The sequence below is a fragment of the Takifugu rubripes genome, chromosome 11 (assembly GCF_901000725.2).
Source record: "Takifugu rubripes chromosome 11, fTakRub1.2, whole genome shotgun sequence".
Taxonomy (NCBI): Eukaryota; Metazoa; Chordata; class Actinopteri; order Tetraodontiformes; family Tetraodontidae; genus Takifugu; species Takifugu rubripes.
Window position 1 is genome coordinate 7,350,039 of NC_042295.1, and position 406,469 is coordinate 7,756,507.

The 406,469-nt window shown below is 41.8% G+C and overlaps 30 protein-coding genes, 4 long non-coding RNA genes and 1 other non-coding gene across 65 annotated transcripts in view; 18 read left to right on the top strand and 17 right to left on the bottom strand.

Annotated features, from left to right (window-relative positions):
* Nucleotides 1–7,880: 7,880 nt before the first annotated feature.
* On the top strand, nucleotides 7,881–16,014 carry abhd15a (abhydrolase domain containing 15a). Its single transcript, XM_011608456.2, has 3 exons — nucleotides 7,881–8,974; nucleotides 12,947–13,299; nucleotides 14,063–16,014. The coding sequence occupies exons 1-3, from the start codon at nucleotides 8,471–8,473 to the stop codon at nucleotides 14,694–14,696; spliced, it is 1,491 nt and encodes a 496-aa protein (XP_011606758.1). The 5' UTR covers nucleotides 7,881–8,470; the 3' UTR covers nucleotides 14,697–16,014.
* A 9,264-nt stretch (nucleotides 16,015–25,278) lies between these two features.
* Nucleotides 25,279–41,758, bottom strand: LOC115251521 (uncharacterized). Its single transcript, XR_003890085.1, has 3 exons — nucleotides 41,647–41,758; nucleotides 39,644–39,807; nucleotides 25,279–27,745 (listed from the first exon to the last, which is right to left on the bottom strand). It is a non-coding gene; the product is annotated as an uncharacterized lncRNA (long non-coding RNA).
* Nucleotides 31,613–52,993, top strand: aipl1 (aryl hydrocarbon receptor interacting protein-like 1). 4 transcript variants are annotated; one of them, XM_029844074.1, is made up of 10 exons: nucleotides 31,613–37,315; nucleotides 39,542–39,712; nucleotides 39,791–39,828; nucleotides 49,699–49,939; nucleotides 50,130–50,217; nucleotides 50,413–50,592; nucleotides 51,375–51,563; nucleotides 51,655–51,831; nucleotides 51,910–52,051; nucleotides 52,575–52,993. In XM_029844074.1, exons 4-10 carry the CDS (start codon nucleotides 49,896–49,898, stop codon nucleotides 52,772–52,774), a joined length of 1,020 nt encoding a protein of 339 aa, XP_029699934.1. In that variant the 5' UTR covers nucleotides 31,613–37,315; nucleotides 39,542–39,712; nucleotides 39,791–39,828; nucleotides 49,699–49,895; the 3' UTR covers nucleotides 52,775–52,993. The 4 variants fall into 4 exon arrangements, with proteins under 4 accessions (XP_029699934.1, XP_029699931.1, XP_003968536.1 ...); XM_029844071.1 differs by having other exon boundaries at nucleotides 39,542–39,664; nucleotides 39,748–39,828; XM_029844073.1 differs by lacking the exons at nucleotides 31,613–37,315; nucleotides 39,542–39,712; nucleotides 39,791–39,828 and adding an exon at nucleotides 41,787–41,891.
* On the top strand, nucleotides 38,406–38,491 carry mir22a (microRNA mir-22a). Its single transcript, NR_105398.1, has one exon. It is a non-coding gene; the product is annotated as a microRNA mir-22a (primary transcript).
* A 1,099-nt stretch (nucleotides 52,994–54,092) lies between the features above and the next one.
* On the top strand, nucleotides 54,093–62,080 carry trarg1a (trafficking regulator of GLUT4 (SLC2A4) 1a). The gene is made up of 3 exons (XM_011608490.2): nucleotides 54,093–54,968; nucleotides 61,597–61,723; nucleotides 61,939–62,080. The coding sequence occupies exons 1-3, from the start codon at nucleotides 54,561–54,563 to the stop codon at nucleotides 61,944–61,946; spliced, it is 543 nt and encodes a 180-aa protein (XP_011606792.2). The 5' UTR covers nucleotides 54,093–54,560; the 3' UTR covers nucleotides 61,947–62,080.
* A 3,281-nt stretch (nucleotides 62,081–65,361) lies between these two features.
* Nucleotides 65,362–76,565, bottom strand: gosr1 (golgi SNAP receptor complex member 1). The gene is made up of 9 exons (XM_011608455.2): nucleotides 76,477–76,565; nucleotides 75,990–76,101; nucleotides 75,534–75,621; nucleotides 75,202–75,309; nucleotides 74,782–74,873; nucleotides 71,660–71,734; nucleotides 68,233–68,262; nucleotides 66,130–66,212; nucleotides 65,362–65,989 (listed from the first exon to the last, which is right to left on the bottom strand). Exons 1-9 carry the CDS (start codon nucleotides 76,508–76,510, stop codon nucleotides 65,865–65,867), a joined length of 747 nt encoding a protein of 248 aa, XP_011606757.1. The 5' UTR covers nucleotides 76,511–76,565; the 3' UTR covers nucleotides 65,362–65,864.
* A 446-nt stretch (nucleotides 76,566–77,011) lies between these two features.
* cpda (carboxypeptidase D, a) lies at nucleotides 77,012–89,888 on the bottom strand. The gene is made up of 21 exons (XM_011608454.2): nucleotides 89,094–89,888; nucleotides 88,523–88,770; nucleotides 85,303–85,445; nucleotides 85,062–85,231; nucleotides 84,334–84,713; nucleotides 84,050–84,241; nucleotides 83,661–83,828; nucleotides 83,341–83,450; nucleotides 83,107–83,209; nucleotides 82,658–82,800; nucleotides 82,412–82,581; nucleotides 82,012–82,314; nucleotides 81,706–81,901; nucleotides 81,331–81,466; nucleotides 81,109–81,255; nucleotides 80,545–80,643; nucleotides 80,402–80,463; nucleotides 80,160–80,291; nucleotides 79,875–80,060; nucleotides 78,538–78,640; nucleotides 77,012–78,384 (listed from the first exon to the last, which is right to left on the bottom strand). The coding sequence occupies exons 1-21, from the start codon at nucleotides 89,741–89,743 to the stop codon at nucleotides 78,158–78,160; spliced, it is 4,068 nt and encodes a 1,355-aa protein (XP_011606756.2). The 5' UTR covers nucleotides 89,744–89,888; the 3' UTR covers nucleotides 77,012–78,157.
* LOC105417066 (uncharacterized) lies at nucleotides 78,844–85,885 on the top strand. The gene is made up of 4 exons (XR_964902.2): nucleotides 78,844–78,963; nucleotides 79,136–79,209; nucleotides 80,198–80,379; nucleotides 85,791–85,885. It is a non-coding gene; the product is annotated as an uncharacterized lncRNA (long non-coding RNA).
* Nucleotides 89,889–92,567: 2,679 nt separating the features above from the next.
* On the bottom strand, nucleotides 92,568–95,411 carry cryba1a (crystallin, beta A1a). 4 transcript variants are annotated; one of them, XM_029844061.1, is made up of 6 exons: nucleotides 95,307–95,411; nucleotides 94,882–94,937; nucleotides 94,691–94,809; nucleotides 93,919–94,060; nucleotides 93,426–93,565; nucleotides 92,568–93,161 (listed from the first exon to the last, which is right to left on the bottom strand). In XM_029844061.1, exons 2-6 carry the CDS (start codon nucleotides 94,918–94,920, stop codon nucleotides 93,014–93,016), a joined length of 588 nt encoding a protein of 195 aa, XP_029699921.1. In that variant the 5' UTR covers nucleotides 94,921–94,937; nucleotides 95,307–95,411; the 3' UTR covers nucleotides 92,568–93,013. The 4 variants fall into 4 exon arrangements, with proteins under 4 accessions (XP_029699921.1, XP_003968427.1, XP_029699920.1 ...); XM_003968378.3 differs by having other exon boundaries at nucleotides 93,426–93,568; XM_029844060.1 differs by having other exon boundaries at nucleotides 93,919–94,090.
* A 1,690-nt stretch (nucleotides 95,412–97,101) lies between these two features.
* Nucleotides 97,102–99,595, top strand: crybb1l3 (crystallin, beta B1, like 3). Of its 2 annotated transcripts, none has more exons than XM_003968377.2 (6): nucleotides 97,102–97,169; nucleotides 97,582–97,655; nucleotides 97,738–97,856; nucleotides 97,924–98,056; nucleotides 98,395–98,537; nucleotides 98,637–99,595. In XM_003968377.2, the coding sequence occupies exons 2-6, from the start codon at nucleotides 97,590–97,592 to the stop codon at nucleotides 98,803–98,805; spliced, it is 630 nt and encodes a 209-aa protein (XP_003968426.1). In that variant the 5' UTR covers nucleotides 97,102–97,169; nucleotides 97,582–97,589; the 3' UTR covers nucleotides 98,806–99,595. The 2 variants fall into 2 exon arrangements, with proteins under 2 accessions (XP_003968426.1, XP_029699918.1); XM_029844058.1 differs by having other exon boundaries at nucleotides 97,135–97,149.
* Nucleotides 99,596–100,148: 553 nt separating this feature from the next.
* On the top strand, nucleotides 100,149–108,783 carry unc119a1 (unc-119 lipid binding chaperone a1). Its single transcript, XM_029844062.1, has 5 exons — nucleotides 100,149–100,670; nucleotides 106,929–107,042; nucleotides 107,129–107,222; nucleotides 108,218–108,390; nucleotides 108,488–108,783. Exons 1-5 carry the CDS (start codon nucleotides 100,547–100,549, stop codon nucleotides 108,598–108,600), a joined length of 618 nt encoding a protein of 205 aa, XP_029699922.1. The 5' UTR covers nucleotides 100,149–100,546; the 3' UTR covers nucleotides 108,601–108,783.
* A 12-nt stretch (nucleotides 108,784–108,795) lies between these two features.
* On the bottom strand, nucleotides 108,796–116,786 carry foxn1 (forkhead box N1). The gene is made up of 9 exons (XM_011608452.2): nucleotides 116,675–116,786; nucleotides 114,414–114,540; nucleotides 113,893–114,087; nucleotides 113,613–113,708; nucleotides 113,316–113,428; nucleotides 113,137–113,233; nucleotides 111,476–111,683; nucleotides 110,970–111,371; nucleotides 108,796–110,380 (listed from the first exon to the last, which is right to left on the bottom strand). Exons 2-9 carry the CDS (start codon nucleotides 114,519–114,521, stop codon nucleotides 110,136–110,138), a joined length of 1,464 nt encoding a protein of 487 aa, XP_011606754.1. The 5' UTR covers nucleotides 114,522–114,540; nucleotides 116,675–116,786; the 3' UTR covers nucleotides 108,796–110,135.
* Nucleotides 116,787–124,211: 7,425 nt separating this feature from the next.
* On the top strand, nucleotides 124,212–127,285 carry slc46a1 (solute carrier family 46 member 1). Its single transcript, XM_029844102.1, has 6 exons — nucleotides 124,212–124,728; nucleotides 125,166–125,557; nucleotides 125,636–126,114; nucleotides 126,185–126,268; nucleotides 126,427–126,583; nucleotides 126,656–127,285. The coding sequence occupies exons 1-6, from the start codon at nucleotides 124,417–124,419 to the stop codon at nucleotides 126,711–126,713; spliced, it is 1,482 nt and encodes a 493-aa protein (XP_029699962.1). The 5' UTR covers nucleotides 124,212–124,416; the 3' UTR covers nucleotides 126,714–127,285.
* A 131-nt stretch (nucleotides 127,286–127,416) lies between these two features.
* Nucleotides 127,417–134,216, top strand: LOC101063881 (proton-coupled folate transporter-like). The gene is made up of 6 exons (XM_003968481.2): nucleotides 127,417–127,993; nucleotides 130,926–131,317; nucleotides 131,394–131,872; nucleotides 131,960–132,043; nucleotides 132,243–132,399; nucleotides 132,486–134,216. The coding sequence occupies exons 1-6, from the start codon at nucleotides 127,703–127,705 to the stop codon at nucleotides 132,520–132,522; spliced, it is 1,440 nt and encodes a 479-aa protein (XP_003968530.2). The 5' UTR covers nucleotides 127,417–127,702; the 3' UTR covers nucleotides 132,523–134,216.
* A 2,065-nt stretch (nucleotides 134,217–136,281) lies between these two features.
* Nucleotides 136,282–140,133, top strand: LOC101063658 (proton-coupled folate transporter-like; the record flags this gene model as incomplete). Its single annotated transcript, XM_029844137.1, has 6 exons — nucleotides 136,282–136,479; nucleotides 137,345–137,736; nucleotides 137,821–138,299; nucleotides 138,519–138,602; nucleotides 138,764–138,920; nucleotides 139,110–140,133. Coding segments are annotated over 6 exons (1,356 nt in total), but the record flags the coding sequence as incomplete, so codon positions are not given.
* Nucleotides 140,134–140,712: 579 nt separating this feature from the next.
* On the bottom strand, nucleotides 140,713–146,162 carry sarm1 (sterile alpha and TIR motif containing 1). Its single transcript, XM_011608450.2, has 9 exons — nucleotides 145,916–146,162; nucleotides 144,996–145,708; nucleotides 143,960–144,578; nucleotides 143,657–143,869; nucleotides 143,479–143,570; nucleotides 143,078–143,404; nucleotides 142,812–143,001; nucleotides 142,435–142,556; nucleotides 140,713–142,177 (listed from the first exon to the last, which is right to left on the bottom strand). The coding sequence occupies exons 2-9, from the start codon at nucleotides 145,469–145,471 to the stop codon at nucleotides 142,063–142,065; spliced, it is 2,154 nt and encodes a 717-aa protein (XP_011606752.2). The 5' UTR covers nucleotides 145,472–145,708; nucleotides 145,916–146,162; the 3' UTR covers nucleotides 140,713–142,062.
* Nucleotides 146,163–146,908: 746 nt separating this feature from the next.
* On the top strand, nucleotides 146,909–150,325 carry vtna (vitronectin a). Its single transcript, XM_003968478.3, has 8 exons — nucleotides 146,909–147,066; nucleotides 147,590–147,709; nucleotides 147,790–148,149; nucleotides 148,220–148,359; nucleotides 148,433–148,589; nucleotides 148,730–148,882; nucleotides 148,976–149,476; nucleotides 149,709–150,325. The coding sequence occupies exons 1-8, from the start codon at nucleotides 147,009–147,011 to the stop codon at nucleotides 149,825–149,827; spliced, it is 1,608 nt and encodes a 535-aa protein (XP_003968527.2). The 5' UTR covers nucleotides 146,909–147,008; the 3' UTR covers nucleotides 149,828–150,325.
* Nucleotides 150,142–155,029, bottom strand: scarf1 (scavenger receptor class F, member 1). The gene is made up of 11 exons (XM_011608449.2): nucleotides 154,770–155,029; nucleotides 154,438–154,499; nucleotides 154,195–154,296; nucleotides 153,473–154,007; nucleotides 153,184–153,402; nucleotides 152,756–152,884; nucleotides 152,496–152,602; nucleotides 152,249–152,354; nucleotides 151,974–152,098; nucleotides 151,712–151,849; nucleotides 150,142–151,616 (listed from the first exon to the last, which is right to left on the bottom strand). The coding sequence occupies exons 1-11, from the start codon at nucleotides 154,868–154,870 to the stop codon at nucleotides 150,547–150,549; spliced, it is 2,694 nt and encodes an 897-aa protein (XP_011606751.2). The 5' UTR covers nucleotides 154,871–155,029; the 3' UTR covers nucleotides 150,142–150,546.
* Nucleotides 155,030–155,352: 323 nt separating this feature from the next.
* rilp (Rab interacting lysosomal protein) lies at nucleotides 155,353–162,107 on the bottom strand. 2 transcript variants are annotated; one of them, XM_011608447.2, is made up of 8 exons: nucleotides 161,532–162,107; nucleotides 160,463–160,586; nucleotides 158,606–158,727; nucleotides 157,844–157,978; nucleotides 157,538–157,707; nucleotides 157,324–157,449; nucleotides 157,050–157,148; nucleotides 155,353–156,470 (listed from the first exon to the last, which is right to left on the bottom strand). In XM_011608447.2, exons 1-8 carry the CDS (start codon nucleotides 161,853–161,855, stop codon nucleotides 156,344–156,346), a joined length of 1,227 nt encoding a protein of 408 aa, XP_011606749.1. In that variant the 5' UTR covers nucleotides 161,856–162,107; the 3' UTR covers nucleotides 155,353–156,343. The 2 variants fall into 2 exon arrangements, with proteins under 2 accessions (XP_011606749.1, XP_011606748.1); XM_011608446.2 differs by having other exon boundaries at nucleotides 157,793–157,978; nucleotides 161,532–162,104.
* A 252-nt stretch (nucleotides 162,108–162,359) lies between these two features.
* Nucleotides 162,360–175,940, bottom strand: prpf8 (pre-mRNA processing factor 8). Of its 2 annotated transcripts, none has more exons than XM_011608445.2 (43): nucleotides 175,546–175,940; nucleotides 174,838–174,955; nucleotides 174,583–174,751; nucleotides 174,327–174,491; nucleotides 173,953–174,171; nucleotides 173,659–173,871; nucleotides 173,303–173,428; nucleotides 173,063–173,168; nucleotides 172,540–172,730; nucleotides 172,304–172,423; nucleotides 172,010–172,199; nucleotides 171,775–171,894; nucleotides 171,466–171,600; nucleotides 171,235–171,364; nucleotides 170,928–171,124; nucleotides 170,490–170,696; nucleotides 169,984–170,147; nucleotides 169,748–169,874; nucleotides 169,414–169,606; nucleotides 169,121–169,308; nucleotides 168,748–168,986; nucleotides 168,521–168,667; nucleotides 168,231–168,441; nucleotides 168,014–168,130; nucleotides 167,659–167,906; nucleotides 167,388–167,567; nucleotides 167,140–167,275; nucleotides 166,881–167,050; nucleotides 166,544–166,673; nucleotides 166,298–166,444; nucleotides 166,030–166,190; nucleotides 165,728–165,919; nucleotides 165,379–165,616; nucleotides 165,173–165,301; nucleotides 164,936–165,049; nucleotides 164,665–164,838; nucleotides 164,351–164,544; nucleotides 164,036–164,275; nucleotides 163,812–163,953; nucleotides 163,576–163,716; nucleotides 163,313–163,452; nucleotides 163,026–163,228; nucleotides 162,360–162,908 (listed from the first exon to the last, which is right to left on the bottom strand). In XM_011608445.2, exons 2-43 carry the CDS (start codon nucleotides 174,944–174,946, stop codon nucleotides 162,754–162,756), a joined length of 7,017 nt encoding a protein of 2,338 aa, XP_011606747.1. In that variant the 5' UTR covers nucleotides 174,947–174,955; nucleotides 175,546–175,940; the 3' UTR covers nucleotides 162,360–162,753. The 2 variants fall into 2 exon arrangements, with proteins under 2 accessions (XP_011606747.1, XP_003968425.1); XM_003968376.3 differs by having other exon boundaries at nucleotides 162,754–162,908; nucleotides 174,838–174,952.
* Nucleotides 175,941–176,138: 198 nt separating this feature from the next.
* aifm4 (apoptosis inducing factor mitochondria associated 4) lies at nucleotides 176,139–182,125 on the bottom strand. Of its 2 annotated transcripts, XM_011608444.2 has the most exons (19): nucleotides 182,001–182,125; nucleotides 181,525–181,609; nucleotides 181,015–181,124; nucleotides 180,827–180,936; nucleotides 180,592–180,636; nucleotides 180,425–180,506; nucleotides 180,228–180,340; nucleotides 180,011–180,097; nucleotides 179,857–179,948; nucleotides 179,278–179,408; nucleotides 179,083–179,198; nucleotides 178,940–179,011; nucleotides 178,612–178,675; nucleotides 178,245–178,321; nucleotides 177,642–177,759; nucleotides 177,445–177,543; nucleotides 177,276–177,351; nucleotides 177,090–177,194; nucleotides 176,139–176,911 (listed from the first exon to the last, which is right to left on the bottom strand). In XM_011608444.2, exons 2-19 carry the CDS (start codon nucleotides 181,605–181,607, stop codon nucleotides 176,881–176,883), a joined length of 1,611 nt encoding a protein of 536 aa, XP_011606746.2. In that variant the 5' UTR covers nucleotides 181,608–181,609; nucleotides 182,001–182,125; the 3' UTR covers nucleotides 176,139–176,880. The 2 variants fall into 2 exon arrangements, with proteins under 2 accessions (XP_011606746.2, XP_029700214.1); XM_029844354.1 differs by lacking the exons at nucleotides 181,525–181,609; nucleotides 182,001–182,125 and having other exon boundaries at nucleotides 180,827–180,878.
* Nucleotides 182,126–185,578: 3,453 nt separating this feature from the next.
* On the top strand, nucleotides 185,579–201,793 carry tlcd2 (TLC domain containing 2). Its single transcript, XM_003968375.3, has 4 exons — nucleotides 185,579–186,215; nucleotides 186,496–186,578; nucleotides 188,992–189,074; nucleotides 199,225–201,793. Exons 1-4 carry the CDS (start codon nucleotides 186,037–186,039, stop codon nucleotides 199,603–199,605), a joined length of 726 nt encoding a protein of 241 aa, XP_003968424.1. The 5' UTR covers nucleotides 185,579–186,036; the 3' UTR covers nucleotides 199,606–201,793.
* Nucleotides 189,029–190,950, bottom strand: LOC115251427 (uncharacterized). The gene is made up of 3 exons (XR_003889987.1): nucleotides 190,829–190,950; nucleotides 190,477–190,679; nucleotides 189,029–189,164 (listed from the first exon to the last, which is right to left on the bottom strand). It is a non-coding gene; the product is annotated as an uncharacterized lncRNA (long non-coding RNA).
* Nucleotides 201,794–202,342: 549 nt separating the features above from the next.
* On the top strand, nucleotides 202,343–212,019 carry ccdc92ba (coiled-coil domain containing 92Ba). The gene is made up of 4 exons (XM_011608442.2): nucleotides 202,343–203,012; nucleotides 203,136–203,270; nucleotides 206,410–206,457; nucleotides 208,483–212,019. Exons 2-4 carry the CDS (start codon nucleotides 203,138–203,140, stop codon nucleotides 209,196–209,198), a joined length of 897 nt encoding a protein of 298 aa, XP_011606744.1. The 5' UTR covers nucleotides 202,343–203,012; nucleotides 203,136–203,137; the 3' UTR covers nucleotides 209,199–212,019.
* Nucleotides 212,020–213,290: 1,271 nt separating this feature from the next.
* On the top strand, nucleotides 213,291–226,868 carry cluha (clustered mitochondria (cluA/CLU1) homolog a). 3 transcript variants are annotated; one of them, XM_003968475.3, is made up of 27 exons: nucleotides 213,291–213,653; nucleotides 217,261–217,454; nucleotides 217,535–217,706; nucleotides 217,804–217,947; nucleotides 218,030–218,157; nucleotides 218,281–218,435; nucleotides 218,863–218,988; nucleotides 219,317–219,464; nucleotides 219,554–219,646; nucleotides 219,827–220,261; nucleotides 220,445–220,704; nucleotides 220,790–221,157; nucleotides 221,777–221,878; nucleotides 222,365–222,465; nucleotides 222,555–222,707; nucleotides 222,799–222,861; nucleotides 222,937–223,181; nucleotides 223,274–223,358; nucleotides 223,441–223,594; nucleotides 223,706–223,845; nucleotides 223,927–224,007; nucleotides 224,087–224,212; nucleotides 224,323–224,444; nucleotides 224,526–224,619; nucleotides 224,697–224,831; nucleotides 224,927–225,000; nucleotides 225,100–226,868. In XM_003968475.3, exons 1-27 carry the CDS (start codon nucleotides 213,518–213,520, stop codon nucleotides 225,224–225,226), a joined length of 4,161 nt encoding a protein of 1,386 aa, XP_003968524.1. In that variant the 5' UTR covers nucleotides 213,291–213,517; the 3' UTR covers nucleotides 225,227–226,868. The 3 variants fall into 3 exon arrangements, with proteins under 3 accessions (XP_003968524.1, XP_011606742.1, XP_011606743.1); XM_011608440.2 differs by having other exon boundaries at nucleotides 213,292–213,653; nucleotides 218,278–218,435; XM_011608441.2 differs by lacking the exon at nucleotides 213,291–213,653 and adding an exon at nucleotides 214,642–214,720 and having other exon boundaries at nucleotides 218,278–218,435.
* A 1,137-nt stretch (nucleotides 226,869–228,005) lies between these two features.
* LOC101075526 (lissencephaly-1 homolog) lies at nucleotides 228,006–246,634 on the top strand. 2 transcript variants are annotated; one of them, XM_011608437.2, is made up of 11 exons: nucleotides 228,006–228,191; nucleotides 233,072–233,366; nucleotides 237,815–237,899; nucleotides 239,833–239,907; nucleotides 240,007–240,213; nucleotides 240,942–241,110; nucleotides 241,716–241,818; nucleotides 241,908–242,136; nucleotides 242,904–243,005; nucleotides 243,129–243,285; nucleotides 244,222–246,634. In XM_011608437.2, the coding sequence occupies exons 2-11, from the start codon at nucleotides 233,335–233,337 to the stop codon at nucleotides 244,293–244,295; spliced, it is 1,233 nt and encodes a 410-aa protein (XP_011606739.1). In that variant the 5' UTR covers nucleotides 228,006–228,191; nucleotides 233,072–233,334; the 3' UTR covers nucleotides 244,296–246,634. The 2 variants fall into 2 exon arrangements, with proteins under 2 accessions (XP_011606739.1, XP_029700343.1); XM_029844483.1 differs by lacking the exon at nucleotides 228,006–228,191 and adding an exon at nucleotides 231,615–231,682.
* A 1,100-nt stretch (nucleotides 246,635–247,734) lies between these two features.
* On the top strand, nucleotides 247,735–262,038 carry mettl16 (methyltransferase 16, N6-methyladenosine). 2 transcript variants are annotated; one of them, XM_003968474.3, is made up of 10 exons: nucleotides 247,735–247,874; nucleotides 248,087–248,222; nucleotides 252,896–253,083; nucleotides 253,566–253,706; nucleotides 254,192–254,307; nucleotides 254,509–254,651; nucleotides 256,254–256,323; nucleotides 257,431–257,520; nucleotides 260,107–260,280; nucleotides 260,362–262,038. In XM_003968474.3, the coding sequence occupies exons 2-10, from the start codon at nucleotides 248,095–248,097 to the stop codon at nucleotides 260,974–260,976; spliced, it is 1,665 nt and encodes a 554-aa protein (XP_003968523.1). In that variant the 5' UTR covers nucleotides 247,735–247,874; nucleotides 248,087–248,094; the 3' UTR covers nucleotides 260,977–262,038. The 2 variants fall into 2 exon arrangements, with proteins under 2 accessions (XP_003968523.1, XP_029700342.1); XM_029844482.1 differs by having other exon boundaries at nucleotides 247,749–247,874; nucleotides 248,043–248,222.
* A 352-nt stretch (nucleotides 262,039–262,390) lies between these two features.
* Nucleotides 262,391–272,677, top strand: mnta (MAX network transcriptional repressor a). The gene is made up of 6 exons (XM_003968473.3): nucleotides 262,391–262,654; nucleotides 264,967–265,564; nucleotides 265,654–265,695; nucleotides 265,881–265,992; nucleotides 269,916–270,108; nucleotides 270,252–272,677. The coding sequence occupies exons 1-6, from the start codon at nucleotides 262,582–262,584 to the stop codon at nucleotides 271,043–271,045; spliced, it is 1,812 nt and encodes a 603-aa protein (XP_003968522.2). The 5' UTR covers nucleotides 262,391–262,581; the 3' UTR covers nucleotides 271,046–272,677.
* On the bottom strand, nucleotides 262,665–264,162 carry LOC115251600 (uncharacterized). Of its 2 annotated transcripts, none has more exons than XR_003890142.1 (3): nucleotides 263,951–264,162; nucleotides 263,478–263,602; nucleotides 262,665–263,061 (listed from the first exon to the last, which is right to left on the bottom strand). It is a non-coding gene; the product is annotated as an uncharacterized lncRNA (long non-coding RNA). The 2 variants fall into 2 exon arrangements; XR_003890141.1 differs by having other exon boundaries at nucleotides 263,890–264,162.
* Nucleotides 272,678–274,131: 1,454 nt separating the features above from the next.
* septin4b (septin 4b) lies at nucleotides 274,132–299,153 on the bottom strand. Of its 5 annotated transcripts, XM_029843867.1 has the most exons (13): nucleotides 280,414–280,683; nucleotides 279,426–279,532; nucleotides 278,648–278,929; nucleotides 278,309–278,405; nucleotides 278,146–278,232; nucleotides 277,950–278,073; nucleotides 277,718–277,852; nucleotides 276,828–276,945; nucleotides 276,634–276,735; nucleotides 276,188–276,284; nucleotides 275,934–276,096; nucleotides 275,687–275,783; nucleotides 274,132–274,873 (listed from the first exon to the last, which is right to left on the bottom strand). In XM_029843867.1, exons 1-13 carry the CDS (start codon nucleotides 280,553–280,555, stop codon nucleotides 274,805–274,807), a joined length of 1,620 nt encoding a protein of 539 aa, XP_029699727.1. In that variant the 5' UTR covers nucleotides 280,556–280,683; the 3' UTR covers nucleotides 274,132–274,804. The 5 variants fall into 5 exon arrangements, with proteins under 5 accessions (XP_029699727.1, XP_029699728.1, XP_029699726.1 ...); XM_029843868.1 differs by lacking the exon at nucleotides 280,414–280,683 and adding an exon at nucleotides 283,421–284,088 and having other exon boundaries at nucleotides 277,950–278,232; nucleotides 279,426–279,539; XM_029843866.1 differs by having other exon boundaries at nucleotides 277,950–278,232; nucleotides 280,414–280,686.
* A 3,844-nt stretch (nucleotides 299,154–302,997) lies between these two features.
* Nucleotides 302,998–309,322, bottom strand: LOC115251474 (LIM domain kinase 1-like). Its single transcript, XM_029843853.1, has 15 exons — nucleotides 309,204–309,322; nucleotides 307,929–308,146; nucleotides 307,237–307,346; nucleotides 306,595–306,810; nucleotides 306,304–306,409; nucleotides 305,898–306,109; nucleotides 305,381–305,543; nucleotides 305,027–305,113; nucleotides 304,789–304,920; nucleotides 304,655–304,714; nucleotides 304,480–304,545; nucleotides 304,233–304,401; nucleotides 304,097–304,152; nucleotides 303,617–303,774; nucleotides 302,998–303,517 (listed from the first exon to the last, which is right to left on the bottom strand). Exons 1-15 carry the CDS (start codon nucleotides 309,259–309,261, stop codon nucleotides 303,379–303,381), a joined length of 1,950 nt encoding a protein of 649 aa, XP_029699713.1. The 5' UTR covers nucleotides 309,262–309,322; the 3' UTR covers nucleotides 302,998–303,378.
* A 649-nt stretch (nucleotides 309,323–309,971) lies between these two features.
* On the bottom strand, nucleotides 309,972–331,520 carry LOC101061422 (LIM domain kinase 1-like). Of its 2 annotated transcripts, XM_029843851.1 has the most exons (16): nucleotides 331,335–331,520; nucleotides 329,896–329,995; nucleotides 323,196–323,334; nucleotides 316,471–316,580; nucleotides 315,686–315,901; nucleotides 315,324–315,429; nucleotides 314,918–315,129; nucleotides 314,404–314,566; nucleotides 314,053–314,139; nucleotides 313,815–313,946; nucleotides 313,681–313,740; nucleotides 313,506–313,571; nucleotides 313,259–313,427; nucleotides 313,124–313,179; nucleotides 312,646–312,803; nucleotides 309,972–312,546 (listed from the first exon to the last, which is right to left on the bottom strand). In XM_029843851.1, the coding sequence occupies exons 1-16, from the start codon at nucleotides 331,390–331,392 to the stop codon at nucleotides 312,339–312,341; spliced, it is 2,040 nt and encodes a 679-aa protein (XP_029699711.1). In that variant the 5' UTR covers nucleotides 331,393–331,520; the 3' UTR covers nucleotides 309,972–312,338. The 2 variants fall into 2 exon arrangements, with proteins under 2 accessions (XP_029699711.1, XP_029699712.1); XM_029843852.1 differs by lacking the exons at nucleotides 323,196–323,334; nucleotides 329,896–329,995; nucleotides 331,335–331,520 and adding an exon at nucleotides 319,765–320,006.
* A 1,160-nt stretch (nucleotides 331,521–332,680) lies between these two features.
* elna (elastin a) lies at nucleotides 332,681–367,585 on the bottom strand. Of its 9 annotated transcripts, none has more exons than XM_029843647.1 (47): nucleotides 367,302–367,583; nucleotides 359,305–359,373; nucleotides 359,031–359,078; nucleotides 357,222–357,305; nucleotides 357,030–357,056; nucleotides 346,744–346,878; nucleotides 346,540–346,614; nucleotides 346,096–346,125; nucleotides 345,176–345,238; nucleotides 344,898–344,972; nucleotides 344,370–344,414; nucleotides 344,176–344,238; nucleotides 344,014–344,043; nucleotides 343,870–343,932; nucleotides 343,587–343,619; nucleotides 343,232–343,489; nucleotides 342,996–343,091; nucleotides 342,671–342,811; nucleotides 342,378–342,530; nucleotides 342,068–342,247; nucleotides 341,769–341,903; nucleotides 341,567–341,650; nucleotides 341,473–341,499; nucleotides 341,327–341,395; nucleotides 341,215–341,241; nucleotides 340,948–341,124; nucleotides 340,824–340,874; nucleotides 340,709–340,741; nucleotides 340,536–340,607; nucleotides 340,421–340,456; nucleotides 340,082–340,132; nucleotides 338,406–338,408; nucleotides 338,288–338,314; nucleotides 338,170–338,184; nucleotides 338,046–338,075; nucleotides 337,629–337,649; nucleotides 337,433–337,480; nucleotides 337,119–337,235; nucleotides 336,988–337,044; nucleotides 336,792–336,857; nucleotides 336,285–336,350; nucleotides 335,803–335,841; nucleotides 335,677–335,724; nucleotides 335,312–335,344; nucleotides 334,523–334,558; nucleotides 334,158–334,220; nucleotides 332,681–334,072 (listed from the first exon to the last, which is right to left on the bottom strand). In XM_029843647.1, the coding sequence occupies exons 1-47, from the start codon at nucleotides 367,375–367,377 to the stop codon at nucleotides 334,026–334,028; spliced, it is 3,222 nt and encodes a 1,073-aa protein (XP_029699507.1). In that variant the 5' UTR covers nucleotides 367,378–367,583; the 3' UTR covers nucleotides 332,681–334,025. The 9 variants fall into 9 exon arrangements, with proteins under 9 accessions (XP_029699507.1, XP_029699509.1, XP_029699508.1 ...); XM_029843649.1 differs by having other exon boundaries at nucleotides 337,119–337,208; nucleotides 357,222–357,308; XM_029843648.1 differs by having other exon boundaries at nucleotides 341,769–341,897; nucleotides 357,222–357,308; nucleotides 367,302–367,582.
* A 32,194-nt stretch (nucleotides 367,586–399,779) lies between these two features.
* On the top strand, nucleotides 399,780–405,158 carry LOC101075309 (protein NipSnap homolog 2-like). Of its 2 annotated transcripts, XM_011608434.2 has the most exons (11): nucleotides 399,780–399,935; nucleotides 400,532–400,671; nucleotides 400,752–400,797; nucleotides 401,152–401,246; nucleotides 401,452–401,522; nucleotides 401,613–401,753; nucleotides 402,466–402,497; nucleotides 403,555–403,649; nucleotides 404,117–404,200; nucleotides 404,324–404,403; nucleotides 404,507–405,158. In XM_011608434.2, the coding sequence occupies exons 1-10, from the start codon at nucleotides 399,853–399,855 to the stop codon at nucleotides 404,386–404,388; spliced, it is 852 nt and encodes a 283-aa protein (XP_011606736.1). In that variant the 5' UTR covers nucleotides 399,780–399,852; the 3' UTR covers nucleotides 404,389–404,403; nucleotides 404,507–405,158. The 2 variants fall into 2 exon arrangements, with proteins under 2 accessions (XP_011606736.1, XP_003968422.1); XM_003968373.3 differs by having other exon boundaries at nucleotides 399,781–399,935; nucleotides 404,324–405,158.
* Nucleotides 405,159–405,160: 2 nt separating this feature from the next.
* psph (phosphoserine phosphatase) overlaps nucleotides 405,161–406,469 on the bottom strand; it is a 2,400-nt gene continuing 1,091 nt past the window's right edge. For both annotated transcript variants that reach the window (XM_003968372.3, XM_029843879.1), the window contains exons 3-6: nucleotides 406,455–406,469; nucleotides 406,052–406,197; nucleotides 405,709–405,857; nucleotides 405,161–405,615 (exon numbers count right to left, since the gene is read on the bottom strand). The exon at nucleotides 406,455–406,469 is cut by the window's right edge and continues 120 nt beyond it. In XM_003968372.3, the coding sequence (XP_003968421.3) occupies nucleotides 405,505–405,615; nucleotides 405,709–405,857; nucleotides 406,052–406,197; nucleotides 406,455–406,469 (421 nt within the window). In that variant the 3' untranslated portion in view covers nucleotides 405,161–405,504. The remainder of the gene's footprint in view (nucleotides 405,616–405,708; nucleotides 405,858–406,051; nucleotides 406,198–406,454) is intronic.

Below are 406,469 nucleotides of genomic sequence, written 5' to 3' on the forward strand. Positions count from 1 at the left end.
AAAGCAGCTGTTATTTTATTGTTGATATGAGTGAAGAATCCAGGTTCTGTTCATGCAGAGCTATGTTCTCTAGGCCCCTAGCTCAGCTCTTTTTATCAACCAAACATTAAATCATACATCAGAATCTGTACAATTAAAAATAAACCTGCTAATTCCTGATTGTACACATTCAAGCGGCTATTCCTGAGTTAAAGCAACCTACATAATTAATAAGTACCTCTGGTCGAGAAGAGTTACAACCCAGCTTAGTCATTAAAAATAAGCATGTCAAGCAGCTGTGGGCCTGTTTTTTTTATCTTTTTATACTGAAATTAGTTTACCGGTTGCTTCCTTTGATGATACCTTTCCTTCTAATGGCAAAAATGTTCTGAATTTGTACTTCATTTCCTGGTTCAATTGAGAAAAGCCAGAATATTCTGCTTATTGCAGATGTGCTGAATATAGAACAGCTCAACAATCAAAAAACAAACATTTGAAAGAGAATATTTGAAGTGCTGTCACACACCCAGTGCCACAGCTTTCGTCACACACCCACCTTCTGGTAGGTGATGGAGCTGAGAGATGGTTATAAAGCTCAGGCGGCATAAAATAAAATATACAGACATGCCGAACAGGACAGGGGAAAAATCAGCTTTTACCTTTTTTAAGATTCAGTTTCAGATAAGATTATGTTATCGTGTTTATTGAAAAAAATGCATATGATCAGGACAGACTGGCACCAGCGAGGAAGGTCAACAGGTCAACAACAGGTCAACAACAGTCTTTTGAAAGTACAGTAGTAGCATTTATAAAACTTTTTATATTTAGAGTCACCTAAACTTTATAAAACTGTATGGCACTGTTGCCTCCCAGCAAGAATGCCCCAGGTTCAAATCCCTGGGGATTTTCTGTGTGTATTTTACATACCCTCGCCTTGTCTGGGTGGGCACCAGAGCCCCTTCCCACAGCCCACACACATGCAGTTCAGCAACAGGTTAAATGTCAAATCTTAACTGGCCTTAAGTGTAAATGGTTGTTTGTTTCTGCATGTTGGTCCTGTGATGAGCTGATGAGTTATCCAAGAGGACCTCCCCCTCCCGCCCAACGTCAGCTGCGATGGGCTTCAATAGTGAGCAGGTCAGGTGAACACCATTCACTAACCAGGGGTGGTGTATCCAGCCCTCAAACCTAAATGGGACAAAGAGGTGGTTGGATGGAAGGACAAAAGCTGAAGGTAAATAAATTCCTGGAGAGAAAAATTCCTGAGAATGTTGGAAAAAAGGGTTTGCAAGAGATAGAATCTTTTGGCTGCAGACTTACCTCCTCCATTGTTTCATCAGATCTGCTGGGTTAGAAGCTAAATATCAGATGTAGCTGTATCCCTTTATTGTTCATAAGCTTGACTGTTTTGTCCAGATGGGAACATTTCATCTTCACTTAAATCCATAAAACGCTGCATTGTTCATCTCTATCTTTCTGTATATGTGCAAAGCGACCGGGGCTGAGCCACCCCCCTAAATCTGTCAAAACCTAATGGAACATCAATGAGTCACTGTTTCCAAACCAGGGATTCCAAAAAGGAAAAAAAAGCAAAGGAATCCTATAAAAGTCCTTCCACTTATGCGCCTGTGAGCAAAAGATGATGCGGCATCAGGAGCTCCAGAGTAGAAGAGAGTAAAAGAATTCTTCTGTCAGACAGAAGAAACTGGAAACATTTCTCCTGCACAACTGTGTAGAAGAAGAAAATTTACATTTGAGAGCTGAACTGACTGCTTATATTTTTACTCAGGAATCCAGCAGTGTTAATGCTGAGGGGTAAAATAAGTGATAAACTGTCATTTCTATTAACCTGATGTGCACTTGCATGCTCAGTGTGACACATGCACTTTTGCCACTAAATCATCTGTTTTTTTTACTGGGTGCAAAATAAAATTCAGCCGTTGGAAAAACAGGCAGCTTTAAAGGTTTGATATAAGTTGTTCTTGTATCTTACCAATAATGTCAACATCAGGTAATCAGGTACATGGCAGCAGGCAGCAGTTTCTTTCATGTCCTGTTCGCCCTTACTGTTGGACACTGTCACCTTGTCCTTTGACCTTCACCCCCAGCAGCAAACACGTCAGATCCAGACATTCCAACACAAACTGGAATTTTAACACTTATTGCAAATTTTTGACGCATATTGGAGTCCACGAACATCGAGTGGACCTGCAGAACCATGTTGACCATCCCAGAACTACCTTTATTTGTACTGAGTTCATTTCATAAGTGTCTTTTTGCCTTTGAGGTTTCCTTCTCCTCTTTAATGTCCATCATCATCTTCCAATCCTGTCTGTCAGATCTGGTTGCCTGGAAGCTGGAGGCTGACGCAATTGTTGGGTCTCCAAACATGTGTTCTTTTATTCGCCAGTCGATGATGAAGCAGCGTTCAGAACTATCTGAAACAAAACATAACCCATTTAGATCAAAAGGACTGAGGCGACGCAGTTAAAATGTTCTAGTTTGACCCCCACTTGACTGTGACGGGTGGTTGATGAATCGTTTCGTTTCGTTTCGTTTTCTCCCACTTATCCAGGTCTGGGTTTCTTCAGGTGGGGTGCCCAGACAGCCCTCTCCCCGGCCACTTTCACCAGTTCCTCCAGGGGGGTCCCCCAGCTGCTCCCAAGCCAGGCGAGAGATGTAATCCCTCCACCGAGTCCTGGGCCGGCCACCAGGCCTCCTCCCAGTGGGACATGTCCGGAACAGCCCTAAAGGGAGGCGTCTGGAAGGCATCCTAACCAGATGCCCGAGCCACCCAAGATGACTCCTCTCGATGTGGAGGAGCGGCGGCTCTACTCTGAGCTCCACCCGGATGTCCGAGCTTCTCACCCTGTCTGTAAGGTTGAGCCCGGCCACCCTGCGAAGGAAACTCATTTCCGCCGCTTGTATCCGCGATCTCGTTCTTTCGGTCATCACCCAACGTTGATGGCTATAGGTGAGGATTGGGACGTAGATCGACCGGTAAATCGAGAGCTTCATCTTCCGGCTCAGCTCCTTCATCACCATGACAGATCGGTTAAGCGCCCGTATCACTGCTGACGCCGCTCCAATCCACCTGTCGATTGATGAATCACTTTAAAAATAACTTGTCATGGATGCTTTTACCATGCTATTTATTCACCTCTGTGAACTGCTTTTATCTGGGACACAGCATTTGTACATGTAAAGAGCCACAATCGAACCATAAATGTCTGCAAATCATTCATCTAATCAAGTCTTTGCAAGAATTGTCAGCACTGCGAGAGGAGGTACAAACACCCAAGGGCCCCTCTGTGCACGTCAACACCTGACTGTGACTTAGTTTGTTTGAAAAATTTGGATATACCGCAAAAAGGTCATATATATTTGTTAAAGGAATGAAAGATGGTGTCTTTCATCACAGTTTGGAGAAAAAAAGATGCAGCAAATCCATTTGTTTGGGTGCAGTGTTTGATAGCTCCAGAATGGAGAACACATGCAGTTCCTCCACTTTCAAAGTGAGATGGCAAAAATGTTTCCCCCCCTAAGTTTTAATGCAAAGAGACTCTTAGAGACAAAAGCTGAGCTGCTGAAGGGTTTCTGATGCAGATTCAAGTCTGCTTGCCTTTGTCTTCATCTACATTTCTATGTTGCATACCTAGATGTTTTAATATTTTAGAGTTATTCTAAGTTTAAAAAAATTCCACTGTTGGAAACTATTATATATATAAATGCCAAATGTTGTGTTAAACACTATTGTGCCTTTTCACCCTGTGGTGGGAACAAATAATCCACACAAAAAGGAATAATTGTTTAAATATATGTAATTTTCATCACTTTCTTTATCCACAATTTTATTTAATGTAATGATAGATTTTTATGGAATGCAAATAAGCATATGTGATGTTCTTGAAATCCCGATATAAGAGTAAATTGAGATTAGTAAAGGAAATAATGATAAATGTAATAGCACTACTACTGTTCCTAACAATACTTCAATAAACCTGAAATAGCATTTCACAAGCATTTTGCTTTTTTACTATGAAGTTCACTTCCTGTCGTGTTCCCCTGATTACTAATGCCGTTATCCTAACTGTCTGGTATAAAAACTGACACACGGGTCTGAACCCAGCTGTAAGTTGCACCCGCTGCGCCCAACCACTTCCAGACTGTCCGTGGTGCAGGCAGACAGATAGATCTCCATGGCAACACTCATTTCATGCTCAGGTTCTTCTGATCAATCTGTTTCCCACCGGAGGTCCAAGAGACGCCACTAAGATATCTTGCAGTAAAAATGACGCTCTGTGAAGAACCCAAACCAAACGTTTTATTGACATGTTGCCATAGTTTCAAAACTATATAATAAACAGAAGTTTTGCCATAAAGGTATGTTTCAAATCTATTCTGGAATGTAGGGGGTCACCTGTACTGGGATAGGAACTGGATGGCTGAAGGTGCTGGCTCCAATTTACAGATTGCAGAGACTCAAAAATTCTGTATCTCGTGAGCCAAGAACAGCTTGCTGGGTAATAAGGTTAGGGTTAGGGTTATGATATGATGACATATAATGGAACCTGACCATTTGTGGCTCTGCAAGTAAGAAGATGGATTCCAAATGTGAATATTTATATAACACATCATGGAAGAGAGAAATATAACCTCTTTTATTTCTCCCTCTTTGATTGCAGCAGGATTCTGCAGGATTTGCAATTCAGCTGAATGCAATGTGAAAAACAAGCACAGTTTATTTCATTTACTGTGATGAGCCTACGGCTCGTCTATGGTGTCTCCTGGTTCTTGCCAAAAGGGAGCTGGATAGACTCCATCCCCCAAGGCCCCATTAAAGGGTAAAATAGGCACAAGATGGATGGATGGTGTTTAGAATATTGTCAATTTGGGGATTTTATACACATCATTGATGGATGATTTAAATCGCTCTGGCTGCAGCACAACATCCTCCCTGTGAGACAATTTTAAATCATCTGCTTGACCAGCAGCTATTTTGCAGGTGTTCAGATAAATTCATTCCTCAATATTCTAGATACAAAAACGTATGTTTGGTACATAATTCGTTGGATTTTTTCCTCAATGTTAAGTGCTGAAAAAATGATTCCGTAAATTCTCCCCTATGACAAAAACATCCTGTATGAGGAGTAAATTGATCCCAGTATCTGAGCTAAGAACTCCACTTAGCTGATGCTTCATATCAGATTATGCAGGTCCCTGAAGCAGGTTTTCATAACAGCTGTGATTTGGTGCAGCTGCTTTAAAGAACATTAAATTTTTAATGTGAGCAAGCTACATTTTTGGGAAGGAAAAGCACAGTTCTCAGGTCTCACAGCTCTCAGTGCTGTTTGCTACCCTGCAGAGCTGAGGAAGAGACTGGGGGGTTTGGTTGCGGACATGTTTTTCTTTCTTCTTCAGCTTTGTCTTTTTGTTAACCTTTTTAGGACTATTTCCTGAATATACACCAATCAGAAGAGACAATCGGGGAATGACACTAATTACCATGATTTGCAGTGGCGCTCTGGATATAATAGGCCACAAAAGAGCATTTTTGTCCTCAGGGCTGATGTCTTAGAAGCAGCAAAAATAGGCAAGTGTGAGCACTGAGCAAGTGGTGATGACTCTTGTTTTGTTTGCCTGGTTGCTGCTTGTCTCTGCCTCTTTCTTCAGGTGAAGAGCGGCAGGCAGTCAGTCCTCAGTCAGAGACAGTTCACCTGCTCTGGGCAGTCCTATAGAAGCTGCTTGGGTCAGTATGGCTCTCGCTGTCTCCCCAGCAGCACCAACCTTTTTCGTTAGCTACCTTCTACTTTTTAGGCAGCAAAAAGGGGGAAACAACACAATATTGGACAAGTGGCTATAAGGTTGTACCTGGTCAATATTTGTATATGAATGTGAGTGATCCAACAGAACAGTTTAGATTTTGCAGACTTAGGACTTAATAATCAGTTTAAATGCCATCAGCTTATGTGAAAGTTTCAGTAACACATTTTACGCCACAGCCGTGTTGCTTTGTAGGTCACAGGAAGTAGAAGTGTGTGGCAGGAAAAAGGCAACTTAGAAATGAGTCAGTCAGCTATTGAGGCGGCGATTCAACGTTGTGGCTGGAGTGGCTGCAAGACTTTCACAAGTCTAATATAATGTACATTTTCTCAAGATTCATACTGAACAGAAGGAGATGCATACATATAATGATAGGCTGGAGTGAGTCAGCAGAAGACCAGCATCAAGTTCAGAGTGTAGATGCGCTGAAACACACCTTAGTAGATGCAGATGCTTGAAAATACAGGCAAGCCAAAACATTCAAGTTCTGCAGATGGTTTCAATTACACCTTCTGGTTAAGAGGTCTGACTGGAAGCGTGCTCGCTGCACTCTGCCTTCCTTTGTTGCACAAAGCAACCCTCAACCCAGGCAGCTGTGCTGCTGCACCATTGCAGGGATATGGTGGTGCCATCGGGAAACGAGGAGGGTGTGGCTACTTTACTGACATACACAGACAACTCCAGCTGCTCTGTATGACCAGCCAAAAAGTGCAGATTATTAAATGCACTCTTGGGGGATTTGAGGGCTACCCCTGCGCCCCCACCACCACAAACGCCCCCTGCTGCTGATGCAAAAAATACAACACCAACATTTGTTTCCTTGTAGGATCTTTTTGTAGATATGCAGCAAATACTTTGGACATACATTTCAGATTAGTAACAGATTTATGAACAGACCACATTAAACCCTCAAGCTGTGGCTATAATGTACAGTTAAATGGATTAAAACTCATAATTGAGACACAACATTTGCTTGTTTTGATGTTAAAGGTTGAGTCTTTGCCATGGTAACAGCTCATGAAGGGTGTAGCCAGGACAGATAAGAGGGAGGGAAAAGACCCAGTGAGGCCAGCAGAGAGTGACTGTCCCACAGCTGATTTAATTTAATATGAAATTAGACCAACAAATCAGGAGTCATACACATATGAAAATCACAGATCACTCATAAACCAGCTTGTTTCTGAGCTGTTACAGCATCTAATTCTGTGAATTAAAGGGTGTGAAGTATACAGTAGTATACACTCTGCATGTGCAGCTGCAACAGCCAGTTATTTACTAACAATAAGAAACTTTTTTTCCCCAAGTCTTCCACTTCGTCAGACCCAACTGTGCTTCAATTGGTTAATAATTTATATCTCAAAAATCTACTTTGGCGCTGACTGTGGATGACTGCAGAACTGAAGCAGGTCGAGAGTGGTTGTGAAAAGTTGTGGAGCTGCAGTGAAGTCAGTTTATGGATGTAAACCAATATGAAGTGACAGTAACGCACGTCCCAAACTCCAATTCTATCAAGCAAACACAAAGTCTGGTCATATATTTATAATCATAGTATCTTTTTTGTCATGGGAATGATATAGATTCACTTTGATTCTCCAAATTGTGTTTAATGTTTGATACTGTATTAATGGCTTTGTCGATGAATGTGTTTCTGTTTCAAGAGTAATGAAAATAAAGATCATTATCATAGGATTTCTCTTAACGGCCTTGTGCTGGACCTGGATATGATCAGAAGACCCCACAAAACATGCTGGTATCCAGGAAGAAAAGACCTATTTGACTTTAGTCAAGAGTATGTCTTTGTGTTCTGATCAATGTAATTAAAGTTGGCATTCATACAGACAGCTTGTTAAAATAACTGATCAATAAACACATTGTCCAACATTGATCGCTCAAAATACCTACAAAATGCATACAGAATATCCTGTATTGCTGCAACATGGATCCATTGCATGCTACAAACCTTTTTCTTCCATAATTTAATTAGCTTTATTACTTTAAGATCAAACCTGCTTTGTTGCGCATTTTATTTTAGATCTAAATACCTGCAAGTTTTTATTAGTTCTGATATTCTCTGGTGGAGCTGTCGCACGGTGCCAAATTCATTTAGATGGACTTCACTCCCCAGATCTGATAACGTCCATGCGCAATACATAATGGAGTGGATTACAGAGAGAGAGGGAGAGGGAGAGAGAGAGAGATTGCAGTGAGCTTTTTCTCCTTGTTGTCTACACGAGTGCCGTGAAAGTCATTAATAAAGCTAATAGAGACAGAGATGAGGGAACTGTGAGCCCAGCCGGAACCTGCTCGGCTGCCTGTTAACCAGCTCTTATGCGCTCCCGGAACTTTGGAACACCTGCTGAGCGCAGCTGATCAGTCGGCGTCGAGCGTATGAAATTGATTTTTGTCCTCTTAACTAAACGTTCGTGCGCGGAAACGCGAAATCCGGACTAAACTGGAGCAAAAGACGCAAAGCGCAACTGTGACAGCGCGTCTTTTTGTACGCTGAATGGCGCCGGAGGGGAATCGCCAAACTTCGGTGTCCTTTGAGGATCACGACCTAATGGGCTACACACCGATTTTTACTGACCTAAATGTGTAAACTTGAAGATCGGAATCAGGTCTAGAAAGTGTCTGCACCGTCCTTGTGTCGCTTTAACCCACCGTTCCAATGCTGGACTGGGCTCTGCTTCTGTGCATCGTGATCCTGGCGGTCTTAATATGGCCAGGCTCCAAATACTTCGGCACCGAGAGCCCACCGGGTGCTTTGTTCCAGAGACAAACGCTTTCACAGCAGGCGACCGAAAACAAACCCGGGAAGCGCGTTTCCGATCGCCACGAGAAAGCAGCCGCGGTGAGTCTGGTCTGCAAACCGTCGGCGCTGGCCAACTATCTCCTGAAGCACTGCAGGACTTTCAGGAATTATTCGCCGTTCGTCGGGTGGACGTGGCGCGCCAGCGCGCTCCTGCAGAGCGTTTACGAGGCGTGCTGGCCGTGCGACAGCCCGGTCCAGTTCGTGCGGGACAACCTGCAGCTGAGCGATGACGGCCTAGTGGCCTTGGACTGGGCTGTGCCTTCATCCCAGAAAAGACGCAGAACGTCCAGCCACTCCACCAGCCCCGTGCTGCTCATCATTCCCAACTCCTTTGGGAAAATCACAAGAACCGTGTTAAAGGTAAGATTTGCATCTCTGATGTTGCTCATAAGGAACAACGGGTCACCTGTTCTTCTGACAAGTATATCAGTGCATAGCATCTTTATAGTGTCATTTATCCAAGCCTGACATATTATTAAAGAAATGCGGGAAGTGACAGTGAAACAGCCACAATGTTACAGCTACAGAAAAGGGGGAAATTATACTTCTCAGTGGTGGAGACTTTGGACCATGCAAGTCAAATAAATAAATGTGTAGTTCATTCAGCTGTGGGGACATGAGGAAGCTGATTTTACGGATTAAAGGGTTCTTAAAAAGTGCTGATGGAAATCTTGCAGTCATTGACAGAGATCACAAAACCATGATTGACTGGAGAAGTGGAGGACACTCTGCTCTCTCCCCAAAATGGGCACCTGCTCATGGTAACATTTCATGGTCTGATGGCCTGCTTTTGTGCTTAGGATCCAACAGCCTGGCTGCCAGATCCCTGTCAGAGATAACAGCTCTGCAAGTAGCCTGGAATTAAAAACAAAAACCTGAGTTGGATGTGAAATTTGTGTGGGAAAAAAAACAGGGCAATGTATCGGAGCCATGTGAAATAGATAGAAGGTCTTGATTTCATGTGCATGTGTGTCACTTCTGCATCATTATGGTCGAAAATATTTGTGCTGTCAGCCATTTAGGCATGTGAGGTCTAGAAGATGCTACAAGGAACACCAATTAATGAGTGTTGCTGCCATCACTCTCTCCCCCCCTTTCTCTTTCTGCTCATGTTTGCATTGTCTGGATAAATAAGCATGTAGATCTGGTTTTGTGGTGCATGCTTAGAGACTTAACACTGAAATGTTTGTTCTCATGAACTGATAAATAAGCCCTTTCCTTTTATATAATTCATATTTTGTTCACACTTTCTCTCATGCTCCTTTGTTCATGTAATGCAACATGTTTAAAATTATACATGTATGTCTAAAAACATAAAATATGAATAGGTCAGTTAAAGAGCCTCATACCATTGCCTTCCCTTCAGTGACTAATTGTTACTCTCCAATATGGAAACACAATAAAATTCTTACAAATTCAGAAATATCTTTCCATCCTGACCTGTGTGAGTGAGAGTTGGATGCTGACATAAGTGTTCAGACCCTTTGAAATGACACTTGAACTTTAGTGTTTCTATTTGTCTTAATCACCTTTAAGATTGTTCTTCATTGTTGTTTTTTTTACACATAAAAAGAAGTAGACGAAACTGATAATAATCAGAGAGAAAACCGAGCCATGAGGTCAAAGAGTTCCAAAGGTCAGATTATATTGTGACACATCAGAGGAAGGCTACAAAAACCATTCTGCTTCACCACCATTCAAGGTTCCCAGGAGTAAAGAGGCCCTTAATCAATATGAAATTAAAGGATTTTTGGGCCCACCAGGGCCTCTGCAAGCCATGCTGTTTGAGAAAAGCACTTAAAGGACTCTACAGCGTGTGATGCTTAATCTCTAAGTCTGTGAGAAATGAGTCTCCTGATGAAACCAAGGTCAGTTTCAGTCAGCTCTTCAGTTTTTTTCAATAAAAATAATCTGATCCCGAGTACTCAAGACCTCGGACTGGGTTGAAGGTTCACTGTCCAACAAGATGAAGACTCCAATCCCCCGGCAAAGACAATGCGGGATAGGTTTAGAGACAAACCTCCATAAACCTGACCTCTGTGAATGTGGCCCAGCCAGAGATCTTACCTGAGCCCAATCATACAACTCTGGAGAAACTTGAAAATGTCTGTTCACCAATGGTGCTAATTCAAGCTGAAAGATGATCAGCACTGATAAGATCCCCAAATCCACATTTGCAAAGCAGGTAGAATCATGTCCAAGAATCCTGGAGGCTGCGCTTCACCTGAGCACTCCAAATGTTAAATTAAAGAATATAAGAGATTTTTTAAATTCAGGGTAAAGCTGCATTGTAACAGAATGTGACAAATTGAGACGATTCCTGAAGGTTCCCATTGTACTGTAGGAGAAGAAAAGGGAGGGAGAGTGAAAAAAGAGAAATTACAAAGCTGAAAAAAGGACCATTTGCTCTCTAAAGGGCTTTTAATTCAATAATAAAATTAATTCCAACTGATTTAGGGCTCCGTCCTGATGACATTTAGTTATGTCACATTATTTAGTAACAAATGTGGACCTGTTCCACCGGTGAGGGTGAGGAGATTATCCTCTACATGTGCACCTGAGGGCTGCCTGGATTTCTGTCCAGAAAGAATGTGTTATTGACATGAGAATTTACTCACTCCATCTGAACCCTGGCCTCCGTTTAAGGCCTTGTGATTCTATTAGCTTCTTAACAAAATAAAAGCTCACATGCAAACAATCACTGACTCTTAGCAAAACTCAACAATTCTCCATATTGTTCCAAAGATCTCCCCGATCAAAACTGACAACGGAAATGATTTGCAGCATAATTTAAAATGCTGACCTGTGATCACTGGCGCCTCTGCTGGGCAATTCACATCGTAGGAAAGTCTGCTATTGCTTTACACTAACTTGCTAGATCTGCAGGCGGGTCCGGGCAGCCTGATCGGCATATCACCTCATTTAATCTGTTGCAACACCAAGGCCTTGGCTCTGGTTCTCAGGTGCCATTTATCAGACACAATATTTGACCATGTGTCCTGGTTTTAGGTAATTATACAGGACTTGTGCTGCTCAGTCATTTGTGATAGCTCTTCTTCTCCTCATGGCTCTTTTCTAAGATCTAAAGAGAAAGAGAATAATTATGGAATCCACATTGTCTCGGGTTCTGCTCTGATGTTCCTCCCTCTTTCTACAAAGCGCCAGAAAATAGGAAAAAAGGCTTCTGCAGTCTTGAGGGAAGTAAATATTTAATGCAGCGACTCTGCAGTGCTTCCTCTCTGGCATCTCGGCAGATTTAGAACATTTCTAAGCTTAGTCTTCGTTGGTACAGACCACCAATCCACACAGCTTAAACCTGCTTCTCCTGAGATGATGCAGAGTGATGCTTCAAATCCAGAAAGAAAGATTAGTCGTCTATTTGTGTTTGCAGACTCGAACAGATTCAGATCATTTACTCACTAATCCTCAAAATTAGGAGAATGATGTCATTTCTCTGTCTGAAGCACTTTCCAGTGTAACAAAGTAAAATGTGTTCAAAATAGTTGCTGCTCTGAAACAAACCTTTGCTGAGATAGTTGGTACTGCTGTGTCATTGAAAAGCCAAACATTGTTAGAATCTCTGGCATTTTGTTGAAATGTCTAGATCTTTTAGATACAATTGTGTAAATATTGTAAAAGGTAGAAAAATATATACCAGTAATTTATCCTCTTCAAAAGGTAAAGGCCAATAATCTACTTGTCAAGTCTTGTCAAGAAAGAAATGTGCAAATTACCATAGCTTAGCTAAAATACCAATGATAATAGTGTTGACCTGTCTCCACTTTAGGTCATCATAAACTTCTTAGCAATGCTAAATGGTGTTCTGTTCGTGTGACGACACATGCATTTAAATTTTAGACTATTTATACAGTCAGACACAGATTAGCATATTTTATGATAGAGGGAAACAACCATTCAAATTCACACCTAAGGCCAAGGTAGAGTTGTTGTTTCACCCTTCTCCATGTCTTTGGAGTTTGGAGAGATGCTGAATTAGAGAAAGAACCTACACTGACTCTCGAAGAACAAGCAAATTCCACACAGAAAAGCCCCTGGCCACCAGGATATTCGAACCCGAACCCTGCTTATTGTGAGGCAACAGTAATGTCCCATGGTTTAACTCAAACTGGCTGTTCTGGATGCTCACAGTTTCGTGTGTGTGTGCTGATCATGACCATAGATTGACCATGGGGATTTAGGTTTGAGAGAAGTGCTGACATTTACTAGGTAGATGAACTAAATAAAAGACAGCACTTGTAGACATTCTGTCCAAAGTGGCCTATAAATTAGTTTTTAATCTTGGTAATTTTCCTTCCATTTCTTCTTCTACAGCTATGTGAGACAGCACTCTTCCACGGCTACCTCCCAGTGGTTTTTAACCGCCGCAGCCACAACAGCAGCCCTCTCACCACTGTCAAACTTCAGCAGTTCGGCGACCCCGCCGACCTGCGCGAGGCTGTTCGCTACATCCGCTACCAGCAGCCATCAGGACGACTGTACGCCGTGAGCGAGAGCACCGGATCCGGCCTCTTGCTGTCCTACCTCGGAGAGTGCGGCTCATCCAGCTACATGACAGCGGCCGTCTGCCTGTCGCCTGTGTTCCGCTGTCAGAGCTGGTTTGAGAAAGGGCTGTGTTGGCCCCTGCAGTGGGCTCTGGTGGTTTACCAGAAGATTTGTCTCAGCAGGTACGCAGGGGGATCCAATTCCTCACCTGTGTCTGCAGTCTATTTTTATTTTATTTGATTGGGGATTCCAGTCTTGGAGTGTTTATTTTCAACCTGCTGTGGTTACCAAAATTAAAAAAGAAATAACATATCAGCATTGCCAATTTGAAGGCAATTATGTTTTTCTTTTTTCGTAAATTTATAAGAACAGGCAGTTCAAAGTGTTCACAGTGTCTGTCTGATCTGTTTTCTGATGAGAATACATCAGTGATGGATCAGACACATCAAAACTGCTGCCAGCAGGGAAACATGGTGAACACAGAGTCTGAACTGAACCGACAGCTCCTTGACCTGACAGCATGTTTGTTAGATAGTGAGATGAGGATGTTGTTCCCTCTTATTGGAAAAACCACTTCACCTGTGTACACAGTTGCCCTATGGAAGTTTGCACTTGTCACAAATGTATTTTGATCTTAAGAAAATCCAAACTAGAATGAAAAAGCCCAACAAATCATGAACATCCTGAATTGTCAGTCTGGTAAAAGATGACTTGAAGAGAAAAAAATGGATGTAAGTACTCACCAAACATTTAGTGGAAAGACAATTAAGGCGCAAAGAAGTTGCCATGGCAACAGCCGCCCGGCTTCATGTCAAGCCATTGATTCTAACAGACAGCGTGTCACAGGTTAAGGTTTTCTAATCATTGCCATGAAGGGTGATGCACCTCAACCTCTTCAAAGTGGATAAGCCTCATTTTCTCCTGTTGTCTCTGTTGGGTCTGCAGGTACAAGACGGTGCTGGCGGAGACCTTACAAACAGACACCCTGTTTTCCAGCTCTTCCTTATGCGGCCTGGAGGAATCTTTGTTCTGCCTGAGGAGCTCGGCACCGGCAGCATTTGCAGAACCTGGGAGTGGCTGGGATGCGTACTGGGAACACAACGAGCCTTTGAGAGACGTGGATGAAGTGGCCATTCCTGTTTTGAGCATATGTGCTTGTGACGACCCCGTCCGGGGTGACACCCAATCCACAATACCGTTGGAGCTCTTTGAAACAAACCCACACTTTTTTCTTCTCCTGACTGCCCGAGGAGGTCACTGCGGCTTCTCCACCCAGTATGAAGGCAGCGTGGTCAGGGCGTTTGGTGCAGCCAGCTCTGGGGCTCCGCCAAACACTGGGGTGGGGAATCATGGGACCAACTGGAGTCACAAAGCGCTGCTGGAATTTTTCAGGGCAGCCACAGACTTTTTTGCAGCAGAGGACAGAGCGAAGCAGCTTTCTGTCCGGAGGAGGGGCCTGGGGGGAAGCATAAGTGGGAAAATGTTCCGCCACCGAAGTGTCAGCTCATGTAAAAGAGTGCCAACCTGCTCCCATAACATCCATGCAATTTACAACTGGCAGAGGTCCTATACACGATGATGAAGCTGAATTAGAATTCAAGCTATACTATATGCCAAACAGGTGTCATTTCTACATGAAAATGATTTCATTTTTTGCATTCTAAATAATTTTATGTAAACACATAATTGTAACAAACTAGTGCTTTGAAAAGAAGGTGTGTAAAACCTGACATACAGTACATTACCATTGTCCATTTTTCATTATTCAGGCAAAGTAAAACTGTTTCCAAATGTCATAATTCAATGTGGTAACAACAGATGTGTTAAACAAAGTGTAAAAAATGGCAGTTGATAGTTTCTCTCCGGTTCAAAGAATGTTCATTTGTGTGAAATCCTGATGCTCGTATCGTATAAAATTCTCATTGTGGAGTTTTTTAGAGGCCAAAGTTGATTTTGGATCCAGAGGAGACATAAAGGTGCAGGATAGAGGCGTAGCTCTAAGAGGAAAAATTAAAACCGTTTAACTCCTGGTGGTCGGCTGTAAAAAGACAATAAAGTCATCATGTATAATTTTAGGTTGAGCATTCAAAGAAAATAACCCGAATTTTCTCGAAGATGTTTTTTATTTGTATTCACGTGTTGTGCTTGTTTCCTTAAGTCTTGTAATTAGTCTTTAATTTTATTTATGTTAGCTTTTTCTTAGTAAGTGTTCATCATATACTGGTACTGACTTTGAAAACAAACTCATTTTGTGTTCTTTACATTAGTTGCATACTTTCTATAAACTCACTGCCAGCAGATAACAGTGTGTCATTTTCCAAAACACACTGAACATACTGCACATTTATCTTACCCTTTACAAGGAAATATGTACATGCATACATACATATGCTGAACTTGACCTATAAAGAATAAATGTCAAAAAAACATTTTTTTAAATGTTATATGTAAATTGCATCCAGTAACAGACTTACAGTATTTACATGATGTCTTCTGGATTTGAAAGTATCCCAGGGTGGTCTTGTTCTGGTTCACATTATCTGCATGTTACCTACAGAATGTTGTGAGTTCAATGAGCCAGTTTTTCTATTGGCCAACTGTTCATGTTTTGTACGGTATTATCATGCCATTTGTACTTTTTCTAATATTTCCTGTGAGTATTCTACATACTTTACTTGACTAAAGTTTTGTCACAAAGATAGAAGTTACTTGTTAGCAAGTATAGCAAATAGTGAATTATATACAGCTAAGAGTTATGATCTGGTGTAAAGTTGCTATAACTCATCAGGCTTACTATGTTCTAATAAAACTGTTCAGAACCCTCAGGGTTGGAAGGTAAAGGAAGTGTATCCAATTTCTTTTTTTACACAAGTCTAGTACATTAAAATCATTGACCTGATTTTTTTTTTCTCGTGTTGTTTGGACTCAGATAGGGACCACCGGTCTTGTCAGTTCCCTGTCGTCAAAGCTCAGACCTCACGGGCATTCGCATGTGTGTCTCTGTGTGACATTTAGAGTGTCTCCACCCACGCCATCTTATCCACTCAGACAGCTGTAAGACACCAGCGTACCCACAGAACTCTGCGCCTGCAGACTCACTCTTTACATGTATCCAGACCCAAAACTACACAGAAAGAAATATTCAAACACAGAAATTCAGAGGTGTCACACTGTTGTCTTTTTGTTTTTAATGCCAGTGATCTACAGCAGGAGGTGATCTTGTGCACAACAGTAACAGGAAATGATGACACAGAAAATAAGCTCACACTGGAAATAGTTAACATTGGTTAAACATGGAATAAATGTAGACTGCTAATGACAATATGCATTTATCTTCATGGTTGAGAAGTATTTGAACATTAGATTTGAGATTGTTTACTGTTTTAATTGCAAAACGAATCACCCACATTTACAGAAGATGGGATACAGGAGACAAATTAAACAGAATAAATGTTTTGTTGGTTTTATCACTTTTAGAAATTAATTGTTTGACTTCACGTTTTGAAACCAAAAGCAGATTAAAAACAGACAAAGCAGGGTTGGCCTTCAATGGCCCCAACCAAAAAAAAAAAAAAAACGGCAAAAGGGGAAAAAGACTAAAGTGACCTTTTCCTACTCTGCTTATTTAATTCAGCTCTTTTCAGTCCGAATAGTCTGGGATCACTGATGTAATTGAAATGACTGATAGTTAATCAGCACCAAGCCTGATGACATTCATCTAAATAGTGCAGGCAGTTGGAGAGACAGATGGCTAGAAAAAATAGATGTTCTTGGTCGACTGTCAGTCCACCACCAATATAAGCTGCAAGTCTCCTAGTAAAAACATGTGAAAGCTCATCTGGAGCTTTCAAAAAAGTTCTTGATCACATTAAATTTTGATCCTTAGCATCTTATTTGGAAATTGGGCTCCACTCATTATCTGTCCAATAGCATCGCTACAGTGCAGCATGGAGGAGGCAGCAGTCATGCTGAGGTGTTTTTCAGCAGAGTGGACCAGGAGACTGGTCAGGCTTGAGGGAGCGCTGAATGGAAGATAGTACCTGATCAGAACCTAATCTAGAACCCTCAGGAGCTCAAACTGAGCTAGAGTTTCCTCTTCTGACAAGACAAAAGAGAAAGTGAGGCCTGGTCAGAAGTCCTTCCTGAAGACCATCAAACCTCTCTGGAGAAACCTAAAAATGTCCACCAACAACATTCTCCCAGACAACCGGAGGCTGTAACTGGTTCAACTAACTACAACTACAACTATTTGCATTATTTAGTGAGACAACATATTTTGCAGTGTGTCAACTCTAAGTTAACTGACTGGAACCTTAATTAGTTTAATTCTGATCACATGATTGCATTTTCTTGCCAAAGGGGCTGCTGTGATCAAACAGTCAGGTTGACTTTCAGTCACACACCAGATGTAGGCACATTCTTGATAAATGAGCGCCTTTTTTTTTTTTTTTTTAGAAATAATGATCAGGCTCCTTACAGAATGTTGATAAAGGCTAAAACTGGCTCACTGAGACGTATCCACTCACTCCAAAACAACACGATTTGTTAATGTGAGTCCCTTTTTCAGCAGTGATGGATCGAGCTCTGCACTTTCAAGTGCCAGGTCAGTGATGATGTCACTAGCAATAGCAGCCCTGCACAAATAAAACCACATGTTTGCCTTTGGGATGTTGATGTTGTAATTGTAGTTGGTTTGGACCATATTCAAAAGGTGAAGAACACGGTTCTATCAGTTTTCCTCTACATAGATCTATGTCCTACTCTGCATGTAAAGTTTTTTAGCACTGTGTTACACATGTATTACAGTAGAGGCATTTTTAATGTTAGGGATCGGGTTAACATGTGGCAATTCACATGTTTTTAACCTTTAAAAATAAAATGATTTTAAAACGTAAGTAGTTATTTGTTTAATTTTAACCTATTTTTTGTTCCTGCCTATATTTATACTTTCTATATTCTTCTGGCTTTAAAGTTCCATCATATTTATAGATTTTTGTGTAATTTTGGCCAGACAACCATCATTTTTATCATCCTAATGAAACGCTTATCGATCAACAGCTCCCTCTTGTGTCTTGGAAGTGTCTTGGTGGAATAAATTGGTTCTACAGAAAGTGTTACAACACAGCAATTGGACAGAAAAAGCAAATGCCTGAAATGCTATGGAAGGTCAAGGTTGTCAGACTTTGATTAAATTAATGTCAGAAATCCAGTATAATTCCTACACATGTGCTTTTTACACACTATCAGTTCATCACGTGCCCTAGGAGGGGTCTCAGTAGTTCTGGAACAGACAAATAGACACTATCACTATTACAGTTCAGTATCAATGGTCGCCTGACAGTCTAAAAACATTGAGAACAGATATTTACTTTTTCGGATCTCAGGGTTATGTGATGCCCTATGGACTCCTACTATGGACTTGTACTTTTAATACAAAACAGCTGTTGGATCAGTCTCACAGCTTGAACAAAGTAATATTAAAAGACTGAGACAAGGCAGAAAGTATTGCAAATGCATATAAAGCTTGTTCAGAATTACATAGGCAACCTATATATTCTAAGAAGACAAAACAAATTAAAACAAAAAACATAAATCATTTGTTGCCAGTAATAAAAAATAAAGGCCAGGAACTAAAGTGGATCTTCTTTACTTTCCCCAAACATGATTTGTTGAACTCACTTGACAGCTGATGTTTCACAGCTGAGACCAGCAGATGGAAGCATCAGCAAGGTTACAGCTTGGAAGTTTCCACAATAAATCTAGGAGTTGACTGCTGGCAGACACCATGACACAGCTTTCTCTGCTTTTGGCTTGGAAACTGTCTGTATTATTAGCACCATGTATAAAATTAGATCTCAACACATGGAGAATAATTTGAGTTTTGATATCAGCTGAGTCATGCAAGTTGCATTAGGCACACGTATAAGAGTTTTACTTGAGAAATATTTTCTTCCCACAAACTTAGAGCACCATCTGTACCGATGAGAAAGAATCATGATGTTCAATGTTTCATGAAATGTGTTACAAATGTGTGAACATGTGTTTATCACGCGTAGCATTACTGCACCCTGTTTTCAGACTCTGGACACAAGTCTGAGTGCTGTAAACTTTGAACTGTGGCCATTCGATAATGATGTTATATTCTGACTAATCAGTCTGTAAAATGGTGGTGAATTAGGTAATAAATTCTCCTTAAATAGCCTGAAAACAAAAGCTGACATTTAGGTAACTGTGGTGGTCCTTACGCAGCTAAAATGTTATTTGAATTTCCTCTTTCATAGATTATTTTTAGTTCCAGACAAAATAAAAGAACTTATGACCACTCAATTAGAGCATATTTTTAGCTCAATACCTTTAAAGCAGAACTTGCTTTTACTTAACAATCTATGACTATATTAGGGCTCTTTAAACACATATTAACACTGCAAATGTCCAACATTTAGAATCAATGCGTTTAAAGTGATTGTTTCTACTGAGTGTGGTAGGCTTCAATGGAACCTTTAGTCAACTGAATAAGTAAATCTGATCACCTGCTTATGCTGTATTCCAAAGGTCATAAGACATTATGAGGGAACACCAGTGCTGGGACTAAATTCAACAAATGTTTCACAGTTACAAGGATGATGACACAGCACAGATGTTTTGCAAAGCTCAGTTTCATAATTGTGACCATCAACAGTACTAAATAAATACACGAGTCACTTTCACTTGATCTTCCCACAGAAACAGTAGAAACTGTATTTACTGAGGGTCACTCAAACTTGCTGCCCTTTTAGGAGTATGTTCAAATAGACATTAATTTTCGCACTCGCTAAAGCCAAGAGGACCCGTCATGCTCACTCTAAGTGTTTACAACAACTCTGCAACCAGCTCTACAATTTTCTTGTCACTTGCACCACAAGTGACGTCCAAGCATCCTTTACTCAGGCTGCAAGTATTTATGGCCGCCCTGCAGCAAATTTCTCAACTGTCACATTACATGGGTTGCACGGGGTGTGCTTCTTTAATGCTGGTGAGGAGCACTACTTTAGCTTAGCATTTCCACAGCTAACTTCCAGTTTCATTCTTGTTTGCCCAAAAAGTGACAGACAAGGGAGCCGAAGGGACACCAAAGATTGAAAACAGGGTGGTTAAGGATTGTGGATGCACATCGCATGAGAACATACACAGCTGTAAGGGTATGGGCTTTTCTGTCAGCTTGTTGCATGTGTAGTCATGTAGTTCTTTGTGCACCACAGTTGCTAGCAGGTAACCACCTCTCCTCACGGCCAAACTGGAGTCAGCTAAACCTGGAAGAGCTAATGCAACATGACACTTAGCCTTGTTTGCCCAACTGTCTCTGCATACAGTCCAAACAACCCTATCAACTAAAATTAAGGCATCTCTTGAGGGAAACACACACTGTGGGACGTGCTGCCATGAGCTGTGTCAGTGCTGGTTTGCTTTGTCTCACTCTCAGGGACTTGAAATGGCTTTTGCAGCTTATCTGTCACTACCATGGGATGCAGCGCAGACCCATCCTGAAAAGAATGACCTTTTCTTTTCCATTTAGTCATTTTGTTAGGATAGTGATTACTCCATATTTTAAACTTTTCTGTCATTTACACTGTACGACAGCTTCTGAATGTAAAAGATCATCTTGATTGGCTGCAGGGAGATGTGTTGTCTCGAAGAGCTGCAGCAGGTTTAAGGCTACAGAGCTGCAAAATGGCCCAGACTTTTCAATATAGTGGGTTAAACATATATCTGATGGTGAAGCAGTGAAGGCAAGGCCTGTTCTTCTTTTGCTCTGTTTTACAGCGCTCTCTAATGTTATGTAGTGCATAATTGCACCACCATTTTCCCTCTGGTGTCTAAACCAAGGTCAACAGATGGGGACCGGATTGGAGGCGGGAAGAAGAGCGAGATGGGGATTGAGCAAAGACTGAGCAGAAAATAAAGCAAAAGATAATGAGGCAAAGCAAGGATGGAAAAGAAAAACAGGAGGGTTAAAAAATGAGTGGGCTTGGAAGGAAACAATATAGGAAAAAGAACATGGGAAAACGTAAATAAGACTGAAAGGGTGAATGAGTGCACTTGACTTCTCCTCTGTGCCCCTCCTCTCCACCTTTCTTACATGTCTTCATCCTCTGAGACTTTATAAAATCAGGTATTTCACCTCAGGCCACAGCTTGCATCTGGACTCTATCCTGTCATCTGTCTGGTACACATTCTCACCACCTCATATTGGGATTTGTTCCTATTCCACTTTCACACACATGAATAGTGATTCTGAAATCTTCAGATTTACCCCCAAACAACTACATTATGACAAACATCTTATTAAAATATACAGTAAATTGACAAAATACAAATAGAATCCCAACATTCAGGGTGTATGAGCTCCAGCTAATGATGGAACTGAAGGTGGGGGATATGTTACCACTTCTGTCCTGATTGAAGAAATGCCTGCACAGAATCATATTCCTACTGAGAGACCAACTAACCCTAACCCTAACCCTAACCCTAACCCTAACCCAACCCTAACCCTAACCCTAACCCTAACCTTAACCCTAACTCTAAATGGATCTTAACTACTTTTGCTTTTCCCACTCCTGCAGGTTTGGAGGACAACCTGGAAACCAGGACAGTGCACCTGAAAGGTGAAGGGGGCACCATGCTAGCATGAGCTAGCGTGAGTTTCCCTGTCTGCTCTATGCAGGTGCAGTGGGCCCTTGGTTACCAGGGCAGGACAATACTAACCTCATGTGGCCTGTTCCCCAACCCTGAAGACAATGCGGTGCCTTTGGGACATCAGGTATTGTTGCCTCCACCGCCGCCATCTCTCCACAGAGCTAGCTGATGCCATAACCTGGGTCTCATCATAACCAGATGCTGTACTTTATGTCCACAGGCAATGTTCACATTACTGAGCCACTTTATGAGATTTAAGCATCACACTGAACACTACAGCATCTTATTACAAGCATGGTGTCATAGCAACCGAGAAATGTGTCATATTAATATATGTGCTTTTAACGTTTAACGGTATAATGAAAAGGACTGTAGCTTTGAGAAAGTAGGTTTACCAGAACACATCAGAAGACTGTTGAGATTTTTGCAAAGATTGGTAGAGCAAGAGACACAGGTGAAGACAAAAACTTCATCTTTTCACATTTCTCACAATTTTATTTTATTTTTATTATGATAATGAGAGCACAAGGAAGCACATCTGGTTGATTTTAGTCAGTCTCCATCACTATTTCAATCTACTGCACAAGAGGAAATAGTGATTATTTATCAACACTATAATAAGGAAATGAAACCAAAAACCTGCAATAATGCTTAAAAGGCTTCAGAGACAGTGCATGTAAAGTCAGCCAGTGTCCACAGAGAGGAATCATCTGATTATTGTTGGCCAACCTTGATCTTATCTGGCTTTAGCAGCTACTTTCATTGGAATGTTTGATGTTACAGAATCATTTCTCTCCACATAAGCCACTTGTTGCTCTGCTGGCGAGGAAGCACTTGAAGGTTCAGAAACGCTTTGGTAGAGGAAGTTTTTGTACACTGACACTTAAAATAGGACACCTGTGGCGACTTGATCAGCTTATCGTAATGCAAGGTCAGACGGGTTAATGTGGTAGGAAACTGTTTTGAGGTTGACCTAACTAAAGCTCAGCTTCATACTTTAATGCTGTCTGATTGCTCACTAAGAACCACACCGCAGTCTTCTGCCTACTTCTGTTCATTGAATTTATGTTTAGCATTTATGTTGTGTCTCTGTCAGTAACAGTTATACAAATGAATCTAAATCCTGATTTGGTTCATCAGGTAGTTATTGGATTATAAGTAATTGCACCATAAATTTGATTTTTTTTAAATGTAGGCAACTTGTTGATTTTTGACAGTAATAAATACACAATCAAACAAGAAATCCTGGAATAGCTACAACACAAAGTCATACTTTTCCCATTAGCACCTCTGTAAGCATTATGTCATTTGTCAGAGTGAAAATCACTGCTCAGCCACCAGCTATTCCCCTTGTGTGTCATTTGCTCTGCCAGGGCGCGTCACAGAACAGCCTGACCCACCCAAGTCTGGCTGCCCACATGTCTGCTCAGGGGCGTGAAGGGGCAGAGAGGGGCAGGAGCTATTGGAGAGTCCCTGCAATGGTTGAGAGGAAGGAATAATGGGAAAATGTGGGTCAATGCCATCAAAGCCCTATCACATGCTTCAGTCAGCTGGAATCTTGCCTCTAGTCAGAAAGTTATGTAAGAGGGTATTGATTTGTGCTATTGCATGTCAAAAACCAGAGCACTCGCTGGGGCTGTGGCATGCTGCTGGGCTGCCTTTCACGTGGTGTCACACCATAGAGGACATATTTGAAAAGGCTGCAAGGCTGAGGTAAAACTAAAGTACAGCGTGAGAGGGATATTGAGGAAGCGCCTGAAAATGGCACGTCAACTCTAATAGCTACTGTCATTAGAACAACCTATCACTGTAATGTCATCATTTTCAGTGGCCAGACTTAAGCCAGCCTGTCGCCATCTATTAGTTTCATCAAGCCTCTCCCTCATTGGGTTTTATTTCTTGGTTTAAAAGAGAGCGCCCTGGTTCACACATTCTTGGCTGTTCAAACATCAGTTTGGATCAGACCATCTGAGGATAATGTGGTCCCTTTCCACAAGCAAGGCTAATCATATCAGTAAGTAGTCCTTGGCCCTGCATGTGGTAACCAAGATAAACCTGTTCTCCGGAAATTCGGGCGCTAACGTACATTGCCGTGGCCTCCTCGTCCTGACATCAAAAGAGATCAGTTACAATGTCTTCTCTGGGTGAGTTATATAACAGAGGTACACATTCTGAACTGATCTTTTGCCCATAAAAAAACTGTCACACCTGCATTTTAGAGGTCAGATGTGACAATATATTTAAAATAATTCTCTCTCTCACCAGATAATTGTAGCTTGAGTTAAAAGAAAGAGCTTGGATGACATCACAGCCTCTTATGAAACAGCTGGATGCAGATCACATGAATCAATGAGGAAACAGATGATTCCCTTTTCTTTGGAGCTGTGAAGAAAGCAGGAACCTCCAAAAGGCTCAGAGTTCAAGTGAGTATATTCGCTTGCGCAAACATGCTCAGCTTGTGGAGGTGATGAAAACAAAGGGCAACGGTTACAGTTGCGATGGTATTAACCTGGAGCATGAACCATGAACTTTGGAACAATGCTTAATCCACTCACAGCATGATTATTTCATTCATTCATTTATATATAAGACATATATTTACACTTGCACAGATTTTATGTCCTCATGTTATGAACTGTGTCAGCTTACTTCTGAAGTAGCCAAAGCCTGTTTGGCCAAAGAAATGCCAGGCATGTTTGCCATGCATGCACTTTTAGAGCAATCATGGGCTTGATATGGAAAAGGAACCACGTACAACCTATGAATGTCCCGAAAACCTCTAAAAGTTCACTGATTGCAAGCTGCTAACAAGCTAGAGGAGAACAGTAAGAAATTGTTAAACAAACAAAGAACTTGTTTGAACCACTGATGGCTCGGCTAATTCCCGCTAACAGGATCAAGCTCATAACAGCAACATTTGGTCCTCTTCTGTTAGCATTCTTTGTGTAGGCTGTTTTTCAGTCCACAAGTTGTCATGTATTTGCTTACATAATAGTTTATTTTGATTATCTTTGATCTTGTAGCTAAAGTATGCTAATCTGACCGTTTCCTGCCTATTTTATCCTAATCACAACCCTCACTCCCCACTATTAACCATCTAAAACCATATATACAATTTCAGAGGCATAAATGACTGTCGTTACCCATAATTACCCACAAAGGCAATACCCATTGAGACTGACCTGACCAAAAGAATACTCAGTATTGTACTCCTCCTGTGACTTAATGGAAGTTTCCACTGCAGCTTGTTGACAACAGTGTTCAGTGTTATATTATAGAGAGGAGACAAGAATAAACAGCACCTGAGCAGCTTATAGCATTCATCGATCACTCTGGAACACAGCTGAAAGAGTCAACTCATTATCATCTGTAAGAATCTGAGCAGCAGACAGAGGATGACTCAGCTTTCATATTTGTGGAAACAGATGAGACTGTGTGTGTGTGTGTGTGTGTGTGTGTGTGTGTGTGTGTGTGTGTGTGTGTGTGTGTGTGTGTGTGTGTGTGTGTGTGTGCACTGTAAGAAATAAAAAAATTACCTTCAGACCCTTCAGAGAGGGACTAATCAGGCTGAGTCTGAACCTTTCCTGTTAAAGCCCTCATATTAATTATTAATAGAGGGGATTCATATTAAGCTGGTTATAGCCTCAGAGCTGCTGCCCAAAAGAAAAAAGAAAGAAAAAAGCTATTTACCCACACTGCAGAACGTTGTCTCACACAGGGAGGTTACTGTTTCATTAGCACTCTCCTGCTTATTGCTCACTTGTGCACTCATACATGTTTTTTTTTCATTGTTTATAAAAATGCTATGACGATGATTCCTTTGGGGGAAAAAGCCCTCAGGCAGAAAAGAACATGGACAGGTGGGAAAATTATATGCCAGAAGACCGGTTCCTTCCAAGATGGTTCTAGTTGATGCCAGTCCAGCTGAGTCTGCTGCAGTCACGGATGATTTAGGCTTTAAACATCTGTGTTGCAATCCAACAGATCAACAGTTTATATTACTATTATTGATAAAACTAGCATGCTAAAAAGAGGATGATGGAAAAGCATCTGGCCCAGGATGCATTGGGTCTGTTTTATATTTTAGACTAATCACACCTTATAGGGTATTTGTGACCTCATACTGCACATTCTCCTGTCTAACACACTTGTGAGTGTGACATTGCCATGGGGGGGGTCATCTTGATCTTTATAAACAGCACCCAACAGATCCAGTTGACAACAAAAACAACAACCAAGAATTTAATTCATTAGTAATATAGTTTTTAATGTATTACTGTGCAGGATGGACAAACATTAAAAACAAGAGCCAACATTTAGTCAAACCAAGTGTCATGACTGCAGCGAAAAGAGCCCAAATACGCAAATAGATTTTGCACAAGCAGCAGAACAAACTGGGCCACATATTTTCCTGATTGGTACAAGAGGAAGGGCGTGAACACTTGGCCTATATCTCAAAATGCATTTTTCAGCTTCTTCCCAGCACTGCAGTGCTGGCCCTTTAAATTGCTGCAAAGTGTCATCTCACACGCACCTAACTTTGCTGAGTCACTGGGTTCAGACTGCTTTTGTAACCTCCACCCAGCAGGGCTTCCCATTGGCTTCCATCTACACACATGCACTGGGTGGTTGGCTGCCAGCACTACTAATCAGTTCCTTTGCACCACCGGCATTTCTTAAAGCGACAGAAATGCTCCCCTCGTTGCGCACGTGACCAATGACTTGTTGAGAGTAAAGTATCCAGACTTGGGTTCATTTCGGATTTGAGAAAAAGCAAAGACAGTCGTGCGGCAGAAGTTCTGTTGTGCTGCTAAAATCCGGAACTGGCGATGAATCAGCAGTCTGGGGAAAAGACTGACAGTCAACTAAATGCAGCAGGAATCCAGACAGTCAAATTGATGATTAAAGCTTCCAAACAGATGAAATTTTTAGAATCTTCAATCACACATTTAACACACTCAAATAAAAAGATGAGTCATCCTCTGCCGTGATCATGTAATTCCTCTTCTTTTACAACTGACTCGGCTCTCTGGCAGATAAGAAGAGACCGACTTTGACTTATGGACACACCTGCCTGGCTCATTGCTGATTTGATCAATAGTAATGCAGCGAAGAACATTAGACGACACGTCCAGAAGCCATGAGAGAGACTGAGGGAGAGTTAAGAGTTTGCGCTTGTGTAAATCCATCGGGCTGACATAGCTCAACATCCATCAAATGCATTCCCATAAACATTATTGTATGCATTTACTGAATTCTGGCTTTGGTAAAAAAAAGATAGATGATCTCGAAGCAGGAATGCAAATGAGCTGTTCTTCCATGTGCACCAACTGACAATAAAACGCGAGGAAAATGAGGCTTATACTCATCAATTGCTTTTCTGAATCGATGAAATTATGGACCAATGAAATAAAAGGAACATTGTGACCTTGACATTAGCGAGATAAATGATTTACTATCACACTTACATACAATTTGACATTTGATTGACATTTACTGAACTGTATGAGCACTTGAGTCTCAATGAGATTGCTGCAATTAAACATATTTAAAATCCTCTGTTGGTTAAAAATAAATCAAAAGAATCTGATGGGTTCTCACCGTTAATTACAACAATTTTTTAGAGTCAACACATTGTACGTAAGTGTACACAGTGTACCATAAAATGTTACTGCAATCTAGATAGTCAACTTCTATATTTAGCTAGAATAATCCTGCTAAAGACAATAGCTCTGTAAGATTATAAGCAACAGCTCAGCTTTGCCCAATTATGGTCTCATACCATAATTAATATAGCACATGTACAATCTATACCGCTATGATGTCTTCTCCATGCTGGTGCTGTTTAACCTTCTGATTGTTTAGATATTCCATTAACCAGGATGCTTGTTGTCTGGTAGAGTTGGTGAGGCCCTCTCAGAATAACAGGGGGTGTTTATGAAGTGAATCCTGCAACTGCAAAACAAGGAGGAGAAAATGAGGAGACAATGTATACCCTATGACATGGCGCGCCAGAACATAAGACACTGGCTTGCAATTGAATCTGTTTTTGTTAGAGTCCTGGAGGGTATTTTGGGTTTGTTTGTTTTGTTTTACCTTGTAAGAAGAACACATCATCCCTGAAACATGAAGTGAAAACCTCACCCTGCCCTGATGGGTTTAAACCAACAGAGACAAAGAACTCTAGCAAAGAAAAATCACAGTCCTGTCATGATTTGGAGTACAGCTGTGTGAGAAAGCTGAAGGCGGGATTAAATAGTTCTTGAAAGCTGTTTGCCTCTGGTGCATTCTTGTCCAGCTCTATAAATGCATCACCATAAATTGAGGTGAAGAACAAAACTGGCAATGTTGGTGTTGAACTGGCATTGTGGTGCCTCCCGGTCAAGACAAAAGGAGTGTTGATCTGTGTAACTTCTCTGCTATGTGCATCAACCGAAATGGGACATGAATAATCAATAATTAGGTCATTGGACTCTAGGTAAGAGCCAACCGTGTGTAATGAGAAGGGCGAGACATTTCATTGCTAAAACAAGTTTTCCTTTATTATATCTAGAGATGATGTTATTATGGATCTTAATGATATTAGAGTGCCACTTTCACAGTGTCTTAGAGTAGAAAAAGTTCTCTCGTCACACTATACATCGCTGAACATACGTCATAGGTCATTGACTAAAACGCCTTCCGCATGTCAGATGCGATCCCATTGGTTAAAAATTCTAGCGTCCGCCTCGATCTGTACTATCATTGGTTGAAGCCAGTGGTCGTCATCGTGCACGCGTGGTGGGCGTCAGCAGGGATTTTTCCGGTTTGCATGTGATTGGCTGAGCGCAGGTGTTGACGTCACGACCTCGCCAGCTGATCGGAGAGAGAAGCCGGTTTGAAGCGAGGAGTTGGGCCGGAGGAGAGAGAGCGAGGGAGGGAGAGACCGTGGTGGGATCCCCGAGCAGCGACGAGCCGCGCAGGGTGGGAGCGGCCAACCGGATACTCAGTCTGGACCGTTTTTCTGTCTCTTTTTACAGGTTTAAACATTAACACACGAGTGACAGGCTGAACGTGGTGGCTCGTGTCTCGGCGAAACATCTCGCGCTATCAGAAAGAAATTTATTGAGAGTTAAGGTGTGGCTGAGGGGTTTCTTAAAGGCTTCTGGACCGGAAAAAATGGCTTAACGCGCTTCTCTTTCTACCAAGATTTTTGTGTTTTGCGGCGGGAGACAAAAATCTGTGAAGTGATTTCAACGTATTACATAACAAATGTATTGCCATAATGGTGTACGCACATTCTGTCTTAAATCTCTCGCTGGATCCAGTATGACTAGGTCTGTTACGCATGAGGTCAGACTCTCTTTTCTTACAGCTCGACAGTTCGTTTTAGGCTTCATTAGGGTGTGAAATGGAAAGGACGTGGCAACTTTACAGAAGCCCGACGCTCCGAATGCCACAGGCGAGAACTGGGCGTGGGGGAACCAGTCCGGATAAAGCTTAATAGTCCATAAATCTCATCCGAACACGGCCTAAACTTCGCATATTCGCTACAATCTACCCTCGCGGATGCGCTCCGCTACGGAGCTGACGAATTTACCTGGCATGGAAAACGAGCGCGACAGTTAATTTAATTTTGCAAACTTTTCCAAAGGGGGTGACATTTAAAGCCCGCAGGAGAGGGCGTGCTGTGCTGTTATGTCACTGGCATTTTCAGGAGAGTTATCAGTGATGTTGGCGTGGCGCTCGGCCTACAGGCCTCTGCCACCTTAAGAGTCATTTTTCATGATTGAGTGATTTAACAAGTATGAAAATTTCTAATAATTAGAGAGGGTGTGTCTTTGAATACACCAGAATCGGTGGGCCAAGCGAGCTAGTCTTCATATGACAGGAAGTCTGGCTGGACTTCTTCAGGGGGTCATTCTACATCAATAGAGATCTTTTAAAAGCACAAGAAGTCCACCAGAACTCATGTGCAGAGTGACTCCGTGTCTTCTAATGTAGATAAAGCAGAGAGGAAAGCAGACAGAGAGAATGCCTCAAAGCCCCACCCTTTGTAGCAACATGGATGTGGAGAGTTGCCCCCTCTTCCTCTCTCTCCCCCCTCTCTCTCGCTCGTCATTCATTTCCCATTACAGGCTTGTCTGTATGCTGCACCCCCACCCCCTCGCCCTGTCCGTGTGTCCACAGTGGGTCTTCTTGTCTGCTCAACAACTTTCAGTTGTGTTCCCAGGAGTCTGCAGTGAAGGTAAGTTGTCTTACAGTCAACATTTGAGTGCTTACAGCTCCATTGTGTCATTGTTTTTCCTTTTTATTAATAATTTATGTTCACCTTTTACCGGCATCATAAACCTGTTGCAGATGTTCTTCCTCTCCCCTTGTTATTTCTAATGGCACACATTATGTAATCTTAGCATTCAGTGCATTGTACTTGTGCACTTTGTCTTTAATGATTTCAACATTAAGGCAGGGAAAAGGGCGTTGGTTTTAATTCACTAAAGAAGGTCCACCTACAAGTATAAGTCCACAGCTTAACAAACACTGGCATGCCCCCCCACTCACATTCCATCTGTGTCAACCAAATCACAGCTCTGAACCTGCGTCTCTGATCTGATGAATAACTTGCTGTTGCAGGTCAGTGATTTGCCTTCTATCCCTTTAGACCAAAAGCATTATTTTTTTCTTACTCTTGACATGTGTCACTTCATTTATTTTACATTTTCAAACGGCTTCTATAAAACATTTCACAAAGGTAGAAAAATTCCACATAAATTAAATTACATGCATCTTTCCTGTCCATCATCCAGGAAGTGCATGTGTTCTGGCTGGGCTGTAAGAGTGTGATGAGGTATTTGCACTATGAGTGTTAAGCGATTGGTATGCAAAACGGATGTAACTTTGCCGTTACTGTTGGGAGTCAGTTCAAAGTTTAATTTTAAATGGTTGAACTTCATGTTCAATGTGCACTAAAGTCATGATTAACAGAATGGTAGCAAGAGTGTTTGCTGGAAATTTCTTTAATCCTCAGCAACACTACTGCTCAAACCACTGCAGACATTTTGTTAATACTTCCCAGTATATAACGCCCTTCTGGGCTGCTGAGGACTTCAACTTCTGCTCTCCTCTGTGCCAATTTATGCCTTTTGCCATCTTGAATGAATGTTTGCTTTGTCTTAGCTGCAGTTGTTTAGCCAAACTGGATCAACCTACGCATGTCTGTTTGTTAGTGGTTGGGTCGCACGCGCGGTGTTCTTGCCTGAATGGATGTGATTAATGCCAGCCATCCAGAGGTGGTGCCCATTTTGCCACACCCTAGGCATGCGCACACGCAAAGGCAAGAGGAGGCAGAGATGATAAATTGGCATTCCTGATCAAGTTCTGAGCCATCCCTGAAAATCTGAAATGCTCAGAATGTTCTTTATATTCCAGGGTTGGCAGACAAACCTAGAGAAACCTTACACAAAACATCTCCAGACAGACCTGCTCCTATAACCTTGCTGACATTGACCAGAGCAACTGACTTGTTGTGGCATTCAATGACTCACTCCTTCCCCGTGAACTCAGACTCCTGGTTGACTAACCTGTCGCATGACCTGACGTGAATGAGTGAGACCGAACATTGACTGTTGTTGATGGACGGCAGGAGGATTCTGTGGTGAACATGTGGTAGCTGCAGTGAGGTCACTCATCTCATGGCCACACCCAAACAGCTTACTAACAGCCATAACAGGGATTCTCGGTGTTGCATGCTTTGGCCTCAATACAAGATTATTAAATAGATGTGTCACACCTGGACGCAGAGATCAATTCTAGGTTTATTTATTGGAGGTGTGTGTGTGTGTGTGTGTGTGTGTGTGTGTGTGTGTGTGTGTGTGTGTGTGTGTGTGTGTGTGTGTGTGTTTTGACTGATGTACAGTCGGTGCTTTATATGCACAGCATAGGGATGCATGGGCTTGTGCTGCATGGTGACGTGTGATGTTATTCAGTGATGCAGCACTGTTCTGTCCACCTCCATATGAAAGAGAGCCCAGCGCCCCTCTTCAGCAGAGCTGGATTACTAAACCAGCCCCGCGCTCATATGCACAACACATGTTGCACCGTGTGCGCCTGCCCCTTGGGGGAAAAAAAGATCCTCTCTAACAACAAAAATGTCAAACAAATGTTTGTTAAATGCAGGTATAATGACTTTACGTGCAAGTACCTTTACGTGCAAGTACCTTCCTGTTTACATTTATGGGGTACCTAAGTTTTCCACGTTGAGTTGCCAGACTGGACAAAAAAAATCTACCCCTGATGTGAATGTTGTTCCCATTCCCCCAATTGATGTAATGAGTAGCTTCAGGTTCCACTTATAATCCCATAATGCATTGTGATATGTAGGATAAATTTGATGCCCCTAACCAAGCTATACATTCATTTGTCCATTATTTAACTGGTGCTGATGTCTATCTGGCACGTATTCATTATGTGATGTTGTTACGACATTTAAAGTGTCGAAAGCAGAAATAAAGCAGCATTTCAGCTGATCAAGTGATGCAAGTGCATTAGGGAGATTACTCAAGCCTGCTCCCTATATAGTGAGCAGGGAATAGGGACAAGAGTGTGTGATTTCAGACAGACCATAGTCTCTAATGTGTTGGGGCCTCACAAAGCTTCCAACCTGGTGTTAAGAAGCTGCTACACTGGGTCCATTTTATTAGCACACACGCACATTTGAAGTCATAGCAAATGAAGACCAACTGGACTACAAGATGGCTGCCTGACACAGGTTGAAGCTCTTAGTTCAGGATTTAGATTTGTAAGGCTGCAGGCACAGTTACGATTATTAATGGCAAGGCCTTCCTGTATCACTCTCAGCATCGGCGCTGGTGCCTGCATGGCCTGCAGCAAAAAGTCCTGGGCCTCACAGCAGACCGGCTGGAATGTGGACCATATGTAACAGGCATCTCAGGAATGTAACTCGACCTTGTTGAACTAACCCACGTAAAAAAGACAGGCGAAGCCGAATGAGGAAGACGAGCAGGAGAGAAGCGGATCGGGTGGAAGGAGAGCGAGGAAGGCGATATTAAAAGGAGAAAATGGGTCACGAAAGGGAAACAGGAGATGGAGGAAGATGAAAGCTCAGAATGCCGGAGAAGACAGAGTGTTGGAAAGGTAGAAGGGTGGAGAGAAGGTGGAGAAGTGAGGATTGGACAGAGAACCAAGGGACGAGATGGTAAAAATAGGTAAAGGAGGGGATACTGCTGACGGGTGTGCGCTCGGGATCGCATTCATTTTTTGTTTTTGTTTTAACTGGACACTTTTAAGCATGACCATAATTCAAGAAGGATCCAAAAAAATGATCAATAGAAAATAATCTATCAACTCAAAGGTTGATTGATTATTATTAGGTTAAGTTTAATGTCACAACTTGAATAGTAATGGCGCATTTTTTAAACCAACAGCTTTGCATACAGATTACAAAGCACCACAGAACCCAGTCATTTAAATTCCGTTCAGTCCTTAAGATGAAAAATTTAAAGCTTTACTTAAATAAGACTATGAGTTGGTCACATTTTAAACTCTGGGTTTTTCAAGATTTTACTTCTGAAACTCAACGTTTGCCTCGTAATTAAAGCTGAACACAGCGTAGCACGTAGCACGCTGTGTTCTCAGGCCATCTGGGTACAGCTGGGACCAGAACGGCAGGAAACACGCTAACTCACACATACACGCTGGTCTTGCTCCTCCCAAGCTGATTAGGAATGTTGCTCGCAAAAGTGGAAATTGATAAAGCAAACTATGGTCAGCATGCTAAACTGCTGAAGATGATATGCTGACAGTGGGATTTGGGTCCCTAAGGTCAAGTGTCAGCTCAGCTTAGTATGATTAGCTGAGTGAAGGATAAGTTAAACCAGTGGGGCGTTTAATGTGTCCGCTGGATCATGCCATGTTTGGAGGAGCCACAGAAGACAGAATTTTGCAAAAATAAATTAATGATTTACGATTTAATTTAGATGTAGCATATGAAAAGGGAACAGAAGGAAATCTTTCCAACTCTCTGCTGAGCACTGAGTCAATAGTTCATGTCCACATAAAGATAAAACCTGAATACACACTTAAAGTGTCACACTTTAGGAACTGTCCCAGTTTAAGGTGCTGTCATATAATAAGTTTGCCATAAACATTTTTGTATTTATTTTGTCATTGTTGTTTTTTATTTTAATTTTTAACATTTGTGACTCAACTTTTTCTGTTTATCCTGGATTAGCACCAGCAAGTAATGGTCTGGCTTGCTCATCACCTAAAACTACAACTGGCAGCAAAAACCTGAGATTGAGGAGCGAAGCATTGCTACTCTATTTCTGTCATTTCTTCCAGTTCAGCATTCCACACATTCCTTGAATTGATTTTAGTCCTATTTGCGAAACTGTTTTTCTTATTGTTACTTTCTCATATGCATTTCCTTAGAATGTAAAGAAAAGGGTATTTGTCAGCCTGTTTCAGTCTTCCGTGTCGTTTTTTTCCCCTGACGAACGACTGTGGTGAGCGGATGAACATGGGGAGATTTCCCTGGATCTGCACCGTGCATGGGCAGCTGCCACTTATTCATGAGACCCAAAGGCACATCCTGTCTTTCAGTGTCCTAACTAATCTGCTATTTAGAGGGGGAGGGCGACAAAGAATATATTTATGGTTGTGTAGGAAACACAGTGGCATTGGGCCAGAGAAAGGGACGGACCAGCTCGGGATGTGAGGGGATACAATGTGATCTTTATGGACTTCTTGACAAATGCTGCTCATCTCAAGAACCTTCTCTTTCCAGAGAAGGATTTTTATCAGTCACACATCTGGAGCTCAGAACTAGACCCATTGGACGCTCCGCAGCATGTAACTGGAAAGGCCATTTCCTCTTCCTCTTTCCCACCTGCTGACTTCCTGGCAGTTGACATCATTGCCCGCCCCCCCCCCCCAACATTTTTTTTTCTTTATTGAATAGCTTCATGCACTTAAAGGAAATCCCTGTGTTAACGGTTTGACTGTGTGACTCCAACAAATGTCCTTGTTCAGGATTGTGCATGTGACTTGTTCGTGCCCCACCCTTTCTGCTGTCAGGCTTTGCATTCCTCTCCTTCACCCTCTTAATAGGACACTTTAGATGCATGATTGGGTGTTTCCTATAGGGAACAGCTGTACTACAATAAGCACTTTTTGAGGGACACATTAGTCTTTTCCACATATGAGGGAACATCTTTTCCTTATTTCTACCAGTTCAAATGGCTCTCCCACTTTTCGCTTCTCCAAATCATTAATTCATATCCCACTGAGCCATGGCCAGAAATAGAAATCACACAATATAGCATATGTATAAGGTATTATATGAAGTCATATATATGCGCTCCCTCCCCAAACAAAATGGAATTTTCTAATTCTCATGACATGAATGTGAATGCATGTCGAGAGAGATGGAGCGCTTTCTATAAAGCAGGGTCTGGACACCTCTCCCTGCATGTGAATGTACTTTCTGGTGTGCACATTTTTCACGTTACGTTTACTGCAAGCTTGTCCTCCTATCATGGCCATTTTGTGAAACGAGAACTGCAACGGATGAACCTCCGCTTACACCGTGCAAATGCTAGCATGTCTGCAGGTGCGGGAACGAAGCTGTCCATCTGTTTGGACGTTATGTGCCTGCTATACTACAGCCTTTCTGAGGTTGCTGTTATAATGCTAACATTACTACATTATCATGTAATTTAAAAACAAATTGTCTTAACAGTTTGAAAACAGCTTTTCATCCTACTTTGCTGCGCAAAACACCCGACCCGTGTTGTTACCTATGTACAGAACATTGGCTTGCATAGTTGTGGTGGTTATCATACATGCAGCATGCAGATCTGACTTGCATTTAAATGGTTGTTTAACTGATTTTAGCTCTGTTGTGTAGGAGAAATGTTTAGTTTATGTTACAGAGATTGTAAACACAGAATGGGTATATGTCCTGCATCTGATTGTGGATATGAAATTTCAGTCTGGGGGTGAATCACAGGGCTTTGAAATCTTTTACTTTATCCAAATGATTCCATGCATGTCCCACAGAGATACATTGTTATTAGCAGTTCTTAGATTTTATCAGTTCCTTTTCCGTCTATTTTAACAAATACATTAAAAAGACACACTTTAGTTAAGCGTCAGATTGAAAATCCAATCCTGATATAACCTCAAACAAGTTAGGTTACACTGCAAACAGTGGAGGGTGTTTCCGATGCCCTGGGGAAGGTGTGCTCTCTGTTTGAAAGCAAATCACTTTCTGTGAGGGTATGTTGATACAGTGCTGCTTTGCAAAATGTCAGTAGGTTGTTAGTGGGGAAGGGGGGTGGGGGGTAAGCCTCTTTGTGACTTTGAATTTCTGGATACGTGAGTTAAAGTTTCACTTCCAAATTTAATCCAGTAATAACATTTATATGTGTCTCTGAGAAGATCAGCAAGATTTCTCCCTCTGTGTGCAATAACCAGAAATAAGGTGACGGCTTGTCCCTCATGCATGTATCAGATCACCAACGTATCGTGCGCTGGATGTGCATGTCATGTTTTAAGGAGTCCTGTTGCCCATATGGGCTGTAATTGTCCTGGGACTTGTCAGTTCTGTGTAATAACTCACTCCTCTGGTACACTGCGTTCTCTCTGGGATGGCCCCTGTGTGCATGCGCAACATATTGTGAGCACAGAGAGAGCGTAGCTTAGGACTAATAGAGGTTGGATATTAAGTTGTAGTGGGAAATGCTGCAGCTCACTGTCATAAGCAGCTTTTTAATTTGCCACAGGCTCTACTATTTATTGCAAGTAAAAACAACCAGGGTATTATTGTAATGTAAATTAAGATGCACATTCCTTGTGGACTGAATGCTGCCCTTCTTATAGATGTATGTATATATATCTTTCTATTCAGTTTGTATACAGAACGAGTAAAGCAGATATCTTGGATAAACTGGGACTTATCTTTCGTCCTCTCTCATGTTTGGGCTATTACATGGTTTACCTAGCGTGGCACGCTATAAGAGCTCTGTCCATGATAATGTTTGCTGTTCTTAATCCTTTTTATCTGTGATTAAAAAGTAAATATTTTCTGTTTAAATCCAAGCTAACATTAAAGAAATCCAAGGCCCACCAGAACTATCAGGTGCCATGTAGTCAGAAAGAAGATGTCTTTGACCTGAATCTCATCCAAAGCAGGGCACCCAACGGGTCCCTCTGGATGTGACAAAAGGTCTTGACCCATAAAACTCTTCGGTATCCATGTTTCTGTGGGGGGAAAACAGTCGAACGGGTGGGTGTTTTGCTTGCGTGCCTACCAGAGCTCATTGCTGCTGGTCAGAGCTCTGGTGGGTTCGCTGAGTTTCCAGGGGTTGCTGGGTTCACTGTGCCGCTAAGAGCTACTGTGTCCAAAGTCCTGTCCTTGAACTGTGAAAGAATATGCTGCAAGAGGGAAGTCTTTTCAGAGTAACTGCAATAGTTGAGGCAAGGCCAGCTGAACGGAAGCCAGGCAAGATGAATCCTGACCTGCTCGTAAGTATTGCGCAGTGGCTAATTTAGCCTGAATCAAATGCTTTTATGTCTTTACTGTTTTACTGTGATTCAGTGATATACAGTGTATGTTTAAACCTTCAAGACCTTTAAACCAACCAAAAGATTTCCAAGGGCTTTATCCCACTATCAAAATCTTTAAAACTGACAGTCACTTGGATAAAAACTTGTGTGCACTGAAATTCCAAAATATTTAGCGTGTTTTTGAGGGCCCATGGGAGTGGACATGTTGAGAGAGTAAGTAAAACTCAGTCATTCAGTTCAGTATGGCTGCTGTAAACTGAATAACCCCACAGGAGCTGTTTTCTATCAGCAGTTCTGAGCTGTAAGCAGAGGCTAAGCTATCGTGCTGGAAGAGATGTCTGTATTAAATTATAGCTAAATCGCAAAGAATGCTAAACCACTAGACTGGCATGTTTGATTCAGGCTTGCTCCGTGCACACCCAGCTTGTTTGTTTATGTGTGCCTGCATGTTTAAACCCAATAAAACCCACAATATTCACAAATAAGGACGAAAGAATGTTGTAAAAGTTTTCCTCACTGGTGTCTTCATCTTGTCCTCCTCACCTCTCTCCCACAACAAGTTCCTGGTGCCAGCACAGAAAGAATTATAGGGTTTGCGTGCCAAGTATCCACCATCGTAGCCTGAAGCTAAAACCAAAGTGGAAGCTCGCTAAGATGGAGCAGCGGTTTGCTGGATGATGGATGCAGCTACACCAGATTAAAAAAAAATCCTAAAGTGGCTTAAAATTAATGTCTGTCTATTGAAGGAAAAGCCTCTGCTGGATAGCTGACAAAGGTTTGATTAAACTTTCCTAAGAAATGTGTTTGCACATGCACAGCTCTGGCATGTCATTCCAGTGCTAGCCACGCTTGGATACCCACGCCTGCTCGCTTCAGGAAAGCTACGGTTTAATTGGTTGAAGATCTGTCGAGACTATGCAAATATTTTCACAAATAACATAGATGTCGAAGGAAATTACCTAGTGGACACTGATTAATGTTTTGTGAAAATATGAAGTGTGGGTTCAGCCACATACATTTGTGTAGGATGTGTAATGGACACTCACTGGCCGACCTACAGCAGTTCTTCACTGGCAAGCTTTATGTCCTCGTGCAACAGCTAAAGCTGCCAGCTGAAGAACTGTTGTGGTTGGCTCTTTCCTGCGCCGGAGATCCATCCGTCTGCCTGAGTGACAGCAGAAAGCCGTCCGAATCTCATCTGACCTTCATCGTGGGCTCTGATCATCGCTGCGTGACGGCACTGTTACTTGTGTGGCGTGTTCATGTGTTGAGATTAAAGCCATGACACCTGCTGTATCATGTAACAAAAAAACTATTCAGCATTGGACTTATGGCTCATCCTAATCATTTTGGATCACTTTTTAATGAATTTTGATGTATTTATGTGCCGCGATTTTCTCTGCTGCCATGTAATGTTCATTTCATACTTTCAATGCTGCCTGCCCGGTTCACTTAGATCATTCCAAAAGTTGAGCTGTTGTATTCATGTTGCACCCCCCACCCCCCCACCCCACCCCTAATTTCAGTCTCAAGTGCTTGTAAAAGCTTAAATGGCAAAAGCAAACATCTGAAACTGATTTTCAGCCGGCCAAAACTCGCCAGTTAAATCTGAATTTGAAGCTTTTTGGATACTGTCGGGTTCTGAAGATAAGTAGGTGCGTAATCACATTCCAACTTAATAAAGTTGAATCATTATATAAAGAAATACTGGCAAAATAGTTTAATTTTATGTCCCTATTTACTTTACTCTGTTGATGGTAAAATAGTTTCAGAAAAAATAACCATGCCATTTTACTCCATTTAAAGGATATCTCACATTTCTCTTCTGCATCCTTCAGGCAATCTAAGGATGGACTGGCTTGTGTCCATCAGCAGATATAAATCCAACTTTAAAGAATGGGGCTATGACCAGAGCAGGATATGAGTACTATCGTGTCCTTTTGAAAACTGCTGCTGGCCAGAGCCGGACAAAGGGAAGGAATTTTAGGAGGCCTTAAAGCCAGATGCCCCGGATTATACTCTCTCGCACACTCGCTGTCCGCACGTCTCAACCTCTTCCTTGCCTCCACAGCTGGAAGCAAGAAGTGGGCAGCCTCTGTCCTACACTCCCCTTAAAGTGGCGTGTCTTCCTTCTCCTTGCCTACCTCCCAATCTCCTTATCTCCTTGTCTGCTTATCTTTACAGGCCTGCTGTTTAGACCGTTCCCTCATCCTCCTCCACCCCCACAGACCTGCTTCACTCCACTGACACACATGAGAGACGCCATATGGGGATTATTGCACTCACCCTCCTGTACATCCTCTTCAGGTAGACTAGCGCTGCCAGTACCTGCATTAATGCGTCACATCAGTGCATGTAAGGGTCACGTCTCGACCTTGTCTGTCGCGTAGGTCAGCTACTGGTCAGTGACTCGCCCGACTGATCTCATTCCAGGGATCCAGGGCCTGTGACTGTGGAAGGGGAGATATAAGGTGAGCACACACTATTGCAGTAGCTAATATTCCCATCCAGGTGAGTCACAGCTGTCCCAGAGCTGCTGCAGCCTGATCCACGTCTGCTCCTCTGTCAGTTTTTGTCATATTTTTTTTTTTAAATTCAATTAAATTTTTATTCCAATCAACAAATAAGCCAGTTAACCTGTGTTGTGCATGTTTTCAAATCAATGGCTTTTATGTAAACTGAGCCAATCAGTTTACAAATGAGAAGATAATTTCACACGAACTGGGTGGAAAAATCTCTTTGTATTTCCAGATATATTTGCATCTACAATTATAGGAATATTTTTTTGTAATTTAAAGGATCTATATGTGAAATGTATGTAAAGTAAATAAAATGACACTGATATTTTAGCAGACATTAAAGAATCCTGATTTCAAATATTTATATCACTGACTAACAGTAGTCCAGCCAGAATATTCTCATGTTAAAAGTAAAGTGACAGCCTGTAAATAATGCTATTTACATTTAGTGTTTTGGTCTGTAGCTCCACCCTCCGTAGCCCCTCCCCTCCCTGATCTACCAATCAGGATGTCAGGAGCGTTCCAGGCTGGCAGTTACCACTGAGCTGCTGCTACAAGCGTTTCCAATGACAAATGACCTAAAAAGGCCTCGTTATAATTCCCAACAACTTGATGACACAATCAGAAAGAAAACAAGGATGGATACAGGAGATGCCTTTGAAAGACGAGGGCGGCTGAAAGCCAATAAACAATTACAGGCAAACGTTACTCTGGGCAGGAAATTTGTGCTGTATTTATGGGGGATTTGAGGAGTTACTGTATTTTGTAAGATGGCAGCACAACATTAATAAATGTAAGAATTAAAATGAGACATTTTGCAAATTATGTTTTTTCAATTATAAAAGTTTCACTTTTCCTCATTAATTCCACCAGGACATTTAAAAAGCAGCATTGGCACAGACAGCTTTGGTGCATCATTCATGTTTATCTGAGGGTTCAGACATACATGTTGGCAAAAAAAATCACAGAACTTTGGCTCTCCAGCCTACAGACCTATGGAAATAACAAATAAACTTTTTGTTTGGAACCACACTAATACATTACATTCCCTGAAAGGGAACATAAACAATAATCTTCTTAAGGTATGAGCAGTAATAGTACGCCTTTACTTTGTCAAATTACTGAATTTGTAAATCAGGTGCTGAGTGGTGCTGTGCGGGCTGGAAGTGATGTTGTTCAAGTAGTTTCTCACAAACAGAAAATAGCTTCTTAAACACGCAGGTGATGACATTAGAAATGGCTCTTGCAGAATGGCACCACTGTTATTTAGAAACCAGCTTCAGGTCTGCAGTTTTAATCAACATCAGACAAGCATCTGCAGAGTGTTAGTGCACCAACAGCTCAGCAGGCCGTAATCTGCCTCAGCCGCTCGAGAGCTGCTTGAAATCTACAAGATAAGAAAGCCAGAGTGGTTCAGTAGGGGGGCCCAATGATTATTTATCAAATTTGAGAGAAGTCAACTTTTTTGCATATATTGTTTTTGCAATACTAGTTGTGTCTGCAGCTTTTTATTTTAAAGTTTAAGGCGTTTATTCCCCAACATTTAATCAGGTAATAGTCTAAACATTGATGGATACTAACAATAAATTACAGAAAAGGACTATTGGATAAATTTTAAAAAAGAGTGTTGGCTAAAGGCATCGCATATAATGTGACAAAATGGAATTGAAAATGTCAAGTACAGTGACATTTAATGATAAATATAATAATGCAGTGTTATCACTCTCTCCATCTTTGTCTCTCAGGGTGTTTTAGATCTGTTTTTAATACCTTCCAAAAATCCGGAAGAAGCTCCAGAGGTTTGAAGAGGTTTACAATCCTTTCCCTAAATTCTTCCCCGTGTGTAAAATCATGTGAAAGCTCCTTAGGCGGATTATCCCTGCCTCGATGGCAGCTGGTAGTGGGATCCTCGGGAGTGCACCTGACTCAATACTGGAGGTGACGCAACCGCGAGCCTGTGGCACAGCAAGCTGCCACAATCCTCCGAGACCTTTATCCCAGAGGCAAGAGAGCATGTAGGGAAAGAAACATGCACATACACCAATCATTGTGTTGTTTCTTGTTTTTTTTTACACACATTAACGGCCCTTTAAAAATAAATAACAGGAACATATTCTGCTGAACCAGCAAATATCAGGAACTGGCAAATGTTGCCATGTGTTGTCCCAAATTGTGGGCCTGTCTGGATTATTGCATTCCCACACTGTTGTTGCAGATAAAAGCTCTCATCTGGTGTTCTCATGTTTTCAATGCTGTAAATGAATCCTGGAGGCAAATGTAATGATTTGAAACATTATCCAGACATGATTAACTCAAAAACTCAAAGTAGAATGCAGCAGTCTCTGGAAAATTCTCCATTTATCAGCCTCTGCTTAAAAAATGTTATAGTTATAGCTCAAATAAATAAGTGCTCTAAAAGACTCATTTTAATGTTAAATTCAAAAAATTTAAAATTATCCTGGGCTGCTGAGAGCTTCTGCGTAATTCGAGTTGTACAAATAAAAATGTATCAGCATTTTTCCAGCTTTAATTACTAAACAGTAAAGCCTAGTTTGTAGTTTAATTATTTATTTATGTTAAAAAGCAGCTTTGAGCTTGTGGACCTCCTGTGCTGATTCCTTGATACATAAGAGCCTAAACTGCCTTCATGTCAGTCTTCTGTACCTGGGAAATTGTTTATTTTTTAGACTGATGTTTTAAATGCAGAAATAGGTGAAGAACCCAAAGGTGCTTTTGTAAGCATGCTTTTTTCCCTGCAATAACAACTGCACAAAAGCCGATTTGACTATTAATCTAACCCTAACCCTAACCCTAACTGAATGCCTGCAAAAAGGTTTAATGTCTGATTTAAATGACAATGAAAAGGGATCAGGTGATTCTTTACAGAATAGCCCACGCTCGCTCGCTGTACTTGGATCCAAACGCCTTGCGTCTCAGAGGGGTCCCCTGCTTCTGATGTGTTCTACACATTTCAGCTGATTCTTGGCCGGTGCGGCGCTCCCGAAATAGCTGATAGTTCCAGATAGGTGGGCTGTGAGGTGAACCAGAGAGGAAGTGGGAAGTGAGAGTGGGATTGAGCAAGAAATGGAAAGAGAAACAGAATCTGCTGCCTGCACTCCAAATACACTATATGTGCCGAAGTTTAGGTACTACTGTGAGGACCGCCCACTATGTAACACTGAAAAGTGACCCTTGGTGACCAGATGTGAGTTTTGACAGGCAGACTGAAACATTAAGATGAGTCCACCAAGAGGAACAGAACATGGAAGCCCATACATGTCTATGCAGTGGAGTCGGCCACGGAGAGCAGAGGCTTAGCCAACTGAGTTATAAATAACCGAACGGGCAGCACCTTAAGACGGTTTTGTCTGTGTGGAGGGCGTTCAGAGTTCAATGTAACCTGACAACTTAATCCCCAATAAGAGAGAAGGAAAGAGGGACTGACTGGAGATGATGGGGCCATCCAGCATTGCCAAGCTACTGTCACTTATTAGCAACCGCAGTGGAATGAAGTGAGGATCTTTTTTTGGAGGCAGTTCAGCTTTCTACACGTGACGCCGACTGTGGCACAGTGTGACACTTTTCCACTCAGCACACTCCCCAGTTTATGTTTAGCATCCGAAGCTGAAACATATTACTGGTTTAAAGACATAATTTGACAGTCTGGGAAATATTCTTTTATTCCAATATGAGCAATGCCACAGCGGCTCAATGGCAAAAGGACAAATAATTATATTTTTCAGTATATGCTTGCTAAATTAATAAAATCTTGAACTCAAAACTGCATTTAATTTCTCACATTGTAGCAAATTTTGGAAAATCAACTGCTGAAGTGCATTTAGTTCTTTTGAGAATTCTTTGGAGCATTGTGGCCTTATGCAAATAAAGAAAACAATTATGGAGATTATAGGATTTCATTCCTTAAATATTTCAGCGCTGCTTCTAAAGAATATATACTTAAGTGTTTACTGTGTAGCGAATGCTACTGTTTCTTAACTGGTTTCTATGGTGTTTCAACAGTGGAAAAGTAATTTGTAACTTTCTCAGTCTTCTATATTGCATGCACACAGCATTTACAGTACTGAAAATAGAATCCATACATACAGCACATGAGTGGATGGATACATAGAATGTTTATGTAAATGGTAAGTGTATAATGTGTCTGGTCAACATGTGAGAATATGTTGACCTTTCATTTCAGCTGCATATGGCAACCGTGTGTGTGTGTGTGTGTGTGTGTGTGTGTACGTAAATGTAGCTCTCGCTCTCCCTCTCTCTCTCTCTCTAGGAGTGTCTCTCTGTATGTATTATAGGCATACTTGAGGAAATTGTCTCTAGCTGCTCATGAAGACCAACTCAGCCTCTTCCTGACCTCCGAGCCCACATGGTCCACATTAAAGCGCCATCGCCGGCTAACGTTCCCCACGCGGGCATCTTCCCATGCTGCGATCAGCCTGCGCTGCGGTCGCCCTTTGGAAAAGACGTTCCTAGCTTTTCAAGCAGGGCCTTTGAACAGATCTCTCCAGGGAGCGTTAGCGAGCCATCTGAGTTCAGTGGGTTTGTGTTCAGTCATGCAGAGAGTAACGTGCACTGTGATACTGTAAAGCTGGGCTTGATGCATTATTCACATAACTTGGTTGAGCTCCAGAGCTCCAAAGCAATACAGCCTCCTCCCTTCAAAGATACACAGAGCGCCTCGGGTTAAAATCAGGCTCAAAAGTGCGTCTGCATGTTTCATGAAGCACAAGCTCATGATTTGTCATGTCTGCTGATCAATTCCCTCTTTTCCTGTTTTGGGAAATAGCAACCTTTAGTTTGGTATGCAATACATCCATCTCTTACCAGCTTTTCTTTTCCTGCCTCGTCTACCTGCATCTGGACAGCTATTGGATTAAATCCTTTGACCTTGCACAGCCAACAGTTTAGCCCAGCTAGTTGGGGTAAATGCCCGGGTCATTCCTGTCCAGCTCTGCTGGCTGCTTGCCAGTCACATTTAATATCAAACTCGTATCTGCAGCGGCCTCCCCATCTCGTATCTGCAGCGGCCTCACAGAAATGGTTGCTACGGTACTGGGAGGTAATCAGGAGTGAATAGGCTGACTTTTAAATGCAGGTGGCCTTGTGACATTTAATGCTGGACAATGTTCAAAGAGGTTTGGATAATTGTGTATTAGAAGAGGAAACCATAAGCCATTAACCATGAGGCTGGAATCTTTTCTGTGAGGTGGAAAACATGTGAGGGAATCTTAGGTTGATTTGGGATAATCTGAACTTGCCATAGGGGGGCTGAGTTGTTATCTTGTGTATATTGATGACATGATTAAGGCTTTCCCCCTGTATCTACAACAAGAAGCCAATGAGTTTAAGTCATGGGGCTTGATTCTGCCAAAATTTTCCTTTCTGGTCTCGAGACTGTGATAGGCCAGGAAATGACAAACGGTTTTAGTGGAACCGACAGGCAAGAAAACAATATGAAAGATTAGCGTGAGAACACAACAGACAAATCATGCAATCTGTGTTCACACTGGGCTGTCTGCCTGTCTGTCTGTCATTTCCATGCACATAGTTCCATTCCTCAGAAAAATAATTATTAATTTAATAAAATTTTATTTCTTCATAAACCTGTGCATCTTTTAAAATAAAAAGGTTGTAGTCTTATTGTAGCTTTTGAGAAAATAGGCAGTTGTGTCATGATTCGCTGTTTTACTTTGATGTCACGTTATTAAAAGTTTCGAAGTGTTAACAGCAACTACAGAAATACAGATTCTGAATTTCAAGGATGCCCATTGAGATGCACAATGACTGTTTGTTTGGCATTTGCACAGTTTGAATGTCTGCGGCGTGTTCTGATGCCCTGGGGGCTGTCGGTGTAACATCAAAACCCTGTCAAGATCTGTCAGAGAAATGTTTCAAAAGCTCAGTTTGCATAACTTTAACTTAAACTTTGCTTCCTTTGTATTTTGTCTGTCGGGAAGATGGCAGAGAGTCTTAGATGTATGTAAACTGGATTAGCTGGGTCCAAGAGGTCCATCAGCTCTGTTAGTTTGCATCATGGCCACACAAGGATTTAGGATTTAGCTTTGTCTTTCTTAGGCTCATCCAAACTACACTGTTAATTAGCCTTGAGACCAAAACCAACTCTAAAAACACAACAGCTAGTTGTTTTATGCATTCCAAAATCAACTTAAAGGATAGCCATACTAATGCTATCTCCTCACTGAGCACAGCCACAAGCTTAAGAGGATTTCTTTCCCAGACAGAGTTGAAGGTAGAAGTATTTAGCTGTAGTATAAGAGGCGACTGCTTTACAAATGAATTTCCTTGGAAACCTTCTGTTTCTGGCAGTTGTATTCAGCTGTAGCAACTAAACACAGTATCATTAGCGTCCTGTAGTGTTTCCCTCAGCGGCAGCAAAGCCATCGAGAAACTGTAAATCTGCAGTTTGTAGATTGCTGTTCTCTTCACTAAAGTCCAGCATTTATGTGTGTCTGTGTCTTGTGTGCCTGTGTGTGTGTGTGTGTGTGTGTGTGTGTGTGTGTGTGTGTTTCTGTGTGTCTGTGTGTGCATGTGTGTATCCATTACTTCCTGTGCCAAGGAGGACCCTTTTGCACATGTGAGTCTTAGTAACGGAGAGCTGGTATATGAGTGTGTCAATGTGTCGTGCATTTGCCCTTTGTCCTGGCTGTTATGTGTTCTGGTATGTGTCTAAAGGTCGGGGCCAAGCATAGACCAGTACGACGGGGCCGGTTTAGGGGGAAGCTGTAGCTGAGAAGAGCTGGAGAGCCAAAGGCCAACAGCTCTGATGAGAGCTGGGATTAGGGCGAAGCTGTACATTTTAAAGCAAACAATACAGATCCTTACGTAAAGATTTAAAGGCTGCAGCCTATCGAGTGGAAATAATGACTTAGTTAGCTGGTTCCCTCCACAGAGAATGAAGATGTTGGATTAAGGAAGCAGAATTTATAGTGCATGCTCTGGAAATCTGAGCTCATGTGTAATTACAGAAACATCACACCTGATGTTAACAACCAGCATGACTTCGCAGGACTCCAGTGTAGGCTGTTCCTATGAGTTTGCAAGCCAGGACGGCTTCAGCACACACACACACACACACACACACACACACACACACACACACACACACACACACACACACACACACACACACACACACACACACACACACAAACAGAGGGTTGTATAGCAGTCCTCCTAATCTGCATTAGTCACACAGGGGTACTGGTAGTGTCAGTCCATCTTTTATACCTTCATTTCATTATCAAATACGTCAGTAGTTGTGTTGCTTTTATTCTCTTCTTACAGTAATTCAAATCAGTTGATTTATTATGTTTGTTTACTCAGAGTCCCTCACTGGCTACAATTATTAACTCTTAAAAACAAATTACAAAAGCTGTACACTGTGTTCTACAGACACAGTAACTGGGTAATTAGTAACTTCTGACTGGGGTACAATGAAAAAGATTAGGATACCAGTAAAAAGTCAGATGTTAAATAAAATTGCATAAATTGTTGATTGCACAATTGGTCATTTTTTTAGTATTTTATTTTAAAAACGGGTTGAATTGTAACTTCTTTTTAAATAGAAATGTGTTGTTAAAAGGTGCAGGACAACAGATTTGATCAACTTGTCTCTGGTCTTGTTCTAGTTCTCACTTTCAGTATCTATATGTAAATGAAGGCAGGCCACAATTCTGTGTGTGTGTGTGTGTGTGTGTGCCTGTGTGTGTGTCTGTGTGTGTGTCTCTGTGTGTGTGTGTGTGTGTGTGTGTGTGTGTGTGTGTGTGTGTGTGTGTGTGTGTGTGTGTAGGCCAGGCCAGGCTGTTGCATGTTCTTGTCTGATGTGCTCTGTTAGCTCCGTGGGTCAGTGTAATCCCATGGAAGTCAACTTCCACCCTTCTCTGTGCCTCCCACTGAAGACCTACCAAGCTCAGCCATCCATAAACATTGTGCTACGTGCGTATGTTCTGTGCGTCATGGAAGAAGCCCCCCCACCCCACCCCTCTGTCATTTGGGCCTACTGTATATGAAAGAAGGTTTGTTACACAGCAAAACTCTCCTCCCCAATAAATCAGTGACCTTACTTTCCAGAAATAGATTATGACCTATGACTCGCATAAAGTGGAACTAATGCATCAGCTCAGGCTTCCCAGCACATCTGATTATGATGGCAACATGTAAACTATATTCTGAGCTGAGATGTGGCCCCTTGTGCTTCAGTGAACCAGCACATTTGATTTCCCACATGCAGCAAATTCAGATATCTATGCACACAAGCAGACCTGCATTGGCAGAAGAGAGGAAGGTGTAGGTAGTGTGACGCAAGCATAGTGAGTCACTCTGACACAGAGCTTGAGTTACAACGCACGCCATTGTGGTAATATCCGGCCAGTTGGACAGACTGTTGTCTGTCTCCTTGCAGGTCAGACTAACAAGCAGAGGTGAGGACAATTTTAAAGCCACCAAAGCCAACCTGTCTCACTAGGTTAAAATGACAATGAAGAAAAATTAGACCTCTTGTCATCACACAGGGATGATAATAATGTAGAAAACTGTCACTATAGCAACGCAACCCCATCACCTGAGAGAAACACCCCGCCATATGGCCAATGTTCTACCTAACAAGGCGAGGAGAACAATTTATTTGGAATTATTTAAGCATTCTGAAATGATGCTCACTGGTGGTAATGTTATTGCAAATATGTCTCCTATTCATTGTAGTTCTTCTGACTTCTGTTTATTAGTTATACCAGTCATTTATACTAGTTATACCGTTTCCCAGTATCACCAACAGCGTCTGAGATCCACGTTATTCATAGACGATAATTTATAGACTTTATCAGACGTATAACGGAAAGGACAAACTTCTGCTGCACAAACAAAATTACCCACAAGAGGGCGCACTCGTCCAGCTTCAACGTACCAGACGTTTCAAATCCAAATGTTTACGTTATTTATTCCTTTTGGTTGAATTTTGCCATTAGGTCAAATGTTGCAGAACCTTCAAGGGACACAGGATCTGTACCCATGAGACACCAGCTGCCACTGAATCTGTCTTTATCATAATCTGATACAAATAACAGTAGAATCATAAGAATAACTATAGGATGTGTTGTCTGCATGAATGTGTAATATAGATAATTACTGTCTGTCTGTCTGTCTGTCTGTCTGTCTGTCTGTCTGTCTGTCTGTCTGTCTGTCTGTCTGTCTGTCTCAGTGATGTACTCTTTGCCACCCTTTTACTTCTATCCTATGGGGACTTCATAGACAAAGTACATTCTCCGGCTCCTACCCTAAAGCTAACCATCACAACCTGACCCTGACCCTGACCCTGACCCTGACCCTGACCCTGACCTCGACCCTGACACTAATCTAACCCCAGTTGTATCCTGAATCTGATAAAAATCTTAACTTCCCACCAGATCTTTGAAGATGAGAGGAAAGGCCAAAATGTCCTCACATTGCTTGTAAAATGCAGATTTTGGCACTCCATAAAGCCAGCAAAAGAACAGAGAAAGAGAGACACACAGATGGAAGACAGATGTTAAATAGTCAGGAGTTCATCATTGCCCGTCTCAGTCTCAGTCATAAATCCAGGAAATTTCCTCAGGAATGAAAAGCATGTCCTGCTTTCACATGTTTATTTGACATTGTTTCTGTTGTGCAGTCACCAGTGCTGCAGTCATGACAAGACAACATTCATTTGCTTCTCCTCATTTCTGGATCTTCACAACACTAATACTTGAGACACATACAGAGGAGAAATTTCTAATCTCATTATCCTTCCCTAATCTGATCCAACAGGAACAACACCTCCACAAGCTTTTACAACTGCTGCACACTGCATCGCATCCAAACGGACGTATGAGATATACATGCACGTCAGCACTGGAGCAACTGGAGCAATAAAAGCAAGACTCTAATAAAAAAATTTAAAAAGATGTCAAACATAAAGGATACAATGTTACTGGGCTCAGAGGGAATCAAGAAAACAATCCTACATGGAGGAACTGGAGACATTCCAAAATTTATCACTGGAGCAAAGGTAGTGTCAGCCTTCCTGAATGATGTTCTCCTAGTGTTCTTCTGTGTAGAAACATTTGCAAGCATGCATGTTTAAATATGACTTACAGGCTTGTTGCTGCATAAGCATGACCATGATATATCCTCTGACTGGGGGTTCAGTATGCACCGTTTCATTACGCCATATTTATGGATTTCATTTTCCTGACCAGTCATACCAGTTTTACAGCTCTGTTACCAGAGGAAGGACTCAGATCTGGAGCCAATGCTGCAGGCTGCCAGCAGAGGATTATGGAGACTGTAAATTGCTCACTACTCCTTAAATGAAAGTCATATTTTCCTTTCTTTGTCAACGCACATTCAATGAGCTGCAGCAGTGTGAACATATCAGTATTTCTAAAGTCTGTGGCCACTCGCATGTTGAAGAACAGTATCTGTGAACCTGCTCCTGAGCAGTGTGTAACGTGATGGTGGCGTGTGCTCTTTCTGCTCCAGGTGACCTTCCACTTTCGCACCCAGCTGTGTGACGATGAACGGACAGTGATAGATGACAGCAAAGTGGTGGGAACTCCAATGGAAGTAGTCATTGGGAACATGTTTAAATTAGACATCTGGGAGACCCTTTTGTCTTCCATGAGGATCAGTGAGGTGGCTGAGTTCTGGTGCGACACTGTTGTAAGTGCGAAAAACCTTTTTTTCAATTATTTAGATTTATTTTTTTAACACACATCGATGTGTGAATCCTTTAGAGAGTTGCCCCCCTTTTCTAATTAATATGATGGCCAGAGATGCCAGATAATAAGGTTCTGAGCTAAAGATATAGCGTAACAAAACAGCAGCATATGTTTTAGTGAGCTTTATGAAAGGCTGAACACTAAAAATGCATAGATTACATCTGCCTCCTGTAGCAGATCATATTTAAAGATATTAGACACTGAAACTGAGGCCGTCAGCTCATAAGTCATAAAATGTCATGTTGATGTACATGCAGTTATGTTTCACTTACAGTTTATATATATCTAAATATATCTACCAAAAACTATCTCAGTTACATAGTGTGTGTGTGTGTGTGTGTGTGTGTGTGGGGGGGGGGGGGGGGAGACAGATGGGTCAAGGTAAACTGTTATTAATGTGCACTTTCTCCTAATCGGCTCTGCTGATTCCAGCTGAATCAGCAGCACTGATCACACACCATCACACACACATAGACACACACGCACACAGAACCTGACCCCACCCATTTGGATTAAGGTGTTGATTCACTCATCCTGAATAAAGAAGAAGACATCCAGGATGGGTGGGGTGAAAACTTTACTTTAGTGTCACTGTAAAACATGTTTGTTAGATGGCACCACTGTGCAGAACAGTCATGTTGCATTAGTTCCCAGAGCTCATAATCTTAATTAAAAAGTAAATAAAAACCCTGGATTTAATAGATAACTGTCTCTTTTCTGTAGCACACTGGGGTTTACCCACTTGTGTCTAAGAGTATGCGGCGCATTGCAGAGGGAAAAGACCCCGTCGACTGGCACATCCACACCTGCGGCATGGCCAACATGTTTGCCTACCACAGTCTCGGCTACGATGACCTGGACGAGCTGATGAAGGAACCTAAACCTCTTTACTTTGTCCTGGAGTTGCTCAGGGTGAGAAAAGAAGCCAAGAATGAGCAGAAGAAAAGAAAGGAGCTCCAGCTTGCCTTTCAGTGCATTGACTAAAATTCATTTTAAAATGTAGGTGCAGCAGCCCAGTGAGTATAACCGGGAGACTTGGGCATTGAACGACGAGGAGAGGCTGAAGGTGGTTCCTGTGCTGCACGGCCAGGGCAACAAGCTCTTTAAAGAGGGCGAGTATGAAAAAGCCACACAAAAGTACAAGGAAGCCATCATCTGTCTCAAGAATGTTCAGACAAAGGTGTCATCTCAGTCTAGTGCTTTAGGTCACCTCTTTTCCTTTGCATGTGTGGAAAACTGAACAGTGTTGAACTTGTAGGAAAAGGCCTGGGATGTCCCCTGGCTAAAGCTGGAGAAAATGGCCAACACTCTGACACTTAACTACTGCCAATGTCTGCTGCGAATGGAGGAGTACTACGAGGTTATTGAACACACCAGTGACATTATCAACCAGCACCCAGGTTCGGACTGATGGGACACATGTTCAGTATGAGCTAGAGTTTCCTGCTCTCACCAGGACTTAACCTCTGAGTGCCTCATTGTGTTTGTAATCAAGTCATTTTGACTGGGAATTCCAGATCACTGTCTGTGTTACATTTGCATACACAGGTGAATGCAGCATTTGTTGAGTATATTAATTTCGTAATGAAATACACAGACTGAATGCATTACTCATGATAGCCATGGGAGGGCAGTGTTTTGTTTTTGTGCCAAAAGTGCACCCGAGTGGAACGCTTCATTTCCAGCATAAAATATGTACAGAAGAGTGATCAGCAACTAAAATTTTAATTGACTAATTAGGATTAAGTTCAACTGTGAAGTCTCATCCTTTCTTCATCATTATTCATCTTGATGAATGTTGTTCTCTTATAGCTCTGGTGAACAATAATGTGATACAGAATATTATATATGTTAAGATATTATATGGTTGTATCTCATATGTGTGGCTGCTGTCGGACAGTTTGTTTCCGTTGAATCTTTCAGGCATGATGAAGGCATACTACCTGCGAGGGAAGGCCCACATGGAAGTGTGGAATGAAGCTGAGGCTCGGCAGGACTTCAGCAGGGTTCTGGATCTAAATCCGACCATGAAGAAGGCTGTCAAGAAGGAACTGGCTGTGCTTAATATGCGTATGGAGGAGAAGAACCTGGAGGACAAAAAGAAGTACAAGGGCATGTTCTGAACAAAAGACACTGTAATCAAAGCTGGAGTGTCAGCAACATAAAGAATCAAGCTGGTAACACTCGTTATTGTCCTTCACTCCCAGGAGTGTAAAGGTGCAGCTTATTAAAGCTTATTAAAACAAGAAGTTTTATAAAGTCTCCTTTTGTTCCATCTGCCCGCAAAGATTAACTGAGACAAACATGCAGACAGCCCAGGACTCTATCATATAATATATTTATTAATAAAACACCAACTGTTCTGAACTCACAGTTCTCTTTATTTTCCTGAAGGTAAAATCTCCACTGGGGATTTTGACTTGTAACCACACACTTCTCCACCAGGGGGCGCTCTGGTAGCGATTTTTATTTATTTTATATATGCGTGTGTGTGTGTCTGTGTGTGTGTGTGTGTGTGTGTGTATATATATATATTTCAAATGAATCGGATAAATTACTGCGAGGCCGAAGCAGCAGTTCAGGCTTTCCAGTGACTCAATGTAATGAAAATTGATTATCCGCATCTTTCTCCCACCTTTTCAACTTTGCACGGCTGGAAGCTGCTCATAGTAGAATTTTGACGTGGGGAAGTGGGGCGTTTAATGGGAAAGAAAAGAGTTTAGAGCAAAGAGGTGATTAAGGTTCATCCTATTCAGGGTTGCACTGAGAAGACGTTTCAGTGCATTTTGTTTGTGTGATAGGCGCAATATGAAAGGCTGGGTAGAGTTTCATTAGGGGAATTCCCAGCGCAAATATCAGCGCAGCACTCGGGCACTCTGGGAAATTAGGTTTGCGATAGTGCTGCAGCTTTTTTATTCGGGAGCATGAAGAGATCGGAGGTAGATCGTGAGGGGATTTCTTAATGTCCATGCTGATGTATCCAAGGTGAAGAACCATCCTCGGACTAAGAGGCGAGGTTTCGCCTAGTCCACCGATTCACGCACGCCCATTCAATACTGGTGCTGATGCTGAGAAGAAAATAAAGGAGGGGAGGAAGGGGAGAGGGTGAGAGCGGAGGGGGAGGGGTCGGCGGAGGAGGGGATGTCCCGAGATGCATCAAGTTCCACAGAGAAAGTCATTTTAAGACGGAAGTAAAGTCAAATGAAATGCCTGTCGAAATAAAAGTAGACAATCGTCACAATGGGCTTTAACGAAACTGAAATTTATTTCTTTCAGTGATTGATTGTTTTTTTAATGTGCTTGAATGAATTCGTGAATTTACAAGTAATGCAGCTTATACATGACAACAAGCTTAAATAATGTAAATATTTTCGACAATTTCTTTTTTATTTTGTCGCTTTACCGGAAGTGATCCAGTTAGATTCGGCTGCATGACTCTAGTCCCAAGTTGAGCAGAGTCGCCTGTGTGCTGCGGACACATGACGATGAGGAGGTGAGGAAGGAGAATAAAGCGGCTCACCTGAGGTTCTCCTTTGACAAAAACGTGTCGCCTTCGTCCGGCCTCCACAGGAGAAGAATTCGGGATACTTTTTTCAACCCCCAGACAGACTGGAAGGAAAGTGGCGGGACTGCCGCACTGGTCCACCTTGGATGTACCGTAGAGCTGGAGGAGGTGGAGGAGGAGGGGAGGTTTTCTGAGATGCCATCTAGGTTGAGGATTCGAGAAGAGCAATAACGTCTGGGCCATTTTGCTTTTCATATAAACTTTAAATCACCGTCTTTAATCTGATCCCACTTGTCAAGAATTTTTTTTAAAAATCTATTATGGGATCGCTTCTTAGTCTTTAAATCAGTCTTCTTTGATATATTTCCTTCTTTGAGCTAATTTGGTACCACTGAGATCTGAGCATGGCCATCAACACGGACACCGACTTCCTCAAGTCCAACCTGGGTGAAGCTGGAGGAGGAGCACCACCCGCGGAGTCCCAGGAGACGGAGAAACTCCTGGCCTTGACCTCGGAGCCCGGGGGGAACGGGATGAAGATGTCCGCCTCCTTCACCGTCAACGTGGACGGCAACAAGGGCCTGGAGGTTGACCAGAACGGCCACGGAGTGGGAGTGAGGTCAGGCTCTGTTGGGCAGCTGTCAGCCGTCGCCCCGCTGTCCCCGTCCAAGGCGAGCCTGAGCCGTTCCTCCACTGGGAACGCGGCCGTGCAGGAGAGCCCGAAGCCCAAGGATTACCTCATCCTGGTCATCATGTCGTGTCTCTGCCCCGTCTGGCCTGTCAGCATCGTGGCACTTGTGTACTCCATCATGGTGAGTAAGGATGGGCCCCAAGAACATCCCAAACATCTGTATCATCAGGTTTTTTTCTTTTAAAGTAAGTTAAATCATTTTTAGACCTGCCTCAACTTCAACCACCACCCCAAAGACAAAAATAAATATCTGATTAAAGGACAAAAAATGGATGATGAATCAATTTACCGTAGTCCAAATAGAAGGAAACCGATTTCCTTTTGATTCACTTATCGAATAATAACTAATCTGGTGGAGTCAGGACGGTTGGACAGGCAGTCCGATGTTTGACCAACATAATCACCTCTCTCCCGCAGCGATGGATTCAAATTTTTTTATTTACAGATCGTGATGCATTTCTTTGTTGAACGAATTAAGAACACACACACTCTCACTCTCACACACACACTCACACACACACACACACACACACACACGCATCATTAGTTCTCTGCCCTGCCACTGAGCCGCCTGCTGCTCATTCTGAAGGTGCTGACACTCAGTTAACGCTTTCAGGAAATGCTGATCCAGGATGCAGCAGTGATGCTGAGGCCACTCCAGACACTCCTCAGTCGCTGCTCTCCTCCACATTTTCTGTGGTTTTCTCATGTTTAGGGTTCGACACAAATATCAAGCCATCTGAGGTTCTTTCTCCTCAGATGGAATTAATACACTCATGTCAACATATAGATAATAATAACTAGATATGTAGACAGATTTTGCTGCCCATCAGATGAGCAGCATTAATGTGGGTATAAGTCGACTGCAAATCATGGGTGTACAAGGAGCTGCCGATGGGATGAGTGCGTGTGATGGGATGGTGGGTAACAGACCAAAACGAACACTTGTCAGGGATCCAGACATGCATTTCCAATTTTATTGTCATCTGATATCTCAAAGCACTCTGTAATTCCCACCCTGTTGACTGATTCGGAACTCTCCATGACTACACTTGGCATCGTCCATATCCATGTTGTTGTTGTTGTTTTTCAGGACAAAACTGTTTGTTTATTTCATCTGGTGTTTAGCACATGTGTTTTAAAAAGACATAATTTGACTTCGTGCTTTAACCTGTAGTGTCAACATGCAAAAACATACTAATACGGATGTTATGTGCTTCCCTCTTCTGTAGAGACTGCGCATAGAAGTGGAGAAATTTGTTAACATTTAGTGGATGATAGTTTGCACATAGCTTGCACATACACAATTTGACTATGAAACCATCTTGTAAGGTCTTATCTTTATATTTCAGTATTCAGACAGGGACATTACAGTATAATTTATTATATATTCACTGATGTGCATTTTGCAGATATGCAGAATTTATTGAGGCATTAAAGAAACATAATTTGGAGTTGCTTCAGAAATGTAATTCCATTCCATTTTACTTCTGACACTGTGCAGCAGCCAACAGATCAACAGAGAAACAAGGCAAATGAAGAGCACTAGAGCCATTAGTACTGTAATATCACCCCTGTGGGCCTCAGCACACCACAGGGATTCTCAGGCTGAGTCAGTGAGCCATCATCAGAACCCACACACGTTCCCATTCACGAGTCAACCGCTTTTTAATGGTGTGTGCGTGTGCGTGTGCATGCGCGTGCGTGTGCATGCGCATGCGTGTGCGTGTGAGAGACAGAGAGGAAGAATGAGATTGAGGCTTTGACAGAGGGCAGAAGAAAGGAGGAGGAGGGAGAAACTGGATCCGGCCCTTAACTTAATAGAAGGTGAGAGAAGTCAATTTGGCTCTGCTGCAGAGGGCATATTGGAGCAGTTAGTCCACTGTGTGGCAAATATCAACGTTCTCTCTCAAGGATGGACAGGAAGTGGGTATGGGCTCATATAAGAGCATCAAACATTTGCGACTTAATTGGGCAGACGGGCAGGGAAGAGGCAGCAAATGGCTGTTAAGTTGATCTTTTTTACTGTAGTGATAGGATGAAGAGTTTGCACATTAAAAAGAACCACCTGAGTTAGTTTGAGTTTCCAGATGTCTCTGGGCATAATGATGGAGACGATAGATGATCATATTTGTTAATAAATAACAACATTCTTCTCCTTCCCATTCTCGCATAGAAATGAAAATTTTTATTTTATCGATAAACAGATGTACAGACATCCCATCATAACTGTGCCAAGAGCAGTTTAATCAATCTCTTGATTTAATTGGAAAATGCTCCACAGGTTCTCCATCCAATAGCTATTGTCAGATCTTATTACACCAATCAATCAACAAACCAATGGAGAAAGCTGAGGTGACAGTACCTTATAACAGTGATAGACAGATTGTGGACAAATTGCTGCTCAGTTAATGATGTGACTGTAGCACCTTTAGCTTCCTGTTGTCAGTTATTGCTGTTGTCGTGACAAAGGTCACAAGACTCAACTCATTTGAGGCATATTGGGTTTAAACATGATGTGTCCTTGATTTGGGATCCTTTTTCAAGTATGTCCTTTAGTCCAGGGGTCATCAAGCCAGTCTTTGCATGTCAACTGGTGCAACTGGAGGGAAAAAAAGACGTTTCATGCAGCTGTAACTTAGATAAATAGTTTTCCTTCTCTGTTTCTTCACATGGTTGCTTTTATGTCTGATGAGATGCAGATTCTAATTATAATGTACTACGTGAGCACCGAGGTAGACAAATGCATCTCTCTGTACTGGAGGATCAGGGTGTGTTGCTAAAGTAAAATTAGATCCATCATTCAACAACAGAGGCGCATCTGCCTAACAGCCAACATGCAGTTGCCTGCTGCCATGGAGCTCTAAAAGATGCTGGGTGAAGAAGGCTCGTGGCTGATAAACATGGAGCATGTGCAGTCAATTACGGGGATTGGAGATGCAGAGTTTTACTGCCACGGCCAGCCTATCCCAGTAATGGGAGGGCCCAAACTGCTGGAGCATTATTGCACACTCGGCAGATTCGCCAGTGAAATATGGAGCTGTAATGCTGCGCTGGATGAGTAACTGTGAGTGCAGTGGGAAATGACTTTTTTTTGCAATCCAACACTGCAGACAGATGGAGAATCACATGTTGTTGCTGGTTTTAGTACTAAGAAGGAATCCTGACTGCAAGTTTTACCAAAAAAAAAGCCCTTTACTATAACATTAACCCTGTGCAAGTGGCAGTAATCCAGCTCCATGAAATAGGGACCGTCTGAAGTCTTTAGCTCGCACAATTGTTGCCGGGAAGATGATTTAGTGTAGCTATAATATTGGTACCCTTTTAAATCCCATGGTAATTCCACAAAGGCTATTTAAGTAAGCAAAATAGTATTGTGGTGTTAATTTGAGCCACAATGAAATTCACATTAAATATAAAACATCTTAAATGTATCTCAAACCAACTGCTGCAGTGCAGCCATGATGATCTTAGTGATGATGTCATCCCTTGAATTTTGAGGCAGTTAGTGCATGCTGTCATGCCCATCTCATGACACCATGAGGTCATTTTTAAATTTGAGCTTCCTGCAGGTGCTGCACACTTTATTAAGGTATGGAAATTCAATCTTTATCGTGAGGGACCATCAGGGACATTATTCAGAATGACCTTACACACACAAATATGGGGAATGCTCTTACATAAACTACTGAAATGTGTGAGAGTGTTTCAGTTTGCGTGAATAATGTCCCTGACAGGCCCCCGTATTTGAATGCAAATTGCTGGATTCTAACTTGACTCTGCCCAGGGTTTGAATGTCTAATAGAGCTTTGACTCATTGGTAACCAGCGCTTACTTTTTCTGTAGCAACATGATGCCCATTTATCTCTAGCTGTGTTTGTGTCACTCTAAACAGCTGTGTCCTCTGTGATAATTTAACGTTCTTTTGACAAACACATCACTCATGAGAGTGAGGAACTTTCTTGTTTTTGGAATAATAGAAAAACGAATAGTCAATTTTCTGTGATGCCAATATTGTGTTGGCATTTACAAGTCATAAGATAAAACCAGAGGGAAAAAAAGAAAACATTGAATTAAAATTTATGAACTTGCAAGAGAAGCATAGAGAATGCATTTAAAGATTGAAGAATGAGAGCTGCACCATCGTGGTTCTGCCAGATTTGGTCATCTGACCACATTGAGTGGTTTGCAATTTTAATGAAGACTCTACTAGTAGAACACAGATGAACTCCCAGGCCTGGCTGCAGCCCAGAGGCTCCCATGGTGCTCTATCTACAGTGAGAGAACCTGACCGACAGCTTTAAAAACAAGTGAAATCACTGTAATCTAAATCTGAATGACTGTTAAACTTCAAAAATGTCCATATCAAAATGATGAACCTCAATGGGAAATGCCTTTAAAGAAAGGTCCTTTACACTCAAGAGGTACAAAAGAAGAAGAAAAAAACACCAGGAAATAAAGAAAGTGTAATTAAATTGGAGAACTTACACCATAGAAATGAGACCTAACTACAGCCCAGGTCCTGTTTAAACACTGTTGTTCTGCACCAGCCGGCTGCCCGTCCTCCATTATTAATGACAAGAGAGAAAGGAAGCACTTAGTGACTTACTAGCATCCACCTTTCTCTGCTGAACATATGAAACAGAGAGCTCAGTGTGTGTGTGTGTGTGTGTGTGTGTGTGTGTAGGGGTGGGGGGGGTGGGTATGAAGAAAGGAACATTGGTATAGACATTCTAAGGGTCGAATTTTCACTTCAGAAAAACAATATAATCAGACTTGTGGATCAATGCAGACATTTGTCACCTTATGGAGGAACATCTCCCATTGTTGTACATACACACACACTAAATCTCTCCACGCCAAGGGCTAATATAAAATGCTGACAAAAGAGCCTTTATGTCATTTTTATTGATCTTTCTTATTATTTATTCATTTATTTGTTTGTTGACTGTTTCCTGATTAAAAGTATGTACTTTAAGCAGCCTCTGAGTTGTGTTTGTGTTGGATCTGCAGTGATTTTTGTGTAAAAGTGGTGAGTTTATGTCTGTTAACAGCTCTACAGACGTCACCTCACTGATTTACAATTGATGCCCCAAGTCCTACATGGAAGTTTAGAAATCTGATTTTTTTCTTTCTTAGCTCCTAATAACGAAACTACAGTTGTTTTTCCATCAATGTAAACCAGACAAACAGATCTGCTCACTGCTGAGGTCCCTATGTTGCACCCCGACAACGCCCCTGTCACAATGTGCACTGTGGGATCGGACTCCACCAGAGACAGGCTGGAGACAAAGAAGCTCCTGGGAGTTGGAGGATGAAGTCACTCATAGGAGATCAGGGAGGATAGAAGGAAGACTTGCCCCCGTCTCTGCAGAGTAACTCTATACTCAGAAAAACCCAACTCTGAACCAGTATTGGATGAATGAATAAGATGCACGTGTACAGTCTGATCTTTGAGGCTGTATTTGATCCTTTTCTTGCATCTTTGTCAAAATCTAAACAGTATTATTTACAAATAACTCACAATGAACTTGAGAGAATGAACCTGAATTAAATGTTAGTGTGCCCTACGCTCCCTGAATACACATCCTTTGTTACTCTTTAATGTGGCCTGGTCTGTGCCACAGATTTCAAATGAAAGGTTCATAAATTAAAGACTGAAGAGACCAACTTGAGGAAACCTCACACACAGGCTGCATGTATCCCAAATGGAACCATTGCAAGGAAAAGGAATCTGCAGCAGTCTTTCCTAATAGCTTTCCAGTACGATCAGACGAGAGATGAACAGCCTGACCAAGCTTAGACAATGAATGAATATCACAAGTCTGATTTTATTGAGATTCAAAAGGCTCATGTGTCATATTTTCCCAGCCTTGACAGATGCAGATGGGATTACGCTTCCTGTATGTTTAGAGGAGATCTTAAAGGAGAGCGGCTCTGCCAGCCCCCATTTTATCCTCACCAACAGCCTCAACATATTGCAGCCATTCCTGTGCGCATGATTGATGAACTGAGCCACACAGACAGAAGGAACAGAGCAGAATTCATCAGAACAGGTGGCATTTGTCCAGCCCTCCAAGGCCCATTGTTGATCTTCCACCGTTGCTTCGTCTGCAGCAACACACATTTCATTGGGAGTTGTCAAACCACGTTGGTGTAAAAGGACGATTGAAGGCATCAAAGATCAGCAGCCATGTTTGTCAAGAAGAAATTTGCTCTCAATCAGGTGTTCCCAAACCTTTCCATGTCAAGGCCCCCAAATAGCATTAGATAGACATCAAGGTAGGAGTTTTATTGAATTATTGAGTAGAAAATGCTGGTTTAATTATAACAGCTAGGTTTTGGGCCTCTCCTGGGTGTTTTTGTATCAAGAGATGCTGAAGATTGAAAGGTTTTAAACATTCGTTTGCAAGAGTCTCCAAGTCTCCAGACAGAGGATGCATTTTGGCAGTCAGCCATCTTTCTGCTCGTCCCTCCAAGATGGCCTCATTTTCAAAACTACTGGTCTAAATTAAACAAATGATACCTGTGAAGGAGAAGGAATGTGGGGAAAAAGAAAACTGTAAAACCTTGTAGATACGATTTAAAGACACTTTTTCATCAGTATCGTGCTTTCAGATGATTCATCACTGATTTAAAACTCTGAACCCCAAACAAACTGTTTGATCACTTATTTACATTACGCACATGTATGAAGTTTGCAGCTATGATTTTCTCATTTGAACTTGTTCTTCTCTGTGTGTCTCCAGTCCAGGAACAGCCTGCAGGTTGGGGATATCGACGGAGCCCGGAGGCTGGGGCGACTGGCTCGCCTGCTCAGCATCGTCTCCATTATCCTGGGCGTGGTCATTATTATCGTCTACATCTCCGTTTCAGGTGCGGAAGCATTTCCTTCTTCAATTGTTGTAATTTTGTGGCCATTGCTGATGCGCTTCAATTAAATGTCAGTAAAATCTTGCCTGTTAATGCGTAAAAGGAGAAACATTTTAAAATGATGTCAACGATTCAATAATGTTTCCATTAAAAGAATACAAGTTTGTTAGAGTCAGGGGAACATGTGATTATCTCACTCCTCCTCTTTAATTCCACAGTGAGTTAATGACCTGGACGAGCTGTGGGGAGATGACGGGACCGACGACACCACAACCATCCCGTGACGAATGGTGCAGATAGTTCCTTGGTTTATGTCGCACGGTTGAAAACATCTCGACCAAACTTCAAACATGAACTGGAAATATGAAATGTGTGAACTCATATGGGTGTGCATGCATTTAAAATCTAGTAAAATTTGCTTGACAAAAATAACCAGGTCCAGCTTGGGGGATAAGGGTCAGAGTAACACACTTCCTATTCTGGAATTCTGGAAGATGAAGATCTGTGTGGGAGGAGAGCAGATGTGTTATAATGGACTTTAAACGTTGCATATAATCCTCCAGCATTCAAGTACAAGATCATACAGTTAAAAGATCTTTGACGTATATGAGTAGATGTACATTTTCTAACAACAGAACTGTTTGTATGCCAAATGCTGCTGGGTTTGTTGACTGTCACAGAGGCCACACTGTCGGCACTTGAATTGTTAGAGGAAATGTGTGGCTTTGTGGAGAAAAAAAGGGGGGATGGGGGGGGGCACATTTTTTAATTTTTGTCATCGATTTGACATGACATTTAATTTTCTAACAGAAAAAAAAACCAAATGAGACCAACTGCATGCCTGAATATAGATACCTTAAAAGTTTCTTAGGACTAGCCAAGCTGGCTCACTATTGCACATAAAGGAAATAATGGTGAGTCCAGGCGGATGATGTAGGATGTGTGGCCACAACATGTGTCCACAGTCAGACCTTTATGTTGACGTCCCTCCTTCTTCACATAAGCCGGTTTGTTTTGAATAACTAAATTCTAAATACCTGTATAAAATCTCCTTATTCTGTCACCTTTCTTACACCAGTACTGTGAAACAGGCCACACAGAAATGTGACTTTTCCCCACTGAATGCTTTTTCCACATCCTTGTACTGGTATGGGGTGCATTTATATGATGAATAATATATATTATGCTTTATGTATGCATGCTATGGGCCTTACAGTCTCTCACTTGTTTTTTTTAATGAAAAGAAGATTGACTGTGTTTGACAGCAGTGATGATAAATAGCATTTAAATTACTCTTTAAACTTCCAGTTTGTCAGATTGCCTGTAGGAAACATGTTATAATGGCGTCATTCACTCCTCTAGGCTGTTGTAGAAACACACCAATATACAAGCACAGACGCATCACCTGTAGATTACTGTTGTTCTCGGGGGATAATGTCTTTTAACTGAGTGCATTTGAACGTTGAACTCATTTTAAGCTCGTGGGAGAGATGGGTCAGATTTGTTTAAGGGCTGCTTCAGAAATGCTTTAACTGTTTCTCACCTGACATTTATGTGTTGGTGCAGCTGAATGGATTATTTAGAGTTCAGAAATGCACAGCATCAATACAAGAGCAAAGGAATCCGCACTGCAGAGCATTTTTTATGCTACTCCTGCTTCTCACACACACACACACACACATTTAAAGGCAGCAAATGCCAAAGATATAACCTTTACTTTTAAACCAGTGGATCGTTGCTCAATGACATTATTGCCAATCATGTCTGCAGAAAACAGTTTCTGCATTCCTGAATGTGTCTCATGATGGCTTCTTCCTATAATCACCTCTAAGCCTGCTATCGGTGAAGCAAATCTCATTTATGTATAAGTCCTCTTATTTTTATGTTATTTTCAGTATGCTGTATGTGTCCGTTTACATCTCTGTAGTGTACAATTCTGCATGCTGGAATAAATGTAACCATGCACGGTGACACCTTTTGCCTTCTGATGACGTCCTGGTGCCGTCGGTGTGAATGTTCAGTGACGCACTCACAATGTTGGTGTTCAGTGACGACGGAACCGCTCAAAAGTCCTTTCACATTACCGTGAATGATTGTCTGATGTGTTATTTTGAATTATTTAACTCTCTCACCTTTATATACATATTTACTGGGCAAATATAATAAATTTAACCTTGTTCTGTTTATAGAAACAAGTATTGCAGCATTTACAGCAACATTTGTCTCTAAAATGCACCATAGTGGAAGTTCAAAGGATCAGAGAACCAAACTTTTTCCTTCTGAGACTTGAATTGAGTAAATGTTTCCATTCTAGAATAGAGATGCAGGTGAAGTCCCCTCTGTAATCCATCATTCCTCTCTGAGCACAGCGAGCTGCACTTCTAACATTTGTGAGCTCTGTAATAATGAAAAATGCTTCATGGAGTCAGACTCAGAGCGATTAATCTGACTCTAGTCTGCAACGCTGGAGTGTTGGGTTACACTTTATAGTTGTTCTGCTCTGTCTGAACAACCAACAAACACCATATATCAGGGTGTCGCTGCAGGTTATTTGGCCAGAGGGGAAAGAAAAATTACATGAGGAAAATTCAGTGCAGGTTTTAAACTTTTAGCATGAGGCATTAAAGCAAAAAAACAGCCAACATTGAATCCCACGGCTCTGGCGTTTTATATTGCATCTGCTGGTAAAGAAAAAAAGACTTTGTACTAAGCAGGAGTCAAAATAACATGACCTTTTTTCAAGTGAGAGGATCTTCTTTCTGCTTGGGTGGCGTTTTGTCTGAGGGGCTGAAATATTCAAAAGTTTGATGCCTCAGCAGCCTAACAGTGTGAACATGGCCAAATTTAGCCTGGCACTGGGTCCCCCTCTGAGTGAAGGCAAATCGTTTAAAAACATCGCCATCATACAAGATGCTTTTGAAAAACAAAACACGCCCATGATCTGAAGACCCAGGACCCTTCAGTGGGTCTGAGGTCACAGCATTTGACCCCTGAACAATTTATTTAACAGAGAATCATAAAGTGCATAATGCAGCAAACACACTGACAAACGAATCAATCAGTGAGGAGCAGTAAATCCTTCCGATTCATATTATTTTAATTACCGATTTATTGAATGTTTATTTTCCATGCCAGAACTGTTTCTGTAGCAACCATCTGTTAAGGACAGCTACTGTCACACCGTGTTATTAAGCCAATAATTTGGACGGATTTGGAGCAAATATGTTTGAGTCACTAGCTAGTGTCACACCCACAAATTCAACATGATCTAATCTTTTCAACTGGTACCTCAAACTGAGACACTGGCTTGACTGGTCTGGGAGGAGTGGAGTGTTAAGATGAAGTTCTAGGTCTCGTTTTTTCAAATGTTTCAAATGTTGAAATCCATTACAAAGAATAAAATTATGTCAAGCACATTAGAAAAAAACTGTTAAATTAAGATGGCACAAAAAATACAATAAATAAATTAAAAAGAAACATTACTCAACAGGGAGGCTGACGTGATATTATTGAAAAGCAAAGTTTATACCCAATTTAGTCCATTGTTTGCTGCTGCTGTAAAAATGTGGCATCCTAAACCTTCCTGTTTCCAAAGGAAGGGGAATATTTGTGCATTGTAAGTGAACCAAAAGAACTGAAAATAATGAAACAAATGATAAAATGGTTTAGTGTGATTAGAAAAGACACATTTGCAGTTTAATGGTTTAAACTGTATATTTTGAAAAATAAATGGTTAAACATATTCAGTATCTATTAGTGTCACATTCCAATATGAATAAATTATTACCTCACATTTTATATCTCAAAGCACAGAAGCCTCCACTAATTAAAAATGATCTTTCAACATCTACCCCTGGGAAAAAAAACTGATGCAACACATTTTCCAACAGTCTTTTCTCAGTTTGTCTTCAAGTGAATCTGAAAAATGACAATGATTCAAATTTGTATTGAAATACATGGTGGTCTTGTCCTTGTTGGAAGAGCCCAAGTAGCCCCCTGATGAGAGAAGGTCTGCTAAAGTTCAGGGTCCTTGTTGGCTGCAGTTGTCCCCCCGGTCTCTCCGGTCTCTGAGCTCAGTCTCCTCAGGGTGGACATGCTGCCAACGAGCACATCAGTCTTTCAAGGTCTGGTCCAAATGCTGCCTTCAGTGCAAAGCGTAGAGAAGCAGGAGGATGGTGCAGATGCCAATGACAGAGCCGAGGATGAGAGAGTCCCGTCTTTTACGCAGGTTGATTCGCTGGATGAGATTGTTGATGGTGGGGAACCGGTCTCAGAAAGTCAAGGGTTAAGAAACATATTCGAGCTCTGGATCAATAGAATTGCAAACAGAATTGAAAAAAATGACCTGCATAAACATTAACCTTCTGCCAAAACACACACACACGCATACACACACATATACAGGATACTAGCAAGAGTGTTGACTCTGCTCTGAATGGACTTGAGCATGCCCCGCTGGGATGTCATGTTCTCCTTGGTTGCCATTGCAATGCTAAACACAGGGAGAGAAATGAGGGGAACGATGGTAAAATAGCACTTTAGCTCCTGTTATTACAGTAATTTTCAGTTGAGAAAAAGGATGTTTTTTAGAACAAAACAAGCAGTTTCAAAGAAGTTGATACCTCTCTGTTCCTTCGAGAAACCCCCCACTGGTTACTGAAATAACAATAACTGACTTAAGTAATGGTAAATAAAGATTGAACCAATCTTTGAACCAATGAAAATAAGGCCCTGCTTTTGGATTGTGGTTCAACAGAATTATTTTAAAGAAACTAACTGAAACAGGCCTGGACGGTAGTGATGGCGTCCTTAACCTAATATTTTGTTAAGCTTTAGTTATGTTTTGAGGCCAATGCAACCAAAAGATTTCTGTGACAGTCAATGAGAGGTCTGCACCTGTCAATAGGTATTTTGGTTTGAAGGGTGTCTTCTCCAGACAGCATATTTTCAGCTCCTTCTACAGATTCAGGTCAGAACTCATAAAAGGCCTCTTAAGAATAGTCCAGTGTTTTGGTGTTTGGGCATTTTGGGTCATTATCCTGTTGAAAGACCCACGACCTGCGACCAAGCCCCAGCTTTCTGAGACTGGGCAGCACATTTCTCTCCAGACTTCAGAGTCTTTAGAGTTAATTGGTCTTTTATCCTTTAACTCTCTGCTAACTTTCTGTGTTCCATGTTCAGTGAGGGCAGCAAACAGCACAATGACAACCTGCCTTTAAACAGGCAGAATGACATTTTTTTCTTGAAGCCTATTTCATTAGTTTCTTTTATATAATTCTGTTAAACCGCAATTCCAAAACTTTATTGATTAATTTTCAGTATTTTTTTAATTTATTATTACTTTTGTCAGTGACCAGTGTGAGATTCTCTTTCATTAACAGAGGGCTACCAACATTTTTGTTTATGTGTGAATAGATTATTAATGTCAGCCAAACATCCCAGTTATGACAAAATCTCCCTAAGTGGTAATTTCCAAAAGCATTTAAGGCCATTAAAAATGAACATGAAATCTACTTGCTACACGCAATTTAAATAATATGAAACTATTTGTAAACAGGTGATACTATCGGGACTCCCCTCCATGCTTTCTTCTGGAACCCTACAGTGTGAGTGAGTCTTACAGGCTTGCAGAAGGCAGCATACTGTGATGTAGCACCTCACTCTTTCTCAGAAACCTGCATCTCAGTAACTTTGAATGAGGGAAAGTGAAGCTGAACAGCAAGAAGCAAAAGTTGGTGCTTTAAAAACCGACTACAGTGGCACTGGTTAGCAGCATCTTTTGGGCTCACTGTGGAATTGTTTAATACAAAATAAATTGGAGCAAATTCAGACAAGTTGGATGGCAGATCATGAGCACAAACCACACAGGACAAGTTACACCTATCCCAGAGAGACAACTCCCCAAAGGAGACAGGTCAAAATAGGATAAATGAAAACACCACTTGTTTACATATGTGGCTGCTCGCACTGATGAGCTACTGTAGCCCTCCCCATAGGGCGTGGACATTTATTTACAGATTTACAGTTGCAGCATGTGTGTAAGGTGGTGAGTGAGATCCAGGCACCTCCTGCAGTCTTGGCATGGAACGGTGCTTTCCAGGATCATGTTCTTCTCAGTCAGGAAGAAACACTTTGCTGAACTAGCATTCTCAAAAAGAATTTATCTCACAGTTAACCAGCTCAGGAGAATCAGAACTTAGGGGTATAGATCACCTTACAAACACTCTCTTCTAACTTTGTGAAGACTTTCATATACATGACACATTCACCAGACCCTAACATAACCCTCCCCACTAAACTCTTAACCCTGACCTAAATGCAATTCTAACCAGTTGTGAGGGAGAGCTAGATTTCAGAAAATGAAATGAAAATATATTTCAAATAACCATGAGAAGATCACCCAATATTTAAACTCTGGAGCCAGATTCACCTGGTAAATTTGATATCTAAAAGGAGCGACACATGCAATGAGAGGTCTTCCTGTAAAAACAAGACAGAAGTGCAGGTCCTACCTTATTGTGTCATCCATCAGCCGGTCCGAGCTGCACGTGAGGAGAAGAAGAGTCGGTTGGGGAAGAAAGGAGAAAGTGGTTATTGACGTGAGGAATTTTATTAAAAATATAGAATGTTTGGCTTCAGAAATATAACAAATATCAATTCAAATCAAATGCTCTGATGTATTCATTGAATTTATTATGTCTTTCATGTAGATTTTATATTCCTTCTTTATCAGCTCCAAGACAGACAACCAGTCGGGCAGTAAATTTAAGAGAAAGCAAAAAGCCAAAACACTGCATGGATTCCAGGTTGGACGTCCAGAACCAGACTTTCATTAGAGCCCTGCTGACACCGTGCAGGACATGCAGGCACACAAAAGCAGGCATCCACACTTCTTCCTCTGAAACACCAGCTCTGTGTCTCGGGGTGCTTGTGACTATCAATACTCTCAGCAGTTTATCCTCTAATTGGAATCAATTTCGATAATGTTCTATAAAATGAAAGGATACCAAACAAATGAAAATACATAACTGAGCTACACAATCCAGTCACACACTCTACTCGGCCACTATTTTCAGACATTCCCTCTCCTTTAACAGTTCTTTGATTTTAGCACTCCGAGGTCAAGAACGCTATAATTCCATTGCAACGTGTAACTGGCCAATACTTTAAATGTAGCACAAAGGAGGTCCATCAGATGTCAAAGGTTACTGAGACGCCGGGAAAACCATCAAATAATGACTCCATCTGTTTCACAGATAAAAGAGAACTCCTCTATCTCATGGATGCTGTTCGCCATAGTTGTGTTAGCAAATATTTATGCTTAGCTGCATGTTTGCTTAAGTTCTATTACCTAACAGATGCTGGGCAGGTCTTCAAATACCCAGGTCATTAAAAAAGCTGGCTTAAAAAGATTTCTCTCACAAAGGCAAATCAATTACGACAAAAAGGGGCTTAAACAACAAAGAGCTTAAAACAGCTTTGAATCAAATACGTCAAAAATAAAATCTAAATTTAGTAATACCATCGATTGATTTTAGTAAAATTTGATTGTGGGACATTAGCAAGGTCACTGTGCGGTCAAGTATTAACAAAATGTTTTCTCAGAGGACAGATAATTTTCTTGGCTCAATATTGATGCTGTCACTTTGAGACAATGAGCTTTAATGTTATGGGGGATGTCTACCTCTGCTGAAACCAAGCCGCGTGTTATATTGACTAACAGTGGACGACGGCTTATAAACTGAATACTTCAATCGAGCTATGAAGGCCTGTAGAAAAATGCTGGCAAAAAGGCTTGAAAATGTTAGTAATCCAAACAGGGCTGAACTCAATGAGTGTAGACAAGTAAAAATGGTGTACCGGTAACCATAGCACCAAGGTCATTTTGTTCAATATTATTTCTGAAGAGAAAAGGCTACATAATATATTTCTTTATTGCTTCTTGCCATTGTTGGGGGCATCCTTGGAGATAAGGCAACGAAGTCATCCTCCCTTGTCGATAAAAAGTTGTTGTGAGGTCAACTGTGCCCTCAATTTGAGTTGGATCCTTCCATTTCCCTGGTCAGCGGTGTATTGCGGCAAGTCATTAAATGGCTCTTTAGTGCCAAGCTAATTCACTTTGCCAAGATAATGAATGAACTCATTCTGCACACATGGATCCAAGATCTAACCAACTGATCCCCCACAAAACCCCTCACAGAACTGAACTGATTGGTCAGAAATTCTGAAATGGAATTATTGATGTGGACCTATAATATCTGCCTCAAACCCAACCTGGAAAAGCTTCACTAACACCAAACAAACTCATAAATGAGTTACAGTCTATGAAATTATCCAGATGGCACAAGCAGCTAAAAAGTTTAAATTTATCAATGACCAGTGATTCCACTCTAAAAGAGCATTAGAGAAAGAACAGCACTTTCTGGTGAGCACTGCAGCCGTCTGTGTTTAACAGGAAGTCCTTATCAGCGTGACCACCCCCATTAAAGCAGTTCCAGCATAAACTTTTAATGGAGATGCCTCTCCATCACTTTAGTTTATTCATGAACACTGACCTTATAGCAGACACAGAGAAAGAAAGACATACAAGGAAGAGAGAGAGGATGAGCTGCATATGTACACCAACATACTGACGTTAGTGTTAGTTACACTTAAACATAAGCATCAATCTTCGTACTGTATGAATGCTGTGTCTGGTGTCTGTCCATCATTTCATCATTTTGATTTCTATCCTCCAGAAATGCCTCATTAAAGCTAATCGGCTCTGCCTCATGGGTGTGAGTGTAGCACTAATGCAGACAGTCCAACGATGCGGGATGCATCAAGCCGGCTCTGCTGAGTGACTCCGGTGGTCAAGTGAGGAGATAGAAAATGAATCCAGGTTCTCAGGTTCCTCCAGAGAATAGCAAACTCATACCCAACATCCGCTGTTGTGGCAGAGGACCACAGATGGTTAACTGCATAATGTCTCCTGCACCACTCTCTCCCAATTATAAACCAATGGTGTGTTACAACAGCAGAAGCCAAAAATGAAAAGCACAGGAAGTAAAAAAGATTTAAGAATCCTCTGTCATCCTAATCAAGAATCCATAGGCCGTCATCACAAATACAACCATTCTGCCCACTAACACAAAGCCCTCCTCCCTCTAATAGGATCAGTCCCATGTAACATGATCTTCATCTCCATCTCTGCTTCCGCCTGCATCTTTGTCAATTGTCTGGGGAAGCCCTATTATACGGGTGGAGGTGTACCGTAATAAGATAATTTCTGCATCAATATAATGATCAATGGCGCTGGATCGGCACAGATGATTGATTGCTGGGAAAACGAGGCATCAGTAAGATGGGGGATGTTCACTATGTTGCGTAATGGCCCAACCATGATTCAAAGTCATGCTATTTGTTGTAGTTATTTTTTAATGAAACACTCTGAGGCAAAGAAAAAAGTTCTCAGCCAAGTTGTGTGCATGTGCATCTCTTGCTGATTTAATTTTAGCTTGCACACAGGATGCCTCTCACACTTTACTACCTCACACTGCTTTGCAGTGCTTCAGAGCCAAATGATAGAAGGACACTAATAAGGCCTCAGGCAGATCCATTTATCAGTACGAGGAATAAAAATCTCTGCCGAGCTATCAACAATTTAAATTTAGAGTTATAAAACAGGAGAATGTGGAATCTCTAAATTTCTATTTTTAATACTCAGGAATCTTCTTAATCATTGCATTTTTCTTCCATCAGAAACTATAAAACACATTTCGAAAAAATGCTACTTCACAAGGAAAAACAGTGTCCAACTCTTCATACGTTTAGTATACAGAGGTAGAATACCGATGTTTGAGGCATTGACACGACGTTACCATGACCGGTGTGAAAAGATGTGCTGAATACACTCATCACAACAGTGATGCTTCTGCTTGTACCCGAATGCAAACTGACCTTCTCAGATGTTCGTGTTCCTTTAGGAACAGTTCTGTCCTTCTGTTGTTGACCCCCGAGCCACTCTTGTATGACCTAAAAAGACAAAAATAAACTGATAAATCATATCTGATAATAAATAATAAACCCCATAGTCAAACACTGGACACCGCTGCATGGAAAATGCTACCCCGCCAATTTAAAGTACCCAAATTGGCGTTTATCACTTCTGATCCAGTTTCCCAAACCATTCAGTTTTTCTTCATCTTTGTTTAAAGTTCTTATACATCATTGGAAAGACAGAGGATTACAGAGGTGAAGCTTCACCATTCACCAATTCAAATACACAAATATCAGCCAACATCCTTGTTTTTATTAACAGATTTGCTATTTAATGTGTTCTACTAACAAAAAGAAACCTTTTTTTAATCAAAAGCCCATTGGCACTGACACTGTTGCTGTCCCCCCAGGCTACTGTACAATAGAAACCTTCTTGTGGTCTGAAATGGAGAGCTCACAGTGATACAGACAAGTTTCAGCAGGAGCTTCAAAGTGACAGGTGTTGATACAATCAGACAACAGGCTAATTTAGGTGGTAAAAAGGCAAAACAAAGCCTGTTTTCTGGTGTCTAAAAGATGTCATGTTGAGTGTTCTCTGTGCTGAGGTGCTGACAACTCAGGGTTAAAGGGTGTGATACACATTTATCTTGAGTGTCTTAAGCCCGAGAGCCACATGGCAATGTGAATGTTTAGCTGTTTGAGAAGGCTGCTGAGAACCTTTGGGGTTTGGTTAATGAAGCTGATACATAAAAATAAGATTAACCTCTGGTTATATCATGGTTTAAAATATAACATGAAATGTCAATAATTCGAGCTCTGAAGCACAGGAAAGGTCTCTATTTTATTATCTATAGTATTCTCTATAAAATATTATATGGTAAGTTGCCCCCTTTGTCTGTTGATAACTGAAGATCAGTGAAATAAAACAATGGAAAAATTCTATGAAACAGCACCCAGATACAGACCCAGACTCTTAAAGAAGCCCCACCCTCCTGTCTGTTGGCAACACCATTAAAGAACACAGAAGGTCAAAGGAACTCTGGAGTATGTGCGCACACATTTTGAATAAATCACTAAGATGACTGTAAACTGTCCAAGAGCAAATGCTGGATTCATCCCAAGTGCACAATTTAAGGTGCCTCGATGGATATACCACATTCACTGCACACACACACGCACACACGCACACACACACACACACACACACACGCACACACACACAAAAGCCTCCTGCCCACCAACAGTGTTCTGGTGACACACTAAGAAAGAGCTCCTTCGCACCAGCAGAGACTTTTATAAAGGGCATTGATGTAAATCACAGGATAACTGTCGTTTTTGTTGCTGACATTTAGAAACAAAGCACAAATGGGGGGATACAGTCGGCTCACATTTGAGCTCATTCTGCTGTTTAGAACAGAACATTCTGCAACTAGATTGAAATACTTATATTCAAGACATTCTGTTGATGTGGGTCACACGCACCACATCCCTTCATCTACATGCTTTTTTAATATATGCAAAGAGTGTAATGTTTCACAATACAGCATCTGGTCACGTTTACAATGAATTCAGGAGCTCTGTTGCCCTCTAGTGTCCAAAACACAAATATTGAGGAAAGCTCTTAAATACACCCGACAATAAAATAAAAGTATTTAAGATTTATATGCTATTGTTAGAATTACAATGTAAATATTGCCAAGGCCTTAATGTCAGTATTTAGGTCTTGGCACGAGGTTCTGTAGCTTGGGTGTCTTTGGGTGGTGTTATAACAACATGCTATTTACATTAATCAATTTACCGTAAAAAAATAAATAAAACAAAGAAAGAACTGCTGTACATTGTACATTACTGTTAAAACTATTACCATAATACACAATAAGATCAGACAGACAGGCTTTCTTATCAGCCGTGTGTACCGTGTGTGCGCAGCAGTGGCCGTGCAGCCGTGTCAGCAGTCTCTAACACATTACTCTTCATTAGGCTGACCGCAGGGTTAACAGCACTTGCTAATTTCCATGCACGGACTGGATCCAGCAACACTGGTGTTATGGTTAAAGAGGCTCTCTTAAGTAATGTAATTTAATCAGAAAATTAAGCAAACATGTTGTCCACTGAGTAGATTAACAATATGATTATGCTCCCCTGTTGTCAAACACTGACAAATACAAACAGGCTGGTTAAGATTTTTGCCTCATTAGCATGTTTTTCTGCAGCTCTACTTCATCATCCATGAAATGAGTGAAAATGTCATTTTTTTAAATCCATATTTGCTCATCTTTTTTACAACAAATATACTTTGATACTCAAGTTGAAATTGTACACTAGATGAGAAAAACATGTTGTGCAGCAAGTTCAGTGATTAAAAAAAGATTAAAACATAAACAGTAATATTTCTGTTTTGCTAATTTATATTATCTTTTAAAGAACTGACAGAAATTAAGACTGGCAGAGGGTTCTGTTAAGTATTTGCACCTTACTTGGATGGAGAGGGATCAATAGGAAACTACACTCTGTGTTACAAATCAATAAGCCATTAAAAGAAATAAGAAAAGGACAGGGGTTGGGGTCTGGGAAAGCCTCCACATCACTTCAATACATTTACTAACTGCACCAAGGGGAAGGACACACTTGTCCAGTCTGGCACCAACCTGACCATGAATCATCACAGGTCTTAATGAGTAATATTTATCAAGGACATGGTAAGTTGAAGACAAGGTCCAGCTTGACCTTCAGGGAGTGAGATAGGCCATCTGTTTGGCAGCTTCAACTCCTTCAAAACACTTTGGGCCAAACAAAGATGCCTCTGAGAAAATGAGGCCATGTATGCATGACCACTGTACACTTGCACACGTATACATTATCAGACCAACTGAACTGCTTACTCACTGGTCCTGTTACTGGTCCTCTCCAGTTACTATATTTCACACAATTGTCCAATGCAAAAATAACATTTGCTGTTTTACTTTGAAAATGTTATTGTTGCTTTCTCTACCAAAATTATAATACTGTAGTTAATGTCTGATGACAGCCACTCACCAACTATAACCGTTATACATATGAGACTGTTCCAATTGGGTACTTACTCAATATCTTTCCTGACAGACCCAAGCAAATCTTCCCTTTCTCGAATTGCCAAAAAGTTTCCTTTGGTTTTGTGGAACTCATGTGTGTAATCCTAAAAAGCCCAAGTAAGAAAAAGAAATCAGAATTAATGGTGCAATCAAAAGTGTAAACACCAACGGAATGAAATTAAAGGGCTAAATGTGTGTTTTAATAAGCTTGTTTTTCTGGTTGAGCTGGAGATTTAACTTATATCTCTAAATTATTGGCATTTCTAAAATGAGAACTGTATCTATGGAAGTATGCTGCAGACTTTAAAACAATATTGACAATCTTAATCCTTATGTCTTCTCTCACTGCACTAGAAAGAAGTGAAACAGGATAAGTGGCTTAAATGAGGATCTCATCATCAGACCTGCAGAAAAGAAAGAAGAAAAACAAACCTGTAGGATGTCTCTGTGTCTTTGTAAGGTGTGCATGAGAGCCGCATTTAGAGAAGCTGTGCCAGGAGCATTGGTGTATTCTGCCATCTTGTCATTTACTCCTGTCAACTGTATAAAAAAAAATAAAAAATTTTTTACTACTCATTACTCGAGTTATTAATATTATCGAGATTGCAGCATCAACTCTAGTTTGGGATTTTATAGACTCCTTACAACCGTCTTAAATAAGTTCTATCGCTCTTATTTAAATATATGTGGAAAGTTAATAAATAATGAAGCTTCTCCTTGATAGAGAGGAGCCTTTCACAGCCCACTGGTCCGTGAGGACTTACTTTGGCCAACAAATGTTCAATCTCCACTGACATGGTGTCAAACATCCTGTCCTGAGTAGAGTTGTTCAGCAGTGGGGTCGTGTCTGACCTTCAGGAGAAATAAAAGAATGACAACAATTAGACAACTGAAGCGCTCTGTTCTATATGTGTTGTTTGGATTTCAGACTAGCACCATTAGAAACCATGGCTGTCTTCTAATAAAGGCTCGACTTTCAATATATAACTGCAGAGAATAATGGTTTTGGCAATGGCACAAACATTTCTGTGTGGTGTGCTTTATGTACAGTGGTGATGCATTCACTTAATATCACAGGTTACAACTTGGAAAATCCAAAAAGAAAGAAGCAAACGGACAACTCCATTCCGGTTGATTGAGATTATACAAACAGTAACATCTCATCTTGTCACGTCGCCAAGTCAATATTTATGTTGCATATCGATTTAGCCAAGACTTACGTGTCTCTTGGACCTCCATCCCTGCAGCTGCTGTAGCTGGTGCACAGTTTACTAAAGGAAACCAACTTCAGGTCAAGTTCATTCTCCAACTGTCTGGCCTGCTTACGCATATCTATAACATGGAAAACATAAATTCACACCTACAGTAATGGGCAAGTTCTGAAAGAGATCATTTAATGTTAATGTACGACTTGTCAGAGTGTAATTAGCAAGCTAATTTATTATAGAAGCACTTAGAATTCCCCCTAATAGGTTAAGTAGATAATACAAATGGCATTTTGTGCTTCATTAATCTTGTAGCAACATGATCATAATTAGTAAGGTTTGCTGAAGTTAGCTAGCCAGTCCTTGAACAGACACGTACGTATGTCGTTTATATGGATTCAAAGGCCACCAAGAACCCGTCTACTTTTACTCTTGACATTATCACACCTGTATTAAATATTACCGGAAAAACCGTGAAAGCAAAGAAAAGATTTGCCTTTACCCTCCCAGTAGTTGCTGCTTCCTATTGCCGCCATCTTTGTTGTTATGACGTCACCAACTTCCCGTTTAGTCACGTGGTGTGATGGGACCAATCACAGGAAGCTACCGACAGGGACGCCATCATTTAAGGCTCAAATTTGTGTTTACAGTGCCATCTGCTGGTCATATGTGGTAATGACGTAATCTCAGCAACAGGATTCTGAAATTATTGTAGTAATATAAAACGCTAAAATGTCTTGTCAATACCCGAAAACAAAATAGGTGTGTATGTGGAACACATTTCAGCGCAACACACAACTTTGAAAAATGTACGTATATATATATATATATATATGTGTTTGTTAAATACCGATGCAGAAAATTGTTCTACATGGGGCTTGTTGAAAATGAAAAATCGGGTGCACAACAAAATGTAAACAGTGACATGAACTAGTTCAAGCACATAGCACATTCCTGAAACCTATGAGTGAATAGTAAAATTACTCACCACTACTGTATTGACATTATTTTTAACAAAATGCCATGAAGCATGCATATAAGAAGCTGAGATTTTATTTAATCATTTTCATGTTTAACATGAAATTTCCGGTCACAAATGCAAACATTTACAGTTGACTTCAGTTTATACAAAATTCCAACAAATCTGTCATCCAGGCACACGTACATTTTTCAAAAATCCAACCACACACATTCAGACATTAAAAGAAATAACTTTCTTTACAAACTTAGACTCAAATCAGCTGGTGACAGCTGTGCCTTTTCAATCTCATTTAATTGAGGCAAATTCTTTCGTGCAGAGTGCATGTGACTATGAGAAACAGCCAATTAACAACCTGAATTTTATAATTCAGTGAAGAACTTCTGAATTCCTGAAATAAAATTACTTTGCACATCATTCACCTCATTTTCCTTTCAGAATGTCCTTCATTTTTGTCTAATCTATATTTTAGTCAAATGTAAAATCAAGGAGAAATCAGAAAAATATAGGGCATTATTTCACTCGTATCTGCTGCTTTGCATCATGAAGGTTCTACAGATTGTGATAAAAATCTGAAGACATGACAATCTTGCCATTTACAACAACAAATCAAATTCAGTTACCTTCTACTGTAGCTCACATTTGGATCATGTTTAGCAAATCTGTTACACCACCTTAATTCAGTTGTGGTTTGGACATCATGTTGTAGACAGTTATTGCTTGGACAGGTATGGACAGATAAATATGGCATGACCAGTGAAATAAAAGTCAATATTAAAATGAAAAAAACAAACACAGGCATAGACTCCATTAAAGTCGTTCAAAATTCCCCAAAACAAATCTGTACATAAATAAAAATGTGGCTTACCATCACACATGACGGCCAGGATGGACTCAAAACTGCAAAGAAGCCAAGGCACAGATTGATTTGTTCTGCGAAAGGCTCAGACACTTCAATGTGTCAGTGATTTGTTGGCTAAAGTTTCCAAAATCGCATACGAAAATAAGAAAATGCATGATATTATCGGGAGACTGTGCAAGACTCAAAATCAAGGTTTATTGAGACAATTGGCTGGAACCCTGTAATCATCTTTGCCAAGTTATTTTCTCCCGATCCAGTCAGGCAGAGAGCCTGTCAGTCTGAGATACAAAGATGAGCTCATTTGTTCTTGTCCAAAATGCTAAAGCGAACAGGAAAGCAGTGTTAGATTTTGTTTGCATACAGCGTCTCCTCGTCACTTTCACTCTCATCCTGAAACTCATGAGCGAGCAGTGACTTCTTGGATCCCATGGAGTTGAGTCGAATCTCATCGTCATACTCGTCTTGGTGCTGCCGGAGGCGATGGAAGCCATCTTTTTGATAATTCGACTTGGCTGTACACACACACCAGATGATAAACCCTGTCACCACAAGTGCCGTCATGGACGTTGCTGAAAGGACGGAGAGAACACCTGAGTTTATCTGCAACACACTACACTCTGAGTGGCAACAATCAAGTTTCTTCTTCCAAAGTCAACAAAATGTTAGAAGCTGTAGTCTCAACCACAATATACAAGCTTCAACAGCAGGATTTTAACTTTTACCTGCACCAGCCACCACCAACTCCCTGCGGAAACCAAAGAGGCTATTGTCCAGGTCTAATTCAATGATGATATTGTTAGCAGCCTCGTCGGAAGCTACCTGCACCTGAAACACAAAAGAAAAATCCTTCATTTTCTTCCATTTGATGTCATCATATTTTTTTTTAATAGTTTCACATGGGTAACATAGATATTGAACCAATTAAACTCAACGTAGCAAAGCATCAGCTTCTCTCGGCATTTCCCCTCAAAAGGAACCAAACAGCTTTAAAATCCCTGCTAAAGTGCTGCTGTTGGCTTGCTAAATACCTCATTAACAGCCCTCACAGGCAGGTGTGGCTACTTAGAAGGCACTGCAGGTTGCCTTGTCCTCCTAGAATAGGATTTGACTGCTGGTTTATGGAAAATTACTCAACAATCCACCACGAGGTAAATAGACAAAACTCAAATTATTCCTATTTTAAATGTTACTGGGGAAGTGTTAAGAGGAAGCAAGTCACATCTTTGTGAAACAAAAACAACATTAATCCTAAAATGACTGTTAAGAGGTGATAAACAGTTTAAAAGCTGCTGCTGTTAAAGACTTTTCCTGTCTTTACAGGTTGTTTTGATTTACAGTGAATGACATGTGTCCCTATGGCTTGAGACAGAGTATTCGATGTCCTAAGAAATATGGTGAGACGATTAAAGAGCGGAAATATATGTTGGTCCCACAATTTGACTTGGACGTTGAATTTGAGCGGAACGGGGCAGATTCCCAGAAGCCCCTGCATGAGAGGTACATAAGGAACGCTGCAGTTCTTCCAGAGCTTACGTTGGCCCATGCAGATGACAAGACGACCCCCAACAGTGTCTCAAAATGTCAGGACGGAACGCTGATGATCCACGGATTCACTGTACCGGAATACCAGCAAACTTATCATACAGTGGTGGATCCTTTGCTGTTTAATCCATGTGGGAAGCCCAGAATTTACAGTCTGGAGTTGGGGCGTCACATCAAGGAACATCTGTTTGCAGAGCTGGCCTATCCTGCCCTTCAAATGTCAGAATGGCCTAATGGAGAGGTGGAGGTGATGGAAAGATTTTGTGTCCTTCGGCCTCCACCCATTATAGACATAGACTAATGGAACATTCCTCAGCAAGATTCCAGGATCTCACATTTGTTGTTCCGGTTGTTGTTTTGAATGGTAATGTAACACTCACATGAAGCTGGAGGTATCCGAAAGCCTGCCGGCTATCGAAATAATGTAGTATTCCATAAGTGTGGGATGATGTTGCTGTTGCTTATGTTGTGTTTAATTCTGCTTGAATATTTCTTTATTCAGACGCATTGACTCTACCTCTTGGTGGTAGTGTTGATATCCATCCATAACTACTTCAATGTTGTGGTTGCCAGGGGCCAAAAGTGCATGAAAATAGCCTCCCGTTGTAGTAAAGACTCTCAGTCCTCCATTTAGAATAATGATGGCCCCGACAATGGGCTTTCCACTCATGTCCCTCACTAGTCCTCGCAGACCTTTATGGGCCTACACAGAGGAGAATTGAAGCATCAGTTTAAATGATGATTAGAAGGCAAAAAAAGGCTACACATCTCTTAAAGTGCTGATAAAAAGCTTGTGTTTTACCTCCACTATCATACTTAAGAGAGCTTTCTTGTTCTCAGTCCACAGAGTAGCGAGCTGCTCAGCCGGGGGAAACAAACAGCAGCCAGTGTAGACTGTTATTTCAGGACAGTGGCCGAAGTCCATGCTGAAGTCCTGGGGGAACATGGAGACACAAGATGGCAGACTGCTCTTATCTAAAACCTACAGATAAATACCTGCAGCAACGCTGGAAACCATTCAGGTGCTGTAGTTGTTGCACTCACCTTCATGCTTCCCATGTGACTGTCCAATTCAGCTGCCCTCATAACCCCATTGAGGATATTAGCTATTAGAAAAAAGATGTGTACTCGTTATCTTCTATACATTAAAGTTAATTATACTTTAAAAAAAAACAAAAAAAACATACTTTGGCCATTGTTGGAACATTCAGTATCACCAAGGTGCATCTTGGGATGGTTGTTGGCATAAACTGTAGCCAAGTGTTTTGAGATGCCTTCGTTTTCCACTGGAAGCCATAAAAAAGTTTTGTTTCATGAGATTCAAAGTGTACTGCTCAATGTGTCCTTTAAAACATTTTTTTAATGTGGAAAATGTGTCATGACTGCATTTGTTAAAAATTTTAATATGAAACTAGTGGAAGATAAGTTTTGGAAACAGAAATCAGAAACATTGACAACTAATTCTATTGATTAATGTGATCAATAATAGTATAACAATAACATATTTGGGCTGCATTGACATAAGAGGAACCCTGTAATGAGTGAATTATTTTAGGTTCAACAGTAAAATTTATACAAAAAATAAATGATGGATCCTTGTATGCAATGGGACATTTATATCTATAATAATTAATATAAAGTCAGATTTGACATAAACCTGGCCATGGATTTATCACAGGGACTGAGTACCAAAAACATTTTAATGATTCCAACATAAACCCGATTTATTTAAGTGAGAATGAAAATGCTACCGGATTGGACTGGCTTGTCGTAAGGGTATGTGACCACAAGGTGGCCTCCATCCAGAGCTACAGAGAGAGTGAAGTCCTTCTCCAGAATTAAGTCCATCATCGCTTTGGTCTCTGGTTGCACCTTCACCTCCCGCTGAGATGCATTACCTAAAGGGGAAGAAAACAGATGAACTTCCTACAGGATGCAACAATCCTTTCTACTCACACACAACCACAACTGACCAAAGAAATCTGTGTCCAGATCCTTGTTATGGGCGTTGGTCTTTCCCTGGAGGGAAATGCACTGCTTCCCGACAGCCACTTCCAGTCCGTCTGGGTTGATGGAGGGAACAATTACAATCCGAGTCTCATTGATCAGCTGCAAATAGACATGATTAACCAATTAAAACAAGGTTGAATGATACAATTTCCCCCTATTTTTAAAATTAAGAGTACATATTTCATATGCAACAACGTAAAGATAATCAAGGTAAAACTCTCAGTGGTCCCTTGCCTTACTTGAATTATACATATATAACGTAGATGCTCCGGTAATTGTTAATTACAACTACTTGTGTAAATTGGCTAAAACAAAATGCTGGATTTGCTGGAACTCACCCTAGTGATGTTTGGGTTCTTGCCATAGTTGATACAAAGGAAAGCTGCCAGCTCCAGCAGCAGCGCTGTGCCTACTGGGGCATTTCCATGAATTCCTGCTACAAATCGGATTTTGGGCTTAGATGGTTCAGGTTCTTGTAGTTTGTTGAAGATTTCCAGAGCCAGAATGGTCCGAAACTCTACACTTTGGCTCAAACTTAACAGAGAAGACAATATTTGACAATGAATGAATTAACTAATATAAATATGTCACTCAAAAAATGAGAAGCAAGAACCAAATACAGGGGAGGGTAAACTCCCTGGTACCTGCGCAAAGATGTAATTGTAGGAAAGTTGAGCATGAGGCCTCTTAAGAAACCAGATAGGTCTTTGTATCGTCGGTAGCGAAACTTGTTTTCTGTGGCTGTGTTCCTGACCAGTTGTTCCAAACTCTGGCCTCGTGAAAGATCCTTGATTAAGCTTCGGAACTCAATCTCAGATGGGTTCTCTGTGGGTTGGGGGCCAACAATATGATGGCTGTTTGGATCTGAATGCACACGCGCCAGCCTGAAGTCAACCATCTCTGCACTGTCCTTTGAAACCGTGGCATAGGTCTTCAAAGATTCATACCTGGGTAAAAAAAAAATTATTTAAAAATCTGAAAAATCCAAAATGGGTCCAAATTTAAATTCAGTTTTTTCTTAAACTTATAGAAGATATCTCCCACCCCTCAGCAGAGGCTGTGACAGAGTACGTTCCCGGGCTCAGCAGTCTCCAGTAGTCTCCATAACGAGCCGTGGTGACGTTGTGGGCAATCCCCTCCACACTAATGGTCGCATTGGGAATTCCTGCACCATTCCTAACATCAGTGACCCTTCCCTTTATGCCAATATGAACCTACAACCACACATACCTGAATAAACCTAAATTGACACAGACTGGTTAAAGAGGTTACATTACAAGACTTCATTACCTGGTGTAGAAACTGGACTAAAGCCCGTCTGTTTTGCTCCCAGTATTTTGGTAGCTCCATTGCATTGGGGTACTTCACACAACCCAACTCAATGGTAACCTCAAAACAGTTGGTGTTCAAGTAGTTCCAGTCCTGCATTCCACCTATTCATGCAAAATCTTAAGTTGTAATTTGGCCACTGAAGGATATGCAAATGTCAAATAACGGTTACAACAGTAAAAAAGGTTGCTAAGATTAAACCATATAGAATCTAAATGGTGAAGATTTACTTCAGTTTTTTATTTCATAAGAGCATGTTTTTAAAAAGTCAGAAAAACTACTGTATGTTGTATTTACTGGAACTAGTGAGTGAAATCAAAACTATTAATCTGGAAGGACCAAAACCAGGAGGACTCAGCTTAGTTAGTAGTTTCTCAATCCTAACAAACTAGAAAGGGGTTGGAACATACCGGCTACATTGTACCATTTGGCACCATTGGTGATACCATCATCGAAGTATTCATCTGGGTACAGGTCCTCACAAGGGTGTCCATTGTGCATCAGAGAGTTCTCCTGCACACACATCACACAAGAGAGCTCAACAAAGAATTCTCTTCTCCCTCCACAGATTTCTCTAAAAGCCAACAGCTTCTATTAGTCCATTCTTATTCAGGCAGGAAACAACAAAAAATGTATCCTCTTACCTGTGAGTATGCATTGGCCAGCTGCTTGAAGACTCTGTCATCAGGTGACTGGCTGTACCGTGTTTCTCCTTCTTTATCATCGTCATAAGGGTAGTTCACCACCAAGGAGCCTAAAATTAGGACAAGATGAGACAAAATGTAAATTTAAAAAAAAAAGATGGCTTTAGGGAAAATCAATTAAACTGTTGACAATTCAAAATCTATCTTAATATTTACTGAAAGAGTGAAAATCTAAAAGTACCGGCCTAGATTCACTTTGAAAACTAAATGAGTGAGAAACAAAAGTTTTGCAAACACCAGATTAGCCAGGATCAACACACCTCCATGCAGGTTGGCTGATAGCACAAAGGGATTGCTCTTCAGCCAGTTCATCACAGCTATGGTCTCTGGTTGTCTGGGATCGGTGATGTTGACAAACTGGTCTGGAAAGTTGCGGTTCAAGTCAAAATTGTTGCTGTTGTTGCGCCCTTTGTTACCCGTCACATCACCTGCAAGGAAAGTAAAACTGAAGAGTGATCTATAACATAACCATTTAACATAGCCTTTAAATAAAAATGCACCATTTTTACTTATGATCACTAAAACAGCTCTACATCATGCACAGCTTCTGGTCTATATTAGTATTTTTAACAAAAACACAAAGCTACATGATGCACACTGCTGAAGAGAGGGTTTTAATGGTTTTCAGTTAACACAAGACATTTCTTACCTTCAATGGCGACCTCGTAGCCATCAGGGTTCATAGAGGGCATGATGTGAATGCGGGTGTTGTTGACCAAGTTGGTGACCTCTGGGTCTGTTCCATAATTGCGGCACAGGTACTCTATCAGGTTGAGCATCAGCTCTCGGCCAACTACCTCGTTGCCATGCATGTTGGCTATGTACTTAAACTCTGGTTCGCCTGACATTGAAAGAAAGACAATACTACTCTGTGAATGTGCGTTAAACCACATGACCCTCGGGTGGACACCAGTAAAAATGATGAAAAGGTACCCTGCTCGTGTTGTTTGGGGTTGTCTGAGATGACCATCACGTACAGCTCAAGGTTTTCCACAGAGCGTCCCACTGAATGCAGATAAGTGATGGAGGGAAAGTCAGTGTTGTACTTGCGTAGGAATAACTCCATGTCTGCGTAGTGGTGGTGGCGAAATTCCTGGGGCTGGATGGGTTCGCGCTTAAGAGACGGAGAGCTGCTCTTGCTTCCTGGTGTCGGAAACACCAGGGTCTGTGGAGAGGCAGCTGGGCTGGGAGTGGTGCTGGTGGGTTTTGAGATAGAGGTGCTGCCCACATCGACCAGAGGTGCCAACGTAAAGTTAAGCTCTGTGGCTTTGCCTGCTGAGATCTGAACATTGTCGACTTTCATGGATATGTACCTGTGATAAGGCAAACGAACAAAAAACACCAATGCATGAGTGTTTTGCATCCATGTTAAAGCCTTCAGGAGGAAGAAACACAAAAGCTTCACCTCCCTACCAGGAAATTGTTCTCACAGAAACTTTTGAAAAACATTTTCTTCACATCAGTGAGTTACACTGTAACTGATAAAAGAGCGAATGACTGTGGTAGTTTAGCAACTGTGGCTGAAACTGTTTTGGAACTGGGCAATTAAGCTTTATGGTTTCACAGTTTGAGAACCACTGTTTTAGAGGGTGACATCATTAAATGTATAACTCAAATTATTAAACTCCGTAATATGAAGGAGAATCAACTGTACTACTCACCCTGGAGCTGCAGCTGTGATGTTATATGCTCCTGGAAGTAAGAGGCGATAGTATTCTCCAAATTTTCCTGTGGTGAAGTTGTGGTCAATGCCCTCCACCATAATGTTGACATTGCTAAGAGAAAATCCACTCATTGCCTCTCTCACATAGCCATGGACACCAATATGGACCTGAAAAGGAGCATAAGTTACATAATATGAACCAGTATCACTAGCCTCAATCAATATTATAGAAACTCTACCTGTTCCATGTAAGATAGTAGAGATTCCCTGTTCAGATCCCACTCCTTGTGGAGTTCAGTGGCCAAAGGATATTTGCAGCAGCTCAGTTCAAAGGTTATTTCCAGACAGTTTCCATAGAGGTAATTGTAGTCTTGCATCCCTCCTACATAACAGGTGAACAACAAGTTTAGTAAACTAATGATGTTACAGGTTAAAATTTAAACAGGCACCAAATTTATTTCCTCCCCATCTTTTTGCTTTGTACTAACATACAAGCTCATATTTACCTGTTTCTACTTGAACAGATTACAAATCATCTTTACATTGTGCACCTGTGCTTGTGCTTGAGGGAGTGCACCATGCTAAAACACACATCCTTTAACGGCGTTAACACACCTTGCAAAGCACTCACAATGGTCATTATACTAAGTTCTACTGGGAACCACTACACACAGTAATGATTGTAACAGTTTCCACCTGTTTTTTTGTCCCATTTGTACAACAACAGGAAGTAAGCAGAGGTTTGGAGGTGGTGACCGCAGACCAAATCCAACAAAGGAAGCAGCTGCCTGTCAATACTGAAGATGTCAAATAAACTGCAAGAGTGATGTTTGTTGGGTCTTTGCACACAAGCTTACACCATCACAGACATTCTCAGTCTGTAGCAACCATTAGGGTTGTGATGCAGAAAGCCTGGATTCCAAAGGCTGTAATAGCATTTTAACGCTGCATATCTATTAGGGCTATAAAGTAAGGACTACTGTATTTAACACTTGTGTAGTCTTATATATTAAAATATTCCGAGTTCCGAAATAACATAATTATGTTATGTAATCAAGGGGCTGGTCAACAAATGTAAGGACACTTGGAAATACAATTGGATTCAAGGCACAATGTTAATCCTTGGCACCTCTACCAAATGTTCCAAAACAGCCATCTGTTCATCTGACTCGTTCGTGGTCAAACAACAGGTATGCAATCCATGACTGATGGGCTGAAACATTCGCAGAAAACAATTAAACCACTGCCCTCTTAACGTGTTCTGCATATAGGTGGCCTGGAGATGTGTCAGAGTATTTCTTTAGAACCTTAATTCCCTGTAGTGCAAACAAAGGCAGTGGGGCGCTATGTCAACCAAACCAAACTTAACCTTAAAGAAATATCCCCCACTAATAAAATGCAAGCACCAGACAGCATGTGACTGTTCTACATTTGGCTGCAAGATTGGCAATCATCCAGCAAAGTAAATACATCCTAGTCACCAAAAGACCACAGAAAGTAAATCCTGCCTTGCTTCCGGATAAGATAACACACCCAGAATTTGTCAAGAACCAAAAGCAAAGCCAGAGGAAAGAGAGATTAAAGGGGTGCAGCATGAGTGGAGCAAAACAGGTTTAAATTACCTATACACAATACTTATGTTCTAGCAGTTATATTGGGAATTTCTTATTCTTTTGTCCTCTCCAGCATCTGCCATGAACCCATTTTTAGCATTGACATTTCAGCTCATACTCATGATGGGCCCATGCTTTTTTCCGTAAACTAGCTCATGTCTTGACCTCAAGCATGCCAGTTCTGACCTGCATAGAGCTTCTATACAAGCACAAATGTCTTTGCCTGAATACTAAATTTAAGACACTACAATATAAAACACCAAATAAGTATGTTTTAGATAAACCTATCACCGATTTGCAACTTAATACTTTTGGTGACGTTTGAAGCCAAGATTTATGTAGATCATGGGGTGACTTCTACCCAAGTTAATGATTAAGCATTACCGGTACTTTCTTTTTAATGGTTAATGGATGCACTGAAAAATGTTGAGATGGAACACTGATCACATCCTATCCTAGTTGTAATTAAGGACAAAAGATGATTAATGATTGTGAAGATGTGTGCAGACTTAATTGCTATAATGATAATAGTAAAAAAAAAAAAAAAAAGGCACTGATATATATATATATATATATATATATATATATATATTTTCTTTTTTTTTTCTTTTTTCTTTTTTTTATAAAACTGTGAAACAAAAACACTTGAAATAGAAGTTGTAAAACCAAATAGTACCTCTGGAATTACAAAAGCATCAGATTGCAAGTGTAAAAAACACCAGACAACTGAAAAGTCCCTCCTCAACTATGCTGAAATTTTAAGAGGGAAACCAGTAGAGTAACCTGAAGCTACACGCTGTTATTACCACCATCCACGTAGCTTCAACTACAGCCTGCTCAGGTTTCTGCTCACATGATTCAGAGAGCAGGAGACACAGGATGTATTTAGACAATGACAAAGACAATGTTTCCTCATCGAAATGAGCAACAAAGCTATAAATCCTCTTGCATGCGATTGCCCACGCCTGTTGATGAACCCCCCCTTCTCTACCTGATAGTATCATGTACCATCACTAAGGAACGTGTCTGTGGAATCTCTCAGAGAGACAGTTTCACACATGCATGCAGCAACTAGCTCTTCTTTTTTTGCACATCCAGATCTTTGAAACAGCTTCAAATCCAGCACAAAAAAATCAAATGCAGAAACGTGATTAAGTGGAACTAGTCTTGTATTGTAGGAATGCTAACTGTGATAAATTTTGACCAAATTAATGGATGGGAATGCTCTTGCTCTGCTCTGATTTCACCTCTCAAGGCTGTTCAATGAATCAATGAGTTCAATATTCTAAAAATTACAGATCAACAAAAGCAAGAATAAATAATTTCTGCACATTGTACTTTGGGAAGCAAAAATCTGATTTTACCCTTTTAATTTGTCAAGATGAAAAACCTGACCGTTTTAATTTAGGAAATTGGCTGTTCGAACAAAATGTATTCTGAAAAGACCAATAACTGCCTGTTTCCAAACTCTGTGAATAACAGTTTTAAACAATTATGCCATTACTGATTAACATAAGGGCTGATAAGAATGTTTTCTGAATAAAAAGCAGTGTGTCTTTTTCAGGGTGCCTGAAGAACCATTTAGGCCGTTTTTGATAGTTGGCATGACTGTTTGGTTTTTCTGCTTTGGATGCATTTCTAACCCAGCACCAAAAGAAGACAAATGGCCCAAAAAAAAGAAAGATTACAGTCTTTTGGGTTTTGACTAGAATTTCATATTCTGACTTTCCAAGACAACAGGAAGTGAACCGCAAATGGTGGTTTGGATGACTCCAAACTGCTGAAATTCCTTGTTTAAACCAGAGACAGAGATTAATGTAATCTGATCTAATATGTAACATTTTACCTGGAACGTCATACCACTGTGCCCCATTGGTGATACCATCTTTAAAGGTGTCATTTATACTGTCCGAACAATTTGGCTGCCCATTCCTCATCACCGGGTGGTTACGGGAATACACCAGGGCCAGGTAGCGGAAGAGACCATCGTCCTCCGTCTGACTATAGTGGCCCTCCTGCTCGTGGGAAGCAGAGTCATCAAATGGGTAGCTGGCAACCACTGACCCACCATGCAGGTTTCCAGACAGCACAAAACTGGAAAAACAATGAAACATTTTAGATGCAGCACCCTTAACTATGGGTTCATCTTCCCATTTGTGTAGGAGTCAGTACAATCAGCCAGACAAAAAGAACTGTAAAAACAATACTTTTTTTTAAAAATACGAGATAGCTGTCTCTTTCACTGGTGCATTCTAATTATTTCCTTAGTATATGGACTTAAAAAATAAAGAGTTGTTGTTCTAAAGTGCAGACTGAAAGATCTTAAAATATTAAAATAATGCTTTAAAACAGCTGCACACAGTGGAATACATCTTGAGAACTGGCCTGAAAGTGTGTACACTGAAAAAGAGACTAACTTGTTCTCTTGAATCCATCTGATCATAGCCATGACCTCCGGGACATCATTAGGATTGGTGGTGGTGCCACCAAACTGGTCAGGAAAGTGTCTGTTCAGGTCGATTTGTCTCCCGTTGCCGCGACCTCCATTGTCGCCGAGGCAATCCCCCTCTGTGGACCTCTCAAAGCCGTCGGGATTCATACTGGGCATGATGTAAATATCCGTGTTGTTCACCAGCTCAGAAATACGCGGTTCCACGTCATATTTAGTCAATAGGTAATCCACAAGGTACACCAACACCTGTCTGGACACGGTTTCGTCGCCGTGCATGTTTCCAACATATTTAAATTTGGGTTTCAAAGGTGAGTCCACATTGGGGTCTTTGGTGATCCGCATCACCCAGAGGTTCCTTCCATCCACAGACTGACCTATACTCAATAGCTTAGCGATATGAGGGTATCTCCCAGTCAGTTCATTCAAACGTCTGGTTAGATCATTGTAATTGTAGTATTTGTTGTAAGTCTCTACCGTTATCTCCGACACGGGGCCGATGCTTCGCGTCCGGTGCAGTCTGGCGTCACCAAGTGTGGAAAAAAGAAACAGAAGAAAGGGGGAAAGTAGCATTTGTAGTTTCAACGAGGTCAAAAAAAGCTTCTGGGTGTGTTTCATCTTGTTATGTCCTCTACTTCTGTACCATACGGAATCTGATGAACAAATACGTGCTGCTGTTAAATGTTTGTTCTGCTCAGTTTAAGGCGTATTTTTCCTGTCAAGTCCCAAATCTACTTCCGTTCATCTCGCCGGGGTGGGGCTTCGCTGTGACGTCAACATTTAAGGTGGACCGCGGACATTCAATAAAATCAATAGAATTGGAAAGAATTAAGGAGGAATTATCGAAATGAAATGGGACCTAGAAAAACATTCTAAGAGCGTATAGACTAGCATAAATTAAAGAGCAGAAAAGGGTAAAAAAAAAAAAAAAATGCGTTTCTGAAGTTGAGAGAAACTGAATATGGACAGGAATTAAAAATGCCCAGTTGATTCAAAGCAGACTGATACAACTACAGTCAGTATCAAATCAAATCAAATCAAATCAAATCAAATCATATCAAATCATATCAAATCAATCTTTATTTATATAGCATCTTTTACAATCAAAATAGTTTCAAGGTGCTTTCCATTATCCCAGGGCCTAATCCCAGACAAGCAACGGTGGCAAGGAAAAACTCCCCTTTAACAGGAACACAGGCACAGAAACACATACAAAAATATACTATTTATACAAGCCCGCGGCCGAGTGGGTCAGCGGGGCCGGAGGTCATCATGCAGCTCCGAAGGCGGCGATACCTGTAAATGAATACAGAAGGGAGGGGGGGAGAAGCAGAAAAACCACACAAGAATCTGCATAACTAGTCTGCCTGATGAGGAGGAGGAGGAAAGGAGAGGAGAGGAGAGGAAACCATGACCCAGTATATGAACGATTAAGATGGATTTTTTTTTTTTTAAATGCAGATATGCTGATGATAGTCAATGCCCATTTATTCCTCTAAAACTCTTTTGTCAAAGCAGTCACTTACATAACTAAAAGTCATGGGGAGAAATATGTGCCTAATTATCTTTATATTATGGCTATATGGACATATACAGTGCCTTGCGAAAGTATTCGGCCCCCTTGAACCTTGCAACCTTTCGCCACATTTCAGCCTTCAAACATAAAGATATCAAATTTACATTTTTTGTCAAGAAACAACAACAAGTGGGACACAATTGTGAAGTGGAATGAAATTTATTGAATAATTTAAACTTTTTTAACAAATAAAAAACTGAAAAGTGGGGCGTGCAATATTATTCGGCCCCTTTACTTTCAGTGCAGCAAACTCAGTGAGGATCTCTGAATGATCCAATGTTGTCCTAAATGACTGATGATGATAAATAGAATCCACCTGCTGTGTGATAGTCTCAGGCTTCTGTTTAAAGCGCAGAGAGCATCATGAAGACCAAGGAACACACCAGGCAGGTCCAAGATACTGTTGTGGAGAAGTTTAAAGCCGGAGTTGGATACCAAAAGATTTCCCAAGCTTTAAACATCTCAAGGAGCACTGTGCAAGCAATCATATTGAAATGGAAGGAGTATCAGACCACTGCAAATCTACCAAGACCCAGCCGTCCCTCCAAACTTTCATCTCGAACAAGGAGAAAACTGATCAGAGATGCAGCCAAGAGGCCCATGATCACTCTGGATGAACTGCAGAGATCTACAGCTGAGGTGGGAGAGTCTGTCCATAGGACAACAATCAGTCGTACACTGCACAAATCTGGCCTTTATGAAAGAGTGGCAAGAAGAAAGCCTTTTCTCAAAGATATCCATAAAAAGTCTCGTTTAAAGTTTGCCACACGCCACCTGGGAGACACACCAAACATGTGGAAGAAGGTGCTCTGGTCAGATGAAACCAAAATCGAGCTTTTTGGCCACAATGCAAAACGATATGTGTGGCGTAAAAGCAACACAGCTCATCACCCTGAACACACCATCCCCACTGTCAAACATGGTGGTGGCAGCATCATGGTTTGGGCCTGCTTTTCTTCAGCAGGGACAGGGAAGATGGTTAAAATTGATGGGAAGATGGATGGAGCCAAATACAGGACCATTCTGGAAGAAAACCTGTTGGAGTCTGCACAAGACCTGAGACTGGGACGGAGATTTATCTTCCAACAGGACAATGATCCAAAACATAAAGCCAAATCTATAATGGAATGGTTCACAAATAAACGTATCCAGGTGTTAGAATGGCCAAGTCAAAGTCCAGACCTGAATCCAATCGAGAATCTGTGGAAAGAGCTGAAGACTGCTGTTCACAAACGCTCTCCATCCAACCTCACTGAGCTCGAGCTGTTTTGCAAGGAAGAATGGGCAAGAATTTCAGTCTCTCGATGTGCAAAACTGATATAAACATACCCCAAGCGACTTGCAGCTGTAATTGGAGCAAAAGGTGGCGCTACAAAGTATTAACGCAAGGGGGCTGAATAATATTGCAGGCCCACTTTTCAGTTTTTTATTTGTTAAAAAAGTTTAAATTATTCAATAAATTTCGTTCCACTTCACGATTGTGTCCCACTTGTTGTTGTTTCTTGACAAAAAATTAAAATTTGATCTCTTTATGTTTGAAGCCTGAAATGTGGCAAAAGTGGCGAAAGTATTCGGCCCCCTTGAACCTTGTCAAGGGGGCCGAATACTTTCGCAAGGCACTGTATATGCATAGATATAGTGTTTGCTTCTAAACCCATTTTAAGGATAATTGTTTGTTCTGCCTGGGCTTTGGTGTATTGAATCACATTTCCCAGAATTTCAAGTTGACAAGACAATGTTATTATGATGTATATTACCTCTATACTCACTGTACATGCAACAATGTGATAGATGGAGGCATGATGCACAGGAGAGTATATAACTGTGAAAACCATAGATTTTAAAATAAATAATAACTGAGAATGGTGAAGTATAGCATATATTTATTGTTCTTTTATTTTATGTTGCCCATGTCTTCTTTATTGATCACCTGTAGCACCATGTTTACCTTCAAATACGAGGCTTGGGTATGAGGAGCAATGATTACAAGTGACATGGCCAGACTGTTGCTATGAGGCCTTTGAACCCCTCCTCTTCTGTCCTCAGTGGGGTGTCATTGAGGAGCTTCATCCTGCCTCTCCCAGTACTACAACTTCCTCTTCATCACATTCCTCTATTCAATCATATGTGGCAACAGAATAAAACAAAAGTGTGCTAAACATTTGGAGTAAATTGAGGAGCACCGTGGATTATTGGTGTCCTTTCACAAAAAAGGTGACAGATCTGAGGCCTGGAAGGAGCAGGTAAAGGGAGGACAGGACTCGCTGGAGTAGGAGGAGGTCAACTTAAAGGTATAGGTTTGGGGAGAGCCCTCATTCCTGGATTCTACGCAGTGACTGCACCTGGAAGGACTGAGCATGTGAGCCCCACTCTCTATAGTGTTTGTACTCTCCACCATGTCGATCGCACTCCATGATGTACTGGTAACCACGGTAACCAGGAAACTGGTAGCACACCCAGCTATAGTCAGACGAATAAAGGAGATGAAGACACATTCATCAAATACCACAGATAACACCTCATACACTGCACTATACTGTTACTTTGTGACTTTAAACAGTCACAAAAGTATAATTCTTGGGGAAAACATACTCATTTTATACCAGTAAAATTTGCATTGATTTAAAAAAAGCTTTGCTGAATATTTCAGTTAAGATGCCTTTAGATGAGGTGAGAATTAACTGGAGGGGTGATCCTCAAAATAGTGCAATGGTCAAAACTTACGATCCACTCTGAACTTGCATAGATCCAATCTCATTGTTGCCCCAGCCCATGGCCTGCAGCGAGGGATAGTCATCATTTATCTCCCACTGGCATCCTGTGAAGTTCTCCTTCTCAAACAGCACTACCTTGGAGTCCTTATGCTTCTTTGAGTGCATCATGCAATGAAAGACAAAGTCCAGCAGTGCTCAACATGCATTTTAACGACAACTATTCATTTACAGCAATGTTACTTGAGGATGAAATGTGTTTAAATCTGCCATTAGTCAACACGTCTGCTAACAATGCTATTTGACTTGTTTTTACTTTATATGTGTAATAATCATAAATCATTCCCTTGTTCAGTGACAGAAAAGAGTGGTAAATTTCAGATTATGTTACTTAAACTGTTGCAATTGCAACTACCGGCTGTAATAAGTAAGAGCACGCTCTCAGCCAAAGGAAGCTCTGGCAGAAGAAAGGGGGAAAGTATATACAGAGGGGAGCAGAATCTTACAGCAGAGCAGATTGGGCGGAAGGACATCATCCTCTCAATGTGGTAAGCATTGCTGCCACTCCATGATTCCCAGTGAGGGTACTCTCCTCTCTCCAACACAAACTGCTGTCCACAGAAACTGGAGTGCTCATATCCGACCCAGCTGTTGACAACACACAGATGGACACAAAGACTCACAAATGAGAAGTAATCAGAACATGGAGAGCACATAAAGAGCATCAAAGATGGGTGTCATTAAGTGAAAAGGCTTTGATGTGAGCACATACAGCACAATATATTTATTACATTTCTCACTCATATGTTCTTGTTACAGTTATTTATATCTATAATAAAAAGGGGTTCTGGCTCAAAGGCACTTGTAGTATGCATGGGTCATTACAGGATCCACAGTAAATATAAGTTTGCTGCTGGCTTGCTTGTTGAAAAGCACCTTTCTGGGCAACTTTGACAAACTTTAAAATATCTTTCCGTTTCACATTAGACCATAACATTAAAAACTGCCACCTTCTCCTTGGGAGAAGTAACCAATCACACTACTCATGGCATCACGTCAAAGGTTATCTAGGATGCAGTGTTTTGCCCAAGGGCGCTTCATCATGTAGACTGCAGGGGTCCAGGATCAAAGACTTTCAAATCACTACAGCTATCACTCCACATGTGACTTCCAAATTTTATTTTATTTTTTTTTGGGGGGGGGGGGGGGGGGGGGGGGGTTGTGCAACGTCAATCTGAAATTCAATCCCTAAAATTCTACAAAATCCAGTAAACTTACGCGCCACACTCCACCTTCAGAGAGCGGATGTTGTCCACACCACACTCCATGATGTTCTGGCAGGCTGAGGTAAATTCAAGACGTTTTCCCTGGAAGTTCTCCTGGTCATAAACTGTGATCTGCAAAGAAGAAATAAGATGTATGTACATGCTTTTTTGACATCAACAGATTAATCAAGTCATTACACTCACTTTCCATGGTCCCAGTGGGTTGGGATTATTCAGAGCCATACTGCTGTGTTTTACTGCTGTGGGGCACAGACCGGGGAGACAGGAATCAATTACAGTTAATGTTTGTTAATAACACAGAAGAGAAATATGCACCAACATTACATGCAAACATTTAACACCATTTTAGAGATTAGCTTTTATAGTATTTACAATGGTGACTCATTTTGCATATGTTTTGTGTGCATTAGGTGTGATGGCTGTGACAGGGTGGAACCACTGCTAGATGGAGTTACAGTACAATGTTTTAGTCAGTGTGTCTATGGTTTTGCACAGCTGGCCTCAGTCTCAATATATCATGCTCAGCAGAAACCATGAAGACAAAGGACACAAACATGTGAAGGACTATTGTATTCTGTAGTCTGAATGCATTGAGATGGAGGGCTTACCTGAGCAGCCCCAAAGAATAGCAGTTCAGTGCGCACAGGGGGGCTCCACAGAAATGATGTCCTGACCCCAAACTAAACCAACCTATTTATACATGCTGGTGATGAAAAGCAGGAGGTCCTGTGGGTCAGGGCAGGAGTCAGCACATTGCTTCAACTCTCATTGTTCAGGACTGAGCTGCTGAGCATTAGTGCACCACAGTGGGACTGGATGGAGGGCACCGTGCCCAGTGCAAATAAGCACAAGTTCCAAATGGCCCTTAACTAGTAGGCTGGACTAAGTCCTGGCACACCCTGGTGCAGCAAGCAGATCTCTGTCATTTGCAATTGGCATGAAATGAGAGACAAGGAACAGAAATTACAGTAAATCCCAAAATGAGGAGCACACTGAACACATAAAGAAATAAAATCATTATATAATGTCTGATAAGGATTTTAAAAGATAGATAGATAGATAGATAGATAGATAGATAGATAGATAGATAGATAGATAGATAGATAGATAGATAGATAGATAGATAGATAGATAGATAGATAGATAGATAGATAGATAGATAGATAGATAGATAGATATCTGTCTCTCTGTCTCTCTGTCTCTCTCTGTGTTTTTCAGTCTCTCTCTCTCTGTCTCTCTCTCCCTCTCTCTCCTTCTCTCTCTCTCGCCCCCTCTCTCTCTCCTTCTCTCTCTCTCTCTCTCTGTTTGAGTTTATTTACTCATTTAGCCTCTTTAGTAAATATGTATATTTTATGCAGGTATTTAGTTTAGGTTTCTACATCTCAGAGGAACAATTTCAAAACATCTGATCAGATTTTATGAAATGAAACATTATCATATTAGAATTGGCATCACTATGATAGTAAGAATGTCCTCACATGACATCTAATATTAAATATTAATCATCATAATTTCTGTACCCTATACAGAATTTCTGTCTTGTGACAAATGGGTCACAGCTACAGAATGATGCTTTGGTAAGAAATTAACATGTTTTTTTTCATTGATTCCCTATTTTCTGTGTCTAACTATGTCCATAATAATTCACATGATGTGGGATCTGGTTTTCATAATTCATAATCCATCAAAAAGTAAAAAATACTGTGATCAGTTGCCTTCTGGCTTTTCATTATCAACTGCCTAAAATTTAAACTGCAAAGAATATTTCACTTGGAAAACTAAGGAATAGAAAACAGAGAATGCTGTCACGTAGAATTGCTGCAGAATTTGGCATGCACAAATATAATGTGAGCTTTATGAATGTGTTGCCCCAAAATAAGCAAACGCAGTCTGAACAATACAGAGACGCTTCAGAGATTCCCCACGCAGTCAGCACATTCAGAGAGATGGAGCTCAAAGGCTCGGACAGGCTGCATCACAGATCAAAAGAAAGCAAACAGAATGGAGTCAAAGGCAAATCAGGTCACATGGAATCGGAGAGAATAAAAAAATAAGCAATAAATGAAGAGCAGCCCAAGAATTTCGAAGGAAGACAACGAATCAAGTGCAAAGTCTGCTTGTGGTGCGTGCATATGTGTGTGTGTGTGTGTGTGTGTGTGTGTGTGTGTGTGTGTGTGTGCGCGTGTGTGCGTGCGTGCGTGTGCTATAAAACGTTTTGCTGATGACAGTGACTGTGGCCCGGTCCTCCACAATAGTACAGAGCAACAAAACATCTGCCGATTCAGCACAGCATGTCTGTAGATAAGCGGTGTGACCTTTGACCCCGCACTATGCTCCAAACAGCTTCCAGCCAATGAGGAGTTAGAATTTTTCCCCTATAGGTGCAGGAGGTTGTGAATATACATATATATCCCCACCCGTGAGGCCAGCATCCATTGCTTCCTCCAGAAGGTCTGTTTGAATCAACACTTGTAAGTTTCTGCTCTCAGGTCTCTTCTTACCATTTTTGTGGACGATTTCTGGTCTGTTCACATGTCGGACTTCCAAAATTCTAGCAAGATCAGCTCCTCTTTGAGGCATTAGCTTGTAGAAGAGTAGATTCCACTTCAGAGTACATTGATGCGGGTTCTGAATTCATTTTGTAGCTCTTAAATTAACCTGCCTTCTAGTTTGTGGGATGTCTAAATTTAAATGTTGCTCTTTCACCCAGCGTTTATCTTGAAGGTGAAAGTGGAAGAAAAAGAAACACAGTGATGAATATTAGATGTCTCGGTGAAGAACATTTTCTCTTCCAACTGCCAATAAAGAGCAATAACCCTTGTTATAATTCAAGATAAATGGAATTGGTCGACTGATGGATTATTCCACTCTCTCTCTGGTTAGATTTGACCATGTCTCACTCAGGTGCTCAGGGCAGCATTGGCAGTCACTCTGCTTTGGGGCTGCGCAACCAGAAGGTGCTTCTTTTTTTTTCATTTTTTAAAAATCTACTTGTAATCTATTGAAATAAAGACAACTGACCTATGTTATTTAATGCAGTTGTACCTGTACGAATATGAGAACTTCCAAGGGCGCAGGATGGATCTTTTCACGGAGTGCCGTAACCTTTGTGAGAAGGGTCTCGAAAAGATTGGCTCCATCAGGGTGGAGAACGGCCCGTAAGTTCACCCCACTAGATCGTTGGTAAGCTATGTTCTCCATTACAGGCATCTCTCTTTGTTCCAGATGGGTGGGTTATGAGCAGCAGAACTTAACTGGCGAAATGTTCATCCTGGAGAAGGGGGAATACCCTCGTTGGGACACCTGGTCCAACAGCTACAGGTGTGACCGCATCATGTCCGTCAGGCCAGTCCGCATGGTGAGTGTGTGTTAGCCGTCATTGAGTTTTCTGCCCCACTCACTATACCGGTATTTGTGTGAACGCCCTTGATGTCACCACATCTGCTGCCTTTCCAGCTTCAGCTGCGCCATTTTGATCACCAGAAGGAGCAGTTGTCCTGTTTGTCCTTTTGGCTCCATGTTGAACCTGCTTTAAATTTAAATATATCAAAACGGACTTGTAAGGGACCATTCAGTTTACAAACGTTCTCAGTCAAGATATTCGGGATATGTCTTAAGTCTGACTCAATTGACACAACATCCATCCTCACTGGACTAAACTAACCCTATACCTAAATCTGATTTTACATCCTACAGGATCCTCAGGACCACAAAATCTGCCTGTTTGAATGCCCAAATTTTGAGGGTCGTAAGATGGAGGTGTGTGATGAGGACATTCCAAGCCTGTGGTCTTACGGTTTCCAGGACCGTGTTGCCAGCATTCAGGTGACCGGTGGAACGTAAGTCCATCCAATCTTCTTGCATTAAATTATGACCAGAACATCAAAGAGAGAAGAAAAGAGAACAACTTCTTTATCGCTTTCATCTTTCTCTATCAGCTGGGTGGGCTACCAGTACCCTGGCTATCGTGGTTACCAATATGTCCTTGAAATGGGGCCATACAAGCACTGGAACGACTGGGGCGCCCACCAGCCCCAGATCCAGTCCATCCGCAGGGTGAGAGACATGCAGACACACCGCAGGGGCTGCTTCGAGATGACCGCCTAGGGCGTCCAGACCGCGTGCAAACGAGACAGACTGGCAAAGGTCAGGCTTGCACTGCTGCTAACCATCCCTTGGAAACCTACAAGCAGCCACTTAGCCACATGAGCTAATGGCTTATGAGTATTGTTAATGCATTTTATTGGTAGAGTATGGGGAGAATGTGGCACTAGGAAGTTCCCAATGTCACCAATTTCCAGTGCCTTTGCAAAACCTTTTGAAGATGGTGGCAATGCTCTGTTACAGACCTCATAGGAATCTGTTTATCATTTATACATGAAAGTGGGACTATAGAGACTTAAAAGATTTGAGTTGATAGTTTGTGTTCATTAGTTTGTTTAGGTAGTATTACACCCCTTTCATTTTATATTTAGTCACAACGCTATGTGTTTCCAAATGAATAATACGCCTGTACACCAAAGTGCCCTCCCTCTCATTTAGATTTTTCAAAATTTTTTGGAATAAACACTCGCATCACTCCTCATAAAGCACTACCTAGGACAGCTCTCAGCACTCCACAGTACCTGCAGGTAATTCGGCAAGCAGAGGGGGGCGCTCTCTCCTCGACGCGGGGCTGGAGGTTCAGCTCGGTGACAGGAGGGCAGATGAATCCAGAGGAAACAGTGGCTGCGCAGGGTTGTCTTTTGCAGATGTGAATATCTTTTGGCTCTCCCAGTTTCAACTCATTGATGGGGGGCTGTCAAAAGTGTTTGCGTTTTACACATATTCTCAGGGATGCTGGCATCTGGAAAGCAATGTTCCAATGACAAAAAAATAAAGCGAATATAAAGCTCAACCGGTCTCATCTCCTTTGTTCACCGAAGTCATCATTACACACTTTTAGGTAATTCCAACCGAGCTCAACCTCAGTCAGTGCAGCTGTTCTTTTAGTCACCAAGCAAACCTTAAAACTGACCTTCATTGAGAGGGCTGTTTTAATTACAGGCGAACCCCTTATCTTAAATTCAAATTTTGATGCCAAAATGTCAAAGTTAGAGCTGCAGAGTGGATCATTGCATTCATTATGTATTGATTAAGTGCTGTGATATCATGATGCCATAGAATGACGCAATAATATAGGTTGTCCTGTTGTCCTCAAGTGGCCTCAAAATCATATTGCAGTAATGTTTACAGGCGTTTAATTTGTACAAGCGTGCGTGTTTGTCTGGGAGTCTATTAGGTTCTATTTATTTATTTAAACCTATGTCTCGTAGGGGGGTCTCTTGAGGACGCTGCTGCGGGAATAGAGCTTGACTCTTCTGGCCAAATTTTATATTTCAACAGCTCATTGTCTCACCTGAAGTGACAGCAGCTGACATCACTCCCTTGAATGTGTCAGTTGAAAGTAATCAAGTACCGGGAGTAACTGAGTAAATGGCAGCCTTGTACACTCCGGTGTGTTGTGCAGGTGGCGGGTTGCGCTGACTGAGCTGCGCACGGAGCGCTTTAAAGCCGTGGGATTTGGATTAAATAGCTTTTGAGAGAGCCGATGAGCCTTGAACCCAGGAGGAAAGGAGGGAGGAGACTAGAGAACCAATTTTTATCTTTTACCGGCTCGAGAAGGGGAAGAGGTGCAGAGAATGGTTCATTCTTGTAGCAGCGAGCCTGTTTGCTGCTCGGTGTATTAGCCAGCGCGCAACACGGGGCGACGCAACTAATCGGTTCCAAACGGCGACGCGACGAGAGCACCAGAAAGCTTCAGCCCACGATTAGGCTTATTCGCGGAGCAGCTTCCCTCCCGCTGGACATGAAAGTGCAGCAAGGCTGCAACTCGTCAGACATGGGCATCCCGGTTAGAACTGAAGAAGAATTGCGCAGAAACACCGTCATCACGCCGGAGGATGTGCTGGGGCTCCAGAAGATCACAAAGAGTAAGTAACCTGCTGCTGTAATTGGCACGATGAGAGTTAATGCCACATGGGATCAGTGTAAACCATCTGCTGCTGCTTCCTTTTGTTATTTCATGTATTTCCCAATATTTAGTGTGCTGTAGTTGATGGGGGACGCGCAGACGAGTCCTGTACCATGGACAGCGACACGGTGTTCAGCTCCGTTCATGTTCATTTTTGATAGTACAGCCAAACAGCCTCACTTCTTTATACTTATATGTGTCTTGGGAAGGACATTTCCGCGTCTCCTGAAAGAGGAAGCAGGTTATCCGTGTGCACTTCCGGATGTCTTCCTAAAGAAAATGCGTCTCTTTACTTTACCTTATCACAGTGACACACCTGTGGATCTCAGGTAACAGGTGGCCAGAGATTCGTTCCACTTATCAAAGCTCATTTCACCAGAAGCTGAAACAAATACAGACTCTCTCCTCTCCATTGTATTAATTCTGTTTGCCACATGTTTTCTGGCTATTGGTTGTTTTCCTGATTAAAAAAAAAAAAACTTTTGGATTCATCACCTTATTGGATGTGTTTTCTGATGTGGAGTGACAGTCTTTTGTCTTTTGGATTCCTCCTGTCACACCGTGATAATATCCTGTCATATAAGATAAATGACTTATGCAAACATATGTTGCCAAAGTCCTCTTTCTATAAATATCTAAGTAGACTGGATTATGTCAGGAGGTCAGTAACCCAACATTCTCAGGACAGAAGAATTAATAAATAGCTTTATATGCCTGGGGATGTGAATGTCATACCAATTAAATATCATTTGGCTTTAATTTTTATTCAGGGTCAATTTATTCCCAGCCATTTAAAATCAAAGATGAAAACCACAATATGCACTAGCATGGAAAAAAAAAAAACGTTGCACACCAGCGGTCATTTTTCTCAAGAGAAAGAAAATCACAGTGGGGGGAAGTAGAAATAGGCAGAAAATTCTTCTTTTAAATGAGTTTCCCAATTGTATTTTTGGGGGATGTTGATGCCTCCATTTTCTGCAGTCTGACAGTTGTTCAGTGCTGATAAGAATTTCATTGTCGCTCTGGCAGGGAAAAGAAATATAATCCTGGAAGCATAAAAGTGGCTGCTGTGATCTTGAAAATGGCACATTATCGTCTCACTGTTTACATGATGAACGATTTAAACACATAACTGCAAATACTTTCATCAGGAATAGTGATAATATTCACCATTTGTCACCATAAAACCTAAGTTTGTTGATGTATATCAACAGATTTTCCTTTTTAATGCTTGATACTGCTGCACTGATGCCTTTGGGGTGAGTCCATTAATTTAAAGTATTTCACTACACTGGATAATCTTAGTAATATTAACTATGGCACATGAGAGAGACAACAATCTCAGTGTTTTCTCAGACTGGTTTACTGAGAGGATCGACTGGAGACCAGTTCCAGTCAGGTCTCTCTAACACCAATGGGCAAATCACTATCAGGCACTAATAAGTCAGTGTTATTGCATCTTTGCAGCTCCACTCTGTAACGTCTGCCAACACAGTGAATGGAGCTTTAATTAGAATTGATCGGTGCTGTTAGTTGTTAATCTCCCATCGAGCTGTGACCACTTTTCCTTGTTTGGAGTGAGAGGAACTGTGAATCACGGCTCTCTGCTCAGACCTCGCTCACATCAAGGTGAAGGTGAATTGTGTAAGAGTTGAATAGGATTAAGAAGCTCGAGCAACTACTCTTTGGTTTCTGGCTGGTGCATTAATCATGACATTGTTTTTTGTCTGGCTAAAAATTTTCAAATAGTTTCCACACATGAATTATAATTTGATGACATCTTTTTGTCTGTGTGACCCTCCCTTAAAGTATAGGTAGCTGTGTTTCATTCCATTATGTTTAATACAGGACTCTTCTTATTTTTCTGTCTTTGGCAATAAATAATGTCATTTTTTATTTGAATGCTTAATTATTACAATAAATATTGTCTCTGCAGAAGATTTGCGAGATTGAACTTCCATTTAAAAGAAATGAGGACTTTTATGGGTAATATTATAGCACAAAATATGAGTGGATCTCGCAGGACACTAGAAGAAACTTTAGGAAATAATTGGGATTATATTCTGTTTATTCTGTCGAAGGAATATTAATGAGTCCTGTGGTCAGTTGAGAAGATTATCATGATATTTATCAAGACACATTAAAGTTAAAAACTTATGAATAATAGTTGTAGTTAAGTTTTATGTGCTGAAAATGGCGCATATCAAAGAAAACATTGCAGTTAAAAGGTGTAAAAACTGTAGAGAGAAACAATGGAAGTGACCACATACAGTGTCAGCGTTCTCCATGTGGTTCTAATAGCATCAGGTTGAAACTATTTCATTTTTTGGATAATTTGTTTATTTGTCAGTGGTTTATGTAAGAGCAGAGTGGAATCATTATTCATTCAAATGTCACAAAAGACCAATTTTGTCATTAGCTGTAGCAACTTCTAATCTTGTTAGAACTATAGTTTGATGAGAAAATGAGAAAACAATCATGTTATGATGCCATTTTTACAGTGTATACCTTAAAGGGAAAAACCATCCAGCTATGCTCATCTTTTCTTTTAAAACCACATGAATGTTGCCTCCACTGCACATCATTACAGTCTGGAGAAGCTGCAGACAGGCTTTTTGATCACGTCTGGCGGACACTCCAAAGAAATGGAAACTGAGGCACATTTGTTCCAATCCCAAACCCCACAATCATGAACACAAAACCAAAGGCGTGGCATTGCAAATATAAATTATCAGCAGTTTTTGATTATTTTTTCCTGGTAAAACTGAGCAAAGAAAAGGAAAAAGGAGGTCTTCAATATTCCTGCTGGTGCTAGAAAATATGGAATGCATTACAAATGCTGCCAAATTGTAACCAAAGTATTGATTCATGTGTGTCCTTGCTGGTAGATTGCCTTTTTCTGTCAGTTTTCAACCTGCACAGAAACAAGAAAACTGTCATCTTGGTTCATGTGACAGATGTAATAATGAAGGCTACTATTATCAATATTTGCAGGTTGAATTTGAAATACCGTATAAGGAAAAAATCTCATCTGCATTCAGCTGCTCTAAACACTGCCTCTGCATGAACCTCCGTTTCTCCTTGCTTGCCTACAGGTGGTGTTAGATATAACACATTCCTGTCGCACGCCAGGGCCCTGTGGGCCCTGATGTGAACATTAGCATGTAACATTTTGCCTTCAGATAGGAATTGTCTTAACATGCAGACCTGGAGCGAAACATGTCTGTATCTTTACTGAGATTAATCATACAAGGCTGAATGAAGGAGCAACGAGTCAAACTGAAAGCAGAAGCTGTAAACGTTCAATCCCTGTGGCTGAAAGTCTGTAACTCCGGGCTAATCTTCTGGATTAAAGTGCTATAAGTGGTTGCTCACTTGTGGCATCTTTATGAATGCCACGTTGGTGACAGACAGCCTCCGTGAATCTGCACACAAGATCACAGCATGACTCAATACTTGCTGCTAATTTTGCTCTGTGCACAGATTGTGATGCCAAATCAGGGCTATATTCAATACACTAGAGCGAAAAATACTGTGACCAAACCAGCTGAACAACGAGAATAATAAATCTACACAGTTATTATCATTAAATAAAAAATAAATAAATGCAGAGTCTAATGTTTCACCTCTCAAAAGGTACACTGAGATCAATCTCCCGTTGTGTGCTGGGAAATGAATTACGTCTGTGCTGACAGGGTCAATAAAGCACGTTGTAATCTATCATGTCATGTTCCAATTCAGTTAACTTCAAACACATTCACTTAATATTCTGCAGCAAATCTGAGGATCCACATTCCCTGTGTGCTTCAAGGTCAGACGGGAAGGCCTCGGAGGAGGCCTCAGGTTTATAAGGAACATTTCATTAGCAAACCACTGACGCCTGGGCTGACATACTGCTATTTGATTCACTGCCCCACGTTGTTGATGCAGAGCAACCAGGTACACAGGGGGAAGCAAAAAAGATGGGCAAATCCAAGCTGGCAAACTATCAGACGGAGTGTTGCTAGGTGACTGTGAGAGGAAGTCAAGTTAAGCATTGTAGGTATATGGAATAGTTTTGACATCGCGTTGATGTTATTAAGGAGGCAAGAGGAACAAATTCACGTCACAGCTAGGAACCATATTTGCATTTGGAAGATCCAGACATAGTCACAACAGCCTGGACTCCTTCCCATGCCAGTTACCAGAAACGTCCTGAGTGTGGTTGTGATGGTCATTCTGCTCCACCTTCTCCACACCCAACTTTTGAAGAAAACCCTGGGGGGGGGGGGCATTGTCGTTTTATATAAACTGTATATTAAATTTGATTTATTTTTTTTAACTAAATCTATTGATTGACTATTAATAGCCAAAAATGGTAATGCAAAGAAAATAATCCGAGATGCAACCATCATGAGTCCATTCTGGTTGGATCTTGAAATATAACAACATCTAGTGATTAGTGTTAGTAAATACATAGATAGATAGATAGATAGATAGATAGATAGATAGATAGATAGATAGATAGATAGATAGATAGATAGATAGATAGATAGATAGATAGATAGATAGATAGATAGATAGATAGATAGATAGATAGATAGATAGATAGATAGATAGATAGATAGATAGATGATGGAGATTGGCCCCCAGAATTTGGAGATGTGGGGTTGCCACTGGTTGCAGAATCTCCTCTTGATGTCTGAGACCATTGACCATCGACAAGCTCATCCCACAAATGTTCCTCACAAAAGTGGCACCATTTAAATGGGAAATAAACAGAATTTCAAATGACGTAAGAGTTATTGCCAAGGAGGATTTCTTTAACTTTGATGCTCATTTTATTTAAACTCACCCATATTGGGGCACTATGGACTCATATTGCTATTTATAGGTCAGTAGGTTAGAACAAGTCAACAATTAAAACTTTTATTCTGGTACTTCATATGTTTGGCACCTGGTTGCATTAAAACACAATTTTTATATACACTCAGTTAAAAATAACTTGTACTGTATATTAAATTTGATTTTTTTTAACTAAATATATTGATTGACTATTGGTAGCCAAAAATGGTAATGCAAAGAAAATAATCCGAGATGCAACCATCATGAGTCCATTCTGGTTGTATCTTGAAATATAACAACATCTATTGATTAGTGTTAGTAAATACATAGTGATAATTATTATATGTCCTACATAATCCATTCTACATACTAGAGTCCATTTCAAATCTGGTTCTTTCTCCCCACCACACAAGCTGCACACAAGGGGAAGTTTATCTAAGTTTCAATATATGTGTTGTGTGTAAATTGTAAATACTGCAGCTAAACTGCATTGTTTAAAGTTTTTTTTGTTCTTATAAAAGTTAAGAACCTCTCACAGTAACTATATAATCACAACCATCAGGTCACACCAGCTAAAGAGCGACATTGTTCGGGGCGTCAGGTAAAGTACTTTACATTATGAAAAGCTCTATAAATATCTTCGAGCAGGTGGCTAAAGCTTGTGTGGACCATCTGCTCTCCAACACTTGGAAACAGCAGCAAATGCAGCAGCATGCGACAGAATGCAGACTCACATGCTCACAACACTTCCTTGTTTTTATTTCTTATCTATCCTTTATTTTATATAATGTCTTTACATAACACACAAACACTGCCAATAATAACTGCCCGTATAACTCTAATGAGATAGTAGGTGTGTGTGTGTGTGTGCGTGCGTGTATGTGTGTGTGTGTGTGTGTGTGTGTGTGTGCGTGCGTGAGTGAGAGAGAGACTTCCCTCTAAGGATTAGATCTAAGAGGCTTACTGTGTTTTATAATCACATGCATGGACCTACACACACACACACACACACGCACACACACACAGAGTCAGCATTGTCAAATCTGTCACTTGGTTCTTTTCCAATTCTGTTTTTTTTATTCCTGCTCCTCCACTGCAAACCAAACCCTGAATGATTTTAAATCTTTATTGACGTCTGATAATTTACAGTCAGCAAATATAAAGCCTGATATTTTCTAGCCAATGAAGGAAAAAAAAACAAGTTTATCTCTCTGATGGGTGGATTTATCTTCACGGTACACAGCTATGAGCCTGACCAGCTGTATCTAAGGCCAGTGTCGTACAGCCGTAGGTAAATAACAGATAAATAAGTAACAAATAAAACCACCAGGTTTCCAAAATCCTGGTTTGTGTCATGGGTCAGTTCATAATGGATGTTTTCTTGCCTTTTCAGACTATCTTTGCTCCCCGGAAGACAATGTCCACATGATCGACTTCACCCGCTTTAAGATTCGCGACATGGAAACGGGAACCGTCCTGTTTGAGATCACCAAACCTCCAACGCCAGGTCAGCCCTCAAATCTCACCAACCAGGTAACGCAGCACTAACCAGAACACTCAGAGTTTCACTCTCTTCAATTCAACCTGTTTCAGCGGGAGACAAAAAGCTCAGCGACCCCAACGCCGGCCGCTTCGTCCGGTACCAGTTCACCCCAGCCTTCCTGCATCTCAGGCAGGTTGGAGCCACGTAAGTGAAGTGGTGCACTAACATCTGGTCATGCATGCCGCAAGAACAAACATAGTGGATGTAGGTGGTGTGTGGGCCTTGCTCCGGGCTGGCAGCGATGAGTGTGGGCAGCCGAACCCACCTGCTGAGCGTGGAACTGAATCGCTGCCAGGCCTCTTTTGAGGAGATCATTGGCAGACTCCCACTGCGTTACAACAACCCGGCAACAGAACCGGGCAAATGAATGGACTCCATGCCTCCATTCACATGCAATTGTCCATGAAATGTAATGAACCATTGATGTAAAAAATCCAGTTTAAAATGGTCATTTGGCTACAAATTCAAAATGCTTCAATAGACTTCATAGTTCACGAGCAAGCACAAAACTCTCCAAATATTAAAATTTATATTGAAGTCAGTATGGATTGCAGGTTACCAGTATGGAGTATTTTGCTAATTTGCTCTAACACATAAACAACACACACACACACGCACACACACACACACACACACACACACACACACACACACACACACACACACACCATTACCAGCAATAGATTAAGGGGAAATGTCATATGATGGGCCAATTATATGATTAACAACTGCTACAAAGCCCACGTAAAACAACACCTAAGGTGATGGGTTGGATGTACGAGGCTAAAGAGGTGACAAATATACATAAAAAGTGTTTGAAGGTTTATTGCTTAGTTGCGTGAAATATATTAAAGAATAAATACATAGATATCGAACTATCTGACACACAAACTCTTTCAGCTGGATTTCTACAGAGTTGTTGGGATAGGCTACATGTAAGAATGGAGCTTTAGAGCCTAAAACACACAAAGTTAACTACGCTCTCTAAAAATCATGGATCTGAATTAATTATTACTGTTGGAATGGAATGGAATAGTTATAGCATGGAAAAGTCAGCATATTTTATGTGCTTAGACATGTGTTTTTGCCTTTAATCATATTCCCATCAGGCTTTTTATGTATTCATGGCATGTCTGCAGAGTGGAGTTCACAGTGGGGGAGACGCCCATCAACAACTTCCGCATGATCGAGAGACATTACTTCCGCGATCAGCTGCTCAAGAGCTTCGATTTTGAGTTTGGCTTCTGCATGCCGAGCAGCAAGAACACATGCGAGCACATCTACGAGTTCCCGGCGCTGTCTGAGGAGATCAGTGAGTGTCCCAGAGAGCACACACACTCACACACATACATACATCAGATCTAACAGGACTTAATGAAGCCAAAGTGTGTTTCTCTCTTGTCTCTCAGTGCGCGAGATGATCCTTCACCCTTACGAGACTCAGTCTGACAGCTTCTACTTTGTAGACAACAAGCTGGTCATGCACAACAAGGCAGACTATTCCTACAGTGGGGGGCCTTAGAAACAGCTCCCCCGCCTCCTTCTTGGAGCCATTTTCCATGCTCCCACCACAACCAGACAAAACTGGATGAGGCCCCAACTTGTGTCACTTCTGATAGCTTCATAAATTCAGGTATTCAGCAGCCAGACCAATAGATTCCCTGTTTTGCATGAACACCAAGTTCTGTCAGTTCTTCTCAGCACTTTGCATCAGTGTGTGGGAGAACGTGTGGGCAGAAGAACACACAGTGTCTGAACATGCTGTTGGTACCAATGTGTACATGTGGGCTCTGCTACATCATCAGGATTCACTTGATTCATTTGCATTTTAGGTGTCCTAATAGTGCTTTGGTGGAGTGTTGTTTGTCTTTTCTAAATCAGAAAAATCAGGTACATTCCACAAACACAAAGAAAAGTAACTGTACAAAACAAGAACAATAGTAATAAATACATTCAGGTGAATATTTATAGAGTTTATATAGGTAACTTATTCCAATTTACTCTGTTTTTTAGGTCTATAGTAGCACACGTTCGACTGATCATCATCCTTATCATTGTCATTCCTCTGTGTTTTTTTGGAAAATCCAACAGAAATGTGTCATTTGTCTTTGTGTCAATTGTTGTATGTCTCCATCTAAGTAGAGCTTCTACTTCAGGAGCACTTTTTAATAGCCATGCTGAAGGATCAGAATACCGATGTTAGCCACAATTCAGATTTTTGATACTCAGCATGTCCTCCGTAGTACTGAACACTGAGTATACTTTGATAAAAATGAATGTTTTGAGTATAAAATTAAAAATGTATGTACAAATTTCGACAGCAGGAATTCCATTACTGCAATAAACCTGGGATTTTTTTTTCCAAATCAAAGTGTTTGTGTTGTTTCCACAAAACAAAGACACATTTAAAAAAAAAACAAGATGGGAAATTGATGTGGAATAAATTAGGTTATAAAAACTGTGACAAAAATCTGATTGTTCTAAGAGAACTGGAGAGCTGCCAAGGTCTATTTTAAATTAACTCAATTTAAAAGAGTTAGAAAATTTGAAGGTTTGAAAATGTTTGATAAATAAAACTGTTCAACTAAAGGTTTTGCTGCCCTCTTCCGAGCACAAAGGCTTACTGCGACGTTGCTATGGAGACGTACCCGTTTGGGCATGCGCTCTTATTTGAAATGAATACAAATAGAAGTTAGGCATATTATGTAACAGTTTAGCCTGTCTTTCAGAATTATATATTTTAAAAAAAAAACATATTACATCACGCAATTGTGTGATGATAAAGATGGTAATCAATATACACAACAAAAAGATTTAATCCTGAATTTTGTTCTGTTTGAATCTCCTTTTTAGTTAATAAATATACCTTATAAACTTTAACTGTAAAGTTTTTAACACGATCTGTTTGAATAAATGAAATGCACAAATTGAAATGTGTTTTGAAGTTGCAGGTGGGTCTGTAAAGTATGTAAATAATAAAAATTATATGACTGATTAACTGAGCATTAAAGTAATACTGTGGCAGCATCACTATTTTAGAATTCCTGGCTGGAGTCTTTACATTAAAGAGATGGATGTGGTGCATGTGCTGACATATCCGGCCAGAAGCTCCACCCTGGAATTGGCAGCTGGATGCGGTGCATTCAAACAACAGTGATGCTCCAAATGTTCTGCACTGTCTCCATTTTGGTCCTCACACATTCTCTGACAGATGGAGGAGGCTTGTGCCTGCAGGCAGCTTGGAGGGACGACCTGTGGATCGGAGGCCAAGCAGTCCTCCTGTAACTCCTCCCACACGTTACCTGGCAGACCACAAACCACAAATATTAGTATTCATATATGGCCACCGTTGACAGCATGTTCATATTGACAGTGTTCAGAATCTGGTGGAATTATTTCAGTTGTTTTGTTTTTCTGTCCCTCTCTGTCATTCTGTTCCTGACAGTTTGGGAAAACACCAGTGACCTGCTGGAGGTCAGTTTGTACTTAGTCTAGCATTGCTGCTCCACAAAGGGGCATATAATGGTCCTGCTGCAAGGTTGTTGCACCCTCTCAGGCTTTGTCCACCTGTTACGGTGCACATGGACGCACCATCTTGGAAAAGCGGCAGATAACAGCTTATGCTACCGCTGGTGGTCAGGGCTTTGGAAAACCGCAAATCTACTCAAGAATCAACCAGATAGAATGCCAAGTCACTCCTGAATGGTACTTCTCTTGATAATTGACTGTTCTTTCCAGCGCGTCAATATCCCAAAAATGTGACTGACTTGGGGATACAGTGCAGTGACTATGGGTCTGACCATCGGAGGTTAATATCCTTTGATATTATCAACAACTAAAGGACACCTGACAGTGCATTCTTGTTTTACAGTTTTATCCTAATGAATTAACCTTGTAGCTGCAGGTCAGTCAGACTGGGGTTGAGCGCGTCCACGTCGTAACCTGTGTATCCCTCCATCACAAAGTCCTGGATGCTCCTGGGGCTGACGCTGTGTCCAGCCTGCAGGGTGCCGCTGTAAACAGGAGGCAACATTCCAGCCGTGGGGGAGTTCAAGCTTCCGATGGCAAGGTTGCTGCCGGCGTGAGCGGAAGCGGGGGCATAGTAGTGGGACTGCTGGGGTGGGAGGTGAGCACACGGTGCACGGGGGGTGGACAGGCTGGATGGGTGAGGCTGCGCTGGAGGGCGTGAGGGTGCAGCGGCATTAAAGGAAGGGGCCACTCTGGGTGATAAAGCTGTGCTGCTGCAATGTCTGAACTTGTTTGGTCTCTCTCCCAAAAGACGATCAAGGCATTCTGCAGAGGTGGAACGCATCAAAGGTGAGAACAATGTTCGGAAATCTTAAACTCTCAATTGCTGTTTCCTTTTGTAACAGCATCTTTGATTTGGACAGCCTCACCTGGCCTCGCCATGCTCCGGCGAACAGTGATGGGATCTTTGCGGCGCCACTTGTGCAGCTCCTCGCGCATTTTCTCCACCTTAGCTGGATTGAGGGTCCATAAACAGCCTTTACGTGAAGGGTTGCCGCTCTTGTTCTCTATCTTCACAAAGCACTTGTTGAGGGAGAGGTTGTGACGTACAGAGTTCTTCCAGCCATCGGGAGCTGTCTGATAATGGACAGAGTTTGGGCAGGTGATGCTAAAGAAACATTGAACTTTGTTCTGATAAGGTAAAGGAAGACAAAGGAATCGTGCGACTTTATTGGTTAGACTTTTGTGGAAACATCTGTTATAACATGGCACCTGTACGTAGTTTAAACCGACAATGATAAAATGATTTCCCAGTTTAGCAATGTAGACAATGTTTCTGTGGCAACAAGCCAGATTAGGGACATTGGTGATGTTTGTCCACAGAAAGGGCGTTGCTGTTGGACCACCTTACTGTGCTATTTATCATGTTCAACCCATTTAATTGAACGATTTTAGATTCTGTTTTGGTTTCTGAATGGAATTCTGAAGGCACATTAACATAATTTCATTCAGCTTTAGGGTATTTTTGAGTGACGAGACCAGACTTTGTCCATATTTTGTCTGTCATGGTCTAACCAAGAGACCATTTTCCAGGCAATGACAACTTTATTTTTTTCGTTTTCATGTTTTGCTTGTTTGTTTGAACCTAAACCACAACGATCTGATCCTAAAATCTGATCCCGATAAAATGGAAGAAGAATCCTTCAAGAATTCTTTATGTTGACCCTATAGGAAATGGCTCATCATTAGCCAGTGAGACTTCCATTTTTTTTTCTTTTGGGTTAAATGTATCTTTTAAGACAACATATCAATCATATCTAAATGCACTCATCTCTGTTATCTTCCCTTCATCGGTCTTTGCCAAACCTTCACACACACCCATTTTCTCTGTCATTGTGTCAAAACATTCTTGCAGTAGAATTTAAAAAGGAAAAAAGAGACAACATTCTTTATCTCACCACCTGCCCTGTTTGAGGTGCGTGTCATAGCACGTGTCCACTGAAACCAAATCAACTCTGCATTTGTCAGTAATCGAAGCACGAACACATCAAAAGAAAATGAACAGCTTCTAAATCGCTCGGCCGTCCACGGTGCATTACCAATCATCTGTCTAATTCTTTTCCATGGCCCTTAAGCCTGTCTTTAATGTGACAGGCAGCTGTTTGGACAGCTGCCACAGACTGTATATAGTGCTTTCTCTAACACGAATGGTCCTTTAACTGGTTTTACAGGTGAATCTGAACTGAAACTGTTGAATTTGTAGACATCTAGAGAGCTGATTTATCAGAAGATGAAATAATGGTTAGCATAGCTGCACGGCAAAACATCACAATCTAAAACTCTAATTAAAAATACTCATCTTATTTTTCCTAATGACTAATAAAAGCTTGAGTGACAATTTGTGTTTTTATTATGCCCTTGATTAAACTTTCCACAAAACAGGAGGTGACTTATTGACAGAACTTATAAAGGATGGTGTGGGTTTAACACATTAAATTACAAATTTATTGATCCAAACATGTGTTTTGTTTTGATAGTATTAGCTGGGCTGTTGCTCAATAAACAACAGGAATACAATTATATGAGATACCTTGAAATATGGGAAGTGTTCCGACATGAAGCTGTAGATCTCACTGACTGGCAGACATCCTGTTTTACTGTTCATTAGTGCCATGAAGATCAAGGTGCTGCAGCCACACAGGAAACAGTTAAGCATTAACGGCTAACTGACTGCTCAGCATGGTACAAAATGGGGCTCTGAAATGATACCTGTATGAGTAAATAGGCTTGGGGAAGAGTGTCCGCACGTCATTCTCCTGGCGCATTTGAAAATATTTGGAGCTGAGAGACTGGTCATTAGCTGGGCAGCGTCTGTTTGAAACCTGTAGAAAACATTGACACATCATTCGTGGCCAGTATTTATCTGGTTACGCGACAGTGATCTTTAAAAACTTTAAATGCTTCTAACTACTTACGTGTTTGTTTAATGACACCGCTTAGTGCCAAAATCACCACAATTCTAGCTCATAAGACTATCACAGTCCTAAAAATCTCAGCCACAATCACCTGTCCTCGAGAGCTTGATGAGACGTAGGAAGGATGGTTTTGAGGCGGAAAGTGAGGTGGTTCTGCTGGTGCTTCTGGTCGTTCTTGATATAAACCCTACAAAATCAATTAAAACAAATGGAATAGAATTTATTTTGCTTTTAATTGACATATATTTACTGATCAGATTGACATTGTCGCAAGAGTGTGGGTGTGTGTGTGTGTGTGTGTGTGTGTGTGTGTGCATGTGTGCACTCCAAAATTATAAATAGAAGTGAAACAGTATCACAAGACAACACACCTGTTGCAGACAGCTGAAGGAGGGCTGTCGGGGACATCCTGCATCTGTTACTGCACCTTCACTGAACTGGTACAGATGGTGACCACTATAGTCAACGTGGCCCTGTTCGGGTGCCAATCCAGACCCCGTGGCTGCATCGGTGCTGTTCATATCCGCTCTCCTCGAGCTAATTGAGATGTTGGTGGCCTCTGTGGTCTGTGGGATGATTCCAGTCTGGCTCAGTTTAAAAGGAAGTACACCAAGTAGCTGGATTCATTGTTGTTTGTTAAACTCTGCTAACCACATCTTTATGCTCACCTTAACCCTTAATCCTAATCCCTAACCCTAACCCCTAAACTCTGACCTTAACCATGAACCTAGGTTTATTTAGGTGTGCATTATTTTTTAAGTCTAATTTGAAAGTTTCCTTCATTATAACTCAATTTAATTGAAATGTAAAGATAGAATAAACCCAAATCTGACTCCAGTTTGCACGTTCAGAGTTGCACGTGCCCGAGGCAGCACAGTATCTGTGATCTTACCATCTGCTGGCATGAGGGCCCACGGGGCTCGCAGGTGTGTCGGTGGGTCTCAAGGATGGATGCTATAGACTTAATGCCCCAGGGGTCAAATGATGGTAAGCTTGACATATTACACCCAGATGAGCTCCTGCGAACAGATTTAAGTTGGAACATTTGACGGCCGCACATACCGAGTGGCATTTATCTTTTACCAGTGCTGTCAAATACAGCAGGATGATGCATCTGATTAGCAATTAGTATAATTCACAACAGATGACAGTTAATTAGTGTCTCCACTCGGGATTTGAACTCGTAAATACAACAATAATGTGAACATACTGGCCACCACTGTAATATCCTGAAGGATTAAAATAAAACATGTACATGTATGCAATATTCTAGAGGCGTTTACCTGTGAGGCAACAGGCAAGCCCAGGTAAGCACAGAGGTAACATTATCACACACAAACCACGCTCAGTAAGACTGCCAAGAAACCAAGTGGTTAGGTCACATTAAGACAAGTGATGCTGAGACACAGAAAGTAAAACTGTTTGTGTGTGTGTGTGTATGTGTGTGTGTGTGTGTGTGTGTGTGTGTGTGTGTGTCCATGATTCTGTATTCTCTTCCTTGTTAAATAGGCTGAAGTGTCTCAGTGAAAGCTGAGAGATTGTTGTTTCACTACTGGAGCAACAACCGCTCTCGTCTGCTCGACAGACACATTCGTGAACAGACAAATCAGAAAGGTAAGAATGGTGCATGTCACAGAAACCCCATAAAAATAAAAAGAGAAACCAAAATTCTCTTTTATTTAGCAATTGTGTGGATTAAAGTGAGTTTCCAGAGTTCATATTTTCTAGCTAAATGCTTATTTATGGTCATATTCATAGTATTTTTTAACCAGACATCTACAATAATAAAAATATGAAAAAAGAATTGAATATATTTTTAAAAAAATCATTTCAATTTTAATCTACTTCCTTCTTTCCTTACCTGAAGAACTTCTTTCAGTAAATTCCAATAATCTCCTTAGAAAATTGAAAAAGTACTTGAAAAAACATTAGTTAGATGGCCGTTTTTGCCCGTCAAGAAATAATGAGCGGCATAACATTCTTAACAGATGCAGGAAAATAAGTAAGGAATAATCCCTCATATGTGTTGCCACGTAACGTGTGTATTAACAGTCTTATTCATATCCAGAGGCAAAAAATACAAAGGTTTGAATTTGGTGGAAAAAATCTTGGTTTTAATGGTAATTTAAAGACTAGATAATAATGTAATGTGTAATTATCATGTCAACTCACCACAAAAATACTTATTTATGGTCACAATTTCAAAGGATTTCAGAGATAAAGTCAGATGACATAAGATAAGATCTTGTCTCCTTGATTGTCAGCAGGAAAATTAACTTGTTACAACAGGACAAGGTGTAGGAGGTGGCTTACAGTACTGAAGAGGCAAATTAAAGAGAAAATATAGAAAACAGGATTTGAACTAGTAATAATACCCAATGATTTTACACACAAAATTCCTGGACTTGATATGCTTACTGAGCACAAAGGCCTCTTTTTATTTGGTCTTATTCAGGTTTGGTTTTTAATTCTGTTTTTAATTTCTTTTCTTTTTTTTAAATTTCAAATGCCATTGACGCAAATTAAGTTGACATATATTGTGACTTTTCTGTTGGCTTTTCTACTAAAACTGAATAAAAATATAATTGACCCCAACCAACCAGCTCATTTCCCCACTTACTGTGACACATCACCAAATTTAATCTCTCAACCATTATCAAACCTTCCTGAAAATGTCATTTGAAAAGTGTTCTACTCGTAAACAGAAAAACACTGGCTGTCACATGATCTAGCTGGACGTAAAATGTTAATGGGATAAATTGCTGGAAAATCCGTGATTAGAATTTATGTGAACCTACAACATTAACAATAACGTAAAAGGTATTTCAAGATCTTTTTTTTTTTTAAAAAGGAAAAAAAGACTGAAATCGAGCATCTTTTGACAGCATACAATAAAGTGTGGTAATCAAATTAAACACAGGTGTAATTAAAGTGATATTACAAATATATGTGTGATACAGTGTTATACAGGCACCTGTCTGGTTGACACAGTGACAGTGATAGATGCTCCCACTGATGTGACGGTTGTCGCTTGTTAAGAGTTTATCCAGCAGTCGGCTAATACGTACAGCCGTGCCATGACAACAGGAAAGTTGTCACTTTCTCACTAGGAGTGCATCTAAGAGCAAACAATAAAATGAAATATTAACTCACCCAGCCTTTCCAACTAATAACTGACCCCTGTCTTCTTCTTTGGCGCTGCTACATCTGGCAGCTGTTCCCTCCTGGATCTGGGCACTTTCTGGCCCTTCGACCTGACAGTCGGATGGTTTGATTCGATTGACTGTGTGGAAACAGTTAATGGGCTGGTTTTCACAATGAGATATCCTCATTCTCTGTGTGTGTGTGTGTGTGTGTGTGTGTGTGTGTGTGTGTGTGTGTGTGTGTGTGTCTTGTGTCTTGGCACTCGCCCAGGCTAGCTTCAGATTTAAAAAGAAAAACCTGCTGCAACAGGTTCCAGAAGTTTTGCTGGTGTGTTCACTGGCAGCTGGCGGGTTTCTTTTCCTCCTTCCATCCATCTTTCTTTGCCTGACTGAATGGTTGCTGGTCTGAATAGGACACAAGATACACAACTGATCTCAGCCTGGGGCGCTGAGCGGGCGCAGCGTCTCCGAGCTCGCCCTGGGGCAGCGGCTGCTGCAGTGTGACTATAATCTATTTCAGCACACCTAGGCTGACACTAGAGGTGAACAAATGTGGAGTTAGCACAAACACAAACACACATAGCAATGGAGGAAATACTCTCAGATTAAGCACAAGGCATGCAAAGGTCTTGAATAACTACAGTGAGCCCAAAGTCTATACGATGTATTTTTTTTAGTCCAGCTCTACTGAATGGATTTAAATCTATGGCTGTGTTAACAAGAGACTAGCAATCATTTCTCTTTTACCAGGCTTGTGGCCAAAAAACAGGGACGTTCTTTGTACAGTAGCGATAGAAATAACCATAGTTGACTTTGAATAGGACACAAGCATCACTATATCATCCAATGATCCTATTGAAGGCTGTATCTCTGATCATATGGTTAAACTGCAGAATTGCATTAAACATAATACTCCTCCATCACAACAGAAGCTTTTTATTGTCAGAGGATTATTGCAGGTGAGTAAGTAAATCACCAGAATAACTGTTATCCAATGTCAATATAAAGGGAAAAAAACAGATATGATATATCACAACCCCCAAGGCCACACTCCAGTGCAAATGGAAGCGGCACACCTTTTCTCTGAAAGCTGGCACAGTGATCCAGGAGATAATCTGAACATCTTGACTGGCTGCATTTCTGGGTGCCACGCCGGGGCTGAATCACAACCTGATTGACTTCCCTTCATCTTATTTGAGAAAAACAATTTCTCCTTAACCTGTTGATGGGATTATCTTTGGCATTTTTACAAAATATTTCCCCACCAAATGACTTCTCATGTTCAAATACTATTTTCATACACTTTATCACCAAATCCAATAAGAGGGTTAAAATGGTGCTTGTCTCCATGACTACACATTTTAAACCCAAATTAAACAGATAATATGAACAATCAATTACATTGTAAAACACTGGGAGAGGACTGCATTACATGGAAGCTGGGAAAAAGGATAAAAGAAAGTGATGCCTTACCTCTGAACCTGTATACTGGCATCCATCATATTTTTTGTCAAGTTTTTCCTCCATGATGCTGCTGCTGTGGGGTGTTTACCAGAACGATCACAAGGCAAAACTAAAATCTTTCAGCGTATTGTGCTGTCTCCAGGCTCATAGATGGCACATATACTGCATGTGAACCCTAGCCAAAGGGTTCACTTAAATATTTTACCGGTAATCAGTTTCCCATAACTGATTTCCCTAACCTTCAGTCACTTGTGGTCTTGTATAGACCCTTTAAGTGGATTTGATTTTGCCTTCTTTGCTCTCTTTGAATGAATTGTGATTCTAATCCTGTGGTTGGCGATGAGATTTGAGCCGATCACTGTACATCTCAATCAAATAAAGACTGACCCTGCAGGTTCTCTGGCCTCATGATTTACGTTTCTATACAAATGTCCAAGAGAAAATGAATTGTAGCCAGCATTAGATCCTGGTTGAAAGGTCACAAACTGCTCACCAGGCATCCTCCTGCCTTCCTCTCGCCTGTGCACCTCTTGTGTTTGCAGAATTAGGTCTCATTGTTAGGTTTGGTTTCTCTTGCTGCTGCTGGTTGGACTGTGTTGATACTGGGATAAAACAATAAAAGATGGCACATAAAGAAACTGATTTATAGGGTAATAAAAGGACAGATCATTATTGTATTTTGTCAACATCCTATCAAAGGGATTCTTAATATTAAGACCACTTTGTTGAAATTTTGCGTTTGTGTGTGTGTGTGTGTGTGTGTGTGTGTGTGTGTGTGTGTGTGTGTGTGTGTGTGTGTGTGTGTGTGTGTGTTCATGCGTGCATGCAGAGAGATAATGATTAAATATGAGGATTACTATAAACTGCTTATCTAAAGCTGGATATGAGCCCTTTTCCGAATGGCAGCAACTTTAAGTTTGCCAAAGGAAACTCAGGCAACACAAAATGTTCTTCAGAAGCACAAATGCTTCTAGCACTAAAATTTCTTAACACAGACTTGGGGAAAAAACTCTCAGAGTTCATATTTCTATGGACTGAAAGAAAATGGAGACTTAGTCATTTGAATTCAATTAAATGTTGATGTAAAACTTCTTTCCAGAAGCAAAATAATGTTCGAAAGCCATGTCTCTTGAATAATGGGAAATGTCCCACTTGTGCAGAGTTGGAGAAATCTTATTGAAGTTTTCTATTTTAGATGTTTTTTAACATCCAAAAGTTGATTTATAGTTATGAAAACAGCCACAAGTATCTGCAATAAACTTGTAAACTTATAGAAAAATGTGATGCTGGAACTGGAGTCATGAGCAAAATTTGCACTTTTCCACTATGAGAAATGACACCTTGGCAGCAAAAAGACTTTTAAGAGGGTGTTCATCATTTATGTCATGCTTCTGTGTACAAATCCGACTGCATTTCCCCTCATTCAGCAGTCTCAAAGAGTTACTGTACATGTAGTTGCTTATAGGAGCAGGACGCGCTTCACTTAAGTTACCAAGAGGGAAGAAATAATATTCATCAATAAAAAAGTAATTTGTCTAAGATCAGCACAGCATGATCTGTTGTACGGACTTGACCCTGGTGCTATCACGCTACTGCTCAGGAAGGGCTTAGGATAACATTTATTAGAAAACACTGACTCAGCGAGATGAGTTGTCAGCAGTAGTGAAAATTATTGACGGTGTCAGATAGAACCAGGTTTAGGCCATGAACGCACAGACACCTCCGTGTGCCTGCAACGTGATACCAAGAGAGAATGTAGCGCAGCAGCGACAGCGCGCTGGCAGTGCTGCTGTTTCTGCAGCATCTGGTCTCTTTGCTGATGTGTGCTTTTAAAGTTGCTGCTTATTCTTAACATGTAGACTTTCTGCAAATGGACCCAGAAATGTGCAAAATGAATCAGGAAAATTTTCCGTTTTATTGCATTTGAAGGGAAGAAGAATATGTACACCTGGACACTAAATATGATATGAAAGGATTAATGCAGATTAATTCAATAGTATGATGCATTTGGTTCATAAATATGATTATGGATGTGCACCAGTCCTCCCAGTGGGTGGAAGGACTTTATCTGCAGAATCATCTGGATCAAAGTGGACCACTTTAAGCAACAAGATGCATCTCATGATGCAAGATTATTTCTTTATGTCCCACCTGTAGGTTAAGTTGGCCGTTTTTTTGTCCTGTCTCCATGTTGGTTTTGTGACTTCCTGTTTTATTTTGAAACTAACTCTCCTCTTGTTTCAGGCCACTCGCCCTTCCTCATGTGTCACCAGTCCGATTGTCTTCCCTGATTCCTGATTGTTTCCAGCTGTTCCCCACTACCCTCCCCATGTGCTTATAGTCTGTGTCTCCCTTGGTCCTGTGCCAGTGTATCAAGTCTTTCGTCATGATCACCAGCTTGTCCTTCATAGTCTGAGGTCCAGCAGAACCAGCATAGAGACCAGTCCATGATCTGAAGCTATAAGAAGATCATTAGTAACTTTAAGAAGTGTTGTTTCTGTACTGTGATGAGCTCTAAAGCCTGACTGAAACATCTCAAACAGGCTGTTTCTCTGCAGGTGTTCCAGTAACTGAGTCACCACAACCTTCTCTAGAATTTTAGAGATAAAAGGAAGGTTGGATATCGGCCTATAATTTGCTAAGACATCAGGATCCAGTGATGGTTTTTTAAAGCAACGGCTTAATCACTGCCACCTTGTAGGACCGGGGTACATAACCTGTCACTAAAGAACAATTGATCTGGTCCAGGATAGAACTGCCTATCAGTGGTAAAACATCCTTCAACCGGTGTGTTGGGATGGGATCTAAAAGACACGTGGTGGACTTGGATTTCTGAATTAGTGATGACGCCTCAGAAAAATATATAGGGCTGAAGGAGTTTAAGGGCTCATTGGAGAACCTGTATGTTCCCACAGTCAGCACATCTGGTGATGGTCCAGTTGTTGGGATGGCCTGGTTAGCTTTTTCTCTGATAGCTAGAACTTTATCAGTGAAGAAGCTCATGAAGTCTTCACCACTATGGGAAGAAGGGATACGTGGATCTAAAACACTGTGACTCTTGGTTAATTTGGCCACAGTGCTGAAAAGAAACCTGGGGTTGTTCTTATTTTCCTTAATTAAAGAAGAAAAATGTGCTGTTCTAGCCTTATGGAGGGCCTTTTTGTAAACTAATAGACAGTCTTTCCAGGCTACATGATAGCTATCTATTTTACAAGAATGCCACTTCCTTTCTAGTCTGCGCGCTTTCTGCTTGAGGGTCCTGATATATGAATTATACCAGGGGGCACACCTCCTCTGATTTACTATTTTCTTTTTCAGGGGGGCAACAGAATCAAGCGTGATTCTCAGTGAGGTTGCTGCACCTTCAGCAATAGAGTCAACCTCAGCAGGGCTAAGATTATAATGATTGATCCCTGGGGAAACACACAGTGGTCCTGGGATTGGCACAGGGATTGTTTCCTTAAACTTAGCTACAGCATTATCTGAAAGACATCTGCTATAGTAAGACTGAGTTCTGAGCATAGAAGAATCCTTAATCATAAATGTAAAAGTGATCAAAGAATGATCTGACAGGAGTGGGTTCTGAGGGAACACTGACACATGTTCTACCTCAACACCATAAGTCAGAACTAGATCTAAGGTGTGGTTGAAGCTGTGAGTTGGTTGGTTTATCTGCTGGAGGAAACCAACTGACTCAAGTAATGCAATGAAGCCATTTCTAAAGCTGTCATTTACAATGTCTACATGGATATTAAAGTCTCCAATGATAATGACTTTGTCTGTTCTAAGGATCAAGTCAGATAAGAAATCAGAGAACTCAGAAAGGAACTCTGAATGTGGCCCAGCAGGGGCCCGATATACAACTACAAACAGAAGTGGCTTTTCTGTCTTCCAGTTCAGATGGGTGATGCCAAGAGTCAGGCTTTCAAATGAACTGGAGCCATGTTTTGGTCTAGGATTAATTAATAACTTGGAGTGATAGATTGCTGCCACTCCCCCTCCTCGACCAGTAACACGAGGAATATGATAATTAAGATGGGAGGAGGAGGAGTAGATTGTTTAAGATAACATCTCCTCCTCCTGAAGCCAGGTCTCAGTAAGACAAAATAAATCAATGTGATGATCCGCTATCAGGTCGTGCACTAACAGGGATTTACACAAAAGAGATCTAATATTTAACAGTCCACACTTAATTGTGATATTACTTTCTCCAACTTGTGCTTTGGTATTGATTTTAATAAGATTATGGTGATTGACCGCTCCCCTGCTCTGTGCTTGGTGAACTTTTAACCGTGGAACAGAGACTACCTCTATAGTGTTAAATATATTATTGTTGGTGGATGAGGGTTCTATGGACGCAGCAGAGAGGTGTGTAAGACTACAACTCTGCATCCTGGTCTGGACCCTGGATTGTCAGGTCACTTTGGGTCTAATAAAATTAGCCAAGTTACTAGAAATGAGAGAGGCACCATACCGTGTGGGATGGACATTGTCTCTCCTAATCAGACCAGGTTTTCCCCAAAAAGTGCTCCAATTGTCTACAAAGGCCACCTGGTTTTCGGGGTACCACCGTGACAACCAGCGACGAAGCGACGACATGCGGCTAAACATTTCATCGCTGGCCAGATTGGGGAGGGGACCAGAGAATGCTACGGAGTCCGACATTTGTTTTTGCATAGTTGCACACCGACTCCATGTTAATTTTGGTGACCTCCAACTGACAAAGCCGGGTGTCGTTTGCTCCGACGTGAATAATAACTTTACCAAATTTACGTTTACTTCTCTCCAGCAGCTTTAGATTGGCTTCTATGTCACCTGCTCTGGCCCCCAGAATGCACTTAACTATGGTCGCTGTAGTCGGCTCCACGTAGCGTAAAACAGAGTCGCCAATTACCAGTTACCAATTACCAATTTCATGAAGGCCATGAGCAGACTCTACTTCCTCAGGAGACTCAGGTCCTTCCGTGTTTGCAGCAGGATGCTCCACATGTTCTATCAGTCTGTCATGGCTTACTGTAGTGTGCTGGGGAGCAGGCATTAAATCTAAGGATGCCAACAGACTCAACAAACTCATTAAAAGGCAGGGTCTGTTGTTGGCTGTAAACTTGCAAACTTGGACGAGGTGGTGAGGGACAGGATGGTGTTAAAAGTGCGGACAATCATGGACAATCCCTCCCACCCACTCCATAACTGAGTGGACAAACTGAGAAGCAGCTTCAGCAACAGACTCCTGCAGCCTTGCTGATCTAAGGAACGGTACAGGAAGTAATTCCTGCCGTCCGCCATCAGACTCTATAATTCATCCAAACCCATTCAATAACAATAATTGTTTAATGTTTATGTTGTAATTTTATTTCTATTTTAATCTATATTTATGTATATATCCTTATAATGCTTATAATATGTAGATATTATATTATGTGTTTGTATATATATAATATATGTTGTATATATGCTTATAATGCTTATAACGTTCTAATCTTATTTGTATTTTATTTATTCTATTTCTATACTTTGTAAATACAAAACCTACACTACAGTTATATTAATACATGTTTAGGCTCCTACTACAATTCAATTTCCCTATGGGGATGAATAAAGTAAATCTTGAATCTTGAATCTTGACGGAATGGGTGTTAATACTTATGAATCTCCAGTCTTGGAAGACGTGTCAATGGAGATTACAGGATGTAGGTTAATCACTGCTAACACCGGTAGTCGGCGCTAGAGAGCAACAGCATGGCAGTCCAACGCGGGTAAGTCCGTTGATAAAAGGTTTACAGTAAATTATATCCCTTTAGGTTTATGTGCATGTGCACATCTTATGAAGCAGTTAACTTCTAGTAAACTAACTGAAAAGTAGCTTGATGATCGTGTATCGCGTTACAGAGAAGGTGTAGCGTAATTATCGTAATTATAGGAATTACTAAACTGTGGGAAGTAAATTATGTTTTAGTGTCTTGAGCCAATTTGGGTGATTTATAACCTGTTCAAAATAAATTATCCTCTAAATACTGAGAGGATTTTGTATTAAAATGATGGGAGGGGGGCGCCCCCCTGATGGGAGGGGGGCGCTGCCCGACTGTTTACAATCTTCGCTGCTTCCGCTTTAGCTGCGGGAGCAAATAGTTCGCTTTAACCTGCAGAGTCAGCAGATAAGTTAACATTCATTAACCAGCGCTAGTGTGTCGTAATACACGTTAACCTGCTTAATGGCATGGTAGTTACGTATCGCTGTTTCGCTGTATTCATATACTCTGAACAGGAGAAGGTTTATGTTTTGTTGACATGAACGAGTCGGACACGGTCAAGATCCTCCGGCGCGATGCGCTCGCTGCGGCGGACGAGGGGGTGACGGAGCGCGGCCGCACGGAAGGAGCCGAAGAACCAAGCACCAGCTTCCTTCGGCCGCCTTATACCGTCAAATGCTCGGCGCTGACTGTGGAGCCGGTCATTTTTCTCGCCATGTTTTCTGTGGCCATGAATGGACCTCTGTCCACACAGTACCTATGGGATCGCATCAGTCAGGACGTCGGCTACAACGGCTCCAGGACGTCGGAGTGCACCAACGGCTCCGCACCTCCAGACCCCCTACAAAAGGTATTTAAGTCAAGTCTAAATCACTGGGGACGATCATATAAATACAGCCTCTATCCTGCTATTTGATTAGGCATGAGAAAAACACTGATATACCTGAAATGCCCCTTAAACAATCGAGTCTCGACATGAATACATTTTTAAAAAACGTATTTATGAATAGTAGCACTAGAAGCACACATCACTATCTTTACTAAATGAACCAGATTATTTTTTCACATTCTTAACTTTAACGTGAACATAGCTGCTGCAGAAAATATATATTAAGTTCATAGTTTGAAAAGACATGAGTAAGTCTGCTAAATTGTCTCTGATCGGCCACTATTGACAGTTATGATGTACTGAAACAAAGGTTAACAATGAACACTTTCACAGGAAACAGCCACAGCTCCCCCAGCCTAACCAGTAAAGATGGTTTTATGGGTTACTTCTTTTTGCAGGAGGTGCAAACCTTGACAGCACAGTGGAACCTCTACATTAATCTTGGGGGCTTCTCTGTAGGCCTGCTGATGGTGCCTTTGCTGGGCTCTTGGAGCGATGTTGCCGGCCGCAGACCTGTTCTGATCCTCCCCTGTGTGGGCCTGGCCCTCCAGGCTGCTGTGTACATACTGGTGATGTACCTGAAGCTGCCCGTGATCTACTTTCTAGTGGGCAGAATTCTTTGTGGACTTTCAGGTGATTTCAGCGTGATTCTGGCAGCCTGCTTTTCATATGTGGCCGATATCAGTGACAGACAGTCCCGCACTTTCAGGGTCGCCATCCTGGAGGCGTGTCTGGGAATCTCAGGGATGTTAGCTAGTGTTATTGGGGGGCAGTGGAAGCAAGCAGAGGGGTGAGTAATGTTTGTGGCTTTATATATTGGCAGTGTGAATTTACAAACACTGCTAGTGCATATGTGGTATCTTTTTAGGTACATAAAGCCATACTGGTTGGTTTTGGCTGTTAGCCTGGCGTCAGTACTGTACGTGTATCTGTTCATCCATGAGACCATCCTGCCTGACCCAGGCGCCAAACTCTTCAGCTTCCGGCACTACAAATCTGTCTGGCGCCTCCTCTTGACGGGAGGCAGCAGTAGTGAGGAGGGAGGAAGAGTTGTCAGATGCAAGCTGTGGCTTTACCTACTCTGCTTCTTCGTGGTGGTGACCGTGCATTTCGGCAGCAAAGACCTGCTCGTGTTGTACGAGCTGAGCTCGCCGCTGTGCTGGGGGTCCGCTCTCATCGGTTATGGGTCAGCAGCTCTGCACTTGGCCTACATCACCAGTCTGCTCGGGCTGAGACTTATGCAGCGCTGTTTGGCTGATTCTTGGGTGGCTCTCATTGGTCTGATCTCCAACATATCAGGATTGATGGTCTTCTCTGGTGCTGACACCACAGCTCTCATGTTCACTGGTGAGACAATGCTGACACACTCACCTCAACCTGCTGGAGGGTTTATGTTAATGGTTTGACTCTTCACCAGGTTACGCTCTGTGTTTCCTCTACATGGCAACAACACCTGTGCTCAGGTCAAAGATGTCCAAGATGGTGGACCCGTCAGAGCAAGGTGAGACACTTAACCTTGTAAAAACACCAAAAAACGAATGATGTAAGTCTGTTTTTGGGAAGCATTTGTTGAAAATGTCACATCACTCAATGCCTCAGCAGATGTTTCTTTCCCACAAGATGTTCAGTCTGAATACACAGTGGTACTGTTCTCCTCAGGGGCTTTGTTTGCCACTGTGGCCTGTGTGGAGAGCTTGTGTTCTCTGGTGGGCAGTGGTCTCTTCAATTCTCTCTACCCAGCCACCCTGCACTTCATGAAGGGCTTCTCTTTCCTATTTGCTGCCATTGTCCTTCTCCTCCCAGGTGGAATTATAGGGTAGGGTGGCTCTTCTCTCGGTGGCCGCATTGGTCCTCAGCAGCCATAATGTAATGTGACGTGTCTTTAAAGGTCCCTGCAGTGTTTGAAGCGGAGACAGGATCACATGAACGTCCAAGTACCCCAGTAGTGAAAATCATCCTGGCAAGATGAGCACCATGAGGTGTGTTGATTTCAGGAGTCGACATGCTCTTGAAAGATTTTATCTATCACATAAATTCTTGAATGATGAGATACTTGAATGATTTTTTGAAAATATTTCATAAGTAAATGTACTGCTGAACAAATTTGTTCACAACAGGAGTTAACAGTATGTGCAATAAAATCCACAGGCCGAAGTATTATGACATTTTTACTGTGTTATGTTAAAAGGGAAACATTATGGTCTTTTAAAGAGGCTCCCTGAAGTTACCTGTTATACCTGTTGGTGTTTTAGATTACTTCATAAATGAGGTGGCCAGAGATCGACTTATAAAAACATAAAGTACTTGAAATAATCATGTTTTCACAATAATAATAAAGTTACACTTAATTTCAGGATCAGTGGTAAAACAATCTTAATTCAGATTATTCCTTTTTCATTTGTAATTTCATTGTATGTGTATAAATGGATCATGATGATAGTGGTGATTTTTATATGTTTTCTCAAAGAATTCTGCTTTAATCTGGCAGGTCTGTGTTCAATAAAATAAAATATGTTTCATGTCAATCTTCTTTACTTCGTTACATTGTCTATCTATTGTATTTCCCCTAAATGATGTGTGGAAATTTGCAACCTTTAAACCGACAAATAACACTTAAAAGATTAAATGAACACTAAAAGTATTTCTAAAAAAAAAAAAAAAGTGGATTGATGGTCAGTTCAATGCACCTTCATATCTAAACCAAATAGTGTGTGTTAAACTTAGAAATGTCTCCTTTTTTTTAAACAAAGTCCTTAATATTCAACAGGAAAAGCAGCAGGAACACTTGTTTAGCATAATTCTTTTCCTCGGGTGTAGGAAATTAAGCTTAGAGAAATGAAGAAGGCAGCTTCTGTCTCAAGGAATGTAGACGGAGTGACGTGGAGACCCAAGATACCGGCGGAACTCTCAGTGGATCCTCACTCTTGGCTTCGACATGAACGAGTCGGACACAACTTCCTTCCTGCAGCTTGAATCGCGCACGCCAAAGGAAACTTACGGCGCCGCCGAGTTACCTGCGGCTCCGGCCACCTCCTCTGCGAGCCCGGGTCACACGTGCGTACGGTGGGTGACCGTGGAGCCGGCCTTGGTCCTCACCATGGTTTCCGTTGGCCTGCACGGACCCCTGTCCACGCAGTACCTGTGGGAGCGCATCAGCCAGGACCTCAGCTATAACGGTTCCGAGACGTCCGGGTGCAGCAACGACTCCTCCGACCCTCTACAGAAGGTAGAATGTCTTTAAATCTCTTGCAACTTTGATAGCAGCTGATTTATCACTCTAATGTCGGCCACATTAGAGTGATAAATCAGCTGAATAACCAGTTTTCTACCGATATAAAACCGCTGCAACTGCAGGTCCGGGTGGTTTACCTCACCAAACATTGCGATTTTAAGACCAAAAATACAGGATGTTTACAACAGTAAACGATTCCATATTACTTTTTACACTGAATGCCGTGTGAGAGCATATCCGGCATTCAAACAGTCAGCATGAGCTCACCTTTCTGAGCAAATAATTATAATTCTTTGGCTTTTGTGAGGCTGGAACCAGTTTCATGAGCAGTTCAGGATATACTTTGACAATAAATTAATCCTTTTCAATATTCTGTATGTTCTTCCCAAATTAATTACTGCTATAACTATTGCGTATTTGTGAAATTATAAACTGAATTTGGAATTTTTCGTCTTGTTTGACAAGACGCAGCTGCATATTTTAACAGACAAGCTTTCATTTTAAATTACCTAATCATGTTACTTATTATTGCTCTTATTGCTCTTAATAAATGGAAGAGAGGCGGTGATACTCTTTTTGTGTCTCTCCTTCAAGGTTCAGTCTGACTATGTAAACTGGTGTTTTTAGGAGGAACTGGGAGAAACCAAAACTATTCCTAAATACTGGACTCCAAACTGAAGTTTGATACTAACACTGAGAGTATTGTGACAAAACGGATTTATCTTATAACAAAGCAAAATCCTTCCTTCCCTCTGCCATCAGCTTGTAAATACTGATGGCACAGTAGTGTGTGGAATGAATAAAGTACTTTATACTCCTGCTTAGTGGTTATTCTGTGACTTCTTTTGTTATTTATTGTTACCATATATGGTTGTATTTACACTGCTCAAAAAAATTAGAGGAACACTTTTTAATCAGAGTATAGCAACCATCAGTCAAACTTCTGGGATATGCCGTGCCGTTGCAAGAAGGTTTGCTGTGTCTCCCAGCACAGTCTCAAGAGCATGGAGGAGATTTCAGGAGACAGGTACTTACTCCAGGAGAGCTGGACAGGGTCGTAGAAGGTCCCTAAACCCTCAACAGGATCGGTATCTGCTCCTTTGTGCAAGGAGGAGCAGGATGAGCACTGCCAGAGCCCTACAAAATGACCTCCAGCAGGCCACTGGTGTGAATGTTTCTGACCAAACAATCAGGAACAGGCTCCATGAGGGTGGCCTGATGGCCCGACGTCCTGTAGTGGGCCCTGTGCTCACTGCCCGGCACCGTAGAGCTCAATTGGCATTTGCCATAGACCACCACAATTGGCAACTACGCCACTGGTGCCCTGTGCTCTTCACCGATGGGAGCAGGTTCAACCTGAGCACATGCGACAGACGTGAAGGGGTCTGGAGATGCCGTGGAGAACGTTATGCTGCCTGCACCATCATTCAGCATGACCGGTTTGGTGGTGGGTCAGTGATGGTCTGGGAAAGCATATACCTGGAAGGACGCACAGAACTCTACAGCTTAGATAATAACACCCTGACTCCTATTAGGTATCAGGATGAAATCCTTGGACCCTTTGTCAGAACCTACGCTGGTGCAGTGGGACCAGGGTTCCTCCTGGTCCACGACAATGGCTGACTTCATGTGGCAAGAGTATGCAGGCAGTTCCTGGAGGATGAAGGAATTCATACCATTGACTGGCCACCACGTTCACCTGAACTAAACCCAATAGAACACGTCTGGGACATTATGTTTAGGTCCATCCGGCGCTGCCAGGTTGATGCTCAGACTGTCCAGGAGCTCAGTGATGCCCTGGTCCAGATCTGGGAGGAGATCCCCCAAGACACCATTCGTCTTCTCATTAGGACATGGTCAGGCATGCGCACAAGCACGTGGGGGCCACACAAACTACTGAGAATTATTTTGAGTTGCTACAATGACATTTTGGCAAAATGGACCAGTCTGCTGCATCATTTTTTCACTTTCATTTTTGGGGTTTCTTTGATTTCCCCCCTCTATAGGGTGATCATTTTCATTTCTATCAAATTATGTGGCATCATTTTGGTACTAATACATCACCTACTTTTTATCAGGAAAGGTATTCAAGATCATTTCCCCCCCGTTTAGATCTGATGTGTTTTCGAAGTGTTCCTCGAATTGTTTTGAGCAGTGTATTTATTTACATGCCATGAGAACCATTGTCTTTGTCTGACAAACTGAATTGCCCCTCTGAGATGACAAAATGTCATCTGAAGTGTCGTATTAAAGTTTGACATGTCACCTTTTCACATGTGTTTGTTTAAGCCAATATGTCAGCCTGCTTAACCTGATTTCAGTAGGAACTGAGAGCCATATGATGAAAAAAATAAAGGCAGCTCCAAATGTTTCATTATTATAAACTATCCACACTGCTTGCTAATCTATTTTAATGGATGATTTGTTTGGGGGGGTAAGTGGGAAATTGGGCTCCTACTAACTATAGTTAAAACTGTGTTATCGTCCAAAGACAACAAGTTCAACTAGTTTATTATTTATATTTTATTCTCAAAATGACCATCAAAATGGGCCATGAAATCACAAAATCTGGGAATGGTCCTTCAAAATGTGGATAAAATCAGAGATAAAGTTCTGCCAACACAATTAAAAAGCCCCCCAATTAAAAAGCCAAATTTCGATTTTATCTTATTTTTCCCTGCGTGCTCTTGCTGTTGTTGCACTGTAAATTTCCCCGTGTGGGACAATAAAGGACATGAATCTGAATCTGAATCTGAATAACACACCAACCAATCAGATAGATTGAGAAGTAATGGGAAGGATGTAATAACGATAACCTTTATGATGATCCTGTTGCCGATTTGAGGCAAAGACTTCCCTGGTCCAGATTCCTGGCTCCCAGCTTACATTTGTTTTCATCTCTGTTGCATTATCTCCTTTTTTGTAGGTGGTGGAGACCATGACAGCACAGTGGAATCTCTGCATCGCTGTTGCGGGATTCTCTCTCAGCCTGCTAATGGTGCCTCTCCTGGGGTCATGGAGTGATGTAGCAGGTCGAAGACCCATCCTTCTTCTCTCCAATGTGGGCCTGGCCCTCCAAGCTGTGGTTTACCTATTTGTGATGTACCTAAAGCTGCCCATGGGCTACTTTCTGGTGGGTAGGGTGCTCTGTGGGCTTTCAGGTGATTATAATGTGCTCCTAGCTGCCTGCTTCTCATATGTGGCTGATATTAGTGATAGAAGGTCCCGCACCTTTAGGGTTGCCATCCTGGAGGCTTGTCTGGGTATTTCAGGGATGCTCTCAGGCATCATTGGAGGGGAGTGGAAAAGTGCACGTGGGTGAGTGATGTGCACAGTTACAGCTTTGACTTTTGATCATTACCATCATTATTAAAGGTGCCATGTCTTTGTTTAGGGTCATAGAACCTTTCTGGTTGGTCCTGGCTTGTAACCTGGCCTCGGCAGCGTATGTGTACTGGTGCCTCGGTGAGACTGTCCTGCCGGACCCAAGTGCCAGATTGTTCAGCTTTCGCCACTATAAATCCATCTGGCACCTCCTGTCGACAGGAGGCCTCAGTAGCAACGAGAGAGGAAGGTTTCACCGACGCAGGCTGTGGCTGTACATGCTGTGTTTCTTCATCGTGGTAACTGTCCACATCAGCAGTACTGACCTGTATGTGTTGTACGAGCTGAGCTCACCGCTGTGCTGGGGGCCCACCCTCATCGGCATCGGATCAGCAGCTCAGCACTTGGCCTACATCACCAGTCTACTGGGCCTGAAGCTCATGCAACACTGTCTGGTAGAGTCCTGGATGGTTCTTGTTGGTCTGGTCTCCAACATTTCCGGGCTGCTGATCTTCTCTTTTGCTAATACCACAGCGGTCATGTTCACAGGTGAGACAGTAATCTGAGAAATTATGGGGTTGTATTCACACGCACACAATAATCTTTCTCATGCTATCGCTTCATTTCCGTCCCCAGGTTATGCTGTGAGTTTGCTTCACATGACAATGACCCCCGTGTTCAGGTCAAAGCTGTCCCAGCTGGCAGATCCATCACAACAAGGTCAGTCGTTCACAAAAGAAGAAAGAAAGAAAAAAAGAAAAAGATTCATATATCAATGCACTGTAGTACTTTGGCCCAGCAGCAACAAGGTCAAGGGTTTCGACCTGTGTTGATTTAGTGTCACTGCATACAGACGTAATTACTTTATTATAACTATCATAATTGCAACGTAGAAATACATTTGGTATTTTTGTCCCAGGTGCTCTGTTTGCTTCTGTTGGCTTTGTCAAGGCTGTGTGTTTTCTGGTCGCCAGCGGCGTTTCCAACTCCCTCTACGCAGCTACGCTGCACTTCATGAATGGCTTTACCTTCCTGTGTTCTGCCATTCTCCTTCTAATCCCTGGTGGGATCATCGGGTCTGTTTGCTTTCCTATTGTTGTATGAATTTTAAAGATAATAATAATAAAATTTTTAAAAACAACTTGTGAATGTGCCATTGCAGGTACCTGCAGTGTTTAGAGCAGAGAAGAGATCCCTGAAATAAAGGAGATTGTTGACCATCTTCAGTGACGGTATCAACCCAAATTACATCAAACTCCAAAAAAGTGAAGAAGGGGACCTATGATGTAGTCATCAGATGATCAATGGCATTTCAATCTAAGGTTTCCTTCTACTGGGAATAGTCACAGTGCCAAATGCCCTCTCTTTATGCAAGGGCCATCCTGTGGAACAAAGACATTCAATTTGGCAGCCTGTTGCCAGCAACTGTGCTAATTCCAGTTAGCAGCTCATTTACAGAGCAAGAATTGCAACATCAAGGAAAAGTTGGAAATTTCCCTGTTGGTGAATGTGGATCATCTCATCAGCAGGCGCTGCGGCTGCTGCAGAGTTTTTAAGAGGAACCTACTTAAAAAAACAAAAAAAACTTTATCTGATTTATATTTTTCAATTAACACATTGGAAAAACATTAGTTGTACAGTATTTTTGTTGAAAAAACATAAGGTGAATTGAAAACATTCTTACAGTGTAGACTGTGTAATAGGCAAGTTTGAGGTTTTATTTTTCTCTTCTATATTTGAGTATTCATGCGCTAAAACTAAAAATAGGACTTCTTTTCAAGTTTTCTTGATTTCCAAAGCTTCTGCACCAATGACACTGTAGACTGTCTGTTTTTATTGTTCATTTTGCTCTACAGGACAGATTAATGGTAGAGGTCAAGGTCATGATGAGCCAGAGTTTTATGATTTGGCTGATGGATTTTGTAGGGCGTAATGGAAGGTGGAACACCATTGACAATCATGTGATAGGAGGTTACCTTTCCAAGATAGTGGTATTAAATGCATATAAAAGTAAAGAAAGGAGCTCAGTTCAAAAAACTTGTTTAAAATACTAAGGGTAACACATTTACCGGTTTCAGAGCCTAAATAATGTGTCCCTCGCCATTTATATTTATAAAGTAGGCTGTATGTGGCTCCAGGGCTTTCTAATTTGACAGTGTCAAACCTGAAGTACAGCAAATCCTGAGAGGGCGGTTTGAATATGACTGTCGGACATGACCACCATTCACTGAGGCAATGGAAGCCGGTCCAGATGTGCCCAACACCTGCTTCACACGACTCCCTTACGGCATAAAAGGTTCGAGGGTCACAGTGCAGCCGGTGATGTTCCTCACCAACTTTTGCTTGACCATAACTAAACCCACTAATCACGCAGTATCTCTGGTAGCGTCTCAACAATATTACGCTTCCAGAAGGACGTCCAAGTGCAGCAACGTGTCTCTGCCCCCGACCCTCTTCAAAAAGTGGAAGTTTTTCAAAGTGTTGGGGTCCAGGGTTCCGGGTCGTGTGTTGTGGTCCTGCTTGCTTCTTCCTGCAGGGGGCGTGGAGGAGTCGGTAATTTGCTACAGCTGGCCCTGCAGGCGGACGCACCTGCCGGCAATCTTCATCAACCTCCTTTCTAAGGACGGAGCGCCTGGCTGCCAGCGTCGGAGAGTTATTGTGTTTTCCATGGAAAAGCTGACTCCTATTTCATCGTTATTGGTTAGAACTCGTTGTAATGCTTCTCCCTGCTTGTTTGATGTCTCCAAGCCGGCCTGCTAGAGGGAAGAACGCGCAGGACCTGACTCCCGTGTTTGCTCCACGCTGGAGCTCTCTGCGCCCCGCAAAGCTGGACGAGCGTTTCCCCTGCAGTTTAGGAGGCCTGTTGAATTGATCTTTTAATAAATACTTTGTTTTGGACATTACACCCACTGCGTTTTGCCTGCTTTCGGGTCCAGGAGAAAACCCAGACCTAACACAAAGATTAATGACTCGTTTGTCAAAATAGTTATCAGATCCAAGACCTTAATGTTTGTCAAGACTCACTAAATTATAGAAATTATAATTATAGAAAACTAGACTAGTCACCAAACAACATTATAACGTTAAATAAATTTGGTAATAGTGGCATTTTTTAAATTTATCCTCTATTGATTTGTTAAACTACAAAATCAGTGTTGAAACTGATGAAAATGTATAACACCCATGTAACATAAGAACATGTATTTTCTTACATTGGTAATTGATTATAGGGTGTAAATGGCCATTGCTTCAGCTAATGAACACCAATGAAAATGAGTGCTGTAGGATTGTTTGTAATAAATACACATTTCAACTGATAAATTAAAAAAAACATGGTTCTAGTTATTGTTTTAGAGTAGGAATAGAATATGCTGAGATACAGACGACCATTTTCAGCAGGAAAAAGTCTGGATAAAAAGAACAAGCATAGGCACTCCTTCAGGGTACTTAACGATTCTCTAAATAGAAGTATGTGCACTGAAAGAATACTAGACTCAAACCCTGGTTTGGTCTCTATTGATCGACTATTTCAGTATATTGATTCCAGAAAATGTATGCCAGTTCAAAGAGGAGGAGGAGTAAAGTCTTAGAAGAAGATTTAAGGCCTCGTGAATAGCAAACACCCGCTGACTACTTGCATTCCAGCTTTTTGTTCAGAAAAGCAGTAAAACTTTTAAGCTAAAAGTTGTGCAAAGTAGTTTACCCCTACCTTAACCTCCAGGGTGTGCAAATGTTTTAAAAGCATACCCAAAAATATTACATTTACCATGATGAATAATTTAGAACAGGTTCTCAACCAGTTTGCTTCTTCCTTTCTGTCTGAACTGTTTTTGGTTTTCTCTGATTTTAACTACCATTTTTTGTAGGAGGTACAATCCATGACAGCACAGTAGACCTCAGCATCAATCATTAATTTAATGAACATATCTATAGGCCTGCTGGTGGAGCCTCTCCTGGGATCATGGAGCGATGTAGCAGGTCACCGACCCGTGCTTCTCATCTTCAATCTGGGCCTGGCCCTGCAGGCTGTGGTTTATCTTTTAGTACTGTACCTAAAGTTGCCTATGGTCTTTGGTGCATTGGCCAAGATAATTAGCAGACTCTTAGGTGACACCAGTGTGGTACTAGCTGCCTCCTTTTCATATGTGGCTGCATGCTTAGAAGTGTGTCTTTGCTTTGTCTGACAGTGAAAATACTCCTGTTACGTTTTTGCAGCTTTTCCTGCGCTGAACCCGAAAAAAGAATCTTCTCTGGGACAAGAAAAAGTCTTTTACCTAACCGGGAATATTTATTTGAGACTTACAAGAACCATACACGTCTTCCTGTGAGATCATCGGGAACGGAACAAGAAAAAAAAACGACTAAGTTCAAGTGACCCAAATTCAGAAAGCAGATGACAATGTCAGTTCCTAGTCAACAAAACTATAAATTACACATCATAACTCAGTACAATAAACAACATAATGTCTCTTAACAACTTCTCAATAAAGTTTCTCGCAAATTTCTAACAAAAAGTAAATATTCAGTATAAATATGAAGGACAATATTGTCATTGTATCACCATCATATGTATTTTGCCGTGTATTTAACTACAAAAAAGAAACACTTACCGGTACTTCTTAGCATATCCTCCTGAAGCGTGCGCTCATGGCCCGAATATGCGACACATGGGCATGAGCGCAAACACTTCTGTAACTTTGAAAATATCAGATCCAACAGACGGAGACCCACGCCTATTGCTCTCGGTGTGTCCCGCGGGGCTTCCATTGATTTGTGTGTTCAGAAGGGGAGCAGAAACACCCTGTTATCCTTCTCTTTTATATCCTTTATCTTTTTAGCAGCTGGTCGACATGAACGAGTCGGACAGGGCGAGCATCCTCAGCAGCGAGACTCCTGCGCCGACAGGCGACGACGACGCGAGGACTGATGGCACCAACAATGCAACAAAGACCGCCTGCTTCAAACCACCGCCTTACAAGTTGTGTTCGTTTATCACTGTAGAGCCGTTGATATTGCTCACCAACGTCGCCGTGACAACCACTTCATCATTGACCACGCAGTACATCTACGAAGTCGTCAGCGCGGAGGTCGGCTACAACGGAAGCAAGACGTCTGGGTGCAGCAACGTGTCTCTGCCTTTGGATCCTCTTCAGGAGGTACAACATCTTACCGCAAACAATGATGTACTCTGTTGTCAAACTTAGCTTTTACCTGTCTAATGGCTACACATTACACCTGGGGAAACTACGTTTAGTAACCATTTAAAATGTCATCTTTATTAGATTTCTGTGTAGTTTCTCATTCATCCAGGTCATAGTTATCCAAGGTAAGATTTCTGTTTCTATTGGACTGTTATGTTTATCTTTTTTACAGTAGTTGCTTACAGTGACAGGAGAAATGTTTTGTTTGTTATAAAGTTTTGCAAGACATGTTGTAATCACAGAACAGGTTTGAAGAACATATGGCCCTGTTACACAGGATTTTTAAAATGCACCATTTAAATGGGAGACAAAGTATGAGGTGTATATGTGTCATTACCTCTAATTTACAGTCTGAAGAGCTTGATACAAACTTTTTAGTTTGAAGCATTTTTAAAAGACTGACAAGGTGTTTGGGAATAATGCGATACAATATTCAAGGTTTTCCTAAGGCTTATCATTAGGGTTAAAAATTCCTGTTAGGAAAAAGATATAGTGTGGCAGGACAAGGAACGACTTGGACAGAGTAAATGGTTTTGACGTCTTTATTTATCAACCACCAACCACTAACCGGAGGCGCATCGAGCAGTGCATTGACTAACCGGGGCTAACTACACCCCTCACCCCATAATTCACCTGGGTGTGAGATACGCCCCTAGGTGTCCGCCACAATAGTCAATTATTCTGAAGGACTTTTGCTTTTTTCAGTGTGTTAAATCTTTAGCTTATCAGGAAAAGATGAAAATTATTTAATCCACTTCTGAATCTCCCTTCTTGTGTCGCATGTTTTGTTGTCTTCATTATATTTGCTCTTGTTTTGCAGGAGGTGGACACCTTATCTGCCCACTGGAACCTATACATGAATCTTGGGGTATTTTCTGTGGGTCTGCTGTCGGTACCCCTCCTGGGATCATGGAGTGATATAGCAGGTCGGAGACCTGTGCTTCTCCTCTGCAGTCTTGGCTTCACACTCCAAGCATTACTTTATATATTGGTGATCTACCTGAGATTACCTGTGTTCTACTTTGTGATTGGTAAGGTAATCAGCGGACTTTTTGGTGACTCCAACATACTCATGGCTATCTCCTATTCATACGTGGCTGATAACATTGATGAAAAGTCACTCACTTTAAGACTCATTATCTTGGAAGCTTGTCTGGGGATTTCAGGGATGGTAGCAAGCATCATTGGAGGGGAATGGCTGAAAGCGCAGGGGTACGTCATTTTTGTGATTGTACGTTCTTGTCAAGTGTTTACATGATTGAATCACTACCCATGCATCTTTATTCCCTTGTTTAGATACCTTTACCCTTATTGGTTTACGCTAGCCGTCCACCTGACCTCAATACTGTATATGTACCTCTTCGTCTGTGAATCTATCGTGCCAGACAAAAGTGCGAAGCTCTTCAGCATTGACAACTATAAAGCCTGTTGGCGACTCCTCTCAAGAGGAGGCAGTGTCAGTGGCCAAGGAGGAAGATTCCAAAGAAGCAGGCTGTGGCTTTACCTGCTGAGCGCGATCCTTATAATGACCACAAACACCGGCACCTCATCGCTGTACGTGTTGTATGAGCTGACTTCACCGCTGTGTTGGGGGCCTGACCTCATTGGTTATGGATCAGCAGTCCAGAACATTGCATACCTTGTCAGTCTCCTGGCGTTGAAGGTTATGCAGAGTTGTATCTCAGAATCCTCGATCGCTGTCATGGGTTTGATATCCACCATTTTAGGCCAGGTGGTCTTCTCCGTGGCAAATACCACAGCTCTTATGTTCACAGGTAAGAGAATGTGGATATTTAACTCCTGATGTCTTATATACAGTATGTTGGGATATATGATAACTATAAGACAACAGTTAAGCAAACTTTGTCTAAACTGGAAAAAATGAAAGAGTGATTTATATTATTTTATATGTTTTTATTGCATTCAAGTACATTTAGTGGAATGCCTATTGCCTGCTTCACCAATATTACTGTGTATCATTTATGTGTCTTCAGGTTATGTTGTGTCACTTATGTACATAGTCCCTATACCTGTGCTCAAGTCAAAGATGTCCAAGATGGTTAGTCCATCAGAGCAAGGTGAGTCACATGCACTGGAATTCCAAAAGAGCAATGCAGTAAATGGTTTGAATAAAAAGTATTTATTGTTGATGTTCCCATGTAATTGAACCAAAGGGTGTAATGAAAATTTGGTCTGATTATCTACACTCTGTGTAAACAGACTCTTACTCATTTTCTAGGTGTTATGTTTTCTGTTATTGGCTTTTTGGAGAGTCTTTTGGTTCTGGTTTCTCTATCCATCTTCAACAACCTCTACCCAGCCACCCTGAGCTTCATGAAAGGGTTCTCTTTCCTGTTTGCTGCCATTGTCCTCCTTATACCGAGTGGAATATTTGGGTGAGTTTGTCTTTACTAAGTGGTCTTATTACCGTATTGGCCCGAATATAAGACGGTGTTTTTTGCGTTGAAATAAGACTGAAAAAGTGGGGGTCGTCTTATAATCAGGGTCGTCTTATATTCGGGCCAATACGGTAACTAACTTGACAAATACATCACAAATTATGATTCACATTTAAATGTCTGTAGGGTCCTGCATTGTCTCGATAAAAGAAGAGATCACAGGGCCTTCTAAGCAGGTGCCCTTAATCCTGACAAGAGACAAGTCAACAGTATCTATGGTGGGAGCAGCAAGAACTCTTTTATCCTTCTCTTATACACATTAATCTCTTTTATGCCATTTTAGTTGAACTAGTTCTTGTTACATCCCACAGATTGACATGTTTACCTTAACAAAAGTATTCCTCACTGCTTGCAAATATATCTCATCTTCTTGATGAATATCCCTTTTGGGGTCATGGGGAGGTTGCAAATATATGCAATATTCAATAAAATATGTTAAATATGACACAGACTTCAGTGAATTAAATATTGAGTTTTATTGATTACAGGCTGTAATTTGTTGAGAAACAAATCCAAACCCCTGATCATTAAAGGTGTCACCTGCCATAGCAGAAGATTGTCTTTATAAGTTTGAGGCTCTGCACTATACAGGGGAAATCAGTACATATATGAGTTCCATTAGCATTTCAGCCATACAGCAAAGTAAAGTATGTCTTTGTCAAAGAGGAACCATCATGGTCCAGTGTAATGTGGACTGGGTGGCAGATCTGACAAATTCTACTAGGACATGGAACATCACTTCTCTGGCGGGAAAGGAACTAGTGGCAGAGCAATTCTGACAAAAGCTCGCCCAGTCTGAACTATGGAACAGAAGGGCTTATTTTCACATCAGCAACTATCAATCCCATGAAGGCTTTTTAACCAGCATCAAATGGCATCCAAAACAATAAATCCATTAAAACTATTTAAATGGGAAACGTTGCTGCAGTTAGAGAGTTGGAGTTAGAGCAAAATACAAATGTCCATGTCTTCTGCTCTGAAACAAAACCAGCAGTCCAGCAAGTGTGCTCCTCCCACTCCCAGCTCCACACTGGATAGTCCCAGAGCACTGGTCCAGCCGCCATATGCACAATGTGGTCAAGTCCGCTTCCTCCCACAAAAACAAACTCAGAGGGATATTTAGAGCTACAATGAAATTGAAATGAACTGTATGAATGGTTAGATCAGGTTAACAGATTTTTTTTTCAAATAAAATGCTGAATATTAATATCAATTAATCTTTGATTTTTATAATAATGCATTTAAATTATTCTTTTTAATGATGGAATGAGACTAGATTGTTTCAAAGTATTGCTTTAGAGGTTTGATGTTTAGATGTTAACTTGGATTAGCCCATTTCTGTTTGCATTTTCATAAACATATTAGTACCTTCACCATGGAAGGAAGTCATATGACTTCTAAATTATCTAGCAATCATTGTTTGTCCGTTTGTTTGTTAGCAAAATACCTCAAAACTTCAAGAAATGCTGATGATGTACCAACGAAGAGCTGATTAAATATTGGTAATGTTCTGGATTCTGGTGGGACTTCCGACACCAAGTGATTTTCATCATAAAGCAACCCACTAATGTAACCTTATGTTACTACTGCCTATATATACTATACTATGGGTGTAAGTCACCATATGTGGGGAAATGACCTGCTCAGTGGGGGTCTGGCTCACCGAGAGTGATTTTTAAATTTTAGTTTCAGTAAATTATATTTCACAGTGAGAAAATAAAAACCTAAATTAAATGACAGTAAGTTTTAATTTCTGAGAACAGCAGTAAGGCAAGAGCAGATAAAGATGCTACATAATAGTTGTTGCATTCAAGATTTCAATAAACTCTCTTTAGTTAACACATAACAGCATATTTATTTGAGCATCACATGTATCTTTGATGGTCATCATCAGCCTTAGTTTTGTTTCATCCACTGATACAGAAGCACATAGTCATTGCTACCTTCACTCCATGCGTTTTTAGTTCAGCTACATTTTAGTCTTTACAACAGGTTTTGACTCATTTGACCAATTCTGGGATAAATACATTTGCTAGAAACCATTTTCCACCACATCATAAACTGAAAAGCCCAGTCCAATGACGGATTTGATCAGAAACATCGCCAAGGTGGAGTTATGTTCAAGGCCTAAAACATGTAAGGCAGAGGGTGCACAGCACAGTATTGATTCATGAATGTTCATAAAGCACCAGCCAGGGCTCAAAGTAAGATTTTAAACCCATTTCAAAAAATCTGTTCAGTGCAGAGCAAAGACGTGAATGGCGACAGCAGAGGTAGTAACAACTGAAATCAACTGTGTAACATTATTGGAGACAATTTTGAGAAAAAAGAACATATTAATGACCTATAAATGCGCAATAACCAACCTTCCAAGCAGAGTAATAACTCAGAAGATTATTTCTATGGATATTTTTTCTTTGTTGAAGCTAAATCAACAACAAAATGAAGCAAAATCGTACAAACTGACTAGATTATGCAGTTTAATGACTGTAGCGAATGAAAAATTTAATTCTGTGAGATCAATTAATGGTCTGGTATCTCTGCTCTCTTGGTTTTTAAACAACAGGATTCATTTATCCAGAATTTTCAGTATATGAAATATAACACTGATTCCTCTTCCATGGTCTACGAATATCACCGTCTTTGCCTAAGAAAAGAGGCATTAAAGTACAAATGCACAGTTCTGGAGAGACTTCTGTTAAAGAAACATTTTTTTCTATCCATACACATAAACCCAGGGGAACAAAACAGAAATATTGGCAGAAAGCTGCTGCCTGTTTTGTCATTAAGATTATGATTTATGATATTAATATTGACCATTTTGCCGGGTGATGATGTCAGCTGCCCTGTCATAGTTTATTTTTTTCCTGAGGCGTATACTGCATTTTATTAAACAAACCCATCACTGTTAGCTCTTTAAATATCTGCAGCCAAGTTTCCATTTACCGTTTGCAATATAATTGGCCAATTGTTTAACTTGTGGGAAAATCATTAGAATATAATTAGGTTGTTTAACTGATCTACATAGAAACTGGCGCCATACTTTATCTCAACTCAAATTCTATTTACATCTGGCATCTTATTCTTTCTTCTTCTGTCCTTTGGAAGTGACTGGGCTGTCCATTTGGTCATGTTGTCCCTTCAGGAAGCGAAGAATCTTCTCTATGGTGGCTTCTTGATACTCATGAGACCATCTGGTACAAGAAAGAGCAACAGGTGTATGATAATTTAGATTATGAGTCTACCAGGGGTTTCTAATCCATAGTTTAGTTGTTTTTAATAAACAAAAAACATACTTGTAACACATAACCCTAATGATGTAGTAGATGACTAAAAGCTGCTTCTTGAATGTCATATACTCTCCTTTAAACTCATTTTTACTTTAAACTCATTAAGTGTAATTCTATTCAGCACAGCTTCAGTTTATTGTACAGAGGATTTCATGACTCACTTGACGCCGTTGAAATTAAGAATTGCTCTCATGTCCTCAGGCAGAGACAATGGATCAGGCCAGATGAAATTATCCGTGACAGGGACGATGTTCTTCTTGCTGTTCAAAGCCGTAACAATCTCCTGCAAGATTAATGTGTTTTCAGAATCCACAATGTCTTGTCCAGAATAATGTCATGATTTCCTCAGGTGAAGTCAAACTAAAAATGTAACATAGACCAAGCAAATATTCAAGATATAGAACTTATAGAAAGGTTTAAGTTAAGCGAAGAATCCACAAGACAATGTCTGAAAAATGTACAGTACAACCCTCATATTCTGATGTGTTAGAACATAACGTTCAGTATTTTAGAGAATCCAAGAAGAAAAACTTCTGACCTTATGCACCCAGTCTTTCATGGCTGTGTCTCCCTTGCATTTATCGAGTGCACTTGACGACAGGACCAGGATGAAATTTCGGGCCCTCTGTACACTCTGAATCAGTTTGTCCTCAAATTTTCCAGCCTCCAGCTTCTCCACATCTATGAAGACGCTGTATCCTCGAACCTGCAGATGAACCTTCAGAAGGCTTCAGAGGGAGAACACGGAGCGAGAGGTCAGAAAACGGGAGATGATTTTCTCTTAACTCGTCTCCCAGTTCTCACCTAGCCAGCTGAGAGCCAGTGGTCCGACGATAGCTGACGAACACATCGGGCCCAGCAGGCTGGGCGTCCGTGTGGCTCGGTTTCAAGGGCTTACAGCTGCAAGATAGTATCTTTGCTCTGTGGACTCCATTTATTATTTGACAATCATGTTGAAGCTGCTGTTCAGTCAAGCTCTGGACATTGTTGTGATTAACTCCAGACTGGACCAGGCCGTAGGTATACTGACGGAAATGCGGGTCCACCTCGGATAGCCAGTCGGCCATATTGTGTGGGTCACACGTGGAGTAGTTTGCATATGTCTTCAGCACGCGCAGGTCCCTCAGAAACCTGCAGGATGAGTTGAGAGACCACAGGGGTTACGGCGCTCAGCCAAAGGCTCCTGTGGAAATTTCACCACTGACCTCTTCCGGGTGAGACCGGCAGTCATGCCCAAATCGGCACTCAGATCCTGGTCCGTGATGTTCAGCAGGAGGTCTCCATCCACCTGAAGCTCCTGCGCAGTAACAGTGGTAAAATATATACATATGATAATAGCCATTCTATGCAATATTAAATCTCGATTAATCTCGCAGAACCTACCTGGAAACGGTTGCAAAAAGCGCTAAAACCCACTTGCTGCAGCCATGTTTGCACCTCGCAGGTTTTCCAGTTGGGTACAGAGGGCAGGATGCGTTTTGGGACTTCCTCCCCCATCATTCTCAGCGCTCGCTTGGCAAGGCTGGACGCTGTTCCATTGCTGGAGTACATGACGATTCTTTTTAGGCTCTGCACCGCTCCGATCTCTTGAAATATCTTGGAAAAAGGAAAAGATGAAGTCACAGCAAAGCCTCAGGACTTACTGCCTGTTATTGGAGCCAAATCGATGGCGGCGAATGCTTGTACCTTGGTATTGCGTTGCCGTGACTTGATGCTGGCCTCAACGCAAAGGTAGAACGCAGCAATGCACTTGCCTTCCACCCTCCTGCCATCCAGTAATGGCAAAAAGTGCTGAAGATCAGCTGCTGTCTTACCCTGCATGCAGTCTGCACTGTCTAATAAACTGCGGAGGAAGTCATCCGGATCCAGCGATGCGATAAATGGCTCCACCAGCTCAAGGGTTCCTGATTTCACTACCTCTTTCTCGATTTCCCGGTTGGTCGCCAACACGGTCACGGCCAGACACGCGTGGAAGCGAATGATCTCATCTTCTTTGGAGAAAGCCAAGGGGAAAAGCCACTCCGCTGCCTGCTTCTCGATCATCCACCTCTGGCAACGATGGCCTCCGTACATCGCGCAGTTGGCCAGCGCCACGGCACAGTGGCGCAGCACAGTGGGATCCGTACCGCGGCACCAGAAGAGGAGGGCGTCCAGGGCACCGTTTGAGATGAGGTGGATGGACGTCTCTTCGGTGTGCTTGAACATGTGCTCCAAGATCCCTGAGACACTCCGTGCCAGCTGTGCATCTTCCTGCTGCCGGGTCAGGTTGAGGATCACTCCAAGACCCATTTTGGCCAAGTAATCTCTGGGAACATAAGTTTGTAGTTGTAAGACTTGTGGGGTTTTTCTTTTGGGATTTTTGGTGATTTGTTGCTGGTGAAAACACATCTGTAGATTTTGAGTAGAATCAGCTAATAAACAGTAAACACAACATAAATAGTGTATGTAATATAAATATCAGAAATGTTTTAGTGTAATGATGGCATCGCTGAAAATTCAAGATAGATCAGGAAAAAACCACAAACACTTCCAAGCTGTTGGGATCGATTTACCAATAATTGGTTAATGTCATTAATTACGGAGACAAAAATCCACACAAGAATGTGAGATAGCTCATAATGAATTTGTTATTAGCTGTTCGGCTTTTATAATTGTTTTGTTCTTTGCAGCTCTCCCATTTTGGCCTCTGGCATGCTGTGCACATGGAAATGTTGCTCCCCACCTGTTTTCTGAGACAAGGATCTGCTCCAGGAGTTTTGCAGACTCATAGATGATCTCCACGTCTGGTGTCTGTTGCAGCTGCAGCAGCAGCTCCAGGCCTCCCTCCAGCCGGATCCTGTTGCAGATCTCTTCGGCCACTTGACGACCTACAGTGGGCAAAACCCACGCCTCCTCCACCAGCTGGAAGATCTCCGCGATGGCCGTGCGGGTCTCCTCGGAGTGACTGTGTTCATTGCCCGTCCTCAGCTTCCTGATGGCGCCGCGCAGGGCCGGGAGGGAGGTGTCCAGCACCTCCTGGATGTCCGCGGCGATGCCCGGCGAGACCGCTCTGGGATCGGAGCCGGAGCCAGAGCCGGAGCCGCTCCTACCTCTCTGCAGCCGGCTGACATAATCGGGGACTGTGAGCCTTTCCGAGCTGAACATGGTGGCGAAGTGTCGGTAGAGCCTCCACAGGAAGAGCGTCAGAGAAAAGAGCATCTACCGAGTCGAGCGCGTCGGTTTATCCGCTTGTTTACAAGGCCTCGCTGGTCCTCCGTCCTGGATCATCCAAGATTTCTGATGGAAATCAACGCCGACAGCTTTGAAAAATTACATCACCTCATCCTGTGGCAGAAAACCCACGAACACGAGCAGGAACATCGTCGTTAGCGCGCCACAGCTGCCGCTTTGTCTCCTTTAACCCACCGGCTGACGGATTAATGTGATGCACACAATCTGCTCAGACACAAACAGACACAGGGGACCTCAGGCTAAAATCCCGTAGAGTAAAACCTCCGTGTCTCTGTGAAGAAAACCTATAATTGATTCTCCCCCCGTTTTATTAGTTCTCTCTGATTTTAATGGCAAATATGATCTGTATGTTCTCATACAGGATTCCTGCGACTTCCGCATTAGCGCACTATTTTTTTTAAAATAAATCACCGTTGTCCTGCGGTAACTCCCAGCCTGTCACATCAGTTGGTCAGCACACAGTCCCTCTCTGTATCTGCTCAAGGTCTCCGCACCGACTCCGGATCCTGAATCTGGAGCCTTTCAGAGCCCCTTATAATGACCACAGATGGCGAGCGCCTTCTGCTGGACGATCCTATGTATTACACCACACACTGGTTCCATTAAAATGTACAAAGTGTTAACAGTAAACCTTATTAAAATTTTAAAATGTGGAAAGGAAGGGGAAATGTGAATAAATTAGAGTTAATGTCTATTACAAAAACAAAATCAAAAACGTTGGAACATTTTTTAGAGATGCATTACCAAAAGATACAATGTTGGGCCCAACAGAACATCTTTAAAGTGACTTGCAGGGATGCTGTCCAGCAGGAAGTTAGCAGGATGTGCTTGTTTAACTTCGTATATCAGGCAAAGTTTAAGGGCTCAGACTGACAGAGCTAGACATACAGAAGCGACTGAGGGGTCAAGTAAAGTGGCAGTGCACAGAAAAGAAGCATTCTCTTTTAAAAAAAAACAACTTCAGGAATATTTCGCAATGACAATCTGAACTGACTGGAAGGGCTTAATCAGACAGTTGGAAATGCTACAAGAACCCGAAATCTCTGCTATTACTGACCAAGAGGTCAGATAAGAATGGTTCCAGTCATCCCTGGACATAAATATCTGTGAATCTGACAGCTATTTTGTGTATTCAGTGTAGAGATGTGTGTTTTTCCATTGAATTTCTTACAGTATGCACGAATAATCCTCATGTGGGGGCTTGAGGGACGGGTCAAATGCATCCAAAGAGATGATGGTGTATTTTCATCATTAATTTTTTAGCCCACATACATAAAACTGTGTAACTGTGTCATCTTTTGCAACGAGAACCCAGCAAACAAGCCTGTTCAAACGCTGCCATTGATCCCTTTATCGCTGTTTATTTGCTGAAGTCTGCAGAGGTTTTGCTAATAAGGTTAAAGTAAACAGAGGAGCGGGTTCACTGTCACATGTTTCCCATAACTATAAACACACATTTCATCACTGCTGCTCTCATTCTGGCCTCTCAGACTGGGCAGGCAACATGAGAGTGTGGACCATCCTGCTGTTTGCACCGCTGGCTTTAACTTTTGCTGATGAGGGTAAGAAAGAAAATATGACATTTTTAAGCCTAGAAAAGTAGGTAGATACTTCAGGATTTAGTTAGAGACTAAGCCATTTGATAAAGCAAGTAGCACATGTTCTTTTAATATTTACTCTTTTTGACAACATAAACCTACTGTACATGAACAAATGCATTTAAGATATTGTAGACTTTACTTTATATACATGTAAATTTATGACGTGGTTGGATTTGTGTTTCTCCAAAACATATTTATTTACAAAAATTCACATCAAAATGACATTGAACAGAATATACTATTAGTTATATTTATTTTTATATTGATTCTTTCTACAAATCCATCTAAATATTTAGTCAGAGTACAATGTGTCCCATTTTCGTCCTGTTGCACCGTCAAACCCTCGTGGTGCATCTAATCCATTTAGATCTATCCTAATATAATTAACCAATCAAGGGAATAACAGTAGTCATACAGTGAATGCAGTAAACAAATACTTTGAGTCAGTCCAGTGACGTAACTCTTGTCCTCTGTCTGTCTACAGAGTCCTGTTTGGGTCGCTGTGAGAATGGCTTCGACGCTCAGAAGAAGTGTCAGTGTGACTCCATGTGCAAATACTACAGAAGCTGCTGCTCTGATTATATGCCTGTGTGTGGGATGTTGAGTAAGAACACCAATTTACACAATGTTCTCTCATGTTGAGAGTCCAAACAGTGCAGCCGCTGATATCGTCTTTCCCTCCAGCTCGCGGAGACACGTTTGTGATAGCGGAGGATGACGACGAGGGCGAGCTGTTTGAGGCAACCACTCCCTCCTCTCCTCCTGCCAACAGCCGACGGGTGAGGCCCACACAGCTGCTTGCCTCCGATTTCAGACCGAAGCCGCACCAAGAGACAGCAGTCACTCTGGAAATTACCAAACCCCCAGGCCTGATGCAGCATAGCTCTCTGGATGAGAAGGTGACCGAGCCGTCCCCTATTGACCCACAGACCACCACTGTCCCTGCCACCACAGATGTCCCCGATCCGGATGCAGTGGTGTGCAGCGGAAGGCGTTTTGACTCCTTTATGCAAGTAAAAAATGGCTCCGTATTTGCATTTAGAGGTAAGCTGTACACGTTGCGTTCTCAGATGTGTGTGGGGGTGCACTTACATCATTGGTTTTTATTTTTAAGGGGAGTATTTCTTTGAACTGGACCACAAGACAGTTCTTCCTGGTTATCCAAAGCTCATAAAGGATGTGTGGGGCATCAGTGGGCCAATTGACGCCGCCTTTACACGCTACAACTGCCAAGGAAAGACCTACATTTTCAAGGTTGGGATCACGAGAAACAACCCTCACAACGGTCCATTGCATTACCGTTTTAAACAATCTAAACTTCTGTTAGGGAAGCAAATACTGGCGGTTTGACAATGGCGTGCTAAACGACGACTACCCTCGAGACATCAGCGTAGGCTTCGATACAATCCCTGATCACATAGATGCAGCGTTTGCTCTTCCTGCTCCCGGACACAACGGAAGGGAGAAGGTCTATTTTTTTAAAGGTGCAGCATGAATAAACCAAACACATGCACACGTTTACACGAGCCATTCCACTGTCATCATGCCACTGATGCTTTGAACGAATTTGAAGTTAGCTAATGAGGTCCTAAATCAGTTAATGTGCTTTTGTCGCTTCCTGCAGGTGATCAGTACTACACCTATGAGTTCTTGCACCAGCCATCTCATGAGGAGTGTATCACCATGTCAGAAAGATCTCCATCCACGCTGTTCAAACACTACACAGATGTCTATTACAACAACTATGAAAGCTTCCTCAGCGACCTCTTCTCCAACTGTGAGTGATTGTCTTGCAAATCACTTGTGATTGTTGGGGAGAGGAAGCAAGTCAGATTCAACTAAAGAGCTGATGTTTATGTCGTGATTTCAGTGCCTCAGCATCATGATCATCACCACTTCATAGACAGGGACTGGAAGGGCTTGAATTCTCCAGTGGATGCCGTCATGACGGGCAGAATGTATGTTCCATCCTGGAGGTCCACACACCGCCGCAACGACTACAGATTTGACCAGCAGTACCAACAGTATGGACAGCAGTGGGACCAGCAGTACGGACAGCAGTGGGGTCGTCGGAGACAAAGCCGTTCACCCTTCTGGGGGTCAATGGCTGAGCGGGGGATGAATATGGGACAGGAAATGGCAGAAAGGGGGATGGAAATGGGCCTGAGGTTAGCAGAGAAGAGGATGGAATTGGAGGAGAGGCTTGGGCGAGACCGGGACAGAATGTGGGATCAGGATTGGGACCAGTATAGAAGGAGAGATAGGTCCCAGCAGAACAACAGAGGAAACTATGACTCCAGACGTGACAGGATGTACTGGGACATCAGACGGGAATATCAGCCCATACAGACCATATACTTCTTTAAAGGAGGTAATTCATTTTAAACACAGCACTTTGTAGCTGGGAGTAAGGCTCTGGGTTCTGCAGCACCAGAGAATCTAGATTGTAGCTCATGCTCTATCAATAAGATAAACTGAAGTGAATTCTTTGAAAAGGATCATAAACAGTACAAATACAAGCTGCTTCCACACATTACAAATTATGTGAACCAGTTTTTAAATTCTGATTCTTGTTGTTTCTGGGGTTTTTTTTCGTCCTCTAGAGAAATACTACAGAGTGGACCTCAGGACCAAGAGAGTGGACCCTGCCATACCTCCATATCCCAGATCAATTGCCCAATACTGGCTCGGCTGTTCAGGTCCCACCAGGGTAGAGAAGTAGTCTGAGACCGTGTATCTTCGGTCACTTGTATGTGCATTTGAAACAGGCAGTCTTGGGTCAGCAACAGGTCCAGGTTCAGTAAATATTGGAGATCCGAACTCAACTGATCTGGGCCAAAGTTCAGCCCACCTCATCTCTGTTGTCTGTTGACCTGTATACATTTATTATTTCTTATTACCTTTTGTGACTTACTTTTGCATGTTTAGTTTTTCAGAATTTTAATGTGTTGCTGTTACTTATAAACACCGGTGTATGTAATTGCATGCATTTTTATGTCTATGTTAATTTGTGACAAATCAGAAACACCAGCTAGCTTGGGCTCATGTGTTTTACTTTATTCACAGTTACATATTTATATTGACACCTTCTGCTCTCCTGGAGCTCGCTGGGCTTTATTTCTCCAGCCCAGACACAGTATTTTTTCATTATGATAATAACAGAACTTACTATGTATCCTTAAGATCAGAAAAAATAAAAAAAAACACATCCATGGCTCCATTTTTGTTATGTGATGCTGCGTTTCTTATCATGGTCTCTGGTGGGAGGGGTCTGTCCTTACTGTCAGCCAACCAAAAACAAAGTAAAATCACAAAATGAACTGGTTCAGTAGTAAATGGAAGCTGAACCTCCAAATACATCCAGCGTTGCTGATCTTCTGAGTGAGTGAATGAGTGATAGGGTATGTGTTGGCGCTTGTGTTTGGATCAGACCTGCTGACATTATGAGTGCTGGATCATGACGTTTTCATAGCAGGGCTCCGCACCCTCATTGGCGATGATCTCTGTGATTTTCCCAGTTCCTCCCACTGGTCCTATGGTAAGATAACTGCTCTCAACTCTCCCAGAGGCAGATTCACCTCCCTGGATTGCTTCTCCGTCAGTCTGGGAATTTGATCCCGCTTCGGCCGGTGCCACCTCGGGCACGCTCTTTAAAATGGACGACAGTGGCCTCTTCGGTGTGCCATTGTCTGACGAAGGCCTTTCAGTCCCAGCTGGTGCCTCAGCGGAGCCGAGCATAGCTTGTTTTCTCCTGATTGGCTTACATATGCTGACCTCTGTTCCAGAGGGCCCACCCTGCTCCCACACACTGGCCCGGGCCCCAAGCTTCTTCCTGGGGGGTTTGGTCACCCCATCCACGGCTTTAGGTCTGTGTCTACCAGAATCCTGCTGCTCTCTCTGTCTCTGAAGGCTGCCGAGCCGCCGCAGCATGGCCTGAACGGGGCCTTCCGTGTTTAACTCCGTCTTCCAGCCCTTTGGGCCTGCCTTGCCTACGGTCATGTAGACAGTAGTGACCTTATCCGAGGTGCCGGCCGCAGCCTCAGAGGTTGAAACCTGGGTCCCCTTAGGAGCAGCTGTGTTGGAATTAGTCCGTCTTCTTTCTGACCCCCTACGACCCTGCGATGTGGCTCGGGGTTCTTCTTGATCCACTGGCTTGCAACATGCTTCGTGACTTTCTGGAGCTTTCCCATCCATCCCATCTTCCCTCTCATTTTCATCCATCTCATCTTCTTCCCCAGTTCTTGCCACATCTCCCTGATTTTGGAGGGCAGACATCATCAACCCCCGCCGAAGACCACCTGGCTCCTGCGTGGAGCCACGCCTCTCCTTGGGGCTAAAGCGGGTTCCTTCAGCAAAAGACACAGATGGCCTTTTTGACTTGGCGATACTGGAGGTGCGAGGGATGTTGAAGGGAGAGCTGATGTCCTCACTGCTGAAGCCGGACGGGTCTAAGAACATGTTACATTTGGAGCTCATTTCCTGGAACTCACCGCCCGCCACCGCCTCAATGTCTACACAAAGGTTCAGCGATTGGGGGAAAAAATAAAATGGACAGTGAAAATTTTGCTTTTAAATGCTATAAAGATTGCTGGCTTTGTTTTCTTACCTTCTCTTGGAGGGACACAATACAGCACCTCGCCTTCTTCCCCATCGCTGTCAAATGATGACCCCTCAGTTACCCAGCCAGAGGAGGGTGGCTCAATGAAGCTGTGGTTAAAGGTCAGCTCGGGGTCGTGGTGAGACACTGTGGGTGTTTGATAGAAGCACATATGACAATTTATGATCACTCACTTTGGCGATTTTGCTATTCAATATTTTTTACTCAAGGGGCATGTTAGAATGTTTGAAAAGTGTCCAGCAGGACTGACCAGTGACCCGAGGCAAACCAGAGGACCAGTCAGAGATACAGGGCAGAGCAGCACCGATGTTAGCCAGAACACTGTACACGTGATATTTCATCCGAACTGACAAGTCTCCATCAGCCGCTGCGGCCCTGGAAAATAAAGAAACTCAGTATTTACAACAAAAACTCAGCAGAATGTGTGTGTGTGTGTGTGTGTGTGTGTGTGTGTGTGTGTGTGTGTGTGTGTGTGTGTGTAAGAGAGAGAGAGATCATGTCAATAAAGGTAAGGGCGATAAAGACCTTTCTTTGGCTTCGACAGGACGTCCACCACAACATAAACAACAGCATAGAACAGCCAGCAGCAACAGAAACAGCGGAACCAGAACAGCTGCTACAACAGAACCTCCTGAACCACACACATACACTGTGTTATTAAATGTACTTGTAATATGACTGGATGGATGGATGGATGGATGGATGGATGGATGGATGGATGGATGGATGGATGGAGGGAGGGAGGGAGGGAGGGAGGGAGGGAGGGACATACTGCTGGGACAGGCACCAGTCACTGGGTTGCAGTGGATCCCCTCACCACAGTCACAGGAAGAGGAGCAGTTCAGTCCAAAATGCAAGACAGGACAGCTGCTGTTACAGCTGAAAGGCATGAAGCACTCATGAAATCAAAGCGTTTGATTAGCATTGTGAAGTCAGACGTGTATATTGTCACAAAGTAAAGTAAATTAATCAACACTTTTAGAAAATGTCTACAAGAAGTATTTATAGCCACTGGTGGTGAAGAGACATCACCTTTCTCCCCAAAAGCCTGGCTGGCAGACACATCTTCCTGTCACATGATTGCAGTTACCATGGAAACAAGGACCACACAGGAAGCTGCAGGCATCCCCAAATGTCCTGTTAGTGCAGGGCTTTTCACACCTGGTGAGGAAACAAATAAGAGCATCACAAACACAGAACTGAGCTATTCGAATTAACAGCTGCTAAAGCTTGTAAGATTTTGGACATCCAATAATAGCTGTGAGGAGCAACAGAAATGGTTTACTAATTTTAAAGAGATAAAAAAAATATTATTTGAATGAAAAGAAACATTAGGCGTTTCTCTCAGTTACTGTATCTGGGTGATCTTGAATCATCTTAAAATAACAATAAACACTGAGCAAGTGACTGTAAAACATCCCATAATTGGCCCATTATTTGGCTGAGTTACAGACACACACCTGGGTCCGCTCCATCCCGGGTAACACTGCTCACATTTCCCACTCACTGGCTCGCAGGGTTCGTTGCTCCTGCAGCGCGGGCACTTATGGCGGCAGCCGTCTCCGTAGTAACCGGACGGGCATGGGCGGTCACACCGAATGCCGCTCCAGCCGGGCTCACAGCCGTCACAGGCGCCGTCCGTGGTGGAGCAGAAGTGACCACCCTTGCAGGAACCGCAGCTAAAGATGAGGAAAGAATCAGAACTGGTCCAATATTTTGTTTTCAATCCAGCGTCCGTCCTCGCTTTACCTGGCCGAGCAGCCGCTGCCGTACGTCCCAGCTTCACACACCTGATTGCAGAAGAGGCCTTTGTAGCCCGGGTGGCACAAGCAGAGTCCATTGTTGGGGTCACAGCTGCTGTGCCTGAGGTCACAGTTACATCGTGTGTCGCAGCTCGGCCCCCACCAGCCCGCCTCGCACTCACACACGCCAGTACGCTGGTTACATGGTGACAGGTAGCAGTTGCAAGAGACAAGACACTTCGGCCCCCAGTGGCCCTTTTGGCACTGACATCGGCCCGTTAGCTGGTCGCAGCCGAGACCCAAGGACCCCCCGCTGACGCACTGACAGGGTTTGGAGCAGGTGGGGTTCCACCAGCCCTCGTCGCAGGTGCAGTTTCCCTGGTGGCAGCGACCGTGCCGTGTGCACCTGCAGGAGTTCTGGCAGAGAGGACCCCAGCGGTTGGGATTGCAGGTGCACTCACCGGTGACGGGGTGGCATCGACCATGTGGGTGACACCGACATACCTGGCGGCAGTCGGGAGCCCAGAACTCAGGAGGACAGCCTGGGGGGTCACCAAAGTTCACAGTGAAACAGATAAATGAATAAAACTACTGTGCTAATGCAAAATAAAGATAAAATAACCTGCATATTTTATATACAAAGTGTCAAAGAGACATTTGAACCTATGGATTTTGTTTAAATGGAAAGAAAATATTAAATCAAACTGTCAAAAGTCAAGAATGACTAACGTGTTCGACATTGAGCTCCGAAGTAGCCTGCTGGGCATCGACACAATCCAGGATCCACACAGATCTCTTCCTTAAGGCAGGCCTGCTTGCCCTCACACACAGCTGCTCACACGTGCGCGCACGCGCACACACACACACACACACACACACAAACACACACACACACACACACATTTGTGTGATTAAAAAAAAATCACTCAGAAAGATGGATGAATAAAGACAAATGTCCCAGGACAGACTCACGTTGAGAACATTCTTTCCCTTCTTGACGCCATCCTGTACAACAGACCAGCATTGAGGGGTCTCTGTTTACATCAAAAGACATCAAAGACGAAAGAAATGATTTGGAAAAAAACACCAGAAAACAACAGACAGCTGCTGAGTAAGCTAATTTTAATATAGAAGGTAAATGTACAGATGAGTATGCTCACTCTAGGAAAATTGTCATTTTAATTTTAAGGAATGTGTATACAAATGCAAATACACACATGTATGTGTGTGTACATATACATACATATGTAATTCCAATATTCTTTTTTTATCTCTAAAACCAGTGCTGATTAAGTTAAAGCTACCTGATGCCGCGGCAGACGTTTTTCCCAGCAGGATCCAGAGTGTTTGAGTAGGACAATGAGCAGCAGAGCAGAGCACTCAGCGCTCCGAGGATGAGCCTCATCTCAACAAAATTTCAGAAGAAACAAAGTTTGGATCAACTTCGTCTCCCGTGTTAATGCTAAATGGATCCTCTGAACTTATTCTCTTTAAAATCAGAAGCAGTGTCTGTCCATCGTCCCTCCATCCCACCTCTCCCGCTTGTCCTGAGTCGTCTTGCACCTCCAGCTATAGCAGCCAGAGCCCCCCCCAGTTTCCTCTTCCCATTTCCTGGGGAAGTCACAGCCACTTCCTGCCATTCAGCAACACACAGAACATTTTAAAGATGGTTGAACACTCACTCAAACACAAACACACCTCTAATGTCAACCTTTTCCCAGAATTCATTGTTGACAGTCATACAGGATGTGATGAAGGACGCCTTCGTCCTCCTTAAAAGTCCTTAGAGCAAAGCTGATGATCTCATGTTCGGGGTCCAACCTTTCTGAATATTTGTCATTTTCCTTGGTCATCATGTTAATGTACAAAAAAATACTCAGAGTTGAATTTGAGTTTTGACTTTTTTATTCATGAAATCTTACAAGAACAAAAAATCCCAATGTAATAATTCTGATCACGTCCAAATACTGTTTCAAATCTGGAGCAAACGCTTGTCATTTAAAACATGCGAATAAAACACACATTTAGGCGAAAGCCATGTTTGGTCAGGAAATACAAAATTAGTGATCTTTCTGTGACTACACTGTTGGAGGAAACACAGCTGTGATTTTTGTACATTTAATATTTCTCATTTCCACAAAGAAATGTATAGTTTCCCTTTAAAATAAAGAAATGAGAGTGTGCCAGCCTGGACAGATGTACTTCCCCCCCACTGGAAGAACACTTGCAACCATTTATGGCTTCACCATCAATATATAACCAAATATTTCCCAAAGACTTTGGCTCATTGAATGAAAATGTCCATTAAGCAAGATTAATCAAGTTTCAACTTGAGTTAAAGTTAAGGCACATTCATTAAAATTAATTGAACAATATTTTAGAATGGGATTGCAAGGTTTACTCGTTTAAAAGAAAACAGTGCCCCCTGGTAGTACAGCAGCTAACTACACTGTATGTGTTTATCTAATGTCTTTGGTTTTATTTAAAGCTTTGGAAAATCAAATAAATACTGTTTCTTTGTTTACGGATTTTCTCAGACTGGATTGACACTCAAACAAAAAACATCTATTTTAGTGAGTTAAAAAGTATCCCTGTTAATATCTTGATAAATTATGTGTGATTTAAAAAGACACTAAAACAGAGCATGATATTACGCTGAATTGAAAGTCAATTAATATGTGGCGAGGAGGACATTCAATAAAAGACATAAACGATTTTTTTTTCCAAAACTGACTTGCTGTAGAGACTTTAAACACACTGGGGTCATATTTAAATGTCCGTATGATTGCTGATTTTCTGACTCTGACGCAGGAAGAGGATGTCCGAGAGGGTTGAAGGGATCTGTCTTGGATCAGCAAACATGGAGAAACATCTGTGGTCAGCACTGTGCTCCCTGCTCAGCATCATCTGTGGCCTCCGAGTCGCCGATGATCTCCCAGGCAGAGGCCGAGCTGCTCATGTGGGTGGGACTCCGCCCGCTCCCCGACCGTGTCAGGAAGCCAAAGCTGTGGTGATAGAGCAGGAGAGACAGACCTGAGGTAAGACTGGAAATCAGGGATTACAGCTTAATATAGTCCAGGATTGTCAGAGAGGATTGTGGGACAGTGATGGCATCAGCAGGGAGCTGAAGGCAAAGCCCCATGACACAATTTAATATTAAAGCCTTTAAACATTCAACTGTTCAACCTGTTGTTTTTACTCATTAAATACTCCCTAATCACATGTAGTTTACATTTATATAACAATCAAAAGTGAATCTGAATCTGAATAGTAATGGAATAATAATAAGATTTTATGATAAGTCAGAAGAAATCCTTGTGCTGGTGAATCATCTCAGGACATTGGTCCCGTGTCTGTGTTTTGCCTGACGCAAACTGTTTTAAAATCATCTTCCACTGGCATCTCTGGAGAAAATGTCTCTAATGCCAAACTGATCTCTATATCAGAGGGACCAAAATAAGGAAAGCAGAAGCACATTAATGTCTCTTTGTCTTTGAATCATCTCTTTTTTCCTCACTTAAGCGTCTTTGAGCAACAGACATAGACGAAACAGCCTTAAAACCGGTATTTGAGAAGTAACTCACAGATTTCTGATGCGAGACTCGGACGGTTTGTCTGCACCATCGACTTCTGTACTGTCAACTTCTGAGCTCCCAAACAGCGATGACCTTTCTTCATCATCGCTGTAAAAAACAAACAAACTTTGATTTTAAGATGCAGAGTTTGAAAAACCTTTATCCCCAAACCAAACTTTCCCAAAGTACATAGTAGGTGGAAAAGACTTTTGAGATTTCTCAGAATTCTGGAGGGGGGTCAGAAATGGGCCTATGGTGAGTGCGAGGTGTGCGACACACAGACCTGCCGTTGCAGTCGTTCACAGGGATCCCGAGCATCTTTGCTTTAATGACCCTCCTCCTTTTTTTAATAGCAGAACGGACCGCTTCAAGAAGAAATCCTGGACACCTCTCCTCATTCAGGATCTCCCTACACACGCAAAAACTGAGATCATTTTCAAGTCGCAAATTAAAATGAATGGAGCTTCTCAGGACCACACAATGCGATAAAGGTTGACCTTTGATAGTAGCTGAGCTCCTCCTGCACCAGGAACAGGTTGGTCTTCAGCTCGTTCCTCTCAAAGATGATGTCGCGCACCTCCTTCTTAGTGAAACATGGCCGGTCCGGATCCTTCCTCTCTCCTGTTGATTGATTCAGGGACACCGGTGCTGTCAAATGAGGACTAGACTGATGGGACAGAGGAGAAGTGCCAGGTTTACATTTTGAAACATGATATTTGGGGGTTTGAAACTGAATTCAGAGGCATGAGTACAGGGTCTTTGATGTTGGTTTTATCCAGTTGCATGGTCAGGTGCTCAATCACTTTGGTTTTCTCCTTCAGGTCGGCCTCCATGTCAGCCTTCCTCTCCACGGAGCTCCTCAGCTGCGCCTGAAGAACATTCTGCTTGTGGTGCAGCTCTGTGTTCATTTTCATGAAACGCTCCAACTGCTCCTGAAGCTACAAATGGATAAACATTATGAACAAATGTAACTCTGGGAGATCAGTTTGACACCTACTCCACAGGTCCTAAGGCAAACAATGATTTTCAACAAAAAGCAACTCAAATTAAAAAAAAAAATGTCTTAGGGAGGTAAGGGTGAGGAATTACAGCGCATAACATCAACACAAGTTTTTCCGTGCTGAAAATCTGAGGCGTCCATTGGAGCGAAATGGGTTCAGTTTGCTTAGATTATGTGTTTCAGTTTTTGGCTTGAGTCAACAGACTAAACAAAGCTGCTTGCAAAGACCCACCCACTTATGACCGCTATTAAAATCATGTGCCGGCTTGAGACACAAACATGCACAGTGAGCATGTTTGTGTGGGAGCTGTGTCCAGACTTGCAGCATAATTACATACAGCTCATGTGGATAATCTCTCCTCTCTGCCATGTCTGAAGCGCTCCCAGCCCTGAAGGGTCGCCAAATGAGATATAACACGTAACAGAGCTCCACGTAAACGCCTGTGCTTCTCACTCATACCACTTCCCCACAACTGAAGCCAATTACAGGAAAATAAAAGTGTTTATGGTGTTTATCCGCGTGAGCAGGTGAGACACATACACACTCGAGGGTTTATGTCCTTACCGCCTCCACCTCTTTAGAGATGGTGGTGATCTGCTGAACTTTGGCCCGTAGGTCATCCCTCTGCCTGTCCACCACTTCCTTCAGCTTTAGCATCACCTCCCGCTCCTGCCGCTGGACACGGTCTGCACTCACTCACACACACACACACACACACACACACACACACACACACTTGACTGAACTGGAAAGTGATATTCACCCAGAGGTAAAGTTTATGGGCAGTTTCCACTGTAACATTTCTATATCAAGACAAAAAAGACACAAAGGCCATTCACAAGATTTCAGTCACGTCTGTCACGAAGAAATTGATACAGAACTCTCTGTAGCAGCTGAGCAAACAAAAATCTAAAGCTGTTGCATACTGCGTTACTGCTCCTGGTGTGTTCAGACAAACCAGTGAAACAGCAAATATGTGCTTGTTCTGAAATTCTTACATGCACGCGCATTTGACTCGGAGACCATGAGCAAAATTCCGCAGATTCCTTGTTGTACTTTCCTCTGCAACACTGGCCTTTGTGTTCCCTTCTACTTACGTGACTGTGACGAATCAAGCGGCTCAGCGTGGCCGCGAGGAGCAAAAGCCTGGAAGATCGACTTATCGCCATGACGCAAGAGAGGGAATGACGTAACGGGGGAAGCCAGGCTTGAATGTGAAACCCCTCATCCTGTCGTGGAATTTCTCCTACGCTAAAACACTCAAACTTATGTTTTTATTAAATCAATATACCTATGCCAGTGCCAATGAATTGAAGTGCGGAGATACCACAACAAAGTCGAATGATGAGTCAGGGTCAGCTGGTTCACAATCCAAACGATGGTTTATTGTCGATCCACAATTCACCATGCATGAGAAGTAGCCCGGGCTAAGTCTGAAGTCTAACAAGAATCTCCCATCTTTTATACTATCCGGAGTCTGGGGCTACTCCGCCCCGGACTCCTCCTTTCGGTTAGCTATTTCTAACTCATTTTCCTCCCTTAAGTACCTTTTAACATACTTATCAGAAGTCAGGTGTACCTTACAGGGTTTTTTTTAAAACAGACACCTCCTTGACAGACACCTCCATAACCTTCTGCAGCTCAACGTGACCAAGACGAAGGAGATCGTGGTGGATTTCAGAAAAAGCAAGTCCCCACCCTCCCCAGTCTGCATTAGTGGGAAAGAAGTGGAACTAGTCCCATCTTACAGGTTCCTGGGTGTCCAGCTGGACAATAAACTGGAGTGGTCCACAAACACCGATGCTGTTTACAAGAAGGCCATGAGCAGACTCTATTTCCTCAGGATACTCAGGTCCTTCAGTGTTTGCAGCAGGATGCTCCAGATGTTCTACCAGTCTGTCATGGCTAGCACCATCTTCTTTGCTGCAGTGTGCTGGGGTGCAGGCATTAAAGCAAAGGATGCCAACAGACTTAACAAACTCATCAAAAAGGCAGGGTCTGTTGTTGGCTGTAGACTTGATAACTTGGACGAGGTGGTGAGGGACAGGATGGTGTTGAAACTGCGGACAATCATGGACAGTCCCTCCCACCCCCTCCATAACACAGTGGACAAACTGAGGAGCAGCTTCAGCAACAGACTCCTGCAGCCTCGCTGCTCTAAGGAACGGTACAGGAAGTCATTCCTGCCGTCCGCCATCAGACTATATAACTCATCCAAACCCAGCCAATAACAACAACTGTGTAATGTTTATGTTGTAATTTTATTTCTATTTTAATCTACCATTGGTCAATCCAAGCTTATTTTTTCTTGAGTACGGTAATTTTTTTTGGGTGAAGTCAGCAGTTATGTGTTTATGCTTCCTGATAATCCTGTAACAAGTAATGTGAAGCCTTTACACTTGAGAATGCTGTTGATTGTACCTTCCTGTGCATGGCTGCCCTTCAGCCTGTGGTGAAGCTCATCCCTGTCCTCCTGGAGCTGCTGGACCTGGAGCTGCAGCTCCTCACACCTTCTTCTCCACTGCTGCTCTTTCTGATGCAGCTCCTGCACAAGAGAGCACAAAAACATGAACCCCGGCTGCCGTGAGAGGGACACTGACATACGATGTTCCACTTCAAACCTCTTAAGCATACAAATATTTTATGAATTGCGTTGTGTCTCAATGGGTGTGTCTCATTATTGAGAAGATACAGATGTTTTGCTGAAAGTACTGCAGAAAATAATGACTTCTGGGGAATTCTGCTTGTTGTTTACTTACTGAGAACGAATACTTGTTAATAACAATGGCTGTAAAATAGCATAATTCATATTCTCATTTGTCAAAGCACATGAACAGCTTTTATATATGTAATGCTTCCAAAACTGCAAGTGTTTAATCATACCAAATCTCCAACAATAGTCTTCTTTCTTAGTTAATAATTGTTGAATATCTAATTGTTCCAGTGTTAATATAACCTGCAGGTTAAAATTGACCTTAATTTATCCCAGGGAACTTTGTAGAGAATAAAATAAATGTATTACAGTGTTTAATAGGCAACAGTTAGTTTTGTAAACACTACTGACAGTGTTACTAATACTTTATGGACATATATTATCAACTACAATTTCAAATGCTTAAAACTCTACAGTGAAGCGAAACCCGTGGTAACATAGGCATATTTTCCTTCTACTATTTATGGTTATGATTACGTATTTTAATTTAATAGTCAAATGTCCGCCCAGAGTTGCGCTAGCTTCACATGCTAACCCAGCTAACCGCGGCAGTTCCTGGCGGCGTACCCACTCTGGGGACCGTCACAACCTTTTACCCTTCGGGGTGACTTTTAACCTATTTAAGTCCCTCCGTGTACATCTAACGTTTACCTAAGTCTCCTGCATGTTAGGTGAATGTCCGTCATGACTTTCAACGCAGTATATCGTTCTAACGCTGGAATAACTGACGCGGAGTTCTTTCGTGCGTGCGGAGCTCGCGCCCGCAGCGCGTCTTACCCGTATTTCGTGTTTGTCGTTGCCGTCCTCCGCTTCCTTTGCCAGGCGTTTCTTCTGCTGCTGCAGCTGTATGGTCTCGAAGGTCTTGAGCAGTTCGTCTTCCCTCAGTGTATGCGCGTTGTTCCTGGACGCGAAGCTCTCCAGCAGCTCCAGCACCTTCACCGTCTTCGTGACCAGTCCGACCACGCTCTCTTTGCCGCAGGCGTCGATAAGTTTCTCCACATCGGTGCCGATCGCTTTGGCTATTTTGTACACGTCGTCCACGGTGAGAGCGGAGACCGGTCCGTCAAAACAGCCATCCGAGCGTTCCTCAGGTTCCTCCATGGCTACAGTCCTCCAGACGCGTCCATATCAGATAGCGAAAGTAGGTCGTTGATGGTGCGGAACAAGCGGTGCTTTCCTGAGGCGCCTGCGTTGTACTTTTTAATCACACGTCACTAAAAATGCGGTCAAATAACTGTACACAACACGAAAAAAGAAGTGCAGCAGCGACCTGGCGGCTTAGAAGAGAAGTCACGGTGCGCGTTCTCTGCAGGATCCTCCTCCTCTTCCCACCAATGCAGATCGGGCAGGGCGCGCGCACACGCACGCACCTCTGCAGAAACTAGTCTGCCAGGTCGATCGCAATGATGGACGCACCAGAGCGTTAAAGTTCATGTGCAGCAATCAACGCTGACCTTGATCCGGCCAGGCACGTTGCTAATGACGGCATACCATAAACGGGTCAGTCGCGCGGGATTCGTGCACTTCGGCCCTCTTTTAAAGAGAAAATGAGCAAATGTGAGCACACTTTAGTGTTGCCATAGGAAACACCAGCTCATGCAACGGTTTGACGTTTGTTTGTAAAAAGAAATCTTTATTTAAACCCAGGTGATCTGACACAGGGTGCAACATCAGTACAGCGACAAGACTTGCACGAAAATACGTTTGGATTCATGTTTTCTGAACAGGGTCATGTGAACAAGTCTGACCTTTCCAAATTTCACATTAGCAAATATTACACAGAAGAACTGTCTATAAGAAACTACACACAAAATGGAAAAGTGTAGTTGGCTACAATAAATGATAGAACATTTGCAGAAAAGATATTAAAAAAAACCCAACAAACTTCTAAAATATCTTCAAGCTTTTGCAAAAGAGATCAAAAACATCAGTTTTGTGTTCATTAGAAATATAACAAGGGCTGCGTGTTTACACATGATTCCTGCAGCGCTAAGGTAGCTCAGGCGTACATGTCCTCACGGTCGGCATTGTAAATCTCCCCTTCCTGCAGCGAGGCGAAGTTCAAGAAGTGTGAGGGTCGGTGAACTTCATGGTAGAATTCTTTAGGATTGGCCAGCTGCAAGTCATACTTCATGTTGGGGTCATGGCGTACACCTGTGGTGGGACAAATGAGTGCAATGGTTAGCGGAGCGTGTATTTCACACACACTGACACTAGTTTCATTTACAAATGCAGTCACATATGTAGAAATACAGTTTTAAATGTACTAACCCATGAAGTTATAGTTCCATGAACCCTGCCCCGGCACCATGAAGAAGGCCAGGAACCGATCAGACAGCAACATCTGCACTCTCTCATAATGGGATGGCAAGTAGCCTTTAGGGTTGTTGCCCTTGTCTGTATTCTGCCGACCCCACTCGTAGCCACTGGGGGTCAGTTTGTAGGCTGTGAGCGTACAGGATCCTGGCGTGAAGCTGACGAGCACAAATAAAATAAGTCACATTTGTATAACGATCGGGAAGCCGGAAAGGCAACTTCTGACTTGCTGTGAGACAGACCTGCAAGTAATGATGATGGTCTTCTCCCCATCCCAGGAGGGGTTGTCAGCCATGACCTTGGCATGTGTGGTGACATCCTGCGGGGAAAGCTGTGGAGATTCGTTGGGCTGTGTGTGGATCCAGCCCAGGGGCTCCATTTCCTTTTATTAAAAAAAAAATTAAAATGAGTTGGACAAAATGAAAACAAATAAATTGACCTTCACAACCATGACAGTGTAGAACGCAAAGAGTCTTGTGCTGGCGTATGTAGTGGCGCCTCTTACTTTAAGGTATTCATGACCCGGCAGCTGGTTGGGCAGGTGGACAGTCTGGTGAGTTCCCCACTGCGGCACCATAACGATGCAACGGATCTCCTTCACCTGAGGGTTGTCTGGTGGACTGGTGCCATACAGGTATCCAGCAATCTGGAAGAAAAGGATCAATAGAGAAGAGAAGTTAAGATGTTAATTATTAAACTGATGGAAGGATGCTAACCAGCAATCAAACACTCCACACACACCTGTGCTCGTAGATCTGAGATGCAAATGAACTTCTTGAGGACGTTCTTGGGCAGGATGTACGTGTAGCCCGTCTCTTTGATGTCATCAGATGACACATAGATGTGGTTGGTTCGGAGGTGGAGATTAGCAGCAGATATGGCTCTGTGGGACAAAGATGACACACTCACGGTAAAAACTGGTCAACACCTTCATCTGTGTCTGAAATTCAAACCTGTCAGCGTACCTGACTCTCCATTCGGTCTTAGAGGAGAAAGTCTGGGTCTCGTAGTTTGAGGTGGTGGAGGTGATGATTTCATCGCCGTGCTTGTTGACTGTTCGGGTCTGCGTGGCTGTGAGCTGCGACTGTTCTTTAGTTTGCTTCTCAATCTCAGCGATCTGCTGACGCTGCTGTGATGGAGCCGAGATCTCCATTCCCAGGATGATGTCACGGATCTCAGACTGGGTCAGAGAAGCCACGTTCACACTGGATGAAGAGGAAAGAAAAGAGTTCTAATATAAACCCGCCATCATTTTGTTAATACACAAAGAAATTACTTACTTGTTCTTTTTGCCATAATCTGCCAGGATGAGATCTTTGAGCTGCACTTCAACCTTGATCCATTCCTCATCGGTGAGCGTGGGCCAGATGTGATGGGGCTCAGTGATAGTCGTCTTGTCGGGTTTCAGAATCACCTTTGCACGATCATTGTTCACATGAAGGGCTCTAAGGATCAGTATAAGTCTTGAGAAGGCCTAAAAAAAACAGAAACCAACCATTTAAACAGAAGAATAACGTGATGTTCTTAAACAAGCCCAGGCGCACGTCCAGTTATTAATTTAAGTTCCATCTGTTAGTGGTGGAGTCAAACTCACTGTGTAAGATGAGATGGTCTTGAGCCAGTCATCATAAAGGTTAAACAGAACCATCTGAGGTTCTGTTGCCTTCAAGATGAGGTCTCCAAACTTCTCCACCTTCAGACAGGCCTGGAAAGGCAACTGCAACTCTGACCCTTTGATCACAATGTTGGGGAAGTCGAGCAAGTGAACCTGAGCAGCAACGAGATTAAAAAGTGGAGCTCAACTTTCACATCTTAAGACCTAAACCTTTTTATGGTTCAATTTTATCGGCGCTGAAACCTCTCACCTCCAGAGGGTCCAACATGCCCTTCCTGGTAACAATGATCTGCTTTGGCTGCTCCTCCACCGGCAGAGAGCGGATCAGGGCGGCAACTTCTTCAGCTGTCTTCCATTTGGCCAGCTGCAGAGACAAACCACATTAGATGGCGAGAAGTCTTGTTTAAAGGACACGCGCCATCATCACTAAACAAGCATGAAAAGTTGTTGTTGCAAAGAGATGACTCTTGATAGAACATGATCACACCTGTCCCAGACGCTTCTGTCCAGCCCACACAGATGTGTGGATGATCTTAAGGAACAGTTGACCTGTCCTTGGGTTGAAGATAAAAATGGCACCATTGATGGGCTTTGTGGTCAAGTTACCCTCAAATGTCTGAAATAAATAGAAAATATTTACAATTAAGTGATTTTAAAAACGACCCAGATTTGCTAAAGAAAAGCAACGTCTACCTTATGAATGGTGACACGATACACATTGGTATCATCAACAAACCAGATAATCTGGTTGGAGAAAAGTTCACCATAGTTCTGCGAGGACAGGTATGGTTCAGTGGGCTCAGAGGAGTACAGCTGTAAACCTTTGCGGATGCGCTCCCTGAGCACATACAGGGCAGGGTTGGCCTTCATTATCTTAGCCATGGCCTGCTGTATTAGAGGCTTGCTTCCAGGGAACCAGTTACCATAGGCACTGCAAAGAGAAGTATACTTGATTGACTGGCTTTTAGCAGACTGACAGGCGTTTAGTCACAAGGACTGCACCGAGTCAAAAGAAACTGTCAATGAATTTACTGCAACATACCTGTGAAGATTGTAAGCCAAGTCAATGGCAATCAGCACCCCAGTGGGTGAGGGGTAGATGCTCATGTTGTCTGTGGTGTAGTCAAGGAACTTGGCCCTGGCATAGCGCTCGATGTCGTGGGAATCATAATCACCCCAGCGCAACTGAATATCAATCCAGTACTTCTGCGTGGTGGTGCTGTCCATCACATCCCTGCAAGAGGAAAAACAAATCAATAAAAACTCCAAACCAGAAATACCTAAATGATCTGATCTGTCCAAACGTTACATTTAATTTGTAAAGTTGAATCAATAAAATCATACTTGGAGTCAGCAAGCAGAGATGGTCGCGAGACATTCCACTTGTATGAGGCAAACAGGAGAATGTCGGCACAAGATGAATTCATCTTGTATGACTTCCTGGGATGGATGGTTTCTTTTTGTACTGTCTCAATCTCAAGAGCATCGAGTTCCTGGTCAAACACCTGTGCAACAGAGAAGTCACCATTAAGTATTCAGAGGTAACTCCAGATATTTCTGACATTGGCTGACTAACAAAGTAGTTCATAACAAGGTAAGACGTCACACCAACCTGACAAAGATCCATGACGACGCTCTCATGAATCTTCTGCCACAAGTGAGCCCTGAAGATCTGAATGAGGGAGATCTTCAGTGTTGGGATCTTGCCGTGCATGAAGATTCCAGTCAGATCAAGTTGCACCTGGAAACCGACATACACCTAAAAAGAGGAGGAGAATCAATGTTATTAATCTTTTAATTATTTCCCAGGGCAGCAGTATAATAATAGAAACGTTAGGAAAATGATGATTGTACTGACGTTGGCTCTGTTGATGGTTGGGGACCACCACAGCGTGAAACGACGGTTGGGGATTTGGTTGAGACCAGACCTCTGGGCATTGGTCAGTTTCTTCCATTTCATGGACTCCTCAAATCCACTGGCCTTCTCCCTAAAGTAAAACAACGCATTCAAGAATTAGAGACAAACTAGATGACACAGGAAGTAAACACCAAATCTGAGAAAAGGTAAAAGGAACATGTTTTGCAGGGACCATTTTCAATATTTACTTTTAAAAACTAAAACACTCAGGTGGGAATATTTCTGTCTTTCATTTAAAAATACACCACAAGAATTCTCTCTGTTAAAGTGTTCTCACCAGAAGAGACCCTCCCAGGTGGGGAAGTAAGTGCCTTTGAAGAGGGTGTGCTCCAGGATGCCCTCCACACCACCCAGGGCCTGGATCATATCTGTGCGGTAGTTGTTAAGATTCCAGAGTTTGCCATCATGTCTCTGGTGAGTCCACCAGAATGGATTCTGTTTCAGCACCTGTAACCAAACAAAACAAAGCCATCAATAAGAGAATAGCTCATGCCATTACTACCACCAAACTTGACAGCGAATAAAGGTTTTTATACCTGATACTGTTTGAAATCTGTCCTGACTCTCCAGCCTTTATCATAGGCCAGTGTGTGTCTGTCTTTCTGGAAAAGGGTGTTGATACGGGGGATTCCTCTGTCCCATGAGTCTTCCAAGTCTTCTAGGGTCAGTCGCCTGAAGCACAGAATACACTGTTATGCACCTTGTTTAATTTCACCTTTGATTGATATAAAATATAAGATGAATAATTACTGCACCACCCAATTTTTTAAAATCAATTAAATACCTGTTCTGGGCAATAGCCTCCTGTCTTTTGAGGGCATACTCAGCCCACACTCTCTGGGAGTCAATGAATTCACTCTCCCATGGCTGAATGTATCTGTACAAGTTAGGAATCAGTTGGTCTTCTTCATGGCTCATTCCAGACCTGAAATGGGTGATGCCAACATCTGTCTGCTTGGACCACCTGGTAGAGACAGAACAATTAAAGGATTGTTAGTTGTATTAAATTTGGGGTGCAAATTCAACATTAATCAAGAGTTGGACTTCTGACTTACCGCAAATCTGACTGTGGGATAAGTACGTGACCCATGGACAACATGCCAAGCCCACCTAACTCTTTAGGTGTATAAAAGACCACTGGGGGGAAACGGCTAGGCATTTTGGAGTTCAGACCAATCTTGATACGTGTCTGGATCTTGTTCTCACACTTCACAAGCAAGTCCAGGAGCTCCTGTGTATTCACCACAGCCTCCCGAAAGTATGTCATTAAACCAATCAGAGCGGTGTTCCATTTATTGACAATCTGGAGGTAAAGGCAGATTACAGACAATCAATGAGAGCCCATCCCTCTTTATCTATTAGCTCGTCCGATGCTACTACACTTAGTTTTAAGAAAAATCTTTTGCTGACCTTGGTGAAAGTGGTGGATCCAGAGGCCATCAGGATTTGACGTACTCTGTTGTGGAACCGCTGCATCGATTCATCATCAACACGCAGGAAACACTGTGCTGTCCTCTCTTTGGTTACCTAGACAGGAAAAAAAAAAAATAAAAAAATAAAAATTCACCAACCAAAGAATCTCGAGAGCAGCCTTTAACATAACGGCATTTCAGCTTTAACCTCTTACCTCGTTCTGCAGGTTCCACACACCATCCTTGTGGGTAAACTCCTCATAGCTTGTGCGACACTTTGGCAATATGCGGCACTCAAAGCCACACATGTTGAAGAGCAGATTGGGGTTGTCTTTGCTGTAGACTGAAACAAAGCTGTTCTCCCACTGAACCGTAGTCACAGATCTGGGTAGACGGTTCTTAATATCCCAGAAAACAGCTCGGCCCCTGAGGGGAATATGGAAAAAGCCTTTAAAACAAAAAACAATACATTTTGACAAAATAAAGTCTTGGAAGTACAACTTACAGGTTGACATCATGCTTCATCAGTCTCATACGAGCGTCCCGTGGCCAACACTTCTTGTTGTTGTAACCAACAATGTTTTCATTGTTGGGATCCGGATGCTCAGTCAGGTACCTCTGAATCAAATCCCTTGCATCATCAGCTGAGAACCTGATTAAGATACAAAGATGTATTCAAAAAATGCATTTAAAAACAACATAGTTTGACCATCCTATTTCCAATAAGCCAACCTGAAGAAGATGTGGATGCGATCAATGTAGCGACAGTACAGTCTGATTGGATGAGCAGACTCTGTGGAAGTGTCTTGGAAACTGAGGAAGTCGTTGGGCATCTGGGGTGGCCCAGCCATTTCACTGGCACGGTGCAGACCCAGCACCAGTAGGTCCATAACAAGACCATAGTACTGAACAATGAATGAGGCAAACTGGAGTCCTCTTATGATTCCATAAGAGTTGGTGTGGTTCATGTCCTAGAAAGAAACATCACAACAGAAACCATTTTACCACATGCCTTTAAATAGGCATCATGTAATAAAATATACGTATAAGGGAGAAAACAATGGTCGGAGTTTGACATTTACTAAAAAATACACAAAATAAGCACCTTGTAGTTGATGACCACATTGTTCTTGGCTGTCATATAATCAGCAATATTATGGTCAACAATGAGACGAAGCAGTCTGTTGAGTAGGGTCAGATCGATCTTCTCATACATCTTTTCAAAGCGAGACTCCAGCATTACATTGCATTCTCCCTCACCAGTCTCCCAAACATCCTGCAAGTTGTTGATGCCTGAAAAGATTTGACAAGTTAAATTAAATGCATTTTGCATTCTAAGACTTGTCATAAAATGTCCCATTCCACAGTTTCTTTTGCCCCACAGAAAGTCTGTCTGACCTTGGCACCATTTGTAGACCAGCAGAGGTGGCGGTTCTGTATCAGCAGGTTTGATCCAGGGTGGGAAGAGGCGCCTCTTATCAGCTTCATACCAAAGGTACTGGTCCAGGTAGGCATCAGTGATCTTTTCCAGGGGCTCTACATCATACACTGGTACCAGGTGACTGTACAAATCCATGAACTCAATGCCAACCTGGAGGAGAAATTAATTTGTGACTGAGGGGAATTGAATGAAATAAGAAATGTGTAAAATGCAATTGCTTACAATTAAACGTAATTAGGATAAGAATCCCACTAATGGTTTATAATACAAGATTGTTGGAAGTATATTCACCTCTTTAAAAGCTCTCTGAGTGAGCAGGTGACGTTTAATCCTAGACAGGGCCTCATGAGGATTGTCATAAGCCTGCTCTATCAGCCCCAGTTCCTCCCTCTGGCTCTGGTTGAGACGAGACTTCACACTATGTGATGGACCAAGAACAAACCATGAAGTTACAAAGAAATACCCACTCAAATGCCTGTCAAGAAAGAGACATTCAGATTGTGAATTGTGATTTAGTTTATGTTTACCTGTAAGCTTCCTTGAGCCTTTCCAAAGCAAGGATGAGCAGCTTGGTGTCATGTTTGTATGACAGAGGAGGGAAGGGAATGGGCGAGAACCTCCGGCTCTCCAGCCAGTGAACAGTGGTGGTGTAGATGGCTACTGCCTCTTCAGCCGTGATGTAGGGACCATCCTGTATTAAAAAGAGAATAATACAATAAGTGGTGTAGAGATGCAACATCATTTAAAATGGGTTGAATAATTCATTTGTTATTGGTAAGGATGTCTGAAATAAAAGTAAATGTTGGGATTTTGATTATCTGAACAACGACAAGTCAACTGCCACAGCAGCCACTGATTCAAGACATCATTCATTTCACTGTTCCTCCACTTCTTACGCACAGACAAGCAGACCAATGTAAGTGCGCCTTTGTAAGAGGGCTATGTTCAACATGAAATGTGTAATAGCGTATAATATGTGTAATGTGTAATAATATTTGTAGTAAAGTCCTCATAAGAGCTGTGTTCAGAGTACCTTCAGGTAGTTGTGCTGTCTTTCCTGCTCAGCTTTCAGGTACAACCGTGTCAATCTCCCCAGATTCTTTTTGCACACCGTCTTGTCCACAGTGGCACCACGACGGATACGCTCACGGTTGTAGTGAGCGGTATTTGTCCACCAGTCAGCTTTTGCCTTGACGTAGCGCAAGATCATGTTCTCAATAGGAGTGGGAAGGCCTGGCACCTGTATGGATGATTAAATACGATTAGATACATAAACACACTGCAAAAATGTATCACACTTAATCGTAAATCCGTCTTTCAACAGGAAATGATGCACGATTGATTTAAAAATCCTGGAAACTATTATACCACAATAACTACAAAGCTTAAACAGCCTGTGAATACTGTAAACCTTGAACACCTTCCTTAAAAACCTAGGTTTAACAGTAATTACACTCCATGAGACACAGACCTTCCAAGGAATGTTGGCCTTCCAGCATCTCCAAGACTCGCTGAGGTGCTGCAAGATGGTTCTGGCCTTGTTTTGTTTGATACCCTCAGGCATCATGTCCAAGATATCGTGCATCACAGCAGCACGCAACTCCAGGTCAAAGTGAGACTCCACACGCTGTTTCGTAACCGTCTTGGCTACACCCTTGGAATGACGTCCTGCGGGAGTAATTGAAATGGGGTAGCATTGCTTAAACTTTAGGTTCTATTTATTTATAGCAAAAAATATTTCTGCTAAAACATCCTTTAACAAAAAAGCCTACACATACCTTCAAACTGCCTGGCCAGCAGATTTCCCAGCCATCTCTCTAACAGAGGAGTGATCCCCCTCATAAAGAATAGCCACACTCTCCAGCCAGGAGCCCAGAAGCCACAACCTGGACCCTTGCCCACAGGACCCTGACGCAAACAAGATAAAGATAAAAAAATAAATATATGGGCAAAGGACAGAAAATCCCTGCGCAAGGGCAACTGCTGGATGCAATCCAACATTAACTTACAGTGTTGAACCGGTAGTAGATGAGATGCTTCAGGTCTTTGCACATCCGGATTTGTCTCATCAACTTGTATTTGTAGCGGTACATGCCCGTCAGCTGACCCACGTGAGCAAAGATGTATTGCAGCCCATCAGACAACTACAGTACAAATAAAAACATTCGAGGATTAGTCAAAATTTAATCTATAAAAATGTCCCACGACAACATATCAAGTTCAAATTTTCAAAAGTGAAAAAGAAAAGTAAATCATTGTTTAAAGTCTTTCTTGACAATAACACACTGTTTGTGACAAAGCTTTGTTGTTTAACACACCTGGAAGGCATCAACATTTCCAAGTCTGTACTGCACATGGCTGTCCACCACCAGCTTACTGAGACGCAACACCTCTCTGCATAAGTGGAAGGCATTGCCAAATCTGGATTTCTTTCGTTCCTAGAATTAGATAAATATATTAATGGCAAATAATGTACAGAAAAATTCTGTACAAATGTAACAAGTTTTTTTTAAAGGATCATCATTAAAACACTTTAAACAGTAAGAACTTTACCTTTGTTGTCAGTGTCTTGACAGGCTTCAGGTTGAAGTTGTAGTCAAGATGCAGGTAGTTCAGGTTCTTGCGGTGGATAAGCAGATTGAGCATGTTGTAGCCCTGCCGACACACCTGCAGACCCACTTCCACCCAGTCCAGCTTGGTAGACTGAAAGAACTTGGTGGCCTTGAAAGAGCGGAAGAGGTACCTGAAAGAAAAATAGAAAATATTTTTAGCTTCCTATGAAAGCCACTTGCATCACAAGGAAAGATTGAAATCCTGCTATCCATTATTTATCTATATTACATTTACCTCTTCTTTTGTGCCTTTGGTGGTCGATGCTTGAGAGCATTGAGCACATAATACTTGAGCAATTTCTGGTACGACACACGCACTTTCACAGGCTGTCCAGCAGGGCAGTGTTCACGGTACCTGAAAAACATTAATCATTTAAATTACATTTTAAATCTGCACAAGAAAACATCTAAAATTATTGTAAGGATAAATTAAGAATTAGGATTGTTCAGGCTTGATGCTGATTTGCTCACCAGTTCTTGATCAGGGGGATATCAATGGCACGCCTGGTGCGGCCAGATCGGAGGTTGAAAGGTCTCGGCGCCCACAGCAGGGCGATGCCGTTGGCTGTGTTGTCTGTGTACAGAGGGGTTTCCTTGAGGAAGGGCTCCACATACTCAGGAAGCTCAAACTCTTCATCATCATCAGGCAGAGGCTCCTGACTCTGAATTGGTGCAAAAAGGGACAGTCAGGGACATTTCAGTTTAGCGAGGATAAGACATACAGTAATTTAAATCAAAGAGAAGTCTAAGTTTTGATAAGTAGTCATATCTGAACGGCCACAGGCCAACTGCAAGTGCAGCCAGTAAAAGGTTGTCACTGTTCATTTCACTTTTGCTCCAGTTCTTACGCAGACAAGCAAACCAATGCAAGTGCGCCTTTGTAGGAGGACTTAACTCTAAATTTCATCTGTGATTTTGTTGGTCAAGAAATGTATATATTCCTATGATTTAATCATCTTATTTAATCAATAAGCCACTCCATATACTTATCTACCTTGACAGAATGTCTGTGTGAAATGGGGTTGATCAGTGGGTCAAAATAGAATGCAGGAAGATCTGGATCTTCTGTCTTGATAAACACTACATTTGGTGTGTGATACCTGTAACAGAAAGGTATTTATGCACATCAACACTGATGAAACATAATCAAATTTCAAAAGAATAGCCAAGATATAAACTGTGTACTAATCTTTTCAAGATTAATTCAAATGAGAAACAATTATGTCAGTCATACCAGGTGAGGTGAACATGGTGTGGCAAGTTGTTGTACAGGTACGGGAAGGCAATTTTGTATTCTGTCCTGATGGGCTGACGGATGATGATTTTGTTAATGTCATTGAACTCGTTCCAGTCTTCATCTCTGGGGGAGAAACACAAGAAATCAGGGTACACGCAAAATAAAAGCTCAGAATGGATCGTGGATGCAACAAAACTTTCTTTCTATTTTGTTATGACAAGCCAATCATGGAAGATCAGGTCACTGAACAAAGGGTTTGCCGAATTACACCTAAAAGTAATGCATCATTTTATTGCTTCCTTCCTTGAGCTTTTTAGCTGGCCAATATTTTTTAACTCAGTCGGAGCACTTACTGGAGATTCATGTCCCTCACAAGGGGCTCAAACTTTGGTCCTCCAGGGATGGCCATGTTAAGAGCCTTAGAAGTGAAGAAGGCCTTGAGATCAAACAGGTAGAAGTAGTTGAGATCCACCAGATCTGTCAGCAGCTGATTTGCCAGGCGATACAATGTGGACATCATGGGCAGGGTGAACTGCCACCGCCGATATGTGGCGCCATTCACAAATCTAAGAAGTGCACAAAACTTGATTAAACACATCATAAACTAATATAGAAAATTATTGTTGTTTAGCATGTCAAAAAATTACTTTGAAGTGTCTTTGAGAGGCTGGTGCTCATACAACCACTCTGCGCATGAAGCATCCTCCTCGGGGTCAAGCTCCATCTGTATGGCTTCCAATGGCTCCACATCCAGGATGTTGTCAGCATAGTCCAATGGAGGCTCTTCATCATCAAAAGGTGGGAATCGCATTCTTTTGAAGTGACGCCGATCACGCTTCTCGCGACGCATCATAATCCACATGGTTCTAGGAAGAACATTCAAAGGGAAACCAAATATTAATTTTATGGATGAAATAATCAATTAGTGCTCCTGTAGTGTGTTGCAAATGCCGGTATATAAATATTTATTGGTGTATGTTTTTTTTTTTTTAATTTATCATCAACTACTGCATTCTCTTACCCCCACTGTGAAATGTAGACTGGTTCAATGACCCAGGGAATTTCATTCACAAAAGAAATAGCTCCAGTAATGTGATACAAGACAGGCACATCTCTGATCTGTTCCCAGGGCATAGGCATGTTTTCCAGTAGCTTCAGTACAGCATGGGGCATGTATTTGAGGGCACTATTCATTAAAACAGAAAGGACATGCAAAATGTAAGTAAGAATACACACAAGAATGTTAATTATTATAAGCTGTAACAAACATCACTTACCCAAGGTACACCCTCTTGTCATGACGAAATTTTCTGTTGGTCATGTCTCCATGGTCCCTGATGATCTTCCGGACATGTTCAGGTGGCATGTCTTCCTTTTGTGCATCAACAAACCCAAACTTTCTCTTTTCTGAATAGCGTTTTGCTTGCAACTGCTGCCATTTCCTTGCTGAATAGTTGGAAGGGGGCCATTATTAAACAACATCCTTCTCAAAAGCCACCCTTTGTCAAAATTTACTTTATGGAGTTACGTACCTTTCTCTTGTAGTTTTTCTTCAGACATGTAGTCCGGGACGGGTGCAGGAGGAGGTACACCTGGCGGCATCCCTGGAGGGACCGCTCGGTAGGGGAAGGTAGCTGCCATTGTGTCCTACTGAAAGAGATTAAACAATAAAAAAAAAAAAGATATAAATTGTATTACTTTTAAATGTCTAGCTCTCCCGTAACAACAACCATCATACAATGACTCTTATTGTCTACCTATGAGCGGAATCACTTTATGACCCACTAAGTCCGTGATTCGCCATTTCGCTTACACGCTAATGAACTTCATAGAATATAATGTCGAGAATCAGCTTGTAAAAGTGACGACCGCTAAATCAAGAAGAATGAAAATAATAGACCGCGTAATGACTGCCTGTTCGATGTTTTTATACAGAAAATTACTTTTTACCTGGAGATAGCATTAGCCTGTTAGCTCAACAACATGGCTTCCAAATAAAACCCTAACGTCCTCACAACAAACTGAAAGCGCATTTGCCGGTTCTATTGGTTTTATTGCGTAGATGCAATTAGTAAATACGATTTAGTAAGTTCAAAAGCACATTTTCCTCTTTTGTCGAGTTTGGCGCGATAGTTGCTCATTAGGCCGAGTCGGAGGACGCGGTCCTTGAGCGCTAAAGCTAACAGAGCATTCACAATTGAATGTTACGAAAAAGCGACTGTTCTCACAAAAACACTAACCTTGCTACCCTCGCTCCCGCGATATTTCTTCAGCGTTAAATATAGGTTTGCTCCTCTGTTTCAATTATCACAACATGTCCCTTTCTTGACTGTATTGTTCTTTTTAGCGTCGGTTCTTCTTCATAAAACTGTAACACACATGCACGATGAACGACAGCAACCACACGGGTCTTCTTCTTCTTCTTCCTTAAGATTATATGGCGATAGCGCACAAACGCCACCCTGTGGTCCGTGAAATACTTTGAACGGGTTAAAGTCTAATATTTAGATAATCTACAGTAACAATGTTTTTTTTTAAAAAACCAAAAAAACTATACATATCAAATGTTTGACATAATCCTGTTTGTTTTACCAATTTCAAAATTTATCTGGTTATCCGATCATCGGATGGCCCCACTGTCCCGTCTTTTATATTAACGGCATTATGTGGTACTTCCCGAAATCCCGGATGTTGACGTTTTCGGCACAATACTGCCCCTAAAGTTTTGGAATGCAAAGTGCACTTAGCCCATGCATTGCTTGCAAGGATAATATAAAAATCCAATGTGGAGTTTGAAATCCGTCTTTTAGAAAATATATACATTACCATTTTGAATTGAAGGATGTCGTTGTTTATTTTTTTTAGAAACTTGCATTAACTGACAATTCTGGCACCTTAACCCATTTACAAAGGCTGAGCACACTGGCTCCCCACAACCCTGCAAAGGAGAACTGGCTATTCCAGGAGGAGCAGCTGAACAATCAAATAACATTTTAATAGACTGAACAATAACAATTGATTTGTAGTCTTATCAAAAAAGCCCCTTCTTTAAAAAGAAAAGACAAGTAAACCTGATAAAATACAGGAGAATATAATTCTAAGTATTTATTATAAATTAAAGCAAGGGTATTGGATTACCAACATTCATCTTTGCAGAGTTAACTGATGAAACTGTATTCAAAAGGCATGTAAACAGTGTTGTGATGGATGACTGAATGTCATGACATGACTGAAATCATGAAAATAAGTACAAAGGAATATTGTATATATTTTGTATATGATGAGCACAAAACCAAAACTTAAAATATATCTGAACTGAGAACAGCAACGTCATTAAGAGCACAAAGTGTAAATCCAATACAGCTTTCATGTTGCTATAGCAACAGTGATGTGAGGAACAGCAGTGGTCAGGTTTGGTCCCTGAGGAGATAAATGGAGCAATCCAATTTGGCATGTTTGAATTCTTTGAGAGGGACAGTGACTGAAAAGGCGGTGACTCTGGTCACTGCTATCTGGACTCTGGAGTGGTTGTGGCTGGAGACAACAGGCCCAGGAGACAACAAGAGACAACATGCTCACATCAGCAGCCAGGCCAGATCAGGAGCTCTGAACACACAAGGAAATAAAAAAGAAACCTCAGCCTCACTTTCTCACACTTAATAAGATGCTTGCATTACATGGGTCAGAGAATAATATTCAGATGACTTTAATGCTGTTTTGTGTTTGTTTATGGTTTGTCCTCCTTGTGACTAAAGTAATCATTGAGTTTGCAGAGTTCACTCACTGAGCCTGGGTCTTTGTTATGGTCTGACCAGAAGCCATCAGTTCTGCAAGACGAGCCACCGCAGGGTCGAACATCAGACTGGCTGCGGCCACAACCTTCTCTTCCCTTTTAACGAAGGACAAATTTACTACAAATGAGTTTATATCCAGGTATGTTTATGGAGAATACTAAATGTAAAATTCCTACTTTATGTAAAATGCCAGGAATTTCCTTTCTTGGATGCTTCCTTTATATATTATTTCTGTGTACCCTTCTCCATAGCCTTTAATGTTTAAATTAATGAAAATATTAGACTTGAAGTGAGTCAGGATAACTCTGATATAATGATTTTTTTTATCTTCATTAAACATTTTACCTGTGTATCTGATACTCTTCCCAAGCAAAACAGTCCAAAAGAAAGGAACAGACTGGAATTCTGTTGGTTTCTTCAGCATATTTAATGCTGCAACTCTTCCTAAGATTTCAAAAAACATGTTAACTCATTGTTTATTGTGAGTTGAACCCAGGTTTTGGACCAGTTAAAATAAAATAGCGAATTTCCCAGAATCATACCTTGAGCCTGTGACATTTGCCAGTGTCCAATGTTGACCATTTTATCTCCACAAATGCTTAGAGGGAAAGATGTCACATCTCCAGCACTAAAAATATCCGGTACATTAGTCTTCATGAACTGTGAAGAAAGCAAAGCCTTTTAATGACCATAATCAACATGAACTGTAGTTACAGGAAAATTTGTGCTCAGGCAGACTTTTTTTTTTTTTCAAATTTAATGAAAAAATGTGTTTGGTAACATATTTAGCATTTAAAGACTCCCCTCCAGTAAGGAGGAACAAGTTCTTATATAACATTGATCTAATTTGAACAACAAAGTAAGCGTTTCAAGTAAATATATCTTTACCCTTTTCACTGCATACACTCCCAACACTGAACCAGTCTGACCAGTTGAGCTACTACTCAGTTAGAGATTAGAATCAGAAAATACAAGCTTCATAAAATTGGTTAAATATAGAATGTTTGATAATAGAAAGCTGACTTTAAACTCCTTGTGCAACATAAAATTTAGAAAGGGGACTTTATAAAACACTTCTCAGGGGAAAAACGGTTTAAATTAATGTTATAATAATGTTAAGTAGTTTAATTGTCAGCACAGGTCACCTTGTCAACAACCAAAGTTTTCCTTGAATCAACTTCCAGTTTGCTGCCGATTAAGAAGTCAGTATTGGGGATTACGCCTGAAAAACACATAAAGACAAAAATGTTCTGAGATTCAATGAATACAAAAAAAGAAACTCTTGTTAAAAAAAATGGTTGCTGCATTAGTTTCAAACAAAAAGGGTTTGTAGAGAGATCTGACTGAAGGTAAACAAACAGAACTGCAGGAGTGTAAGGCAAAGAAAACTCTTGTACAAACACCAATGCAGATATGTAAGAAAGAAACCTTCAAATGACCCCAAACAATGTCCTTCTGGGTGTCCAAAGCAGGGAAAGAGAAAGAGGACAGTCTCAATAGTAATGATATTACCAATTCCTGCGACAACCACATCAGCCTCCAGGATTGTACCGCTCTTCAGGACCACCTCCTTCACCTAAAACATGTCAATCATTTAGGGATGGATGTGCACAAGAGGTATAATAAGTATTTCAGGTTCAGTGCAGCACAATTCCAGTCTGAGGGATAGTAGCCTTCTTTTCCCCCCCAAAATACAAAATATGAGCATATACTGTAGACAAACATTGGAAATATTTTGATTGAATGTGCATGAATTTTTGGGGACATTTAAAAAAAACAACAACAGTTAAAACACTTGTTTGTACAGGAACAGTGTAAAACATTAAATGAAGAGTACTACCTTTCCACTGTTGCCCCTGATTTCTGTGACTCCATCATTCATGTAGAACTTGACATTTTGTTCCTCAAACATCTGATAAAAGAAAAAGTTTAAAAATACCTCATCAAACAAAAGGTCACACAACAGCCAACCTCGTTCCTTACTTCCATGCACATCTTGCCGATTTCTGAACCCAGAGATTTTTGAAATGGGTATGAGCTGGTGCCAACCACAGTCACACTGGCTGCTTTGTTTGACAAGTAGGAAGCTACCTCCATACCTGTTGAGTTCATTTTCAATATTATTATGTATATTTAAAGATTAAGATTTATGCTTTGTTGTTCTTTAAAGATATTAACCGATAAAAGAAGCTCCAATTATGACAGCATTTTGTCCCTGACAGGATGAGTGAATCTCATTGGCGTCATCGTGAGTCTGCAGTAACTTTACTCCCTTAAGGTCCCAACCAGGGCAGCTGAGAGGCCGAGCTCTGTGAACAAAGCAAAAATATGAACACAAGCCACTGTCATCATGGGATCATAGCAAATCAGAACATTCCTTGTTTTTTTCCTCTCCGCGCCTGCTTCAATTGCTTTCATTTTTCATCCTCCCCAATTTAGTACATGTGTTCGGCAAGTCGGGCCCCATGTCCCAATCCTCCAGGGTTTAAGTCATGGAGAAGGGTCACATGGTACATACTACAATGGTATGAGCAGAATATGCCATGGAGGTTTACATGTTAATTTCTACTGGGATTAACATAAAACTTGTACTTTTGTTCCAGTGTGTCATTAAAATGGCAACGGTGAAAGTAAAAAGCAGGCTTTACACACATTTCCTGTTAACACTGACTTTTATCTGACCCTTTACAAAAGGCATCAAGGCGTATTTAAATAAAATCTTTCTTTGACTTCCTAAAATGATATTTCAACTTCAACCTGCAGCCAGTTGCGATGAGAAGCTGGTCATAGTTCAGCCAGGTTCCATCAATCATCTTTACCGCCTTGTTGACTGTGTTTACCGAAATGACCTGCAAAGAACGTTTTTAAACAAATGTTTTTTTCAGCAAGACAAAGTCTTTGTTTTCCTCACCTCTTTCTCTGTCCACACCTCGATACCATACTGCTGATAAAAGTCAGCTGAGCGGAGGAGAATGCTGCTCCTGTCCAGATGGAGTGCCTGAATAAAGCAGTGACCTTTCAAACGTCTCACCTCTGAAAAAGATCACTTCAGACAAAATATCCTAACGCCGCTGTGACAATGGTCAAACAGAAACACACATGCGTGTATGTTTCTCCTCTGTCCTTACTTTACTCAGTTTGGGTTTGTCAAAGGGAGGCAGGGCGTCTCGTGTCACCATGATGATCCGACCTTCGTAGCAGGTCTGCCGCAGCGTTTCAGCACAAACGAGGGCAGCCGGGCCTTAAATCAGACATTATTAATTTTTCAATTGATGCATTCAGGAAATAACATGTATCAGATCATGGATAATTCATTTTTTGTTACCTCCTCCTATCAGGAGAATGGTGTGTTTGATGTCTGCTATTCTACTGCACATCTCCTTCACCCTTTTAGTCAACTTGAGAGCCTGAGGAAAACAAGCCAATGTTTCAAACTCAAAAGACAAAAAAAACAAGAGTTTTATTTTATCTGGAGAACTTGCCCGAACTTACATGTTTATTGACGGTGACATAGACCATGCCATTTTCAACTTTGACCTGTAATATCAAAAAAGTATGCAATAGCACAAATTGTTGAAGGAACTCAGGCAACAGCAAGAAACAGGTTTCAGTGTTATGTCCATCAGTTTTCAAGCCTAAATGTATAGGTTCGACCAAGCAATGTCAATCACATGACAGTAAAGCCTCTCAAACCACATTTAACTTAGGTAGAACTTTGTGTTTTTACCTTGTAAGTAGGCAGAGAATCCAGACCAGGATACTCCTCAATATCCCCCGTTCTGACATTAAAACAAGCACCATGAAAAGGACACCTCACTCTCTGACCGACCAATGTTCCTGGGTTGAGGCACACTATAAGTCAACACTAATAAACATAACAACATAACATCATAGTTCAAATAACAGATGGTTTACCTTTCACCAGAGGTGCATTATAATGAGAACACTGGCTTCCAATGGCACTGTATTGACCCTGGCTACAGACAAGCAGCACCTTCTTTTCTCCCACCATTACTTCCTTCATCCTGAACACAGAATGATGTGGTGACAAAAATACTCCCAAATATAAATGAGGTTATAAAAGCCGCTGCAGAAGAGGTGACAACTGATTAGCCACAACTACACACCAAACTATCTGCTTCTAATGATTATGCTGTAACGTAAAGACATTGGAAAATGACCATCTAGTTTGGGTGGGGTCGCTACATCACTCCATGCACACCATATTACTCAATTAATTTAGTAGAGATGCACTGAATGTTTAGCACATAACATGAATAACATACATAAATTGTAATACCGACATGGACCCAAGCGTTGTTGCGGAAGACTGCATTGTAACCAGTAATTTGTTTCTGTGAACTCTGGTTTCAATGTTGAAGTTATTCATACGTATCAGCATTTGTTCAGTAAGTACAGACTCACTGTCCATCCTTTAGGTCTGTTTCCTGACAAACCATCTCAGTCAACTCGTCCTCCTCTTCAGCTGGTTGATGGTATTGATCCATTCCTAAATCGTATTTAATAATAGAAAATAGCAGTGTTGTGTGACAAGAGAACTTTACAAGATTGCATATGTACATAACATTATTATTAGCATTGTGATAAAAGTGTCATGTGACTCTCCTTTCTGACAGAAAACTTTGGAATGCATGTTAACATGTTTATTTCTCCAATAAATGTCAACAACCTTCAAGACAAAATAAAGCAAATAAGACCAGAAACATAAACCTTTACTCCGGCGTTGACTGTCTTCAAATACAATTACGTTGATTTCATTCGACATAACAGAGATTGAAGAAAGGGAGGAATAATGTGGAACAAGTGTCCACCTTCCATGCAAACCTTTTCTTAAAGGGCAAAATTAAAACCATTACTCAATACATGTAAATTGGGCTTACCTTTTTCTTTTCCCCCTTTTTAAATGATAAAATGATGCACCTACAGCTCAGGCGGATCCTTTCTTCTGCAACACTCAAGGACAAACCAGAGACTGGCTCCGCCGAACCTGACATGGCAGGTCACGTGACAGACAGTTGGCCGTACCGCGTGTTCGCCACGAGGGCCGCCCACTTCCGAATATAGCCGAATGTAGCCGATGAGGGATGAAACCGATGGAGAGAGTTTGGTCATAGTGCAGAACAAAGAATAGGCACACAGCAGCAGGACCAGGGATTTACGTGCGAAAGGAAACTTAGTTAAAAGAGCAATACGCTACAGATCTTTTCTCACAAAAATCTGAAATAGGTAGATGATGAGAGAAAGTATTTCTGGTCACACATCAGTAAACACATTGAATGATATTTGAATGCAGAGGAAGTTTCCTCTGTCAGCCTCCAGTTTTTACACAAGGATTATGTTGGAGACAATTTAAAAGTGTCAATGGCAACACTTCCAAGAGAGGAACTGTTACTGTTAGCTAAAATGGCAAATCATCTACTGTAAGAAGTTAGTTTATCCATGAATCTGTCTTTCAGCTGCTTTAGATTTTATTTCTTGATGTGGAAGCATGTAATGCCCTCACCCATCTGACCTGAATGTTTCTGAGAGCCAAGGTCACTATCATTGGCTGCTCTAAATCCAATATTATACTTTTGATCTTCATGACAGTTTTTTTTTCCTCCTGGAGCAAGTTTATGTGTTAGGAGTGGCAGACACAAACTGAACCCCAAAAAGCAGACACATGCAGGACCGAGTAGATTGACCATTCTAGACTTTACTGAAAAGGTGGCAGCAGAATCCTACAAAGAGCTCAAAGCTGAAAAACTCTTCATTGGAGTAGGCTGGCTGGCTCGAACAGGCATCTGAGGATTGAACAAAAGCGGACCTCTCCAGGCTGGAGAAGCTGATCAGGCGGTGGTTGGGATGAAACTGAAACCTCTGGCGACAGTGGCAGAGAGGAGAACTATCGACAAACTGCGGAGCATCATGGACAATGTCCGCCACCCTCTGCACACTGTCATCCACAGCCAGAGAAGCCTGATCAGCCAGAGGCTGCGCCTCCCCAAGTACAGGACCAACAGACTGGGGAACTCATTCATCCCCCGAGCCATCAGGCTGTTCAACTCCTCACAGGGGGGGAGGAGGGCCAACAGGAGAACCGGAACATTTTTATAGTTTTATATTTATATTCATATTCTATTTTTAATTTATTCTATTTTATTTCTTATTTTCTTATATTTTATTATCTTTAATAGGTTTGATGGGGTGAAATGGTGGTGGGAAATTTTGCAGATGCTGTAGATCTTTGGAGATGCTAATTTCCCTGGTGGACACCCCCTAAAGGGATCAATAAAGTTCTCTTGAATCTTGAATCTTGAATCTTGAACAACGAATTGGCAAAGATAGAAGCGTGGACCAGTCTTTTAAAACAGGAGGCCGGTGTAGATGATTATCTGGGGATGAGTTGCAGGTGTGTAGATCGCGTGATGGGAATGAACCAGGAAGCAGTTCTGCCCAGCCTGGAAACAGACAGACAAGGGAAACACAGGAACACAAGGAACAGAAGGGGAGGGGGAGAGGGAAAAAACTAGGGAAAACTCCTAATATTACGTGACAGCCTGTGTTTGTTGGTTTGTCTTTCCGTTCAATGGTCGATCTCCTCTTCTTGACTCTACTTGGGATCATAGTCTTTCTCTGATTGAAGACAAGAGCAGCAAATACAGATGCAGACAGACTTACTGAAGGTATTTATTTCTGGTCTAAGTCACAATATGGGGGGAAATTAGCTGGATGTTTCATTATTGCTTTGTATTTTGTTACTAGATACTCTGCACACAACACGTCAAACCCAAGTTGGGTCAAGATTAACTATGAAGAATAACTTAAATTTTTGTCACCAGAAAACAAGAAAAGGCCAATGACAATGAAATGACAATAATTACTGTCTCATGTAACTTACTGTTTGATCAGTATAAATAATTTATTATTCTGCTCACTTTTCTCAATTTAAAATGTGGCAAACGGCCTTAAAGTACCAGAAACAGATTGTGGTGTGGTGCAGTTGATATCACCATTTAGGAAGGACACTACTGTCCCAGTCCCTTTATTGTGACCTGATCGCCACACCAGGATGTTAAGTATATTACTGGCTTGATGAGTAAAGGTCAAACATAAAGCTAGATAAGGTTCAGCTGGAACACTCAATATGAGTTTGAATGGGTTCAAACAGTCCTTCAGTGAAAGTTATCTGGGGAAGATTGGAAACTTAGAGGATTCTGCTCTGATGTCAGATTGTTCCACATCTGCTAACAGAGCAGATGCTGAGATGAGTGAGGAAAACAATAATAATTTGGACCCTTGTGTTAAAAAAAAGAAAGAAAAGAAAAGTTACCATCACCAGAAAGGACCAATGAAATGAGAATAATGATAACTGTAATCAAATCAAATCAAAATCAAATCAATCTTTATCTATATAGCATCTTTTACAATCAAAATTGTTTCAGGAGCAGGAAACTGCAGCTTGACCAAGAACATCTTTTCTATTACTAATGTTTTTATTTTTAATCTGCTCAAACTCAATATATTTGTACAAGAATGACTGATGTTTGTTAAAATGTCAAAGTCAAGATTTATTTTTTGTTTTGATTTGCTCAACCCTGTTGAGTCAAGGTGGGATTTCAAATGATCCAGAAATGTTTCTCTGGTGTATCATTAATTACATTGCTTAAACGGATGGGTTTGTTATCCATGTTAATGTTTGGTGCATAATTCAATGGAAATACATAAAAAAGTGCACAATTGATCAAGCAATGGAGTCTATCTTTTCATTGACATTTTAGAATTGTTTGTTTTTGACCGTTGTGGTCGGCTTGGAGACACAGGGCTTGGCTAGGGCGTTATCTACTGGAGACAATGTCACTTCACACCCTTCCCCGTCACCCCATTGAATCCGCAAATAAAAATAGAAATTTAAAGAATAACAATACTTTTTCATTTGCATAATTGACTGGCATGTTTTTAAAAATTTGATGTAATCCTGGAAATCATTTGTTCGTAACGCTTTTGTGATTTTGTTTTTGACACGTCAGTATGCTTATGATATAATTCTGATAAGAGTCATAGTGAAGTGGAGGCTGTTTCAACTCTGAACCTATGCCGCAAGAATTAACCTGATGGTGGCGCTGCGAGACCAAATATTTCAGTAATCATTGACGAGGCATTTTTTTTCCCCCAGTAACAACATATAATAGCGATTGCTAGCAAAGCCTGTTGACATTGGCTTTATAGACTTTCTGAAATGAACGAAATGAACTTCCACAAATCCACGAAAATCCAGCCCTTTAAATGCAGATTATGTCCCTGCAGATAACTTTTACAATGAAATTGACCAGAACGACGTCCTAAGAAATCAACCAACCAACATTAAATTTACCGTGATTGTAAAAGGGCAATTATCAACAGCACTCGAACGCAACGCAACGCATGAAACGTGGGGTTTGACCACGCCCCTTTGTAGTAGGAGGGGGAGGAGCTGCTGTTGGGTTTCCGTTGATGTCAAAAAGTTACACAAGCGAGGGTTTTACAACACTGGTTTCACAACTGTTGTCAAGGCTTCACGCACACTATTGCCGCACGAGCACACACACGCACTTACCTGCTTTACCTGTGGTCTCGGCGATTGTCCACGTGATCTTCTCCGAACGAAAACGCCAGAAAATTTCTGTCAGTGGGGATCGACTCGTCCACGCCTTCTCTCCATAGACAATAACCGCGTCTGACAAGCGAATGTGTACAAATCATCTGGACTACATATGCAAACGTGATTATTTTTTATTGCCGTCGTCAACAATTACACCCAGGTCCGAAGGCTTCGTCGCGTTGAGGATCCGAATTAGCTCTATGGGAATTAAATAATTGCATCGTTCAGTAATAACAGCGCTCGGTGAGGCGGCGGTGACCTGCGGATTATTTCTTTTTTTCGAACATATTTCAGCGATGGAGTTGAGTTCTGTGGTTTTAACGACTGGGTGCTCCGTCGTATTTTTTAGACTTGTCAATTATGGGGTTAGTAAAGTCCCCATGCCCGAGAGTGCCGGCAGGAATGCGTGGAAATGGAGAAATATTTCTGCATCATTCGTGCACAGTTCTATCACAGCAGTATGGGCAGTGCTTTGGTAAGTTACCGTCTTTCACACGTAGTTTTCTTCTGTTTCATGTGCATATAATTTTGATTGCAAGCATAGTTTCCCCTCCTTGGGGGAACTTTTGACAGGCGTTTGTTGGGCTGTGCTGAGGATTTCCAGAATTCAAAATATCACGTGGTGTAAAATGAAACGTATGACTGGGAAGCAGCTGATCTTTTTAATATCATATTAAAATGACGGTTAAAAGAGAAGAAAATTAAGAACTTTTTCCGTTAAATTACTTAATCAGGTTTGTTCTTCCCCCCCACAGCTTTTTCCTCCATCCTCAGATGGCCGAAGATTTGATAGAAACTTACTCTGTTTTTTCTCATGCATTGGTGTCCTTTTCCATCGGTGAGTAGCAGCAATTTAGCTTTGCAGGTTAAGTGTCTCTTTGTATAAACATCTATTAGACAGAAAAAAAAAAATCTAGTATGCCCTTCTTTTGAAGACAAATTGGTCAGCATACCCTTGAGTGGTACAGTTTATAATAAAATCCCCCAAAACACAGTAATGCCTCCCCTTGGGTGCTCATCTATTGGACAAAATATGATAAGCACTCAGTCAAACAAAAGTCTTTCTATAACTGCAGAAAGGGTGAGATGGTTACAAATTTACTGAGTTTTAAATGCTGCAAACAAGTTACCCCCCCTTTCCCCAAATTAGTGCATTAACAACAATCGAATTTAGAAAAAAAAAAAAAACAGTCGATGGGAACATGCTTTGGGAGATGGGGTGTAACAGGTGGGTTCTGCATTCTCTCAGGCTGTTGCGATGTTAAATGGTGGATGTGACACTTGCATGTCAATGGGCATTTCATAATCCACAAACATCAACAAACCTTTGTACTTGGGCATGTGTTTCCTTCTGAACCATAAAAGTGAGTTTTACAGAAAATCTATTAGGTATTATGTTGTTTATAGGTTGTGGAGGAGATTAAATTTGTTGAGATTACAAAGATTTTTCTTTTTTACATTTTCAAACATTTCCGATTGACTAATTGCCTATTAATCCTCCTAAATCCACCCATTGATGGAGTTCTGTCAACCCGAGATGGGCTCCGTGAGGATTCCCAGGATGCTTTACATTCTTTCAGGGAGTCCAGCCCTCAGAGCAGCATCAGTATGATGGTCAATGAGAGGCATTATTATCGGTCCGAGGCACAGACGTAACCTCGTTCACTGGTGTGATATCACCAAACCAGCCTCTGCACGAATAAGTGACCATGAACTCAAGTGGTCAATGTCGGTATCCAACTCCAACAGAAAGGTTTTCTTTTGAAAAACCAGACAAAGCCACTCCCGAACCCTCCCAGCTCAGAAATGTTGTTATCAGACCTCGGTGTAATGTAGGGTTGAAATATACTTTCTCCACACGAATTTGGTCATTTATTTGTAAAATATGTCAGTAATAATGGTCCGTGTGTTAAAGTTTTCGACTGGTAGAAACAAATTAAAACTGAAACCTTGCCTCATACCTGAGTCTACTACATATATACTTTATAGCAGCCACTTCCTGACAGCCAGAAGTGTTTGTCTGAGTTTATAAAGACAAGCCTTGTTCACATAAATAGGCCAATGACTGATGTGCAATGGTTTCACTGTATCTCCTCTTTGCTTCCTGTGGAGAGTCAGTAAAACACAGCAGACACCGTATCTGGACCCATCGTGGTTGCTATCCCTGCAGCCCAGCGGCTCCACACTCGCATCCACACTTTCAAATGAAAACACTGTGGCTAAAGGAAGTGAGATGTGTTTTCTTCTGTCCGGCAAAAAAACGGTTCAAACAGAAACCCAAGGCTGAGGTCAGATGTGTTAGTCGGATTCAATGGGCAAAACCTGACCAGAGGTCAGCCGCTCGTCATTATATCGGACAAACATACATATTCGTATGTTTTTGTGTTGTTACGGTAATTTCTCAATTCATATGGTGAACTTGCCCCCAAAATAGGTGGATTAATAAATATATTGGATTAAAAAATACATTGGACAGGAAACTGCCTAGGGAGATGGGGCCGCTACCATCGAACATCACTCTTATTTTGCTCATACTGAAAGAATATCCTTATTTTGCCACATATACCCACCCTTTTAAGAACCGAAATGTAAGTTCCACAAACAAAACCACTCTCGGGAGTCTTTGTTCTTTATGTCAGGCTTTTATTAGTGTAAAGAAAATTGGCCGCTGTCGACTGTGGTTTGCTTTCTAAATTCATTAATATGCTAATTTGTTTCGGTCATGTTGAGAAATTGGAGTGTCAATGTAATTACATCACATACATCAGATTCAGCCATTGCTAAATTCAGGGAAATATTAAGGGTCTACATGATATCCAGATTTTGTGACCATTTCTTCTCACTCATAGTCCAAGACAAGTAATTCATACTAATAGAAGAATGTAAACATTTGACTACACTGACAGTTTCTGGTGTCAACTTTCCCACCATAATGAGGACGGATCCTATTTTAATCCGACCCCCGGGCTCCAAGGCAACCCCTTGTCCTGATCCTTAAGGCTTCATTATTTTTTCTACATTTTGAATAGCTGTCACCATGGATACTCGTGGTAGGAAAGGGGCGGGATCGGCAGATATGAATAGGGCCGCCAAGACGCAACTCGGTTGTGGTCGTCATGGAAGCAGGGTCCACTTGACACACTTGTTACACCCAAGGCCTTTATTGTCACTTAAATGTGTCGCGTTATGGCCTCTGAATACATTCCCAACCTTAAAGATGACAATGTGATGAATGTGGTTTGTCTCCACAGGTTACTTCATCTATGACTTCTTCGACATGCTCTTGAACCAGAAAGTGAGCCAGTCCTGGGAACTTCTATTTCATCATGTGGTGGTAGGTCTCTCGTATATCTTTGCATCTGATTCCGTTGGAGACTCCGAAGGCTTGACTTGGGTCAACAAGTGCAACACAACCTTAATTCACCTGTCACAGATGAAGGCACGGGAAAGACAAATCATTCTTCTCACGACACAAAGAACAAGTGAGAGTGGAGCAAAGAGAACCAATCATTCCAGTCTGCCTTTGACACCTTCCCACACACCACTGCCACCCTCCCTCCCACAGTTGAAAACCATCAAAGGCAGTCATCCTCAGAACATATTGACCCTCAGCAGGGGAGCTCCCATGCAAACACTTTCGTAATGGAAGAGTATGTCAGTTCCACTAAACCCCCTCACTTTTTTCCTCTTTTTTGTTTTAAAACCAATCAAAGTTAACGACCCAGAGCGATCTGAAATAACGTTCCGATAAAACGCTTTCTGTTTCTCACTGTGTGACCTACATCCAAGAGAGGTCCGTCTGCCTGTTGCCAAGCTCGGCTAACCTGATACGTAACTATTTTTTTCCTTTCTTTCTCTTTTTGGTGTGCTTCCACAGAGTCAGGGATGGGACAACTGTGACTTGTCTGTTTTTCAAGCTATTAAGAGGTCACAGTAAATAGATCATGCAGAAAACTAATACAGATGTTTGCATGTGTGGAATTATGTGTGACTGGGTGAATACACACCAATGAAAAGGACACTGAGTGGTCTAAGATGAGAAGAAACTCACAATATAAGCACAGATAAAACAAGTCTGTTCTTTGTGAAGGAAACAGATTAAACCTTTCTTTAATTGTATTACTAATAATATTTTACTCAAAATCTAAAAATAAATGAGTTCTATCTGTGACATATGAATTTGGAGCTACTCGCATACTTGGGGGCTGCAGGAATTGTCTGATAGCATAACATTCCATTCCACTGAAAGTGTTTTTGTCTTGTTTGGAATCAGTTACCTGTTATCTTTTGTTCGTGCTAGCTGAAGCCATTGTTTCAATCATGCTGCATAAAAACCATTCATATTGGTGGTCTAACAAGAGTAAGGCCTTGTGTTTTTCCTCCTTGGCCTCCTGTCATCCTCATATATAGATGCTGTGGTTTGAGCCTGCTGGATACTTTAGAGAGTGGGAAAGAGTTTACTTCTCTTGATTCAAACATGCAAACTTGTCTGTGTGTCTCAGTCAACTAAATTTTGTTATTATCTGTCGAGATGAAACACACTGCGTGTAACTGCCCTCCTTTTGTCATGTCTGCAGTCATGAGTCCGAAAGCTCCAGTCCATGTCTTCTTTCCTTCAAAGGCTAATTCACTGTGCGTCGCTATCTACCTTTGTCATTATTACTAATGCACACAAAAGCTTTTGTAAAGGGTGTTTCATTGAGGCGAACATGTAAGTACACTGTTAACAGTTTTACCTCTGTTGAGCAAACCTGTTGCTCATCCCTGTCGAGGGCCAGGAGAAGTAGCGGCAAGGATTCCATTCAATGGTGGAGTTCAGGCCAGATTACAGAGAGGCTAAGAGCAACTCTTGAACAGCCGCCGGTCGGATCTTGTCAGCCGCAACCTCATGCTTCCTTTGGAAAAACAGGAAGTCCTGCCTGAAATAGGTTTGTTTGTTCTGAGGAGATAACAAAGAGTTAAATTTACCCTTTATGTGTGATTGCTTAACTTGCCTTCACTGCTCCAAACTCTTGGAAATAGTGAGTATAAAATCTGGAAAGAAAGGGTAGGCTGCATTTGTCTGTACTAATGTTTCTCTCCGCTCACTTATGATGGAATCCACACTGCTCCTAATCGGTTCTGCTCCCCTATCATGTGCTCTTCATATGTACACATGCGCCTGCCTGGATCCTGACATATCTTAGCTCTCTCTCTCTCACTCACTCACTCACTCACTCACTCACTCACTCACTCACTCACTCACACACACACACACACACACACACCCCTGTAGCGAGTGCACAAGTGACTCTGTTCACAACACATCTGCGATCTAAACTCCTGGACCCCTGTTTGGAGGCGGTCTTGCCCACACGTGGTTGCATTCTTCCAGCATTATATGCTGGTGTTTTGTCTGGGGACCACTGAAATAATGGAGTCGGACATGATCTTAGTTTATTGTAATGCAGAATTTTCATTCTGTCTGCCAAAGAGTGTGTTTAAATATGTGGGATGATCCCCTTTTACCAGCAGGAGTTTTAGAGTGAATAAACTTGCTAATGTAATTAGATAACATTAGATCCTTTTCATCTGCACCCCCTATAGATTATTCATTGCATCAATTCTTCTGTTTTAAAATGCTTGCAGCAGCTTTGCAGAGATGGTGTCTCAAAATCACTGTGATTAACTGTTAGGAAAAGAAACATACTTTTACTATTCTCAGCATGTCAAAGCTGAATCTGATGATGAGTTTCTGTGTGAAACTGTAAAAGAATACTTCATTTGTCTGAATAGTAGTTTGACAAGATCTTTTTTTTTTGACGAACAAGTCTGTCCAGTCTTGTAAAATAACAACACATTTACTTGAACTGAAGAAGCCTTCTGGATAGAAAGCAAAACATCTTCACAGAGAAGAAACACAGTCCAGTTGACACCTATTTACTTCCTTTAACAACCCCACCTATCTCACAATCGCCCCCAATAACCAACAGTGGCCATAAAGTGCATCGCACTGTATGTGTTTATGTTCACGGGGGGAGTAAGGTCTGATCACACGTGGTCCTTCAGGATGCATGTGACGCTCCGCTTTGTGATGTGCAGACTGTGCTACATAGAGCATTAAATATCCACGGTTGTATAATTGAAGTAATCAATCTTTTTACTGCCAATGGAAAGTTAAAGTTACTTTCTCAAAAGCTTTGTAGCATTAATGACACTTCCACACTGTCCGCTCTAACCTGCATGGTGAACTACAGGACACTGAATAATCTCTAACAGTTCCCTGCTGCCAATCTACTTTATGTCAGGCCTTGATGGGCAACCCATGACTTCGCACACACAGTTTGTTGGCTGGAACTCCACTTGTTGCCTGAATTTATGTGATTACTGTTCTGATGCAGGAGGGGGTGGAACCCATCTGAGCATTTTTACTCTGCCTATCTCCAAGGTTCCTCTTGTTTGGGCACTTTCATCCCAGGATAGTTCCAGGAACCCTCTTCAGTCGAGCAGTGAATGCCTGAAAATTTCACACCTTCATTTGGTTTGGTTCACTTCTGAAAGTTCACTTGGTTGACTGGAGGGACTGTTTGGGCCCACACCAGGGTTCTCCTGCAAATGCACCTTGATGAAGACAGTGTGCCACAATTTCAGATATTTTAAAGGATTCTTAGTTGAATGTTTGTTGTGGTTCCTGATATTAGCATGGCCTCAGGGACATCTCAGTATGCTGGTGCTTTTGCTGTTTGCTCTGCCGGTGAAGCTCTACCCCTGATGTTGAAGGATGTCCTCTGAACTGATCCCACACTCATATTTACTGCCCTTTCATTTCCAGCAGTAGTCACTTTTCTACCTCTTTAGAGTGGATGTTTGTGAGACAAACTATGAGACTGGGCTTCTTTTAGAAGCAGGAAGAGCCTTTTTAGCTGCCACGTTGTCTCGGCTGTTACACCATGTTGCTCGAAAGATATGTTAGAACTAGATTATCCTGTCTGGCATTGTTTGGCTTCTCACATTGTCTTTTATTGCCTCACTTATTCCTTGAAGTACATTCTGCTTCTATTTGGGTCAATGTAATGTAGCACAGAATGTCATTTTCATTTAATTTTCATTCAGTAATTCAAGTCACTTTTGGTTATTATTTAGTTGTCATACCATAAAAGTCACTTTCAAGGGCTAATTTCCATCTATGTGTCACTCACATTTAATATCAAGAAAAGCAACTGTGTGATAACTAGGTCCCCAGTCTTAAAGAAAAAACAGTGACTGAAATACAAGAAAATGCAATTTATGTACAATGAAACACAAGTTAACACATTGGGTGCAATGAGGAACGCTCTGTAAAATACAGTGCGAAATGGTTCCATACGGAAATATTTAGCTCTTAAGCTGGGGCTTTTCTGGCGGAAAACATCTTGGATCTAAATTTGTGTGTCCCACAGAAAGTTCCTGCTGCAGCTACAGCGATGATCATATAATATATGAGCTGACAGACAGGTCTGGAATGATGCTTTACAATATTAGTGTTACTTGGTGCTAGGCTTGGGTATGTTTTGCAGGAGTCTCCTTTTGTTGGCAGGAGGCCCTGGGATACCCCAACACCACACACACACACACACACACACACACACACACACACACACACACACACACACACACACACACACACTTGGTCTGTGGATTTTCAGACATCTGGTCTCTGCATGAACCTCGGGCTCCAGAGACACTTCTATGAATGTGGAAGCTCCATTCTATACATCACACACGTTGCCTTGTTCACCCTCCCACCCTTGCTAGACTGCAAAACATTTCCCCCTCCCCCACTTCCATACACCTACCCTCAGCTGCTCGTACCACCCCCTCACATGGCTACCAACCAATAAGAGCCACAGTCACCCAGTAATATTATATCTTGTTTTTGTGGATTTTGTTCCCCCCTTGTGGTTTTAGCTGTGCAGTAGTGAAAGAATTTGCCGTCTATTTTTGTTTTTCTTCCCATTCAAAAGCAACCCCAACCCCCCCCCCCATTATTTAAATATGGGTGAATAAAACTCCCTGTTTTTATTTACCACATGTAGCTGTGGGTTAGCAGTGAAAAGTAACAATTTCCTTGCATTTGAAAATAGGCCTTAAGACCTGAATAAAAGCCTTGTGTCTCTACGCTGGTCAGAGTGTGTTTAGAATTTTAATTTAAAATCATTTAAAGTCCATGAAGGCTTTGATACTGAAATTCAAGGGATGAGAGCAAAGTGGAAATAAAGTGTGACGCCTGCTGGCTCCCTCCTGGTGCTGGCAATCAGCAGAAAAGGGACGTTTGTTTTCACATTCACGCAGCTCAAGCTTTGTTATCTAAAGAAGCTTGAAAAGAAGGAGTTCCCCCGAAACCAGAAAAGGTGTGACGTGTTCACATTTGGAGCGTTGCTTCTCATGAAGGCATCTGTTGTTCAGCAGCTCAACAGTGATTTGTCAATCTCTCTTTGTTTTCCCTCCGCGACACACCTACCTGCCTCCTGGTCAACGGTAAAACAAACAGAAGACACTGGCTGAGACCCAGCTGGTGTGGGGAATACCAGAGTACTTACGTATGACCCCAAAGGCAGCATGGGCGCGGGTGTGCAACCATGCTGCTCTGCAGCATCACATTTAGCATGTTAGGCTAAGGGGCGAGATGGTTGACTGACGCATTGATGATTGTAGCCTGATGGACCAGCTCTTCAGCTTTCTGTCAAATGTAACATGAATGTTGCTCTGCACTTACAGTGTGTTTGTCTGCAGAGCTGCAACACTACGGTTTGGGGACATTGATTCACACCAGACAGACAGACAGACAATCCATTTCTCTGCGTTATACTGTGAAAGATAAACAAGACAAATATCTCCACATCCTGGGGTCCTAGTTTCAAAGGAGTTGCTGCCAATAAACATCCTGGACTTCTAGAAGACGCCTCATGCTTGTATTTTAAAGAGTTCCTGTCCTTTCTTCTGGTATTGACGTGCTCGGTCACAGCTAATTGCATTTGAGCGTTTCAAGTGAACATCTGACCAGATGTGTGTCAGGGAGGCGCTGAACTGTCCCTCTGTGCTGCTGTCAGCTGACATCGTTTAAGACGGGTCGTGTGACGGGAGTTATGGCCACCTGATGACGGCGTGTGGGTGTTGGTGTGCGTGAAATTATTTCAGATCTTTTGCGTTTCCATTTGAATACCACTGCGCTGCTGGTCCAACCTTGACTAGATGATGGACACCTTTGTTGAGCTTCCTATTAGTTTCCTCTCCATTAGATCTGCTTGGTAATTTCCTCATCCTTTATGACCTGTATCAAGGAAGCACTGCCCGGTCAATAATGCATGTTTGGGCTAATGGTCACGTATTGATCTTAAGAGCAGAAGTGTGTTAGCTTGGACTTTGCCCGGATAATGATTGGATGTTCTTTCTGTTTACTCTCCAATGGCCGCGGGTGGACTTGTGATGCACTCGTAGTTGTCACTTGCTGTTCAGGCATCGTCGGTGTTTAATTTGTACATTCTGTTTTCTGTGACGTCGGTTTGATACATCATCTGTGCCTTCACGCGGCTTGAAAGGTCGCATTGTTGTTCGACGCCACTTTAGTCCTGCTGGGTGGCGACGCTGGAGGCAAGGGCGTCGACCGCTAAAAGACGGAAAGGAGCACTGCCTTTAATAAATACTGAATACAGATGAAGTGAGAAGCATGATTATAGTTTTAGAGAATATTCCTTTTTCATACTTATTTATCCAGAAAAATTCTGAAAATGTTCCGACTGCAGTGTAAAGTTAGGGCATGTCCATGAAACTCTTGTTTCCTGTTTGACGTTTAGGGCTCAAGCACTGATATGGAAGGCTGGATTCTGATTTGCTTACAGAGATTAGGCAGAGGTTCCTCTTTAAATTACACTGTAATTATCCATCAAAACCAAAATATAATTTTCCAGGTGATTATATTGTGTTCAGATGAATTGAGATAATGCAATGAGGGCTTTATTCATTCACTATAAAACAGGTATAACAAAGTGTCACAGGTTGCTACACCCTCTATTTGTCTTTCTTTCTTTAGCCCACAGCAGTTTGTTTTATCATTTAACAATTTATTTCTAATTTCACATTTATCATTACATTCTCATTGTCGCCAGAGATTTTTGCAGTCTAGCTCTCGAATTAATTGTCCTCCAAGTCCCGGATCTTCACAGTTGAAGGTGAGGAAACTGGTCTGACGTCACATTCCAGACTAATGTGTGTTCCTTTTACAACTTAAAAAGAGCACAATGATTGAGTTGAACTGAGACAAAGCTGTTATATAAAGCTGAGCTGACATCAGGGGTGTGTGAGCAGGATGTATGGATATGTGCTAGAGTTTTGTGATCAATGTAAATTTACTGAATTGAGTAGCAGAGCCGCTTTGCGTAATTGTTCCAGAAAGACAGGTTATTACATACTGAGGGATCCATTCAAAATAATGCATTTTAAACAGATGTAAATTAAACTAATGAGCATACTGATATATTTGTGTTTGTGTTTGAAGTTGAAATGACCCTCATCTGACCCTCTCTGGATGTGGGATGAAGGTCCTGCATGTTTGTCTCTCTGTTTATCCAACTGTCCTCCCCCCCGTGTTCCCAAGGTGGGAAATAGAGGTCTCTCCTCAAGAGTTTAGAACATCTAATTGAGCCCATTGGGAGAACAGGAAGAAACAAACACACACCCACTATTTTCTTTTATAGTAGTTGCTCCTGGGTTAATGTGTATACAGTCCTAAGGTTAGCAAGCCTCTTAGTCCAACCCCCCACCAGTAGAAATTTCTGCTAATGTGAGAGCGATTCACAGTCCTGCATTCATCCTACTGTTATGATATCATCAAACCTCCAGCTGTAACATGTTATATCCTTTCAAATATCATGTCATTCTAGTCGTTCGCCAGGTGCGACTGTATGTGGCAGCGCCCAGCAGCACGTAAAACCCAGTTAATGCTGAATCATTGCAATCGCTGGGTAGATTCTGAACCTGGTGGGGGGATTACTGTGAGCCCTGTCTGCTCAGAGCGCTGACACCACTACAGGCTGCGGGTTCTGACGCCTGTCTTTAATGGGTGACCCATGGTGGCCTCTCTCCACATGACCTATGGCCTGCCGCTGCTGCCTGGTTGGCTGCTGATTCTTACAGACTCATTGTCTTCTGATAACAGAACCGGATTCGTAACGTCCAGCGTTCGCTGTCACCTGCAGCTCTTGCACAAACTGTATTTTGCTTTTATTGTCTGTGGATGCAAAGAGGCGGCTTTGGATTTATTGCTCCTTATATAGCCGTGATGTAACGAGGGTGGAGATTAGATATGAACAATATAGAAGGTCGAATCCCCATAAACACTCTCAAAAGAGCAGCGCTAATGGCAATAAAGGACATGTTCAGTAAAACATTCAAGCAAAAGCAGAAAACACAAGAAGTCGAGAGTTTGCAGTTCAGGTTAAATTAAAGATGACCGTAAAGTTGGTGGACTTTATCATTTGCAGTGTGACTCTATGTACTCGCATAACAAATAAAGTCCTTCTGTGCTTGGCTTAAAGCCACAGATTGAATTGTTTTTACCACTTATGTCACCTTTCAGGTCCTGTCCTCATTTCTCATGAAAATCACCTTTTATACAAATCTAAATGTATTCAAAAACAGCAGTTCTGCTTCAATTAAATATATTGACTGTAGGGAACTAAAAGCTGTTGCTTTAATTGCTGAAACACACCATATACTGTATACAAACACTTGACAGCAAGTTTAGACTTTTTAGAACAGTTTTTGTGTTAGTTGTTTCTGGTTTTACCTTTCAGCTACATGTGGGAGTTTATTTAGAAGGTGACTGGCTCAGATCTGATGATCAGTTTTAGTCCATGTAACGTTTGAAATACCTTTCCTAGGTATTAATATGTAAGTGCAAGTGATAGTGAATGCTGCCAGGGCAGTTGGCCACCGCTCTGTCTACATAGTTCCAAAGGTTTTATTTACTATTTGATTAAAGTAGAGGAAATTATTAAAGAAACTCGCAGCCGATTGGCAGGTGGGTAACTGTATCTGTGGGCATCCTGTGACCTCGAGCAAACACACAAGACCCTTTTGCAACTGGTTGATGATTCATGGTCAAACCTCAGTGCATCCCATGATCTGAGCATATTTGAGTGTGGATTTTTTTGGTTTGTTTTTAAAGAACAAACAATTTAGTAGTTACTAGCATAAAAATTGAGTGTATTTGTTGAGCTTTTATGCATCTAAATGTGCACTGAAGCTGGTGATGGTGGTCTCAGTGGGTGTCGGCTCCTGTTGGGCACCAGCCGAGCACCATGTTTTGGTATCAACACACATCTGTCGTCCACATTTTGCACTAAGAACACAGCTGCTGTAAGTGTGTAAAGCTGCAGCACTCACCTTTCACCCCGACCCCATATGTCAGCAGATAGTTGCCCTTTAGGTCAAGTTCTCCGGCGGTACGTTTCTGCTCTCTAGTGGAGAGATGCCAGAAAGACTGTCACGTTGACGTTTAAATCTGGCGTGCTTTAATGCTCATTTAGAAATTCGGCCCCTGTTTTGTGGCTTTCATTTTCCATTTAAACATATCTCCCATTTATTTCGTATTGTTTTACTTGACAACATTTATAAATGACAAGTAATACTTCTGAGATTAGCTTGTTTGAGGATGGTCAAAAAAAAACAACCTGAGAGACAGTTCTGATGCATTTGCTGGTTTTTGATTTGTGGAATTTGGGCCAAATTGTTCTGATTGGAGTCTGAGATGACACGTAATGGCCCAAACTCTACTGTGTTTTCTTCCAACAGCAGCCTTCTCAGAGGTCAGACTGGTATCAGCATGGCTGGTCAGACATGAGGCCTGTGATTTCTAAACTCCTTACATGCAGACGTTCACCTCCCCGCCCCTGTTACTCCCCCTTTACACCTTTCTGATCCATGTCTAAACCTTAGAAGCCAAATCCACCATCTGTATACGGGGTAATCTATCTATGTGCAAAGCTGGTCATTCAATTAACCCCATGACAAGGATTTAATTGACTGCTGCTTCCCTAGACGCTAACTACAGATAATGTGACGACAAAATCATTAAAGACCTAACAGAATTAGTAAAATTCCTCTTTGATTCCTTGTCATTTCTTTATTTACAGAGCCCTCCTCTTTTAATTATACCCCTCTGTCATCATCTGAACAGTAATATAGAGTCTGAAAGTTCCACAAAAAGGTCAAAAGTCATTTTATAAGAATATCTTTCTGTTGAGAATCTTTTTTTCTACTTGGCCACAACCAAGTGCCTCCATGTGTTTTTTAAATATAAAAACAGTCTGTCAGGCATGTTTTTGTGGAAGAAGCAACCAAGATGTTTAGCAGCCGGTCTAACGGCTGGATGCAGCATGTCTGTCAGGTGCAGGAACTGATGATAAAGCTGCCTCTGAGGCTGCCACCGATCCCTCCTAACCTGCTTTAACTTTCCTCCTCTTTAGGCAATCACCTGTTTCGGCCTCTCTGTGCTGTCCCGTCGCTACATCGGCTTCGCCGTGGTGGCGCTGTTGGTGGAAATCAACTCCGTGTTTCTCCACCTCAGACAGATCCTGCGCATGTCCAACATGTCCAAGGGAACCATGTACCGCGTCAACAGCATGGTCAACCTGGGCACGTACGTGGTGTTCCGCATCAACACGCTGGCCTGGATGACCCGCTGGCTGGTGCTGAATAGGGACAAGGTGCCACTCGTGGCCTACACTCTGGGAAGCGTTGGCCTGGCCATCATGACCCTCATGAACATCGTCCTGTTTTACCGTCTCCTCAGGAGTGACTTCTTAAAGAGCGGTGCCCGGGAGAACAAGAAAGAGAAAGAGATGTAGAGAGCAGAGGGAGAGGGAAGCTGAAGCTTTGACTGTGCAACTACTCAAATTAACCAGAACGTTTGGATAAAATAAATCTTAAATTCTGTCCAGAATACGAGTCATTTTACCTTCAACACTGGAAACAACTCCAATTAAATTGGAACACGTGACGTTGGTGCTAATTACACGAGCGTGTAGTTAAAACTCAGCCTTGACACACTTCCAGGATGAAAATCAAAGTTGTACCACCATGTTTATTCTCACAGAGGTACGTCTGCACCCCACATGGTCTTATGCCCCCCAGCCATTGTTCTGTTAGTTTCTGGGATTCTGTTAGTCACATAAGTGCCATTAGCATCTCTCTTTAGAGTTAAACCAGCTAAACCCCCCTCCCCATCTAGCAACACAGATTCATGCAAACTATCTTCAAATTTCATAACAATACTGTTTTTGTCCATATATTCATATACTGTATATACGTATTAATGTTGTTCATTGAAAACATTTATTTTCCACTGGATAAAAAAAAAGACTCTAAATGATTTTGTTGATTAACACATCAGGGGTGATTTTACCATTTCCTGTTACTGAAGTCCTCCTCAACTGAAAACCACCTGCTACCTCAAAAGGCTTGTCACCGCTTCTTACATCTTTCTAACGTGAGCTTTGCTTTCGGTAGCTTCTTTGTTCATGGGAAAGACAAATATTTACGCTGCTGTGGGGGCAAATACCTTTGGAAGGAGAAAATGTAAAAATATCAACGTTTATGACATTGGAACGACACAGAAGCTACATTCTGTCTGAGAACTGTGACGTTCTTCAAGCTAAGGAACGTTCATTGTTAGGCAGGGTTGTGTTGGAAACGCAGTAAAGAGTCTCTGATGGTAAAAGGAGAGAATTCTAGTGGCTGATGTTCAAAGATGATTTAAATGTGCCATTGAATGCTGCGCAGACAGGACAGAAAAACCAGTGTAGAGATATTGCAGCCTGTTCCGACACCAATGAGGTTATTGATGATGACCTGAGATCACTGAAATCATCAGAAGCCTCTTTAATTCTTAAAAACAAATCGTTGCAAGTGCTTGGTATGTTAAAATTAGACAGATCTCACATGTGTTTTAAAGCTGTTAAAAGGTTGCAGAATATGAAGTCACCATTTAGCATTAGCATCCCACTCGATACCAGTCGTTTTATTGAGGCGGTTAAAGTGTAAATATTTGTAATTTATTTGTCCTGATAAATAATATGATGATGATGAAATGAACCAGTCAAGTTTGATGTTATTGTGGCTCTATTGTGTTCCGCTCACAGATAATTTTCTTATTTCTTTACCTCGCTAAACACACCTTTGTTAAAAATCCACAAGCGATGGCACTTAAAACAGCAGCTCAAACACAGGCTCCAAATTCAACCTGCATCATAATCAGAGTGTTGCACTACAGAAATAGCACTGTTAAGAGGGAAGCTGGTAAAATATGGATTTTTGAGATTGGTTCTTGTTCATTTTCAGTTCAAGTCTAATTCCCACTCTGTTTTTGTTCCTGAATGTACATTTATAAGCTTATCAGCTCTTTAAATTTGTAGGGCAGCTTAAATTTATGATTGTAGTCAAAACATCTGACTGTGGAAGTTGTTCATCTATATAAAAACAAGCTTATACTGAACTTGCAATGTAAAAGCTGTAAGTGATTATTGGAGTTACAGCTGTTTCTTTTGTTGCTGTGATACTGGGGTGTTATTTTGTGAAAATAACACTAATTTGACGAGTGTTTGGCTGTAAATGATCTACGTTTGTTAACGCTTTGATTTCTGCCGCAGTTGCGAGCAAATGTTGCCAAACTGCTTCGTCTTGCTGATCTTACTCAACAAATGTGGTGCTTTCTTAATACCTCTATAATTAGTGAGGAAAATGCCAAGTAATACTATTATCTTTATTTACTGATTGTACATTCTTATTCAAATTATTAAAGGACTGCACGGTTGCAGAGAGCAAATGTAATTTAAAAAAGAAATAATTGTTGTTTTCTTTGCAGACACATTCACAGATGTTTGTCATTTTATCACACATACGATGGTTTTATTATTTTCATGTTTATTTTTTTTTCTTGTACTTTGTAATCAAACTTCGATTTGTATGTTGGCCATATAACATGTTTAATGTAAAAATAAAATAAAAAAATCAAAATAAATGTTTTTCTTTCACTAACATGGAGCACATTCATTCTGACAAGAGCAGTTGTACTTAAAGATGTAATGACATGTGAATGTGCAAATGGATTTGGTCTGAGATGCTCTTTCTCTGAATGCATTCATGAGTAAACAGCCCATTTTGTTTGCTTTTTTTTCATCCCATCATAGGCTTTACTTCAAGATGTCCAAACCAACTTCTACAAAAATTGTAGACTCGATAAAAAGCATAAAGTATATGAATGCACGTATATTAAGATACCAGAACTCCTCGAGTAAACCTTTGCTGTTTGAGTTCCAGGTTATACTTCTAATTCTCTGCCACTAGGGGGAGACATTTCAGCAATGTACCAAGCTGCAATCTCCCTGATCAGAAAAATCAGCATTGTCAAGTTTTATTTTCAATCTCTTATTAAGTACTTGTTACATTGTGTGTGTGTGTGTGTGTGTGTGTGTGTGTGTGTGTGTGGGGGGGGGGGGGGTTCTGCTTTCATTTAGGTTGTAATGAATATGAAACAACTAATTTACACGTTAACCTCATAAATGATAATAAGACGTTGCTGAATACAGGCTGACTGACTTATCAACCAAGAACCCACAAATTCTTGTATTTTTGAAAACATTTCCAGTTTTTGCCCTAGAACTTCATACACTTATAATATGATGTAGCCATAAATTCATAATAATCGTGTTTTAATGTGTTCTTACGGATTATTTTTGTATTCTTGCCTCATTGTAGACAGACAGACAGATAGACAGATAGACAGATAGATAGATAGATAGATAGATAGATAGATAGATAGATAGATAGATAGATTAGGCCTGCTGTATGCATGCATACATGCGGACGTGCAGGAGAAAAGGCGATCCAGCCTCCAGCCAATCAGCTGGCCCGTTGTTGAACATCCTCCTCCTGTTCTGCTTACGACGGCTCGTTTCCGTCCTCTCGACAGCTCCTGCCCAGACATGGACTGCGCATCTTCTCCTGCAGCCGTGCGGACCGCTGTAAGAAGATCCCCGTCCTGATTCCCGGCGATGCTGGGCGCGGACGTGCGCGGCCTCTCCAGAGGAGCGCGGCTCCGCGGAGCCACCGAGCCTGTAAAAACGGCGTCACACGCCGCGAGATCGCGCTGGGATCATCTTTGTTTGGGTGAAATGGATTTGGAGCAACACCAGAGGCCAGCATGCGCACGCTGACGCGCAGTTACTAAATTTTAATACGTAGCACACATTTAAAGGTAAGATGTGTTTACATGACGGAACTAGTTGTTTCTGTGGATGCGGGTGATGGGATTTAGTGAGGGGCGTTTAATGCTGTTTGGATTAGCGACAACACATCTGTGCCATCCTTTTTGTTCCAGCCATGGCTGAGGAGAGCAGCCTGCCTCACCAGATAAGGACGGCGGAGAGGAGCGTGGTGTTCCTCAGGCAGGAGCACCTCACTTTGCTCCACGGCCTCCACCTGGAGATCCTCTCACTGCAGAAACGATGCTCGGGTGAGCGAAACACCACTGCTATGGGGAATAACTTTCATAACTTTCATCTGACTGAAAGTGATTTTTTTAAAATCATTATTATTCATAGAATATGAAACACTCTGGGGAGATCTTCACACAGGTGGCTGAAATAAACATGGAGTGTATTCAAAATCAGTTTTAGAAAAATCACCCTTTCCTCTCATGACATTCTTAATCACACCATTCTCCCCCTCAGGGGCCCATTTGCCACTTTACTCTTTTAAAGTAGATCCCTAAATAATCTCAGTGAGGGATTCCCCCATCAGTTTAGAGCATTTCATTTAATTTGGACCACATTTGGCTGTTTTTGATTTTACTTTAACACAGAGAAACCAATCCTTTGTGGTTGTGAGGACCTGCATGTTCATTTCATGTGTGTCTGCACAGTCAATCGATGCCAGACGATGACTCCATGATGATGTCATACTGTGATTCCTGTAGGTTGCATCATTTCCTGTTTTAGGACTAATGAAGAAGTGCCGCAGTTCTTTAAATACATTTAAATGAACACGTGGACTCAGGCTGAACTCGTAAGCCGATGTGTTTAATTAGGCGGCACCTTGAGTTGCTCTCTGATGCTGCTGACATATTAGCTTGACATTAAAATCCATCCTAACCTTCACTTGAAAATGGGTCACTTTAGGGTGGAAGAGCGATCACTTGCACTACGAAACGCTACCTGAAACACATACATACCTCTCTAGTTTAATAGTTTAATCCATCTATGCTACACCTTTTACAATCTATAGAAACAGCACATCGGGGGGAATGGTGTGTGTGTGTGTGTGTGTGTGTGTGTGTGTGTGTGTGTGGGTGAGACAGAGAGAGATTGGATTAGATGGCTTGGAGCCAAAACGGTCCTTTGTGTGATCACATCTGTTCAGTAAAGCTGTGCTTGTGTGTGTGCGTGTGTGTGTATGTGTGTGTTGTATGGTCACAAAGACAGAGATTCACACACCACTGAAGTCAGCGTGTGAATATACATATGTATGTGTGTTCAGTGTGTTTCCCCCCATCCAGCAAATTATACTATTTTCTTTAGTTCTGTTACATCCACATGCTTCATTGTCTCAATGAAAACAAGAAAACGCATCATCACACCCTCATTTTTCCCCTCCTGGGAGCTTCGCTGTTGTCAGATGACCTGAAAGATTTCCCCTCACAGTGCAACCTCCATCCTGAAGCCCTTCAATTACGAGTCTGTCTGGAGGGCAGCGGTCGATTTCCACATTCTGCAGAGGTTCCAGGGGCCCCGCTTCATCATCTCACCACACTTCAGAATAAGCGTTTTAAGTTAACATTTTTATGTTTCTCGTTAGCTGTTGTCGCATGTGTATAATATCAGTTCCAGCATTGATCTCCATACCCCAGCAGGGTTATGAACCAAATGGTGCTTCAAAGGTCGAAAGATATGTTAACGCAAGTTAAAGGGATATATGGTCTGTGCCCTTCTCTTGGTTGCTCTAAATGAGCCTTTAATATAGATGACCTGGTGGAGGGTTAGCATATGGTCTGTAGAGGCTAAGTGCTTGCTGCAGGGACACTAAAGCGTTGCCTAGAAGGGCTCAGCGAGGTTGAGCAGGCGTTGCCATGTGTGCTTTTAGCTGTTCCTTTTAACCGCTGACCTCTTTTATTGGTGAGTTATCATTAGCTTTGCTGCAACAAGCGAAATAGATCCCCCGTTATTGAATTACAGACATTACTTCCATTGTGTGTTATCTCAACCACTCTGGTACCTTTTTAGCATGCGTCCTTCCGGCCGATACGAAACACAAGGTCGGGCCTTGAAACTAAATGTGTGACCGCTCACTCGGGTTACGTCGTGCAGCCTGGTTGCTGTAGTGAGCTTAGCGCCGTTTTTTGGGAAATGAATAAACTCCTGAATGTCCCTCCTGAACCAAATCGTGCGTACTCCACATCTGCGCACACTCTCAAAATTAAATTTTAAAACTGTTCTCAAGCATGCTGGATGTGATGGTGATCCCTTACAGCAACATTATTAGCCAGGCAAAGTCCAACTTTACGTGGCATTTGTTTTTTTGCTGGTTCTTACCTTTTATTTTTCTCACTATTTTTTTAATTTTCCCCGTTTGGAGGGAAAATAGGCGTCACTGGGAGAGCAACATGTCTAAGAATAAAACAGTCACTACTGTTACGATATGTAACGGTAACTGTTACACAATATGTCAATAAATCTAAAGCCCAGCACACACTGTATTAGTAGCTGCTCATTTTCACACATTTGGCTTTCAAATATGCAATCTACTTCTTTAAGAGGCCATTTTACAGTCTTCAGCCCAGAGAGGTTGTCTGGAGCTGGAAATATAGGACACGTCTATGCCTGAAACATTTGCCTGAAACCAGCGGAACCACACACGCATTTCTGTGTTTGAGTTGTAAGATGAGGCTTAGGTTTAGTCCCAGCATGAAAATCAGGGACAAACAGACGCCATCGCTCTTGACAATCAGGCTGCTGCATTATCTCCTCCAAAACCACAGCCATTATGGCTGTGTTACCCTGACTACGTCATGTTATATTTAGATAATCCCACTCACCCTAGTTACACTAATTCACTCTCTCAGACCACCCACCCTGTTTGACCTGTTTTGTTATTATTTTTGGGTCTTTGTACTTCAGAGAAGGAAAGTGAGGGTTTTTTAGCTTGTCTGCAAAATGCATGATTACTATGTAATCCCTCAAGCGTGTGGTGATTCTTTGTTTAAACCAGTTTTAAAATCCAGAAACCTTTTAAACATTTATTAAAATACCACATGAGCACACATGCAATATTGAAATACTTGCTGAAGTGATTTATTGATTTCTCCATTGATTTATTGAAGTGATTCAGTAACTAAGGGACAAGTAATGGGAACTTTTTGGCCAAATCTCTGCCGGTCATTGATGTAAAAGTTCCGATTTCCCTCGATGAATAATGAATGAGTTTGAGGAAAATATGCTGAAAAAGTGCAGCGGGCATCTGTTCTGTTCCCGGACAACATCAAACAGAAAAAAGCAGCTTTGCCGCATTAGCAGGACAGTTTGCAAAGCACATGTCATCGTATTAAATATGAAACCGTGCATTTTGCTGCGCTAACTTGCACTACCTTCTCTTTGCAGAGCTGACGACTGAGCTGAAAACGATGCCTCAAGGCAAAAGCCAAATAGGTTTGTATGATATTTTTATACACATCATCGTCTGCTGAGCCCAGTTTAATCCATTCAGTTTAGATTTCCTACTTTATTCACTACTGAGGCTGTAAATTTGGCAGGTGAACACATAAATATTTCTTTTAGTGCTGCATCAGTGGATATTTTTATTGTCAGGTCTCTGCTGAAGTGGCTGCAACACTAAAGCCCATTAAGAAAGAATTGGGATTCCCCCAGTGTAACTGGCCAAGAAAATGTCTGTAGGATGGTTTGGAGGGTTTATGTCAATATAAAATATGTGTGGATTCCCTTATGTGGTGACTCTTTTTGTTCTGGTTCAAACATACTGTACATGTGCTCCAGCAGCGCGAAGCAGGTTGTGTTCATCCATGTTTTGTGAAAGTGGACATCCCTGCTGCACTCACATCTCTACCCTCCACACTCCACTTTCCTCAGGCTGATCCCAGCCGTCCTCCCTCTTCGCTGGACCGCCCACTCTCCTGTATTTATTATTTCTTTATGTTATGGATGCAGACATGTATCCTCCTGGCTGCTGCCACACTGAGACCTCCAAAAATGTGGCCTGTCTCTGTGGTGTTTGGACATTTGCATGATGGTGCAATGTCTCTGCACAGAGACAGGCTCCATGTTGTCACAATGAATTAGCGGAGGAGTGGGAAGAGTGTGTAGTGGTAAATGCGTGCACATGCAGGGAGAGGATGATGAAGGAGTGGAGGTATTACTGAGCCCCATCTCTGTTTCCAGGAGAGGTTATCCTCCCATCCATCAATAAAGCACAGCCCTCTGTTTCCCCCTCCCCACCCAGCCTGATCAATCCATCCTCCTCTACTCTTCTCTTCCTTGCTCTTGCTTTTTCCCCTCGCCATCCCAGCGGGGGAGTCCGCTTACAGAGTTACTTTGGTGAATAGAAAGAGACACGGAGCCACAAAAGAGTGAGAGGGAAGGAGAGAAGGGACTATATCAACTCAATTAAAGGAAAGAAGAAGACAACAGGAACCTCGGGGTGGGGGGTGTGTGAGTATGAGCTCATCATGGGTGTGGTTGAATTCTGAGGTTGGAAAAAAAAAACACGTGATGACGATGGACGATGAGAAAAGTTTAAAGTCTGAATCACAGCCTCAATAGCAGAACTAAAGCTTTGATCAAGACATGAAGCCCCTCATTGCTGTTGGAGCTAAAATGGATTTTCAGGCTTTAGAGTTTCACTTCAATCCTCCCTCCACCACAAAGGCTCCTCCAGTCCAGTAAACCTGACCTATTACTATGGGCAGAGGCGCCACTCGTGGCCTCAGCGGATGTAATTTACCCCTCTGACAAACTGCCAGGCTCCATGTTGCTGCTCTGACTTTTCCACATTTTACTGCAATGAAAAATCCACAAATCCACATTTGTGTATTTGATGCTCAAAGTTATAGAGTCTCTCATAAAGAACAGCTTTAAAAAGAGGCATTAAAATTTCAGTGCTGGTCAGTCTTGACTGTTGATTAAGATTGTTTAAATAATTTTAAGAAATCAGGTGCTTTCAGCTCTAACAGTAGCTTGGAAATTAACATACACAGCAGAAAGTGATTAAGAGGGTCTTTTTTAAAAAAGTCTATTAACAAATTTTACTACTAATAATTACATTCAACCGTGTGATTGATTTAACACATTAGCTGTAACCCCCTTAAAAGGCATCATATAATCAAGTGATGCTCCACAAGGACTACTGCTGACCACATTTTATTGACCCTGTCAGCTGAATTCACTTCTATCGTCTCCCTGAATCAGCTCTTATACCAAAGAGACTGCTGCAGATTTAACTGCCACCCTTTGAAGTAAAACCCATGTAATACACCATATGGATGCTATATGCTGCTTACAGTATGCAGTGGAAACCTGTAATAGTGAACAAGTGCAGGTTATTACTGTAATCATCGTGAATATCTGTTATCTGTCATGCAGATCATCAGTGACAGTATTGAGTTTGTTACCCTCAGGTGTGAAGCTTAGCAGTCAACTTCTGCTCTGTCTCTGTGTCAGAGTTGCAGGAGGAGGAGGAGCTCCTGGAGAACAGGTGTCAGCGGGTGGGAAGCCGGCTGGCTGAGCGAGAGAGCACCTTAGCGGAGCTCCAAAAGGAGCTTACCCAGAAAGGGGCTTTGGTTGGAGCCCTCAGAGCCAATCTCAAGGAAAAGGAGCGCCACTTCCTGGAGGAGCTCAAACTCCGCAGTCACTGCTCCAACATCCTCAACGCTGAGCTTCAGAAACAGGCAGAGACAGCGGCTTATCTCTCGTTCCAGCTGCATGCCGCCAGGCAGAAACTGCACCACCAGCGGATGCAGCAGAGGCAGGGGCTCCTGACAAGGGCCAACCCCCAGGGGGCCCAGTACGGTGCAGAGCATAACTCTCTGTCTCCATATTTACCATCAGGAGCCTCCCCTTCTTCTCCTGTGGTCAAACCCAAGCGTAAGAGCACCCGGTCATCTTTGAAAGTGGAACGTGCTCGGGAGTGCGTGCCGATTGAGAGGGTGACTGGTCCCGAGGAGCCCACGGCCATGCCTGACCCCGCTCTCTTCCTCCATCCTTGGAGACACCGGGCACACCCCAGACACACCGGAGCACAGAGACAACCTTCACTGCACTTGAATAAGGAGAGTGCAAACGGAGATGGGGAGGATTTGGGGCAGCCACGTGACGAAGCTGCCAGGCTGGTATCTTCGACTACAGCGCCCCCTGCTGCCGAGGCGAAGGCAGACTAGGGACAGAGGAGGTGATTGCATTTTTCTGCAGCGTCAGACTGTTTCCTGTTATCCTGCGCCTTGATAAGGAGATGAGTTTTAGCGCTTTTGTATTACACGTTTTATTTTTGAATTAGGCATTTTAATCTGGACCTGAAATCATTTTAGTGCTAAACTCTGTACCACTTAATATCAGTCTTATATGAAGTTTGATCAAATCTCTGTTTACACTGGTGTCATGCTTAGTTTACTCTGGGGCCTTACTTTAACGCAACCAGACTTCAGATGTTGATGAGTTTGACGAAGCCGCAGCTCTTTAGCAATGCTGCGTTATCCAGCCGAGCCCAGTCACATTATGAAAACCACATTTGGCACAGCTGCATGCGTAGGTTCTCATTCATCCAGATGTCACATTCTAGAGACCAGGACAGTTTTCCCCTCTCATGGGAATCCCCAAAGACTGGTGCAACAAACGGAACCTCATAGCAGGGGGACATTCTTTTGAGGACGTAAATGTCCATGTTTCAAGAGCTGAGTGAGGGTAGCCATCTATGGTAAACTGGAGCAGTATCAATAAACAACTTTTAGACATCAGCGAAAGGCCACTAAAACGCCACACCACTCTTTATTTTCCTCTTCCACGATGCCGGGAACAATCAGTTGATGTTTGTGGACTTTTCCTGACTGCAGATGTAAGCACACCTTCACACTGCTGAACTTATTCTTGTGATCTCCCTGATGGCTTGATGCCTCCGTTGATTTACATGACAATGGGGAAGCCGACCCATGTAGACCACACCTCAGCTCAGGTGAATTCTCATGCCAGGCGCGGTCAAAAATGCTTTGGATCACTTTGGAAACATATAATTAAGTTCAGCTGCCTTCCGTCTAGAACAGATTTGGCTGAGTCAAAATCATTTTGGTGGTTTGCACATGGACATGGATCTTATCTGACTTCAGCCCTTCACATCTGCAAATGATTCTTAGGTTATAACGCAGTTACTAAGCACGTCCTGTATGTATGACTTTACACATTAAGCACCATCAATAGTCAGCTGAAATAATCTGTTAGGACACTTGAATAATGTAACACAGTTATTGTAATAAAATCATATCTTGGTACTGGAACACATGACCTCAACAGCCAACAGTTGACTTTAGGCTGACAAAAATATAACTCAAAAGCATGAATTATAGCTTATTATTATTATTTTTGTTTACAATAAACATCCATTTCTACAGAATTTTATGCAAAGCTGAACTACTAATCTCTTCAATTTCCCATCCATCAATTTTATTGTTTTTGTTTTCAGTTGTATTTCTCTATACCCTGCCCTCTGTGTAAAAACACACTGATACGAGTTATATATGTTTGTCTTCTTGCCTCAGGAAATAATGGAGTTTTAATTGAGGTTTTTAGTGGACACCGAGCCTGAGCTGGGGCGTATATTAGCCTTGCTGTCAAACACGTCCCTAAAGTATCTGCAGGAAATAAAAAAGTTGCAAAGGGATGAGGTGTGTGTTTAGTGTCGGCCCATATTAAGAAGCTGCAGGTCTGATCTTAAAAAACAGGAAATATTAAACAATTTTAAAAGATTTTAAAGTAGAATACAAGACTACAAGTTCATGCTTCAAGGTTGTTTGTAATGTAATTAGTGCCTCATTGTGGAGGTAAAGAACATAGAGAGATGGCATGTGGAAATGTAATTTCTTAGTCAGTGTTGTGTCCTTTGATAAACAATACAACAGGTTTGTTTCCCAACTTAGGTCATGTTCTGAGCCATGATGTCATGGGGCGTTGCTCTGTGTCCTTGAATGGAGGACTGATTTTAACTGTTGTGAGACTTCTCTCACCTTCTCTGGTTAGAAGTTTAACAAGATTTTTTGCAGCATTTGTTCAATAGAGCAATATATTTGTACAGCATATTATAAGAAGTATATCAATTTTATTAACGCTGTATTTTGTAAACATGAAACCCTGTATTATTTGCCTTTTTTTCTCCCTAAATGCTTAATTTTAGGAATTTCTGAGCATCATTAGACATTAAAAGAATCATTGTCGCATGTCGACACTTGGAGGAATGAATGACTGTTGTTGGAAGAAAATGGACTTAAGCCATGAGACTTTCTGGATGAAATGAGTGAATGTGTCTGTTTTCTCCTTTTATGTTTGCGGCTTTACAATTTCCTGAAGGACTGTCATTCAGTTTGTAATCCTTTAACTGTAAACGTGCACTCTCCTTCCTCTTGTTTAATGAGACAGCAGGGATAAATGGGGATGGATGTTCTCTCCAAAGCCGCTACTTCTCACTTCTCCCCAACGTGAGTCCTGAGATGAGACTGTTATCTTATCTTTGTCACTATGTAACATCCTGGTAGATTAAACTCTGCAGGCATCAATTCAGCACCTTAATATTAGCTCTCGCTGAGATGATGTTATATAACAGCTCATTAAAATGGCTGGAAATTGCTGGAAAGAGGCGACATGAGGCCACGTGGTCTCTTTTCGTAGATCCTTATGTTAATAACTTGTTTTCACTGCCTGATTTGCTGCTTTAATCTCATGTCCCTCAAGAATATTGGGGAGAAAAGGGATTTTCTTCCAGTCTTCCATCCTACCAAAGGCCTGCAGAATAAACCAGATTTTCTTCATGTCTGCTCATCCTGGCTGAGTTTTGCATCTTAAAGAAATGATTCATGTGGCTGAGATCCGCAGCTGGTGGATGATGATCTTTAATGGTTTGTCTGGCTCACCAGGCTGAATGATTACCGCATATACTGTGTAAACTTCTTTGGTGATCTAACATGTAAACAATACTGAAATAAAACTGAGGATTATCAATTCTGCTGCTTATTAAGTTATTAGTAAAAGGATTGGGAGAGAAAAACCATGAATGTTTTGAGAAATTTGAAGCTACGTTAGATTCATTGTATTAGTTTGTTTTACTTTTCAAAACCATGAATACACACAATTGGACAGCACGGTGTGGTGTTTTTACAAAACAAACATGGTACAAAGGTCTCTTATAGTATTATCTCTTAGATTATTTGTGTTAGTTTTTCATGACTGAGAGAATACGTCACTGATTTTAATGTTGGACATCGCATGATTACGTCACATTACCGTGACCTGGAATTTTCGCCTTGATCATTTCTGCATCAAAGATGAGAAGGGTTGTGTTGAAAGGAATCAATTTCCTCCAAACCCAACAATATCTGATAATACCAGAAGGACACAAATGAGTTATTTCAAAGCCTTCAAATATTGTTCAAATGTCATCTGTGAGTCAGGGTCCGGTTTAGGTTTCTGTCTTCTTAAAATATTTTTTAAATGTGAAATGATGCTTCTTTTAAGGAAATAGTTAGTCTTTCTAGGTTACTAACTAGCAGTAAAATAGCTGAATCCAGCTGGGTTTTCTGACAAGCTGAAATAAAAATATTCTAATAGGGTGTGATATACCATGCAGTTCAAAGTAAAATACTTGCAAGTTTTAAAGTAAACATTAAGATGTTAAACAATTGCTAAGTGTACAGCACCTTGATCACTGGTATATTACTGATTTATAACAAAAGATATAAAAGGTAAAGTAAATATAATGCCAATGTTCTGTATCTTCCACATTCAGAAACAAAGTTTCCTTTCCCCTTGCTGATTATGTGAAAGATTTGAAGAGATGTCATCTTTAATGTTGTCCTCTAACTTATGCCCAGTCCAAAGAAGACTGCCATCTGTCTTTATTTTACATTGACACACACATGTTGAATTGTGCCATGAGAAACAGAATAAAAGTATAAATAGCTACGGCAAGCTAAAGTTCTAAAAGCCACTGCCGCATTGTTCCATAAACTGCTTTCTCACTGGGGGGTAGGGGGGCTGACAGCAGTTGTTCACAATGTAGGTCAAAAATCCATTAAATCTTTGTTTTTCTCTTTGTAGGCTTATTTACTAGAGGAAAGTATGGATGTCAACTGAGATACTGGTTAGAACAGTTCGAATACCCTCATATTGCAGTGTAGCAAATGTTGATTAGCCCCAAAATAAAAAGTAAAATGAAGAATTGTCGCGCGTTGCTTCCCGTAGCGCCACGCGTGGTGGGCGTGGAAAAGCAACGCAAAGGCAAAGAGGTCAAGAGGAGGGGAGGAGAGAACCACGTGTGATCACCATCATGTACAGCACTGTCCTTTCTCAGTAGACTTGTTTTTGTAAGCTTGTACCCTTTGCATGTCACCAGCTAGCCTGCGTTAGCCGAAGAAGCAGCGTCATTTTGTCATTCTTCCACGGACCCGCATATTCCAACGCCATAGCTGGGGGGTTTCTGTTGCGACACTGACTGCCGATCATGGTGAGCAAGACAGATGACATCCCGGCGTCAGTGCCTAACTGTAATCCGGTTGATCTTGCGGATGAAGCCGGGGATGGAGCACAGGACATCAAAGAAATAAGCAAGACAGGACTGAAGGATTCCTGCGGCAGTGGTGAGATTTTGCAGCTATTGATGGAAAACCCAGCGGACTGATTTATATCTAATTTAAAACGTCGGCGCTGTTCTGTAAACTCAGCCTCCCTGTGTATTTTAACTTAAGTGGGTTCACGTGAATTGAATCTAGCTCAGGATAGCAACTCGGAAAGGCTAGTGACGTCTACCGTCACACATTTGTGCAATGGCCCAAGTCCTCCGACTCAAGGTGGCGATCTGTAGGTTTTGACAACCTCCACAATGGATACCCTTCACAAAGTTTAGAGGATCTTGCTAAGACCTGCAGCTAATTAACATCTTCTTGATTTGAATGAGATTAGATCTAATCTGAGTAATCGGTATTAATTTGCGTGTTTTCTTTTTTGCGAGGAACATTTGTTTCAAAGTACCTGGCCAAAAGCCAGTAGCGCACAGTTCAACCCCATGCATACTTATGTACAACTTTGACAGCTGGTATGCTAACATTAGCATCCACATTGAGTGTGCAGCTAGTTAGCTTGCTGGCTAATCGGCTGACTAGCAAACATCCAGGCATTAGTAACATCAGCCTGTGTTTCCCTACAGGCACCACAAGAGATTGGATTTGTGTTTACGTTGAGAACAAATATGTGCCAGGTTTATAGAAAGGGTTGTATCCAATAACACAATGAACCAACTTGAAGCTATAGCACACATGTTAAGTTGCGGAACGGCATGTCAGGGAAATGAAATGAAGGTCACCTTCAGTGGAGCCGCACATTGGTCGCTGAAACAAAGGGGGTTTACACTTGAATGCACCGGTTTACCACCTCGCTACACGTCAGACATATTGTCTGGAATATGCATTACGGAGTATTATTCCCTAAAAATGAAAATGAAAATACCTAAAAGTGATGAATTGACGCAAGGAGATTGTAAAACATCGTACGTATCCCAGTATCACCCTGTTGATGGAAATCATAATCGAGTGTTCCTCCTCGACCGGGAAGCGGAAACTGGTTGTCATTGGGGAAAAAAAAAGTCGTCATGGTGCGTTCACAGTAAGAAGGAAGGTTACGATAATACTACATAAGCAGACGAAAAGTTGTGAGTATTGAGAAAGGTCCGAATTCCTAGTAGTGTGCTCATTAGAGAAAAAAAAAGAAAAAGAAACTTGAACTGTCAGCAGGCGAATTTAATGCTTAACAACTTGTTATAAGCGGCAAAAGTCACGGCTGCAGCGTGTCTGGTGCGGGACCTTGAATCGTCTCTACCTGTCATTTCATATCAACTTTATCTTCCAGACGGCGAGCGTGTGCGGCCCACAAATTATATTTGGGTTCCGGTGATTTCAGCTGGATGATTAAATATGTGCATGCTATCTTTTCACGTCGGCATTAAAATATTCTGTAATAATGTTTTTCATTTGTGAAATTGGACAGATCTGTAGAAGATCTAATAATAAAGGTTTTAATTCTTCAATAACGATTCATTTATTTATTAAATCGTCTAGTTGAGAAACATGCCTATTGACCTATATATATTTATATATATATTTTTTATTTTTTATTTATTTATTTATTTATTTATTTGAATTTTGCAAATTGTCCATCTTGTCAGTGGTGTGTCTGGTGCATGTTTAGGGATATATAAATTTCAGGCGGACATTTTATTTAGTTTGTGTAACCTTTAAAACATTGCAGATGCATGATTGAGGGTCTGTTTGGACAATAGAAGATTTTCTACTTCCACTGAAGCAAATTCTTTTACAGACTATTTTTTATGGTGTTTTTAAAGAGAATTTCCATTTTAGGAGCCAATAAGCAGAATGTTTTGCTTTTCAGATTTATAATGTCAAAGGTGTTAAACTCTTTTCTTGTTTGTTTTTTTTGTTTCTCAAGTATTGCATAATAGAGCAGGAATGTGAATTGTCATCATGAGGTGGTAGCCTGATTCAGAGAAATGTTGCTGGGTTGATTGGGTGAAGCTTGTGGTCCAATTTGGTGTTTGTATTTTGTCAACTGCTTATTGTGTCTCTCTTCTCATCAGTCTTTTTTGCTTTTGTTGTTTAGAAGGAGTTAGCTAAAATAATGACAAGAAGACAAGCTATTCTTCACATGTTCATGTTTTAAAGGTCTTTTTTGACAGCTGGCTTACAATATTACCTGCCAGTCAAGGAAATGCATTTACTTAGACCTAGAATTGATGGTCACACTGTCAGTGTAATTTTATCAACCATATTTGTAGCTAATGTATGTTTAGATTTACAATTAAAAGCCAAAATAAGGAATACAATTATTTTGGCCCTAAAACATTGTTCAGAACATGCTCAGAAGTGACATATTTTCTTGAATATTGCCATGCTTACCTATTATTTATAATCCTTAAAAGGTCAGGAGGAAGTGCATTTGTTGTGGAATTGTTTTTGAAAGATCTTGTATTTCTATTGCCAAATCAAATTGCTGATAGGTTCAAATTGTCCCTCAACAGAATCATTTCTGCATCTGCTTTTAACAAAAAAATCATGATGCTTTCCCCCCCCCCCTTTTTTTTAGTTTTAGGTTGCAGCTTGGGTAAGACACCATTCTGGCATGTTGCTGTGTATTAATAAGGAAACAAAACACTTTGTCAAATTCAAATGAAGTGTTGCTCGAGGGAGGTTTAGAATAAGTGGATGAATAAGCTGTTGTTCAGAGGTCACTAGTCCCCCACCTCTCTTCTGTGGCCCCACCCCCAGACTTCCAGCATGTTCCTTCCAACCATGGGCCATGGTCTATCACTGAGGCCCTTCCCCTCCCTTTGGCCCCCTTTTTTTTCTCTACTAACCCTGACATTGTTTACCCTTGACTGTGAGCAAGGACGCTGCCGGGCAACAGTTGTCTCCCAGTGAGGCAAAAGGGGTGTTCCACATCCTTGTGCTTGGCCCTGCTCCTCAATTATATATCAGATAACTTCTTTTTTTCCTTGTCACTGGTCTCACATTCATTGAACTTTCACACTATGCCCTTGTCACTGCTTTAATGCCCATGAGGATGTTTTTACCTGCAAGGAATATTGTACAGTATTTGCTCTGTTAGTCATACAAAGAAGGAACAATTCCTTTTTTTGTCTGTGTTTTGTAATCAGGCCTTGGCTGCAGCCTGGATTAACCTCCTCCCTTCTCTGAGAACATTAGCGCTGGCTTTTTCTATCTCTCTGGAATTAAAAGTGCATGTCTGATTACTTTAATGTTTTCACGCAGACTGTTGTTTCTGCGGTTAAATTTTTGTCGAACTTTTTGTTCCTGCCAAAGGTAAACCCTTGTTTTGTACTTTACGGTGACAGTTATTTAAACTCAGTTGGAAAAAAAACCCCAGCATACTGTGGCCAGGCCTTATCAGCTCTCTACGCAATCATTAATATTTCACGATGTTTCTGACGAGGGCATCGAGTCACTTGACCCACCTGCTTTATTTGCCTGTCTGACTCTGGTCCTGTTTTATCTTGATCAAATAATAATTATTTGACAACCAATTCTCTCTTTTTATATACAAAAACAGGTTATTTGTTTGAATATATTTTACATGGATACATGGAGAGAGTCTGCTTTTTTGAAAATTCCCCATCATACTTTGTTAAAACTGATGTCTGTGTGTCTGCTCTTTTAGGACACAGTGCTGATAAAGCCATGGTGAATGGTGACGAGGCTCATACGCCTCCAGAGGAGGCAGAATCGAAACAGGACGGGAATGACGTGACAGACGCTGGTGAGGAGTCTAATGAGCAGGAAGTGATAGTGATCCAGGATACCGGCTTCACTGTTAAGATCCAGGCACCTGGAACAGAGCCATTTGACTTGCAGGCAAGAATTGCAGCCTCAAATGTTAATGTTTCTTTCTGGGTTTCCATCTTGTCATCCCACTAACCGTTCCTTTACGTCAGGTTTCTCCCCAGGAGATGGTACAGGAAATTCATCAGGTGCTGATGGATCGGGAGGATACCTGCCATCGCACCTGTTTCTCTCTGCAGCTGGATGGTAATGTGCTGGACAACTTTGCAGAGCTGAAGTCTATTGAGGGCCTACAGGAAGGCTCGCTGCTCAAAGTGGTTGAAGGTCAGATTCTTGGGCTTTTTTAAGAATAGACATGTTCACAAAGTCAACATAAAACCTAAATTTGCTTTTTATTTATCATCTTGTCTTCATTCTCTAGAACCCTACACAGTGCGTGAGGCTCGCATTCATGTGCGTCACATCAGAGATCTTCTGAAAAGTTTAGACCCTTCCGACGCCTACAATGGAGTGGACTGTAACTCACTGTCATTCCTCAGCATCTTCACCGATGGAGACCTTGGAGGTGCGTTACCCTCTGAGATATTTTCTTGAGCAGTCTTTACATGTGATGGGGATACATATCTTCTCCTTGTTTGATGCTGCAGATAGTGGCAAGCGTAAGAAAAGAGGCAACGAGCTTGAGCAGATTGACTGTACCCCTCCAGAGCACATTCTGCCCGGCAGCAAAGACCGCCCTCTGGTGCCTCTCCAGCCACAGAACAAGGACTGGAAGGTGAAGGACAACATCTTCAAATAACCTTTTTGAGATTAAATCTGCTAAAACAGTGGATTCATGGGTATCTTTTGCAGAAATAAATTAAAATTCTAAATCTTGTTCATCTAACTCCTCCAGCAGCCTATGCAATGCCTGAAGGTCTTGACTATGAGCGGCTGGAACCCTCCCCCTGGAAACAGGAAGATGCATGGTGACCTCATGTACTTGTACATTGTGACTGTGGAGGAGCGTCATGTCAGCGTCACTGCCTCTACACGTGGCTTCTACCTCAACCAGTCAGTATCTTGCTTCATGCTTTCATTCCTAAAGCTTTTTTCATAGTTTTGCTGCTAAAAAGCCACATAGAAAAGTTTGACATATAGATACTCTTTGCTTAAATGGATGCTAAAGGTTGAAGCTCTCCTAAGTTTAGATCAGTTTTGGATGCCAGCAGGGATTTAACAATCAATTTAATGGGGTCTAACAGGATTACATGGAAAGTTTGGAAAGATGGTGTAGTGTTTTAAGAAGGGTTGTCTTTCAGTATTTACTTCATATGCAGGAACATGTCTTGGAAATAATATTGAATACACTTATTATTACACGTATTTTAAAAAAAAATCTTGTTAGTCTTTATTGATCAAAAGTTATCATGATGCCTTACATCTCTGCTCTTTTGAGTGATATATTTATGTTGCAAATAAACCCCCTTGATTATTCCAGATCTACTACCTACACCTTCAACCCTAAACCAGCTAATCCCAGTTTCCTGAGCCATTCACTGGTAGAGCTGCTGAGCCAGATCAGCCCTGCCTTCAAGAAAAATTTCACTGCCTTGCAAAAGAAAAGGTACGGAGATGTGTGCGCGTGTGTGTGCGTGTGCGTGCGTGTGTGTCTCAGAAAGACAGTGGTGATAGATGTAGAAATCAAGTGATAACAACATCAGAAAGAAAGAACATGAGAAGCTGGAGAAATACCAAAGGCTGAAAGAGTAGTGATTGGGACACTAGGGTCAGCAACCACCAAGCTGAGTAGATAGCTCCAACGGATACCAGGAACCACATCAGAGATCTCTGTCCAGAAGAGCGCAGTTCTATGACCAGCTAAGATCCTGCGTAGAACCCTCAGACTCCCAGGTTTGTCCATTGATGGTATCAAAAAAACTCTATTGTTGCAGAGTTCAGCGACACCCCTTTGAAAGGATAGCAACACCTTTCCAGGTGTACAGTTGGACAGCTCCACAGGTAGACCACGCCATGGACTGTGTTCGGGCCGAAGATGCCTACACCTCCCGTTTAGGCTACGAGGAACACATACCTGGACAGGTACCTGCTGCCGCTGAACCTGGCAGTTTATCGGCTGTGTAACATTGTCTGATGTCAGAGAATTAAGTCTTTGCTGAACCTGATTTCAGACCAGAGATTGGAACGAGGAGCTGCAGACCACTAGAGAGCTTCCCCGGAAGAACCTACCAGAACGTCTACTAAGGGAGAGGGCAATATTCAAGGTACTGCCTACTGCCCTTTTTGTCTATGTTTGTAAAGTGCATTTTAATGGATCTTGACCAGTTTTTGCCTCATCATACCATGCCAGTTATTTTAGTGGCTATTATTACTCACTGTAATGATAAGAAATGCCCTTTTTTCATGGTGCATGTGAGATGTTATTAAACATTTTCTTTCTTTAGGTTCACAGTGACTTTGCTGCTGCTGCGACCCGCGGTGCAATGGCAGTCATAGATGGCAATGTGATGGCCATCAACCCAGGTGAAGAAACCCGAATGCAGATGTTTATCTGGAACAACATCTTCTTCAGCCTGGGCTTCGATGTACGGGACCATTATCGCGAGCTGGGCGGGGATGCTGCCGCTCATGCTGCACCGACGAATGATCTGAACGGAGTCCGGGCTTACGGAGCAGTAGATGTGGAGGGTCTTTATACTCTGGGGACAGTTGTAGTAGACTACAGAGGCTACCGTGTCACTGCCCAGTCCATCATCCCAGGCATCCTGGAGCGAGAGCAGGAACAGAGCGTCATCTATGGCTCAATTGACTTTGGAAAGACTGTTGTGTCTCACAACAAGTACCTGGAGCTGCTGGACAAAACCAGCCGGCCCCTCAAAGTGAGTAACCTGGACTGTCCTTTAGGTTCTGCATATCTTTTTGAGACATGGGTAGAATAGATTGGTTCATGCACGAATAAAAAAGTATTTATGAATCCACAATTAATAATATTCTCTCAACCTTAGTTGTTCATGTGAAAAATTGGCAATGTATTCAGATATTTGTTTTTCTTAAAATTTTAGGTTCAAAAGCACCACGTCCTAAATGAGAAAAATGAGTGTGTGGAGCTGTGCTCCTCTGTTGAGTGTAAGGGCATAATCGGGAATGATGGACGCCATTATATCCTGGACCTTCTACGCACTTTCCCTCCTGACCTCAACTTTCTGATGGTGGATGGAGAGGAGCTTCCTCTGGAAAGCCAGCGTCAGGGCTTCCCTCGCCAACATCGCCACCGTCTGGCTTGTTTACGCCAAGAACTCATCGAGGCCTTTGTTGAGCACAGGTATGCTTCTCTCCGTGCCGTAGTCATCTGGTTGCATTTATGTTTATTTGTATGATTGAAATGTTGATTCTGTTCCACTCCACAGATATCTTCTCTTCATGAAGATGGCAGCGTTGCAGCTGATGCAACAAAAAGCAATTAAGGACACTAAAACTGACACGTCTGCCATCACAGATGCTGGAACTGATGCTGGCACAGTCCCGACACAGACCGTCGCAGCAGAGAACTCCACAGGCAGCACAAACCAGACCGACAGCAATGCTGCCGCTGATTCACAGACAGAGACTGACTCCTCAAAACTCGCCACAAATGGGCCCATTGACCTCTCAGCCACCCAGAATGGGGAGTGCAAGGGCCCACTTGCGAGTAAAGAGTTTGAAGAAAGTATTCCAGGATTAGCTCAAGCCAAAGAGCTGGCGGAAACCTTAGTTGCCGAAGACGGATCTTGTATTGGTATGTCCGCAATCAACCCAAACCCTAAGCAGGCCGGCACAGTGCAGGGAGACCTAGCCTAGTGGGAAAATTATGAATCATTATGACTGCATGTCTTTTTGATCACATTGTGTTTTACCAAAAATGTGTATTGGTATTGTATTGGTACAATGGCTAAAATAGTTCATATATCCTTATTATTCATGGTTTCACTACCAGGTTATTTGTACCTGCTCCTTCCTCAGCATGCACTGAGGGAGAGTTCTGGCCTCCAGTCACTACAATCACATGTGGAATTCAAGTTTGGAAATGAGAACCTTTGTTGACAAATTTAGTTGGTTCTTGGAATGTTAAATACAGCATCGGTTGATTTTTTTTTATTTATTTTTTTTTAAATGAAACAATAATCTGCATATTATTGGTTTGGATTATTGTCTTTAATCAACCAAGGCCATGGCTGCAGATTTAAGGTAGAGATATTAAGGTAATGGGAAAATTGCACATTATTATATTGGGGGAAATGGGTAATAGCAAAGAGGGAGGTGATTATAAATTGACTTCTTATTGATTTACACTCATCTACTAACTTCATGTGAGCGTCTTGAATTTTAATTTTTTACTTGGATCTCACTCACAACAGACGCCAAAAGTCAAGAGGTGGTCCTGAATGCATGCAAGGCAGTGGGTTCCATCAGCAACACATGTTTCGACATCCGCTTCAACCCAGACATATTCTCTCCAGGTATGCAAGACATTAAAGGAAATGCAGTCAGATAATTTCCTTTTTGTTACAATGGATGAGAAAACAGGAATATCTCTGTATGTCAATCATGTTTCTTTTTTTTCGCATTTTTCCATTTTGTGTTATAATGTAGCTTTGGCTGTATTTAAATTCATTCAAGTTAAGTTCCTGAGCTGTCACCATAGCTCAGATGACAGCACTTTGTCATTAATGATCAATGTGTGAACTGTCAGAATATTAATCGCTTATTTTGTAGAGACACATTTATAAGGAAATATAAACACACAAACTATGTGTCAATTCTAATGTTTTCACCCTGAGGGTTGTTTTTTTATGCTTTGTTTCCACACTATAATCATTTTCCATATTTAATTCAAGGGACAGAGGATGTCCTTCACTGTCACAGTTAAAACTCATCAAGCCAGTTGTGATTGTGATTTTGGGCCCAGTACATAAATGAGCTTGGCTCAACTGTTGTTGCCCTAGGAGTCCGTTTCCCAAATAACACAGCAGATGAGGTTCTGAAAGAGAAGCAGCTCCTAAAAGATGCAGCAGCCTTCCTTGTTTCCTGTCAGGTCCCATTATTGGTCAGTGGCTCTGCTTACATTGATTTAGATTATCTAATAGTTTTCTGGATGTCAGATATTTAAAAATATTCCATGTGCTTTATGACAAGGTCAAAGACTGTTTGGATCACAGCGCTCTGCCCATGGATGGAGTTACGCTGACGGAGGCCTTGCACCAGAGAGGCATCAATGTTCGTTATTTGGGTTCTGTTCTGGAGTTTGTAGAAAAGACCCCCGCCAAAGCTCAGCTGGAACACATTTATGTAAGCCAAACCCCCTTGCCTGATATGAAGAAGGATGATGTGCACTGGCTTGTGTTCTCCTTTTCTAATATTTGAATTTTCCCGACCTTAGAGAATAGGAATTAGCGAGCTTATCACCAGGTGTGCAAAACATATCTTCAAGACATACCTCCAGGTTGGTGACATTCCACGTGTCTTTCCTTAACCATTGAAAAAGTTTGCTTAGTTGCGTATCTTCCTTTTCCTGTAGGGTGTGGAGTTGTCTGCCCTCTCTGCTGCTGTAAGTCATTTCCTAAACTGCTTCCTGAGCTCCTTCCCTGATGCCGTAGCCCACCTGCCACCTGATGAGCTGGTGTCGCGCCGCAAAAGTCGCAAACGTCGTAACCGGGTGCCTGGTAGTGGCGACAACACGGTGTGGGCCAGTTTGACTCCCAACGAGCTGTGGAAGAACATCGCCTCCGAAGCCCAGAGTTATTATCACTTTACAATACAGTGGTGAGATCTCCATCTGTCACACACGAGTACTGAGAAGTGAACTTCACTTGTTGTCTATTTATACATATTAAGTATCTCCTGTTCTTGTGCAGCGAGAGTGTGGACCAGGTTGTGGAGAAATATGGCTTGCAGAAGATCACGCTGCTAAGAGAGATTTCAGTCAAAACCGGTATTCAGGTAGGACTTGTTTAGTTTGTAGAGATCCTTCCTCTTCTGGGATAAGCCTTGATTTGACCTCTCCTGTCTGTCTACCTTCCAGATCCTGATAAAAGAGTATAACTTTGACAGTCGCCACAAGCCAGCCTTTACAGAGGAAGACATCCTGAATATTTTCCCTGTTGTGAAGCACGTGAACCCCAAAGCCTCTGATGCCTTCCACTTCTTCCAGAGTGGACAGGCTAAAGTTCAGCAAGGTGAGATACTTAAATGTCAAAGTTCATGTAGGCTCTCAGAATGCGAGGTTGTATGATAAAACCAGTCATACATGAGTTTGTTCAAATGAACAGAAAGATGATCTTTTTCAGGTTTTCTGAAGGAGGGTTGTGAGCTGATAAATGAGGCTCTAAATCTCTTCAACAATGTGTATGGTGCAATGCACGTAGAGATTTGTGCCTGTCTGCGCCTCCTGGCACGTCTTAATTACATCATGGGAGACCACCCTGAGGTACGTACTACTATAATAATGCAAACTTTGAGCAATTCTTACCTCATAAGGTTGAAATAATATTCATGTGTGGATCCACAGGCTCTTAGCAATCAACAGAAGGCTGTTCTGATGAGTGAGCGGGTCCTTGGCATTGAGCACCCCAACACGATTCAAGAATATGTAAGTCATTGCACCAGATAACATGAACATTTAGCTTACGTGTTGGCCCCAGACTCATCTGCTTATCTTTTCTTTGCAGATGCACTTGGCTCTATACTGCTTTGCCAATGGCCAGCTATCAACTGCCCTAAAACTCTTGTATCGAGCCCGTTACCTCTTGCTGCTGGTTAGTGGGGAGGACCACCCAGAGATGGCGCTGTTAGATGTGAGTGCAGTCTTCATTTGGTCTTTTTTTGGAAATCCATCTGACCACAGAAACAAATGTTGTATAGTGGTGTAGATGCATTGTAGGTGACGTCTGATGTCTTTCCACAGAGCAACATTGGACTGGTACTACATGGCGTGATGGAGTATGATTTGTCATTAAGATTCCTGGAAAATGCCTTGACCATCAATAAAAAATACCATGGACCCCGGTCCCTTAAAGTGGCTCTAAGGTGGGCAGAGGCTTACCATCCATATGGTTATAAACTGTGAAACACTGATGACATTCTGCCTTCCTTACCTTTTGTTTTCAGCCACCATTTGGTTGCGCGAGTTTATGAGAGCAAGGCTGAATTCCGCTCCGCACTGCAGCATGAGAAGGAGGGTTACACAATTTACAAGAACCAGGTGAGGCGTGTAGGACTGTTGAAAGCTGGTTTATATCTCAGTGGTGCAGTTTCGTATAACTGTATGAATTTTCTCAGATGGGCGAGACGCATGAGAAAACCAAGGAGAGCTCCGAGTACCTGAAGTACCTCACCCAGCAGGCTGTGGCACTGCAGAGAACCATGAACGAGATCTACAAGAATGGCTCCAATGCCAGCATCATGCCCCTAAAGGTGACTTGCAGCTGGCACTTATGGTTGTTGTGTCTGTCTCATGATTACCAGTTAGCGATGATACTAAATTTTTTGATTTTTCTCTCGTTTCCCAGTTCACTGCTCCCAGCATGGCCAGTGTCCTAGAACAGCTCAACATTATCAATGGCATCATCTTCATACCGCTCAGGTAATAGAACATTTCGTTGTAAATGCGACAAAAGTGTTTATATGCACCTCTATTTTAAATATATTTGTTATCAACTATACTTTATTTCCCCCCTTGTAGCCAAAAGGATCTGGAGAACCTGAAGGCGGAGGTGCAGAGGCGGCAGCAGCAACAGGAGTTGGGAAAGATCGAGGAGCCTGCTGCAGATGGCTTACTGGAGCTAGAAGATAAAATCCCTGTTGATTAATGTCAAAAACCACAAAACAGAACTCTGCTGTGGTGTTGGATGGGGGTGGTGGGGAGGCCGTGATTGAACAACCTATCATGGAGCCTGTGAACCTGAGAACCGAGCAACCTGCATTGAAATAGACAGAAGGGGGATGTTTTATGAAGGATGAGAAACTGTAAGACAGAAAGGTGTTGTGCTTCCTAGAAGGGAGGAGGGACGAAGTTCACACTAAAGAAAATGAAACGAACGTGCAATCTGAAAAATCCCCAGCACAAGAATCTTGTGATGAAGGTGTTGGCTGCTTGATGACAGAGTTGTGATCAAGGATGACCATGACATTGTATACCAGAGCCTTATCTGCTGTACCATTTTCCCCAGTAGGGCTTCAAAAAAAACAAAAAACCCCAGTTGGCCCAGGATCTTAGTTTTGCCCTGCCATTCCCTAAAGAGCCCCAAAGACCCCTGAGCTTGAAGCTCCACCCTTCTCCCCACTGTCCGAGAACTCAGGGGTACTTTCTACTGTGCACTAAGAGCAGAACAAAGGCACTAAATTTGACAAGTGGGGCTTCAGAATGTAAATTCTTTTTTGTGGCTTGTTCAGCCGCTTTTCAGTAGTCGCCAATTATGCTTCCATACCGCCCCAGTACGTAATAATAATTGTAACCCAAGTAATGTAACCTTCATCTTATGACATCCTGGGTGGATGCCGACTGTGTCTTACGGTCCTGTCTTTCAAAGCAAGCAGTGCACAACACCTGGCTTCGAACTGCTTCAGGTTAATTTGCTGGATTTTGTTTTAGTAATTGGATTTTGTAAAGGTGCACAGATGAATTAAGGATTTATTTTAGGCCCGTTGCTCATCAATTAATCAAAGCCATGTCTGTTTTATAGAAAATGTACAGAAGTGGAAAATGATGTATGAATCTCTATCAGATATAGACAGGTAGGTGATTGATGTTAATGGGAAACTGCTGACTTAAAACGTCCACATCCTGCAGTAGATTTATCTATATACTAGCTGTGTTCAATCTATTTTTACACATTGAAAGAATACATGCATGTATGTTTGTATGTTTGACTGTAAGTGTTTTTTGTGTAGCCCACCAGAATATATTGTCGACGGCTTTTGCTGCTGCTGTATAGTGTGAACAGAGGCTGAGAGGACACCGGCTTTCCAAATGTTTTATTTTTGTACTTGTAGAATCAATTGGATTGCTAATGCCTCTTCTTGCATCTAAGGCCACCAATGTTTAAGATCTAGTGAGATATAAATCCGAGTCATGCTAATAACTGAACAGGCACTCGGCATTGGCAGTAGTGACAGATTTATTCTTGCTGGGTGTTCTTTTTTTTTTTTTTCCCCTTCTTTTTTTCCACTGTCACTGTCTGTCATCTTTTCATATGTAACTGAAACAAAAGCCAGCCAGGAATGTCTGTTCATTGAGCAGTGTTGTCTGCACTTTCTCCGCTGGATGCAAGTTGAAACCGCATCCAATTGCAGACAAAAAGAGGAGCTGCTTCAATATAATGTACCAAAAGAACACTGACGAGGGGCTTGTTTGTGCTTGTATACATGCAGTGTATCTCTCCCATGGCAATTTGTTAATTGTTGCCGTATCTAAATGTATGTGATTAAAGCAATAGACAGATGGTGCTGAAGCTGATTTGTTTTTACTTTGATTTAGAGATGGACTTGTATTTTCTTACCTTAAGTTTAATCATCAGAAAATAAGAGGGCTGTCTGTCTGTATTGTAAGCAATATATTTAAACAAATCTTGAGCTCATCAGACTGAATCATTTAATGTAAATTATTCCTGATGTTTGATTCCAGGGCAGGTCATGACATCAGCAGAACATGGCGTGTACTGTACCTATGTTGATATTTTTGCGTGGAGCCAGAAGGGGGACGGTTCATAACCTTTCATTCTATAAAGCTAGAAGATCTATTAACATTTTGCTTTCTGGGGTCTTTTTGTCAGTTTTATTGCGTTGTGCAAGCCTGGCTAGCGCAATCTCAACGTTGGCCACAGGATAGCGCACTAACATCGCGGCGCTGTTGCAATTTAATAAAGAGGCGTTTAATTTAAAGATTTATTGCTCGAAATTTCTACGTTTTGAATGTCTTGGCAATGTAGAGGTTATGTCACGTTATTATGTTTTTGCCATCAAAATTACTTGTCCGCACACAATTGTTTGCTCCCATGTGGTCGGAGACATCCTAGAGTTCACTGATAAGAGTATCAGTTATTATACTAAACATTTGCATTATGCATCACATGTCGACACTGATCATTATGAAGAAAAATACCGGAAAATGCAAATGATGGTACACAGAGTTTGCAAATTTGATGTACAAGTTAATATCAAGAAGTGCAAAGCAAGTTCGAGACTACAAAGAGAGTTGAGGTTTTTGGAACGACTGACACCGTCGTAACAAGTTTAAACAAACTTTAAACTTCAATTTAAAACAAGCAATTGTAATTCCACCAAGTGGAGATCTTCATGGTCCAATAAAAAGCCAAATGAAAAAGGTCGTAAGACCAAAGCCATTATTGTGTTTCTCAGGGTTTTACACTTCTGATCTATTTAAGAGTGAGCTGTTTTAACCTTAAACTAATATTTAAACAGCTATAAGATGCATCACCAAGCGACCACATGTTGGGTTTGGTGATTGTTAATATTGGGAAACCTGAAATATATACACTGACATTTCCACTGAGAGCCTTAAGAGTTAAATTGCAGAAAAATTGCCGTCAAGAGCGTGCGCGCAGTCGTCGCATCGTGAACGCGCGGGGTGTGCGCGCTCCCGACAGAAGGCGAATGCGGTGGGAACGAGAAAACAAGCAGGCTGCGCCGGAGAAGCAAGACGGACACTTTACCTCCGCATCACAAGATCCGATTTTGGAGCGGAATTTTCACGCCCTGTCGGGTCGTGTTACCGGCTGGGGACGGCTGACAACCTTCACGGGCAGCAACTGGAGGGTGAGTCCGTTTAGTTTTCAATCGCCAAGTCTGTCAGTGTGGAAGGATCAGGGCGTTAGGTGGGGAAAATGACGATGTGGCTCTAATTTCTGCACCTCCTTTTTATGTCTCAAAATGGCGGATAGGCCGCTTTGCATCGGAACAGCAGGTACCTTCTCAACAGTGTAGTGTTGGTTCCGAAAAACCCTGTCGACCACTTAAAAGAGTGGGCCAACAGCAGCAGAGGTGTCGGTCCAATGTAGCGTATTGACTTGAAATGATTAGAATACGCTGCGTAGTTTCAGCCATGGGGACCAGGCTAACTTTCTGTCGGCATCGCTGGGAAGCTAACTTGGGCTAACTTAAAGTTTAGTCAGTGATAACAGGGATGGGTCTTTTAAAGTTACGGACCAGCAGCTCTGGAAGGTGCGGAAAGTCCAAATACTCTCGTTTTTGGTCGATGGGAGCTGTACTTCTATCGCAAAGCTAAACAGGTAACTTGGACATCTAGCTCAATGTAGTTTTAAGGCTGGCCAAGTCTTGATTGATCCTTGCTTTTTTGTTCCCATCATTGTTGTGTTTTTATCCCATTTAAATTGCATATAAGTTACACCCATGCATCGCAGACTACATGGTTGCAACTTTATTATCTGAAGTAATTTGGCTTGTTGCACCAGATCTGTGAGGGTCGATGTTATTCATGGGTTTTGTTGGCATCCAAACATCAGGGTGGAGCAGGTCGAAGATAATTACTTTAGAATTCCATCCGAGGACTCCAGATAGTCTTGGATGTCAGAATTGCCTAATTAATATAGCGGCATTGTGCAGGGAGAGCTCACACTGGAATGCACTCGATGTGCATCCAATCGGTCGAGCCAGCCTGCAATCCTCAACAACCTTGATTTAACATCTGCTATAAAGCACATGATCACCTCCCAATCTACTGTCAAAGCTGTAAAGACACAGGACGACCTGCAGAATGATAATTGATGAACCTGTTTAGTTACATCTGTGGTCTCTTCAGGTAGGATGACCACAGCTGGAAATGTTTCAGCTTTAAATGGAAAATATGAACCCGAATTCAGTTGATTTGACTCCCTTTGGCCAATTTCTGACCGTGTGTCAGTGAAAAGCGAGAGGAGAGAAGGTTGTCTTTGTGCGTGTGGTGACCTGAAGGCCAGAAATCACCTTTTTAACAGGTGATTTTTCTCCCATTTTTCCTTGCTTAATTAATTAATAAAAAAAATGTGGACATTAATGTTTCATGCTGCTGACAGTTTCACAGTGACATACATGCATATATATTCTGGGAAATGCAACAGTGAATGCCAAAGCCAATATTGTTCTTAGTTCCAATATGCATGATAAAACCACAGCAGTTGTGTTTAATGTGAAGCGAACCTATGATTCAATGTGTTCAACTGACTTTTTAGCTGGCGGGGCTCAAATATGTGTTGTGCCGCTGTGACCTCTCACCTAAATATTTTGTAGGTGTGTCTGATTGATTGCAGGCAAGGAAACCCAATGGAATGATTCCTAATGTGAATATTATATACATAAACCTCTGGAGGAAAAGGATTATCCTACAGGGAAGTGATGTGTAGATGGACAAACTCGCGAGTCTAAAACACTCTGTTGCCTCCATCATATTTGTGTCGTGTTGTGATCCCAACAACAATGTATTCAACTTGGAGGCTTTCTTGCCAAGTAGAGCGCCATACGACCATTTCTGTAATGTTCCCAGGTGATGCAAAGCTGACGTCCTCAGACGAGAATGAAGTTGTTCTAGATTCCAGCACTTTGACGTTACCGGTTTTTGGATGAAGGTGAAGTCATCACAAAAGGCATTTTCAGCATTCCCCCTGATGTGTGCTTTTTGATAAGCTGCAGAGGCAGTTTCACGCATGTCTTTTGAGTTATCGTCCCAATCAGCTGCTTTCTTCTCCCCTTGTCCTGCATACCACAGCAATGGAGTGATGTGTTCACTACCTGAAAACAAAGGTGCTACACATAACTCCTCTGTCACACTTGACAGTTGGAAAGGAAATGGAGAGTATAAATTCACTATTTCAATGTTCCCTTCACCTGTGGAGAGTTTTAAAAGTTACATTATCATTGGAACTTTATGTAAACCAAGTCAAATCAGGAAGTCTACCCTGGCTTGGGACTAGTTTCTACATTTAGTCAGGTTTTTGAAAACTAACCAGTAAACATCCGGTAAATGTTTTTTATATATATATATATAAATAAATCCCATGTTACAACTGTGCGCTTCTGGAATTATGCAAAATAGGGGAAAGCATTTGTATCATTTTACAACTATAGATGAAAAAATGTTTAAATAACACCTTTTTGAGACACTATGACGTGGTAATATTGGTACACACTGAAGCGATTTGTGTTGGCGGACAGCAGAGGATGGATTGGACACAATGCAAATGGAACCGTTGTGTTATCGGTGTAACCACCAGTGACATATTTACAATAGTTGGAACCCATTAACTCCCAGGAAGACACAATGACGTTTTACATTGAGAAAATTAGCCTCTTTCTACAACATGCCAACATCTTTGTCAATACTGAAGCCTCAAATGACATTTGTGGAGAGGGAATTGTCAATATACTGTAGGGAAGCCCAGCTGGTTAAGGTCCATTGACACTGCCTGAACAATCAGGGCATGCCTGCCCCCCCCAGCTCCACCATTGTAATAAATCAAAAGGCAACAGGATCAAAGGACCTTATGCAGTCCAGGGAAGTTGGGATTGGTTCCCCAAACTACATTATTCCAGGTTGTTGCGTTTCCGACTTCTTACTAGTTCTTATTGTGTCATAACTTTCGGTTTGGCCAATGGGGTCTAAATTTGTTCACTATCAATTTAAAGTAAATAAAGATGCTGTCATATAGCCTCATGTAGACCCATTTGAGCTGAGACAAAAATAGAAAATGGCACATGTCGCCTGTTTTTAGTACGCTTGCAGTTCTTTCTGACTATTCTTTGTATAAGCAAGCTGTTATGTGCCTTTTTCTAGCCAAACAAATGAATTTAAAAGAGAATCTGAATGTGGGAGGATGCTATTGCGAATAAGATGAGTCTTCTAAAAATGCCGCTCCCTGTAATGGCGTGGTGGAATGTTGGGAACCAGATGATGGCCCAATGAGCGTGAATCACGGCCCTCATTTTTTGATATAGCCTACTTTTCAATAAAAAGGTTATACATTGATATGCCTTGATCACATTCATTTTGAGCTCTATAAATAAAAAACACTTTAAATGATTGCAATTTCAGCCATTTGTCCAGTAAATTGAATCAATTTTTCTAGAGATACTGCTTGGACCCCCTATTTTTCAAGGATCAAACTAAGGGCTTTGATCATAAAGCAACCTATCATACTGTGTAACCATAATGTATTGCACTACGGTATCAACTAACATGTCACTTTCCTATAACTGCAATCTTAAGCTTCCTGCCCAACCTCAGAGTTGTGAATTAAACCAAAACCCACTGGCTTGTAAGTGCATTGTGACCGGTAACCCATCCTGGGTCCTGTTATGATCTGACCTCTCTCTGAGCACCTTGATTCTCTAACTGAAATCAGTCCATAATCTGCCGCCTTAACCAGCAACTATTCTGCAGAGGTTTACCCTCAAACTGTAGATGATCTGGTTATTAATGCTGCTGTGCAGATTGATTGTTTTTAAAAAAAACCAAAACAAACCCAAGAGCTGTTAATCTATAATTTGTTCTGTGTCTTTAGCATCCATGCTATTAGTTACTGCTTCTGGTACCGCATTAAATGTGCACCCTGCCAGTTCTTCGTCAGTTTCCAAAGTTCAATGTGTCCTCTAATAATCTACGTAAGCAGACATTTGAATTGTCATCAGGGCGAGACATGGTCCAGAGGTCAGTTGTTGGTTGTTGGTTACTCTCTGTTCAATATTGTTCTGGTCTGGCTGTTGAGCACAACAAACATACGCTCAGCAGTTTGACTTGATGGGGTTTGGGTGCGTGGCACCCTGTGTCACCTGCCGGGTTGTTTCACAAGACATTTTTACCTCTTCCAAAAAGCTCCGTTAGTTCACAGGTTTCGACCCCCAGGTTGTTTCCCCTGGAAGCTACCATGTGCTGAATTCCACAATGCCAATATTTGTATCATTCTCTCAACTATAAAGTGTTTATGCCAACGATTCAATTATCTGAGTTTAAGATGAGGATTTTTTTCCCCAACCTGCTCAGAGCTAGAAATGCAGCTTTGTTAATAATTTTGTCTGTTGTCCTGATGGATTTAGACAAGACATTAGAATGAATGCACCCACATGTATTTCTTACATAGATCTCCTTGTGCCGTCACGCATGGCAGTCAACTGTCGAGGTGGCGCCGTAGACGGGGTGAAAGAATGCAACCGTTACTTGAGCCCGCTCCGTCAGTGCCCTGTTACTCTTCATTGTAAGACACTTGGGAATACTTGGCTGACAGAATGTGGGACAGTTATGGGCATGGGGCCAGTTGGATATGCTGTTAGGCCAGACTGGAGTTCTCACGTTGAGACAGGTTGTAAGAGATGCAGGATAAAATGTAAATGGTTGTGAGGGCCTTTACTGTGCATTTGTGATTAATGGATTCATGAGAAACGTTGACCAAATATAGAGTAGAAGTCTGAACAGATATCCTGCTGATAGAATTTGCTGTGATTATGATGGAAAATGTTGGAATATGTAAGATTTTTCAGTGTAATGGCTGATTGGATACACACAATGGTTTATTAACTGCAAGGATGATTCCTCATCCCTTAAATATGTGTCCAGCCCAATACAGACATTTACACTTTTCTGTCACCACCCTGTCTTCCCGTTATCTGTCACACATATTTAACATTGATTTTCCGTCCCTCTTTTCCAGATGCAGTGTAGATTCGACTGGTGACTGCTCGCCACTTCTCTCGCCCCTGTAGTGAGGCTGTCTGGGAGGCAGACATCCTGCGTTCCCTTTCTCTCAGCCGGTATTTTTGCTAGGACAAACACGACTGCCCGTCACTGGAGTCTCCCGCCCCTCCACCTTGTTTGGATCAGCACAGCTCATCTCCTTACTGAGGAGAGCGCAGCAGCTGCACAAGATTCACCTTTTACCATCGGATCCCTCCCAGCTCACACTGCCCTGTCGCCATGGTGCTGTCACAACGGCAACGAGATGAACTGTAAGTTGCCCGCACCTCTTCCAGAAGCTTGCATGTGATCTGTTGCTGTTATAGCGACAGTGAATGATGCAGTTTTGATCAATCGGCTTCACTGAGCCGCATCGGAGCTGAAGAAAATCATGCATGCTGATGGAAGGCAGTTTTATTTAATATTGAATGCTGTTTGGGGCTACACATTTTCCCCTTTTCTTGTTTTGCAAGGCAATACAGGTAATAATTATGTTATTGATGGGAAGGTTTGATATTCAATGTAGGTTAATACCTGGTTTAATTACTTGGTAGTTTGGAATAATTGTCAAAAAGGGGAATACCATTCCGGATGCCTCTGTGGTTTCCTTGGAGACTTTGACTTCTATGGAATGCTACAAAAGGATAGATGTTGCTAAGGAATAGCAGCAAATAAAATGATGTAATACACATTTAGAATCCATTAGTTACTTCTATTCTTTTTTTATTTTTATTCTTAAGTTCTTTGGGTTGCTTGTCATTTTTGAGAGGTTATATTTTATTGTGCTAACAAAGTGGCAATCCAAGGTGTATTTGTTTAATGAATTTTCATTTGGATGTGTTTGGGTTAGTGGAGGATTGTTGCCCTGATTAGTGTACTTTCAGGATGTGCAATCAGCGTTGGAATCTTGTATTTGTCAAATATAAGCAAACCAGTGAAATGTAATTAAATCTCATATATTTCTCTCTGCCCTAATTGAACTTCTGTCTGGCCAGTCTTGAATGATTGATGTTTAACCTTTTCACTTCAGCGTTGGCGCCAAAATTGTTTTAATTCTGACAAAAGGCATAAGAATACTTTTGATACCTAGTAATAGCACAAGAGTGTATACAGTAAATAAAATAAAATTAATAATTAAATAGACACATTGAAGATCATATCAATTTATTAAAACTCACTAAATGGTGATCGACCCCAAAATCCTGTTTGTCTAAAGTCTAATAATTTGATTTCAATTGAAAAATGTAGAGATATTTAAGGACCTCTGTGTAACTGACAAGCTCAAAGTGCTAATTTACTTTATTTAAGTTCTGTTTTCATGTTATTGCTGCTAGTGTAACGTACCTTTTTAAGCTCAGATATTGTCGAAGCTTCACCATTGACAGTGTGCCAGCTTCACTATCAAAGAGGTGTATAAATAGCTGTAAGTGGCTCTGTTCTATGAGCTCTGTGCTCAACAGACACTTCACTGGTGGCAAAGCAATTTAGTCTGTTGATCAGAAGAATTGTAATCATCCTTTTAAGGTGTGATGCTACCATGATTCGGGCTTGATACTGTTCCCTGGTTAGAATGGAAGCATCTGGAGAAGTCTTAGGCATTGTGTGTGGATCAATAACAGGAAGCCCAGAGATTTCTACAAAGCAAAACACCTTAATTAACCCCAGATGAAGAGATAAAAAAGCTCAGGGTGTTTGATTTTTGACCAGAAGGTCATTAAAGGAGAGACCAATTTGGTGATCTTTTTTCTCACTCTGCCTATGAATCCTAAAATTACAAATGTGGAATTTGCAACTGTCTTTGTCTTTTGTCACACTTCCTTGCTTTTTCATTGTGAACTGTAGCAGTATTGCCAAAATGAGTCTTTTAACATTCTCAGCTAGCATATTTCTGTTTTAGACTAGTGGGAGGAGGCTGTTGATATGGAGAGATCTATTGGAATGCTAATCCTTCAAGCTATTTGCTATTCAGAGGAAGCTGCACAGGACCCCCCACCCCTCTTTTCTCAATAGCACAATCCCTGCACTCACTGCTGTCAGAAAGCTTAAGGGCCGTTGGAGATTTTGGTCAGATTGAAGTCTTTGTTGCCTTTTCATTGTGGAGATGCGAACTTGCCCAGCTCTAAAGTTTCCCCGTGAAAGACCCGTCTTCCTCGTCATTTTTCTGTTGGGGCCCCTGCATTACAGATTTTGTTCCTTCTTCATTTAGGCATCATCAAATTTCAAAAAGCTCTCAAATAACTTGTATCCACAACTTTATCTCTGTTTGATAAAGTTTACATTTAGATTTGTCAAACAAGGAAAAGCTGTTTCCAGAAAGACCAAAAAAAAAAAAACCATTTTATTTCGCACTGAAATATACTCAAAGGGAAATAATCTCTTATTCTTTGTGCTCGGAACTTTTCTGTTTTGTCAGCACTGCAGTCAGCTGTTGTGATCGGGCAGCATCTTCATAACGGCCAATGAAAAGCTCGTTTGTTGTTCTTTGCAGGGTCAGGGGACTCGTGCCCTCTGGTGGGTGGTAAAAATAGATTGAGAACACAAACTCTCTGCTCCCCTGAAAGACCTGGAGGCACCCATGTGCAGATGGGCCTATGCTTTTGAACCCTCTCCTTCAGTTTCCTCTGTTTAATGCTACAAGATAGTTCATGTGATCTGCTGTTTTTTCTTCCAGCAGTAGTTCTGGTGACATAACAAATTGCATAGCAGGAATTCAGTGATTTGAAATGGATAAAACTGACTTTAACAAGGTACAGCTTGTCGTGGCACTCAACTTTATGATGAAAAAATTAAACTGTGGACATGATTGTTATTGTGGTAATGTAATTATTGGGTCAAGCAAGTTCGGCAAATTGTGCATGTTCTCTTTTTTTTGTGTTGTGCTAAGAATGAAATGGTCTCAGACTGATGTTTTTAGACGCAATGGCGTCGCATCAGCCTCTCCCATGTTACTGTATGCTTCATCTTGTTTTGCTCAGTTACGTCCCATCACTATTGTGCCGCTCGCAGCAATGCTAAGTTCAGCTCCGCGGTGTGAAAAAGGATGACATTACCAATAGAATGAGTTCAATCCAGCTATGACTGACATGTATTTTGCAGCAATACTGCACTCTTAGCTTTGCTAAAGCAGGACAAATGCTTTATATTGGATCATAATCCAATAACCACTGAAACAGAACAGCTCAGTCACTACCAGGTACAGCTTAGCCTGTTTGGTCACAGACTTTGCTAGGCAGCAAAGTTCAAACAGCTCAACGCAGTTCCATGTTTTATTCAATGGGACGCATCACGCCGCTTTTATCATTTGTTTCATCTCGTGACATCAATCTCAGACGAGCTGGGTGGCTGCTCGCCCCTTGATGAGGTCATTTCCTCTGTGCACAGTGCAGGCTGCTTTGTTCCTGTCATTCCTGGAGTGCTCATTTTGCCGTTTTAATCAGACTTTGGCACAAATCATGTGAGTTCTTGGCACAAGTTTGAGGATAAGGAAGTCACGGATTTGTGCTTCGTACGCTCACGGCTAGCATCGGCTGTTTTGGACATGTTTTAAATGTAAATTTAGACTTCTAATGTCTCCTTGTCCTTTTTTGGTGCCCTACCCTTTTTCTGTCTCCCCATCACATCGGTTGGATATGGCCTGCAAGTAACCATGGAAACCAGCTGGTTTGCCAGCTTTGCCTGGTCTTTCCACTCTCTTCCTTTTCATGTGGTTGAGCATCATGCTTGTTGGTTTGTGCATTATTATGCATTTTCTGTTCAATCAATAACAAACGGCTCGGCGCATATTTGTCTATGCACTCTACAAAAGCAAAGCAAATCTGTATTGACAAAAGTAGAAAATGATTGCCCCCTTTCAACCCGCCTTTTCTTGGATCTGCTCTGGTTTTCATCTAAAATCCTCATTTCAGTTTTTGTATTTCTGCAGCAAGTTGGTTGTCAAGAGTAGGTAACCTCCTGCTAACCTTGAGTAGTAATGAGGTCTGTTTCTGTTGTCATGGGGATTCAGGTGGGCAGAAGGGAATGTTTCTGTGCTCGGTGCTGGCCAGGAGGGCACGGGGGGGCACAGAGGCGAGGCTGACAGATTGGACCCCTCCACCCTTTTCATCCTGGCACCTCGGTGAAATCTGCCTGACAGCTTGGGCTGGTTCTCCATGCATAGATGCTGGTGTTTGTTGTATGCAAACAGGGTTGTGTCTTTTATTGCTGTTTTAAGGGGAATTTCCTGCCATCTTTGTTCTGGTGGCTGAAAAATTCATTTAGTCTTTCATAAAAAGCCAATGCTCTACGTGGGAGTCAATTATTACCCTTAACATCATGCTTTTTTTTATAAAAGCCCTACAAATAAAAGGAGCATTTACACTTTAGCCACTACTAACTGTTTCAATTCAGAACCAATGTGATGGTGTGTAGCGTGACAATAACTCAAAACAATGATCAGATCTTTTAAACTTTAGGCATTGGCTCTGCTTTCCAATATTGCCGCACCATAAGAGGTCTTCCTTTACCAGTTGACAGATTAAAAAATGACCTGGTTTTGTGTGCATAAACAAGTTCAGGATCTGGTTCTTATTCCCAATAATAAACGGTGTTTTTTTTCCTCCTGTATGTGCAGATTTTGGTCATTGTTATATTTTTAATTGTGCCCACATTGTATCTCGTGGCAAGCTTGTCGACCTGTATGATGTAATTATAACTAATCATTTATCTTCTATCTCTGTTTTAGAAATCGGGCGATAGCTGATTATCTACGTTCCAATGGATATGAAGAGGCATATTCCACTTTCAAGAAGGAGGCTGAATTGGATAATGTGAGTAAATTTGGGATGTGTGCTTACATCTGCACCCCATTAGTCAAAGACATGCAAACAATTTCCCTTGGTTTTTTACTTAATTTTTGATTGTTAGCACAATCATGAGTATAATCTCTAGCACCTGCACTGAGTTGGTGTGGTCTGCCATTTCAGAGGTGTATTCTGCATTATATGTTGGGTAATCTTGAGGAATTCACTGGGAATATTATGTTACTCTGATGTACGCTTTTATTTTCTGGATTTATTGTAACTAAATTCAATCAAATTGCAGCGCATCTATGTCATTTTACTTATTAGTGTTTTCTGTTTGGTGTCACCACACTTCTGACCTACTAGACTAAACTAGAGAGACTATGCTGGGGTTTTTTTTGTTTTGTTTTTTTACACAAAACATGGGTATTACAGTGGTTTCAATGTTTTATTCCTTCAAAATAGTCTGGGAAGTGATATTAATACCAAGTCCTATTTTTTCCTGCAATCCTCTCTGTTTAAATTGAGGTTCTTTTTACTCTTTTACTCTTTCTCTAAAACACTCCTCCACTCTTTTCACACGACTTCCCACCTCCTTCTGTTTCTCAATAAATTCATTTTCCAAACATTTCATCTCTGGAAGCCCAATTGAAACAGACTGAATAATAGATGAATAGCAAAGAAAGGGGAAATATTTTCCCATCAGGCTTCACCTCTTGTGCTCAACCGTCAGAGGTTCCAGTTAAAATATAGATTTTGAGAGCCTCATTGTGAGATTTACAACTTGCAGTCTTGTTTTATGTAGCAGAACTTTAAGGATGTGGTATAAAATAATATAGATCACTTCAGTCTGACTTCATCAACACATAAATAAAAGCCATTCCTGCACTGAAACAGGGATGCATCACAACTCGGTGGTTCAGAGAGTTAGTGGCTGCATGTCTGGCATGTACATGTGGTCTTCTTTGTGTTGGAGTAATGAGCAATACCCCGGCAGATGGTAGATTCCATGGTGGCAGACTTGTGAATGTGGGGTGCCCAGCTCTCTTCAAATGTTTTGTCTCATTGTCTCTGGATGACTGCAAATTTGGTCTTTGTCTTTTATATTTAAGGGATGACAGCTTGTCATTCAGACATTTTCACCAGAACCGCTGGCCACGCTTTGTCTCCACACCTGTATTTCCAGTCTGAGGAGCTAGCTGTGAAATTTGGGGTGTGTGCTTACATCTGCACACAATTAGTCAAAGAGATGCAAACAATTTGCCTTGATTTTTACTTAATTTTTGATTGTTAGCACAATTGTTAGTGAGGGATAAAATTGGTGTTGCTAACACTTGTGATTGTTCTTCATTGTGGCTTTTATGTGCGTCAGTGGCAACGGCTTCAAGGCACTCAAACATAGTAACAATTTCTAATGTGTACACGCACACGTGGAAACACTGAAAAAGGCTTTTTATTCAGTCTATATAAAGTAAATACATTTGAATTATTAGAAAGGAATTCAGTATTAACTCATTTTACATATGGTTTACATTAAGCAATTATAAGCATGCGACCATGTTTTTCTTTACTGATAGGAAAAGCCCTGTTTAAGCAGTGAAACCTGCCGAATAAAGGAACTGGCTAACCTGTGGCATTAACATGCAGGTGGAGTCGGGCTTTTGTTTGCCATGGCTGCCACAAGTTAACTTCCCTGCTGCCTCAGCTTCTGGGTGTGTGGCAGTAAGCTGCCTAAGCCTTTCTTGTCTGCAGGAGATTAGCCTGTGTGAGCAGCATTAGGTACAGTACACTAGGTCTGCTGGCCTGTAAGAGGTGTGTAGCTCATTCCCTCCCCCTACATGCGCCTGCACACACACACACGCACACGCACACACGGGAGGGGAGTGTGGGGGTGTAGTGCCTTTTAGTGGCTTTTGACTTCACTCCTCACTATTTTTAAATAAACTTGTTTTCTCATCAGAATGAAGAATTGGATAAAAAGTATGCTGGTCTTTTGGAAAAGAAATGGACTTCAGTCATCAGGTTACAAAAAAAGGTTTGTCTTTTCTCCTCATGCAAATATCATGTGTTTATTTATATTTAGTCCCTTTTGCACTTTCAACATGATTTGTCCCAACCTTAATGTCTATGGCAGGTAATGGAACTTGAATCTAAACTAAATGAAGCTAAAGAGGAGATCACCCTCGGTGGGCCCGTTAGTCAGAAACGAGATCCTAAAGAGTGGATCCCACGCCCACCTGAACGGTATGCATTGAGCGGCCACCGTAGTCCAGTCACACATGTCATCTTCCACCCAGTCTTCAGTGTAATGGTTTCAGCTTCCGAGGATGCAACAATAAAGGTCAGTGCTGCTGGCTGGTGGGAATGATTTATAGAAAATAGAAGTCATGAATTGTATGCAAATATGGTTGTTTTAATAGGCCTGTTGCTTGGGATAGCCAAACAGAAGGGTGTGTCATGCGTAAAAGGCCCACCAACATTACTACTACTAAAGTAGTAGTACCGGTACTACACTCGGCCCTACAGTGACCCTCAGAGAGGCAGTCAGAATCTACTTTGGTCGGGGGAAATAATGTCCTTCAGCCATTTCACGATGCAAGCACCACACAACTTGTATTGTTATTCATGGGGGGGATATTTAAATTAGCATTGATTCTATTACACCTCTGGTGTTTTGGATTATTCTTCCCACTTTTACATCATTTTTGAAGCTTGCCTTTCCTCTCACATACCATTCATGTATCTATGTGTGTCGCGTTGAGTCAAAATTATAATTGCTCAGTCATTTATATTGTATTACAAACTACTGCGGCTTTCTCTTATTCTGAGGGCAATTTTAAGTATAAGCTGACAAAGATGCTGGATAGAACATGATCACTGTCATGACTGTTACAACTGCCCCATTATTTTGCTTCAGTTGTTTTAGAAATTAATGAAAGAGTTTAATCACTTTGTTTTTTCATAATCTCATTGACATTAACATGGAACTGGCCAACTCTTTTCTGTTGTGGTTGTAATTAAGAGTATCAAAATGCTTTGTAAGATATTAAAGTCATTGTTTTTGATCAGGTCTGGGACTATGAAACGGGAGACTTTGAACGCACGCTGAAGGGCCACACAGACTCTGTTCAGGACATCTCTTTTGATCTAACTGGCAAACTACTAGCATCGTGCTCTGCAGACATGACCATCAAGCTGTGGGATTTCCAAAGCTTTGAGTGCATCCGAACCATGCATGGTAGGCATAGTCCCTCTCTTTTTCATCATCACCAATTCTCCACATGTACGCAGCTGTTGGGCCACAATCTGCCTCAACATTCTACTTCTAGTTCCTATAATCATGGTTTCATTTTCTTTAAGCGGTCAATTTCTTTCTCTTTTACTAAATTAACAAAAGTTCTTTTGTGCACATACAGAAGAGTGGTTGAGTGGCTGTAGTGGAAATTAACGTAACAGCTATTTGTTGTGGCCTCCTCGCAAGATCCCATCACTGTCTGACTGTCTGTGAAAAATGCATTCCTTTACTTGAAGCTGGATTTGTACAGCTAAAAGAATTAGTTTGATCTTTTTCTTGCTTAAATTTTACTTCTATGTTGCCTTTTTCTTTATAAATTGTGTAGGACTCCATTGTTTTTTGCCCTGTTGGGCGTTGAATGTGGATTGGGATAGTGGATCACCACACAGAATTGTTGCATGGTCTGAAGAGATCTGAACAATTTAGAGTTCAGATGTGTTCAGAAATCTGAACACTTTAAATGTTCCTCTGGTTTGTGTTGTCTTGTGATGGATCGTTATTACTGAGGTCATGGTGTTTGGTTTTTTTTTCCGTTTTTTTCCCCCCAGGACATGACCACAATGTTTCATCTGTTGCCATCATGCCAAATGGAGATCACATTATTTCTGCTTCAAGGGACAAAACCATGAAAATGTGGGAAGTGGCAACTGGGTATGGACTCCTTTTAAAGCTACAAAGATCTACAAACCTTAGGGTTCATGTTTAATACAATAACTCATCTCTTGTATTCTGTGCATCAGCTACTGTGTGAAGACCTTCACAGGCCACAGGGAGTGGGTCCGCATGGTGCGGCCCAACCAGGACGGCACACTTATTGCCAGTTGCTCCAATGACCAGACTGTGCGAGTGTGGGTTGTGGCTTCCAAAGAGTGCAAAGCTGAGCTTCGGGAACACGAACATGTGGTGGAGTGCATTTCCTGGGCACCAGAGAGTGCTCATCCCACCATCCTAGAGGCCACAGGCTTTGAGGTAACCCTTCGGACTGTGGCAGTGCTTTTGTTTGTGCCCAGCTCTGTGCTACGACTAAAACTGCATGAAAGGGATGACCAGTAATTTATCATCTAAATCCTGAATAAATTATTCACCTAACAGCTGCGTTTGCCACAGTGTGCTGCTTAATGTGACAGAGATGAGCTGTGTACTTGCGGGAAAGTAGAATAAATGGGAAAGTCACGCTAATGTACCTGGCGAACAAAGCTTCCTTCTGGACATGCGTGTCCGTGGCGACACGCATGTCCCATTTTTGTACGTCATAACGCAGACCATGTGAGCAAATCTTGAACGGAAGAGTTTGTGCACAGGAGTTCACAGATGGAATATCAGCATGACTTCAAGTCAGCCCAAACGCCCTCCTTCATGCCTTGTGATCTCATGTGTATTCAATTGTAGCCTTGTCAAATTAAAGCAATAATTGCTCCCTGCAGCAGTTGTCCCAATATAACCAGTAAACGGTGGCAACTTGTGTTTTTTACTGCATCTTTTATTGCAGACCTCTTGGTGAAAATGATTGTGATTTTAGAGGTAGATGTTTCTGGTACATAATGATGGCCACCAATATTTTTAACTTCAACAACCTTTTTAATAGTGTTCCATTAAAATCAGTTTTTAAGGCGGTGCTATTGATGTAGACAAAAAGGCTACTCGTGCAAGTGATGCCTAGCAAGAACTTTTCATGAGATCTACCATTAATCGAGTTTGGTGTGTTTAGTTTCATTGTTTTTAACACTTCTTTTTAGAGCAAGAAGAGTGGTAAACCAGGCCCCTTCCTCCTCTCTGGCTCCAGAGACAAAACTATCAAGATGTGGGATGTTAGCACTGGGATGTGCCTTATGACACTGGTGAGGATTGTCCAAGAGCTGTCACATTTACACACAATATGCATTTCTTTAACGTGTCTTTCAGCTTCATTGGGAAGAACGATCGCTTTGCTATTTGTCTCTCAATATGTGTTTGTTTCACAGGTTGGCCATGACAATTGGGTAAGGGGTGTCCTGTTCCACCCTGGCGGCAGGTTTATTGTGACATGTGCAGATGATAAGACCTTAAGGATCTGGGATTACAAGAACAAGCGTTGCATGAAAACCCTGTGTGCCCACGAACACTTTGTTACCTCTCTGGGTAAGCAGCCCCTCCTAATCCTAATTATTGTTTGATCGGGTAGGTTGTTGAGAGCCAGCTAACAGCTTGTGCTCCACGTTGGACGACGGACATTGTTTCACACTGATCTGCTTTAGCCAAGGGTTAAATAATTGTAGAGAAATCCGGTTTGTCTAACGGCTGCGAGCAGAGTGTCCTCAGGGTTGCTGGCAGCTGGGATTTAAGAGGTAGACATGCGCTCGAGGATTTTCCCACCTCCCCCTCCTCGTATCTGCAGCTTTTCAGTAGATCAAGGCTCAGGAACTCTCTTGAGGAGCTCTTCCGCCAACTTTTCCTTGGCAAGCCGTTTGAAACCCAGCCCGCTTAAATCCCGCTCCAGCTAAAGGATCTCACCGCGAGCTATTGATGTGATCAATTTTTGAGCATTGCAGAGAAGACAAAGCACCTCTGTTTGAGGATCATTTGAGGGGATAACAGAGGTATTCTTTATTTGGAAAAAATGTGAAGGACTTTTCAAAGATATGGTTGAGTTCTGCTGTGGATCAGTCTCATGACTAGTTACCGTGTTACCTTTGTCCGCCTGTCATTGCTCTGTTAAATCATTTTAGAGGGAAAAGATTTGTTTGTCGACTAACCTGACTGTTCAGAGTAATGAAGCATCATCTGGTATGATGCACAGCCAAGGATCCAATATGCAGCTTGTACTGATATATGTTGCCCCTCCGATTCGTTTCAGTTGTAGTTTGTAATTCCAAATGCAAATGTGTTGTTAAATGTTAATATTAGACAAAATATATTCAGCAAGTCACCTCCCTCAACCCTCGTGCACTCAAATGACTTTGAATAAATGGTTGATAACAATAATAGTAAAAATGATTTATTATTTATAAATGCTTGTGTATACCATATCTTCCTTTCCTTGGTGTTTTTTCTGATGAGCTGTTGTGTCTCCTGCAGATTTTCACAAGACTGCGCCCTACGTGGTCACCGGAAGCGTAGATCAAACAGTTAAAGTGTGGGAGTGCCGTTGATTTGGACCTCGGAGAATTGAACCACGACCCCAATTATGCAGGCGCTCCTCTGGATCCCACCTCTCTTCCTGCCATGCCATCTCTTCTGATCTCCCCTGCCCTCATCTAACCTAAACTCGATCTCACCTACACTTCATCATCATTCAGCTGCACTTACCACCATGGTTATTTAACCGTTGCTCTCTGGTCCAATAACTATTGTCCTTCTATGTAAATTATTCCCGGATGTAGATTGAGCTATTAAATGTTACACAAAAAAAGAGTATTCTTGCATGGTAATCCAAATTGTATACTGTAAATTTGCATAATGTCTAGAAGTATCATAGGTTTTACTACAGGGCTGTCTGTCTCACACAGCCTTATGGACCATCTGAAGGCAGACGCTTTTGACTGGGTGTAAAATGTAGGGCACTAAAAACTGATAATTTAAGAAATGACAGTGTCTTCATGTGTAAGATTTAATTTGTCTATTTTTTTATGTAGAATTTTTTTTGTTATTTCTCCTTCACTGTCGTAGTCTGTTGGTGCCTAGCGTGGTGATACTTTTGAGAACTACGGCAGGAGAAGCATATATGACGATGCTATAAGGTAGGACTGTCTGTGGGGCTTTGTTATTAAAGTAATCTGTAGCTTTATAACATCACTTCTCAAGTGTGCGTACCCTTTTCTCTTCATGTGGAACTAGGTAATATTTTACTGGCTGTATATACAAATGTTTCAGACTTGTCTTTGGACCTTTGGGGGATTAAACAGCTTTGTACGCTTGTCAAACTAGCACATGATCCATTTCTGGGCTTTAGATAAGAACCCTGCAGACAAGACTTTAACATTTAAGGAGTTTTTAGTGCTGGCTGTCAGAGTCCTGAGTTAGCGTGACACCCAGGCCGAGTTCTGGGATTACACTTATTGTAATCGTAGTCCCTGGATTTGTTAATGGATGTGTCCCTCTAGCAGACAGTTTGTAGGATGTCGCCTGACCAGGCACCAATGAAGATCAGAAACACAAGCCATGTATGCTGGAGACATAATGTAAAGGCATGACGAGGAGTCAAAGTGAGCCCCCAAGGTTTGATTTGGGATGTGCAAAGATCTCTAATTTCTTAGGGTTGCAATTTGTTGGTGCTTCATAGAATGGTGGATTCAGAAAAAAGTTTTCTGTGAAAATATAAAATGTACATTTCCCTAGTTATCAGAAGCAGCAGCAGTTTTGTATTGTCACAGTAAAGAATGAACACGGTGATGGTTAAGCTCAATTTTGGACATGCTAGCAGCAAATGTGCTAGCTGAGCTGATGGTGCTGTTTTGTGGAGGTGGAGGCAGATGTGGGTCCAGCTTCAGCCATGGGCGAAAATGCTCCTGCTTGATCAATCAGGACCTTGACAGACAAACCCCACAGATGATGTGCGCGTGTACAAATTCCTAAAACTGTAATGCAGGAAGATTTGCCGTAAGACTGGGAAAGAAGAGAACCAGTTCATCTTGTAGGAAAAACCATTCCACTGCCCTTGAAAGACAAAAGAGGGGAGGCATCTTGCTGCCACCTGTAGCCAGCAAAGTGATACATGAATCTTGCACACCCCTGTTTTCATTTCATCTTTGGTCCTTTAATGATGATCAGAGAGGTAAATTTGATATTGATAATGCATAGTTATCATTTCTGATTAGCCTTTTCATTCCAATGCAATTTTTTGGGCTAATAAAGTATTCAACTGCTTAACTGGTCATTTTATCCTCTTTGCCCTGTTTTGTTTCCTGTTCCTGCTAATGTGGTCTGTTAATGCGGCGCTGTGGAAACATTCAGAACTTAACCTTCCTATAAGATCTGATTTGACTGTTTTGGACGATAATGAGGCAAAAAGTCAAATTGTACTAGAATGGCAGTTAATACTGTAGTTGCACATCCATTGGCTGCTATCAAGCCTCCCACCATGTTTTCATGAAATCTGTGCCTATGCCAAACCAAAATTGTAAATTCTGCATAAATGACTTGCCAGAGGGAGGTTTTAAAGCTCTTAAATCTGTCAAGCACTCACAAAATACAACGGTTTCAAGTGTGTAAAATCAACACGTGAATTTGCAGGGAGATTACGTAGGACTACCCAGGTTTAGCAAAAATGTTCAGTCCTGATCACAAATGTAGGTATTTTGCTTTTGGAAAATCCCCCATATTCAAAAATGCTTGAGACTGCATTTTTTAAAGTGCATGTGTGCAAATTCAATACACAATACCCAGAAATTATTCAGGCCAGGATTAAATGGATTGTAATACACATATAAATCCTGAGTTTGCAGCCTGAGTGCACACAGCAGTTAAATGTCATCACTGTGAATGCATCAACTCTGCAACGGAAAAACCCTTAAAATCTTTAAGGACATTTTTTCTGGTTTGGTCAGCTGAGATTGGTATATGTCCTTTAGTTGTTTTTTTTTTTTGTTTGTTTTTTTTAAAATCAGGATTCTGGCTGACTTGAAAGTCCGTTCAGGGACATAATCAATGTGTCTATGCCCCCACCTTTTTTTAAAAACAAAACAAAAAAAACAACCAAAAAACAATTTTCTCAACTGAGTTACTAAGCATTGATTGTAAAGATGCCAGTGATATATATTTAAGCTGAAGTAAAATAAATAAATAGAGGCATTTATTGGTGCAGACTCATTTTGTAGAACAAATCTCTTATGAGCCAACACTGTGATCGAAAATTAAGCTGTAACCTCCAGAAAATCCAAACAAAAATGTTTCCTTGCTTTTAGTCAGGGAAGGTGGATAAGCAAGGACGGGATGGTGTGTTTGTAAGAAGCAAAAACGTGAGTTCCATTGAAGGAAAGTTCTGAAATCATCCCTGTGCCGCTCTGTTCTGGTGTGTGGAGACACTGACAGAAGAGTTTTCTGTCCGTCGTCCTTTTCTTCCCAGATCAGGGGTTTGTAGTCCATCTGTCCACAGGGCTTCACACAGCACAAGCTCTCACAGGAAATCTTACAATGTTTTTCACCCTTATGTTTCATTCTTCAGTCAGCAAATTGTAAACAATATACCCATGGATGTTTGCAATATAATAAAGGCAGAAAAACTGCATCTTTGCTGTCCTTAATTGTTTAAAGCTTTAATTTAATTTATTTTTTTACTGAATTGTCTAACAATTTTTATTTTAATTACAGTGGGGTGAATTTGAACAACCTTTTGTATAAATAAAATTTTAGTCAGATCCTATTGTGAATATATAATCGGCAGGAATAAGGTACATACAGATTATATTGATTCAAAAAAATTAACACCAACTTGGCACGTAAATAAAGGCAATATATTAAAAATATGAAATAGACGGGACCCACTTTCAAAAAATTAAAAACGTTTACTTTTAGTCAATAGTATCTGAAATATATATATACTGTATATATTCATCTAAAATAACCGAGATAAGTCACGTTACGATGCTTTGCGTCATGACGTCACCACACACGTGCGTCATCCCGGAAGAGGTTTACAGGAACGTTTGGCCAACGTGAGTTGTGCGAGTCCTCCTGCAGACTTTTTTAGCTTTATTTTAAAGAAAAACCTCACCCGCTACTAAATAGGAAAGGTAAGCACTTTTAACAATCCATAAAACCTATGTGGATCGTTTAAAATTTGGACGAATTTATATTGGAAAGTCAATAGAGACGTGCTTTTAGTTATAAGTTTATTTTCGATATGATCAGGTTATTGTGTCTTGCTTAGAAACTATCTTTGTTCATCTGCGTTCTGCAAGATTCTCCAAATTCACTGTTGGTGTGTCTTTCACCTGCACATCAGTGGTCTCCATGGCTCTCAATAAATCGATGCATCCTCGGAATCGATACAAAGACAAACCGCCAGATTTTGGTTACTTGGCCTCCAAATATCCAGACTTCCAGCAGCACGTCCACACCAGCCTCACTGGAAGACCTGTGTAAGTTTGCATGTATGGTTTCCCTTTTCAAGACAAAGTTTTTTTTTTTTTTACAGACTAATATCAGCTGCTTATTGATCCCCAAATTCCGATCTATTATGGGATAGTGTAGTTGCATTTTACAGCAGTAATCTATGATTTTGAGTGATACCCACCGATGTCTTCGTTTACCACATCGTGGAGACAAATATTTTTAATATTATAAATTTCCCAAAAGCAACATGCGGTTTACAATCACACTGGCATTCTGTACATTTGTTTCTGTAGGATTTGCCCACTGCCTGCTCTGACATTGGGGTTGTGGCATCTGCTGGTAGGGGTGGGGGGCATCTAGGGTTCATCTGATGGGCCAGATAGATGGAGAGATCAAACACAACTGCAGCTCAGCGACATCAGGGCTTAGATTCCAGAGGTTCATGCCACCACGGGGCATTCATTGTCTGTTCTTCCTGTAAATATTGCATTTGGGATCAGATAATTTGATGATATTAAACCAAAAAGGTAAAAGCCTACTTCTATCTTTATTTTAGCCATACTAGCGGTATCAGCAAGACTCATCAGCCTTCTGACGTCAACAGATAATTTACTGCCACTATTTGAGCTCAGCATGTTTGTGGCCGCCACTACTGCACACAACAGTTCAGACAACTATTGTTTCTTAATGTCAGACCTGCAAATCGAGGGTTGTTTTCAACCTCCATCCCAAAAAGCCACCGACACATTACTGCTCCATCAGCAACAGGAGGAGAGAGAAACCTTGACAAGTAATTAATTGCCACAAAGATCAAAAGGTTTTCCTAGTCTTTTCCTCTTCGCCCTCTGTTTGATGCTCGCCGTCTCCCTCTGAGACCTCAGCAAGTCTATGTGAGTGACAGTTAAAACAAACTCCTAATTTAAAAAATAGTTGAATCTGTCAATCAGTGCCCAGCTTCCTGGGTTCCAACTTATTCTCTGCTTCAGACTGGAGCCCAGTGGTTTAAAAAAAGAAAGAAAGAAAGAAACCACTGCAGAAGAACAAAGGCAGAACATGTCTGCTGGGATTAGTGGTGCTGGGTGTTGGGCAGAGCCAGTTTCTGGTTGCTGCTCTTTGTTCTGGTTGTTTAGGCTGCACGTGTTTGGTCTTTGTTGGTCTCGGACACTTGTTTCCAATCTCACACACTTTACTCTAAATCTGACATCCACATGAATGGCTGGTTCTATTGTTAGAGGAGGATATTTGAAATTTAGATCATGGTTGAGGTTTACATATTTTCCCTCATTTGATTTGACCATTTACACCAGAATGACTAACAACAACACCTTGATTTTAAACCTATTATTTCTCAATAGGAACATTCGATTTGGCTGAGAACTATAGTTTAAGGTTTGCTATACATCTTTTAAGAGGTTCATTGTATTTTGCATCAAACAGGTACCACATGTCCTTGGTCAGGAGAAAGGTTTGCATCAGAGTTGTCATGCAAATAAATGCAGACAGCGAGATGGCTAACATCTGCGTGGATGTATGGACAGATTGGGACGGAGCTGAAGAGGCTTTGAGGTGGCGAAGCCGCCAGTCAATCATCTTATGGCAGGCAGAGTCTGTGTGTGAACGTGGAGACGAGGTGACACGCAACAGGATGTCTGCACGTGACAGCTGCTAATTATTTGTCTTTTGAGCGTCTGTCATCAGATAAAGGGTGGCAGGGGTTTGGGCCCATCGTCACGCTCGTCAAATAAACAGAATTCAGCAGAAAAAAAGGGTAGGGTGGGGTTATTTTTATTTTTGACAAATTTTCTTTTTTAGTTAGAAAATATAAATTCACTAATCACACCCTTGAATTCACTTGGATGTGGGAACTTGGTCTGGTTCTGACAATGCCAACGTGCTAACTAGTCTCTTATTCAACAAGAAGCGGTTGATGCAAATATCATTACTATAGTTTTACTATTAATTAATTAAAACAAACTGAATGTTACACTAGCTGCAGATGGTGCCCGGAGCTGTGCACTAGTTTGATATTTCCAGATTTATCACAGTGTGAAGGAAACTTTTAAGTAGCACATTTTTGGCAGGAGTTTGCACTGACATGCTGCAGGAATTTAACCAATTTCTGTTCTTTTCCTGTTCCATTAACCATCCTGGACATGTGAACTGTGTGTGTGGCTACCCATCACCAGAAATTTGGCTTCCCTCCGCCTGCCGCTGTCATTCCATCAGTAAAGGGATTAGCTTGGTTTTGTATTTCCCAATGAATTAATCTACTGGCTTTTTTAAGCATTGGAGCAGTGACTTCTGGGTTCGGGTAATCTTGGGGAGACACTTACTCAATCTTCAAGGGAGACACGTCTCCCTTCATTTAGGGGTCGTCAGTGGAGACGACTGATAGCGGCGGGCTGGGAGTCGAGTGCAGACCAGGCAGAATAAACTGGGGGAGGTGATTAAGAAGCGGTTTTTTATAGGTGGGGGGGCTTGGATCAGGGGAGTGGAAGTGGTATGATGAGGAGGCAGCAATCTGTGGACGGGGAGACATTAAGTGATACATTTTCTTGTTCTTGGCGGTTGTGACCTAAATCTGAATTTTAATATGATGAATGTAAATATGCATCGGTCAGCATATCTAGCTTTTAATATTTGACTTTAAACTGTACCCAATGTGGTACCTTCATCTCGCTCTCTCACTGTTGCAGTGAAAAGCAAATCCTTCATTAACTTCTGCTTTTCTGCTCAGCAGCTTCATTAAGCTGCAGTGCTCAGGTCACACTTTATACACTCAAGTGGTTTAGTCAAATGGGCGTCATCGGCTCTTATAGTCAGGCCTAAATTGTAGCCTGGCTGTTGATACTGTAATTATGACCGTTAATGTAGAAACTGATAGATTTAAAGCTGTTTTATGTTTATAAATCAGCACAGTCAGAGTTTTGTGACTTCTAGGGTGGTTTCTGATAAAACCAGCACTTTAAGGGCAAGATATGAACCGTGAAGTTTGCTTTTCCAGTAGATAGAGATCAAACACGTGTGTGTGTGTGCGCGCGCGCGTGTGCGTGCGTGTTTTGCTCCCCATCATGTGTAGGTGACGGGGAGCTCGTTGTCATGGCGATAAGCTCTCCACTAGTATAATACAGTTAGGGTTTAATCCATCAGAAGGACAGTCTTTTCATTTCCTCGGCTTCACTCTTTCCTTTTTTCATTCTTTCTTTTTTTCATTTGCTACCATATCACCGGTGATGCGTCGCCCCGTGTTTTCGGTTTGACTTTTGTGCTCAGGTGTGTCCCGCATCGTCTCCCGTCGTTCGTATCGGTGTGGTGACGTTGCATCGCGCGTACGTGGCGTCGGCGGCGGGCGCGTTCCTGCTCCGTCTGGCATCAGCCATTGCTCCAGCGTGGCCAGATTTGCGTGCTCCCCTCATCACTTGAGTAGGTGTGGTTGCCGTGGAGACGGCGATGGGAGTCCTCTGTCTGCATTGCACACATGCGCACGCTCCCCATCACAGCCTAAAAATAGAGGGCTGGCCTGAGCAGCCTCTCTCTCTGAATATTGATCTTTATCTAGTGAGGAAATGAAAGAGGGCAGAATTGGAGTGCTGCACAGATGTGAGAGGCAGCAGTTCATTTTGGAAAAAGCGTGATAATTACACTGATGCATCAGCTCCCCCTCATTAGTCTGATTCTTCCGAAAAGCTCAGGGTACTTTTAATGTGCAAATTGCATCTTTGGCTGAGCGTTTGAAAGCGCACCGTGCACCCCCGGGGGAGCCAGGTGTTTCTCCAAGAGGTCACACCTTCAGCCACTGATAAATCCAGATCATTAATCTGATGTGTTCATTAGATGGGGAGACTCTGGGTGAGATTGATGGGAGACTCTACAGGTAAATGGCTTCTCGTTTGTATCTGTCTGATGCCCGGCTGAGGCCAGGCTGGATGGTCCATTTGTTGGGGAACATCTTTATCCTTCTGCCTGAGCTTTTATTTCTGCTCTTCAGCTTCATAATTTAATGGCTGGTTTGTTAACATTTAGAGATGTGTTTTTTTTCCTATAAGAGGTGGTTAACTGAAAATAGATGGCGGTAAGGATGTAAAATAACATATTATCACATGTTTTATTCGTATCTAGTATGTAGTAGTGAGTTATCAGACATTCACATCACCACAGCATGTCTAATTACATCTGCCGAGGTGTGAAAGCACACAGCGAAGCTCTAATTACACCTAACTCACCCACTCGTTCAGTCTGCCACGTCTGTGCCCACATGTGGGACAGCTGAAATCATTAAACATGTCAGGGGGAGCTGAGTGAGCAAGATTGAGATGCATGTGGAGGAAAAATGGAACCCTCCCCTTCCTTCCTGTCTTAGAGATGTGAATTTGATTGTCATTAGCAGGGGATTGTGAATTAAATTGCTGTTATCTCCTCTGTGTGTGTGTGTGCGTGTGTGTGTGTAAAATGAGGTTCAGTGCTGAGGGATAATGAAGTGCTGTGTTTGGTAAATCACTGTCGAGTGGCCAAGTTAAAATCATGCTTAAAGCAAAATTGGGTGTTTATACTTTAGTTACTCTGATCAACCAGGATAATATTTACATCAAACTGCTGGATACATTTAACAGTAATAATTTCTGATCTTCATCACGAGTTTGTGGTTTTTTGCTGCAGGTTTTTTTATCCAAGAAATAAGAGGTGCATCTTTGTTTCTCAGCGTGAATTTTAAAGAGCCAGAGGCCGTGCGAGCTCTGACCTGCACCCTACTAAAGGAGGACTTTGGCCTGACCATCCAGATCCCTCTGGAGCGCCTCATCCCCACCGTCCCCCTGCGGCTCAACTACATCCACTGGGTGGAGGACCTCATCGACGGACAAAAGCAACCACGCAGGGGCATTGACATTGGTACTGCCGTGGTTCCCTCCTTTGTTTGTTGAACATGAGCCCCCCCCTTGCACTCAAATGCAAAATGTCAGTTTGTGCTTCAAGCTGGGGCAGATCCTTCCCGTCATCCCCAGTGTTCCCAGCACTTACAAGCCCATTCTTGTCACGGCTTGTTTGCCATTTTGCCACTATAATAAAAGAAAGCGGGTCCCCTTAGGTCACCGATTTTTGACCTTTCTCCAAGTAGATTGAACCCTCTCTTCTCCCTGATGGATCACTCTGTGTCTGATTTTGTGTGCATGACTGGATTGTGCAGCTTGTCAGTTACGAATGACTTAATAACAGATGTCGGAACTGCCATTTGCTGTCCATTAGACCCACTTAGTTAAAGATGATCCGGTCCATTTACTCTGATCAACATGCTAACTTATTTACATATTGCTGAACACAAGTCAAGATCCTCATAAATCCAATTAGATGGACACAAATGTGTGTTTCTTCAGGCACTGGGGCCTCTTGCATCTACCCGTTGCTAGGAGCAACAATGAATGGATGGTATTTCCTGGCTACAGAGGTGGACGACATCTGTTTTGATTATGCCACGAAAAACGTGGAGCAGAACAACTTGTCTGACTTAATTAAAGGTAAGTGGACATGCTGGAGTATTTGAAGATGTCCAACTTCCATGTTTGTCTTTAATCCCATTGATTTGTGTGCTTTTGGGAACTTTGGGCTGTGAGGAACTTTGGGCTGTGAGGAAGGTGGAGGGGTTTATGGTTATAGTTTACTGCTAATGATTAATATTATGGCTACAGGTTGTATTCAAATTTGTCCATTATGAGCTCCTGTAGGAACACAGACATTGATTATTAAATGCTGATTTTATTTTACACTTTAAAAAAATCATGCTGATGGTTTGTCTATATGTGAATTGATTGCCATGGAGTGATAATGAAATCATACTTGTAGAATTTAACATTTTGCTGTTAATCTAGCCAGAGTGACTGCCTTCACTCAGCATGTCTGGCAGTATTTTGTCAAGGTCTAAAAAGCCTTTAGCATTGCTGTCCTTTAAACCCAAGAGGTACGATGATGGTTTAAGCGTTTAACCTCAAAATCTCTATCCTAGTTGTCAAAGTCCCACAGAAGACATTATTGATGGACGCCCTGAAGGAAGAGACAGAAATAGTGTATGATTTCTGCATGTGTAACCCTCCATTTTTCGCCAACCAACTGGAGGCAAAGGTACGAATTTGTCCCCTCTTTTCACACCCTACACATTTCTTGTGTCCTGCCTGAAACTTTATATGGAAAAAGACATTTGAGCATCACTGTGTGTGAACACGGATTGATCAGAGCTCGTCTGAGAGGCAGCACTGTTTGTTTGCACCATAGGAGATAATAGGATTTGGTGTTAATCTCTGTCTGTCGTGTTGCTCTCTGCAGGGGGTCAACTCAAGGAACTCGCGACGACCTCCTCCCAGCTCCGTGAACACGGGTGGGGTGACGGAGATCATGGCAGAGGGCGGGGAACTGGAGTTTGTCAAGAAGATCATTCATGACAGCTTGCAGCTAAAGAAACGCCTACGGTGATGACTTAGACCAGCCCCAAATCAGGATGTTGCCACTGGGTTCAGGGGTTTGTTAGCACATCTGCTAACAAACAAAGCAGCTTTAAGAACTGTAATTCAGGGCAACACAGCTACATGTGAGAATTGCCTGAGAGATGAACAAGAGCTCTGCGCTTTTGTCCTCTTTGGAAAGGTTTGGAGAGGTTTAAATGGATGGCGAGTGCCCCGGTGGAGTGGAGACACTAACAAATGGGCAAATGGTCTGATGCACATTGACAGGGCTGGGCTAATGATTTTGGCACACACCCTGCCTATTCTGTGTCCGGGGGCCCGCTGGGAACAGCTGTGCTGGGGAGGATGGGCTGACTGGGGTCTCCAGCGGCTGTCACTTTACCCTCTCCTCTCCTACAGGCGCTGTCACCAGGGCAGTGGAGCGCAACACTGGCGCCGAGCTAGCGGCAGAGTTTTGGTATCATTAGTGATTAGACACGCCACACCTGCCGGGCTTGCAGCGCCGCACGCATATCAGTGCACGTTTGCAATAATGCATTTCTGGAAAGACGAGCGGCCCTGAGAGGCGTCTCATCCACACACTTGCCTGCTCTTGTGTGACTCTGTTCTAAACTAGCATGCAGGAGTGAAGGCTTGCTAGCAGGCTTGAAGAGCCAAACCAACTGGAGCTGGCTGTCACTCCCAGCAGCATACTGGGACACCAGAGTCACCAGGTGTCCATAGAAACGGTACCAGCCTCACAAATTGGTCCTTAAAAAACCCTCACAGCACTCCACCCTGCTCCCCTCACTCCCTCTTTCCATTAATGTGTGTAATTACTGTCAAGTATGAGGGAACCCAGCTTAGTACGAGTGGAGATGGAACCAAGCTGCTCATTTATCACAGCTAAGAAATGAAAATCACCTTCTCTGCTAATAAGAGCATCTGTATCTCGGCATTTGAAGAGAATATTGATGTTAATGAAGGAGCATGCTTTAGAATGTTTGAAAAGCTACTGGTGGAGGAGGAAAGCCGAGGGTGCCCCCAACCCCCACCCCATTCCTACCCCCACCCCCCTTACTGTGTCAAAAAGGTGGAGAAACATCTGTGAATATTAGAGCTGTTTAATATTTCAGCAGACGCTGACGCCCTGCGCTCCATGTCAGCCCTCTGGGTGTCTTCATACCTCGTTATCTTACAAATTATTGTCCATTCTTGTCATTCAAGTTCAAACACCTTGAATAGAATTGGGCTCCTTTAAAGCTTAACTAATGCATCCCTCTTTTTATAATCTTTAGATTTTTATGAAGGAATCCCTGCCTTCATATCGATTTTATTGAATTTAATGAGAATGTACCTTTAAATACCAATTTAGTTTAAATCATTTGCTAAAAGGGTTTCTTTCCTTTATCTTTCTGGGTCATATCCATCAATACCAACCTCATCTTTTTAGCACACAGAAGATTATTGATCTCTCTTTCACCTTTTCCTCCACTGTGGCCTGTTTACCAGTGTTGGGTCTCTCTTCCTTGATGTTTGCTCACCCAGGCTTGTTTGAGCGGCTCATTTTATCATGTGGGCGATTCACAGCAACACGCAGCTGCTCAGTGTGGATTCTTCTGTCCGCAGGTGGTACAGCTGCATGTTGGGAAAGAAATGCAGCCTGGCACCGTTGAAAGAGGAGCTGAGAAAACAGGGGGTGAGTGGACCAATGCACGTCCACGGCTTTTGATCTCTCTGTTCAGCTGCAAACACTTCAGAGACACAAGCAAATATTACACTTTGGAGCCACGGCACATAAGGAGTATCACATTAATTCACCCTAAAATATGCTGATTTGACAGATTAATGGTTAAGCGTGTCAGATTGTGATATCAGCAGATTTAGAGTCGATGTAATAAAAACAGTTCCGCTCTGAGATTCTCAGACTCAGAGAGAAACACAAGTCCTCCTGCATCTTCTCCAGGTTCCAGGAGGCTGTTGCTCATCAGTCTGAGTGCAGGTTTGGCTCATATCCAAGCCTGATACCCATTTTAAAGCCACACCTGGTTAATATGCTAATACTTTTATCAGCCATCAGTCCACTGTCTCTGCAGCGATCCCCTTTTAGGCTTTAATTTAGGAAATAAGCAGCCTGGCCACCATCTCACACACACCATCACCCCCTTCTGTTTATTGACGCTGTCCTGAGGGGCGGTTTAAGTGCTCCGTTAGCGTGAGTGCTTGCATGGCGCGTGTCAGTTTCACGCAGCTCTTTATTTTCTCACCCATCAGGGTGGTGGAAATGTGTCAGCACACATTGCTGTTAACAGCAGCTTTGGTGTCCGGGCAGAAACGTAAGAGTAAATTGGTTTGGAAAAGTTGTTTTACTTTTTAAAACTGTATTGTGAAGAACCCAGACACAATGCTCCTCTAATTCGGGGAGGTATGATAAAAAGACAGACAGCTGTGTGGTTACTTACGGCTTACATTTGGGCCTTATTAATATATGTATTCCTTATTTAAAAACAAGCAAACGTGACCACACCAGGATCTTTAATGTACTGTATGTGGCTTTCAGACTTATTGAATTATGGTCAAACATGAAGCTAGTTTAGAGCGTTTTAAGTGTGTTAACGTAATGAGTTTATTTAAGGAGATCTTCCTCTTTTTACATTAAAAGCACCAATATGTGAGGTGAAAATGGTGTAAATGTTATTCCATCATTGTTCTGGTGGGAAGCTTTGGCTCCTACCATTTATTACTTTCTGCTCGGTGACCATTATTTTGTTGCATTGTGAAATAATCCCCCCCCCCCCCCCCACAGGTGCCTAAAGTGACACACACAGAGTTCTGCCAGGGGCGTACCATGCGGTGGGCGTTGGCTTGGAGTTTCTATGACGACATGATGGCTCCGGTGAGTCTTTGCATATTGTTTTGTTGCCATGGCTCGCGCTGACCTCCAATCCTGCCTGTTTTTGTCTGAATGGCTCATGTCTGCATATTTCCAAAAACCCTGAAGCCACCTCTGAATTATGCACCTCCTCTGCAGCCCATCACCTCTCTCCAGGCTGCAACCCCCTTTCCTCCAGCCATGTTCCATTAGAAGCACTTATTTTTTGCTCTGGGGACACGTTTATTTGATTTTCAGTTTTTTTGAACCCACGCAGTATCCAGGCAACACTTGCCAGAGCAGGACCGACTACGTTCAGTGCCCAGCCGTTTTGCTCTGGACTGGAAGAGGGACGCGGTGCCATTGCAATGGCTGATGTGTTTAAGACAGAGGAATGAAGATGGCTCAGTTAGGCGGGCAGTCAGGTGCAGCAGAGGACACGTGATGAGTGTTTGGACTCCACTCTGTTTTGGCCTTTTCAGCAGAAAAGCAGTTGAGCAGGATAATTGGCCTACATTCAGACTCCTCTTCATACTCCTCCTTTTGCACATGCATGCACATCCATCAGCACTGCACAGCTGCTCTGTGTGTGTGTGTGTGTGTGTGTGTGTGTGTGTACATATACAATTTCTCAGATGGTTCATTTCCTAATCACGCTTGCACACACATTGCTTTAGATGTCCAGAACATACGTGTCCATCCATCCATCCATCATCCATCCATCATCCATCCATCCATCCATCCATCCATCCATCATCCATCCATCATCCATCCATCCATCCATCCATCCATCCATCCATCCATCCATCCATCCATCCATCCATCCATCCATCCATCTCTTCCATCCATCTCTTCCATCTCTTCCTCGCCCCTCCTGGGCGGTGCCTCCCACATACCCATATACACACACATATGTGTGTATGGGTATGTGGGTCATGGGTTATGTTACATATAGTTGACTTTAACATGTGTGACATGCGTTCATCAGTGACCTAGTTAACCCCCTCATTACCAAGTCAGTCTATATAATTTCATTACTTCCATTATTTGTAACATTTTCACCAATGAGCTTCGATGCTCACCAAGATGTTTGAGATCTGTGGTAAAAGAAGAAGATTAATCCCATCAATTGTTTTTGGTGCAGGTATCAGACAGATTATTTTGGACAGTATAGTTGGAAAAAATTGAAAGAATGGAGATAAACTAAACCCATCAGAAACAGACAAAAAGATGGAGAATGAGGATTGTGAAGGCTGAGATGATGCTGAAGGCTTTAGTGGTGGTGATTCTCAGGTTCATTTAAGCCCCCTCAGGAAGGATTTCACGAAAAGGCCAAAGGTCATGATTCCATGTAAGGGTTTTGGGACCTGATAACAAGGAAAGGGCAGATGTGAGGACAGGTTTGTTTTGCACCATATGCCAGAGGGCAAAATCTGCAGCATCCTGATTCTGCAGCTGTGTTCTCAGGATGTGCAAAAATCACGTTATGTTTGGAAAGAACAGTTCTTGCTGCGCCTGTGTCAGTTTAATGTGCCTTTTTGCACATGCAAATGTGCCGGCATTTCATTGTGACATGGTCACGAAGCTCTAGACGATGAGAGAAGGAGGTGGTAGATGCTAAGTGGGATTAATAATGGAGTGAAAGTGCCCGAGAGGCAGAAGAGGCACTGCAGAAGAGAGGCGTGTTTGCATATTGACTCTGTGAATGTGAATATATGTCAAGGATGCTTGTAAAGACAGCCGGCCTTGGTTTGACCAGTTTTATTGATTTCTCCTTCCACGTGCTGCAGGGCTGCCAGCCTGCAGAGATGAAAAACAATGAAAAATAGAGACAACCTGACAAAGCTGGGTTCATTGTCTGCTGGTTAGGTCAACACAGACAATCTTTCTGCACACGCATCAGCTGGGACCATCAGTATTACAAAATAATATCTAGTCAAGAGTAAAGATGAAAATCCTCAGACTTATTCAACATTTAGCTCCTAAAGTAGTAGAAACAACAAATTAAATATGTATCAGTCATTGCTAAGTGGAGGACAAACTACTACAGTGATGTAAATACATAATCCAAACTCGAGTGTCAGATCAGTGCAGGAGTGGGAAGGTCACAAGCTACTCCTTCCTCTTCCATTTGTAGGTCAGTCGGCCATACTGTCTGTTCTGACACAGCCCGGTGCAGCCGCAGACCCCCCCCCCCAGTCTCCCAATCTTCAGCCTGCAGTTACCACACCAGCATGGTGTTGTTATTCTGGCAGCAGTGGATGATTTAGTGGCTCCTCCACAACGTCTGTTATTTATTTAGACATGTCTGAGTATTGACCTCCACAGCATGACAGCAGACAGGATTAGAGAGGAGGGAGAGTCTTTTCCATCTGCGGGGGCTCATGTGACTTGAACGCCATCTTGTGGCGTGTTCGGTGTATTGCTTCTGCTGTTTGACGTAACTTTTATTTTCGGCTTTCACAGATGTCAGTGTGGTTTTGTTTACCGTTTTAAGATCTCTGCATGTCTCGGTGTAAATAAATAAATTTTTGACTCCACAGAATCACACTTGTTGTTTTTCCACCATTTAAAAAAAATGTTCTCCTCCATTTTTTTGCCGTATCTTAGTCTCCACCCAGCAAGAGGCGTAAATTGGAGAAGCCCCGGAAACCCCTATCGTTCACTCTACCAGAGGCAGGACTGAAGGAGCTGCTGGCCAGGGCCTCAGATTTAGGTGTTACTGGCTGCAGTGCCGTGGTCGGCATCACTGGCCTGCTGAAAAAAATGCTCAGTGACCTGCGAGTGAGTTTCAGGGCTGCATTATCAGAAATACAATGTGAACTTCAGCATTTACCTGTTTTATTCATCTCTGTGACTCTGCAGGTGCTACACAAACACGTTCCCTGCAGGACACAGGAGCAGAGCCTCTTCTTGACAGCTGTTGAGAACACATGGATCCACGGACGGCAGAAGAGGCGTGAACGTCTGCGCCAGCTGCGAGAGCTACCCAGAGCACCTCCCTGTCCTGGAACCAGCACACAAACCTCCACAATCTCTGCTGTCGCACACACTGACGACACCCAGGATGTCAACATTCAGAACAAAACCATATCAGCACAAAAGATCTTGGAGCCCAAAAGCTCCGCCTCTCTGGATACAAGTGAATGTGTCACCCAAAACCCAAGTGGAGAACAAAAGGAAGTCATAGAGAATGTGTCTGAGGAAGATGCGGATATGGAGTTGTCTGTGTCTGCAGGAGCAGCACAGGAAGCGGAGCCAAAGAAAGAGTCCACCTCAGCAGCTAGCGAGCCTGCTAAACCAGCCCAGAGCCCCAGTTCAGTGGAGCAGTTCCTGTTTAAGTGCCTGTTGAATGTGATGTGTGAGGAAGGCGATGTGGTGGTCGAGCTGCATTGGGTGGAAGGTCAGAACAAAGACCTGATGAATCAGCTGTGCACGTACCTTAAAAACACACTTTTAAAGTCTGTTGCAAAGTCCTGAATCATTAGAACGGGGTTTCTCTTTTTATTATAAATTAGATTACTAAATGTAAGATGAGACATTATGTCCTTGCAAATACTATTTTTAGAAATTGTTCTATCATTTGGAAGTCTTTAAATGTGCATGTTATCCTTAAAAGTGTTCAATTATGATTCAAGAAATAGTGAATCTTTTTTGTCAGCTCCAATATCGGCCTGCCTCTGGATTGTTTTTTGTTTTTTTAACTTGTCTGTTCTAAAGGAAAATCTGTGAAATTCATTGTACATTTTTATTTTGTTGTCAGGTTTTGTAAGAAAGGTTGAATGTTCATGTCATGGGATTATAGCCAGGGTGGAACAGGAATGGTGTAGTATGGTTAATGACCACACGAGGGCGCATATGCTTCACAATAGTTTTGCTTGACATGCACCCCTTTACATTGACGTGACTCTTAAATGAACATTACACATGTTGTGTAATGGAAGATGTTCCTAAAGCTCCTTACTGTTTCCTGTGTGGTAGCCGACATGTTTCCCGAGTGAATAACAAGAAGAGACCCGAGTATCTGGCTATTTATGTGTTCATTATGCCCACATTTGCTGATGGGTTCAAATAAATAATTGATTTTGATACAAATTATGAATACATTGTTTGTGACACTAACATGTGTGGAGAATAAGTGACTTATCAATAGTTTCACCATTTGGATTTATTATGCTTTGTATTTGAAAGTTAAAGTAATTTTGAAGATAGCCTTCAGGGATCATTTTAGTGCACAAATGATTAATTTTACTACAGTTTATAACAATAGATGAATAACTGTATCCTTTAATTCAATTTATCCTCTGTTAAAAATCCCCTCTCCAACTAGATCTATGAAGCAGTGTGATTTATATTCTCTGTAACTTTATAAAATGATCCCACACAGCTAGCAGATAATGTCTATGAAATAGCATTTTTATTTAACTCATGTCTCGTAAAGCTAAGTTCACAAGGCAACCAAGGAAAGGGGATTGATAAGAACTGTGACATGCTGTAAAATCAGCAGCTCATTCACCTATTAAACTGGAGATAATATCTAAATTTCCTCTGTTGTTTTATGGAGATTGCTTTCAGTTCCTCTGAATTGTTCAACTCTTCCTGTTTAATTTTTCTACATGCTTTTCTCATCTGTTTATTCAGCTCTTTTTCTTTCTCTTCATAGAGAGGAAACGTACTTCGTTTTCACTTTTTATAGAATACATTTAATCTGTAATACACTGCAAAAACTGCACGTATCGATGTAATTCATAATCGGCACATATCTTTCAGGAGAGGCTCCATGTTGTAGATCCGCTCCGCTCCGTTGATCTGCTCCGTGTTTTGTCATCAGCTCTGCGCTCCTGGGGCGTGAGTGGCGCGGGGGGCGTTCACAAGCAGAACACGATTCATAAACCTCTTTGTGCGCCATCTTGCCTACGTAAGTGGTCGAGTTTCCAGTGAGGCAGGATTCAGATTACCCTTTTTTCCCAGCTTCAGACTGGGAGCCTCTCCCATTTCGGTGCTCAGACTCGAATTCCTTCTGGCTCCAGCGCTCTTTAGCGCCTTTTCTCCTCACGACCGAACGCACTGTCTGTGACCATAGAAATGAGCATCGAAACGCTTCTGGAAGCGGCTAAGTTTTTGGAATTGCAAGCACAGCAACAACAGAAAGCACGTGGTATGTTTGCATTTTATTATATGTACGGTAATATATTGAGGGAAAAGGAGCAGTCATACGTTTAACTCGTTGCTTTTTTAAAGAATAAATATTTGCGACACAAAATCGCTGCTGATTTGATGCCTTTTCATAGTTACCCGTCATCAAACCAAATATATCAGTAACGAAAATACGACCTGTTGAGAGGCGTGTGACAGTTTTACTTTCATATTCGTTGTTTATAGCGGAATTAGCTTTGGTTCTTAGATTAGCTTGCCCTGTCTCCTCTCTCCTCTCTCTTATTGTAACTTAATAGCTGTCAGCAACTGCTTATAAGCGCTCAGACTGCTGCAGAATTGGGGCTCCTGCGCTGAAATCTGCAGCATCAGCCACGGTTGCAACATCATCTAACCGGCTCGCTGGCGTCACTGTAATGTTGAGGTTTTAATTTTAGGTTAGGCAAATGTTGGAGAAACTAATAAACGAGGTGTTGATACAAAGGGCGGAGGCGGTCTTTTATGTAATGACCTGCCCTGGTACTCTGGCATCCATCCACGGATCATTTCTGTGCCTCTTCTTTATGCCTTCGGTTTGTGTGTTATTTTCGGAATCATCGTGTTTTCACAAGAATCACTTGCTTATGTCACTAAAAGCTAAAACAAAAAACAAAACAAAAAAACCCCGACGCGGATGGAGAGCTTTGAATGTCCGTCAATGACGTGTCCAGTAAGCCTCGCCTCAATATAAAAATACAGGAAACGGGTAGCCCCTCCCCTTTCTCCACGTGCTTACTGGGTAATGGTGTAACCCCTCCCAAAGATTGTTTATAAAGAAGATTACTCACCATGCTGCGCTGTCTGCACGAATGTGACAGAACGACGTTGCAACCCTTTCGTGATGAAAACAATGTGTCTGACCAACAAAGCGTTCATATAAAAGCTGCTGCTGCTGAGTGGCTCAGGTTAAAACCTGTAGTTTGATAGAAATTGGATAGGTTTTGAACAAGTCGTATTGACAAACTACGTTAAACCTAAACAGTTAAAACATGATGGGCTCAGTGGGGCAAAAAGGCAAAGAGTTCTCAAACAAGTTAAATATAATAGAATTTATGTGTGCAGTGGCATGATCATCATCAGATCTGGCGTGTCTCTTTCCCACAATATGCTGTAGAATTTGATTTAAAATTTGACTGAATCATTGAAGTCAGAAAATTTCTAACCACTTTGGCATTTGGCCAACAGAAAATAGGACCGTACGTTTCTGCTCATGTTGTAAGTGCTTGGAGTGAGAGCTCGTGCTTGGAGTGAGAGCTCGTACTTGCGTCCTCTCCCAGCTCCTCCCAGTGGTTGTGCATTGGGGCGTCAGTATCCTCCCATCTCCTGGCTCCTCCTTGTTCAGCAGGTCACTGTATAAAGTAAAGTAGGGCAGTTTTGTGTTTCAATTATATAATATCTATACAAAATCTAATCTCTATCTATAAGCCTTAATTTGAAGTGTTGAAATTGTGTTCATATTATGCAACACGTCGAAACACATTATGTTAGATGTCTTAATAGTGTGTAGTTTTAATAACCTGTTTATAACTGATTTGCCAATTGTGAGTCAAAGGATGTGGTTATATATTGATGAACTTTGATCTTTGAAACACCCACCCAATGGATTTTGTGGATTTCACTGTATATCCACTTTGCTAGGTATGTCTAAGCCTAATGCAGAGTGCTGGAACTAATACTTGTCTTGCCATTAGTTTCACTTAAAGAGATGTTATTCTGCATACTATATTTCAGTGAGTACATGGCAACTATATCTAGGGTAATTCTTTCCTTCTTTAGAAGGAAAAGGAAAGAAGTTGTTGCGATTTCATCAAATTTAGAGTTGCGTGGAAAAAAAGCCCAATAAACAGCTCAGTTCTTTAAGAAATGTCCACATAGCTGTGTACTCTTGTTTTTATTTAGCTCTTGAAAATAAGGTGATTTAATTGCAGGTAATCAACAGATTAACCTCGGTTACTCATGAAACGTATTTCTGACGTTCACTCTCACTTCAACAGTCAGAAGCACGGTGATCTAACTGTCAGATGCTGAGTAGGGTTGCACTAATCATGTTCTCCTGTCTGTGATTTTAGGGTGATTTGGTCACATTTTTCATGATCTGCTATTAGAGAAATTCTGTGCATGTAGGTTTCATTAAAATATCAAATTAAATCTTTGTTAAACCCTTCCTGAGTTGACAATCATAACTCTGTTATGAAGGACTGTTGTCGTGTCCTGTGTGGAAATACTAGTGTATTTAGAAGGAAGCTGTTATTAAAACTGCTTTTTATCCTTTCACAGAAGATGAACTCAAGGAAAAGCCGCTGCTGCAGATGCTGGCGGAGCAGAAAAACCCTGGTGTGTACTATAAACTAACAGCAAACCATTTCAACCACGTCCCCAGAGGAGAGGAGCTCCGCAATGAGTGCCACCTGGCACCGCCATCGCCCTCCCTGCCTCCCTCTTCCATGCCCATTACTGTCATCCCCGTCCCTGTGGTTGCTCCCAGCCCAACAGGATCCTCTCCTCTGCCTGTGTCTACACTCTCGCCTCCAGCAGCTCCGCCACCGGCCGCTACGCTGCCATGCTCCCCGCAACCTCGTCCTGACCATGCAATCTCCTCTCTGACCACCAACCACAAGCAGCTGGTCCCAAACCCAACCCAACCTCCACGCGCGCAGCCGATCACCCAAGCTAACAGCACCAAATTGCAGCAGCTCGCCCAACAGCCACTGGTTCAGCGCTACCCAGGTTCTATCGTCTCACCCCCCCATCAGCAGACATTGCTTCCCCAGGCAGGCCCAGTACTCCAGCAGACTCCTCTGCTTAATGGTCCCATCAGCAGGGGAAGTCCTCCTGATGATAGCCGCCACGTAGACAACAAGAAAAGGCCCGGAGGGTAAAAAAAAAAAAGAGTCCAATTTGAACTGAACTAGGATTTGAATACTGTCAATTTGCCTTAATACGATGCCATTTGTCCTTTAACAGGGCAGGAACAAGAGAGGTGCACAATAAACTTGAGCAAAACCGGTGAGTTTTCACATTCAATTCATTTCAATGCTGCTTTATCTTTTGCCACAGTTGTAGTTTGTTGCTGATATTAATTAATGGAAGCACAAAAGACGTTTAAAAAAAAAAAAATCCAAATGAAAGCCAAACATGGCCTCAGTCTTTCTGCCACCTCACACACACTTGTCGTGTGTCGTGTCTGTCAGACGTGCACACTTGAAGGAGTGCTTTGAGACCCTGAAGAAAAACATCCCTAATATAGAGGAGAAGAAGACCTCCAATCTGAGTGTGCTGAGAAGTGCATTGAGATACATCCAGGTAAGCTGCTGGTTTCTCGTGTTTGATTGAAAGCTTCAGTCTTTCAACCTGTAGAATCAAGTCTGCAAGGCTACTAAAAGTCACCACTTGTTTGCATTTACAAAGCTTTATATTACTGTTGCAGGGATTTTAAACTCTGAGGTGTTCTTTAGAGCTGTAACACGAGATCCCTTGGCACGAGAGGAGGGGCATTTATTTATAAAAGCAAATCACATTGGTATGTAGTTGCTGTGGACACAATATTTGAGTATTTGCTCATGAAAGTTGGAGGGAAATGCATCCTGCGTCCTCTTTCTTCCCCACCCAACCAGCCCTGTTGGAAATGAGCTGAAGCCCGGAACTCATGGTGAAAGTACTTGTGGATGTAAAGAGGTTGTGCAAAGGTCCACACTTGGCCTAGTTTTGGTTTTCAGCTGACTGGCTCCGCTGAATACATCACAGGGTTTGATGTGGGTCATTGGTCCACCTATAGATAACACCTGGAAGCAGTTTAAAACTCACTGGCACATGTGGATACGAAGTGTTGTAATATGATGATGCGAGTCACAGTTGTGCTGTGTTTACCTCTCACAGGAACTTAGCATATCCAGCTGAGTGTACAGCTAACCTACTTACTGTCCTTATTACTTCAAATGAACACAAGTGCCCCGCTGATTTGACTGTATCGGAAGGAGCAGCAATAAAATAGGAGGGTGTGGGTGTGAGCTGTCACCGGTGTGGCCACCCCTGAGTGAATCAGTATACTGTGGACTGCATCAAAGTGACCTGAATTTTCCTCCCAATGAAGCAAAAAGGGTTACATAGATGTGTTTTCATGAAGCTGTGTTGTGTTTTGGGCTTTTTTTCCCCTTCCTGTTTGCTTTTTGTTGTTTTAGAAGGGCTGCACAAAAGTAGGGAATTTACATGTCGGGGAGTGTTATAAAACCAAATAGAAGCACGTGCACTCGCAGTCATCTCTACAGTACTACCCATTTTGACATGGGTAGTAGAGATGCGTGTCCTGGGAGCACAGACCACCCTCCCTGCCCCCATTATTTTCCTCTGTGCTGGCAACAGCGGAACAGCGTGCCGGGAAAAATCCCTGGGTTCAGGGAAGGTTTGAATAAGAAGCTTTAAGCTCAGCAACGCATTTGGTTGAATTTATCTCACCTGCCGCCTCAAGTATCAATCGGCCAGGCTTCGGTATGAGTGACTGTGGAATCGGTTTTGGTGTTTGATTCGGCAAATGTGATGTGACATAGTAACAATTTTTATATGTTTTTTAATGTTTAATTTCCAGCAGATATGTCCTTGCATCAGGAGCTACAGTCAAATCTCGGGAAAAGCTATTAGCGCTCCTCCCCGACGCCCTCCCTCCTTCCTGCCTCTGAGCTTTTAAGGCCACACGAGCGGCAAGCACATGGCTAGACTGAGCCGCGTGACGTCACCCCCCCCGCTCTGCGCCCCCGCCCTGCAGTGCAACAGGCAGGACTCGCTGTACCATTAGGCTTAAATGCCAGCAGCTGGGAGGGAACATGGAGCGGTAAACACGAGGCTCGGTTTACTCCACTGACTGAACCCTTCCCGTCCTTGCGTGTTCCCAAATGCCACTCAGAAATGTGTCGCGCCATCTGGAGGGGGATGGTAAAGAGCAGAGAGGTGTAGGAAGGAGGATATGCGTAGTCTTCTTCAGCTTTAAACTGTCAGTTGGTATAATTTACCTCTCAAGGTTTTATGGCCTCAGCTTAATCTCATTTCTCAGAAGGCCTTGGAGAACGTGCAACTTCCTGAAAATTAGGTGTTTGTTGTTCTCAACAAAACATGAAGAACTTTGTAAAGACATGACAGAGAATGCATGTATCTGGAGTTCTAGGCTATGACGTGACAATTAGGTCACATACAACCTGGACAAGTTTTCACAAATAAGTGATTTGCAACTGAAGGACTTTTTTCCACTCAGACAGCCCTTTATTGTTGAAGTCTGGCACCACGTGAACTTCCCCATTCCAGCTTCAAGGCTCAGTAAGACAAGGGTTTATGGTTACCTCCTGGTCATAAGACCTGTTTGCGGTAACGCACTCAGTCAGTCAGGCTGTGCAGCATGTCGGCAACGTGGTCCTCCTAGCTTCGGGCCCTTTAAGAAAACCTGCTGTAGACGTGACTCAGTGACTACAGCTTGTGTTGCTCTCCCCCGCCATGAGACACCCCCCTCCCCTTCTCTGCCGAGCCATGTGCTTGGCACTCGCATTGCTCAAGACGGGCCGTCGCCACTGTTTACCTTCCACGCTCATGCACGCACTGAGCACTGTCGTGATCTAGATCTCCACATGCACACAAGGCTGAGGTGGTGGCTTATCTCTCTGGGTGGAAGAGGGGACATCACGAGCATAGAAACAGAAAGGTGATTGGTGCCTTTTATCCTGACAAACAGGTGTTTCACACAGGGGACTAAAGTTATAGGATGATTTCTGTTATCAGATTCATGCTTTGGGTGTCTCCTTTGACCACTTGGCAGTGAAACAGGAAGATTCCACTGTGAGTCATTTATGGCGTGTACAGTTGTGACACGGTTGTTACAACTCCCTGCTAATACATGAGAGCTCTTTGTACCATCAGGAAAACAAAATTCCACCTAAATTGCTGTCTAAAACGGAGCAATGCGCTTAATGGAATATTAGCACGGTCTATTTAGCGAACTAGAAAAAAAAAATCTCCAGTTTCGCAGTAGTTTCCATGACAACCAGAACAGCGGTCATGTCGGTACATCGTGTGTTGTGATGTGCTTTGGTTGGAAAAACCTCTTTTTGTAGGTAAATCAGAATTTTACATTAGTGTCCAGAAGTTTGTGATTATTTTGTCCATTTAATTGAAATGAATGAACCAAACATACTTTTTTCTTTCTTTGTGACTATAATAAACTTAATTTGGATAAATTGGTGGGTTTTAATGACTATCACACAGTCTAATTTCCTGCTGTTGGGGTGTAGCTGCTCACAGAGGAACCAGCGTTCCCTCTGGGACAGGTGCTGAATTCAAGGCCATCTATTGTACATATATTGGGCTCTACAGCTGCTTTGAGCCCTTTGATACCGCCGAGATGCACCTTTCTTAATGCCCTATTTTCACACCTGACTAGCACATGTACACTCACACACAGAAATGCACGGTGGAGCACACACAAACAGGAAGTCCACCCTTTGAGGAAATGGCTTATGTCCCCGAGACATCAGGATGCCGCGAACAGATGTCCAACTCCTCATCTGAGCCTCTGACGCGTTCACACTTTCATGTCTGCACCGTTGAGCTCCGTGGACAAAGCATCGATTTCTGTTTGCGAGGTAGACGCTGTCCCGTTGCTGTGCACGGGGGAGCGTAAGTTTGTTTGGTTTTTTTCTTCTGTCAGCTGGTAGGTCAGAGGGAAATTGGGTCACAGAGACCCGTTGCCTGAAAGCACCTCCTACTTTCCATACTTGTCTGCTCCATCTCATCCTTCCCACCCGCTTGTCCAATTTTGCTCCCTGCACACGACCTTAGTTAGCGGAGTTATTTTTAAAGCGTTCCCCATCAATCTACTGTAAAAATAGTGCATAAAATAACAGGACCAGTAAATAAACCCAGTTGTTGACGATGGGGGCGTGACGAATATAATATGGCTATAGTTATGTTTGAATATTGGTGTAGCTGCAAGTTATTGATACTGAATGCTAAGTTTAGGGACCTCACTTTTTTGATTAATCTGACTATGATAAGTAATTAAATGTTGGTTTAGTCAAAATTTTGTGTTTGGTCTATTAATTAATACATTTTGTGAGTCAAAGGTTAAATGTTTCCTTTATTCATCCAGTAAAGGGTCATAAAACAGTGAAAATCTGATAGAAGCAAATAACATTCTCTGGTCCTGATTTACCATAAGTTGATCCCCACCGTGTTCCTCTTTCTTCCAGACATTAAAGCGCAAAGAGAAAGAGTACGAGCATGACATGGAGAGGCTGGCCAGAGAGAAAATAGCCACCCAGCAGCGCTTAGCGGAGCTGAAGAACGATCTGAGCCAGTGGATGGACGTGATCGAGATTGAGCGCTTGCTCCGGCAGACAGTACAGCCAGAGGAGGACCAGGCCTCCACCTCCACTGCCTCAGGTATGGTCAAAGAGGACCTCTGTGCATTCTGCTTTACTGTGTTCAAACAGTTGTGACTGGCTTAATATTACTATTTCAGCATGAAGCCTGTGGTTAGCATAGAAAAAATATGCAAATTCACATTGACTCTGTTGCTGTTGCAGAAGGTGAAGACATGGATGACCTTGAGGATGAGCCTGCAGCCACCACACAGACTGCCTTACCCACAGTGCCTCAACCAATGAAACCACAGCTGCAGACCGCTGCCCCTGCACCAGCCCCCAGCCCCTCAGCGACCGCCACAGCCTCCTTCGTCACGCAGCACATCTCACACAAAGCCCCCCCGCAACAACCCCACCCACAACCAGTGACTCCTATTCAGCCTGCATCCAAACCTGCAGCACCACTAACACTCCCAGCCACAACTGCCAGTGCACCCACCACCCCCCCTCAGGCCCTCATGCCCACCCACACACAAGTGGTGTCCATGCCCAGCATACACCCCACAGTTATTGCGCACGCTTCGGTGTCCCACCCCTCGGTCATCCAAGCAGTCAATCACGTCATCCAGGGAGGGGCTCCCAAACATATTGCCCACCTCACTCCTTCCAACGCCACCAACACTGTCCACTTATCTGGTGGTCACCAGCCCATCAGCCACATAACCGTGCACCCGGTGGCTCACCTCGGTCAGCACCTACCTGCCCTCTACCCCCAACCAGTAGCTGTCACACAGCCGGCCGTCGTCGGCCACATTACACACACCCTAAACCACGCCCACTCGCAGATGAATGGAGCCACGCCCGTTCAGCCGACGGCCGCACTAATTGGCAAACAGACAGCGATGAACACCCAAATGGTGGCCCACCACCCGCAGCTGATGGGTCAGACGGTCCTCAATCCTGTGACCATGGTTACCATGCCCTCGTTTCCAATTAGCACTCTGAAGCTGGCCTGAACACTGCTAACACAGTTGGGACTAAAAATGTCGCTGATGCTAACTCAGCCCAGTGAGGACGGGAGAACCAGAACACTCCTCACACACCACCGTAGTGTTCCAAAATACTTACCCTGACCCAGGAATGTGTCACACTACATGTGGGGAAGTATGTGTATTGGTTTACAGTCTGATTGTTACAGGTAAAGAAAGTACCAAACAGTGACAGAACAACGTTTTTCCTGTTTATCGCTGTGCTTGATGCCAAAGTAGATCAGAGAGTACATTAGCTCTGTACAGCCTATGAAAGTGTGGGATCAGAGTACTTAAACTTGCCATGACCAGCAGCGCTTTAGGAATGTGATTTAGAGTAGCTCCGCCTCTTCAGCAGAAGCACGTGCTGTGGGGCTGGAGCCAAATCCAGAACTGGAGTCCTGTGACATGTGGAGCTGGAGGCCTCACTGGCACTGCATGTTGCAAGAGCTCCATCTGCTGGCCGATCGTGGACATTTACATGGAGAAAATGGAACGTGGAGATAAGTGTTTGTTTTTACTGGGTTAAAATTAAAAGACAATCAAACTATTACTTATTGTTGGAGTCTGCATTATTGCAAGTGCATATTTAGCAATCTATAATACTTCAGGCAATAATTGTGGCAATTACAAATGGCAATTACCTTAAGTCCATGTTTGGGATGCACATTCACATGACCAAAAATTCAAATACAAGACTTTTGTAATACCTCACAAGCAGTTGGTGCTGTGCATCACTAAACAGGGGCTGTGGTTTTTACTGTGACTAAGAGTCAACAAAGACCTTTACAACACAGTAAATTGTTATGTTTCCATTCTCTTTATTCTCCCTGAGCAAAAACTACTTATCTTTATACTGTAGCTAAGCAGATCATTTTCAGCTCCTTTCTTGTTTCTATCACATTAAGGTCTTGAGAATTTTATCGCTATGAATTGAGGACTCACAACAAACCTGTTTTCCCCAGAGTTTCAAGATGTGCCATTTATTTGGTTTAAGGAGGATTGTAATCTTTATTGTATAAAACAACTTCAGCAGTTGATATGAGTTTGTTCAAATGTGTTTTATTCAGTACTATTTTAGGCCAGGCAGCACTGTGAACCTTTTTTTAAATTGTCATTAAGCAACACATTTGCTGTTTCTCTGACAAAAGCTCTGATTTGAATGTGCCGACTTGCAACAGGACACAAAATATCGACTGAAGTTACCCCTCTCTTTTAAAAAAATGTGATTGTGATTGAAATATTAGTCTTACCGGATATTATCTGTAAATCTGTCAGTAGAGTTGCTTTCTTTCTGGGACCATGTACACTGTTTCGATATGTTGATCACATACGGCCCCTTCAAGTTTTCACCCTGTCGAGATTTTGTTCGAATGTTAAGATGGAAAAGTTGGTTTAACGAGCAAAATAAACAGTTCTGATTTTATGCAAATGATGTTTAACAGATCATTTCTTGAAATCATACTTTAGAAAATGTGTAAAATGTACAGGGATTAATGTACTCGTGCGTTTTTCCTATGGGGAAAGTTCAAGTTGTAAAAGCTGAGCTGCATCTCGGGCTGACTATTATGTAAAAAGCAGAGGGGATGTGTAAAAAATAAAAAAAAAGAATCAAACCATGATATGTTTACGAATGCCTTAAGGTGCATTCTTTTTTCTTTGTTTGATTGCTACATTTTATTGATGCTTACCATATTTGCACATTTTTAAACATTTTCGAAGAAAGAAGATAACGTCTTAAAATAAACATAAAACTCGACAAATGTTAATCTTGAGATTAAAATGCATGTGTACAAGGCTTTAAAAAGAGTTGTTTAAAATACATCATAAAGAAAAACACAGTTTAAATAAGGTGTTTCTTGTGTCATGCCGCATCAGGAAACTACAGACGTGGCATGATGCTGAAAAGTTAGTCCACGCATTTGTTACTTCCAGGCTGGACTATTGTAATTCTTTATTATCAGGGTGTCCAAACAACTCTTTAAGAAGCCTCCAGTTGATCCATAATGCTGCAGCCAGAGTTCTGACAGGTATTGACAAAAGAGATCACATAACTCCTGTACTGGCGTCTCTTCATTGGCTGCCCGTTAAATTTAGAATAATTTTTAAAACCTTTCTTTTGACCTACAAGGTCCTCAGAGGCCTAGCTCCATCCTACCTGGAGGAGCTAGTGACACCTTACCAGCCCAATAGACCGCTCCGCTCTCAGAATGCTGGTCTACTTGTGGTTCCCAGAGTTTCTAGGAGTAGAATGGGGGGCTGAGCATTTAGCTACCAGGCCCCCCTGCTATGGAACCAGCTCCCTGTCCAGGTACAGGAGGCTGACTCCATCGCTACTTTTAAGATCAGACTTAAAACCTACCTCTTTGAAAAAGCTTATTGTTGCTAATTCTGCAGTTCCAGTTACTATCATAGACAGGCAAATTATCATACTTAGGGGGTCGTCTAATCATTAGGTCACATCTTAGCTATGCTGCTATAGACCGAGGCTGCTGGGGTCCAGAAACATGATCACCTGACAGGCCTCTGTCACCCCACTGGGTCATGGTTTCCTCTCCCCTCCCCTCCCCTCCCCTCCTCTCCTCTCTCCTCCATTATATCCTCTACCTGTCCTCCCCCCTCTCCTCTCTCCTCTACCCAGCCGGCCATCAGCAGGAGGGTCCCCCTACATGAGCCTGGTCCTGCTCAAGGTTTCTTCCTGTTAAAGGGGAGTTTTTCCTTGCCACTGTTGCTTGTCTGGGGTTAGGCCCTGGGATTCTGGAAAGCGCCTTGAAACAATTTTGATTGTATAAGACGCTATATAAATAAAGATTGATTTGATTTGATTTGTGAGCTCAATAATTACCAGACAGTAGGGTGTTGCTAGCTCAGTCTGTAGAGGATCAAGCTGAGAAGCAGAGGGTTGCTGGTTTAAGTGTCAGCAGGGCCAACATGTGGAAGACCCATAGCACTAAACCCAAATGTGCTCATACAGGGCCCCACAATGAGCCAAGGAGCCCTTCAATCACACACAGATAGAGCATCTACTAGAATCCTCCCACAGAAACCAGTCCAGTCCACCACATAAAGCACACTAGTGTGATGAAAACACTCTTTATTTTTCACCTGTAACAATATTAGAACTTTACAGAGCTCATCCTGCATCTCACTCATCTTGAGATAAATATAACAGACAAAAATTAAAAAAAACAAGAGCTTCACGGGAATGTAATGTAATTTAAACATATAAACACAGTAAAAGACTCTTTATCCTTTGATATGAACCTCTGTCCGATCAGTTAGAATATGCCTTCGTGAGATGACCACTTTCCTGGGGGAATTAAATAAAACCTGCTTCCTTATAAAGTTACATAAAATAAAATGATGATATTAAAGCAAAGCTGCAATGATCAAAGGAACAGGAATTCCAAATCAAACAAAACTCGCAGAAGCACTTAACAATGAAAAACAGAACAAAACACCGTTGTGATATAGAAAATTAAATTATTACAGTATGAATGCATATTAAACCATAAAGACCATCAAATTAAAAACTTGCACCAGAAAAGTGTGCTTGATACATTTGTCACCGCATGTAAACCTCATATCAGACCTAAGGTAAATAACAACAACCCTGCAACCATGGGGCTGAAAATAAATCACCTTTACTGACCCAACAAACCCCAAGGATTTAGTCACACCACCGCTCGTTGCCACTGACGACGTGTGTTAGTGTTCTACAGAGAGGCTTGTTCACGCCATCCTGCCTTAATATGCTTCCTTCTGCATGTGCATCTGATCCTGGATCCTCTGGAGCATCTCCTGCATCCGCCTCAACTGCCAGGACAGGAAAGATCACGTTAGAATGGCTGCACCTCTGCGGCAACACACAAATCAGTACCACACGGTTCTGATATCACAATAAATAGATAAATACCAATCATGTGTTGCAATGACAGCAACACAGTAATTCAGATGAAAATTAGTGGAGGGAGGTCAGAGTCCACCAGAGTTACTGTATAATGTCTGTCTTTTTAAGTATAGAGACATACACATATTACAGCTAAATTCAGTTTTTTACATCATTGTGTATTTGGTCAAAGGACAGTTTCCTGTTTGAAGGGTTATCCTCACGTCAATGACTCTCTGGACCAATCCTGACTACAATAGAATATATATGGGACATATTTCCTGCCCAACACGCGCTGGTTCATAGATGATAACAGAAAACTCAACTCATTTAATTATCTGTCTGACCTCCTTATCACTGCAATCACAATAAATAAAGAAATAATTCAATAATAAAACAACTGAGAAAAAGTGGTTGTTTTATTTAGTGTAATAAATAGAGAGTGGAGCGGGGGTGGGGAGGTGGGGGTGAACCTTTATTTGAAAGGGTTCCATCATGTCTCTTCATAAATATTTGGAAAGGAAAACTTTTGTCACTGTTGTTGAATTGTGTGATTGATTTCTGCTCAAACAGGAGCGGCTTCGTCTCACTGTGACACTCGTGTGGGACATTTTGCACAAACGTGCGCGAACTCAGAGGTACTCGTCGCCTTTCTCGTAACAGAGGCCCTCTGCTTCGTGCGGGACACCCGGATCAGGATTGTGCTGCTGTGCATCCGCTCTGCATTCAGGGTGCCGTACCTCCTCGTCTTTCTCTCGGATGAGCTTCTCTGTCTCGTCCGCCACTCCGGACAGCGCCGGAATGGGAAAGTCGGTGCCGCTCTCCCTGGTTAACTTACTGCAGTGGTAGGGAAGTTTAGAATTGAATCAGTAAACATCTGACACAATATTTAAGCCTACAGCCGTGAGTCTTTACATAAGCACTGACAGCTTTCGGTTCACTCTGGTTCATTCTTCTGTAAGTCCTGCTGTGTTTATCTAAGCATACTTGCGGTTGCGCTCCTTCACCACCATGCGGGTCATGCTCTGGATGCAGTGAGCTCTGTAGTTCTCGTAGTGGGTCTCCCGGGTCACATCCTTCAGGTCTTGCATGTGCGTGCGAATGAGCATGTTCCTCAGCTTCACAAAATCGCAGTGTGCCGAGTTCTCCACTGTGAAGCACAGAGTGTGCAGCGACTCAGCAGCAGATACTCTGGCATCAAACGCAACCCAAAGTCCAGGAGCGGAGTGGAGCTACTCTACCTTCTACGATACCCCAGGGGTAGAGACGACCTCGCACCCTCTTGCCTTTAGCCTCCACCACTGTGTTGCTGCCAATTACTGCAAACGGAATGCTCTCCTTGTTGGAAAAACAGAAGGAATTGTGAAAATGAAAGTACTGTTTTGGCATGGGATAAATCAAGCCTGACCTTTTTTGTGATGTGAGCACTTTAAATCTTGGAAGAGTCCCTCCATTTTTAAACTCCTACCCTAGTTTGTAACCCTGCTCGTTCTTTATTTAATGTCTCTGTCTTTCTCGCCCATTAACAGACTGCTCTCAGGGGCACTTGGTCAGAATCCTGGCTGCTTCACAACAGTTTATACCAGAGGAGTGTTGCTCCATCAATTATTCATCTGTGATATAACGACAGCTGAGGTGTTTTGCTCTGTGAGGAGGTGTAAAAAGCAGAGAGGGCTCTGGCTCTCACCTTCAGCTCACTGTCTTGCTGCTTAAAGTCTTCATCTTCATCTGAGTCACAGTCAGGAAATTGATATATCTTGATGCCGTATTGCTCAATTTCTTCGCGGATCTACAGAGAAACAGGAGGCAGAGGAAGAGATTTATTCTTAAATGTAATAATGGCTGCAAAAGTCAGGTAGCTGGTTTGTTATTGCAATCTACCTTGATTTTCTTTTTCTTAACCTCAGTGGGGGTGAGCGTGTCTGCTTTAGCAAGGACGGGCACAATGTTCACCTTCTCGTGCAGAGCTTTCATAAACTCTACATCCAAAGGACGGAGGCTTGAAAGAGACAAGATGGGTATGCAAGTTAAGTTTGTTACAGATAAAGAAAACATTTAAAGTTCCCTCAAATAACTGAATGTATTTTGTGTTCTGTAAAATAATTTCATAGTTATATCATCAGCAGTCTTCATTCCCTTTATTTAAACAAAGACATATCTAAAGGAGTCATGCATTCTTAAGTATTTGCTTCTAATACTGTTGCAACAAACACTCTTTTCGGTTGAGTTCTATATTTAATTTGCATCTAGAATGCTGAAATTCTCCTCCTTGATGTGGCATATTGTGGGCACTATGTCTTATAGTACAGAAAAATGGTAAATTTGCAGGTGAAGAAGCCTAAAACCAGGTTTGTTATTAGTAATGGCGGACAATCGTCAACAGGGGTCGCGCTTTCATCACCGACACAAAGGCCTTCAAACATGGCACTGCGGCTTCATGCAGTTTGTAAGTATGAGTAAGGTATTTTTAGCACTTGCTAAAGGGTGGTGGAAACATCAGCAGCACGTGAGGGGGGGAAGAATGTGAGGAAATGAAAAAACCTTCATGGGAGCTGTAATGAATTAACAATGGAGGGACGCAAATGCAGTTATGCACCAGTGAAGCAGATATTCCTGATGCATTTCAGTCACATCCGGTCCTTGTTTAAAAACCGTGGTGCTACATAATAAAATGGGGGCTGTGAAAGCACTGACATGTTGCGGCAGTGATAATTTCCATTATGAGCACAGCAAATGAGAGATGAGACATTGGCACCACGCATCAGTCTTACCCATGACCAAAGGGTGAGATGAAATAAAGGCAGCAGTGGACGCGGTTGTCCTGGATGTTCTTGCGGTTCAGGCCGCTCTCATCTCTGAAGTACTGCTCAAACTGCTGGTCGATGTAGTCAGCGACTGACTTCCAGCTAAAAAAGAAACACACAAGGATGTTCAGCGGTTGAGGCAGTGGCATGCAGCCGCACACCCCAAGGACCAGGCGTGTTTTGCTGATATGACGTGTACCATTCAGTGTTGTTCACAGCATCGCCAAATCCTGGAGTGTCCACGATGGTAAGCTTGAGTTTGACGCCTTTCTCTTCTATATCCACCGTGTGTTTGGTGATTTCTACTGTTTGTGTGATTCGCTCTACAGACAGGACAACCACCAAAGTTGTGTATAATATTACACATCTGGGGTCAAAGGCCGCGGTGTCCTTACCTTCAGCATTGAGCAGCTTCCTATCTTTGTACAGATCTGTGAGAAAGAGACTGTTGACTAGGGTGGACTTTCCCAGGCCAGACTCCCCTTCAGAGAAACAACAGAAAGGAGAACTGTGGCAGAATTCCACAAGATCTTACGTTCTCAGCAGGTGCGATTGTACCTGCAACCATGAGCGTGAAGTCAAATCCCTTCTTGACTGACTTCCGGTGCACCTGGTTTGGGAGCGTTGCAAAACCCACATATTCTTTGTCCTGGTCCTGCAAAAGAAACAAAGGTGAAACTGGACGTGTTTGACGGTGGTCAGCCAAAGTTTGAGCGCAGCCGGTAGGAAGACAAGCCCACAGCGGAGCAAGGTTACCATGGTGATCAAGGTTCTGTCCACAGAACATACTTTGTCACAGTCTATCTGCTGTTTTCAACGTCTGAAGAGGAACCCTACACCACTCAGACAGCATTTCCTTAACCACAGAACTACGCACTCTCCAGGATCTCGGGTTACCTCATTATTGTTGTACGGGTCAAATCGCCCCCAGGGACTCTTGGGCCTGGCAGGGGATGGCAAGTCAAATTCCACGCTTTTGCTCTGTGGCAAACTGTGGTCTGACCCTGAGTCTGAGAGCGCCCAATCCCCTGAGGGAGGCTGCAAGCACAGCGGGGGGTACTCTCGCTCATCGCCATCCCCGTCTGCATGACAGGGCTCATGATGCTCTGGCTGCCCTCCTTGTTGGGGAGGTTCTTGCATAATGTTCTCCACTTCTGAGTCGTCCGACTGGCTCAAATGCTAGAAAAGATGCCGTGGTCGAGGGGCATCGATGAGGCGAAGAGAATAAAGGGCAGGGAGAGGAAAAATTCAGCGGCCATGAAGGGCAGGAGGGAAGGAGATCCACAGGGCAGAGGGTGAAGATGGTTGTAGTTATGGTGACAGTAAACAATGTAAAATCATATTATCATAATACAAGCTGCTTCCAATGAAGCACGTTTCCTCAGACTGGAAATCCATTATTTATTATGGAAGTGGCTCTAGTTCTGGATAAGGCGGACCTCAAAGTTACTCAATTAAGTAAAAATAGCCCAAGGTGACATACTGATATAGAACTAAAGTGAGCTTTGCTATGGATGGACAGCAGAATTGAACATTAAAAAGCCCAGAAAGGATGTAGATGACTAAGGCCACTTCAGTCCAGTAGAGGGAGGATGTACTACATGTCAGCAGAGACAAAGAGGTCTGACATAATCAATACTTAATAGGTAAGGGAGAGATGACTGTTCTCTGGTACCTGGTCCTCATCTGGATTAAAGGAACCGGGACAGGAGTCATGCTCGTCTGATGACGAGTGAACCTCGTGGTCACTGTCCTCCATTGCAACTGGCGCAACAGTGCACTCTGCAATCTCCAACCACAAGGGAGCACATAAACACAAACACACACATCCACACACCCACACATACGCATTGTGGTGAGTAAAAATGGAATGGAAGGGGAAGATCCCCAAGTTCAGAATGGGTAAACAAGAGAGGAAGAATGTTTACAGGGAAGACAGATGAAGAAAGAAAAATGAAGTTATTAATAAAGATCAAAATAAAAATGTACAAACAGAAGCTATCACAGGATTTAACACGACTGCAAAACAGATTTGAGCTTGGTCTGAGTAATGAGAAACACAACTGAAACATAGATGTTATAAAGTCTTTCAGGGTGTCTTGACCCATTCTTGTCCCTTTCTGACTGTTCATTGTTCCAGGCGACACCATGAAATACAGCTGATGTGAGCTGCAGATCAGATCATCCATGTTTGGATTAGAGAGCCCTGCCGCAACACAAAAAAAAAAAATTGGATATCGCGCCATCTTAGCTCGACTGCAGGGGTTTTACGTGTGCCTGGCTCAAGAGCTTTGGGCAGAGGAAACATAGGTAGTTTTCCAGTTTAGGACATCAGTGACCTGCTTTCCTGCAACTGCAGCACAGATCAATCTCCAACATGGTGGATGGTCTGACCCACATACAGATGAGATGGTCGATGGTAAAACTTTGCAGCAGTCGTGTCTCAACTTCAAATTTTTTTTCTTGGAGATAAAAAAAAAACCCCACAGTGGCGATTTGTAAGTGTCAGATGTGCAATGTCTCTCTGAAATCACCACGGAAACATTTAACACCCACCTCCTTTGAGAAATATTAATCTTCAAAGCTCTATCGTGGCCTCACAGTCCAGCCCCACAATTAATTCTGCCACAGCGAGTCCCTCGTCTTCTCCTGCAGAATCTTACCTGTGGCTCCTAATACCTCGTCCTCTGGTCTCTGCAGAAGCTGCTCTTCAAACCCGCTCCAGCAGGCAGCAGGAAGCAGAGACCAGAGGCTCCAGCATTTATATGCCTGCATCAGAGAGGACGTTGCGCCCTTCAGCCCCATCGAGCTACACAGCGCCCCCGGTTAAGCAATCGGCAGCATTGATGAGTGACACATCACCGTTTACATTCTGCATACACACCAACAATTTCCCCCCTTAAGTGGTTGCTATAGTGATTTTTCTCAGGTGCAACATTGTTGATGCTGTGGACGTTAATTAAACACATCAGCTGCTTTATTGCAAACAATACATTAAACATGACCTGCTATGCAAATGAACTCGCTCATTATTTGAAAAGATTAATTAATTATAGAATATTGACTTTCCAATGCACATATCTTCACATCCAACATTAAGTGTGAAGCTAAATGAGCAGATTCCCTTATTAACATGGAAATATATGCTGGCTGCTACTTCACAAAGTAATCTGATACAAAACACGAACCTGATTGGACAAAACAAGAATATGTAATAATTATTAAATTTGCATGATCCAGCCTGGAGGAAGGGTTCTTCATTTCTCATTAAACTTAGAAGTTCCTGTTGTGTATGGATTGTGTTTCACTTTACTGCCTGTAACAGCTGACTGTAAAATTATTCCTCTTCTTTAGGTCAAATAAGATCAGCTGATATTTATGCTATTATTAGTGATATTAAAACAGTTACTGTTAATTCTTACAAGGCTTTTAATTTCCCAAGTGTCCAAAAAGTGATAGATGTTTTTCCAGAAACATTCAGTGGTTGTAACTAAAAAAGGACTGTTTGTAGTCTTGCTCACAATTTGTAGATAAAACGGAGATAAATGAATATCCAAAAGCTGCAGAAAGTCTGATCAGATTCTACGGTGTAAAATGTCCTCATGCTGATATCAGTTTTAGCACCCCACACCCCAGTAGGAAACCAGTGTCAATCTATCAGCATAGAATCAATATGTAATGAAACACAATTGATTGGCAGAGTAAACATCAATCCAGTGCTGATGAGCCAGTCCAGTATAGGAAAACCACAGTAACAAACACCAAAATCAGAATAAAGTAGTTGATATCCGGACTCTTTTTCCGGGTCCCATCATTTCTGTTACACATTATTAATCAGAATAAAATGTGTAACAACAAGCATCTCTGACACCAGTCTGATACAGTTTTATTCACCTCCCAGTCTCTCACTAGAACTGGAACAGCTGTTAGATGAACTAATTACACTTTCTATATGTGGCTCAAACTGACACTTCACGTCCTCCAGAGGGTTTGTTCATCCGGCCTGATAAAAGCAACCTTTATCATTAGCGACACCCCGCAGAGGAGTTGAGTGATAAAACAGAGTGAGTGATTCTGGGTGAGACCACACTTTAGCTGCTGGCAGATGGCTACGAGACAACCCTCAGGTCAGGCTGGGAAATGTGCATGTGTTATAAGACCTGGAGCCATAAAATGATGTTTGTTTATTTCTCATGAATGGACTATTAACTGAACTTGGTGGGCTGATGGGCAACGAACCTGGAGAATCATCCTGATGTTTGTCTAGAAACTCAATTTAAGGGGACTGTTGCCCCTTGATGCAGATTGGCCTCTTTGACTGTTTGTTGTACATACATTACAGACCAGACATCTAATTATTTTAATCAAATGTAATAAGCAGTTTTAAAGCAAAGTAGTAGGTTGTTGCATGACCTAAATACAATTATTGTCCTCTGCAGGTTGCAGCTCATAAACAGTCCAATATAAGAAAAATACCTCACAATGTGTTTCACAAAGAGGCTCATGGTTAGAACATGAGACAGGATGGAAAAATGCGTTCAACATAAACATTTGTGTGGTTGACAAAGCTGCCTTGTTGCTGTTGGATAGCGTCAGTAGTCTGGCTGCCACAGTGTTGACAGACAGTGATATATTGCGTGAAATATTGCTCACAGTGGGAAAACCACTTCAAAATCTCCCTATTGGACATGGGAAACGCAATAAGAAGCTGCCAGGGGCCATCAAGAAGCCAAACGGAAGTTTGTTTTTAACTTTCTGGGGTAGTTGGAGAGATAAGCCTTTCCTTAAATGTAAAATTAAGTTGAAAGAATGACCGAGCCTTTACTCAATGGATGCAATGTCGTGATGGGATGATGAGCTCAGACGTTTAACCGTCAGAGCTGAGCTGGTGTGCACAGTTTGGCTGCAAAACGAGAACAATGTCAACAACAGCAACAACAACAACAACCTAATTCTACAGTAGTTATGAAAAAGCAGACGAAATAAGATTCCCTCTTTTTTCATTGCGGGCGAATGTTCTGTACTGCTCCAGAGGGGTTTCTCCTTGTAGTGAGGCCAGTAGCAGGTGGTGAAGCGAGCCGTATGTGTGTGCTCTCTGCGTGAATGTTGCGCTTGTTTAGATAGTTATTGCAGGGCTCTGTGTGAAGCTGGCTCAGTGCTGGGACAGAAATAGGCCCCTCTTCACACACTCCCACAGTTCTCGAGCCGATGCACATCTCCACACGAGCGTTAAACTGCACAGTCGGTAAACCGAGGTGTAACTTCTCTTTTTTTACAAAAAATAGCAGCCAAAAAAAGACCATAACAACCTTGTTCCTGTCATTTTGAATGAACCCTCCTACCACCAGGGGCTGGAGACACACTCTGGATACATTAAACTGTCATATCTGATCAACCCACCTATGCTGTCACATCTTAGAGATCGACTGAGACCAGTTTCACAGCTACTCATCCATTCCAGTACAGTCCTTTAGAACAGGTACGCACCCTTAATATGAAGAAAACTAATGCTCGTGCATGGCCACACACATGTGGAATGTCTACTCAGGCATGTGTGTTGCGTATGCAGGCCTTTCTCCATCCATGCAGCTATGATGAAAAGTTTAAAAGAAAGGGTAATATTACGAAAACAGTCAAAGACAGGCAGCCGCAACAATAACAAGCACATACCTCTGTGTCACTGTTTGTTTCGGAATTTGTCGACATATCTTCTCTTCAGTACCAGATGCCCCATCAACTAGAGGTGGAAACTGCTAAAAAAAAACAAAAACAAAAAAAACGGGAATGGTCCTTGGAGCATTTTACTGTCAGAGCATCCTGGTGGTAGTCAGCTCTCCTCACCAAATCTGCATCCTTGACTTGGAACTGAGGGCTGAGGCCATTACACCTTGATGTGAACCCCTCAGCATCTTGAGGTTTTCTCCAGCTCCACCCTGCCCTCAAGTTTGAGCCAATCTGCAGCTGGTATGAGGCGATGAGATGAGGCGTCAGCATCTGCCGCGCTGTCCCGACTTCAGAGGAGGTGAATCTCTGTCGGGAGCTCAGCAACATCTGCACTGGCCTGGCTTACAAGCCTCTGGTGCCCTCATTCTTAAAGCCACACCAGAGATCGCAACTACACACACGTGCACACACTCTAATATTATTATAATATTAAGACAATGAATGAGATATTCAACCCTGACATCCCAGTTGGTTGTGCCAGCACCACAGTGACACAAGGAGCATCTGTGTGTATGTGTGTGTGTGTGTGTCCATGTTAAGATGGAGAGGTAGCCTATATGGTACAAATAATCAGTTTATACAGTATACATGTCTTTTACTAGCCTCTTTCTCTCTCTTTATCACTCTCTGTCTCCCTCCTTCTCTCTTACTTACACACACACACACACACACACACACACACACACACACCCACCCACACACACACACACACACACTTAAATAGGTCATAGCTTAAAGCTTTTTCATTAATCTCTGGATCTGTGCTTTGCAGGTCTTACAATTATCACATAGTCTTCTGACTAACAGTTATTGATTGTTAAATCACATAATATGTAATTTAGACTGACACTGACTGGCCCAGATTGAATAAGTGAAGAACAGCGACAAATTCTGCTGACAATTTCTTTTTTTGGCCTGTGGGAAAGGGAGGCCTAAATGTAACATGATCGCTATCGTAATAGCTCTCATGATAAGCGTGCCAGCTTCTACGGCAGCAAGGACGACCATCCGCGGTAGATGGGGAGCAACACAAACAATCTTTGATCAACAGACATGTCGGATGCACAGCGGGCACATCTCACATGAACCTCATTTGGTGCAGGGATACAACAGGCATCTACTTCCTGTGAGGTGTGTCTGGAGAATGATTTTAGGTTTGCTTTAATCCTCCCTCCTGGCCTTCATCATGAGGGTGATTATCGCGGAACATCCAAAAGGGCTGACAGTGCCTGAGGGCCGGATCGCTTTCCCACTTCAGCACAGGCACAAGACATGACGACGCGTCCAGTAAAGCCTCTGTCTATGATGGTGCGGATCACATTACTATTTATTACCATCATTTCTTCCTTTTTCATCTGGCCAGAGTCCAGTAAGGGTAAAATGAGGTCCCTCCTAAAGTGCAGCCTCAGCAGACAACAACTGCCAGGGTCCAAAAATAGTCCAATAATTCAGTACAAATCAATCAAATTTTAGAGCTTTTCAAAGGAATGTTATTGCGGCTTTGCAGAGAGTGCAGCCATTCTTGGTCCCACAGGCACTGGACAAGGACAGCTTGACACACAGCATGACTTTACTGTCTAGGCCTAAACCAAACATGTGGTTATCTCTTATGAGAGCATCATTATGTAAGCCTCAACCACCCTCCACACACCCACTTAGATGCCCTGAGCGATTGATAAGAAAACCCAGGAACAAGTTGTTGGAAGCAGACAGAAAACACACAGGAAGAATGTTTTTTTGACTGACATGAGATAGAAGAATGCGGAGCAAAATGCGGTAGAACCTCCAGACCCGTGAAGCCAATATCCATCAATTCTACAGGAACACAAACACTGTTGTACAATAGTGAGGAAGAAGTCGATGCTGGATCGGCTGAACTTGCACTTCCTACACTTCCTCCTGCATTCACTCAAGGCACTTTATCTGAAACGGAGATTCCTGTTGGAAAGCTGCTAAAGCATTTATTCCCTTTGTTTATGTTTTTTTCCTCCCCTTTAAAAGTTGGTAAGGCACCACAAAGGCCTGAAATCCTCGAGGGAGAGGGGGGATTAAAAATGAGGAATTCCTTTGTTCAGACTAATGCATTTTAATCCCAGGCTATACAATAATCAGCATTTAAAGAAGGACATATAACAAGAGTAGAAGATATAAAATCTAGATAAAATAAATAAATAATAAATAAGATTTGAAGTTTACTCTAGTCTTACCGTTCTACTACCACTAGGGGTCACTGTTCCCGCCCTAAAGCCCTAATGCTGTCAGGACATAAATACAGCTGCAAATATTTTATTAATTAATTTATCAATTGTGTTGACTGATTTCTGTTTTGGTTTGCCTTGTAAAACCTTATTTAAACTTTAAGACCCCTCACGAATATAATGTTTTTGCACATATGTTTCATTACCTTTAATGCCAACTGTTACTGTAACTGATTGTGCTCATGAGCAGTGAGCCAAATGAACGGAGAGTCTTGTGGAAAGCAGAAAGTAAGGCAATTATGGCCAGATAAATTCAAGTCTCAATTTACCGTCTTTGCACTGTTCCATTTTGTAATCTTTTCCAGCAGGTTTCGATGTCTAAAGCGCCTCGTTAGCAGAAAATCATAATGTTATCTGACTAAATTAAGAAAATTATGGTTACAAAAATTAAACTTAAACAAAGTGCTGAAATTAAGCAACCGCAAGAAAGGATCTGGAGTACCCTGGAATGTGGAATTAGATTTTATTCCACTACCTATGGCAGAAACGATGGTCCATTATCAACAACAACAATAAAATTGTATCAATTGCAACCAGAAAGATGCATTTATTTTAATATACATTTCCTTGAACAAATGGAAACACCTGTAAGACAAAAGCCAAGAGAAACAAGAACAATCAACATCTGCTGGGTGGTGAACTTTGTTTGCCCTGGCCAAAGGAAGTCGGTGAGTTGTGTGGCCCCATTTCTGCCACGTTGAATTCCAGGCCGACTAACTCCCACATTACACCAACACAAAACCACCTTGTGTGATTGTTGGCTCTTGCCGAACCTTATCATGATAATGTTGCAAGGGTGAAGTCTGGAGTCAGAGCCAAAGAGCCGTTTAAACAGAGTTGGCTTTGTTTCTTGAGCAGATCCAATAATTCCATCAGAGTCTGGGTTTTCTGCCCTGCCAAAAACTGCAAATAAAGTGAAATAAGCCTATAGTGGATACATATTTTTTAAAAATCCATTACATTACAGACACTAAATTAAAAACTGCAATAAGTAGTTTCCTGAGGTGGGTGATGCTGGAGGCTGAGCGTTACATCACTACAGTGCCTTTACTATTTAATTACACCAGCATCACTATTTAGGAGTTGCTTTTAAACCCTTCTAAGCTCAAGCTATATTTAAAGAATCAAGCTTGGAGTTCAGTACTGAGAAAATATGCAAATCTGCACATATGCTTGCACAAAAATGGCTTCCAAATTTGTTTTGCCACAAAACCTCTGAGATTTAATTTCAATACATGTGCCTCTGTAAATGCTGCAACCTTTCCTCTCAGAATGGGAAGTCTCAGCTCCTACATGAGTGTGTAGAGCAACATAATGCACAGAAGCTTTTTAGCTGGTTCAATACTAGACTTCACCTGTCTGAAGATTAAATATGACAAAATGTGTTTGCAGCTGATACAGAGAAAGATTAACCTGTTAATTGCTACATTATTTTATAGTATCATTCTTCAATATTTAACTATCTTCAAATGTGTCTCCTGAGATTACAAATTTAAAATATAGGATTTACAATGAAGAATATACATAAAGATCTGGAGAGTCACAATATTGGAGAACTTTTTTTTTTTAATTGAAAGATAATCAGATCAGACTGTTTAAGAACATAACACTCGAACAGCACCAGTTTTGAAATCTACTAACTTTTGGTGAAATAATCCATTACTGTAAAATGCAAGTGGAAAAGCCACCTCAGTTTCCCTGCCAATCACTCTGGGTCATCTGGGTCAACTTCCTGCCGTCTCGACGCCACATGAGATTCCTGAGAAGCTAATAAGCAGGTTAGTGGCTCAATAAACTGTCTATTTAAGTTGTTATAAAACTGTGTATGTGGATCATGGCAGCTGCATCTGGACTTCACCTGTGAGTGAGCCGATTAAAGCTGGCTTCCACCATGCAGACCTAAGAATAGCTGCCTCTGTGCCGGTCAGTCTGGTGTCTAGCAGTTTGTTGAGAAGATGTCTTCTACCAAACAAACATAGTGAGGCTCTTTGGTCTGTTTATTCTCAGATTACCATCCGGCAGACCACAATAGTGACTTCTGGGTGGATGTGGACTGGTCTCCAACAACAACACAACAACATCTACATGTGATGATGTACACATAATTGTCTCCTTCCTCCCCATCATTCCATCAGTTCTCCTCCTGGATGTAATCTCTACTCCTCTAATCTGCACCCCTGTTTAAGATCTCTCTCTCTCTCTCTCTCTCTCTCTCTCTCTCTCTCACACACACACACTCTTAACTTGTGACCTTGTGTTACTCTTGCATTCTGCTCACAAACACATGCACATTCAGGACAAACAAAACTGTCAAAAATTACCCACAAACTACAGAGTGTTACGAGTGCATTCCAAAAGCACTGCAGGCTTTTGGAGAGGCTCCAAATCCAGGGGCATTATGTAGAGCACATGGCACTCATCAGCAGCAATAACACCTCCGGTCGACGAGGTGTAAAAGGACTGTGAAAAGGAAGTGTCACAGACTTTGATACACCTGGCATCCTCCAGGACCGAATACGCTGTGTGGTTAAAATCCACAAACAGGGCCAAGAAATTACAATTAAAAACATCATCAATATACAGTTTTCACATGATCACGTGAACAGTTAAACAGGACATGATTTACTTGTGAATCAGGTTTGTTTTCAGCTGTTTTACAGCTGCATGTGTGGTCACAAAGTCACAACATGAGTAAGAAACATGGCAAACAGTAGTGGGCTGGCTGTTCATCACTGCATTCAGACATACACAGAAATTAGTCTGATAAATGGATTGGATTTCAATTAAGTTGTCAAAGCAAGTCTGTGGGCACTCTTGGAAAACCTGGACATGAGTTCTGAGAAGAATTCTTCTGTTGAGTTTCTATTACATTAATCAAAGGTCTCTAATGTCTTACGTAATTTAAAAAAAATCTCTTTAACCATCAACTTACACAAAACATTTCCTTGTTCAAAGCTTTCTGTTGTTTTGATTTTGGCCTTCAAGACATAAACATGACTTTCAACCCAATGCTAAACAGATCCTCATTTGGCATATGGGTCTTGGTCAAAGTGCATCTTTTAATTATATCTAATAAGGAGAAGCCTGAGATAAAGAGGCAAAGACCAGTAAAAGTGGTGAACTCAGTGGTTAAACAGCCTCGGGTTTTCCACAGCTGCTGGGAGCAGTGGGAACCAGCCGACTATCGGTGTTTGACAGTGATGCAGACAGAAGGATGTGGGTGAAGGGCAAGTTCACAGGGTACAACATCAGCGACAGCAAGATGGCATGAGGGGGAGAGAAGCGCTTCAGGTCCTAAACTGATGCCCAGAAATCCAGAGATCAAATTCAATTACAACTATTGTGTATTTTTCTCCCTTTTGGCTCTCTCTGCTTTCTCTGTCACAAGCAGGATGGGCACGCCTGTGAAGCAAAGTCAGGAAGTTTGCATTACTGCATTTTATTCAGCTCTGCTCAAATCAGGTTAAATGTCACTACAGGGACATTAAAATCCAAGGAAAACCTTTTTGGCTTACAGTGCTGCATATGTTGAACACAGCTCACTGTGGTTCCCCCCAAATATTTTCCAACAGATGCTCATGGTATAATTTCCATCAACCAAAAATAGCAGATTTACATTACAGAAATGAAGGAAATAGCCAACTTATAAAGCTACAATCACAAAAATATACAGCAGCTACCACACTGACAACAAAGGCTGGTGAATTTTAAATAAATGCAGATCTGAAGCTGGGTGAGCTGTTAGTAACGCTCATTTAGTCAGGACTAAACTGAGTTAGTATTGATCATGTGTTGAGTAACTAGCCCTATCTTTGTATTTGTTTTAAAAAGTGTGTAGCACCAAGCTGAGCTGTAAACTCCACATGTGAGTTTGTCTCTGTGTTTACACTCGCTGACGTTTGTGTGCCTGTTTGTGCAAGTGAATGCGCCGCTGACAAAGCCGCCCTCATCTTCATCGCAGCTGCACTGCGCTAACAACAATAATCCAGTCAGCCACATCTGCAACGTAAGGAAAAGAGCTGTGTGTATCCATGGGAACGGAACACGCCACATCGATGCAGCTACTGTTCAAAAAGGAACAAATGCAATGCATTTTTCTTAATGTCTTTTGAAGACTCTACAAATGATGCATTCACTTGTTCCTGCACACAAATTGCTGCTCTGACAGTGTGAGACAGCACTAAAAGTTGCCAACTGCTTTCTAGAAAGGCAGAATTCACACTCACTGTACCCACTGATGGATCTGACATCAGGGTTTTCAGTATGATCAGCCCTTGGTTCGCTACATTCTATTTTAAAGTCCTAGGACAATCCAGATTTAAATCTTAAACGTAATCATCGGCAACAGAAACCGCTGTTGTGGTGGCACCACAAACCCTCTGAGTTTACATACATGAATACAGATGTAAAAGTTTCTTGAAGTCAATTTTTTTTCACTCCATTCCACTGGTTGGAAGCAGGAATCTGGATGCTGACCTTAGACTAAATTCTCAGGCTAGCTCTATTAATAGCTCAGACAACGCCAGAGAGCCTACCGGTACTCGCCATGTCCCGATTTAGTCTGGACCAGGCTGTTGATTAGAAAGAAAAACACTGTTCTCCAATCGCACTCTCGCGTTAGTTGTGTGCTCCATCGACTTTACAGTGAAGGACAATGCAGCTAAAAATGTGCTGCATAATTTCAGTCCATCTGCATTCTGCACTTGCTGAAACGCTGATATCTTCTCAGAATGCAGATGTCTCTGCAAACAATGCACGGGCCTTCAACATCTCTCCCTGATCCCAACACTGTAGAAGGGGTGCCCCTTTTGGCACAGCTCCCAGGAATACCATTTACTTTCTGCAAGAGCAACACTGCTATGCCATAACCAGAATGTTCATTCAGACAAGGGGGACCTTTGTCTTTCTCTCTGTCTAAAGAATACTGGTCCTTTGCAACAGCAGTAAGAGCAAAAGTAGCTGTAATGCAATCAAAAACAAACTAATACTTTCTGAAAAAATTTCAGTTTTCAAACATGCCCAAAGTTGTGCTTCTACTTTAAACTCAACTGTTCAAAATGACTATAATTGGGGTAACTAAAGTTCTTCTGATTACACGAGCCTGGCTTTCATTAAAGGAGGACAGTAAACATTATCTTGGAATGTTCGGCAATCTAAAGATGTATTTCCTCCCCAGTGATCTCTGGTACAGCTTTCCCACTGAACACAAAAGTGGGACAGTGGCCACAAATGCAATTCTTACATAAATGTGCACTCAGAGCTGCATGTCGCTGTTAAAAAGAAATACAGCCTTCCCTTCTGCTTCTCCTCAAACTCTCATCTCCTGCTAACATACTTGGGTCCTTGTGTGAGTTTTGTAACTCAATCAGGTGCATCATCAAACAGTCTAAACACATTCCTGCAACCCTTGAGTTCTCCTAGAATATTCAACATTGCTCATAAACAGACTTATGACAAAGATGCGTCTGGTAGGCTTGACAGGTGGGACACAGAGGGAAAGAGATAACCTCCTGTCATCTTTACTCTGAAGTAAATGATGGCCTGAAGCCATCATTAACATTTTTGAAGAACCTTTAATGCTTTTTTAAGAAGGAAGTCTGAAATCAAAGTTTTGTGAAATTAAAGAAGTTTGCATTCAAAAACCATGAAAAATCACAGTTTAGATCATTCAGGTTATGAGGTAAATGACAGCCTCAGATTTGTTCCTTCACAGTTGTAATGAGCTCGATGAGAGATTTTTGCTAGTAACAATAATCCAATAAATTAAAAAAGTTCACTTCCTGCAGTAAATGAGAGCTTGAGAGAAACCTGCATAACAGCAGAAAACTACCGGATGTTTTTACCTCTGTCTTTTCAACACCCAAGTTTAAAAAAGAACCTGAAAGAGTCTCCAACAGTAAAAATAAGGAAGTCATTAGGTGCTTATGGTGCTTAAATACAAAGAGCAGCTCCATAAAGCAGTCAGTAATGGGCATCCATACTCTGCAACCTATTAAACTTTCAAGATCTCACTCTCAAACTCACACGTGTGCACAAACACACACACCCATGTAGACTTCTACACATTAAAATAAGACACCTGTAATTCAAACCACCTCACACAGTGCAACAGTAACAGAAAATGTGGTTTCCTGTCAGTGGTTTTAAACACACTATATTTAAGCAATTTGGGGTAAATTGCATACCAGAAGCCCTAAATTGCCTCAACATAAAGAGACGAACAGATATATAGAATGGTTAATTATCGAGAATCAATTTGAAGTTCAGCCATAATGAAAATTTATTGGCAACTGTAGGTGTGAGTGAACAAAATGTACAGAAAATGAGAGGGGGAACAGAAAGAAACAGAGTTCAGAGTGACGCTGGTGTGTTTGGAGCTTCTGGATAATGTGAAGAACATGTTGCAGGTATGTGGGTGTGTTTATCCAGAGGTTAAATGGAGAAAGCCTGAAAGCCAGAGGGCTTGCTGCAGGGCAGGCAAACTAAAACTTCTACTTTCTCCACCAGAGGAGGTAAAACAGGGGAAAAAACAGAGACTACATAAAAGGAAAGTAAGATTGAGTGGAATGTTAGGTTCAGGCTGAGAGGATCGACAGAGGCGCACAGCCGTGCACTGCTGCCCTTTGATCCATCGATGAGATGCACATGTTGTGGTGTTCACTGTGTACACATGACCCCGAATTCTCAGAGGCACGTTTCAGATGTTTACTCTCAAAATGATCAACGCAACCCTTCTGGATGAACATCACCCAAATATTTACCAAATATTTCATACAATCACAATCATTCTGTTAGAGATCAACAAAGAAATACATGGTGCATATTAGGAAATGTTGCATTCATGGGGAAGAGGGAGATTATCACCATCATTTGGATTTTATCATCAAATTCAACAGTCACGCTGCAGCATCAAATATTTAATTTGAACATCAGGCAAAAAGCTATTTGCACATAAATATTGCATTCATAAATATCATTTCTGGAAGGAGCTGTAAATACATGTTTGCAGTATGAACACATAACTCAATCATATTATTCCTTGTCTCAATTACATTTTTCCACACTTCTGATTGCAAAAATCGCTAAAGTACCGTGACTCTGCTGTTTACATAACTTGCATGCTGCAGTTCCCACAGCTTTTACAAATAGGCATGCAGGCCTACGACCCAAGAGCATTATCTATTCTGCTCTACTTATCCTAAAATATCTCCAAACCTTTATCCACCTCCACTTACAGCTGCATAACATGCTGGAATATCTACAGTAATGTTCATTAGTGCTGTGTTATCAAAGTAATACTATGGAGGAATACTTGAACATTAACATGAACATGGTTCAAAATTAACATCTGCTGGACAAAAATTGTTGTTTTGCTGGTTCTAGATCATAATAAGCTCTTATGTGTTCTCATTTTAGAACGTATAATCTTCTTACGTCACCACAGATTTTTAGTTTTATTTTATTATTTAAACACAAATTAAAACAGAAGTTTTGCTCTCCAGGGATGTTAGATAGCCGTTAGATCCTCGGGACTATCTCGACCATCTCTCCTGCTCTTCCTTAAAGCTAGCTTGGCATTTCCTCTCACTGTCCTGCAGCACAGCGGAAGCAAGTGGGACAGCTTTCTTAAGAGAACCGGACAGCTGCAGAAACCGCTGCAGCCTCTGGACACTCGAACTGCTTGGCTCTACAAGCTGGTTCACACGCAGACTTCTGCATTAATGTCACCGATTAACATCTCGGACTCGTCGGAACTTAAAATTGAATAAGCCATGGCAGGGCATGACAAAAAGTGGCAAAAGAAAATCCTCACTGCTAATTGTAGTTAATCTTAATTAAGATCAGCATAATTGATAACAAATATGCAAATTTCCACGAGACATACACAGTGTAGCTATCTGTACCCTTAAGGTCAGCATGAAGCGACATTTCATTCGTTAGCTACTGTTGGACAAACTGCTGCCTTTGGTCACGAGAGCTATGACATCTGTGCTTCTGAGCCTCTGGTCCATATAAAAATACTTTCCCTTTGTGTTATGTTATGTACAGCTGCAACAACTTCACTAGATGAAACACAACGCTGATCAATTATGAGTCCATCTTTAGTCTGAGTCCATCTTTAGTTGTTTCCTGAGATTAAGAGGCCAGCAATGAATGCTGTAAAGATAAAAATCAAAACAAAAAGGATATTAGTTACCCTCAAAAATGAACTGGGCGTGACAAACCTGCACAGCTACATCACTGATTCAAAAGATGATGAGTCAGGTGCAGACAACAGGCACAAACTGAGTCACATGCTTTTATTGTGTTGCTCAGAAAGCTTTACACCACTTCACTTCCCTCTCCGTGTTTGCAGAACATGATGAAGCTCTTCTGGTGTCACCATATCATTTCATACTTCATGCAGGCTGAGCACTGGAACCTCAATGAGGACCATGGGAACTGGGTCTAGGTTTATTTATAGCTGGTGGAAGACTTGGCAGAGACTGCTTATATGAGGCTTGAGAGGAATGTTTAAGGTCGCCCTGTGACAAAATCATCTGTACAGAGCCGATGCTGGAGGTTTAAAGGTTAGCGTTTTACTGACGCAGGACATCTGCAGAACTGCAGCCATTGGCCTGCATGCTTGGCGGTCCTGTAAGCTGTCTCAGCAGGGGCAGAAAGGAAGTGGTGAGAAAAGGAAATCAGGATGTCAGAAGAGGACCAAATAGGGTAAAACTGCAATAATTTTATAAAGTAGACATTTACAATGGGGTAATGACAATTATTTATAGAGTCTTCCAGCAGATGCTGACAGCAGATAGAGAATTTAGTGGAGAGAGGCAAAGAGAGGAGGGACTAATGAGTTTTAATACAGCCACATTCAGTGTTATTTTTGTACTGTAACTAGCAAATATACTCAATCAAATCAAATCAAACAACAAAAAAGTGATGGATAACATGGGAAGACTTAATTTGGTGAGAAATCTCAACACAAACTCAACACAGAGCTCCAGGAAGATCTTCTTGGGGTTTTAAGGCTGCTGTGTTGTACTGCACCGATGACACACCCATCAGTGGAAGCACAGGTCATATTAAGGTGTGTTTTTTCCAAATATAGCAGCATAATTATCCATTATATTTTACATGAATGTCACCAAGCCTTAGAGAAAGAACTAAACAAGTCAGGTTAACGCTAACTAATTAAGGTACCGGTAGCTCTGCACAAGCATAATCTTTTGCTAGTTTCCCTCATGAGCTACATGAATGCAGATGTAATTCAACCAGTGTTAAATCTTGATTCATCCATTCAGACATTTCTAGATTTAGAATTGCATCCATGTCAAATTTTGCTTCGAAGATAGAAACAGCTTGATGTTTTCCAATCAAATACGCTATTTATGGTGTGTGTTCTTATGACCGGGACCACTTGGACTACATAATAATCATGTTTTGATCTCAAATATCCACTAACCAAACTGCAAATAACTGTGTTTTCATCTGTGTGCTGAAAGCACTTAGCTGATTATACCCTAGTCTTAATGCCTAAAAAGTACCTTGTGATGCAGCTTGACTGTGGAAAAAACTGGCTGTTACAAGAATAACACACGATAGCACACACGATGGCATCTCATGCACAACAAATTGCTCTTTATGTGCTCATCTTTCACCATTCCTTTGTTGTCTTATGGAGGCCTCATATCCAGGGAAGCGTTGCGTGCCTGCTCCCTAACACGATTGTTTGCCCTCGCATCAAATGGAAGAAAAGCCCAGAAGGGCTGCCTGTCAAAGAAAATCCCACGGGGCAAAATGTCACAACTGCACCACCACACTGGGATTCGCACTACCGGTACATGTTCAGCAAAGGAAACCCACACACTTCATCCAGTGGGGAGGTTTGCCTAAATAATGGGTCAAGTTTCACAGCTGAGTGATGTGATGTCCTCTCCCACCGAAGGGCTCACGGTGTTAAGCAGCACTATTGTTGGCGCGTGAACTCGGTGAAATAGATGTCAAGAAAATAATAACATATGATCCCAAACAGCTGCTACAAATGCAAACAGGAGAGGAATTATATTTGCTCTCTCCTCTGCTAACCCACAATGGGTGGATGCTATGCATTTTACAAAATAATTAAGTTCTGTTTTCATGGAACACATATTTATTATTATTGTGTAGGCAGGTAGCATTTGTTCTATCCCCAACACAATCAGCAGACAGACACTGTAAGGTGTGGTACACAGTCTACACATTCTGCCATTCCAGTTTACAAATGAATGCAATAGGAATGCAGACATCAACAGTGGCAGCAAATGAGAAACACAGATGCAGAAGCAGCAGAGGAATGGAGGAAACAAAACTACGCCCAGTGCAGGCCAGCGACCTTAAGAGCTAATAAAGTCCATGTTTAGACTGCCTACATTTTAGCTGAAGCAGCAATTGGAGGAACACAAAGCTAATGGCTAGTTGAGTTAAAGCCACAGAGGAATGTGCGCGAATGCTTTACCATCCAGGGCCAGAGTTGCCTGATGACGTCATCCTGCACTCTGTGTGTGTGTGTGTGTGTGTGTGGTTTTGTGGATGTTTTGGGCTAACGCGTGGAAGCCGCATCCCCCGTCTCACTCCGCCACACCCCAAAGCTGTGCCTGGGTTTACGGCTGCGAGCCAAGTGAGGCTGAGCAGGCAGAGTGCAGTGGAAGTGGGGCAATGGTGTGTCGGAAGGAGGGGCAGCAGGCATCAGCTGTGATCACAGCAATTCCTTTCAGAAGGCCGAGAGTATGTATCGAGAATTAAATCATGGGTGTGGTTGGAAGAAAAATGCACCCGTCCTTTGACATCTGCTTACTCAACTGCAGACTCAGCCCCGAGAGATGTGCCACACCATTAGGAGTGTACGCAAATCTGGGCTTTAGACACAAGGTGTTCCGTCTCTACAGCTTTGTCACATAGGCAAGGAATGTTTCTGAGGGAAGGACGAGGATCTGACACACCCATCCAAATTCAGATCTCTCCAACGGTGTGTGACCTCTGAAGGCCTGAAAACAAACACGCACCACTTTTATCCACACACAGCCGTGACTAGCACAGCTGGCTGAAGTGAAGACAGAGAAGAGCAGTGAGTGGGGGCTTTATTTACTTTTAACACTCAGCTGACGAGCCACACACTACCAAAAAGGTGCAAACAGAGGAGCATCTTGACTGTGAAACACAAACTGCTGACTCTGGGAGATGGAAAGAATCTCCCTTAAAACTCAGACAAATGCAGAATTTAGACAACCCAAGCTGAGTGACACAACAGTTCCTGAACAGCCTCCTCGCAGAAAAAGTTACAAGGATATTTGTGCTCCAAGGACACGCCTACTGCTTTCTCGCATCAAACAAAAAAAGCCTGGCGCTCAGTGACCTAATGCAAGTTCAGAGAATTCAGAGCAAAAAACAATCACATGCTCAGCTTGAGAGCCTTGTGGATGCAAAACGGTTGTCATGTGCATGGTCACTGAGCCTGGATTAATACAAATCAAGCTCAAGATAAGGCTTCCAGATCTTAATTCTCTCAACAGGGACCAACATAGCATTGGCCAGGACTATATCAAGACCACCCAGGCTGATATGAAAGCTTTGTGTGTGGAAACAGTGAACCCCTAGATTCTTACCTCTTCGTCTGGTCAGACAGGGATGGTTTGAAATTCCAAATCCAGAGCAGGTCAGAAACATGAGAGAAAAACAGAAACACCCTGTCAACATGATGAACATGGTTTTACAGTCAAATGGTGAATTTATAAATACCAGTCAAACCATACTGATGTAATAAAGAGTGACATGCCTCAGCTGACATAGTTGTTTGACATCTGGAGAATCCAGTTTTAGGATTAGTCTGCTTGTGCAAATGTGCATGTGTGTGCATGTTTTTACAAAGAGAAAATCTACATGAGGCATAGATGTAAAGTGAAGCAATGGACAGGCTGCATTAGTTTAATCCTTGAATTAAAGTGCAGCAGAATGAGGAAATTCTTGATTTGTTTTAACAGTTATTACCTAAACATGTAGATGTCTGTCATGATATCGCTGGTTTAAAGGCATAATCACAACAGTTCATGTTAGTCTCATTTTCTATAAGCCACACTTATATAATTCAATAATTCAAATTATTCATGAACTTTCAATTAATGTGGAAAAATCCTGCACCAGGAAACTTCTGGGCTCCGTCGCTAATATTGAGTCAGTAAAGACACAAAGGCCTTAAATATCAATACAGCTTCAACACATACTACCGTTAATGGCGACTTCAGGAAGAAGGCAAACATGCAACAGTACATTTGGACAATATTTAATGAATGAGCTGCATCCTGCTGCTGCGCTCTCAACATGCATCACCGCACAAACTCCTGCACATCACTGGCAGAAGACACAGCTGAGCGGATAAAGCTGACATCCATGCTCTCTCTCTAATTGTTAGTTTCCCTGGTGCACGCTCATGTCTTTCGCCAGTGATGCCACAAGCAGCGGCACTGATGGCAGCGTTTCCCTGCATGACTTTCTCTGAGGAATGCAGCACACATCCACACAGTCTCCTTCATATACTATTTTCTGACATTCTGAGCAACCCTCTGGCTGCTGCCTGCTTCAAAACAGCAACTATGGTTTCTGCAGTTTACTGAAGACTATGTTCATGATTCACAAAAAGGGACATGCGCTCATGATTGTGATTTTATCCATTTTTATTTACAGTTTTGGTGTGACTTCATCCCCAAGCCATCACATTAGATATGTCTGGTAGAAACTTATCAGGGTCAGAGGCTGTATATGTAAATGCATGTTTGAAACTCGAATTAGAGGTCACAACTGGACTTCATCAGAACTCATCGTACACCCTGACAAACAGATGTTATAGTATCACATTTCTACAATGAATGACATTTTCGCCCAATAAAAGTGATTTGAGAGAATGCAAACGAGATTTGATCCAAAAAAGATTCGGTGTCGTGGTACCGAGCTGGTACCGAGCTTGCACAGCTGCAGAATTGTAGCCTGTCCCGTGTTGAAAGGGACAATCCGCAATGTGCGAGCAGTGACGTACGCTGTTATAATTCAGTAATAAAACGCGACCCTTTACTCGGCCAGTTCCTGACAAAGAACCGAGTCACGACAGCGCAGAGGCATCACCGGATTGAAACAGAACCTCCCAGCCGGTACTCACCGTGGTTGAAAATTGCGGACCGAAACCGGTTGTTGCTGGAATAATTTTCCATCTCTCAAACTTTCAGCTATCCGCGACCTCCTTCTTCTATCCGTTGTTCGTTACCACTAATCTCCTCTCACAAGTGGGGTGAAATGACAGCCTGTGTGTTGAGTGTGACCGGACAAACCCGTCCTACACACACACACACACGCACGCACACACACACACACGCGCGCAGTGACGAGCCAATCAGTACGATGACGTCATGAGCTGCGGCAGCGGAGACAGAATGAAAACAATCACACGTGGATGAGATCGGTGGAGGGTCACGTGCGCACCTGTAAGTGGTCGCGACGCATCTCGCGAGATTTGTTTTAACATCCACAAACGCAACGTTACAGAAAACAAGCACCTGAGGAAAATATTGTAATATTGTTTTAGTAGTAAGTCTGTCTGTACGTTTAACGATATGTAAGCCTGTGAGATCAAAAATACAAAAGTGCTTTTAAACTCGTACTTATTTGGTCATTGAAGCTTTTACTTAATTTTTCAGAACGCCATTGAAAACCTACATAAAAAATAAAAACCGCACAACAGACTCTGGTCTCGATCAACCGCGCGCCAACCGACATCTAGTGGCCATAACAGAAATACACAATTGTTCATTTAAAGCAGCAGTACTGTATGTAGTTTGAGACCATCGCTTGTACTACTTACAATCAAAATACTTTGGAGCGTAGTATGACCAATAATATTATATAATAGAATGATTGTAGCAATAGTATGACACAAAACTAAGAAAATGTAATAGGTTTATTGTTACCCAAAGTTTGGGCGTTTGCAAGATCTGAGCTTCATCTGACAGCGACTTTCCGTCTCATGTGGCCTGTTGTAATAATTATTGAATTTGTCCCCGTATTTGGGCATCAGCATCATCCACTTAGATGGAGGAGTTTCTTCACTCTTAGAAGATACTTCTGCAACACAAAATAAACACTGATTACCTTTCTGAAACGCGGAGTTTTCCGCCATATTTCCATGACTCGGTGTCATTAAACACAGTGAGCTTTCTAGAAACTTCTTACTTTCAGCATCTTCCATGACTTCCTGAGTTTTCTCTTTTCTGCTTTTGTCCGCATTTTATCCTAAAAAAAATCAAAACAAGCACACGGGTATGTAAGAAGAATGTGATTTCTGCTGTGACTGCTGAAGAGAGCTGCTGCCTAAACTGAGAGAAGCATGGGACAGAAAGGCCATTACATATCTAAAATACGATCATTTAATCATCCCCACCCCAGGGGAAAGTGAGGCTGGTCTCATCTGCAGCAGAAGCAGATCTCAACCTTCACCTGTATCCTCCACCCTTCGGCCTTGACATGTACATCATGACATGTAGATTTCCTTTCTGAGGGAGCACATTTCAGCTGGAAATGATTTATGTATGAACGGTATGGCTTGGATTCAAATTTACATTTATTCTTTTGTCTGTTCTTTTGTTATTATGGGACAGTGTTTGTCATACAAGGTGGTGAGACATAAATTCCTCATATGCTTTACTTGGATTCTAATCTACATGTTCTAAATAAACATCTGTCCGTCAAATGCATTGAAGCATGCAGGCACAGATTTGCACAGATGATGTCACATTTAATGTCTTCACAGAATCAGTTAATTTACTTCGGTGTGAACCTAGAAATGTTAAACATTGTTATAGCAATGCCTGTTTGAGTTAAGACAGGAAGAAGTTTGATGAATGAGGAACCAAATTAGATAAACTACCTCTTCAGCTACACTTCTCAAGTGTGATCCGGGTGGACTTACATAGTTGTCATTGTTGGACAAGCCAGGGTACTGCTGTTGATGGCGAAGTCTCTCCTTCGCGGTTGCCTGATAGTATTTTTTCTGTTCTTTTCTACTGAGAGATTTACACTGTGTACACGACAGTTCAGCATCAACAGGAAGCAATTGCATTAAAGACATTTCTAGGACGATCAACAGGAGTATCGACAACTATACTGACTTAAAAACTAAACACTCACGACTGAACCCAAGAAAGCATTGACAGCCCCACTGCTCTTCCATATGATGGCAGGTCTCACGGTGGCCTGCGCTCCTTCAAACAGCATGAAAGCATTCAGAGGTTAGCATTCATATGTATAGTGCATTATATAGTGTATTTTTGTGTGTGTTTCTGTGCTCTGTGCCTCTCCTCTCCTCTCCTCTCCTCTCCTCTCCTCTCCTCTCCTCTCCTCTCCTCTCCTCTCCTCTCCTCTCCTCTCCTCTCCTCTCCCCCTCCTTCTCCTCCCCTCTCCCTCTCCTCTCCTCTCCTCTCCTCTCCTCTCCTCTCCCTCTCCCTCTCCCTCTCCCTCTCCTTCTCCTTCTCCTTCTCCTTCTCCTTCTCCTTCTCCTCCCCTCTCCCTCTCCCTCTCCTCTCCTCTCCTCTCCTCTCCTCTCTCTCTACCCTGCCGGCCATCAGCAGGAGGGTCCCCCTGCATGAGCCTGGTCCTGCTCAAGGTTTCTTCCTGTTAAAGGGGAGTTTTTCCTTGCCACTGTTGCTTGTCTGGGCTTAGGCCCTGGGATTCTGGAAAGCGCCTTGAAACAATTTTGATTGTATTAGACGCTATATAAATAAAGATTGATTTGATTTGATTTGATATGAGTTACTGCAGCAGTAAAATGGTAATGTGGAATGTTGACTTGTGTGTTGCTGACAGTGCTTACCGATCTGCTTGAAAATGTTTTTCTGGGACCAGGGTAACAGGGAGCATCATGGCTGCAGCATCATTGTACTGAAAATGACCAAACAGAAACACAACAGGTTACTTGTTAATGTTACTCTACTTTCTTTCAACATCAGTTTAGAAAAGTACTTTAAACATCAAAACTCATCTTACATCAGGTATTTCAATACCTTTGCCTAAACAGTATGGGTGTGAATGATGGTGTTAATAAATGACACTACCGGTATATTTGTCTTGTAGTCTACTGTCTACAGCAGTACGTCCATTATTAGTGTTAGGAATCCTGAGTGTCTCCCCCCCATCTGTGTCTTGTCTGTTTCCCTTGTTTGTCTGTTTCCAGGCTGGGTGGAGCGGCTTCCAGACTCTCCCCCGTTGGGCGATCAAAGCACACCTGAGACTGATCTCCAGTCAATCATCCCCACCTGCCGTTCTCCTTAAAAGCCTGATCAACTCTCCACTCTTCACTGTTTTGTTGTTAACCCCCTGTGGTACAGCCTGGCTCCTAAAACTCCTTATGCAGCTTGCCTTTTGGATGCCTGTTCGTGCCGCCCAGCCTGCTCCAGCTTAACTGTGTTTGTCTGCTTCCTGCACCCTTTGGCTTTGTTCAGAACCTGGTCTTCAGTAAACTTGATTTCAACCTCACCCAATCGTGTGTGTGTCTGCATTTGGGGCCTTGATTCCTGTCTGCAGTGCCTAACAATTGGTGTGCTGATCAATAAGAGAATCAATGACATCTCTGACATCTTACTCCATTCATGTAGTTGATGGTGTCTAGGATAGAAGAGGCTGTTTACACACTGGGGGTTCTGATCAGTCGTATCAGAAGCTGCTCCCTGAAGAACGTTCTATCCTCCCATCTGAACTGTCGGTAGGTCAGTGAATGTGGAAGGAGACACCGCTGGTATCAGCTTACACACTGGCCTGTGGATTTGCTTCATGTAACATTTCTGAAAAAACACTAACAAGTGCTTGGAAAAAGTGAACGAAGATATCGTCCTATAAAGGGGCTTGTTCAGCTTCTAAAGAACTACAGGGTAACCAGTTGTAAATTATATATAGGCAGCAGTAGCACAAGGTAAAACAGAGTAGAAGAGCGGCTTTATGTTCAAAGACCCGTGGTCTTTGGTCCATTAAAGATCAACGGTCAAAGCTACTCCAGAATTCTGAACATCATCAAAATTCAATCATTTGTTCCCTGTCCCAACATTTAAGTAAAATCCATTTATAACTTCTTGAGTTCTTTGACAAAAAATGGATTAATTGAGCCAAGCTGCCCCTACAGAGCCTGGATCTGAGAACATATTGGACACAGGTATAAACTTGCTAATCAACTGTTGCAATATAACTGAAGAGCGATTTCATTTTTATGTTATAAAGTTCAATTATTTCAAATGTCCAACTGTTTTCTATATACATTTTTTTTTGAAGAGGGCAAGATGAAAAACAGAACTGGAAAAATCAAGATGGATAGGTTGAAGATGTGACACATACATACTGGTTATTTAAAGTCATGAAATCTTATAATTATGTAGAGCTCCACTATTGACAGGAAACTCAATTTTGAAGGATCAGGCCAAATTTGCGCTCAGTGAACTAATATGGAAACTCCACATCTCCTAAACTGGCAAAAAGTCTGGAGTAACTATATTATCTATTGACTTATAAACACGTCAGGAAGTTCCCTAATATTTGTCTAAGATCGCGTATATTAATTTTTAGGTGCAGCAAAATAAAACTAATTTATGTTTATTTTTTTGAGTGCAAGTTGTTATGTTTCTTCCAGAAGTCCTTTTGCAGCTGGTCTAGCTCAGACACCAGGGCGAGATCCATTTCCAGATGCATCTTCAGGTTCTCCAGCCACTCCCTCAGGGTAGAAAAATACGGACTAAAGGTTGAGAAAGCAAGAAGGATCAGCATTAAAAAAAACATGAAAGTTGTTGACACTTCTTCTATGAAGAAGATTTATTCACGAGAGACATCTGACCGTTTGTCTGCATCAAGGTCGCAGCACAGAGCAGCAATAGGGAAGAAGGCAGGGGGAGAGTCTGGGGGACAATAATGTTCCAAGAAGCCTGACACATCCAGCCCGTAGTCCATCGCCCTGGGGAGGTAGTCTGGGTCTGCGTTAACCCTGCCAATAATCTGGTAACAGCGAGATCAACGAGGAGAAAAGAGTCAATACAATTAAAAATATTACAAAGAAAAACACTCATTTACAGCTTATAGTTAGAGAAACTGCTATATGTGAGGCCCTGCCTGCACATCTTCATCCTTCAATCATCTTGAAAGCTACCAGAGCAGCTTATCTTATTTCCTTTACATTAAAATCATTCAGCCAGCCTAAAGTGCAGGTCAGCTTTCCAATAAACTTCTTAGAGGTGACACTAACTTTCAGCCTAACAAATGTGAACCAACTATGGCTCTATCAAATAAGACTTTATGTGGAGGCAGTTGAGGTTCTTACTTCACAGAGCACAATACCAAAGGAGAAGATGTCCACTCTCTCATCATAGATCTTCCCTATGAGGGGAAAAAAGTTAGTTAGTTGAGTTTTCTTTCCATACTTTGCACAACTAACCACAGAATATCTGTAGAATCACCATTGATCATTTCTGGAGCCATCCAGTAGGGGTTCCCCACCACAGTGTATCTCTTCCTTCGATCATGCTTCTTTAGACCAGACACTGTACCCAGGGACAACATGTCTTCATGCGCGTCCTGAGCCATGAATCGCGACAGCCCAAAATCTGCCACCACCACCGTGTTGTCCTTCATAAAGAAAATAAGGATGATGGTGTCTGAAGAGTGGGATGAAGCATGTTACATACAGATCATCCAGGTTCATACCTCTTGTACAAGACAGTTGAATGAGTTCAGGTCTCTGTGGATTATGTTCATGGAATGTAGATATGCCTGAATAAAGATAGATGAGAAAAACGGAGATAAAATACAAAATATCTTTGGTTAATTTTGCAATTGAAGAAATATGACTGTGATTCAATGACGATCACACTGAACGCACCATCCCAGCAGCTATGTCAGTGGCAAAACTGACCCTCAAGTTCCAGGGAAAGTTGCTGTCCTGCGAAAAGAAACCATGATAATTTAATTAATAGCTTTATTTCGATAATTAAACATTGGTAGGTCTATACTCACCATTTTCTTGATGATTTCCCCTAAAGTGCCGCCCTTTATGTATTCTGTGATGAAGTTGAGTCTCTTGTCCTTGTAGAGAACCCCGATGAACTTGAGCAGGTTGGGATGATCAAGGCAACGCAACACCTTCACCTGAGGAGACGAAGAAACTTCCACTGTGATGCCAAACTACCAGCTGCATCCTTCTAGTAATACCAAAGGCTCAGAAGAGATGTGACACAGTAACACTCATACTAACCTCCTTCTGGAATGCCTTTTGTGTCTCTTCATCAAAACGAATCAGTTCTTTCATGACCATCACCTCCCCTGTCTCTCTGTGGGTCACCTGTTACAATAGTTACATGTGAGTAAACTCGGAGTTTTTCTTGGAGATTGACCCACTTTCTGACAATTACAATAAAGTGGACACGGGAGCTCCAATATTCACTCTATGTATGTTGGAATCACAGAAACTCAATGTTAACCACAACATGTGTGGACAAACTTGACCATCAGACACGAAGTGTTTTCGCTTTGGCCGCCACCATGTGGACGATGTAGGTATGACACATTCTGCCTGCTCAGACTGATTCCCAAACACGCTGTGTCTGACCTTGATGGCCTGCCCGAAGCAGCCCCTTCCCAGCACCTCTCCGTGGATGAGGTCGGACGGCCGGAAGATGCGGTGCGTCCTCTTGGACACCGCACGCAGTGATTCTGATCGACTTATGTTCTTCTGATTGGAGCTTGGTGACTTGTCAATGCTGTAGCTGTGACTGGAGGATTACAGGCAAAGATTCCAGTGAACGGAGACAAGAAAAAGGAAAAACATAATGAGCATCCAACTATGGAGTGGGTGTTAGTACACTAGATTATTGTTTGCTGCTGCAACATTTTCAAAGTATTTTGTTAACTCCATGTTTGTTGCATCATCTCTTAGAGCTGCCTGAGTTTTTGTGCACTGCTGTGAGTACATTATATGTAGTTGGGCTGGTTTTCTGTTGCTCATTGCTCTACCTAATAGCATAGATGTTCTGCACATAGAGTGAACCTGAGCCACTAGACTAGTTTGATTAATAAATGACTAGACCAGTACCAGCAGTGCTAAAAGGTTTCTGGCAGCTTCTTACGCTTTGATGCAGGTCCGTAGGCTGCTGATGTCGGGGTTGGGGGGCTGCGTGATTGGGAGCGAGGGCCTCGGGCTTCTTGACAGTGGGGGGGACAGACGACCATCCATCTGATGGGCAGCCCTGGAGGAGCCTCCCTCCTGTCCCTGTCCGTGGGGGTCATGTTCGATGGTGAGCTGCAGCAGCTGACTAGTTTCCTGGATCAGCAAATCAATCTGGGGATGTGACAGGATGAAGTGATGAAGTTGTTGCTCAAGTAAAATTCTGAGTTTTTGATTTATCTACAGAAAGATTATACAAAAATGGGGTTAAAAAGCTTCTTCCACTGTTGTAGTTGAGTGTTGAGTGATTCATTTTACAGCATGGCAGTGTGTCCCAGCAACAGTAATGTGGCCAGGGTGCTGATTACCTCTTCCAAAGGAACGTTGTGAATGGGTGTCCCATTGATCTCCAGAATTCTGTCTCCAACATGAATGGAGTTTTTCACATTAGGACTGATGCAGTCTGCATCAACCCTGGATTAAAAAAGAAAACAGCAAATACTCTTTAAATATATTTCGGCACAGATACAGTCTTTCTCAGAGCTGAGATCAGATAAATCTTATATCTATAACAGACTTCTGCTTTGTGCTTCCTCTCTTGGTTTCTCCTTTTTGTGCAATGGCAGTAAAGCAGCAAATACACACAACGTTGGACTTACTGGGAGACTCGGAGAGTATGTCCTTTCTCCTGACCGAAGCCATCGGGCGGGCTGATCGGCTGGTCAACGACCACAGAGAACCCTCGGCCCTTGTGTTCGTTGGTGCCATCATCTGAGCCAGGAATGGACACGAGCGTGACGGTATGCGGGATCCGTGAGGACGGTGAGTTGGGCAGAGACTCCGGTGTGAGGACGGTCTGGTAGTAACAGTGACCACTGATGAAGGGGACCAAAAAGAGAGCACAGAGGTTCGAGAAATGAAAACCAATTTCCTGACTCGATTTCTTGCCTCTCGTGACCTGAATTCTGTGCTACTTTTATACATCTCTGGTTTACAGTACACACTATGAGACTTCTGGCAGTTACGAGACAGTGTTTTCCTTTTTGCTCTATGTATTAGACCTGCAATCTGCAAACTCAGAGCTGTCATCAACCACTCACAAGCTTAGCATAACTGTACTCTAGTATCCTGTATTTATCAGGCTATTCATTTTCAAAAACATCAAACCTTTTAGAGCGTTGCTTACTGTCATTTTACTCTGAGATGCCGTGATAAAAAATCTCTCAGGCTCAAAATAAATTACACAGATTCATGTTTTTTTTTAAAAAGGAAAAACCTGAGATTCTGATCTGATCCCTCACCAGTAGAGTTTTGACTTTTCCATCAGAGCGTATGTGTCTCTGTCACCGATGAACGTCTGACAGTTCAGACAGGTGAAACATTCTGGGTGATACCTCTGTTCTCCTGCTATCTGTGAGAGGCAAAGAGGAAGAAATCAAAGGTACAGATTTCCCAGCATTGATTTAAATGGAGCAACAGGCAACATGAGGCTCCAGTAACAGTTCAGAGTTGGCCAGAAGCAAAAAAAGAACTTTGGGGAACACCTTTACTTATCTCTCAAAGTATTACTTATCACCGTCTGCCTGGACACATCCAGTCCTTTCTGTAAAATATTTTTTTCTGCTTATGTTTTGTTTTTGTTTTTCATTGTCAGAACCAACATCATTACATATTTACAATACAGCTTCAACATTTTTTTTAGACAAATTCCATCAGCGTTGGTAACATAGTCTGTGTGAAGAAGCAGCAGGGCAGCCAAAAGGCGTCACCTATAGGCCGATAACGGTACTGCAGAGACAAGGAGACACTTTTGTTCCTGCTTAATTCCTAGATCCTATGATGGTGCAATTGCATTTTTGATTTTCATGTATCCAAATCTATTTGCTGAAACATTATGGGTGTGAATGATGGCATAAATAAATGACAACACATCAGTCTTTGCAGTGTGTGTTGTGTAATGTGTTGATCAATTATAGACTCAAGGACATCTCACCTGTCCCTGCTTCCATGCATGTAGTTGATGGTATCCAGGATAGAAGAGGCTTTCTACACATTGGAGGTTGTGATCACTTGTGTCAGAAGCTGCTCCCAGGTGGAGAAACTTATATCCTCCTGTCTGAACAGTCTGTAGGTCAGTGAATGTGGAAGGAGATGCTGACCTGCTGGAGTCAGCTGACATACTGGTGTTTGTAATTTCTCTGTTCATCCTTCCTGCAATAATAATAACAGTGACCCAATGTTACCCAGATGAAGTAGTCATTTAAACCCTTTGATTTTGACTTAAAAAATTGTTGTAAACTCTTGTTCTTCTACTGAGCTTCTCTCAGCTGCTCTCAGGTTTAAGCAGGTCAATGAATTTACATTTTTAGCAGCTTTAAATTTGGATATTAAGACGTTTCTGCCCCACCCACCCCCTCAATACGAAACAACAGGAGACCTGTAAAACCCTTTGTCTGATTTCACCCCCTAGACTCCATATAGGGAGCTCAGTGTAACCCTTTTGTGGATGGGAGCTCAGCCTGTATTGGACATCTGAGAGGTGGAGGGTTCTTGGTTCAAGTCCTTAGGTTGCAGACATTTGGAAAGTTGTGCTGGTAGGGCACCTTATGAGCACTGCTGAGGTACACCTGAGCAAGGTACCAGGTCCCCATGCTCAGGGCACTGCGGTGAGCTGCTGACTCATCCGGAGGTATACCCCGTGCCTCGAACGAACACAGCTGGGACAGGCTCCAGCAACCCCTAAGGAGTTCATTCACATCAGCTCCCTTTGTAGTTGGTAGAGGGTGATGAGTTCAGGCTCAGCCTGTTAAACCCAGTGTCATGTTTTTGGTCGGGTTAGGATTCAAAAAGACTTTCAATGGTTTTGCCATTTGAGGTTTTCAACTAATTTATATTCAGCACGGACAAAGCTGTTGGACTTTTTTCTTTACATGCGGAATTTGAACTTGAGTTTGATGTAATACTTCACATAAGTATTTACCATAATTTCCTAATGTTTTCACTATTAGATTAGTATTTCTGAACTACTGAGGGTGATTAATCTTGCAGTGTTCTTTTTCATTCATTAGAATTTAGAGTTGCTTCACCCTGCCTTTTGCTCCAGTTGTCCAAGCTGCTGCTGATTGTCTCGTTGTCTCCTCACATGGTTGAAAGCTAAAAATGCATCTTTTTTTCATACGTAAACTATCATTGTTTGATCTTTGAGCCCCTTTCATTTTATAAAGATCAAAGAACCATTTAAATAATTGAAATCAGGCATTCCACTCACCTCCATGGCAACAGGTGTGTAAATTCAAGCAACCAGCCATGCGGACTGCTTTTAACATTTGTGAGAGAACAGGTCGCGCTCAGCAGCTTCTAGCATGGTACCATGGTGCTATAACAAAGTGGGAGAAATTGGGAAGAACAGCATCTACGCAGAAAGAGAGAGTTTCATGGGACATGCGCGGCCGAGCAGCTGCATCCAAGCCTCACATCAAAAAGTGCAACGCAAAGTGCCGGATGCAGTGGTGTAAACCCACCACCACTGAGATAAAAGGTGTGGGGTTGTTTGTCAGGAGCTGGGCTCAGCCCCATAGTTCCATTAAAAGGAACTCTGAATTTTAGGAATAGCTCCTTAATTTTAAAAGAAAAAAATGACCACAAGAGTACTGCAGTGACAACTGTCAAAATAATTTCACCCTGACACTCTAGTTCAGTTTACTTAGCTTGACTACATTAAGTTCCAGAGCGACTCAGCAGTGCACAAAGTATGGTCCATTAAGACACAGATGAGGGGATTTGGAGTGGAAGAACTTGACTATCCAAGAGACCTTATCTCGACCCGATAGAACATCTATGGGATGAATTAGTGCAGAAAACCTGTAAACCATCATCAATGTCTCCCCCGTTGTTTGGTTACTCTGTCCTTCATTGCACTTCTCATTAAGAAAGACTTAAATTTTACTTGATGATCCTCTTTTCCCATCCTTCTTTGTTGCTGAAACCAGCAGATAAATCTAGTAACAAACAATTTTTCACAAAGAGACAGTTTATCAAGCAACGATTTTATTTTTAGCTGTGACAAAAGAGGAAAAAAAACAGTTGCCTCCTCAAAGCCTCAACGTTTCAATTCAGGATTACCGGTAAAGTGCAGAAATATTTTTCACAGCTTGTGTAAAAAAAAAAAAAAAAAATTAAATAAGGTAAATTACACTGAAATATCAAAACTGACAATGGAGATCTAGAAAATATAAATATGTTACAGAACAAGATGAAATCTCATAAAACATGGTGACAGCAGTGTTTTCCTATCCACTTTAGTCAGACTTGCACATATGATTCATTAAGAAAAAGAAATCAGTTCACATAACTGAGTCGTTGGCAAGGCTAGCTTACAACAAAGGCACAGCATTGTTCAGAGGTAAGGATCCTTTGTGAAGAAGTGCTGCAGAAACATTCTCATCGATGGGCATGTCCACACAGACACACCTCACACGCTGGACGTGGCTCACACAGGAATTCAGATGGAGCCCCGGTAATAAACACGGGGCCACAGGTAGAGACATCAGCCGGGAGAGGCTTTTTTTAAAAGAAACAGATTTCACATTAATACACAAACCAGAACAAGATGCGAGCCACACTGTTACTATCCAACCATCCTTTGTTATTAAGCTGCTGAATAAACAGAATTGTGCAGTGAGCTCCAGTAAAAGTACGGCCCTGAGCCAAGACGGTGATGTGAAAGTGAAACAGGCCAGATTCAAAGATCTGAAAGACCAGTAGCAGCTGCAGCAAATGAAAGCAGGAACAAAACAGGACATCATTCACAAAGGACCAGTCTGTAGGCAACAGGCAGAGCTGAGATAACCTCCTCTTGGCAGCAACATGATGCTTTTGGAAAGGTGTGGTTTTATCGCTGATATTCAAAAGAGGCACAAAAATGCATCTCCGTAATCAGAAACATTGACGTATTTAAGTGGTTCTGTTTGCTGCCAAAAGGACGAGTAGCCCAGATCTCATTTTACAGTTGAAAGGCTCCATCAGTGTCTTGCATTCATACATCAACCTGAACTGATGACTTAAATCCTTTCCACAAGTTAGCCCAAGAGAGCATTAAGCAACACGGCCCCACCCAGCCGGGTTGGGTAAAATAGTGCAAAATAAACAACTAATCAAATCTGCATAAAGACATTTCAGTGATCATTAACACAGATGCAGTTATTTCATTCCTTTTATCCTAATCTTTCCGTCATTATTAAAAGGCAGCTAGGAAATCATGCAGCTCTTGAAAAACCCAAAAACCAAAATAGCTGGAAATGAACCAAAGAGCCCGAAAGTGCGAGGGAGACAGTGGAAGCCATTATTTCTGAGGAGTGCAGGTATTTATGCGCCAGACGGAGGCAAGAATAGAGACAGAGATACACAATGTGATATTTAAAACTACAGTTCCGTGTAAACATGGGTCGTCTACCAGAGGAGAGATGTCCACGGATGCCACAATGAAGTGTGATGGTACAACAGATGAGATGACCAAAATACTCAAATCCAATTCTCAAGTTTGCTAAGCCGACAGTGGGTTATATTGTCACAATGAATAATCTTCAACATCGAGGCCCCCCGCGTCAATAAAGGGGTCACAGTATAACAAAGCTTTTGGCTGTGCCCCATAACCTACCGTCAAAGGTCAAAGTCAAACTCTCCTTCGTTTCAACTGGTCAGCCAATAAAAAATATGGCATCATAGCATACGTATATAAAATATGTCTGTACATTTACAATATTTACCACATTTACAACGTCAGCAGTTAGGTACTCTGGCTCTTGGCCGGAGATACACTAAAAGCTCTATAAATCATACGCGATCGTACAACATGCAAAGGATGAGGTCCTCAATGCTAGGTGCTGCAGAAGAAATGAGGCAGGGGGCACTGCTACGGACACATGTGGGCTATGAACCTGGTGACCAAATGGGGTGATGGACACACTATTTACAGTCATGGTATCTTAACTATACTTTTGTAGAGCTCCACTACTGACGGGCTGCTCACTTTTGCAAGGTCAGGCAAAAACTTGCACTCAATGAGCTGAAAGGAACGCTGCACGTTTCCCAAAGTGGCATAAAGCCAGGAGTAACTATTTTATCTGTTGGCTTATACACACGACAGGAAGTACACGAATATTTGTCTGTGGAAAGAACACTGAGATTGCATGTGACGCTATTGGTTAGATGCAGCAAAATCAAGCTAGGTTATGTTGTCTATGTGTTTCAAACAAGTGGCTTTTAAGATCCACTTTGTCCCCCTGAGTCTCCTAGTCATTTCTGTACCAGTCTGTGTCCACACCTCCACTTTCAGATATGGAGATCAACGACCTACACTTCAGGAACTACAGCATCATCCCTGAGTTAACCAAGGGGTTAACTCCTATTTTGCGCTCTTATTTTCTCTGATGTCAGCTGCGCTCTTCCCTGCTGACTGTCCACCGTGAGTGTGCAGGCCATTTTTTGAGTGCAAGTTGTGTTTCTTCCAGAAGTCTTTTTGCAGCTGGTCTAGCTCAGACACCAGGGCGAGACCCATTTCCAGATGCATCTTCAGGTTCTCCAGCCACTCCCTCAGGGTGGAAAAATCAGGACTAAAGGTTGAGAGAGCAAAAAGGATCAGCATTAAAAAAAACATGAAAGGTGCCTACACTTCTTCTACGAAGAAGAGTTATTCACGAGAGACGTCTGACCGTTTGTCTGCATCAAGGTCGCAGCACAGAGCAGCAATAGGGAAGAAGGCAGGGGGACAGTCTGGGGGACAATAGTGTTCCAAGAAGCCTGACACGTCCAGCCCGTAGTCCATCGCCCTGGGGAGGTAGTCTGGGTCTGCGTTAACCCTGCCAATAATCTGGAGACGAGACCAAAAAGGAGAAAAGAGTCAATACAATGAAAAGTATTACTAAGAACAACACTCATTTACAGTTGAAAGTTAGAGAAGTTGATATATGTGAGGCCCTGCCTGCACATCTTCATCCTTCAATCATCTTGAAAGCTACCAGAGCAGCTTATCTTATTTCCTTTACATTAAAATCATTCAGCCAGCCTAAAGTGCAGGTCAGCTTTTCAAAAAACTTCTTAGAGGTGACACTAACTTTCAGCCTTAACAAATGTGAACCAACTTTGGCTCTATCAAATAAGACTTTAAGTGGAGGCATTTGAGGTTCTTACTTCACAGAGCACAATACCAAAGGAGAAGATGTCCACTCTCTCATCATAGATCTTCCCTATGAGGGGAAAACGTTAGTTAGTTGAGTTTTCTTTCCATACTTTGCACAACTGACCACAGAATATCTGTAGAATCACCATTGATCATTTCTGGAGCCATCCAGTAGGGGTTCCCCACCACAGTGTATCTCTTCCTTCGATCATGCTTCTTTAGACCAGACACTGTACCCAGGGACAACATGTCTTCATGCGCGTCCTGAGACATGAATCGTGACAGCCCAAAATCTGCCACCACCACCGTGTTGTCCTTCATAAAGAAAATAAGGATGAAGGTGTCTGAAGAGTGGGATGAAGCATGTTACATACAGATCATCCAGGTTCATACCTCTTGTACAAGACAGTTGAATGAGTTCAGGTCTCTGTGGATTATGTTCATGGAATGTAGATATGCCTGAATAAAGATAGATGAGAAAAACGGAGATAAAATACAAAATATCTTTGGTTAATTTTGCAATTGAAGAAATATGACTGTGATTCAATGACGATCACACTGAACGCACCATCCCAGCAGCTATGTCAGTGGCAAAACTGACCCTCAAGTTCCAGGGAAAGTTGCTGTCCTGCGAAAAGAAACCATGATAATTTCATTAATAGCTTTATTTCGATAATGAAACATTGGTAGGTCTATACTCACCATTTTCTTGATGATTTCCCCTAAAGTGCCGCCCTTTATGTATTCTGTGATGAAGTTGAGTCTCTTGTCCTTGTAGAGAACCCCGATGAACTTGAGCACGTTGGGATGATCAAGGCAACGCAACACCTTCACCTGAGGAGACGAAGAAACTTCCACTGTGATGCCAAACTACCAGCTGCATCCTTCTAGTAATACCAAAGGCTCAGAAGAGATGTGACACAGTAACACTCATACTAACCTCCTTCTGGAATGCTTTTTGTGTCTCTTCATCAAAACGAATCAGTTCTTTCATGACCATCACCTCCCCTGTCTCTCTGTGGGTCACCTGTTACAATAGTTACATGTAAGTAAACTTGGAGCTCTTCTTGGAGATTGACCCACTTTCTGACAATAGGACATCACATCACATACTATATGTATGTTGGAGTCACAGAAACAGAAACTCAATGTTAACCACAACAATGTTAACGTGTGGACAAACTTGGCCATCAGACACGAAGTGTTTTCGCTTTGGCCGCCACCATGTGGACAATGTAGGTATGACACACTCTGCCTGCTCAGACTGATTCCCAAACACGCTGTGTCTGACCTTGATGGCCTGCCCGAAGCAGCCCCTTCCCAGCACCTCTCCGTGGATGAGGTCGGACGGCCGGAAGATGCGGTGCGTCCTCTTGGACACCGCACGCAGTGATTCTGATCGACTTATGTTCTTCTGATTGGAGCTTGGTGACTTGTCAATGCTGTAGCTGTGACTGGAGGATTGCAGGCAAGATTCCAGTGAACGGAGACAAGAAAAAGGAAAAACATAATGAGCATCCAACTATGGAGTGGGTGTTAGTACACTAGATTATTGTTTGCTGCTGCAACATTTTCAAAGTATTTTGTTAACTCTATGTTTGTTGCATCATCTCTTAGAGCTGCCTGAGTTTTTGTGCACTGCTGTGAGTACATTATATGTAGTTGGGCCGGTTTTCCGTTGCTCATTGCTCTACCTAATAGCATAGATGTTCTGCACATAGAGTGAACCTGAGCCACTAGACTAGTTTGGTGCCAATCGAGCAGCAAGTACCAGCAGTGCTAAAAGGTTTCTGGCAGCTTCTTACGCTTTGATGCAGGTCCGTAGGCTGCTGATGTCGGGGTTGGGGGGCTGCGTGATTGGGAGCGAGGGGCTCGGGCTTCTTGACAGTGGGGAGGACAGACGACCATCCATCTGATGGGCAGCCCTGGAGGAGCCTCCCTCCTTTCCTTGTCCGTGGGGGTCATGTTCGATGGTGAGCTGCAGCAGCTGACTAGTTTCCTGGATCAGCAAATCAATCTGGGGATGTGACAGGATGAAGTGATGAAGTTGTTGCTCAAGTAAAATTCTGAGTTTTTGATTTATCTACAGAAAGATTATACAAAAATGGGGTTAAAAAGCTTCTTCCACTGTTGTAGTTGAGTGTTGAGTGATTCATTTTACAGCATGGCAGTGTGTCCCAGCAACAGTAATGTGGCCAGGGTGCTGATTACCTCATCCAATGGAATGTTGTGAATGGGTGTCCCATTGATCTCCAGAATTCTGTCTCCAACATGAATGGAGTTTTTCACATTAGGGCTGATGAAGTCTACATCGACCCTGGATTAAAAAACAAAACAGTAAATACTGGGGGCTCTTTAAATACATTTCTGCACAGATACAGTCTATCTTTTAATCCTTTTTGGATTTAAGGGGAGGGTGCTGGAGTCTATCCCGGCTGCATACGGGTCAAGGCAGCACACATCTCTTAATGAGCCTATTTCACCTATTAATGAGCTCACTGCAGAGGCCTATGTGAGCATTAGGGGATTCGGTACCTTCCACAAGAAGAAGATACACACAACGTTGGACTTACTGGGAGACTCGGAGAGTATGTCCTTTCTCCTGACCGAAGCCATCGGGTGGGCTGATCGGCTGGTCAACGACCACAGAGAACCCTCGGCCCTTGTGTTCGTTGGTGCCATCATCTGAGCCAGGGATGGACACGAGCGTGACGGTATGCGGGATCTGTGAGGACGGTGAGTTGGGCAGAGACTCCGGTGTGAGGACGGTCTGGTAGTAACAGTGACCACTGATGAAGGGGACCAGAAGAAGAGCACAGAGGTTCGAGAAATGAAACCCAATTTCCTGACTCGATTTCTTGCCTCTCGTGAGCTGAACTGACCCGGTTTTACGCTATCATCATCATCCACTTCCACTCAGAGAAAAGGACAAAGCTTGCTTTGTCTTCATACATCTCTGTATAATGCAGTCTGGTTTACAATCAACACTATGAGACTTCTGGCAGTCACGAGACAGTGTTTTTCTTTCTGCTCTATGTATTTGAGCTGCAATCTGCAAACTCAGAGCTGTCATCAACCTCTCACACGCTTAGCATAACTGTACTCTAAATAGTATCCTGTAATTATCAGGCTACTCATTTTCAAAATCATCAAACACCTAAATACAGTACAATGTTGCTTACTGTGATTTTACTCTGTGATAACAAATCTCTCAGGCCCAAATTAAGTTGCACAAATTCATGTTTTTCTACAGTAGCAGTTTTCATTCCATCTGCAGCTTTGGTGGTTATTGGTCAGGAAAGTATTAAAAACGAACAACAGAAGGTTCAACCTCTGACAGTCTGATCTGACTCCTCACCAGTAGAGTTTCGACCTCTCCACCAAAGCGTATGTGTCTCCGTCACCGATGAAAGTTCGGCAGTTCAGACAGGTGAAACATTCTGGGTGGTACCTCTGCTCTCCTGCGACCTGTGAGAGGCAGAGAGGAAAATTCAAATAAATCGTATTTATATAGTGTCTTTTACCACAAGCAAAAGTGGCAGGAAAAAGTCCCTTTTGACAGGAAGAAACCTTGAGCGGGAACTGGCTCATACCCTCCTGTGGGTGACCAGTAGGGTAAAGAAGAAGGGGGGGGGGGGGCGGCGAAGAAAGAGACTGACTTCATACAAGCAAATAATAGGAACAAAACAAAGATACAACGAGGGTGGATTTCACAGCAGTGATTTCATTGGAGCAAAAGGCAACATCCGGCTGTAATAACAGGCCAGAGTTGGTCATTTTCTGGTTATTAATGGTAACGGCTGAGAGGGAAATTAAATTTGCTGGTGCCAGATACTGCTCTGGAGCTTTGGGCAGTTTTACAAACAAGAGAGGAAATTGAGTTATGGGCCAGAAAGAAAGAGATAAATCACTCTAGTAGATTATGATGTTTCTGCTGGTTTCATATTTTGGATCATTTTTTCTTCAGACCACAAGTTGTTAAAATAATATAAATGAAACATTTTACAACAGCTCTGCCCATTCTCGCTTGGTTTCATGTCACTGTGACTCAAATATCAGTTTGGACAGTTCGGACACTTTTGACTCGATGCAAATGAACATTTAAAATCAACAATGATGATATTGTAACACTTTCTGCCTATTTTGTGCTTTAAAACTCTAAAGAAACCTTGAACCCTGATACCACTGCAAGGATCAGCGGAGAGATAAGAAGAACAATTCAGGACACAGCAGCGAAGAACATAGTCAAGACTCGAGCTTTCCCTGGAAAATTGTAGTTTTTCTATGTTGAAAAAGCAGTAGGTGAAGGAAAAAATGTGAGTTTAATCACAAAAACAGTATTAGAATATAAAGTCACAGGAATGAAATCATTGTGTGTCCTCTGAAAACAGCATTGAAACTGAGATGAATAAACACATTCTGCAAACATCAATTACCTCATTCTGGATAATTAACATAAGCATCTGCTCCCAGTTAAAGCCTCTATGCTAACACCATTAGGTAATAAAGTTAATTGCTTAATGTGTGTTGCTGTACTGAGTTTTGAGCAACATAAAATGCTTAATTCAAATAATCTGTTTGCAAAACACAGTCAAATAAAAGTATAAAAAGAGATGAAAAATACAAACACAAACAAGGACTAAAATAAGATAAAGACCAAAAGTTTAAGTTATGCTATTTCGGACTTTCGTTTGTCTGAAGATGATGGTTAATATTTTAGATGTGTGTCACAAAGAGAGAAAGAGAGGACAGCTGGACAGAGATGAAAATATGTGTGCGGTTGACACTGGCCGCCATTTGTTTGCCATGGAGGCATCTCTTTCTCACACACACACACACACACACACACACACACACACACACACACACACACACACACACACACACACACACACATACAAACACACACACACCCACACACACACCCTCTGTAAAAACCACATTAGGCTCATGCCAGCTGGTGTCGTCACATTTAGGACATGCTTCCTCTCTAAAAAGAGAACAGGAAGAGAGGAAGAGAATTTCTTTCAAAACATAAAGTGTCTCTTTGTGTAAAATGAAAACATGTGACAGACAGCTTTTAAAAGATGGTGCCAAGAAACATCATGTGTAATAATAAACCATCCGCCAGTGTGTGCATATATGATTTGTCTGATCTGATCATCACACGTGAGGATGAGCCAGTTGAATGCCTTGTAGGCACCCTGACAGAAACGAGTCTCCAAAGAAAGCCCACATGGTTTTGGGGGGAGGGTGAAGTTTTCCTCTTCTTGTGTCTTCACATACCTTCAGTTCAGGTGACATTGAGTATCACGTCCCGGAAAATGACCTTTTCTTACATTGGGGACCGTCTCATGTGTCACCAGCTCTCACTTCTGCTTTATACTGTACTTTTTTTTAGAACTATAATGCTCCAATCTTTAGAACTATAATGTTTATGTTGTCTCTCTGTCGGCTATATTTATTATCTACACAGCCTTATGCTCTCCCAGTCTGCCCACGGTATTTTAATTCTATTTCCCGCTTGTTATCTGTGGTGATCGCATAAGTTATTCAGGAATCCCTCCATTTATTTCTTAAGCAAACTTGTAATGAGAGGAAAGGTTTCCCACATAAACACTTTTGACCTGGTTGTCCCGGTTAAAGAACACTGACGTTATCACGTTGCTGGAGGTGATTCTAAACAGCCTCTTAAAATTATGGCACCGGTCTGGCACCACTTAACCTCCTGCTTGACAAATTCAATGAACACAGACCATCTGTGGCTGGACTCCCAGAATGAAGAAATAAACCAAGTGTGTTTATAAAATGACATCATGTGGATGTTTAGAATAAAAAGCCCGGACGGCACGTGTGTACCTTACACACACGCGCTATACTCCCCGCAGCAAGACAGCAAGAAATGGGTCAAATCCTGAAAATGTCTGGGGGTCCTGAAAGCAAATGATGGTGGAGATGTTTCACACAGTCACCATCAGAAATGCTGGAAAACAGTCAAGAGAAGGATGATCCTCATTTCCTCTAAGTATTTTTTCTTAATAGTTGACACCATTCGGGCAAATACAATCAAACTGAAAGGCCCAGGGAGAAAACAGTAGCTCACATTGATGCACTCTGAATGGAAACCCCCTTCAGCTACAAATGGCACAGTATCACAGTACATTCAGGCCTGGGCTTGGTGTATTCAGCCTCCTTCTCACATCACCAATGTGGTTAACTGCTCAGCCTGCATGGAGGCCGTAAATAAAAATAACAGCCGGCAGTGACACACTTATTAAACACGGCTGCTCTCATCTTTAAATATGCCCCAAAAACGCACACAAATCACACTTTTATCTCAACCGAAATGTGCTCTAAAAATAGCACCCATGCAATTGCTCATCAGTTTTTCATGAGATGGAAAAAAAAAAGAACAGGACAGCGCCACACAGATCTGTAATTACTGAGTAATACACTGACCCAGTTTTAAATGGTGCAGAACTACAAGGATCCAGTATTATGCTTTAAGGTCAGTTTTAGAAGATAGGCTTAAGGTTCTGAACCGGCCAAACCTCACCAACCCCCTGGAGACCCCGCACCTCCCTGCTTCTTATACCGGCTCTGCATCAATAATCCAGCAGCGTCAGCAGTGAAGGGCGGCAGAGAAGCTCACCTTCTTATCCCGTTTCCACAGCCTGAGACAGCAGAAGCTCCAGAAAAACAAGTCTCCCACCATGTCAGCAGACACTGGCGTCCCTCCTCGCTGTTCTAGTTCATTCCACTAAGGTAGGCGAATCCCTCACTGTCACAACAAACCACTGGCCGCAGCCGAGCCGGCAGACGGCAAGGGGAGGGAGGAGAGAGGGAGCAGCTCAAGCCTCCGCAGCTGAGCTCATCTCTGGAACAAATGTCACTCGTCCAGGCTCCACCCGCAGCCGCCCCCCCCCCTTTCCTCTCCTCCTCTCACTTTTGCTATGACCTCATCTTCCTGTTTGGCCCCGCCCCCTCCTGTCTTGCACACAGGCCAACTGGCTGCTTCAGCAACGCACACCCTCCCACCCCCCACACTAAATTCCTCCCCAGTCTCTGATTCTGCAGCCATGCATCAATCACATTTGTAGGGCAGGAACAGTCACAGGTCTTGTGCTTTTAAAGAAATGTTAAATTAATGCAAACATTGTATGAGATCTAGTATGAAATTTAAATAAGCTGAGCTGACAGCATATCAGAGTATTTCTTATACGTCTGAATGGTGTTGGTTTAGCTTTTCTGGATATTGACTAAGCAACTCATTCATAGTATGTCATCCATCATTCTCTTTACAATCAAACAATGCATTTTACTTCTGTAAATCACTTGAATGAATTTTAGACTTAAAAAATAGCTAAAAGAATTGACTGTGAGACTTAATATGTCTCTGAAGGTATCAGACATGTATATTTCACTCATCCCTTTTGTTAGCCTTCACATCATCAATAAACTCCAGAGATCTGGTGATGTCAGACCACTAACGGCACTGAGCTCATGTCCCCGTCTTCTATGTCTCAGATGATATTTCTTGCCCGCTCCATCTTTGTCTCTTTTGGTTAACATCACTACTACGTCCTACATGCAAAATGACATCTCCCTTTCTCGCTAGAAGCCAGAGATGGAATTCCATCTGAATGTGCAAATACTAACAGACATTTCACTGCCTGTTGGTGTATGTTAAATTCATGGTGACAGACTGCTGAGAGACATGACTAGTACAGAAAGCTCTAGAGATCCCCACACTGCTAACACTGAGCTGTATGAAGGTCAACAAGCACAACAGTGAAGTTGGTTGCCCTAAAATTCAGGACACAAAAATGGAAGGTCTAAGTAAAGAATAGAGGGCAGCAAAAAAAAGAACCAAGGATATGAGATCAACATGGCCTTCAGACACCTATGATCACCTTAGTTTTGTACTTAAGAGGTGTTACAGCCTCACAAGTCTGGAAAGTTACAGCATTAACACCTCTTCTTTGTGGATGACATCACCTTGTACACCAGGAGTTAGTGACACCTTGGTTTATTCACATCACCAACATACTGACAACGGAATCCACTTCAGCTTAGAAAAGTGCATCACAGAACCAAGAAAATCACATTAACACATTCATAATATATAGATTATAGAACTAAACCTTATCAACCTGAACTGTTGGAAGCAGGTCTGTTTAAACTAAGATGTTACCGTACTTGGCAACCTGTGCTGATATGATCTAGACTGGCTCTAATCTGCAAGAAATAGTGAGTTCATATTACCACTGGTCAATATTTGGCAAAGAATGAGCTTCAAGGTATGAAAAGAAAGTTGTGTTTGTAAATTGTTGAGAAAGATTAGGCCATAATCTGGAGGGACTAAGTTCCAGACTGAATATGGCCCAGAACCAGACATGCTGAGAGATTGAATGATCCAACATTACGCCCAAACTGACTCAGCGATCCAGCAGGAACCAGAACTGACCCCTGAGATATTTGTCCTTGTATTTAACCCTCTGAGCCATATATATATATATATATATAATATAGTACATATATAGTACACGACTGCATCTCCTAATCACGACTAGGCTTCAAGTGTTGGTAAAAATAGATGACAGTTCAGAGGTCAGATGAGGCCAGGATACAGGCCCACAAAGTCTTTCACCACACACTAAAAGCATATATTACTCAACACACAGCAGTTAAAATAATCAGCACTGTGTAAATCCAGTTTGAATACTGGCTTCAGCATTTAGAATTACAAAGCTCTGAGCTCCCTCGGCCATTTAACAAACAAAATAACTGTTTCTCATCCACAAATTGATGCAAAACACCAGTCATGTGTGTCCAACGCTCAGGTGACATCATTGCCATCTGATCCCGTTGACATGAAAACACTGTAACAACACAGCTAACGAATATTTTTTGCCATTGCTGATAACAGGCGTCTACAATTGTCAAGCATTTACAGGAACAGCCCACAGATTCCACATGGGACCACAGAATTAGCTCACACAAGTGGGAGTCACCAAACAGTACAATGGGACTTTCACTTGGAAATTTTCACTTTCACAATATTACACAGTCATTTACATAGTATTTCACCTAAAATTACAAGCAAATAAACACAATTTTCAGAGCATGTGAGTCAAATTTCAAAAGGTTACAGTCAATAAAGTAAAAAGTTGACTTGTTATGCAGAATAAGCAGTGAAGATCCGTAATTGGGGACTTTTGGTACTTCCAGTGTTCGATTATTCATAACAACAAGAAAATGGTTTAGTCAAAAGGAGCAGTTAAACGTTTAGATTGTGTATAATCGAAAGCATCCACCCTGATGGTGGTTAAAAAGAACGCCAAATATTTCATGGTGAACGTTGCACCAGTGGTGCAGCTGCAGTGTCCCTCCGAATTTAGATTACAGCCTCTGTGCTTAATTACTGAAATTGAACTGCAAAGGGCAAGCTGTCTGGAGGCAGCGTAGATGATGAAACACACACACACACACACACACACACACACACACACACACACACACACACACACACACACACACACACACAACCGTGACTGATTTCTGTTCCGGATGGCCTGACACATGACCCGTCAGGAGCTGCAGACTGCCGGATCTAACCGGAGGGCGAATATGTCAGACGATATTTGCTAACCAATGAAACTTTTCAACATGACAGACAAAAGAACCACAAACTGCCAGCAAAACATTGCTTCCCTCTTGAGTATAACTCTGGTGTTTCCTGTGGATATGGTCCTCACCGGTGAAATTTCACACTTAGCGGACAGACGAGAGGTTTTTTTAACAGCTATACAGAACTAACGTGATTCCTCCGTTCACATGTGTCAACACGTAAAAAACAAACGAGCGCCATTATCTGGTGATGTTATCATGAATTCTATAATGAAACGGTATCAACAAGGTTGTTGTTGTAAATAATCAGCTGCTCCAAATTTCACACATTCTATAAAATATTTCCACAAAGCAAACAATAAGTCTTCATGTAGTGTATTTTGGGTGTGTCATCCTACATCAGGTGTTGTAGCAACAAACAACTGGGACGTCTTAGTCTCTGCATCTGTTTACCATGATGAGGCCGGTGGCGATTGGATCGTTGCAGCCATGGCACAGCTCTCCGAATTTGGCCCAGTAGTCGTTCTTGCAGAAGAGCCTTCCATCTTTTTCATAATACCAGCGAGAAAGAGATGCGCTGCACTCACAACATCTGGAAGGGGAAAAGAGATTTACAATCAGCTGAGCTGTGAATTTGCACATCGTGATCTAGAGGTGCCTCCAGAAACCGCAATGTCAGAATGATAAAAAGCATGGCTTCAACTTTCAAAATGAAATGTCATTGCTGACACATAATAAATAACATCATTTATACTGATATTTGATGTGAAACATCTCCCCCAACCCTGCGCCTGAAGGCCCAAAAATAAGAACAGAGAACGTTTGCATAATCTACACATCAGCATTTATTCTGAGCAGCATACTCAGTAGGTTTGTTCATGCATTAGCAGAAAAAAAAGTCTCTGATAGCAATCACCTTAAATGAGGTTAACATGTTGACAATCATGTTTTGCTGGTCTCGGTAAACTGGACCTTAGCACATCTAATGACAACTTAGTGAGAACATGAGTGAGCGTTCTGACAGTGATAATAAGCCCCCTTGTGAACCGCTCACGCGTCAGACAAATAAGGAGAAAGTGATGGCATCACATCCAAGTTCTGCATGTGATGGGAAAAACATTAGAAGCAAAGATCAGACAATATAAACCTCATCAATTTTTTAGATTTAGTTTATATATATATATACACACACACACACACACACGCACGCGCGCGCACGCACGCACGCACACACACACACACACACACACACACACACACACACACACACACACACACACACGCAATGACCGCTCCCATAGCTTTACTCCTGCTTCTAGTGTTTTGGTAAACTTGTGCTCTACATTGAATATAGTTTTAGAACAAATAAATCACAGTGTAACTCTGCAGAATGCCATTCGCTCCTCTGTGACATTGATTAACTAGCATTAAAGGATCGGGGGAGCAAAAACAGAAGAGAATCTTCCCAAGTCATCATTACCCAGTGCAAGATAATTTAATTACTAATTTTTTGGATTAATAAAACTGCAGCTCCTTATAGCGGCTCTATTGACTGGAGTTGGATCTCCAACCTTTTCTAATCTGTCATGAATCGGTAGACGTTCACAAACTCCCACAGTGGAACCGACCATCATCAACACACTGCCCAAGACTCACCGGCATTTTTACTGAAGACTTTTCTAACTATGTTCATACCTCCATTTAATAAAGTAAAAGGAATTATTTCAGTGAATCATCAGGAAAAGACTAACAGGTTCCAACCGGATTTTTTTTCCCAGTAATTGATCCTGAATTAATGCAATATTATTTATGAGCCATGCAGATGACTTGATAACAGGAAGTAAAAATAAAATCTAACTTCCTGCATGATGAAAGGTGTGTGTCTGTTTATTACATTACATTGCCAAATACCTTGTTAATGCTTCAAGAAAGCAAAACAGTCTGCAGAGTGCACTGTGATAATGGGAAGTGGGTATTTAGTAGAGAGAGATCTGAATCAGCCATGCACACACAAACATTTTTGCCTACTCATTCATTATTAAGTCATCTAGCATCCATCTCTGTTGACCTGCAACGGCAGCAGAAGCTCTCTCTGAGTGCTTATGATCCATAAGCCAATAACACAGTCTGCCAAAATCTCAAGTACAACAAGGAAAATGAAACTATCTTAAACAAGATGTTGTTACTGGAGGGTAAAATGATTTGAGGAGGATTTGAGCGGACACACACACACACACACACACACAGACACACAAACACACACACACACACACACACACACACACACAGGTCTGGTCCATAGGAGACTCCCAGTAACAGGGGGGAAGTCTGTATCAGTTCCAATCTTCCATGTTAAAACTTCCCAGAAAAATGACGATTGATATCAGTCTGTGAGACTGGACCCACACTGACATTTTCTTTGATCAAGATTCCAAATTGCCTGGTTTGCTTGGATCCACACATCCAGTCAAGGACATTTCCATCTCATTCCCATGTACCCCTTATTGCCCACCTCCTCTACCATTTCCATGGCAACATACTGAGTAATGCCACAGCGATGAGGTCATCCTATCGCATAAATGTTTCAAACCAACCGTCCACGAGCTCACCCACATTTTAGAATGAACTGCGTCACAATTAGGTTTTTGTTACGCTGACACAAAGTGAACTCCTGAAACACAAAGCCAGTGACGCACTTTGAAAAGCACATATAATGGCTCCCTCTACAGACTTGGCTCTGCACTACCTGCTAAACAAAAAGTTCCACACAGCCGCCCAGAGGTCTATTCAGCTGTAAGCATGGGCCCCTGGCAAACCAGCCAAGAATAAATGATGTGCAGCAGTTTCTTTGTTGCCGTTAAGCTGGGCTGACTGACAGGCGGCGTGTGGTCACCTCACACTAGTTTCACAGCACTGAAGCCATGAAAGATTTTCAAGAGCTCTGGAACACATGATAAATGCTGTTGAACAGGATTCTGGAGGGCAGAGCTCCCGTTCATTATATTCATACTTTTACTAAATGTTTAGAGTGTCCAAAAGCCTCAAAAAAGATACCGATGTAGGAGCAAACCGAGCGCTACATGATTCCATTTAAGTAACAGAACTGTGGTGCTACACAAAAACAGTGAAAGAAATGCAAGTATGGGTACACATGAGATGATTTCTTTCAGTATAGTGTCACTGTTGGTGCTTTTTTTGTGAGGCCTCTAGGTTCCGCTGTTGTAATGCATTCAGATGAAAATGTTTGGAAAGGATTCACACAAAACAATGAAAATGCTGTTGCTTTTTCTCAAGCCACTAGTTAGCACTGTGTTTTGAGCGAGGCATGACTGTCAACTTTGCAGGTTCAATACCATTTAAATGCCAAATATGTTCAGTTTCTGTGTCTTTGCAGCAACTTCTTTATGATTTAAATGCAAATATGTGCAGTTGAGCTGCTTTGGTGATGTATCCACATAATGCTACATTAAAATAAGAATCTTGCAGCAGCATTTATCTTGTTATCTTATTTTTATAAACAATGAAACTCCTGAATAAATTCTCCTGAAAAAAGACTTTTTTAAATCTTCTATAAAACCGGAACATTGTGATGTATCATGTGATCAGTTCCATGCTTTTCATTCATGCCTGATTAAGTTGAAATTTGGTTTTGTCTGATGAAATGGCAGCCGGGACTTAAAGAGCAGAGGAACATAGGGATGTTCATCTTCCTTTTTTCAAAATCACATTTTCACAGCGCGATTAAGGAAGCATAGAGAGCAGAAGGCTGGAATTTGGGATCAGGTGATTAATCAAAATGTAGCAGCCCACAGGAAGACTCCAGTCCCCTTTCTGCAGAGGTTATCATCAGGATTGAACTCTTAACACGTTGCTTGGATGATAAGGAGAAGTTCTAAGTGGGATTACAGACCTGCTGAAAGAGGGTAGTCTTCAAACAATGACGCATTGAATGTGACGACAGAAGGGAGGTACTTTTCATGCTGCAGTTGTTTCAAATGTGCAGCATCTTCTCTTCATTTGTCCAAGTGTCAGTAAACCTTCAGTGGCTGACAGAAAACTGCATAAATTTCTTCCATGACTGCATCCAGGAGTACTTCCTGTCATGAGGTTTGTTGTAGCTCAGTTCAGAAATTAACGCTGAAGCTTGAAATGTAGTACCGGTAGTAAGTCCAAACAAATTAAGATTGCACCTAATATCTTTGTGCACCGGCATGAACTGTGTACACTGATGACTCTGCAGCATCCAAGTTAATATCAACAACAGCAAAAGAGTTTGCTGCGGGCGCTATGCTGACTCTAAACAATCTGACATGCAGTGAATCATCCACTGCGTCCTGCAGCTTCTGTCACCAGGCAGAATCCTTCTGCAGACAGAAAGAGCTGAGTCACTGCAGCTGCCTACTGTCTGTTTCTGAGGAAAACTTCACAGTTTGGCAGAGCTACTGCAGTGAGATGGCGTGCAAATTGGAAAATATGTACTTGAAAATGCAGTTGATTAAAATACAGGTAATGGTTCAGGGCCCACTCATCTACTTCTCCATTGATGTACACTGCATATTTCTTTTCATTTTCTAACTATTCCTTTAACTCTGTGGATGCAAACATTCATCAGGATATGAAGAAAATGATTTTTTTCTTGGTGCTTCACCAGAGGATGCATGTCAACTGAAAAAAGCTGCAGGGGCTCATTATGCAAATGATTGCATTCAAGTCTGTAAAATCCTCTGGGCGTGTCGACGCATCTTCTGGCACAAAAATATGTGTGCTGCAGAGAGACTGCAGCAGGATTCAGAGCAAAAACCACTTCAAATGATGTTTCTGTTGCCCCTTAGTCATTGCAAAAATACAGGAAGTCAAAGCAAAAGAAACCTGGGGATTTCTGCATCTAATGTAATTCTAATCTAATGAAAACTTTGCACATAACTTAATTAATTTCCTCCTGTTTCATTATTATAGGAAACATGGATGAATGCAACTAAGAGTGCTTTTTTTCATTTTTCACTGATGCTCAAGTGTCAACAGATACTTTTAATATACTCTCATAAATGTTATCCCAAAACCTTTATTCTGCTGCCTTTTTGATTATCATCAAAACAAAGCACCTCATGAAGAAACACTTCTGTTTGCTGGTTTGTTTAGATCTGGATCAAACTGAACTCTGAGGTAATTTTACCATGAATATTCTGTAAAATCAGCCAGACTATAGATGCTTTTTAAGTCCCATGGGACTCCCTGTGGTCTCTATATAACAGTCACAGATACTTCCTCACAGCTATCAGTCCCACTTCCTCACAACCAACCTCCATCATGGTCCTGACCTAAAAGGTTTATTTTATTTTATTTTTTAAAAAAAAGCTCCGCTCCTACCAAGAATTTTACATAAATGTCTCATCTGACGAGTGAAAACATCTGAAATCCTCCCTTTCCACAACACCCCGGCTGTCCCTCAGGGTTTAAATCTGGATTCAGTAATTCTTCCTTCTGGTTGCTTTGCGCGTGATTCACGGAGAAGTGCAGGGATTATTCATGGGAGGACACGCCATCTGTAACCGTATTTCCCCTTTTCCTCCCTTGCTGCTATGACCTGTATTTGAAGCTCCAGGCTGACAACCGACACTCAGACTGTAGACATTTAGCCTCGATACAATCCACACAAGATAATATAGTGTTAAAAATCTGGGGAATTTAATCTGCAGATTTTGCAGCCAATAAAACAGACATTCTACAGATTAGTTATAGATTAAGAACATTTTGGGGAACCAACAGCTTGTGTCTCTTGACCCCAATATTTGTCTTCACCATTTTCAGAGACTAAATCCACATTACGGAGTATTTATTTAAGAAAAATCTGATCCCAAAATCAGATTTGATTCTTGATGCATGCAAATATAAGGTAATTGTTTTTACAATTACAGGAATAATAGAGTGATTACAGCAATTAAACGTCTAATATCTTCAACTAGGACACAAATTCACTGAGAATGCATGATCCTATTATCCAAACTACTCAGGAAACTGCTCGACAAGGTTTTGCAGCCTTCATTACATGTACAGATCTGCAAGTGGGGCTAGACTCTTTTCCCCCAATGCTCCCAGGAAGCTTTGAAACTTCATTTGCAGTAACTGTGACACCTGGTGGCAAACTGACATTAAAGCAGCAGAGACTGAAGCGCTGGCACAGCTGCAGAGGTTACCAGTGCCTGTTTTTGCAAATCCATGCATGAAAAACTGAACATTTTAAGTGAGCTGTATGTTGCCGACGTGGAAAGCTGTTAATACCAGCAGAGCAAAGAGATACAGGCTCATGACTCGCTGCCAACCGCCATTCATGCTGAGACAGTCGGTTGTAACTCTGTATTCTCTAATTGCACATGCCTGCACCACTGTGGAGCCCTGTGCCCAGATGGGCTCTTCTCAGATTTCCAATTCAGACATCCGGCTAAAGCAAGTCATCAATGATACATTCAGCGATGTGTTTTCTGCGCAGTGAGAGTCAGACTGCCCAATGGCTCAGATTAAGTGAGAAGGGGTGCAACAATGCATCAATGTCTGCTTCCGCTGAAGGTGTTGGGGAATAACTCCAGATACAGATGTGGTTTGTGGAATTTGATGTGTCTATCTTACGTTAGCTCTGGTGCTAAGACACAACTTCTGACTGGAATCACTTTGATTACAAAAAAAAAAGCACTGTGGGTGATACAAGTACCATGCTCAAACTGATGGAAATGAAGCGCATGGACCAATGATTGACGCTGGAATGCAACAGTTTTCACTCAAGATTTTGAAAAATGGAGAGAGAAAAGCTGTAAAAGATGGAAATCTTAACCCAGCGTGGGTTCTCCTTGAAATGGACCACAGCTGTATAAACTGAGCCCTTTATACTGATGTATGATGATGATGATGATGATGATGATGCACTAATGTGAGGCAGACAAATATATGCTGGTTACTTCATCAAGTCAGTGTTAACGTGACTCCAAACACAGCAGGATCTCACGCAGAGAGTAAAGTGCCAAGACTGAAATACAAACCTGCCTGTTCTTCGAAACAAAACCTAAAGCAAGTGAAACCAAACAGGCCTCCTGCTGTGGAGATTCTAATGTTACAAAATAAGGACAATTTTTTGCAGGATGGTTTCAGTCATACAACATACCTGAAGCAGATGGCGTGCCAGTCACTGTTGAGCGCTTGGAGGTACTGCTCATCGTAAATTCTCTGTTTACAGGCCGCACAAACGGGCAGTCTTCCCCCTCCTGAAACAACAGCAACAAAACATGTCAAAGAAGGTGAGAGAGCAGATGTGTTTTTAAACTTCAGAGTCATGATGCAGAGACGCGGCGCCTTGCCGGTGGGTTTGATATGAGTCAGACTGCAAGCTTTGAGAGAAATCTGCAGTGCTATGAAGGTAAGGATTATCCTGAGCGGAAGTCAGCAAAACTGTGCCAGTGCTGAATCACAGTGCCAGACTTTTAGTATTCATCAGCTGTCCCTCCATCCCTCCATCTCAGAGTTGTGTTGCTTGAACGTTTGTGGGGTTAGTCCAGACTGATTTATTTCTTTATTGATCATATTGGCTGATAGTCATAACCCCTCTCCTCTCCCATCACTTTCATTAATGTTGCCCACCTCTGCTGTTTGCAGGGAGCACTCCACCTTCTTGAGTGGTGCTTGATAAATGGCCCGTTCAAACACACAAACATACACTCTGTGTCATATAGATCACGCCTGGTGACCCTCGCATCTAACAAATTCTCACAGGACTTCCTTGTGCCAGTGAGGCAAACGCACTCATGTAAAGTGAGTCATCATCACATAAAGCTGCACTATGAAGTAAAATAAATAAGACCGACAGCTTTAGCACCCTTAGGTCAATCATTAGCAGGAAACACAAAGGCTGCAGTATCTCCACATGTACAAAAGACAACAATACCACCGCCTGAACCAGTTCAAACCTCATGCTTGTAACTATGTGAATATAAATCCTACATTTATTTACATGAGTTGTGTTCAAATTTTTGATTAAGGAGATACAGTAACAATATAAGTCTCAAATGACTGCTCATAATGTGAATGCAACTAATATTTATGTGCAAACTTCTACAGCGTCATAAACCCTTTTACAACCACTAGAAAAAGTCATCATCCAATCTCGACTGTAGGGTTATAATTTTAATCACAAAGAGAAGAATTACATTTAAACTTTAAAATGACAACATTAGATAACAATAAAATGCAATGACAAAAAGCTGTGTTCGGTAAATTACGAGTGGCCAATACTGTATCCTGTATTGTGGTTAATCTCTGTTTATTATGTGTGATAAACTCTTGGCACATTGGATGGATCGTCGGAGAGCTGTCGGAGGATGAAGAAGATCGCTGTCATTTAAACATGATGGCTGAAATTACACAGAAAGAAAACCTGCTTACGGTGGCCCAGCCGACAGAAATAAAAAGTACTTATCGGTGCCTGGTATAAGAGTACCTGGTTAAATAGTCATAAAAAGGTCGAAGTAAAAGTGGCACAGCGGCTGAGGCGCAGCAGAGCGCAGCCCCGCCGCCACCGCCCCGCGCAGCCCCCCTGTGCCTTCTTACCTTCTTCCTCTCCCATGCGTTCTTCCTTCCAGGTGCAGCAAAACAGCATCAACCTCATTCACCCACCGATGCAGGGCTCCGGGAGAGAGCTAGCCCCCTCTGCTTGACGGATAAGCGGCGTGTTCGAGCAGCAGCGGCAGCGGCGCAGCCAACCCGGCGGTCGAGTCGCCTCCTGCGGCTTCCTGCGGCACGTTTTCTGCGGCGCTTCATTCAAGACCGCCTCCGACCAATGAGGAGGCGGAAAGAGCGAGGCCAGCCAATCAGCGGTGAGGGGGAGGGGCCACGCTTAAAACCAGGCAGCGAGAAAATCAGAGTGGGGATAACAATTACACAAAACTGAAACAAAACGAAATCTGAATTATTTTCTATACGTTAAAAGGCCAGAAAAGAAAAATAAATCTGCGTAGTTGCAGCTAATGGGCTTCTATTCCAAGTAGCCCATTAGCTGCAACTTTGCAGATTTCTTCCTTAATTTTAATCGAAGAAACAAAAACGTCCAAGTAAAACTCTGAAATGAGCTTATTATTTTATTTAAAATCCTATCAAAATAATCTTTTAAAACGTCGTGAATTAGACAAAAAAAACCTAAGAATTTTGTTACTGGGCTACAGATGTAGCAATGAGGCAGCCTATGTGATATGACTCTGGTCAGTGCATCAAAGCAGAAGTGTACCTAGAGGTGTCACGTATAGAAGTAGAGACATCCCATTTCTGGTTTAGTTTATCAGCACCGCTTATTTAGCTTATGGACACCTGGAACTTAACTGCACAGTTATTGTGTTTGAAGAGAAACGTTCAATTAAAATGGTCCTATAGGAGCTTATGTGTGAGTCCTATCTCGAGTTGAGTTGTCATATCTCGTATCATATCATTCATCGGTCAAAATCCACAGCATCTTTGTAGATGTTTTGAACATAAATTCATCTATACTTGTTTCAAAATGTGCAGCTAGTATTAAAACTACACAACCACACTGGATTATATTGTCATTATTATGTATTTCTAGTGGTGTAACGTTTGAGGGACTGATAAAATGTTGACACTACTCTGAAAGGCTGCGACTTGGTTCAGTGGACTAACATGATTTCTATAGAACAAACATTACTTCATTATTTTCAACTGGCACAACAAGAACAGAGTTTAGTCTTTTCAGAGCAGAAATGTCTGCAGATTTGTTGTCAGCAGAGATTTGGGAGGAACTATAGACATTTGAGAGGACAGAATGTTGCCCCCCACGTGTTATTTTGATGTGGTTTCTGGCACGAACTCAGGTGGTTTTCATCTACTCAGGTCAAGCAGCCACCACTGTGGAATGTAGGAGAAAGAGGAGGAAAAGCACAACGCAGGACCTTTTCACACATTTTATTAGTTACTTAATGAAGCAAATAATGCCAGGATATCCGGGAACGAGTCACACGTGTGTCATGGAGACATAAAAAGTGCAAAAATCACACTGTTCCTCCTTTTAAAAACAGTTTTAAATTAAGTTGAAGAGTATCCCACGGCACATAAGACAAGGTCTAACCCAGTGAGGCTCAAAAACTGTTCTTACACAGCACTGAGGGAAGGAACTGAAGCCAGCTAACATCAAATGGAGTAGAAAAAAAACAATAATACAGTACATAATTACATTAAGATATGGGGTCACTTGGCAACAGCGCATTGGTCAGAGAGCCGCTCACGTAAATGAAGAACAATGGGAGCTTATGATTCATATAACACTTTGAGAGAATAAATGGAAAAACTAGTACTTAAAAGAGGTTGTTTATATTCACACACTCCAGATAAACAATACAGATATGAGTCAAATTATGGTGCAAAAATATCTTGAGTAATTACAAGGTACATAAGTGTAAATAACTACTGCAATGAGACTAAAGCTTTGATCCCACAACACATAGACATTCATACATAATGTACATGCCAAAGGAGCATCTGAGTCATGTTTGAACACAGTCTGGTTCTCCTGCCATCATTGACACCTTGGTTATCTTCAGAATGCTGTTTCTCAGAGCAGGAAATGAAACAAACATGAGGGGCAGGGCTAAAAACTGCTGAGGAAGCTGAACTGCAGTAAATCTGCAAAGTTGCTGAGAGCGGATGGGTCGGCCAGAGTCCCAGTTCCCGCCGCTTTATACCAAGCAGGTCTAAAAATAGCAGCGGAGATCAGAGCGGAGCCAGAACAGATGCCGAGATTGGCCGGATTTTATCCGTTTTTTTTGGACAGGCCTCAACTCTGAGAGGGGACGGGCGTTACAGTTCACCTTCCTCTGGGATTAAAACTAAGGGAGAAATCAGGCCTAGGTCACACAGACTGGGTTCCGACAGCCATGCAAACAACAGTACTAGTATATGCAGGCAACAAAAAGAACAAACAAACACATGCACAGGAAGCACGCACACACGCCAAATGTATTCTATGTAGGCTGGTTTGATAAAGAGAGAAAAGGCTGGTTTATCTGACCATGTTAGAGGTTAAAGGCACCTTCAAAAACAGCCTCCATCACTTCAGAACGTGTACAAAATTCTGGGTCGGTGGGTTTTGGCTTTTTAATAAAAAAACAATGAAGTCAAGTAACAAATGTCTCTATATGGCTTCTAATGGGGCTTGATTGCATATAAAATGTACATTCTAGATCATGCAGTAGCACCATAGTTTCTTGAGGTCACTCCGAATCTCAAGAGATCCTTTTACTTCCTCCTCCCGCAGAATTTACCCTGGCATCCTGCGGCACCCCCTGCAGCAAAAAGCAACAGTTTGATCCAGCTGTTCCTCCCTGCTGACCACACACACACACACACGCACACACACACACATCTCACCTCTGAACGCCCCTCCTGCACCTCCGAGGAAACCCTGCAGAGCACCGTACTTTGCTGCTTTGGCTGCAAACAAACAGGCAGATATTTGCTGTCCGAGTGGTAATTGGAATCATAAACAACGTTGTTTCACTGCCTATATTAAAATGACAAGGGCCAGAAACATCAACACTGAGTGTTAACGAGCAGAGCAACACCACATGTTTCACCACTAGATCAGCCTGAGCATTCACGCTGGCCAGAATTTGCATCACTCTTTTATTGACTAGAGATTTTGTAAAATTCCGAAAGATTCAGACTTTAAATGGTGCTCTTTCTTGCTTTTTTTTAAATAAAAATAAAAACAAAAAGGAAAGTGCATTGCTCACCTTGCTGAGGAGTCAGCGGGGCTGGCACGTACCCACCTAAATAACCCAAAGATGAAGATGAAGAAAGGATGAGATCATGTGGGGCAGCACTAAGATCAAACCTTTAACCCTTTAACAGAATCAGTTAGGTTCTGGTTCCAGGGGATCCACATGGGCTCTTTACAGGAAATCTGGCTTGTTTGAAAGTACCTGCAGCCCTATTTTTCTGTTTTCATAAATTGGAATCAAAAACCATTAATATATTGTGATTCATTCCTCTTTCTGTAGTAATTGAGAGCACTGGAAGCCTGTGATACTCAAACATTTAATTCCTCAATGTAACCCAAACTTAGGTGTGAGTTCATTAGTTTAGGAAAACAGAAAAAAAAAGATTTTTATTAAAATTGAAAAGTCCTTGAGCTGGATTCTCCCTGAACCATTCAAGCATTTATGTCAAAAATGTGTGTTTGCATGAATAAATTTGGATTTGGCTCCACCCCCAACAGTTATTCAGGACTTTTCAAGTTTCCAGATATCATCTGCTGCGTATCAACTAGAAACTGTTTTTCAATCAGTTTAAAAGGAAGTAAAAGTATTTAGTTTGAGATTTGGTGAAAGCTTTTAGCGCAAAGGAAAAGAGAGAAAAGGGATTTTACATGACTGATGTTGTTTTGTGAACCAGGGGAGGTAAATTTCTGCTGTAGCTCATCTCTCTGTTTCTTTATGCTCTCTTTGAAAGTCCACTGGTGCTCTTTAGAGGGACGGGGACGGATCAGAACTACCGTTCTTTCACCAGTCCAGCCGTGTTACCTGACTGCTGGCAGCTGTGCAATAATCCGCCTCCTGATCGGGAAACGGATGAAAAGTTAAAGCCTGTTCTCTCTGTGCCTGAGCAACTAGTAATGAGGCCTTAGGAAACCTTTCAGCAGCAACACAGACATAAAAAGAATAACTACACTTGGAATGAGGAGGCAGAAATGAGGAATGATTACAATATTTCGACCAATTTAGTTGCAGATGATCCTTTTTAAAAGGCTGCACAGAATATCATTGGAATATTGTGTTGCTGGTTATGCTGCAGGAGGAGCTCACACTAAAACAAACAGTACCATTTCTCAGTGTATTGATGTGCCCATAATATTTATTTTTATGCAAGCAAGTGAAAGCAGCTCTACCTTGGGGGTACTGTTGGGGGTAAAGTCCTCCATATCCGGGTACCACACCTGTGAAATTAAGTGCCAGTGATTCCATTACCACACAGCTACTTTATTAAGTTAAACAGTAAATGTGGAGACTATTACCTGGCTGGTATATCCCACCACCCCCAAGAACACCATAACCTGTTCATGTGCACAACAAATACAGAGGTTAGACTGCTGTGATCTGACTGTTTCCAAAGCAGGGAAGAGTTGGGCCACATTCACATTGTAGCAAACAGATGCTTTATTTAAAGAATCACTGTTATAAGACTATAAAAGACTGCGCAGTGCAAACAGCAGGGTGCAGTGCTCCAAGATGGTTATTCTGGTATCTGTAATTCTATTCTCCTCCTTCAAACTTCCTTCTGAGTATTGCTGTGCTAAGGCTGAGGTCTCCAGGGGATGTGAGCTATCTCTAAACAGCCACACTTTGATTTTGCACACAGTATAAATGAACATACTCAGACCCCAACTAGAAATAATGGGCTGTTTGTACTTGCAAACATGCTTCAAAAAGAATCAGCAGATTCTCCATTGTAATAAACAGCTAATAAACAGTGCCCCAGCTGCCCTGTTCACACAACCTGATATGGGTGGTTTAGATCCAATGCTGGCGCCGTTTCCTGTTGCAGAGGGATACGTCAACCCGCCTGTCACATGAGACACGAGACTGGAGTCAACACACTATCTCTTCCCCCCCCCCCCCTCACACACACACACACACACACACACACACACACAGACACACACACAGACACACACACACACACAGCCTCTAATAAGACATGTCAACATTATTGCTCCATCTACACACAAGTTGGTGTTTCCATTTTTGAACACAAACACTTTATCAGCATAATTTCCTGCACAGGAAGTTTAGTGTGATAACATCTTCACAACAACTGTCACTTTGAGCACTGGGCAGAACGTTGATTTCCCTTAAAAGTGAGTAAATATATGTATTAGCACAGCATAATCACAGTGACTAACAAATATTTGATCATTTGTCAAATTAACTGTTCTCTAAGCTAAAGTAGCTAAAATGTTTCAGGTAGTTTGTCTTTCATTTAAATAACAAAACACATTGTGACCTGGAAATCCTCCTGCTGTCAGAGGGATTCCTACTCCACGGCCTACTCCTACTCCACCTCCACCTACTGCAACAGAATCACACAATGCATGAATGGGCCTTTTTATGCAAACTAGAATGAGTCAAACACAAAGGATGTCTGCATTTACAATTCATGTTGTAGATGGTTCATTCAGATACACAAACACATGCAGTACCTGGAGGTTTCAAAGGTTTGGCTCCAGGTAAGGTTCCAGTGCCCACACCATAAGGAACTACACCATAGGACAGAAGGTAAAGACACAGCAATTCAACAGAACAGTTGCAGGAAAAAATAGAGGGACCTTGCCTCCATAATTTACACCATAGGGGTATCCACCAGCACCTGGAACAAGTCCTGTACCCACAGCACCTGGAACAAGTCCTACACCACCAGCACCTGGAACAAGTCCTACACCACCAGCACCTATTCAGTATAAGTAAAAAGAGATGAATTAGTGGAGAAACCTGTAACTATAAATTGGTGCACCTTTCATGTGTTATATGGACTGAATTGTCTTATTTTCTTTATGTTGCTAAAGTATAATCAAAACATTGGACACCGTCATTTCATGAATGCACCCCACTATGTGCACGCGCTTGTGTGTGACTTTATATATTTACCTGGTAAAAGTGGTTTAGGTGCTTTTCCACCGGCGCCTAAACCAGCACCTGAAAATAACAGCGTTGCGTGTCAGGCTGCAGGAGACTAAGCTGTATGTCGCCATCGTGTGGCAACAGAGGTACATTGCATCTCAACGAATTTAAACGAATTTAAAATGAATCCATTCATTTGTTCCTAAGTAGAGTGTTGATTCACCTGTAGGCTGTAGGATTCTATCTAAAAGAGGGAAAACAAACTTTTAATCAAATGACACAAGACAGTTTGCAATTTAGCTGTCAACAAGCAGTGAAGACAGACTTGTCGGATTATTAAAAAATCTAATTTGATTCAATTTCATCAAAGTTACCGTTTTATATTTGCAGATTTAATTAGAAATTAGAACTGGAATTAAAAATCGTGTTTTTAAACAAAATAAAACCGACTATAATGGCTATCTGGTAATAATGATAGGTATTAAAGATGATTTTTAAATATCTCGATACATATTTGGTTAAATAAGTAAAATAAGATTATTATTGTAAATATATAATATGTAATTATCGTGAATGTATACATCAAATGTTACGAACCGAAATTTTATCGGAATAACAAGAAAATAAAAAATAGTCTTACCACCAGATGGCGCTGGAACACCGACTCCCCCTATATGCATATTACACACAGTACACAGCTGATGCATTCTGCAAAATATTGTTCTTTGGTTCATTTGAATAGTAAAATAACTGCCTATATTTACCAATACTTGTCCCAGCTGTAAAATTAAAGGAAAGTTTCATCAGGCCGAGAATCAATTCAATAATATTAGTTAGAAATAGGTAAGAAAAAAAGAAAAGAAAGTGAAACAAACAACTTACTGCTAGGCTGAATGATTCCTCCAGAAACTGTTAAAACAGCGTGGGGGAAAAATGTCATAATCATGATTAATAAAAAATTAAAATCACTAACTGCAAAAGTAGCTTATGTCAGACTCACCGCCTGGTTTCATATGTCCATCACATCAGAATGGAGTAAAGGAAAGAATAGAAAGAAATTAGTAATTCAAGAAAAAACAAACTTTTAATTTAATATGTATCATTTAACAGCTATATATATAATGACTACATAAATAGAGATTTTTAAAAAAAAAAACTATTTAAAAGAATGATAAAAACCAAGTTAAGACAACAATAAAAGCAAATGTTGTGCTGTATAGTAAGATTCACAGGTCATACAATTTATAACCTTTTCACTAAACATGTTATAACATGGTATACATCACTCAGCTTTTGTGACAACAGTTCATTAAATGAATTCCCTGCTGCAGAATGCACAAAGAGTGGAAAAAGCATCTGTAAAAGCAATAAAATATGTGCAAATGACATTTCACTGCTAATCCATTTAGGCTGTATTGTTTTTCATATATTGCAATTACTGAAAAATGATCACTAATATGCTTTAAAGCAACAGAAGCAGAACAAGCTGTTAGTTAAAAAGAAATTGAAGAATCTCAAAACTGATGATTTTCAACACTTGAGTGTTAAACTCTTTCCAAGAGGAAAAAGATCCTAAATCATTTTACAGCAGCCAATAATTTCTGAGTATTTCAGTCAAAGGTACCTGAAGGCTCCAGTTTTATTAAAATTTCTTTCTAAAATTAAGATTTCTTTAAATCTATGGAGCAAATCTGCCGTTTGAGAAACCTAGGGATCAATTTCAGTGTGGCGTCCTGTTGGAGACTGTTTCACCAAATGAACTGGTGACAAAACCAGAATAATGAGACAGGACAAGCGTCTCCAGAGTATTCACGGAAACGTGGCGTCACCAGTCAGAAGGTTGGATCTTGGGGGCAGTTGTGTTTTCCAGCAGCACAATGAACGAAACACAGATCAAACGTACTGAAGAAATGGCCAAAACTGCTCACAAATAACTTGTCTGGAAACTTCTTCAACTCTTGATTTGAATTCTGTGACGAACCAGCAGAATGTTCTGAGGCCTCGGGCCCGTATCAGGAAATTATCAAACGTAATTCATCTGTTCAGAGTGGTGATGAAGGTCATGGATCATCATCAAAAGCAACTATCTGAGGTTCTGCTGATCCGATAGCTTTGATATAGATGAATTAGTGATTGATGCAATGAGTTGTTGGAACTGGGATATCTGGGATATCTTTTGAAGTCTATGAGAACTTTAGAACATAGAGATGTTAATGATATTTACTGAACTGCAGCAGAGGCACTGGTGAACGTTACTGTCCTGAAGTTACAAAGATGTGGTGAATTGTTCCCATTATAAATCCTATTTGAAACCACATTTCCTCATTAATAGAAACAGGATGACAGGACTGAAGGAATGTAAAGATGTCTTCCTGAGCTTAGATGTCCAGATACACCATTAAGCTTGTTCCGCTTCTCGGTCTTAGGAAAAAGACCAAACTTCTTGAAATCTCATTTCATTATATTTGAGGAAAGGCAGATATATGAGACATCCTTGTTGGATAACCAGCACTGCCATCCAGACGACTAATATCTCATGTCTCTACAATTGAAGTAGACACTCACAGTTTTGGACTATAACCATATCTGCTATGTTTTAGAATTTGGTCGGGTTTACAGGAACTGTCACAGAGTTCACGTAAAAGTTCAAATGTTCATGCAAGCAGCAACTCTTACTCGACTGGGGGATCTCGGGGGCCATGCCGGTTTCGGCAATAGGCGTGGGCCCTGCCAAAAGACAACAGGTTCCGGTTTCATTGATAGTACCGGTACTTAGAACAGGTGCCCGAGCGGAGATCAGAAGATCCAGAAGCTTTTAGATGAACCCTGATAGTGCCAGAAGAAGAAAGCTAGAGGTGGTCAATGGCTTGTAGCATAAGCAGTAACAAAACAAACTGTGGGCAAGATAGATGGAAAAGTTGAACAAAGTTGTGAAAATGCAGCAATTCTAACCCTAAAATAACTGAAAAATATTCTGTCTGTTGTGGACTTTATCCTTCTTTTTTTTTGCGGTACCTGGCCGAGGAGTTCCAGCGGGACCGGTTTCTTTGGCTGCAACAGCAGGTTTGAAAGGTCATCCATGAGGACAAGAATGTTCATCATAGAAGAGAATTTATTGTTTAAATTTAACCTGGTTTTCCAGAATCACCATCAGGAACACCACTAATGAATGAACCTGGAGTAGCTCCTGGCACAACAAGTCCTGCTCCCAAAGACAGGCATAAACACACAGTAGTGTCAGCAGTGTAGCTGCTCAGGGGAACTACGTATGTGGCTCATATATTAGAAAGTTCCAGCACTCACCAGGCTTTGGTGGTTTTACCCCGCCGGGGTAGCCTGTAAAAACAAACCTTTGTCAGAATCATAATCAAACAGCAATAATCACACAAGTGGTAAAATGACAATATTCCTGTCCTACCTCCACCCACTCCTCCCACTGGCAGAGCCCCCCCGACCCCTCCTGTTAAACCTAATAAACAGACATTGATATGTTTTAATCTAATTAAACCATAATTATGTTTGCGCCCACTTGTTTATTCTACCATATTTAGCAGCTTTGGCAGCAGAGTATCCTCCTACTCCTCCAGGGATGACCCCAACTCCTCCTGGGATGACCCCAGTTCCTCCTGGTACCAATCCAGTTCCTCCTGGTACCAACCCAGTTCCTCCTGGTACCACCCCAGTTCCTCCTGGGACGATGCCAGTTCCTCCTCCAACCCCTAATTAGGGTGATGGGGTAATTAATATTATAAGTCATATTATTATTAATTATTCCAATTATTATAAGTATATATAAATAACATTCCTACCATATTTTGGGGGTTTGCCTCCATAGCCTGTCAGGAGAAGCAGGATTTAAGTTAAATCGAGACAGACACTGTTGTGACTGTTACAAATTCTCCTGTAAATGCTTTCATTTACCACCATAAACGCCCCCACCAGGAAAGAACTGTCCCGGACCTCCTGGAACTGCACCTCCTCCTGGGACTCCTACTTCGAATCACATTATTAGCCAGTTGTCATAATACCTGCACATGAGCTGCGTGAATAGTCTGCTGTAGTCTCACCGTAGGGTAGCCCACCGGTTGACAAAGCTGCAACACAACACAGGGATGATATTAAATGGGAATTACCAGTTGAGCAAACTTGGGTTGTGCTTACATCCATATCCTGGTAAATATCCTGGCACCCTTCCTGGGATTACACCACCTGGTCCACCTCCAGGAACTATGCCTGCACCTCCACCTGGATGTTTATGGCCGAAATTAGTTGTGAGTCCCTATTCCCATCTAGTGCTTTTCACACTGCAATGTTGGCAACAGCATGAGTCTAATTTTTAGATCTTTGAATAAATTGTGGGTACCATATTTAGCTGCTTTGGCGGCAGCAGAGTACGTTCCTCCTCCCACTCCTCCGGTACCTCCCAGTCCTGTTCCTCCCAGTCCTCTTCCTCCCAGTCCTGTTCCTCCCAGTCCTGCCCCACCAAGTGCTCCTGCACCTCCGGAACACAACATTAATTTCGCGTAGAAATATTATTGTTGTTCATCCCCATAACACCAGAGGATCAAAGGATCAAATGTTCCTTTTGTCATTAATTTGATATTTTGTGTCAGTTCCCTACACTTCAAAGAAGAAAGATACTAAAATCCATCCCATAATTACCATATTTTTGAGCTTTGGCAGCAGCATTATACCCTCCGGTTCCTCCCAGTCCTCCCAGACCTGTTGCACCAAGTCCTCCGGTACCTCCCAGTCCTCCGGTACCTCCCAGTCCTGTTCCTCCCAGTCCTGTTCCTCCCAGTCCTGCCCCACCAAGAGCTCCGGCTCCCCCTAGTGCCTGTGCTACAGTAGAAGACAACATTCCTTTCATGTGGAACCAGTGGTGTAATTCAACATTGTAACATCAAAGATTAAAAGGATTTTTGTGTTAGTTCCCTGCATCTCAAAGAAGGATACTTCATCAAGTAATTACCATATTTCTGAGCTTTGGCAGCAGCATTATACCCTCCGGTTCCTCCCAGTCCCAATCCACTCAGTCCTGTTCCACCGAGTCCTGTTCCTCCCAGGCCAGTTCCTCCCAGTCCTCCTGCACCTCTATGAATCACTCTTCCTCCAGCTCCCTGGGCTGCATTGCAGTAAAAAAACAAAAACAAAACAAAACAGTTTCCATGTAAAACTATTGGCTATGACTAATTTTAGAACATTCACAATCAAATAATTCAAAACATAAAAATTGTGTATTTGATAATAAAAGCATAGAATGACCATATTTTTGAGCTTTGGCAGCAGCGTTGTATCCTCCAGTTCCTCCTAGTCCTCCGAGTCCTCCTGCCCCTCCGAGTCCTCCTGCCCCACCCAGTCCTCCTGCCCCTCCGAGTCCTCCTGCTCCTCCCAGTCCTCCCACTCCTGCACAAAAAGATGCTTTATTGTTTTTTTGGTGTCACAGTGTGGAAAGTCAAAACTCTTTTAAGTCTGTTAAACATCCCATTTTGTTGTGTTTCCTTGTAAGCAGAAAAATCTTTTATCGTGTCTTAATATCTTGGCTTAAGTTGAGAAAATGTTAATGAAGAAAATTAAAAACCTGCCACACCATATTTTGCAGCCTTGGCAGCAGCTGAATATCCACCTGGTCCTCCACCTCCCAGGCCTCCAGTTCCACCCAGTCCTCCATACCCACCAGCCCCTCCTTGTGTTCCACCAGTTCACAAAAAGAAAAAGAAAAAAAATCATTAATGATCCAAGATAACTATGAAAACGTTTATAAACTCCTTCAGCTTACAGTGCTGCACAACATTAACTCGTGATAATTCTATTCCAACATTGTACCATATTTAGCTGCTTTAGCTGGAGAAATTCCTCCAAGTGGTGCTCCTCCTGGAAAACCTCCTGGAACTCCTCCTGGAAAACCTCCTGGAACTCCTCCTGGAAAACCTCCTGGAACTCCTCCTGGGAAACCTCCTCCTGGAACTCCTCCTGGGAAGCCTCCTCCTGGAACTCCTCCTGGGAAGCCTCCTCCTGGAACTCCTCCTGGAAAACCTCCAGGTACTCCACCTGGAATTCCTCCTGGGACTCCTCCAGGAACCCCTGTTCATAAATAGGTAAATAAGTTTTTCAATCACTAAAAACATATAATCATAGTGCAAATGATAAAAAAAACGTGCAAACTCATGAATATTCTCACCATATTTAGCAGCCTTGGCTGCTGTTCCATATCCTGCAGACATGCAAATATTCAGAATATTATCTTTGAAGGATTTTTCCACTTAGTGTTTTAAACTTTAACATAGGAATGTAGATCAGAACATGGCATTTCACATGTTTTATCAGTCCAAAAGTGGAATATGTAGTTTCTACAAAGATGTGATTGGACAACAGTGAATAATCCACCATCCCAGAATATCAAGTGCAGGACCGTAGCAGAGGACTATGAAGACAGCATGTTGCTGTATAAATGAGGGTCAGACCTTTGGGGGACGTGAGGGGGTAACCGTGGAACACTCCTGGCTGCATTTGTCCACCATACCCACCTAAGACAAGGCAAATTCAGGTATGTCTTACCAAGAACAGTGCCCACAAATAGATTTGTTTCATTTCTGCTGTAAAGGTACCTCCTTGGGTTCCTTGTCCTACCCCTGGAACTGAAGGACAAAGTAAAACAAATTCCCCACATTAAAAAAGGGTAAGGAATCGAATAAGGATACACTCAAAGAAAATTTCTAAAATGTTGTTTTAAAAAAAAATTAAAATGAACAAAATTCACAAATTCATACTTGATTTGGGATTGAGATTGGAACCGATGGCCACCCCCGGTAAGACACCACGTCCACCAAAGCCTGAAATAACCATAATAAACCGAAATGAAGCCAGTTCTGTGTTTTGATACGTTTGTGCACAAAATTCTTTAAAAATTGAGAAGAGACAAAAGAAAGAAAAGAGAGATGATGACTGAGTGAAGGAGGCAAACCTTGTCCGGGCACCAAACCATGGAAAAGACCGGGCACCCCTACACCTGCAGAACCCAAAGGTCTGATGTTAGAACACCCTGCATCCACATTTGATGATCAGATAATTCATAAATAAATTAGTCATTACAAAAATAACAGGCCTGAGAGAAGAAAGGATGCGTCATCCTTATTATCTCCATCAAGTGTGTTCGTTGGTTCATTTGTTGCTAGGTTTCAGAAAACCAACTAGATTTTAAGATAATAAGGATGCGTCATCCTTATCATATCCATCAAGTGTGTTCATTGGTTCATTTCTTGCTAGGTTTCAGAAAACCAACAAGATTTTAATGTGGATCCTGATACAAACGCAGCTTGCTCACTTTGAATCAACCTGAGGGCTCAAATATTGATTGAACCTAGATGTAATCATTGATTAATTTGCCTCACTGGCCAAAAAAAATGTAAAAAGTGATCTAAACCTAAATAGGTGACTACATAATTTCAACATTGTAGCTGCATTACTGTATGTTGAGGCCACTGTACATAACCTGGCACTTTTGAAGCTTTCGTTCCAGCTCCACCAACAGTTCCTCCTGGAAGGCCAGTTTGAGGAATAACCGGGACTGTCAAAATATTAAATGGAACGTCACACAAGTGTAGGACAAATGAAAGCCCATCAAATGAAAGCGCCTGAAACTGCTTTTGCTCTAGCCTGTTAATCTGTGACTTTTAAAAAGGATTGGTAAGGATTGCCAGAACACCTGGGAAGCAGAAATCACAAAAACAACATTAATTAATGTCAGAACGTGACGTGTCTGCGTCTTGCCTGCAGCTCCAGTTCCAATTCCTCCAGGTCCTACTCCGGCCCCAAGTACAGTCCCACCAGTCCCTGTTCAGAGATTAAATACAGAAAACATATAGGTACCTTGAACACTAGAGGGGGCCTTTTCCCCCAAAAGGTTGCTGAGCAAACATGCCTTTTTTTGTCAAATCTGACATTGTCCACAGCAAGTCAGTGCATCCATTGGTATTGAAAGCCGTTAATAGAGCCCTGGGAGCCTGTCATCACGTCCTGATCAAAAGCAACATGGCTGCTGTTAAGTCTAATCAGGAGAGACAGGCAGCGTGCGTGGCATTTGCATTGCCTCATCAAACGCCTCAATTCTCTGGCTATTTTCCTCTGCAGGAAATGAGCTGTCCGCCCCACTGGTTACAGAGCTTGGCACTGGGATGAAACACGCTGGTTTATGATAGCTTTTAATCTCAAATGGGCCATACCTGACAGATGCTGCGCAATACTTTTCTGTATGTTAAAAAAACCCCAGAAGGATTTGCTTTTTGCTCTTCTGGGGAAAGTAATGCTTTTTATAAGTACAAAATGGCTATTTGCCTTGGCATTTCACAACAGCCAGCCAATATTTAAGAAGCAGGCTTTGCGCCATAGGATGTCTCACTCTATGACCGACCCTCATAAGTCTACACTTTATCGTGCAAAAGCCATGTGCAGATATAGAGCACGAGCTTTAGGGTCTCACTACATTCTGGATGAAGTGTCTGTAATCTGTCAAACATATGCAGGTATGTGATAAAAATACACCTGCGTTTGCCAAACTGTATTTGTCATGGTCATTGGACAGTAATGAGAAACATTTGTTTGGTTTGTCTTGCAAGCATGCTCTCATGCAGATCCGTTCCCAAGTGTCTTCTGTCTCCATGCTCACTTTGCATGAAGCAACTAAAACGTACCTCCATATGGTAGCAGAGAACCTCCCGCACCTACAAAGACAGATTTGGTGTCAGATTAGTTATGACAGGCGTTGATCTAGGCTGCTGCAATGTTGTTCCAACATCTTTTTGGTCAGCAAAAACTATGACGACATTAGCAAATAACAGGTAAAATGAAAAATGATGCCCAGACATTCAATGTTCAGTTGCATTTAACCAAGCAGCTAAAAACTTCAGTGGAACTTGGTTTGTGTCTTCTTCCAGAAACTGTTAAACAAAAGTGTTCTGCTTTTTTGTCTGCTGGGTCCAAGATCCAAACCTATCTAACAGGCAGAACCTTCGTACAAATATTAGACATAGAACCATTTCTATCACATCATGAACAATAAGTAAGCACTAAAAAGGTCAAAGTTGTTTAGCAGTAAGCAATATGGTTCCATTTCCATTTTTCCTCTTTTCAGGTACCTCTTTTAGCAGCCTTCTGTCCGACTCCTAACTGATAGCCAACACCAGCGCCTCCACCATATCCACCATGGCCACCTATACAAACCAATCAGAGCTTAATACACAAGAGGTCATAATAAACAAAGTTAAACGGGCTCATCCTAACCCCTCCTTGAATCTCATGAATATTTTTTTTAGGATTTTGCATTTTTCCAAGCAAATAACCTCCTCCATAGCCTCCAAATCCACCAAAACCCTGTCCACCACCACCGAGACCACCACCACCGAGTCCACCGCCACCGAGTCCACCGCCACCAAGTCCTCCACCACCGAGTCCACCACCACCCAAGCTGCCATAGCCTGAAAAATGGAAAAAATAACCAAAACAAACAAAATACATTAGTCAGAGAGGGATTGATCTAGTTAAATAAACATTATAAACTCACAGAAAAGCCTCTTGGTCATTACTGTAGTTGTTTATGTATTTCAAGGTTATCCCACAACTTTCCTTTATATGAAATATCAAACTGTCTTCATTTCATGTCGTAAAATCAAGTTCATAATAACCACCAAACTATTATTGTTAACTGCTGAGAGAAAACAAAACATGATGTGAAAAGGCACAGAAGACAGCTCAAGAGTGAACTGGGTTTTCCTACATTAAGACCTGCGCTGAGCCTCATTTTGGTGATTTGATATGAACTTAAAAAGCACATAAATAAGTGCTTCCAACTGTAGTATTACTGTATTTTTTTTAAATACATGAAATTGCCCAGGCACACAATGTCAGAAACCGTATTTGTCTTTGGAGATAAAAATTGTTTAAAATTGTTTCAGCATGATTATACTTTGCTTACAAATGTGTCTCCATTGTCAGAACAAGCAAAGTTATTGTGTTACTGCTAAATGAAGGCAGCGATTCAAGAGCTGGCAAATAGCGAATGTGAAAGAAAAGGTGAATGACTTGGAACATTTATGTCATTTGGCAAATGTATTTGTTTACAGACCTGGATGGAGCATTCCACCTGGGAAGCCAGGTGGGGGATAGGACATGAGTGACTATAGATGAATTGTAATGTGCAAAGCTGTAATAAGCACAGCTGATGTTTGCACAGTTTAAAGCAGCTATTTAAACCCAAGTTATCCCTTAACATCTCCGTACACGAAGCTTCCTGATGGGGTCACAGATTTCGCAATCGCTGCCTGATGACTAACCTTCTGTTTCTACAAAGGACTTGTTTCCATCAATTGTTAATGCCAAAAAGTCTGTGGTAAGAGTAGCTAAGCGTGAGAAAGGAGAGAGAGAGGGAGGGAGCAAGCTTAGAATCCAGCAGGATGCAGGATACTGATGATGAGGAGGAATGTGCCAGGAGAGTCAGACAAAAAGATGATGGAAGTTTCATGATTTAGTCAAAACAAACACACGCTGGCACGACTGAGGACTTGGCGAACAGGTAGAGCATGCAATGTGAGTCCAGAAGCTAAGCACCCTCACAACAATCTATCTCCTCCCAAGCATTTAGTTCAATTCTCAGCTCAATTGCTCAACCCTCCTGAGGATCGGTGTAAAAAATATGAAAGCACTGATCAGTTCTTTGTCAATCAATCATGATAATCCAGGCTTTCCCCCTTTCCATTGTTGGAGTAAATACAAGGAATCTGTCAAGAAATGTTGAGACTGAAGCCATTTGGGACTGAAGTACTTATCATGTGCATGTGTCTGACCCTACCTGGTTTGGTGGAAAAGACAATTTAATTTTGTTTAGTTTTGTCATCCAGACACTGGAAAGTACAACGTTCCTGCGCAAATAAATACTACGCTGCGGGTCATGCATCCCAGAGTTCGAATGATAACAAAATGTGCATCTTAGCCGGCACAACCTCCCACCACCAGCTGTGCAATTGGAAGTAAAAGTTAAGAGTTTGGGTTGAATGGCTCCCTGTTTAGCTGTATTTATGTGATCTTGTCAGCTCAAACAAGTGTGCTTTTGTTGGACCACCATTGGTCTAGCAGGTAATCATAAATAAACCTGTCTTAGCTCACATGTTACTTGAAGTCCCCCGTGTTTGTTGTTGTCATGAGCAGCACACGGACGGTCGGTAAATACGCACAACTCATTTTCTTGGTTACCCTTTAGGCAGCGCTTGAAGCCCCAGACACCACTTAAAACTCCGACTGCCTTTGGACTCAGGACAGAGTACACTCCGCTAAAGTTCAATACTCCGAGTATAACAGGGAAAGGACAGAAACCCAATACGACACAGGAGAGAGTGCAGGAGGCCAGAGAAGTTGGAAGGTAAGCGAAGCAGAACAGCCGTGTATCATAGTTTCCCTCTATTTTATTTGTAAGAAAGAAAGTGTGACAGAAACATGGTTTGCGAGCCAGTTTCCATTTAAATTTTTGTTTTTGAAAAAAGAGCCTTCCACAGCTGCAGAGACAAGTGCAGCGCTGGGGTGTCACAGGTGATGTTGGGAATTTTTGCAGTAATTATATTCAAAATTAAAGGGTCTCCAAAAATGATCAATCATTCTGGGTCACTGGTTTGGATGAGAGTGAACTCAGCCACAAAGCCGCAAATAAATGCTTGTCTGAACCTTTGTTTGAAAAGAAAAAAATACTGTGGCTATTCACACACATGGGTCATGTGACCACAAAAGCAATAAAAGCATCTGGGCGGCCTCGCACTCACCGGTCGTGCTCTCAAACTCGGGTTCAGGAAAAGTCACGGCTTCAGAAATACCTGGTTTATGTCTCGCCTGTACGCAAACCAAGCTACAGACTAAAAGAGACATCATTCAAATGCTATCCCCGGCTCTCTGCTTCTGGCTGTTTTCTATCCTTTTTTTCTCTCCCCTTGATCTTTTCCTCTCCGAAATATGTATGAGGGCTTGTGCCGAAACAGACATGAGGTGTTAATAGCCGTAACCAGAGGAAGCCAAGTGTTAGAAATAAAAGATGGATTTGCTTGCTCCTTTCCATCTTCTGCTTTATCCCCCGTCCTCGTCTCTCTCTGTGAACCAGCTGGGCTTGGCGAAGTCTCCGATTTAAGAACACAAAGAATTCCGTGGCAGAAGTCCACCTTAACTGACGGCAGACACACAGAAACAGACTTCGGCTTCGGCTGTAGTTCAGGAATTTCCAGGAAATTTTTGGGACTTGTTTCTGATTGTATTCTTCTTTTTCGATCATATTTAATCAGGAAAGGGCTCTAAGAAAAAACAGTTGTTAACGGAAAAGCCAGGGGACAAGTTTAGAACTTGTATGGCTCTTCGGTGCTTTTGCCTGTGAAAATAAATAGAAGGCTTGCAGAAGAATGATACAAACGACAAACTGTGAGGCTAAGCTCCCCAGATTTACCCTACAAATGATCGGAAATTTAAACTGCATACACAGAGAGGAAAGGTAGCGTGTGTGTGTGTGTGTGTGTGCGTGTGTGTGTGGAGGAGCTCTATCTCAGCACAGATGCTACGATTTTTCAACCAATTGATGGAAAATTCTGTTGACAACTCCATCCAGGAGGATCGCTGATGGTCCCCCCCAAAGAGAATCAGCATGTTGCCATGACTGACAGGCGTTTTCTCTTCTCCGGCTGTGGTCCCATATAAATTTTCACTTTGAAGGCTAAGCCCATCATTATGTCCTCGTTCATGACAGCAGATTTTTATCAGTATCAAATTATCACGCTGCTCCGGTTCCAAGCTGGTGGACGGGCCACATTCTTAAGAGGTGATGCAGGACAGGCCGTTAGCAAGCAGACTAATGTGAGCTGCTGCAGTGGTTCCACATCGCGTGAGACAAGTGGACACACTGGAGCACCACACGGCCCCCCTCTTCTGTGACCCTCTGCCCTCCTTGTCACTTCTGTGCTCTTTGTGCTGTCAGTCACGAGCAGGGGCTGCAGGAAACGGCGCTCCTCGCATGTTGGAGTAATTACGTATTCATGCCGCTGAGCAGATACGTCCACCCTTCCCTGGGCTGCTGCGGGGTCCAGCCAACTTCTGGTGACAAACCTTTTATTGTTTTCACTTTCCTTTTTCCATGTAGTCATTGACACTATCAACGAGGGGCCCCGAGCCCCAGCCTGCCAGATGACCGAGGGTGCAACGCGAGAGCGAAGACGTTTACGAAAAACAAAACAGGGATTTTGGTCTATTGATACCCTAATCTCTAACACCTTTGCATCACTGGATTTCAAACACCTCTCTGACCTACCACATTAGGTTCTTTGGGTGATAAAATACTTCACTAACATCAGAACTGTGTCATTTCATTAATGTATGACACAAACCAAGATAGAGGATGTGACATAAACGGTTTTATTTAGATTAATTTTTAGGGATACGCTAAATGTTTGTTGGACAGTCTACTATTGAGTTACTGTAGCCTGCCACCAGGGGGCGACCAGGGTCCCTTTGCCTCAGTTTTGTCAAGTTCTCAAATGAGCCCCCCTTATAGAGTCACATGGTAATCAGTGATGAAGTGAGTTTGGCTATCTTTGGAGGGTCCCACCAGAACACACACATTTGGGCACCAGAACACACACACACACACACACACGTCTCTGAGGCATTGAGTAATTCTGATAAGTGGCTCCAAATGAACTGTAGCTGAAAAAGTCACCATTACGCACGCCGCTGTGCCTCAGGTTGCCGCTCTCTGACCTCACCAGCCTTCGAGTTCTTGTGATCTGTCGGGCCCTCAAACGCAGACCTCCTTTCAAAGGCGTTGTCCCTGAATCCAGACTGGGATCATTTGTTTGCCATGCCTTACAACCTCTTCAGTCAGGTAGTGAAGTCATTGTTTATGCTGATCTGATGCTGTGCTTTAATGTATTACCCAGCAGCAGTGCCTTGCATCTTGTTGGGCCATACATTGTATACACATATGTGGCAGAAATGCACTGCAAGTGGTTATGTGTGTTTGTAATGGTGCACAGAAGACATGTGCACAGTTTGACTCTAATTTATGAAAGCCACGTTACATGCCTATATTTCAATTGTGCAAATTATACATGGGGTGAGAACAGCAGTTAACAAACACAACCTGTGGCTATGGTATGTAAAGTTGGCTGAAAGTGCTTCCTGCTCCAGATGGTCCACACATGCATGATCTACCTGATGTTTCTCCGAAATACTTGTCTGGTACATCTTGCGCCCAATCAATCCACAGCAATATGAGGAATTTCACCATGGAACATGCACCCTGGTGCACTGCATTAATAAAGAGGAGCTATGTCACCCTCCGTGAACACGGACAGTTTGAGGCATTGCGACATGGCCGCAACACATTGGGATCCGAAGAGTGCCAAAGTTAAAGTCATTTAAAAACCATTCGTCTTCACAAGTCCTTTCGGTCCAATACTGGCTGTGGACCTGCAGTGAGTAATTCAGATATGCAAAGCAGGTCACTGGGGTCAGTCTCTGACTTCAACTTTACTTGGAAAATAATAATAATGAGTGATAGATTAACTGAGAACTATTGCACTGTCAAAATGAGTGTTGCTTAAACTGGCAAACTGAGAACTAAATCTGTGGTTTCTGTTTAAACACACATCAGTGATGGTCTTAATAAAGACAGCAATTAGATTTAGACAATAAATAATACAAAATGCTTAATGCTGTGGTCAAAACTTTACATTCTGTAACACTAAAGGCTAAAGGCATCATTTCCAGACTCCCTACCACAGCTAACTCTAACTTCTGTCCCCTCTGTTCTGATTTCCCACTTGAAAATAGGAGCAGTGTTCACACTTTATGGCTTCAGGCGAGATGTTTCCTGCTTTGGTTGGAACAAGGAATTAAGCAGGGGAAACGCAGCATAACAGATGGGAAGAAGAGAGCGGCTCAATAGTGGAGTCTTTTGGATGTGATAAAGCAGCTTAGCATGTACTGTCCTATAGCATGCTCATAAATTCTGTCATAAGCAGGGGACGCAGACGTGTTAAATTACACTGTAGCCATTGAGAGGCCATGTCCATAAATATGTTTTGACTTTTTAATCACCCCGAAAAAATAAATTACCGTCACTTTCTCCTACTCTTTAGCCATATTCTTCTTTAGCCATATTCTTCTTTGTCCAAACTGAGAATTGGATTCTGTCCTCTTCCCCAGATGCCTACAGAGTCCTCTGACCGCTTCACTTCCTCCATCATCTGCTCACCCATTTTTAACTTCCTTCATCAGTCACTTGGGGCGCTTGTTCCTTTGCCAGTTATACCTACTTCTCGAATTCTTTTTCTTTGTCTTTTGACCTCACACCACTTGCCTCTCATCACTAAATCGTGGGGTGATTTATGTACCATTTATGTACCATAAATCACTGAACTGCTCTGGTAGGGCTGTTTCAACTGTCCGTGTCAATTTCAACCTCATTTTGCCACCTAAGAGATTCTCAACTTCTGATAACCTTTCAACACACTTGACTTAGTCGTACACTCTGCATGAATTCAGCCCGCCTTTCCAGTGTGTGGGTTCTTTCTCAATATTATCAATTTTCAAAACATATAGTCAACATGCAAAACAAAAATAATGTTTAAATGCAACTTTCAACTGCAGAAAATCCGGCATTACCAGCTCGGCCACGCAGCTAGTGTCTGCGGCAAAAGTCTTTCAACAGGAGATCGGTCAGGATCGACTCTTTGGGAAATAGGAGCAAGAAAGTTCCCCATCACTACATAAACAACACTTATCCTGTACTGCCAGATGGATGAGGATAGTAATCCATGTTCCAGAGCTGCTGGCAGACAGAGCAGGGGAAAGGTTGTGAGAGCATACCGAGGGATGGCTCATCAACGAACACAGTGAACAAGGAAAACATATTACACAGGGTAGTCTGCTCAGCGGGGAGCAGTCGCGCAAACATGACAAAGAACAGGCTGGTGAAAGGCTGCTAACGACTTGGTAATTGAGTCAAAAGTGACCATCACTCCCCTGTGAGGGGAAAAATACCACAGTCAGACACTGTTTTGTGTGGCATGCCTGACAGATTGGACACCAATAAAAAACTAATAAAGCCCTTAACTTGCTTTGGGCCAATATTATTTCAATTCAGGACATGAATTTGCAAGATTACCGGAGATGTTAGCAACATTTGGTGATATCATCCCTGATTAATTGCTTGGGAAGCTATAGGCATTTCCAACATGCACAAACAGACGCACTGGCTGTGTATATGTTGGCTCGGCTGAACTGACTGTGGGTGTGCTGCGATCACAAAGTCTCTTTTGCAGGCAGCTCGAGTTCCAAGATGCTGACAGCTGGACTCAGCGTGGAACAAATCGTTGAGAGGGGGTGGAAAGATAAGCATGCACGAATGAAGCCAACTACCATCTTTGATGCAGTTTCACGTGTCTGAACGGGGAGCCCAATATTTACGTGTCTGCGTTTGTCCATCTTGCTGCAAATTCATTACGTGTTCATCTGTCTGTGCACGTGGGCTTACGCTTCTCCCCAGCATAACTCACACTCATTTAAATATACGGTTAACTCAAAAGCCTCACTTTGACATTGAAAAGTCCAATAATATAAAGCACGTGTTCCAGGAGGATAAATCTTCTCTAAGACCAACTTCTAACCAGTTTCAGCAGTGTGTTATTTTCTGTTTTATTTCTATGAAGCGTGCACATTGCCTTAGTGTGGGTTCACCTTGGTGATGAAGTTCACGCCTTGGTGATGAAGTCTCTTTTCATTTACCAAATTATTAGACTGAACTCATTGTGGTTCAAACATCATCTGACCTTTAAAAATGGACCTAATTGAGCAATAATCAAATAGGATAATGATGCAAATAAAGTTCAGACCAGAGGTTTGCAATCAACAAGTTTAGGTTCCATATCAGCTTCACAAAAGAGTTATCGGCTGTTTGAAGCCAGATGCCTTAATTCTTGCTCAGGACCTGAGAGCCATTATCGATCATTGGGAATAATTCAGGAATGATTTGATCTGGAACAAAAATGGTCTCAAGAGTTTTAGTTTTTTCTTAAAGTTATGCAGATTTTATGTACTTAATATTTCTTTTTTTGCAGTGTTTCATTTTGCAACCATGAAATCAGGCATTCTTTTAGTCATAACAATTTCCTGGATGCAAAATTAAAACAATGCTGGAGGGACCGATTATTGTCTTGTGTTGCACCATCAAGGGTCAACCTTGTTATGCTACTGTAACCGAGCACTCATACCTGTTTATTTTCACTCCAAGAGGCTCGGTGCCAGCCAGCCATCACTTTCTTTGGCATACCCTCACACTAATGTACGCAGACTCTAAGAGTGACCTGACAGAGCGCACAATAAGGACTGCACTTTTTTATTTATTGGCATTTCTGCTAGAAAGAACAAGACAGGGGCACAGTGGCTCTGTGATTTGGACTATCAATACAAGGGTGGAAACACAGTGCAGATATCCCACCCAGACACATCCTTTTGAAATCAAACTCTAGAATAAAAGTACAGTAAAACAGTAAGCTGTGTTTCTCGTTAATGCGCGTTTTACTGCCCGAAAGTGACAACAGGCTAGGCTGCAAATGCCATTTTGGCAGTGGCACTGGGAGGATTGAATCTGCCGTAGCTTCAGGCAAGCAGAAAATTCTGAAGCGACGTCCAACAGCTGACTTTCCTCTTTTCGGTGCTGGATGTATCATCAAAGCTGGACGCTGACGCGATTCACAATTAGCGTAGCATTTGCAGTGTTTCGCTTGAGCTGCTTTGCAATTGACTACAGTCACGCTATTTAGTGTCAGCTGCTGTTCTCATTGGCGTTCCAGCCAAGGTGGACATCGGCGAGGTGAAGTGTCCCCGTTGCGGTGCTCTAAACGTGAGGGCGCATGGAACAGCTGGTTTTCCTCGCTTGCATTTATGAAATTTTAATGACAGTTTGTTGCACATGGAAGCTCAGGAATTTTTTATTTTTCCTTTTCTTTGAAAAGATATGCTGCAGCAAGTATTCACGTGATTCTGTTGACACAAACCCACCACTCTAAACCATCTGAAATGGATTCAACCTTCTGTAGTAAGCTTTTACATAAACGTACCTGTTTATGTGGATAATTCACAAATTTATACCAGACTATAATGTACCAAATTTTGAGCTAGAATAAAGAATGCAAACTAGCATATTCAAATTAGATCTGCTAAGATGTATTCTGGAAGGTCTCTAGAAATCTAGAGGTTCCAGATCACCAGGATCCAAATATCCAAGAGCTGCTTCAAATATTTTCCATAATCTCGCTTCCATTTTCTCACCAATCTAAAATCTTGTGCTGATGAAGAAAATGGAAAACTGGTCTATACAAACGGCAGGACTAAACTTCCTGGTCTCTGACTCTGCGAGTCCCAGCCAAAATCAACTTTGATCAAACACTTTATGTTAGGTCATTTGCACAAACGGACTCTCCAGCAGCATGTTTTGAAGGGCGGGGTCGTAACACACTCCCGAGCGACCCCTTCTGTAATCCGCCGTGCATCTTATCAGTACTATAAGAAGGTTACTCAGTTCCTTATCTATCTAAACATATAAAGGTGGACCAAGATGGTATCAGCATGCTCATAGAAGTTAAACGAGGGCTAAACACAGCTAAAGCACCAGCACAGCTCGTAAAAATATTTTCTGTACTCCATTTGAGAGAGGGGTAGTCTTAAATCTCAACACGGAGGTTTCCAGATATTGTGGAGGCCCAATTTTACAATAACATCCATCAGGGCTCTTGGCACCATTGTTTGGCAGGCACTCTGGGCTGTCTGCACTGCTTTAGTCATCATCATGCCAACCCAACCGAGGTGTACGGGTGGGGGAAATTACGGCACGGGTCCACCCAGGATGCCCCAAAGGGTTGCCAGAGTAAATTAAACCCACGGTGAGAAGAATAACAGCCAATCAAAAACAGACCCCCGAGATGGAGCCAGGCATTACTGCAGGTTCCCCCTGTGGCAGAGTGTGAGCAAAATGCAATATATATGTAACATGTCAAACGAATAGTGATGTAATTCTGTCCTCTTTTTTCAAGGTACCTCAGCTTTTATAGTTTTTTGATGAAAAACTACTCAGGAGTACTGGGAACACTCCATATTACTGTTTAAGCACTTTCTGACGATGATTAGTACAGCTGGAAAAAACGATTGGACTTAAATGTAATAAAAAATATGCACTTATGCTTTCAAATATCGGAATTCAGGCTTTTACATTAGCATCTTAAAAAATGTTTAAATCAAAAGTAATGTGTTACACCGATCCACTCTCTACAGTGTGTATTAGTGAAATTATATTTTTCACATTTCTGAAGTCCATGAAAAAAGACTAAATGCAAATCGTGGTGCTATTTTTTTGAGAAACTAATAATAAATCCCTTGAATACATGTTATGGTAGTAAACTATGATATATTCCTCCAGAATTTAGTCATGTTGCGATATAGTCATTGGTGCACAGACCATCAATGTTATATAGAGAAGAATGAAAGTTTTTGTATCTACAGCTATTATCAAACTATATTAGCTATAGTTTAGCATGTGAAAACCCACCTGGTTTAGGGCCCTTCCCTCCTTGTCCTGAAACAAGAAGTAAAAATACAAAACAACAATAAATACAAAAACAATAACATCAGTTTACAGTATTTATCTGTCAGTTTAGAGTTGAAACAGTATTACTAGGATTATAAACAACAGTGATGATGTTAGAGGGAATGGGATGTGTATGTGTGTTTGTCTTCATACCTATGCCTCCACCCAGGCCTCCCTGCCCGACACCTCCAGGCACCAAACCTCCTGGGCCCGTGCCGCGCCCACCTCCATAGCCTCCTACTGTCAGATCGGCAGAATTGAAATTGGGATTAAGAACCTTTGATATTAGCATCTGCTGACAATATCCACCACATGTTGCTGTGTCATTATGATCAATGCAGTGCTGCTATTTAATTGCTGCTAATGAATGCAGAGCATGTGTTGTATGAGAGAAATGTGTACCAGACCTCCATTTTCTAAACCTCATTCTGCCTTCCAGTAAACTGACTTAATGACAGTGGTTGGCCCCAAACACATTGTTTATTGCCATTGCAATGTCCTTAGGATTGATTTATTTTCATTGTGGTGGTGTGACAAGGAAATCTTAACATGTGTTTCCTCTACATCTGAAAACAGACAGGGAATTTGTCTTAGAGCAGCAGATTGTTTCTTCTCGATACAAAAAGCTCTCAGTATCACTGTTTCCTCCAACTTTAGTTCACCAAACACAGTAATGTGAGTGCATCGCCATTTTAAAGTCACCTCTCATTGGGCGAAGGGTCAAATTCGCTGGCTAAAAGAAAAGGTAACCTACAAGGTTTTACAGGTTTTACTACGTTGGCCACACCATTAAGCAACAGGAGCTGGGTGATGTACTTAAATGTGGTAATATTATGACTACTGCTGTCAGAGTGAGTATAACAATTACACGTTCATGTAAATTCCCTGACCACGACTGTTTTTAACCTGCGGTTCAGCTGTTTGCCTTGCTGGTCCTTGGTGCATATTTGTTGCAGGAAAGGAGAGATCGGTTAAAAAAACTATATCTACCGGTATCCTGACAATCTGAAAAGATGTAATTCCCGATGCACATGTCATCATACTAATTATTGATGGATGATGAGGTAATAAATGAACGAAGGAGCAGCTTAGCATTAGCCAAGTTGGTAGCGACCACATGCAGGTAAAATGTGAAGGTCTCTGAGTGATTAGCTAAATTTAATCAGTGAAGTGTCATGTGGAGCATCTTTGCATTTGGAAGTTACATATCTCGCTCAAGGCCACTTTGGTAATACTCTGGAATTTTCCAAGCGCCATTTGGACAGAAGGTTTTACTTTTTGCTTCATTCTCTTTTAGCGCCCACCATCACCATAAATCTTTCATTCTGCTTCTTCTATCACAGACATTCTGGCTATCAGCTAGCCATTTACTTTATGTCAACCCAGCTGTCAGCATCTGCTGGCAGCCTGTAGAATCTTTCCCAACAGCGCTGTTGATCAATTTTCAATGGACAGGGTGTTGAAATGATAACCTTTTTATCAGATTTGGAGTTACTGTTTCACAAAGGTTTTGTTATTTAAAACCTGATAGTTGTCTCTTCCAGTCATTGATTTTAAGCAAAGGAAAATCTTAAAATGTCGTGTCGCCACCAGTTTTTGCTGCTAACTTGAAGGGAACAACGTTCATGAGCTGACCAGCATTACAGTCTACCGTGCAGGCAGGGCTGCAGTATGGACTCTTTACCTGCAGCCTGGAGGTGTGAAATGACAAACACCAGACAGTCACTCAAACGGGCATGCGTGAAGTCCAGAGAAGGAAAAGAAAACCGTAACCCAGAGAAAGCACTTCGCTAAATGGAAAAGCTATCCTCAAATGCATGGAAACTTTCCTCCTGTGGAACACGAGAGGTACAGTACTTTCGGATGAGGCGACGACGCAAAAACCCTGATTTCTGATAAAACCAGATGTGCTCCTTAAACCCAGATTCTGTGCTCGCTCATAAATGAAAATGTCCTTCTTACCTGCAGCTTTTCCTGGTTTGTAGCCCCCAGAGACCCCTCCTGCCGACCCTTGTAAAGCAAGAGTAGCAAGTTTATGCAATATCATGATGTATGCATGGAGAGAGTTCACACAGCAGGTCATTGTTACATGTGCCGAAGTAGTTGTGTCATAGCATCCGCCTGTCCTGTTGTGATTAATGGGCAATCCTTCCTTAAATTCTGCAGCCTTTTTTCTCTTTCGCTTTTTCAGGTTGTCATCTACTGTTTGTTCTGATGGTCACTAAAGGCCCCTTACCTGGAAAAAATCCAGTTCCCCCTCCTGTGGTGCCTGGCCTGATCCCAGCGGCCGCTGGTACGTATACACCTGGAACACAGGGCGGAGGAAGCGACAGGTCAGAAACGGCAACACTCAATAAAAGTGACTCTTTTTCCTTCCAACGTCCCAGGTTTTCTAAACAAGGACCCCATTTATAAGATAAACATCATTCAATTTTCATCCGGGACCCAGACGCAGCCTGTCTGACAGGTATTTGTCCCAGGTTGGGGACACAGAGCAATGAAACGTAGCAGCTCGGTCGTGGCCTGAATGAAACGGGTTTATAGGTGCGATGAAGAATATAATGAGAAGGTCTTTCTGATGAGGTAGTACATTTGGAGATATTATTCATGAAAGCAACCACAGCACTGGAACCTCAGCGACTCCCTTTGCCTTAACTCCTGAGAGGGTCGTTCTGGATCCCAGTAATGTGTGCTGCGAACGTCCACGGTTGTAGAAGAAATCCCATTGTTATTTTACAACGACCAAGGTTTAAATCCATTGAGATGAGAGCTGATGCCAAAACTGCAAAGACATGTTATTTTTTTGAGGATAACCTGGTTCGTATTATTAAAGACAAGATGTGATTGAGGGAATGCAGCGACAGGGCCGTAATCATTTTGTTTAATGACTCTTACACGCGTTGAGAAGCCAATTAATTCAAAACACATGTCAAAGGCATACATGCATTTATTAGTGAACACTGTGAACATCGAACATTGAGCTCTGTCCAGTAAATATGGCCATTAGGGGAAGAGCTGTTAGAAGAAATTACTGTCTGGTCTTGTTCAGCAGACGTTCCACAGAAAATGCCAAAATGACTTCATTAGGTGGAATAGTGCTTCGATGCTTTGACCTTTCTTTGTAAAGTTGAGGTTAATCAAGAGTTTGTTGCATCGTTGAATTACTAGTGACAATAATTGGTTTTAAAGCTTAAAGAAGATCAGTCTGCCTCTACAATAAACTGTTAAAGGTGCTCCAGTAGGTTCATAATAATGAAGTCATCACCATGTAACTATCCAAAAACCAAAAAGTTTTAATCCATTTATCGGATTTTTTTTTTCAAAATAGGTATATACAAAGTGATGTAATTATCAATCTTCCTATTTTTTTTCCCGACCAATATTTTGGTCTTGTTAGTGTCAGGATGTTGACATCTTAATTTTGAATTTTTATTTTGTTTTACATATATGGAGCTGTGAAAGTACAAACTAAATCAGATTAACAGGTGTTAACCCGATTATGCTAATCCTGTTATAACGCATGTCTTTTTATGCTGTTTACATGATCACTTCAATGATCTGATACAGTTGCTCCAGAAATCGTGCTGATCCAATTTTTATCGTCACTTTAAGTTTCTCTAAGAGAACAGAGCACTTAATGGAACATTCTGCAAGTTTAATTAGAGGTCATCCATTCTGCTATCAAACAATCCATTCCATGTGAGTAACGGTGCCTTGGTGTGTTTTGCTCGTGCCACTGGCAGCTACTGGTCACAGGTGCCCAGAGACGGCACGTCAGACTGCTGGGATTGTTCTCGATCCTTCTCCTCTAATTTCACAATCAAAGAAAGGATTTCCTGTCTCAGAGCTGCAAGCGAGACAGGACGCAGAGGGTGTCTGCGCCACTTTTCCGTTTTCTAGGAATCCCAATCTGCTCCGGTACCACGTTGGAGAGGGGAGATCAGGTTCACCGAGGCCAATGTGTCTAGAGCTGACACACACTGACCCCTGTCAAGGGAATTGGGCATATGGACTATGTCACTATGGAAAGACTTTGTGCTGAAGGAATTGACTGTTATGAGTACAAACAGTGAAATAAAGGATGAAGAGCGAAGAGAGTCAATCCTTTTTTCAATGTAGGATAGGGTGGGTTCCAGCAGGACCCATAGGAAAGGAGATAAACTCTGGAAAATAAATTACAAACCCTCAAAGTATGAACCATTGCGAGATATGAACCGCAGATCAGAAATCCTGCAGGCGAACAATGTAAAAGCTTCCACAATTTGTGTTTTTAGCTTCAGTGAACCTCAAGTTTTACCCCAGCCTGGGCACTGGCGTTGCGAGCTAATGCAACTCGATTTTACAGCGCACTTTTGACGTCATTCTGTTGGCCTCGAGTCGACGACTGCGGTCTGACTCCAGATTTGCTCAGGGTACTTTAAGGGAGAGATGGCGAATGCACTCACAGAACTCCAGACAGCCATTTGAATTTATTCTCGGTTCATGGCGGGAACGCGATCCAACTACGAGACTCGCAGCTGACGGCGTGTCAGCAAACCAGGCCCGCGGCCAATCATTAGCTAAAGTGAAATAAGTCAAATGATACGCAAGGTATATGATCCAGGAGTAAGACATGGACACCTCCTGAAAAGCACCCAGTGTGTCTCCAAGTGTTGGACACATTGTATGAATTATTCCCCCTGTCAAAATATTCACATGCCTCTAACATGAGTTACTGATGGGGTGGAATTTGTGTCCATTTCTGGCACATGACTAATATGGTGTAATGTGGGCCACAAGTGTGCGGCCAAGTTTTGCAAGCCTGGGGTCCCAAGAGTGGTATCTGTCTGTTACCATGTGGGATAAACATGTGTTACGGTGTCTAGTGCGGAGTTAGGTCAATTAGATTTCATCTGGTCTTCCACATTCAAACTGAACCCTCTTCGTGGGAAACAGGACACCTCACGCCTTCACCCCACCTGTGGCTGGTGGGCGGAGCCTACCTTTAACTCACCTGTGAGCAGCACTGATTGTACCAGTTCATATGAATACATGAAGGCAGCAATCTTTGTCGCACAGCCCTGCTCAGCATGTTTACTTTTGCAGGCCTGACTGATGATTTATGACAACATAAATACATATTTAGCTTGGATAAGACACAACTGGCATGACTCACGTAATGATTTATGCCACTGTGGACATTGTATACTCACTTGAAATGCTAAATGCTTAATTTTATGGGATGATACGGGTCGCTCAGCTTCCAAATATGGACAAGAGAGAAATTGTGAAATTTTTCCAAAGTACCTCCTGTGTTAACTGCAGATTTTACAGTTGACTTTATAACTTAAAAAAGTGAGTGTTGCCTCATTTAAAACAGACTGGTGAGTAATGTGACATTTCCATGACCCAGCTCTGAGGTTGTTTTCTAATTGCCTTTTTACTAGCTAATTAAATCCTCTTAGAGAAAACAGTTTGTATGGTAATTACTGCCATGCTAAACACACTCATGTGAGCTCATGCACAGATTTCTTACACATGCAACCCTCACAAAACTTAATGGTGGCTTTCCCCATAATTCGCAAAAGATCCGTCACAGCACAGTATGGGAAGCCCTGAAGAAAAGTGTTTGCACCACTTTGACGTACTGTGTAATTTTCAATATTAAAAGGGGCGTTGGCAAACGAACTGCAGTTTTCCACAGAGATTTCATTCTTTGCTTTTTGGAAAGCTCTCATACTTCAGTGGAGCGGTGAAGCAAACACTATTCCTGGCATCCGTACATCTCTCGTTATCAGACATGTGACAGCTGGCCTACTATCAGTGAGGGCCTGCACTCTCCTCAAGTGCAATGGAGGGCGGAGGAGGAATGTGAGGAGCATCAAAGGCTGTAAAAACTCATTCTGCACTCTGTACTGGCACTGAGAAATCAGAGGCCTCCACAGATGGTGACAGGTTCACTCTGTAAAAAGGTGTGATTTCAATTCTCTCATCCCCTTTGGTTGTCTTGGGCAACTTGGAATCCAACAGGTAATCACTACAGCATTTGCAAAGACATGCTTTAAGGATTTAAGAAATGTTTGCAGGCTCTTCTGAGAGAGGAGTGCAGAACATAATGTGACACAAGAAAGAGCTCGAGCTGAAAAATAGACACTATTACTATAAAAGAGTTTACTTTTCTTATCAGAGTGAAAAGGTTGAAGTAATATTTAGCTCTACAGTTTTAAAGTGGACAACACTGTGTGTTTTTCTAAGAATAATGATGAGATGTTTATATATATATATATATATACACACACACACACACACACACATATATATATATATATATATATATATATATATCACCAGAGACAGAAAGAACAGAACCAGAGACAGAAAGAACAGAACCTAATTTTGTGCATTTTCAAAAAGTCCACTAACAACAATGATGTTATTTCTGGCTGTTGATACCAAATGTATTGATTCTAAATGCTTAAAGATGTTGCTCATCCAGTTCAGCTCTTGTCTTTTTATTATATATATATAATTCTGCCAGTTTTGGCCTCTTGTTGGTAAATGAAGATGAACATCAACAGGCACTTGTGGGCCAAGACACAAATACAGCTCTTCAGATGGAGCCGCTCGGCAACAGTTGACCGTCTGCTGACAGACTGGCTGAAGTGAATTACTGTGCGTCTTTGGTAAAGACTTGGCACCGGATGACTGCAGACCAAACATCTGTCTGGGAGTACAGCGTCATCGGCATCTGCACAAATGTTGATATGGGAGTCTAACACCTCAGCCAGATGCACAGCTTTATGAAGCCCTTTGACCCGGATAGATCACAAATCAGTGTGTCCTTTTATTAAAACAGAACTACATTAATCTGTTGACTAAGGCTTCTGAGTCTGGTATGGATTCATACAGTGCAGATGTACAGAGTTACTTTAAAACCTCACGGCCAAGGTTAAATTGAAAATAGGACAAAAACAGAGCTAGCTTTTATGCTAGCTATCCTGGTGTAAAAATAGCACAGGTATTTACACCGACTTAAGGCTATGTCCAATTTAGTGTGGTAGAGCCTCTCCAGTGAGCTAATGTGCACAATACTGAGTGGAAAAGAACCTTCATTATTATCATGACTAACACCTGTGTTTATGTTATGATTTCTTGCCAAAATAGCTGCTATGGTAAAGGTATGTTGGGTTGTTTATTCAAACACATAGTTAATTTTTTTCAGTGTTTGTTACCTGTGCCAGACACATTCACAAACTCATCCAATTACAACAAATTATAATTTTTATTTTAGTTGGTATGACAACATGTAGCGGATTATACCTAAACATTTGAAGGTGGAATAAGTTTCAGGACTTTTTATTCTGTGTCAGTAAGACATTTTGGACTTTGTTAGCAAGTTTCCTTGTTAACTATCCCGCTTTAATAAGCAACTATGAGTTTCTCCAGGAGAGGAAATATCCTGTGAGTTGAGGCCTGAGGTAATTTTCCATCCAGAAAAAACTTTTTGCTAAGGTTTGGGGATTTATTTATATATAAAAAATTTGATTCATCTGTAGCATTTCTGTATTTGTGACATTTTCATTTAAACTATTTACTCGGGGTTCACATTGAGATAAGCTTTACAACAATAAATGTTCTTAAATTGAATTAAACCAAGCCTAAGTGTTAATACCTGACTAGTTAGCTTGAGCCACTAAAACTGATTTATGTTGTTGCCCTGAAAACATCTGTATATTAACTGTTCTGCCAAATGTTTCCACTGGAAAGTGTGAAAAGGGGCAATTGGATTGAGAGGATGACAGTGGTTTTTGTAGGGAAGCAGTGAAATACCAATGTAGACTTGCTATATTTCTTTTTTAATGTGGCATTTATGAATTTTTAGGGGCCTTTATACTTATCGTTAATAGGGAAAAAAAGCCCTGATTTGGCAGTTTATCCACGTGTGACCTTGTTGGGTAACAGTGAACACTGCACCAGCAGCTACAATAAAAATGTTTATGATTAAAAGAGTAATTTTCCATCTAGGAAACTACCTTTGCCATTAAAGTTTGGACTCTGGAATTTGCCAGTTTCTTAATAGTTGACCAGACTCTGTGCCAGAGCAACAGCCAAAGTTCTTACCCAAAAGTAAACCCTGTAACTGAAGAATGAGTACCGAATGAGCTCATTTTGTTGCAAATTAACCTTAAACCCGCTCATCAAATTAAAATGTCAGCAACACAGAAATCCCCTGATGTCTCTGGCAATAAAGGATCAAGACAAATCCTCCCTGAATTAAAACCCTTAAGAGCCTCTCAGCACCGAGGTGCCCATGCCACATTAGTTCCGGATGCTGTGACAGGAAGCCGAGCCCGCCAAAAGAAGAATTAGAGCTAGAGGCAGCATTAGCTTAAAGATTCGAGTCCATCTGAGTCTCGACCAGAGACGATAAGGTCGGGCTGCAGCTGAACATTTGCATTTTGCAGCATGATGTCCAAGCTCGCAGTGATTTCATTGAAAGTGCAGAGAGCCAGACAAGTGTCACTGATTAATGGATTAAATGCATCTAAAGTCTCAGGGCTGGATCTGGCTTTTGCCAAATGAGGCAGTTCCAGCCGTACTAAAGAAAATATCACACAACCTCTTTAATCCTTTGGAGACTGTGGAAGAACAGAGCAGTGATTTTCCCCATTTTTCATCTCCCACTGGTCTCTGCTGGTCAGAAATGTGCTATTAACTGTGTCTATCATAAAGGCAAAACTAATGATTTTGGAAAGAGTCTTCTGGTGGGTTTTTTCTCCATAAATGCTAAATATGACCTTAAAGATACACCTACCTAATATTCATCATTTGTAATATGTAGACAGAGTTCTCTGAACTCCTGAGGTGAAGAAGTAATTTGGAGAATTTAATCAACAATCTAAACCTGGCTTTGATCGAGTTATCAAAGTGAGCAATAAAAAGCAGACGCCACTGGGCCTAAGCTGTGTCAACACAAATTTATTTTGATAAGAATAACATCCAGCTTGCTCTTATCTTTGTGACAGATGTTGTTTGTTTTTCGAGACGTGCAGCGAGTCTGGGTTATTCTGCACTGACGGATAGGTAACGACAGAACCCACTCACGCTCACAGATGACAGGGTGGAGGCTGAGCCATGGCTGCACCCAAAATATTATAAGGAAGGAGAAAAAAGTTGCTTTGTTTCTGGATTAGAATGCACAGGTGCAGATGGAAGTGGTTTAAATGCCACAGAGATGTTTGATATGGACATTTACTTTAAATCAAAGTTGTGCTGCTTTCACTAGACTGCAAGTTCTTGGATAATTTCCTGCTATCTATTTAACATGAAAGAACCTGCAGCGCCTACAGAAAAGTGTTTGGCACAGAGAAGTAACATGAAAAGACAAGTTACAGGGTTACATATATTTACGGTCATGACCAGACAAACACGGATTTTTGTCCAGGATCCAAACATGATGCACACCAAATGCAATGATTTGAATCTGATATATACAGCGTCAATTGACTTGTTTCCAATAAACCACTATTGACTGCCTCCAGATGCTAGACCCTTTCCAGTTCAGGGCCGAATAACTCAGAGGATCTAAGCCAAAACACAGACTGAGATTCAAATGCCAGCAATCCAGAAACGAGAGCAAAGAAAACTTACAGGTTTGCATTAGAGTAGGCAGGAAATCATGTTCACAGCCCCTCTCTTGCTCTCGTTTTCTTTCCCTTGCTGTCTAAGTGCATCTACAATTTTATTATGGTTCTACTTTTGGGATCACACAAGATTCAGTTTTTATGACTGACATGATTTAGGAGGGGGCCTGTACATGTGTGTGGTTCTAGAAATATATGTGTGACGTACAATTGATACACTAATCACAGGAACAGACGTGATTATCAGTGAGTTAACATGCAGAACTGAATCCAAACTTTTATTATAGTTGCAAGAAAATATCTAATAATAATTAGTCCTTCATGAATCATGTGTGGGATGTGTTTAACACCCAACCAGAGTTCAAGGATGGAACCTTTCTTGTAAAAGTTGCAGAAACTCCCAAATAGTCTCGATTATGCAGTGTTTATATGAGAACCAGTCTTAAACATTTTTTAAAAATGCATTTAATGCTGAAAAACACCAGAAAAACTTTTAATGAACCTTTCCGCTTAAGGGTCAGCGAGGCATAAAAATGAAAGCGCACCTGTTCTGAGTGCGCGCTTGATAGAGCAAAGATCGCGTCTCAGTCCACTCGCAGGACACACTTACCTCCTTGAAGAGCCGGCTGAACCAGTGCTAAAACGAAGAGTCCACAGAAGAGCAACAGACTGTGTCTGCTAGCCATCTCGCTGCAAAATGCACCACCCCTCTCCTGATCAGCTGGTTTTATTCACTTCTAACAAATTACCTCAAGAGCAAGGGGACAGTTGACTTGGGGGGGGGAAAGAAGCACAAAGAAGTTTGTGCAATGAGCAAAGACTGGATCTGTGGATCACCTTGCAGTTTTTCTTCTCTGTGTCTGGTGTTGGTGTTTTTATTCTGGTCAGTCCTGCCAGCAGTGCGGATGCTGCTGCCAGTGAGAGAGAGAGAGAGAGAGAGAGAGAGAGAGGGAGGGAGAGAGAGAGAGAGAAGCCCCCACCTCATCCTGAAGGAATCGAGGTTTCTGCCAAGCATTCGCATGGATACTGAGCAAATTTATGTATATAAAAAGAATAAATAACGAATCAAGGCAGTGACTGGGGGGAGAGCAAACCGCATATCCAGATAATTATTCTGACTCTAATTTTCAGCTGGCTGGCTTTTAAACACAAGCTGTGACATTTATTTGTGCCGTTTCCTTTGAGCGAGCCATCCAGAAAAACAAGTTCAACTCAGGGAAAAAAGGACACAGCAACTATCAGCATGTGTCCGCAGAATATCAGCAGAAGACATGACGAAGCCACTGGCTACAACCGAGGAGCTGGAAATAGCAGCGCACTGTGTCTGGCCTTGTCTGGGGTTGTAGCAAAGAAACCTGTCAGCATCACATACAGTGACTAAAGGGCATATTCCAGCAAAACTCTTACATGAAGGAGAACAAAGTGCTCCTGTTCTCTAACCTAGCAGCTCTCAAGAGCTGCTAGGTTAGAAGCTCCAAGATAAGAGACACAGTAATGAGGACAAAGCTGGAAAATCAGCCTCTGTCCACATTTTAACTACTGCAAAACCGCCTTAATGCAATTTAATTGATCATCTTAGATAACCTAATTGCATAGACCATAAAGATAGACTAGGTGGTAAAACTTCCAAATACAGTTGGGGGAGAAATTCATGATATTAATTTCCTGAGTCGGCAATTTAACTAACCTGCAATTTAACTAACCGATAAAAGATTTTCAGCATTGAATTAATGGCTGGAATTAGGCTTTTATTCATTCTTTAAAGTATTACCAGTTACTCTGGTCTTTTTAAATAATGCACCACAGTGACCTTTAGTACAACAGCCACCCCATTACTGCCGTTTCTGAGAGATTCATGACTAAAACAAGTAAAAGTGAAAGCCTAACTTTCAACCCTGCGGTGTATTTTACACAGCAAATCTCTTAATAAAAAAGGTTTTACAAATCACAGACATGCCACTAACAGGACGCATCCTCTCCAGACAGCTTCGTTGAGATGAACCCTGGCTTAACGTGTCTGGCTGTTCCTTCTCCAACACCTGTCCGCTGACAGGCTTCTCATTCTGTGTCTTTTGTTCAGCCCCCAGACACATAATTTTGAGGGTGAGGGGGGAAATCGTGTTGGGGAGTTTGAGCAGAGGTGCTTTTTATCGCAGAGAGCCGGAGCCAAAGTCATTACTTTCTCAGAAGGAACCTGATGGACGGGGCTGTTGCACGCATGCTGCCGGCTTCTGCTCTCCAAGAGACACAGTATCCTTCAAAGTAACGACGGCTGCTGTTACGACATCACATTTAGGGGGAGATATATATTAAATAGTTGCACAACAACACTAAAAAATTCAGGAAAAAAGAAGTTATTTACTAAATATGGTGTCATTACATAACTTCTAAATAAAGCACATAAAATTCATAAATTCACAAGATTGATATATTGAACTAGTTACTGTTTATATTTGTGATACATCATTTTGTATTCCTGAGTGACACATTTTTACACTCATTTGCTCCTCTGAGAGCTTGATTTATGTTTACTGCAGATTAATTAGGTGCAGATGAATGATGTGACAGATCCTGTTCCACCATTTCCTGAATTTGCTCTAACGGATTGGGGCCATGTGAGACCAGTCAATTCTGGGACTTGACATGGTTTGTATCAGCAATGCAACTTTTTTGACAGGTACGAATCTGACTTCCTCAAAGGGAACATGGACGCATGCTTTCACGCCACAGTTTTGGCTTCTGCCGCACTCGATTTCACTCATCTCCATTGCATCGTCGGCCTTGAGACGAATGCCTGCAGTCGTACATCATCCTGCGTCTCGCAGTCAATCTTGTGTCGCAGAGCACGTTTTGACAGACGAGGTGGCTGCCCAGCGTTTGGTCGCGCATGCTTGCGAGCTCGCATCAGAACAGCCAAATCATAATCCTCAACCTGCTTACAAAATTCCTGCAGCTAATGCAGAAAGGATGATTTCAACAAGAAAATCTGTGTTCTTGGTGAACTCATCAGATGCACGTCAAAACAGCAGTGAACACGTCCAAAAACCCTATTATAATCAATCAGTAATTAGGAACTATATGGAGAGCTCCAGGCCCTTATAATTACAGTAAATCATTAGTCATAATCCAAACATGAGGAGGACGCTGACATAATGCCGTATCCTGTGTGGTATACTATTCTTTCCATGTTTGATTTGGGACCAAAAACCCTAGCTGACTAGTCTGTTTGGGAACTAAACATGTTCTTTGGAAGAGCGAAATGTTTTCCTCCATTTATTTGCAAGTCTAAATATCTATTTTACCTCATGTCCGCTTCATCTCCTCTGGGTTGTGTTGTTTGGGGGCTTCGCCAAAAGGTCTGAGATTAACCAGACTTTGGTGAAAGATTACGAAAAGTCACCCTGGACTGACTCTTATTAATAAACACACATTCAAGTACGTTGCAGGAGTCATTGAGTGTTTCCACTTAAACAGCACATTGTTTGTGTGTCCTATACGAATCATTCTCAGAGATAAAGGTTATTCGTTTCACACCGGTGGTGTTGGGTGTTAAGGTTTGCTTAACCTTTCAGGAACCTTTAATGGATTTAGCAAAAGTAATTATATGCTAGTTGCTCACAGACATTCCTCCATCAGTGCGAAGCTCTGGCCAATCTTAATTGCGAGTTGGCTGCCTTTGAGTGCAGATTATTCCATCCTGATTGAAGATTTCAGGTGGACTGTGATTTAACCTGTTCCGGGGTTTACATGTACCAACATATTTGTCTGAACAGCAATCAGACACGCAGGCCTGATCAATACATCACATACGTTAGTCGCCTTTTCGACTGCTGTATGAAATTATAAGGATATTTCCTATAAAGAAAAGTAGGTTATTTCTACTTTTGTTGCTGGGTGATTTGTAATTTTCGGTCAGTTTTGACTCTTCGGTACTGAATTTGCAGTTATTTTCTGGAAAGTGGGCCATGGCGCAATAGTCAGCAACACACTCTGGCACAAAAATAGACCCAAACACGTACAGGGCATGAGAAAACCCACACATGCATTTTCAAACCTCCAGGCCATGGAGGCCTGAAATTTCGGGTTTTCGTTTTATATAACTCAACTCTTATGACTCTATGCAAATAAAATTTCATACATTTTGGATCAAGATGCTTTCTTATTGTATTTCTGCTCTCACTAATATCAGGCGACACACTGGAGCCAACGCGGTGAACTGTTTTAGGCGCCATGCATCTTTGACAGTTTGGCCCTTCTTTTCTTGCTTGGTCACATTAACATTTCTTTCCACAAAGCGTGTCTGCTTACGTGGCACCTTTTTTTCCTAAAGAGGAAAAAAGTCATTCGCCCTTCAGAACAGCCACTGCAGCCATTTGGTTCCAGGCAAACTCTCACCTGTTGAATATGACGCTGAGCCATCACCTGTCACTATGGCGACCAAGAAATCTGACGAATGACTTGGTTTTGGCTGTGTCTATGTCAGGCTGGAGCTTTCACAGACAGAAGTGTTGCTGGTGTGTTCTGTGTACCTCACATGTTGGAAGCTTGCTCGGTGAAATCATCCGTCTGTTAACATAGTGTTAAGTTATCTACCAAGCTAACCTTAATCAAAACCAACGTGAGGCGTGTTTTTATCTCATCACACGAGTGCTTCATTCCAGCGCCCTGCCAATGCTTTTTCAGTAAGAACACCATGTGGACACGAGCCCTTATGTTGCCAAACACACAGGCCTTTATTTCTGTCTTGGAGACAAGCGAGCATTACAAAGACCCTCGCTTTAATGGCTTTGCACCTTCAGGCGCATTTGGCACAGCATCACAATACAATCCGCTTTACCCTCCCAAATATGTTTGGCATTGGGAAAAGCAAAATTAAATCTGTGTGGATGAGTTTTGAGGTTATAGCCAGGGACCATATCTGCTGTCTGAGGTAGATGTATTTTAAATTCCGAGGCGGCGGAGGCTTTGATTACTAACAGACATGCTAATTATTTTTCTGTTCTAATATGTCCTGACTGAGTTTCTAGATAGGCCACCGCCTGAACAGTCCTGCAAGTTAAGTCAATTCCAATATTTCAAAACGATAAGCAAGTAACTGGGGGCCACGATCCTATTGGATGTCACAGATGGTATGCAGAGAGGGGCGCATGTGCTCCTACGTGTCCTCTCATGCATCCTTACAAAAGTTTTTGTTTTTTGACACAGGCAGCAGTGATGTCCAATGGTGAGATCACAAAGCAAAGCTCAGTCCTCCAATGAAAAACGGCTGTAATATAAAACAGATGTTACCACATATCACTTCAATTCATAATTTATAGACCGACCTATAATTTTGGATTTATTATCACCACTCATATGGTGCATCTTATAAAGACTAAACAAGTGGTTGTGTCAGTTGCATAGACTTTACTTTCTTTTTAAAAAGGGAAATAAAGAACAAGTCTGGCCAGTAAATGGTTTTAGTGAGCAAATTTGTGGACACGCGCAGCACACAGTATAAAACATTGCACTTCAACTAAATTCTCCTGCAGTTCTGGACGTCCCCGAAGGATTATGGACTTTGAAGTGCCATGAAACAATCAAAAAATATTGTTTAAGTTACCCGATTTGCTGCTTTGGTCTTGCTAATGCAACTCCCTCTCTACAAGCAGTGACAATGGCTACAGCAGAGCGCGTTAGATGGATGAGGCACCTTGACTGAGATAGAAATGGTAAATATTGGCTAGCGAGCGACGCTAATCTCCGAACGCAGGGACACAGCCCATGGTTAATTTACCATCTGTTCAAGTAGAAAAGTTTTGCTCGGCTTGGTGGTTTGCTGATACATATGGTGTTGTTTTGTTGTTTAACACTTCACACATGGATGACTATTGGTACAATGAACCGTTGTTCACTGGTAAGTGTTTACATCTTTCTGTGGGGTATTGTAATGGACCAGCTCCGAGAGGGCTACAATGCAGTAATCACAGAGTGAGGTTGGCGAGCCATGTTGTGTAATTCAGACCGCAGAAGAAAGAATCCTTTCAGTCTTTGTCTGCAATACTTTTTATTTGTTAAAAAAGAAAACCCACCAGTGTCTTGGTGCTGTAAAAAATTGATTTAATGGTTTGTGGTGTCACCAACATGCCCAGAGAGGAACACTGGCACACACCCAAACACATCCAGACCGCACTCCAGCTGAGGTCTCTTTGGAGTCAACATCGCTCCGTACTTGAAGCATGCTGCCGAGCCGCCCAGAACCAAGCCAAGACTTCCAAAAAACCTGATGAGTTCTGGTGGTGGCCAGGCCAGGCCAGGCGGCGTGGTGACTCATATTTGGCATGTAGACCTTCAGATTTTAAGAAAGCCTTTGTAGGCTGTCAAGCAGAACTTCCAAGTCCACATGCATCCGTTGAGTCGTGTACTTACCGGTACACATTCCCCTTTTTTTCTTCTAGCTGTTCAAACTCAGAGAACATCTTTTTGTAAATTGCTCCTGTGATGTCATGACAATTCTATTCTGGTTGGAGCATCACTATGGAAACTTTGTTTGAGCGCTTTGTTAGCTAAGTATTAAAAGCTTTATTGTGTCGCAGACATACTGGTGCAAAGTAGCCAAGCGACTTTATGTCATTACTAGATTTTGTAGAAATGTGAGGGGTGATATCATTTTTGGGAATAAATTCAGTGATCTTCTTAAGAAAATTCATCTTCGCGTCCCAAACCAGTCATTTATAAAAAATATGAAACAAATTCCTCCTGTAGGTTCTCCAGTTTGTTCATTCTCAGCTTTAGACAGATCACCCAAGAAAATCTGCTCAAATATTTGCTTATTATTTGATTTTGCTCTTATCAGAGTGTTTCTCAGGCTTTCTCTGGGACCGAGGGCCAAGAAAGCGTAGCTTTGTGCCGCTAAAGATGGAGTGTAGCCATCAGAACTGCCTGGCAATACGAAACACTGTTGAAATGACTTTTCATCACGGTGCTCAACTTTAGACGTGCTCAGGATGCCACATCTGTTAAAAAAGTGCCATTAACAACATTCTGAGGTAAGTATAGCAGTTTTATTTATTCGCGCCTTCCTGATGTAGGAAAAATTTACTTCACGAAATGAGCTTGTGGCTACTTTCACCTAATTTCTCAGGGATCAGTTAAGAGCTGTGACACTGGCTTCCAACAATCACTCGAACACACTTCCTCAACATTGTTATTACTTCCGCATGTCCCCCATAACAGGGCTCAGACCTGTGCCAGCAGGAGGGAGTTTACCACCCGCGATAAGTGCTGTGCTGTGTGAACCTGGAATAGTTGTGTTTTCAGCAAACATGCACGCTGGAAAAGCCCCTTGCACCTTGACCTAATCAACAGATAAGCCAGTGGGTTCTCATACTGGGACTAAGTGGGTCACAGTTAGGATGCAAAATGAATTCATTAACTTAAAGACACAAAGAGAGGAGCATTCTAATATCTCTGGCCCTGTTGTGAAGCTGGTCACGCACTAGGTCTCTTTGCCATGTTGACTGTATAAGATGCTGTAAAACCTGCAAGCCCACCTGCTGTGAGCAAGGGGATCTCTGAATGTAAACATATTCAAGCTGTTGCTCAGGGCTTTTTTCATCCTGTCAATAATGTAAAAATGCCTTTTCAGATCAGACAAGCACTGTGCAAAAATAACACTGCTTGCAATGCAAGGCTGGGCCTAGTTTAAAAGCATAGTCAAGGTCACATGTGTTCTCTGTTCCGTTGTTCTTCTTATTAATCTAAACTTGTGAATAATTTTGGCATACTTATGCTATTTGAATGTTAATTCTTCTCCGCTCAGAATCTTTGTTTTTTAACACTGTTATTACCATGAGGTGTTACATTGGGCCCAATGAGGTTGGTAGAAAGATGGATGGGATGTAGAAGGACATCAAACAGTCAGCAGCATAAATATTTGCCCATTTATGTGTGGAGAAACCAGTGTGTGTGCTGCTTCTAAAATGACAGATTTCTGCGGTCATGTCTTAACCCTTTGATATGTGACCACAGAAATCTGCCCGGGATCCGTGTGGAGATTTCAATTAAATCCAAACATGAAAATGTGAAAAATCTTGTTTGCAAACTTGGATCAGATGCAAGGTTGGACAAAAGACTTCTTTGGCAGAAGATGGCACCGGGTCGGAGGCCCCACAGTTAATCCTCCAAAGGTATCAAAAGAGAGCAAAAATTGGCTACAACGATAGCAATCAAAACAACTTCTAAACCATGCACAATCCATCTTGAAATGAAATACACGACACCTCAGATTATAGTGAAATGGATATTGTATTGATCAGGTCATTAAACTAAAACTAATCTTGATAAGCCTTCTTTGAATTCATTGAATTCCAGTTAAAACTGCGCCGTGTACTAATGTCACGTCATAAATCATCAAAGCAAAATGCACAGTGACCCAAGCAAAAATAACATAACCTTAATTGTACTTAATGAGAGTTGGTCCACTGAATCATAGCAGCTTCAGTCCAGTATCAACAGAGCAAACGATGGTCATCAACCTTGATTGATTGGTGGAGAATTGAATAATATTTTTAAAAATGGAAAGCACTCGGCAGCTGTCACCTCTGGATTATTGGGGGAGAGAAGTGACATCGATATAAAAACAAAATGCCTGTTTCCTTGGTGTTTCGCTGTAAAAACATGTGTCTATATCACTGTGAATTTTGAGCCTCGGCGGATTTACGTAATCCTAAAAAAAAACACCAAAAATGAGATAATTACTTAATGGGTGGACTTTGCTGAGATCACAAAAAAAAAAATTAAAAATCACATTTTGCCCAAATAATGTAGTGTTTAATTTATTTATTTGAAAATAGGAACCAAGGATCTTAAAAAGTTTTGATTTGAAGAAGATTTCTAGGGGCCCTCAGCCATGAAAACATTAGGAAAGCATTAAAAGACATCCCATTTTAAAATTAGAACAATATTAAGTGTCATTATAAAGAACTAGCAGAACAACAAAACAAAGACTAAAATGTCATGATTTAATAAATGGGAATTTAAGTACAGTTAAGAGCATTCCTGAAAAAGAAACACTGAAACACAATAAAGACAGGAATTCTTGACCAAAACACCACTGCTTTTACCAAAAACTCATTAAACATTCCTAAATCCTGATGAGACGTTAAGCAAATACCGTGATCAATGCTGAGATTAAAAAGTGATCTTAGTGGAACATCACTGTCTGAGCAGCAGTTCTACTATAATAGAGGAGAGGAAAAACTAAATCCCTAAACATGGGGATTGAATTGTCACACAGAATATTTACAGTTTGTTTAGACAGACTATTGTTCAGTAAAGATTTATACACCAACATCGTCATTATGTTTATGTATAACCAGGTAAGGGGTCAAAATGATTGAACTAGAATAAATAATTAATATGTGTTCTTTGTCTGCTTTCCTTTGCAGTCATTATATTTTAATTTATTTTTTCTTGGCACTTGCCCCTTGCCTGCAGCTGGAACTTACCTTCTCTTTCATCATCCATTGACAGTATCACCAAACAAGACAAACTTGTTAGAAAATGACTTCAAAATATATTCTAATGCATTGTATTAAATTCACTTATTTTCTTTTTTCCAGATATCATTTCTTTACCATATCCCCATATTATAATAAAGAAAATACCTGTTTGTAAATAGTCAAAAACACCTTATATCAGCATTGCAATCAGTTGTATTAAAATGTAATGAAGTGACACCAAAGTGTGAGGCCTTGCTACTGAAGCCATTGTTTACACGATAGAAAGTGAATCACTAACAAATGAAACTCAGTTACACAGAATGAAAACAATAAAGCCGTGAGACTGAGTCATGTCATGCAGCGCAGCGCAGCAGGGAAAAAAAGGGAGGGTGAAGAAAAATGAATATTATGTGCAGCTGTTTTGTACTATCTTCCCACACAGGAAGTCAAACCAAACAAAAGAACTACAAGAAGAGAAAAATGCATGATAAAATCGTAATGGCATGGTATAATTAATCTTACTTGTAGGGCACCTTAATCTTGTAATCCAACTTTACTGGAAATATCCTGATGCAATATTAACACAGATGCGCAACAGAATGATTGTTTGTAACATTACCAAATAGACCCCTCCGTGAGGAATTCAGATTTGGGGAGCGTGTGCTAACATGTGAATTACTGGGGTGCTGAAAATACTTCTGAATTTTCTGGTTTTAGATCACCAGTTGGGCAGCAGCTGCTTAAAGCTGTGTGCCAGATCAAATGTTTACCCAGACTGAAATCACATCGATAAAAGAGAGGGGAATTTCATTGCGCTATAGTCATCAAGAAGCTCATTGGTCTTCTTGAACATTTGGCTTCTTTCTGCTGAAAGTCATCTGACATTTTAATCCTGCAGAGGGCAGAAAATTCCTGCCCATGCCCAGCCCCGTCCTGACAACACCAGCATCTCTACACTGGAAGGATTAAGGCCCGTTCACACCAAAAGTGGTTTGTGCACACAGCTTTTTTTAAAAACCCGGTAATAATTCCATTCCCACAGCCAAATGATATCTGTAATTTTTCTTACTGGTGAGTCTCATCAGACGTCATCCGGCCTGTGATGTCAGAAACGCACTGGAGAACCCAAGTCAAACAACATGGAAGGGCGCATGGATGCTAGCATGACTATACTTAGATTTCCAGATTTTCTTTCAAAGCATTCAAAGGAGCCTCATTAGAATTGCAAATTCACCCATCAACCCAGATGTAACATTCATACTGCTGCAGTCCGGAGGCAGAGCCGATAAAAATCCAGGTCTGCTGCAAGGTCATTTGACCCAGGAGTGAATACCGATCATACTCATTCCCACCAACTAAAAACAGCCAGATATTAGTGAGAGTTACCTGTTTTTTGGCCAGTGAGAGGGGGACTCTTGTTTAAACATTTAAGATTCTCTAATAAACCGTACTGCCAATGCTTACCACTTGGTATCCAGTCAATTAAACACATTTCTTGCAAGTTGAAGAAATGAGGTCAAAAAATAAAACTCAGACATGAGAGAACTTGGGTGGCTGCACATGTGGCATTTATTGCTGGTATTGATAAGGCAATAAACAACATCTCTGGATTCTATTTCTTATCCTCACTATTCCAGTGGGAAATGCTCAAAAAGAGCTGACACAAAACTCTAATTTGGACCTCTTTGTTTTTATTAGGACTTCTTTTTAAAGATGTGTTTGATTTAAATAGACAATTAAGTATTTACTCCTTCTCATACTGTATCTACCATGACCAGGAAACTGGATTCGGCCCAACTTGTGCTCGGTCATCCACTATGATCCTCAAAGGCGCCACAAGTTGTTTTTTTTTCCAGCCTTCCAATTTTTCAGTAAGTCAAATTCACACGGTGTTGTGTTGCAAAATATGCAACACAAAACCTTTCAGTCCTGTTGTTAATTAGAACCTCTGTCCCCATATTTCCCCCGGAGATGCTCGGCATAGTTTACACCATGTTCAAGAACAGTTTGCTATGTGTCACAGTGTGCTCAGGGTTTGAATTTATGTGAAATCCAAAGATAGAACGCTGCCTGCTCGAGCTGAATTCTCCAATGGCACAGCAGATGATCAAGCGATGTCCACCCGTAATTCTGTCATCAGGCATTAAGGAAAAAATGGCGCCACAGCCACATGAAAACACTGGCGCAACTGAGAAAATTACAATTCATCTTTCTGCCTTTATACCATCGCATATTTTATGTCTAAGCCCTCGGTTTAAAGGATGAGTAAATCATAAGTTGTCTTTGATGCCCCACTTGCATTCAACATTGACCTCTTACAATCTTCTCTCATTTGCAACAAATACCACAGCCACATTTTAAAGAGGTAGTCAGCAAGTCAAAATCACCAATGGCGCTGAAGGTAGAACAAATAGGTCCTATGATCCCTATATTCCCTTCTGGCCAGAATCAACACCTCTGGCCGATCTATCACAACAGAATGGAAAGAAAGAGGATGTCACAGAAACAGGTAGTTACTAACCAACACTATATGGACATAAGTTTGAGAAAGGCTGCAGGAATAGTTACGTAAGAAAAACTGGCATTATATACAAACATCTGGCTGGAGTTTCATTATAGAAAAACCCACGTGATGCCTGATGGGAGCGGAGCAGAGGTTAAAAAAGGATAAAAATCAATGGAGCACCATGCAGTAATAGCTTTCATCTTTAAAGATGCAAACACCGATATTGCACTTTCTGTAATTACATTTCCATCCATCATGTGTGTTCCAGTCACACTTTCTATTCATTGAAAATAAATCCTTCAGGACTCTTGAAAGCATTTCTAAATGTTAGGAACGCTTTCCAAATCTGCAAAGAATTTCTTGTCCAAATATACAATTGATTTTTAGCAGAGGTTCACTTTTGTGGAACAGGGTGGCAGCAAAAAAGGAGGAAGAGGGAACACTTCCTGGTGGAACAGATGCACCATTCAATAGTAGAGGCTTTTTCCTGACATTCCCTTTGGCATATTGTTGCAGTTGTCACACACATTCACAACGTTGGCCCGTTAATTTCTGGATGTAGTTCTTGGCAGGGGAACGGGAATGCTTAATGGTGCAAAACTAGTGCGTAATGTCCAAGATATGTTCACTGAGCACACTCAGGAAGGGTTTGGCATTATTGTTCTCTATGTGAGATAATTAACTTGCCTTTGCCAGCTTGGTTACAATTTGACAACTTCTAGCATGGTGTGCAGCCCATTATATACTGGTTCAATTAGTGCGTTCAGTCTGGGCTTGAAGACTTGATGATTAAAAAGGTGCTACTACAGTAAATCATTATATTTCATTTATTCATTTCTTTCTCCACCAACTCAATTATTAATGCTCTGCCTATAATTTACTCAGAAGTTGCTTCAAAAACAGAAGGGAGTCAGCATTATCAAGCATATGACGGTAATTTGAGGTGTAATATTAGGATTGACCACTTTATTATCATGTTTTATAAATTCCCCTGCAACATTGAGAGATTTTAGCTCTTTCAAAGAGATTTTAGCTGTTGAGCAAATGCAACAGTTTTGGCTCGGACTGAATCATGTTTTCTGGACTGAGATGATTTCAACAACAGATAAAAACTTTATGATTCTAAACACGTGTGTTTCAAATGTGGCCTTGACTGATCCAGATTGCCACATCAATTGTTTTTTCTTTTAGTTAACTAAAAACATACTATCTTGGTTTATGACTTCAGACCAGCTTACATCCACATGAATTCTGTCTGATAATTGACTTGAAAATGCAACATTGTTGCGCAGCAAATGACAAACACAAAGGCCCCTTGTTAATTATGCTGTACTAACACAAGTCAACTACAAAATCACACCCAGAAAAGCAAGGAGTGTGTATTAGTTGTTTTCACCATATTTTTGCCATCTGTCACTCAATTTGGGTTCAATGTAGAAAAGTTCTATTTGAAACTTGCGAGTGGGCCAGTTGAGGAAGTTCAGAAATGAAATATGGCTTGACACAAACCTTTGAATTCCCTATTATAAGCAGGTCACAGCTTGAACACACTAAGTATTTTGATAGTCAGGAGTCTGGAGTGCAGCTGAGTACCCCTGCTCTTTTCATCTTATCTATTGAATGCTGGTGGCCCTGGGGCACCGCTCCTCCTGATCTGATGTCAGAAGGATTAGTGTCACGCTTCTGTTAACTTTTACAAAAGAATAATTAGGACTGCTGTCATTTCTAAGCAGGAATATTAAAGGTTCAGATTTAGCTTTAATGATTCTCAGCTGTTTTTGACTCACAGAAAGTTAACTCTGCGGCCCAGGATGCATGAAGCAGCCTCACTGATTATTATGTGTCAGCTTGTGTGTAGGTTGGGCCTAAAGATCTGTTAACTTCGCCCACATGCTGTTCTTCCTCCTCCACACTTGCACCATGATGGACGGCTCTATGCTGATACTGTTTGCTCTTGTTCATTTGCAAATAATAAATAATAAAATTGTGGGGCTCCGCCTTTTCATTGTGTTGCAACTTTTAAAGCCAGTCGTAACACGAATGAACTGTTTAAATATATTTCTCTGATTGAGCATCTTGCATACATTGTGCAGAGTTGTTGCTTTGTTACTGCTGTGAAGGTTTTTGGCATACTAATACCATGTCTACAAACTGCCACCCCCTACTGATATGGAGAAGATGAATAATGTCGCAGATTTATGGTTATTTGTTTTACTCTTGGTGGCGTACTCCATCTATAACTGTTTGTTCAGACTGTAACACAAGAGCTTACACAGAGGAGAGAGAATATCTAAGGTTTAAGCTGTCTGAGGATGAATCGCAAATTCCTAATGAGGAGCAGAAAGCGGGTTGGACTCATGAAGCCTTCATGAGCTTCTTGAATAATAAAATTATAACTATTGGAGAGAAAATCACTCAGGTTGTCCCAATAGCTGCTTGTCAGGCATCAGGTATCTTGGCTCTAGAAACATCTAAAACATTTCCAAAGAACCCTTAATTAGAACGTATAAACCTTTCAGAGATATTAGTAGCTCTCCAGTAAGTCCTGCATATGTCTTTTGGACCCCATTCCAACAATTTACTGTGGAATATTTTTCCCTTGATTGGCATTTTTTTCCTAACCAGATTATTTTTTGTTACCAACATTCTATGAACCCCTGACTTAAAAATCAAGCAAATTCCTTAAAAAACCTTCACGTGATCCAAATAGGTTAGCAACCTATAGGCCTGTATCAAACTTTACTTTTATTTTCAACATTTTTGAGGAGATCGTGATGAATTGACTACCTGCAGAGAAAATGTGTTTGAAATATGTCATAAAGTTTCACAGTTATGCTGATGATACACAGCTGTACTTGTCTATGAACAGTTGGTCAAACCTCAGGCTTGTCTTATGGACATAAAGTCTTTGAAGACATCATATTTCTTTCTTTTTAATTCAGACAAGAATGAAGTCATTGTGTTTGATCCCAAACTCATCAGGAATAGATTAACAGATTTCTCTAGATGGCATTTCTTTAGCCTCTGCTTTGTCTGTGAGGAATCTTGGAGTAACATGTGAACATTTGAAGATCTGTCTTCAGAGTGCCTTTTTTCATTGTGCAACATTGCAAAGTTTAGGAGTGTATTGACCAGACTGCTACACATGTGCCTTCCTCCATTGCATTATTTTTTATTTAATTTAATTTCACTTGGCTATTCCAACATTTAAACGCTCACTCCTGCTGTTCAACTATCTTTCAGCAGCTGCTAATACACACAACCAGCTCTGAAGAGCACACATTGCAGACGGATCTATTTGTAAAAAACATCTGAGAGCTGAGCAGACATCTGTTGTAGTTAACTTTGCCTGTAATTATGTTAGACCGCTAGCTGAATTTGTTACAACATTACAATGACCCGGCAGCGAGTGACCTCAGAGAAAGAATCACTGCAGGCGAGACACCTCGGCTCAAATAGTCAGGCCAAAACACGGAAAACATGGCTGCAGAACATGCTGGGACATGGTAATGCCTTCCAGACTAGAGGAGGCCACACTGAGGACAGAAGATGCAGAGGATTCATAGCAGCTCTGAGGAGGGCTAAGACTTTAGCACTGACAGGAAAGACAAGACAAATATAAGAAGAGTAACAACAGGAAATGTAATGTTGTTGGTGGAGTCACATCTTAAATTAACAAGGCAATTAAATCTGAACTGAGCTTGATGGTTGCCATTTTGTGGAATACTAGATAAATATCAGTCCTATTAAAATGTCTATAATGGTGCTAGAGAGGGTTGCCCAGTGATACAAAAGGCTGTTGGTTCTATCCCTGCACACTACATGTGAGCTTGAGCAAGAAATGGAACCCCAAAGTAGCTCCTAAAGACAGCTCAAACAAGACTAGAACATCTAGGATTAGCATATAGCATTAGCAAACTAATTAGATCCAGATTATCAGTCAAAAGATCAAAATAATTTATGCATAATGTATAGCTCCGTGTACATGCATAAACCACAGTTTACATGTGAGCTGCACTTTAGTCTGTTGTTAATCCTTTCAGCAGATTTGAAAATCTATATCATTCCTGTAACATCTAGTTTTAAATTTAAAGTTGTGGACAGATCACTGAAGCAGGTCTAGAGGAGGTCGATCAAGCCTTTCCTCTTTGTTCATCACCTTGATACATCCTCAGGTAGCAATTTCCTGGAAACTTTATAATCTCTTCACATCATCTCAACACTCCCATGTTTAGTAAGCAGGGAATTTATGTAAACAGAAAATCTATTTTAGAGTCAGTAAATCACTTCATAGCTAGTTTTGTCTCAAGCGGAACACAAATGACTCATTTGCTGGCACTGAACTCTCTCAACAAACACTGTCTGCATGTTAAGATGAAATAAAATTATCCTCTGGCATGCTGTAAAACAACCCTTAAAGAAAAATCCACAAGGCTCTCATTGCTATCGATAAATTAATGTGAGCAGATAACTATAAAGAAAAGATCAAGGAATCAAAAATAATCTCCAACAAAAGCAGAACGCATTTTGGGCCAGTGGGATTTCTGCCCACATCCTGTCCAGATGAATGCACAGTTCTTGATAAAAGTAGGTGCTCGTCTTCAGCTACGCAATAAACAGTTGCACAACAAATTCCTGTCTGGATAAATCTCAGGTCCACCTAAAATTTATGCATTTGGATGATACCGGGAAGCTGGAGAAGCTGAGCTTGGACTGCAAGTCCTAATATCAGGAACATCTAAAAGTGGACATGAACACAAACAGGTGATGACCAATCAGGCACGTTTGACCATCTCTGACTTCATATGTTCAATAACCTGACAGTTTTACACATATGGATCACGGTTATAGTCTCAGCTTAGACGTTATCCTGATTGCTCTTTAGTTTTTTGGTGGTGGTGGTGTTGGTGTGTGTGTGGTTGGGGCTGTTTGAACTGTTTCCAAAGGTCAATCAAGTCAGATATCATACTTGTAGCTCACAGTATGATTTGAGACTGATTGGCCTTCACAGAGTCTGATTGCTCTTGCTTAAACTACAACCTGCAAACATAGCAAGGTTGATGTTCATGATTGTGCACAATCGTTTGTGCATCTCCAAACATACACATAGCCTGGTATAATATTGCATCGTACTATGAGACCATAAATAGCATAAGCCCTTTGCAGCAGGGTGTGTTTTGGGAACATGCTCACACGGGTCTACAAACATGGGATACTTTCTGCTTTTGGGATCTACTTTTTCAGACTCATTGACAGTTCCTGCTCTCTGATCTCCTATAACCACAATGTTATTGTTGGGCCGGTTCCACTGCTTTTCATCTGTTTTAATCGCCGTGTTTAACCTCTGCAGAGCAATCTATCAAGACGTCTTGTCTCCGAGGGGCAACGGAGGTCTATGGAGGATTGTGGGCCGACAGATATATGACTTGCTTATATTCTGAAGGGAATAAGCAGGCTAATGCAGAAAATCCTTTCAGATAACATTAAAACAGAAAAAGACACCCAAGCAGCTTCATTTGCATAACAATTTCTCATGTGGTTTCATACTGCACAACACACATGGAAATTCAGTCACTCTGTAGTTCTCATGGTGACTGAATTTCAAACTCATTAATCATTCGGTAAAAAGCATCACAAGTCATCACAAAAGAACTGTAAAGTGATATTAAATAACTGTTGCAACCACTTGTATTGTTCTAGACAACATGCAGGCATTAAAAAAAGGGTTCTCTATTTCGCAGCTGTATGAAATTACATTCATTTTTGCAGAGTGATGTTGTGACAAGCTGAGCTTGACAAATGAGGAAAATGTAAATAAATATTGCAGGATGCAAACACAGAGGAAGCTATTAGAAGAGAATGACAGTATTTATCTCGTTGCATGGTGGCTGAATTTTTGATGTCGCTGGATAAGCAATCAGGCTTTTGGGTTAACCTTTGACCTCTTCCTTGTTGGCCTACATCTTGACGTCACCGGTCAGTGGTCCAGAAACTTTGAAACGCAACGTATGTAATTATTTATGCTCTTAGAAACTGGCAACACCAAAGCAAAAGTATAAATCCTTTTAGCTGATAGAAAAATATCTGGCAAATAATTTAGAAACATTTCTTATTACATGTCAATCAATCAATCAATCAATCAATCAATCAATCAATCAATCAATCAATCAATCAATCAATCTATCAATCTTTATTTATATAGCATCTGTTACAATCAAATGCAATCACAGCAGCAAGGTAAAACTCCCCTTTAACAGGAAGAAACCTTGAGCAGGACCAGGTTCATGTAGGGGGACCCTCCTGCTGAGGGCTGTAACCAATTAATGGCATTTTTAGAACTGAGATATTAAAACAATATTTTACACAGCCATGCTGACATCCATGCCAGCGGTATAATCACATTTCACCTGTCTGAAAAATGAAAGTCAAGGAATATTTGAAATAAAAAGACCAAGTGAATGGAATCCATCTATTACAGCATTTCCTAATGACTCAGCGTTCATGATATGGAATATATGCACCTTTCAGTGGGGCAGACGGGACTCTTTTTCAACAGTTTTAGGTGTGACACACTGTATCACAGAATTTAAAGATCAAGCTAGCGCAGGCATTTTTTTAACATCTTGCAATGAAAGTATAAAAAAAAATCTTGATCTGTAATAAATTCTTAAATCAACAAATAAAAACAATTTAAAGCAGCTCTACAGCACAGAGAGCTGAGTCTCTGGTGTCTGTCTACCCTTCTTACAAGTCTGTGTTGTTTCATGTGGCAGTTTGAACTTTCCAACTCCTATAATCAACGATAAAACTAAAGATTTTCTTTAATCAAATCCTGAAATATGTGATGCAGACAGGGGCAGTTTAGATCAGTTAGGATGAGTGACCCACTTAGACCAGAAACCCTTTGGAAACACAAGCTCACACAGCCCAGAGGATGACAGCCGGCTCTAACATGTAACTCATTTGGAATATGAGACGTTATGTATTCTGTTTTGTTTTCAGGCTTTTTTAGTAATGGCTAGACTTTTGATTTCAAAATAAACCTTGTGTTGGCCAATTAAATCAATTGGACATGTGCGTGTGTGTGTGCTTATAAGTATGTGTTGTTTTGGATATATTGTGGATTATACTAGTGCTTTCTGGTTTTGTGTCTCTAGTCCTAGTCAAACAAACCAGTCACACTACTTATTATCAGTCTAGGGTTTCCAACAGCTGCATTGGTTATTAACAAGACACAGGAAAATTAACAGTTGCTTTGGGCCTTAAATTGCTGGGATGGTGTCAAAAAAACAAATGTAGACATAAAATGAGCTATGTTTTAGTTTGCTTATCATTTAGCATTCATATCAATCTTAAAATATCTTATTTATCCAGCACGAAGCTCAAATGCTCTAAACTTGACCTTATCTAGCTTCATGTTTGACCTTAACTCTTAATTAGACAGGTAGACTAAACATCTTTGTGTGGTGACCAGAGGACGACCATGTGACTAGGACAGGAACTGACCTCTCCAAAATAGTTTTATCACCAGGCTACAGATGTCTTATCGATGTATTCAACACTTTCAGAGCTGCAATAACATCTTCCAACATCCTTGATTATTCTATGAGGCAACTTCTAAGTTTTACCGGTTTAAACAGAGGCCACGAGTGAAGGGAGCTTTTCTGTGTGGAGTTTGCCTGTTCTTCCAGTGTCTACAGGTTCTCGACAGGTACTGGAGATTCCTCCTACACATTTGAGGGATGCGTGAATTGGCCTGAGCATGAATGTTTGCTGTCCATTAACCCTGCGAGGAGCTGTTAACTTAGCATCAATAATGCTTGGATGGACCTTGATTTCGCACTAAGTCGTGTCCCTGGGTTTATCTGGGTACCAAGAAGCATGTTGTGAGTGGCTGTGTGTTCCTGTTCAGCTGCCAAAAACGACAACACTTGTTTGTATTTGCCAAGTAGAACTTCCCTGTAATGGCCGCTCTTAATGGAATCAAGAGAGGACTGACAGATTTCAGAGCTGCTGCAAATATGAAGGTTCTTGTGATCATTATGTTTTGATGTTATGATTTATTGTGTAGTGTGCTTCTTGAGCTCATCTTTTTAATACATTAGTAAATGTAAATGAATGTTTTTGGGGGTGTTTACATTCAGTTTTCATCTTATTTGGATCTATTTTTTGCTTGTTTTAAAGTTGATCCTGAAAACTAAAAGAAAAACGCCTCCCGTCATGAAGCTGTTGGTTTTGATTGCAGATGTCTTAATACAGCTGTTATGGATAAGCATGAAGTCATTTTTCATCAGTCATCAATCAAAATCCTGCCCATCACAGTTATCATTTCATCATGTTATGGTAAATGCCAAACTTTGAAAATGTAATGTTAAGCATATTTACTTGTTTGAGCAAAATCGTAATAAAAACCAGGACTTTATAGCGGAACAAAGACTCAACCAAAGGTAAACATCATTCGCAAAGAATGTGAAAGTACTCGGTCTACAAATTGCAAAATGTGTCACTATTTCATTAATTTATGCACACAAGTTTTATTTCCAACCACATTATCCCTGAAGTAGACCAATAACTCCTCTTTATGTCAGATAGCAGCTGGACCCCACATTAGGAAGACAGATTTTATCGGTTCAAGCGGTCGCATCTCGCTCACTTGGCAATGCTCATTCCACTTTTCAGTAGTTGAATATGAATCTTACACAGAGTCCTGTGGAGGCCAGAGTATAGGTGAGGTCAAACTACAAACAAGTCTGAACCAGAGGCATCGCACTATAGCGCTCATGTTATTACATCGGTATGACATATAATCCTGACAATAATGTTTAAGGTAGTGTTCAAACACACATATGACCCATTCATTCATCTCCATCACTTTGTATACAATGAATGTGATTGCATACATTATGTCATTATGCAAACCCGTCACATCCAATAAAAAACATGAAGATTGCTGACAGAGGAAGAATTTACTAAAAGACTAAACAAAGTTATAAATACACAATGGCCCATTTTTGTTCCAAAGTGTTGTGTTGCTCTCCAGATGAATATTTCTTCCTTTAAATTAAATTCCCAGAATAAGGGAAATCTATAATTCTCTTGACAACCAGCTGAGGCCTCCGGTTGTTAGTGCAGCTGTAGCCGTGTTACTGGAAGCGCAAGAAGCTCATCAGTAAATTCTGATTACACAAATCATACGCAGCTTACAAGCATTCAAAATGCCTGCTGCAGTTCTTTCCATGTGTCATCTTCTTTTAGAAGGAAAAGACCTAAAACCCTTTCTTTCACGTTCGCTGAATGTCAATAAGACATACGAGTCCACAGAGTCAATAAAACGAAGGAGCCATTGATGAAGAAGCTGTATTAACACATGCTTGTGATTTAACTATATTTTAGGCATGAAAAAGAACCTAATGTAGATCAAACACAGTTAGACATCCTCATCATGTCTGGCTGAGGATGCTAAATGAACACTAACATGATTCAAATCTGTGTGTCCAAATAACTGATTAAAATGTTTCATTTCAACATCGTATTGGCACCATTAACACCAAATGACTTCATCTGTTTGTGTGTGTGTGTGTGTGTGTGTGTGTGTGTGTATGAGAGATTCGTTGCAGTTGAACTGCAGACATTAATGTTGAGACCAGGGTTTAATACGCAGTTGAGTCATCCAGCAAAGGTATTTCTACAGATTAAGAGAACCCTAATTCTTCTCAGCGTCAACCCAAATTATTAGAGCTGGTTGCTCTGGCAACCGCAATATTATGTATATTATCATACTTGATTATTTAAACTAGTGCACACGTACAACACGACCTTTGACCCCCTTAGAAATGGAAAAGGAGAATCACATCCAGATTCTTGATGAAAACCAAAATCATCAGTCAGAATGCTGAATGTTGGCCAGCGTTCCATCAGGACAACGGTTTTAAACACTGTGCAAAAGTGGCGAAGGACGGGCCGCATCAGAATTTACATTTTAGCATGAACCTCTCATTGAGAACAGGTGGAGGGACGAGTTTGCGCCAAGAAGCCAACACATTTTGTGTAATTGTACAAATTCTGTCAAGAGGAGGATGGATGCGAGGTTCATCATGGTTTAATCAAATTTTTGAACAAAATATTACAACCCTGACTCGTTTTGGTTACAGTTCCAGGAAAGTAATCTTTTTTGTGTGTGTAATAATATTATATCTGCTTTCAATTATTACAAGTTGGCGCTGACCTGACCTGACCTTCACCTCACCTTTACTAACAGATTTGTTTCAGGGTTTAGGTTTAAAATCACCTTTTTTTGAATAACAGGCCCAAGGAACTGTAACTTTATAAATGAGAATGCACTTTTGCTTCTGGGACATTATCGAAGGCCAGTTTGTATTTAATCATACACATTTTAACCAGTTTTCTGGTCCAGTCTCCACCAGTGGAGATACTGGAGTAGTTAAGGTAGGGTCTCCCAAACAAACTGACCTTAAATGACCTTTGAATACTTTTGGCTTTGCCTTTTATACTGCATATTAACTTAGTACACTAAAATATTGCTAACATTGGGTCCAAAAATAAACAGAAATCATGAAATCCCAATTGAATACAATAAACGCCACAAACATGCTCAATGAACTCGTTTGGAAATTGATCGACTGAAAATGTGGGACAAGGTCTTTTCCTGAATTCATGGAACTGATGTGACACTAAAGAATGTACACGTGTGGTTTTAAAGTCCTCAAGGTGCAGTGAGAGTGTTCTGCTGTGGGCAGAATAATTCAATGTTACAAGTGTTTGTGTTTGTGGTACGTGAAGCTTTTGAACAAGAAGCAAGGAAATAATAATAAAGCAGAGTGGAATCAGCTGTAGCTAACAATATCGCCTCGCATGGCTGTAACAAACGCATGCCTACCAGATTTACACTCAGTTTAGGGCACTGGCTGTTAAATATGTCATAGGCATCACATTTTTATTGATTATTCTGTAGTAACAATGAGGTAAAATGTAAACAGAGCAGATCCAAACAATGAGGTCATCCTGAGCTGTTTTGTTTCATCCCAAGTTTGGTTTCTACCAAATCAGAGCAATTACACAGAGAATGTAATGAAGTTTGTCTTTGCTGTTCGAAACAGGACTTGATTTGACACGGATATCAATGCACTCCGTCAGCACAGACGGAAAACATGCTTCATTTACTTTGAACCTTTTTACATCCACCTTTTAAACACAAGCAGAGAAATTACTCACACGCGGAGGCAATGCTTGGAACATGCTGTCAGAACGTCTGCAGTATGACGGCATCACCTCTTCTGTCTGACTGGCATGCCTTGCTGGAGCGGTGATGCGGGCGTTTGCTTAACGAACATTTATTAACATCCAGGATTTCCCTTGACAAATTTCGAATCCGAACTGAACTGACCTCTTCTGTGGATTGATCATTTGCAATGTTCTGGCTTCCTTTTCACCTGCGAGATGCTAATGTTGTGAGCGTCACACTCTACAGCCCCCAAACACGTTAAAACTGTTTGTCATCTAACATGTAATTCAATTCCTATACATCTCAATTTTGTTCATTGGTAGAGTGTTAATACTATTTCAGATGTGCTGCCTGGGAACCATTGTTTTAAATGCTGCATCTTACCTAATCCTGCAAACATTTGGCAGAGTTCAAAACATGACATCTTATAATATATTGATAAATGTTAATGGTGCTGAAGATCTGAGAACTCCAATCAACAGACCTCTTAGTGTTCATCCTGAAGCAAGGTAACAAATGTCAATGCCTCGAATATTTAGAAATCAAATTCAAAACATCACGTTGGTTTGTGTTCTTCGTATCGTGCACTTCCTCCACCCACGTGCAATTCATTCCCTTGTTTAAAGTCTAATCAGGCGATAAATTTCCTGATAATCGGCCCATTAGTCTTTGACTTAAAAAAGGACCTACGCCCAGAATTTGGATCCAGATCTGGATCACAATCAACTGTTAATCAATCCCTACATCAGTCACACCCAGCCTGAATTAATTTCATCCAAATCTGTGAGCAGCTTTAATGCTGATATCCGTTCATCATTTAAACCTGCAAGGCCTCAGAGGATCCTAATGGCTGTGACAGGGTGCAATAATTCCTCATTTGAAGAGGAAACGAGAGAAAATTCTTTTACAGTCTTTGTGTATGAAAGGAAATAATCCCAAGACAAAGTAAATGTAACCTGACACGCTTCCAAGAAGCGAACTAATTCAAAGCCAAGTTATCCGTGTTATTTGTCAGACATTTGAAAGTAAAAATGCTTTTTGCACGGTTGTGCAGTGATTAGCGCAGTCTCCTCGGAGCAGGAATGTTCTCAGGTCATTTCGGGGCTCGGGCCTTTCTGTGTGGAATTTTTATATTCGCTCTCTCTGGGTTTCTTCCCACAGTCCAAAAACATACAAATTAGATTGAAAGGATGACTGTAAACTGCCCCCAGGTACGATTGTGTGAGGAAATGGTGTGTGTCCTGCGATGGACCAGCAACTGGTCCAGAATTTATCCCTGTATCTGATCTGCTGAGCATTGAGATCATCATGATCGTGAATAAACAGTCCTTTTTTCCAGCTTCAGGTTATACCAAATCAACCTGCTAAATCGTATCCTTATTTATGCAAAGTAGTTTTGGAAGTTTTTATCTGTGTCAAAATACAACAAATGTCCTTAAAGATCATCGTTACACATGTAGGGGGTTACTGTCACATTAAATCATTCATTTATTGACTCACTGTACTTTGCAAAGTGGTCACTGCAAGCCTCTGCTTGAGTTCTAGCTCCTAATCTTAAATGTGTACTTTTATTTGGTGGTTTTAATGTACACTGCTGAAAAATATACATGTATTATTCCAGATTTTACACAGCATCATGGAGTTGTGTGCCATTGTGTTCTATTCAAGGCCGTACGTGCACAAAGTGAGCTGACAGTCTGCAACCAAGGCCGTGCAGGTAAGGAGGCGCTAATGCATTGCAGCTGTATTGATAAAAGTTTGTATTTCCCCCCAAAACCAGGTGTGAGAGCACCACAGAGGGCTCTTATTAGCTCTCTTCCTAAATTCCTTAAAACAGCCTCGGAGGACAAGCGTCCCTGCAGCAGCATCTGTGTGAGAAAACCTCTTGTCAAGACCTTGAAAATAAACATGCCTTTAACATCGATGCTGCTGCACATCTGCACGTTCTGCCATAGATCCTTAAACTGAGTCTGTAGCCTGTGGACTCGCTTAGAGAAGGAGGCCGGTTTCTCCATTTAATGCTAATTTCTTTATCAAAAGCTACCTGTTATTGTCGTCCACGGTCACATATGGTCAAAAGCTCTCTAGAGAAGATGAGGCGCTTCGACTGTGGATGGAGACTGCTCAACTATTTTGCACCTGGAATTTCACTCAAATTGAAAAAGATGAGAATGTAATAAATGAGGAAATATTAAAAGTGGGATATGATTTAAAGCAGAAGTGATATATTCTAATATTCTTTATGCTGGCCTTAAAAGGCCCGTTACCCAATTCAGACATTTCTCTGCCCTTCGCTATTGAGAAGGCATAAAGAAAAGGTGCTGGTGTCCAACTACCACATTTGAGCAGCATCTGCAAGGACATATGGACATAATAACTTCCATTTTATTTTAACAAGGTGGTCAAACACAGTTAGCAACAAACACAATGGTTACCAATACAAACCTCCATCCAAACCGGCAGAAGAGACACATTGCACTCACTATCAGAAAAACAATATTAGTGTTTTATAACATTCCGACCTTTTCCAAGGTAGTTTTCTATGTCAACTGGACTGGGTTTCTTCTCTTGAAGACGTTTCGCCATCTATCCAGAAGCCTTCTGGATAGAAGGCCTTGGGTACAATGACCTGGATGATTGAGAATCTACACAGACATTCCGACCTTTTAATGTCACTGTGCTTGTTTATTTGACTTATTTAGTAAGGGTAAAACAAATAATACCAATTCATTAACCAAGAACATCTTGACTGGAGAGTGTTTTTTTCACATTCACAATGATGACAGGCTGCTGCTGGACTTGATTCCAAAGATGAATATTTTCCTGGAATATTTGACTGTTCACAGTGAGCACACGAGTCTATGCTCGGGCTTCTGGTGCTCGTTAGGAGGTCAGATCTAACAGAAACTAACCTCACAATGACACAGTGTCATTTGAGGACAGAAAGGTATTCTATACAGGCAGATATGCCACGTTTTATTTTCTTTACTTCTTTTAGCTATTACTTTTTTTTGTAGCCGCAGGTCTTTGGACCTCGGTTGTTTTAGTGATCTGATTATTGTCCTTGAAAGGCCAGTTTTTCCTCAACAGACAGTGCAGATTTTAGCAATGAATTCCAAGTTTAACCTTTATGCAGTTCACCTGTGTCCACTTATCTGCTCCGCCTCAATGTGCTTTGCTTGTGTCCAACTGTCTCCAGCCTCTTTGTGCACTTCACTTTGTGTGCTTACTTGTGTTTTGTAAGATTAGCTTTTCAGTTTTTTGTTTTTTCTCAAATATCAAATTTTTCAGTAATTTGTTTATTTGCTGTGTTCTGGATGTTGGATTGTTTGTGGGTTTTAGAACATTTGCTTTTGCCCCTCTGGATGTTTGGATAACTGGTTTAGACCCACAGCTGCATCTGACCCACCAAGCAAAATTTTGGGCCCAGTGGGCCTATGATGATTTCATTGTCATTGGAAGTTGCAGAATTATCCTTAAATGAAAATGGAATAACATACATCTGTAATTCACACCACAGTGGCACAATCTTTGACATCCCATGATAATCTGCATCAACTCACAACCAAACTTCAACCTCACTGGAACACAGATTTTTTTAAGGAGACATTTTAAGGCTGCTTGAAGGCCCTAATCTTTCCATATCAGATCTGAGTCACTTTGTGTGATCATACAACGGAAATTAGAGTGTCGGATCGGAATTCATGTAACTTTTGGCGTCTGTGCATGCACAGACAGTGTGATGTCATCTGTCATCAGTGGCTTCAATGGGCTTGGCTGGGGTAGCTAGCAGCTAGCAAAAGGTGCTAAATAGCTGGAGTCTGGAAGTCCAGTGCAGACATGCTAGGTATTTAAACATTTTTAGCTATTGCACGAAAATCAGAGTTGAACAACATGATACTTTAATCAGGTCCTGTTATAGTGCACATTTCAATACTGCAACTAAGTAAGGTTTCCCAGACTCATCTTTTGGAATTTAGCATTTTGTCAGTGTAAATTTGAGATTTTTTATTATTTATTTGTGCAGACAGTAATTACATCATATGTGTCAAATAGGATTCATTGTCTTGGCTGAATTTATTTATGTAAAAATAGATCATCTGAAAATTCATACTGTTTGCTGCCGATTTTGACATGAACGATGTTTATCTATGGCCAATGGTACTGGAGATTTTCCATATCAAACACAAATCCATGTACGGCAGATCCAGTGTGCTGGGTCCAGCTTCCCTCTGCTCTGGTTTATTCAACTTGGGAGATGAGTAAAGGAACTTTTTTATTGTCCAGTATAAACATTATTTCCAATCTCGACAAAATGAAAGCGACTTTGAGGAGTCTGGGCGCTTCTTCGGTGCAGCATTGTTGAGATAGCAGACAAAGATGTGTTTGGCATCTTATATTTCAGCGAACAGACGCTAAACTCTGGAAACAATTAAACTCTTTTTTTCTATTATGTTACAAACAATATGATGGTTTGTTCCTATTCGATGCACGGCGCTTTGGAGCCGGGTCTAATTTAATTTTATTAATATGACATTGCTTTGTTCAAGTACAGGTCAAGAGGATGATAATTTTTTTAAAACATAAAACAAAAAACACTTTCACAAATGCTGGAATGATGAATATCTATTGTGATGAGCCATCCATATGCAAAAGTAACCTTTTTCCACATTGTTTGAGCAGATAGGCGCTGAGTGCTTGGAGCTATCAAGACCTTGCAGTCATAAAACTCACAGCCCTGAGGCCACTGTGACCCTGAAGAGGAAAAAAGTATGGAAAATGAATAAATGATTCTACAGATAGGACAATGTCACATTATTGTGCAGGGACAGAATCCCGGGCGTTCAGCTGCGAGGAGTATTTCATATTTTATCCTGGGGTTATTCTAATCTTCAAAAGAACAACTATCTTTAAGTAAGAAAGTAATTCACAAGAGAAATCGAAATTTAAGAACAGGTTTTATCAAAAAGAGAGAGAGATGCCTTCAACTGCCAAATCTGGGTGTGAAATGAAGCTTTTCAAGCTGCGTTCACCTCTGATGACCTTTTAACTGCAAAGCCATGATTGTTTCCAGACAAACAGCAAAGCATCGGATCAAGAAGCCATTTCACACCCTCTTCAAAATCTTATGGTTGGCCCTGATCTATGGGCAATTAATATTTGTTTCCCACCCTTGAACTCAAATTTGCAGCGTCAGAGAGGATGGCAGCACAGCAGCTTCTGAACCAGAAAGGAGAGATGGCGATCAAAGTTGTGAAATCCCCCAGCCAATACTGAGGAAGGTTTTATTTCCACATCTCTCTCTGTTCTTTCTCATGAAGGCATCATTAAGAGTATCCCATAATCTCCCTCAGCTATCAGATACGACCAATAACTTAGAACTGTGAACACAAATTTATTGGTCCTAAAACTTGTCAGTGTGAACATTGTACAGAGCAAATTATAAGGTCTTAACACACAAGGTCAGTTTTGCACAACAGCACTAGCGATGTCGGCCCTCCAGGGAGAGAAAATCTCCACCATGTGTGACCGTAGAAGTGATGCAGCGATAAAAAAATGAAAATTGTTGCCTTTCAGGTTGAAAAAGCTGTCTGATGTGAAGGGAAGGTAAAACCCTGTCCTTGAAATACGTCTAATAGGATTTAAGAGAGCAAAATCCGAGAAGGTTTGATCAATTTGGTTGATTTTCAAAAGTAGACATGGACTAATAACTGCTTAAGGTTTTTTTTATTTAATAGATCTGCTGTCCAATCTCATCCCAACTGAAAATGTTGGATGGAAAAATGAAAGATTTGAAGGGCCTTCTTGTATTTATATGTTAAAAAGGGAAACAGTGTTTATTTTTGTAGGTTCCTGCTTGGAGCCCGAGTCACAGTGAGTCTCCTCAACACACAATACTTGGCAGCAGTAAAATTCTTATCTATATTTGAAAATAAACACAGATCTATTCCAGGAAATTAATCCGATCACATCAGATGTTGTTCATGTTTCAGTGCCACTGTGCGCTACAGTCCTAAGTTCACTCATTCCAATGTCAGCCAAGACATGACACTAGGGCTATAAATATGAATATCTGAGGTATTTTCTCACAACTTTGACATTTCTTTTAATACTTCACATGTTTGGAGTAACCAACAATAATAAGAGGTTAATTGATCTTATTATAGCCCTTGTCCTGCCAGTCATGTCAATTGTATGACTAATAAATGTTACTAAAACTGATTCTGTTAAAAATTCACTTTGCTTTTCATTCAAATAATGACCAAACTAGGCTCAAATGTTCCCTCTCTGTATTTTAGCTTGTGCTGTCACCCCTGTTAAGTGGGGCTTTATTTCCATACCACTTTTTGCTCCGTCACTTCATCTATTTTGAACCTGGTTCCTTTTTCAAGGTCCAACTCTAGCAAAACACACATTCCCAGGAAGTGGCCCTTCATTACTATTTATGCATCACAATAATCAGCTTGAGCTGATTTTCAATCTTCATCAGCATTAATCCTCACTCCTGCAGTGCCATGATTAGTTCCTGGGCTGGAATGACATCATGTTGCATGACTTTTTGCAGTGGGTGGGCCCCTGCTTTCGCCTTTAACATGATATAGCAGATGTTTTCAGTTCAAATTTCTTTGTATTTTATATTATATGATGATTTCTGTTTGGTTATTGGACCCTTTCCTTTGTTTTGTTCCAATGTCTGTTGTGTAAAATCATCCATTCTTGCAGTGACATCATATTTTGCTATGGATCCCTGAGGTGATGGTCATTGTTGAGTGCATTTCAATGTCTCTTCACACATACAGGGTTTTACAGAAACATTTCATTTAAGCCGAAACTGGCTGAATCACTGAGATCCCTTCATCACTTTAGTTGGAGATCTGACCGATCTGATCTGTAGATAACACTCCACTCAATCTCTGGTGTGAGGGCATCTTAATTGTATAGTTTTGAATATGCTTGGAAATCAGAGCACCTGGGGAGAGAACTACTGGCCACGCCTCCATACTTCTATTTAAAAGAATGCCTCAAACTGCAAAAGACTTTAAGAGATTTCTTTGCATGAATTTTTTAGCTTCCCTTCCTTGTCTGAGAGTGATGGATATGCTGATCCTCCCGCATGTTCTGGAGCTGCTCCAGTCTCACAGGCTGCTGAGTGTGAATCGGCTGGCCTCCACTTTCACAAAGTGTGGGAGAGACCTGTCAAAATCTGGAAATACATGTTTTAGGGTATTTTTGCATGAAGAAAGGAAAACCTTGAAAACATTCCATTGCAAAAGGTGCTGGTACCTGCAGACTGCTCGCTGACATGCTGTAGATCTGGTTTGTGTGGCAGGATGACTACAGAAAACATCTAATAGTGATGAAACCCTCATTGGGTTTACCCCTTAGCCTTGTTCTAGGTTCAGTGAAGCTCAGATTGGAGAACTACAGCTAATCACATGAGTTGTTTCTCCAGGGTGGTCCTCAGGTTATGATGCAGTGTCACAAGATTAGCCTGTTTATTTTAATTCCCTAATTGCTCAAAAGGTTTCATTGAAGCATCACAAGGTGTTGGTAAAACACTCTGGTGGCCATTGTCGTGGAACCTATTGGACACTGAACTCATAAACGATCCCAAACTTTGGATGCAATTTCCAAAAGCCTCCTCCTGGATTTATGTTCTGCAGAGAGAAAATGTGGGCTTTTCTGGATAGTAATGTTTGTTTTGGATGAGCAACAATGCTGGAGTGTCTCTCAAGTTAAGTGTAGCATTTCTACAGATGGTAAAGCAGACCAGTGCCATTCCATACACAACCACCTGAATTAAAAAAAAAAAAACGTCCAGGGGAAAGCTTTGATACTTTACTGTCCTACATTTATCATAAGGAGGAGACACACAGTATGTCACAATAAAAGTTTTGATTAGTGGCCATCCAAGTTTTATGGTCCTTGTTTTAAAATGTAAACTCTCCATGAGCCTGCAAGTAATCGCCAAACATAATCAACAGGTGCAGATAAAGAATACCAGTTTAGAATCAGTTTCTACAGTGATATACACCGGGCCTGTCCATCCATCCATCCACAGTGACCCTGTCCAGAGGTCATATGACACAGGAGATCAACCTTTTTTGCTTTGGGAATGTTGGATAGATCCATTTAGATACAAAGACCTTGTTATCTGATTTACTGATAAGACTAAATAAATCTGACAAACAAAACACTCAAATATCCAACTCTGAACATGGTGCTGATTTAGTGTAATGACGAAAAATCCGAGTAAACGTTTCCTCCCCAGAATCAACAATTTTGATATATACCTATACTTAAAGAGGATTGGGGGGGGGGGGTGTCAGTGGAATCAGACATTGCATTCCCAGACACATCCACATTTTGCCTTTTTATTCAAAAATGTTTCAGAGAGGAAACACTCCCTCATGATTCATGTCTGTGAACTTTAAACAAATCTCTGCACCATTTCTGAATTCCACTGGTGGTAAGCTCTCTTTTTCCTGAAGCCAAGGAGGCTTTAGCAGCTTGGTCCCATGGCCTCGCAATCATTTTGTCAAGTAATAAATCAGTCTCAGCTGATACTGAATTCCAACATGTTTTCACTACATCTCTCTTGCTGTCCCCAGGCAACTGGATCCTGATATAATTTTCCTAACGATCTCAAGTCATTACAAGACAAAGATGGGTGGTGGGGGGGGCAACAAAAAAGTATTCAGATGTGAAAACAAAACGCCATTATTGGCATTTTTAATGAATTTAGGAATATTAGGATTAATTTTTGCTACATGGGTTCATGTTGGTCTGTTTATGAGTTCTGTGATTTAACTTTGAGCATAAGAATTTTGCCTCCTGCCAATAATATTGTCATGGAATAAGATGTTTTCAGGAAACAACCTCAAAAATTAGTTGAAAGTGAATTAAGGTTGTTTCTCCTTTTGTTTCTGTGGGGTACAATAAATTGCATTGTCCTACTATAGATTGATTTGTAGTGCCCCCATCTGTTCAAGGGATGCGTGTGTCGTTGTTCACTATTTATACATTTCCAGCTTAAGTTGTTTTAAATTGTTACATTTTAAATCATTATAGTTACACCCGGTCGGTTTTGTTATCGTTTTGTTAAATTTATCATCTTTCTCACAATTTTCACTAATGTGAAAGAAAAATAATTTTAAAAAACAAAAACAAAATTCAAACTAAGGAACAATGGTTGCTCTTGATCCAGGTGTTTGTTTGTATCTTTGTTTAAAAAATGATTTAAAGGCCTTTATTTTATATATATATATATATATATATATATATATATATATATATATATGAAGGAACACGAGAAGCGAAGGAACACGAGAAGCTGGAGAAGTACCAAGGGCTGAAGGAGGAGATGGAGAGAATGTGGGGGATGAAGGCAACAGTGGTCCCAGTGGTGATCGGGACACTAGGGGCAGTAACACCCAACCTGAGTAGATGGCTCCAACAGATACCAGGAACCACACCAGAGATCTCTGTCCAGAAGAGCGCAGTCCTAGGAACAGCTAAGATCCTACGCAGAACCCTCAGACTCCCAGGCCTCTGGTAGAGGACCCGAGTCTGAAGGAAGGAGGCACCGCCCAGGAGGGCGAGGAAGAGATTTTTATATATATATATATATAATAAAATTATCTATTTGTCTAAACTTGAGGATTTAATTTGACAATATTGGCGACAATTTCAACGTTATCCTTGTATAATTGGGTTTTCAGGAGATACAAATGTAAAGGGCAAAGGAATGGGTCCCAAATGCATCAGTTTCAGTGCGCTAAACATCAATATAGGCAAGTGTACTAAATATCCACCGGAAGATGGGAAGAACACCGCCCGGGCCAACAAGAGTGCTTCTTGGTGTAACACCGCCTCCTGGTGTTCGGGCGTGTTAACAGCGCTGGATCTGTGTGCATTAGCATGGTCAAAGATGGCTGGAGTCCTTCACAGATTCAGCCTGGGTCGGGTAAAAAGCTGGGCCCAGCCCGCCAGACAGCTGGGCTTGTGGGACAGGTAGGGCCACTATTAGCGTGCATATATTCCCCGTCTTGTCTGTGGTGTTAATAGTGAGCGTTTGTATGTTTTTCCGATAATGTTTGTGTTGTGTCGGTGTCGAGCTAGGGCAAGCTAGCAACATAACTGTTAGCCAATCCCCAGTGGCCCCCAAGCTTTAACTTAAAATTACAACTACCCCATATCTCTTAACTACCTTTACTCTTGGGTGTTTAAGGAAAGCGCGTTGGTTATCTGGGTTTCCTGGCTAAAGTCATATGTTGTCATGTTGAATAATTTGTAAATTCGAAAATGTTCAAGGTCAGTTTGCTGCACTATTATAAATGTCGATTTGGTCCGCTGTTATTTATCTTATTCGAGCCAGCAATCACTACTCAATATGTGCTGCAGTATTGTAAAGAATTGACGCGGACAATGTGTAAACTGTGCAGAGATGGGTTCAAATACTTATTTTTTACTAAAAAAAAAAAAAGAGAAGCCCCTTGCAAGAGCAACTCTAAAATATTTTTAACTGTATGAAGCCAGTTCTATTATACATTTCTACTAGTCATAAAATAATAATTTCTAAGGTGTCGACTTGATTTATCTGTGATCAGGGGGATTGCCACATCGTGCAACAGAAACAGAGAGAACAGCTGGTTCAACTCACTATTTGTCAGGAAAGTTGATCCCAGGAAAGATGCACACTCCAACCTGCTGACCAAAAATGAGGAAAGCAACCTGTACAAAATTCAGTGTAAGCGCCACATCATCATAATCAATTCATCATTTTAAAGACCGAAGGTCCTGGGTGTTCTAATAAACGTCTCATTTCAGTTCATAATGTCAAGCCAGAGTGCCTGGATGCATACAACAAACTTTGGTAAGTGTTCCTGATATCATTCATTTGTACCGAGTCCTCATAATGGCAGCTGCAGTAGTCTGAGGCCACGAAGACCTTTAGACGCTTGTGCCGAGGATCATATGGAGTCGTCTATTCCTGTCTGGTGATTAGTGACCAAGCATGGCTTCACTTCTGCACAGAGTGAATATGCTCATACCTAAGGTGACTGAAGGTTCACAGCTTGTATTCTGAGACTAATTTCCAGGCCTCCTGCATTAGAGATAATTCACAAGAGTCAGCATAAATGATATGATTGTTATCTGGACTTATTTGTATGAAAGTGAATTTAGCCATTAGGCCAACTGACTAAACTACTGCATATTTCCATCACAGTGAGGAAGTTTTGCCCTCCATCCATGCTGATAAGTACTACCCCTGTGAGCTGGTGGGCACCTGGAATACCTGGTATGGAGAACAAGACCAGGCTGGTAGGATAATACGACTTACACAGACATTAGCACTATAACCTGGGCTGTAATTGTAAAAATAAAAGTGTGCAGGCTTCTTATATTACATATATCTGCTAGTATTCAGAAAATAATTTTCCTGTCATTGTTCTGTAATCCTGCTGCCCTTAATTTTCTGTTGCGTGTGTGATGTTGCGTCTTTTAATCAGTTTCTCTTTATTTCCAGTCCATCTGTGGCGTTACAGGGGCGGATATCCAGCTCTAACAGAGGTGATGAACAAGCTCAAACAAAACCAGGTAAACTCTCACGACGCTGTGATCCTGGAGCAGCAACTTGGCGCTGTCAGTTGAGATTAAGCGTATTGATTGCCGTGCGTCTACTGGCAGGAATTCATGGTTTACAGGAAAGAGCGCGGCAAGATGCTGATGTCACGCAGAAATCAGCTCCTGCTGGAGTTCAGCTTTTGGAACGAGCCCGTGCCTCGCGAAGGGCCCAACATCTACGAGCTCCGGTCCTACCAGCTCAGGGTGAGTAACACACCGGAGAGTTTATCTCATCGTTAGGGGTGTGCATGTGCTTTTGTGATTGATTGAATTCTGGGGAAAAATAACCTTAGCTGGAGCCTCTGCTGTCATCCTGGCCAATTCAGGATCCAATATTTAACATTTTTCTGTCCATCAGAAATGGCAGCTCTGAATGGAGATGTATATTTTTACACTTTGAGTGAAAATTATTTTGCTTCATCCAATCTGTTACCCTAATCTAATTCCCTCTCTTCCCCTAACGTATTCAGAGTCACATGCTTCTCACGCTTTTCTGTCTGCCGCTGCTAACGTGCTAATGCTATTTTTTTCCCCGTGTCCCAATGTGATCAGCAAATCAGTCCCACATGAGTCGTGGTCAGGCTCTGTAATATTTGAATCAGCTTTGGCAGATTATGTGTTTCTAATCTGACTGAAACAACTGTCTGTGAATCAGGTTTAATCTTGTATGTGATGAACGCAGCCTCCCCAGACGAAGCACGTAAAACAGCATTAATGGGGGGGGGGGGGAGCTTTGCTCTCTTGAGCCTTTAAGAATGATTGAAGAAGCTCCTGTGGGTCATTGTTCCTGCAGCTCATCTTGATGAAACACCTGTGTTGTTGTGAAAATCCGTGCGTCAAATCTGCACTTTGTCCTGAGTTATTTTTTTACTGTAACAGAAATAGTAATGGTTTCTTTTGCTTTTTTTTTTTCTAGCCTGGAACCATGATCGAGTGGGGTAATTACTGGTAAGGCAGCCTGAGTTCATTTGATTTATTAAACTGTAGTTACAGATGCACTCGCATGAATTCTCCCTCATCACACTCTGGTTAATGTGAGCTAATCCCCCAGAGAGAACCGCTATGTGAGCGCAGCACCGTGACACGAAGGTTCAAATTCAGACGCTGTAATCACTGCAGACGTTTGTCTGAAATGGGTTTGCAGAACCATCCAGCAGGTCGACCTGCATCTGTTTTGCATTTTCGCGGCAGCTCGATGGAATCAATGACCTGAACGACGTCCACGTGCCTTGTTTCTCCTCTGCTGTTTAGTCTGATTTGCACTGTGGTTTTCCGTGTTGGTCTTTGTACCGAGCTGTCTTCAGAGTGCGTTCGTCCTGTTTTGCAACATCGTCGAAAAATGTCATGGAAGGGAAACAAAGACTGCTAACACAATTGCTGTAATTGTTGCGCTCCGCTCTTTCGCGTCTTCTGCCAGCGAATTTGATGCGCATCATTTTTAACGGCCACTTTGAATGTGGTCCAGTCTCTTTGTTTTGTCCATTATTTCTCGTAAAATAAACATGATTCAAACAATCACAGGAGTGGGGGAAAACACACCACTGATGGATTGATTGTACTGTGGCAGTGTACCTTTCCCCCTAAGATACTATTTATTTTGCTATTGTGTGTTATGTCTGTATTTGAACAAATGTCTGACACCATTCCAGCAAAGCAATTTAAGGTAATTTCAGTCAAACGGCTGTAGTTGGAGCTTATGGCTTAAACATCTTCTTTAAATTACAACAAAAAAACTGGACATTTTTGCCTCCACCAACAGAGATTCTGATTTGAATGAGTGATTGTTGGCTTTGGAGGAAGAAATGATGGATTCAAAATATTTCCAACAGCCATTTCCTCACACAAACTTGGTACGATCCATCGACATTGAAGAAACGGTGTCACATTTCATTATTGGACGAGATGGAAAATCAGCGAAGGGAGACCGAAGCTATCGCTACAAAGATAATCGGTCAGACGTTCATGTTTTGGCCGGTGTTGTGATTGAAGCCGCTCCTGTTTGCAGGGCCAGAGCCATCGGATACCGACAGCACAACAGAGAAGCAGTTGGAGGGTTTTTCTCACAGATTGGCAACCTCTATATGGTCCATCACCTCTGGGGTACGGTCAGATCACAAGCCCACACTCCTCAGTCAAGCTTAGTCGAGTTAATGTCACTTCAGTTTTAACGTTTGAAGTCTGTTCGTTAGATTTGTTTTATTCTTGTTGCTTTTTTTTTGTATTTGGGAACAAATTTGACCTTTACTTTCTTGAAAACTAAGAAACAAATTTGAAAATGTCCGCACATTTCAATGTATTTTTCCTGGCTTTGGTTATTTATTAGAATTCTAACTAATAAATCCATTATTTTATTACTATTCAAATGCAAAATGGTGTGAAAATAGATGAGAATGGAGCAGCTGAGTCATTTAATATAACTTCCCATGATGAAAACTCTTACTTGAACTTGAGGTTACCTTGACAACCACTAATCAGGTTTCATATTACAGGCCCTGTGAGTGGGGTGCAACCTATACAAAAACCTGTCTGTTACTTCGACGCTATTATGACGTGTGTTTTCTTGGCAGCCTACAAAGATCTTCAGTCCAGAGAAGACACCAGGAATGGTGCCTGGCAGCAGGAAGGCTGGGATGAAGTAGTGTACTATACAGGTACAGAAGACTTTAGTAGCCTGTTTTAATGTGTAATAGACCACATCATATCAGAATGATTTTAGACTGTGAGGACACGTCAAAGGAGTTAAAATATTGCTGCTTCTTTTTTTTTTTTTCCAGTTCCTCTCATTCAGCACATGGATTCCAGGATCATGATCCCAACAAAAGCATCTCCGCTGCAGTGAGACGGGAGGCGAGAGGTGACGTCACCCTATCGAATGTTGCATCGACCCATAACATTTGTCAGGTTTTCAACATCTGCCGTCTGCTGCCGTCACAAGCCTCCGTTCTTGTGTTCTCTAGACGTCGAGAGGACAGAAGATGTGATGGCATCTGAGTTTATTTACATTCATTGGCGCCAAAAGAATGATCTCCTGTCATATCCGCTATTTGTGCCATGTTAATTTGGTTCCATGAGTTGAGAAGTAGACCTAGTTACTGAAAAAGATGAGCAGCTAATCGGTGCGAGGACGCTTAAAAAGTACTGATGGAGCTGTGAATACAATATAGAAGCTATTTATTAAATTTGGAATATTTATGTATAGGCTGTGGAGCACTTAGGTTTTAAAAATGTTTGAGTGAGAATCCTGTAAGGTTATGTAAAATATAAACCATTTTACACTCCTAAATCTACCTTTTCTGATGCTCCTGGTTTACCTGTCACGGTTGAATCGATGTTTCATTGTGCTGCATTTGTACTTTTGCCTTTTATTCTTTCAGTCTTGTAAAGACAGCATGCTTGGTTTTCCACTTTTCCTGTCTGAGAGGTATTAAAGGACCATAATTAAACCACAATGACCTGTGAAATCCTCCTGTGGGGCCGCGTGTGCAGACACGCTGCTGCATTTTAAATTCAGACTTATTTTAAAGAACGCATGTTTATCTTGTGTTGTCCCTCTGTCTGTAAAGGACAGTGAAGGATGGAAAAGATGCCTATTAAAGCAATCTACAACCACTCGACAGCATGTGTTTAATTCTGAATCCAACACGCCGATATGGTTCTTTAATAGAACTAAGTGTCTTACACAATTTTGCTCATTGCACATGTTATAGCAGGCATGGTGTTAGATCTTAATTAAAAAAAACAAAAAAAACACCAAAAACAGCTAGTGATCTTCAAGTTTCCCACAAGACAATGTTTGGTTATTCATTTAGTATCTTCTAATAAAAAAATCAACAGAGATTAGGCTTAGTATTGTAAACATCATTATAAAAGTCAAAACAAAACCACTGTGTGGATAAAAACAGGCACACCTTGGGTGTGAATATAAAATGTTAGTAACAGTCATATTGCAGCATCTTTAAATCTTTTCCAGTTCTTCTATCAGCTCCCCGAAACCTGTCACATACCAAGAGCACCGCTCCTTCACCTGCTGCCTGACCACGTTCCCTCCAAATCCAATAAAGGCGCTCTGTCAACGACACAAGCACAATAATGTAGCTGCAGCCCTCAAACCCCTGTTTTACAGGAACGCATCTCATTCATTCAAACCCAGAACACTTACAGCGGGGGGACACGCCTCCAGGTCGGTGGCGCCGTCTCCAATCATCACCACTGTTTTGAAGCCATACTGCTCCTTCAGAATGCTGATGACCTTTCCTTTGCCGCCGCTCTCGGCTGTGGGCTGACTCTCATCAAAGCCGGCATACTCGCCTGGCAGATAACGGAGGCGGAGGAGGAGATCATCAGTCCATTCTCGCATTATTGTCACACAGATGTCAGCGCGGGCACTGCATTTATGGATTTATGGGTTATGTCACATGGCATGAAGCTCTTTTGTTGCAGTAAAAGCAGCACAGACCGTTTTACAAGTCTCACGAAATGATTCTTCCTGCTTGAACGCTCACCATTGAAGTAGAACTTGAGCCGGTTTGCATATACGTGATGCTGAGGGATGTTTAGCTGGGCGGCTACGTGTTCAACGATGCAGCGAAAACCACCTGAGATGAGGAAGACCTTCACGTTGCGCTGGTGCAGTGAATCCACAAGCTCCCTGGGAAAGGATAAACAACACGAAATCAACATCGGCTTGCTAATATTCTACATAATAAAGTAGAACATTCCAATCAATTTCATTGGCTACTTTTACATTTACTTACTTTTGCATTTACATTTGTGAGAAATTAAGCAAAGCAGAAATTTAATTTGAAGTTTGAAGTTTAACCGATGTGTTTTGTTCACATTTACTGCAAATAAGCGCTCACGTTGCGCTGCTGCAGCTGTGGGAGAGCTTTTAGGGGCAATACTCACCTAATACCTGGAGTC

Excerpts from the sequence above, each read along its gene's own strand:
- vtna (XM_003968478.3), top strand. The coding sequence starts at position 147,009 with ATGAGAGTGTGGACCATCCTGCTGTTTGCACCGCTGGCTTTAACTTTT. Across the intron at positions 148,150-148,219 it reads CTCCGTATTTGCATTTAGAG|GGGAGTATTTCTTTGAACTG; the intron begins GTAAGCTGTACA and ends TTTATTTTTAAG. Across the intron at positions 148,360-148,432 it reads GAAAGACCTACATTTTCAAG|GGAAGCAAATACTGGCGGTT; the intron begins GTTGGGATCACG and ends AACTTCTGTTAG.
- mettl16 (XM_003968474.3), top strand. The coding sequence starts at position 248,095 with ATGGCTCTCAATAAATCGATGCATCCTCGGAATCGATACAAAGACAAA. Across the intron at positions 253,084-253,565 it reads ACGCAGGGGCATTGACATTG|GCACTGGGGCCTCTTGCATC; the intron begins GTACTGCCGTGG and ends GTGTTTCTTCAG. Across the intron at positions 254,652-256,253 it reads CAGCTAAAGAAACGCCTACG|GTGGTACAGCTGCATGTTGG; the intron begins GTGATGACTTAG and ends TTCTGTCCGCAG.
- septin4b (XM_029843866.1), bottom strand. The coding sequence starts at position 280,555 with ATGGGGCTGAAGGGCGCAACGTCCTCTCTGATGCAGGCATATAAATGC. Across the intron at positions 277,853-277,949 it reads GCTGTGAACAACACTGAATG|CTGGAAGTCAGTCGCTGACT; the intron begins GTACACGTCATA and ends TTTCTTTTTTAG. Across the intron at positions 276,736-276,827 it reads TTAAGAAAAAGAAAATCAAG|ATCCGCGAAGAAATTGAGCA; the intron begins GTAGATTGCAAT and ends GTTTCTCTGTAG.
- LOC101061422 (XM_029843851.1), bottom strand. The coding sequence starts at position 331,392 with ATGAGGTTGATGCTGTTTTGCTGCACCTGGAAGGAAGAACGCATGGGA. Across the intron at positions 313,741-313,814 it reads GGGAAATCATCAAGAAAATG|GACAGCAACTTTCCCTGGAA; the intron begins GTGAGTATAGAC and ends TTCTTTTCGCAG. Across the intron at positions 313,572-313,680 it reads CTGACATAGCTGCTGGGATG|GCATATCTACATTCCATGAA; the intron begins GTGCGTTCAGTG and ends ATCTTTATTCAG.
- slc46a1 (XM_029844102.1), top strand. The coding sequence starts at position 124,417 with ATGAACGAGTCGGACACGGTCAAGATCCTCCGGCGCGATGCGCTCGCT. Across the intron at positions 124,729-125,165 it reads CTCCAGACCCCCTACAAAAG|GAGGTGCAAACCTTGACAGC; the intron begins GTATTTAAGTCA and ends TTCTTTTTGCAG. Across the intron at positions 126,269-126,426 it reads GGTGGACCCGTCAGAGCAAG|GGGCTTTGTTTGCCACTGTG; the intron begins GTGAGACACTTA and ends TGTTCTCCTCAG.
- cpda (XM_011608454.2), bottom strand. The coding sequence starts at position 89,743 with ATGAAACACACCCAGAAGCTTTTTTTGACCTCGTTGAAACTACAAATG. Across the intron at positions 82,801-83,106 it reads CAAATGGTACAATGTAGCCG|GTGGAATGCAGGACTGGAAC; the intron begins GTATGTTCCAAC and ends TTGCATGAATAG. Across the intron at positions 78,385-78,537 it reads GTTGGTGGTGGCTGGTGCAG|CAACGTCCATGACGGCACTT; the intron begins GTAAAAGTTAAA and ends CCGTCCTTTCAG.
- cluha (XM_011608440.2), top strand. The coding sequence starts at position 213,518 with ATGGTGAGCAAGACAGATGACATCCCGGCGTCAGTGCCTAACTGTAAT. Across the intron at positions 217,707-217,803 it reads GCTGCTCAAAGTGGTTGAAG|AACCCTACACAGTGCGTGAG; the intron begins GTCAGATTCTTG and ends TTCATTCTCTAG. Across the intron at positions 223,846-223,926 it reads TCATGGGAGACCACCCTGAG|GCTCTTAGCAATCAACAGAA; the intron begins GTACGTACTACT and ends GTGGATCCACAG.
- rilp (XM_011608446.2), bottom strand. The coding sequence starts at position 161,855 with ATGGAGGAACCTGAGGAACGCTCGGATGGCTGTTTTGACGGACCGGTC. Across the intron at positions 158,728-160,462 it reads GGGCAGCCATGCACAGGAAG|ACCGTGTCCAGCGGCAGGAG; the intron begins GTACAATCAACA and ends GAGTGAGTGCAG. Across the intron at positions 157,450-157,537 it reads GAGCTCAGCTACTATCAAAG|GGAGATCCTGAATGAGGAGA; the intron begins GTCAACCTTTAT and ends TTGCGTGTGTAG.
- foxn1 (XM_011608452.2), bottom strand. The coding sequence starts at position 114,521 with ATGTCAAGCTTACCATCATTTGACCCCTGGGGCATTAAGTCTATAGCA. Across the intron at positions 113,709-113,892 it reads CCTTCAGCTGTCTGCAACAG|GGTTTATATCAAGAACGACC; the intron begins GTGTGTTGTCTT and ends TTGATTTTGTAG. Across the intron at positions 111,684-113,136 it reads AACACTTCCCATATTTCAAG|ACAGCTCCCGATGGCTGGAA; the intron begins GTATCTCATATA and ends GTCCATTATCAG.
- trarg1a (XM_011608490.2), top strand. The coding sequence starts at position 54,561 with ATGGCCATCAACACGGACACCGACTTCCTCAAGTCCAACCTGGGTGAA. Across the intron at positions 54,969-61,596 it reads CACTTGTGTACTCCATCATG|TCCAGGAACAGCCTGCAGGT; the intron begins GTGAGTAAGGAT and ends GTGTGTCTCCAG.
- abhd15a (XM_011608456.2), top strand. The coding sequence starts at position 8,471 with ATGCTGGACTGGGCTCTGCTTCTGTGCATCGTGATCCTGGCGGTCTTA. Across the intron at positions 8,975-12,946 it reads TCACAAGAACCGTGTTAAAG|CTATGTGAGACAGCACTCTT; the intron begins GTAAGATTTGCA and ends CTTCTTCTACAG. Across the intron at positions 13,300-14,062 it reads CAGAAGATTTGTCTCAGCAG|GTACAAGACGGTGCTGGCGG; the intron begins GTACGCAGGGGG and ends TTGGGTCTGCAG.
- cryba1a (XM_029844059.1), bottom strand. The coding sequence starts at position 94,920 with ATGGCTCTGAATAATCCCAACCCACTGGGACCATGGAAA. Across the intron at positions 94,810-94,881 it reads ACCCACTGGGACCATGGAAA|ATCACAGTTTATGACCAGGA; the intron begins GTGAGTGTAATG and ends TCTTCTTTGCAG. Across the intron at positions 93,569-93,918 it reads TCCGCCCAATCTGCTCTGCT|AAGCATAAGGACTCCAAGGT; the intron begins GTAAGATTCTGC and ends ATGCACTCAAAG.
- mnta (XM_003968473.3), top strand. The coding sequence starts at position 262,582 with ATGAGCATCGAAACGCTTCTGGAAGCGGCTAAGTTTTTGGAATTGCAA. Across the intron at positions 262,655-264,966 it reads GCAACAACAGAAAGCACGTG|AAGATGAACTCAAGGAAAAG; the intron begins GTATGTTTGCAT and ends ATCCTTTCACAG. Across the intron at positions 265,696-265,880 it reads AATAAACTTGAGCAAAACCG|ACGTGCACACTTGAAGGAGT; the intron begins GTGAGTTTTCAC and ends CGTGTCTGTCAG.
- LOC101075309 (XM_011608434.2), top strand. The coding sequence starts at position 399,853 with ATGGCTGGAGTCCTTCACAGATTCAGCCTGGGTCGGGTAAAAAGCTGG. Across the intron at positions 402,498-403,554 it reads ATCGAGTGGGGTAATTACTG|GGCCAGAGCCATCGGATACC; the intron begins GTAAGGCAGCCT and ends TCCTGTTTGCAG. Across the intron at positions 403,650-404,116 it reads TATGGTCCATCACCTCTGGG|CCTACAAAGATCTTCAGTCC; the intron begins GTACGGTCAGAT and ends TTTTCTTGGCAG.
- aifm4 (XM_011608444.2), bottom strand. The coding sequence starts at position 181,607 with ATGGATCAATACCATCAACCAGCTGAAGAGGAGGACGAGTTGACTGAG. Across the intron at positions 180,937-181,014 it reads TAATGCACCTCTGGTGAAAG|GAACATTGGTCGGTCAGAGA; the intron begins GTAAACCATCTG and ends GCCTCAACCCAG. Across the intron at positions 180,098-180,227 it reads ACAAACCCAAACTGAGTAAA|GCACTCCATCTGGACAGGAG; the intron begins GTAAGGACAGAG and ends TGCTTTATTCAG.
- LOC101063881 (XM_003968481.2), top strand. The coding sequence starts at position 127,703 with ATGAACGAGTCGGACACAACTTCCTTCCTGCAGCTTGAATCGCGCACG. Across the intron at positions 127,994-130,925 it reads CCTCCGACCCTCTACAGAAG|GTGGTGGAGACCATGACAGC; the intron begins GTAGAATGTCTT and ends CCTTTTTTGTAG. Across the intron at positions 132,400-132,485 it reads ATCCCTGGTGGGATCATCGG|GTACCTGCAGTGTTTAGAGC; the intron begins GTCTGTTTGCTT and ends GTGCCATTGCAG.
- scarf1 (XM_011608449.2), bottom strand. The coding sequence starts at position 154,870 with ATGAGGCTCATCCTCGGAGCGCTGAGTGCTCTGCTCTGCTGCTCATTG. Across the intron at positions 152,885-153,183 it reads CCGGGATGGAGCGGACCCAG|GTGTGAAAAGCCCTGCACTA; the intron begins GTGTGTGTCTGT and ends TTTCCTCACCAG. Across the intron at positions 151,850-151,973 it reads TGGTTTGCCTCGGGTCACTG|TGTCTCACCACGACCCCGAG; the intron begins GTCAGTCCTGCT and ends AAACACCCACAG.
- prpf8 (XM_011608445.2), bottom strand. The coding sequence starts at position 174,946 with ATGGCAGCTACCTTCCCCTACCGAGCGGTCCCTCCAGGGATGCCGCCA. Across the intron at positions 170,697-170,927 it reads AGGCCAACATTCCTTGGAAG|GTGCCAGGCCTTCCCACTCC; the intron begins GTCTGTGTCTCA and ends TCATCCATACAG. Across the intron at positions 166,191-166,297 it reads TCGTCATGGATCTTTGTCAG|GTGTTTGACCAGGAACTCGA; the intron begins GTTGGTGTGACG and ends TCTGTTGCACAG.
- unc119a1 (XM_029844062.1), top strand. The coding sequence starts at position 100,547 with ATGAAAGTGCAGCAAGGCTGCAACTCGTCAGACATGGGCATCCCGGTT. Across the intron at positions 107,043-107,128 it reads CACCAAACCTCCAACGCCAG|CGGGAGACAAAAAGCTCAGC; the intron begins GTCAGCCCTCAA and ends AACCTGTTTCAG. Across the intron at positions 107,223-108,217 it reads CTCAGGCAGGTTGGAGCCAC|AGTGGAGTTCACAGTGGGGG; the intron begins GTAAGTGAAGTG and ends GCATGTCTGCAG.
- ccdc92ba (XM_011608442.2), top strand. The coding sequence starts at position 203,138 with ATGGCTGAGGAGAGCAGCCTGCCTCACCAGATAAGGACGGCGGAGAGG. Across the intron at positions 203,271-206,409 it reads ACTGCAGAAACGATGCTCGG|AGCTGACGACTGAGCTGAAA; the intron begins GTGAGCGAAACA and ends TTCTCTTTGCAG. Across the intron at positions 206,458-208,482 it reads TCAAGGCAAAAGCCAAATAG|AGTTGCAGGAGGAGGAGGAG; the intron begins GTTTGTATGATA and ends TCTCTGTGTCAG.
- gosr1 (XM_011608455.2), bottom strand. The coding sequence starts at position 76,510 with ATGGCGGCAATAGGAAGCAGCAACTACTGGGAGG. Across the intron at positions 75,622-75,989 it reads GATGGAGGTCCAAGAGACAC|GTCAGACACGACCCCACTGC; the intron begins GTAAGTCTTGGC and ends TTTCTCCTGAAG. Across the intron at positions 71,735-74,781 it reads TCTGTCAGGAAAGATATTGA|GTCATACAAGAGTGGCTCGG; the intron begins GTAAGTACCCAA and ends TTGTCTTTTTAG.
- LOC101075526 (XM_011608437.2), top strand. The coding sequence starts at position 233,335 with ATGGTGCTGTCACAACGGCAACGAGATGAACT. Across the intron at positions 233,367-237,814 it reads CAACGGCAACGAGATGAACT|AAATCGGGCGATAGCTGATT; the intron begins GTAAGTTGCCCG and ends TCTCTGTTTTAG. Across the intron at positions 242,137-242,903 it reads TAGAGGCCACAGGCTTTGAG|AGCAAGAAGAGTGGTAAACC; the intron begins GTAACCCTTCGG and ends ACTTCTTTTTAG.
- LOC115251474 (XM_029843853.1), bottom strand. The coding sequence starts at position 309,261 with ATGTTAAAAGCAGTCCGCATGGCTGGTTGCTTGAATTTACACACCTGT. Across the intron at positions 304,402-304,479 it reads TCAACTGTCTTGTACAAGAG|GACAACACGGTGGTGGTGGC; the intron begins GTATGAACCTGG and ends TTCTTTATGAAG. Across the intron at positions 303,775-304,096 it reads TTGGTATTGTGCTCTGTGAA|ATTATTGGCAGGGTTAACGC; the intron begins GTAAGAACCTCA and ends CGCTGTTACCAG.
- sarm1 (XM_011608450.2), bottom strand. The coding sequence starts at position 145,471 with ATGCTCTTTTCTCTGACGCTCTTCCTGTGGAGGCTCTACCGACACTTC. Across the intron at positions 142,557-142,811 it reads TGAAAGACTGGGTGCATAAG|GAGATTGTTACGGCTTTGAA; the intron begins GTCAGAAGTTTT and ends TTAATCTTGCAG. Across the intron at positions 142,178-142,434 it reads CTTAATTTCAACGGCGTCAA|ATGGTCTCATGAGTATCAAG; the intron begins GTGAGTCATGAA and ends TTCTTGTACCAG.
- tlcd2 (XM_003968375.3), top strand. The coding sequence starts at position 186,037 with ATGGAGTTGAGTTCTGTGGTTTTAACGACTGGGTGCTCCGTCGTATTT. Across the intron at positions 186,216-186,495 it reads GCAGTATGGGCAGTGCTTTG|CTTTTTCCTCCATCCTCAGA; the intron begins GTAAGTTACCGT and ends TCCCCCCCACAG. Across the intron at positions 189,075-199,224 it reads TTCTATTTCATCATGTGGTG|GCAATCACCTGTTTCGGCCT; the intron begins GTAGGTCTCTCG and ends CCTCCTCTTTAG.
- elna (XM_029843645.1), bottom strand. The coding sequence starts at position 367,377 with ATGGCTAGCAGACACAGTCTGTTGCTCTTCTGTGGACTCTTCGTTTTA. Across the intron at positions 346,879-357,029 it reads AGGGAAGGGCCCTAAACCAG|GCTATGGCAGCTTGGGTGGT; the intron begins GTGGGTTTTCAC and ends TCCATTTTTCAG. Across the intron at positions 344,973-345,175 it reads AATTGGAACTGGAGCTGCAG|TCCCGGTTATTCCTCAAACT; the intron begins GCAAGACGCAGA and ends ATATTTTGACAG.
- crybb1l3 (XM_003968377.2), top strand. The coding sequence starts at position 97,590 with ATGTCTCACTCAGGTGCTCAGGGCAGCATTGGCAGTCACTCTGCTTTG. Across the intron at positions 98,057-98,394 it reads CCGTCAGGCCAGTCCGCATG|GATCCTCAGGACCACAAAAT; the intron begins GTGAGTGTGTGT and ends TACATCCTACAG. Across the intron at positions 98,538-98,636 it reads ATTCAGGTGACCGGTGGAAC|CTGGGTGGGCTACCAGTACC; the intron begins GTAAGTCCATCC and ends TTTCTCTATCAG.
- aipl1 (XM_029844074.1), top strand. The coding sequence starts at position 49,896 with ATGGAGGAACTGGAGACATTCCAAAATTTATCACTGGAGCAAAG. Across the intron at positions 51,832-51,909 it reads TCAAGAATGTTCAGACAAAG|GAAAAGGCCTGGGATGTCCC; the intron begins GTGTCATCTCAG and ends TTGAACTTGTAG. Across the intron at positions 52,052-52,574 it reads CATTATCAACCAGCACCCAG|GCATGATGAAGGCATACTAC; the intron begins GTTCGGACTGAT and ends TGAATCTTTCAG.